The sequence below is a fragment of the Pelecanus crispus genome, chromosome 10 (assembly GCF_030463565.1).
Source record: "Pelecanus crispus isolate bPelCri1 chromosome 10, bPelCri1.pri, whole genome shotgun sequence".
In the NCBI taxonomy this organism is placed as follows: domain Eukaryota; kingdom Metazoa; phylum Chordata; class Aves; order Pelecaniformes; family Pelecanidae; genus Pelecanus; species Pelecanus crispus.
The window spans coordinates 15,087,256-15,566,452 of record NC_134652.1 but is presented as its reverse complement, the minus strand read 5'-3'; the positions used below and the strand labels follow the sequence as shown (position 1 = coordinate 15,566,452).

The following is a 479,197-nucleotide window of genomic DNA, read 5'->3' as shown; positions in this document are numbered from 1 at the left end:
ATGCAGGGTCCAACACTGCTCGGCAGAACCTTCCTTTCTGCAAAGCTACGAAAGCAATTTACATGTAAATGAGTTTGTCATTTTGTCTGAACTCAGAGGATCATCTTAAAATCCTGCTGCGAAAGAACAAACTTTCAGATATCTGCATGTGCCAGCCAGAGTGATTTCTGTGCTGTGGCAGACTGCATTCATCCGTGGGATCTCTTGGCCAGTTTTCATTGTCCTGGTTAGCACTAAGCATCCCTTCTGCACTGTAGATGTATATGCAGGGGACAGCGTGGGCGAGAAAACGGCATGATAATGTACCAGTCCAGCTTCAAAAATGAAGTGCCCAAGTGTCCCACCGCAAGATAATGAACAAACAGACAATTGTGACAGTCAGGAAAAAGGCAAGGGCAGCAACTACAATTTTGTCCCAAAGCCATCCGCCAACAGTAGCCCACGGACTGCTCTTGTATGAGCTTGCTGGGGGTGCCTGCAGCAGAGCTGGCCTGTTGCCACGATGCTGGCTGCTCTTCCTTGTTTCCAGATGCTAGCTCTCATTAAAAGGAGCTTAAAATCCACATCTTAGTGGAGAAGGGACATTTGGAAGGTCAATTGTTGCTGTTCCTGCAGAGATCAGCACGGGGCAGAGAGAAGTCCATCAGACCCGCTCTGGGCTCTGACACACATCTGGAAAGCTTAGGACCTCCTGCCCTATGAACTCTTTGAGCCTTTGCAGCAGGGATGCGGTGCTGTACGCAGGGAAAGCACCTCCTCCAAGCTGGCTTGTGCTCCAGTTCTGCCTTTCTTATGTGTATGTTTTCCTCACCGTATTTACTCTCATCAGACGCTCTGGGCTGGGTTTTCATTGACTTCAGAGGGAGCACGCTGAATGCATTTGAAAATCCACCCAGTATCCTTGTGTGTGTGTATTTTTGTTCCATGTCATGTATTTATATATAGTTCTGTGTATTTGAGTTATGAACAGGTGGCATGCCAGAAATCTCTGTTTCTGAGACACTTTCTCACAGATCTTTGCTGGTAGCCAGATAACAATTGAGGGGAAGGTTTGAAGGGAAGGAAGTGAAATCTTCCTATTTAGTTAAGGGGAAAAATATTAGACAAATAACTGCTAAAATAGAAATCTCTGTCTTATTGTTAGACCAACTGTAAGAGAGAAACTGGTGAAAGTCAGCCCTTAAGCTCCAAGGTCGTGTCGCTGCCTTTCAACAGTTATCTAAGAATAAGAAAGTTGCATGTTACTCAGTATCGTGAAGAGCTGTGCACCCACAGGATCTCCCCTCCCTCCCCTGATTCACATCAAGTTTGCAACCGTGCCAAAGGCTTACTCATTGGCAAGTAAATGAGATCTCGAGTTTGGATATTTTCATCTTGGGGAAAGAGGACATGCCTGTGTGTGAAGGAAATGGAAAAGAAACCTTTGTATTTTAGTGAGCAAGTAGTTAGAAAAAGGGAAATGCATCAGTGTTAATAAACGCCGTGGTATTTTTCTAGCCCAAACCTGCTGAGATGGTAGGTCCACTGGTGCTGATTTTTTCTAGATTGTGTAGAAGGTTTGAAGCAGGATTGTATGAAACCAAAACCTGTGAGGTTTGTGTTGGCTGAAGATAGTGATCTGGATGGAAATGAACGCAGTTTAGAAGCAGTGAGTACAGGTTTTCTCCCTCCCGGAGAAATCTTGCGATGCACGTCAATAGGGATATTTCCAAAGATGAAGAACCTTATGGCACACCCGCAATGCCTTGAAAATCCAACATGTGACAGCAATTCTGAAACAAGAGAAGTCCCAAAATCAAGGACTACTCTCCCTCTCAACTCATGATTAAAAACAGGAGAAGGAATGTATAGTTTCAATATTAAAATATGTGGGATACAATCTGAGCAGAGCAGTTAGTCTTGTAGCTGATGTGACCTACAGTGATATTTTCAGTGGCTTAGATAGGTGGTGCCTGCTGTGTATAATGTCTTTGAGGATGGTGATGTATTGGTTTTACTGTACATAGATTTGCCAACAGTGATTTGAAATGATATTCTGAAGCTCTTCAAATATTCAGTTGCTCTTGGATGGCTTTTGAAATGACACCATCGGGTCATCAAACGGTCTTTGAAGAAGTGGGGGTTGTAGTGTTTTTCATCTGCAACCAGTAGAAATATTTAGGGGGTGTAGCTTTTAAAAAAAACCAGTTGAAAGCGATGCTTGGCTTGGAGGGGGCAGATTGCTGGGGAGAGGTTGTGTGGTGGGGGAGCGGGTTAGCAGCCTCCCTCCTGCACCCACAGCTCGGGCTTCAAGGCAGCACAGTCCTTGTGCATCTCGGGTGCTGCAAGGCAAGCTAACGTGGGTGCAGGGAAGCTAGAAACCAAAGTGAGAATCATCAAGGCCTTGGCACAGCATGGGGTCCCTGCAGACAAGTCCTCATTTCCATGCCAGGACCCGCTGAGCTCCTGCACGGGTGCAAGCAGCCAGCCACGCGCATCCCACTGCGTGTTCACACTCTGGCCTGTACCCGCCGCTGATGGTAGAGACTGCACATGGCTGTGTGAGCTGCATCTGAGGTTAAGTCAAAGATGGGAAGCGGCAGTGTGGCTGCTTCAGTCTCATTTGTTATTTTAATTAGCGTGGGGTGGGGAGTGGAGCTCGTGCTCTGCTGCCCTTCGTGAGAACCTCCAGGCTGGTCACTGAGCAAGCCTTATTGCTCACCCATCGTCTGTTCCCTTCGTCAAATGTCCCCCCAGCTCCTCACAAGAACCTTTCTCAGATGCTTCACTGGAAAATGTCTGACTGCATGCTTCGCAGGACGCTGTGTTAGACGACAGGTCAGCATGGGATCATGGCTGCTCGGCTGTTTATCTGTCCTGATGACTACTCCCTCCTCCTAGGTAGGCATCTAGAGTCCATGACCCACTTTGCCGGCCTGTGTCTGGCTGGGGCAAGGCAGCGTCATGTCAGGTGGGGAGAAGAGATCCGCAGATCTTCAGGCCAGAGGAAACCCTTAGACCCATGTGTCTGATTTTCCCCTAGCCCAGGTCATGGCCTTGTACCCTGTGGCTCTGCTGTATCAAGTCTTGGGCTTCAGACCCTGTGCTGTCGCAGCCCCGTGAGGAGGGGGTCCCGCACCATGAGAGCCCTTCCACCTCCCAGGGACTTGATCCTCTGCAAAACTGCCCTCTCTTTAGAGTATATATTGTGCCTTAATTCTCCCTGTGAGTGAAGCTGCAAGGGTAGATGAATTGTTGAGCAACTAGGAATCCCTTTCTGTGCATCTGTCTCTATTGATAAATGCCAGCCTGCACAGCAGCCAGACTGTATCCAAAACAGTCTTGAAATGCACGTTTGTCGGTGGGGTTCGCCTCCCGAGATTTTAAAGCTGGATTTAGGTTTCTGGGACCGTGTCAGTTTTTAACGAGCTCTGTAGCAACCTACTATTTTTATAACATTTTTTCTGTTGTGCAAGTGTCTGCTTGTTCTCTTTTCTTTTAAAAAAAAAAAAAACCTTGTGTTCGACATGAGTCCTAAATTTCAAATGGAGAATAAGCCTGAGGTTGCAAATGTGTTTTAAACCTGGCCCTGCGTCGACCTGTCTCTCTCAGGCAGTGAACCTGTCGTGTATCGTGCTTCACCACCTCTTCATTTCTACCATGATTCTGTTTCAGCTAAAATTGCTGACAGACCATAAAATCATCAGAAGTGCCACATCAGTTCAGAAACATCATTTCTAGTCTGCCGTGAAGGTAGCCCCTTCCCTTTCCCTTGCCAAAAGACCACGGCACATTTCACCGTTCGGCTCGTAGGGCCCCGACAGCGGGAGAGGAACATCAGCCCAGAAAGGGCTGCACATGGCAGATGTGGCCGGCCAGTGCCTGGTTGGTTTTGAACTGTCCCGATGCTATGTCTCCCCTCTTTAAAAAGAGGGAGAGAGAGAGAGGAAAAAAACCAACTCGAAAAGCCAGAGGAATATTTCCTGCCAATTGTTGTGTTTTGCAAACACTGGTCTTTTCTCTCGCCTTCTCCCTCCGTTCCCGGCAAGGCTGGAGATGAAAATGGCTCCTTTGTTCCTTTCCCTGGGGCCCAACTGCAGTGAAAGTGCGGCTCCGGAAACCCTCTGCTGCACGAGCAGCAAGGGTGGGAGGGACCGAGCTGTCGCCGTGTGCGGTAGGTCCTACATAAACACGGCATGTGTTGACAATGCCGCGGGCAGGATGGGTGCAGAAGCGCAGAAGGACTTTGCGGTGCTGGCGATGAAGCTCCTGCCCCGTTCCTCCTGCGGCAACAAGCGGGCTGCGAAACCCGCGGGGGACAGAGGAAGGGGAGGCGGGCGTCAGTGGCCGTGTCATGCTGGCAGTGACTGATCACGGGCTGGGGGGCTCCAGACCCTTTTGTTCTCAGCCTTTGGCTTTCCCCGAAGCAGCGGTTTGCAGCCCCGTGGAAGCAGACGGCATCCCGCTGGGGGCTTGTACCGATGCCCTGGCCCCCGCACCGGGATGCTCCTTGCGCTTATCCAGCCCTGGAGTCCCGGTGCTCCACGTTTGGCTGCGGTCACGCTCCAAAAACAAGTTTAGTCATTCAAAACCCTTCTCTCCTCCGGCCCAGGTTGGACATGCCGGCTTTTCCCTTTTTTTAAAGGGATGGAGGTTTTGCCGCTCACTGGGGACGCTACTTGTTCTGTAAGCTGGACGGTTTCTGCAAAACCTAGAGCAAAGGCAGCTTCCCAGGGCGGGGGACACGTGGGGTGACCGGGACCACAGCGAACCCTGACCCAGCTCGCAGCCCGGAGGTGAACCTTTCTGTAGTTCAGCTGTGTGCGTGTGCGAGAGTGTGCGGTCTGCGTGCGCGGGGTCGCGTCGAGCGAGGAGCCCGAGGACGCTACCGGCGGGGCTGGAAGGAGCCCGTGTTTCTGCGGCAGGTGTATCAGTACCTTGTAGATGGCCTTTCTTCCCCCTTCCCTCCTCCTTTTTTTTTTTATAAAAGACAAAAAACAAATGGAAAGCTAAACTAGCAGAGGTTTTTAAATATTTTATATTAGTTTCTAATGTAAATTCTTACATTGTTATTGCAGTGCTGGGTGTGTTTCGCCTGCACGTGACTTTTTGTAATATTTTTGTGAATCACTAAACGTTTTTTTCCTCCGTGTATTCTAAGTGCATTAAACGTATTTGCAGAATTGTCGGTGTCCTTCTCTGCAGGCGACTCAGCGGGACCGCCTGCCTTCTGCTTGGCCCCACAGCTTCCCCAGCAACCCCTTCGCCTCCGCCATTCCTCACCGGCGCCTTCTGCCCCTGGCCCCGGGGGAGCGGGGTCTCTTGCCCAGAGCTCCCGAGTGCAAGCATGGGAGAGAAAGGGGTCTTCCTTTTCCCAAAAATCCTCAGGAAAATGGCCAATCCCAGGCCTTGCCCAGTGCAGGATCCTCCGCGAGCATCCCATGAGCATCCGCTGGCGCAACCCCTTGAGCGCCCTGATGGCCAGGCTTTTTCGTGTCATTTGGACGAGCCAGAATAGGGAGCACTTGCACGTGGGTCCCAGGACCTCATCCGCCGGCACAGGAAGGAGGAAGCCAGGGTGAGTGCCGGGTCAGGTCCACGCTCCCATCCTCTGCCAAGCGCCTCTTGGCTTCAGCGGGATTTGCGGGGGTGTGGATGTGCGTGCAGAGACCGAATATGTCGGAGAAGAGACACAGCAAACACTTATGAAAAAATATTACTGAGCTAACGTTGCAATGATTTCCCAGTAACACAGAACGATTTTGCAGTAATCATTTTACACTCCTCGGTAATAAATTCCTTTAAGGTCAGAGAGAAGAAGGGTGGAATATCTGGGGGGAAGGGAGATCGCTGTGCACAGAGGAAGGGTGACAGGGAAGGGAAAGGATGCACGGGAGCTGAAATCCAGCTTTGGGCAGGTTTTGCGCTGGCTCTTCGGGGTGTTATCTCAGCCCTCCCTGCATCGAAAGCAGAGCAATCAGCAGAAAGGGTTTCTGCGAGGATTTGTTTCCTTTTGAAGTTTGGGGTGAAAACCATCCTGTCCTGAAGAACCTCTCCCACAGCCACATCCAGACACGAACTGTCCCAGCCCCAAGGCAAAGCAGCGGGATCTCCAAGCGCTGCCAGCGCAGAGCAACCCGTGCTGGACGTGCCGAAGGGAACGTGGCCATAGCTTGGCCGGGTTTCATCGTGTCACTTGAGGAAACCTCGACCTTGGGGGAGTGAGCGAGAAGCAGCCTGCAGCTGGTCCCCTCACCTGAGGGGACCATGCCTTCCCAGGCCTTGAAGCATTTGCAAGCGCAGGCCGCCTCCCCGGGACGTCCCGGCGAGGGTGGCAGAGCCAGGGCGGGCTGGGGACGCCGCTGCTTGTGCAGTGCTGGGAGCCCTCCCCGCCGGCCGCCCCTGGCGCTTGGTTAATTTAATTAAGGAATTAAACGGTCCGCCTTCGCCATCCCTGTGGTGGCCGAGCGGTCCCCCCTTTGCAACGGCACATCCCAGCCGATCCCTTGGTTCAGCCCCAAATCTGGAGGGGACGGGGTGTCCCTGGGGGGGCTGCGGCACAGCGGGGTGCCCCTCTCCCACTGCCACCCTTCACCCTGCGCCCCGCCACTGGCGCGGCCGTGCCCGGCCTGGGCAGCCTCACCGCTCTGCCTCCACCCCAGCCCAAAGCACCTTCGGGCAGTGAATTTAATTAAGGTTTCTGAAAAGCGGTGTCTGGGAGCCCCTCCTGGATCTGCGGCTCTGAACTTCATTAGGAGCGGTTTATTGCTAATAATGCCAGCAGCTTCTCTAATTAATAATGGAAGGACTGCAAGCAGATGCCAAGCCAGGAGAGGAAAGGGATTTGTTTGTTTATTTCTCTCCTCTCTTGGTTTGGGCTTGGTTTTTTGGTTTTTTTTTTTGGAGTGCAGAGGGAGGGCTGGGGCTCGTTTCCCATCTGAGAAGTGAACGGCAGCACCTGGGAGCCTCAACGGGGAAGAGGGTGCACCTGCGGGGGAGGAGGGGGAGATGGGGTGAGGTGGGAGATGGGTCCCCACGGGGCGTGGCGAGGGGGGCAGCCCCCATGGCAAGGGGCTCTGGGTCCGGCGGTGCTCCCTGCCCACCCAGGGCAGAGCCAACGTGGCCGCTGGTTGTGCTGGCCTTGGGCACCCAGGGATGGTCCTGACCGTGGAACCTCCCCCATAGCATTACCCCTGCAGCATGTCCCTTCCCGTGGCATGTCCCCCAGCCCACGGCATGTCCGCCAGCCCACGGCGGGATGGTGCAGCCATGGGAGAGGGCGTTTCTCCATGCTTTAGGCTGCCTGGACCGCAAGGATGTGTCATGCAGCACCCAGAAATGTGGGCTCGTGGGGGGTCGGCCCCCCAGGTCCCCTTGGATTTTTCTTTTCCCCTTCTTTTTGCCTCGTTTCTCCCCTGCTTGCTGTTTCGCCCAGCCGGCATTTGTGGCACAGCCAGCTGCAGCAGCACCTCGGTGCAGAGGAAAGCCTCCCAGCACGGCCCGGCGTGTGCAGGACCTGACACATTAACACCCCGCGCTCCTGGGGGCCCCTTGGCCAAGCTGTAACCGGAGAGGGGCCGAAGCGCTGCGGGCGGCCGGGCCGGGCTGGTCCCGCTGCCTCCCCCGGCGTGGGACGAGCACCCCCTGCCCCACAGCCGAGCCTCGGGGACAGCCGGGAGCCAGCCAGCATCCTCACCCTGCTGCAAACCACAGCCTCGCCGTCTGGCGCAGGGCGCCGGGATCTGGCAGGGGTGGGAGAGGCACCATAGGGAAGCCCCATACGTGCCCCAGCTCCCTTCCCAGGAGCCTGCAGTGCACCCAAAAGCTCCAGCTTCTCCAAATAGCTTCCAGAGCAACCGGTCCTGCTGTTGGGCAGTTTGCATTGGAGGAAAAAATGGCCCTATCTTGCCCCAACACCTCATCGCTCACACTAATTGAAGCAGCGTAGAAGACGGGGCACGGCAGCACGGCCGGCGTGGCCTCAGTGCGGGCTCTGTCCCCTCGGTGCCCCCCGCCGCCCACCTGTGGCAGGGACGCGCTGGCTGCGGGTGCGCTTGAGGCAGCAGCCATTGCTGCAGCAGCTTTCCAAAAAAAGCGTAGTTCGGGTTTGGTTTTGGTTTTCCAAGGGGAAAAGTATTTTTAATGCCCTTCTGCCATCATTCACATTTCCTCAGACTTTCCACACTCTGGCCACAAATAACGCGCTGGAGGGCAGCGAGCGAGGCTGCCCTGTGCTGGAGATGCTCCTCCTGCCAGAGATGGGGTACCCGCTCTGGAGGAGCCGTGGAGCAGGGAGCAAAGGGAAAAGCGTGGCTGGATATTAAAAAACCTCCAGGAGTGTTGGAGGCCAAGGCAACTGGGGAGATCCAGCTTCCTGCCCAGGGTGGGACCGTCCCTGGCTGCTTAATGCACAAATCCCTTCTCTGGCTGTTAAAAACACGGGAGTGAATGCGGCGCCGCGGCACCTCGTACTCCCCGCTTGCTTTCTGAACAGGAAAATTATCTGAAGCATCCAGCAAAAGGGGAAAAATCAAGGCAAAAAGGGCTCAGAAGCAGGGGGGCTGGCTGGGCCACGTGGCAGGGAGCGTCCCCGGGGGCGCGGGGCGGCGTGGCAGCCTGCCCGGCCCCGGTACAGGCAGCCGAACAATAACGCGAGGCGTCGGGAACACGCTCAGCGTTGGGAATCCCAGTCCTTGCCTTAAAAGGAGATTTCGGGGGACGCTTTTATTGGAAAATTGTTTTCTGATTATTCAGCTTATTCAGAGTTTTATTTCATTATTTGCAACATGACGCAAGGGGGGCTTCAGCTGCGCATGAACAGCGACAGCCAAGGATGTTTCCATGGATTTCCAAGCCAGAAGAGCCCATTAAATCATCCCGTTTGACCTCCCATGTTTGCAGGCCAGAGAATTTCACCCAATTCCTCTTGCGTTGAGCCCAATAACTTGTGTTTTTGATTCAAGCGGGTGGTCCAGGACGACGTCCTGTCTCGGCTCGATGACTTCAAGAGATGAAGGCGCTACCACCAACTTCCCTCGTTTGTTTGTCTTGGTGGCAAAAAAATCCCTGCACCCAGGAGAGCAACACCCCGCTGCCGACTTATTTCTGATGAGGATGCATCCCACTTGCTTCGAACCTTTTTCGGATGAAGGGAGATGCCTACGTCGCCCCTCGGCCAGCTCCTGCCACACAGGTGTGCTTTCTGAGCCGCACGGATTAATACAGATAAATAGCGGGATCCCTCCCGGTCTGCCATTAGCGAGCAGCTCAAGAGTTAATAAACTTCGAACAGATGTGACCAACATGTCAAGACACGAGAAGTACGTGGTATGGATGTTTATAAGTACATCGACAGAAGGCATTCATAAAAGGTTATAAACCGTGGTAATAAGCAACCCATCAACTTGTTTGGACTCTAACACTTGATTAACCATTTATTAAAAGGTGCAGTAATCATTTATAAGCCATAAGTGGGACTGAACGTAAAGTATGACTCTTTTTATGTTAATAGATGCCTCAAGAATTTCCTCTCCCTCTGTGCAGTGTTTTGGGTGGTTAAAGGCTAACCCTGGCTGCCGGGCACCCCGGCCCCTCCTTTGTGGCGTGCATGGGCTGGATTCACACCAGGAGCCTCCATGCAGGGGGCACGGGTGCCCCCACCCCAGGTTTGGCAGCGCCCCGGGATTTTGCTCATGGGAAGCCCCGGGATTATTTTGGCCAGGCTCTGGGTGACCTCCGCCAGCGCCCGAGCATCCCCCTGGAGACCCCGGGAGGGACCTGCACGGTGGGTTCAGGGCCACCCCGGTGGCAGGGAGGGACAGGCAGGGAGGCGTTTGCTGCCCAGCGGTTCCCTTTGGGAAGGCTGCCTACGCAGAGCCCGGCAGCAGCGCGGGGCAGTGGGCAGCGCGGGAAGCCTGGCAGCTCCCCGGGGAGAGGAGGGCTGCCGGTGGCTGCGCAGGCAGGAAGAGCTCGGACACTTCTCCCAGGCTTTCCTGGCACAGCCCCACGGGTCCCCATCGGACCCCAAGGAAGGGCTGCATGGGGACAGTGAGCACCAAGTGCTGAGCGGGGTGGATCAGGGGGCTGGGATTTCAGAGGGGTTAAAACTGCCTGCCCCGAGTCCCGGGGGCCTTGGGGTGCCTGGGGGAAGGAGAAGAGCACAGGGAGAGCTGGGAACCCGCTCCCTGCATCCCCCTGCAGTCCCCTGCACGGGAGTCAGTCCAAGCCCCAGGCTGCCGATGCACCAGGATGGGACAGAAACGCCTGCCACGAAGGCAGCTTCATCCTTCTGTCAACAGGACCTTCCTTTTTGTTTGCCATCACACTCCTACCCCAGAGAGACCGTGTTTTCCTTCCTGGTGTCTTAACGAGACCTAAACCCATAATTGCTCCCATTACACAACCAAGAGTGACAGTTTATTAGCAATGCTTCCTGACCTAATTTACACCGATATCCTCGTGCTCTTCCCTTTGCTGTGGGCAAACACACCGTTAGGCTTTTGGAGAGGACGGAGAGCCCCAGCAGCAGAGGCTGCACGGGCTGCAGCTCCAGGGTGAGCCCCTGCCCTCGCCCTGCCTCAGTTTCCCCCGGCTGCACCGAGTCGGGGCTCAGCAGCGCTGCTGGACTCGGGGGCTGCGGGTTTGGGGGTCGCACAGGGCATGGCGGTGGTGGATGCTCTGCCCTTCAAAGGAAAGCTCGGTAGCTGCCTGGCGGGGGGCTTTTTAGCATGCGTGTGGCGCTGGGTCATTTGGCTGCAGACAGCTTTTAATTGCAGGGAGCGTGCAGAAAAGGAAGAGGAAGGCTGAGAAATTGCTCCGGAGTGAAGATTGCAAAGGTTACACCTCGGCCCCAGGCAGGGACCGCAGGGGCCTTCTGGTGGGAGGGTGGCTGAACCAAACTGCAGATGGGAAGGGAGGTGGTGGGATCGTACCCTGCTCCCACCCTCACTCTCCCGCGATGGGATCTGGGGCCGGCAGCTTTGTGTCCCCAAGCTCATCGCTGGGCTGGCAGCGCCGAGGAGCTCTGTCTTTCCCCCAGGGAGATGCCCAGCTACGGTGCAGGAAGCTGTGCCACAGCTCGATGCACTGGGGAAAGGGCTGGTGCAGAGGGAGAAACAGGGCCACTGGTAGCCACAGGTATGGGGTAGAGGGATGCTGCTTTCTCCAAGGCAGGAAATGCCCCAAAAGTGACTTTTCTGTCTGCGGCACAGCCTGGGCTTAGGGCAGCACCAGCCTGGCTGGGGCCGTGGAGAGGGATTTGCTCCCGGCACCACCTTCCCCTGCTCTGGACCTGCAGTGGCAGACATGGGACCCCCCTGCAGACCCATCACACTGGGGTCTGCCGGCGTTTGCTAGCATCCCTTCCCGACCCCGTCAAGATGAATGAGGTTCTTTTAACGCCACCCAGTACATTTTTCAGGGCTCAGTGGCGAGGCTGCCCCAGAGCCCTGCTGCAGAATAAAACGCCAGGCGAACCCCAGGGCATCCCCTGTTAAAGGCTTCCCGCTTGCAGCCCACCTCCGGCAGCACCTCTCCAACTGGCAGCAGAGGGTAAAATTAGACCAAGCTGCATTTTTTTTTTTCCCCTCGGCCGCCCAGCAAACTTTTACAGCTCTTCTGCTGGGTCCCGTCCCATCTCGGGGGAAGCAGCCACCCCAGCGGGGGAAAGAGCAGAGGAGCCCGTCTGGCTGCCAGTCTCCCTCGTGCTCAAAAAAAAAAAAGAAAAAAGGAAAATTGTGCTGGGTTTTTTGTTTGGTTGGTTTTTTTTTTTTTTTTTATATATATATATGGAGGTTTTGTGGCTTTGACGCAGTTTCCTGAAAATCCTGCCTCATCCTGCCAGGGGCTGAGTGAATGCACATCCCAGCCCTCGGCAGTGGGGGAGAGAAGGAGGAGAAGCCAGGGAAGGAGAGAAGAAAGCCTTTGCCAAACTGGCCTGACCAGAATGTGACACAAGAGCAGGAAATGAGTCACGCCGGCAGGGCAGCTGCTCCCAGGCATTTGCATAGAAAGAAACCCCACCAGGCAGGGAACCGCACCGGCCCTCATCCCGGCTCCCCACGCTCCAGCCCCGCAGCTGCCGGACCCGCTGCCGCGCTCGCCAGCACCCATTGGCACCCCGAGGCTGGCCAGGGCAGCGAGCCCCAGAGCATCACCCCTGTCCCACGGCTGGCTGTGCAACCCCGGATTTGGCTGTTCAACCCCAGATTGGGTCGTTCCATCCCGGATTTGGGAGGAGCGGAGCTCCCCTCCATCACACGCCCATGCAGTCCCCTTTGGCCAGCCCTGAATATTTGCTTTGCCCCATGCTTTAGGCTAGGGGAGGAAGGGAGAAAGCCCAGCATTTTTGCCCCAAGAGGAGCCCCTGTTGTGCATCCATTGCACAAGGGCAAAGCTCTTCCAAGGAGCCAACAAGGGCATCACCATCCCTGCGTCCAGCACGCTGTCCCAGCCCTGTTCCTGGCTGCTGGTGTCGGATGTGGGTGTCACTGGATCCCAACGCTTGGGTGCCTGGGGCAGGGAACCTGCTTTGTGTACTGCAGTGACCAGGCTGCGCGCCTGGCTCCTGCTCCTTTTTTATTAATCGCAGAGGACGGGAGGTTTCCCCTGCAGATGCACGATGCACGCACGTATGCATCTTCCCCAGCAGGTACTGGGCTGCGAGGGCACCGCGCAGGCAGGTGACAGTGCGGGACGGACAAGTGTGACACCGCAGCGGGGACATGCGTGGGATGGCCGGGCGCAAGCGGTGCATGTCAGCAGCGTGCCCTGGGCTGGGGCAGGGGGTGACCAGCCGTGGGGACCTCTGTGTCATGCCTCCTCCGGGGGGTTGTTTCCCTCCTCCTCCACCCCAGCTGGGAACAGGGGAGAGCCACAAGCAGATGGATTGTGCTGCCAACCAGGGTATTGCCGCCCTGCAAGTTCCTTAAATCCTTAAATCCAGTCTTAAAACTTCAGCAAAAGCCTTCAACGCGTTAATCACGCGGAGCAGGGCGGGGGGAGCTTTCTCCATCGCACTAAGCCACCTCACTGGGCTTGCACGGAACGGGGGCAGAAGGGTGGTGATGGCTTCTCTCTGGCTGGTTAATTGAGTTATAAATGACCCAAGCAGCACATCGCTTTGTATTGCTTTTGGAGGGCTCAGGGCTTCTGGGGAAGGTGCGGGGCTGGGTGCCAGAGCCACCAGGAGCATCCCGGGAACGGGGTGGTGGCAGGGAGGGAAGCTGTCACTTTAACAGCCGACCGCTCCGTAAATCTGGGCGAACACCCTCCCTCTCCCATCAGCTCAGTAGGGTCCGCATCCCTAAATAGAAAACAGAGTTTCTGTATGTCTGCGGGCTGGTTAAACATCGCTTGAGTCTGCCTGGGAAAGCAGAGGCAAGTCTTCGACGCAAGCTGCCAGGCACGGCCCTGCTCATCCCCTGCCCGCAGTGACGAAGGCGCCTGGCCTCTGTGGACCAGCCAGACCTCGGCCAGATCTGACCAGGCTTGTTAGAGGAACTGACTGGAACTGCTTCCCAGGGATGAGGTCCCTCTGTACCAGGCAATGCCCCTTCACTTCCAGGCCCCGGTGACAAGGGGCCGAGCATCCCAGCTCCGCAGGGCACGGGGCGATGCCCTGCTGGCCCTTCGTGCGTGGGTACCCGCAGCCCAAAGCCATTAGTGCTGACGGGGCCTCAGCAGGGACGATGGTCCTTTACCAGGGAGGCTGGTGGGGGTGGTCGTCTCTCCAGGGCAGGGCTAAGGGCTGCCAAAGTGAGACTGCCGGCAAAGGGGAACGATGGCCTGGCAGCGGCTGGGAAAACCAAGGCTTGGTGAGGTTGAGGGATGTGCACCAGGACTTAGTTAAAACTGCTTCTGAGGCCCCTTGGCCTGGGCTGGGGCACCCCTACGGGGCCAGATCCTGGTGGAGGGGAGCCCAAAGTGTGGGCAGGCTTGCTGCAGCTCCCGCCCGCTGCTGTCCATCCAGTGCTGGCAGGAGGGTGTTAGGGTGTTTGGGAGCTGTGTGAGCAGGGGGGTTCCCTGGCTACAGCCCCCCCCCCAGGCAGGCCCTGCTGGCTGCGGGAGGGTTGCGATGCCCAGCCTGACTTTGGGGGCTCCCCTTGCCAAGGGGGTTTCTCCGGGCTGGGCGGGGAGATGGCATCGTCCAGACATGGGGGTGATGACAGCAGGGCCAGTGCTGGCCCTGCCGCAGCAGGATTCCCAGCCGAGAGCAGGACGCACCTTTCAGCTTGGCTCAGCCCCATCCCATCCACCTTCCACTTGCGAACCCTGCTAAATACCAGCTGGCTTCCCCAGCTCACCCGCAGCGGAGGGCACGGGGGGGCCCCGAGCAGCCCCTGCAGAAGAGCTGTGCCCTGCGCCGGGTGGGGACGGCAGCTGTCACCGGGGGCTGCCTGGTACTGCCTGTGTTTATAAAGGAGTGAGAGTCACGAATAGTTTTGCACTGACTTTTCGAGGAGAGGTTTGCTTCCACGCAGGCTTGGCTGGCCGACAGCGGCTCTGACACATCCCATGCCTCTCTGCCCAGCTCCCGCCGGTCCCGGCCACCGGACGGCTTGTAAAACCTTGGAGGAGATGTACAGCCCGCAGGCTTCGAGGCCTGGCAGAAGAATTACATGGAAAACCACTCCCTTTGCAGGAATCGGCGCTCGAGCCCCGGGAGCCGTGCGCTGGGTGTGCGGGGATGGAGGGTGCAGCCGGTGGGTGATACAGGGCGAGCCCCTCTCCTGGGGCGGCCTGGCTGCAGGCTTTCCCGTGCAGGCAGGGATGGGCTGGCCAAGCCCAGAAATGGATTTTATTGTGGCAAAGAGTTTGCGGGAGCCTCACCCAGAGGCAAGCAAGGTGCCCCGAGCCAGCCCTGGCACTGCACACCAGCTGCAGCCCCACCAGCATTGTGGGGTGTGCTGGGGTGTGATGCTGCTGTTATTTGTTATTATTTGCCCTGGGGCAGCACTTTGGGACTGGGGTGTGCTGGGCATAACGCAGACGGCAGGTAGAGGTGTTTCCCAATGTCCCATCAAAGCATGACGTGAGAGGGGAAAGGTGGAGGCAGGGAAATGGGATGGGGGATCCCAAATCCAAACCAACCTGAAGATAGCTGGTACCCATCACTCTGTCACCTCACTGGGGTGTGTCTTAGCAGGACCCACCTGTGCACGGGGGGTCCCCATAAAGGAAAGCATGGGAAGACCCGGGTCGCCCCCACTTCAGATGTGCTGTAGGATGCTCATCCCTCTAGCAGGCAGTTGGCTGCCCCGGGTGGCCCATGGCACTGGGGCTATAGGGTGCTGTAGTAGATGGTACCGGGTGGTGTCTCTGGACGGTTTGGTCCGTGGCTTTGAGGCTGCAGTTGGGGAATTCCTGCTAAATCCCTTCCGGAGGCAAATTGCCATCAGCAAATGTCGCCCAGGGGCGAGGTTGGGGCCAGATCCCGAAGCCACCATCTGAGCCTTTACCCCCTTGTCACTCCACCATAAACCTGACTATGCACGTTGTGCATTTTTTGGTCTAAATACTCCATTTTGAAGCCGTTTGTGACCCCCTTGCCAGTGGGAAATGGATTTACACCAGCAACATGCTTTATTCCCAGAGGCCCGGCACATTTGGCAGGGGTTGGATATACAGTGTCCCGTGAAACAGCTGCGGAAACATTTGGTGGGAGAGCTGTTAACAGAGACACCTCTGTGCCCCGGGCTCTGGTGGGAGGCGCTGGGGCTGCTGGTTTTGGAAAGACCCTGTGGGACAAACGGCCATTGCTCTGTGCGGGGAGGAGATGGACCTGAAAGGGTCCCGTGCAAAGTAACAGCCCACCCGGGGGGGAGCCGAGAGGGTGTAGGAGGCTCCAGAGGGCACGTCTGGTACCCGGGGCCAGCTGTGGCCCAGATGTGAGCTCGCCTAGGGCAACGGGCCCCTTTGTATGGACCGGCACCCTGAGCGACCCTGGCTCCTGGCCGCGTAGGGGTGCTGGTGGCCAGGCAGGGCGGCCCTACCGCTGACGCAGAGGCCAGCAGGGACATCCCGGCTGGGGACGAGCCCGGGCCGCTCGGCTGCAGCCGCAGGGGCAGCCCCCGCGCCGGCCGAGGGCCGCGCAGCGCCGAGCACCGCGGTGGGCCCCACCGCCGGCCGTGACCGCTTTAAGGCAGCGGCGGCGCGGGGCGGCGCGGGGCGGGGGCGGTGACGCGGGGGGCGGGCCCGCGGGGGGCGGGGCGGGGCGGGGCCGGTCCCGCCGCAGCGCAGCGCAGCGCCGCGCAGCTCCGAGGCGGCGGCGGCGGCGGCGGCAGCGCCCGGCGGGACCCACCGGCTCCGGCGCCTCCGCTCCGCTCCGCTCCCCCCGCCCGCCGGCTCCCGAGCGGGGCCGCCCCTCGGCGCGCCGGGGCGGGGCGCGCCCGCCCTCCCTCTCCCCCGGTCGATATCTCCCCCGCGGCCGCCGCCCCCATGGCCGCCCCCCGCCGCCGCCCCGGCCCCCCGCGCCGGGGCTGAGCCCGGCCGCCTCCGAGGCGCCGCCCCCCCCCCCTTCCCCCGAGGAGATCCGCTGCGGGGATCCGCGCCCCCCCCCCCCCCCCCCCACTTCTCCGCTCCTCGTCCCCGCCCCGGGCCGCGGCCGCCTCCCCGGGGGCGGCGGGAGGAAGGCCGGGGCGTGGGGCTCCGGCGGGCGGGCGGCGCCCAGGGCGAGCCCAAGATGGCTGGAGGCGGCGGGGGCAGGCGCGGGGGGCTGTGCTGAGCGGCCCCGCCGGGACGGGACGGCTGGGCTCGGCTCGGCTCGGCTCGGCTCGGCTCGGCTCGCCCCGCGGCCCCGCAGCCGCAGCCCTTCCGCAGAGCCCCGCCGGGCGGGCGGGGGAGGCAGCGGGAGCGGTTTTGTTCCGGTGACTTTAATTTTTTTTTTTTTTTAATTTTATTTTTAAATTTTATTTTTAATGCGCCTCCGGTCTCCGTTCTCCAGCAGGGCAGCTCAAAATGGCTGAGAGCTGACTCGGCTCTCCCGGAACCGCACGCTTCGGCCGGCTCCTCCCGGCCGCCCGCCGCCGCCTCGCCCCTTGCCGGCGGGGCCGGACCGGGGCCGGCTCTGCGGGGGAAGGCCGGCTCTCCGCGGGCGGCTCGGACACGCGTCCCCCTGCCCCGGGACCCCCGGCTCCATCGCATTGTTGCCGTCGGGGGGCTGCGTGCCCCCGGCCGGCCATGAGAGCGGGCTAGGTCGGACCCCCCCGCCCCCCCTTCCCTGGACGCCTTTTATCCCCCAGCCCCGCTGGGAAGCCAGAGCAGGTTGACTCGGGGGCCGCGGGGTTTAGGTCCCCCTTGGCAAAGCCCATCCCCTCTCCCATCCCCTCTCCCATCCCTCTCCCATCCCTCTCCGGGAGCGTTGGACGAGGCTGGGAGGGCTGCGCTGGGCTGGGGTTTGCTCTGAATGACCGAGCTCTTCCATTCAAGACCTCGCAATCTCGAAGCAGGCGAGAGGGGTTTTTTTTTTTTCTTCCCACCCCCCCCCCCCACCCCCGTCTTGGTTTTTTTTTTTTTTTCCCTCTTCCTTTTTTTCTTTGCTCCTCCGCCGGGTTAGAAGCAAATCTCGGGGACCGCGGAGAGAATTCGTTTTTTCGCCATCGTCATCGTCGCTTTTTTTTTTTTTTTAATCTTCCTCCTTTTCCCATTTTGGATCTTAACCCTTTGATCTGTTTCCTTTAAAAGACTCTGATTCCCAACTCCCATCAGGGGGAGAGGGAGGAGAAATACAGGGGAGGAAAAAAAAAAACCCCGAGTGAGTCTGTGCTCTCAGCTGTTAGCCAGGTTGGTGGGGGACAAAAGTCCCTTTAAAATATTGAATGTCAGTTGCAAACCTAAGAAAAGAAAAATCCGATCTGGAGCGCTAAATTTAGGAGCTTTATATGGAACTTGGACTCTGCTGCTGGATTTTGTATGGATTTTTTTCAACCTTTGGTAAGTTTCGATTCGCCTTCTGGGGTAAAAAGAAACAAATGGCTTTTAGGGGTGGTTAAGACTTTGGGCTGTAAATCCTACGATATCACGTTGGGGGTTTTTAACCTTTTGTGTTGCTTTTTTTAACGAAGCGACGGGGACGTCACGTTTGCTCGCTGGAGATTCCTAGAGTGCTGCTGCTCTGTGGTTTATTTTATCCCCGATTTTAAAATCTGCTGCGGTTTATTATTTATTGCGCGTGCTGCGGGGAGGGGGGAGCCCAGCCGTTCACCCCCAGGCTTCCCGTTGCAGGGAGGACAGACCCCAGCGTCCGCCCCTAGACCGCACTGAGCGACCGAAGCGGGTGGGGGGAAACGTCGCCAGAGGCTGCCGGCAGAGATGGCTGAGAATTGGAAGAACTGCTTCGAAGAGGAGCTCATCTGCCCCATTTGCCTGCACGTCTTCGTGGAGCCGGTCCAGCTGCCCTGCAAGCACAACTTCTGCCGGGGCTGCATCGGGGAGGCGTGGGCCAAGGAGTCGGGCTTGGTGCGGTGCCCGGAGTGCAACCAGGCCTACAACCAGAAGCCCAACCTGGAGAAGAACCTGAAGCTCACCAACATCGTGGAGAAGTTCAACTCCCTCAACCTGGAGAAGCCCCCCTCCGTCTTGCACTGCGTCTTTTGCCGCCGGGGCCCGCCGCTGCCGGCCCAGAAGATCTGCTTGAGGTGCGAGGCCCCGTGTTGCCAGTCCCACGTCCAGACCCACCTGCAGCAGCCCTCCACGGCCCGGGGCCATCTCCTGGTGGAGGCGGACGACGTGCGGGCCTGGAGCTGCCCCCAGCACAACGCCTACCGCCTGTACCACTGCGAGGCCGAGCAGGTGGCCGTCTGCCAGTTCTGCTGCTACTACAGCGGGGCCCACCAGGGACACTCGGTCTGCGACGTGGAGATCCGCCGCAATGAGATCAGGGTAAGTCGGACCTTCGCGGAGACGTGGGTTTGTCCGGCCCGGGGGAGGGGGCTGCCGCTCTCCCTGGCCGCCCGCTTCCCTCCCGCGTTTGTTCCCCAAAGGCCTGTGTTTGTGTAGGGCCTACACAAAATCTGCCCCGGTGCTGTTCCTCCCCCGCCCGGTCCCCCTGTGGCGGACATGTTAGGTGGCTGCTCCAGCCGAGCGGTGACGGAGTCGGTGGGCGCCCGGGGGGCTTCCCGGGGAAGGGGCTCCACGCCGGGAGGCCTGCGGAGCCGTCCAGCCTTAGGACCTGCCGCCGGTCGGGTCTGGGCTGCGCGGGGAAGGGTCGAGGCCCTGGGCCGGGGGGGTTTTGGAGGGGTCGTCTCCCTGATTCCTGCTGGGGCGTGCGGCCATTCGGGCGAAGGCAGAGCAGCCGCCTGCGTCTGAGGCTGAGTCGCCCCGAAATCGGGCTCCCTTGGGGGGCCAAAGCGGCCGCAGACGTGGGCCCCGTCCATTGTAAGGCCTGTGAATGTCAAACTGCTGGCTCTTCCCACCGCCTCCCGCCGGGGCCGGCGGCCGCCATCCCCTTCCCCCCGGCGCTGGGAGAGCTTCGCGTCAGAGACCCACGGCTTCTCGCTGGCGGGCATCCGCGCTTGGGGCTTGGCCAAATAATGCTTTTTTTCTGAGGGGGGCACAGGGCTGTTCCCTCCTCTCTAAAGCAGCATGGGGCGTAGCGCTGGATTCGAGGGAAAGCGAGTCTGTATTTTGCTCGTGGCCAGACCATCTGGCGGGAGCTTTCACCCTGGCTCCCCATCCCAAAGTTCGTGGTGGGCATTTAACAGCACTGCCGTGACCCCACCACCACCTTCCCCCCCCTCCCAGGGCTGCCCCTCCGCTCCCCCTCCGACCCTTTGAACGAGGCCCGGCGCTTGTCCGCCGAATAAATATTTAACAATGAATTGAATGGTGATTACTGTAAAATGGGGATGATTTCCTGTGTATTTTAATGTTGCCAAAATGAGTCACCATTTAGCAATTAAAAAAAAAAAAAAGTCATAAATAAAAATTGCAGTATAATTACTTTCCAATTGGATGGCCAGGCCTGGGAGGGGGGGGTGGCTCTGTGCAGAGAGGAGCCAGCCTGAGCTCACAGGAAGGTTATTTTCCTCTCCAGGTTTATTTGGGGGAAAACCAAAGACCTCCGTGGAGGTGCCAGCAGCTCCGCCACACGCGCTGGAAGGGGAAAGACCCAGCCAGGCTTTTGGAGAAGCGCTTTTCTGCTTCTATTTATAGGGAGTCATTTTGGTCTCCCTCTGCCAGGGTGGGGAGCCACCCTGGGAGGGCTGCGCAGGGCTGGGACGGGGCTCGCGTGTGCATTTCCCGGGAGCCTTAGCCAGGGACCAAAACTATTTTTCCAGGTCCTTTTCCAGGACACTTTGATCTCATCTATTCCCGCTCTTCCTGCATGGTTTTTTTTTTTTTTTTCTTTCTGTTGTTGCTGCCGTTGTTATGGCTGGATGTTCGCTGCTCCTTGCGGATGCACGCTGCTAATGACCTGGCAGAAAGCTACCACCAGCTAGGCTGGATTTTGGCCCTGGCTTGAAATTTTAGGGTACGTGGCCAGGCACCGAATGTGTCGGATGGCTGTATCGCAAAGCCGCAGACTTATGTTGTGACCTTGGCCAAATCCCTCGGTACCTCCATCGCCACGTTATCTTAATTTCCTTTCTCTGCGATGATAAGCTTGTCTCTTCCCGCTGGGCGCGTGGCTCGGTTGGGTGCTTGGAGGCCGGGGCAATGGAGGACAGCCCAGAGCTGGGGGACGGCGTGCCCGAAGGATCCCCCCTGCAGTTGAAGCCGTTCCTTCCTGAATTGGCTGGAGTAGGGAACAGCCCCCGGGAAAAACGCCCGGCAGGTTGCCCTCGCTGCGTGGCCTTGGGCAGGTCTCTGGCTGAAAGCCGCCCCTCGCCAGCCGGCAAGGAAGGTGGCCGCCTCTGCTCCCGAATTAGGGTGCGTGTGCTCAGCTGGTGACGGCTTCCCGCCTGCGGGAGCCAGGCCCGGGATTCCTGGCTGCTTGCTCACCCTGCGGCGGTGAGCCGCTCTTGGAGCATCCCGGGGAAGGAGGGCTAGGGCTGGGGGGCGGATGAGTAATGCCGGGCTTGGGAGGTCCAGGCCCCATCGTGAGAGGTTTTTTCCGTGCGTGGCTCGCGTTCGGGAAGCCGTTAATTGAGAAATGAGTCAAAGTTTGGAGGCTCGGAGCCCTGTCCTTGGTGTGGGGGACTTGTGAGTGTGTGGGGGGTGCGACATCGACCCGTTTTGGCGGGGGTGGCCCCCATAGCCCGGAGGAGGAGTAGGAGCCTGCAAACACACTCCCCATGAACTCATCTTTTTTAGCATTTATTACTCTGGCTCTGCTGCCAGCCCACCTTGGAGGGCATCTTACCCCTGCTTACGGTCCAATTTGAAGGGGAAAAGGGTCTCAAAATTCCTTGGGGACAGCACCAGCACTTTCTCAGCTGGCAATTGGGGCAGGAGAGCTCGTGCTGGGCAAAGTCGGAGGCGGGTGTCTGCAGGAGGAAAGAGGGTGTCCGTGGAGGGCTCGCTTGAAGCGGAGGCGCACGCTTGGTGGGTTTGGGGGAAGGGGACCGCTCGGCGTTAGGTGCTGCACAAACCCGCAGAGCCCTGGCTCGGAATTGGTTGAACTCCACGGTGCAACCGTAATACAAACAGTAAATAAAATATGTGGTTAATCTTTCTTTCGTGGGCGTCTAAAGCGCTTACCTCCCCTTCCCCCCTGTGAGATGTTTTCTCCTTTGTTTCCTGTTTTTGTAGCGCTTAAACAGGAGAGGAAAAAAAAAGCCAACAACCCACCCTCGTTTTTTGCTTCTTGTCGTTTTGTTTGTGTCGAGGTCTCAAAACGAAACATTTTTTCTTCCATCTTTGCTTTTGCTGCCCCAGCCACGTGCCTCCTGCCTGCATGGCGGAACCTGCTGTCTCCCCGGCACAGGGCAACCTGCTTCCAGGGTTGAAAAAGAAAGTTGCTCCACTGGGAGGTTGATGCATTGGTTTTTTTGGGGTTTTTTTTTGGGTTTTTTTTTTTTTTTATAATCCGAAAAGGGGAAAAATACATTTCTGGGATTGGAGGACAGGTCAGAAGGCAGCAGCCACAGAAGGGGACTTGCTTGTGGGGTATTACTGTGTTTGCCCCATCTTTGTGTGGGACGTGGCTGATTGAGGCCAGGTACATCAGAGCTTGCTTGGGGATGTCCCAGCTGCCTGTCCTCAGCTGGAGGTGCCACCAGTGGGAAGGGACTTGGGTAGAGGCTCTGCTCCTGCCTCCGTTTTGTTTTAGGGGATGGAAGTAGATATCCCTCTGACCTAGCTTGCAGCGTATTTTTGGGAAATCAGGAGAAAATCCCTCCACATTCTGAAGATCTCCAGTGATTTTGAACACTCAGAGGGAGGAAGCGCGTTGTGGTGCTGAGACCTGTGGGAAAACATTGGGGATCCTTCTGTGGCCATGTAGGAGCAGCACCCATTTGGCAAATCCAGGAGGACAGATGGACTGAGCTGCTGGGCCCATTTGCTCCTTGGTGGGTTTGGGCTTTCTTTCTTGGTAGCCTCCCAGATAAGCCCAGCTCAGGGCTTTTGAAAGTATGGGAGAGAGGAGAGGTGAGCGCTTGGTAGGGTCACAGGAAGAGAAGAATACCAACTCTGTACCAGAAACTCTGGTCCTGTGCCAGCGTTGGCCGCCAGCCCCAGTGCAGAGATGGCCCATGCGCTTTTCCTACCTGCCCCAGCTGATTGCTTCTGCAGTTCAAAAGCCCTAGGTCTCTAGAGGGAAAATGCCACCAGCTTTTCTTTACTAGACAGCCCTGACACCAGAGATACCTTCCTGTTTGAAACGAGCCCTGTGTTGCATCCCCGTGCTGCTAGCTGTGTGAGGGATGTTTTGCTGGCACCTCGGGAGCCCCAGTGCTGGGGGGGGCTGGAGTTGGCTCCACTGCCAGGCTCCTGGCCTGAGCTGCTGTAGGTTGTTTTACTCTGAAACAGGTTTGGTAACTTGTGATGGGCTGGATTTTTACAGGCTTACTTATTTTCCAGATGACTTGTTTATGAGGAGCGTGGCACGCAGCTCACTGGAGGCATTGTGAGTGCAAGTGCCCAAGTGCTCGAGCGTTAATTTAGCTCTCGTGACTGTAGGTGGTGTGGGTTGGTGCCTGGCAGGCGGTCCCCACGGTGCTCTTTGAACATACCTGGTCCACAGACGACTTCGGCAGTAGGTCCTGCGAAGCTGGAGATGTGCAGGTTCTCCCTGCGCCCTCCATCTGAGCCTCCACCAGCACCCCAGAGCTGAACCGCCAGCCCAGCCCAGGGGTTAGGTCAGCCTAACCCAGGTCTCTCCCTCCCCTGATTTTACCCATGCCCTGGTTCTTGCTCAGGGGCGTCGGGAGTCCAGCGCCAGGCTCCTAAATGTGACTGATCATTGTGCCCTGGGATGCTGTCAGTTGGTCAAGCTGCTGTGATGAGTAATGACTTCTTGGGCCTTGGGCAGTCACAGAAATCCCAGCACCCACCTAGCCTCGCTTATCTAGTTCTATGCCGTTCACCACCATCGATCTGTCAGGTTTTGCTGCGCTGTGTTGTCAGGGGCAGCGGAGGATTTCAGTTCAACCGATCGCAGCCTGTGCTGCCCTAGAGAGGTCTTGGGGGGGCTGAGCCACCCTGCTGCAAACCCATCTGGGTTTGCTGGCCAAATGGCAGCAGGTATCTTGGCGGTCCCAGATCTTTGGCTGAACTGGCAGTCTCCTGCCTCCCCAGGGTTTGGATTAGGGCTTTTCCCTGCTGTTTTACTGGTAAGCATGAGCATTTATTTTCCTTGCCCTTAGCCCATCAGGTTGCCAGTGGCTGCTTGCTCTACACCTGCAGCTGTAAGTCTTCTGTCTAGAGTCAATCCGAGAAGTGACAGCAGAGATGGAGGATGCGGGGAGGCAGCCTGGTGGGTTTGGGTGGGAGGGAGGAGGCTTGCATGGAGGGGCAGCTTTGGTAAAGAAGAGGAGTAGGACCAGGGCTGCAGCGGAGGATGCTCTCTTCCCATGGGGGACAATGCTATGTGGATGGGTGCTGGTGAAGAGCGAGGTGGAAGGAGGAGAGGGAAAGAGAGGTTCGTCTGAGGACCTTGAGCTGCTTTGCAAGGAACAGGGACAAATTGTAGCCCAGGCTTACCCCTGCAGTATGTAGGGGTTGGCTGTACTTTGCAGGTGGGGATGTCTAGGCACAGCCTTGCCCACCCATGCCAGACATCCCTGGCTAGAGAGCTTTCTGGTGGCTTTGAATGAGCCCCTGAGATGGGGATGTCCTGCTCCATTTTCTGAACCAGGAGGCAGAAGCCCAGCTTTGGCTGGTGATGAGGGCATAATAAACTTAGCCCAGACCCTCGTTTAGTCTAAATCCAACCCGTGATATTTATGTAAGCGTCATGTGGCTGCTGGCATGGAGGTGTGCAGCATGCCGCTCTCCTTGAGCCCGCGAGCGTGGCAGAGAGGGAGAAGTGGGAAAGACGTGGGCTGCAACATGAGACCCTGGACTTTCCTCCACCCCTCAGTGTTGCTCCTCATGCGTGGGAGCCCGGGTGAGCCCTTCGAGGAACATGCGAGTCCCAGGACTGTCCTTCCCTTCTCTTGCCCTCCCCTCGCTCCAGCAAAGCACTGTCCTCCAGCTCTCGCACGTGCTCAGCCAAGCCCGGTCCTGCCGGAGGGGTTCCACAGCCTCTCTGCTGCTCTGGTCTTTGCCTCTGGAGCGGAGGAGTTGCCTCTGCCCCCGTCTGAGCAGGGGGAGCAGAAAGGGGGGGCTGGCAACGGGGGTGGGAGGAGAAGGCAGATTTCCATGTCTCACAAAGGGCACAAGCGATCAGATTCGTGCAACTGCCCAAGAATAAAGAGGCTCTTACAGTGCTGGCTGCCCTGACCTCTCTCCTCTCTGCTCCAGAGGACAGCGTGTGACCACACAGGGATTTCTTAGCTGTGCCTCGGAGGGAGGCAGCGGGTTTTCTATCCCCAGATCTGTCTGCAGCTTGCCTTGCAGCATATTGGCCTATTTTTTGCTCGTTACCTATCTGTTTACTGGAAATCTTGGTACACAGTGATAATTTCTTCTTTTCTTCTCTTTAATTTCATGTAATTGTTTTGGTTTGGGGTTTTTTTTTTTTTTTCAATCTGACACTGAAATGGGGCTGAGAGCAGCAGTGCTTCCAGAGCAGGGACAAAAGTAACCAGGAAACACAGGGCAAGAGAGGAGGGATCGACACCGAAACAATGAAATAGCCAAGCAAGGAAAGACTGAATGCTCAATAGCACAAGCCTTTGCAGAAATGCCTGGCTAGTGCAGCATTTTATAATCAGCTTCTGTGCTGGGCTGGCCTGCAACAGTAGTGTGATGGGGGAGGAATGCTTTGAATTAGCTGGATGCCAGAATTAATTCTGTCAGGATTCAAATGTACATGTATGTACGGATTTATAAATAAACACTTGGAGATGGATTCTGCTTTGCCATGCAGGCTCCAGGGCAGGATCTGGTCTGGCCTGGCTTTTTTTCTTTTAAAAAAATAAAATGCTATGGATCTGGGCTAGGTTCTGGTGACTTTGTCAACTTTCTGCATTTATCAGCAGCCCTTAGGCTCGGGAGATGCCGGTTTGGTTGGAGTAAGGGGGAGGGCTTGGAGGAGTAGGAGCTGCTGAGCTTGCTTGCGGTGGTAGCCAATTTTCTGCAATGAACCTCTGTTTGCTGGTAGAGAAGATGGGGCAGGTGCTGGGGGACCAGTGGGAAGGTGTGGGACCAGGGATGTCCTCTCCTTCTCTTTGCTCCGTGGAATAAGGACTGATAGAGGCAGCCACCCCTCCTTTACCTAGGAGAGCTACAGCCAGCACGCTTTGGAATGGGAGGAAGAGATGCCAGGTCCCAAATATGGAGGGAGGGACGGTTATTTACAGTCGTGGGACTCTGGATGCACGCAAGAGTTTTTACATATGTCCCCCAGATGAACTTGGGGAAGACGTTCCCTGTCCCGGATCCTTTCTGATAAGGACAGCTTCGGCCTGTTCTCGCCAGGGGATCGCGGGCGTCCCTCTTCTGTCTTGTGATTCGCTTGTGATGGTAACATGAGCAAAGTTCCCTGCTCAGAGCAGTGCTCTGCCACTCTGCAGCGGTGCGTATGCAACACACACACAAAGTCATCTGTTTGCTGGGATGATGTACTGGAAATGTAAAAAAAAAAAAAAAAAAAAATTAAACATGAATCAGTTTAATTTTTCTGTTTTTTCTCTTCCTCCTACCTGTCCTTTCTCAATTCCTTGGTGTGTGGATGCTCTGGGAGGGCTGTCTCCGGAGCAGGCTGGGAAGAGCTGAGCTGCGGATGGCTCCAGATGAGGCAGTTGGCAGGGAGTGACGTTCCGGATGGCTGTGTCTCTCTGAAATATGAGTAAATGTTGTCAGACCAGCCGACTGTGTGATCCGGGGCTCGGGGAGGGCTGATCTGCCTTTCCTCCCTCCACCCATCTCTCCATATGCAGGATCCCCCATTTGCTCGGCATTACCCAGTTCTCTTCTCCCTGACTGGGTGACCTGGAAGCTTCATCCTAGAGCTGGAGCTTTGGAGAAAGGAAAGGAAAATCCCCCATATCCTAATGGAGGCAGTGTTTTCCCTTGCTGTACAACAGCTTAATCCAAACCCTCATTTGAGCCAGTTATTGTGTGGCTTTAAACCCCCCCCCCCCGAAGGGGGTCACCCACCCCCTTCCCTCCCAGTTGATCCCCGTCGGTGGAGCCGAGCTCCAGGGTTTGGTGCTTGGCCACACACAGACACAGATCGATTGCGCTGGGGGGCAGGTTGATATTTTTGTGGCAATGGTTTTTATTGCTGGTTGCGGTTGTTGTTGGGAAGTGGGGGGGGGGGGGGGTTGGCGTGTGCTGTAACAGGCTTGTGCGTGTGGCAAGGGGAGAGAGGGTAACGTGATTGCGTCCTTCTGCTCATTATCCTCTTGCTAGCGGGGGGGGTGCTGCATCCCTCTCCCCATCCGAATCCGCGTGGAGCTGCCAGCTCTGCGGTGGGAGCTGGTTTTCCCTGCAGGTGAACTCCTCTGCGCTCAGACAAAGGGCTGGGGGTGCCGGTGCCTCCCTTTGTTCTCCTCCTGTCCTGGAGCACCCGCCTCCGACAGCAAAAAGCCCCTTGAAGCACGCCTCTCAAATGGATGGAGCGGAATAAATGCGCTGCAAGGTCTCTGTCCCCCTCACAGACGCTTTGGGGACGGGGGGATTCTGCACTCCCCCTTCCCTCACATATTGTGCTAGCCCCTTAGTGATGGGGGTGGCCGGATCCAGGAGGGAATTACTGCAGCTCTCCTGCCACAGCTACACTGGTGGCTGAGGCCCACGAGCCCTGTTTGGGTCAGAGGTGGTTTGGTTGTAGGGGATGGGGACGGGATCTGCCCCCTACAAGGGAACGGGAGCACATTTTGGGGTTATTTTCCTGCCTCTGCCTGCTGGCATCCTGCATGACAGGGCATCCAGGCAGAGGACTGGAAATAACACCTTGTGCGTCATGTGAAGACCACCCCTTGCCAAACGCATCTCCCAAGTGTGTGAGCCCGGCAGGTAAAACCACAGCCTGTCCTCCTGCCAAGGATTTTGTAGCATTTTACTTACAACAGGGGAGAAAAAGGTCAGTTTAATCTTTGCAACAACCTAAAATCTGCATAGGGAAGTCAGGGTGTTACCCTAAAGTAGGGGTAAGCAGAGGTGGGGGTATCTGCTAGGGAGCTGGGAAGTCCGTGGCAGCGTGGGGGAGCAATCCTGGAGACTCGGGCTTTTTTCCCAAGGTGGTACCTTGCTGAGCACGGACCCTGCTAGCTGCCCCCAGCCAGGTGCTTCCTCCGCTGGTCCTCCCCAGGGCTGGCTCCTGGCTAATGCTGTCATCTATGAATGCACGTGGTGCTAATCTCCATTAATCAAAGTGCTTTTGCAGCAATCTGATAAACAGTACTGAGGCAACGAGCAAAAGCTAAGCCTTCCTCTACGCATTAAAACTGCCTGCTGGAGCCTTCCTCGGGAAATGTTTCTCCTTCCCAAAATGCAAGGCCCAGCTTTGCAGGAGAGAGAGAGGCAGGAGGCATACAAAAAGACAATCTTCATGCACACGCTGTGCTGTAGACACAGACATTTGAGGAAAACCTTGTGCTTCCCAAAAGGTGGAGGCTGGGAACATCTGTCAGCTTGGGTGGAAGGTGGAGGAAACCAGAGGAGTGGGAACCTGTGGGGCAGCAATCCCAGGTGTGTCCCGTACATGGTGTGGTGATCCCAGGCATCCTGAATCCCAGCCCTGCTGGCTGCTTTGCATCCGTGGAGCCCGTCTCTTGTTCTGCCCGGTGGAGGGAGCAGATGTTAACGTTTTGAAGGTCAAGCAGAAATCACGAGCTGGCCCCGAGGCGCGGCTGTGCTAGCCAGCAGGTAAGGAGAAGCCACCACAGAACTGAGCTAGCAGCAAGGTTTCTTTGTGGGTGCAAGCTCACCAGGGGATGAGGAGCCGCTGTTGTTGGTCCTTCTGCTCTAGAAAATGGCAGTGTGGTCACAGCTAGAAATGGCTTCTCTGGCTGTGCGCTGCACACTGGTGCTGCCCCCCCGATCCGTGTTGGCTCTCGGCACATCCCATAACCTTTGTGCCTCCACCGCATCCTCTTTAAAAGAGGATACTGAAACCGAAAGGGGGAAGCGGGAGGCGCTGGAGGCACCTTGGACCTCCGGGCTTGATAAGGCACTGCTAGTCTGCCGGAGACCTGAGGAGCTGGGTTTTTGAGTCAGGAGATGAAATGCCAGGTGGGGAAAGGTCATCTGGTGAAAGCCGTCTCTTTGGGGATGGAAACTGAGCCTTGAACATGGCTCGCGCGAATTGGCAGGACTGGAGTTGAGCAGAGCGGTTCCCCTGGCTCCCTGGGAGGACGGAGCTGACTGGGGTCTGAGCTGTCGAGCTCTGATCACCAAGTCAAACCTGGAAGATAAATGATACTTCAGGGGCCTGAGATCAATAATGTCAAAGGCTGGCCTGTAATCGGGCAAGATTAAAAACCAATGACAGGCCTCCTCCTAGGAGCAGAAGTCAGCACGTTGGAGGAGAGCAGCGGGGTTTGCACCTTTACAGTTACTCCCTGGCGGTGCCTACGTCCAAAACTCACCTTCCCGGGCTGCCGCCTGCAACATCAGCGATTCCCCCCCTCAATCCACATTGACCAGATCCCGCAGGTGCCCTACGGCCAACCCCTCTTCACCGGTCCCTTTGCAGCTGGTCCAGAGTGCTCCTGCCCTTGGAAGAGTGGCTGAGGTGAAGACGAAAGCAATGCAGCCCAGCGCTGGCTGCCAGCCGCTTTTGCGGCTGGGGCTGCAGGAGGCAGGGGAGAGGCTGAAGCAGGAGGTCACGTCGATGCTGTGGGTACCGTGATGTGCTGCGTGTTGTAAAGATGCTCGGCTTTGGGGAGCGCACTGGGGAGAGGAGTTTGGGAAATGAGGGCTGCAGATGACTCTTGACTTTGTCCTGAATATGTTGTTTTTACCTGTAGTTATCAATTAATGGGTGCCATGAGAGTTCAGCCACCCATGGGCAGGAGACAGTCAGGTGGGGTGCATGGTTGTGCCTATTTTGGGGGTGCTGGCATTTGAGCTTGTCACAGAGGTGGCTTTTCTCCTGGCTGGGTGCTGGGCAGGGGGCTGTGCCCCCGCACTCAGCTGGAGCGTGCTTACCCTGGTCGGCAGCAGCCACAGTCCAGCCAAGGTGGAGAAGATGGAAATGATTTGATTGCAGGAGCAAATTAAAATAAACTTGAGTCCCTTTTTCCTGTGCGTCCTTAAAGGGGTGCATGCTCTATTACAGCTCTGCAGGGCAGGGTCACGCTGGGCCTCCTGTGAAGGGCACTGGGAAATAGGATGTTGCCTCTATTTCCCAAGTGCAAGGGCGATTAAAGGAGAAGGGGCCATGCCATCTCCTGCCGCTGCCCCTTGTGCACACACAGGGAACTGGAGATGCCGCTTGCCTTTGCCCCGGGCTCCTCTTCCCCTTCCTCCCTGCTCCCCCACCCCTTCCCCGCCAGGAAGCCTGGCCTTTGTGTGAAGTGATGCCTCCTGACATCAGCCGGGCGCTGCAATTTCCTCTGCAGTGGGGAGGGTGAGCGGGCAAGGAGAGGGGTGCCACATTCCCCAAGGGGTGACGTACGGTCCTGGCCTTGACGGAGCATGGGGTGGTGGCACTCGGGGGGAGGTTGCATGCCTGGCTGGGATGCTGCGGGGAGGTGGATGCCCCCAGCCCCACCAGTCTGGTGGTTCAGCGGAGCTTTGCCTGCTTGCGCTGCTCTGCCTGAAAGCACCGCGCCGGTGCATTGCTTCTTGCTGCCTGCGACTCTGCTTGCTTCAGTGGCATCTTTATTTGATCCCTCTAGGGATGCAGTGTTGGGCTCTGTATGGCTGAAGCTTGGGCAGTGCCGGCTGCGGGGTCTTCCTCCGGAGTCTGTGGCCCAGTGCCATGGAGCAGAAGCGGAGGGGCTCACAGCAAGGCAGGAGCAGGGCTGACATCTCCTGCAGCCCAGAGCTGCACCTGAGCTCTGGGAGCATCTTGCTGGCCATGCACACACGTTGTTTTGGCAAGGGCAGGGCACAGCTAGGCTGCGAGGGGATTTGCGGGGTGCGGCCTCTTGGCTACTCCTTGGAAAGGGGCTAATGCAACACATGGGAATTGGCCAAGTGCCTGCCAACAAGAAGCTGCAGCTGGCACCTTGCCAGGAGCTTGGGGGCCTCGCATCTCTTTAATTTGAGATGTGTTTACTGGCGGATGGCATTTTGCAGCTGGCTGGCTGGAAACTACAGGTCCCAGCATGCTCCCTCATGTGTCGTGTGGCTGCCGAGCTCCGGCGGGAGTGTGGTACCATGGGGATCGTAGTCTCGGTGCTCGCCACTGCAGGGGTTTTGCTGCCGTGGAGAAGGGCTCTGGTTCAGCATTGCTGGGCAGAGCTAGGCTGCGAGACACAGGGCTGGTCTCTGCCTCCTGCTTTCTTAACCTCCCACCACCCACTTGCTCGATGCAAGACCAGGTTGGCCTTTTTATGTCACCAGACTGGGGAGAGGATCTGGTCCTATTCTTACTCGTTTGCAGTGTAAATATTTTGGTCCCGAGTATGTTGCTGGGAGCTGGGTGTCACGTTGAGGAGCGTGATTCATTCATGCTGTTGCTGCTCGGAGCACAATGAGGCAGCCTTGGGACCGGTCCCAAAGATTTCCTGTGATCGCGGCTGGTGGGGAATTTGGGACGTCACGTTTGACTAAGTCAGAGCCCTCTTCCCGCGATTTCTGTAAGCCAGAAGTACTGTGCTGTGCCCAGCGTGTTCGGGACTTGCCACCCCCAAAATGCGGTGGGTGCGGGTGGCTTGTGTTTCCAGAGGGAGGAAGAATGAAGAGCGAGGCTGAGCTCTGGCTCTTGCCTTCCCCTGCTGCTGGCATGCAGAAAAGGTTGCAGGCTGTAGAGCATTGTGCCTGGTCCCAGCCAGCCTAATGAATGAAGGTACAAAGTGATGGAAGTTCAAAACCTGCTGCATGTCAACTCTCGGAAGGGGCCCCGGCAGAGTTTTCCCAGTGGGGCCAGTGCTACACGAGCATCCATGTGCGTTTTTGAGGGACATGGGACAACCTGAGGCAGGACGCTGGGCGGATAGGCGGGAGCACTGGGAGATGCCTCTCCATCCCTTGCTTCCACTGCCGATGCTCTGCTGCCAGAAGGGAGCTTTGGACCCCCAGCTGGGTCACCAGCTCGGGAGAGGAGGCACCGCTGCACCCTCCACCCCCGGGCTGGCTCCCTCCGTCCCCCCATGTGTCACTTCGTGCTCCCCATGCTGCTGAGAGCCAGGTGCAGCGCCCAGATTCGTTCTGGCATCCTTCGTTAGATGGTGTTTGTTCATGCTGCATTTTTCTTTTTGCTGGCTTGTTTGGACACGCACTGGTACATTCACGGCACTCAGGCAGTAATGTGAGTCTCTTTCCCATTAGGAAAAGGGCCAGGATTTGGGGGGGCCGGGCGGGCGGCTTAAGCAGTAGTTTCTGAGATATTTCCTTCTGCCGCCACACCCTGCGTGAAAGAGCAATATCCACGGCTTCAGCTGCTATCGCAAGGCTCCAAACGTCTCTCTTCTAATATAGATTGGTATCATTTTGCATTTTAAAGTAAAAACACGCTGCAAGCTGCAGACAGCTGTTGGTTGGCAGCTTTGTTTGAACATCTGGTATTGCTGGGCTGCTGTTCAGCGCGATCTAACTATGGGATTCATAAAGATTATAATCCGGGCTTTCAGATTCTCAACAGCCGCCTCGTGGAAAAAACGGGGGAGAGAGAAAACCCAGCAGGGAGGCGGCTGAGGGGTCCTTGGCATTCAGCAGGTCATGGTCTGTCCCCTTTTGGGTGTGGAGTGGCTGATGGGCTCGCTGTACGTCGCCTTGGCTGCCCGCAGGTGCTGACAGGCTGCTTCCAGCCTGCAAAATGCTGGGCGCTGGGGAGCTGTAGAAGTGAAAAGTCCTCTAAACCCCCACCACCCCTTTTTTTTTTTTTCCAGCTTGTGTGCTGAATCCGATTGAGTCTCATACTCCTCTGGGTGGTGTCTGATGCTGGCGAGCTGAAGCAGCAGATTCTGCTGTGGCTTTGGGTAGATGTTTGTAACAGTTGTCTGCAGCAGCAGGACTTGGTTTCTTTTTCTTTAAAGTAGGTGACAGAGGAGCCAAGGCTAGGAGTAGACATCTCGGCATGTCAAAACCTCGTTTCCAAGAGAAGCTGAGTCCCCTTTTCTTCTCAGCCGAAAGGTTGAGATAGCCACCTCTGTAAGCCCCATCCATCCCTCTGTGAGTCAGGCACTTTCCTTGGCACCTCTGAGAATTAAGCAGCCTCTAAGCCCCTAACGGGTTTTATAAATCTTGTTAGTTGATCTGCATTTTTGCAAAGCTCTTTGAATCCAGCCTATTGGCACATAAGTCACCTTGACTTTCCACAAGGCTTTGACTCCCAACTCACTTTCAGGCTCCATTTGTCAGTTGGAGGTGCACAAAAAACGTCCCCCCTTATCTTTATTAGAGAAAAAAAAAAGCTGCCTGGAGAAATCTAGCTGCACTGTAGTTGGTGCAAGCCAGTAATAGAGGTGCATATAAACCTGTTCTGCCCTTGTTTGTGTTGATTTAACTTACCAGTACAAATTAAAATAGCCTTGAGTGGTTGGAAGTTTAACTAGATCAGTTGGGAGGAAAAAAAATAAAATCATGGCCTTTAAATCAAGGCAGGGTTTTCTTTCTACTGCTGCCCTGAGCCTGGAGAGGGGCTTTGTGCCACCCACACAGCCGGACCCCTCGTCTCTGGGTCACCAAACGAGACACTTGATGCTGTTGCCTTTGCACTTATCAGTAGTCTCGTGGCTGGGACGCGTGGGTGCATGTGGGTATCGCTGCAGCTACTCTGCTCCTCGGTGGTATCCGGGTTCCCCCCAAAACCTGCTCGTGCATGCAGATCCTCAGGCCAGGCTTCCCCCAGAGCAGAAGGGGTAGGAAGCCAAAGGGGCTGTTGTTCAGAGCTCAGGTCTTCCCGTGGCAGGGCTGAGCTGTGGCGGGTGCAGAGCAGAGGTCTTCAGGCAGGGGAGAGACAGCTCAGCCTGCAACGGGAGGAAGGGTGGAAGAGGCTGGCTGTGTTTCACCCCTGCAGGGAGAAAGCTCTGAGATCACACAGGCCAGCTGGATCTTGAATCCAAGATGTTTATTTGGAAGAGGCAGTGAGGGTTTCTCAATTTTGCAGGGGCTGCAGATGGGGGTAGGTTTGCTGCCAAGCGATGGGAGTGGGTCTTTGCAGGATGGCTGCTTTTGAAGGCAAGGCATCCCGCCAGCTGCAGTTTGGGGACGACTGTCCAGGACCCTGAGATTGCAGCACGTTGGGAAGATACTGGGATTCAACAGAGCTAGACGAGGCTGGGACAACAGAAGATCGAGGCAGGATTGGGGGTGCTGCCAAAGCCTGTTTATTTTTTTTTGTGGGGGTTATGGAAGGAGCGACTGACAGATGATATATCAGAGCAAGAGGGCTTGTGTGAGGAGCAGGATTTTGTGATTCGATGGAGTTTCAGCACTGAACGACTTCCCATTTCTGCCCAGACTGCTACCATTGGAGCTGGCAGAGCGCTTGTGAGAGCCAGTTTGGAGAGATGATCCAGCCAAAAAGAGACTGCTTTTTTTTACTAGCTTAATTTTTCATCTGGATCCGTGGTCAGGAAGGGGCAAATGTATGAAAACAGAGACAGGAGAAGGAGAAAAGGAGGTTAGGGCCCCTGTAATGTACATGTAAATTGATTGAATTGTTTAAGAAACCACAAGCACAGAGCACACCGAAGGCAGAAAGGGCAGGACTTCTTACACGATCTTTTAGACTCCAGAAAACTGTGAAATCTGGTGAATCCTAGTTGGTGTAGCTGCAGGGCCCAGATTTTATTTTCTGGCATGGCAGGGAGGAAGTGCAAGGCAATGTTGGTCATCGGGGCCAGATGCGCGCCAGGTGTTGATGTCAGTCTGAGGTCCCAAGTGGCCGGAAATGGTTGCTCAAGGCACTTGGGTCTGGGTGTCTGAAACTTTCTGGGATGTTGCAAACCCCTGCACTTTCCCGGAGTGCCCCGGCAATGCCCCGGTGCCGGTGCTCCGGAGCTGGTTGCTCAAAGGGCATTTGGTGCTGGGTTGTTCTGGGCAGGGTGGGCTTGTGCCGGGGCCTGCAGCCGGAACCCCATGCCAGAGACAGCTCAGCAGCCAGGTGAATTTTGGCACTGATTTATAAGCAGTCCCAAACCAGAACATTTTCCCCCTAAAACCAAAAGAGGTGTGGGAAAAAGCTCCTCCATTTGCATCCCTGGTGGTGGAGAGGACACGGACCTTGTCCTTCATAAACATGGAGCTGAGCCCTGTGACTCCTCCTGGCTCTCCTTGCTCCCAGGCAAAGGCAGCCTGGATTCTCCTCCCTCCCAAAAGCTGGTCGGGGAGGGCTGCTGGCCAGCATCTGCGCCCAGGCCTGGGCCGGGATCTCCTCTCCCTCCCTTCCCAGCAGAGAGAAAAAAAGATTTCTTGAGCTCCTTGCTGCCCCGAGGACCCAGTCGTGCCTGCAGCCAGAGCCCCGGCAGCTTAGACCTGGTCTCTCCATCTTGCTCCTGCACCACCCAAAAGCATCTGCTGTCCCTGCGTCACCAGGACACAGGGCAGGAGCAGGCTTTTCCCGGCTGGATGCTGTCTCTCCTGGCGGATCCAGGGCAGGAGGCAGCTGCACTGGTCAAGGGCATGGGCATCACTGAGGCTCATCTTTGTCCTGTGGAGCCAGCGGCATCACTTGGGACTCACCTGGCTGCACGCTTGGCATGCAAACCAGCTCCTCCGTCCCCGTATTCATCTTCGCGGTGTGTTTCCAGCTCCTTTATTCCTCTCCTCCCCACGCTGGGAGTTGAAGCTTGAGCCTGAGGTCTGGAGGAGGCGGTTCTCCCTGCTTTCACTGCCTCTTGCTGCACTTTGCACAGGGGCAGCTCATCCGATGCTGGCCCATGATCAGCACGGCCTTGCTCCTACCCTCCAACATGCTGCTAAAGTGGCTTTGGTGTTTGGGCTGTCTCTGTTTTGGGGGGCACGTCGCCCATACTGGGCACCCTGTGTCAGGAAAGCTTCTGCCTTCAGGACTTGGAAGGCTGCTCGCACAGAGGGGATGCATGTGCGGCTGCCGGCCTTGTCTCCCTGCTCCTTAATCTCCCTTATCCCCCTTTTCCCCTTGAAGCAGATCTTCGTTCCTGCGCAGAGGACACTGACGGCAGTGGCAGCCGGGCCACAGCTTGAAGTTGGGGTCCGAAAATGGTGGGTAGACCCCCAACCTCCTTCCCCCATTTGTGTGAGAGGCACAGCCGCAAGTAACCCCTGTGGCAGCGGGAAGCAGGGGGGGGACACCGGGGGAGGCAAATTAACATCCTCAAGGTCCTTCTGAAGGTCGCTTTCCGATGGAGAATAGGTCCCCATTTCCTGGCCTCCAGAAACCCCGCTGCTGGCCCCACGCAACACAATGCCTCCTATTTTCCCCTTACTAACGAGTTCTTCCTTTCTGCCGGGTATAAACAAGGGGAAGAGCTGTCCGGGCTGTGGGCACCAGCACAGCCCCGTGGCGGTCTGTGGTCTGCTGGTACGAGGCCGTGTGGAGGAGGGTGGTCTGCCATGCCTGCCATGCCGGGGTGCCACAGGGCCGAGGGCTGACCTGAACACCGTGAGCAGCCATGAACTGTGGCTCAGGGGGAGCCTCCGGCTCTGTGCCAGCCACGCTGTAGGGATGCCCTGTGCTGGGGCTGGCACCAAAGATGGGATCTGGGGCTTTGCATCTGGGGTAGTTGATGGAGATGGGGCTTAGCTTGATGGTTTCTCCTTCTCGGCATGTGAGGAAGGCTTGGAGAGCAGGCAGCATCTCACAGGGAGATGGGGACAGGCAGGAGGCATCTCCACCCACCCCGGTGTGAGAACAGGGTGGAGAGCCGCTCTTGCGAGAGGCGCCCCGCATCCTGTTCCCCAACTCAACACTGGATATTCAGCCTCCAGCTTTTTTCCATGAAATGTCAGGTCTCTCGGTGCTTGGGGTGTCCCTCGATGCTAGCAAGGGGGTCTCTGATGTCCGTGTGCTGCGTGGCTGCTGCTCCCATCTCTTCCTAGCAAGGGCAGCTATTAATATCCTGGAGGCTGTTCCCCTCCCCTCTTCCTTCCCCTGCTGGGGATAAACCAGCCCGATCTCTGCGCAGGGAGCACTGGATCTCTGCGCAGGGAGCACCGTGAGAAAAGCCAAACCCCAGAGCAGCGTGTGTGCGCTCCGGGCTGGCCGGGGCAGGCGAGGCCTCCTGCTCCGGCCCAGGACCTCCCCTCCTGCCTGGTGCTTACTGTAAATGTGTGCAAGATGAAACCCCAACCAGAAAACATTTCCTTCCTGTCCCTGCAAGCGGATCAGCCTCCTGCGAGTGCCATGGGGGCCGCGGCGAGTTTGAAAGAGCTGCTTTTGCCTGGGTCTGGTCAGCAGGAGACTGTAGCGGGTGGTGGGAAGGATGCTCCAGGGTGTTTGGGCTGTGGGGATGGGTCCCCTTGGGCTGCAGCGGTGCGGGATCTCATGATTTGAGATCCTGGTTTTGGGGGTACAGGGGTGCTGTGCCCCAGAGTCACACGATGTCAAGGCGCCGGTGTGCTGTCAGGTGGGGGGATGCTTTCACGAGGGATGAGAATAGCTCGTCGTGTGGGTTTTTCTCAGAAAACTGGCTAGCTGACAGCAGAGTGGGGCTGGGGAGCAGGAAGCCTGTGAGTGGGAGGTGCGGGGAGGCGAAAGGTTGTGCTCGCCTCCTTGGGCCAGGGCTCTCGGTGCATTAAAATTCAGTTGCTGTGACTTCAGGCCTGTCTCCAGCAATGTGCCGGGATGCGGGTCTCAATGGGAGCCGTTGATCCCGGTCCCTGGGCTGAGCTGCAGGTGTCTGGAGCCATTCCCGCGACAGGCATCTGCCCTTCGTGGCTTCCTCGCTCCGGTTCTACCTTCCTCCTCCTCCCCACCCTTCCTCCCCCTTGTGCTCCGAGCTGCTCCCTCCGTTCTGGCTTTCCGGTGACTGCAAACAATGTCCTTATTCACTTGGTGGCTGGGATTTGGCGGCGAGGGGAAGGCCTGGGCGCAGAGGAGAAGGAAGGAGGGAAGCAGAGAAGCGAGCGCGCCTGTCCTCGGCCAGCCGTCCAGCTGCGGTTAAAGGCACTCCATGGGGCAGTCTGGCTCCCTGCTCCCCCCTGGTTTCCTACGGGAACAAGGGATGTGTGCTCTTGTGGTTTGTCCACCTGCCCTCCTCTAGTACCCTCCAAACCTGTGGCTGGCTTCAGCCCAGTTTATTGGGAATTAGCATCCTGCAAGCGTCCCGCAGATTGGCGTGCAGGGACGTGGTTGCTCTTGCTGGAGGAATGGCCCTGAAGGATGCACAACCGTTATTAGACATTAGAGAAGCTGCATGGGCTTTATTTCCCCCATGAGCACGGTAAGGCTTTTCACTGCTCCCACTCTCATATAAAACCAGAGCTGCTTGGCAGGTTGTGAGGTACCTCTCTGGCTTTGGTGAAGCTGCCAGGCTCCTTCCTGATCCCGCTGGGAGTCAGGCAGGGGCTGGTGAGTGCTTGAGCCCCTGGGGAAGGGGTGCTGCAGGCTCGCCCCAGGAGGCACGCAGGGACCCTGGCCATCCTCGGAGCAGGCGAAACCTTGGGGCATGCCGCGGGATTTTGCTGCCCCGGTGCCAGCCCCAGGGCCACAGGCTGCTGGGGGCTTAAAAGGGGGAACGAGGGGAGTGCTGGGCTCCAGGCGGGGCAGGGGCATAATCCACCATTGTCACGGGCTCAGCAGTGACCGCAGACTTAGCCCTGTCCTTCGGGAGAGGACAGTCGTGAGGCCAGCCTGAGACAAGCCAGGGAGACATCTTGCCTGCAGATTTCTCCCTGCCTGGGAGATCTTGGGTGGGTGCGAGCTCCTTCCCACACCCCAGTGTCCCCCTTTGCAGTGGCAGGTTGCCCGGCCGGCTGAGCTGGACCTGTGTGTGTAACGCAGCTGACACTTGCAGTGCTGCGGCCCTACAATGACTCTGGGATGAGGAGCCCAGATGCCCTGTATCGTCCAAGCTGTTAAACTCTTTATTACCATCTTTCTGCCTTGCGGCTGCAGGCATTTAATCTTGCAGAAGTTCTGCTCTGTTGGGGCAACCCTGTCCCCCAGCAGACGTCCCCCCGTCCCCTGCGTGGAGGGGTGGACATGTTCCACGCTGGAGCAGCCGCTGTGAGTTTGGGCCGGTGCAGACCTCCCCACGTGCAGGTTCAGGGGGACAGACTGGGCAGTGCAGTAGGGTGTACGCGGGGCGAGGGTGTTTCCCCAGTGGTGGTTTCCTCCCAGCAAGCGCTGGGCAGATAGTGATGGTCAACAAGACTTTCCTCGGCACCATCCCATTGGGACCAGCTGTACACGTCCTCCCTGGAATGAGACCTTGCAGCGCTTGCTTTGCTTCCCACAGAGATGGCCCTCCAAGCAGCATTTCTCTCCCAGTGCATGACCTTGGTACCCCAAACCCACCCAACTTGCAACGATTGCTCCCCGGGATGCACCCTGCTCTGCTGGTGGTGGGGCTCCTGATCAGTGAGCAAAGGATAACCTCCCCTCATTTCTCCTTCCACCTTCAGCGGTCCTGCTCCTGTGCAGGGTTGCTGCCCACGGCGTGTTTGCAGAGAGCCCCACTAACCTCCTCTTAATGGCTGAGCCTTTTTTTCCACAAGCTTTATTTTTTTCCATGAGAAACGGGGAGATTACATGCAACTCCAGCAGAATAAACTGGTGTCCAGCAACTAACCCCATCTTGCTGTAGCCTGCGGTGTTGGGGTGGACCAGCCACTTACCCTGGCCAGAGATTAACTTATTAATTACTTAGATGAGTTCACTCTCAGCTGGTGTTGGAGTACAGAGCATTTTTGGCGTCTGTTTCGGAAACTGGTGGCGTGTTTCAGAAAAGACAAACTGGGATCTTGGAGTTGCTTGGAGCCCGGGAAGAGTGCCTGTATGGAGGGAGCTGTGGGTCTCCCGGCATCAAGGTCATGCATGAAACATGAGAAATTACCCTGAGAAATTCTGATCCTGGAGGAGGAGTTCATGACTTCAGAAATACCAGATTTGGGAGGGGATGGAAGGGGAAGGGATTTATTTTCCTTTTCAAAATACCTAAGGAATTCACCCCTTGCTGCGGAGACAATGAAATTTCACCCCTCGGTGCCAGAAGGGGTAGTTCATACCCACGTGTCTCGTTAAGGTTTCAGTTGCCGTGGGTGAAAAGCCCTCCCATCCCGCTGCAATCCCAGGCAAGTACAGTTTTTAAATTGCCCTAAAATCAAGAGAGTGGCTCAAATGTGAGATTTAAAGGAAACACTGCATGTCCTCTATTGGCTCTGATGGCTTTAGGTTAGATTTTGGTCACTTTTTCCAGCTGTGAGGGGTTATTAAATTAACTTATACATATAAAAAAAGTTATTTTTGTATGTATATATTTATGTATATATTTGCGATTTCACATAATTGTATGATTCCAGGAGTGGAGCACCCTGAGGTTTGTTACAAAACACAAAGGTTGGCAGCTCTGCCACAGCAGCTGCAGGGCGGCAGTAAGGTCTCGATGGTACATTCATGTCCAGGGCTGCTCGGTCCATCCCTTGGGAGTCCCTCATGCCGGTGGGGCTGGCAGGGTGGCCTGCCCGGCGTCTGGCAGCGATGGGAGACCCTGCTTGCCCCCGCGAGAGCATCCCGGCAGCGTTGGAGGGGAGGCAAGCAGGGCTGCCTCAGGGTGGCTCCATGTTGGACGCCTGATGCGTACGCCGGGGCGGGATGGGGATTTGGCCTCTGTACCCCATGAGCTGTGAGTCTTGGATCCCGTCCCACCTTTTTCTCCCGCCCTGCCCCAGCTGGCGGCTGGGGGAGGCGGGCAGGGGACCCGGCTGTTCCCGGGGCCCCTGCCAGACTCGGCCGTCCTCCCGGTGGGCTGGTGCGGGGTGGGTCTGGCTGCTCGAGGTGGAGACGGCGAGTCTCTGCCAGCAAGGAGGGAGGCGTAGGGAAGGGCTCCGTGCAAAAGCTCGCTATGTCTTTTGGCTCTCCATCTTGGAGACCAAGAAATTCAGCCTACGTTGCAAGACCTGCCCCGGCTCCCGCGCTCGATCAGCCTCCTGCAAGCAGCGATGCGGGAAGGCATCGCCTTCCCTGGAGCAGGTGGCTTTCCCATCAGTCGACTGCGATTTCAGTGGGGAAATTCCAGCCTGCGGATACTGGGGCAGGATCCAGAGCTGGGTGTGCTTGCTGTGCTCCACACCAGGCCTGCGCAGAGGGATGTTGCAAACCATGTTTTCAGCCGGCGGTGCTTGAGAGCAGGTCGTGTTGACATGCACCTGCCTGTGCCGCTGCTGGAGCAGGTTGCTGCCTGTCACCTCCCTGCCAGGCCATGTGGGGCTGCTGCCCTCCCGCCCCACAGCTGTGCCCCGCGCTGGACCCAAAACCCCGGCTGAGCCCTCAGAAAAGCCATCAGCAGCCCCATGCCCTGGCCTGGGTGCCAGCACAGGACCTGGGACACGGTTCCTGCCTGTGCCCTTGGCTCTCTCGACACGGTGTTGCACCCACTCTCCAGAGCTCAGTGCCCACCAAATTTAACCCAGGAGCAGGTTGCAGCCTCCTGGTGCCGCAGCAACACAAATAATGACCCTTTTACGATGAAAAAAGGAGATTTTTAATATATGCATCAAATCTTTCTCCATGTGGATGCTCCTGCCTATTCAGCTGGTCTTAAAAACAGCAGCAGCGATGCCCTTGGATGCTTGCAGGCCTGTGTATTTCTGCACATACGCTGCCCCTCAGACCCTGTTTCAGTGGATGTGCTGTCTGTGTGTCCATCCCCATGTGTGTGTGGGTGCGACTGCAAGTGGGAAGCCTGGTTTTTTTAGCTCCTCGTTATTATTAGTGGTAGGAGCCCAGCAGCAGTGAGGCTGGAGGTGCCCGAGACCTTAAGAAAAACAACGGGAGGGGGGAGGCTTCGCATTCCTGCTCCCGAATTGAGTCGGAGGTGACAGCCTTTCCCTGCAACGCAATTAATCCCGGCAGCGCCTCTGCCACCCTCCCCCTCCCGCCTCGTCCAGGAATTAATTACTTGATTATAAATCCCCGAGTGGCGGTTTATAATAGCAATAATCCCCTCGAAATTCATCCTTGCTGCCGGTTTCTTCCCATCTCGCCCCTGTCGTTGAGAGTCTCTAACACTGCGTTTCTGTGTCAGGCGAAGCTGTTTTCCTCACCCTGCCAGTGTGGCGGCTTTCCCTTGGGATAACCATGGTGGGAAAAAATGAGGAGTTGATTTTGAGGAGTGTTTTGGGAAGCCCTGCTCCTACGCAGGGCTCGCAGGGATGGAGCCCTTCTCTCAAGGGCAGTGGGTTTCATCCTGGCCGGGGAAGCGTGCAGGAGCGAGGCGCTCACGCTGATTGCTGGGGATAACGCTTTGTCCCAGTTACGAGGCTGATGGCCCGGGCCCAGCCCCGAGGAGTGGGGGCCGGGGGCTGGCAGCGTGGCGGGGGGAGGCCCCGTTCCTCCTCTCTCTGTCCCTCCCGATTATGCTGACGCTGGCTCTGGGGCTTGTCACAGAGGCGGGGAAGGGAGAAAGGATTTGGCGTGGCGTACGGGGGCGCGAGGGGGGTGGCAGTGTCTCGCGGGAGCCTACCGGCGATGGGTGATGGGCCTCGAAACAGTGCTGCCATGGTGGGAGATGAGCCTCTCCGTGTCCCTTCCAGGGTCCCCAGGGCTTGGCAAGGGGCTGCCCCCATCCAGGGGAGCCAAATCAAGGTCCCCAGCTGATAAGGCAGCCCGGCACATACGGCACCTCTGCATGGCCATTGAAATAGCGAGGTTTCCACCTCCACCAGCCTTGTGTGGGCTTTCAGCTTGGCGATGGCATCCTGCTGGGAAAAAGCCCTGTCCCTTCCAAACCGTGTAGGCAGAGCTGGTGCGGGCGGCACTGAAGCTTCCTGGCGCATGTGGCCGCCGGGCTCTGACGGCTGCTTTTCTCACTAATCTCTGCAGAAGATGCTGATGAAGCAGCAGGACCGCCTGGAGGAGCGGGAGCAAGACATAGAAGAGCAGCTCTACAAGCTGGAATCGGACAAGCGGCTGGTCGAGGTAACTGGTGCTTCACCCTGCTGCGGCCAGCCCCGGGGACTGTCACCCCATGGCGTGATGGGGACAGGCTCCCAGGGCATAGGGGCCGGGTGGGCAGGGAGGAGGGAGGACACACAGGGGAAGAGTGGCCAGCCAGACCTGCTGTCTCCATTCCTGTCCTGGCAGTCATACTTTTGGGAGATGAAATGTGTTTTGGGCTGCCCTACAGCCTCGTGGGTCCTGGGGTGAGTTGGGAGGCAAGGAATGAGGCTGTCTTAAATATCAGATGGCCCCCCCGCCTCAGTTCAGCACCTTTCCTGGGCCACCACTTCATCCCGAGTGGGAGGGGAGGGTCTGGAGATGGGAGATCCCCAAATAAACTGCTGAAATATGCAGGAGGTGGAAAAGATGCAAGCGAGTGTTTTGCTGGGACACAGGTAAAATAAGATCGGCTCGTGGTCCTTAAAGCCCCTCAGCCTTCCAGAGCGTGGAGGGAAGGGCTCTGGAGCATGATGTGACCCCAGCCTGGGGAGGGGATGAGGACAGGGAAGAGGACAAGGATGGGAATGGGGATGGGGATGGGGATGGGCAGGGTTTTTCAAGGGAGCACACCTGCCTCAGCGGTGCGGCAGATTGTTGCTTGGCATTAGCTCTCCGGAGGCGATCCCCACCTAGACCCCAGGAGGTAGGTCCAGGGGATCTGCTGGATTAGCCAAGCCTCCACAGTGGCCCTGTTGGGTCTCCGGCACGTGGCGGCTGACCACAGGGTTTGGTCTGTGTGGGCGTTGCAGGAGAGCAGAGCTGTGGTGCAGCTCTCGGGTCGCAGCCGATGTCCTGGGGCATCACAGCGGAGGTTGGAGGGCGCAGAGGGGCTGACCCTGCTCCTCTCCCCCAGGAGAAGGTGAGCCAGCTGAAGGACGAGGTGCGCCTGCAGTACGAGAAGATGCACCAGATCTTGGATGAGGACTTGCGGAAGACCATGGAGATCCTGGACAAGGCCCAGGCCAAGTTCTGCAATGAGAACGCGGCCCAGGTCCTCCACCTCAACGAGCGCATGCAGGAGGCCAAGAAGCTTCTCAGCTCTGTCCAGGTCATGTTTGACAAAACCGAGGACATCAACTTCATGAAGGTGAGATGGGCTGCCGGTGCTAGGGGTGGGGGAAGGCCTGGTTGTGTAGGGAGTGTTGCAGAGTGGGCTGGGGGCACTGATGGGGACCTGCTGGTGCCTCTGGAGGGCTCAGCAGCGGGGGAAGGGGAGAGGAGCGGGGCAGGCTCAGTGCTGGCCTCCTACGAGGAGATGCTGCAGCTGGAGACCGGGTTGTGGCATCCTGTGCTGGGGGGGAGAGGGGGCTTGGCACCCTTGGGCAGCCTGTCCCCTCCTGGGGGGCTGCAGAAGGTGACACCAAAAGGGGAGGTGGCTGCTGGGGCAGGGACTGTCCTTACTGACCAGGGCTTCTCCTTCCCCTCCTAGAACACCAAGTCTGTGAAAATCTTAATGGACAGGTAAGCATGGCAGGGCAGGCATGTTTGGGGGTGAAGGGGGGCTGTTGCGGGGGTAGCAGCAGCACGATGTCTGGAGGAGGAGCAGGGCCAGGGATGCTGCAGGGCCTCAGAGAGGCATGCTCCATGCCTCAGTTTCTCTCTCTGTCTGGGAGGATGAAAAATCCCCTCCTGGGGGCATTGAATCAAGTCCTCCCCTTGGACTAGGGGAAGCATAGAGGTGTGTTTGTGGAACAGCAGAGCTGGGACCCAGCACCCCAGCCAGGATGGGACCAGCCGGGTTGGGGTGCAGGACTCAGTCCAGCTCTGCTCTCCTTCTCCTCCCTGCAGGGCTCGGGGTTAAAGCCAGCGCTAGCAGAGCCGGAGCGAGCTGGGGTGGCGATGCGGGGGGATACAGGGGCTGCGGGAGGTGCGTGTTGGCACAGGACATTTACAGCAAGGCTGGATGGGGAAGGTCCTGCCGGGAAGGGACTGGCCCGTTGGAGAGGGCTGGCTCCCCACTGCCCTCAGTGCTGCCTCCCTGGGGAGGGGGTTTGGTGCAGGGAAGGAGCGTGGGGGCTTCCTGACCCTCCCCTGCGTGTGCTTTGTCGCTCACGCCTCTCCTCTCTGCCTGCGGTCCCAAACAGGACCCAGAACTGTACAGGTGGCAGCCTGCCCCCGCCCAAAATCGGCCACCTCAACTCCAAACTCTTCCTGAATGAGATCGCCAAGAAGGAGAAGCAGCTCAGGAAGTTGCTGGAAGGTGGGTGAGGGGTGCTGGGGCGGGGCGGGCACGGGACCTCGCTACTTCCTGTATCCATAGCTGGGTGCGCTGCAGATCCCAGTACAAGAGGGTGGGGAGAGCTGTCGGGGTGTGGGGGCACCTAGGAACTCCTTTGTCATCAGCGGGGTCAGGCATGAAGATGCCATGAAGCCAGCTCCTGGCTCTCCCCAGGACATTTCCCGTGGCTTGTGAAACGGCTGTTTTGGGGTGACACAGCGGCAGGGGCTGGCCATCGGCAGGAAAAGTCAGTGGAAAGATGGGGGTCAGGGCGTGGGCAGGGACAGCCAGGGGCCGGCGTGGTCTCGCAGCCCCCAGCCCATGCCTGGGAGCAGACCACGTCCTGCGGAGGCTTCCCAGTCCTCTCTCCTTGGGGATTTTGGTTTGTCACCCAGGCTGTCCCGCTCTGATCCCGTTACAGACCATGGTCACGAGCTGTGCATGGGCTCAGCCTGCGCACATGTTTACAGAACAGCACTTGGGGCTGTTTCGAGCCTGCCGGCAAGGTCCCAAAACAACACCTGCAAATTCACCTGCGTATGGCTGCGTGCCCAGTTTGCCTCTGGTGGGACAGGCTGGGGGACGCTCTGCTCGCGTGGGGCTGGCACGCAGGTCTCGGGGCTTCGCTGCGGGTTTGGACCGGCAGCCGGAGCACCCCGGAGCTGTGCCATGCCGTGCTTGACGTGGTCCCCCTCTCCTGTTCCCCTTCGCAGGTCCTCTGAGCACCCCCGTCCCCTTCCTGCAGAGCATCCCCATGTACCCCTGCACCGTCAGCAACTCCGGCGCGGAGAAGCGCAAGCACTCCACCGCCTTCCCCGAGGGCAGCTTCCTCGAGCCATCGTCCGGGACTGTGGCGAGCCAGTACATGAGCCAGGGCGCTTCGGCTGGCGAGGGGCAGTCCGCACAAGCCATGGTGCCTTGTAGCTCCACGCAGCACATAGTTGGACTTCCCAGCGGCCCGCAGCCGGTGCACTCGGGCTCCGTCTTCAACCCATCTCACTACCCCAACACCACGTCATCTCAGCAGTCCGTGCTCTCCCAGTACGGCGGGCGCAAAATCCTCGTCTGCTCCGTGGATAACTGTTACTGTTCCTCCGTGTCCAACCACAGCGGGCACCAGCCCTACCCGCGGTCGGGGCACTTCCCCTGGACGGTCTCCTCGCAGGAGTACTCCCACCCGCTGCCGCCCGCCCCCGCCGTCCCCCAGTCGCTCCCGGGACTTGCCGTGAGGGAATGGATTGACGCATCCCAGCAGCACGGGCGGCAGGATTTCTATAGGGTCTACGGCCAGCCATCGGCGAAACACTACGTCACCAGTTAACCGTCACACTCTCCGGAGAGTCCCGCTCGATGACGTGTTCGGAGAGAAAAGTCTGGTTTGGTTTGGCTTTTCTTTCCCCCCTCCCTTTTAAATCAAACCCAATTTTTTCCCCGCCTCACGCCCCTCCAGGATTTTGGGGAGGGTTGTTCTCTCATCTCTCCCTCTTTTTTTTTTTTAATCCTTTTAAAACGAGATAATAATGGTTTTTTTCCTTTTAATTCCTTTTTTTAATTTAATTTTGGAAAGTTCTTCCTGCCCCTCGCTGGGAAAAGACAAGGGAGGAATTACCAAGAAGAAATCGATGGGGATTTCAGTCGGGCGTCTGGGTCTGTGCGTCGCACTCTTCCTCGCTCCTCTCTGCCTTTGAAAAACTTCAGAAGGGACAATGGCACCTTCTCTCTTTCCATTTCTCCGAGTTCATTTTTTCTGGTTTGGTTCAGTTTTTCCCCTTTCTCCACCCTTCTCTTTCCCTTTTTAAAAAGAAAAAAAGAAAAAAATCTATCATTGATTCAGTATGAAACGATACTTGTAGATTTTGGGTTTGTTACCTTTTTTTTTTTTAAAGGCTGATTTTTTTTTTTTTTTGTGTTATGAGGCCACTTCTCATGCATATTGGCATTTTTTTTTTCCTTCTTTCAGAGATTTGTAAATACACAATGGCAGGAAATTTAATGCACAAAAAAAAAGGGAAAAGAAACTTTAAAAAAAAAAACCACGAATAAATAAATAAAAAAAAAATCTGTTCTAGTTTTCAGGAGGGGAAGCGTGGCCGAAAGGCACCCCCTCCTGCGTATCGCTGATGCAACTTCCTGTAACAAGCACTTTGTATAGAAAAAAAGTGGACTTCCTGCTATAAGGCACAGGTATTTATTCTGTAACCGATTTTAGAACACACACACACAAAAAAATATTCAAATAAATGTGATCACTTAGTGCAAACGCCTCGCTCTGCTGCAGCTCTTCCCCCGGGAACGCCAGCTCCAGCGGGAGGCTCCCACCTGCTTTCGGAAGTAACCGATCCCGGGTCCCGCGGGTGCCTGGCCGATGGCGGGGATTTTTCCGGCAGGGCTGTTTCGGAGGGAGCTGCTCAGGGATGGGGTGGCGGCGGGTCGCGGCCGGGGAGCGGGTCCCTCCAGCGCCCGTCCCGTGTCCCAGCCCCGTGGCGAGGGATGCAGGAGCCGTGGTTCGCCGCCGGCTCCCTCCCAGCCGGCGAGGATGTGAGTCAGGCGCGGAGCGCCGGGCCGCATCCTGCCCACGGCCTCCAGAACAATCCCCATTGTGGGACAGGGACGGGGATGGGGACGGGGACAGCGGCTTTCCTGCCTCCACCAGCATCCACCGTGCTGGCCACGCTGCAGCCCCGGCACCCAGTCCTTGAGGCTTCATCCCCACCTAAAGCCCCGCTGCCCTGTGGGGCTCTGTGGGTGCCGGCAGCACCCCAGGCTGGTTTGGGGACCCTCTGTGCTAGGCCAAGGCCGGGAAGAGTGAGGAGGAAACCTTTGGCTGGGGCGTGCAGTGGGGCCGTGGGCTGGCCCCGCTGCGGCTGTGCAGGGGCGAGCTCTTCATCTGGGGAAAACGGGGCTGACTTCATAAAGCAGAGCAGCGTCTTAGAGGCGTTAGGGTTTTTCCATCGCTCTCATCGGGCTTGGCTTCCTTTATTTTTTTCCTGGTTGCAAAATGTCCCTGGTTTTGTTCCGGTTTGGATTCCCCCTGTGCTGCTTCAGTGGGAAACGGGAAGGGGACCGAGTCTCAGTGAGCCGAAACCAGGGGAGCGGCAGGTCCGAGCCGCGGTGGCAAGGGGGACGCTGAGGCAGGGACGAGACGAGTGACGTCCCTCCCCACGGAGGGGTCCCGGGAGGGGTCCCCGATGCACAGCCAGGGCCGCTCCCCACCCCAGGGTGCTCCCCAGCCACAGCCCCTGTGCTCGGTGCCCCCACCTTTGCCCTCCCAGCTGTCCTCATCATCATCCTCCTCTTCCTCCTTGGCACAGCTGCCTCCTCCTGCCAGAGCGGGCAGCTGCCGGCCCCCGGCAAGCGATAAAGCACCTGTCCCCTGCGGACGGGCTGATGCAGGCGAACCCCCGCCCCGCAGGGTGACCCCCAGGGGCTTGGGACACGTCCCCACTGCGGGCACCCTCGCCCTGCACCTTTGCCAGAGGGAGCAGCCCCAAAGCAGCGGGTGCCCCTTGCAGACCCCCGGTGCCGCGGCCCCTCCGGCCCCCCCAGCCAGGAGCAGGACCCCGGCTGCCCACAGCACCGCACCCCCAAACCCTGCGCGTTGCTTGGGCGGGGAGGGAGGCGATGGCCCCCCCGGGGTCACCCCCTGAGCAGTGGGAGGAACGTGTGCCCTTGGCCCGGCTGGGCTCACCGTGTCCCGGGCTGCCGGGAGGGGAAACGCCGATGCTCGGGTGCTCGGTGGGGTTTTGGTGATGGATGGCTCTGTCTGGGGGGTGGGAAAAGCGGGGGGAGCAGAGGCACATCCATAAACAGCTCGAGTTGTGAATAGAAAGAGACGGATTAGGAGCCGGGTGAAAACATGTCACACGGCGGAAAGAAAAATGAGCAGCTGGGCCAGACCAAATTGGTGTCTGATGAAGGACATGGGGCCTGGTGGAAAAAGGATCCAGGGGCCGGCGGTGCCGCTCGGGGGAGGCTGATGGGGAACAGCTGGAGCCGGACACGCACATCTGGCGGAGCAGGGTGAGGGGAGAGGCGGCGGCAGAGATAACCACCGCGCCTCCGGCCACCTCGCTCGGGTCGCAGGGCCGCAGCTCGTCCCCCGGATGGGATCCTTGCGAGGGGCCGGCGCTTCGTTTTCAGGCTGATCCTGGGGAGGGGGCGGCAGCACCGTGGCCCCAGCCCTCGGCAGGGATTTACCCGGCGGGGCTCAGGCTCTGCCGTGCCAAAGGGTCCCCAGGTGGAGGAGCCGCTGCCTCTTCCTTCATTTGCATACATGTAAATAAGCAATCAACATAATGAGGGTGAATGCAAACCAGGCTTTCAGTTTGTAACCAAGTCCTATTTTTAACCTTGGAAAAGGGTTTCGGCAGGAAGCTGCAGGCCCGGCTCCGGTACCTGTCGCCGCGTCCAGCTGCGTGGGTGCTCGCACCGATCCCTTACCCCAAAGCGCTGCTGACCCCACGGCCACCAGTGGGTCAGTGCTCGCTGCGCTCCGCACCCGTTACCTAAGGAAATGGAAAGCTCACATCTTTGCAGAAATATGGACATCATGCTCCAGCTTGTAGGAGCCTTTTCGGGCGGCTCTCCCACCCACCAAGCCCCCAGGTTCCACTTCGAGCTGGGGCGTGCACCCAGGGAACCCCCCCCCCGGTGCCCCGGGAGTGAAGCCCCACGCTTAAACATGAGGGGTATATTTAGACGGCATCAATTTCAGTTTGCACATCAACCTTATAAATATGAAAGCCCATCTCGGCAAGATGTTTAAGATACCTTATCAGCCCTTGGAAAATATGCAGGAATATTAATTAGCCAGATTTGGGTATTATCTCATAATGAATAAATGAAGAGACTCGCTGCCTAAGATGAATCACTGGCGGCTCACTGTTTTGGTGGGGTGTTTTTTTTTTGAGAAAAGTGTGTTTCTAAAGGCAATTCACTCTTTTTAACCTGAGGCCCGTGGATGGGTTCAGGGGATGCGGCCGTGCCGGGGCCGAGCAGGGTGGGACACCTCGGGGTGCCTCGTACATAGAGGAGCCCCGGATGCCGGGTGCCGTAGACCCCCCGCTTCATCCCCAGCTGGCCGCATCGCCTCTGGGGCGGAGGGACGGGGACAGGGACAGGGACAGGGATGGGGTTGAGGCCTTGCCCTGGCTGCAGCAGCCCCAGGCCCAGGATGGAGGCAGAAAGTGCAGCCTTAGTTCTTAAAAACTTATTTTTGACTTCTTTCCCTCCCGCCCTCCATCCTCCCCTCCCACCCTCCTGCTCCGCTCCCCCGGCTGCTTCGCTCCCTCCATCCGGGCCAGGACAGGAACTTCCCGGTTGCTGTAGAAACCCAGATGAAGGACACGCTTCAAACGAAAACGCCAAACAAGAAATGGCTTTGTGTGCGCCCAGACAGTGCTTTGCCGCGCCGGGATGCGGCGACTTTGGGGCCCTTCCTTTGGGGCACCTGCGCGGCCGGGAGGGCTGCAGGAGTGGTGCAGGCTCCCTGCCAGCCCTAAAACCTTGCCTGGAGCAGCGAGCAGAGGCTGGGGGTTCCCGGGGAAGGGGCTTTGAAGGTCTCCATCACCCACGGGGTGCTCGGAGCACCCCTGCACCCAGGGATGCAGCAGCTGTTGGGGTTTTGCCAACGTCCCCAGCTCTGACACCCTGGGCACCATCTCCCCACCTGGCCTTAGAGCTGAGGCACCCCAAGGGGCACCACCACCTGGTTTCCAAGATTTTGGGATGGCGGAGCAGCTTCCAGCTGGTGGGAAGGAGCTCAGGGCTGAGCAGGGGACAGCCCGGCTGGAGGTGGCAGAGGATGGGGAGACCAGCACAAGCCTCGAGGCCCAGGCCGGATGGCCGAGCCGACGGACCAGGCAGCAGAGCTGTGTCCCGTGGGCACAGGGAAGGGGCGGCAGAGGAGACCGGTCGGGAGGGGCCAGCCGGCAGCCGCTGCCGCCCCGGGAAGCGTCGGCCGGACCCCGTCCCTCGGCCCCCCCGGCGCGTGGCGGCTGGCGGGGCCGGGGCGGCGCGTGGGTGCGGGGCGCTGCCGGCTGCCGGAGCTGCCATTGTTTGCCTTCAATCAAGATGTTTCAGGCAGAATCAAAAGCACCAACTGGGGAAATCATCATCACAAAAAATCTTGCGCCTGCAAAATAGGTCAAGTAAGACTCCAAAGAGAGAGAGTGTCTGATCTGCATTGCAAGGAAGAATAGCAACAGCTGTGATCTCCAGTATATATGGATGGGCTGGGGGGGGGATAAATATATATATCCATGCATATGTATAACCGCTTACAGCTGTTGGGCCGTATGTTCATTAGGGCCAACTGTTTTGGAGGCAGAGGGATCAGCGCTAATCGGGAAAGGGAGTTTATCATCACATTCAGAGGCAAAAGTGTCAGGAGCAACTGCAGCCCCCCCGCCCCGCAGCCCGCACCAGCTGTGCCGCGCTGAATGTGCCCAATTCAGCGTCCCCCCCGCCATGGGGCTGTGAGAGCTGCGGCTTCTGCCCTGGCTCCGAAAGCGGGCACAAGCTGTGGCCTCAGCCCCCGTCCCGTCCCAGACCCAAGCGGCGCCCCGGGCGCGGGGGGGGGTTGCCGTGCCTCAGTTTCCCCATTCCCCCAGACCAGCCCTCCATGCCCACACCACCATCCTGGCCCCCCGCGGCGTGGCCCCCTCGGTTATCCCTGCCTGGCGCTGGCCTCACAGGTGCTGGCTATAAAAATGAACTCAAAATACATATAAATCCTCCTGCCTGACATCAGGGAGGATGACGGAGCGGGGCAGGACAGCTGGCTCGGCCACCCCAAGACGCCAGCTTAGCCTGGGCGGCCGGGGCCCAGCTGTCGCAGGCCGGGGACTGCACGGTGTCCCCAGCCCACGGGGGATGCTCTCGGCGTGGGGGGACCCGCTCTCCCTGGCAGTGTCCCCCTTGGCACCCTGAGCCCCCGCCGGCTTCCCTCCCTCAGCCTGAAAAGCATTAAATCTTGCGGGCTTCGGCTCCCATCGGTAGCGCAAAATAAAGGTTGCGAAGCCAAGCAGCAAGGACAACTTCTATTTAAAAATACCTCTCGGCTGGATGATTTATTTGCAGGGCGTTCCTGCCAGCTCCTAATGCAGCTCAGACTTGGGGCCTAACCTACCTGACAGCTTCCCTTCCTTGCAGGATTATTTATTCGGGGCTGCATTTGGCTGCTCGGCCGTGCCACCCGTAGGGCTGCGGCTCCGAGCCGCACGGTCACGGCACGTTGCAAGCAGAGGGGCTCCTTCCAACTCTTCCTCTTCCGACTGGGATTTTATTTATTTTTTTTTTCTTTTTCTCATTAGAAAGGATACAGATATTCATCTCGGTCAGCCAGCTACATAGGAAATGTGGAGGGGGCACCCCCCCCACCCCCCCCCCAGCCCGTGCAGTTCCCAGCAAGCCTTTGACGGCGTCCCCCAGCACGGGCACAGCCCGACTGCAGCTCTACAGGAGTTTCGTTTCCAATCGGCACTGGGAAGGGAAATAAGTGAACAGATTGCAATAAAAAATCCAACAAGCCCAAATTCAGCCAACTGAGCCCGAAGCTGCAATTTAGCCAGGAGCCAATCACAAGGCTGTGGTGCGAGCTTGTTTCCACTTAAGCAAAACAAAATAAAAGAACATTAAAAAAGCTTCAGCGCAGTGCCTGGGTGGGTGCCCGGGTGGGTGGGCAACGCGGCTGGAGCAGCGCCGTGGCCATCGGCGCGGCTGCCCCTCGCCGGCGCCTGCCCCGGCAGAGCGCGGCCGGGCCGGGGATGCCCACGCGGCGAGAAGGCGAAGGCTGAAATCTGCAGCTCCGCGGCTGCAGACGATTTCTCGGCTCTGATAGAGGCAGTCATCCGAGGGGCGTGAGGCCGTAAACAACAGGGAACTACTGGTCAAAGAGGAACAAAAATCTCAGTGTTTATTTCTCCTTCAGGCTGTGGATTATTATTATTATTATTTTCTTTTTTCCCCCCTCCCCACATCCAATAGACTCGGTTCCTTGTCCTTTGGGAAGCACTAAATTCATCATGCGAATGTGAAGCGGGGCTTGTGCGGGGAAGGGAGCTGCGGTTCGCTCGAGCAGACGCATGCAAGGTCACACGCAGCCGCACCATAAATTACGGTGCGTCCCACCGTAAACAGCAACAGGAGAGGGGAAGCGCGGTGGCTTCAGGGGCAGGGGGGCCGCAGGGGCCGATACATAACGTCGTGACAAGTCAAACAACTCTCAGGGTGTTCACTTGCCAGAGAAATATTTTTCACATCCAATCCATTAGGCAAACAAGATGAAAAAGTATTTCCTATTTTCCTGAAAAAATACCAGGACTCGGTATAAAGCGTGCCTTAAAAAAAAAAGAGAAAAGAAATTAAGTGTGACCATCTATAATTTTTTTTCCAGCGGCTCTGACAGCCGTCCAGGCATCCTGGCCATGCAGGGAGGGAGCTGATGCTTTAAGGAACTCTAACAGTTTCTCGCTTTTTGGCCCGTCCTGGTGTTGCAGGAACAGTGATGAATCCAACCAGTTGGAAAGAAACAACCCCAGAATTCGCTTCCCTCCCTCGAAACCCCCTCCAAACCCCACTTCACTGAACCAAGCCCATGTCGTTTGCCGCTTTTCTTTTTTTCCCTTCCCTTTTCCTGCCAGGTCGGTGGGGAACATGTTCCATGACATGCTTTTTTTTAACCTATGAAATTATTTTTGAAACAAGAAGATCCTCCCAAAGTTTGCCTTTCTCGCTGGCTGGCTTTCCTGATAGTTTTGGACAAGTGAAAAATCCAAAAGGAAAAGGCTTCTTCCAACAGTTTTGACCACTTTTAGTACCAGCGACCGTCTCTGATGGGGAGGCAGAGAGGGGCGGTGGAAGAGCAGCTTCGCAGACTGACTGGCGGCTCCTTGGGAAGAGGCAGTCCTCGACCGACTGCTGGAAAAATGAGCCTGTCGAAGAAAAAGGATCACCCCCAAACACGAGTTGTCTTTCTACTAAATTTTAATTTATTTCCTTTTTTTGACAAAGACATCTAAATTATACACTGAATAACAACATGACCAGATATTGCAAATACCCCTTTTTGGTGAAATTCAAAAAGGGAACATAAAAGAAAGAGCTTGTGTGGACCCAGCCGGCCCAGGGAATGCAAGAGCTGCCAGCTTTTGCTGTTGCAGAAGAGCGAGCCCTGTGGGGCACAGGGCGAGTTTGAGTGGGCTGGTCTCATCCCAGTACACTTAATAAAAAAATCTGGTGGTAAGTTTTATTTTTGACAGAGAAAAAAGTCATTAACATGCAAGAAGCAGTATTGGTGGGGGAAAAATGGGAGAAGGTTGCATGAGGCTTTGGCAAGCGTTCTCTGAGGGCAAGGAGAGACATTCGCCATCAGCGCTGCAGCGGGGGGACGCGGCCGCGGCCGGGGGAGGACGCGAGTCCCCACGCCCGGCGCTCGCGGTCGGATCAGGGGCTTGGACCCACGTTTCCTGATGTGCCCTTGGAGAATTTCACTTCTCCATCATCTCTCCCCTCCCGAGAACACAAAGGGGCAGGAGAGGCATCTTTCATCTATCGCAAAGGTAAAACCAGATTTAATGATGTGAAAGTGAAGCAAAACAAACTCCCCGCGGGAGAGGAATTAACCCCCGCAACAAACTTCTCCAGGCCTGGGGTGGATCTGTCTGTCACGCCAAGCCTTTAAATCAAGGCTGGGTGTCTTCCTACCGGAGGAGCTCTAATTCAACCGCAAGTCACTGCGCCAGCGGGGTGGCGTTTAATGGGCTGTGTTACGCGGGAGGTCAGGAGAGAGGAACATAACGGTCCCTTCTGGCGTTAAAAACCTACGAATCGATGCGACGTGTGGCAGAGCTCCACCCATACCAATGAGACGGTTTGCTTCCCCTGAATCTCACTTGAAGGAGGGCAAAGCAGACAGAGTTGGAAGGACAAAGCCTTGCGTATGCAATTACCATAAACCAAACAGGAGCTGAAGGGCTGGGAGAGGGGTCGGGGTTTCACCGAACGCACTGGCTGGCCCCAGCCAGTTTTACAGGTGGTATTTAGCCAGGTGCTGCCAATGTAAATGCATTCAGATAAGGAGCGGCAAGTGAACAGAACCTCAAATCCTTTTACATTTTCACCAGGTGGATGCACAGAGAGATGTTCACAACACAAGGAGCATTTACAGCCATCACTGCAGGGTGATTTACTTAAGTCGTGGTCATTTTAACGCTCCACCTCCAGCCTCTCAGCACAGCTCGCTCTATCACGGTCTTCCTCTCTTACTACCTGGCGCAGGTAAACCAAATTAATCTACTGGATCGCAGCTGAAGCTCTGGCTGGTATAGATGCATGCAACCAATACGTGTAGCTACATGCAAACATAAGGAATGAGCCAGCAAACACTTCTGGATCCTGAGTTCAGTAAGACAATTCTTCCTTCCAAACTGGAGCAATGGGAAAATCACTGTGTATTTATTTTACACGCATTTCCAATGTGAGCCTAAAAAACCCCAAATTACCTTCCAGATGCTTTTTGGATCCAGAAAGGTAACCGTGGCACAGGTGGGTGTCACAGGGTAGTTTGCCACTGGCAAAAAAGTAGGGAGCAAGGAAGCACCAACTCAAGTCCCTCACAAGTGAGAAGGGTCAATGCCCGAGCCCCCAAGGAGCCTTTGCTCTGTCCCGCCTGGGCCAGAGGAGGGGTACCATTTCTCCTCTTGGGCTGACCCAGGAACATGTGGTGCTCAGATTCCTGGGGTTCCTGATAAGCCAGTGCAGCTGGGGAGTCAATGAACGAGCTATGTTTAAATGAACATCTCTCCTCATCTTATGACTCCTTACTCAATCCCTGCAAAGCTGGAGCTGTGTCACTTTGTGTCATTAGCGATTGCTTAACAGCTCACTTGAGCCTGCTCTTTTCCCCCTCCCAGTCGTCCTGTTTTTAAAGCAAGGCTGTGCTATTCCGGCATGCATGTCCTGCCTCAGTGCCAGAGACAGATGCACTCAGAGGGTGCTGACTCACGGACACAGGCAGATTAAAGTTGGATTGCTAAAGCAGTTGCTGTCCCAGCTGTCCCTCTGCCCCCAGCCACAGCAAAGACAGCTGAACTACACGTTAGATCAACCCCTGAACCGCTACTGTACATCCTGATATATGGGGGGGACCCAGAATCAGCCCCAGATGACTTTAATCTGCTGGGCCGTAGCACACAGTCAGCCAGGGGCTGCTTCACGTACAGTGCAGATGTTTCTGCCGTGAGGTGGAGACGTCCAGGGGAAGGGAGGAGCAAAGAGCTGGGAGCTCCAGGGGTGTCAGCTGTCTGCCTGGGTCCATGAGGCAACTCGCTGACGCGTGGTAAAGCCACATGCTCTAGCACACGCAGCTTTCCCCACACTGCCCGCCGGTCCGTCTCCAAGAGGTGGAAGGGGTAATGCAGTCCCTAGTCATTCTCTGGCCTTTCGCAGGCAGGCAGCAAACAAAGCTGGCAAGCAGGGCACTGGGATTATTTTACCATCTGTGCATTAGAAACTGGCCCAGGAGTCACCAAGCTCCCTTCATGCAGGACATGGCTGCTTTGGCGTGCTAACGACTCCTGCTCACTGTCAGCTGGGGCGAGATTTGAATTGGGGACGAGGAGGTGGAAAACACATTCTCCTTCCTATTACAGAGACTGCATCCTTTTAGAGGAAAGCCAGTTTGGGGAAGAATGAATCCTCATTTTAAAAAGCGCTTCCCATCTGCCGTTCATCAGGCTCCTCACCCTCCACCAGCGCAATCCGCAGCCGGCACCGGGCTGGGGGGACCTCAGGCCCTGGGCATCCAGCCCGCTGCGGGGCGGTCCCCCGAGTCCTCCAAAGGGCTAGGCAAGGCTTGCCGAGGAAGGGGGGTAGGAGAATATATTTTGCACATCTCAAAAAGGAAACCTGGGACCTGGTATCTCATTCTAGAAAGTAATCATGGACTTAATTGCATTTTGCTGCAGAGTTGCCTTAACATCAAGGGAAAATCAACAGGGATTGTTCAACATCAAGACTAATCTCACATATGGAACTTACTGAACGTAGGAACCAAGTTTTTGCTGGCTCAAGGTGAAATGCTGGGCTAAATTCTCCTTCAGCTGCGAGAAAAGCCCTAGGCACGCTCATCCTGCATTATTCCAACTGTAAAGAGCTTCAATTATACACATATAACCCTTCTCTCCCTTCTACAGCGGTGTCGCAATGCAACAGTGCCTCGTTATGATCAAACTCCTCTTTTATGGCTATAGGAATACGTGGAAGTCTTCTACCCTCATTACACAAATGACTCCTTAGCAGCTTTATTTTAAGAAACTACCCACAATTGGTAACACAACCACATTTTATCTGTCGCTGAGGGGAAGCTGTGACTGACACCTGAGCATGTCCTCAGCAACCGCAAACCCGCACGTATAGGGCAGGTCCTATGCATCTAAGCAACTACAGTAACTCACCACTCCCTCTGCTCCACACTGAATCACAGTCTTGCTTCTGCTTACAAACTTCCTTGCTAATCAGATATTTAATACTATTTATGCATAGGAAGGAAATATATAATTCCTTTATTGGGATAAAAAACGATACTAAAGAGCAGGTCAAGTTCCAAACGCAGCAGTAGGTTTTAACCGATGTTGTTCCCTTTTTTCACTCTCTTTTTCTTTTTTTTTTCTTTTAACAGCTGTAGCTGTGCACAGATGGAAAAACATTTGGTCAGAAAGCAGCAAATTAGTGTTTTCAGGCTAGAATTCTGCTCCCACCGCTCCTCCATTTCCATGCAGCTCAGAACGCTTTATTTCTTCTTAGCATTGACGTTTTTGCACACCCAGTTCATGCCATCCTTCAGACAGAGAAAGGTAATGTTAGTCAAGCGAAGGGAAAAGGAATCCCCCAATCCCACCCGACAACCATTCTGCCTGCCCTCTGCACCCAAAAACACTGTGGGTAAAAAACAAATGCTTCATTGCTCGGTAGATGTTGTCACACAGAGGTTATTAAATCTTTCATCTGACCATAAAAAGTATCATCGTCTCATCATGTTGCTATGTGTAGGTCCTTTGAGGAAAGATTGCTTTGCAGTCAAGGTACATCAGTGGCAGATAAAGGCTCAGTTCCAGGTTCAGCTACAGATGATTTGTGTAACCTTGGGCAAGTCATCTTATCTTTGAGACCGTGGATTTTAGGGGGCTGTTTGTTATACAGTCAGCTCCCTATTAAGAATACAGGTCTAATTCTCTGCTCAGCTGCAAGCCTTGAAATCCAGATCCACAAAAGCCACTGAAATAACTGGACCTGGACCCTGCTCCCTGTGCCTCGGGGCACCCACAGAAAATGGGCCCTGAAGGGTCCCACAGGGGTTCAGTGAGAATAGATGTGGTCACATTTTAAGAGGCCAATATACTTTTTAGGGTATTTCTGTAAATACTTTTTAGGGTATTTCTGTAAAAACGGGTGCACGACATCTCTGACCACTGCAAGCAGGATGGTAACACTTCTGCTGTGAATATCCAAGTCATGAGTTTATTATGAGTTATGAGCCCAGAATGGGATACACTATGGAAGGGCAAAGCGACATTTTATCTGCTCCTGTCACTTATCTGTTGTGAGACACATAGAACGAAGTGCAAGATGCACAGTCTCCTCATATTTGTGTCCCGCCAAATCCACTACTTCTGCCCTGCCTACAAGGTATCTCTGCCGACAGGGAGGCTCAGGGCAGAAAGAAGGCAGGTAGGGTTTTGTGGATGAGAGGACAGTGGCACATCTTGTGCTTGGAAATTGGGCAAACATCACCTTGGAGTTCTGGAGGGGGAATTTCATGGTATTATGTTCAACGGTCATTTCTGGATCATTAAAATGGTAGTTAGACCTTAAGAAAGACCAGAGTCTTTGGCCAGCATCGTTGCTAGCCCTGTGGTAGCAGTGTTGCTGGCTTCCTATGCCTTTGTCCCAAGGCTGCCAAGGACCTCAGCTGCCCCAAGGACAGACAGCCGAAGGCACAGCACGGCAGGCCCTTTGGGTGAGCCGAGACCCACCGCTGTGCCTCCATGTTGCCCCTCAGCCACGAAGGTGCTGGCCATGTCGGAGGGGAGCTAAAGAGTTAAGAGAGAAGAGAGGGAGTCCTCAGGGCTTAATCAGAAGCAGAGAGGTTCTCACTTGAAAATACCAATTCACCTTGATAGCTGTGCTATGTGACACTTCTTATCTGAAGGGGAGCAGCAACTTTTGAAATCAGCCCTGGTTGCTGCGTTAAATAAAGAATAAGCGAGCCCAGCTTGTACTGGGGTGCACATGAGGCCCTACACTAATAACACTTCTAACTCTAACCTTGGGGAGGGTTGATGTCTCCAGTTTCATTTATTTATCTCCACAGCAGAGATCAGTGTAAAACAAATTGTCTGAAATCCTCAGAGCAAATGGGAAAAGACGAGAGGTAGATTCATTTTAAGGCCCAGTAGCTTTGTGCCTTCCCTTTTCAATAACACTGATAACCTAGGTGTAAAACATGTAATGCCTTAAGCAATCAATAGCGTGGTTTAAAGCTTATCACGTTAGAGAGAGAGGGAGCGAGTGATTCCCAGCACGAGGAATGCCAGGGCTTAACAATGGGGCTAGGAGGAGAGGTGTCAAGCCTTTGGCTTGATTGTGTGCTTTAGAAATCTGCATGATTGCCTGCAAAGAGTAAAAATAAATAAATAACTAAAAATGCTCCCACAATGATTTCAGCTTCCCCTGCCTCGGAAGCAATAATCACATTTGCACACATCATGGCATACAAGGCAAGCAGAGCTCCTCATTCATTTTGAATGTAGGTTTATTTGCTGAACCAGAACAGCTGAGACAGCTTAAAGTAATAAATATCAGCTGACACCCTCTGCTATTCAGCACAGTAATCCCAGAAACAATACATCACTGCAAAACAACAAACACGCATCCTATCTTCTACCTAATCTGACCACAACCTGAATTCACAGTGATTAAAACTCTGCCTGCTGCCATTCGGGAGCTCGGGAAGGGGAAAGACAGACCATTTCAGCACCAGCATGGCGAAGGTCATAAAGCAGAGTTTATGATGGGATTTACCATGGCTGGGAGCCTGGCTGCATCAAGCATATAACAAGGGCAAAAGAATGACATAGCAAAATGCAAGAGGAAAGGTGAACTCCAAACAGGCTTGAAATACATTAAGTAGGTCACCGAACTTTTAAAGCAGGAATAGATTTAAAAAACTCTCTTCTGGCACGAGTTAACTGACAGAAAAAAAATCACATTTAATTGTAAATATCTCCCTGCCTGACAGTCATAAACAGAAAATGAACATGCTCAGCTCAACGTGTATTTCATCAGAGGTATGTGTGAGACACCTTCCTCATCTTCAGCCACACCGCAGCTATGTCCGTAGCTTCTAGTGCAATTTTGTTAGGGAGGGTGTGTTCTGCAGTGCCCCCAAATGCTTTGGAGAATAGTAAATGCAATGGAAAGCAAAAGAAACTAAAAGGTACGTTTCCAGTTTTTCTACCTAAGGTTTGAAGCAGGATGGAGGGTTGGTAAGACAGAGAAATGCAGGGAAGCTGGTACAAACACAAAGAGCTGCTATGGGGAAGGCACACAGCAAGGAGGAGACAGTGCTTGGAAGAGTCAAGTCCACAAGGAGTCAACTGTTGTCATCCCTTGTCCCTACACACTCTGTCCCTATATCTGCATGCTTAAAAGATGTCTCTGTGCAGAAAATACAATCGCTACAGTAACATTTAGATCTTGATAGATGTCCTTGCGCTGCTTTGTTGAGAGACAGAGACATTGGCAGGTACTGCGAGGATGGAGACGGATACAATATTAGTATTCCAGCCTGAAGTCAACCCCGGGAAAACTTAGCCAGGGAAAGATTTCAGATCTTTCAGCTTTGCCTCTCTTAGCTCCTTAACAAGCAGCTAGCAAACTTTACCAAAGCAAAGAGAGGGAACTCCAGGGAAGAGGATAATGCTCCTTGCAGAGAAATGCTGCTCGGCACAACCCCGCCTTGCTGCAGTCACATCTGCTATTGTGCCAAGGGAGTTGTACTCTAACGCCCTTTGGGAAAGGACTGGTAGAGCTTTCCCCAGGAGAAATAAAAAGTCCTGCTTGAGATTAGCCCACTGCTTGCTTATTCTCTGCATTATCAGCTTTGCAGCTATGAGAGTGAAGTAATCTGACTTCAAACACAGCGAACAAGTCCTTTCCACCCCATAAAAAGCCTCTCGATTTCTGCTCCCCTGCAAGCCAGGGATCAGGCAAGGCCACAAACCTCTGACCCCTAACATGACCTTAAGGACAGTAAAGCATAATCCTTTCATGTAATCTGCTGTCTGCCATAACAAATTGGGTCAGGCAAGTGCAAAATTCTCCATCTCTAGCATTTTTGGTATGCGTTATTTTAACTGTCACTTTCTTCTCCCTCTGCTCAGCTAGGACTGTGCCTTCATTATCTGTCATTTCTTTGCACCTCCAGTCATCATACAGGCTGGCTTTTACAGGCTCCTGCAAGCACATTATCCATTGTTTTTTGCCTGGGTGCAAGCTTTTCTTTTGTCCTCTGAGACCTTGTACCCCTGATGCAGCGCTGTAGACTCCCTGCTTAAAAATGACAACACTTTGCCCTGTAATCTGGAAACATGGTTGCTTTTCCTCAACAAGCACTGGCTCTGCCTGCCCCAGAAGAGCTGCAGTCATCGAAACTCATTTTAAATCACATTTACAAGTAGCCCCAGAACCTTGTTAAGATGTGGAAGATCCCTATCTAGCCTGCCCTGGCTAAGACATCTTTAAGACAAAACCTAGCTCTGAGGATACAACATTGCCAGGGGGTCCTGTTCTGAATCTTGCCTTATGAAAGTGCTAAATCACAGAATCACTGTAACTTAGGTCTTGGGCTTCATTCTCAACTGGGTTGAAAGAGCCAGGGAGGAGAAGGCGGCTCAGCCCTTCCCACAGTCCTTTGGGCCAGACCAGCTCTGGCATAAATTAGAGAAGTTTAGTGGCTACTCTCAGTTCCACTGGCTTTTAATGGTCTCCAGGGGGCCGTTATGCTTGGGAGACTCCGGACACAATATGCTGCAGCTTCGTTCTGGAGGATGATTCCTTGGGGCAGGCTGAGCTCCTGCTGCCTCGATCGGAGACTCTTGCTTCAGACAAGAAACAAGCTGCAGAGCACAGACCTTGAGTCATGTTTAATACACACCCTGGCCCCTAAATAACACCTCCAGCAAGAGGGCAGTTTGCAAAGCAGAGAAGTCGTACCTGCTTTCACCCCACCCCGGCCAGCCAGGGTGGAATGTACATAGCTTTTGCATGCCAAGGACTACAGTTGGAGATCTGGTCACAAAACACAACCCCAGGAGAGCCTGCGTGGCACCAGAGAGCCCTTGTGAGGCAACAGTTCCCTTATGTTTCTCGGCTGACATCGGCGATCACCTCCCTCACTTGCTGTACCCTGTGCAAGGCTCTTGGTGTAAGCTGGTGCAGGACTCTGCTCCAGAGGCAGAGCACAAATGGCTGTGGTGGGGAGAAAAGGTTTTTCTGCTTTCCTAACTAGGGCTGAAGGACAAAATCAGACCCAAGCAGGCATTTTGCTTGAAAAAGCCTCAAAACATGAGGGATGCCACTCCTCCCTCAATGGCACCATGAAGTCTGATTAACAAGACAAGTGCTGCCCACAGTTACAGTCAGGAGGTAATGAAGTCTTCAGCTGGCGTAACTGGGCCTACCAGCTGGCATCCAGAGGACACTACATGGGGTTTCCAGTTAACCCAGTCACCTCTCTTCTGAGCCTGCCCAGGATATTGCTGGGCCCCTTCTCCAGAGTCCCCAACGGTTAATTTTAAGAGAGAAGATGACAATATGGATTCCCTCCTTAATTAACAGTTTTATTAAATAACCCATTTCAAATAATAGTTAAATTCTCTAAATTTATATCATTCTATTAACCATAATCTAATCTCATTAACCTTGAAATCCCCAGTCTTAACTACCCAATTCTATACACCATGGTGCTAGCAGCTAAACTAATTAAATGACCTTCAAACTATTTCTCCTTCATGTATTGACATTATTTATCTTTGCTCACTGCTCTTCCTTCAAGCTATCACAAAAATCTTCCCCTATGAACTCTGTTCCTGCATGTACTCCGTACTAGATATGCCACCATTCTTTCTTGCAAAATCCGTCAGTGATGTCTCCAATTTTACTCTAGCTAATATATTCCATCAGCAGCGACAGTTAGCGTGCTCGCTCCTTGGCTTTCATTCTGAATACCTGATGCTTCCACGTCTTCATTTATTTTGCTGTCACTCATTGTCATTTCTCAAAGAAGTCCTTAAAGCAGTGACCTGAGATTTAACTACACACAGAGAGAGCTCCTGTTTTGAGCCACTGGTAGAGACAGAATCATTTAGGTTGGAAAAGACCTTTAATATCATTGAGCCCAGACGTTAACCTAGCACTGCCAAGTCCACCACTAAACCACGTCCCTAAGCACCACATCTACACGTCTTTTAAATGCCTCCAGGGATGGGGACTCAACCACTTCCCTGGGCAGCCTGTTCCAATGCTTGACAACCCTTTTGGTGAAAATTTTTTTCCTAGTATCCAATCTAAACCTCCCCTGATGCAACTTGAGGCCATTTCCTCTCGTCCTATCGTTTATTAGTTGGCAGAAGAGACCAACACCCACCTCGCTAAAATCTCCTTTCAGGTAGTTGTAGAGAGTGATAAGGTCTCCCCTCAGCCTCCTTTTCTCCAGGCTAAACAACCCCAGTTCCCTCAGCCACTCCTCATAAGACTTGTGCTCCAGACCCTTCACCAGCTTCGTTGCCCTTCTCTGGACACGCTCCAGCACCTCAATGTCCTTCTTGTAGTGAGGGGCCCAAAACTGGACACAGTATTTGAGGTGCGGCCTCACCAGCGCTGAGTACAGGGGGACAATCACCTCCCTGCTCCTGCTGGCCACACTATTCCTGATACAGGCCAGGATGCTGTTGGCCTTCTTGGCCACCTGGGCACACTGCTGGCTCATGTTCAGCCAGCTGTCGACCAACACCCCCAGGTCCTTTTCGGCCAGGCAGCTTTCCAGCCACTCTTCCCCAAGCCTGTAGCGCTGCATGGGGTTGTTGTGACCCAAGTGCAGGACCCGGCACTTGGCCTTGTTGAACCCCATACAATTCGCCTCAGCCCATTGATCCAGCCTGTCCAGGTCCCTCTGCAGGGCCATCCTACCCTCCAGCAGATCGACACTCCCACCCAGTTTGGTGTCATCTGCAAACTTACTGAGGGTGCACTCAATCCCCTTGTTCAGGTCATTGGTAAAGATACTAAACACAACTGTTGCCAATACTGAGCCCTGGGGAACACCACTTGTGACTGGCCACTAACTGGATTTAACTCCATTCATCACAACTCTTTGGGCCCAGCCATCCAGCCAGTTTTTTACTTGGTGAAGAGTACGCCCGTCCAAGCCATGAGCAGCCAGTATCTCCAGGAGAATGCTGTGGGAAACGGTGTCAAAGGCTTTACTGAAGTCCAGGTAGACAACATGCACAGACTTTCCCTTGTCCATTAAGTGGGTCACTTTGTCATAGAAGGACATCAGGTCAGTCAAGCAGGACCTGCCTTTCATAAACCCATGCTGACTGGGCCGGATCACTTGGTTGTCCTGGATTAAAAGCCATCTCCCAAACCATTTTGTTCAATGAATTTCCAAGGAAAGGAAGAGCTTGGCATTCTTGCTGTCTGATTTGACAGGGCTGGATTTATGGCAGAAGAGAAATGTACGGGCTCTTTTCCTATAAGCTGTAGAGAATTTGCAACTTCCCTGACCTCGCTGCAATAATAATTTATGGAATAAGCTGCAGTATTTAGGGCAATGAGACTGCAGACAACAAAGCGGGACATTATCTGGCCTGCATCTGAATTAATTTGGCCAGATAAGCATGATGAATAAAATATATAGGCCTGCAAATACTTTTATTTAGCTCTTGTCTTCTGTTTTCTGGAAGTCAATGCAGAAGCAGATTTCATTTCCCCAGTAGAGGGTATTGGGCTGTGTATTTTACTCCATTGAATGTATAGGGATGCACTGTACTTCAGGGAGAACGCACAGTAAGAAGGTGCTATCAATGAAGAAGTGTGCAGCCCACTCCAGAGAGCCCACAGATCAGCTTGAGGAGGCGGCATTTTTCAAAACTCACGAACAGGAAGTGCCACTTTCTGTAATTTAGTTCTCCCACATCCAACACACATCCCTGAATTTCATCTGCCACTTTACTGCCCCTTCGCAGCTGGAGAGCTCACTTGGACTTCCATAAACTAGAGGAGGGTCCGGAGGAGGGAAGAAGGTGACCGATGCCTGCCTGCAATCCTGTGAACTGCAGCCTCACTTTCTTGATCACATTTCTTTGTACTTGAATATACACTGACATTGTGGAATGCATTTCCCTCTACCACCACCACTTCAAAATAAAGATCTTTCACAAGATCAGCTGCAACACAGCTGAATTTGTACCTTAGCTAAGTAAATAGAGGCCCTTTGGAGGACACCATTTACTACGTTTTAGGTCTAAACATCAGATTAAGAATTTTAAATCACAAGAACTGCTGTACTGGGTCAGACCAGTGATCCATCCAGGCCAGCATCCCCTTTCTGGATGCCAAGGGAAAGAACATCTAGGAACAGGACCTCCCTTGCTCTGTTCTTCCTTCCCAGTCCATGGCCCAAGCTGTTGCTCATTCAAAAGTTGCCTCCAGATCTTAGTGGTCAGTGATTACCTGTGGATCTCTTCTTCAGAAATTGACTTGTGTTTTTCTGAACCAACTGATACCTTTGGTCTCCACAACATCCTGTGCCAATGAGATCCACAATTTAATTATGCAACTCACAAAGAAGCACTTATTTTTATTTAAGTTGTTGTCTGATTATTTCATTAGGGACGCCCTTCCTCTAGCAATGTGAAAAATAGCATATAGTCTGTCTGGCATTTTTATACCTTATTTTATAAATCCTGAAGATGTTCCCACTCTGTGTCCTCTCTCTTCCAAGCTGCAAGTCCTAATTTATTTATTATCCCTGTGTACAGATGCCACTCTCTGCTACTGATCATCCTTGACAGAGGATTCTCAACTCTCTCCTAATTCTGAGCAGATATATGGACAATATTTCTTCTGATGAGGGTAGTTAAGTGCTAGAAGAGGCTACTGTGGAATCTCCATGCCTGGAGCTATTTATAACTTGATTGGACAAGGCCCTCAGCAAACTCTCTAGACTTGCAGTTATCCCTGCTTTAAATATGAGGTTGGTCTAAAGATCTCCTGAAGACCCTTCAACCTAATTTTTTGTTGGATTCTATGATTCTACTACTACTAAAACCTTTTTAGATGGGGCAGAGGCAGAAATGAATATAATGTTCAAGGTATGGGCTCACCATGCCTTTGTCCTGCTACAAAATAAATGTTTTCTGCAATGTTTCTTGTTCGCTTTCTGATAATTCTCTAGCATTTGATTTTCCTCTCTGGCCTCTGATGAGCACTAACTGCTGTTCCCAATGATCTGCTTCTGAGTAATGACAGCTAATTTTGAGTCCATCATCATATGTGTATAGTTGGGATTGTTGTTCCTCATGTGCATTATTTTGCACTCGTCAACACCGAATTTCATCTGCCATTTTACTGCCCACTCAGTATCGCGGGCTGCTTCTGTGACTTTTCATACTCAGCTTGAGATCTGACTATCCTGAACAGCTCTGCAGCATCTGCAAATAAGGTTTTACTGAAACTGCAATGAAGATAAATGTCTTCACCATTCTGTTTCTTTAAATATCAGTGAAGGGAGTACTCCTGACTGCTCGGATTGCGAGCACTGCAAATATTTCATTAATTCAGGAAAGCCTAAGAGTGAAATAAACAAACCTAGGTCCCATTTACATTACAAAGAGCTACTATACTGCAGGAACTGGCTACAGCACAGGAGACCAAGACACAGCTATTACAGTTCAGCACAGGAACACAGCTCAGCCTCCTCGGCAGGTTTTTGCTGCCCCACATGCTTCCAATAGAAGTGGTCCTTGCCCTGCGTGCAACTCTTGCGTTTCTCTGAATCAGAAAAATTGATTAGTTTCTCTCTGGCGCCTGGGTTAAGCAAAATGCCAAACTACATTCGTAGCAAAGGTAAATCAGATTTCTAAAGTAGACACTTGTAACAGTCCAAGGGGTTAATAGTAAAAGATGATTTGTTTTGTTTTGTGAAAATGATTAACCTGACAGCAGTCTCTTTAAAATAAATCAGTGTCTTCATTTGGCCCAACCAAGGGGTTCTGGGTGGGGAGGCGATCGCTCTCCCCTTTCCTGGGGATGGGGAGATCGCAAGGGCCCACAGCTCCCCCTTCCCTTCGCACAGGCGACGAGACACACGCCCCCCGCATTCTGCCTACAAGGCTGAGCTGACCCTCCTTCGTGAGGCAGCTGGTCCAGCCCCACCCTGCAGATCAAGTCAACAGTCTCTTACAGATGACCTGCTGGCACAGCAAGCCTTCTCCAGAGCCTCACCTGTACTCCCTCTCCTGAAAGAGCTGAACAAGACTGGATCTGCCAGACTCTGTCCCGGATTGTGTGTAGGTTCAGTCCCTCAGCAATCTCCGAAGCAGGGGCAGCCGTCAGCAAATCCTGCTTGTTAGCGAATATGAGCACGGGGACTCCACTAAGCTTTTCTTCATCCAGAAGCTCAGCCAGCTCCTGTATCATTTACAAGGGAGTGGGGTGGGGGGAAGATGGAGAGAGGGAAGGGAAGAAAATCTTCAACCACCAGTGGTTGTCTCTAATTAGAAATATATTTAGGGCAAATGCTAGAAGAATATGTTCCAATGAAACCTAGATCTTATTATAAGAGAGCAAAAATGTATACAATCATCTCTGCCCAAGGTTCAAAAGCTATTTCTTCCAATTACAGGTTACAAAAATCTTCATCTTGGTCTGAAATTAGCAGTTGCCTTAAAGGCTACAACTCTGTGTTTTACCAGTCCCTGCTCCCAGGAGACCAAAATTGATGAAACGGCAAAAAACATGTAAATTGGCAGTATGAAGAATCTGTCTTAAGTTATTGCCTGACTGGCATTTGTACCTGAGCAGCCGTTGACACCAGCCCTGATATCTTTGCTAATAATGAGTTTCAGGGGTTTGTTCCAAGTTTTATACATGCAATTTGAGTGGGAGAGGACTTTTTTTTACCCCCAGAAATGGAAGTCTCCCTCCCACAAGAAAGTGCTGATGCTTTTCAAGGCACTGGCTAGCTGAAGACAAGCTAGATCAGCTTTACTAGCTGGATTTTGGCTCCATATGCACCGCACACATTGGGTGGCATCTTGAGAAATGGGTTTGTTCATTCAAAACTGGGTGAGTCAAAGAGATTCTTTTAATAGCTCAAATCTGAATCTGCAGTGGATCAACGATGGCTGAAATACTTCATGTCTAGGGTTGTGCAACAGCCTCGTGAAACAAGCACAAAGTCTCAAGTCACTTCCCTATGTGAACATATGACAAACCCAGCAGAACTTGAACCTGTAGGGACTGCTGGCATTGCAGATAGATGAGTACATGAGATTTCTGTGGGCTCCTTATTTAGCTGGAAAGGTCTCATGCTCTCAGATACTGTCCTAACACCTTTCACCCACCGGCTAGAAACTTCTTGGATTAAATGAGTACAGTCAGGGAGATGCTAAACTGCAGTGGAAATTCAACTCCATCCCCCCAAAAAGCAATGTTTGGTTTGGAAACCAGGACAAGAGAATGGAGTTATAAACAGAGTTGGCTGGGAATTTTTTTCAACAAAATAGGTCTTTCATCTGACATGGATGATTTATTGAAACCAAAAGTGTTTGCAGAAATATAAGGGGTCCAGGCTGACTCCGCCTGACTCGGGCAAGTGCTCTAAGCTTCTGCTTCCTCTCTCTCTCTCTTTTGCCCAATGAATATTTAATTACTGATATAAAATGAAATAGCTCCAACAGGGCAAAGATTTCCCCCACCCCTACAACAACCAACAGTTCTGCTGTTAGGGTGCGTCCATGATACTTCAGAGACGAAAGATCAAGACCTCCTTCAAATCAGGCAGAACAGAGGGGTTTAAACTAAATCTTCCATTTCTGGGGGGATAAATCTGTTGCTAGCTATTTTGGGATGCTGTCGCTTTCTGAATTTTACAAAAGAAAGTTCAAAAGTCCTATTTTTGTTCCATCCTAAAATACAAAATGTTACAAAACATCAAAACTTTGCAAAACGGAAATCTTATTTTCTGGCCAGTCCTAGTTACAAAGTTCTTAAGTTTTTTTTCAATTACATCCAAAAGACAATCAAGTCAATATGATTTCCATTTCAACTTTGTAAATAAGAAAATAGGATTCCTCAGGGTCTTAGTTTGGCAAGGTTTAAAGGACTTGAGAAGTTTTTGCTTTCAGTATTGGGCTCCGTTTGCTATTATTGTATAACTTTAATGAAAACCGTTCTATTTAAATGGAATTAGGCTACCTATTTTCCTTGTTTTACATCTACCAAAATAATCTGCATTGATGTTGAAAGGCAAGTCTCTTGAAATGCAAATTTCCCTCATAAACAACAAAATCATCCTCCTAACTTTTGTGAGCAAGGGGCACTCGGAAGCACTGAGTTACTTCAAAGGAAGCTGGGCATAAGTAACTTACCTGACCCGTTTCTTCAAACCTCTTCCTATCTGCACTGTCAATGACATAGATCTGAAAAAGAAATAAAAGGAAAAGTTACTCTTCCCAGAAGACACTCATCCACAGTATCATGTGCTTAAGTGAGCTGAGCCTAATAACTATGCTTTTGGGCACAAAGATCCCCAGTATTATTTATAGCAAACGTTGACAAAACTTCATGACGTTCTGAAAGGAGAGGAACCACCTCTTTTAAAGCTGGGGGGGTGGACAGCCACATGGGTAGGATCAGAAAGGAGCTGGGGGCAGTACTGGGGATGCTCTCACCACCTCCACAGCATCTATTATCTGAAGGGAACAGGAGACTGCCAGGTATCTTTTCAAATGACTGGCTTACAAGCTGAAGCTGAGCACAGGAGGGCAAAACCTGGGGAGCCAGACACGGTCTTTCACCCTAGCAGACAGTGTACAAGCACTGCAGTTGTGTGACTATGCCATGCTGCTCTCTAGCAGGACGCATCACCTCCTCAGTAAGCCACCAAGGCACACAATGGCACTCGGGGACAGATGAATATATTGGGGACATTGAGTTCCTCTCCATCGGGCAATCCTACTGCAACCTCCTGGAGCAGGTGGCTGGGGAGGAGGGCTGGATCCAGCCTGCAAGACTCCATCTTCAGCTGCCAGCTTGTCTGCCAGGATGATGGAGAAGACAGGGAGCATCTGGCTCACAGAGACTGACAGCACAGTCCTGCCACCCTCTCAGGGCTGGGCACCACATCTCACAGTCCACAAGGAGGTCCCAACCAGACACCTGTCCCCTGGCATGGAGAAGGGTGGATCCCCAGGCATGCAGGCTCCCTGCCTTGGAAGGGGGTCTCCACCCTCTCCAAGCAGCGCAGCACGTGCTGATTTCTTTCTGTAAATGCAAACGAGCCTTCTCAGTGAAGGCAGCTCTAGGTCTGCACAGGCTAAAAGGCTCCTCAGAGGTCCCCCTAAATACATAATTAGTAAGTCCAGCCACCCTCCTTCCCCCCGGCAATGCTATTGCAGTTCAGAGCACACAAGTATCAAGCTATGTCTGAAGAAATGGGGAACCTCAGTATAACACTCAGGCAAGAATAGCCTGGTATCCCTTTTTCATTACTTGGTGTGGGAAGGTGTTTGAAGGAGAAGGGTGCTGGGACAGCAGACAGGGACAGGACTGGTGACAAACACTGAGCATTTTGCTTCCAGTCCCTGCCATTCCCCATCAGCAGTGATTGAAGCTGCTAGCGTGTCATCTGCATGCTCTTTGGTGGCTTACAGGGAGCAAGTGTCAGCCTGGTTTTCAGGGAATAGATGAGCACAGCACCCCGCCATCAAGATAAATGGCATCCTTGCAGGCAGCCTCAGCATAAGACTCCATGCTTCCAGGATAATTTCAACCAAATAGTAGGGGGAGGGAAGATCTCTAGCAGCAATATCTATTAAACTGTAGGCACTCCCTTAATGAGCAGTGTTAAGAGTTGTTTGAAATGGGACCAAACACACAGCAGGAGAATCTGTATGCCAGGCCTGTGGAGGTAACCCAGCAACCTCACAGACTTCGCTGCAGATCACTCGGGGTCTGTGGTCCTCCCAGGGCTGGGCTGATGCACACTGACAGACGCTGTGGGACGCGCGGCAGGGCTGGACGCAGCTGTGTGGGGATGCGTCAGCAGTGCACGCACTTGGTGCCATGTGATGGGGAAAGGCCCGTGGGCATGGTGTGACACACAGCCTCTCCCCGCAGTGTGATCCCAAGCATGTGCACCAATACTGTATCAGCTACGCCCATCCTCTCTGCCCCTCCCAAGCATCTACCCCTGTGCGTCCCATTTGGGGTAGGAAAAACAGACCAAAAGAAAGGAAGAAGCTGCAGGCCTGGTAGTTGTGCTCTCGGGTGAAACTGGGCTGTCATCTGTCCTCCTTCGGGACATCTCAGGGGAAGCTCAGCAACACATGAACGCAATAGTTGAGTGCTACTTCTCAACTGAAAGGCGGCACCTCCCATATTACGGTGCTTCTGTAACTGGCAAGGAAGAACTCTGAGTCCCAACCAGCCAGGCTTTCTCCTGCACCACTCTGTTCCTTGCTAGGGAGCTATTTTGCAAGATGAGAATTGGAGACAACAGCGCTCGGGGCAAAAGCCACAAAAGCACAGCACAGAGAAGGTAAACTATGTGCGGAGTGCCTACTTCCAAACCAGAAAGCACTGTGCCAAATAGCTGCAGGTGCCTGTCTGAATATGCAATCAGCCAGATATCCACACCTTATTTGCCTGGGTTAAACTTCCAAATATCACAGGTGTGTGATGCAAGACCAAGCTCTCATTCAAAGGCACCTGCATGGATTTGAATTTGCAATCACTTCCTGCTTTTTAGTACACCTTAGAGGGTCCTTTGTGCAATATAGTTTAGGAGAAGGCAGAAGCAGGGGGTCCTGTAGTGTATCTCATCTCCACTTTCCTTCTGCGGCCAGGGCCACACAAGAGCCTGTTTCTGGCTGTGGTGCCTCGTAGCACAGTTTGCCAGTTTGAAACAGCCATTGAGTGCACCACGTTGGAGAAACGGAGCTTGAGAAAGACATTCCCGTAAAGCTGGCGGCCTCCTTTGAGCAACAGGCCAAAACAAAACCTGGAGTAAGCCAGTTGGGCAGAAATTGCAAGTGGTGGGACTGGATGAAGAAATAACATGAGGGATAAGTTGGCTCAATTTACAGAGGCACAACCTGCACCAGGTTAGTCAGAGGGCAAAATTACTGGCTAAAATGCGGGTGAGGGCTGGCATAAGGGGGAGAGAGTCATCAGCGTATACTTGATTCCAGTTTTGGTGTGTATGGACATAGCAAAGCACTGCACTAATGTGCTGACAGCTCCCAGTCTGGGACTGTGTGTCAGCACGGAGCGCAGGCAGGGGAGCTCAGGTCCATATACGCACCAGTTATTCCCTCTGAATTCACACCGCCGCTTCCCCCCAACTGATTCTGCTTCTTTCTACCCATTTTCTTACTTGTATGAAAAGAAAGGTTTTCTCTGTACATTGCTTTAACTGGGGTGGGAGGAGGGCAGGGAAAACAACTGCTTTCATCTCCTTCAGTCTTGAAATTCACCTTTATTTCTGCACCTCCCATGCAGCACACACTGGGGAAGGGGGAAGCCCACAGGCCAGTGTAGCTCTTTGCCTTTGCCAGCAGAGTCTTCCAGGCACTGTTTTGCGGTTGCACAGTCTCTGCAGCCTGAGCACCTGCCACAGCAGGCAAAGATCCCCTAGCTGCTGCTCTGCAGTGTCGACTTTGATCTGCACACCTACTGCCTCCCCAACACAAACAGCTGCAGAGCTTGGACTCAATGGGCACAATCACCTCACAGCCATGCCATGTCCCCCTTCTCAATGACCACAGAGGAGCACGCGAAGCATGTCCTGCTAGTTTCTCAAACCCAGATCTTTCCCCTAGGAAGATCTTGCCATTACTCTTTGCAAAAGCAATCAACTGGGTTTATCCTGTGGTGGCTGCCCTTAAATATCAGATTCCAAATTAAGGCTGAAAAAGGGGGATCTGCAGAAGAGATTACTAAGGGTTTACCAGTCCCACCTAAATAACAGCTTCATTTGGACAATGTTTTCTAAACCTGCAGATGCAGCCAAGCCCTTCAGGACCCTGACATGAGCCTTGGAGTAGAGAGTCCTATTCCTAGTTGCACTGATCCTTCTGGAAGTGCACTGAAGCTCCTGACACATTAGTGAGTATGTGTGTGCGACAGGAGGGAGGAAGGGCGTCTTTCCGAGAGAGCTTCCCGCTTTCCCATGGGAGCCCTGCAGACCTTGCTTACAATAGCCTTTTCTCTGTTCCCACAGGCAACATTGCTTGGGGTGGGGAGAGGCCTGGAGCCCCCAGCCTGCCTTCATCCTGGCACATGTGGCTGCATGTTAGAGGTGATCTTTGAAACTAGTCAGGACAGCACTTGGAGGGTCCCAGGGTAATGTGCTCTGGCATGGAAACACAAAGGTCCTGCACTGTAAATATAATTGTAGTCATCTAGCTAATTGTAAGGTAATTACAGCTAAGTTGTCAAAAACATTAAAGGACAGTCTTATGATTAAAGGAGCAAAAGAAAAGACAAGGGGTCTCTCTCTGTCCCTCAGCCAGAAGCTCTCCTACCTGATGCCAGATATAGCATTTAATTCTGCTGTGCCTCAGTTTCCCCAACTAGAAAACAAAGGCACCATACCGACCTATCTCTACACATGAAGCTTAAGTCACTAATGCCCATGACAGCCCTTCAGAGTCTCCAGTGAAAGGAGTTATAGATGTGTAAACTACAAGTTATTAATGTTCTTTCATTTGAAGGAGACTGAGATGAGAGGAAAGGAACTGGCTATAACCAGCACCATCCTGTGAAAGTAAAAACATACAACTGAATGATTTCTCCAAACATTGCTGTATTTTTCTTACTGCACCCAACCAATCTTGCCATTTCACTCAGAGTAACTCCTGCTACAATGGCAATGGTGTCGCTGAGGACTGGGACATTACATTACTTGTTCCTGAATTTCTGGCTGAGACCTTGGAAAGCCATTGCATGAACACAGCATTCAACTGCAGCCAATACTCACAAGGATATCAGTGTTTTCAAAATAGTTCCTCCAGTACGGCCTGATCTTCCTCTGTCCACCTATGTCCCATACGTTCAGCTTGAAGCCTTGAGACTGTACACTTTTGATGTTAAAGCCCTGGAAAGAGCAAAAACAAAGCCACATAGAGCATAAACCTGCATGGCTGGATCATGTGCATAAGCAGACGTTAACACCTTATATATCCCATGCCTGCAACATGCAGCCAGATGGGCTGGGCAGCCACAAAGATGGATCGGCTGTGGGAGAGGTGCTGGCGAAAGTGAACACAGCTGCCAAACCATCAGTTTGCCAGTGTTCTTGGGTCAAGGGTTGACGCTGTCATGGCTACGGAGACATATGATGTAGTTAGTGCCCTGGGAGGGCTCAGCAGGGTGGGTGCAGGAAGAGGTGGGAGAGCTGCAGATAAGGAGAAAACAAGGGCGCTGTAAGAAGCAGGACTGAGCTTGTGAAAGCCGAGTAGAGAGTCCCAGCTAACATAAAGTCAGAGGTCTCAGCTCAATTCGACAGGACACAGCTAATGCTGGGCTTAAAAGAGCAACAGCTGCATGTCTGAAGGGTCCATTTCATCAATTAGAGCACCAATTGAAAGGGCATTCAAGTAGAAAAACAGGATGTGGCGTGGGCTGGCAACTTGCTGCCACACCACCCAGGGGACTGGGGCTCGGAATCGGGGTGTCAGGGCTGGGAGCTTTGGGAGGCAGCTACGGGGTGGGGGGAAGCATCTCCCATAGCTCTCTAGCAACCTCCTCTGGTCCACAGGAGCAATGCTGCAGTGCTTCTGATGGGAGACATCCCTCGCCCCAAGCCTGAGGCATCAGAGAGGGAGTGCTGGAATATGCAAGACCCTTGGGAGCTGGCTGGGTGAAAGATGCAAGGAGACAAGAGCTTGCCCAATGCTACAGCAATGCTGTACATGTCCCCTGTTTGGCAAGGACAACAGGAACAAAGTGTCATCCATGCAACCCTAGCATGACCCAAAAGCCACATGACCCAAAAGCCTTCTGCAGAACTCCAGGGCACTCATCCACTTTTGCATGACCTGACAGATCTGGCCTGACGCTCTCTGGCTCCTTCAGGGATCCTCCTCTTATGCAGATAACACACAAACTTGATGGTGCACCAGGCTCCAGTCACTTCCCCTTTTACTGAAATGCTCTGCTGAATCCTTAGTGCTTTGTATAACAAGGCAGGTGGGACCACAAGAACTGCCTTGGGCAGGGAGAGGCTTTCCTCACCTGTGTTGGCGTGATGTGGCTGATGTCCTCAGATGCCAGCTGTTTCAGGAGTGTGGTCTTGCCTGCATTATCCAGTCCCAAGAGGAGGATCCTCACCTCCTGATCTGGGGTGCTTTTCAGTTTACGCAGGATTGACAGTAAACCCTAAATCCGCAAGAGAGATCGTAGCTGTTATTTCCCACTCTGACTCTCTTCCCCCACCATGCCATGCCCTCCTCCCTTGAAATGGATTCTGTACAGCAGCGGATCCCAGGACACCTTGAACCCCCTTCTGCAGTCCTGATTCCCATTTCCTCTTCTACTCTTCCCCCTCGCCCCAACTTTGCTTCATCTCAGAGAGTAGCAATGAGGTCTCAGCACAAATGTCACTCAGTGGAGCACACCACTGGCTGCATTGCTCTTGCCACACAGCTGTTTGGCATTCCCTGTGCCAGGAAGACAGTGCCTACGGATATCACGTGTAGGAACTGCAAACCAAGTCCTTTCGAGCTCTTCATTATCTTTATCAGAGGGAAAACCCCATTAATTTAATCTCCCTCCTAGTTAACTGCAGGTTACTGTGTACCTGACATCAGTTCTTTTCATAGTAACTCCCTGATCATCTCCAACTCCGTTTATCTGTCTAAAACATGCTGGACCCATGGGGCACGTGCAGTTCTGATTCTCAGGATGTAGCACTTAACAACTATCTCAGATCACCACACATCCTTGCTAAGAAAAGCACAGTGGATTTCAGTCATTAGCCAGGCTCAGCTCTCTGAGCTGACAGTATCACTCAGGATTAGGAAATAGAATATGCAGGTCAGCTCATTTACAACCGCACACGTTACAGCAGCACACCCAAGCTTTTGTCAGTGCCACTGCTCAGAGACCTGGCCTCTCTAAAATAACTGGAAAAATATCCTGGATCCTGGCATGTAACTGAGAGACACAAACCACCCCACTTCCACCTGCCTCTCGCTGCCCAGCCCGGCCCCACAGGAGAGGGCCAGTTGCAGCCGAGGGCACAGGAGCAGGCTGCAGGTCCACGACTGCCTGGGTGACCTTGGACACGTTGCTGCGCTGCTCTGCACCCCCCTGCTTGGCAGGGACCACTCCTCGGAGCCTGAGCAGCACGCACCACACTGAGACCCTGCCTGGGGACACAGATGCTCTTGCAACTAATTTGCCTGAGCAAATACACCTACAGCCCTTTCTGGAGCCCTCAGGACTCCTGCTCTGTCTCTCCCAGACAATTCCCATGTCCTGAAGGGCAATGGCAAGGTGTTTTTTTTTTCAGCCCACTAAGACCCCACAGAGACGGGAACAAAGTTCAGGTATCAGCACACACCCAGGCCAATCTCAAGCTTTTTTATTCTCCCATTTGCAAAATGGAGACAACGCTTCTTGTCGACCTGCAAGGGTGAATCAGTTAAATGTCATAAAGTGCTTTGTTGCTATGAGGAACTACACCCTCTAAATATTCCTGCTGGGAGCCAAGGACTATTTGAGCCGTGAAGGTTGCTCCTGATCCCCTCCAGATCACGGCAATCAGAAACCTGTCCTCAAGATAAAGAGCTGCAGGACGCGGTACAACTGTCACTGCTGCAATGTGCCCCCCGTCTGTAGCAGTGCCCTTCTGCCGACTCCCAGAGAGCCCCACCTCAGCCATTTGGAAACCACTGCTTTTGACCACGCATCACACTGCTCCGAGGTGTGGAGTGTTTTGGAAAGGACACGGCGCTACAGGTTGTGATGCCAAAGCTTTCAATAACACAGGATAAAAACATAGTGAGATTCAAATGCACGTGAGATTCCGTCCACCCCTCTAAGCATTTTTGATTTGCAAGGAATTTCCCAGTTTTCCATTTAATTACCAGACACAACTCAAAATACATGCACAACGTGTAAGAAACAGGAAGAGGAGAAGGAACTTAGTAAAACTGGGTTTCTGTAGGAAACTGTAGATATCTGTAGGATATCTGTAGAAAGTTGCAGGATTGCCACTGTTGCTGTGCTTTTAAAAAGCACTGTGGAAAGCTGAAGTTCAGAGCTCATGCAAGGAACAGCAAAACTGCAGTCTTGCAGCCCAGTAAGTGGGCCCAGGGTATCACTTACTTCATGAACAGGTGGGTAAAAAACTGGGAATCCAGGCCCCGCTCAAGAACTGTTAATCAGGAACAGGTTCTGCTTGGTAGAGGGTGCCACGCCTGCACGGTGCAGGCACAGTAAATCCCCAAACTGCTTGTAGTCGAAGCGTACAGGCCTGTAACATCACGTGCTGAGCCCTGAGGGCCAGATGCTCACAGCTGGCTCTCGCCCATGGGCCCGTAGCTAATGAATTTGAAGGGCTGTGTTCAGTGAGGCCAGTCGCTGCGAGCCCTCCCAACCCAACAGCTCATCTCCCTGCCGCGGTGCCCAGCCCATGTTCTGCCCCGATGACAGTCTGTACTTCCACACATCTGAGGGAATTAAAAAGGAACAGTGACAGAAATACCTCTAATGCTTACTTGTTTACATGCGTGTCCTAAGTGCCCTTGACATCATTAAAAAACACAAGTTTTAACTGTGTGACTAGCACCACACGTTTCCTTTTCACCTGCAGTCAAATTTACAGTTGTGTTTGTTGGCTTGTAAATCCATGGATTTCAGCTCGGTGTGGACAGACCCCACAGGAGCAGGAACTCTAAAATTCACACAGTCTCCCTCCTTTCCAGGGAAACACTGAATTTCCAATTCTTATGGGCCTGACCCAAAGCCAGCCCACACCAGCCAAAGTACTACTGCCGACTTCAGAGAGCTCTGATTCAGGCCCTATTATTTTAGTTTATTGCTCACAGTTAAAAAAAGCGGCTGTTGAAATGCTAATCCTATTCACAGCACCACTTGCTAAGAGCAGAGCAGTGTATCCCAGAGCAGATCAGGATTAGGAGCCTTTATATTTCAGAATTCAACTCCAAAATACTGAGCGCAAAGAAATGTATTACAAAGTATTGCTTATCTACCACGGAGCAATTCTCAGGGGTCGGGAAGAAGAACAGTTGTAAATGTTAATAGAGCTCCCATTGTAGACAGATGCTATTTCTGGGCTAGTATGACAGCCTACGAGAAAACGATCAGCATCGTTCCATATTCTACTCAAGTGACACTGCTGCATGGCTGATCACAGGATTATCTGGGGTAGCCAATAGAAGAGAGGATATATATAGAAATAAAAGTATTCTCTAAGGTATAAAGTAAGCTGATTTAAAAGGCTGGAAGACAAGCAAGCCAACACAGAGAAGTGGACTGTATTTCAATAGCTGCCGGCATAGGTTACATGGTCTGTATACACAATGTAAATCAAGGGCCAAATAATAGTATTGGTTACTATGATTGTCACAATTTTGTAAATGTTATTTAAAACTTGCACCCAGCATTCTCCCTCTAGTTAGTAAAGATTTAAGATTAAGGAAAGCCATGCACAGATGGGTATCTAACATTTTCTTTTTTTTTTTTTTTTTTTAATTGGTCTTACAAACACACTGGCTAGAAAGACAGAAAGCATTTCCTGACAGCTTAGTAGACTGGAAAAAATAACTCAGCCACATTCCCTGCTGCATGCCACCACTATGTGGGACAAGCAACCCTTACTGCACACACACTGATGGACGAGCACTTGTCTGCTCACAAACACAACGCTGAAATCAATTTGGGCCGATGACAGTCAGAAAGCAACCCCTTGTTATTGATGGGAGATGTCAGGTAGAAAGCCATGAAATGGGAAAATTTGGTGCAAAGAGGATCCTCAGAAGCAACAGGAGAGGAGCAGGCCTTTGAAGCAGGGCAACAAACAAATGTCTCGGTGCTGGGACTTAACCTGCAGTGGGGAGGGAGGATGCCCAGCATGCCTGCATGGCAGCCAGGCCAGCGGTACTCGCTCACTGGGCTGTCCAGGGTGAGGAGCAGGACAAGTCTCGAGCAGGACGGTGGAGACGTCAGCTGGCTGAGGAGCTGCAGAGACGACTCACAGGAGTATAAGGGCAGTGTGTCATTTGCACAAAACTAAGCAGACTGCGGCATCTGTAACAGAGAAAAGGGAACTGCAGATGCTGTTCAGATAATGAACAGCACAGCGTGGCAGCGCGTGCAGCCTTTGGAGAAGGGCAGCCATACACAGCAACTCAAGGCTGGGCACAGTCAGCGAGCAACCGCTTCTTGGTCACCTCTGGGTTAAGCAAACTATGTTTTATATCAGATTGGCTTGTTTAAAAACATCTTTGTCCTTGGTGGAGAGGGTTTTCTTTACAAGTACCATGAGGAGACAGACTGATGGGGTCAGCAATGAGGAGACTGCATTTTCCAGACAGTGAGCGGGGACACGCAAAAAGAAAGACAGACTCCTGACAATTACTATGAAATCAGAGTGGGGCATTAAATTCAGAGATGCAACTAAATGGGCAAGAGCACTCATAAACATATCGAGCATGAAAGCAAAGCTAACCATCTTATTAGCATCCTTCAGAAAACAGGGATGTGTGGTTTTATGAAAGTGTATCATTGCTAGGTTTAAAATACCCACTGAATTATCAAAGGACTTTCAGTTATAGCTGCATGCAGTAATCCTATTCTTTTAAAAAAAGAAATACAGACATATATAAAAATACAGTGACATTTATAGTCCTAGCTAAGGGTTTTGTGGGTTTATTCAGCTTTAAATCCATGCTGTAGATGGGTCTTTTGAACTAGTTGATGCATGTAACTACATCCTGTACCACAGAAGCCGCTGAAAGGAAGATTCACTTTATAGGCCGAAGCAAAAATTGGTTTGGGACAAACAGAGCATTGAGATAATCTGTTTAAATATTGTATCAGATTGGCAATATAAAGCCATAATGGAGAGAACAATTTCCCCTTGTACTGAGGGCTGGATACACAGGGTGTGGATAAAGCATGGCCCACAAGCCGCTGCAGAGCATGGGTGAGTCCTAATAGGAAAGAGAAGTAAATGTATTCTGTTTAACTTTATTAGCCACAAAGCTCAGATAATGAATTTAAAATAAAACCTCCCTCAGTCACCAGCAATTGCTTATCTACTAGATGTGGATATTTAGCTAGAATCAAATCAATTCACCAAGATGCAATACAGCCACAAAGCTCAGCACCTCAGCCTGCTGCTGCGACCGCATCTTCCCCGTCTCTACACCCCTGCGCCGATGCCTTCTTCTCCACTGCTGCGACCACAAGTCACTCGTCTTCACCCTCAAGGCCCTTCCCAGCCAAGCGCGTTTGCCGTGGAGGTGACAGCTCCCGTCTCCCCGCGGCTCATGATGCCAGCCCCAGCACTGCCAAGCTCTACTCTCAAACCGTTGTTCCTTTCCTACAACCGTGGGAGAAACTTTGCAAATCATCCATAAAACCACCCTGTGATTCTCCTGCTAATTCCTTCTCTGCCACACCTACAATTCTTGATGAGGTTTAGGCATCGAACATGCCAAGTTTGAACCTGTCTTGGGCTCTCCTTACTCATATCGCTCGGTTATCTCTCACCTCAGACAGACTGTATTTTCACGGTGTGGGGAACATCTCTGTGTTCTGCCTGCACAGCACCTAGCACAGCTCTGGCCCACAATTTACTTTTAATTAAGCAATATGGTAGCAGTTCACTGTTTTTAAAGAGTACATTTAAGACAGAGGGTGCACGTGATGGTTTCAGAAAGCCAAGCAGTAGAAGCTGACATGGGGGAGGACGAGGGGCTTAGTTGAGCCAAATATTCTGCCTTCAGCAGTGGATATTTGAGGCTACATTTGTCATCCAGGGTGCAATCCTGCGCACACAGAGCTGGAGGAGGGGAGTCCTTCCTGACAACTGCACTGATTAGCTGGTGCCCTGAAGAATGACGTTTGATTACCTTTATCTTCGGCTGCAGAACTGCAAATGTCACTAATGGTCATAAAATCACCCAGTCTTTTTCAAAATACAACCGAAGTAAATTAATCTATTGAGCACAGTTTATTCAATACTTCTTACTCTGGCAAAACTCCCAAAAAAAATCGTTTGCTTGCTGCATGTCTCCACCATATGGTGTCATTCAATGCAGACTTTCTTTCCTGCATTGAAATCCAAAATTTAATGGAGTCTAGTCACCTACAGCTCAAACCTACCAACACAGTTTTCTGTCAAAGAGGTCGCACAGCACTTTCTGGTTTGGTATATTAACTAATACCAGCATGAATCCTCCTTTTGTAATTAAAATCAAACTCCTCTGGTTTTAGAAAGTTTGAAGGAAGTGTTATGCCCTGAGCAGAGAAGAGATGATGCCCAGCACTGGACAATGTCAGCAGTCTTTGTCTGGCTTCAGAACTTGAAAGACTGGGCCAGTTGCTGGTAGACTGTCCTATCTGCAGGTAGTTTCTCATATTAACATCTCAGAAATCAGTAAAATAAATAAAAAACGTGACATGGAACTGTACTGGGAAACTAAAGCAGTGAGGCACTATTAAAGCTCCTGAAAGCATTTTTTTCTCATGGGTCCATTTTAAATAAAGCCTTACTGCCAAGCAATGAGGGGCAAAAGAAAGAAATTCTGGGTACTAGGTACACCTACAGCAGGCAACAGATAAATGCTGGTTTTGCTAGAAACAGGAGCTCAAGACCAGGAGAACGGATGCCTGACTAAGCATTTAGCTATGCTCGTATTTCATCCTCTCCACCAGATCTGCCTAGTGCCAGCTAGACACTCCATGACTCAGTTTCCTCAACTGTAAAATGGGGCCACGCTTTGACAATCCTGGTTTTGACATGATGATGTCATCTTCAATCAATGGTTTTAGAAAAACTCTGGCCCTGCCATCCATCAATAACACACCATCTCACTCGGTAAAGATTGTTATTACAGTGATGAGGAAGCCACAAGCTCTGCTTCACACAGCACCTTCTAAACTTTCGAAAGCTGCGTATCCTTTCATGTAGCAGCCTCCCTTCGGCCTTGCTGTGCGCCCACCACAGATGCTGCTTAACGGCGCCAAAGACTTCAGCACTACACATCCCTCATGCTATGCAGTTTTATGGCTCATCTTTCCCTCTGTGCTCCACCTATGACCTTCCACCACCCCTACCCCACAGCTGTGAGGAACGCTGGTATGCTCTGCAGGAGGAGACACTTCCCCTCTGTACTTACTCACTTGGATGAACACTGAAATAATTTAAACCTCAGCATTAACCCTCTTATCACTGGAGCTGGAGAAAGCAGTTGTTGAAGGGGGTTTAAGCACTTCCCAATGCAATCACGACATGCCAGAAACATGCTCACGGGCAGCTACCACGGCTCAGATGACAAGCAGTAAATTGTCACATCAAGCTGTCTGGATCATTTCTGACTGCTGACCCACAGCCCCAGGCTGCCATAGCTGTTTTGGATATATTTGCTGGTGTTTCAGAGGGTTTCTACCACTAAGGATTATTCTGTTTTAGTGAAAGTTGAGAATCCAGAGAGGCAGTAGGGAGCTCTGCAGTCCTCTGCCCTGCCCAGCCAGTCCACCAGGCACTCCAAAGCACCACCCAGCCTGCCTGAGAGGCTGCAATTCGAAAACAACTCCCAGAAATGGAAAATAGACAAAGAGGCAGTAAAACGTTGTATCAAATAACACCAACACTGGAAAACACCCAGTCCACCCTCTCCACGCACAAAGTGCTCGGGTAACAGCAGCCAGATCCCAGACTACACCAGCCTATCTAGACATCACAAGGCAGAAGAGCAGATTTGGCTAGCAGCAGCTGCAGGCCAAATGTGTCCCACAAAGCACTGCACTGCTGGAGGCAGCTGCCCTCATCTTTACAGCAGATGTCCATCCTGTGATGGCTTTGGTGTCTGGTGTGACATGCTCCATCATCAACTGATCTAAAATAGAGCAGATCTCACAGACCTGATCTCAATCTCTTTCTCTGTGGCCCAGCAGGTGGGGACGTAGCCAGAATTAACCCAGTGAAGATGAGGAGCTGCCTTTGCTGCTCTTGCTTACACTTGCTCCCGTGCTGTCCACTTGCATGAATCCAGCTCGTGTCCAGAGGGCTCCTGGACAAAACATGGCTTTGCCCTTGGAAAGCTCTTTCCCCATTGCTACTTCATTCTGCCTGTGCTCTCTGCACACATTGCATCCCCAGCAGCAGCTCCCCCACCTACCGCAGCTCTCCCTTACCACCCCTCACCTGGCAGCTCCAACCCTTCCTTCCAGTCCTCACTGGACTCTGGCAGCATCCCACCTGACCCACCCCAGTTACTCTGGCATCTAAACCCAAGTTGTTTCCAGCACCCCAGTCCATCATCCAACCTTACGCCAACCTCGATTCAGACTACACCACACCCTCACCACTCCGCCCATCTCCCAGCATTGTCCTCCATCCTAAACGGATCCTTTACTGCACCCAAGGCCCAGCTCCTCCCTTCAGTCCACATTGCTCCCTCTCAAACAATTTATTTCTCCCCTTGAACACTTCTTTCCTCCCTGGGTCCTCTCTTCCTCTCATCAGCACCAAAACTCCACTTCCAGCCCTTCCCACGGTGTATTCTTGTATCTTCTTTTCAGCCTGTCTCCCCATCTCCCCAGCTCCTGGCAGAAACCTCCAGAGCACATAACATCCCAGCAAACTATCCTAGCCAACCAACATTGACTGAGTTTTCCCAGACTCACCAGACTGTTCATCCCACCCAACTGGCAGGTTTCATTCAGCCCCTGAGCACTGCGCCTCAGTCCTGTCCATCCCTGAACACACGACCCCTTCATCCACACTTTCCCTGCCATGACTGAACTCCCCTTCTAAGGCTGTTTATCAACAACTGGCCCTTCCACCTCAGCAAGCTCTCCTATAGCTCCTTCAACACCTGTAGCCAGGATCCAAGCCCCAGGGTGACCCCCTCCCACCTTGGCTGAATTGCCCAGTGTCCCAGCAGCAGATGCTCCCAGACTCTCCACAGTCAATCCCTGAACACTGTCCTCCATCCTCACCAGGCCCCTCCATTGCTCCTTCCCTCCTCAGGCCAAGGGGGCCACTGCCATCCTGCTCCCCAGCCCTGCCGAGCTCCCATCCCTCCATCATGCCTTCCACACCTTGACTGAATCAACTCCAGGCAGGCTGATCCCATCCCAACAAGGCCCCCCTGCCCCAGCATCCTCCCAGCCCCTGCCACAACCTGACTCAACCCCCTTCTCCAGAACTCCATAGCCTCCAGCTCCTGCCAGGACCCCGACTCCAGCCCCAGCCAAGGTCTCCCGTGGCTGGAGGCCCCGAATTTACACTGTCCCCAGCCCTAACGGCATCCCTTTGGCCGGGTGCCCCCACCCTCCGTAGACCCAGGCTCCCACGCCTGGCCGGATGCCCCTGCCCTACCAGGTCCCCAGTGCCCCAGGCCCCCACGCTCCCCCTGGGTGGGCACCCCCGGTCCCGGTGATCCCAGGCCTGGCCGTCGCCAGCCCTCATGGTCCCAGGTCTGCCAGAGCGCCGGCCGCCGATCCCCGGCCAGGCACACGGGCCCCGAGGCCCGCCAGACCCCCGGCTGGGCGCCTCCGGCCCCCAATTACCCCACGCTCCCCGGCGGTGGGCGCCCCCGGCCTCAGGCCTGCCAGGCCCCTCAGGTGGGCGCCGCCGGCGCCGCTCCGCTGCCCGCCGGGCCCAGGCCCCCCCGGGCCCAGGCCCGAGCTCCGGCCCCGTCCCGGCGGACCCCCCCTCTCCGCCCGCCACCCCCCGCCCCGCTCACCATCCTCTGCGCGGCTCCGGGGTTACCATGGGCAACTGCGTCACACACACGCCGCCGCTACGTACAGCGTCAGCGCTTCCCGCCGTACGTATGGAACGTGCCGACGGCGGGCGGGAGGGGCGGAGCCCGGCGGCACAGCCCGGGGCTGGCCCCGCCCCCTCACCGGCGCATGCGCACGAGGGGCCACCCTGCCGGGAGGGGGAGGGGAGATGGGCGCGGCCGCTGTGGCCTCTGTGATTGGCTGAGGGCAGCCACGCGTCGGAGCCCGGGGGCAGGTGGGGGCCACGTGGGCGGGAGACGGCGCGCGAGGGGTCTGGGGACAGCAGGTAGGGCCACGTGGGGCCGCGCCGCGGCGCGCGGGGAGGGGCGTGGCGGGGTGTGGCGGGGCCGGGCCGTGCAGTGCAGTGCAGTGCAGTGCAGTGTCGCGTCGTGCCGTGCCGGGCCGGGCCATGCAGTGTCGTGCCGTGCCGGGCCGGACCAGGCCATGCAGTGCAGTGCCGGGCCGGGCCGGGCCATGCAGTGCAGTGCAGTGCAGTGCAGTGCAGTGCCGTGCCGGGCCATACAGTGCAGTGCAGTGCCATGCCTTGCCGGGCCATGCAGTGCAGTGCCGTGCCGTGCTGGGCCATGCAGTGCAGTGCAGTGCCGTGCCGTGCCGTGCTGGGCCATGCAGTGCCGTGCCGTGCCGTGCCGTGCCGTGCTGGGCTGTGCAGTGCCGTGCCGTGCCGTGCCGTGCCGGGGGTCGGGCCGGGCGCTGTGGTGCTGCGAGGCGGTGCGCAGGGCAGGGCAGGGCAGGGCGGGTTGGTGCCCAGGGCCCGTGCGGTGTAGCCCCACCGGGAGCACGCAGCGCGCTGCTAGGGGGAGCGTGCCGTGCGGTGCCGCGGGGGTGCGGGGCAGCGGTACAGGCAGCGTGCGGGGCACGTAGCGCTGTGGGGGACGCGCAGTGCCAGTGCCACGGAGGATGCAGCGTAGTGGTGTGGGGGAGAGCATTGGCAGGGTCGCAGAGGCGTGTCGTCGTGTTACGGAGGACATGCAGTGCAGCGCAGTGCCAGTGCCACGGGAGGGTGCAGTGCAGTGCAGTGTAGCGCTGTGGGACAGCACAGCACGGTGCCACAGGCGATGCAGTTACCGGTGGGGCTGTGCAGCGCAGTCACGGGAGGGTGCAGTGCCACAGCGGGTGCAGGCAATGTTCTGGGGGACATGCAGTGCAGGCATGGGAGGGCGCAGTGTACTGCCACGGTGGCATGCGGTGCCGGTGCGGGGGATGCAGTGCCATGCCGTGTGCACACGAGTGGGGGTGCACTGTAATGCCCCAGTGGGGAGCACCGGCAGGGCAGTGCTGTGCAGCCCTGTGGAGGGGGCAAGCTGGGCCCCGCAGTGCTGTGCAGCATGGGTCCACCCCAAGGAGGGGGTGCCAAGTGCTGGCGGGGCGGGGGGGACCTCATGCAGGCAGGGCGGCGTGTGAAGGAGCGGCCTCACTGCAGCATTCGGCTGGCAGCAGGGGTGCAGGAGGCTCCTGGGCTCAGGGCTGCTGAAAGTCCAACTTTCCCGTTAAATATAAACCTGCCACGGCTCTCACCCAGTTAACCGCTCCTGTGGCCGTGGCAGGCCCACACTCGACGGGCAAGCGAGGCAGGACCCTCCCAAGCCGCCTTCTCTCCCTGCCCAGACCCGCGCCAAAATGGCCACCGTCCCCCTTGGCTTCAACATTGACGCCCCACGCTGGGACCAGAGCACCTTCATGGGGCGCCTGAAGCATTTCCTCAACATCACCGACCCGCGGACGGTGCTGGTGCCGGAGGAGGAGCTGGACCGGGCCAAGGCCCTGGTGGAAGGCTGCAGGTGAGGGGCCGGGGTGCAGCCGGGGCAGGTGCCATCCCCGTGCCCACAGCCATACCCGACCGCCCTGCGGGGCCGCGGGGGCACAGAGGCAGTCGTTTCCCAGTGGGCATGCTGGAATGTAACATCTGTCGGAGGCAGTTTTGGGGAGTTTCCCAGGCTTCTCCCGGGAGCCTCAAGCTGGGACAAGTTTCCCTCGCAGGAGATGTTTCCTCCGCCTTTCATGTTTGGCGCCTGGGGCTCCGTGCCCCGGCGGTGCCAGGTGCCGGTGGGGCTGTGCAGCACCGCCTGACAGGCTCTGGGCTTGCAGGGCCGGGCTGGTGCCGCCGGGAAGCAGCCGGGAGCAGCTGCTCTACGCCAAGAAGCTGTACGACTCGGCCTTCCACCCCGACAGCGGCGAGAAGATGAACCTCATCGGGAGGATGTCCTTCCAGGTGCCGGGGGGCATGGCCCTCACCGGCTGCATGCTCCAGTTCTATCGGTGAGCCCCTGGGGATGCCGGGCTGGGGACGCAGCCCTGACAGCCCCCAGCCCCTCGAGGGATCTCTGAGGGCTGGGGCACAGTCAGTCTGCCTCCTCCCAGGCTGGCCGCTGCCCGAGGCATGTTCCTGGCTGCTGCGCCTGCCTCTGTCCCGTGGCCAAATCCTGTGTCCCTGTGCCCTGTCCCCAGTGCCCAGCCTGTGGTGGAAGCATCGTGGATCCGCCCAGCCCCAGGCATGGCTGGGGATGGTCTCACTTCACCCTCAGCTCAGCTCTTCCTGGAGCCCCTGCAATGATTAACGCAGCCAAGTCCTGCGTGGCCGCTGCTCTTGCTCCACGGACCATAACGGCCCCCAAAACTGAGGACCAAACGTGCCCCCAGGCCAGGCTGCTCCAGCAGCTCCAGCCCATGCTGACAGCTCCCTGCGTTTCCCTTCTGAAATGGCTGCCTGGGGGGGGGGGAGCTATCCTGTCCCTGGTGCAGAGGACGTGTGGGACAGACACTGCCTTTCCCAATGGATCCCCGTCCCATCCCACCCCTGTTTGCTGGACTGCTTTGCTGGTTGCTGGCAAGGTCCAGCCTGGGTGAGGGATCTCCCAGTGCTGATGGGTCACCCTCTTCCCAGCCCACCTCCACCCTCCCACATCCCAAAGCTCACTCAGACCCACATCTCCCCATATCCCCTCCTGCCCCACCTCAGTGTCCCTGAGACTCCGGTAGGAGCCCAGGCATCCCGGTCACCCCCAGAGATGCCTCTGTCAGCATGCACCCCTTCCTCGCCGCTCCCGTTGACAAAGGCTTATCTCAGCCCGGCAGGATGGCTGCCGCCCTGCTGAGAGCTGGGTCTCCCACCCCTGGCCAAGCACCCTGCAGGGCTGGGCCCCGCCTCCTGTGCTTCCCGAAGCCCCGCAGCAGACAGGACTCCTGGTGTCATTTCCCAGCTCTGCCACTGGCCTGCAGCTTTGCCGCAGTGCCTCAGTTTCCCTTGGGAGACACCAGGACAAGGGCATTGAGGGCACCTTGGCTGTCCCCGTGCCAAGGCTGGCCACAGGCACAGGCCAGGTGTCCCTGACGGCCCTCGGGTGCTCTCCCGGTACCTTCCCTCCGCAGGACGGTGCCTGCTGTGGTTTTCTGGCAGTGGGTGAACCAGTCCTTCAATGCCATCGTCAACTACACCAACCGCAACGCTGCCTCCCCCATCTCCCTGAGGTGAGCGTGCCCCTGCATGGGATGGGGACCCTCTGTGTTGGGACCCCCCTGATGTCCCACAAGGACCCCCCATGCCCCATCTTGGGCACCAAAGGAACAGGATCGATGAGTTGGTGTTTCTTTTCTCTCCCTTTTTTGCAAATCACTGTCCAGGCAAATAGGGGTGGCTTACATCACGGCCACCAGTACGGCCCTGGCCACTGCGGTGGGACTCAACCTCTACACCAAGGTACGTGGGGCCAGGGCTGAGTGGGGCAGCCGGCCGCACCCTGCCCTCCCACGCTGATGCCAGCCTGTCTCCCGCAGCGAGCACCCCCCTTGCTGGCCCGCTGGGTCCCCTTCGCAGCCGTGGCTGCTGCCAACTGTGTCAATATCCCCATGATGCGGCAACAGTAAGTGCCACGCACAGCTGGGACGCTCAAGGGACCGGGCGCTCCAAAGGCAAACTGGTGGCAGCCGGGCTCCTGGGCTGCCTGGTCACTCTGCCACGGTTTCCCATCCCGGGGGCTGGAGGGGGTGGGAGGACAGGAGGGAGGTGATGTGGGGTCTGCGTATTTGCGGTGCTGGGTCTCTGGTGGAGGGTGCTGGGTGGGGTGGCTCAGCCTCTGCCCGGAGCAGGAGGGGCATTGTGGGCTGAGGATAGCTGTTCTGGGATCTGGGCTGGAAGATCCCTCAGACCCAAAGGTCTTCTGCGTGTGGTTATGGGAGAGCCCCACTCCATGATGTCCTGGCGCTGGGACCCCCTAGATGGGACCCATCTGGAGACCTGTGTCTGCTGCTTGGGGGGGGTTCCCTGTGGGTCATGGCACGGGGAGGTGGGGTGCTGTGTCCGGGACTGTCCCCTGGCTTGGCTGCAGGAGGTCCCAGGTGGCTGTCTGTCCCCCAGACAGCCGGACCCTGTTCACAGCCGTGCCCTGAAGATGGCAGCATCGGCTGGGCTGGGGACCGTGGCACCCCGGGGCGGTGCAGCCCTGTGCCCTGGGGTCAGGGCTGGGGGTGGCCGGGGCTGCTGTGCCAGCACAGTATGGGGGACCCCTTGGCACCGCCTCACCCCATTGCTATGTCCTCCTCACGAGTCCGCAGCCATCCCGGTCACCACTCACCACTACCTGTCCCCTCCAGGGAGATCATCAATGGGGTGACAGTGACAGATGGGGACAACAATGAGCTCGGCTGCTCCAGGGTGAGTCTCGGGGTGGGTGTCCAGCTCGGGGCACGGCGCGGTGGGGGCTCACCCACTGCTCTTGTTTGCAGAGGGCGGCGGCGAAGGGCATCGCGCAGGTTGTGGTCTCCAGGATCACCATGGCAGCACCGGGCATGAGTGAGTGGGGGGGGGGGGGGGCAGACCAGGGGCTCCCCCAGGACCTGCCACCTCACCCTCCCCTGCCTCAACTTCCCCCTGGGAAGAAGAGGGAGGGTGGCCCTGCATCCCAGGTGGCATTTGGTCTCATCTCACTGCTGGAGCTGGTCCCCCCATCCTGCCATTCCCATCAGAGCCCCCCAGGCTCCCAGCCCTCCCCATCCCAACCCGCAGCCCTTGGGGGATGTGGGGTGCTCCTGTGGCGGTCGGGCCCCACGAGGACACCTCTCGCACTTTCTGGCCCTGACTCCTCACCCCACAGCCCCACATCCCCTTGCCCTCATGAGACCTTTGCTCTGCCGCAAGCCTGGCAGGAGGGATGGGAGCACAAGGAGTACAGAGTGTGCTGCCCAGACGATGGATGGATAGGGGTCCTGTGCCAGATCCCTGCCATGAGCAAACACCCAGCAGCCCCCAGCACAACCAGCCGCTGCCATGGCCTCCAGAAGGAGGGTCCTGCTGCGGCAGCCCTGCGGGCTGGCTTGGTGGGGCGGGGGGCTGACCTTTTCTTTCTGCACCTAGTTATTTTGCCCATCATCATGGAGCACCTGGAGAAATTCCCCTTCATGCAGGTGAGCCTATGTTTCTCCTGCCACGGTTTTCTAGTGGGTCTTGTGGTGTCCCAACCCTGCTCCCCAGCCACCAAGATGCTGGGGATGAAATGTGGGGGTTGCAGAGCCCAGCTTGCTTTGTCCCCTGTTCGACTCGCCAGTACACCAAAGGTCTCTCGGGTGACATGGAGAGGATGTGGGAGGGTGGCAGGGGTCAGTGGCAGCCCGGAGGTGTTGGGCATTCAGCCCTCCTGAGAGGAGAAGTCTCCTCACCCCATGAGTGGGGCTTGCGGTGAGGCTGGGGACTCACTCCTGGCTCTTCCCTTGCAGCGGATCCGGGTTCTCCACGGGCCTCTGCAGGTGCTGCTGTGCGGGGGCTTGTAAGTATCTCACTGCTTGAAAGCCTGTGGGTGCCCCGAGCGTGGCTCTGAGGGGTGCTTGAAATCACCCCAGAAAAAGGACCTCTTTCCCAGCAGGGGATTGCAGAGCTGCTTGCCTTTCAGCCTGGGCTTTCCCCAGTTACTGGGAGTTGTGGGGTGTGAGCAGCACCTCTTGGGCTGAGATCCCTGCGGACGGGGAGCAAACAGGCTGTGATCCCCAACACTAACGCTCGGCTCTTCTCTGTCCCACAGCCTCGTGTTCATGGTGCCAGCAGCCTGCGCCCTGTTCCCGCAGAGATGGTACCTGTCCCGCTATTTCCCCTCCTCTGTGGGATCTTGGGAGCCTTCCTCCTCCCCTAGCTCTTCTCTGCCCATCTCAGAAGCATGATGGGCACCCACCCTTCAACCCAAGGCAGCGCCTGCCTGTACATGCCTGTGCCCCGGGCAGCAGGAGAGTGTGTGCCTCCCCTGCTCTGCGAGTTCTGTGCTGGGAGCAATGGGACCCCCAGTCCCCCAGCACTGGGAGCAGTGGATGCCAGGGATGGGTGGTGGGTCTTGATGTGAGCCTGCAAGATCCCAGGGACTGCAGGGGATCTCGAATGGCAATGGGAAGGGTGGTCAGGGTTGTAGGTCTCAGTGTCTATCCCCTCTCCCCACAGCTCCCTTGCGCTGGCTGACCTCGAGCCAGAGCTGCGTGACAGCATCATGGCCAAGCACGGGGACAAAGTGCCGTACGTCTATTTTAACAAGGGACTGTGAACGGAGACTACCTCAGGAGCCATCACACCCCTCCAGCCCCCTGCCACCACCAGCCCCGCGTCCCCTGAGCAGGGCTCAGAGGCACAGTCCAGCCAGATCTGCCTCCCAGCCCAGCACCATCTCTGCTGCCTCCTTCCCCTGGAGAGGCAGGATCTGGCTCTGTGTGCCCGGCTTGCAGCACTTTGGCTTGTCCTGAGCCTCCTCCCCTCTGCTGCTGGCCATGTCCCTGCCTCCCCACGTCCCTCTTGCCCTGAGCGATGGCTGTGCTCCCTGTGCCTTCCTCCTGCCCTGTGCAGGAGGATCTGCCTGGCCTGTCTGAGTCTCACGCGGTCACTGGGCTCAGCCCCGTGAGGCATCAGGTTCTCTCCCTCGGGGCTCAGAGCACAGTCCTACCTCCAAAAGCAGGCGCCCTGCCATCGTACCAGGAACCAAAGCACGTTGATGCCTTAAACCACCACAGTGGCCTCTTACCAAGAACTGGATCACTCCTTGGCAGGTGGGAAGGAACCTGTCCCCTCTGCACAGGGAGCAACCCAAAGTCCAGGGACCAATGCTTGGACCATGCCTTCCTTGCTCTCAGGTTCAGGTTTTACTCACTTTGCGATTGCCACAATCCAGGAGAGAAATAGCTAATTGTTTTTAAGCTCTAATTTTTGCAATCTACCCATTCTTCTGAGTACGAGAGCCAGCCATCACCCTTGTCCTGCATCTCTCTGCCCCCACAGTAGGACCAAGGACCTTGGGGGACAGTCGACTCTCGCCCCCTTGGACAGGGGGAAGGAGACATAGGAGTGACAAAGCTGTCGGGGCATTACTCAGGCTCTGAACAGCAACGCTGCAAGTGACAGAGAGGAGGGTTGAAAAATAAAATGTGGTGATTTTTAAAAAACAGCTGCAGGTTCTGCTTTTGGCTGGTTTCTGGGTGTCTGCTTCCCTGGGCAGGGCTGGTATGTGGGTCTTATGCCTGCATTGAAAGGGAAAGGTGCCGGCCCTGTGTCTGACCAGGCACCAGGGTGAGCGTCAGCACAGGAGCCAGGAGGAGGAGGAAGAGCCGCGAGGCTCTGCAAGGGCTGGCATGAGCCCTGAAACCTTTGGGCACCCCATACAGCCTTCCCCGAGAGGGTCTGGGGGCTGTGAACAGTCCTGAGGCAAGTGACAAAGGGAGGTGACAGTGCTGTGCTATGGTGACTCTCATCCCATTGAGGGGACTGGGGAGTTGACACTGGGTTACCTTTCCTACACCCACGGGTGTTGCTTGTCTTGGCCAGGCAGCATTTGCATGATGCTAACCTAGCTCTGCCATGAGGCCTCTCCCACCCCAAAGAAGAGTGGCTTGAGTTTGCTGCAGCCTGGTTTTGGAGGAGGAAGTAGCCTCAGAGTTTAGCCCAAGTCCTGGGCTAAAGTTCCCGCCCTCAACCAGCTGTGTCCAGGCTCTCTGCTTGCTGATGAATATCCCTTGGTGGGACAAGCGGGTTTCTAACCAGCCATAGGCTGTGGCTGCTTGGAGAGCCCCATGGCCCAGCGGATGGTCCACACTCATCACTCCAGCCAGGGATACGTGTCAGATCCCCGAGGGCAGCAGCATCCCCACATCAGCTGCATGCCCGAGTGGAGACACAGGGTCTGCAGCCAAAGGGCTTTCTGGCATTAACCACTCGGCTCCTACAGAGAGAGCAGCCAAACCCAAAACGTATTTCTTGAAGGGCCAAGCTCTATCCACAGCAGGTTTGCTTCTGCCCAAGCTGCAAGAGGCAGAGGATAACGTCTCCAACCACATGTAGGTACAGCTAGAAAGCTGCACAAGAGCTCTGAAATAATTAATAGGTCAGCGGAAAGTGGGAAAATGTGTTCAAACTTGTGTATCTGTTCCCTGGGCATTATTAGATCTCTTGTTAATGCGCAATTAAAAGAATAGATAAGCACATGAAACGAAACAGATGTCACTCCTGTTGGGAGTGGGAAGAAGCCACAAGGAGACATCTCTGCTCTCTGCTTTTCTTAAGCTCCTTAACTCGAGCTGCTCTTGTCCTACATCCAAAACTGCTTTGAGCACTTTCAGAAAAGTACCTGTAGCAGCCTGGGCTGTATTTGGGTCCAAGGTGCCTCTGGCATGCTCGGGAGCATGGCGATGCTTGTAACATTACGTGCCACGGTGCCCTAAAACTGCTTTTTCCCTGCACATCACAGCCACGCTCTTGCTGGTGACCCTTCCTGCATTTGCAGTGCTGGAGGCCCAGCAGGGTAGGGGGATCTGCGGCCAGCGATGCCAAGGGCAGCAGCCACCCGAAGCCAAGGTTGGGACCACGGTGGGAAAGCCTCGGTGGTTTTGTCACTCCTTTTTCCCTGTCTCCAGCCATAGTGGAGGGTCGGTGGAGCAGGGGGACCCTCTGAAGACTTATTGCCATCTCATGCCAGCTCTCCCCCTGCCCTGGGGAGCAGGATGTGTTGCAACTCGTTGCTCTTGGCCAGAGGAAGAGGGTTACTCTGGGCTTGGAGGATTGACAAGTTGGCCGGCACCATCCGCAAAACAGACCTCCCCCACTGAGCTTGTAGCAGTGGATTCCCTCTTTGGATCGGCATGGATTTATGCCAGCTGACAGTTTAGCTCAGCGGGGTTTCTAGGTTGTAGCTGGAATCCCCCCCGGAGGATTCAAGTCATCTCAACAGCTCATATCGCTCCAGTGTCAGGAGATGGTCGCTGCAGCTGGTGCCTGCCCACACTCCCCAAACCCACAGTAACTCCCCAGCCTGCCTTGGCCTTGCTGGGGAGCAGAGGGGTTGGAGCCAGCAAGTCCCCATGCTGCCAAGGGTGGCTCCAGCCAGCCCTTCCTCCATTTCCCATTGCTGCAACAGGAAGGAAACCTCATTGCTAGGAGTCAGAGCTGGACTCATCCCTCTTTGGGAAGAGCTGCAAGCGTTAATTGTCCTCCAGTGATGAGTCACACCTGATCTGGGCTTGTCCCATGCTCCTGTGCACTGGCTGCCTCCTCCCTGCTGTGCCTCTAATTTCAGGGCTAGCTGGGTACCGGAATAAAGCTCCTTTAGTAACTGTGCATGGCCGAAAAGTCAGTGCTCCAGCATGTTTACAACCTCCCTTCAAATGATAATCAGACCAAAAATGTCATGTCGGGCTGCAGCAGAGCCTGGGGAGGGGCTAGGGAGGCATGGGAGGCTGCAGGTCTCCTCTGAGGCATCAGCAGCCCCAGCAGGCAGGCTTGGCTCACTGCTCCTTGCCCAAAGGCTGGTGGAGGCTGGTGAACTGGCTACCTACCTACAGAGAGAGGAGCAAGCAGGTTGCATGTGCAATGGGTTAACACCTGCGGGCCCATGCCAGAGCCAGGCAGTCGAGCTGATCCAGCAGGGTTAGGTGTGCCCCAAGTACTGCGCTGATTGAAAAATGCCAGGCTAGAAGATAAGCTAAGTTGATTATTTTTTCCTGGCTTTTCTTAATGTGTTATCTGAGCATCTGATAAACCTCGTCATGCCAATCCGGCATGGCGGCTGCCTGGCAGGCTGGGAGCGGCGGTGTAGAAAGCCTCTGCCACTGCCCCAGAAACACGGGCCATCTCCCCCAAGCTGTGAATTAACCGCAAGTGCCGGTGCCCCCACTTCTCCTGGGGGTGCAAGCCTGGGTGAGGGAGTGCTGTGTGGGGACACGCTGGGACCCAGCCATGGTGGGAGATCGATCCTCTTTGCCATGCTGCTCCCGTCTCCCGGCAGGGCTGGCACCAACACGTGGCTGCCTGCCAGGTGCCTTGAGTCCAGCCCAATGCTGCTGCCGCCGTTTTAGCACCTTCTCCCTGTCAAGCTCCCCGGTATGCCCCAGATCCGGGTGGGCTGTTTGGTTTGGGGCTCTGTGGGTGCATTGGGGAGGAGGCCGAGCGGGGATCGCAGTAACCGGGTGTGACCAGGTGAATGGGGAATGAGTGCCTGGCTGCCATTGGGGTGTCAGGGAGGCCATAGCAGGCCAGAGGGTGCTTGTGCGCCCCCCTTTTTGCAGTGCCCAGTTCTGCCCCGGGGGGTGCATTGCACAGGGGGGTGCAGGACCAAGGGGCAGCCCCCACAGCCCTCTCCAGACAGTTCCGCCACTCACAGTATGGCAGTCCTGGCCCCACGCCAGGCTCCCTCCCCGGTGCGCCACACTCAAGATGGCAGCTCCCTGCGCGCAGACCCCGCCCCTCCCGGTTCTGCCTTACGCGACAGCGCGCTCAGCCAGTGGCGGACCAAGCGGCGCGCCGTCCGCCCAATAGGCGACCGGCGGGGGCGGGCCGGGGCGCGGGGTGCCCCCTCGGCTCCCGTCCCGGGCCGCAGTCGGGCTGGGGAGGCGGGGAGCGGGGGGTGGGGGGGATGGCGAGGAGGCTCCGCGCCGCCATGGCCTTGCTGCTGTTCCAGGCCCTGCCCGAGGGGCTGCCCGCCAGCGTGGAGCCTGCCCAGGTAGGGGCTGCCCTGGGGGGGCCGCCTGGGGGGGTCTGGGGGCGCGCCGTGCCGTGGGGCTGTGTCCCTGGGGCGGGGGGCGGCTGTGGGGGGCGCGCAGGCCTTGGGGGGCAGCGGTGTGAGCGCAGGGGGCTGTGCCCGCCGGGGTGAGGGGGCGGCCTTTGGGGTAGGGGGTGAGGCTGGGCTGGCAGGGGTGGGAGCGTGCGTGGGGTGCCTGGGGCTCTTGGGGCTTTTGGGGGCCCGCCTAGGGTTTGGGGAGCCCCCTTGGCTTGAGGGAAGCTGGAGGAGATGCAGAGACCTGAGTTTGGGGGTGCTTGTGTGTCGTGGGGATGGAGAGGTGGTGTAGGGATCTAGGTACGGGTGGCAGCACCTCTTGGAGGTGCCTTGTACGGCAGGGTGGCTGCAGGACGTGGAAGAAAGGTGTTTGATGGTGGTTGACTGGAGATTATGGGAAAGATGGCTATGGTGAGGGCAGGTGGCTTGAGCTGGCAGGTGCACGGGGGCCTGCGGATGGAGGTGCGTGTGTCTTTTCGAGGGTGGCAACAGGGAAGCGGGGGGCCTGCGAGGGGATGGGGCTGGAGGAGGTTTGGGATTAGGTGAGGGGTGGCCCTGGGGCAGCTGGCCAGAGGACCCGGGTCCGGAGGGAAATGGGACTTGTGTGGTGCTGCACAGGCCAGGTGAGCTGGTCTGCCCGTGGCAGGAACTGTGGTGGGGAGGTTTGGCGCAAGCCTCGGCGCAGAGGGAAGGAAGAGGGAGTGCGTTTCAACTGGGATGAGGGGAACTAGGCCTTGTCTTTGTAGACTCTAACCACCAGCTTACTACTCTTAATGCCTCAAAAGAGTTTTAATGAAGTTGATTCTCTCTTCTTCATCTCTTTACTGTTTCCTGTCTATGCTGCAGTGTGTACCGTTCAGATCTCCAGTGACGTTCTTGGGCCCCCCAGTGCAGACACCTGTAAACCTCTCCTGCCTTGATCTGTAAGCTCAGTGTCACTTGGAGAGGACTGTACTAGGTCAAGCAACCTGTGCACGACTGGGATCTTGTTGTTTGTGGAGTCAAGATGTCTTTTTCACCCTATGTAGAACATAGATTGAATATGATGACTTCTGATGTGATGGGGTGTATTACTTATAAGGTACAAATTGTAGTCTGCGTTTGTTGAAGGTCTGAGCCAGTGAGATGCTGATCTGTGACTGTAGGTTGCAGATGCTGTGCGTTGCATGGTGCTTAATGTCACAGGGGTGCAGATGGGGAGTGTCCCTTCTGGAATGGGTCCATTGAAATACTTCCCAATGCTTCTGCAGGAGGAGGAGGAAGGGAGGAGTTTGTCTATGACTACAGATGTTATCCCCCTCTTTAATTTCATTCTTCTTTTCAGGGTGCTGAGAGCACCAGATCTACTTTAAAAGGTGTGTAATTCCCTATTGGTAGTGCCATCCCAAATCTCCTTCAACCACTCCGAGGCTAAGGTTTGCTCCCCTAGGGAGCCACGTGCAGGATTGTGTTAAACCGTGTGTTTTCCACGTTGCCTCAACTGCCTTTAACAGATGGAAGTCCTAGTGCTTGCTCTGCTTCATCTGTGAGCCAAGGTACATAAACTAAGTGTATAAAAGCACATCTCGGGTCCGTTTTGCTCTCTGGTTGTTGCGGTATTCCAGCTGTGAGCAGTGGTCAGGTGGTAGGATTATCTGCACAGAAGCTGTGAAAGTCTTCAACCCCATACATGCTAATAAAAATACCATACCTGCTTTGAACACTGTGAAAGATGCTCCCTGCCTTGTACAGCTTATGCATTAGTGAAGGAGCTGGTAGAGGAAAGAAATAGGAAGTAGAAAAGGGGGAAAGGAAAAAGGAGGGTGTGGAAGCAATCACACAGTTGGGTTGCTTGTGGAATAGTTGCATACATGACTTGTGGATATCCTCTCCAGTCAGTGCACCAGAAATAATTGTAAAATATTAAGTCTTGAGTGGTACAGTACATGACAGTGGGGGAGAAAAGCTTTGGCAGCCTATGTTTTCTTTAGAGCACTTAGATGTGGATGCATCTTTTACTCGTTTTCTTTTCATAGTTTGTCTATATAAAACTCTTGTGGTTTATTTTAGATCTTAAATGTAGACTCTGTCTGTCAGAAGGCTGGTATTATCTCACTGCATACTAGAGATTGACAGCTACCCACTCAAAAATGACAGCGCTAATGTTCCATGCTCACTTTCAACATCCTACAAAACTTTGTCTGCTTCGGTGTTGCTGTAGAGCCTGATTTCCTCGGAGCTGATGGGCTTGTGGAGAAGAGCTGCAGTGGGGCAGTGCTGGACTTGGGACGATCTCCGCACCGAGGGTTCCTGTGTTTCTAGCTGAAACCCTGACAGCATTTGTCTCTTGTCCTCTCCAGATTGTTGCTGCCCTTGCTGCCTCTTTTGACTGCTGCCTCCTTCCATCTACCTTGCAGACATTTGCCATGCCCTGCTTGCTTCTGCTGTCAGGCAGAGCTTGTTATTCAGGGTCCATGCCTCCTTGCCTGTAAAAACTGTCCCGCAGACCTGGTGGTCTGAGGCTGGGAGGTGCTGCAGGAAATGTGTCCTCTAAATAATTCAGGAGGTGGAGCTGTACCGCCTAGCCGCACTGAACAAACATTCCCGAGAACACGCTGTACTCTGCAGGAGGGTCTGATTTTTCAGGTTAAAATAAGTCCAGGCTGCCTAGGATCTTCAGAGACCTTTCTTTTAACTAAGACTTGTTTGGGGTGGTGGATGGAGGAGAATGAAGATAATTAGCTCATCACCATCCTGAGTCCAAGTTGTTTAACTGTCTCCATGACTATTCATTGCAGTTTCACTTGTAATCAGAGCACAAAACTCTGTTAACTGGAGTTGAAGCATTTATCGGTAGATTATGGGCAGAAATATTGTGATTATGTAATAAAATAGGGATAAACATCACAGGAAGAAGAAGAAATCTAGCCATGTTCAGTCGTGACTGTAGATGTATAGCCTTAACTGCACACCTTGGCTGGGGGCTCCCCTCAGTTTGAGAGAGAAGGAAGTGAGGAAATAAGAAATGAATATATTTTAAAATGAGCTTGATCAAATTTGTAATGAAAAACTTTGCACATTAATAATTTTTCTATTGTAGTTTGTCTCCACAGGGCAGAGTAAAGGTTATTTGACTGCCTTAACTGTCTGTCTGCTTCCCATGCCTGCAGCTTAATTATCACATAGTTTTCTCAACTGTTGTTTTCTTTAAAAACAAGAGATTTAAGTGAATGTTAACTATGTGACAAGTCTGTGGAATCCGTCTTTCTTAATAAGGTGGTATTGAGCCAAAATCTGACAGAAGCATGCTCTTCTTAAAGACCGATTTCATCCCAAATTAAAGAGTTTGCTTGAAGTACTGTGACTTGAGGGATGATTCATCGCATGTGACAAAGAGGACAGATCCTTGCTTTAAGGAAGAACTCAGTGTGACTGTTGCTGTGGCTAACACCCCCATAACACAGAGTTTCTGTCCAAGGCTGTGCTGTAGCTGTGACCACAGCTCTGATTGCACCAATATGGAGTTACCACGCTTTGTCCAAGAGTTTGGCTGCATTTGGGCCCTTTCAGAGCATCACTTTAGGTAGTTTGTGAACTGAACAGCAAAGTTTCAATTATCCTCATGTAAGAGAGGCTCATCTCATCTGTAAATTTAAGACAACTTTTTTGATTAAGGTAAAGGTAATTAGTTGCAACTGCACTTCTGTGTCTCCTGAAAAGCATCGGGGTCCTTCAGGAAGAGAGCTGCTTGTATAACCTTAGGATATATTTTGTCTGTCATGATATCTTTGTCTGTGACTCTTGGTTTTTGGCTTGCTAATATCCACAGTTTTGGCAGGAGGCAGCAGAGATCAAAGTACGTCCTGTACTTGGTCAGAACAGGAACCTCTAAATAACTGTGCAGATTGGATTAAGGACTGCTCGTACCGTGATGATTATACCACCGTGAACTCCAGTGTCTCATCTGTACAACACGCTTTCCCGCTGATTAAAATTTTTTTTTGTTTGTGAGTTGCCCTCACAATTACACACAATGCTGTAAGAATTTCTCCTTGCATCTCTGCAGCTGTGCAGCAGATGGAAAGCCTGGTCTAAAAGTGTCCGATAGATCCTGGGGAGGAGTGTGACAGTTTTCTTCAGGATAGTCAAAGCAACTCTGTGACTCAGACTTGTCATTGCCTTTCTGAGAGTCTCCCTGCCACCCTCCAAATATTAATTAACAAAAATATGAACACTACCTTAAGAATAAACTTGGGCAGCTTTTGAGGAGTTGTGCTGTTCTGCAGGGGGACTTGGAAAGTTTCATCTGCCAGAGTTGTTTCGATATGGTTGGGGACTTTTCCATCCTCCCAGCCTCGCGAGCCAGGCAGGGTCAGGCCAGGTCAGCCTCGTCTGGCTAGCGGCAGCATCCAGCGCTGACTGTCCCCGAGCGGTGGCTCTGCTGGGTGCAGTGCTGCCGGGCGGCTGCTGCTGGGCAGCGGGGATCCTGCCCAAAGTGGTCATACCGCTGTCGGCCCTTCTAGTGAGACAGAGGGATGGATGTGCTCAATATTTGGCCACATTTCAATGGCAGTTACTCAACCCTGGCTAAAACACCCATCGACCCCTCACTTTGATTCCTAGAAGTGCTGCTCCTCTAAGCATCTTCAGCAGTCGCTTTTCTGCTGGCAAAAGTGGGAACTGTGCTCTTTTATATAGCTCTTTCAGCCTGTATTAACCCAGTGTTATGTTGAAGTTCACATTTGTCTGTCTTCCTGTGGTATTAGAAAGGCATTAACGTAGGTAACAGTTTGTGTTTCTTTAATCTGAAAACACATGGACATCCTCTGAGGTAATAGGCAGTATATTTAGTAAATGCAAACCGCCCACCTTTTCTTTTTGCCTTTTTTTCCCTTTAAGTCATATTGGGAGGACTGGCAGGATTGAACAGATGTCAGCTTGTGGCAAAAAGCTAGTGATCTTCTGGCCTCCTTCTCTATCCACAGTTGTCTGTGCTGTGCCCTTTGGTCACGGCTGTGCCTATGCAAACACCTCCTTGTCAGGCATATCCTGCAGTTTTAGTAATGCTGAGCCTTCTGTTCTGTCTCTTGACAACGTGCATATTTGGTACTGGGTTTGGGGATGTTCCTTTAATCTGAGCTGCCCCGTTTTACAGGGTACAAGGTAAGAATTTGCCCTTTCCGGTTAGCTGCATAGGAATCTTCTCAGCTTATTAATGCATTCAGCTGGTGACTTTATGGCTGTACTCGCTCCTGTCTTGCATTTGTTTCAGGGGGTTCATGAATCCAAGATGACCAGGCAAACTGCTCCTGCCAGGGTTGTGCTGCTGTTTTTGCAACGTAGGGGAAAGGACTTGGCATGTCAGAGACATCTCAAAAGCACTCTCTGAGGCAGGGCCAGTGACAATCTCGGAAGGGCCATTAGTCATGGCAGGGCAGAGATGCTCATTGCACGTTGCAGGACAGCCTGATTGTGCCAGGTTTTGGTCTGTGCTTCTGAGTCAGAAGAAAGCAAGCATGGAGTGTGGGACGGTACTCCTGGATGACTTCATGAAGAGATGCTGATGGGGAAGTCAGGTCCCTCCTTCCCCCTGCTGTCTTGTGTGATTAGAAAACCCACAGCTAAGACGACAGGTTTTGAGATGCCAACAGCTGGGTGCTGTGGCAGCGGAGCTCTGACAGTTGATTGCCTGCGTGGCTGAGCTTGTGAACAGTGCACATAACAAACACGCCTGAAATAACAGCTGGCTGGAGAGAACAGGCTTGTCAAGCAGGAATTGCATGCCCGTACCTTGCCTGTGACAAGAAGCATGTTGGTGTGGCAGTCACAAATGATGCTTTTCTGTGATTTTGCAGATACTGTTTGACTGCAAAGGAAGGCTCAAGGTGCTGCTGAGATCTGCTGTTTATCTTCTTGGACAAGGAGGAACTTGATTCTCCTCTAATGATGTGATTATCAGTAGGATCACTGCCCCCAGTATTATTTTTAGATGACTGTTGTAGTCTCTGCAATGGCTTGTGAAACTGTAAAGGAGCGCTTTGCATGAGGGGGCTTGCTGGGTGCAAAGTGAGGAGATGCTGGCAGACCGATGCAGCAGACCGAACCATTTAATGCCAGTGTGGCCAGTGCTCTCTGGCATGCTGTGCCCTGAGCAACACCTGCAGATAGAAAGGAGAGACTTTATTTTGTGTGGAGGCAGCTTGTGGTGCTGCTGGTTTGCAGGCCTCCTCCACTGAGCCAGTATCCATCCACCCGGCATCGCCCAAGGTCGGTCCAAACCGGCAAGAGAAAAAAGGATGAGAGCTGGGTTGCGTAGGAGATTTAGATGCAGTTTCCTGACTTCCTTGTTCCCAAACACTTCTATGCCAGCATATTGTAAAATAAATCCAACCACTGACAGTGCACTGGCAGCTTGCTAGCAAGTCTCTGCTTGAGCATGGAAGAAATCCCCAGTGCATCAGGGGACAGAGTGTTTGCCATTTAAAATGCTGCTGGCCTCTTGCTGATAACGTGTTGCAGAAGTGTAGGTGAGTATGGTGAGCAGCTCCCAGTACTGACAAGCTGTAGGGTACTGGGTTTAAGGAAGATGGGAGAACAGGCACCTTTCCTTTTCTCATGGGGGTTCAAGACCTCAGGATCCTGAGTGCAGTCCTTAGGACTAGCAGAGGAAAGAATTTGCCTAAAGAAAGGAAAGATCTGCTAGCAGTAAAGAAAAGGATTCTTCCTTCTTCTTTCCTCGTTAATCTTCTGCATTACTATGAGGTGGAAGTTTGTTACTTCTAGTGGTGATGTGCTTTTATTTCACCTCTGGTTCTGGTGTGCACAAGGCAGTGATGGACATCTCAGAGGCAACTCAAAAGCAGAGGTCCACAATTTTTTGAGGCTGATCTGGGAGGGATCATGATCAAAGCAAAAACTAACTGTATCTTGGCTCTACTTGAGGCTGAGGGAGCCTGTCAAGGTACTGACTTGCCAAAAGTCATGGAGTGGGACAGAGAGTGCCTTTACCCAGGAAAACGGATTTTGTTGATGCAAAGAAGATAGGTCACAGAAGGAGGTGAGCTTTAGGCAGTTATCAGTGTCTGTCTCCCCATTAATTAATTTTGAAGCCACTGGCCAACTTGAAATAATTTTGATAGGGAGAGACCTCAGAGGCATAAGATTTCAACAGAATTCCTGAAAACAGGCACACAGAGACCTTAACAAAAAAACCAACCAACCAAACAAAAAAAACCAAACCAAAAAAACAAACCAAAACCCAAAACAAAACAGGGAAGCATCACTGAGTGAGAAGCTACAGTTGCGAGCTTATTAAACACTGGGAAATTTGTGAGCCTGTGATTGACTGACTTGATATATGCCCTAGCTTCTAGAAAAGCTTCAATTGGAGCTCACAGTTTGCTAGCCTGTAAAGTCAATCAGCCTTGTGGAACAAACTGATGGGAGGTCAGCTTTACGGAGCTCCAGTGGTTACAGAACTACTTTTATTTTTCTTTTTTGTCTCCTGCTGGCTGAACAGCAAATTGAAGGGGAAAAGGCTGATAAGCTGTAGAAACAGTTACGAAGAGTGTGTTTTGCCAGGAATCTCACCAGCCATCTTGAGCTTTCCCTGTGTAAAAGGTGTCGAGCGTTGCCTGTTGGAAGCGGGAAGGAAACTTGAACATTAATGGCATGCCAGCAGACGGTGCAGAGACTTTTTAGTGAGCAGAACTGATTCACTCTTTTCTCTCGTGTCCTGGCACACAGATATGACCAGCAGGTCAAGTACTGTTGTCCACAAGAGACTTTTTTTTTTTTTTTTTACTTCATATGGAATCAGAGCTGATAATCAAGACAGTCTGGGATAATGCTGTCAGTCAAACAACAGTGTAATTGTGGCAGCCACACCAGAAGCCTGAAACGGAAAAAGTGCAAAATACGCAGAAATATTCACCCTTGCCAAGCTCTGTATTCCTGACTCTTTGTAATAAGCTGTTTATTTGTTAATACTGTATCAGTAGTTGCATGTTTTTTTTAAAGCCTCTTTCTCTATGTGGGATTCTCTTTAAATCCCAGGTGGTGGATGATGGCCAACAGGAAGCCACGGGAGCTGCATGTCTTCTGCCTCCAGCAGAAAATCAGGCCATTCTGTTGCAAAAAATATCCCCCATGACAGCTATCCTGCTGGTTGTGGGCAGAAAATCGGTCCCACGGAACTAGCAACCTGCTGCAGAAGCACCTTTTAGAGCTCTCTGGCTGAGCTAAACAAGAATTGGGAGTGACTGGTGTTGGAATTGAAAGGGTTAAACAGTGGCTGGGGTCAGTCTGAGCCAGGAGGTAGGGGAAGGGCTGGAAGAGGTGGTGGGCATTGTACAGGGGTGTTGTAAGGACTGGACAAAACCTTTTAAGAAGGCAGGGTATCTTCAGGGCCATGACACTGGGCTGACTTCATCTCATCCTGTGTATCAATTGTAATTGCATTGGGAAAATTACCAAAAGTGCTCCCTGCCATGCTTCTTGGAGGAAGGAGAGACTTTTCTTCAGATAGGATCTGAAAGACCTTTATTCTGTGCTTGGAAAGCGTTTAATGCAGCTACCTGGATGCATGTGAAGGTCATGACTCATGTCTCGGTCTCTTGTGTGATGAATTCCTCCTTTCCTTACTGGTTGTCTCATTTGTTCGTTTGCAGACCGATTTTCAAACAGTGAATGCTGAAGAGGAGGGTTGTGCGTGTATTGTGTTGTCTTCAAATTACTTTGTCATTTTGACTTCTGTCTTTTTGACTTCTGTGTTTTTAGAAGCAGCAAACTTTACAAGAGCTTGCATTTGACTCTCCAGCCTCCTGTGATCTGAAGCTTACATAAAACAGGCTTGCAGACATCTGTCATTGCTGATTGTCTCCATTTACTGACACTTAGCACTTAGACTCCAACAAAGCCTGTCTTAAATTGCAGTGTCAAAAATAAGAGCTCTTAATTTATTTTCATCTACTTTTCCTAGCGGTATTGTTTTCTCTTTGTCTCATTGTTTTGCTCCTTTTTCCTACCCATCTTATTAGGCAATTTTTGCGTCTCTCATACTTGATTATTAAATAATCACGCTCTTATGTTTGTGGCTCATTGTTTTACCGAGTTTCTTGCATTTCTGCTCTGTCCTTGTATCTCTGTACTTCCCAGAGTATGTGATCATACTAAACCACCAGAGAGCAGTTAGGCTGTGGAAACAAGAGTCAGGAGTTTTCTCCTCCTCAGACCCATTTTGTGCTCTTAGGCCCGTCCCTTGACTACAAAGTCAGGAGGATCATCTGGCATTAAAAGATGAATTCAGGAAGTCTGGAGTGATTTTGCTCTTCATAGTATTGTTTTCCATTCCGAAACCTGTAGTCTGCTTTCTCTAGATGGACTAGCTGAAGAAGCAGTCCTCCTTTATTTTCAGCATGCTATGTATTTATTGAGAAGCATTGTGCCAGGAAAACTTTAGATTAAGCGACCAGACAAATCTGTTGTTGCCTTGTTTCACCTTTCCTGGCATGTAACTTCAGGCTGATAGGAAGTGTAAGGGCTTGCTAAATTCCTTGCGTGGACGAAGCCCAGACAAATCTCCTTTTTTTCCACAACCTTTAACAGAGCAGATAAACTTTGGGGAACAGGAGTAGCACTGATGGCTTCTTGTCTGTGTCATATTATGTAGCAGTGTGTAACCAAAACTCTTCTTGCTATGATCCTACTTGAAAAGATTTTAGAAGCGTGACCAAGGGATGATTAAATATATTCCTATAATATATGAATATATTAAAAAGATATTAAAATATTAATATATATAATAAAACTGGACTAAATTTGTGTATGTAAGCAGTGAACATTTTGGCTTTGGCTTGAGAATGCAGAGATCTGCAGGGGAGGAAGACAGCATTAGACAGGATGTTCACAGTGGCCTGCCTGGGTGCTGTGCCACTTGCATCTTGATCTTCTGGAACCAAGCAAATGGAGGGTGTTTTTATGTCCATGAAACCATGTGCCTTGCATGAGTGTAATCTGAAGGCTGGGTCAGCTGCTGCTGTTGATGTAGTCATTACCACGCTGATAATACAGAAAAAGTTAATTTTACAAATCTGGAAACCTTAAGTTCTAGTGGCATTTTACAAGCTGGGACAGACTCTTAAATAGAATAACCCTAGATTTTGTTTGTTTGTATCCTTGCTATGAGAGCTCTTTTTATCCCTAGCTCTTTTCTCGCACAGGCACTGCCTGTCAACAGTTCTTCTGAAGGCACTTTTCTTCAGGACAGGGTGCAAGGTAACACTTGTTTATGCTTTTAACTAATGTCTCTAATTAAGAAATAGGCCTTAAAAATACTGCTCTTACCTGGTTCAACCCATTAACTTGTTAATTTACAGGTCTTACACTGCTTCTGTCTTTGTTGGCTTTTTCCCCTTTCTGACAGCAGGCATCTTGCATATTCTATAGTGGTGAGGGCTCTTGAGGGTGAAGTGCCTTGATAGTTTACTTAACCTGAAGGATTAGTGCAAAGGTAAATGATGGAAAAAGAACAGTTTTCAAAGGAAACTTCTTGGGTTTACTTGTCCGTGGGGTTTTTTTGAGGCTGACTTTACAAATATTATAAAAAATAATGATTTTTAAAAGCCACAGTGTGCTCCTGAGTCCTTCCTTTGAAACACGAGTACTTTTTGCAAGAACTCTTCAGTTCTGATCCTGACTTACCATATGATATTAAGAAAGTAATCTCACATTTCTCATCTAAAATGGGGACATTAAAATGGTGAATGTACTATAAACTGTGGGGTTTTGTATCAAAATACTGGGACATTGTGTGGTACCAGGTGTATAAATACTGTATAATTTCCCTCTTCAGCTGGAGGTCTGGTTGAGAGTCTTCAGGTCTAAATTATTAATTGTTAACCAAGAAACTCCTGGTTTTCTTCTGCAAGGTTTCGGTCCAAAGGTTTTCAATGCCCTCAAGTACTATGGTCAAACTTTACCTAATTGTTGAGATACAGTTTTATTGTTCTTGGCTTCTTCTGTACTTGAGTGGGGACTGTTCTTCTATTTGTCTGGAAAGCACTACTGTAAGTAATCAACATGCGAAGACACATGAAGATCAAGCTTTTGTGCACCTTACAAATTCCATGTGCTGCGTTTACTGCACAGGAAACAAACAGTCCAAGTGAAAGCTTTTCCTTCTTTGCAACTCTCAGTTAATTGGTTCTGTAATGAAGTCAAGAAGTTGAATTTCTTGTGTCACATTCCCCCTTGGAGGCAACAGCACACAGAGGTGAAGACTTGGGACTAAACCAGCAGGTTCAGTGAGCAGAGCTGTGAGATGAGAGCGAGCTTGCTGAAATGCAAACACAGAATCTGAAAAGGGAGTACAGAACCCAAAGTGGCAGTACAGACTGTTTTGATAGCTGCATTTTGGCTTAAGAATCCTCAGATGCTCAGAACAGGGTAGTCTCTTTTCTAGACCTTTGAATGGCATACCAAAATCTTCGGATGGCCGTGAGCCATGAGAGCCTGCTGTGCATCCCTCGGAGAGTGAAGGGGAGAGGGAGCCCGGAGCAGGTTGCCCGCAAGTCCTGTCCATTGCGGGATGACGTTAGGCTGGGCAGGCAGAGTGAGTGGTTTCCAAGTGCCCCTGAGATGTGGACGTCAGCACGCAAGCTTGCCTTGCTTTCTTTGGCAGCGGGGAATTTGACTACCCAGCAACCCAGCTGCTGGGAAAGCTCAGACATCTGTTTTAAGTTCTTTACAGGATAGGATACTTTTTATAATGCCCAGTCTGTCTGCAAAGAGTAAGATGATCACATGTGTCTAAGGCGGGTATTTATATTTGCACACTAAAAAGACATGCTCCATTTACAAACAAGCACATGTCTGGCCTCTCTTGCTGTTCTCCATTGCACCTTTTCATTTAGGTGATGAAATGAACCTTCTAGCTCGACTTCCTAGTTCTTTAGTGCTAACCTGCCTTCATCCCCAAGTGCTTGGGCCTTCCATACAGCAGAAGCCTTTACGATTATCCTCGTGTCCTTCTGCAAAGAGGGAGCAGGGTGCTTCTGTGTGGGTGGTGGGTGTTCATCCTTGCATTTGTTGCTCTCAAAGTGAGAGCTTGTTCAGTTTGTGTCAGTAACACTTTTGATCCCCTCACTTAAATGAGATAGTGGGTGTTCTGCAGAAAAGACCTCTTTAAAGTGCCTTGCAAGGTTATGCTGCTGCATGATGGTTAACAAAAGTTCATAAAACTGTACTGGACTGGAGACTTATGAATAGTTTCCCAAGTACAGTTCTCCATATTGTAGTCTGCAGCAAACATGGTTTATTCTCAGCTGATTGACCTCATGTGGACTTGTGCCTGTGTAAGTAGCAGCTGAAATCAGTGGTCTGAGCACTAATCTGCAAGTCGCACACAGTAGGTTATTATTTAGTGAGAATGCTCCACAAGTCTCTTGCTGCAGCATTTTCATTCAAAAGGTCACTTCCGTGAGTTCGTGCGCAGCTGAATTTAATGTTCTTTCTCAGCAAGGCAGGCCACACTGGAGAGTGCATAATTATAATAAATACAACTTTGTTCTCAGCTGAAAAATCCATCTGAAATAATTTTTTCCAGCCCTTCCAACAAATGCTTTTAGTAAGATAAATAAAAGCAATTCTTGCAGATTTCACATTCATTCAGCAGGAATGTTGGTGGGTGTAGGGTGCCTCCACTTAAGTCACTCATCACAGTGCCTTCTGGGCTCTATCAGCTTGTATATTCAATAGCTGGCTAAGGGTAGCATTTGCAAATTGGGTTTCTCGCAAACCAGTTAAACCCAAGTTCATTATTTCTTACTTGGTTTGAATCCTGGTTATTACTTCGAGTAAAATTGTTCTTAACAGCAAGTACAGAGAGTTTAGTTAGACTCTTAACTTGGGCAAACTTTAAACAATGCTTTGATAGGTGCATCGGCTTTTAGGGACATGTGTGTATTTATATAAGCTTTTGTGGCTTTTTTTTCTGGTTAGTTCTTCTGTGTAGTCAAAGTAGATTTATTTTCTTCTGTCTCCTATTTCGCAACACTGGAAATACTGCAAAAGTCTCTGCCTAAATAGAGAAGGAAAGCTAAGAGGTTTTTTTTCCCTCCCTGAACTTTGAAGCAAGTATTTAAAAAAATCCCCTCTTTGCTTTCATCTTTCAAGAGACTGAGCAGAGTGTGAAATGCCCTAATTTCCCTTTCTTTTAATTTTTTGTCCAAGGATGGCAAAGAGGCTCTGCTAGTTGATCAGGATACTGCTGCTGGTGGAAGCTGAATCTTTGCATAGTTTCTTTGGGTCCGTGAGCAGGGCTGGTTACCTTTGAGGTTTCAGAGGGGCTTTACAGGGTGATCCTCGTGTGCCTGCGATTTCCCTGCAGAGACTCTAGCTAAGCAGTTTCCAGTTTTCTCCACTCAAAACCGCCACAACCTTTGGTTTGGGAACTACCTGGTAATATTGTACGGTTGGTTGTTGCTGCAAGGTCACTCTTCTGCAGGGCTCTGCTGGAATCTGGGAGGCTCCAAGGGAGAAAAGACTCACATGGCAGTGTCGATGGTAAATGAAAGATAATGCAGCCATTCTGCTCTTGCCATGAATTTGGACAGCCCTCTGCTGTAGTGCTTGGCATGAAAAGCTGCATGTAAGCTGTGGCACCTAGTTTCTATCCTGTCCTTTTTCCTTTTCACTTTGGTGAGAGGGAGGCATGAAGGCCTTTCTAAAGGAAAGAAGAGCCTGATGTCTGGGCAGAAAGAAAGTACAGGGAGGTCACAGAAATCTGACCACTCAGACTTCAATAAATGGAAGTGATAGTCCTGGACCTGGGGAGGAGGGGTGGAAACTCGCTTCTACTTCCATTCATGGTCTCTGTGCTAGGTTAGATACTCATCTCTCAAAGACTTCATATCTCTTCAAACCCCAGTGGGCTTGCATTGACGCTGGGGAATGATCAAAGGGAGAATATGCTCTCTGTCATCGGACTGTGGGCTTGTACCTTGTGGTCACGTTCCATATTGATCGGGAGCAGATTTCATCAGCGCTTAGATCATGACAGTCTGCCTCCCCCCCCCCCCCCCCCCCCCCCAAGGTATTCTTTTGTCTCCTTGCTTGTCGTCTTTGTTCCCTGCCACTGCCTTACTTTCCTTGATGCAAGTCTTTGTGTTCTCTTTATTTTTTTCTGTTGAAGTGATCAGGAGTTGAATACTTGGTACTTGCTAATGAAGCTGCTTTGGCAGTAAGACCAGGGAAACTCACTTAAACTAGTTGTTGTTTTAGGATCTCTCTAGGCATCCTGACCCTACATGCAGACATGATTTATTTTTGAAAGATTGGAGTTAGAAAATCAGCTGTTGTCCTAAAATGAAAACACGCATTCATCAAAACCTGAATTTCACGTGGGTTGTGTAAACATGTAATTTGGGTTAGGTCTGGTCATTGGAAAATATGCGATGCTGTTGTCTAGGAAGTTACAGTTCAAGAAACATGGGGAATTTCAGAAAGTCACATAAACTGTGTCTCCTTGGAGAATTACCTCAGAAATCCTGACCTCTGCGTTTCTGCCGTGTGCTTTATAAGATGCTAGCGAAGACGGTCATTTGAACAGTTGCAACATTCTTGTATACATGTGTTTGCATGACGTTACAAACTGCGGAAACAATAATTCCGTGCTTCCCAGAGACTCTCCCTCTGCACGTGGCATATGAGCCATCACTCTGATCGTCAAAGGACTGTCTGCTTCAATCCATGCCATGTTTCCTATGGTCAAATCACAGAAAGCTTTTGCTAGGGGTCTGTGCACTTGAATTTCTAGACGTGATGGCTAGGGTGCTCTCTGGCACCTCCGCTCTTTGCCAAGGCACCATCCAGGGTCAGCGCATAAGGCTTTAGGCTGACCTGGATACCCTGTTCCTATCCCCATCCACTAAAGGTTTCCTGTGCAAGATGTTAGTTTTACTCTCCTCTTTATCAACTGTGACAACAGTTGTTATTTAAATGTTGCTCAATATTTTCAACATGATCTCGGGATGACTGCTAATTCCTTCAACCCCTTGTTTTGTTTTAGAATTTCTAATCCCATTTTCTATGACTAAGTTCAGTTGCGTGGTTTCCACAGTGAGGATTAGGGTTTACTGCTGTAGGTACGTCATTCAGCCTTTGAAGCTGCTTGCTCATGCTTTCCTTGGCAAGCTCTGGCAGACATGCTTAGCAACAACAGAGATCATATCTTTTTGAAGCTGCAAAAGGGTTAATCAGAAGCATGTTTATGAAACCAGGTTGTTTACCCTTACAAGCTTTTACTGTGATCATTTTGGATGCTTTTGGAAGATTTATCACCTGCCTTTGTAATTTACATTACATTTTTCTTTTCTTTCTTGAAGCTATTTTAATGCTATGTATGATATTGTTAAAATTAACTACGATAAGCAACTTCTCCTGGCAAGCCCTAAATTGCACACCTCTTGGATGCAAACTGGGGAACATGACTGTCTTCATGTGGATGGCATAAGAATTTTGACTGATGTGTTTGGGGTGGCTGAATGAGCGTAGGGCATCTGAAGTACATCTATAGCTTCAAAACAAATCCAACAAAAGGACTTGCATCCCCCAGGAAGGCAGATAGCTGTTTGTACAGATGCTTTTTCTTGAGAGCCTTTTTAGAATCATAGAATCGTTTAGGTTGGAAAAGACCTTTAAGATCATCCAGTCCAACCATTAACCATTAACCTACACTACCAAGTCCACACTAAACCAATCAAGGGTAGACTAGACTAAACCATGTCCCGAAGTGCCACATCTACCCGTTTTTTGAACACTTCCAGGGATGGTGACTCCACCACCTCTCTGGGCAGCCTGTTCCAATGCTTGACTACACTTTCCGTGAAGAAATTTTTCCTAATTTCCAACCTAAACCTCCCCTGGTGCAGCTTGAGCCCATTTCCTCTCGTCCTATCGTTTATTAGTTGGCAGAAGAGACCAACACCCACCTCACTACAACCTCCTTTCAGGTAGTTGTAGAGATCAATAAGGTCTCCCCTGAACCTCCTCTTCTCTAGGCTAAACAATCCCAGTTCCCTCAGCTGCTCCTCATAAGGCCTGTGCTCCAGACCCTTCACCAGCTTCGTTGCCCTTCTCTGAACACACTCCAGCACCTCAATGTCTTTCTTGTATTGAGGTGCCCAAAACTGGACACAGTATTCCAGGTGTGGCCTCACCAGCACTGAGTACAGGGGGACAATCACCTCCCTGCTCCTGCTGGCCACACTATTCCTGACACAAGCCAGGATGCTGTTGGCCTTCTTGGCCACCTGGGCACACTGCTGGCTCATGTTCAGCCAGCTGTCGACCAACACCTCCAGGTCCTTTTCAGCCAGGCAGCTTTCCAGCCACTCTTCCCCAAGCCTGTAGCGCTGCATGGGGTTGTTGTGACCCAAGTGCAGAACCCGGCACTTGACCTTGTTGAACCTCAAGCAGTTGGCCTCAGCCCATCGGTCCAGCCTGTCCAGGTCCCTCTGCAGGGCCATCCTACCCTCGAGCAGATCGACACTCCCACCCAGTTTGGTGTCATCTGCAAACTTACTGAGGGTGCACTCAATCCCCTCATCTAGATCATCGATTGTAGGATTGGTCACAGTTGTGGTTGAGTTTACTTTTGTGTACAGGGAGAGAGGCTATTCAAGGGAGTATTATTTTTCATCAGGGAGATTAAAGGTGTTGCTATTGATCAGGAGATTTCTTTGTGTGGAGACTCTCCAATGAAATGCGGCACCTGCGTATATGCAGTACTTCTTTAAAAATGTTAAACAGGATCTATCCTCTGACGGGATTTGTAAATTGTGCTTTTGGCTCTATCTGCCTCACCAGCAGATGTACCATTGTGAAATTTTTACAACCTAATAAAATATTAGCGGAAGCTTCATTTCAAGAGGAAACTTGATGGCTGATTTCAGTGATGCCTCTTTGAAACCAGGTGAGAAACATGTGGTTGCCTGATTGGGACTTGCACCTACCTCCACAGGCATAGCACCCAGGATATTGATTGGCAAGGTTCGTGGATTGCAAAGGCCCTGAATAGTTCTGGCAGGGTAGATGCTACGATGCCAGGCTCTGCATATTTGGTATGATGCAGTTGAACAGATCGTGAAAAACCTTAGTTTTTAATACATTGACTCAAAGTGGAATTATTTATGCATTTCGACACAAAATGTGTCTTGATCTTTAGTGCATTTCTAAAGCCATCAGAGAGACTCTTTGGACTTCCTGTGTTTACCTCAGTCTAGTAGTGAATGCTGAGCTTTGCAAGTACTAACTTTTGGTACAAATTTGTGTTGTGTACTTGAAATATAAGGATCTTCCAGAAACTCTCAGGAATCTGGTGACTGTTCTTTGTATTTTCTAGATTTGTGCAATTTTAACAAGCAAGAATCTTTTATTTCTGAAGATTTAATTTATCTAACACTTTTTCTTCCCAGGAAGTATCATCTCCTGGGATTTAAGCATTTGCTGATAGAAATCTCTCTGATCACAGATAGTTAAAGAACTATCAAGTGTCACATTATTAGGTCACCAGTTCAAATCTAGTCCAAAGTGGTAGTGGGCATTTTTATACTCCTAACACCTTTCATCAGGATTTATGTTTAGTTGCTTAAACTAAAAACGGAATGTTTGCTATCCACTTGAATCCATAATTCAAGTGGAGAATAAAGACTAGAAGCAGTTTTTTCTACAGCAGAAAATCCTGTTTGACTTGTGTTAGTATCTGTATATGCTTGTCAGCATACATGGTGCTTTAGAAGGAGTAAAGGCAGCATCTTCCCAGAGGAGTGTGTAGTTTGCTGCATAAGTTGTAATGCAGAAAGGTGACCTCACCTAGCAGAGAAGTGTATGCATTAGTCAAGTCTGGTATTTTTGGTGTGCTTTCCTATGACTTTTAAGTTACAAAAGCCTTTGAAGAAAGTATAGGAGGACATAGACTTTGAAGGGAAAGAGATTTTGAAATTGGAAATGCAATGTGAGAGTGTTTTGAATGGCAACTGAAACACTTTTGGATTAAGTACTTCTCAAATTCTTCCAGGCAGCTGCTCTTCTAAAGAATGATGGTTGGTTGGCTGGTTGTTCAGTGGTGTTTTGTGTTGTTCCCCCTCTTTCTTTTTCTTTCTTGTTTCTTCTAGCATTCATGTCAGGATATTTGTGTAAAACTTCATTTCTAAATCTGACCTCTAATCTCAGGTTTCTGGTCAAGAAGTGCAGACTTTCAGTTGAGAATAAAAACCAGTACTTACAATAACTTACAGGACTGTATGTCTCCCAGTCTGTAGAGAGCTTGAAATGGTTCAGTTCAGCTGGATGGGCTTTCGCAGCTTCGCTGTTCCTCCTTGTTGATTTGTTATTCTAAAGTTGGGAAATCCTTGCAATCTCTTTGAGATGTGTTGGGATATAGAAAGCCTTATGAATCCCTGCAGTCAGGGGCTGACCTCTTGTGTACTGGGATCTGCCTGCAACTGCCTCTTACTTCCAACCTTTTCCTGAATGTTTCCTGAGCGCTCTCTGGCTTGTTTCAGGGACCAGCTTGGCAGCGTATCAGGAATCAATAGCTGGAGTCCTTCAGGAAAGAAGTTGAAGATGCTGAAGTATGAATTCTGGTGTCCTGGTTGTTAGAATCTGTTAGCAGAGACGTCAAGATGTGAAGAAGAAAGATATGAAAGCCGGTACAAGTGTTCTCTTTCTTTGTGCTCCTGAGTTGAGAAATTAGGATCTGAGTTGGGTTCCCCACCCCAAAGGCTGTTGCATAGCTTCCCATGCATCTTGTGCTGTAGGAGATCGCTGGTGACTTTTGTCAGTGTTTGGAGGGACAAAAAGTGGGTTGTGAGGCGTGGAGACAGGAAAAAAACATATTTAATGACATGGGAAAAAAAATACCGCACATAGAATCTGAGTTATCACTGTGGCACTTTGTGACGAGGATTCCAGTCCTGTGGGTCTTAAAAATATGTTTTCACATGTGTATACTCTGTAAAGAGTCTTCAGTCCTGTAGAGGTCTGAGTTCTTGGCACTTTGGGAGAAATGAGATCATTCATTTTCATTCTTGATGCTGCTTATTGCTACCATTTTGCTGGTTATCTCAGAGATTGTTGGCAGTATATTTATGACTTCCTACTTAGAATATTCTGTTACAATCAAGTACGTCAGAAGCATTGAGCCATATTTCTGCCTCTCTTTTGATGCCGATTTGCTTTATAAAGGCAGTATTGAAGTTCTGGCTTAGCAAAGGAATACCAACCACTGAACAATTTCTGCCTGTATTTTAAGTCTCTGATTGCTTTTTGGCTTGTAACTGTGATTTCAGCCAGAAATGGTGCATGGCTAGGAATCTTTCTAAATTATCATCCATCTTTTTGCTGGAGACTAAAAGGGGAAAGTTGCAGAAGTGCAAAGGAAACCTCTTTTTTTTTTTTTTTTCCTAAAGTTGAGTCATGACAAGATTGGCAAGTTGCAAGGGAAAAATGTAAATGTGGTGTTTACTTACTATAGTTAACAATGAAATCCTCTTTTACAGAAAATTAATAGAGTGAATTATGCTTTCGGTCTTCTTGTTATTGTGGAAGAGTAAAAGAAAATATAGTTATCTTGATTTTTTTTTTTTTTCTTTAAATATGTATTTGGTCTAGGACAGGGGTAAATAAAAGGAAGGTGCCACTTTTTTTACTGATAATTCTCTGAAGATTGACCCTACAAATATGGTCGTCATCAACAATTGCTAGTTTTCACAAATGGGATGACTTTGTATTGGTTTTCCCTCATTGCAGGCAAATAACTAAATCATGGGATGTCCATTTCTGAAACCTGTGATCTTTTACTTAGGTATGAATTCTGGTTGTTTTCAATGCATATACACACATTAATATGCTGAAGTAGCATGAAAAAACATGTCAAATCTTTTGCATAGTGTAACAGATGTTACCTATAAACATTAATGACTCTGACTCCACTTCTGATATGGTAAATTCTATTCTTATTCTGCTGATGGAAAATAAAAGAATAGAAAACAGTGACTTTGCCAAACATGAAGTCCAGTACAGTTTGAGAATGGGCCACAAGTTATTTGGAGTCCCAATTCTGTGTTATATAAAGGCCATAATTTGTCTTGCAAAAAGCCTGGCTAATGTTAAAAAATGTGTTATCTGTCTTTTTGAAAACAGATGAAATAAATTGCAGAAGAACGTATTTGTCAACAGGGAGTAACCATAAACTTAGGAGGCATGCAGGCGTTGAGCATGGCTGAACAAGACTACCAAGAATACAGACAGAACCTCTTTCCCCTCGCTTTTCAGGCTGTAAGTAGGACCAGAGAACACCTTCTTTCATGAGGGTTGAGCAGGCTTTTCAAACCCCTTTGGTGTATGTGCAGTTTCTTAATGTTAGTCTTGGTGTTAGGCTTTCACGACATAGGCTGTGGGCTGTGTGGAGTGAAGCTGCAGGTTGCTGCCAGCCCACAGCCACAGCTCTTCCACTCCTGGTGTCAAAGGAGTATTTAGATATTAGTAAGATTTGATGTTGGTCAAATTAAACATGAGAATTGCAAGGTGTCCCTGTGTGGGTTTTTTGTCATGCTGCCAGATGTGCTTTACTGAACTGTTGCATGGAATTTTGTGATTGCATTGATCAAGGTAGTACCGTGGGTGTGTTCTTCATCCAGGGGGAAAAGTGAGGTCAGCAGGAATGAATGCTGTGCTGCAGCTCAGACTGGAAAAGAGATACTTTGGTGTCCTGGGAAGAATACATCTCTGACTTCTGCTTTGGGGCATTCGGTCTAACACGGCAGTCTTAATGTTACGTGGCAGGTGACTTTCTTGTGTTCCTTGTTGGGCAGCCCTACTTGTTCAGGTGAAGGCCAGTTCTGTACTTTGTCCTCTGCTTTCTCCTCTGGCAGGGGATCCTTTCTGTTGTCCCAGTACATGTGCTTCAGCCTTACCTGCTGTCTCCTCTCGGCTCAGAATTACCTGCTGTGTGGCTCCTTGTAGATATGGCCAGGTGGCCCACGCTTCAGAAAGCTAAAGGCCTGGTTTCACGTCGCCTCCACAAGTTTTTTGGATATGATGTATAGCATGGGAGCCATTTGGATGTTGGGCTTTCAGACATTTGGATATTGTGGTGGGAATGAAGGCAACCAGGAAAGCAGCAGACAGGAAAATCCTCCTGTCTGCTGCATCGGACAGTAGCCCAGGAGGAATAAAACTGAGGTGTTCTCTTAACTCTTCTCTTCCACTTTTTGGGTTAGGTCTTCTTGTTTGTTCAATGAGTGAAGAGTATTTTCCGCCAGAAGTGGGATGGCTACATATACTGCTCTCAAAAACTCAAGAGAAGCTAATGTTGGCATTCTCACCATTTCCCACATGTTCTATACTGACACAATGACATTCCTTGTAAATTGATGGCAAAGCATATGATATTTCTATTTTTGGTCTTGCTTCCCTCCACAGTTTAACTCTTCTTATGAGGTGTATCTCTGATCAAAGGATATTAACAAAATCTTTATCATCTTGGTTTTACAAATTTGGCTTAAAAATTCTCTGCTTGAAACTTGGCAAACACTGCCTTGGTATGCAAACAGTGGGGATGGGATAGGGGAAATCACTTGGCTGTTAAAAAACTACATATGGGAAAGTCACATGGAGCTTTCAGTGTTTTATTTATAATTCTGCAAAGGCCTCTTCTAATTTGAAAAATAGAAGAGACCAAATAGTGGCTTCTGGAAAACAAACAGCTAGATTTTTTCCATGAGCATTCTTAACACAAATATTAACTTCACAGATTGTAACACTCTTTCCTCCTTAAATACTTCTTTTTTTTTTTTTTTTTAGCCTTCAGGATGTATAACTGGGTAAACTAACATCGTGAAGAAAACCTTAACTCCTGCAGCATCTGGCTTTTTAAATTCTAATTGTGAAGCTGTAAGAGATGTTTTGTTTTCATTTAGCAAATACATACTGAGTTTCCAGAAAGGTAACTTGATTTACAGTAAGTGTACCCAGTGGGAACCATATGCTTTCACGTTTGTCTTTTAATGAAGGATTAAAAATCTCTTTTCCAGTAGAATGCTAGTTTTAGCCATTAAGTAATGTTTAAGTAAGAACTGAAGCTGGATTTTCAGATTTGGCTGTACATGTGAACAGACGTTTCCAAACACAAGTCCTTGGAATGATTTTACTAGTTAATAATGCAGCCATGAGTTTTATGTCAGCTTGATTCTGAGCAGTGTTTTGCTGATATCAGTATAAGATAACTGTATTATGTGAAATTGCTTTAACAAAGCTAAAAGAAGTGATAGAAGTGGTCTGCCTGAGAGGCTTTAGCATTCTCCTTCTGCTCAAATTGCTGAACATGGCTAACTCTTTGCAGAATGGCATTTAAGGTTACATTTGGAGTCATTAGGTTATAAACAGTCCACAAAATATTTTACATACTTCATGTTAATATTCCTCTGAAGATCAAGATTCCCTGGGGAGAAATGAGAATATACACCAAAAACATTCTCAGTTCTTGAGGTTTATCCACAACTTCCTAGATCACTAAAGATCAACTGTCTCATGAAGAAATTATTACAAAACAAATCTTGATGCAGCTCTCAGCGTGTTTATATGTTGGGGGAATATACTGGGTAATGGCCTTTCTTTTAGTTGTCACATTTTCGTATTTTTGCTGGCTGGCTGAGATGTAGATCGCACTTGGAAAATCTTTCTGACTCGAATTTCGTAAATTTATATGAACCTTCATGTTCAAGAATGCTTTTGAGTCCTGGGCTGTGTTGGGAAAAGATATGGCAAAAGTGTTCAGATATTGACAGAATGTCTGAAGCTGTGCTGTTGAATAGAGAGTGGAGTCCTTTCATTTCTGTTTCTCAGTAAGTCTTATGGGGCGGAAGTTCTTGACCCTTCTTGAAGACGCCAGAGTGTCTCTGAGAGATCTGACCCACCATGTCATTTTTTGCCAAGAATAAATCTGTCTCTACTGTGAAAAAGTGGCTGTTTTGTGCTAGGCACAATCCATGTAAAACTGGGTCTGTGGGGGGACTCTGTTGTACTTGTGAAAATGGTCTTGTCTTTTGTTCTGGCATTAGCATTTACTGCCTTTACTGAATGCTTGGCATCTACAGTGGTACCATCAACAGCGTGTGTGCCTGTGCTCCTTGCTGGTGTGGTCAGCTGACCTAGGGCAACACTCTGAAATAAAACAAAACCTCTAGACCACCAGCTTGTCCTTCAGAAATGAATCTTTTTTGCAGATTCCACAGTTACTTTGTGAAATACTGGCATTTATAGACCTGGCAGGATGGCTCTGGCAGAGTTATCACATTACGGCAAGATCTGGGCTCTCTGTCAAACCCCTGACTTAAGTGGTGTTTCTCATACCTAAGGATGCAGCTCACAAGGGACATGCTTGGCATCTGTGTGCATCCAAATTCCTTCCAGCTAGTCTAGATGAGAGGCAAAAAGTGGAGGACCTGAATGAGAATCTGGTGAGAGCTGCTGTAAGCAGCAGATGCTTGCAAGCTAGTTGCAGTTTATGGACTGTAGGAGCCACGGGTGCATCTTTTTGATTCTGGGGAGTTTAGGAAGGTGCATTTTCCATGTGTTTGCTGAGTTTTTGGAGGTCTAGTTATCCCTTAGAGTAGTTCAAAAGCTAGTTGCAGACAATTTGACAGCAGTACTTCACGCTAATGAAGAAGCAGCAGGGTTGCGCTTCCTCCAGCCTGCCTTGAAAGGAGAAGTACAGAGGCTCAGCTGTTCAGGGCTGCACGACTGTAAGGCATAATAATACCTCAAAGACTTTTCTCTAACTACACAGCTCAAGCATACACTAACTGTGTATTAAAGAACTAAAGCTTGTCCAGCGTGCTTGATCCGATAGCAAAGCTACTTGATTCACCTCTGTTACTGACCTGGTTTCCAAATTGAATCCTTCAAGCATCTGTAAGGGTCTTTTTTGGTGCATGGTGGACAGACTGAATACCACTGGTTCTACTGACTCACTTTGGCAGTTACAACTTCCATTTCACTAATAAGTTTCTACATTTACAAAAGATTGGTTTAGCTTTTTTGACTGAAACTTTGCTTTGAATTTCCCAAGAATTTGGGGACATTTTTGACAGTCACTTATTTTTCCTCATGGTGACTTCAATTCAGTGTGAGCTCAGACTTCAGTAAATAGTCCGCTGTGTGCTGACACTCTAAAAGATAAAGTCATGCTGTCATTTTATGCTGAATTCTTTCCACAAATGGGGTGCATGTTTTAAAAAGTCTTAACATTTTTCTTTCTCATGCCAGACCTGCATTTTAAAGGGATCCTAAAATTTATTATAATCTTCATTATTTTTTGGTGATGTTAAAACCATCTACTAAATTCAGTTGTCTAAAACTGAAGGAACAGTAAAGATTTTGCTGTTTGTGTAGTTCACCTTTGGTGTAAGAATTGTATTGCAGCTAGCAAGGAACACACAAAGGCTTAAAAAAAGGTTCTGCAAATACAATGTTAGATGTAAAAAAAAAAAAAGTATTGATCCAAAATTTAATGAGAAAAGTGAGTAAACGGTAACTCAGTAACTGATACATAGACTGAAAGGGTTTGCTGCTCTTTTGGTTCTCGAGGGAAAAGAACAGAAAATGCACAAACTCCTGGTTGTAATTCTACACACATTAAAATTAATACTAAAAGTAAAGAGGTCAAATTAAAGGAAAAGGATAAGGAAGAAAAAGTTAGAAAATGGTGAAGCGCTTCAGTCTCTAGTAAAGTACTAGAATAAATCCCTGAAGGCTTTAGAAGCATCTCTAAGGCAACAGGAAACAAGCAGTGTGGCTTTATCACGAACAACCTCATGGGGTGGGGGGGGAATTTACTTTAGTTGATTCAATGGATGTTTTACAGCCCAACCTGAGTGAGGGAGCACATTGGTTATGGGATGCTGAGTAGGGATCTGTGTTCAGGATTAAATAGTAATACAGTGGGTTCATTAAGTGACTGGAATATATGATAAGGAGTAGTCTGTGGTGGTGACTGGGGTCCTGGAGGGGTTTGTTCTGCCTCTGTGCCAGCAGTTTGGGAGGCAAAGAGAAAGCACTTGAGATGGAGATGGAGGGTGTGTGTGTGTTTTAAGACAGGAGAACAACTTGAAGAAATAGTCTGAAGCCTATTTCACTTTTCCTGAAGGAAAAGTGCAGAGTGCTTACTGGATAGAGAAAGTCAAATAGAGGGAGTCTGGGATTTTGGGTTGTCTCAGAAATTGAGAGCAGTTGTTGCAAAAAACCCACCAAATCTTTAATGAGGTAGTAATAGAAGTGTCCTATACAGGTATTTTGTAATACTCTATGCTAGTAAGTGATGCGCACTGTTTTGGATCCCACATTTTAAGATGGGTTTAAGTTGCAGACTGAGAAGAGCAGTAAAAGTATGATTTAATCCTTGTAGTCTATGAAAAAAAGACTTTTTTTGTCTTCTGAAAGCAGCTCATAGAGGAATAGAACAATTTGCCAGGTGAACTAAGTTAAGATGGTGACTGTGGTTGTTTTGTTTTTAGTGGAGAAGAAGAAATTACTGCCTTATCTTGCACTGAGGCCTGAATTAATGTTAATGGGAAAGAACATCCTAATTTTTAAAGAGCACTGAGCACAGGAGCACATTGTCTGTTGAGGCTGTGGGAACACTAGTGATTGCAGTCGTCTTAAGAATAGGTTAGAGAAATGTTGATGCTTTCAGTGCAGTCAGTCGTTCCCAGAGCAGTTTGACAGGGTGACTTCTTGAGAAGCCTTTCAGCCTGGTGCCACTGGGTTTGTGTCTTTCATTTTCGAACAGCCCTGATGTTTGAAGCCTGTGTTAAGGAACAAGTGCTGAAAGGAGGACAGTCCGATGGCCAGTCCGTAATTAAATCCGTAATTAAATCCTGCTCACAAATGTTGCTGTCTGTCCGTAAGTTCTTTATGTATTTTTACTTGGAAGATCTCCCTTTCAGTGCTCTGATGACTTTACAAGGTGCAGGTTGGGTCTCTGCAATGAAATTGGTGGTTAGTTTTCTCACTTGTTTGCAGGAAAGGAGGGTTGGTCCTAGTTTTCCAAAGGAGATGTTCAGAATTCCTATTCCCCAAAGTACCTGCTTCAGGGCAAAAATAGTACTGTAGGAGCCTACAATGTGTCAGAAGTGAGTACTTCTAAAAACTGAAAATATTTCCTTGCCTAAGAGTTTCTTCATTCAACAGTCACCCACAGGTCTTTGAGCTTTCTGAGTGTTGAGGACGACATGTATATTGCTCACCTTTTGGAGAGTAAAATAACTGGCTTCGGACAGTTTGGGGGTTTTGGGTTTGTTTTTTGTTTTTAAGATTTACTGTTTTACTGTAGTCATGCTAATTAGCATCGTTTGCCTTCCTGTAAAAAGGTAGGATGACAATCAGGTTTTCATTTATTTTGATTTTTTTACACAGATGCATAGGGACTGTTTGTTTATGCTATGGGAAAATTTAAAAGAAAACAATGGTTGCAGGAGTAAGAGGCCACTGGTATTGTGATCTAGAGCAAACGCATGTCTCGAAGCCAGGCTTTAGCAAGGAGAAAGCAAGCGCTTAGCCTTCCCTCTTTTCCACAGCCTGCAACCTTGCTGCAGAGATATGTGTGAAAAGAGGTAAACCAGTGTGGGTCACCCTGTCTTCCTTCAGCCCCGCTACAGCTAGGGGAGTGTTTGCTTTATCTGCCAGTGGAATAACAAGCACTAATGGAAATTAGAGCAGTTGGGATAATACCCATAAAGGCAGGTTATGGTGATCAGCATTTCTTCCCAAGATAAAGCTGAAATGAGTTTTTAATTATTGGGCATTGAACTCTATGAAATAAAGCATATTTATGCATGCGTGGGGTTGCTACTCTACCCTTAATTGGTTTAGTGGTGGACTTGGTAATGTTAGGTTATTGGTTGGACTGGATGATCTTAAAGGTCATTTCCAACCTAAACGATTCTGTGATTCTACAAGGGGAGCACACGTTGCCCATATACCTAAGGGGGAAACCCTACAGATACCACGAAGGTTGGGGAGCAAGACAGCGGGGTGTTGAAGGTATCTGCCCTTGGAAGGGCAAAACTGCTGGGCCTGCAGGTATGTCGCTGAAACTTAGAAACTGGCTGTGATTCTAGGTGCCACCAGTGCTTTTAATGCTTAAGCAAAGCGCAAACTGCGTAATGCCACGGGTGATGCTGAAACGTGACACTCGGACATCGCTTCCGCCCAGCCGCCTGTTCCTTACGTAAGTGCTGGCTGTCCCAGGGGCGGCCTGCAGACGAGCTGAGCCCAACAGGAAGTCCTTGGGTAACCGGTGGCACTTCTGCTAGGCATAGAAAGCATAACAAATACTTGTAGTTAGAGTCCAACGGTTGTAATATCTCAAACAACTTTCTGGTGCATCCCCATTTTACTGTTAGGGAAAATAGCTGCAGAGAGAGGAAAATGCAGCAGGATGGCGGAGGTGGTGATGGGAGGCATTGAATTTTTTTGCCCTGTATGCTTGGATCAAACCAACTTTATTTGTACCTGGAAACCTACATCTGTGAGCCCTCTGCTTTATGTAGGTCATGCTTTCTGAGGGCTCTCCTGTTTGAGGCAATCCCAAAAGCCCTCCCCGCCAGTTGGCAGAGCAGCAACACATGTGGCCTTTTGGGGAGCTTTTCTTTTCTTTTCCTGGTAAAGCTGTGGGCCAAAGCAGATCCAGTACTACAACAGGGGAGAGGTTAGGCTTTAAGGTCTTGATATTTCTTGCTGTTTCACAGACATGGGTAAACTCTGCTGGAAACTGCACTTAACCATACACTATGCTAGTTTGTTTGTTCCTTATTTTTGTTTACTCATCATTTCAAAATAGTGATGAGTTCATGTTTTTCTTCCAAGTACTTGGAGAGATCCTAAGCAATGCAGTAATTCAAATTAGAAAAGACAAGCTTGTGTTTAAAATGAGGTTTTCTGAAGTGTTTTTTTCCCTAAAGTTGCATGTCTAAAGAAGTTTTTAACTGTGGAGGTTAAGATCTGATAGCTCTCTTAGAGTTTTGTCTAGTGATTTAAAAGTGACGTCTTTAATACTGTTGTGCTGTGTTCTTTTAAATGCTTGTGGTATTGAGCTTTCTTAATAGTTAAACTTGTGGTTTCCTTTAATTCTTTGCTTTGGTTGTATGAAGATAAATGTACATGATCTTTAGTGTGCTTCATTTTGGAAAAGGAGAAGTCCTGTCTTTTTGCTAGTCAGACTATGCCGTGTGGAAGGGCTTTCCTTGTGTTTGTACCAGGCTCTAACCCCAAACTCTGAGCCTTGGCCTACCTGTAGCAGTTCAGATGAATTTACTTTTCTGCTAGATAAGTGAAATCCTCTAAAACTCTAGGTACTGCACAGCCCATTGGGTTAATTGACAGACTTTTAATTTTGAGAGTACCGTAGTGATCCACGTATATTTTCTAAGTGGAAGGAGACTCAGTGAAACCAGTTGTTTGTGGTTTGTGTACCACAAACCCAGTCATCTGTGCAACCCAGAACCCACCTATTGATGGGGATGTAGGTGCCACGGCAGGGCCTGGAGTATAAAGTCCGTGGATAATAGTAGGAAAGTGATTGAGGCTGTAAATATATAGGGCAGTTTGAGGACGTTTCTTTGCCTCAGCATAACCTATGCGACATTACTCTGCTGTGTAACTATTGAACCATAATATCCAGCAGGGTGCTCTGAAAGAGGCAGCTGCTGATGTCTCTTTGTTTTCCAAAAGGATTTCCCAGAAAATCTGTTCCTCTCAAGAAGGGTACAGGCCATATAGAAGTGGTGCTCTGCTGGAAACGGAAACTTAAGTCTCAGAACTCAATAATAAGAACCTCTTTCTTGTAAAATAAGCTGAGGGAAACAAGACTGCTGGTATTTTGGGGGCTTTTCTCAATTTGTTCAAGATGTAAACTTAAGCTCAGAAAAGACCAACAAACTTCAGAACGATCTGACCAGGCTGTATGAATAACAGACCCCCTGGCAAAGTCTTGCGTGATGAGAAAGCCATTTTAACCAATTGTGTACCTCTTGTCAGCTTAACTAACTGCACTGTTCCTGAAGCATCTTTGGGCAATCGGATACCCATTAGACACCACAGTTTCTGAACAAGGTGTGGTTTTTAGGTTTATAAGAAAAGTAGCAGAGGTTAACATCAAAATACTTCCTGATTTGCAGGAATACCATCACTTCACATTACATGCATCTGTACACGTGTGATTACCTATCACGTGCCATCAGTTCACATCTCTGTGGTTGTTTCCCATGGTCAACATGACTGTGCCTCGTGTGAGACTGGATTTTATCTGAACAGTAGGATTTTGTGGAGTGGCACTTGTGAGTGCAAAAGGGGCAAAAGGCCATGACCTTTCTTGGGTTTTGTCGTCTTGCCTTGTGGTGATTTGATGCAATTTGGCTGATCCCTGACCCTCTCCTCCTGCTCTAGACTTCTGTCTTAGGTATATCTTGGTGATGAAATGCCACGTAACCGCCCTTATCCAGTGGGTTCTCTGGTTTTGTGGTAGGTGATTTTTAAACACATTTGCAGGCTGAGAGAGATCAAGTCCTGCTTGATCTGCAGGGGGGCTTGTTTCTGTCATAGTTGGACTCAGCAGTGGCAGTGCTGCATCCCAGATAATTGCTCCATGTATGTAAGTATCCTCCTCTTTGAGGACTTGTAAGTTAAGATGGTCTGCTGTGTAACTGCCTCTTACCTTAGACCGTGATGAAAAAATCCCTCTCCTAGGACCCCAGATGGTTGTTTGGAGCAGCATTATCCCATGAAATCTAGAGGCAATAGAAGAGTAAGGAAGAAGAAAACCTTAAAATCAATGCTAGTCATCCCAGCACTAGTGCTGTTAGCTTTGGCAAATTCTGTCTCAACAATAAAGCCAGCTGCCATTTTGGCATCAAGACAGGCAGACTTGGCATCAGCCCCTCTGGCACCAAAAAAATGCTTCGTGAGAGCTGGCAGCAACACTGTGAAACAAGGGTAAGGCCCAAGGGAAATGCCAAGTAGACATGAGATGAGCACTAAAAATAGTGAGTTGCTGTCATTTGCAGAGAAAAACAAATAGCACTTCTAAGAGTAGGGCATCTAAGATCTCCATCAAGGTTGTGCTGGTAAGCAGCTTTGGGACAATGCTGTCTCCTGTGATGATGTGACCAAAGGACACACAGAGGCTGTATTTTTGGTACCCACATGGTGCAAGACTCTAAAACAAGAACAGACGCTTACCATCTTGATTCCACATTTGGGGGATCTTGTTACTGTCTGCAGGCTCTGCCTTCTTCCCTGTCTGGAGCAGATCGTCTCCTCCTGAGCTGTGACCAAAGGTCCTGTTTGCATACACAGGCATAAAGAAAACAAGAGCTGTAGTGCCAAAAAGCAAGGAGCCAGGCTAGTGTCCCTGTACCACCCCGGACACACTAGCCCTCTTGGAGACAGGCTCATCAAATGTTTAACAGCTGAACTCCCCCCTCCCTCCTCCTCCTCCCCCTCCCAGCAGGCTCAGAGAAAGCTGAGTAGGCTTTCCAGTGACTTCATTACCCACTCCTGACTAAAACCAAAGCCTGACATCGGTGCCCAAAACCTGGGAACGCTGAAGAGACAGAATTGACCCTGTCTTCACTGAAGCAGTTAGTGTCACCTCTGAATAGGGCAATTGCAACACTTTAGTCCCCCTCTGCCTCAGTGGCCAAGGACTTTAAAGCTTTTTAAGACCTCTGGGCTTGAATGGCAGCCCTGGGTATTGAAACAGTGGTCATACAAAATAGATGATGCAAATAGGCTTTGGCATTACAATTACATTGGCTTGGCCAGAACTCTGCTGCTGTGAAAAAAGTGTGCTGGACCTGTGGCTATCATTTTCTCCTCCTTGGGGAAAAAACAGTGGGAAACAATGTCACTGAGGGCTGGAAATTTCAAGCTACGCTTAGCAAAAACTATTTTGGTCTCAGAGAAGGAGCCTGGACTTTTCATTGCCACCACTCTCCCATCAGCTAAACAGCAGAGTGGGTAGGAGTGTCTGGAACAGCCTGGATGCAGCCTCTTTTGTCTCCTCTGTCAGATGGGTGTTGGAGAGGACTCCTTTGGGTATCTCCTCCATGTCCGCCCCTTGTCTGCTCCCTGCCCTTTCCTGAGTGCCCTTCTTATGATAGCTTAATACAGAAAGCAGCTTCAGAGGAGACATTGCTTGCCTTACAAAAGTGCAAAGGAAAGGGCTTTACTGTTGGGATTTCTACACCCACATACGAAAGTGCAGAGGAGGACAGGCTCCCACTGAAATACCAGGTGGCAGAGCGGGTAGTGGCTTCCTCTGCAGTGCCCCCCCCCCCCCCCTTTGGTTCAGGTCTCATGCATGGCTTTCAGGTGGAGGATGTGGCACATATATGCACTTGTGCGCTTGGCTGACAATTGCTCTTCAGGATTCAGCTGGAATCAAGATTCAATTGGAATCAAGCACGAGCTGTTGCCATTGGGGCTCTCTGCAACACTGATTATGTTTTGAAGTGTGCAATTTCTTCCCCCCTGGTTAACTAGTTACTTGGGGACAAAGGTGACAGCAGTGAAGTTGAAATGCAACGTCCCTATGTGCTCATCCTGACTTAGTAAGCTGCAAAATTTTCTTGTGCTTCTAAACCACTGAACTGACAGAAGCAGTGACAGCTGCAAGGAAGAGGGACCTGCCGAAGGACAGATTCTAACCACTGCGAGCCCTTGTGCTTCATTGCACATTAAAATTTATTGATCCAGCAGACAAGTTGCAGCACTGGCTCACAGGCCAGTTCCAGCGTGTAAGGTGTCTTTTCCTGCAGTTATTCTTTGCTCTCTCTCAACAATGATTAAGTCGCTTTGGCCTAACAACCATTAAATGGAAGTGACTCCAGTGTCCTTGCTTTGTAGTTGAACTGCACACAAACTGGGGGACCCATTTTACCCCACTCCTAAATAATACAGTAGTACTAGGCACAACGGGTCTGAAAGGTTTGGTTTGGACCGTGTGTCCCCTAAGCAATGGAGTAGATACTCTAGGTCCTGTAGGTACTGGGAAGTTATCAGACTGACCTGTTTGTCCTCTGGAATTTGTTGATGACGTTCTTTGTAGGCAGCGCCAATGCTATATGTTACATGAACCCGGGGCACCTGCTTCTCATATTGGAAAGTCATCATGTTCTTGTAATGGTGCTGTTAGGGTGGGGAAGTGGCCCTTCACTCTTCAGGAATCAACAACAAGTGGGAAGATTTTGCAGGCAGGTGGCCAGCCAGATATGGTTTCCAGGCAGATCTAGCATGGCGTTGCTGTTTCAGCATTGATGATCTCCCAATGTCTCATGCTGGTTTTGCTAGCAAACAAGCCCCTTTAGAATATTTGCTGTCAGGGCAGATAGAGCTTGGTTGTTCCTGGTTGTTGTCTTATTCTAGAGAAACAGAGATCTGCTTTTATGCCTTTCTATATGTTTCCTTCCCTTTTCTCCTTTATTCCCAGACTCATCTCCAGGATGGGGAAAGATAAAGTCACCCTCATTCAAGTTGCTTCTTTCACACTTTGTTTCGAGTGCCTGACAGACCTGCGTAGTCTCAGTTCTAGCACCCAAGGCTGTGGGCCGACTAATGAAAATGGATAGCTGGTGCTCTAGGGATGCTCCTGTTACCAACATGAAAATAACAGAGTGCACAACTGGAAGAGTCATTAGATAAAATTGTTCCAACTTTATGGTCAACCTGTATATATATATCTAGCTGCAGAACCGTGGTATTAAAGCTTAATTGAGGGGATGTTACACACCACCCATATTTACTGTTCAAAACCTCTCCCTGCCTAGGACTCTAATAATGGAGCAACTGAGAGTAGCCTTGTGCTTCAAGCCTGACAGATTTGAGCTGCACAACTTCAATTTTTGTTCCAATTGTGTTGTCATAACTGGATCATCTAAAGGTCAGGCTGTCTCCTCGGGGTGTATCAAAATGGATATTGTATCTTGCTGGGTTACCAAACTTGTTTGCAAGCATCTCCCATCAAACATGGAAAGTGACTCTAAAATGGCCCAAACAGCTTCCATCATCTACTTCAGTTGCATGCTAATATCTGAGGTCACGAGGCACAGTGTGTGTTGGGCCTGTGAAGGTGTCAAGCAGCATCCTTTGCTTGACATCATGTTTGGGGCAGGTGGCATGTTGAGGAGAGCAGTACTACAGGCTGGTAAAGTCTAGAGGTCTTTATTCCCTCTTTTGAAAAAGAAACTTGCTCACCATTATCCTGTAGTGGGATCTGCACTGACATGCCAAAAAAGGATGGTTGGTGGCTGCAAATTTTCAAAGTAATGTAGATGCCATAATCTGTCCTGACATTAGCCCTGACTTTTCAGAGCCCTCAAGAGATCCACCTACAGAGAAACTGTAAAAACTTGTGTTTGTTCTGTTTGCTGTATCTCGGATAGACACACTCTGGTGTCATAGAAGGGTGGCCTTTGCAGATGTTAAACTCCAGGTTTGTATAAAGGAAGTGAAACCCATTCTGAGCCTGCCTTAGAGCTGCTCTTGCTTTCATTAAAATAATTATTATTTCAGCTCTGGTTGCCCCCAAGTGGAGAGCAATAGAAAATTAGAAAGGTTTTGGAAATGGGCAATGAGCAGCTGAAGGCTTTGGGAAAAGATTTTACGTTAAGAGGATGGGAAGATTGATATCTTTTCTAAGAAGATAGCTAACAGGTACAGAGTAATGAATGGGTGAGAAGATGGATGGGGACTTCTGTTCCCACCTGCTAATAATATGAAAGTCAGATTAGAAGGTGGTAAATTCACTCCTGATGAAAGGAACTATTTGTTCACAACCACTGTATATGAAACTCATTACCACAAGGCAAAGCACTGGGGCAAGTACTTAGGAACTTAAAGAGGAGGGGGTAAAATGATACCAGTTGGAATATCCAAAGCAAGTGCAAAGATTAGGAGAATCTAGGTGTTTTGAAAAGGCTCTAAGTGTGTTGATTAGGGTATTATAAGGGTATGAGCTAACTTGTCCAGCTTTTTTTTTTTTTTTTGCCCCTCTCCAGGGCTTTTTCCATAGTTACCTATAGCAGAGTTTGTGGAGCATGTTACTGGCTGCTGTTGCTCAGAGACTACAAGAGAGGGTGGTGGCTGCTGCTGCTGCAGTCAAATGTGGTAATCCATGCTTGCAAACCACCTTTTTCACGTCAGTCTTTCCAGGATTGCTAAATTCACACATGAATTAGGATGCTTTTGCTTTTCCGCTAAGTTACTGCCTTTGATAGTCCTTCACAACTTGTCTCGGATCTGGAATGACGCTTCGCCTTTTGAGTGTGTGCTGGGGGAGAGGCGGGTGGTTAAAGTTAGATTTCTTCTGACAGTAGGGATTTAGAAATTGCTGCATTGGCTCAGCCCTGGGATCTGCCTAGTCCAGGGCTCTGGATAGCAACAGCCAAAATCGGTATTTCAAAGGACAGCGTGAGGCCACAGAACACATTACTAAAACAGAAAGCTGCCCTTTTGTATCACGGGTGTTTGTCCATAGAATTGGAAAAGCAAAGGTTAAGAGTTTGATCCAAGAACACAAAAGCTGGAAAATCCCATTGCCTGGCTGGTGCTAGTTAACGCTGATGTTTCGTGTCTTCTAGGAAATTACTTATGTGCCTATTTTCTCTTAGGAAAAACAGCAATGCGCTTACCTTAAAGGGCAAGTTTATATGGTGGCTTGAAGTTGATGTAAAAATAAGTAATACTTGTGTATAGTCTCACAGCCTAATTGTGTAGAGGATGCACACAGTGGGGTTCTTGTTTGGGAAACAACCCCAGGCTGGGCTGGGAGGAGGCAGCAGCAGTGGTCACTGAGGGGTTTTGACATGTGGAGAATGGGTGTCTCTTTCTGACACTGCTGCAAGCTATCTGGTGTTCTGTTTGGGGTTTTTTTTCCCCCCCTTTCCTTTTTTTAATCTTTTTTTTTTTTCTGCTGTTGCAAATTAGCATTTGTAACAATTATATGTGGTTTCTCTCTTCTGAAGTCCTGAAATTATTGTTAAAACTGCTACTAAGAAAGGGATTCAGTGAACTCTCTATGGGAAAAAAAAGTATATTCCTTCCCTTGTCAACTATTGTAATGTGTTGAGCTCCAAAAGCCACAAAGGCCAAAAGCAAGGGGAGTTGCCCCTCTGTGAAATATCCGTGGAGCTGCTGCCAGGGCACATGGGAGTGGCGGTGGTGTCCCAGTCCCCCCCGACAGACGAGGACAGCTGCTCATTAAAGAGAAGCCCGCAAAAAAGAGGTTGCTGAACTTTCAAAGTGGAGGTAGAAAAGGGAGTTAAATTTAGATTACCTTCTGCAGTGTCATCTCCTACACCGCTGTGGAACTTGCTGTACTCCTTGCTTGGGAGAGGACAAACAAGACATGCCATCCTGGGCACCAGATGATAAATTTGTTTATAAGGCTTAATTGCCCTTTGGCATGAAAATGTGAAATGAGCTCGAGTAGAATGAGAAACCTTCCGTCAGGGCTGGTCGCGTTTTCCTTGGGGAGAGGTGGTTTAAAATGTCTTCCCATCACCTGTCTGATGCTGGAGAGGCCCAGTCCTGATCCTGCTGAAATCGGGGGGGTTGTTGCTGTTTCTTTAGTGGGAAGTGGCTGTTATCTGGAGGGGCCGAGAGTTGAACAGTGCTGTAAGAGTTGCTCAGAAACAAATGGAGCCGCGGTGGTAGGCAGAAGGCATGGGAGTGCTTTGGGTCTGTGCAGGCTTTACCCAGGTCCCCGGGGTCTGGAGGTACTTGGAGAAACCATGGTGGTTGCTCCTAGGGGCCCAGTGCTGTTCAGCAAACAGTGTCAAACTTGGCTTTCTCCTCAAAACCAGATTAAATGGCTATTTTTGCTTAGCGAGATTTAATCATCACCGAGGAGTCCTCAGCTCTTGCCAACGTTTTTCATTCCGTCCCCCCCGCTTGCAGCATCCCGTGAGCAGGGAGCAGAGCAGTTCTGCTCCTCCGTGGCTCCCTGCCAGGGTCCCGCACAGGCACCGCTGCCCGACAGCAGCAGCTCCCTTTGCAGCGAGCTGCCTGCTGTTACCCAGCAGCTCTCTTAAGGTTCAGGGCTTTTTTTTTTTTTTTTTTTTTCTTCAGAACTGCCTGACCTGATGTCATTTCCCTCTTGCAAACACCCCGGCTGGGCTGCGTCTGAGATATGTCACGGGGAGTGGGAGGAGGAGGAGGGGGAGCCAGCGAGTGCGTGCAGTGTCCCAGGACCCTGTTTACTTAGCATTCCCAGCCGAGGAAGCCCTGGTTTAAATAGGATCGGAGGAGCGGGCTGCCCGCAGCAGATGAGGAAATGGGCACTGTGGGGCTTTAAATTCCTGCCTTCCCATGCGCTGGTGCGGAGGATGAGCCTGCAGAATGCCTTTCCTCTTGGGTCTCAGACAGGTAACCAGCTTTGGTGCGGTGGGAGCTGCTGGCTCAGGTGGAGGATGTGACTGGCTGCTTTCATTCTTATTTCTCCCCCTAAAGAAATGATTTCTGACTTGCCCAAAACGGAACCGTACAGACAGCACTTCCCCACCCATGGCGTTTGATCGGGGAGCGCAGTAGCGTGAGAGCCGCTTTTTATTAGCGAGGAAGGAGCAAAACTGCGAGCTGGGGAAAGCAACTCTCTTGTTGTTAGTGTAGTGTAGGCTTTGTGGCAGGGGGGCTCTCTGTGTAGTGCTCCTGTGCGGGTTTTGGTTGGTTGGGTTCTAGGGTGCTTTCCACAGTCCTTAATATGGAATTGTGTTTACATTGCTTAAAAACATGCCAAACCTTGAACTGTTTTCTTGTGCGGGCAGTATTTTCAGCGTTAAACTGTTGTTTTAAAAAATAAAAAAAAGTAGAGGCATTTATACGTATCTCATCTCCGACAAAGGTCACCAAATGGAAAATGGGAATGTGCTGTGACCCCCAGCTTGGTGACTTTTTAATTGTTCTGGGAGAGTTTGAGCTTGAACAAGAAACTTGGGATAATTTAATAGCTGGTAATGTTGAGCAGAATGAGAAACGGTAGCAACTGCCCAGCTGCTCCCCGCTGGAGGAGGTGCCAACTATGTGTTCCTAGGCTCGGGGAGAGCAAACCCTTTTTTTGGTCTGGGAGGCACGTCTGGAGGGGAATCTAAACTCTTTCCAGCACTGCTGGGATCTGTAATCCACAATAAATAGATATTGCATGATATCAGAGTGCTGCTTGCAGTTTCTAATTTAGAATTAAAAATTAAAGATCAGACCGTAGCATGTTTTAAACTACCTACTTTCAGTTGTTTAGACATGAAGGGAAAAGGACTTGCAGCACACTGCTGAGTAAACAGTGCTGTCTCTTTTTCCTTATCAGTTCAGTTTTTGGTGAAATGCAGCTCCCCCCCCTCCCTCCCACCCTGCTGAACTGAAAACAGTTTTACATAAGAAACTACCTCTAGCACAATGACCTTCTGTAATTGAATGCAATAGCTATAATAATAGTTCACTTGTTAGCACTCTGAGCAAAGAGACTTTCCCTAAAAGCCCCAGAACTGAACCAAGGAGGAGAATTCGGGTGTGAACGCGGAATGGCTTTAGGTAGCTCTCAACTTGCAGTGAGATATAGCTGGCTTAAATGTTGAGATTGCTCAGGTCTCACAGGTGTGTTTTTCTCTAAAGTTCCTATTTCTAAATTAATCTTTTTGTTTTAGAGACATGTTTGGGACAACTGAGGTGCTGCATACAGTGTAAAACCAGAAGTTAGGTGTAACTTGGCTTTGTTTGCTCAAACTGTGAACATCTGGTTATCTCAGTGGGCTGGATGGTGCTTTTTTCTCTGCTTGTAACTTTTCAGCATTGATACAGAGGCATTTACAGGAAGCAGAAAAAAAGGTGTTGCCTCAAGAACACAAGAGCAAAGCTCTTGACTATTTTTATCCACTGGTGAGGGATATAGTGGGAAAGAGCTGCTTGTGGAGCTGCTTCAACTTTTCTTAGTTTTCATCATTTAGAGTTTTAATCATTTTTAGACTTTAAAAAAACTTCAGAAATACTTGTGATTGTGTCCTGCATGCAGAGAGTATTCAGAAATTTCTTTTTCCACTTCTAAAAGAGCAGAAAAAAAGGGTTGTTAGTGAACAGTGCTATTTAATTAAAAGTGTGGGAGGAATTCAGGAACATCTCGTCATGCATCCGCCTCTATTGTCTCTTGCTTTTGCACTCGGACTGTAAACACTCGATTGTCTGGGATGTCCTTTGTTGTTGCTGCTGTTCCCACTCAACACCAAGGGGTGCCGATCCTGGGGTGCCCTACCGTGAGCTGCCTGACGAGGACGAAATGGTCGCAGTGAGAGCCTTGGCTCCCGGGGACAGGCACCCCTTGCTCACTGCTGCACCGTGCTGATCAGCTGGTTCCCCTGGATCTCCCTTCACTTCTTCTGTGGGACCCAGTGGCATTGCAGCATGCCGAACACATGGTAAAAATAGGGTGTTTGGTTTGGGTTTCTTTGTTGTTGCGGTGGGGATGATGTTTAAATCCCTAAAAAGCTAGGTCAGCTCTATCTGACATCAGTGCGATGTGGGTGTTTAAAGCTCCTGTCCCAGGAAACTTGGTTGGAGAGGATCTCAGCTTTCAGTTTTAAGTGAGCATTTCCTGTTAGAGTTGCAGGTGGAAGCTTAAAACATTCATCTAGTTCACTGCATAAATGTCAAAGGGGGGGGAAGCTAAAATATTGGATTCCTAACCTTTTCAGTTTTAATTTTCAATGCTTGAGGTTTTCAGTGTTGTCAACTCTTCAGTGGTTTAAAACAACAAAACGCAAGACAGCCTCCTCAAAGCTGTGATTTCCTAGAAGTGTCTGTCTGTAATGTGAAAGGGCTGGAACTACAGCTGGGAAACTTCTAGCAAGGCGTGAAGGAAGTAGACACTTTGATGTGGCGCTTAAAATGCAAACGTGCAGTTCTTGGAGTCTGAAAGTGAAACTTGCAATAAACAAAACAGCTCTTATTGAAATATATCAAAGTGTCCATGATCTGTGAAAGGACAGTGTTCCTTTAAAGATTGTTGGAGTATTTCTCCAAGATAAATGGATGCAATGAACCAATTTGTTCCTCAGATAAAGGTTAATAAAACCTCTGAGGTTCTGCATCCGCTGGGGGTGAAGATGGGTCTGCTGTGGCTGATTAATTATGGTGATTTAAATATAATTCTCCTGATGCTGGCATTAGTGAGTCAATAAATGTTGTGGATTAGAATTCCCATTTTGGAGATCTTTATTGTGCCTGGGACAGCTCAGACGCATCATTCCTCCCCCACTTTATTAATAAGTATTTGGATGTTTGCACTTAACACTTCCCTCCCTCCCTCCCTCCCTCCCCCCCCGCCCCCCCAGCAAAACAGAATTTGTGGTGGGTGTCTTATGAAGAAATGTCCAGGCTTGATTTATTTCCTGGCCTCAGTTGTCTGTCGTAAGGCAGGCTTACAGGAATGTATCCCCTGTCGTGCTGGCAGGAGCTGGCACCCGAGGTTCCAGTAACTCGCAGCAATCAAATCCGGTTTCATCTTTACCGATCTTACGTGCTTTTGTTAAATCGAATCCATCAAAGGCACGGCACTTGCTCGGATGGTGGATTTTTTCTCTTATGTTCCAAAGGACTAGCAAGTGTAGTGTTTCTGAAGATGGGAGAAGGACGAGAGGCTTCGGGGTGGGCAGCAGTCCTGAGCTGCCCTGGTGATTCAGGGTTCCCCTGCAGTTCTGCCTGTCCTTGCTGCGATCCCACCTGTTGTCCTTCTCTGAAGGGATCTAGCGATTATTTTAATTTAAGATCAATTTTGGTTAGGAACTGGGGGGCAGCTGGCAAACCAGGAATTGTAGTAAACCCTATGGCAAGATTTGGCATTCCAGCCTAATATTTTCAGTAGCAATTTTGACCTACTACCACTTGAGTCTCTTATCTGACAGAGATGCTCATCTTCTTTGGTAGCTTTGTGTTTGCATTCTCATGAGCTATTGCTGATGGGCTTGGCTACCAACACTAGTGATAGTCTGATATGTGATTTTGAGTAAAAGCCAAGTAGTAACTCGTAAACAGTGGGTATCAAATACAGTTTTTCTGTTGGTTGTTTCTAACATATTTAAGATACTGACAGTCACTTCTATTCTGTTACTCTGGGTGCTTAAAGAATATATATCATTCAAATACTGACTGTGAGTTACTCAAAATACATATTTTTAATCATTTTTCTGAAGATTGTGTCACTTGCTTAAGTCCATCCTGCTTTGTTGTTACGGGTGTGGCTGGGTACTGAAAGCAAGGGACTGTAGCCTGCGAGTAATGAGATTAGTGAAATAACTAGCTCAGGATTTTTATTTTTTTTAATTATTAAATAGATGCTTATTACCAAAGTCCCCTATGAGAGCCATGAAACCAGAAGGTCTGGAGCAGTCACAGGTTGAGCCCGAATCCTGTTAAAACCAGTAGCATCTTGCCGTCCGGCAAATGCCAGCTTGGCAGTCTTCCTTCAGCCTGCTGCCGGGCTTTTCACTGTGTCCCACTGTTTGTACGCCTGTTGTTCAGTTCCTTGCTCACCCCTGTCATCCCAATCTCTTCCAGTTCCAAATAGTAATTTGCTGTGTAGTGCCTTGACAAATGCTGTACCAAAGTTTGGAGAGAACAGGAGATTACAGTAGGTCTAAAAAGCTGGCTATCCTAGAAGAGAGAAATGGCATATAACCTGCTGCCAGTAAATGCAAGTCACATTTCAAAGTGTTTTCCAGGGTGTCTGGGTATTACCAAGGTTAGGATGAATACTCTGGCAGGCTGAATGACACATAGAGGCCATATAAATGCAAGGTGCTCATATTTAGGGTAATGGAGGCCGGATTCTGTGGAAAGAGGAGACAGAGCAAAAAGCTAAAATGGTTATTAGATCTCCGTGGTATCAGCCACTGCTGGTTTTGGTTACCTGGTTAATGCCAGCTGAGGAGTCATCTTTTGTAGGTGGTTCACTGCCAACTATGCACTTTAGAGCGTGGGCTGTGGTGTTTGTTGCTGCAGTTGCACGTATTAATTTTCAGCTTGGAAAATAGCCACACTGGTCTGGAATTTGCTCATCTTCATCTTTCTCCTTTTTGACATAGCAACAATGTTCCCAGGTTAACTGCTGACTTTTGAGAGTAGAAAAGTGTGAAGTACCTTGATCCTTTTATTGTAATGATACTCCACTTGTCAATCAGTTCTCGTTTCCCTCCATTTCCTACATTGGCTTGAGACGCAATAAATCCTAACAGATTTACAGGCAACCCAACCATTTAGTACTGAAAACCCTTACAGAAGTAGGATAAGGAGGTCTGATTCCATCCTTTCTTGCAGTGAGGGACAGTTCAGGCAACCTTCAGACCTCTGTGAATGCCTCCTGTCTTGGTCAAAATCTGGGGCATGATCTTTAATTTGCCGCATAGCCCTCCAGCAAAGGTCCAAGACTAAACTGGAAGGTGGAGAAAATAATTGGCTTTTTTTCCCTGGCGTTGATGTTAAATGTTTGCTGTAGCTTCAGATGTGACAACATATGGCACTGCCTTGAGTTCTCTTATACCTACCGCTGCTGGGTATTTTAAGGATTATTTGTAAAAGCGCCTGACAGCAAAAGTGTGCTAATGGCAAAGTTGCCAGCACGGTTGTGGGTTTATCATTAATGCCAAATACCAACAAGAAAATGAGTTAAAAAAAAAAAATCATATTTTTATTCTAAGTTGTTTTATAAAGTTTATGACAAGTGAAAACTAATCCGAAGTGCCACATCTAAAATATGAAGAGACTCTCCAAACTCACCGAGATAAAGTCTTCCCAACTCAACTGGCTGAGAAGAAGCCTGCACCAGATTTAACAAATGGCCTCTGTTGGACTGGATGGGGAGAGAACACAGACTCCAGGACTGCAGAGCCTTATCCTGAAAGCTCCCAGCTTTGGAGTGTGCGTCAGGGATCCAGTGAGTCCAGTTCCTCAGATCTGCGTCAGCTCTTAGGTTGATGCCAAGGAGGCAGTGATGCACATGCAGCCTGGAGTACGTGCTGCTTTACAGGACAAAGCCAATCCCTTGAAGTTAGCTGGAAATCTCCTAGCCTTTGCAGGTGGGAGATAACGGATGGCATGTTCAGGCTTCTTAGTTGCAAAACAGGAATATTCTGCCCTAATGGAGTTGAACACTCTTTGAGAGCAGACTTGTGTAGATGCTGCTTAGTAATCCTGTCCGGAGGCGTTTACAGTTAGCTGAACAAAGGCTGGTGGGGAGGGATGTGCTTGCCTGGACAACAAGAAAACAAGACTGTCCTTCAGCAGGGAAGCCTGTGCTGGAATGCAGTAGCCACTGGCTATTGGGGAAGAAAGTGCTTTTGGAAAGAAACCCTCCCCCTTCCTTGTTTTTGTAAGACTACCTAAAAAACCCCGCCAAAACCTCTTCGTAATAGTTCAGTAAAAACTCCATGCTGCTAAGAATGATTAAAAATGATCATTATAAGCACTACTGGAAATGGAAACTAGAAACAAAGGCAGGTCAATAAAGTGAGTGCTACAACTTTGCTTCTATGAGATTTCCCCCACCCCCCCATATACTTTTCTTACCTATAAAATTACTCTTTCAGTCCTGTGCCTTGTCCATGCCTGTTGGTGTGAAAGAGGAAATAGTGTGCTTTCATAGCACAAGCACTTGTGATCTTGTTTCCAGGAGACATTTAGGCTATAGATAACTATATTGCTGGTAATGTCTTAAGCTGTTACCATTTGGCAGCATATGACACTAAGAATGAATGGGAGAAGGAAGTGGAAATACTGCAACACTGATGGTATGAAAAGTGCAGGCTGGGATTTGATTAGAAATTGAAGCCTGATTAAAGTGCTTGGCAGTAGGCAGAAGATTGCTAATAAAAAATGTCACAGTCTCTGTCATGGCCTGTACTGATGGCACAACCTCTTCCTTGGCTTACAAAACAGTGCAAGAAACTGTACAGTGGCTCAGCTTTTCACAGAAATGAGTCTTGACTTAAGTGGGGAGAGGAAAGGAGACTGAAACACTCAGTCCAAAGGAGACACCTGTAACATGTCCCAAAACAATGCTCTCCTTGTGCTGGAATCTTTGCTTAGTAGACTTTTTGCAAAGCTTTGTTTTCTTTACATTTTATCTCTTTCCCTGTGCCAGGTTGAGTAACCTAGTGTTGGAGGTAGCCGTGCTCTGAGCAGGGATCGGGCCATGTGACCTGCTGGGATCCTTTCCAAACTAAATTATTCCTTGATTCTGTGAAACTGTTTGGAAACAAGGGTGACAGTTCTGGGTCTGACACGTGGCACTGAGTCTGACGGCTCCATGTTCCCAGAAACCCACTGCTGGCCGGGCTGGGCAGAGGGCTGCAGAAAGGCTCCAAGAGGATCTGTGTGGACTTCGAAGAGCATGGCTGATGACCGGCACTGCAAGGACTTTGAAACTCTGGACTTCCTGAACTGCGGGCGCTGAAAGCTAACTGTGAGACTATTCAAAGGTTCAAGTGCATATGCATTAGCAAGGAAGATAATTTATCTTGATCAGTGTGTAAAGAAGCTCCAGACAGTAAGATTTGAATTCTACTTAGCTAGGAAAACAGGACGTTGCTTGAGACTTGATCTCCAAAAGCAGGCAGGAACAACCTGCAGAATACCAGCCTAGCTGCTGAGGATCTTTCGTTCAACATGTACACTCATTCCCTCATCAACCTGTTTGCCAGCTGGGCTAACAAGAAGCAACCCTGCACATAAGCATATGGCATTGTGGAAAGGTCATTTCAAATATAATAAGGTTGGCAAGAGGATAATGTGATGAAAGTCTCTGAAAACAGGACTGCTGCAAGTTCTTAAGTGGGAAAAATACAGTGATGTTGAAGCTGTTACAGGTTGCTGCTGCCAAAAGACACTGATGTGTTCCTTATTGCTACTCTTTGAAGTAGACAACACTGAATGGAAAAAATTTTGGGGGAGTAAACACGTGGTCAAGAGCAGATCAGTGGTGTGATGCAGAGGAGTTCCTGAAATGGCACTGTGGGACTCTCTTCTTTCACCAGCTCCATGTGATTCATTTAATGGTTCAACAGGTCGCATTGATCTTGCTGTGTCACAACCTCAGCCGGTCACTTTCTGGCTTGTGCATTATCAACGGGATTACAATTTTGCAATGGGATCTTAATTTCTCAATTCTGTTGATGTGAGAGCCAAAATCTATGCTGTTCGTCAGTTGCATTAACTTTGCAAGGCCAGCAAAAATGAGGAAAAGTGTAAATAAAGTAATAAGAGCAGATAAGAGATGTGTCCTGTTTCTAGTTCTTTTGCTGACTAAAATTACAATTTTTGGAATGAATGGCATGCCTGAAGCAGAAAATGCTGTGCTAGCTCAACAGTGTCTTCCTAAAAGTTGCTGTGAGCCGCTGCAATTAGAGATGGAAAACACCTCCTTACCCTATAGGAGAATGTTGTGTCTACTATTGGCATGTAGCATCTCAAGACAAGAGTAGAAAATGTTTGCTTTAGCTACCCGCAGTAAAGCAATTTGACTGGTCTGTCCAGCAAAATGTTCTTTTCCTGGAAACAGGAGGCAGGTACCTCTCCAGCTTGTTGCCTCTGCAGATGAATTTTAAGGAGATGGTCTGTTGGTGCTTTTTAGAGCCTTTTGTGGAAATCATGATACCTGTGGAAGGTGGTGAAGTGGTATATCATATGCGGAGTTGTCTTTGCTGAACTGTGCCCTCACACAATCAAAACCCCTTCAAAAGTTGGTGTGACTTCTTAAGAGAAAAATGCATCGTGGGGTCTTTTCTGTTGAACCTTAGGTGGTAGGAGGTTCTTCTGCTTTTAGAAGTTATATTGCTGCTGTAATACGGATGCTCAGGTGAGGGACCCACAGGCCCAGTGTTGAGGAGGTACGGCTCTGACTGCGGTGCTGCATGGTGGGGGAGTGCTGGTGCTCCCCCAGATCCCCAAATAGACTGAGTATTCTTAAGAACTTAGTGCAGGACTCTTCTGCATTGAAACTGCTGCCTTACATCACTTGTTCAGCGAGGTGGTCCATAATTTGAAATGGGCTTTGTATTTTGCACATATGGTGACTCCATAGAGGCTTGTGAGAAGTGTGGCCATGGTGCACTCGCATAAAATAGAGGAACAGTGCAGCTCAGCGAGTGTTGGCACCCACTGATGTACATTCCTGTAGCCTGCTGATGGGGCTTGCTGCTCTTCCTAGCTGGCTGGGTTTTGTTGGGCTTTTTCGTTTGCTTGTTTTTGTTCGAGGGTGGTTTTTTTTGAAAGATGGTACTTACAAAATGAATTCTTTCAACATGTCTTTCGGTATAAACCTCTGCACGTTTTCTTTGCCATATCATAAAAGTGAAAGTGAAAATTTTAGACTTTGTTACAGGTTTGTTTGCAACATCAATGTTTTTTATTAAGATCTGTTTGTTTCTTAAGAAACTGCCTAGTGTATTCTAACTTCCAGGCTGACCCAAAGCCTATTAGAGGATGTACAAACCACAACCTGTAAAACGCTTCTCTTTTCCTGTGTTTTGTACTTTTTCCCACCCATGTTTTCAGACTAGCAGGAAAACATGGGACTTCCGTGAAGCAGTGCACGATGTGGGGGACTGAGATCTCACACCATAGTCCTTTTCCATCTTAAGTGTCCTGAGGACCTGCTGGGTGATAACAGCTGAGTACAGCTGATTTGGCTCTGCTCCTGGACTACTTCGCTATTCCAGGAAGACGTTTTACAGGAATGCTGATCTTACATAAAGCACATGGCTAATTCTGAAGGAATCATTTTAGATTGGAATCTCGCAGGAACATACTGTAATTATCATTTAGATCTAAATGAATCCAAGCGGCCTTTTCTCAAATTATAATGTTCTGTTTATTAATGCATTTCCTCCACTTGGCATTCAGCCCCAGTAATGCAGCGATAGTGTGTAAAATGTGGAGCAAATGACATCTCTTCTTTAAGAGAATGCCTGGCTCCCAAAACATAACTTTTAATGGAAAAGGAAAGGAAGGATGAGAAAGCAGTGCTGACTAGATGCTAAAGCAATGTAAGTCATGAATTTGGAGATACGGGGTTTTCTTCTGAACAGTCCTTTGTGTTTTTTGGTGATCCTTAGCTGTATTTTAACCTCTTCCCAAGACAATAACTTGTGACTTTTCAAATGCTTGCAGATCATTGAGTAAAAGATAACATTTATAGAAGATACTGACAAAGCATCTTAAAAGTGTGTCTGTTTAATTTTAGGACAAGGAAACCTGCATGGGTGTCAACAATCAAAGTTACATATGTGAAACGGGCCACTGTTGTGGACAATCCCAGTGTTGCAACTACTACTATGAACTCTGGTGTAAGTCCTTCTGTTTTGTATGGCTTCCCTTCCTAATCTGCATGGCTCTCATACCATACTACAGGTCTGGCTTGTGTCCCGTGGGATTTTGTATTCAGCCCCTGTTATGCATTGCCATTGCATTTCGCTGCAACACAAACCGGAGTTGACCTGATGTGGCAAGGGAAATAGAGTTGTTACAGTGGGCATCACCTGCTTTTTGGGGAGTAGTGGGTCGTCTTGCCATCTTCATCACTGGAGATTTGTTGTTTGGTCTTCTCACTGATTTGGGCAATACTGTTGAGGGTACTCAACATTGTATGCGAGTGAGGAAACCACGCTTGAGGGAGAAATGCCAATATGCACAACACTAGAGTTTGACACAGAATTAATTCGGTATCTTTCATCTTACTGTTTTAGTTCTTTGCAAGAACAACAGTTTAAATCTGATTTATCTTTTTAAAGCTGTCCTTTCAAGGAGGGGCGTCAGGACGTTTGTTCTCTTCAGGATGCATTGTGTTTGGAGCGTAGCTCCTTGGCCAGGGAGGATCTTGGTAAATGTTGTGGGCTGACAGTGACTGAATACTGTGGGCTGTGAGGAACATACACTGCCCATTGCAACCCCTCTTATCTCCTCTTCCCCAAAATCTGGGAATTAAAACTACCGGTGTTTCTAGTGAGTGGTTTAGTGAATATACTGAAGTCCCTTTGGATGGCAGCAGGCGGGTCAAAGCAGGTCAGCAGAATTCTGATAAAGATACATGGAAAAATGGGAAGTTGAAAGGATAGGAAAGTAAGAAATACTGAATTTTAAAGGCAAACTTTTAGAGTTGTGCTGGTCTGATGGTGTCTTCCTTTCTTGAGGAGGAGCACAAAGGGTTGAACATCGATGTTGACATGCTGTTGTGTTGCCAGGAGCCTGGGCTGAGAAGGCACCTGTGCTCCCAGAATTTGGAAATGTGAAACTCTGAACATTGTACCCCCACATTCAAGACTTACCACACCCACTGGTATCTTGTAGCTTTTATGCAACTGTGCTATCTACTTAATCCCTCTGCTGTGCGCAGTTTCACTTTCTGAAAGTAGCATGTGTGCGGAAATGTATTACACATACAAAGAGTGTCACTTAACCTGCATCCAAGGACAGGGTTAGCTGACACTTCATCCTTTGATCTAGAAACATGCTTTTACTTTTCAAATTAACCAGTGAAGCATGGAGGATGTGGTTGTAAATTAAACAGGACTCTATTAGACTCCTTCAAGACACACTGTGCATCAGACTGTAGGGGCTGGCTGTGTTGATACTAATGGCAGGATTTGAATGTATTGCAGACCTTTTACAGCAGCTTTATTTTCAGATGTGTTCAAACAGTTCAAGAAACGATTCAGGACCAGGTGGGCAGCTCCAGGTACCCTAGCAGGCTGAGAAACAGGCATGAATGCATGGCTGTCCTGGACTGCCTGGTTCAGGTCATAGCAATTGGCAACACAGGCAGGATAGATGTCTGGAATTTGTTCGGACTATATGGGGATGCATGGACAAAGCAGAGTGGGGAAGGTCAGACCCGGTTTTGGATTTGTGTGGGTGGGAATGTAGAGGAAGAGGCATGTATGCAAGGGCTTACAGACTCTGTAGCAAGCAGGATCTAAATTGAGCAACAGCATGGAGTACAGCTGCACACTGGAGTTTGTTGCATGGTTGCCATGTTTCTCCCATGGACATCCTGAAAGAGAGGCTTAACTGAATTGCATGCAAACAATACAGTCTGATCAATAGCCCCCTGCCATTTTAATGGAATGATTTACTTTAACTGTCTTTGTGCTCTCAGTATGGCACAGACTTTTATACTTGGCAGTGCCTGGCTGCATCATAAAAGTTCTTGGAAGATAAAACCAGATTTTGTTAGAAGGAAGCAGAATATTTCAGGCTTATTTCTAGGGTAAGCACAGAGGTTATGCTGAGATCATGGAATAAACATATTAGTGGCACACAGTGCTGGATGGTTCCTTGGCAGGAATGGGTTTCTGTGTTGAGATTCCCCTTCCTTCTGTGTTGCAGAGAGCATCATATACTGCACTGAGATGAGGGGAATAATGCAAACGTGAGACCTGTTCTTCCAGGCTTTCTGCAAATTCAGGCAAACATCCAACATTGATTTAAAATTGGTTAATGTTTTCAAAGCTTGCTTTGCTATTATGAGTGTTAGAAAAAGGTTTCTGGGACTGGGAGGGGAGACTTGGGTGGGGCATGTCCTCTAGATTTAAGAAAACTCATATTCTAGAGCTTGTGACCACAGCTGCAGAACTTACCTGCTGCTCCAGGAATTGTTGAATATCTTTGGTAGGTACGTGTGGTGAGGTACTCTTAAGACCTTCAAGGTGAATAGCAATAATTGTATATGTAAATAGTCTAGAGCGGTGATTTGATGGTGTGGAGAGCAACAGCTTTACATTCTTGGGAACAGAGTAGCTTTTTAAAAGTTATTATTAACTTTTGGTTAATGAAAAGTTAAGTTAGCAGCACCTTTTAAGTATGGCTTTGTGGTTGTTCTGTGTTTTTATTTTAACGAGTGTTTGCATGTACTGTAGTAGCTTTTGAGAAGTTTCTGCTGCTCTTGACCTTCTCAGACCACCAGTGCTATGGTGTGCCTGAAAACAGACCTCCTTACTAGTCCTGTTGAATTAAATCCTGGATTTATTTACCACCACAGGTTCGTGGGGAAAAGAAGCAGAGGAGGGTGGCATTTGAAATGGAAAAGAAAACTAGTCTGTCTTTGCTGGACATGCCTTCTGAAATGTGATCCTGTCTTGTGGTCACTTGGAGTTTTTCCCATAAAAAGGATCTTTTTCCCTGTTTAAGAATTTGAGGGAAGTTTGTCTTTGAAAATAGCTGATCTCAACATTTCTAGACAGCAAGTAAAGTTGCAGTAATTATAAACCAGTCCTTGAGGGTAGTGGAATAGGATGCAAAATCAAGGTATTATTTTGTTAAGGGGTGGAGTGGAGGAATGGAGAACATGATATGCCAAGCAGGTGGACAGCCTGTGTTTAAAATTAGATAACAGCCCCACAGATTCCCCACCCGTCTCTTACTTTAAAAAAAAAAAAAAAAAAGTGCCATGTTGCCAAATAGTAAAACTATATCCAGATTTATATATATAGGTCTAATAGCTATATAAAAGTCTAATTAGTTCTTAGCTCAAGCTTGGTAGCTGGTAATATGGGGGGAAAAAGTACAGTAAGTCTTTTAATTTTCTTGGAATAGAATCATAAAACGTAGAGGGGAAGAAGGGGCTTTATTGTTGCATTTCCTCACATCAGGAAAGGTGTTTGTTTGAATGGTGGTTGAGGTGGTTCAGCGTTTTAGTCTAACAATTTCTTTGGGCTCCCTAGAGAGCTCACAGTCCCCAAGGGAGAGATTGTGGTCTTGGAAGAACGGCAGCAGCCGCTGGATTTTGCTTACTAACAGTTTTTATTCAGGTCTGTTACAATGTGATTGTGATTTGCTGGAGTTTTTCAATGTTGGCCTTTGTCCAGGCCTGACAGGTGTCTTACTGTGTAAATGTTCCAAAACACCCCTTTTCAAAATACAGGAGAGAAGGTAATCGAGGAATGCAGTTCCCACATTTTGCAGGTTAAGAATTAAGGCTCAGACGTTCTGGATTTTCCCAAGTTTAAGCGTGTAAGGTGAACTGAAAACCAAATCCAGATCTCCTGACATCCATCCTTGTGTCTTTCCTTGCCTACTGAGGACCAGCTTGAAATTAGATGATTCCAGAGGCTCTGAACACAGCAAGAAAAGTTGTAGAAAGTATTTCACATGGTGTGGTTGGAAGAGTAGTACGCTGTGCTTCAGGAATTGTGGAGCATGGAAACAAGCAGCTGGTCACTGCGTGCAGAAGGTCTCAATTGTAGGATTTCAAAGTTAGAGGGCTTAGCTGGTCTTGGGTCGTTTAGGTACTGTACAACAAACCTGCATTGGTGATGAGTGAGTATTCAAGTGTTGGATGTGCCTATTTTGCTTCATTTTGGCTGCTTTAACAGTGATACTGAGCCCCTCTGTTTCTGAAAGAAAAGAAAAAAAGATCTTGACTGTTTGCGCCCTAGTGGAAGGGTTGTACGGAAAAAATGTTCTGTTTGCAGGCAGCATAGTTGATGTTTTTGCTGATTTGAGTTGAAGATTTTGCTCATCTCTGCACGCTTCCCCATGGAATCTCTAGACAGCTCTTTTCCCCAAAAAGTGTGCTGCCAGAAAATTTTGGCAAGGATCCAGTTAGTTGCTAAAACTAAAGCAACTGCTGTACCACGTACATGTTCCAGGTCAGCTTTATAATAGGAATTAATTTCCAAGACTTTGCTGCAGTCTCCAAAACCCTCAGTCAAACAACACATCAGTCCCGTGTTTTCTTCCTCACCCCGTGTTATCTTATCCTTCAGTATAACCAGGTCCTTTTTCAGAGAGGGATTTGCCCTGTTCCTTGCCTTCCACCCAGCCTCCTCCATGGCTGTACTTGCTTTCTCTTTCCTAGGTGTATCAAACTTCACCTTTGGCTGCTGTTACCCCTCAGCTTCAGCAATAACTCTCCCATGACAAAGTGTAGCTGAAAGTATAGGGCAAACAAAGCAGATGTCACAACCATGCAGAAACTCATGATAAATAGGGTCACCGAGGGACTTATTTCCTGATTTCCTTGTACTTTCTGTAGCCTAATCCAGACAGCAAAATCATCTTAAGCTTGTTTTGGTGTGGCTCAGTAAAATTCACAAGTGCAAAGGAGAAGGCAAGCTGTCTTGCATAGTCTGACTGCGCAGACTTTTGCCCCGTGGGGCCTGCTTCCACCTACTCTGTGTTAAACAGCAAGGAAAGGCAAGAGAGCTTGCTGGTGCTCTTTCATCCCCTGCCTTCTGTACCTTCAACCCAGCTCTTCACCAGATATCCAGATCTGTTGGTGCAGACTGTTCTCCAGATCTTGTTCCCAGATGTTCTGGATGTGGTCTCAGCTGGACATTCCCCTCTGATCTCTGTTAGACCACTGTTCAACATGCCTTTTACCAACATAAACATTGGGAGGGGTAAGTCAGCTGGAATTGACTGGATTTACAAACGTATATTCTGGAGCACAGGAGCAATTGCTCTTCAGAGGCTCCCTCGCCAGGAGAGAGGCATAAAAAGTGTCTGCAGATTTACTGCCTCAAGTTGACTCATTGCAAGATAAGCAAAGGATTTTTCTGAAACCTGTCTTTTCCCATCTTATCTCATGGCAGTGGGTGTACCATGTATACCGGACACTATTCTGAAAATCAGAAACCAGCTGCATCTCCTTTTGTCTGAGTTGCCAGTCTGGGAGCAAGCAACCAGGAGTTGGAGATGTTGTCTTCAGCTTTTTTCTTTTGCCATTGTATTCTACAAATACTCAGTAACCTTTTCCTGCAGTGTGGTCAGGCTGGGGCTGCAGTTCCACTGATTTAAACTGACATAAAACTGTCACTGAAAGTCACAGTCTTCCTCTTGCTGCTGTTGTGTTCGGCAGATGAGTTTCGACCTGCTCTGGTTCCCTCAAACCAGTTCAAACCAGAGTTGCACACAACTTTGGGCTGGCACAAGAAGAGGTGGAGGAGGCAGCAGGAGGTATGGAAGGGACAGGCAGAAGAGGAGCATGTCATTCAGCAGCTTCTTTTTTTCCTTCTTAAATGTTCATAGGCCTATGGCCTGGATCCTTCATCTGGCATTCTTGAGCAGCAGTTTTGACTTGTACGGGGTCGTGTCTGAAGTAGCAGGAGATGATGCGGTCTCTGTGCCAACGGTACTATTAAATCCAAGTGCATCCGGGTTGTGGTACCAATTAAATCTCTCTTCTATTTTTGCTGATACTGTTGGCCCTGTGAAAGACAATGTTTTTCCAGCCATGACTGACTGTGAGGCCACCATTTGGAACATCACGTTTTACTCAATGAAATTGTCCCACTTCTCCTTCTGTTCAGCACCAGCTCTCATGGAGCCAAAGCTATTACCCAGATGCTTGTCAGGCAGACACAAAAACACTTTGCAGTATGTTTTGGCTTGCTTTTAGGGGACTTCCTGCCAACAGAGCAATGGCATTTGCCCAAGTTTACCATGAACTTGAGGGCAGATTTCTCTGTTCCTACCCTTGGAACGCTCCAGAAAACGTTTTCCATTTTGCACAGGATAAAAGGAGCTTCCTGCAACGGGAATGCTGATGGCAACATCCCAGGCAGCAAATACAGTACATCATCAGACTGAACGTTGCTCCCCCCTTTTTCATGAGGAGGGAATGCTCTGGGTTTTTTTATTCATAAATTATTTTATTCTTAATTATTCTTAAGTTTGAGGAAAACTATGGTCAGTGTTCCAGAAAGGTTTTTCTTGAAGCTTTAAGCCTGGCATGTTCTTTCACAGCTGATAGAAAATATCTCTGGTGCATGACCATGTGATGAGGCTCCCTTTCCCAAGAACGCTGTAAACGTAGCAGCCTTCTCTTTCTTTGGTATTTCTTCTGCTTGCAAGAGATGGCTTTCATGGGAGCTATTTCTGTTCCTGGGCTTTCTGCAGCTCCCATTCCGACTCTCTGAGCTTGACACTCATGTAGAGCTTACAGCTCTGAGCCTGTCTGATGCTGGGTAAGAGCTTGGTACTTCTTTTTTATTTTTATGAAAGGATTTGATGTTCTGACAGGGAAATCTCTTGGCAAAACTCAGCTCCTTGACTGTGTCCAATTCACCCTTTGGTTGAATCATTATCCACCCATTGTCATCACCAGTGGATTTGATAGAAAATAGAGCAATGTTTCTCAGGGCTGAGCCTTTTTTAGACTTGGAGTGTTTCAACTTCTGACTCTTCCATTAACCAAGAGCGAGCTTGAAATTGCCTTCAAGTCCAGCAGTCCCCCAGTGCGTGTTTAGCTCCGAACTGGTGCATCGCTTCTGTTGATGCTGTCCCTCAGCAGTTGTTTTTCCAAAGACCTTCTTTACTCTCTGCCTGTCATGTTGCCCTCAAGTTGCCTCCCAGTGGTCACTGCCAAGTTGGCAGTGGGAAATACTCTCTCTCAAATCAGGCATTTAATGGCAAACTTGGCTCAGGATACCCAGTGTCTCCCAACCTTTTCTCCTTTTCCAGTGACTGCAGTGATAGCTCAGCGCAGTGCAGCTGAAAATGAGCTCGTGTCCATTTGGGAAGGAGGCACATGTTGAAGAGCGTGGGGGAGGCTTTTGGGGACGAGGAAGGCAACTAGAAGCCCAGTTTTACTTGGCTTTTAGAGGCTTTTTAATGCCAAATTTCTGTTGCCTGTGCACATCTCGCCCATTTTCAGCACGAGGCAGAGCCAGTACCTGCTTTTGCCAGGTGTTAGTGTGTATCACTACTGTGCTCAGCCTCTACGTTTCCTGCTCGTGTAGTGTTGCCTTTGGGTGAATTTGAAATTCCCCTCCTTCCCCTCCTGCCAGATGAGCTGCTGGGTGCACGGGCCAGTGGTCTGCTCGGCTCACCTCCCTTGGTTTGAAGCCAAGCATCACCAGGTGTACAAATGCACAGCTCAGCCCTGGACATCTTCACTGTTCACTCCATGCTTTTAGACATAATATTTACGATTGCACTTGGCCTTGTATGCGTAGCTTTATTCCAAATAAATGACCATACTATATATTTGCTAGGCTTTTACAGTTTTTCTGTTCTGCAGCCAAAATTGCAGCTGTGCCCAAACTTCTGGCTACGCCATGTTGTAGAGCCTTTTATGGAGGCCCTGGACTCCCGGCACTGTGCGGGGCTTGCAACCAGAGCTGCACCTAAATCTTCTCTCAACACTGGCTTCCCTGCTCAAGCAAGAACCAAGGAGCCCCTTTGGTGCCTCAGCACCTATGGACATCCCATCCTGTTGCTTCCTATGCACCAGGGGGGCTTTCAGCCCTGCAGTGCAGATGTGCTGTTGTGTGACAGGGTGGAGGCAAAGCCATGAAAGAGGCCACCAGAAGGCAGGCCAGCAAATGGCTGTGGTGGGCACACGCTGCTGTCCTCCTGTGATCATCCAGGCAAGTCCTTGGGCTCGTGCTGAGTCAGGGGTTGGGTAAGTCCTAGAAGCTCTAGGAAGTGTCAGCGGTTAATGAAACCAGGCAATAACGTGGTATTAGTGGGTTCTTTTTCTGGAAATTCCCATCAAAAACAACAGATCTCATCCACTTGTGGTTGCAAGCGTGCATAGACCCTTTCCATGAGAATGGAGGTGGTGTTCCTGGCACCGTGGCCAGATTGCAATCCAGTAAATTATGGTGTGTTTACTTAAAATGCCACCTGCGGTTTCAGTAGGATCCAGCATTAATTTATTATCCTAAATTGTTGTATGTTGTTACTGCCTGTTGTTTACAGAGTTGCCGCACGTCTTCCCAGGAATGGCTGAGCTCGCTTTGACCCCTACTCTGAGCTTGTGCATCAGTTTGTCTGCAAAGCACTTTGGGATTTTTTTTGGAATGGGTAGAGAAGTTTTCTAAAGAAATACTTTTTTAATCTTCTGGATGGAGGCTTGGGTGGGAGCAGTTATTCCCTGCAGAAAAATTTAGCTGCTGCAGCTGAGATTGCTTAACAGTGGCAGTTCTCCAGGACATCTTAACTAACTAAGTGCTGCTTGCTACCATTGCATCTAGAGTCCTTGGGAAAGGACATGATCAAATGTGTTAAAAAGCATCTGTTTTCATAACTGTAGCTAAAATCCCTGGATAGCTGGGTGTAATTTTCCATTGTTTTTGAACACATGATCACGGACTGCTCTTCGAAAATAAGGAGTACTTGGAAGATGAACTGCAGGCCTGCTTCAGTGCATGGTGGCATGCTGTGCCAATGACCTGGTTTTGATGAGTGCGTTCTTGCTTCCTCAGCAAGCAAGAGCCAAGGGACCTTCTCTTAGCAAGAAATAAAGTGTATTGGTGGGAGTCTTCAAACTGTGAGACAGTGTTTGCAAATGCCTGGCTTTGGAGGGAAGGGTGAACTAGACCAATCCTTGTAGTTAATATAAAAAGGCTTTCTTAGAAGCAGGAGGGTGTTTGGAGGGCAGTGGACACTTTCTCAGCTCAGTTTGAAGGAAGTGTGGAGGGCATCTCAAGTCCTTTGTCCTTTGCTTCTCTGGAGCGAAGATCACAGTCTTCTCTCTGCCGTTCATGGTACAGCTGAGCAGGCTGGCTAGAAAAAACTGCCTAAGAACCCTGATTTGCAGCCAGGCAAAAAAAATGGAGCATGTAACACCTTCATTTGATAGCAGGTTTTGATAAGTTCAGGTATAAGGCGGAATCCAGTCCATTAGGGAAATCGGTTGCACAAGGCAAGAGAGATATTTCAGTTTGCTGCGCCAAAATACGTGGAGAATTTAGGTTACGACACAGGGAGGTGAAAGTCCCTGCTCAAACTGCTCGGAGGCACGATACAGCATATACAGTTCACCTACAAACAGCCCAGTGCAGGGCTCCGAGATGTGTGATATGGGTCAGTTGTACTTTGTCCTGAGCCAGAGCAATACTCCTCTCATTCTTCAAATTCCTAAACTGTTCACCTTTCCCCACCCAGCTCTTAGCAGAGAAAACATCGCTAACTCAGCAGGGGATGCTGAAAACATCAAGGTATTGTACAGGCAGGACTAGGGGTTTTTACTAGGGAGAAACAAGCAGTTTGATCTTACAGGGCAGAATGGCCATGCTGAAAATGGACTGTAGCACTAGGAGTCTTCATTTTGTCTGCTTGGGAATAATGAAGAGTGGCAGAGGTCTTATCGAAAGAAAAATGGTGGTGTGATCTCTGCTGAGAAGCGGTTGCCAGGCCTACATGTTTCTAAAGGGGGAGCTCTCCTGGTATCCTTAGCTGCAAAAGCTGAGCTTAAAAAAGATAGAGATCACAGACATCTCTGAGGCAGGTAGAGCTGTGGGCTGTAGTTGCAGGAGAAAAAAGCCTCATCTGAAGCGAACATTGTAGCTCTTGAAGTGTCTCTCGGAAACATTTTTCTAGCACATGTAAGCATGATTTACGGAAAGGAGGGGTTATTCCACATGTTGGAGGGAGTGGAGAAAATTCAGGAAGTGCTCTTTTGAAATTCCCTTTTAAGGAACAGCGTACATACAGTATAACAGTGCACAGAAACCAGCCATGACCACAAATGGAGCAGAAGTTAGGTTTCTTGAGGATTCAGAGTGGGGGGCTAGTTTAATTTAATTTTGGATAATTTAAGACATTGAATACAAAAATAAGTTTTAAAAATATTTTGAGACATTTATGTAAAAAGAGTATGTTTTTGTTAAGCATAACAATGAAGGGTTTGGGCTAGAAATTAAAGAGCAGTGCAAACAAAAGCAAAACACAGTGCTTGGGGTTTTTCTTCTTCTTCTGTGGTCAATCTGCAGAGTGTCTTTTGTATCTTGATTGTTATTTTCAAACCGAAGTGGCTGTGGGAGACAAGTTCAATGCTATTCACAGCTCTGCTCATATTTTTGGCTAGAAGAAATGATATCCAAGGGGTGGGAGAGATGGGGGGGGAAGCTTAGCCCTGTCTCCATATTTCGTTCTCCTCCACAGTTGGGCCTATTGAACATACTCCACACTGTATCAAAATGTGTACAGAGCTACCCAATTTTGTCAAGGCTGCCAGAGTAGCAGTCACCCACGCAGGTGGGTCCATGTTGAAGCCTCCTGGTGTACTGCGTATTTCTGCCTTTAGAGCAGTGCGGGGTTCAGATCTGGGCTTTCTGATGATCTTCTCCGTTGCCTTCGTGGGATTTCCTAGGATTGGATGTGGCTCTCACACTGTGGTTAACATGTGCTCTCCCCCACTGCAGGGTTTTGGCTGGTGTGGACCATCATCATCATCCTCAGCTGCTGTTGTGTTTGCCATCACCGACGCACCAAGCATCGTCTCCAGGCCCAGCAGCGGCAACACGAGATCAACCTGATAGCTTACCGGGAAGCCCATAACTATTCAGCCCTGCCGTTTTATTTCCGTATGTACCTCACACCATTTTTTCCTGGAGGTCATGGGGAGCAGGGCAGCAGCACGTTTCCCATGTTGGGCAGAAGCAGGGAGCAGTAGTTGGGCTCAGCAAGAGGCGGGGGGCAGCTTTCAGTTTTACTGCCTAACCTTGGCTTGTAGAGAGGAGGTGATGTATTCCAGCGGCTGGATGCATTTGATCCCCCTTGAGTCTGGAGTTGAACCGCACCAGCTACAGCACCTTCACGCCCACCCTTGATTTGGCTCTGTGAGTGCAGTGATTCCCTGGGTGTTTTTCTGGGAAGGTTCTTAAAATATCTCGTTCAGGACTTTATGGATGTTCCTCCTTTCCAGCCTGCACTTGCTGCTGCTGGGACTGAGATGTGGGAAGTGGCTTCATGAAATTCAGTCATGCGGGCTGGGTGGCAGTGGTGCCTCAGCAGGAACCATGCTGGCTCCCGTGCTGTGCTGCGGTCCCCAGACAACGCTGCTGGTGAGCAGCCCTAGGAGTCTGCACAAAGGAGCTGTTGCCCATGGCTCAGGGAGAGTACAGTCGCTTTGTTCTCTCCTTCATGCCTTGCTACACTGTGCTAGAACAGTGGGTCTCAGCCTTTTGACTAGAGGTACCACAACTGAGTTTCCTGTAATGGACTGTTGAATTGCATGTATGAACTTGCTTTTCTCATTAAACTCTTGCAGCCACCTCAGAAATAATACCCAGCTGCGCTTCCCTCCCCAGCCCCAGGGATACGCAATTCCACATGGAAAACTGCAGTGCTATCTTTAAATGTTTCCAGTATTTAAGTCCATTCTGTCTATATTGACTGTTTTGTTGCCTCTTAAGAAACAAAATCTTTCACAGATTTGAGGGGCTGTAAGTACAATCATAGAATCATAGAATTGTTTAGATTGGAAAAGACCTTTAAGGTCATTGAGCCCAAACATTAACCTAGCACTGCCAAGTCCACCACTAAACCACGTCCCTAGGCACCACATCTACACGTCTTTTAAATGCCTCCAGGGATGGGGACTCAACCACTTCCCTGGGCAGCCTGTTCCAATGCTTGACAACCCTTTTGGTGAAAATTTTTTTCCTAGTATCCAATCTAAACCTCCCCTGATGCAACTTGAGGCCATTTCCTCTCGTCCTATCGTTTATTAGTTGGCAGAAGAGACCAACACCCACCTCGCTAAAATCTCCTTTCAGGTAGTTGTAGAGAGTGATAAGGTCTCCCCTCAGCCTCCTTTTCTCCAGGCTAAACAACCCCAGTTCCCTCAGCGGCTCCTCATAAGACTTGTGCTCCAGACCCTTCACCAGCTTCGTTGCCCTTCTCTGGACACGCTCCAGCACCTCAATGTCCTTCTTGTAGTGAGGGGCCCAAAACTGGACACAGTATTTGAGGTGCGGCCTCACCAGCGCTGAGTACAGGGGGACAATCACCTCCCTGCTCCTGCTGGCCACACTATTCCTGATACAGGCCAGGATGCTGTTGGCCTTCTTGGCCACCTGGGCACACTGCTGGCTCATGTTCAGCCAGCTGTCGACCAACACCCCCAGGTCCTTTTTGGCCAGGCAGCTTTCCAGCCACTCTTCCCCAAGCCTGTAGTGCTGCATGGGGTTGTTGTGACCCAAGTACAGAACCCGGCACTTGGCCTTGTTGAACCTCATACGGTTGGCCTCAGCCCATCAATCCAGCCTGCCCAGATCCCTCTGTAGAGCCTTTGTACCCTCAAGCAGATCGACGCTCCTGCCCAACTTAGTGTTGTCTGCAAACACCTGGTTGTCCTGTACGTGCCACATGATGGCACTCAAGATGATCTGCTCCATAACCTTCCCTGGCACCAAGGTCAGGATGACATGCCTGTAGTTCCCCGGATCATCCTTCTGGCCTTTCTTGTAGGTGGGCATCACATTTACCAACCTAACAATAAACCAAACTCTCTTGCCAGTACTGTCAATTTATTCTGACTGCACCAGAAAAACTGGATCCAGCACTAAAACAACAAGGAAAAGCCAGAATCCTAAGTTCCTTGTATGTTGCTCATGTCTATTTGTATTTGCACAAAGCTTTGTGAGATGAAATCTTTGCTCTTGAAAGTGGAAACTCAGCTGAGAAGCCAGTGTTGGAGAGGGCTGGCGAGTTATCTCCCAAGTTGTTCCCTCCAGCCAACACAGGCCATCCCTTGGTGTGGTTTTTGGGGCTGTATTGGGGTACAGGGCAGTGGGGGGAGGTTCACCTGGTAGCCCTAAGCATAGAATTGAGAGCAGGGAGATCAAGCTGCTGTTCCCAGCTGTGTCCATCGCCTCCTGTGATGGTGCCCTCCTGCACCGCAATTGCTGCTTCTCTAAAACATGACATGTCTCACTTGGGCCAAGTTTTGCCACCCCTTGCAAAGCCTGTTGAGCTGTTTAGCAGGAAGGTGCTGGTAGATGATGAATGACATACCAGCCTGTATTAATGACTTGTTTCCTGAGATAAGCTGTTCACGAAATAACTTCTCCTCCTTGCCTCCTACTTTTAGGGTTTTTGCCAAATTACTTACTACCTCCCTATGAGGAAGTGGTGAACCGACCGCCAACACCCCCCCCACCATACAGTGCCTTACATCAGCAGTGCGTCCCAGCAGGCAGCAGTAGCACAATCCCAGACACGCCAAGAAACCTGCAGCCAGCACAGAGCAGCTCGGCAGCACCCAGCGGCAATAACAGCAGTACTGACAACACCGGGTCCCCTGGCCTTGGGGACCCTGAGCCTTCCACCACTGCGCTGGTTGAGCGAGCGGTTGCCAAAATGCAAAGCATCGAGCCTGGCAGTACCAGCACGGGAGCCGAGCTAGTGGAGAGGGCCGGTCCCGATAAGGATACAGAGTGCAAGGAGGAACTGCTAAAAGGTTACAGCTCTGAGAGCTTGGAGCAGAGCAGCGCCATTCCCGACGCGAAGGACAAGACGCCGGGCAGGCAGCGCCGTTTCACCGGCGACTCAGGCATCGAAGTCTGCGTATGCAACCGGGGCCATCACGACGACGACCTCAAGGAGTTTGACGGGCTCATCGATGATGCTCTGGACGGGCCCCTGGACTTCTGCGACAGCTGCAGCGGCCGCCCCCACGGGGACGAGGAGGAAGGGCTTTTTCATGCTGCGGAGGAGCAGCACCGCGAACACAGCCACCACCACCTGCCCCGGCAGCCGGTGTGTGTACTCTTGAACACAATAAATGAGCAGGACTCTCCAAACTCTCGTACCAATAACTCCCCCAGCTAAGGTGGCAGAGTGGAAGGGAGAATCGGGGGAAAAAACAAAGAAATAGAAGTGGAATAAGAGGATTAAAACTTTAACAGGAGGAAAAGGTGATACAACCTTCTTTTTTTAGTTTGCTTTTCTTTCTCCCCCTCCAATATAATTCGGGGACTAGTCCCCGAAGGCCCAGCTCGCGGGGGATGGGTCACTCTGGGTTTTGTTAATCGTGTCCGTCCTGCTCCGTGGGGCAGGGACTGATGTTTCTCAATGAGACCTTCTAACAAATGGAACTTTCCCAATGGTGATTTTGGTGATGGTTATTATGAGTTTGTTGGTTTTAGTTTTCCAAAACTGCTTTATCTCGCAATCAGTAAAGCTCAGCAAATCTCACCCTGGGAGGATACGAAATCACCATAAGGCTTCAATCTCCAGGTGTCTTCCCAGAAGCAAGCAGCTTCTGACAGTGCCGGCAGTCAGTAGCCCAAGAGTTCTGGTTTGATATAGTGCTCTTGAGGCATTGGGGATTTCTTTTCTTTTTCTTTCTTTTTTTTTTCTTTTTTCTTTTTTTTTTTTTTTTGTGTCAAGTTTTCCTGAAGCTGATGAATGCCTGAACACATCAGCCCTATAATCTCTGGTGCTTCAGTGTTTAAGACAGCGGGTAGGAAATTTCCCACTTGAAGCTGGTGACTGAAGGACCAGTTTCTTCCAGAAGGAGTGTTAGTCTACCATAAGCAGTTTGAAAAGAAAGGGTTTGAAGAAATTTGCCTTTATATGTCATTTTTAAAGACGAGTGTATTCCTTCAATGCCTCCAAGAGCACAGTTAGAAGTAGAATCCAGGCAGCTGGGCTGCCTTCCAAGTACTGTGGTCTCCGAATGACCTTTTCCCGGTGTGCTGCAAAAGGGATTGGCTTTATTTTTTTCCTTTTTTTGCACCCCGAGAGCAGCACACTCGAGTTAAGATGACAAAAAAAGAACAGGGCTCTCTTTGGCCAGCGTGCCTTCAAGCTTCAGTGATGCATGTTGAACAAATGGAGACGAGAGCTCCGTCCATTGCGAAGGGATGACTTACCATGTAGATGTGGAAGACCTGTGCAGTATTCTTTTTGTTTGATCCAAAAGCTTGGTGCGATTCTAATGTTGACCACTTAAAAGAAATGAATGTCTGTTTTCTTTTTCTTTCTTTTTTTTTTTTTTTTAATGGTGGCAACTGGCTACTGTATAACGTCTGTGAGCGTGTGTGTGTGACTGCAATCCATGCATGCGAGTCCTACTGGTAATATGAAAACCTGCTGTAAGACTGCAAGAAAAATTACTGTAGCTTTGCTTTAATAAACAGTAGAGATTTTGTTAGTAACAACCTGAAAGAAGAAAAAAAAAAAAAACCAACAACAACGAAGAGCTGAAACTAACATTCCCTGGTGTGCTCATGTGGAAGAGAGCACAGTTCAGACTATGTACCTTGTTCTCTTGTTCTCGGGTTTTCTCCCCGTCCCTTTTATAATTATGGTCGTCCAGATCATTACTGTTATGGGGAAAAAAAAATTGAAACTGAACTCAGACATACTCAGATTTGATTGAAAACCAAAATCAGTTTTAAATAAGATGGAAACTAAAATATAATGCGTTTTCTGATAACTTGTCCGTGTGTATGTGTATCATTTTGTGAGTTAAGAACAAGATTTGTCTCTAGTTTGTGGCTTTGTTTTGTGTTTTTTAACTAGAGGTATGTAGCACTGTGCTGGATAGAGATGACCGAGCAGGACAAGTGGTGCTTATTTCAGTATTTTACCCACACATTTGAGGAGAGCGCTTTTACCTTAGAAGGTTTAGGAGACTCTCACTCCTTTGCCCATCACAGCCTTCCATCAGAACAGCTGATGAAGATAGCTCTTCAGTTTGTGTCTTAGGGCGCTCTTAAGAATGAAGGCCTTTGATTTGGATTCAGGAGACCTCGTTCCTGGATGCCTGGAGCGTGAGTGGTAGCGGAGAAGCCGTGCGTGCCCCAGAGCCGGGCTGGCTCGCTGTGCGCTGCGGCTGCCGGGGGACTGGTCACTTCCAGCCGTGTTCACCAGCCACGTGTATCTTTTAGAATGAAAGATCCCCAGTGCCACCCCTAGGAATTCTGTACGTATTGGCACCTGGCTTTGTTCCTTGTGCCACAGAGGAGGCTAAAAAAGCACATCAGTCCTTACGGAGTGGGGTTTTACCGTTGTAAATCCTGGGGACGGTCCCGTGCTGGTGGGAGACCCTCTGCCAACATTTCTATTGGCATAAGACAAAAATCTCCATGTTTGCTTTCCTGCCATCCTACTAAGGGCGGGAGAACCCCCAACTTCTTCTCTGGACATAGAGGTGAGTAGCAGTAAGCTGAGCTGATGTTTCTAATCTTAAAAAGTCAGGAAGAACGAGTGGTGTGCCTGTTACGACTCCTGGAGGTTTTTCAGGCTTTGGAAGACCATGAAGAAACAAACAGGGCACAAACCATGTCTCTTAAGCTCGCATGCCCCTGAGGAGGAGCAGGACTATCAGTGTGGTGCTTGGTGCTTCAGGCTTTTCGACCTGGAACAGGGGCAGCTGGTGCGGGGAGGAGGAGTGGTGCAGGGCAGGACACGGGGCAGGTGAGCTCCTCGGAGGCATCCCGGCTGGTGCCTCTTCAGGGGAAAAAACACGGCAGGCAGAGGACTCCCAAAGCTCCAGCCTTGGAGCTTTAGAAAGGTGCTTGATGCTCACATTTATCCCTTTGTAGAAAGCCAACAAGGCCCAAACAGAGCTCTTGCCCAAATGCATACTATGGGTGTAAAATGCTGGAGATGTGAGGACACAGGCAGGTGTGCATCTGTAACACCGGAGCACCAAAACCCACCCATTTCCAGCCAGAAGGGGTGAATGTTTTATGGGAGTCATGAATACATCGTTTCAAAACCGAGTTGCAAACAGTGCAGCACGATTGGGAGCAAATTACTGTCAAAATCCACAGCTCGGTGTTTTTCTTTACAACATGCTTTAAGCATTGATGCCAATAATGCTTTGTCTATTTTTGCTAGTGTCCGTGGCAGTGCAGTGCTGCTTACATGGCATGTTTTTGGCCGCTGAAATTGGCTCTGAGGGCAAGGACCCGGCAGGCGTCCTGGCGGGCCTGGGGCCAGGCGCTGCAGAGCACTGTGCGGTGGCTCAGTGAGAGGGTCCCTGGGCATGACGGGGGGTCCTGGGACTGGTGGGTACTGCAGCATTGCCGCGGTGTTCCCAAGGGACTCTTTGGCTCTGATGATGCAAACTCCCCCTCTGGGAACACCCATGCAATTTTCCTGCAGCGTATCGTGGTGTTTGTACAGCCCAGTGGATGGGTGTTGGCTGAAGATGGAGGAGGAGGAGGGAATCGTGTGTCTTGGTGCTTGCTGGCAGCCTGCTCTCAGAGCTCGTACCTGCCTGACTCAAGGCTAAGGAAAGCTGAGGTGCAGTTAAGCTTCTGCGTTACACGTAGTCATCGAAAACTTCCCAGGGCAGGAAATGTGAGCAGGCCTCCAGGACAGAAGCAAAATCAGCGGGCTCCGCTGAAGCTGTGCTGCCGGGCAATGGGAGCTCGGGCTCCCCAGGTGCCCCGCGCCGCTCAGGGCCGTGCTCGCTTCCTGCCCCGCGCAGCCCAGGCTCCCACAGCCAAATCTCTTCTCCTCCACATGCCCCAGCTGGGCTCGTCCCGCCGTGACCTGCTCCTGGCAGAGCTTGGCAGGGAGCCGGGGCACGGCCCCGCTCCGGTGAATAAACTCCCCTTGCCTCTCCCTGAAGCCTGCTGCCTCCCGGGCCTCGCTCACCCTCCCTGTGCAACACATCCTGGGGAGGTTTTTCCCCCCCTTACATTTTTTTCTTCCTTTGTTTATATAGGAAAAGCTTGAACTGGGCTAGGACGGGGGGCAGTCCGGCAGCCCCCCGGCTGGAGGCCAGCCCCACAGCATCCCACAGCAGGCAGCCTGGGAAGGCCGGGACGAGTCGCCTTTCTTTGCCAGAGCAGTTTCCCCCCTTCCCTTGCAGCACAGATCTGTTTTTATCAGATGGGACCGGTGCCCGCGCTGAGGCCGTCGCGGCGGTGGTGCAAGCGCTGCAGTCTCTGTGCCGGGGGGCGGGTCACAGGCTGCTGGGTTGTTTCTCGATTTGTTTTCGGCCGGCGAACAGCTGTGTCCTGAGGTTTGTGCTTACTCAGCTCGCCTGGCGGCATGCCCGCCGCAGAGCCCGCAGGTATTTCGAGCGTCGCCCGCTCCTCCTGTGCTGGCCGCGGCTCTCCAAGCACAGCCCAGGGCCGCCCAGTGCCTGGTGCAAAGCGAAGGCCCTCAACCTGGAGGGCTCCTGAGCTGAGCCCCATAGCGCAGCCGGGTCAGCTGAGCGCTGTGGGGGTGCCTGTGCCCCCCAAAATGAGTTTGTGCAATGGAAAGGCTCGGGCTTGCTTTGCCCAGTGCCCTTGGGTCCCGCCTCGGCAAGCCGCATCTCTGCTTCGTGGGGTACCTGGGGTACAGTGTGGGAACAGCCACGAATGAAAGAGCTTCATCCTTTCCACCATCACCGATTCCTCCCTGCTGCAGGGAGATGGAGCTGCTGGTTCTTGACCCCCCGAGCTGCCCTTTGAGCCCTTCTGCGCTGCTCCCTCCTGCCCTGGCTCCCCTGTACAAAGACCTCGAGCGGCCCCAGAGGGAGGGCAGGGACCCAACATGGCCCAAGCCGTTACCATAGCAGGATTATTTCAGTGGCAAAAGCCTCGGCGTTCCCAGCAGCTGCCCATGCTCAGCGGCCGAAACCTGGTGGTAGGTGCTGAGGTCCCCCCCACCTCTCCCATGGGCATGGCCGCCTCATCCCCCCGTTTTCAGTCGCCGGGTTGCCCGGTGCCAGGTCTGAACGAAGCCGAAGGGTTTGCCCAAGGTGGTGGATTTGCGTGTCTTGGGTCGCAGGGGACCCCGACTTCTACAGGGGGCTCAGGGGGGCGGGAGGAGGGAGGGGGCCGCCGCGGGCCGGATCCGGTGCTGCCCCGCTGCCGGCAGCCCAGGTGAAGCTGTCTGGTGGGGTCAGGGGTTTGGGCGCAGCGGCACAGCCCCGGAGCAGCTGTCAGGACACAAATACCAGCCGGATGATTCAGCAGCGTCTCTGCCCATTCCCAGAGCGGGGAGCAGCCATGCCGGCAGCTGTTTACCAGCTCACAAAGTGCCGAGCAGCTGGTGCCGGGTACTGAACCCTCCGCGGCGGCACCTTCTCTCGGTCGGCCGGTTGGGAGGAGGCGGGCTGGGGCAGGAGGCAAGATGCCCCACAGCAGGTCCAGGCTCAGTATGATGGGGTTTGCGGCACACGGCTGGTCTCCAGGCCCAGGGACAGCACGTGCCGGCCCTGGCGAAGGGGAAAACCGAGCTGGAGCACGAGCTTTGTGCGAGCGTCCGCAGCTGGAGGCGTCCGCTGGTTTAGAAACATCCCCGGTCCCAAAGTCCCCATTTCTGCCTCAAGGTAGGCGCTGGCCTTGAGTGCTTGGGGTGAGCACACGCACCTCGCTGTGGGCGCCTTGGCAATGGCAACGTGTGCGCAAGGTGCCAGCCCCGTCCTGACTCTGGCAAGGAGAAAATCCTCTCCCTTATCGAGAGCAAACGCAGTGCCTTGGCAAAGGGGCACAGCTGGGCTGGAGGCCCCAGGCTGATGCTCCTGGAGGCATCGGGATGCCGTGGTTACTGGTGACTGCAGGAGACTGGAGAGGAGCCTCGCTGCTGGCAACGTGCTGCAGGAACAGGACCTGGGGCAGGGGAAGGACCAGGCTGGCATGGAGGTGCCAGTCCCCAGGGAAGCCCAGAGCATTGTGTTTAGCCAAGCTTTCCCCAAACCCTCTCTGAGCCCAGTCCCCCTTCACCCACCCAGCTTCAGCCTGTGCTGGCAGAGATGGAGGCACTGGAAGCTCAGCAGCACCCCTTATGTGACGGAAATGGGCAAGGGAGGGGGAAGGAGTGTGGGGCTCAGCCCTTAAAAGCCAGCAGAGACTCCACACAGCAGCAGCGGGGCTGGGCTCCCGCTGTGCTCCCCTCTGCCCTGCTTCTGGTAGGTCAGCTGCACAAGTCACCCCAAGGATTGCCCCCGGGGCAGGCGTGTGCACCGTGGGTCTTCCTCCAGCTCCTCCCTACCACCCTGAGCCCCCAGGAGAATGGACTGGGAGGAGGGAAGATGCTCCCAGTGCCGTGCGGGGCTGCAAACACATTGCCTTCATCATCCCCGTGCCGTGCCATGGGCTGATGGGACCCATTTGGCATCAAATGCCAAGTGGGGAGGGGGCTGGGTGAAAGCAAAGTGCCAGGCAGTTTGAAAGAAAACGTACACTTTGACACACAGGGTAGAAAGTTTAGTGGCGGGGAGGTTTTATGTCAGTTTTCCTGCCTGCTAACAAGAGAGAGGGCAGGGGGAAATAGAAAAGAGGGAAAACATGGGGGTGTGCAGGGCTGGGGCTGTCGCACCGTGCTGGGGCTGTGCGGGGCTTTCCCCTCCACCCCGGCTGCTTTCCCTCCAGGTGCCCTGAGCCACAGTTGTGTTGCTATTTAGTTAAATATTAAGAGGTGAAGTAATAGAGAACCAGAAACCTAATTGTAAGCTGCCCTCCATGGCATGGTGATTTTCGGCGAAAGCAAACACGGCCCCTCGCGTTAGGGGAAGGTTATGCTGCTCAAAGTGACAGCCGTAATCCAGCCAGCCAGCGAGCATCGGTGCTCGGGGCACCGTGCAGGCAGGCGATGCCACGTCGCTGCACGGTGAATGTCAGCAGCCCCCGGCTCCGTGGTGCCCACGCACTGGGCCTGGGGGGCTGCAGCTGAGCTCAGCCCGCAGGGTCTGGGCGCCTCTGGGTGTTCCTCCATGTCCCTGAGCAATGGGACGCCCCGCTTTCGGCTGGAGCTGGGGCTGCCTCTGCCTCCCCACAGCAGCTCGCACACAGGACGGGGGTCAGCCAGCCCTGCAGCCCTACAAGGCACTCATGTCCTGCCTGTAAGGGGCTGTGTGTGTGCACACATGTGTGCGTGCAAGCACATATATGCATGCATATGTATGCGTGTGTCAGCAGGCATAAATGCAGCCCTGTCATTTTGTGTGCGCACACACACTTGTAAGTACATGCGTGTGCAGGCACCCATGTGCATACGCCTGCACGTGCTGGCAGCAGCGTGTGCACCTGCGTACTGTGGGAGAGGAAGCCCAGTGGGAGCTAAAACTGCAGGAACCTCCGAGCTGTTTCCTTCTTTTTCCCTGCAAGGAGCGGGCGGGGGTCCTACCGGCGGTGGCCCCACTGGCGGGGGCTCGCTGTCCTGGGACAGGGCAGGGGAAGGCAGGGCTGGGGGAGCTCTCCCTGCCCCATGGTGGGCTCAGCTCCCAGCCCACGTCACGTTCGTTCTCCCTGCTCCCAGTGGGGAAACTGAGGCAGGGGCCAGCCAGGGTCACCCACCTGGGGTCACAGCTGCCGGGCACAGCCTGGGCATCCCCAACCCCCAAACTGCCCACCGGTCGCTTTTCCCCCCTTACCTTGCTGGGGTGGGCCCCTCTCCCCCCACCAGCTATGTGGGCGGCTGGTCTCCACGGCTCATGGTTGCCTCTGGGCGAGTCCCCAACCCCACTTCCCGGGGGGGCAAAGGGGCTATTCGTATTAGCAGCCCCGCAGAGGGGCCATGGCCTCCCAGCTCAGCCCAGTGCTCACACGAAGTTGTGGGGCCACCATACATCTCAGGCACCCTCCCACCTCCCCCTGCCCTCCATTGCCTGCCCAAAAAGTAGCCGGAGCCCTACTGTGTTGGGAACAGCTTTATCCGGCCAACCCCGCATCCATAGGGCAGGCAGGGCATAGCCTCTATGGTCCCATCCCATCCCATCCCACTCCACCACTGCCCAGGATCCAGGGCTCGTCCCCATCACGAGGCTGCTCGCCAGGCGTCCCGCAGCCTGGCCTTCACCCGAAACTTCTGCACCTGCAGCACGACGCCAAACTTGCCCTCCAGCGAGGGCAGGGGCTGGTCCTGGGGGCACTCGAGCGTGAACCTCTGCAGCATCCAGGCCAGGAAGAGGAAGAGCTCCATCTTGGCCAGGACTTCGCCCAGGCAGACGCGGATCCCAGCCCCGAAGGGCAGGTAGCTGGGCGAGGGCGAGTGGATGTGCTGGCCCTGCTCATCCAGGAAGCGGCCTGCAAGGGGAAGGGGCACTATCGGCACAGGCAGGGATCAGTCCCTTCTGCCTGAGACCTGCCTGAGCTCATCACATGTGTGTCCCTCCCGTGAGGTGCAAGAGCAGAGACGGGGCGAATGCCCCAGCTGGGGGGAAGCAGGATCCAACCTCCCACCACCACGCCTACCCCGGGCTCAGCCTCTCTTGCTGTGCCCACCCCGCCGGCCCCTGCCCCCCAGGGAGGACAGGGAGCACCCAACCCACCAGGGTTGAACTCCTCGGGCTTGTCCCACTCCTTCTCGTCATGGTGCATGGACCAGAGGTTGATGATGACCCTGGTGCCCTTGGGGATGGAGTATTCCCCGATGCTGCAAGGCGAATGCAGAGTGAGATGGTTGCTCCCTCCCGTGGTCTCTGCCCTCGTCCCGGCTGCATCCCGGGGGTCTCACCTGGTGTCAGCAAGGGACACGTGCGGGATGAGCAGGGGGGACACGGGCCGGATGCGCAGCACTTCGCTGATGGTGGCCTCCAGGTAGGGCAGCAGTGGGCGGTCACTGAGGTGGGGGTGACGCGCCAGGCCGATTTTCTGGTCCATCTCCTCCTGGATCTTCCTCTGGACCTGGGAGGGAAGCAAGGGCTGGGATGAGAGCCCTGGGGGGAGGGGGCTCCCTGTGGCAGTGGGGTACACCCAGCATCACCAGCATGTCCTGGCAGGTTGTGCAGGGCAGAAGTAAAATGCCCACAGCCCGATCCTGCTTATTCGCGAAGCCTGACATCCACCTCTCTTGGCACCTGTCTTCCCCAAAGCCCCCCACGACGTCCCTGGTGCCAGAGGGAGCCCAGGTTCCCTGCCGTGGGGCACAGACCCTACCTCGGGGTAGTGGAGCAGGTAGAGCACAGCCCATTTGAGCACAGTCGTGGTGGTCTCCACGCCGGCCCCGAAGACATCCCCCACCGTCATGAGGAGGTGGTCGTCAGTCAGCTCCAGCCCTGGCACCGGGGGGCTGCTGTTCTCGGCACTGAGCCTCACTTGCAGGAGGGCGTCCATGAGGTCCCTCACGGTGTCCCCACAGAAGGATTCCTGCCAGGGGAGATGTGTGAGCCGGGCTGTCCGGGGCACGGTCCCCACTACCCCAGCTCCAGCACCCCACAGCTCCCAAGCATCTCCCTATACTGGCCCCGTTGGCACCTTGTGTTCATTGAACTTCTGCTGGAGCAGCTGGTCCCGGACCTTGAGGCATCTCTTCAGGAGGGCCAGGTCCTTGTTGGGGAAGATCTGGGGGAGAAAAGTCCCATTACAGCAAGGAGCTCCAGCTCAGCCCAGCCTCTGCAGGCCCCCAGGCAGTCGCTCCATGCCCACCGGGGTACTGGGTCTTGTGGGACACCAGGGCAGGGACCCTCCTAACCTTGGGGTCTCAGGTGGCCCCCTCCTGCAGGACACATCCCAACTCCTTCCTCTCATCTGAGGTGAGAGGAACAGGTAGTCCCCGTGTCGCTGCTCACCTGGAGCCAGGGGAAGATGTCCACCAAGCTCTCCTTGGCCACGGTGTCCACGATACCCTGGCTGTACTCCAGCATGGCCTCGAACTCGGGGTCCCCGCGCCGGTACGAGGAGTTGAAGCAGAGGGAGCAGACCACGTTGGTGATGGCCCGCGTGAGCTCAGGGGCCATGTCCAGGGCCGTATCCTGCGCAGCACCGAGCGTCTCGCACAGGGACGCAGCCTCTCGGCAGACTGGGGTGGAGGGGAGAGGCAGGCGAGGGGGTGATGGTGAAGCCGAAGGGGTGGAGGGGGCAGCTGGGGGCTGGGAGGAGGGGTCCCCCACTCGTTCAGGTGTGCAGCCTGCAGAGAGCACCCCCAGCCAGGGCTGAGCCCTAAGGGGCTGGGGTGGGCAGAAGGGACAATGCTGGGTGCTGGGGAGGAGCAGGGAGGATGGAGACAGGCAGGGAAGTCTCCATGTGCGGCCCGATGCTCCTCCTGGGTGGAGCGGGGAGCCCGGGGGGCCAGGAGCTGGCCCCGTGCCTCAGTTTCCCCAGCTGTGAGCAAGGGGAGCCAACGCTCAGGGCGGAAAATGCACGGGGAGAGGTGCTGGTAAAGTACTGGGGGTGGAGAGAGAGGGACCCTGCTAGGCAAATGGGGGGAGACGCTGGGGGTTCGGGCTGAGCCAGTGAGTCTCCCCTTGGTTCCCAGGGGATCAGGGCACAGAGAAAGGAAAAGTCTGGCCTGGATCAAGCGCGGGAGGGAGCCAGAGCCGGGAGGGAGCCCGGGGGATGGCGGGGGGCACTTACTGATCCTCTCGAGGGCGAGTGACCCCTCCCCAAACATGGAGAGGGCGGCGTGCACCAGCTTGCGCTGGAACTTCCATAGGGGGCCGTAGCTGGCGAAGGCGATGTCCTTGCCCCCCCGGGACAGCAGGTCCGTGGTCACCTGTGGGACAGGCAGCCCCGGGGTCACCCTGCTGCAGAGCAGCCCAGCGGGGGCCATGAGCTGGAGAGGGGCGATGCTGGGGGGTGGATGGTCGTCTCATCCCGGGGCTGATCCAGGGGGGCTGGTGGTTAGCGCTGGCAGGCAAAGCCCGGGCCATGAGCTTTGCTTTTCCCCTGCCGAGGACCGATGGGAGAGGTTTGGGGACAGATGCCAGGGTTAGGGGCTGGAGTGCCCAGGAAACTTAAGAGGTGCAGGGAGCCTGGTGGCACCTGACTTCATGTTCCCAAGCCCCGAGATGCAGCGAGCCCCAGGGAAGAACTGGCACCCTCAGGATGCGCAGGATTCGCCCTGGGGAACAGGGCAGAGAGGGGCTGCCCCTGCCATTGCCTTGCTCCAGGCAGGAAGGGGAGAAGCGAGGGACCGTGCAAAGTGCCAGCACCTTTCTTGGGAGCATCCCCTGCCTCACCCCACACCGCAAAGGGAGGGGGTCCCCCGAAACCTGCTGCTGACTCACGGTGCGGGGCCGTCCGGCGAAAGCCTTCCCCTTCTTCAGCAGCACCTCCCTGGCGTGCCGGTAGCTGTTGACCACCACCACGTAGTGGGAGCCCATCCAGAGGGCATAGAGGCTGCCGTAGCGGCCCTGCAGGCGCCAGAGCCGCAGGTGGAGCTGGGGGTGCCCGGCCAGCTGCAGCAGGCTCCCCACCAGCGGCAGGGCAGGCAGGCTCCGCGGGCGCCCTGGACCCGTCCCTGTCCCCGTCCCTGTCCCCATCCCCGTGGCGGCTCGCCGGTGCACCAGCCCCCAGGCGCAGAGCAGGGCCAGGGCCAGCAGCAGGGTGCCCAGCAGCAGCATGGCGGGGCTGGCTGCAGGGCTGCGGCAGCGCAGGGAGCCTTTATACCGGCTGCAGGGTCATCGCCTTGACCCCAAGGAGGGTTCGCCTCCTTATCGGGAGACGGGGAGGGGGGAATCGGGCACTGGGCCCGCAGCCAGCTCTGCAGCTGGGCACCCGGCGGGGGGCAAGGGCAGCGGGGCCATGGCCACACTGGGTGGCTATCAGGGAGCCGTGTCCAGCGGGCTGCAGGCCAGGGGACACCCAGGGCCAGATCCATCCTTGGGGCTCTGTCCCTGAGGCGCTGCAGCAGGTGAGGGGTGCAGGGGCGGCTGAGCCCTTGGGGTCTCCCTTGGGTGCCATGAGCGCAGCTGGGGACTGGTGGGGCATTGGGGTCTGTCCCCAGCCCGGGAGCCCCTCGACATGCCCGGGAGGGGATGGGCAGCACAGAGCTGGGGGCACTGGGCAGCGCGGGCAAGCACTGGGGAGTGCTGAGAAGCCTTGGACAGTGCTGGGCAAGCAAGCTCTGGGCAGTGCTGGTCAGCCCTGGGCAGCATTGGGCAAGCACTGGGTAGTGCTGGTCAGCACTGGGCAGCCCCGGGCAGCACGGGGCAGTTCTGGGCAGCCTCGGGGTGTCCGTGCCCGGGGTGATGTCCGAGTTTGAGGTGTCCTGGGGGAGGCCATGGAGGGGACAAGAGCCCCGAGGGGGCCGGGGCCGGGGCAGGGGCGGCCCCTCCGCGGAGATGCGCCCGCCCGGCCGCGGACCCTGCGCCTTCCCGACTCTTCTGGCCCCCGGCGCTCGCCGTAGCGGCACCCGTCGGGGCGAGGCGGCGCGCGGGCAGGGTAAGATGGCGGCGGGGGGCGCGGCGGATGCCCAGGCGCGCTTCGGCCACTCGGTGAAGGGGCTCCTGACCGAGAAGGTGACGAGCTGCGGCACCGACGTGATCGCCCTCACCAAGCAGGTGTTGAAGGGCTCCCACAGCGCCGAGGTGAGCGGCGGGCGCCGCCGGACGGCCGACTACAGGGCCCGGCATGCAACGCGGCCGCGAGGCCTGCGGGGAGGAGCCGGGGACGGCGGGCGATCTGGCCCGGCCCGGCCGCCCCCCAGGGCAGCGCTTGCCGGGGGCATCGTCCGGGCGGGGCGGCGTGGCCGGGGAGCCGCGGCCCGGCCGAGCCCCGCCGGCTGCTGAGCGGGGGCGGCGGGAGCGGCCGGCGCGGGCCGGGGCTTGCTGGGAGCGGTTGGGGGGCCGCGGGGCATGCTGGGAGCTGTAGTTCGGGGGGGGGGGGGGCATCCCTGGGGCTGGGCGGGGGACGGGGACAGCGGGGCCCAGGCTGCGGGCATGGCCGGGCACCAGCGCGGGGCTCTCGGGCCTCGGGTGGCAGCACCGTCGGCTGCGCAGTGGCAGCGCTGGGGAGGCGGTGGGAGGCAGGGGGCTGCCTTTATCCCATCAGATCCCACCAGGGTGACAGAGTAGAGCCATAGAACCATGTCTCAGGCTCTCCCTAAGGCTGTGTGGGGTGGGCACAGCACCGTGATGAGCCCCTGCAAGCCTCGCACTGTGTCACCCGGGCCGCCGGGGTGTCAGCCTTGTGTGCAGGTCTGCTGAGCAGCCATCACGAGCATCTAGGAAGACTCAGAGCTGCTCTGCTCAGTCTGCTCTGTGCATTTATCTTTTAGCTCCTGGGTCAAGCTGCTAGAAACATGGTGATGCAAGAAGATGCCATCCTGCACTCAGAAGATGTAAGCTGTGTTTATCTGCTAGATCAATAGTGTTTCTAGTGGGCAGGAACCTTATTAACCTATAAGAACAGGGATGCAGACGTGTTACTGGAGCCCTGAAATGAAATACATGAGTTCAGGCAGCAGGGCTGGTGTCCAGAGTAATCTACTGCTTCTTCAAACCCACGTGCGCTGCTGGCCTTCCAGCGTCCTGCAGCACAAGCCAGCCCTTAAGCTACACCATCTCTACCAGAAAGCACGAGGGACTGTAGGTTGAAACAAAGCATTTCGTGTCTGTGCCTCTTGCTGGGAAAGAAGAGGGGAGAGTGCCACTGCTGACAGATACCGGTGGGGGTGTTTCGGAGGCAGTGCAGTGATACAGAGATGGCTGTGCTGGAGGAGCTCCCTGGGGCATTGGGACAGCTTGCCCTGTGATTCTGCTGAACTGCTCCTGTCAGACATTCATTCTTTGTCTTGTTCTCCACAGAGTTTAAGGAAAATGGCCATAATAACCACTCATCTACAGTACCAGTAAGTAGGAGACACCACGTTCTCTGTCGGGAGCTGGGTGGATCCCTTCATCCCTTTCCCTTCTTCTTAAAGACTTTGCATGGAGCCCACTCAGGCCAATACCTCTTGCCTGGCTCCTCAAGGATGGGCAGACCCTGGAGCTGGGATCTTTCAGCCCTCTCCAGCTTCACTGGTACAGCACAGGCTGTTGTGAGGTGGGAGCTGAAATTTTTGCATCCTTTTTGCCATGCAGCACATCTCCTGTGAGAGTGTGGCATATCTAGGGCTAAGTGCAACTGCTGTCCTCTCAGGAAGTAGTCCAGAAACACAACAGGGTTTTGGCCTCCTGAGCCCTTGATCAAGTCCCTTTGCTTCAACATGACATGAACCCTGTTGTTGAGATTTTGCTTTTCTAATGCTCTTTTTCTCTCCGTTTTCATCTAGGCAGGAAGCAATTCAGAAGAAGTGAGTACCCAGCTGAAGGCATGCCAGGAGGATCTGGTGGGGGTGTGGGGATTGATGGGAAGGCAAAAGTGATGGAGTAGATGGCAGGAAAGAGAGCTAAAAGGTTTTTGCGGGTGCCTTTGAAGCAGATGCTGGCCCAGCAGGATGGTGGTTCAGTACTGTGAAGAGATGAGAATTTGGGCGAAGGGATGATTTATACCAAAACTTCCATTTGTTTCATTAAGGTGATAGAGTCCATGAGGTCATTTGTGATAGGAGATGAGGGTGGAGTAGAGCAGAGCTGTCTGATTATGGGTGCACAAAATGAGGTTTGCCTTGTGGGGTCATGGAGGTGGGTTGGGGAACCCCAGGGTTTATCTTTTCTGTAGTGTCAGTGCTAAGAGCTGTTCTGGTCCCTTGGGCGCAGGCAGCGCAGTGCAGTCTGGGGAGCAGATCTCACTGTGAACCTCTTCTTGGTTGGTCTCCAGTGTTGAGCAGTCGTCAAACCTACAGGACCAGCTGAGTCACTTGCTGAAATGAAGCCTAGCTGAAGGCATGAGGGCGCCTCGACTGGCCCTGAGGGCAACTGAGCATCCTTTCCCCTCCAGACGCCAGGGTTCAGACCTGTGTTTGGACAGTGCTGGATGTCAGCCGGAATGTGCGTGGAGTTCGTGTTTCTGAGCATGTGGGCTCCTCTCACATGCCCCCATCCACGTCTCTGCTCCAGAATGCTCACCTGCTCGCCTGCACCTAACTGAAACAAATTTACCTGAAACTCTACTCCCCCCAACAATTCCTATGTCCGCTTACTTCCCATGTAGCGTGAGACGCTCAGCCCACACCAGCACTGCAGGCACCCATATCATTCAGCTTATGATCACTGGCTGTGTGCTTGAGATGGTTTGCCAGCCCAGCACGTGGCATGTGATACTCCTGGCCAAAGTAATGACTTTTGTGCCCACAGGATGGCTTTGCTTCCCGTCTCTAACCTCTGCTCAGTTAGGAGCCGTCTTCTGTGAAACGATGGAAGAGTGCTGGTCATGCCTGCCTGGCACCAGCAGTCACAGAGCCAGGGGTTTCATGCAAAGTTGTGTCCACTCTGCCCACAACCCTGCAAGAAATGTGTAAGATAGAGCTGTGGGTTTTAAATACAGGAGCCTGCAGTTTGACGCTGGTCTGTATTTAGACACAGAGATGGCACATAGTTCAATTTATTTAGGGCATGTTAATCAGTGGGAGCTGTAAGTGCCTGGGTGGGTGAGAGAGGTGCTTCAGCGCGGACCAAGGTGCCAGTCCCAGGCCAGAATTTCTGAAAGCGGGAATCTGGGCACTCACCTCTGGCACTGGTCCAGCTGGACACGGTTTGGCCAGCATCATGCTCAGAGGTTATCTTATTTTCCACTCTGCCAGAGTTTGGAACGTCATCCCCTTGCCAGCCCATCTGCACTGCCTTCGGCCTTCGACTGCATTCCTCTTCCTGGGCTGCTGCTCCAGCTCTTGATGAAGCAGCCTTGGCTGTGGTGTGTGTTTGTATCTGATTGGGATGGTATCCAAAGGCCCGGCTGGGAAGCAGGCAGGAGACCATCACGAGCTGGTGTGCTCAGTTCTGCACCGCTCTGTGTTGGAGGGCTGGTGACCGGGCTCCTGTGTGCTTCCCGGAGAGCAAGATTTGGCCCAGGCTATAAATATTGTGGCTTGGTTTTGGTAAGTCACTTATCTGGAGCACTTGGAGCGCACAGGAAGCACTTGTTTGCCCGAGTGTGCTTTTCATCAGCTGATAGGACAAGGCATGCTGAGAGTGGGCATCAGCCTGCCGCATTCCTGTTGGAGTTGTGCAGCAAAGTGCTGCAGGGGTTTGGCATAGCCTTGTCCTGGGCTGAATTTCACCATCCCCTCCAGTGCCACTTGCCTGTTTGGGCTTCACCTGGTGGCACCCCATCTCCTGCGTCCCCATGAAGGTGCCGTCATTGGTGAAGGGGCCAAGGAGGGATATCTGTGCCTTGGGGGGGGTCTGATCCCTGGCCTTGCAGCTTCATTTGGGGAATGAGGGTTTTTCCGGAGCTGCTGGAGAAGATGCGACTCACTTGTTCGGAATAAAAGCTGCCCCAACCATCACCAAACTGCAGCAGAGTCTGTGCTTGGGGCGGGGGAGCCTGTTTGGGATGGTGGGTCTCTGCCCCGCCAGTGTCCCCCATCATGCTCAGCTCTGGGGGCTTCTTTGCAGACGCAGCATGTCCTCGCTGCGGGTGGCTCGTCCCCTCCGCCGGGTCCTGTCCTTTGCAAGGGCCGGAGCAGCCCTGGGGTGTTAAACTCGTGTCTCCCTGCGTTTGGGGGGAGGTGTGGGGAGAGCGGGGACGGGGCTGCGCCACGGGGGTGCAGAGGTGGCGGGGGGGGAAGGCAGCAGGGCAGCTCTTTGGGGGTGTCTGCGGGTGAGGCGGTGGGTGCCAGCGTGGGCTGTGGGTGGTGGCAGTGACACCCCCACAGGAGTGGGGCCGGGTCCCTGTGCCGTGCCCGGGGCCCTGCGGGGAGGCCGGTGGGAGCCGGGGCCGGGGTGGGGGGTGGCCCAGGCGGGGCGAAGCGCTGCAGCCAGAGGCACTGAGGCGGCCCGGGGCCTCTGCTGTGGGGTGCTGGGGGCACCCCTGGGGCCAAGGGCTCTCAGGGAAGCAGGGTGGGGGGAAGTCTTTGGGGGCTTGTCTCTCCAGAGCACCTGGGACTGGCATTTTGGGGGGAGGGGGGTGTTGTGAGGCTCCCCCCGGGGGAACCCACTAGGCTGCAAGCTTGAGGGGCTCCCTGGGTACTGCCAGGGTGGAGAGGGAGGCAAAAAGCATTCCCATATTCTCCGGGGGGGAGGCGTCAGGGCTTTCATAGAATAGAATAGAATCATAGAATCGTTTAGGTTGGAAAAGACCTTTAAGATCATCCAGTCCAACCATTAACCATTAACCATTAACCATTAACCATTAACCATTAACCTACACTACCAAGTCCACACTAAACCAATCAAGGGTAGACTAGACTAAACCATGTCCCGAAGTGCCACATCTACCCATTTTTTGAACACTTAAGGGAGGGCCTGGAGCCGTGCCTGTTGCTGTGGTGTCAGGCACTGGCCCCGCGTTCCTGCTGCAATGGCAGCTGCAATGGCAGCTCCCTGCGGAGTGCAGATCCACCGTGATGTGCAGGTGAGGGGCGCGGGGGGGGCCGGGGTGGCTGGGCGGGGGGGGGGGGGCGAGCCCGGGCTGCAGCGGGGCGCCTGCCGCCGTTGGAAGGCAAAGCTCATTTCAGGGCCCAGATTTTTACGGGCGCTCTGTGCGGTTGGCTGCTTTGCTACCGTTTCCCGCAGGGATCGGGGGCTGAGGAGCCCAGCATTTCCCTTCCCTTGTTCCCTGCACCCCTCCTGGCCGGGAAAGCGGCAGGTGCAGCCTGCAATGTTCCTGCAAATGGGAATTAAATCCCCTACTGTGCAAACACGTCTGTGCGTGCAAGCAAGGGCAGCCGGGGAGGGTGGGGGCCAAGGGGTGCTTCGTGTTAGCCTAATTTTTAGCTGGATGCAAATGAGAGCACCAGTGCTGGAGGACGCTGGGGGTGCATAGGAGCTGAGTGCAGGCATGGTGTGTGGGGAGCTCCCGGAGCACAGGTTGCCATAGTTTGGTGGCCTCTGTCATCCCCATCTTAGGAGTACTACGGCAAAGAGCTGCAGAAGTCAGAGGACCTGAAAACCAACGCTTGTGTCACCTCGGCCAGGCCCCTTCCCAGGGCGGTGAGAGATGCTCTGGAGCGTGTCCACGAGGAGGTGGTGGCCAGGTAAACCCCAGGGTCTCCCCTCTGCTGCTGCCTCCCCATGGGCCGCGGCACCCCGGGCCCCCGTGCTGCGGGGGCACCTCTGCCCAGCTCGGCATCCCCCCAGGTACTACGGCTGCGGTCTGGTGATCCCCGAGTGCCTGACGTCGTGCCGGATCCTGGACCTGGGCAGCGGCAGCGGCAGAGACTGCTACCTGCTGAGCCAGCTGGTTGGGGAGCGGGGCCATGTCACCGGGATAGACATGACAGAGAGCCAGGTACGGCGCGGAGCCGGGGCTTCCCCTCGTGCCCCAGCATCCCCCCACCGTCGTTCCCTTCCTCATCCCAGGTCGAGGTGGCGAAGAAGCACATTGCTTACCACATGGACAAGTTTGGCTACCAAAAGCCAAATGTGGAGTTCCTTCAGGGTTACATGGAGAAGCTGGGTGATGCTGGGCTGGCTGACGAGAGCTACGATATTGTCATGTACGTACCTGCAGGGCACTGCCACCCCCGGTCCTGCTGCCACCAGGGGCCGCGGGCTTGGTTTGGGTCTGCATCCCACCGGGTCGCTCACTTCAGGAACATGTTAGGAAAGGGAGAATCCCAAGGCAGAGTCTAGGCTAGAGCCTGGGAATATAGAAACTGCCCTTTTCATGGTCAAATCAGCATCTCCAAATCCTGCATGAAGCGATGGGACATGCAGCAGCCGGTGGATGTGCAGCAGCCGGTGATGCTGAATGTGTGAGAGGGTGCAAATGAGCCTTGGTGTCCCCCTTCCCAGCTCCAACTGCGTGATCAACCTCGCGCCTGACAAGAAGGCTGTGCTGCGGGAGGCCTACCGCGTGCTGAAGGTAGTACCAGAGCTGGCGGCCGCAGCAGGAGCAGGGCGGGATTGGGGTGGCCCTGCTGTTGGGGTGCCACTGGGATGCAGCAAATGGGATCCAGCAAGGTGGGGATGCGGGATGGGGCCAGGGGAGGGCACCTCTGCAGAGGGTCCCGAGCAGGGTAGCATTGCAGGGTGCCCAGTTCTCCCTGCCCCTTTTGTCCCTTTGCTTGTCGGGGTCTCCCTTTACTCCTCGCTGCCTTCCAGCCTGGGGGAGAGATGTACTTCAGCGATGTCTACGCGAGCCAGCGCCTGAGCGAGGCCGTCCAGAAGCACAGGGTGCTGTGGGGTGCGTAGGGCTCTGGGATAGGGGTGGCATGGGATAGGGGGACCAATCTTTTGCCTTCATCACCTGTGTCCACTGTCTCGGGCCAGGGGAGTGCCTGGCAGGAGCCCTGTACTGGAGAGATCTGTACAGCATCGCTGAGGAGGTGGGGTTCAGCCCCCCGTGCCTGGTCACCGCCAGCCCCATCACCATTGGCGACAAGGAGTTGGAGGGCATCATCGGTGAGGGTCCGACCAGGGAGCATAGGCTCCGGGCAGCCATGGGGAGCTGTGCTGGGATCCTGGGCTGTGCCGGTTCCCAGCCTGGGCGCTCACTGCCTAACCCACCAACCTCTCCTTTACAGGTGACTGCCGCTTCGTGTCTGCGACTTTCCGCCTGTTCAAGGTGCCAGGTAGCAGCCAGGCTGGACCAGGACAGGTCATCTACAATGGCGGGATCGTGGGGCACGAGCGAGAGCTGGTGTTTGATGCCAACTTCACCTTCAAGGTGTGGGGAGGCATGCTGGGGCTCCCCACAATGCCAAGCAGTCCTGGTCTGTAGGGGGGGGGATAAAGCTGATGAAGCAGTGCTGCTCAGCAGCTTCCTCTGTGATTTTAGGGGTCAGCTTTGGTAGAGGGGGTGGTGGGTGGGAGCAGAGGGGCCATATAAACCAGGGGAGCTGCAAACAGGGGCGGGAAAGGGAGCCAGATCCATGCATCATGTTGGGGTGAAGGTAGAAGCAGGATATCCATGGTGGCTTCACAGCAGGGTTTGAAGCCAGCTGCTTGGTTGTTGTGGGTGTTTCTCAAGGTTTTGGACCAGGCTGTGCCCCTGCTTTTGCTCCCCCCATCATCTGGCTGGGTGGCTGGGGTCCTCTGGGCCATGTATCCCGGACCCCAGCCCTGTGACCATCCCTCTGCCCCCAGGAAGGAGAGGCGGTGGACGTGGATGCTGAGATGGCTGCAATCTTGCAGAGCTCCAGGTTTGCGGAGGAGTTCCTGATCCGAGCTGGCAGGTCCAACGCTGCTGCACCGCGGAGCTGCTGTTGCAAGGGGGTGAAGGTTGGTAGCAGGCAGCTCCGTGGCTGGGTTCAGGGATGGGGACATGGGTGTCCTGTGCCATCGGAGTTGCCCTGGGATATCAGAGGGGCTGTGGCATGATGCCAAGATACCCAAGTCCTTCTGGGCCAGGCAGGAGCTCATGGGTGCCTGAGTTTGGGCAACTGCACCCCACCACAGGTTGGAGCCCTCCAAAGGGGGGTCTGCTCTAACCACCAGGCGTGAGAGCCCCTTGTCCCCGCAGCATGTCCATAGGGGCTGCTGAGGCTGACAGCAGGACCTGCCTGAGGTCTCCCGAGGGGACAGCCTGCCCCAGGGAGGTGATGGCCCGTCCCCACGGCTCCTTCCTCCCCTTGCTTTCCCAGCTGCTGATGTGAGCTTGGCCCTGGCTGCCAGCCCTGACCCTGCAGCACAAAGAACCTCTATCTGCTGGAAGCCTCTCTCCTCTTCTCTTTGGTGGTCCCTCCAGCCTGTAGACGGGCCAGGAGAGGCAAGGGAGATAACGCCATGCAGCTGTGTGTCCCTGAGACACAACCTTGTACTTGAGGAGGGGGAGATATTCTTGGGTCCCTGTCCAAGCAGGAGGCATTTCTCAGATAAAAGCAGAGCCAAAGTCCCAGAGAAGTTCTTGGCTTTCTCCTCGCGGCAGGGAAAAGCTGCTGGAGTGACCCGGGGGCTGCCCCCGCGTTAGCTATGGGGAGTCTGCTTGGGCTGCCCCGCTGGCAGGGAGCGAGCTGGGGGGAAATGCTGCTTTCCTGGGGTGCCTCTTGCTTCCCTCTGGCCTGATGCTGCCCCGGGTTGTTCTCTGCCCTCCAGGAGAAGATCTGTGATCCCTTCCAGCTGCTGGAGCGGCTGGCAGCCCCGGGTCCTGCCTGCTGTCCCGGTGGCACCTGTGGTCCCCTGGGGTGCTGCTGAGCAGCGAGCGATGCCCCCGCGCCAGCGGATGCCGGTGGGGCAGGAGGATGTGGCCCCAGCGGCGTGCGGCTTTCGCCAGAGAGCAAATAAATGGCTGAGCTGGAAGCCTGTGTGCTCATGGATGGGGCCTACGGGGTGCTGTGCTGTGCTTCCCTGTCGGGGCTGGTGGGGCAGGTCGTGCCTGGTTGCAGTGAGGATGGGCAGCCGTCCTGTGGGTCCTCCCACTCATGGGGCTGGCAGCGGCCGCGTGGCTCAGACATGCAGGCATAGAATCATAGAATCGCTTAGGTTGGAAAAGACCTTTAAGATCATCCAGTCCCACCACTAACCTAACACTACCAAGTCCACCACTAAACCAATTAAGGGTAGAGTAATGCTGCAGGGAGCATTTTTTAAACCTGTATGTGTCCTCAGTAACTATTCTCATCCTTACCATTCTCTTATGTTTTGATTTTTATTTTAACTGTTACTTAATGCATCCAGTAGAAATTATTAAATAATTCAAGGAGGAAAATTTACATAAAATTGCTGAGAGATTATTGCTGAAACACATAATTTCTTCCTATTGAACAGACTGGGCTAGAGAAAGGGAAGAGTATTTTCATTTAAAAGATTGCAAACACTTCTAACTTTCAACCATATAAATGGTAGAAAAGGAATAATGTACGATACACAACTCATTCTCTGAAAAAGTCACTTCTGTTTGAAAAAATACCTGATGCTGCATAGTTTGGGATTCTTAGTTTTTCTATTCATCTAATTCAATGGGGCTTTTTTCCTCTTATTAAAAATTTTTGGAAGTTTTTAAATATATGTGTATACACACACATGCTCATACACCCAATAAGTGCATGTGTTATAACACACTTGTGTATGTATACATTTCTATATGCTTCTAGATGCAAAACCACAGGGAAAATCCTCTCATCTGTGGGAACGGGGGCGTGGGTCCCTGCACGTGGGATGGCAGGTCTGGCGTGGGTTCGGCAGCAGCTGTGTGCCGGTGTTGAGCCCACGGAGCAGAGACGTTTGCAGAGGCAGCTTGGCAGAGCGGGGTGCGAAAAGAGGCCCTGGCACCACGCAGGGCCTGGCCCTGCGGCACGCACCCCTGCGCACGAGCCCAGCTCCAGTCTGAGGTCTTTGGGAGCCCGCAGTCCAGAGGCAAATGCCTCTGGGAAGTAAAAGACACAGCAATAAGCGGCCCAGTTGCTTTTTCCCTTCTTTTCATCTCCCCCTGCTAACCCTCCTCATGCAGGGAACCATGAGCATCCAACAGGCGAATTCCGTGCACCCAGCGGTGCGCTGAGCCGCCCAGTAAGGCGGCTGCAAACAAGCATCTCCCTGGGGCGGCGGGCGAGAAGGACCGGTCACCTCCCGGGGCTGAGCCAGGCCTGCTTTTCCATGAAGAACTCAATGTGGCACATGGGGTGCGGAGGGATGTCCCCGTTATCTGCATTCAGGATGGGGGATGCCCCAAGGGCAGCTCCCCACGCCCTGTCTCCCTTGCAGCCCCGCAGCCCGTTCCAGGAGACCGGGATTTCTCTCCCTTCCCTTGTGCAACGCCGCTGAGGTTTCTGTTTTCCCCCGGACTCCATCTAGCGGGAAAGCCCCGCGTCCCTCGCAAGCCTTGCACCTGCAGAGTTTGCAGGGAAATGCGGCGGTTCTGGAAAAGCAGAAACCTGACTGGCTGCATCCCGCAGCAGGTGAGGAGCAAGGAGAGAGGGCTTCGAGGCTGCGGTGGGAGGCGATGGGCTGCGCTCCTGCTGCCCCGTCCGAATCCCGCCTGCCCCAGCCCGCAGAGGCTGTTTGGGAAAGGCTGGGGGCTGCTGAACAGCGGTGGTGTCCGAGCCCTCGGGTGAGCATCTGAGCTTAGAACTGAGGGACTATTTCCACCCCTCCTCACACACTGATTTTCCAGGAGGGACCAAATTTCCCCTCTCTGCCATTTAAACGGCATCTAACTGTGGCGTGGGGGAAGATAAAGAGTGAAAAATAAAATGGTCGGCCTCAAAAAGAAACATGGGCAAGTGCCAAGGATGCTCTGGAGTAGCAGTAGCAGTGGCTGAGGAGGGTCCAGCTGGTAAGGAGGCATTTCCAGAACACCTGGAATGAAAAGCGTGAACAGTCAGGTAACGCCCGACTGACGCAGAGAGATGGGGAGTCCAGAAACAGGAATGAAAGACAGAAAGAGTCAATAGTTCTTCTTGTTCTCTGTTGGAAATGAAGCTGCAGAACACCCTGTCTTGGGTGACATGGCTAGAAGAGGCAGTTTGCCATCTGTCTCGAGGGAGATACGAGATGATTTCTACTCATAGATGAAGCTTTCAAATCCCTGGTAAATGTGGCTCCCAGCAAGAGCTGTACCAGGACAAGGAGTGCTCATCGGGCCTCCAGCATTAACTCCTGACAAAATTTGGCCCATTACAAGAAAATGAGGATTGTAGAAAAAATTCCAAGATTCTGAAGGGTTTCCTAAGTGCTCCGGACTGCTTAACCTGCCCTCTGCCATCAGCAAAATAGGGGAGCAAGTAATTCACAATTTAAAGATAAAAATGTATAAATAATGCCCATAAATACGGTTTCCTGGAAAGTCACCTTGCCAGCCTGTCCTTTTGGCTTTGGACAAGACTATGAGTCTGACCTGTCAGGTGTACAAAAATTTGTAAGTCTTTGGTTTTAAAGCTATACCATGATTAAAAAAAAAAAAAAAAAATCCTTGGTGTTATCTGGAGTCAACAGGACTTGTATTAGTGGCTTCAGGCAGGGCTCCTGGGCAGCCCAGCTTCGGGGGCGGCTGTGAGCCGGCAGGCAAGAGGAGCTCTGAAATTGTGTGGAGGGACCCACAGACAGGACCTTGGGAAGGACCTGCCGAAAACACAACCAAGATGCTGTTTAATCCCCTCCTGCATAGCTCTCTTCTGCTATTACTTAGAAAGACTTTCTCAAAGTCCCCAAACAGCCCATCCTGGGAGGTTTGCAGCAATTAGCTCCTGCTATCAAAGAGAGCCTTCCCAGCACGAACGGAAGAGCAGATGGGGCAGGGGGTCCGACCTGCAAACCCCTTCATTAAAAAGGCATGAGTCCCTGCTGCGGCCTTTCAGCTTGCCTGGGGAGAGAGGCACCCACAGCGAGGTCCCTCCTTTCGCATGCATACGGAAAAAGGCCACAGCTAAATGCCACTGCATTTGCATATCGCTATTTTTTTTTCCCAAATTCTCAGCATTTTGGGGAGGAAGCAGCTGAGAGGATGTTTTCCTTGCTCTTGACTTTGATTTTGAGCATTACAGTAGGGGTCCTCACCAGGATGTTGCTGTGGGGGTGTCTGGTCTGCCCAGCTTTGCTTGTGCATGCACAGCCTTGGGGTTTTCAGCCCCCCAAGCCATGCAAAGAGGAGGTCCTGCAGCCCCATCCTGCATGAGGAACCCCAAAACAATCTCTCCGACACCCTGGTCTGGGTGTTTTGGTGATTGTAGAGATGGGCCAAATCCCCTTCTCCCAGTGCGAAGCTCTGCAGTGTCAGTGTCCTCCCTCTGCAAGCAGGGAGGATGCCGTGAGGACAGGATGATCCGTAAGTTGTGGTGCTCCGATTCACCCCGAGGTGAAAGGGAAGCGACTCCTGAGCTCCTGCTCACTGTGGTTAGCAGGGAGTCGCTGTGGCTCGGGGGCGTCTGTCCCCTTCCTGGAGGAACACCCCTGCAGAACTGCTCCAGGATGAGCTGAATGAGGCTTGGGACCAGGAAAAATCTGTGACTATGGCCTCAGAGCACCGTGCTCTGCTCCCCCGCCGTATTGGGTTGTCCTGCGCAATCCTCTACTCTTCCATCTTCCAAGCACTTAAATGGCGGGGAGGCTGTTTTACCTCTAAGGGTTTGCTCTGAACCCGAAATGCGGTCTCAGCCGCCACGAGCCGTACTGGATGCTTCCACGGCTGTTCGTCTCGGGCTGTCTGGGATGCTAAACGCTGCCCTGGGCCGTATATCGCTCATCGCTGATGGGAAGCGGAGCGATGATGGCTGGGCCGTGGGGCGTTTCCTGCCCCAGCTGGGCCTGCGGCACGGCACCTGAGGCCTTGGAAACGGCCCGGCTCTCGGGGCGGTGGGACATAGCTCGCCCCTAAATTACGGGTCTTCTCCTGAATGGGGGCCCGTCAGCCCCCCGTGCGCCATGAAGGCGGGCCGAGCGGAGCGAAGCGCCTGCCGAGGCTTTCAGCGGCCCCGGCGAGCGCTCCAAGGCCCCGGCCGCGCTCATGCCGGGTCTCGGCGTGGGGTCTCTCTAATTTGGAGGGGCTCGAGGTGCCCCGGGGGGCTGAGCAAAAGGGGGAGACGAGAGAGAGAGGAGCGCGGCTCCGTCCGTATTCAATATCAATATTTGATATTTAAGGTTCGATATTTAATGTTTAATTCCGCTCGCGGGAAGGACAAAGCCAAGGAAATGCCGGGGCGCGGGGCGGGTGCCCGGCGGGGCGGAGGGTGCCCGGGGGGCGGCGGGTGAATCTTTAATGGTTGCACCGTACCGCGCCGATGGCGGCTGGGGCAGAGCGGGGAGCGGGCACGGTGCCGGGAGAGCCGCCGCCCCCGGCCGCCAGCAGCCCCGGTGCCGAGGACGCGGCCCCGAGGAGCCCCCGGCCCGGTGCCGGCGGAAGGGCGCAGGCGGGGGGGGCCGGGGGATGCTCCCCGCCGGGCCGGGCCGGGCCGCGCCGCGCGGGGCCGCCAGGGGGCGCTGCGCGACCGCCGACCGGTGCGGCGGTGGGGGGCGGGGGGACGGGGACGCGGGGCGGCGCAGCCGGGCCGCTGCGGGGGGCGAGCGGCGCGGCGCGGCGGGTGCGTGGGCAGCGGCAGCTGCAGCGGGCCGGGGGCAGGGGCGGCGGGGCGAGCGGTCCCGTCCCGTCCGTCGCGACCGCCCCGGCCCCGGCCCCGGCGCGGGGACCCGCGAGCCGCCCCGCCGAGCGCCGCACGCGCCGTCCCCGGCCCGCCGGCCGCACCGCGCCCTCATTGGTCGCGCCCCTCCGAGGCTCCGCCCCGCCGGCCCCGAGCCCCCGTCGCCATTGGCCGTGGCCGCGCGGCCGGCCCCGCCCCCTCCCGCCTGGCGTACACACCGGAGTCACGCGCCCCCCGCGCTGGGGAGGCGGTGGCGGGCGGCGGGGCGGGGCCGGGCCGCCATTGGCGGGGGGGCGGGCGCTGATTGGCGGCGCGCGGCGCCGGGCCCGCCCCCGCCAGGCGGGCGGGGAGGGGCGGGGAGGACAGCGGCTTGAGGCGGCGCTCGGCTCGGCCCGGCCCGGCAGTCGCCGCCTGTCGGGACCCGCGGGCAGCCGTGCCCGCCGCCTCGCCCGCCGCCGCCGCCGCGCCCGCCACCGCCGCCGCCGCCGCCGGGGGAGACGGGGCACGCCGCAGGCGCCGCGCGGCGATGCGGGGCCGCGGCGGCGCCGAGCCCTGACTAAAGATGGCCGCGCTGCCCGGTGGGAACATGGCGGGGGGCGGCCGGGGGGCGCGGGTGCTGCTGCTGCTGCTGCTGCTGCTGCTGCTGCTGCTCGGCGGCCGCCCGGGCCGGCGGCCCCCGGCAGCCGCCGCCGCCGCCGCCCCTCCCGCCGCCGCCGCCGTCATCCCCCCCTCGGCGGCGGCGGCGGAGGAGACGGTGATCATCGGCCTGCGGCTGGAGGACACGGACGACGTCTCCTTCATGGAGGGGGGCGCGCTGCGGGTGAGCGAGCGGACGCGGGTGAAGCTGCGGGTCTACGGGCAGAACATCAACAACGAGACCTGGTCGCGCATCGCCTTCACGGAGCACGAGCGGCGGCGGGGCGGGCGGGCGGCGGCGGGGCCGGCGGGGCGCGGCGGCGGCGGGGGCGGCGGCGGGGCGGCGGGCGGCGGCGGCGGCGCCCCGCAGCGCTGCGGCATCCGCACCTCGGACATCATCATCCTGCCGCACATCGTGCTCAACCGCCGCACCTCCGGCATCATCGAGATCGAGATCAAGCCCCTGCGCAAGACGGAGAAGAGCAAGTCCTACTACCTGTGCACCTCCGTCTCGGCCCCCGCCGCCGCCGCCCTGGGGCCCGGGGCCGCCGGAGGGCTGGCCGGCGCCGAGGGGCCGGCCGGGCCCCCGCCCTGGGGTGAGACCACCTGGATCTACCACGACGGCGAGGACACCAAGATGATTGTAGGTGAGGAGAAGAAGTTCCTGCTGCCCTTCTGGCTGCAGGTCATCTTCATCTCGCTCCTCCTCTGCCTCTCGGGCATGTTCAGCGGCCTCAACCTGGGCCTCATGGCCCTGGACCCCATGGAGCTGCGCATCGTGCAGAACTGTGGCACGGACAAAGAGAAGAACTACGCCAAGCGCATCGAGCCCGTGCGGCGCCAGGGCAACTACCTGCTCTGCTCCCTCCTGCTGGGCAATGTCCTGGTCAACACCACGCTTACCATCCTGCTGGACGACATCGCCGGCTCCGGGCTGGTGGCCGTGGTGGTCTCCACCATCGGTATCGTCATCTTCGGCGAGATCGTGCCGCAGGCCATTTGCTCTCGGCACGGCCTGGCCGTGGGCGCCAACACCATCTTCCTCACTAAATTTTTCATGATGATGACCTTCCCGGCCTCCTACCCCGTCAGCAAGTTGCTGGACTGTGTCCTGGGCCAGGAGATCGGCACGGTCTATAACCGTGAGAAGTTGTTGGAGATGCTGCGGGTCACCGACCCTTATAACGATCTAGTCAAGGAGGAGCTCAACATTATCCAAGGAGCCCTGGAGCTGCGCACCAAGACGGTGGAGGACGTGATGACTCCCCTCCGAGACTGCTTCATGATCGCTGCCGAGGCTGTGCTCGACTTCAACACTATGTCCGAGATCATGGAGAGCGGTTATACCCGCATCCCCGTTTTCGAGGGTGACCGCTCCAACATCGTGGACCTGCTCTTCGTTAAGGACCTGGCTTTTGTGGACCCTGATGACTGCACTCCGCTCAAGACCATCACCCGCTTCTACAACCATCCGCTGCACTTTGTCTTCAACGACACCAAGCTCGATGCCATGCTGGAGGAGTTCAAGAAAGGTGGGCTCGTGCCTGTGGCGGGGGTGTGGGGGTGCCGCTCGGTGGCGGGGAGCGTCTGCCTTCCTGCAGCGAGCTGGCCGGGAAGGCGGAGGAGCTCTGCAGAGAGGTCCTCTCGGGTTCCTGCTTGCGGAGGGGTTTGGGAAGGTGCATTCGGGACAGAGAGTGGCCTGCATTTAGGCATCTGCCAGATCTGCCCGTTCCCTTGGCCAGAAAACTGATATGTGGCTGGTATGTGCCCCCCCGGCCTCTTTTCCCCACTGCACTGGGATGTGTGTGTGGGCACGGTGCCAAGCAAGGTTGTTTTCTTTCTTGCTTTTTCCACTCATCTGTCCATTATAGTGAGAACCGCTGACGGGAATCCGCGCCCGTTACTTGGCTGTGTCTTCTCCGTGCTTTTTCAGCTGGCCTGACAGTGAGGAGTGGGTGGACTGCTCGGGTAGGTCACCCGTATCTTTCAGGCTTAATATGCGCACACGTGCTGAGATAAACAAGGCGTTTTAGCTCCATTCATAGGCTCAGCCGGCCGACCTCAGCTCTGTGCTCGTGTTCCAGTTAGTTTGATTGACACTTTGATCTTGTAACTCAAAAATAGTTTCAGGGTCTTAAAATATATTTGAAAGCACTGCAGAGTTACAGGTCTCTTTCCCTAGGCTTCCCTCTTCCCCCAGGACCACAGGCTCAGCAAAGACGTGACCCTTTCTACCTCTCCGGTGTAGCGTGTGTATTAGTTGCATCGGAACGGGACTGAGGCTTTCCGGCCCTGTCTTAATTGTAGGAGGTGTTGACCTGACAAAAGCGTCTTAATTCCTCTTAGAAGCTTTTACTTATGAGAAAGGAAAAAACTTTGTTTTCCTTTTTAAATCTGTTCCTCTCTGCAAGCCAAATAATAATGCTATATGGCCTGTGCAGGAAAGCGCTTTCAAAGAAATAATTAAGTGAAATTTCAAACAGATTTGATGTGTGGACTCCCGTGCTGGAAGACTGAAGGCTGTTGGAGTGCCACGGAGCTGCTTGTACCCAGGGAGATCTGATCAAAGTACCGCTGAGCAGCTCCATCCCTAGGAGATGATCTGCCTGAAAGAGGAGATCTTTACAGCTGCACTGACCCCACAGTTAGCCTGACAGGGAATATCTGAGTTCACCTTTTATCAACTGCAAAAGTTACTTGAAAAGAACTTTGTAAATTGGCGAATGATTTTTCTAGGTAGTAAATTTAAATTACCACTGAAATTTTGGGTGCTGTTTTGTCCACACGCTGAGCTTTGACAGCATGGCATTTGATCTCTTTCTTCCTGCTTAACTCAGTTTTGGGGATTTGGAGGGTTACCCCATTGGTTTCCTCATCTTTATTTCATCTTCATGGATAGGAGGTGAACATACTCCTGCTTTTTACTGACCAGTACAGCAATGGTTTTCTTTATCTCTTTCTGCCTCTGTGTAGTGATGGGGAAATCTTACTTGGGTTCAGAGCTGTTGAAGGAGAGATGAGGGAGAGCCTCCCTCGTCTGTGCTTTCTGTGCTGTGGGATCTGCAGCTTGGATCTGGGAAACTCAATTATGTCCCTTAACTGTTGGCTGGTTAAGATGGATTTTGCTGCATGTGCGGGCATAGGGTTCTTCTCCTCCCCCTCCCCGCCCTGTTACTCAGGCTCCAGATAACATGATGGGGTTCTTAACCTGTAGCAAGACTTGTGTTTTTTCTGTTTCTCTTTGTAGCAATATGTCTGAAGAAATGAGCGTTATATTGGTCACTTTATTTCCCTTGTCTGAAAGAGATGAAATGTGCTCTCCTGTGTGTTAACATAGGAGTCCTTTTATTTAATAGCTGGAAGAATTAGGTGCTCGTTTTAATCCTGCAAGTGTGGCTAAGCCAAATATGCCTCCTTACGGTTCCTGAAACTTGTGCTTAAAATAGACTTAAAAATTCTCCTGGATGGCTTAGAAGGTGCAGACCAGAGATCGCTTTCCCTGGTAGCCAGAGGACTTCCCTTGCCTGCATTAGGAAACGTCCCAGTAGCACAAGTTTAGGATGACTTCCTAACATGTGTGTTCCCTCCTGAGATTGCTGTGTCCTGGAACAGTCTCTGTAGTTGTGAATTAATTCAGGGTAGTTTGATCATACTTAAATGTTTACTCCAGAATAGCTATGCTGGTTGGTCTGTATTGACAAGCCCTGGTGTTAGGACCAGCTCTGTCCTAACTGGTTTCTCTTTAAGAGTGCAGATATGGTGGAAATAAATGGCTTCCTTTGTGTCTTTTGAAATGAATGTAAATAACTGATAGCTTGCTTGATCTGGCATAGCGCGGTGTCTTTTGCAAGAGTTCTTCAAACTTTCTTCTTCAGAGCAACCTTGCCAAATTCCCGTGAGAATGTACAAATTAAGGGTGAGAATCAAATTGCATGTTACTCTCTGGTGGAGTGTTGAAAATAAATAAGCTTACAGTTTCTAATCACTCCCTTCCCACCACATTGACCTTCCGCTGCAGTAGGCTTGCTTCAAAACTCACGTCTATGTCTTTTTTTTTTTTTTTTTTTTTATTTTCCCCACCCAGGTCCCTTCTACTGCTGTTTGGTGCAATGGGCAGCTTGCGTGATAGTGCTGTCAGTTGAATACTTTAATTGGTTTAAGGAGAGAGGCTTTTTTTTTTTTTAAAAGAAGTTTGGTAATTAGCTGGGTAGGTGGGGTTTTAAAGCTCACTTTTGGGCAGGAGCAAAACATACTTAACCTAAACACAGAATGAAGGCTTAGGAGGAGGAGATTAAAAGCCAAGCACAGCAGGATGTATGTCCTTACGCTGTTGTGGAAGATGGAAGATGAAATGAGTAGTTCTGTACTTGTTCTGGTGCTTAGGCTGAACAGCCGGAGGATTGGTGGTGGGCATATTATTAATGTTCTTTGCTCACAACTGCAAAGTAAGTATCTGTTTTGCTTCTATGCTGCCAGGCAAGAAAATTTTAAGAGAGAGCTGCAGCACATTCCTACTCCCTTCTTGCTCTAATATCTTAAAGTGTGAATAAACATGATTTCTGAAGCAGTCTGCAAAAAAGCTTTTCTTCTAAAAAGCATTATTTACTTAAAAATAAACAAACAGCTTTTGGAAGAGGGGCAATTTTCTATTCCCATCGACAGACCTTCAGTCTCTACCAGCACTGTCAAATCTATTTGCCTACAAGTCGAGCAGACTGAGTGTTTAACTTACTTGAATTCAGCCATTCAAATTTAATGCAAGGAAGTAGCAGGTACCCTTTATACTGGCCTAGGAGATGACCTGCCTGACTTTTCTCAGTGCAAAGAGATACCTCATTTGAAGTAAGTCCACTTCCAGCAAATCTGACGTGAGCCATTGCTGTAAAGGGGAGCAAGGTGTTACCTGTTCCAGGATTAATTTGTGTCCTGGCTCCTTAGCTGTGGCAGGGAGTGGATAAGTGAGAAAGTAATTTTTGGAAAGAAGCTAGTGAACTGTCTCCACTGGTCTCCTTTTTCTTGCTCACAAGGGTGTGGGCTTGCCACCCCCCACCCTCACCCCCCTTTTGACAGTTTTCCTAGGTCTCTGCTCAAATGCTCTCTGGCACCTGCTCTTGGTGTTTTTCGCAGGCAGATCTCTGCATGTGTCATCCTAAATCCAAAGCTAGCTCCCTGCCTGCCAGAGCTACAAGAATTCAGCTTGAAAAGCCTCATGTTGTAATACTAATATTTTAAGATTGGCCCACTTTCTACGAGCCATTGTACGGCTGCTTTCCTGGTGGCCTGGATGGCTTTGGAGGGCAGCAGTTTCTCAATCTTATCTGGAGACTTTGAGTCATATGTTTTGATCTTATTTATATCTGTCTCCACTATTATGTTATACTAAAGATCAAGAGTTAACAGCCTGTTACAAAGAAGTCACAGTAACTGTGTGAAGCAGCTCTGAGCTCTTGTTTTCTGAATCGCATGGCAGCCTTGAAAAAACGCCTATATTCCTTATTAAAATCATTGCCAACTGGACTTTAAAAGATTTTTCTTTCCTAAAAACCTTGTCAGATTTAACTTGATGATCTTCTTTTCATGCTCTGTTGGTCTTGTATTGTCTGTTTTTAATAGTGTGTATGTTTGGTGGCTATATTTAGTGTGGACATAGGACCTCAAGAAAAACTTTGTCCATTTCTTTTCTAGTTCCTCTTCCTGCTCCAAAGAAAACCAAGCCCCAACAACCTGAAACCTAATTCCCTTACTTTTGAGGGACCAGGGAAGAATACCTAGACCTACTTACTCCTCTTTTGAGCACATAGATCCTCTTTTTGGAAGCAGGTAGGAGAGCAAGTGATTGGTAGCCCAGGGATCCAAAGTTCTGCATTACTGTTGTTGGTCTGAGTTTTTTTTTCTGTTATGAGGTCGTTTACCTTTCTGGTACAGCTCTAACACAGGCTTGTAGGTGGCTTCTTTCCAGGTCCCTTTCAGGTTTTATGGGTTCCCATCCTGCTGAATCTGAGTCTAGACTTCCCATGAATAACCTTTATTTAATGGATCTGAATGCTCACTTTGTAGCTTATCTAACATGTTGTCTGTCTCCTGAGCCATTTTTCTGTGTAAGCCTGTGACTGCAGCATTACGAGAAACTGGAAGAAACTACATAAATCCCTTCTGGGATTATCAAAGGCATGTAAAACTCCTTCTTGGAAAACAATATCATTTTCATGGCTGCTTGGCTAACAAAAGGCATCTCCTCTGATCCTTTCGGATCAGAGAAAGGTGTTGAGGAGGTCCAGCGTGAAGAGAGTAAGGGAGTGGTAGGTGGGAGGGAATTTGCCACCAAGATACAGAAGACTTAGCATGATATGCCTGCAGATTTGTTCCCTGAACAAAAATTGCATGTGGGGGTGGGGGTTGCCTCGTGACAAACTGTTTCTTGGCTGTCTGACAGCGTAGCACCCGCAGGTACTGCGCTGCCAAGAGCTTTGCTGGCCTTGCAGAGCTCCTGGGGGATGCGTGCTCGTTCCGCTGGAGAGGAGCGGATGTGGGTTACTGCAGGCAGCCCTCCTGCTGGTATGCTGAGGGGGAGGCGTCAAAGGGAATGCATCGGAGAACAGCTCCAGTTATTCCTGGGCTCCCTACTGTGAAGCTTTTTTAGGGACCAGAAGAAGAGACGCTGCTGGAGAGCAGGAGTGCTTCTTCACATTGGCCTTGGTGAGGAGCCCAGCTGGAGGCTCCGTTCTGCTGCTGAGAATAGAAAGAAACATGTGGTTCAGGTGGCTGGCAGGGAGAGGAGTAAGTGAATTAAATGGCTTGAGCAGTAGAGGTTTGAATCTGATGCTCGTGTTGGGTATGATTCTTGGATTGCTTTTTAACCGATTGCTAGCAACTCTTGTCATTCAACAAAGACAAGAAGTTGCCTTTTCCTCCCCTCGACTGTTTGCTAAGTTAGCAAACGCTTTCCTGCACTGAAGCTGATGGGAGTGAATTCCACCACAAGTGAACCACATTGCTATCTGCTTTCTCTGTGTCTGTAAAGGTTATCTGTAATAGGCACAGATGTAAACTTCAGGTCAGTCTGTGCAGCCAGCAGCATTTTGCTGCCATTTTTGAGTAGAATAGAGAGAAGAGGCAGAATGTCAACTTCTGAGCAAATTCAGTAGTGCAGGAAAATGATCAGGTAGTTTAACCATTGCAGTATTCTTCCAGGGCTGAGATTTTTTTGAGTTTCAGTATTTCTCTGCCAACATGAGGTTCTGAGGAGCAGAACACTTTCTTGGTGAACTTCAGCTGACTCTAAGGGTATAAGAACAATGACAGCAAATCCTCTGCAGTAGTATGTGTCTGACAATAGCTGTGGCTGCTTACAGAAAATATTAGAAAAGAGCAAATTTATTTTGTTCCCCATGGAAGCTTACTGATCTCATCAGGCTGCGATTCAAGAAGTGCTGGAACTAAAGATACTGTCTTTATTAAACAGTCCTAGATGCTTATTTCTTTCTGTGAGTGTGCCTAATCAAAACCGGACCTTTGTCAGCTCTTGCCAATAGACAAACAGCAATAACGAGGTATCTCCTGTGAGTAGCTTTGTAGTGCTAGTGGCAGAAAGAGGTGGATCTAAAGGTTGCATTTCTGATTGTGACTTCTGCATGAAGCTGTCCGAAGGAAGGTTTTGTTTTGGCAGGCTGTGATACCATTCTAGTTAGTAATTGAGGAAATGAGGGAGTTAGCCACTTCACACTTCATACATGTTATAAGCCCCAGTCTCCTCCCTTCTTTATTGAAGGAATCATTATAGTGAGTGGGAGTATTGGGTGGGTTGCTAGGTCACTTAGCTTGGAGCATCAATGCCATTAAGCTGTACACAAGATCTATTCATCTTGCTGGTGTTGATTAGTGTCAGATTTTGTCTTGCTCACTTGGAGGGCAGACATTCTAGTGCACAGGAATTAAGACCTGGAGAATTTGAAGTCTCACTACTTCACCTCTTCTAAAGACTTTGCAATATATGCTTAATATGAAGAGTCAAGTCAGTTTTACAGGTGCTTAGGCACCATCAAGTAGGCCTAGAATGTAAGGAGTGGCCGAGCAATGTGTTGGATGAGTCTATATCTCATCCTGCCATGCATTTTTCCATTAATACTTGAGCTCAATTTTTCATTAGCTTATGTGCCTCTACAGAACTGTGGTGCAATTGCTAGTCTAGGTAGACCAATTGCACTTCTAGTATTGAGTCCCTCCCAATTTCACTAATGGAGCTTGTAAAACTAGCCCTCAACAGAGAGTACTCCAGTACTCTGAACCATACCCTGGTGAGCATGACCTGGTGCTCTTGCTAATTTGACAAGGTCCTGAAATACAGCCTACCAGCTACAAATAGGAGTGTAAATACTTGGTGCTAATGAGCTACAGCCAACAGGACATGGCTAACAGTCCCAGATCAGGGAGTTGATCCAGCCTGGCTCCTGCAAAGGTCACTGAGTCATTTCAGGACTATCTAGTGATGGGTTTTTGTTTCACTTTTCAACAGTATATAATCATAGAAAAAGAAATGCATAAATCTGTCATTAACCTTCTTCTGGTGGAATCCACCTTTTCCCTTGGCCTGGAAATCAGCATGGCCCAATAGTTGCTGGCAGAAGAAGCTATGCTGGGAATAAACTAGAGCTAAGTATGACGGTATGCAAAGCATCTGTGAGAAGGGCATGAAAAGTAAAGCTGGTTAAAGAACTGTAAGGGGAAGAGATGACCTAGACACCTCAGTGTAGGTGGTCTTACAGAGAAGCAGGTGTAGGGAAGAGAAAGGGATGGCCTGGAATGGGTAAGTTGAGAAGCTGCTTGATGTTCTAAATGGCTTTTTGTGCAACATGGAGTAATGAAGTTCTGAGTCTTAGAAACATATTTTTATGAGTTGAGGCAGAGAAACTAAAGTCTACCAAAAGATTTCCCATAGCTTCTTTGAAAAAAAAAAAAAAAACCAACACCAAAAACCCCACTAATGTTATGACTCCAGGACATGCAGCCATACTGTGTCTTTCACAAAGTGGACTTCGAGGAACCAGGTCCCTGTTTGACACTCCAACTTAAAACACAAAGTTGCATTATCGGAAGGATAGATGGCAGAGAGATCCATTGTGCTTGGAGAGAAACTGGGTGTTCTTTTGACTTGCCACTGGAGTTGCATGTACTGGATGTGCTTAACACAGTGGCTGGCTCAGCTTATCTTTCCATTCCTGGTCCCCAATAACAAAAAGGCTTTGATTCTTTCCAAACTTGTCTCCGCTAACTCTTTCCTTTTTTGTCCTCCTTTACTCAGAAGTGCTCTCTTCCCTGTTTATAGCTCTGTCTGTAGTAGCTTTCCACTCTGGAGGGGCATGAGCAGGGGCCGTGGAGATCTCTGAGCCATTGTTCTTGTGTTTTCTGTTAAAATCGCCTGGGAGCCTTCCAGAATTTTAGTAGGCAGCCAGTTTTCACTGAAGAGAAGAATGACTTTCGGGATTTGCCACACTTCTGTGTTGTCTATGGGTCATCATATGGGCTGTCTGCCTTTGATGACAGTGTTGTTTTAATACACAACCTGTAAATGCAAGAGATGTTTCTTTGTCTGGGTTGGCTGGCATGTTGGAAATTAGGATTCATACATTGGTGTTTGTGGTTATTTTTGTGATTTAAAGACATGAGTCAGTCTTGCTCTTTACCTACTGGTGATGATATCTGCTTGAGAGGACTAGTGAAAAAATACTAGAAAAGCAACTTGTCTTGTAACCAGCTTGTCTTAAAATACCCAAGCCCTAGATTGAACAGAAACCTTAAAGCTAAGAAAACATGTGTGAATGGGACTTCTTGTCTCTTTGTATTGAAGCATTTTGCTTGTAAATTGTTGGGTATAATAATTTCAGTGTTTAAACATGAAGCAACGGCCCTTCTCATCAAGGAATTGTACTTTGAAGGGCAGAGTTAAGTGTGATGCCTGTCAATCTGGGAACTGAAACCTGATGATTATTGAGGCCTCAAGAGTTACAAGTTAATGTGATTCTGCTGCAGTTACTAATTAACCAAGCAAGAGCTTTGCTCCAGCCAAAGGAGCTGGGGCCAGAAGATGAGCACATACATTTAGTACATAAGATCTGTGTAGTTTTGTTTTCTGTAATGCTTTCCGTTGGGATTGCACCATTATTTTGCTGGCAGTCCTAAAAGGATCTGCTCTTCAAATGAGAGCGGTGTTGTAACATTGCTCTCTGCAGGGTGAACTATGCCATCAAGACCAGGCTCCTACTTGCTTGAGGTTCTCTCACGCAATGAGTGTGAATAAAAGTTGTTTTGGGTTTTTTTTTATAGTGAGTTTTTAATGGTGGTATAATCTCTTACAGTGATATGACGGAGCCATCCATGACTGTTGATCTTTGTGGAGGTGAACAAGGCTTTATTTTCCCCACTTGTCCATGGGTAATGAGGGCAACAAAATGCTGACTCTGCCTTAGCTGGATACTCTACTGCCAGCAAACAATTTTAAGAAGGGATCTTGCCATTTCTGGTTTCCTTCCAGTACTCCACCTCCTGCTTTCAGGAGATTGTCCTGCCTGCCCTTTGGCCTGGGGGGGTTCAAAGTGCAGCCCTTGGCCAAAAGTGAGCCTGCAGGACCCCTTTCCATGCAACAGTTACGTGAGGACAAAGATGATCAGTTGCCCGCTTTTATTGCTTGTGAATTGCTTGTCAGCAATTTCTAGACTCCTACAAAAAAGGAAGAAAATCTGCTGGTGTGAACTTGTTCTTGATAAAAATTTACAATCTGGCATTGAAAATAGGTGTGGCTGTGGGTTTTAGGCAAGCTGCAGGCTTAGTTCTTTCCTATCTAGCCTGGGACATCTTTCCATTGGAAGCAAGTACAGCTCTTAAAGTTACAATTCCCATCCACAGCAAGTGGAGACAGGGGCCTTCAGCTGATACTACAGGACACCTAGTAAGAAGCTTCAGTTAAATTTTGTACTAGTTAAGGTAGGCCCAAATTGTGAATTAGACCTATTCAGTAGCTCTAACCTGAACTCCAAGGGACATCGCTAAGTTTTTGCTTCAAGGTGGATAAATTAGCGTGATGTGTTTTGCTATATGAATTTGTGTGGGGTTTTTTTCCCCCTGCTGTGTAACTGAGGTATGTGTACAGGTAAAGCTTTTTGACTTTCAGCTTTTATTTTAGTGTCTCGATGTAGTTAGTATATGGGGAGGAGGGGAGGAAGCCTCTCTCAGGATACCAGTTATATGAAGACTTGCTGCCTAGGTCTTGCTTTTCCTCCAGCAGAGGAGAGAAGGGATGCCTCACCGGAGGCTGGGGCAGTGGTCCTGTGAGTAGCTCACTAGGTGGACTGCATGGTTGTAGTGGTATGGGATTTATGCTGCTCTTCAGATGTGATCTAGTCTTTGTTGCATACTGGTTCCCTGCCCTCATGGGGAATAGCTTTTATCTTCTCGTTGATTCTCTAGTTTGCCTGTAGCCTTTTGGAGTGGTTAGGCTTGAAAACGCTGATAACTCCACAGCTAAATTCAAGAACTTCACACTGCTCACTGGGAGTATTTTTTTTTTTTTCTTCTTTTAGTGTTGGAGAATTGCTTGTGCTATGTGAATGGAATTTCTCCCAGAGAAATCAAAATACCTATCAAAATCACTGTCTATTTCTCTCTTAATGAAAATCCTGCACAGTGTACTTTAGACTCAACATCAGCTACTAAAAGTTTGAGTGCTCACTTGCAAGAGAAATGAGAGACTTTCATGTATCACGTGTGGAGGAAAGCCTGCTTCTGTTCCTTCTATACTAGCATATTTGTCTTTTCCTGTGACCCTTACAGAAATCACAACATGCTTAAAGCTTTACTCCCTTTCCATATGATGGAGCCTGCCACTCTATCATAATCGGGACTGACAGTTTTGTAGGTCTTTCTGTTCAGCTGACAAAGGCCTAGGGGGGTTTATGATTACTAATGTGGAATTGCTTTGCCAATAGCTTGCTGGTTTAATCCAGATTGTGTTGTATTGTCTGAAGGCTCCCAAGGAGAACCTGGAAACGGAGAAGTTGCACAGTTCACCCTGTAGGCAGTCTCGGTGGGGGGTGAAGCTTCCCAACGTGGGAATCCCCTGAGGTTAGAGCTTGAGGAAGGCAGCTGGGGCAGTGAAAAAACTTAATTACCTGCATAATGGATGCAGTCTCCAAGAACTACAGCAATCTGTTGCTCGATGCCAATCATGCCAATCGAGGGGTTGAACCTGTGAGTGCAGTTGTAGTGTGTGCAGCCAATGTGCAAGCAAATACAGTAGCTTTCTTTTTTCCTGCTTTCTCCAATGCCCCTGGGGTTAAGGGTGTGGATGAAGGTTTCCCTGTACTGTGTGATGCACCACAGATGGGAATCCCAGTCTTTCCTCCTCCTCCTCTCTGCAGGGGCACACCTGCTGTGCATAGGATGAGAGGTCTACCAGGAGAGCTCTGATGTCAATGGCTCTATTCTGTTAATGTTTTTTTTCTTTCCAGAACAGCTGTTTTGAATTTTCCAGTTTTTGCTGTAATCTTTGAACAAGCTTTCTTTTTTTTATGAGAGAGAGAGACTGGGGAAGGGTGTGGGGTGCAGGGAAGACACACATACATTTGAACGTTGAGGGCATTTTAATTTCTGATTCCTGGCCTGAAAACTGGGTTTAAACTTGTTGATTGCCTGCTGTTTGAACGTGGTCCAGTGGTAAGAGGCTTTAATACATTTCTTCTTTGCAAATCATCAACCTCACATCTTCCAGTAAAGGAAAGAATTTGGGAGTATAGCTTCCAAGAGTAATAGCCCTCTCAGCCCCATGCAATGCACATGCTCCAACCAAAAAGTTCCAAGGAAAATATTCAAAAAGGGGGAAGTTGTCTAGCTGTATCCCTGATGGTTTTGCGTTTAAACTATTGGGCTTTGCAGAGGGATCAGTATGCTCTTTTTTTCAGATAGACATGCAGCCATCCTGGAACTAATAATTATGCTGGAATATCTTAATCCAAGAAATTCAGAAAAGGTCTCTTATTTCCCAAGTTTATATTGATGATGCTCTGTAGTTTGACATTTTCTCCACTATCTAATTAATCTCTAGCTGAAAACACACTTGGAAGTATTGGAGGCTGCATCTAGGTACCTGTACCTAGGTACCCTGCTTTCTACTTGCATCTACCTCCTGATCAGCAGAAAGAGCTGAGTGCCTTGAAGTGCTTGAAAGGCTTAAAGGAGGATACTGAGCAGAGAGCCATCATGAGGAAGCTGATAGGGTTGGGGACTTGGGTGGCATTTATGCTGAGTCTGGGTCTGCATCTATTTCCTTTGAAAAGCACCAAAACAGCAGTGTCCTGCCAGTTTTTAGGGGAAGCTTCAACGTGAACATTCTTTCAGGGGGGAATGAATGGCTCTAAACTCAACAGATTCTTTTAACAAATGAGGTTATCTTAACCATCCTCTCCAGCACTGCAGTTAGTAGTTGTGAGAAGGAATGAGTGTGTACTGTGATTAAACATGTACTCCCACAGCTAGAGGCAGCATGCAGTTTCTGGGAGCAAGAACTTTTGCTGTGGTAATGCTTGTGAACAATTCTCCTAACAAAAGGAATTCTCATCTCTCTGTATTTTCTGTGGCTTTGAGGATGATTGGGACATAAAAAACCTGAAGTTATGACTGGATGCAAAAGTTCTTGCAGATAGGAACAGGTTATTTTTTTTTTTTTAACCTCATAAAACTGAGTTTAAAGCATACAGGAGATGTAATTTTCCTATTCCTGTTTGTTTGTTTCCTCCAAAATGGAAAAATGACCCAAGGAAATCAAGGGCATAACTGCTTCAAGTGAGTTGAGAGTTGGGTAACGATAAAGTGGAGGGTTTGATATTTTGGATTTCCAAAGTTGCATATAGACTGTGATGCCTTCTCCTTGTACTTCAGTTACTTTGCTCTAGGATGAGGACTAATTTTTGTCCCCTTCCCTTGTATCAGCTGAATGGTTTTGTGGGAGCCAGTATATTTCAGCTTTGCTCCTGTAATTTAAGGTATATAATAGGAGTTTGGTTTAATCTTCATGTAATAGCTTCCTTGCATGATGGCTGCAACTTTCTTTAGACTGACAGTCCCTCTGACTCAGATTTTGTTTCTCTTGCCTTGAGGTCCTTGGCTGTCAATGTCTTTATTTAGTGCTTTCACTCTCCTTTCTGCAGATCAATGTGTAGTTCTTCTGGCACTGTTTGTTGGCAGAAGGTGAGGAAAATCAGAGGGAGACTAGGAGACAGTAGCAACAGATGAGATGAGGCCATCCACTAGATGTGTGTGGAGACACAGTTAAGGTGAATGCCCCAATGGTCAATGCTTTGTTCTGTGTAGCTTTATGGGTACTAAAATTGCTGCTGTAAAGTTCATTGTCGGGTGCGTTCTAGCCTCTTACTGACACGGGTTTTAATCTGTTGTTTTTTCCTTACTGTGTCAGAGGTGCCATTTATCCTTTTATCCTATGCTGCTTGGCTTTTGTTTTCAGACAGTTTTAAAGTTTAGGATTGATTATGAACTAAATATTTTTCTGTTTTGCTGGGCTGAAAACCTAGTAGGCAAGTCTTTTAAGTGCCATGCCTGTTATTGCTTAAATTCCCAGTCTTGAGGGATATGCAAGTAGCTCTCCTTTTTTCTTGTTGGTGACAAGGTGGTAACCAAAGTATAATTAAAAAACCTTGGCTCCTTCATGAGCCAGGAAGTCTCGAACTCTACTCCTGGTGCAGCTGGAAAGTTGTTGTTGCACCATGGACAGGTTGGTTACACCAGGGGCTGACACAACAGTGTTCCTCATTGCCATCTGTTCCAAGGAGTCTTGAGCAAGCTGGGTAAGAGGGATGCAGTGACAGAGACCCAAGTCTCTTCTCACTGCTGGTGAAATTTGGGATGAAAAGGGTGGCTTATTTGGGCTTTTCCCCTTATTCTGTGTGTGATGTTGTGATAAGGGGGAACAGCAGCCCACCAACCTGCTATTTGTCAACAGTTTAAGGGGATGTGCAAGTTCTGTCCTTTTGATAGTCCAGCTCTGCTCTAGGGTGGTGCAGGCTGCCTCCTCGGTATGCCACTCGCTCTGTCCTGCTTTTTCTGAGTGTATTGGCAGAATCTGGATTCTGCCACTGCTCTGATGGTTGTGTTGGGCCCATGTGCATGTCAGGGTCTAGGCTGGACTCGCCTCCATGACACAGAATTGGAAGAACCTGTGTCCTGTTGATACCATTATCACTGTCTCTTCATGCTTCCGTTAATGACTGGTGTCTGATTAAAGTGTCTGTTACTGCAGAAGCTCAATGTTGGACTAGTAATCAAGGGCACTGTTGTGTTGTGCTAGCATGAAGGGTTTTGCTGCAGTTGTGATCATATTGATTTGTCGAGCTCCATCCTGGTTCTTTATTGTTTTCTTTGACATAGGAAGTAGGAACAGGGTGGAGGAGCTGAGAATTTTGCTGCTTGTCCCATTCAGAAAATGGATGTGACTGGAACAGTGAAGATATGATCCATTTTCTCATCCCTCTCCCAGGGGTTAGGCTTGTGCAGGGAAGGGGCGGACAGGGACTAGTTCATCCTTCTTCCCCTGACTGACTTAAAAGAAGAGGTGAGTGAATGGTGTCCTCCAGTAAAGTGTGAATTCAGAAATCTCATTGGAAAAGTTGCTGCCAGAAGTGACAGAAATAGATTTCTAGTTTCAGAGAAAATTACTTTTCCTTAATTTTTAATCCCTTTGTGTTGGAACAGGGAGACGAAGGGAGCGATGGTAGGACTAGGTAGGGCAGCCTTTGAAGGCTGCGCAAGGAAGAGATGGGAGTGTTGCAACCTTTGAGTTGTTAACCTTTTGAAGTCGCATGAGGTAGATGTCTCATTACCCTTGCCCCAACGCATGCACATTTTTACCTGTGACATACCAAGCAAATTGCCTTCTGCCTCAGAGGTGGCGAAGGGTTGTTAAACCTGTTTGGCTTCGAGGCAGTCATTCTGGGGATTCTCTTTATCTGCACGCGTGAGGGTCAGGAGGCCTGCAGAAGCCACCCTCCTCTTCCCGTGTCTGATGTCCACTCTGCAGCACCAGCGCTTAAGGCAAAATCTCCTGTGTTGGGCGAGGGGTTTTAGTAAGTGCTTGCAAAAATAGTGGTAGATTGTCCCTCCAGGGTCAGGTAAGGGAGCTGCAATGCTTGTGGGGAAATCTGCAGCCACAATTGAACAAGCCAGTGACTCCTCACGACAGGGAGGGTGCTTGAGTACAATGTTTAAAGATCTTGTTTGAGAAACTGAATGTTACACTAGGTTTGCAGTTTGATTTAAAATCTCATACTAAATTCTTGAAGCCAATTGTCATGTGTTTCTTATTTTCCCTATCAGAATAAGCTCTTTTTAACATAAGTGACTGATTGCATTAGTGTCCATCAAAGCGCTGACTTCAGCATGGAGAAGCAGTTTATCTGCATCATGTACACATAGATGCATCTTGGCAGTGATCATGTTTCTTGGCATGTAGCACGTGACAATAATACTGAAGAAAGCTATGAGCATTTCTGTTTGCTTCTATTTTTTTTTCTTTTCTTCCAGCTATTGCAAACTCCTATGAGATTGCTGAGACAAGCCTGGGTATGGGGGTGGTCAAGGAGAATCCAGAAACTCTGGAAAGAGAGGGAAAGTGAGAGAACTGCAGTTGTTCAGTGCAAGGGAGAAGGTTAAAGCATAAAATACAGAAAATGAGAACTATAATAGAAAAATAGGGGGGAAATAAAAAGCAGAAAGAATAAAACCTACTGATGAGGGTAATTACTGAAGTATCTGACCTCTCTCTGCTGCTCTTGTCACAGCTAACATGCTCCTGACTTGCTCTTTGTGCTTGCCTGTGTTTTTGTCATGTCTCAGTGATCCATTTAATGTTACTAAAACAGGTGCCACATAGACACAGGCAAATGAGCTTTCTTCTTTACTGTTCCACCAAAGGATATGACTCATTGCTGAAGTGATGGTTCATTTAGTGGAGCAGTTAAACTATAAGTATGGAAATTGTCAGGGTTTCCAGTGATAACTATTTCCTTTGGATACTTCTTGTGTTATGGACACAGCAAGGAAACTTTTGACTGTGGACATTGGTCTATTATGACTACAAGTCAATTCCTAAGTTTAATTTATGTGACCCTCATAACACAGGTAACTGCTTGGTAGTGGAAGTTGAGCTAGATTTGAACCTACAGAAGATTGACTTGATCTTTTAATCTGTCAGCTCATTCTTCACTCCTGTTTTCTGTTTGGATGTTGTAGTTTTGAGATGTTTTTGGAAACGGTACTGGGAAAACTTGCAAACATTTTTCAAACAAAAGATGGTTTGTCTTCATGGCTGGGAGGGTTCATTTGGACACTTGCTCTGAATTTTTTTTTTTTTTTTTTGTTTGGAAAACTGAAGTTCTTAGAAGTTAGATGGCCTTGGCTTTCTTTGTTCTTTCTTCTGTCTCAGACATCTGTATCAGCTCTCACCGAGCTCTTTATCTTACTTGGCTTTTCTGTGGATGCCTGGAGGCCTTGGCTCACATTCTCAAGAGTGTCCACTGGTTCAAGAAGCCATCGCTGCTATCAAATTACCTTGACAGCTGTTGTCCCATTTCATATTTGCAATCCCCTCCCCCGGCTCCCTTGTGATTTTTGGCAGAAGCTCTGGCTATTGAGCAATAAAACTTGGATCTGAGAATCCTGTTGCTGGTGGGAAAATGAGATGAGAGCATGCTAGTTAATGCCTTGCAACTTGACTTCTTGCTGATGTATAATCAGTAGCATCTTTATTTAAAACCAAAACCTACCACTAGCTACTCTGTTGGTGGATTGAGCGGATGGTTCATTTACTGTTCATCTGGAGTTGTGCAGTAGGTGCTGGTCTCTTAAAACAGCACAGTCTATACCAAGATGTATATGACCAGACAAGCTCTTGATTTGGAGTCCTTAACAAAAGCTGTGCATAAGGACTGCAAAACACCTAGGATGCTTGTGTTAATGAAAGTAATCCGTAAGGGCATGATTGACTTTGTCTTCATGTTAGTTTTATTGATGATCCTGCCCCTGTGTAAGCTGGAGTAGAGCTCCTCTAGTACTATTTAGTAGACATTAAAGATGACCCTATAAAAGCAATTGGTCTTGCTTGGATTTGAATTAACAAAATGTAGAGATAGCATTTGGGGGGCTCTTCTTTTGTGTGTGTTTGGAGATTTCATTGCCATTCTTTTAAATGCAACCATAAAACGCTTCTGACAACTGACAGAAATGGTGATGATCTGGGGACCAACCATCATAAGAGGGCTGCCATCTCTGTAAACTGCTGCCATGTCCTTTTAAGATGTTTTATGTTTTCTTTGTCAGTTGTTTTGAGAAGTTGGCTGATGCATGGCATGCTTTAATCTCTACTGATCATTCCTCTTGTCCCTGTTGGAACATGTCAGCAACAAAATTTTGTGTAATACACTGGAAAAATTAGGAAGGAAGGAGCAAATCTTAATTGGAAAGATGTCTGACAGAAAACAATTAATGTATCCCGAACACTCAGTTGTGAGGAACACATATAGGAAAAGCATATAAAAAATTATTCTGCTTGCAATGTGTATGATTTACTAGCTGATAACATCCGTGTGAAATGTAAAGCTTGTAAAAGTCTCTGGATCAGACCAGCCTTAATGCATGTCTTGCAGCTCCTAAATTACTGTGCCAAAGGGGGAAGACTAGACTCCTACTGAAACACGTGCTACGACTGTTTGTATGTGTCTGCGGAGAAGGATATTTTAAGCAGTTGGTGAATAGTTCTGGTGTGTGTGGAGTGAAATCATGACTTCAGTCAGTAGCTGTAAATTTGAGGGCTGGCGCCTTGGGTTTTCATCCTGGTAGGAACCGGTGGATTGTGGCACATTATGTGGTCTCAGGTGCTGTGGAGTCCTCATCAGTCAGGCTGAAGAAGAGCCGGGGATGTAGTGCAACCAACTGTGAAGTCAAGGGGGGAAAAATCAGAAAGCATAGGGCCAAAGAAGATGTACTCTGACTTTGGAAAATCATAATTACATCGACATTATCCCCTGGAAAAGAAACAGAAGTAAAATAGAGAATGGATTACATCTAGGTGAAAATGCATGAAGTGTCCCTCCCCTAGCTGTAACATTGCAGGGTGGGATGCATGAGTTTTCTGTTGAAATGTGGGGAAATAACTTTTTACTCACTCTTTTGTCCCCCTGAAGGAAAACAAAAAACACTCATAAGGCCTCAGTTTGGTGTACAACTTGATAAAAGCGTATTTTTTCTTTTCTTTTTTTTTTTTTTTTAAAAAGAAAAAAGTGGCAGTTTATCCTCCCTGCCCCGCATCCTTTGCATTTAACACGGGTTTAAACAAGGTGCTTCTTGGTCCGGTCTCTCCATGGAGATCACAGAAAGCGCTGGAAGGCTTGAGCTTCCTGCGATCCCTGGCACGTCTTCCGTTACGCAGCTACGGTTTTTGTAGCAGTAGGGGACTTGTTAGTTTTCCAACTGCAGTTCCCAGCGAATGTGTCCGCTCTGCGGTGTAGACTCCTGCATGCTCGGTGTTAAAATAGTTCTATAGCTTTCAGGCATCTTGCATTTCAACTATGGGTGGAGAAACAAGTGTTGGCCTTCAAGGCAGGGGTTTCAGAGTTTTTTGATATCAAAGGCCATGTTGACAACTTGGCAAGTGCTTGTGGGCCCAAGTGTGTTAGATCTTTAGGATAGGAGCTGACTTGCTGCAGACATTGGAAAGGATGTTTTGCATTGTTTAAATGTATTGTCAGGTGTGTTATGCCCTGTCTTTGCAATGTGGCTGCTGAAATGTCTCCTCCTTTTGTGCTAGCCTTGGCTCACTTTCCCGTCAGCCAGAGAAGGGGTTAACTTGCTGTTACAGTCTGCTCCAGCTTGTGTCTTGCTGTTCAGTCTCTTCTGCTTAAAACCGCTCTTGTGGGGAATCCCAGCTCCTGACCCGTCTGCTGCAGTGGCTTGTGCTGTGGCTATGGAGGGTGGAAGGGAACTTTTTGGGGTGGGAGGAAGCATCTCAGCTGTGAGCCCTTTGTAGCCCTCTCCCGGGTGTGTAAGAAGCTAGTAGGGTTCTGCAAACCCAGGAGAGCAGCCAGTTCTGGCAGGGCAGAGCTTGTCTATCCTGGTCAACGTCTCAGAGGTCTTACCAGGTTACTTGCTTGTTGACTGTTTGAAATACCAGCATGTGTCGCTTCCACTCTGCTCTTGTGCTTTCCAGCCTTGCTGAACTGCCACTCTGCTTTCTCGCATTGGGTGTGTTAACTTCATTGGTTTGCTGTGGTATTTCAGCATCTTTGGATGATAGACAATCATCTTACCAGTACTTAATGAACTATGCTGCACATCTATAAGGAGGTTTATTTTCATTTCCTATGTGAGGCAAGTGAAGTACAGAGGTCGGTGCCACAACACGGTTCAGAAGGACAAATGCAACGCACACAGACGTGCAAAAGCTTTTCTTAACATCAGCTGTGCTGCACCCAGTGTAGCTATGACAATGTGGAGTGCAACCAGGCTAATTGTTTTGGTCTTTCTCTGGCTCATGGACAGAGCTTGCAGCTTGCATTGAGCTCTGGCTGCACCGCTGGCTCGCTTGCTAGAAGGAGGAAAGCTGGCACGGACGTTTCGGCTTTCAAATGCAGTCACAGGTTTTGGTCTGAGGTGGAAGCGTACTTTAAGAGCCGCATTGTTTTGCGTGAAAGACTAAACAACAAATCTGTTGCAGTGTGGAGGAGAAGCCAGTTCTCCTAACTCCTGGTCATGTGCTTTCACCACAAAGACCCTGTTTCTTCTTTTACTTAACTGAAGAATTCCATTAGATCAAAAGCTAGTTAAGGAAAATAGAGCCCCATGTGGTCCTGTGTGGTTACTTAGGCAAGTGCTATTTTTAGGAATCCCAATTGAGTAAGCTCTGGCTCTTGCTGCTGTTAAAATCCATGGAAGCAAAATTGAAACTTCTACCTTCATCTCATCCACACGTAAGGCCATTTGGCTCTAGCCATCTGGGTTTTTTTTCTCACTTGTGCCTCCCCCAGCTCATTCCCTGCTTTGTGGGGATTTTTGCCTTTCCAAGTGAGAGTTAATCAGTTCCTTGGGCATGGGAGATTTGGAATAAGGCAGGTAGGAATTAACAAGTTGTTCCCATTCTGCATCTCTGAGGATCGTTATCAGAGTTGTTAATGAGCTCTTGCCCTCCAGTCCTCGGGTTCTGCCTAACTCTGCTCAACTGCTTCTCCTCACTTTAGCTTCTGTGGCCCACTTTCATTGATCTGTAGAAGATGCTCCTTGACTGCTTCTCCCTGTACCAAGAGCAGGGAGCCCAGGTTTGTAAAATGTGACTTGCTTGCAGCTCTCTCTCCTTGGTGCTGCTGAAGAAAACTTCTTGCTCACAAAGTTTTGTGTACAGACTTGCTTCACCTGCCTTGTAGAGCATTTTGGGGGGCAATGATAGAAGTAAGGCAGTTTGGTCTTGAATTAAAATATAAGAATTCAGTTCCTTTTCTGGAAACAGTTGCCTGACAGTGACCAGATTCCTCTCCACAACTTCATGCCCTAGCTTGCAACACGTAGAGATTTTGTTGGTTATTTTTGTGAGTATTTTTCTGTGAATCTGAGCAGAAAAGCAGTGGAGGGGTAAGGTGGAGGGCATGGCAGGAAAAGAGGCTAAAGCCTGAGAAAGCTTTGGGAGTGTGGCTCCAGGGAAAGTCTGCTGAACCTTTTTGAGCTGGCTGAAAAGGCTGAGAACTGCAGGCGGTACTTTGATTCACGCTGTTTGTACAAATTTCTTTTCCATAATTTTTTATTTTAAAAAAATATTGTGAGGAAATCACTCTGACACAATTCTAAGTAGAAGAATGAATTTGTAAGGGCCTGGAGATTTAGCCAAAGGGCTTGTCTCAGAAGTGAGGGTGAACAGTGTTTTGAGTCTGAAGACCCTCTGTTGGTTCATAATTTTCTTCAGATTGCATGATCTCTGCTTGAAGAACCCTGTGTCTAAAAACAACAGCAACAAAAAAACCCACTTCTGAAATCTTGTGTCAGGACTAAAATGTGCTGCATTACTGAGCTGTGTGGAGAAGGCTTAGCAATATTCTGTGAAATATTTGAGGTCCTTTTAAATGCTGAGCAAGTAACTGGTGACCTTTTAAGCTTGGTTGGCATTAGCCACTTGCTAATGTTTCATGTCAGGCTGAGGTGATGGGAAATTGGTCATATTTGTCTGTGCTGGTGTAAATGCAGTTAGATGGGCAAAGTTTTCATAATGTTTCAGTTTTCTCCATTTGGAGATCTGGCTTGAGCTCGGCCAGCAAAAGAGTGGTCTTACTGATATGAATTGCATGTCCCCTCGGTCTTTGTGAGCCCTAGCTAGGAGTCATGTGTAGAGAAGCCACAGGTGAATTGAACCGAAGCAGTGCCCTGAAACAACATTAGGAAAGCATTAGCCTCGGGCCAGTTGGGGATTGAAACATCCTTGGACTACCCTTACAGTATAGCACACGCAGTGCTACACTGCTGCATCCTCAGTAGTATGGACGTGATTGTGTCAATGGAGGAGGCTTAGGGATATTTAACAGATATATAATGATCTGTTGGTTAAATGATTCCTCTTCCACATAGGCATGTAGTCAGCTCTTCTCTCTTTCTTCTGAGTATTTGTTCACAGACTCCCCAAAAGATGTGGTTTATTGCTCCTCAGGGCTAGAATAATTTTCTATCTGGACAATCACAGAATGGAAGCCCAAGTAAATAATCCCAAATTCTTTAAAAAATGTGGAATAGGTAACACTTAGCTGCCCTTCACAGGGACTGGAGATCAGAAACAGCACCAGTATCTGAACTGCTGCGAAGATCAACTGTACAAAGCTATAGTACTGGGAGCCAGGAATTTTCATCATAAAATATTGATCACTTTCCTTGCAGAAAAGGAAATTGTGGTGATGTCTTGTTACTGCAGAGCCTCCTTGCTGCAGCTTAACTGAAGAACAGGCCACTGTGAAGCCACAGAATGGAATTAGAGGGACGTAACATCCCACAGTGACAACTGACTGGCGAGATGTGACATCAAGTAGACCGAACAAGCATAACATTTCTTGTTTGTATCCTTGTAACTGGAGAAGAAAATGTGTGTTGTGATGCTTTCAGTCTGTCAAACTAGTTCTGTAAATGTGCAGCTTCCCTCCCCACCCCCCCCAACTCATACTCTCTGGGTGGCACTGCAATCAGTGACTTTGCTAGCTAGCCTGCAAGTCAGCTTTTTCTGTTGCTGTTTTTTCCCCCCCTAAAAATATTGTTTCCCTGATGATACAGTCCAGTGATGATTTTTTTTGTTGTTATTTTTGATATCACAAAACTGTGTTTTGTGTGTTAGCCTTAGATGTGGTTTTTACCTTAAAGTCCTATTGAGATATAGGATGGCCAAGGTATCACCTGTAGGGTGTCTTTACTTTTAAGAAAGATATGATTTTTAAGGTAGATGTTTTGTAAGAGACAAGTGAGAGCTGCATTTTCAGAGCAGTTAAACCCCAATGATGTTTTTAATTGTTTTCTTCTGGCAGAAGTGGTGGGTTGGTGTTTTTTTGTTTGGTTTTTTTTTTTTGAAGAAACAGCTGTGGAGTATTGCCATGTTGTGTTTTGGAGTGTTCAAAGCAGAATGCAAAAGGTGACTGAACACAAATGTCGAAGAGCAGTGGTGTTCATTCAGTGTCATATTTGACTTTGACCAAAGTGAGAGGGGAGGGTTAGACCCCAAAGTGTTGCCTTTAAATGGCTAATAGCATGCCTATTCATACTTTGCTGTGGTTCCACGCTTCCCCTCTAAGGAAAGGCAGTGACCGTGATGCTTCTGAGAGTTGTGGAGGGGTGAAAAGGTGTGCAGGAGAAGGGCACTGTAAGAGGCTGGCAAAGAGCAGCTCGGCAGCAGGATTTTAGCTCTTGCATAGCCACCTATTGGGTAAAGCACCTGCAGCTCTTATTCCCCAATAGAGGAAATAGTGAGTATTAAGCAGAGGAGACTGTGTTGAGAATCACAACATTAAAAAACAGATTGCCCTGTTTTGCTTCCTCTATTAGCCAAGCTGCACGGAGGGAGAAGCTGACTCATGCCAACCTGTGTTACAGGCTGCTTTGGGTAGAGCGGTCGGAAAACTGTGTCACTTCAGCCCAAGAGAGCTGTAGGAACAGAAGTGTGGTAATATATTAAAATTACATCAAAGGCTCTGGGAGATTTTAATGAGATCAGCCCCATATTTATTTTCATGGTTCGGAGCAGAAATAACTGAATAATGTCATGGAAATATTCTGGAATGAGGAGACATAACAGCCAAGACTGTCTCTAAGCTGGTCAAAGCCTTTGCTAACTCTGAACAGGCTGCTTCAGTTTAGGATATTGAGAGGTTGCGGATAGAGGGTTTAGGCAGAGCAGAGACCTGCTGAAGGCCCCAGAAATGTGAAAACTGGGTGAGCATGGCAGAGTACTCCTTGCCCTAGCCTTCCTCTTTGCATCAGCAGCTGGCCAAGACGGCATCATTTTGAGCTGTACCCTCTCTTTACCCTTACGACTCCCGATTCGTCTGGCCATTCAGTTAAAATGGGCTGGAGCCACTTCTGGGGGTGGTTGGCCCCCAGCCCCCTCTGCCAGGCTGCTGCAGCGGTGGCTCGCCCCGGCAGCACCCCACTGCTCCCCAGGGCAGTTCTCAGCGCAGGTTTTTCTTTGTAGATAGCTGGGTACTGCAGTGGGGTAGGACTGCCAGTCATTTCAAGGCCTAAAATTTTTAAGCGTGCCCCATATTGTAGGGGAATTGGTGCTTTCTTTGCAATCGCCGAGGGTGTCAGGGACCAGCACCAGCTCACCATGTTCTCCCGTCGTCCTTCCCCCTGAGCTCTTTCCAGCTGTCAGCGGAGCTCTGGGCCTCTTCATACACACGTGCCTGTGGCATGGGTGCTGCAGGGAGGCCTGTTGTAGGCTGAGGTTGTAGAGAGTCGTGCCGTGCCTGTGCCAGCAAGCCATTCGTAAAAATTGGGTTTGAGACAGTTTCTGCGTATTCCCTTGCATTTCTGTGCTCTCATGGGGCCCTGTATGCTGTAGCTAGTGCTGCACACGCTGTGTAGTTGTGCAAGCAGGAGCCTAAATATTTTCCCCAGGCTTTGCTGAAGGAAAGAGATATTTTATAAAATGGCATGCAGTTGTTTTATTTGCTTTGCCTAAAATGAAGGGAAATGTTACTCTGCTGGTCAGAGGTTTGTTGGAAGCAGGGCTGCTGTGTGTGTGTGGCCATGATAGAGATGAACGTATCTGATCTGGCAATCGGTGTGCTGCAACTGTTGGGTTACTTTGCAGCTTGTGGAGGTTATCTTTCTACGGCACTTCAGTGGCAGCAAAGGCTTTAGGCACTGGAGCTTAGGCCCTGCTCCTGCACTTTTAGGGAAATGCATCAGCTCCCATTGGACTGGATGGTGGATACATCCCAGAAGGAGCAGGCAAGCCACAGACTGAATCAGCAATGAATGTATATGGCAATATGTTTGCACCTCCCAAATTAGCATTGAGACAGTGGTGGGTTGCAAAGATGTAGATGTTAGGCTGGAATAGTGTAGCCTGTTCCCATTTGGAAGCAAGATGAGGGATATGAGAAATAGAGACCTTTCAAAATGGGAACCAGTTCTCCTCTCCAGGTAACTAAGCCAGGAAGACCTCAGTAAGATTATTTCTTAAGAATTTTTAAGGTCCTATTTGGAGGAAAAAAAAAAATTCAGTACTTTCTCTAGCATCACATTATGGCCATTCTACTGATTTTTAGACTTGAACCTCCATGGTACTTGAAAAACTGAATCTCTCTTCATGTAACTCATCAGTAGCTAACCACATTCTCAGAAAACTTATTTGGATTTCCTGCCTTAATCTCAAATGCTTTCCCTCTTGCCTTCAGTCACATAGCATCTGCCAGACTAACATTGTGTTTTCTTCAGAGTGAATTATTTTTGGAAACTCAGGAGAGGGACAGGAGAGTTGTGTGTAGTGAAAAGTCCTTTTATAGAGGAATAGAGAAGTTGCACTTAAACAGTCCTTAAGAACTTTATCTTTTTAGATGCCAAGAAGGTGCATATATTTTAATGTAGGAGGACAGAGGTTGGCACAGCCTTTCAACAAGTTAAGCTGCCAAAGATAATGCAAAAACTTGTCTTTAGCTGTGCTTAAGTCAAAGGAGGAAGTCTCAATTTTTTTTCCTTTTTTTTTCTCTTCCCTCCCTTTTGGACAAATTTTACCTTGAATAGGTGGATTCTAAAAGTCACGCAAAGAAACCTTGTCTCTCTTAAACTAGCTGTTCATGGAAGAATGCTATTCTTCTTTCAACAGGCAAATAGCTTGGAAAAGTAAGTTAACCAGATATTAAAAATCAGTATTATTCCACGATTGAAATTGGGAAACAGTCAGGAATCCTTTAGGCTCATGAAGGTGGCATCTATAAAAGTCTTCACTTTAAGAAGAATTCTTTCTCCCACAATTGATTAACTTATGGTAAAATTACCTAGACTTACATAAGACTTGGGATTGTTGCAAAAGCTTTTTGACTTGTGAAGATATTGCAGTGTAGATTTCAGTCTTTGTGGGGACAAGACCACCCAGCGCCTCTAGAGTCTGCATTTCAGTTCTGCACCTCTAAACTGCTCTGTGGTCCTGGGCTCCCAGTCATCTTGCCACCAAAGTTTATTGCAGGGTTTGACTTCCCTAGGAGGAATCCTTGGTGTGTGAAAGATGAGGGCACAGCCCAGGCTCTTCTCAGCACAGCCAGAACGTGTTCTGGGAGTTGGGCTCTGGGAGGGATGGGATGGGGATGTCCTTGTCTCGCAATATAAGCTCAATTGTCTGCATCCTCCATAAGCTGGTGAGAGAAAACTTGTAACTTGCGTTTCGGTCACCTTTAAGGTCTCAGTGGACTTAGTCTTGTGTGTCTGATACTGGTACTTCCCTTTCTTTGTATATATTGCATGTTAGAATCATAGAATGCTTTGGGTTGGAAGGGACCTTGAGAGATCATCGAGCCCAACCCCCCTGCAGTAAGCAGGGATTGAACCTGTGAACTTGGCGTTATTAGCACCATGTTCTAACCAACTGAGCTAACCCAGCTGGTCATGTTAGGAAGGCACGAGACGATTCCCTGATCTCTTCCTCATGCAAGAAGTTATACCTGTTGTTACCCCTGTTGTGCTTTACAGTGGCTAACATTGTACTCTGACTTATACTCTTGCTGGGTCTTGCTGAGCTGCATCTCTGTATTGTGTAGTGGAGGGCCCATGATACCTGTCTGCTGTCTATGGTAAAGCACTTAGGTTGGCGTAAAAAGAATAAACAACAGACACTCTGCCAGGGAATGAGTAAAGATGGGGAGGGAGTAAGCTTTCTGAAATGTTACTTGGCTCCAAATATGCAGAATCTTTAGGTACCTGATTCCCCTGGACTTTGAAGGGAGCAGTGCATCCTAAAGTGGGTTTGCTACTAAGATGTTTTTGTGGAGTGTTGTTAGCCCCGGTGCTGTTCTTGCACATAGCCACAGAAGAGAATTCCTTCTGAGGACTGGATTGTCTTTTGTCCTCTTCAAATGCAAACACTGTTAGACATCATAGTCTGACCCTGAAACATTACTTTAATCTGCCTTACATCAGAGAAGAGATGCTTTTCAATTTCCAGGATGCTTTAATTGCCTTCTATATTGTCCTTTCATGGCTTAAACTGAACACTTAAACATATGACTACCAAAGACTGAGCCTCTGGGCTCTTTAAAGTAGAGCATGAAGGTTTTCTTCATGCTGAAAATGCAGCGTTACACTTTGATAGAGGATAATAAAATGTGACTGCCTGAGATGAGCAGTTGCTTCATCATGCATGACAGAGCAAATCAGTTTTCCTCCCATTGCTTTTGCTCTTGGGAGATAACATGCCAAAATAGTCAGTACCCTGTACTATGAAGATTCAGGGTTAGACAAATTATGCACTGAGGTTAGTGGTTCCCCCCCCCCCCCCCCCCCCCCCCGCCAATGGCTTAATTAATTTTGCCTTTGGAAATCCTAGCATAGGATTTCAGATGTCTGAAAAATATGTTGTGAGTTTACTGCTTCACTAAAAGGTTTCTAGTGGTTTTTTTCTCCTGTCATCCTGGACACTTTTTTGAATTTGGCAAGCAAATAAGAAATGTGGCTGTCTTAAAAGGTTTAAGGTGCTTGTGGAGAAGGTTTGGCTCAGCTATTTATGTTCTGTTCATAGAGAATCTCTTCTGGAAAACACAAGTCTTTCTCTTGTTTTCTAACATTAAAAGTACAGCATTATACTGTTAGATGAATTATTAAAACTGATGTGGTGAACTGGCAAACATACCATCCCTCAAGGAGAGGGAAATGAGATACAAATCATTTTAATCTGTCAAATTTTGTATTGTAGGAAGAGTACTGCAATCTAACAAGAGTCACTGTGAATTCTAAACAGAGGTTATACCGGTATCGAAGCAATCAGTGCACATTTAAGAAGCCAGGAAACGTACTGAGCATTGTGAATGCGTAGGGCTATGGAGGCCAGGATTTTGACAAGTGATGCTTTTTGGTTGTCTCTGGTAGCCCAATATACCAGTAAAAGTACCAAGTTTTCAGGAAGTGCTTAGTACTTGGAAGAGTGGCTCTCTGTGAGGGGTCGGTTTGAACAACCAGGATAGCATCTGAAAAATGTGAGCCACAGTACAAGAAGGGACTTTCCTGAAATCTGAGAAACTAACTTGACCAGTGGTACAGCTACCTGCCTGTGTAACTCTGGTTGGTTGGTTTTTTGGGTGTTGTGGTTTTGGTGGTTTGTGTTTGTTCTCCCCCTGCCCAAAAATAGCCCTGCCACTGCTGTTTAGAAGGATAAAATAAGAAATCCTTCTCACAAACAGCTTTTTGCTTTGCCTGTGGTGGACAACAGTTTGACTACAGCACAAAGTTACAGAAATGTCCTGAAGTGCTCAGAAAAAAGTATGATCAAGGATATTATTGCATAAAACTTTGAGTTATGAGAAGGTAGGAGCTAAAAGCAGGTAATCTGAGTAACTGTCACATAGCTATTCATAAAAGCTCCTAATTAGCAGTAACTTTGGTAGATGGCCAGAATGCCACTGTTTATGCCTGCAGGTGTCTGGTTTGTAATACTGAAATTACAACAAAGTGTGGCACAGATGTTGGTACCTGAAAGTAACACATTTAAGGCATTGTCTTGGATTCCTCTAGAAGATGTTTTGCACAACACAGAGGATGATTTATGAAACTGAAAATGGTGTATAGGAAATGGACAAAGGCTTCTTTTTTGATGTGCCAAATAATCACTCTTGGCTTTGATGTATGTTTGTAACCAGGTCTCCAGCTGAAGGCAGACCCATTAGTGAGCTGCAAGCACAAAATAGACTTGTGGTTAAGCTATGTTTAACCTGTGCTGGCTCTCTGGACCTGGTAGGCTGCAGGATGCTGCTGATTCTCAGATGAAGCTCAATTTCAAAGAAGGATGGGAGGTTCTGTGAAGGCTTCAGCCTGGATGACGCATGCTTCACAAAGAAGTTAAAACCAACTGCACTTTAAGACTAGAATCTGGTGTGTTATAATGATGCTGTATATTGTGATATAATCAGACCTACTGGAAAGGTGCAAAGTGAATCATGCAGGAGTCAGAATTTGAATTGTCTTAGAAACAGTCCATCTCTTCAAGACTGCCTTGTTGGTCTTTAGATGGTAGACTTGCTGAATGTGTTAAGTGACAGCATTTCAGCTGATAGTCACGCAACTTTCTTCCTAGACTGAGGGAAGGGGCCAGGCATCACCTAGCTTTCTTGGTGCATCAGGTTTCATATAGACTTTTTTCAGGTAAAAATGAAAACATGCCCGAACATGAGATGGAAGGATGTTAAAGAACGTGATGCCTCTTTAGTGATCCCTTTGTGGTCAAAAGAGCAACAGTCAGTGGTGCAGCAAAGGACAAGCTCTGCTACCTCCACTAAGTTGAAAACTTGACACATCAGTCAAGTGACTTGGCTCAACATAAAGCGTATTTAAAAGAGCTTCCACTTTCCCAGATTATTGCCAAATGTCTGTTTTGAGACATCTGAAGCCAGCATAACTGCTGAAATGGGTTGTGGACTCATTATTCCATGAGCAGAAGACAACAAGTGCATGTGTGTATTGTCTATGGTAGGCTGATGGTGTTCTGGCCTGCTTTGGTGGTGACTGGTCCTTCTAATCCAATTGGAAGACCTCTGGTGGAAAGAGATCCTAGTGTGACTCCCAGTACCCTGTCTGTTCAGTTAGCTTATCAAAGTAATTTTTTTTATGTTGCCTTCACCAGAGGGGGACCAACACAGCATGAAGATGAAAGCTGCTCTCCATCTGTTTTGTCTGTAGTCATTAATTAGAAACTGATGAAAGAAACAGACTTTGGTTCAAGGTTGATTGATTCTTCTTCATAATTCAGGCATCCTGAATAGAGAAACACTGCTGCTGTATAGCCAAGTAGAGCACACAGCTGAAACTAAGATGGCTGGGTTTGTTCATGCAGTGATGGAGGATTTATACAAATTATTTAGCTGCTGTGCTTCTGGTTGCTTGCAAACAGAGGCTCTTGCAGGGATTTTGAGAGTTCATACTTTTATGTGTTTGCATGCCTTAATGCTTCAAATGGCTGGTTACAAAACTGTGTGCTTAGAGCCTTGGGGTTTCTAAGTGACTTCTACAATTTGTTACAAATGACTTTTCCTAAATCAAAATAATTTTGATTCCTGAGAGTGGGGGAGGAGATTAATACCTTAGTGCGGTTGGTTTGGTTTGTGACTTATCGAGGTATGTTGATAAGACTTCTACTGAGCCTTTCTGGTGTGTAACGAAGGAATTGAGTGTCTTTCTCTATTGGTATGCCTTTTCTAAGTAGGGTAGCCAGTCTTTGTGTTGAAGGTCTACCTTGTGTGTCTCCACAGACCAGTCATGGTGGAGATAACTCCGTCATGTACTCTCTAATTATGGTGATGCATTCGGTATTTTCCATGCCTTCATAGCCACATAGGAGGGGAAGGTAGACAGTCTATTTGGAGGATAAAGGAAACTCAGGCTTGGTAGTCAGACATGGCATGATGTTCCTCTGTGGTGCATCTCTTTTCAGGCCTGACTTCTCTCCCACTGTCTGTCTTCTATCCTTGCACTTTGAATTTAGTTGCTGAAAAGAATTTCCAGTGGAATGAGGCAGAAGTGTGGAATTACCTCCTGCATTCCCATTGATGCCAGTGAATTTGTGAGCTGTATTCCCTTCCTGCAGACTCTCTGGTCTGCAGAGGCATTTTTCTGTTTCTCCAGGTATTTACCAGAGCAGGGCCTCCGGACTTCTGAGTTCAACCAGTCAGGAAGCATGCTTTTTGCTATTGGATGTCACAATTCTTCTGGAGAAGGCAGATTGGGAGAGATCAGGGGATATCCTATGAGGATGCAGACACAATCTAGTCTGATAAACCACTATCTAAAATAGACAGAACCTGTTATCCTGGTGAACCTGTCTGTTTTTACAGGCTAGAGAACGGGTGCAGCTACTGAAAATGTGGGTTTTAAAGATAAATGACTAGACTTGTTACTTGCTTGGGTTATGTATTGGTTCTGTTTCAGTTCCTTCACAGAGATACTCTCTACCTAGTGCTTCTTCCTAGGTACCTAGGGTACTTTATAGCAATTTCTGGCTTTAAATTCTTCATGTCTATGAAAAATATAAAAGCGAAGTCAGGAGTTATCTGGCTTCTTTAAACTGAGGAGTCCCCCAGTGACAAAACCATTACTCTGAGCAATCATGATCTTCCTGCTGCTTCTTGACCAGAGTAGAAGCAAATATTCATTTGTGTTACTGTATCATGCCATCTGCACAACACTTAGCAGCTCTTGATACACCCTTGCACAATGCCTACTTCAGCACGGCTGTGTGACCTTCACCTGCCAGGTGACGCATGGATTGTCAAATGGGAAAAGTGTTTTAATGTGTTCAAATGTCTTTTGAGAGAGCTGGATTTCCAGTTGTGCAAAGCTCCATGCAGATGTCTAGGATTGCCAGAGGAGTGTTTGTGTCTTGCTGTGACTTATCAGACCACAAATGTCACAATTTTGAGAAGGTCAATGAAAATACATAAGGAAGGTTTATGTATGCTGGGCTGTTCTTTTCTACATAGTTTAAATGTCTGGAAATGCTGTTGTGGATTGTAATGCCAAATTGAACACAGCATTTAACGTAGGAGATCTAATCCACTGTCTCTCACAGTTCTGCCAAACCCTGTCAAAAGTTGAGTATAATCAGTCCAGTTGGGTAATTCATACTAGAAGAGTTTGAGTCAGTTGGGGGTTCCTCAAGATGTTTGAAAGTGTTTCTGCTTATTTTTCCTCTAATTTTTTTTAAGCAGCATTAAGAGGCTCTTGGAATAAGATTTTCATCTAATTCACTTCCCTGCCTCTTTTTAAGACTAGATAAGAAGGGAGCATAGAAGCTGGCTTAGTATCTCCACCTTTGTTATTTAGCTGTGCTGATACTTTTAAAAGCCTGCAGTGGACTCTTGTTTACTTTTAATGGCCATTCAAGCTGCCCTTTCTAAGGGCTGCCAGTCTCCAGTGTGGTACCTGGTGCTTACAGACATCCGTGTCTGCTCTCTGCTGCTCCTCCTAGTGCAGAGACATAGTCTGTGGGGACCACAGCCTGCAGAAGCACTTGCTGGTTCAGGCAGAAATCCAGCTTGTTTGTTGTCCTTCAAAATACCTTCATAAAGGTGCTTTGCTGGGTAAGCAAAACATTTTTCTAAATAGGCACATATCCAGCAAGCACCCAAAGCCACAATGCAAAGGATCCTGTGCTGTGGCAAACGGTCCTGGAGGTCAAGGATGTCCTTCAGGTGGACACTTTCACAGCTCTGAGCCTGCAGATTCAGCAACTGCAGTGAGTTCAGGTGGTTACCATAATGTGGCAGGAAAATTAAGAACAAAACCCAAACAAAACTTTTCTTGAGCTAGTATGGAAAAGCAATGTGATTTAAGGTGACATGAGAAAAGCTGCCTTTCCCTCTCCTTTATTTTAGTCTGTGCTGTTATTTTAGCTGTGTGGTCTCAGTAGTGCAGAGGACTATCAAGGATTAGAGAAACTGTACACCAGTGGTTCCTTCTTGTGTTGCTGAGAAGGAACTAAATACTTCTAGGGTTGCTGGGCCAAGTAGCAACACTGTGAGGAGAGTGGGCCCTTCTTACTTCATGTTGGTGGCTAGCTGACCTTCCAGGGTGGATGGGAGATGTCATCTCGTGTATCATCTTGTGTCTGAGTTGAGAACCCCGTGGGAACTGGGGCTTGTTACAGCAGAGAAAGACTAGTGGGAAGCTTCATTTGATGCCGTTGATGTCATTTAGAGGGCAGGGTCCGTTGCTTGGCAGGAAGCATGTGTTTGACCTTTCACAAAGTTATGGTCTTCATGCTGGTGGTCATTAATTCCATTCCTTTTAAGGCAGTGGTGAGATTATCTTGATGTCTGAACCTTCCTTGGCTCCTGCCGGATAGCACTGACCTGGGTGTAGTCTGGAGCCTGTTCGTCTAAATGTAACTATCTTCTCCTGGCAGTCTGTGGAGATCCCGTGTCCGTTCTTGTATTGTTTGTTCTTGTCAGCTGTGTCTGTAGTTGTCAGGTTGTGTTGACACACCTTTCCTCTTTGCTATGGAGAGATCTAAGCAGCTCTGGCCTTGTGTGGCTTCATTCTTCTCTTTGGTGATCCCCACAGGCTAATGTTGAGTAATTCTTCTGCCCTGAGACTGTCTGACCCCTTTGCCATGGTACTGTCGTACCTGAAATTGAAAGAGGTGCATAAAGTAGACCTCACATTGAGCTGTTCCCTCTTCTCTATTTTGAACAGGTGTGCTCTAAAATTTGTTCCTCTTAAGCTCTGTTGAAAGCTTGTTCTATGTTAAATGTATTGTATTCCTTGGTTTACCTGGCTAGCTGGCCATCTAGGGATGCTTAGCTGAAATTACCCTGTGGAGTGTGCTTCTCCTGTCCTGTATTGGGATGTGTCTTATTTGGAAACAGATCAAGCAAGTTGTGCATGTAGAGAAGATGGAAGTTGGTTTAAAGCCTGTTGTCAGGGATAACCATCTTGTATTTTCCTCCAAGCCATCGGCATTCGACTGTCCCTTTCCCAGCAGCAGTCCCTGCACAGTTCTGACATGGTCCCTTGTCCCCGCAGCTTGTGGGTCTCGTCAAAATGGTAGGAGGTCAAGCCTCAGGGTTTTGGTTGGCAGAGGTGACAAAAACTGGCACCGAGATAAGCCTGGTTTGTTTAAACTACATGCAGCAGTCCATTGAAATGGCTGTGGTACTGCAGAGTCTGTCGCTGCGAGGGGATCTCCTTTTGGTTTTTTCCTATTTGCAAGATTGTCTCTTGGTATTTGGAATTTTTCCAGAGCTTCAGGTTATTGTGTTCTGTGTATAATTATGTGATAATGAGACCAGTTAACACTGCTTCCTTAGAAACTGACCTCTGCAGGGTCTAAGTGAGGGTGAAAGTATGTTTTGCGTGTCTGCATCCTGTACAGTGCAAGTAGTTTCTGATATGACTTAAACGACTGAGTGGCAAAGTGAAGGCTTAGAGTACAGCTTGCCTCTTTCATAGCAGTTGATGCATGTGAGAAATACTTAGAAATTACTTTGAACTTGGGTGAAAAGCTGCTGATGTGGAAAAAGGTGCTTGCCCCTCTGTAATGGCAAGTACTTGGAATCCTGTTCCTTTGGGGCAACTGTTCTCTGGTCATTGCTAGAAATTCTTCAGTGGCTATAAAATGGTGTAACATTGTAGGTGCCTTGGCTAAAGTTAGGAAGAAGCACACCTATAAAATTGTTAACATGCTAGAAAGCAAGCATCTTGGCAATCTGCTTTGCAAGTACTGACCCTAATGACCCAATTGTCCTTATTTTGCAAGTTCAAAGCTGATAACATAGATGCTGACTCTGAGTTCCACAGAGATGACTCAGACATAATTTCTATAAATCATCAGATAAAATTGATATAGTGGCTATAAATAAACATGAATATATTCCACTTAGAGGAATACAGAGTTTGAATCAAATTGTTTATCTTGGAGCTTTGCCAATGTCCTAGGTAAGCCTAATTAGAAATGCTAATAAATATTGCAGGTTTAAATTCACCTTTAATCCTGCCGCCTACAGGATGGAATATTGAGGAAAAAAAAGAAAGCATGCTGCAGGAGCTTGGGGATTACTTGGAAGACATCTGCTTATTGGGGAGGTGGAAAATTACTCTGAGACTATGCAGTGTCTGTACTGTAAACTGCATGCATTGATTTGGTGATGAAGACATGCACTGAATTCAGGGCAGGGTAGGAGGGGACCATCATATGGTCAAGGGTTTTCATGGAATTGCATGTGCAAATAATCAGCCCATCCATGGAAATGATGGGGCTTAATCCTGCCCCCAGATTGCACAGCCAGTCAGACCTCCCGCAGTAACAAAGAAGGTGCTCTTGCTCTGCAGACTTCTTTATCGTCTTCAACTACTAAAGGTGTCTGAAGTATCTTTCTGCTGTAGGTTTTGTAGTCAGTCCACTCCCTTTTCATCCTAAAAATAATGCAAAGTAACTCACTTTTTCTCTTTTGTATGAGAATGAAGTACAGCAGGCAACTTTCGTCTTAATTTTTGATGGGTGTTGTTCAAAATTAGGCCTCTGCCAAGCAGCATCCAAACTTTTTTCTTGCCAAATACACTGAACTCCATAGGCAGCCTTTAAGTAGCTCATCAACCACTAACTGTTCCTATTATAAAATATGCTGACTAGTGAAGCTAAGCTGAGGAAAAAAATAAACTCTAACGGGAATTGAATGTACTTAAGAATAATGAGGCATTTTTGTTGATTTGTCTTACCTGCATTGTGTTATACAAGAACAGGGTCAAATCCATAGCAATGTCACCAATTTGTCAGACTATTGATCATCTACTTCATGTGATTTCCTGCAAGCAGAGCAAGAAGTGACTGCAAGGTCACTAAAAAGCAAAGCAGTCTTAATTTAAGTGATGACTTCTGTATAGTATCTGTGAAGTTAAGGAATGAGTTCATGTAGTAATTACGCTAGAGTTCAGAATGGAAAAGGTCTGGCAGTAAACTCTGCAGGTTAAGGATGCATCTCCTTAACTTACAGCTTGACTATTGATAAGGGATAAGCAGGGAAAACTGACCCTCTTTAACTATTTATTCCTTCTCTTTATCCTATAAGATTTCTTTGTGGTTTCACACTGGCCTTGTTGCACAGTGAAAACATTGCCTGCAAACTTGTATTGAGGAGGAAGGTGAGGGAGACTGAAACCTTGTATACTTCACTTGTTAGGATGTTCTCCAAATGATTTAATAGCTTGTCTCCAGCAGCTCTTCCAAATTGCTCTGATGCTTCAATGGAAAGGTCAGTACTGAGGAGGGGAGAAGTGCTGAAGAACATATTAAGATTTGCATCTATTTGCAGCACTTTGGAATAAGGGAAGTTTCTGCTTCCAGTTTTCTGCTCTTTCAAACCACTTGGAGGGTGTTAGGTCAGTCATGCACATGTGCATGTGTTTAGGACTGGACTGGGGTCATGATCATGGTAATATTCTGTTGGGGCAACTTGCAAATTAACCCTGCTTTGATATCTCACATCAAATAAGTAGGCATATTTCATGCCTTTCTGGACACGAGTACAGCAAATGTCTTCACCTTCCTTTCCAACAGGACTGAAAATCTGCTGTGACAGAAACCTGTCCCGTAGCAAAGTAGTTGTATTTCTAGCAGCTAGGAGACTGGCTCTTTTGGCCTCTCTTGCTTAGGAACCTGGAGATGGTCTGAATTTTTGTCTGACTTGAAGGCAAAATCAATACTGTTCTTATTTTAAGATTGTTCACAAGAGAAAGGAGGTGATGAATCTCCATCCTGATGCTTCTGGACTGGTTTCACTTCCAACACGTGGGTTCTAAATGCAATTGGTGTGGGAGCTGTGTCAAAATGCTCCACTGCCTTCTGCTGTGGACATCCTCGTTTGCTGAAAAAGGGTTGTTAATTTTAGGCTTGTGAAATTCTTGTGCTCCTGAGAAATAAAAATAACACTTCTTTTTTCATTGGCTAATGAGCAACAGGCTTGTGTGGATACTTAAATGTTAAGCCTTACTCAGAAGGGAATGTAGCACCACCATGTCTTAGCCAAGAGGTTGTACCTGCTCTTTTTCCCTCCATTCCCACAAATTCCTTCTCTGGTAGAGAATTAGATCTGGTCACAGCCATAGCGTGTTGTGCTAGGTGGCCTTTTAGTCATTACTGGTATTGCTGCGGTGACAATTTTTGTCGTGATTGTCTAAGCTTCTGCCATTTTGACAACCCAGCTCACAAAACACACTTAAGGTGCATGTTCTGAAACACTTCTTCATGAAGCAGTCGTTATTGATTAAAAGAAGACAAAAAGAAAAGAATTCCTAATGTTTTGGTGGATAAGATTAACTTCTTGAATGTCAGAAATGGTTATTCTTCCAAGCGGAGGGGGATTTATCAAAGTCCCTCAACCTACATTGCGCTTAAGAACCTGTTTTTAAACAGAAATAGCTCCATGAATATTCACCACTCGCATCTGGTCTGTTATCCCTGTTGTATGTCCAAGCACAGCAGCTTGTTCTTGTGCATCGTTTGAATTTTGCAAAGAGTTATGGTTGATGTTATTTCTTGACTCCTTTTCTTCCCCACCAAACACTCAGCAATGCCACTGAAGTACAGATCTGACCCCTCAGGAGAACTGTTGCTTTCCAGCTTGGCAGTGGTTGTACGCGAGCCAGCGGGGAGATAAAGATGACCTCTGAGATTTGATGCTAATAGAGCATTGTCCTGACCTTGTAATTCCAAATTTCAGAACAAATACCTCTAGTCAGCTTCATCGTTAATTGACACAGTTGCTGTTGGTATGATCTAGCTGTAATAATCGTCTCATGATGGGTTGGAACGTCTCTGCTAGTGTAACTGCTAATTGGTAACTCGGTTAAGCAGAGCACTACTGCGGGGATGTGTGCTCAGTGAAGTGTGTCCTGACACTGACAGCCGTTCATGGTTGATAGACTACTTTACTATCCCTGTACATGAGTGCATGCTCCCATTCACTTCTTTTGGTGCCAAAATTGCTTATGGGGGAGTCCAAGTGGGAGACGATCCTGATGCTGTTGTATTTTTCTCTTTGTAGATTGACTGCCCAGTAACATAAAGACAAGAGATACTAATCTCTGCAAACATTGCGTTGAAACTGTTATCTGTACTGATCTTTACAAACCAAATTATGTTCCAGTTCTGTGTGCTGAGCTTCCAACAAGGCATGCCACAGAGCTTGTTGGTTTATTAGTCCCAATCACAGCCTGAGAGGAGGAGACTTCCCTTGTGTACAGACAGCAGCTAAACTTGTGCCATATATGTGGGAAATGCAGTTTCTAACTTTGTCAGATTCCTTAAGGAGAAGTCTAGCTGGTTAGTGATTTAAGAGCTGTGTTGTTACTTTTTTTTTTTAAAAAAACCTAAAAGGCCATTTGAGCATTATTGCAGGAAACTTGCTGTACTGTCTGCTTGCGCTGTGAGAAACTTGAGGTGTGTGAGAGAAACTGAAGAAAAATATGTCTAGAAGTCTTTGTTACATTTCTGGTGCTACCAGGAACGCCTTTCTGCCACTGGAAAATGGACTTTTAACAGTCCTTAAAAAAAACCAAAACAAAACTGCAGCTCTCAAACCAGCTTGTCAGTTCTTCCTGGCAAAAGCAACACTTAGATCAAGTATATATTCTGCACAGCTCATCTTGATGTGTCCTGCCTGATGCATCATGGAGAGAGAAGCACATCCATTGTGCCTTCTGCGTAGTGGCAGCGCTTGCTCAGCTCGCCGCTGCCGCGAGCCTGACTACAGGCGATGGCTGCACTGAACCTCCCCAACGTCCCAGTGAGAAACCTGGGTGTGGGGCTTTTTGTGTTTTGTTTTTCCATGCGTTGTGTTGGGGAGCAAGGTGTTTTATTTTTGTGGGGAAAGGAAAGGGGAAGAGGCAAAACTGTAGCTGGTTTATCAGAAAGTACCTGGAGTGTTTAAGCTTTGCTCACCATTGCACTATGCTGTGCCTGGTTACATTCCCACAGCTTAACCGAGACTGTAGAGCTTTTATTAGTAATTAGCTCGTTGTGGCTTTAGGGCTTTCAGACACGAGTAGTTGTTTTCACTGGGGGTATTAATTATGAATCGCAAACCTGTAAACAGCTATAGCTAAGAATGTGCATGTTTGCAGATATGACTGTTTTGCTGTTCAGCCCTGGGTTAGCTCTGCACTGCCCTTGTTGTTGCGGAGAAGTGTATGGAAAACATGTTTTTAACCTCCTAGATGCCATTGAGTTCCTGCATAGCAGTCTGTAAAACTGTGGGGAAAAACAGCCCGCTCGTTTGCTTTCTAAGAAGTCTGGCTCAGAAATGATGGTTTGAATGGGTTGAAGCAAGGACTTTGAGAACCCACTTTTCAAAAGGCCCTGCTTTTAATATCTTCTTATAAATACACTTAAAAATTATTTGACTTGAATCTTCTAGGGGGGTGGGTAGGGGTGAAAAGTGTGTTTACACAGGACAGTCTTACCAGCTCAGCATCACTGGTGCTGGCTTTATTTCCAGTGTTGTTTTCCTGATTTTCTGCAAGGAGCAATACCTGACTAAGAAATTAAATTAAATTCTCTTCCTATCAAAGTTGATAGCAAATCTTCCTTTTAATTCACTGGAGCTTAGTTTTTCCTCTTTAATGTGGGATAAGCTTGCTCACTGCTCAAAGAAACAGGATCCTTATATATCAGGGATCATGGAAGGCTCCCAACAGCCTCTTGTGGCTGTTGAGATCGAGCAAGATAGAGTGGATAGCAGGGACTCAGCTTAGAGAGCTAGTAGAGATGGTGGCATATCTGGCTTTCTGCTGTGCAAGTGGTCTCTGACCATGTGGGATGAATAGCTCTTGAACCACTGGATTCATCAACAAAAAGTAGAGGGGGAAAAAAAAAAACCAAACCACCCAAAACAGGATAGCTGCTGTTTATAATCCTCTGGTCATGAATTGTGAGAAAGCAAGAGCTATTTTAATGCATGTGGTGAATGTCTGACAAAAAGAGCTGCTGTTTGGGGAAGAATAGTACTACCTTTTGCTAGCTGTCCTTTTGTCATGAGAAAAGCCATGTCTTCCTCTCTTAGACCTTGCTTCATGTGCAGTCCATGAGACACTCTGTGCTAGACTTAGGTTTTGAGGGACACAAGGAAACTAATTGGTGGTGCTAGACTTGCTTTTTTTTCTCCAACAGGTTCTCTCCTCCCCTCCACTTTCTCTTCTTTTGGTTTTTACTAAGAACTCTCCCAGTACCTGCCTAACCACGAAAAAAACCCCAACCTTGACAAGCTAATTTTGTGGAGTTAATAAAAACTGAATCATAAGTTGGCTTTTGAGAAGTAATTTGCTTGGGCAAATTCTTGAGGCATTTTCTTTATTGCTAATTTCCTTTCTTTAAATGTATTTTGTAGTGGGATATAGGAGGAAACACAGAGGATGTATGTTAGATGATTTGGCTTTTATTGCAAGATCTTTGTCTGCTTTAGATTTATGTAAAAGCATAGGGGAAGGTGTCTTCTCCCCTTCCAAGTTAAGAAACAGAGGGTCTGACCTATGTAAGGCTTTAAGTGTTGGAATTGGCATCAGTGTCGTCTTAAGGATTATTTTTAAAAAAACAAAACCCAGGAAGCATAGTGTCTTTGCTCAGTGTGAAAGCTGGTCTGTACAAAAATAGCAGGCTCACAATATGTGACTGAGGTGACTCCCCTAACCTAAATAAAGCAAGCGATTACCTGATATTTGGAATGTGGATTTGCTTCTAGCGTTTCCTCCTGCTGTCAGGCAGTACTCGTACCTACCTTCCCTTCCCCCTGCCCATCACACACACTTCTCAGCAGTGTTGCAGCTTCAAATGTCTCATAATCTAAGCACATCTAAGTCCTGACTATTACTTGAATGGCAGCTTGCAAGGTGGTTGGTTGAAATGGGGCTGGCTTGATGGTTATGCATGTACCAGGAAGGAAACTGATGGAGAGTTGTTGATGGTGGAAGGTATCTGCCACATCTAATCTAGGTATAGATGGCCAACCATGATTTAAAATGAAGCCTAGATTTGTTTCCTTTTTAAGTTAACGTTTCCTGAATATAAAGGTAAGCTTATTGCTATTTATCACAGGCAGTTAGATTAATAGTTCTTCACAATGTGATGGAGCCCAAGCCCAGCAGAGAATAGATTTTTATTGTTTTCTGTAATGAGTGTATTGATTTCGGAGAGTGATGTCGTTGATGAGGAAGAAATGATCAGAACTGAAATCTGTTTAATACCTCTTAGGTTTTACAGTGTTGTCTCTTCAGTTGATGAGATTCTGGTTTGGATCTCAGAGTCAAATCAAGCCTTCTCAGTACAGCCTAGCTAAGGAGTATTTCTCTTGTAAAACTTGTGCACAACTACTGTGGTTAAGAGAAAGGAGTCCCACGAAAATATGTCATAAAACAGTCTAGTAAAAACTGAAGATGTCAGCCGTGCTGAGCAAATCCTGGTGGAATATCTTTGGAGTGGTCCTTGTTTGCATTTGTCATTATGCTTCTTGGTAGTCTTTATGGATGTGGTCATTGCTTTTACTGAATGAAATTATTGTAAGTCTTGCTTCTAATTTTTGCTAAACTTTTTTAACCTTGTTTAACCATTGCTGTCTATGTGGAGATGTTTGACCTGTGTTGGCTAGTGGCTAGCCTACAACATACATTTTGAACCTGCATTTGCTCTTGCCACTTGCAGTACGCTACAGAAAGGAACAGGAGAAGTTTTGTGGGCTGGGTTCTTCTATTAATAGCCAGATATCACCTTGGCCTATGAACTGAGCTGCTGGGGGCTGGAAGAGCATCCTTGGGAAGGCTGCTGAGTGCTCGCTGTGTGCTCTTGTTCCCTGGGCATCTGCTGTTGGCCCTGGGGAGAGAAGAGGTTCCGGGTTGGGTGATCTTTGATCTTGCCTTTACAGCTATTCCTACAGAGAAACCGCTCAGCTCTGCTTAAACTGAAGCTGTAGGCATAACTCTGCTCTGTTGTTGTGGTTTAAAAGAGATGTTATGTGCTTGTTAAATACAGCTGTAATGGCAGTGCAGGTGGAGAAGAGGGGTGGTTTGCTCCTTATTGCTGCCTTTCTAGAGGAGAACGTGGGAATTAAATAAGAATCCACAATTGGAACAGTAATAGCTGCTTCCTGTCCTTTATGATACATCTTTAACCTACCATAATCACCATGCTCCGTTCTGACTAAAGTCTGTCATGTCACTTCTCATGTCCTTCTCTGTGCATACCATCTGTGGACAATTATCTTGCCTGCAACTGCTTCATCTGTTGGCATTTCCTTAAACAAGAAAATCTGTGGAAAAGTGTTCATTTTGTTGCTGCCTCCTTTAAAAAAAGGAATATCTGGCACATCTCTAACTGAAGCCAAACAGTTGTTGAACAAGATGAAAATTGTTTGATCTTGCTTATGTTACAACTTTTGCTACCCTGAGCTGTTATGCTAAGAGCAGCATTGGCTTTTGTTTCTACATGGCAGGCCTACACAGGCAGCTAGCATAGTGGATAAATAACATGCTAATTGCAACAGAGCTTGACCCTTCAGCAGAAGTGGAGCTGGCTGCCTTGTGTGTACTGCGAGGTAAGAGTTTCCATATAGGCAGTTACCACAGAGGAGTTAATGAGCTGTGAACGTGCGCCTACCTTGCTCATAGTTCATTGCTTGTGTCACCACAACTCTGTCGGTGTAGCGTGCATCGTAACTTTCTCAACTCTCTGATCTTTGGGGTCACATTTGCACCAGTATTCTGCTTACATGACTATGTATGATCATACCTGCTTGCCAGAAACACAAATGTTTGGTGTGACTTAAAGCCAGTCTTAATAATTTTTGGTTTATATATGAGAAGTCCCTCGTAGCCCCTCTTTGTCAAACAAGCAAACCCTTTTACCTGAACTTCAGTCACGTTGTAGGTTTAATTTTGTTTGGTTCACCTTCACCTTAGGATAATAAGTCTTAGTGAAACCAAAAATAACTTTCCTAAAGACATTTAATGCAGGTGTTTATCTGCTACTCCAGTTCAGACCTGGTTGCAAAAAGTGAAATTCTTGCTCCTACCAGTTCATATGATTCTGGTTCCTAGCTGTAGAAAAGACATCCACAACCATAATATATTAACTTTGAAAGGAGGAGTACAATTTAATGCAATGTGTTTTCATCTAGAAACATCTAGGACTGTTGGGGTTATGCGTCGTTCATCCACAATGATGCCTGGTTGCGTATGTGGAGGCTTTCAAATTATTGTCAGATCTGTGTGGTATTTTGAAAGTGTGCTTGTCCAGCTTTATAGACTGTGTTCCCATGTGTTGTTTTGCTGGGGGATTTGTATCTTTGGGGGTGTGGGGCTTTTGCATAGTTTTTGGCATTTTGTGCAAGCAGATTAGTAATGAGAAGATGGTTATAGGGCTAGGGAATAGTTTTCCCAGTGGAGCTAGTATGTTCTAATGAATCTTGTTCATAGGGTGTTCTTTAATCTCATCAGGTATAGCTAGCAGGTCTGGCAGGGCAAAATTAACTATTCTGCCAAGATTTTGAAGTCATTAATGTTTTTTTCCCCTCTCTTAACTAACCCCGTTACACTTTTTGTAGTCTGATCGTGCACTTGGCCAGGCAGCGGTACAAATCTGAATAGGCAGGTAGCTCAGTCATTGAAGAAGAGCAGGACCCAGAGTCATCTAGGATCAGGAAAGGCACAGAGTGTTGAAATCAAGAATACTTAGGAAGAGTTCAAGGGTTTAGAAGCAGGTCCTCTATGAAAGACTCACAAGGAGATAGAGCTTTTTGTGTCTGTGTCTTGAATTAAGCATATGACATTAACTTTCAAGGGACGGTGAAAACAAGATGAAATTGAGAGGTCTTTCATTTTACAGTTGATGTGAGCTTTTTATTGAGTCTCTTGGAGGTGGGCCAAGGACAAACCATGAAATTCTTCAGCAGGGCAGGCTCAGCTATTTCTTCTGTTTTGATGAAGAAATGGTTCTCATGTGCAAGGCTTCTGCTGCAGAAGTTCACAAAGCTTCCCTGTTGGAAAAGAGCTAAGAGTGTTGCTGTCTAATTAGCTGAAACACTTTAATCCTCCTGCTAGACTACCTGCAGATACACCTTCAAGCAAGGTACGTGTTGAACTTCAGCTAGGTGTAGGTGTTTGGGAAAATTAAGAAGATAAAGCAAGTATGATAGATTTTTCCTAATGTACAGAAACTGAGTCCCTTCCTGCCCTTTCCCTCCAGACCTTCAGTTTGACTCTCACTTACTGTTTAAATTATGTTCTTACAGAATTACTAATTAATTTGTCCTGCTGAATTTACACCATTGTGACTGTAAGTACTTTAATGGGAGCTACTGCTGACTCACCTCTGCAACAGAGGAAAGATCCCCTCACAAGTATTCGGTTTCCTTTTGGAGGGCATCACAACTGTTCAGATTTCAGTGGGAAGCTACAGTGCTACAATAGCTTCTACTTAATTTCCATAGGAGCTACTTTCTAATGCTAATTTCACGCTTGATAAATACAGTCCCTTGTTGCCTAGGCAACAAGTTACGGCACAAATGTTCATTACTGCACTACTGGTTAATGAGTCTCTAGTGTTCTGAAAAAATTACAGCCAGAATTAAGTGGGTTTATTTGCTTTAATCTTAAGTCACCCCCAGCCTAAGAGACCAATCTGCAAAATGTTTCCAGTTAGAAGTGGTACCTGAGTGCAATAGTGACAGAGTAACCAGAAGAACTTGCAGAAGCGTTTGGTACAGCACTGCCACGGTAAATGCATGCATCAGTCTTGATTGTTCTTTTAAAGGTCTGCTGTTTTATGAGGATGACTTTATTATGAACAACAAAATATTTAAAAATTTACAATTGAGATATCTAGAAATACACTTCTTGTGAACATTCATAATCTTTCTTAGTGTTGTCTAGCTTGCCCAAGCAAGCCTGACAGACTCTAAGCAATTTCAGAGTCAAATTTTTGTGTGCTGACAGAGCTTTGCATCCTGTCGCTCCCAAAATTATTGTAAAACAAATGAGGGCATATTTGATTTGATGTCTTGAGGCAACAGGAATATTTTCCGATATGAACGTGTTAAGGGACCTTTTGCCAGCGGCTATTTTTGCACCAAGTTCTCAGTTTCCTTTTTTTGTAGAAGGTCTCATTTGTAAAGATTTGTTCAACTTGATTCAGTTCACATGTAATTAAGGCAAGAATTCCTTGGTGCTCAGTTGGTTGAGAGGGGGCTCTGCTTGTTGACCTTTTCTTTGGTGACTCAGCATGGAGAACTCAACACTTCCCTGCCGGGCAAAGACCATTGTTAACTTCTATTTCATTATTATTTTTCATTTAAAAGCTAATTTACTTTTTTGCCTTCAATCCATCATATGCGTTATTCCAGCTGTTAAGTAATATGAAAGTTTGTCTTTGGCAGGCTGTACGTGTCATCTTGCCTTGGGAAATCAAAAGGGAAGATTACATAACAGCTGACAGTAAATTTGGCTCCAGAATGTCATTAAACTAATGAATGTTGAGTTTTCTTTCCCAGTCACAATATTCTTGAGTACAAAACTAAAAACTCTTTTAATGTGAAACCTAGAGTGCACGTAGGTGAATTGCAGAACTTCAGGAGCTTTCTGATCCTACACCATTAAACAGAACATTCTCCTTGGTTTCAAAGTTGGAAATGCAATCCAGACAGTTGTCCCCAGGTGAATTTAGAATAAATTAATTTTTTAATTTTGTCTGTCTTTAAATTTACTATTACAGTTCCCTAAATTTGATGTGGGTTGGTATTCACCCTCTGAAGGAATCCCAGACTGCCTATTTGAATGCAGAAAATCATTGTCTGTCTTCATTTTGTAAAAAGCTTTAAAAAAATGGCACAAACTTTTTTTTAAAACCAATTATATTTTGTTATTGTTCAAGGCTAAAGAATTCTAGGACATAAAATACCTAAGGAGAAGAAAGGCCAAATGTCTAGTACAACTGCTTATCTATTACATGCTTTTAAAAACTGAAAAAGGCCTTAGAATGAAATTCAGTTGCTGGTGTATGTGTTCTAACTGAAACACAAAGCTTTTTGGCCTAGAATTGCTAAATTCACCTTTTTATTGCAGCTCCTTAAGAGGTTCTGTAAGATGAGAGAAGGGGAAATGATCACTTTCATTTAGTTTAAAGGCATAGTTTCATATGAAGAAGCAGTTTACCACATCTCAGAACTCTCTCTTCCTTTGATACTTATTGTAAGAATATATTTGGTTGCACGGGGTGCTGGATTTGTGCTGTGGCTACAATAGTATAGCTATGTTAGGTGTTTGCTGTGTTAGAAGCTAGGTTGTAACTGCTGTAATATCAATACAAGTCAGAATACATATCTGTACAAAAAAACCCCTCTTACAGTACTATATGGACTCTTCACATGTTTGAAAATTTGCAATGGGCAGGGGGTTTGGGCTTTTGTTTTGTTGTGTTTTTTTTAATTTTGTTTTGTTGTGTTTTTTAAAAAAATCTCTTCTTTATGGAGGCCTTTATTAGGCTAATGAGAAAACAGGTTTCCAAATCAGAGGAGGGTATAGCAGGATGCATGGGTGTGGACTGCTGTTCAGGATGCTGTTTACTATAATGCACTTGATTACTCCTCCTTATTAGAAGAAACTTGTTCAACTCATAAGTCATGCTGTAATTTTTGTTGCCCTCTGTTATGAGAAACAGAATAGTAAATGCATTTAGGGACATTTTCCCTTTTTGAATATATTGGATCAAAATTGTGATTCTGGTGCTTAAAATGAGCCTGTTCTGAAGCAAGCCACATGCATGATGTGAATAGCGATGATGTTATGCAAGTAGTCCATTAAACTACCAGTTTGAGTAGTCTCTAGTGTAGGTGATTTGGATCTTCATGTCTATGCATTTTAACAACCCTCATATGAACAGAGTAGCTCTGTTTGAAGTGGGGCCGTTGTTATTTAGCTCAGACTTTAGACTTCTCTTGCACAGCAGGGAAGTCTATTTTGCAGAACTACTCAGGATCCCAGGGCAGGCGAGATGCTTAGAACTGTTAGGTACTTACACATGTACTGGCTAATGTAGCCCAGATATCAAGGGCAGATGATGGAAAGCACGGAATAAAAAAGTGACATCAAGGATAGCCGGGTTTGTTAAAAATAATGGACATTTTAATGGATTGGTTAGCATAATAACCCTGATGCAAAAGTGGAGCCTATATATGAGTCACAACCATTCTAAGCAGCAGTGTATTCCTTTTCAATTATAGGGTAATTTTTGTAAGAGCATGCCATTTTTTTCTCTGAAAGCTGTGGGAAACTTTTCAGGGTTCCTGTGGCAGTGCCTGCTTGTTGATCTAATGGTACCTTCAAATGTGAATTGAGTCTCTTCCAGCAGAATTTGTCCCCATCCCTGTTTCTTCATCAAGAAACTGTTGTTTTGTGCAGGATCAAGGCAAGTGACTAATGTTCTCTCAAAATCTATTCAGAATCTGCTTAATATTAAGAGCAAAGTAAGCAACACGTGCTCCTTTTGGATAACTTGGTGCTTGCAATCTTGTGCTAGTGCTGCAAGTAGTACAGGCAGAGTGGGCTAACCTGGGAACTGGAATTGCGACTGAAAAATATGTGGTTCTATTTACTCGATATTTAAACCTGTAGGTAGATTGATTTACTAGTTCTGCTTGCTTTGTACGTATAGCCTACCCTGCTCAGTATTCAGAGGCAAAAAGTGTATTAACACTCATATAAAATATTTTAATTTGGATATAGCATTCAAGGTGCTGACCAAGCGTACAAAATGTTTTGTTAAATGTTCAGGCCCACTGCCTCAGGGAAAACTATTCCAAGTGTACTAAAGCAAGATGGTAAGCTGTGATGAGGGAGGGGTGAAGAGTCAGCTGGCTAAACACTGGCACAATGAAGGCTGGGGCAAGATCTTCAATTGCAGAGCCTTCTGAAGGAGACGAATTCCTCCATGGTACCCACTTCACGAGAATGCCACCTTTTCCTAGGAAAGTCCCTAAATTGCAGATATGTGCTGGGGATTATCAGTAAGAGGTAAGACATACCAATCCCTTGGTGTTACCTCGTGAGCACTGCTGTGAAGAGTGTGCTGGGCTAGGTGGACCTCTTCTGCTTTGACCCTGTGTGGCTGTTCTCTTGGGGAGCTCCTGATGGAGTGTCGGGACTCAGGCCACGGTTCCCCGAATGATCAGAATTGTAAGGCAAGGCGAGATGGTCCTGCCAGAGCCCCACCTTGTCCCTGCAGGATCCCACTTTGTCCATTCTCACCCTCCACAAGTAAGTTCAAGATACTAAACCCAGAGTAAGCTATTCACTTATTTCTGGGTTAGCTTTCTGCAAATCAGGTGTCCTGAGTCAGGTGAGGGGCTAGAAAATAACCAGAAGGGGCAACTTCAGGACAGAGGTGTCAGTGACTCAGTGTCGACAGTGTCTGATAAGCATGGGAAAGGCCAGCGCTGTGCTGCTGCTTTGTGCAGCAGCCCGCAGCCCTTCTGTCGATGTGTACGTTAGCCTTTTTGATAGAGTTACTAGAATGATGTTGTAAGCAGCTTGTATCAAGTCTGAACCACTATCAGTCTCCCCGGCAAGTTCCCAGCACAGTGTTATGTTAGCCTTTTTTTTTCTTTTCTTTTCTTTTTTTTTTTTTTTTTTTAAAACTCTGCTCCAGCTGTCTCTGCTGCCTGTACACTTCTTGGTGTGCCTTACTGGTGAGGGCTTCAGGGCACTGAGTGAGCATGTGTGCTGTCACACCTGCTTCACAAGAGGAAGCTGCCACAACTTCTCACCCTGAAGTTGAGCTGCATATGGTCTCTCAGGGAAGCCGTTACTGCTCTTTACGCTGTGTTTTGGATGACATGGGAGCACTCTGACGTGATGTGTCTCGTGCTGGGTATAATTATTGATGCCAGTTTCCTAACTGTATTCTTTGATTATTGATATCTCCTCCTCTCTCCTTCTTTTATGTACCATAGAAAGTAAAAGCTGCCTTCAGCCATTTTCAGCTTGTTAATTAAGTGCAGCTGGCAGAAAACCTGATGGTTTGGGCAGAGGTAGCTTTGCTGCTGTCGCAATCAGAATGGCTGTACCCTGCATCAGGAGCTCTTGGTTTGCATCTGACGGGCTCGGAGCACGAAGAGTTCAGTCTTGCTGATAAGTGAGGTAAAAACTTCTGCTGGTGTTAAACTGTTCCTATTGCTTGTTCGTCATGAACTTCCAATGGCTCTAATTGTATAACCTCTCTAGCAGAGCCATGTTCTGTTGCAGTTGGGACAGTTTTCCTCAAAACCAGCTGTTCTTTAAGATGGAAGTCTACATTTGCCTTCAAGATTATGTTATATCCTGTTCCTATTTAAAGAGCAGTGAATCCTCAAATGATTCAAAGGGTTTCCCATTTTAAGTAGCACTGTTCTGTCTCCAGAGCTTTATATGCCTGTTTCTAGAAAGGATGCCTGTTGCAACACATGTTTCTAATACCTGCTTGATTTAAGAACATGTGCTCATCATTTTCATGTGGGGACACAGACTGTTCTTAAGCCTGGTTAAGTATGACTGTAATTAACTCTGCATTGATCTTGGGGTAACTGTCTGGGTTTTTTTTACATGAGAATAGGCTGAAATCACATTTCCCAACCTTATTGGAAAGCATTTTCAAAACCAGGATGAAGGGTCTGGCAGTAATGAGGGAGGGGAGGATAGCAGTAGCCTGGGGGTTACAGTGATTTATTTGGATCTGGTTGAATGGCTGAGTGTGAACTTGCAGTTCTCACCTGCTCTGTAGCTGACTCACTCCTGAAGCACAAGTGCTCTTCTGTACCTCTGGGACCAGCTCCCCTCCCACCTTTGGCACTGCTGCCTCTAGCACCAGGTTAATAAATCTGAGTGGCTGGATGAAGCTGGATCTAGTCAAAGATGCATCTTATGTGTTTGCCCTGCTGAGATATTCCCAGGTCCCAGTGTGTGGAACAGCCATCCTGAGTCAAACCAGGAGCCCAGCTCAGGTCCTTTTTCTAGTAGCGGCAGAGAACAGAAGTCTTGAGAATAAAAGAGCAGAGTGTGTGTATAGTAGTACGTCCCTGCTACACCTTCTCTGCTTCCAGGCATCTGTGGCTGCAGACTTTCCTGAAGCAGAAGCAGCATCCTTGTATTTAGCAGCCTTCAGTTGAGTTCCTTTCCTTGAATCCATCCAGTTTATTCTTTTAACTCATTTATTTTTATCACCCACAGTATCCTGTGCCAAGACATTCTCATCCTTAGCTTCAGTGCACGTGGCTACTTACCTCCTTGATTGTTTTGACCTTGCTTATCAGTTCTTATTCCTTATCATTTCTGCTGGAAAAGAGCATGAGCAATGCTTTCTTTGCTACTTTTTCCATGTCGCTGGCTTTTATAGACCTGCAGAAGCTAGCATGAGTCTGGAAGTGCTTATTCATTCTAACTGCTTATCCTGATGGTACGGTGCAAGCATATGATCAGCGAGAAACTGAACCAGCAAAACTCTGACTCACCAGCTGACCACAGGAGCTGGCTGCTTCTGTCAGGTTCTTGTTCCCTGTTCTTACCTGGTTAGTTGAATCTTATTTTTCTTTTGTTCTCACTGTATTAGGCTGTACTGTGAAGCTTGTTTGACAGTGAAGAACAACACTGCGTCCAGGACAGAATAAGGAACCGAGTATAATGGAGGCCTGAAGCTGCAGAGGAAGTTTTAAATGGCAGACTGCATCCTGAAATAACTGTGCCAGAGGAATGGGGGTCAATATATTTCTCTTCCTAAGGCAGGCAGTAAAAGTTTTAAATGTCATCCATGAAGATTCAGGCTACATATTAGGGAAAAGTAATGATAGAGCAATGAACAGGTTAATTAGAGAAGTTCTGCACAGCACTAGGAGGTGAGGACACTCAAGGAATGAGATCAGTAGGAAGATGGAAATGGTATCACATTTGCCCAACTAGATCATTCTCTCTGCCATTGTAGACCTCAGGTAGAGGCAGATATTAAAGGGGTGTTTTTTTCATAATAAGCTGTTCCCTTCTATTTGTCAGTGAGGCATATTTTCCCCCTGTGAGGAATGTCCCCTGAAAACTGTATCTCTATTCTCAGAGATACAATAAACAAGGTTTGTTAACACCTTAATAAGTTCAGAAGGTAGGAAGGCTGTTACATAGTTCAGAGAGTGAGAGCACAGTTTACCTGATGATGCTCTGGGTAGATTGGCTTAATGCTTTGCATCACAGATGTTGTTTCTGTAACCATAATTACAACATGCTTTATTTTAAAAACACCAGAGAAATAGGACTACTTCTAGAAAACCATTTAGGAAGGCAGAATTTGGAGGTAATCTAAAGCAACAGAGCTATCTTGGATCAAGATAGGTTCAGCCTGCAGCTTGTATAGTGCCTGCTTCTTTACCCTTCTGTGCTGGACAGCTAGATTCCCTTGTTAATCTGTGCTATTACCACTGATTGTGGAAAAAATGTTATTTTAGAATTAATTCTAAGCTGTGCTTTAAACAAATACCCAAATGAGAGTAGTTTCAGTATCTGAGGTAAACAGTACCCATTGCTGTGCTGATTCAGTCCACCTGGAGTTACATGACCACCCTGGCTTGTCTGGCTGAATTCCTCCTCACCTCCCCCACTTATTAAATTAACATTTCTTTTCTGAAAAGAAGATAAGTACTATCTCCCTTTTTACTCATTTCCTTCCCCTTCCTTTTTTCCATGCCTTTTAATATCAGCGTTAGTTAATGGTGTGCATTAATTTAAAAATTCTTCTCCCTGTTTAGCCATGATTTCTTTTCATTGTCTTCCTGGAGGACATTACTTGTCTTAAAACATGTAGACCATGGACATAAGACCATAGTTGAACCGAGTATGACACAACCTATAACAAGGTTTAGCTATGTATTGTTTCACAGAAGATGGGATATTTTTATACCAGCAGTTACAGAAAGATCTGAGTTGACTTTCCTTGGGCTAATCTTAAAAATGCAAAATACAAGAGAGCCCAGTGCAGAGATTTTCGTGACTGCCTTGGGCCTGAAGCTAGCACATCCAATCTACTTGTGTTAATCTGCTGCTGTACTTAGGCTAATAAGCTGCAGGGTCTTGCAGATCTGTCCTGGGCTGAGTTGTCTCTGTGCTGTAGCCTCTTTTCTGCTTTAGACATGCTCTTTGCATGTGCCTGATGGATACTTCCAGTCTGCATATAGGATCTGCGACTGGGAGCATGGTGTTATAGGGCTTGTCTCTTGGCTGGAGGCAGGTGAAGATTTTCCTTCATCTCTTTCCCCCAAGACTTTGTGTCTCCATGTGGTTTTTTGATGAACTTCAAAGTGAGGGTTAAGTTCTGACAAGTTTAATAATGTATGGTTGTTTTCAGTCTCCAAAGGATTCTCCTCTATTTCCCATCTTGTAGACCTGGGAATAAACTTTCTGTGGGTGTTATCAGGTGAATTTGTCTCTTGCTTTGCCTGGCACCATCCTACATTTTTCAGGGTGATGGTTGGTAGCTTTGAAACCAAGCAAGCTTTCGCTGACCATTTCTGCTCTGTATTTTTACCCAGGGTACATTATAGTCAGGGCAGCCCAAATTATGTCTCCTCTGTCTGGAAACATTGTTCTGGTGAAAGTTGACACTGACTGTTTTATCTTGGTTTTCTGAAGAAACAGGAGCCTATTCCTGTCCATTCTGGATGACTGCATACGTTTTTTTAACTTTTTTTTTTTTTAAAATATACTATGCTCTTTGTGCTTTTATTGCTCACCTTCTCTAGCATTGTCCCTGAATGATATGGGTGATCCCAGGGTACTTTGACCTCTCTTGAGCAACCTTTGCCTTCTCCGTGGATTTTGAATGTGTTCTTTGTAGTAATTCTGCTGTCAGGGTGTTATTTCATCCTCTGGCAGCTACTGCAACATTAAGTATGTAAACTTCTTTTAGTGTCAGAGGAACATGGGCACTAGAAGCAGAATGGAGAGCTCTCAGATGTGTGTAAGGGAAAGATGATGCCTGGCCTCTGCACAAGATAGGTTATGTTTCAGTGGGAAAACTTGCCTTGGACCAGATAAGTTCTGTTATCTGTTGAGCTGTTCCTGAGGCAGCATTGGACCACAGTATGTTTCCAGGTGCGTGGTGGTGTTCTCAGGCAATTTAGAGCTCCCCTGATTTGACGTGTGTAGTTTTTCTGCTGCTGCTGGGTTTGCTACCTGGCATCTGAGGGCTGTACTGGAGGGATTGCTGAAGTCAAGAGCCCAGGCCACCCGTGAGGGCACCTTTGCCATATTTATTACAGCAGCATGGGTTGGTTACCCTAGAACAAGGTCTCATGCTGTAAAGGTACAGCACGCAAGGTAATGACCTACCTTGTCTCCCCAGGGTACAATCTCAATGGTCTGGGGAGAGGGCGGTAATATTTGACACCATAGCTGTGAGAAGGCTCTTTGGAGCAATGGTTATCAAAATTAGGGATGGTGGAGGGCCAGAAAGATTGATCACTTGAGAAGAGAAAGCAGACAAACAAAGATGAGGACACTGCATTCAATTAAAGTAGAAGCAAAACTGTAAATCTGTCTGAATTGCTGCTGCCTTCTGCCTCTCTCTGCTCAGCTGCCCTCTGGCTCTGCTTAGCTCCTCTCTGCAGTCTCCTGTGGCTGGGAGGAGAGAGGGTGCCAGGATAGCCTGGTGTCTTGTATGGAGCCGTCAGGTGGTCTAGGATGATAGCTGGAGTGAGATGCATAGCAAACCTCCTTCCTTCCTACACACCACTGCAGGGAAGCCCATGCATATGGCCTGGCTGCGCTAAACGTGCAGTGCAAGGGACACCTTCAGTGTCAGCATGCGCCTCTGCTCTCCTTACTTTGCATGCAGTATCATGTATGTATTACCAAACTAGCCTCTGAGTCTGAGGTGGCATCTAGCCTGGCCTCACTGTGCCTCAAATCTTGCATGCATGATGTTTTGGTGAGAATACCAGGCTTGAAAGATGTCCAGAGCAGACTGGCTTTAGTGACTAGCTTTGCAAAAAAATATAGATTGGATTATGACCAAACTCCTCATTCTGGTCATTCCGTTTCCAAGAGAAGTAGGTTAGAAGTAGGCTGGGATGAATGCATGCCTTGTCTGGTTCCTCCCCTCCTCTGCAGAGAGGAACTCTGAGGGGGAGGACATGGGATTACTGGAGTTTGTTAACTTTATGGGGGGAGGATCTGACCTCAGTGCTAGCTCATCTTGGGGGGGGGTGGGGGGGGTGGGGGGGTGGAACTCTCTAGCAAATTTAGTGGCCCTCTGGAAGAAATTTGGATTTGCTTTGCTGTCTAGAACTGTGCTGGGGTTGTGACTCTGCCTCACTTCTGCCAAAAAATAAGCTCAGGATAAGTGATGAACTTGTGAGCAGAAACCTGCCTGCAGGAGCTGCAGCAGCCCTTCTTGAGTGCTGCTGTTAATATCAGGTTGCTTTTTGCAGCCTTTCCCTTCTAGGAGTCTTGTTCTCATCTCTTTCCTGCCTAACTCCTCCTACACCTTCCGTGTTTCCTTGCATTTTCAGTTCCCTAACCCTTCCCTTTAATATACTCCTGTTTGGTGTTTCCCAGTTGGCTGTCACCTTGCTTCTGTCTTGTTAACTTGTCCCTTTCTACATCTTGCCTGTCTCCCTGTGCCTTTGTGCTATGCAGGACTGACAACAGTGTGACAGGCAGAAAAACATGTGCTCTGAAGCTGTAACTGTGGTGATTAAAAAGCTGAAACCTCATACACTTTTGTTTGGTAATCAATGAATTTGAAGTGTCCACAACTGATGCTGTCTGCAAGTTTGTTGCCTGTTGTGTTTCTCCTAATACTTTTGCTGTTTCATCCTCCTCCCACCACCTTTTCTTTCCCCTTATTATATAGAAATTGGAAAGTTTTGGGGGTGAGGACTTTATCTTCTCTGTTCTGGCCAGTAATTAGTGTGATGGGCAGGTCTGGCAAGTCTTGGGTCGAGCACAGTGCTCTAATTTGCTCTACCTCATGTTCTCCTAACCTAACAGCTATGTGGGTATCCCCCCCCCCCCCCCCCGATCCTGATCTGTGACACCCCCTTCATCCCCTCCTTGCCCAATGCAGCTGTGATCCAGCAGGCGAGCAAGGCTGTGTGATGCCACAAGGGAGAAGTCCTGCGGCATCTGTTGTGTGGCCAACTGCACAGAAACCTACCTCAGTGGAGGAGAAAAAAGCTGGAGATCTCAGAAGAATCACAGCCCTTGGTTAGAGGCTTCAGGCATGTTCTACAGTACCAGAATTTAACAATAATGACTAGAAATACCTGTAGTGTATATAATTTCTCCTATAATTGCTTGTGGTGTCTCTAGCTCTTGATAAGTAGTACCATTTGACAGCAGCTGTTTTCCACGTAAAAGGCTTGTGTTGTGCATTCAAGGAAGAAGAATCTCCTTGCAGGGAGTTCCACTCTGGTTTGGATCATCTGAACCCCTCAGGATTTCAGTGTGCAGAATCTCCAAAAGAGCCCGTGTCATCTGTGTGATCTTACTGGTGCTGCAGGAGCACAGGACACCTCGGGAGGTGGGGAAAGCATGGTGAAAGCAGCCAGGCTGTCTTGGCAGGCTGCTTGCTCCTCTTCCCCGCTGCCTTGATGACGCTGCAGTTAGCCATCAGGCATGTGCTGACACAGAACTAGTGGTCAAAACCTTCTTTCCCTTGCTCCTGTATTAATCAGCTGTGAGTTGTGGCTGCAAGCCACAGCCCCTGCTCCGGTTTGACTGGCGTGCAGCTTTCAGGGAGGGAGGGCTGAAAGAGAACTAAAAACAGTGTTACAGGGGGGAGAGGGGTAGAAGGACATTTCGGCACTTTTTGTTGCCTTCAGGTTTGTGGCTGGCTGGCCTGGACCTGCAAGCCACCGAATGCAGATAGATGTTCACAATCTGCAGAATCCCTTCTGGAGGGGAGTCAGGGGAGTAAAAGAGGAGACAGCTTCTCTCCATGGTGAATGGGTACCCGTGACTTGGGAGTGCTGCCCTGTCCCAGAGGGTGCAAACCCCGGTGGTGCCCATCCTGCTTGCCTGCCTGCTGCCTGCAGGAAGGGAGGCTGGTCTACAAGTGGCATTAGAGTCACTTTATTGAAAAGAAGGGTTGTGGGTTTGTTGTTTTTGGTTTGGTTTGGGTTTTTTTTTTTTTTTTAAATGCCAATTGTCTGTTAGTTTCCAACTAATTGCTTTCTATAGTATTGTGGTGGTTAGCTGAGAAGGGTTGGAATGGACTCCTGACTCCCATCTAAGCATCCTGGCCTGGAATTAGTTACGTGGTTTTGGTGCTGCAGTTTCCAAATTGCAAAATAGGATTTATCCTCACTGTCAAGGGTCCTCTATTTTATTGAGTGCCATTTGTTTTTGTCATGCAAAAACCAAATCACTGTTCAGTCTGAATGAGATACAGGAGATGAACAGCACAGGTAACGACATAAGTCAGGTCTTGGACCAGCTGAAAAGGAAAGAAATTTTTAAATGTTACAGAGATGCAATTTGAAAAGTCTTCTAAAAAAAAAAAAGTCCCACTCACCATTGACTTAGTGTGTCTGACCAAACACTGCTGATCAGAGAGTGAAAACGCTGGGGATTTGAAGGACCTACTGAAGTAATGAGATCCAGGCTGGCTGCTCTGTGATCCTCGTGTGCTCAGGCATGTTGGGTGCCAAATCTGGACCCCTCATCCTGTAGGGGAGATGTTGCACTCTATGGGGTGACAAATTCCTGGTGCTGAGATTTTGCGTGCAGGGAAAGATGGGCTGAAAGGATAGGCCAGGGCTTGTGTGTTTTACTGGCGTTTTACCTTCACAATATGTGTTTGAATGAGAGTTTAGAAGTGTCTTGAAAAGGCATGGAGGGCTGTCAGTGCCAACTGCATGGCATGTGGAGAGCATTGTGGTCAAGGCTTGATCTGGTGAATACCCGAATGAAACTGCCATTGTCAACCTCCCTGGAATGAACAATTCATATGAACAGCACCTTATGCTTTAAGGTTAGCAGTTTCCATTTCTCTGTGGTGTTGAGTAGCTGTCCTGTTGACAGTCTTGGTAACCCTACAACATGATAATATGTCATATTTTGAATTCCTCCCTCATTAGGCTTGCTGTGTGCAAGAATGTTTGTTTGAGTGACCTGTGCCCTTCTCTGGATGTGGTGGGCTCTGTGGTTGTGCCCAGGGCTGGATTTGGCTGGCATCTGGAGGAACAACACAAGCATGTGCTTGCTCCCCTGTTAAGGGATAGAAGTGTGTGCTGCAGGAGGAGGTGCTGATGCAGAGACTTGAACTTCAGTCCTGCAGTCCTTATGCTCCATGAACCTTGTCCCTAATTATAGCCTGAAAACCATAATGTGAAAAGGCTGTAATCCACCCATTTTGTCCCAGTCTGTGCCTTATAGACTGAAGTTAAAGCACTGGTACAGTGGAAATGTCCAGAAAACAGGAGGCAATCACTGCAGCTGCATTCCGACCCTGTCTCACATGGCTTTGGGGAAGATGCTTATACGCAATGTCTCTGGTTCTTTCTCTGAGCTTTCAGTAAGTGCAATATTGGAGGCACCTTTAACACTTAAGATAAACCCTTGACTTAAGGGAAAAAGCTGCATGCTAACTGCATTTTCTGATATGTCTCAGCAATAACTATGTTAGAGGCCTTGCTTTCACAGTCTTCAGAGCATAAAATGGCCCCAAATGCCTCCTTCAGCCTCAGTGACTCATGCAGAGGCAAGAGCTCTGCCAGTTCCTAAAATTTCAAGCTCTGTTGATGTCCTTAGAAAGACCCTTAGGTCAGTGGTCACCCACTCAATCCACCAGCCAAATGGAAGTTGATTGCATTAAGAAAAGACTTTGTTCTTGAAAGGTCAATGGCAGACCAAGTGGGTTTCTTGGAAATGTGCTTCATACCTGTTCTATTAGTAGCCTGTCTTCTTAGCCTTCTCAGGACTCTGCAGTTCAGGGCAAAAAAGGAGTGCAGTGTTCCAAGAAAATTAAAGAAATTGGGCATTGCAGAATGCTGGTATATGCAACTGTCCCTCTGGAGATCTTTTTGATCATGTTAGAGAGGTAGGGGTTTTTTAATCAGCTTTATTTCTCTGTAAATCTTCAGACTTAGGTGGGTTTTTTTTTCCTGCCAGTCTAGTTGCAAAACAGCTATTTTGAGGGATCCTGCATGATTCTTCTGCTCCAGCTAGTCTGAGGGTCTCTGATATTTTGAAAATACAATGAATATTTACAAATGGAGAATTGAAGAAAATTCAGTACATGAAATGACCATGGAAATGAATGCATAGTCTGATAACTAGTGGCTCATTAGAGAGCAGGCAATTGCCTACAGGAAACATGTGCTTGGATGGCATCCCAAAAAGATGCTAAACCTTTCCTGTTCAGGAAGGGGGTGGGGGGGGTGTGATATATGTTGGCATAAATAGTTTAGTGAAGTAACTGGAAGGGATTTCAATAAGGGCTAGAGGAACAGCCTGAAGGTTTTCTTGGTAGCTGTTTTGGCTCATCACTTTTTGCTGGTTCACTGATCATGTAACCATTCACTCTTCTTTCCCATCTCACAAACAAATTCTTAACAATTGTAAAATATTTTTACATCCCTACATAGATGCCTTCCTACTGGTTCTTCATGTTTGGGTATACATAATTATTTTGGATAGCTTGCTACTGTAGATGGTACCTTGTCACCTCTTTCTTCAATGACTGCAGCAAATTTTTCTGAATGCTCCCCTGTTTTTCTGGTTTTTACCTTCATCCTTCAAGGAATCTTTAAACTTTTGGGCCAGAAAAATTGCACAAGAACAGGTATCCATGACCTGTTCCTAACAGCTTTTGTAACTTTCTTGTATGGACAGCTTGCCCTCTCAATAACAGCCTGTTTGGGTTAGTTTTGACAGGTCAGAGGCAAAAACTCACTGTTGTTCTGGGCAGTCTCCTGGTGGGATGGGGCTCTTTGCTAGTAAACAGCCCAGCTGGGCCACTGAGCTGTGACACATGCTCTGCAGGAAGGAATCAATGGTGTTCATTTAATGGTGTTAAAGATCACTTTACCAAATATCTCATACTGCTTCTGACTGTTGCATCTTTCAGGAGGAGGATGAAGCCCATTCTGATCTGAAGGGCTAATGCATTTGAGCTGTGAATAGTAAATTCTAGGGATTAGTGGATGGGTTTAATCCCACTACTCAACCCAGTCACCTCTAATCTTATTACAGTGCTCAGCTGATTAAAACGAATGGTGATTCCAGTGGGGATACAGCTTTCCCTAACCCATTTGCAGGTCTTCATGGCCATGATTTTGTAAGCTGCCCAGTGCTCCTGTGAGGTGCTGAGCGATTCACTCCTTTACTCTGTACGTTACACAGTTGAACCTTTCAAGAACTTAGTGTGTGAGCATCACTAATACTATTATTTAATTGGCTGGAACAGTGCTTGGATTTAACCTCCCTACTTTCCTGTAATAAAACCCTTGTTAATTGGAATACGTTTGTCCTGGTTTTGGCTGGGATAGAGTTAATTTTCTTCCTAGTAGCAGGCATAGTGCTGTGTTTTGGATTTAGTAGGAGAAGAATGTTGATAACACGCTGATGTTTTTAGTTGTTGCTGAGTACTGCTTATGCTAGTCAAGGACTTTTCAGCTTCCCATGCTCTGCCAGGTGCACAAGAAACTGGGAGGGGGCACAGCCAGAATAGTTGATCCAAACTGACCAAAGGGCTATTCCATACCATATGACGTCATGCTCAGTATAGAAACTGGGGGGGGCTTGGCTGGGGAGCAGTGATTGCTGCTTGGGGACTGTCTGGGTATCGGTTGGCAGGTGGTGAGCAATTGCATTGTGCATCACTTGCTTTGTATATTATTATTACTATTACTATTATATTGTTATTATTTTACTGTATTTTATTTCAATTATTAAACTGTTCTTATCTCAACCCAGGAGTGTTTCTCACTCTTACTCCTCCAATTCTCTCCCCCATCCCACCGGGGCAGGGGGAGTGAGCAAGCGGCTGCGTGGTGCTGAGTTGCTGGCTGGGGCTAAACCACGACAACGTTCCTGTGGTCTGTCTTGTATGTTTAAAATCCTTAAAAAGGGAAAGAGGCAACAAGTGCATTTGTCAAGGGGGAGAAGCTTGCTGGCCTGCCTGAAATCAATACATCTAGAACATTAATATATTTAAATAGCAAAACAAATACTGCCTGTGCTTACTCTCCTCTTCTATTACTAATGACCCTGAGGTATAACTGATCCATTTGGTGCCACGTCCATCAAGAGAGAGTCCCAGTGCTAAATACTGCAGTGGAGGTGACAGCTTGTTAGTGCTAGGTGTGACCATGTTCATTCATTAGACAAGTACAAACATCCCTTGGATAGGCTATAAACTTGCAAGCACCTATGTAGACTTAAGGCTTTTCTATTTTCCGGTAATTCTCCCACAAGCTTGCAAATGCTGTTCAGTGAGGTTCTGTACTAAGATAAGTTGGTATTGGTGCATTGAATAGACAGAAGAACACGGGTCTAGAGAAGAGGAGACTTTCCCAGGATGATGATGAATCGGCTATAAAGTGGGAACAGAGCTAGGAACCCCGACTCCTGCCCTTCGTTCTAATTGCGGACCATCCCCTCTTCATTTTTATAACAACTGCACGTATGAACCCAGCTTTGAGTCACTTTAATGCTGTAGAGCTCATCTGTTTGGGAATTTTAACTATGACTGATATCCACCCCCCACTTCATTTCCAAAAAAGCTCATGGAATTACACATTCCAGTCTTTGTAGCCAGAGCCATGCTTCCTGCAAGCTGCCTGGCTGCTGGGAACACGGCTCTGTGTGCTGCCCAGCCTTCCAGGAGAGGGGAAGGTCTCTTCCCTGAGTCAGAGCTTCTCTGGGGTTGTGGAAAAGTTCAGTTCTCTGATTTGTAGTGACCATCCCTCTTGATACAGGAAAAGAATTATATTTTTCAACAAAAAGACCGTGAAAATCTCCCAAGGGTCTGTACTGTATCTCAGTATTGGGTATTGCCCCATTGCCATCATATTCATGGAATGCTCTGCCACCTTTTGGCCCCACCAAGACTCTTCATTTCAGTCTTAAGAGTAGAGGCTAACAGAACAGGTATTAAACACGCTATCAAGATGGGCAAGGCTCAAATAGAACCTTTTCTGTCCTTCCTTTTCAGCCAGAGGAAGCCAGCCTTCTCTGAGTGGTCAGACAAGTAAACGTCTGCCCCGTTCCCCGAAACCTCTGCTAAAGAGAGACTGAGGGTGTTGAATGCCATCTTCTCATCTCTTGCTCAAAGTCAAATGTTTTCAGAGTGTTATAAATCACTACAACCTTCTTCATATCACCTTTGTCCATAACCTCTGTTCTCTTTTGGAAGTGGGCTGTGGATGTCTGTATATCACTCTGTGGGTAGCCATGCCTGATATCCTCTCTGCAGCAGAATTGAATGAGGCACGTTTGGGTTTGTTTTTTTTTTTTTTTTAAACCTTTAACTTGTCTCAGTCCAGATGGATGCTGAATCATATCAGTCACTGCGTGTGCCCAGCAGTTGTATCCATCTGTGTGTGTGCATGCACACACGGTACATGATCTTACATGTACACTAAATGTGTTTACATGAAGGGTTAAGGTTTCTTTAGTAAGTTAAAAATTAATTCAGTGCAAGAGTTATTGCTGTCTTCCAGCTTGCATAGCCTAAACCACCCAGGCCTTGAGGAGCAAGTAGTTTTCTTCTGGCTGATAAAGAAGAATCAGTCTTCCAGTGAGATAACTACCTTGTGCCTTGCTCTGTGCAGTGATAGCATTGTGGAGAAGCTTCTGGTGAAGTACGCTTTAGGGCACTGCACTCAAAATTATGATAGGCAGGTATAAAAGTGACCCCTCCCATACAACTACGATGTTGTGTTTGAACTTGGATTTCTCAGTTCCAAGGAGATACCTGTTGCAAGCCTTAGAGGAGCATCCTGGACAACTTTACTATTTCCCTTGTACCTTAGAAGATTAGATTAATCAAAGGATTTGATGCCAGAACTGAACTTTTTGTCAATTGCTAATTGCTAGGCACTTTGGAGTGGTGATCGCAGTGAGCTGTGGCCCACTGGTGTTTCACCATTGTTTCTCCCGAAGGCTGACGTAAAATTAACCAAGGGAGTGAGCATGAGGGCAGCCTACTTGGGAGAGAAGACGGCATTATGCAAAAACCTGGCAGATTTTCTAGAGTAGAGGGATCAAACTAAGGAGCTTTACCAACATGCAGCAGTGTCAGGGTTGCTGACCTCTGCCAAGATATATGCCAAGCCTGTGGCTGGCTGCCTGCCTGTGGTATTGTTCTGATGGATTTTTCTATATAAAGCAGTTTTTCATTAAAGAATGTTTGTATTGCATTCAGAGCAGGCTGCATAAATATCTATTATTAAAAAAAAAAAAATTGAAACTCAAATCTTTCATGTTGTACTTAAGTAGGATTTTTGGTTGTGGTCCAGCACATTCAAATAGTGGTAGCTGTATTAATGAGACCTGCGCTCATTAAATAGTCCACGTATCCTGCTGAAGTTTAAGTCATCCACTGAATTTGTAGAGGTCACTGGCTGAGAGCTCAGAAACAGAATTTGTTTGAAGTGGTAAAGCAACTTTTGATGACCCTAATGTCATAGGTGGGTACATAGAGGAATACAGAGAGGCTATTTCAATTTCTGAATTTTAATGACCAAATGAAATCAAGATGGGAATTGAAAAAGCAGGGTAAAAAAAGTAAAATAAGCCCATCCATGAATAAAAGAGCAGGAGAGAGATGATGGCATCTGCTAGTTCCAAGAGCTGATTATCATATACTTCAGACAAGTTCACTTCCTTCCCTGCAAACAAAACCTCCTCTTTGATGGAACAGTTTTAAAATGCAAATCGTGTCCAGGTGAACTTAAACATTTAAAAACTGTTTATCTGATATAGTTAAAACACAAGTTACTAAAATAACCTGAAATGCTGTCATCTTTTGCATGTGAATTCAAATCTGCTTTCTCTCTAGTTTGATACAAATTGTATATATGTTTAAAAAAACCAAGCACCTGACACCATTTCATAACACAGGAAGAAATCCGGAGGAGTAGAGTGTGGTTATCTTGTTCCTTAAACAGATGTGATTTGTGTTATCACCGAACCGGCATGCTCAAATGGCAGCGTTGGGACAGGAACTGGCCCAGGAGATGGGGACAGGGGGGCAGCTGCTCAGTCTGGCTGTCCTTGCTGCTGAATGTGAAACCACAGCCAGAGGCTTTGCCAGTAGTTCTAAAGATCAAGGGTTTTTGTGTTTTTTTTTTTTTTTTTTTTTAATGCCACCCAGGCTGGAAACAAATAGTATGCATCTATGACAGAGAACCTAGTTTTCTATTGAAAAAGTTCTATCTGTGTTTCTTTAGCTCAGGGAGGATGGAGTTTCAATTACTGGGGTTCGTAATAGGAATTTTAATTCTAAGTTACATACTTTTATTTCCCCATCTGAAGTCCAGCCTGATTATAGTGGCTGATGCCTTGTGAACTGCTGAAGCCAGAAACACCTGCTTTATAGTCTCTGAAAGCACCTCTGAAATCCCAACTTTCAAATAGTATGAAGTGTTAATCTCAAATTGTAACAATTCACAAGGTGTCTGCCTAAAATCCTGATCTGCTTGAACTGTGGAGCAAAGGGGAACAAGATTCTTTGTAACATGTCCTTATTTTAAGGTCTGATGTCTTTTTGTCATGACCTGAAGCACTTTAAATGATCCTGAAGAGCACTGTTACTTTTCTAAGTCTTTGCCCTATGTCTCTGAGGAGACCTCTCTAGACAACCTCTTCTGTTAACCTGTTCCTCTTTGCTGTTGGAAGAGCTCTTGTGGGAGGGTATGCATGGAACCTGCAGTTTCAGACTGTTGTACCTGCTTGCTATGTGTTTTGGTTTTCAGTGAACTAGAGGAATGTTGGATAGTGATTGTAGAGCATGCAATTATTATGTGTGGGACTTGGAGAAATATTTTTACTCTGTTAACGTGCGTTTACATCTTGCAGAGAGAGCTTCTAGCTTTCCCGGTTGTAAACATCCACGTTGGACACTGAGGATATGATACCTAGAAAACCCCAAACCAAAAAGCCACGCTAATACTCTTGGGGATCACTTCCATCTGTTTCATCTCCTTCGGGGTCTTGGCTTCCAAATTTGGGGTGCTTGGGGTTAGAATAACGTGTTGTAACTGAAGCACATGGTATTGTGGTTATTCCACAGAAACTGGTGTGTAAGTAGAGCCTTGCTTCTCCTCACTAGGCATTGGCTAAATGATGCTGCTTGGTAGGAGGCCTGTAAGGGCTGCAGCTTTGCTCTCATATGTGTTGTTCTTGACTTGCCTGTAAGAAACCTGTAAGCTCTTTTCTTTGCTGTTTCTCTGCTGCCTCTCCATTCAAAACTGTTTTGTCCACAAAAAGAAACAAATTGCCCAGAGGCAAAAGCACAAGAGCTCTTATATTCTTTTCTTTCCTGGTGAGACCCAAAGCAACATGTCTGCGGGCTCAAGTCCTTTTCCTATCCCTTTTTCTGCACGCTGTCAGACCCATACTGCTCTGCTTTGTAATGGAGTAGGAATGTGTAGGGGTCAGTCACTACATCCCAGCTGAGGAGCAGGGGACTTCCAGCTCTGGGAACATAGCTTCCTTAGCCACTGTATCATGGTCCTTTGTAATCATCTCGTTAAACTCAGTGAGGGCAAGGACATGGTGGGATTTTGACACATGAGACTAATGTAACAAAATCGACAAATAAGTACCCATTCCTGTGGTCAGTCATGTATATTTAACTAGGCAAAGGATATTCTGCTAGCAGGAAAAAATTGGGTTTTGGAATTGTAATATTGCAAAAGAGCTTTGAGACGGAGTCGGGACTTCCTCCCCATTCTGACTTAGATGAAATTGTTTTACGGATCCCACGCTGGAATGTTTTTTACAGAAATGGCTACATCAAAAACACTGTCTGGGTTTGCCAGGAGTGTTTATGTTGCTTCAAACATATGCATGTACAGTGAGTCACTACAACTTTTGTGCAAAAATGGTTCCATGTTTATATCTTATTTTTAGTGAAACAAAGGCTGGTAAATGAAAGACTTGGGAACACCTTCCATGACTGAAGATGGCACAGAAAACCATGCTGATAAGACTGCTTACTGCTGAAAGCCTGCCTTGTAGCACTGGATTAATTTCTTGCTGATATGCCTGTTTAGGTGTTTTGGAAGTGCTGCAGAACTAATAACTCTGTAATTCAGTGATGAAAACCCCTTTTTCAGTTTCACAGAAAAATCTTCATCTCCAAACCCCAGCCATTCTGTTTAAATCATGTATTTATCTGGAATAAGTTGGGCAGGAAGTGGAAGGCAACTGCTTGCATAGGTTCCCCAAAAAAATCTTTAATATTCCCCAGATGTATGAAAATGACAGATCCCATCAGTGGAATGAAAACACTAGCCAATAAAATCAGATTAAAGTTAATTTAAAATGGGATCCTGCAATTAGGAAATTCCTGCGAAGTTGCATGAACTTGTCATCATGACATCTTCAGGATACAAGCATGGTTTGACAGCCCTGCTGGGACAGAATTTGAAGTTGTTAAGCTTCACTTAAAACACTTGTTTTTCTGACAGCTCAACAAATTACATCTATAAAAGGCAGCATGTAAAGATAAATGTTCTGGACTGTCCGTGCCTGTTCTTGTTCTGCTTGGCACCATTTTGTTGACCACCTGTTATACGAGCCCTGTTTGAAACTCCTTCCCCTCTAGGGATGGAAGGAGATGGAGGGCAGTGCTTTTGTATTTCAAGGTGACCTTTTGGATCCAAGGAGGCAAACTATTCAGTGAGCAAAGCTGCCTGTCCATTGGGAAGGACTGTTAGACTGTTGTCCAGTTTCTTTCTCTAGATGGAGTTGAAACAATATCAAAGGGAAAGAGAAAAATCAGGGGACCCAAACATCCTTCAACAAATCTATTTTCGTAAACCTACTGCGGCTGGAATTAGAACGTACTCACCCGTAAATCCTTTTAGCAAACATAGTGCCATTAATTTATTCCTCCTCTCAATATTATTAAAAGAGTTCTTACAAAGAAATAAAAAGCCCAAGGTTAGTAATGATAAAGTCTTCATTTAAAAAAAGAAAAGAAACCTCAATGATGTAAAACTATCTTTCAGAGATGCATTAGAGGCCCCACTGTTAAAATGAAGGTCTTAATGCAGCTTTAGCAGAGCAGAAAGCATTCTGTAAAAGTGCTTTTGAGTAAGATGATCAATACCATATGCATTATTGGACTTTATGAGCTGCTTGAATCTTTAAGGCATTCTGGAAGGGAAAAGCATAATGCAAGGTTCGTTAAAATTATTTCAGAAAGTGCTGCCTTGCTGAAATGTGTTCATTATGTTCCTCAGCCTCCCTGTAAAACACTTGGTGCTTTACATTCTAAGGTATGCAATGGCTTGCATGGGTTTCTTTCCATGGGGTGCGGGGAAGGTGTGCTGAAAGTTACAACGTGATTTATAATAGGTTCAGGCAAGTACATTTTGAATGTCCATACAAGGACATATCCTGTAATGGAGCCATCAGCTTTTGGCACAGGAGGTTAGGGCTTGAGGCTGATGTGTGTAGTCAACATGCAAATAACTGCAGTGAGAATGGATTGGAGAGAAAGCAATTATAACCCCACCGAGCTCCCTCTCTCTGGTCTCTTTTGGGAAATAAAGTTGCTGTTTTCAGTCTGCTTCACCAGCTGTTGGGGTAATTGACTATGACCCAGTTCTCATGCCTGGACTCTAGAGATCCTCCCATCTGTAGTTGAGACACCTCTCTCGACGGCAAGAGTGGCACAAGAAGCCTGCCCCAGTAGCCGATATTTCTGGCTGCTCAGTTGTGCCAATATCACTGTCTGTAGGGCTGTACTGCAGACTGAATCGGGGAATGGAATTGGATTTAAAAAGTCTCCCTCTCTAATAGTTATTTTTAAGTGCGATCGTTTCCCCATGTCACCCCACAGCCCTCTGTACCGGTACGCGATGTGGGCCATGCAAAAGCAGGAGCCTGTGGTAAGGGGCTGGGAGGGTAGAAACCACTGTGGAGGAACATCTCTGCTACTGTCATCTCAGCCTCTTGCCAGAAAAGCCAATGTGCAGGGCACTTGTGTCTCATTAAATGACATAGCCTCTATTGATGCCTGTCACTGCACGATCCTTCAGTTTTGAATTTTAAAGAGTAAATCCTTGCTGTCAGAGCTAAAGGATGAGGGCTGTTGGGTCAAAGATGGGAGCAAACTCTTACAGCTTCAGAAATGATGCAACCCTGTTGGAGACAATGAACCTGTCAGTGCGTGTCACACTGGGCCATGTCGCTCTTGGACATCTTGGAAGAGCTGGGTTGGTGCATCAGGTAGGGGTGGTTCATGCACATATGCCATTCACTGGTCCGGGCTCCTGGAAGTGATGATTTCTTCCCCATGTAGATCCTTTTCCTTAGGTAACTTTCTCAAGGGGGAAGCTGTAGTGTAAGAGTTACCCCAGAGGTGGCTGTGAGAGTGGCTGCAGCATGCTGAGTAAGGTGGAAGAGGGGGCAAGGACAGGGCTCACAGGAGTAGTGGCAGATATGTTACCCAGTGGTAACTAAATGGGATGGGGAAGATGCTATACTGGGGTGTGATTCTGAAAACTGCAAACCCCCCAGCAGATAAGAACCTAAGGACTGCACTAGCTAGGGCTGTTGGTGGATGGCCTGTGTTAGGGAGGCTTCGCAGAGCTTTTGTGAAGGGAAGTCATGTCTTACAAACAACAAATTGTTAGTAGTAAGTGGCAGCGAGATAAAAGGGGTTCCTTATATGGCTGTGTAACTAGTTGAAGAAGCAGGGGTAAAGATGAAATGATCGGTTTTCTCAATTAAGAGGAGTTATTAGTGAAGTTTCCTGTTTGCCCAAGCTGAGAATATTCCTCTAATCAAGGACAGTAAAAACCAGGTTCTGACAGAGGTGCAGAGGGACTTTGTGATAGTGACTGATAAACTGCCAGGTTACATTCATTGAGGAAAGATCTAGAGTAACTTGGTGATGGGCTCTGAGCTAGCTGTCACCATGCAGGAATGTGATGTGGGGATAATAGTTCCCATTTCACCCGGCCACAGTAGAGCAGTCAGAAACCAAATGAATGTGGGATCTAAGTGCAGTGATGTATTGGAGCTGAGAGACTTGAACTCTGAAGTTACTAGAAAGGTAGGTATGGTCTGTGGTGAGAGGGAACTAGGGTTGTAACACAGTACATACTTAGAGAAATCTTGGAAGCAGCCCAGTTTCCGAGGAGAGTTTAGCCTTACACCTGGGGTAGTGCTGCTGTTCAGCAGATCCCAGTGCCCACTGCTGCTGGGTGTAGGGGGGCACATACTTAGCCTGCGGTCAGTGTACAGACACCGACAAGCACATAGGGAAAGCGTACCCTTCCTATTGAATAAACTGGTCTGCTGGTTTGGTATCTTCCCAAGAGTTTATTCAAGAAACAAGCTTTCTCCAGTTTTGCACTCAGTTGTTAACTGCATGGAGGTCATCCCCTACTCACTCAGTGCCAAGAGAACGTGCTTTCCATTAGAGCCACAGGTTTTTTGGCATAAACTGAAATAACATAGGTTGAAGATTTGACAGTTCCTGAGAAGCAACTTTCAGGGTCTGGTGGGGGAATCTAGAGTGCTGCCCAGCTCCATCACTCCAGGGATCTGTTATTCATCTGTGACCCTCAGACAGCTGTAGCTGGTGGTCCTGCCTGCCTCTGTTGGATTACCAGCAGAACTGTGGGGATGGAGAGATGATCTCATCTGAAGGAACTTAAAAGCTTGCCTTGTTTAGTCCAGCTAAACGAAGCGGGAGAGTCAATATATTTGTTCTCTGTAATGAATAAGAAGGTTAAACCTCAGAAAAGAGAAGAGCCCTGTAAGGTAAAGGACAATACTAGAGCAAGAACGAGCTGGTATAAAGTGGCTATGGATGTATTTCTAGTGGAAGTGGGGGGGAAGGTTCCTTCACCATTACAGCAGTCAGGTCTGGAATGGCATGCCAGTCAGTCATGGGAACAAGAACACAGCAAGATGGTGCTCGATGGTGCTTATAAAAGGGATTATAAAACAATTTGTCTGTAGCAAATGCCGCACAATAGCCTTTCCAGTCCTGCCACTGTGTAAGACAGTAAGATACAAGTTGTAAATAAATCAGTCTTTAGAGCAATGTTATCACCTTAGAAGATGGTGAGCAGGTAATTAATTCTTTTTACTTAGGGGGTGAGCTGCATACCAAGTTAAACCTCTCAGACAAACACAACCTCATTAGAGCTATGTTTGGCTGCTTATTCATTTGTGACATTTGTGATTAAATGCTTCAGAAGACAAGGCTCATTTAGTATTCCCTGGTGGGCATTTGGTTCAGGCATTACGATTTTGATTGAAAAGCAGCTGTTGACCAACACTGAATTTAACTATATTGGAAAAGGAAGAGCTGATCACAAGCAGTGGATAACAGTAGACTGAAGGAAGAGGGTAAGGTCCTATCACTCCTATCAAGGAGGAGCTGGGAAATACTTGCATTTACTCCTCCTTTATTACCTACTCATAAGTTCCTAGGTAGGAGCAAGCTCACATTTTTAGCTGAGGCTCAGGGTCCTGCCTAGGTGAATAGCCTGTCATCTGTAATTACCACTTAAAACCCTTCCGAGATGGATGCAAGAGCCCAGTAAAAGATAGAGGTACAATTACCTGCCCTTTTCACTATGCTGATCGCAATAATAGGTGATAAATACAACTCTGAAGTATTGGGTTCTTGAGTTATTTTTTGCGTTACCACTGTCTAACATTATTGGATATTCTGTTGGGCAGATGAGCATCCATCCTGGTTTTTGACTCTTGATAAAGCTTTGCTCTTAGAGAGATGTGTGGCAGTGGGTTTCATGATACAGTTGTTCATTGTCTGAAAAAATGTTGCTTTTTTTGTTTTCATAAGCTTTGAATTTACCTGATTTCTTTGCCAGACCGTTGATTCTGATTACCTGGAGAAAGGCACTCTCCTGTTCTCATCCCCTTCTCTCTCATCCTTTATCACCTTCTGTCCAACAACTTGCCAAACTCTTTGTTTTATCAAATTTGGTAGATGAGAAAAGGTCTCCAAAATGTAAAATTCCTACAAGTTCTGGGAAGCTTGAGGTAAGGAAGGTGAGGGGGGGAAAAACCGCCAAATCTCATGTTCCTCTGGAGTGAAGGTGGCACCATCAACTTTATCACACGTCTGTTCACTTTTTTGTTCTCATCTTTCTGGGTGTCAGATCAGTGCCTACATTTCTGAGCCAGCCATGGCACATGCTATTCCTTGCCCAACTTTGGAGGGTATATGAAGACCCTGAAGATATTGATTGGGATTATAGATCAGAAGGTACTTGAAAGGAGCAGAGGGAGAGTGTGAAATAGAAAATACCAGAGGCAAGCAGCAAGGGAAGGGGGTATATGGAAACATGCCTGGTTTTCCATAGAGTCATGTTTCAGTAGATCTAGTAACTCTGGAACAGCTCATATTATGAGAGGGAAGTAGCAGTACCTGTGTAGTGCTCTGAAAAAGGGCTCAATTCCCTTTTGGCTAGTAAGGTATATTCCTTTATATGAAAAGGATATATAATTAAGATCAATACAATGTTTTGGGGTTTTGTTTTGTGCTTGTTTGTTTTGGTTTGTGTTTCTTTGGAGTTTTTTTGGTTGGTGGTTTTTTTTTGGGGGTGGGGTTTGTTTTTTTTTTCCATAGAATCATAGAATGTTTTGCGTTGGAAGGGACCTCCAAAGATCATCTAGTCCAACCCCCACGCAATGAGCAGGGACATCTTCAACTAGATCAGGTTGCTCAGAGCCCCATCCAACCTGACCTTGAATGTTTCTAGGGATGGGACATCTACAACCTCCCTGGGTAACCTGTTCCTGTGTTTCACCACCCTCATCATAAAAAATTTCTATATCTATAGATATATCTATATCTAGTCTGAATCTACCCTCTTTTAGTTTAAAATCATTACCCCTTTTTGTTTGTTTGTTTTAATTTTGTTTGGGTTTGGGTTTGGTTTTTGTTTGGTTGGTTGGTTGTTTTTACAATGGGATGAATTAGATTACTGTGTAGGCATAAAACCATATCCCAGTTCTGTTGACCTGTAAGAACTGGGATGAAATTTGAGCAAACTGAAGGTGATGAGACAGAACTGGGCAGGGTAGCCATGTGCTGCAAAATGTTCTCTTACAAAACCTTTTGGGAATTTAATTTGAATGGATTTTTGTGTTTTATAACCTAAGTGCAGTATTGCTTAATTAAGTGCAGTGGCTATGGTGTTACTACCAGGATACCTGTGGATGTAAATCTAGCTTTAATACCACATTAGGTCGTGATGTCTTTAGATTTTTAAAACTGAGCAGGGTTATTTCTGATCAAGAGTAATCTTAGAGCTGTGGAGGTGGAGTGTGTATTTTTCCCCTCATTTTACTCCGAGTACAGGATCAGAAGTTTAGCCAGTGCTGATGTTGCAGACAGTGCTGATAGAGGTCTTCTTTCCTGGTGTTTGAAACTGAAGTCCTGATTGTAATTTTTAGACATTTACATCCTTATTTCCACTTCATAATAACCTGTTGCACAGCCTAGACAGGCACTGTTCAGGAAACCTGCTTTTTATGCAGATACTGAGAGCAATACTAACAGCAGGAGTATTTAAGTGCCTGTGATGCTCTGATATTCAGCTGGGTAGAGATATCTCTAAGGGTCCCTCTAGTACTTTCTGAAATTCATTTTCCTTTAAAGGTCTCAAGCTCAACACTTAAAAGCCTTGGCCATAATTATTCTGTTTGGAAAGCTGCAGAAATTCTGTGTGCACATCTAAGGACAAAGTTTCACCCTTCACTAATGAGAATAGTGAAGCAAAAGCAAAAAGATTTCAGTAGTTATAGGATGCTATGATGAGGTGCTCATCACATAAATTTGTGCAGCTGAGAGGCAATGAAATTAAGAAGCAGCTGCTGAAACGCGCCATAGATTGAATTTGCTGCTAATAATTACGAGCCTGTTTGAGCCCAGCGCTTTTCCCCTTCACGCATGCCTTGGGAAGTGCCAAACCAATGAATTATTCTTCTTACCAAGAGCAAAGGGTAACTTCTACTACTGTATTTTCTATTCAGTGTGTTTTTATTGGATGTAAAACAGTCGCAGAGAAAGTAATAGAAATACCACACATGACTGAGGAAAAGGAATCTGCAGATTTTATTGCATTCATCCAATTACTGACATTGCAGCCCTGATTGTAAATCTTTGGACACACACTGGCTTCTTGTGAGGTTTCTCGGTTGCCTCCCATAGGAATTGCCAGACAAGGTCATACCCAAGGTCTGTCCAACCCAGCATCCCATCTTCAACAGTGGTAGGGACCAAATGCTTCAGGGAAACATGGAGCAAGGATTTGTATGTATTAGGACCCATCTTCCCATCCTGGTCTACAGTAGAGCGGGTTGGATGTACAAAGCCTTGTGCTCTCTCACTGTTTGATGCTGCTGTCCTTACTCAGAATCTCACTGTTTGATGCTGCTGTCCTTACTCAGAAAGCCTTCTGGATGAGAAAGCAGGAACCTTGCCGGTCACTTAGCTCCTCTTTGGTGGCTCAGCATGAATCTAAGTTGTTTTAAGCTTGTTTTTCTTGAAGTGGTATTTTGGATAGTGGTACAGTGCCATCTGTAGGGAAGTAGTTAAAGAAGCACAGAAAGGCATAAACTGGAGTGACTGTATAGGTATATGGATGGTAAACAGTATGTCCTGCTGCTTCCCACTCAGCCACTGTATTACATCCACACTTGGATCTTAGTGGGAATAAACCACACTCGTATCATCAAGCAGCGCTCGTCAGGCTCAGTGCTGCTCATTGGTCCCAGGATACCCTGTACGTGAATGTCCAACAGCCAACCTGAACTAAACCAAAAAGTGGTCAGGAGCTCAAGAGTTGATAAATGAGGCTGAAAGTCCGAAGTACTTATAGTTTCACTAACAAATTATTTGTGTGGATGATATAAGTGAAATGCTGGTGTAGCAAAGATGTAACTTCTCTGCCTGGGTTCTGGTGTGAGCTTAGCAAAAGCATGTAAGCCCTCTGGAAACCCTGTATATGTGCTAGGCACGGACTGGCAAACAGGGTTATGTACTTAATGTCCCCTGAGTGGCCATGCAGCGCTGGTGGCACGGACTGTGGCATTGCTCCTATAGCTGAGTCTGAGCAGAGCCCACATGTTTCTTTGATTCACCTTGCAGGTCCATGCTGAGTGGGCATCTGAGGGCTGTTTGTAAGTATTTGAGGGGTATAGTAACCTAGGGAAGAAAGCTTCCACCTGGTGCTGCTGGGACAAATATAGAAGATGCTAAATAAAGAGGAATGTAAGCTGATACCATCTGCAACACAGGAAATAAAAATTGCTTTGCAACCATGGGTGACATACGGAGTTTCTCTTTTGAGAATATCAACCATCTAAAGAACTTCTCTTCCTCTTTCCCTGCAACTATATAGGTATGTAGGAAGGTTAAGACTACTTCCCAGACAACATGTCCGATATTTTCATTTGGCCAGGTGCCAGTTTTCTGTCTGTTCCAGTTTATTGTCTTTGCATATGACGTTCTGAAAACATGTGTCAAATATTACCCGTATCTCACAGATTTGTTGCTAGCAAGAAGTACACAGCTTTTCATGCAAGCCCTCCAAACTCCTGATCGGGGCACGTGAAGTGTTGATATAGAGACACGCTAGCTTTAAGCCTAACGCCATTTGAAGAGTTCTGTTGGTCCCAGTGTGCTAGGCAGTGCATTAAATGCCCTCGTCACTTTGAGAGGTAGGACTCTTAACAAGGCCTGGGAAATTACTGTTTCATTTGTAGGCTTTGTCTTACAGGGAATTTGTCATCTTAATTCGTGTACAGTAAAGAAGGCTGCAGAGTAGCCTCTGTGGTCTACAGTTAGAACCAAGGCATTTCAAATTGTGTGGCTGCTGATTAAATGCAATTGCTCTGAGTAGTGAAAATGGTCTTTCTCATGCAAAGGATGGAGTTAAGTACCTGGACAGGTGCTGTTTTGGACCCCAGGTTTCCTGGCTCTCTAATGTTTGATATGTTGAAGGCGGCAATCCTTCCCCCTTGCTTGACTCCCGCCCCCTGTCCCCCGGGCCTGCACTGAGCTCGCACATTTTGTCTTCATTAAATAACATGTTCTTATGCCTGATGTTCCTGGAGCATTGGAGGTAGCTTCAGACAAGTTCCTTTCAGAGCTCTTAAGGAATTTCGCCTGGACCCTGTGAGGTAATTGAGCGTTTGTTTTTCCAGACCTCTGCAGGACCAGCTGAAGGCGATAGCTCTGGACCCCCTGCTTTTCCCTTTCAGCTCTCCTAAGGTCTCTGATAGCAGATGCTTCCAAGGGAGGAGTTTTGCACCTTGTGTAGCAGTGTCAGCCCTTGCGCAGAGTCGTGTTCTGAAGGACTGAGTTCATGTGGACGTCAGAAAACTCCTGTGGAAGGAAGAAGCAGAAGCAGTTGGGGGAAATACTCTATTCCTTAAGTAAACGTGATTGAACATTAGGTGGGAGCTCTTCGGGTGGGAATGGAGGGCTCTTTCTGTTGACAGAAGTCTGCTTATGCTTTGATTTAGTTTCTTCAGGAGAAAGAGGAAGACTGTCAGCTTCCAGGAAAAAAACATAAAAAGAATTTTCTGGCTATTGTTTTGACACTCGAGATGACCCAAAAGTTACTACTCTGGCAAGGGTACCTGTAATACCGTTAACTCAAAACTGCACCTTAGTGAAATCTTGGTATTGAGCAGTCAGTGGTAGGCAAGCCTTGCCATGGTGTTTTGTTTTCCATCTTAGTTAAAAAAGGGCTTAGAAATACTAGTTTAAAAGAGCAGTGATTCTATGTTTTAATGACATATCTTACAAAGTTGTGTCCAAATCCACAATTAGATATTTGAGCATACAAACTCTTTTTTTTTGAAAGCCAGCTTTCAAGTTAACTTGGGATCTGCATGGGAAACGGCTTTTTCTTCTCCTTTACCAAGTCAGACCTACCAATTTGCATGTTGATGGGATGTTTTATAAATGAGTGCTTTTTGGAAGACAGGGTCAGGAAAGGGTCAGCTTAGGTTTATGATGGAAACTCAGTGACATCTTGGCTCTGGAGTGACGGCCGTTCCTCCATAGTGAGATCCAAGGAGTGTAGATTCCCTGGCGGGTCAGGGAGTGTGATCTCCTGTGCCTTGTGGCACATCATCCCTCAGCAGAGTATTGGCACAGGGGAGGCTGCGAAGAGAAGGTGCACATGCGGACACTGTGCGTGGGGTGGAGTCCTGTGGCTGGAAGGTCACTGACTTCTTCTTGGAGCCTGTGTGACCGATGGGAGCAGAACGGCCCCGAGGTCTGAAGCCTCACTGCCTAAGGAGATGGGGAAAACAGGTAGTGCACCTTGACGCAAGCGGTGCAAGACTAAATGGCTGTGAATGGAACAACTTACCAGCAACATTTTCCATTTGCGGCTCCATGTTGAGGTAATTAGCTCAAATGAGCTCAAACTGCTGGAAAACTGCAAGAACAATGGAAAATAAAAAGGTCACTATGCATTGCAGGGGTTAAACAGCTGGACTTAAAAACCTGCAGCGCTCTCTGAATTAAAGGGAAAACTGCAGTTATTCAGTAGGTCCAATACCTCTCCAAAGGACTTCCGAGATGCATATAACTTTTGCTTGTCTCTATTTCACTGCTTGAATCAGAATTGTTTATACTTCCCTTTAAGTTTGCCTTTAGCCTCATGGTTGATGAAAACTCATCAGGGAGAAGTTCAGTCTACCCCATAATTATGCATGTTAGGGCCTGGTTTCAACATCCATGCCAAAAGTAACAAACAGCACAGTGTCCCCTCTTCAGCACCCCCTTCCCACCAGCCTCATGGCAAATAATTTCATTTTTAAAATAATTTAAAATACTAAAAAAGAAAAAAAAAAAAAAGGAAAAAAAAGACAAAGCAGTGTGTATCCTCATGACAAGCTGAGGTTTGCCATCCATTTCTTTGCTTGGAGCTTGCTTCTTTAAAGCACCAAAATTGTGAGTTTTGGTCTTGAAAATTTGGTTTGGCTCAGTTAGAAGGTCTGGTATTTAGCACTGGTAAGGTGAACAGGGGAGCTGGTGTAGACGGGTATGTCCTGAGGCTGTTTTTCTCTTCCGTGAACTCTATAGAGTATTTCCCATGGAGGCGGCTAAGCTCACAGGTATCAGTTGATGCAGTTACTTTCTGGGGCTCAGAAGAGGATTAGAGTAAAGAGGCTTTCAGTAACTGAGCATAATTGCGCTAGAGCTGTTCATAGTAGAAATAGAAAACTGCTGATGAGAAGCTATGAGGGGATCGGAAGGGAAATTGGATTTGGAAAGCAAACTTACACGCACACATACTCTTGCTTAAAATCTCTGTTGCTCTCTAATTCTCCTGAAGGGAATGTATGAGTGTTTGTGTGTGTTGATCTACCGTGCTGTTGCTCTCATGCAGACTAGAGGCTTTCTTTTGCTATCTCAATTTACCTGGGGGATGTGTTATTTTTGGAGAAGAGGGACGAGCTGAAAGAGCTTCTGGTTTTGTTCATTTGATCTTTCTCTCCTTTGTTTAATTTCTCTCTCTTCTCCTTTCCCCTTAATCCAGTGTGACTGGTTTTATCACTTTAAATGTGTTCTTTACCTTGAGCAGCTCTACAGTTTCTAGCCTGGCTATTGCCAACAGTAAAAGTGAAGAAGTGACCTGCAAGCCCTCAAGTAGAGCCCCCTTTTCCTTTGTCTCCTCTCGCTCCTCTTCATTGAGTACTGTTGTTGCTGGGAGGTGGAGTTTGCACCTCCTCTGTGCCTTGTTTTTTTCCCATGTGATAGGCTTGTGACAAGCAGCACTGATCATTTCCAGTGAGGGATTATAAGGAGAGGAAATTCAGATGCAGCTTAAATTCCCCAAAACAGGGAGGAAAAAATCAGGAGCTGTATGTACAATCCTGTTAGAGAGAAGTGAGCCACAGCAGATTTCTCATCAGCTCTTGAATGTTTTTAGAGCTCCAAATGAGGATTGCTTCTCTTTTTCCCAGATGATACAGAATCTAAAACTTCTTTTGTTTTGTTTTTTCAACACTTGAGAAATGTCATTTGTTGGGGTGCACATGTGGATGCTGTGCACGGGGTGGAGTCCTGTGGCTGGAAGGTCACTGGCTTCTTGGAGCCTGTGTGACCGATGGGAGCAGAATGGCCCCAAGGTCTGAATTCAGCCTCACTGCCTAAGGAGACAGGGAAAACAGGTAGCGCGCAGGGAAAAACGTGTTGCTGTCTACTAACAAATGAGATATGAAATTGAGTGAGTGAAGATTCTTTTAGGGAAGCAGTTGACTCTTATACTGACTTAGGTCTGATAACAAAACTTATCTCTACACACTTGAGAAGCCCCAGCAGGTCCAGCAACCACTCTTACCACACATTTGCATTGGTAAGGGGCTGTTCCATCACTCCATGCAAACAAAACCACCATGACTGACCAACTCATCTTATGAGATGGACTTGTGCACTCCTGCCTTTGAGTTGATGCCCATGCTGGTACAAATTGGGGTGATGAATGAATGATGATGCAGGGCACATGCCACACCAGACTGCAGTCTCTTTACCACTGTGAATCTGCATCTGGGCAGGGAGTAACTCGTCTCTGTTCAAAGACAGCAGCATGGCTACAGTGCAGTGTATCGTATCCCCGCATTAAAAACCTTCTCCAGTTAGAAAACTGCAAAGAGAAATGTTGGAAAACTTAAAAAACAAAAGGCATCTTTCTGCATCATTTGGGGTAAACTGTCTGATAAAAATGACTTGCCCAGGTGGGATTTTCTAGCATTTTCTGGTTTGCCTGCTTTTAGTATATGTGCCAAACTTTGGCTACTCTAGTGTGGATAAGAGAGGATCTGTTCCTCTTCCTCAGTAATCTCAATTAGTGAAATTTGAGTTGCTTGGTTTGCTAAGCTAGTGATGCTAGACAGGACTTGCATTTCATAGAGCAAAAGCTGAAAAGAGGGATTGATAAGCTAGGAGGATCCCAGGGCTTGCCAGCTCACAATAACACAGTTGTAATGCCTTCTCTCTTTTTGCCTGAAGACTGTAGCATGGGCTTTCACTCCATGTATGAGCAATGTCTAGGAGTATGTTGAAGCAGGGTCCAAAGCAAAAGTATCTTACTTGCCTTTCATTTTAGTCCATTGAGTTCCCTCCTGCGTTGTCCTCATCAGAGTTAGCAGGCCAAACTCTTATGCTTGGGATGATGTTTGCCAAAACCACCAAACAGAATTCCTTCTTCCTGCAGATCCAGCTGTCTGGAGAGATAGTCCCTTATCATAGAGTCATAGAATAGTTTGGGTTGGAAGAGACCTTTAAAGGTCATCTAGTTCATGTATCTAAAAGAGCACAGCAAGCACCAAATCTCAGTGCCTGGTGTCCTGTCTGCCAAGCGATGATCGTGTACGTGGAGTCAGGACAGTTCACTGGAGAGCCCCACGTGCTGAGGCTTGGGCAGCTTTCAGCCTGGTACTCCACGTGCTGGAGGCTTCTCCGTCAGCAACCACAGGTCACATTCCTCCCCAGCTCCTACTCTAAAGCAGGGGGCTTTAGTTGCCAAATAAGTCTTTTCAGGCAGGAAGGAATGTTTTGTGGAGGGGATTTACCTGTTACTGGATTAGGCTATCCCAGAGTCAGTGGCCCTGCCACCTCCACGAGAACCTGCCCACTGCTGCCTACTTTGAAAGCTGTTCCCTCTTGCAGCTCTTGCGACCAGGCTCTGCCTGACCCTGCCACTAGTTGGCAACTTGCTCGTTTCCCCCAACGAGCAGGTAATCCTAGGAAGGATGCTGGTCAGGGCTGCTGTTTTCAGGGATATCACTACGTCTTTTGGGTGGGAGGTATGAGCCTAACTTCAACAAGACTTTACAGCACGTTGTTGATTCTTAAGTTGTCCCAGGACCTCTGAATGACCAACCGTCAATTAACTCTGACCTCTTGTGGTTTCAAAATCTGGATCCAAATGCTGAGGTTTGACTCTCTCCGTCTCAAACCCCTGACCGCAGTTCCTATTTTTAATTAGGAATGGAAGACCATGATCTTCTGGAATTCATTAGCTTCCCCTGCCCCCCGCTGCTCTCCCCAGCTCCTTCCCCGTCAATCAGAGCCATTGCTGTGTTAGTGCGGCTGGCTCGTCCTGTTCATCGCTGCAGTGGCATATCAGGGCCGCAGCTTGAGATACCTATGCGGCCTCCATGTTGTGCTCAAGCATCTCTGTACAGAAGCGGGCTTCGTTGACTTATGAAGCAACTTCTAAGCCCAAACTGCCTGGTCTTGGCATTTTCTCCCTTTGCCACAGCTCTCCCTTCCTTTCTGTTCATGATTTTGTTTTTCTTGGGAACATCCAGTGGTGTGGTTGACCTCCTATGGGTCAGGGTAGAGCTACGGGCGTTCCTGCAGCTCCTTGCTCAGCTGTCCGGCTGCCCACACCACGCTTGTTTTCCCATGGCAGCTGGACCACCTGCTGATGTCCAGCTCAGCCTCTCCACCGGCCGGCCGCTCAGCAGAAACCCTGGGGCTTCAGCTCTCCTCACAAAGCGCTAACTCGATTATTGGACTTTGGATTAAAGTAAAGGCTCTGGGAGCAGAGCACAGATCACAGCGTTAGTCCACTGAGACGTGTGCTTAGCAGCAGGGGTGTGTTTCCTTTGGGTTTCATATTTAGGTTAGAAATGCTTTCTTTTGGGGGCCGAATTGTCATTCTCAGACACTGTAGTCAGTCTTACTATCAGCCCCAAAAAGACTACATGTCTAAAGGAAGTGACAGAAATAGATACATTTGTTTCCAAAACAAAACCCTTTGGTCCAGAGAAAAGATACCTGCCTCTTGGGAAAGAGGAGAAGGCTCCCATCTCTCCTACTTGTCTGAGCTCAAGGTCTCTTGTCCTTTGTCTTTGACTTGTTTCCCATCGCTTATCGTTTACTAGAAAAACATTCCAGCATGTGTGCAATGCTAGACCACCAAAAAAGATGAAGAAGAGATGGATGCACTGCTGCTTCTCTATTTATAGGAAGAGAGACGAACCAAAAATGATATGGGAAAATTCAAATCTTTAAATACTCTGGGAGAGATGGATGGAAAAAGGGCTGCTTTCATTGTTCACAGGGTTTAGGAGACTTTCTCACGAACAGCTTGGCGTAACCCCCCGGGCAACTCACTTGTATGACCAGGGGATTTCTGCGCACACATGCCCCTCTTTTTTCTGGAGTGTCTTATTTGCTTCAGCAAATAACTGCTACAGCAGTTGTACCTTCTTGTCTTAGAGTGCTCTTGCCTTCCTTCTTAGTACTTTTCATGCTCATCCTCTAGTGTAATTCACACACAGATATTAGCACTTCTGATCATTTAACTTGTATTCTTGCTATTCTTTCTACCTTAGGTTTGCACATTTTCATTCCAGTCACCATTTCATGATCCCTTAAACCTTTGAAGATATTCCCTATCCCCTTTGGGAACAGTAGGCTGCTCTAAGATGTCGTCTTTTCCTGTCAGATCAGTGAAATCTCTTTCTCAAGCTACTTTCTTGCTGTCTATGTTTTCCCATGCCATTTTTTAACCCATTTCCAGAAGCACCACCATCTTCTCTCAGACCTCCTCTGCTAGTCATTTCACTAGCCCCGGTATTTGGAAAACACATCTTCCCCCATCTTTGATGAAGAAATTGCTATAATATTTGCTTGCAGATCAATGGTCATTCTTGATTAAAGATTTGGACTTTGTGCTCTCTGCTCTCACCTCAGAGGTTGGCTAGACCCATTGCAAGGGGAGAAGGAACTGTTTTCAGGTTTGATTTTTTTTGAAAGGGTGTTTCATTGCAAGGCATTAAAGCGGGAAGCATGAGGGTAGAGTGTGATGCTGCCTCGAATGCAGTGAGGAATTCAAGGCATGCGACTGAGGGTGGGAACCGAGGTCTTGCCATCGCAGGCAAGATGCAGGGTGAGCAAGAGCTTCCTATTTGTTCTTGTGTCCTTTTAAATGTCTCACCCCTGCACATCTAGAGAGAGCAGTGTTGACCTCAGCTGCACTTTCTGCCACGAGCTCTTTTGCACTGCTCTTTTTGCCCATAAAACGTTTCCTAGCGTTATCTGCAAAGTGTTCCCCTCAGTTCACCTCTGTTGTGACACCTGCAGGAAACAGCCATTTTGTAATGGCCAGACCACCGGGCCAACTTGCCGATATTTGTATCTTCTGGAATGGTACATCTGATGAAACACATCAGTGCTTGAGACAATCGCACTGTCCCTGCCATCATCTCCCCGGTCCTTGCACCTCCTCCTCCCTTGCCCCCAGTGAGGCTGGGGTACACTGGCCTCTCTCATCCCTGCATTGCCATGGCTCCCACTGTGGATTACTGGACAGGAGCAGGCAAATTACTAGGTAGTCTAATGAGCTGGGGCAGAGATGGTGGTTTGAACACTGATTCAAGTGCTGCCACAGTAGAAATAACATGAATCTCACTTGCAGTTCCCAGAGTTCCTTCCTTTCCTTCTCTTTCCCCTTCGCTGTATTTTGTTTCTGTTGATAAGTCTCTAAATGCTGCCTTGAAAAAAACCACTGTCACCAACCACTAATTTCAGCTTCAGCTTTCCTTAGAAATACACCCGTGTGGGATCCAGTGCTCAGGGTCCCTCCCAGGGTTGCATCTGCTTTTGCTTTCTGTGCAGAGGGGCACAGGGTGCTCTGTTCGGTGATACACTGCTCTGTGCTCTCCCTGGCCTTGGGGTCTCCTCTGCTTTGGTGTTCTGTCATTTGACCACTTTACGTGGTGGTTGGTCTCCATATTTGTCATATAAGGTCTTGCTAATGTCACTAGGAAGAATATCTTTATTTTGCAGGGACCTGTAACAATTTGATTTCAGGCTTTTAAGTCTTGGTTATTGTATATGGTAAGGAAGATTGCTTAATATTTGGATGAAAAACTTCCAGACAGTAATGTGGTCTGGTGGTTTGTTTGGTTTTTTTTTTTTAAGCTTGCATCCGAGAACTATTTCTGACATCTCAATAAAAGGTATCGTAAAAACACTAAGTCTCTTGTCAGTAGAGAGCTCAGCTGTACAGAGTTCTTCATTCCCACTGAGCATTTTTAGCAGTCCACAAATAGAAGAAGGTTGAAGACTATTGTTGCAGTCAATTTAGCAAATAATTTCCTTTGAGTTGTTACACTGCATAAATATTTCGCTGTCCTGCCAAGAGCTGTTGTTCTGCCAGACATGTCATCATCTCAATGAATAATAATACATCTGAGCTTCTGATCACTTGTGGTCATAAAAGAACTTGGTGTTCCTGTGAAGCTGGGTAGATTTGGAGTTCTTGGTCCCAGGATCTAGAACTCGTCTTGTCATGTGGTCACACTGTGATCAGCACGCTGTGATCTAGTCTTGTTCTAGATCAGAGGGGTGGTACCCTTCCCTTGTACCGTGCGGCTGAACCTATTCTGTAGTTGCTAATTTTCATCCAGCGAGAAGGTGATGATTTTGGGAAGCGGGACAGAGATCTGTAAAGTTTTTGTAAGAAAACTTTGAAATTTTACTGCTTCAGTTGCGCAATTGAATTTATTCATCCTTGGTCCCTTTTGCTTTTCTGGGTATTTGATGCAACGGGAGTTACAGGGCAAGAGAGAAGACAGAGCTTAACATCAAAAGCTTTTTGATAAGAAGGGAGTCCAGTTGCCATGGAAGTAAGCAGGTGAGATGCCACCAGCTTTTAAAGACTGAGAGGAGGCAAATTCTGTTCCTGAGAGTAATTAATCTGCGTTTCTGGAAAGCCATCTGCCACTCCTGCTATAGACAACTATCGCGTGAGGCTCTCCACTAAGCTCTACGGGCAGTGCCTACTCCAACCTTTCCCCATTCAGACCCCTCTCTTGGTTGCTTTATTTGGTTGACTCCAGCACATTATGCAGAGTTGTAACCCTGAGACGCAGGGCTGGGTATGCCGTTGTTTCAGTAGCTTTATTGTATTTTAGAAAAAACCTTGAGCTATTTATTGTCCGGGTCATCCAAGGGTTCTTTTTATTGATGGTAATTGTGAAACTGCTACAAAAGTACCTGACCTTTATTGCTGAAAACACCACTTTTTGTGAAAATCGGGATTCTGCACTCATCAAGGAGGGCTGTTTGGCTGGTTGTTAAAACAGGCTCCTGTGGCAGTTTGAAGTACTATAGCATAAGTGCTGTGAATGGAGACTAATGGTTTAGAATAGTGCTTGAACAGGTGTGATGGGATTGAGACTTGTTCACTTAAAAAAAGGAGGGGGGGTGTTATTTTTCATCCATTTTACTAATTCCCCTGGGGGCATGGAGAAAGTATTTAAATTTAATCCATTAAAAAAAAGGTCTCTCCTATTTTCTGCCTGTTTTGTTTCCCTCAGCTTAAATACATTAGTCAACTTTACATTTATCTTTTGGTTAAATACAAGAAACGTGGTGTTTGGGACACCAAACCATGGAGGAGTAATTAGAGTGTAAAATTCAAACCCCTCAGACTTGTGCAAATAAGTCTTATGGAGAACTTTTATCACCTTCATGTAATTATCAAAGTATATTTCTTTAATATAGAAAGGGACATTATAGTCTGGAGCACTCTCACAAGGGTAGCAGTTGTGGTAGTCATTTGAAATGTTTCCTCTAAAAGAGCTTTAAATGCCCAGGACCTTAGTGAAGCTGATGGTCTTTTGTTCCCCCGGAGATGGGCTTTAGGCGTCAAGACGACCTCTTTGCACCTCTCTTGTGGTTTATGACAGAGATTTTGCTGGAGTGGAGGAGAAAAAAAAAAAGATGCGGACTAGATGTCTCTTCAGTAAGCCTCTTGGACTTGTCTCCTAGTTTGTTTATTTTGTTGTGTATTTCTTGTGTCAGAGAAGTTCTCAAGGGAATTTACCATTCAGCTTTTCATACAGCGATTATCATAAATCCAAGAGGGTTTTTTTTCTGCTTTGTCTGCTTCATGGCAAAGCTTACTGGAACTTTAATTCATTTTTTTGTTGTTGTTGTGTGTGACTTCAGTTCCATGAACTAATATTAGTTATACAGTGAGGAGACATCTATATATAAACATGGAGTTTTGTATGTTTCCATATATACTCATGTTTCTATATATAAGCAAAATGCTTTCATAGGAATATTTAAAAATATTTGTCACATTTTGTCGTGTATTTTATGGTGGGAAAGTGTAATCGGAAAAAATGCATTTAGATCTTGTGGGACAGTAAGGTAAAATAGCTACTTGTGTGAACTGGATCTTTTTTTAGATGCAGGCACTACAGAAATAGCCAATTGATAGCCCCACTGTGAACTCAAAATGCATTTCCTTTTCGCCAGGGTTTGCTGGTCTGTTTGTCTAACCCTTGTAAGGACAGCGATGCAGTGTGCATAGCCGGGCTCCCGGCTTCTGCAAGGCCTGGAAGGACAGGGACCTTCACGTGTTTTAACCTGGCGTGCGTAAAGCGGAAGAGCAGTAGATCATACGTAGTCCATCTTATTTAGACTAAATGTGTATTTGAGCTCTACTTGGAAATACATGGTGTTTCGTGTAAATAAATTGTGTGCAGTATAAAGTAGGGTTTTATATAACCACTTTTATTCATGGCTTTCTAGCAAATTTGGGGTTTTTTTTCTTTACTTTGTTGTGACGGAATGACAGCCTCTTACCTGCAAGTGGAAGTCATAGCAGTATTTTGAAGTTTGTTGTCTCCTGTCATTTGGGGGGCTGGCATAGGGTCTGCGCTGGTAGTGCAGTGGGGGAGGTTGCTTGGGGGGGGGGGATTTCTTGGGGGTTTTTCTGGTCTGGTTGGTTTTTTTTGTTTGGTTTTTTGTTGTTGTTTTGGGTTTTGTCAGTTTGTTGTTTATTTTTTTCCTTACCTGTCCTAGTCCTCCATAGCTTTGAAAGTCACTGAGTTAGAACTAAGTCAGAAATACCATGTTTCTCTAAGTTTCATGAAAACGTGGTGTGTGGGTAATAGAGGAAATTTTTCCTTTTGCTCCTTCCGAGGTAGAGATGAAAGCTCAGCCCTGACCTGTTCGGTGAAAGCAGCATCACCTGGCCAGTGGCTGCATTTTTGGAGGGACCTTTCCCTCCACGGCGGAAGGTGCAGGAAGAAGCCCAGGAGCATTGTGAGCCCCAAGAAAGGCTCTGGGGGGAAAAAAGGTGCAGATGTGTTGCTATTGCAGTAGTAGATCAACAGGGGAAAGTGAGGGTGTTGCAGTGGGGAAAGATACGAAATGTTAGGGCCATCTGTTTTAAAAACAAACAAACAAACAACAAACCCCCCATATATATACGTATATGGCTGTGAATCTTTAGCTTTTCCAAACTCTCTCATGCCCCAGTCCTTGGATATTCTCCTGTGAACCACACAGAGCGACACACTTCCGTCCTGCTATTGTTAATATGCTAGATAAATACTGTTGTTTACACTATAGATTTAAGGGCAAGTCCTCAGAGCCTAGTAGACTAGTTTTCTGGTTGGGGTTCATGTTGATGTTTTTGTATGGGCATACCCAGAATGTTTGGATTTACAAGCGGTCACGGAAAATAACAGTGAAGTGTGCGTGTGTATGCTGTGTGACCTAGTTGCCCATGTCTTTTCTAGCAGAAGTTCGAGCTGGTTTACTTTAGTGTTTATTGGGATGTAGAAGAATTCAGCCTAATCCTAGCTAAAAATAAACAAATGGAAGGCAGAAGTCACGACAATAGGACACCATGGCTCTGAGGCTATTTCCGTGGTCAGAGGGTTTTAGGGAAGCTGGTATTGTGCACTGTGCAAGCGCTCTTAGTGTGGGCACAGATTTGTAGGCAAAGCTGTGTGGGTTGCTTGAGTTTTAATCCCCCTCTGCCCTCACAAGGGAAGCGAATTTGACCTGCGCCAGTGGGTTCAACCATGGTAATGGAGGTTGTTTCCCTAGCTAGTGGAGTTGTGCTTTACCGTAACTCTCACCAGGGTGTTGCAGAAGGAGTTGGGTACATCAGGTCAGTGGATCGTAGCCGTATGTAGCAGATTATTCAAATGGACCCTTGTGAGCTCTTGCTGTCCTGAGATACCTTAATGCAATGCTGTTACACGGTGTTAGTAGAAAAATGTGGGAGCCTAGGCTTAGATAATATCATAGAGATGCACTGACACACACATTTACAAACAAGGTGAACAGTCTTAAAGAGACGATAGAGGTCTGTCCCTTGCCAGAGGAGACTGAATGAAAAAGCGTTCTGCTTAGATCAAAAGTCCTGTTACTTATGAGAAGGTATGCCACAAAGCTTGTTCTGGAGTAAAATTGTCAAAATAAACGAAGTCCCAGAAGTCAGTGATATTAAAGCTAAGCACTCAGGTCATTTGGGAGCAAATATGTTCAGATTTGTTTTGGGTGGGGCTAAAATAATGATAGAGACTTCTGTAGAACACCAAAGAAAATAGGGTTGGCTCCACTACACCTTCCCTGAGCTAAACAGGCAGATCATGAAAGAAATACCATCCTGGCAGAACTCCTGTTAACGTCACTAAAATATCACATCTCTTCACTTTATGGTAAATATTTGACAAGAAGAATTTGAATAATATTGTAATGTAGGTGTGAGTCACATGTCATCCCCTGTCATCCACACCCAGCAGTTGGAAAGCTGTTGATCTACCCTGATTTATGTGCCGTCTTTGAAATAATTTTGGCCTGAATTTTAAAATAAAACAATGAGCAGCCATTCCACTAATTTTTTCTATTGTCATCTTGCTTCCTCAAATGCCGTGCTTAATGTCTCTGTCATTGGGTTAGGAAAATTGTGATAAATACTGTAGCAAAATATTTTAGTAAAATATGGAGACAGGTTCACCTGGAATAAATCAAGGAGTTGCTTAAAAGAATGGTAAAGTAGACCTATGAAAGGCAGCTGCTGTTGGTTACTCATTATGGACTGTGGTCTTGGCTCCAAACTGATTTTCTTTACGATCTGGGTAGATCCTGTTGAACATTAGTCTTCTGGAGTAAAGGAACTCTTCATCACAGGAAAAACAGTGGTGGCAAGTTCACAAATTCACAGTCTCCTGCTTTAGACTCCTTTTCTCCTCTTCATTTTATCTCCAGTGTCTTGTTGCTCAAGGGGCAAGGCTACCTCTTCACCTTATCTCCAGTTCTCTCCAGTGGCTGTTGCTGGAGGAGTGAGGCTTTGCTGTCTTATCTGAGAGGTTTCCTTCCTCTTTCAAGAGCTCTGGGCAAACTCAGCCTACCAGAGAGTAGTCCAGAGAAACACCAGTTAGGTGGTTGTTCACAGATGGAAACTTGAAAAAGTTACTTTATAAAGTCAGTAATTAAAAATATTCATAGTGTAATTGCCACAGAGATTGATCTTTGAAGTCTCCATTTCTAAAATCTGACCCAGTAATACTATTTTTGAGAAAATTAATCTTGCCTTGTGTGGATGGAAAGGTGATGCTATATTACTAGTTCACTTGACTATCTTACATATATGAGTACTTGAAACTCCTAGGAGCAAAGCCAGTCATTCTAAGAATGCATTCAAATGTCCCATCGGTATTGTTACTCTTTCAAACAAGGCAATTTACTGTAATCTTTCCTTTTCCTGGAGATGCTGAGTCAGCATTTGAACTAGTTCTTTTGGCCTCTCTGCATGACAGGCTTCTAAAGTAACATGTCATCAAGATAAAATCTACTTAAATCCTTAGCAAAATGCAAAATCATGGGTTTTTCCCCCTCTAAAGATTATTGTATTAGTATTTTGCAAAAAACCTGCACTTTGCAGGCAGTTAGGTATCTGTGATGCCCAGTTCTGAAATCACAGGTGCTCTTGTGTCTGTTTGCTGTTGTGTCAGAAGTTTCAGCATGTCTTTGGGTGGTTTAAATGATTCCACACACCCCCATCTCCCCATCCATAACTGTTGATCTGTATATGTTCTCACTGAAGAGGCATGGGTTCAGGATTCACCTCTGCTCTGTGCTGTTAGCTAAAATTGCACCAAAACAAAGTGAAGATGATGCTGGCGGCTTCAGAGGGTTGGAAATAGTCACTCTAGTTGAGGTTCTCTGATCCATGGCTTTGGGTCTGTCTTGACACTTTGCTATGTTTAGATCTGCCATACCTTTAGTCTCTAAAAGAGTCACTTTCCAGCCAGAGGATATTCCCCCCTTCCCATTGAATTTGCTGACAGTGTGAAACACAGTTCTGCGGCTGCCATTCTTGCATCGTTACACCTCGTGGGACCTGATCCAAACAAAAAGCCACTGCGAGAAGAAGGTTGTGTTTCCCGTGCCTTCAAATTACTGCGGTATCCTTCGTTTTCTGATGAAGTGGTTGGAAGTTGGACTGTAACAGCAGCTGCCCCAGCACGGTGCGTGAATTGGTGTGCCCTGTGTTACATTTTGGAGAAACAAATGTGCAGCATCAGAGCGCGAGTGCTCACACGGCCCCCGTCCTGCGCTCGTGTGAAGTCAAGGTCACTGGCGCTGGTTGTGTTCACAGGCGTGTTTATCCCACAGCTTCACTCGCTGTGAAAGTGCGCACACGTAAGTGGTTCTGGGGTTGTATAAATCCTGCTGGGGGAAGGATGTTGTCACCCATTTAGAGAGTTAACCGGGTAGTTCTTTGTTAAGCTTCCCCTGGCTCCTGCCCCAGTATAAATTAGAAAGCCCTGTGCTGAGCTTGAAAAATCTCACGGTGCCTTCAACCAGCCGGGGTTTTGAGCTGGTGGAATTGCAAACTGCATGTGATATAAATGGCCTGAAGTAAAACAGGTCATTAAAATAGAATATTAATGATCTAAGATATTGGTAACACAAGAACCCTTTTAAATTTGTGTCCTAAATAGTGAGCTAAAAGTAAACTACAGGAGCTGATGATGGTAATAAAAAAAAGATAATGTATCCAGCCCCCAGTTCCTTTCACAACCCACAGTCCCAAGATGCTGCTTTTCCTTTTCAGCTCATATGCTTTGCTCTCAGCACAGTTTAGTTCCTTATGTAAGCACGCTGGCCTCAGCTAACCTCCTCCTAATGTCCAAACATGTTTCTGTTGTGCCTTCTAGTACTTTACCTTTGTGGGATTTAAAATGTCATCGTGTAGATGCTAAAATCTAGAAGCTCCCCAAATTAAACTCAGTTTGTTCTAGGAATTGAAGGAGGCAGGATTTGAGGGAGGATTAGATCAGTAGGATTTTTGACTGTGATGATAGAGAACGAGGCTATTGTTTCTGTTGGTGTCATGTTTTGGTTACCTGAACATGAAAGTCATTCGAGTTCATCATTGTTTTGGGTTGACTTCTATTTTTGTTGCCCATAAACATCTCTTGATGTTCTTGGTTTTATTTAGTGGATTAACTAAATAGCGGAAGCAGCCTTGTTGGACAGGTGGAGCGGTGGAGGAGACTAACGAGGTGACAGTTTCTCTCCTGTGCCCTTAATGAAGGGCTCAAGACATTGTCCCCCCCTTGGGTAGGGGAGAGAGAGGAAGGTAGGGTGGGCACAAGTCATAGCAGCAATGCAAAGCTCCAGGAGACACTGAACAGGCCATGGCAGATGTTGGTCATTGCTGTGGCGTCCCAGGCTGAAGTATACATCTCTCGAAGGAGATCTGCCTGGGTTCAGCAGCAGGCCAGCACCCAGACCCCACCAATGCCAGAATCTGGGACCTCTCCTCTCCATCTGCTCACTGCTGGACTGAGGTCTGGTGAGGACCTGGAGCTTTGAGTTCAGCAAACCCAAGGTTTTGCGCTCCCTCTGCTGGCTGCATTTTTGCTGGCTGGTGCCTGCTCTTCATCCCTGAGGAATGCTGAAATCAGTATGGACAGTCTTGAGCAAACAGCGAAGTAATAAAACTAGCATGGCTCCTTTTTAGGGTTCTTGAACACTAAGAAAAAATCCTTGTTGACCATGCTGTGGAGGTTCAAGTCAGTTAGGAGATGCATTTCTTACACTTCTTTCCAAAAGGTCATTACTTGCCTTGGGAAGTGGAGGCACGGGGGCAATCACATCAGCATAAGTCACACTTCAGTATTTTATGAATCTAATGTGGAAGACTTGAACCATGACCAAGAATGACTTCAGTATTCTGTTTGCTTGCTTAAATTTTATCTGAATTTTTTATTCTGCGTTAGCCCAAATAGTCATAGGTCTCTCTCCAGACTCAATATTTTCTCTTCTCATTGTTGCCACCTTTTCTCTCAACTTTACTTTGCTGCACTCCCTGAAGTGCTTCCTTGATTTGTTTTTTAAACTTCCAGCCTGTTTCTCAATCTCAAGCCAGCAGTGTCCTGATACAACAACCTTGTACTCAGGTTAGAGCCTCAGAGGGGTGTCAAAAACCACTTTGCTTTCAGAAGAGCTTTCTCTCTAAAGCATTACGTTTTCCATCTCTTCCTCTCCTACTTCGGATCCAGTGGAAGCTTCTCTAGGGCATTAGCTTCCGGTTTTCAGAAGCAGCTTGCGTCTGTCCATTTACCAAGTTGAAATCAGATGTTCTGGCCAACACAGAGCAGCCCAGCTAGTGGTGTGCGTTTTACACCCCCGTGGACCCTGGTTGTTGTCAGTCCCAGCCATATCCAGACCAAATGCCCTACTGGATAAGGACTGCATGACTGGGAAGCATTGGCACACTGTCCATGGCAAGGGAATCATTGCTAACGTTCAAGGAGTTTCTGAAACTTTTCCTCTCCACTCTTTAGTTTGACTCTTGTTGCCTGCCTACACCTGGTGTATAGTTTTCCCTAAATGTTCTTACTTCTCCTGATTCTTCCCTAAGGTTTCCACTTCGATAGCAGAGCTCTGAGTTGAAATGACCTTTTTCCTTACTCTCAAATTATTTCTGGTTCCCAGCTAATTTCTTTTTCTCATGGACCTATGGTGACTTCTCAGCTTCTGATCTGAGTTTGTTGCCAGGTTCAGTTCAGTTGCATGTAAAGCTGCAGCAGGTAGCAGCTTTCTGGAGTTATGCTGTCACTCTTAGAAGCAGCAGCAAAGTGTAATTTACAGTGTGCTTCTTACCAAGGTCTGACCAGAATGGATTGAAGGGTGGGCAGTAGCAGTTGAGTTGGAGCGCCTACACCAAGTGATAGGCTGCTGGAGATGGAAAATGTTAGCTCATCGCTTCTCTTCCATCTGCCATGGGGCAGCACAGAATTATTGAGTCCTTTCTAGGAGCTTCATCCTTCGAGTTTTCAAAGTTACAAGTAACTGAGCTTCTGCCATTTCCCTTGGGAAAGTATTCCTTACAAATACAATTCACTGTCAGGAAGTCATTCTGAAACTCTCCCTAATTTTTCCTTTTTTTGGTGTCCTCCCACTAAAATGGGCTTTAACACAAAGAATCTATTTAAAGCGCTACATTTTTATTTTCCTGTGAAGGCTGATGTGGTTTCTAGTTAATGTTTGTACGAGACTGTAAGCTCTCCAGTTTAAAGGCGAAGAATCACCGTATTCCCTGTGGTTGTGCTGATACTTTCACTCATTTCCTTGAGGGTCTGGATGAGTTTCATGTAGCTGTATTAAATAATGTTAGTTATTGGGTTCCCTTCCCACATATATATTAAAAAATTGTGTGTTTTGTTGCTGAGAAGAATAGGATCTAAAAAGCCTAGTCTAAATCTAGATTATGTTTGTGCAGAAGTTTTGGGTTTCTCTTGATTCTGTGAGCAGCCTTGCGTTGTGTATCCAAAGGCAGCGTACACCAGTTAGTGGTGGTGGGGGAGAAAGTAGCAGTGTGATTCCCCATTGAAAATTATCAAAGTGTAAAAGCAAACAGCATGAATGCAAATTTCTGCTAATAGAAGAGAGATTTAATGTCCTTGAACTGTGCTGCAGAAAAGAAATTTAGGAAAACACTTGCTACTTAGGTATAATTGCTTGCAAGCCAGTGCTATTCTAGAGGGAGTTGTTTTTAATGGTTAAATTATACAGCACATTTTAAAATTTATTGTTTTGCATAATGTATTGTTCAACCTGTGAATCTCAGTGACAGACAAAATTGTTTACCTTTTGTAGAAATCAGTCAAAACCAAAACAGTCGCATAAGAATAAACCGGGAGATCTTTCAGAAGCACAGATCATTAGTTTAGTTAGCAAATTCAAGGGCAGCTAAACACCTCCTGGGATTTTTCTCCATGTCATTGTAGGCATATTAAACAGGTTATAGCTTAGTGTTCCAGGGCACTCACCAACAGCAAATAGACTCAGATTACTGCTTTTAACAAAAATGGACTAGCCTGATTCTAGTTTTACCACAAAATGACTTAACAGGAATCTTCTGCTTTATAAATGTCTACTATAGCTTTGATTTAGCACTGATTTTTTTTGTTAATAAGGAAACTGAGGGCCTTTAGTGAGATTTGCTTCGTGCGTGGGGGAAATAACACATACAAATCTTCTCACTTACTAAGTTCATAAACCTCCTTCTGCAAAAATAGAGGCAACTCTAGTTGCTCACTCATGATGTAAGCTTATACACGTCACGTTTAGGTTGTTGCTCACTGCTCAGAGCCCCTGAGTTACACCTCTGCTGTTGGACCATTTACTTCCTGAGATCTCTCTTTTGCTTTAAAGCTATGCCAGCAGTATTATAATTTTCTGCAGCATAGTCTGGTTAGTAGTGTCATTTTGCTATTACTTTTGGTCACATACAAGGCCATATTGTGGCATTCCAGATCAGCAAAACTTACTTGCTGTCTTTACATGTCATCCTTATGTACTGAAAATTTTGCAATTTTTTTAGGTTCCTAAGCAGAAATTCAGGAATGAAAAGTCAGAAATGAAGTTTGGGCTGGGATTTCAGTCAGGCCTCCCTTCAAAGTCTCTTAGAATCACAGGATAATTTAGGAAGGGACTTCTGGAGGTCAACTGGTTAAACACCCTCTTTGGAGCAGGCTGCCTTTGAAGTTGGCTCAGGTCACTGAGTTTTGAATACCTCCAAAGATGGACATTTCACAGACCCTCTGGACCCCTGTTCCAGTGTTTGACCACCCTCCTGAGGAACAAGTTTTCCTTATTCAAGGAGAGTTTCCATTTTTGAAACTTGTGTTCATTGCCTCTTGTCCCATCAGTATCTAGCTCCAAGAAGAATCTAGCTTTGTCTTCTCTGTAGCCTGCTATGAGGTACGTAAAGACTTTTAAGACTCCTCTTTCAGACTTTTCTTTGCAAGACTGAACCAATGCAGCCCCCTCTGGTTTTCCTTGTGCATCGTGGGCTCCAGCCTGACCATCTTAGCATCCATCCACTGGAATTGCTTCAGTTTGTCAATGTCTTTCTTGTACTGGAGAACCCCAAACCGGACACCAGTACTCCAGGTGCAGTCTCACAAGTGCCAAATAGAGGGGAATAATCCCTTCCCTTGACCTGCCAGCTGCACATGTACTAATGTAGTCAGTATGCAGTTAGCTTGCTTTGCTGCAAGGACACACTGCTGACTCATGTAGTTTGTCCACCAGGACTGTGAAGTCCTTTTCTGCAGACCCAGCCAGTCAGTCCCCAGTACAAATGCATGGGGATTATTTTGTACCAGGTTCATGACTTTGCATTTGCATTTATTGAACTTTGTAATGTTCCTGTCAGCCCATTTCTTCCGCCTGTGTGTCAGTAGGGAAGTGGCATGTGAGAGTGGTGTGGGTACAGCTCTGTTCATATGGCAAAACTCTTCATGTAGACAAGACCCTCTGTACTGACCAGAGCAGATGTTGAACTTGGTCATACGTTTTCATCTCTAGTTTGAACTGCATGGCAATATTCTTGAGGTCCTTGCTCTAAAGGTATAAATGCCTCAGTTGGGATCAAAAGGTGAAAATTTTTTTTTCCATATCTTTTTCAAGGAATGGTCAAGGTACTGTAAGAGAATCAGTATTTCAGGCATTTCTTCCAGCGCTGTTCTGCATGGTCAGTCAATCACATGGACTCTCAGGAGCTCATTCTAGGTTCGCGGACTCATGTGGATTTCACTAAGCATCTTCATGCTTCTTATTTAGCTTAACAAATTAATCAGAAGTTGCGGTACAGAGCAAAATCCAAGCTGAGTGGCAAGATTTTGAGCAATGGGATGAGACTGGATTTGCTTTTAACAAAACTCCTTGATGCTGTAGTTGCCTGTGAATGTAACTAACAGATTAACATTTGTCATAACGTGTGTCTCAAGCTGTGTACGTGTATGAGCTCCATAGGCTCTTGCTGATGTTACTGGCAGCGACTGTGGATGGGGGAAGCTGGGGCAGAAAGCAAACGCTGCCTGCCTATGGCCACAGAGGAGTTGTGGGTCAGAGCGCTGCCCGCAGTTCTCTCCTGGTGCTGCTTATTACACATCACTCAGGTCATTTCTGCCTTTATCATCAGATCTGGCAGTGCTGCAGAGCTGCCTGCTTGCTAAATCTCATTGTATCAACACTTAAAACAAGTGATTAAAGAAAGATTAATGCCATAGATGTAATGTGGTTAGAGACCGTGGCCAGAAAATCAGTGAAGTATAGAAATTATTTATATAATTTCCATGGACACTTGCTCTCTCTAATTTGTGTTCTGCTCTCAAAGCCCTAGGAATACTATCGACAGTCCAGGTTTCCTTACCTGGACATTTACTTTATTCAGCTCCTTGTTGGGTATGTGTTGTATGTCCTTAGCAGTGGAAAATACAGTTGAAACCTCTCTTTCTCAGTTAAATAAAACGGTATGACAAATACCAGTGGCCTGATAAAGTCTTTGAATAAAGCTGTAGCCAATTTCTATTTAAAACACTCGGAGGAGTAATTACTTTACTCACAGGCCACCTTTAAAGTTGGGCACATGCTGTGTTGTGCTCTTTTACAATGTATAAAGAAGTCTTTGCACTCTTCTGGTTTTTCCTTTAGCCTTTTCTGCCTTGATTACTTCCATACGTGGAGGGTATTTTGCAGTCATCTATGCAGCTGTCTGAGAGGGCAGCCAGTCCAGGAATGGATCTTCGTGATACCTCTGTCACCAGCGCTGATGCTTGTTCCACTGTCTGATTTCTGGCAAATTATTGGATCTGGATCAAAATTAAGTTGCAAAGACCCAAGAAATGTAATTTTCAGAATTGGTCTGTCTCATCAAGTGACTGCATGAGCATTGGAGTCAATGCAAAGGAAGAAGACTTTGGGAGCAAAAGGCAGCCTTTTAGAGGCAGCCCGATTAGACTGGCTTAAATTCATCTGACCCCAGAAAAGTGATGGGTTCATGAAAGTCAGGAACAGGAACACTTGACAGTCAAGAGGAAAGAAAGGTTAGCGTCAGCCTGTGTTTGGGTAATTTATCAATTTTCAACAGATAAACTCTCTGCAACATATAGTTTTAGTAATGAAGGTAGAAGCTGAACATCGATCTACCCACCAAAAAGTCCAATGATATTTGAAACTATGACAGGTTTCAATGGTCTCGATACTGTGGGTGATAAATAAAAACCCTAGAAATCAGAGATTATGGCAGAGCCAGACAAAATGTTTCTAGCCTTCTTTTTCATTGTAGAAAGTGCAAAATGTCTGATACCCATCCGTAACTAATTCCTTATCAGGTCACGTTGTGTAAGAGAGTGGTAGTTGGTACAGATTTTGGTCACTTGTCTCACATTAGGTACTGTTGGTCAGATCAGAGTGCTGTGGCTGCTAAAATGGGGAGAGCGTAACATATTTCAGTGATCCTAAATTCTTGATGGGGACCACCCCCGTGGAAAGGGCACGTAACTGGTTTTGTGGCTGAAAGCTGTGCACAACCTCCCATGGTATTACAGCCCCTCATGTCCTTCCCCAGTCCATTTCCATTAATCTCTCCCATTGCAGACATGTCCAGGACTCCACTGTTAGAAAGACTGCCCTCTTAAAAATGTAAAATTTTATCACTTAGGTCAGCTTTATCATAGGCAGTACGGAAGTGGAGAAGAAGGCTGTGTGAGACTGGTGATCCCCGGGAATTAGCATCTGAATGAGCATGTGCAAATGAGCTGCTCTGGTCTGTGATAGAAGTGGTTCTTGAAGGAGTTATGCCTTTTGACTTGAAAGCAAATATACTAATATCTGAGCGGGTGCTGGGAAATAAATTACGATATTTGGTTTGTCCGTGTGACATTTTTTTGTGCTACAGTTCTTCCTGAACATTGCTATATTGAAAGGATATAATTGGAGTAATATATTTCAGGGGAACAGCAATGATAACAGTACTTAAAATTTTCGTGTTTTTATGAAGTCACTTGTTTGGTTTGGGTTTTTTTGGGTTTTTTTTGTGGGGTTTTTTTGTGGTTGTTTTTTTTTTTTTTTAAATACTGTATATTGAGCGGTAAAAAGAGCTGGAAGTCCTGCAAGGAATGCAAAGAAATAAAACCTGGCACAGTGAAAGACTTTCAGTACAATGTGAATGCTGATCCTTTAAAATCACAAATCATCTTTCTATTAATTCACTGTAGAATAAGGTCTCCTCAAGATAAGACTCAGCAGTGCTGTGGAGTTGGTATTTAAAGTATGTCCATCTGCATCTAAACGAGTAGCTCCAAGACAATCAGATTATGCAGTAGTTACTTTGGTGAGAATATCGCCTAAGTGGAATGGAAACTTCATTTTGAGTCTAATATTAGACCCTGCTTTGGAAAATTCCTTTTAAATGATCACAAGCTGGGAATAGCAAAAGAATTTAACTTTCGACAGACAGCATTCACTAAGAATTTGTTTTTAACTGCTTATGTTGGGTCCCTGGGAAAGCAGATGTGAAAAACTTACCAAAGTGAATTGACTTGACCTGATGCAATGTTTATATCAGTAGTTGATAAGTTTTCCTCCCTCGTCTAATTTGTTGGGGCTATTTTCATTCTTTAAGCATGAGTAAGTCTGGGTTGGAATAGTTTGAATGCTTGTTAGTCTAATAATCTGAATCTTAAAACATGCAGACATTATTGCCTATAAAGGGGTTTAAGCAAAGTTGAACTATTTTGGTTATCTTCCACGGATGGGGATAAGTATCATTTTTGAGACTAGCAAAGAAGAATATGAAACAATGTTGCTTACCCCCTGACAGTTCAGAAAGCATATCGGTATCTGCTGTATTTATACTTCAAAATGCCACTTGTATTTGGTGAACCCTTTGAATGCATGGTACTTTTTTTGCAGCTTTGCAAAGCACTGGCTTTCAATGGCAGCTAGGGAAACTGGCAACCAAAGATATCAAAGCGGATTCAAAGGGTCATGATATTATTATTATTATTATTATTATTATTATTATTATTATTATTATTATTATTATTATTAATTTATTTATTTATTTATTTATTTATTTATTTATTATTCCTGTGGCAGAAAGGACTTTAGGAGTTATAGAATACACTGTGAATGATGCAGAGCTCAGGGATCTTTAGAGCCGCTAGTACAGCTCGTCTTAGCTTTTCTCTTTGTTGATCAGACAGTGTCACTTTGAATATCTTAATTAATTAATTCCTAAATAAGCCCCTGCTCTGTATGGAACATGTCTAAATAAATTATTTTTGAGGGAGGGAGAAGAAAAAGAAAAACTCGTGGATTGGGCTGACCTCTTCTCCCCAGCTCTACCCTGTCCACGTGCTCCTGTGGTTTGGCCATTGTTGCTGTTGTTTCCAAGCTGGAGGAGAGCATCCATGGGAGCTGGCTGCAAAGGAGGGCTCCAGCCTGGTTTTCCTCCGCCAATGCATTAGACAAGAAGTGGAACAACCGTCAACAAGATAATGAGTTCAATGCCAGGGTGACGGTTTCACTGGGAAAGACATTAGAAAGAGAACACTGATCTCTTTAGCTATTCTCCTTTAGTGCATTAAGTGCATTTATGTGACCCAGGAATGCATTTCTCAGACAGAAATCAGATTATGATTTTAAGTATCTGTTAAACTTTGCCTCTTCTTTCATGAAGTCTGTGACACCAACCTTTTTGTGGTTTTATTTATACCTGTGTGTCTATCATTCTGCTATAATTTTAGATCTTTCAGGGATTTCTAAAATGTCTAAATTGCTGATCTGTCTCCTTGCAGGCAAGTCTCACCTGGCTATAGTACAAAGAGTAAACAATGAAGGAGAAGGAGATCCTTTTTATGAAGTCCTGGGAATTGTCACTTTAGAAGATGTGATTGAAGAGATCATCAAATCTGAAATTCTGGATGAAACAGATCTATACAGTGAGTAGAAACATTTGCACTTTGTTTATAGACGAGGGGGAAGACTCTGTCTAGCAGCAGTTTTCTTTAATAGCTGTGTTTGAGAGATTTTAAGTTACTGATTTAAAATCTCAATGGTCAAATGCCCTGCAGATCCCTCAGATGGTCAAAATAATTTTTGGTTTTGCAGCATGGGCACCTCACCCCGTTATGCTGTATTAATTCAGAAACAGAACAAGTTTCTTTATTTGACCCTTCCATCAAGAAGGTTTACATCTGTAACAGTCTGGTCTCTCCTGCTAGCTGTTCTCCACCACAGTGGCCTTGTTAAACCTTTTTGTTGCAGTGCTCACAACCTCCCACATTTTTCCCTAACCTCTCTCTGCCTTGAGGGCCTGCAGTCCATGTACTACCATACCTTAGCAAGAAGGCAGGCAAATACCATGCCTCGAGGAAGGGGAATGGAGTATCTTTGGAGTCTATCTCTGTCACTCATTCAGGAAACCTGAGAATGGAAAGTCGTCTTCAGGGCTGAAAACCAGCATGTCCTAAATGACTCCTCTTTTTATCACTCAGTACAGCTCCTTCCTTCCTTTGTGTTAACATATGTTGAGGGAGGTGATGCTGCAGGTCAGCCATAACCTGGGACTTGAGAGATCTGTACTCTTTTCTTCCCCAGTTTAGAGTTTGTCTGGCCTTTGGCCAGTTACCTAAAGTGTCTTTACTTCTCTTCCCGTCTGCACAGTCTGGCCTGTGCATATGGGACTTCCTTTCTGTCATTCTTCATCTGTCTTATCTGTGCTTTGATCACTTGCTGGCAGATGCTATTTTTTACTGTGTGTTCGCATGTAGCACAAGGATGTCTCTAGGTTCTATTGTAATAGAAATAATAGAAATAATAATTTCAAATATCTTTAGCAATGTTCAGCTATCCTTTGCTTTCTTTTTCTTTCCTCATGAAAGGGATCTGAATGTTTCTACAGCACCGTTTTCAGGCCAATGCAAGCATCTTCTATCCTCCCTCCAAGCCAAATGCCAAGTGAGCACTTTACACTGTGGGATAGACATACTTCTACTTTTCCTAATAGACTGTTATTGCCTGACCAACTTTCTGTAGCTGGTCAGTATTTTACCAGTATTTATGTGCCCAAAGGTTCATGTAAATCACAGCTGTATTTTACGATATGCTAAACAATCTAATTACTATGCAAATCACAGAAGTCCAGTTAGTATCAATTTCTTTTCATACCTTCACAAAGGAATTGTTGGGCTAATCAGTTACAACGCAATGCTTTTACAGGATGAATTCAGACTTTCTTTTATACTCCAAAAAGATCCTATCTTTGTCTCATCACCTTTGAGATATTTCTGTGTTTCTATGAGTGAAAAGACATTGCATATGCTTTTCAATGTTTTTTTTTCCCCCTTCTTTGTTAAGAGAAACCACATAGATCATGCTGTGTTGTTCTTCAGGACAAAAAAAGCTTTGACCATTAATAATGTGTTAGAGGGCAAGGAAATGAGAATTTAATTTTACGATCTGAAGACTTCCTAGATTAACAAAATAGAGCTGGTGAACATGAGTTCATTTGAAACTGTCCTTCCTAGGGAGGTTTTACTATTGAAAATTCCTGGTTCAGAACAGAAGGGAAACTTCACTTCCTAGGTTTCCTGGAGGATGCAGGAAATTTTGGGGGGTGACTCCTGCTGTGTACCATGAAGATGAACTTCTAGTTTCTTTATGAAACACTGGAGTTCATTCCACTGCTTAGATGGAAGGGAACTGTAGCAGTAAGGGAGAGCAGAAATCCAGAGAAGCTGTGAGGATCACAGAAAATGTGATAGGTTTTGGATTTGGGCAGACTGATATGCTGTAACCACTTTCAATTGGTGTAGTGATGGGATCATGCTTTGGATTTACTGAAAGTACCTTACTGTCCACGATATGTTAAGGCAGCTCATTCTTGATGTTGGTATCAGTGTGTCAGTGCTGGTAACCCCATCTAGTACTAGAGTTCTCTGATGCTGTTCATTATAAGACCAAGCTGGCTTGCTCAGCTCAGACCAAGCCAGCTTGAAACCTTTGGACTGATTTGCTGTATGCTAGGTATTTACTTAAAAGTAGACCTTATGAAAAATCTTGGCACATTGTTATGCCTTTGTTCTGAAGTTTTAAAAATGTTTTGTTTCGCTTTGATGGAAACTTGAAATTTGATGAAATGGCTGACCTTGGTGTTGGAGGTGTGCCTTTCTGCTGTTTCCATGAAAATCCATTTGAACTGTGTTGGGGTAGAAGCAATTGTATATTTATAGTTTTTGCTGAAAGCTGCTCTCACTGCTGAAGCTCTGCAGCTGAATTTCTTAAGGGTTGCATGCCCAGTAAACACGTGGTATTTCTTCAGATTGCTCTTGTCTGCTATGTCTTATGGCTTGCAGTGATGTTGGGAGCAAGGAGAAGAAGATGGGAACAAGAAAAATTGTTAAATATGTCTAACCTATCAATATCTGGATAGATTGAGTACTTCTGAGACTTTGTATTGGGGATGATGATGGGGTGGAGAGAAGAGGTTTCTGTCATGACACAGGTAGGCTCTGACTACATCTCAGCCAGTGCCATGATGAAGAGCTGCCAGTGCGTTTGGCTCTTTGTGTTGGAAAGCTGGAGCATTTTTTCATAGTTGATGCACTACAGGAATCTGCCCTGCACTCCCATGGCCCTAGCCATGGTGGGAGAGCATTTCTCGACCTTCTCAGAGGCCCAAGAGAGAAAGCTGTATGTTCTGCATTGGCCTCAGACTGCAGAGTCTGCTTAAGGGACATGGAGTTCACTGTTCTGACCCGGGTTTGACTGGTGGCCTGTCTTATTTAGGTCTTTCTAATTGAAGACGAGTTTAATCATCCCCTTAGTGCAACTGGAATGCTGCTGTTTTTCACGCATACAGATTCAGAGAGGGTTTGCCCCACATAAAATCTGGGATTTTTCTACAAATGATGAAATACCTTAACACATGCTTGTGCACGTGTTCTGCATGTTGCGGATAAATAGTCTGGTTGTAAGCATCAGCTTACGTTGCATTTTTATGTCCTCACCCGCGTGCTGTTCAGCAGTCTGCCTGAGCAAATACGACCCCTGGCAAGCAGGGGTGTTCAGTGCCAGGCCATGGGGCACATTTGTTACAGACCTGCACTGCTGCAGCTGCAGTAGCTTTCACCTAATGATTTTTTTTTAGCCTTGGCAAGTCACTTCCCTGAGGGGAAGACCACATTTTACCTGAACATTCCTATTTCCAAACAGCTGTCAAAACAGGTATGTTAAATATATGTGCTAGTAAACTCTGTATCGCTTCTCCCATTTAAACCACAGAGCTACAGAAATAAAAATTGTTTGTCCTGTCATCCAGTGACAGTGTAGCAACACAGAAAACGCTGTGCAATGCCGATTTGTCTGGCAAGACCTACAGATATTGGCATGGTGTACATCAGTATCGTTTGCCAGGAGAGCAGAGCTTTGTGTAGCTAGAATCTGATCTTTAGATATACCAAGGTGGTTGCCACCCGTTAGAAAATTATGCTTTTACCTTGTTGGTCATTAGGACTGTGGACTTGCTAACCTTCTGCTGTCTAGCACCAGTAGGCTGCAGGAGCTGCATCCTTATGGGAAGCTATTTTAGGCTGCTTAAGAGCTTCAGGTTTAGTCCTGCTGACTTTCTGTCAGTTGCCAAAACATGTGTAGTACACAGGGCAACCTGGTTTTCCCAGCTAGGGACAAAAAGAACTGGCAAAAGTAACCTAGTTAATTCCTAAACCTTTCTTTTAAAACTGAACAAACTCACAGACGTGAAAGGACCTATGCAGTGTGTGGGGCATAGGCTGTCAGCCTGGGTGTGTGCATCACCTGGGGGGATGAGGGAGAGGGGGACAGGGGGTGTGTGCTGAGTGAGACTCTGGCACCCGCCTCCGACTGCCTTGGGCTGGGCATCCTGGTACTGAGTATGGGCACAGGGTCAGGGAGTCTAGTCCTCTGGCCATTGGACTTTCTTCTCCTGGAGTATCTGATAGATGCACATCTGAAGCATTTGCTTGTCTCTGTGCTTGTATGGTTCTTGTGTGCCATGCAGAACCATACTTCCATTTGATAAAATATTTTTGTCCTCATTCTCTTGTCTGGAGCTCTCTGCGGATGTCTACTCTGTCCTAAGGACAAAGGGACAGAAAGGAGCACAGGAAGAGAGCAAGAACCTTCCCAGAACACTGGGTGCATTTGCAGCGCCTGTCAGCCTGCTGCCGGCCTGCCCGCCCAACTGAACGGGTGAGCTGAAGTTTGAACTCCCTGTTCTAAGGCTGTCTCCAGTCCAAGCTGGCTCCTTCAAGGAAATTCATGCAATTGTTTGTGGTGTTCTGCATCAGGCCTGGAAGTTCAGGAATATTACAAGAGAGATCACAACCTTACTTGTATTTGGACCCCTTCTCTTCTTGAGTTCTCTCTCTCAGCCCAGGAGCTCACAGTCAGCCTTGCTGCCTTTGATTTGAAGGAGAAGTCTAAATATTCCCAGAACCTACTGAAGATAGTTGCAATATTTGCTGATATCTCACCAAAAGTTATACTGAGGGTATCCCTCGTGCATCGCACTGTTCATGTTGCAGAACCAAACAGTGTCACAGCACTGTGTAAGCAGAGATCACTTCAGCATGCCAAGGCAACTTCAGTACCCGGGTCTCCATCTAACTTACTGTAGAAAGGACAGACAGGAAGTACCTGGTCCAGATTCAATTACTTCTGTCACCATCCAATCCTTGGTTCCTATGTCTTACGAGAAGCTCAGAAGTTGTTTGGATGACGAAGAACAATTAAGACCGTCCCTTACAAAAATAAGCCAAGATAATGGCTTTAAGCCGTATGGCTCTGCTCTCACTGTGTAACATTTTTCATGGGGGAAGGTTTCTGGACAAGCTGCCAAAGAAACAGTAGGAGGAGTTGAAATCACCTGTCATTTGATTAAGAGCCTGGGTCTTTTACCTTGATGACTGATGCAGATGGAAAGATTTAAGGCATCCTCCCATCGTGTGATGCTGGCCCTGTTTTCAGGTACCAGAAGTGTAATGTGAAGCCTGCGGTGGTACAGCTCATTCACAGGAGAAATACAGAGATGCTTTACTGCCCTGCTGAAGAGACGTTTCCCTGTCCCAGGGCCAAAACTTGCACTTGTGGTGATTTCTGCCTCCCTGAAGAGAGCAATGATGGAGCTCCTTGTGAGAAAGCATCTCGGCCACAGCGTTGTAAAAAAATAGCATTCTCTGAGCTTTTCAGAAAAAGCACAGTTTCTATTCTTCTTACCTCTTACAAGAGTAAGTGAGAGCTTCTGGGGGACTTTCCTCCTATTCACTTTCTATTGCTTTGGTATCCATCTTTCCTTTAACTGCAAGTACAGATAAGGCCTGTCTCAGACTATATTCCTAAGGCAGGGATTGTTTTTAGTCTGTAACCGCTCCCTTGGGTGGTTTCTATTCCCGCTTTTGGAAGAGAAACTGCAGTCCCTGAAGTAGTGCAGGTCCTGTAAAGTACTACTAGGGTAAGAGGCTTCTGGTTTCAAAGAAGAAAAAGGGCATGGGTCATCATTGTTCTTCTCTATGTGCTTGGGAACAAGTATCTCAAATTTTCTGATTTGCACTGCTCACAGAATGAGCTTTAGATATCCAGAGTAGATATGTTACTATCAGTACAGTATTGCTGTTGAGTCTGTGATAGTCCTAAAGTGGAGGCTTGTCCATGGGAAATTGAGGATCTAAATCTATTCATATTTAAAAGGCTAGGTGACTTGGGAAAATCTCTCTAGAAATCTGTTAATTACCAGTCTTGTGCATTTCCAAGCCCCAAACTCAGCTGCTCTGAACCTTATGTAGTCTGTGGCATATATTTGGACACCTCCAGGACTCCAGATCTCAGTGGCTTCCTTGCTATGGTACCTCACTTTAATCATCTTTGCATGCATAACCCAAAATCTGGCAACAGCTACCTGGGAGTATGCGTGAGGTTTCACAATGTTAGCTTCACCTACACCTCTTTGTGTGCTTGCCCGAATTCTCTGCAGTGAATCAATGTACCAGAACTGCCTGTGGTCCCTCAAAAGTCCAGTCATTTTAAACCTATGTCTAGAGGTCTGATAGACAAGGAGCTATACTGTTTTCAGTATTTTTCCCCACTAAGGCCCTAGAACCTGAGCTGTGGCTCAGGTCTGAGGGGCTCACAGTAAGTGCCTCAAGACTTGGGTTTCCTGCAATATACAGTGGAGCTCAGAGCTGTCGGACAGCATTCTGCTGCTTGTAGCCAAGGCCACCTTACGCACTGTGTCAGCAGAGAAGAGCAAGATCCTGCCATCCGAGCAGAGACCTCTTCTTCCCAGAACTGATGTACACCGTACCCCAACATGCCTATAGCTCTCTGCTTACCTGGTTTCCTAGATGTTTTGGCAGATTAGCTCAGCGGGTAGATGATAACAGCTGGGCTGTTTGTGCCTCTGCAACTCCATCTTTCCTGTTGCCTTTCACAAAAGGGTATCGTCCACCACAGAGCCTGTTTTAAGACACAGACAAACCAAGTGGCAAGTACTTAGCTGAGTAAAGGAGAGGAGTCCAGGATCACTAGCAGGCAAATTCCCATATCTGAACTCCTAAAGCTACTCTGTACTTCATTCTGGCTTCAGTGCCTGTGAAGTGGCCAGAGATTCCCACCTGTACACCTTGCCAGCCTTTGCTGAAGTTTGGACAGGACAAAAGAAACTGCATATGCTAGACATTGGGAGTTACTTGGACCAAAGGCATGTGGATTTTGCCAAAGCTATGAAGAGTCAGTGAAGCCATGGTACAGCACAAGAAATAAGTAATTGTGTATTTAGTCTATGTACTTGCTGGGAGTTTTCTAAGAAATGTATATGAGAAAAGTAGCTATCAGTTATTCTTGTAGAGCAACACCTTTTGATCGTTAGTAACACTGAGCAAGACTCCTCCTCCCCACCTGGAAATGTGCACGCACCTTATGTGTAATATGCAAAGCCGCTCTGCAATTAGATGTTTGCAAGCAGAGGCCTTGCCCCCATTGAAGTGACAGCGAAGTGACAGAGACCGTGGATGCCTGGCTCTGTGGGACAGGGGCTCACAGCCAGACAAGCCTGCAGCACAGCTCGCTGTTTTTTTTCTGGTTTGTGCTGCTTGCCAATGAGCAGGGCTTTGTATGTACTGCAGAGGGGTTTGTCTGCACCCTGTGCTCTGGGTGGCTGTCCTGGCTGACTCCATCCAGTGTGGTTCATGTTGGACCCTGTTCTAACAGAAATCGCTTCCTTCCTTTCTTTTCCCACCCTCCCTTCCCCAGCTGATAACAAGACAAAAAAGAAAGTAGCTCATCGGGACAGGAAACAGGACTTCTCTGCCTTCAAGCAGACAGACAGCGAGATGAAGGTTAAAATATCACCGCAGCTCCTCCTGGCAATGCACCGGTTCCTGGCAACAGGCAAGTGTGGGTTATCTTTTTTTGCGATCGTGCCAGAGCCTCGGAGGCAGTTTGTCAGCTAAGGCCGGTGAGGTGGGTGGGACAGTGCAGGCGGGAAGGGAGGCTGGATTGTGGGGTGACAAATAATGCCACTGTTGTGTTTTTCTTTTTAAATTCTCTCCTCTCCTGTGTTCAGTGTCGGCATGAACCCTCTGAGACATTTACCAGGGGTGGACCAGTAACTTTAAATTGGTCTGAAAGGTAAGGATGAATGCCAAGTGCCGCACTGCATGTCTAGAGTCCGTCAGATTAACGACTAGCAAGTACACCCATTAGGAAGAGCTCAGGGAACAAACCAAAGAGGACTCGATACCACTGGCCAGCTGACTGTAATTGCACTCTGGCGCCTTCTCCAGAAAGAGATGCTGGACTTTTTGCAGGAAGGTCTAAACCCGTTCCATGAGACTTTTTGACTCCAAGTGAAAAACTCTCCCGACACATTTAATGCAGACCGCGCAGGCGGTTGAACTGTACTTTTTAAAATGGATTTCTGGCTGGCTTGTGTGACCTCCGTTGATGACTTCAGGTTTCAGAGGACAGTTGTCTCCATCCCAGAACACCTTGATGTTTTAGCCCTTGGGTGGGCGGTCTGGCAGAGAGGCCAGGGCCTTGAATGGTTTCTTGCAGCTGATACTGCCTTTCGTCGTAAAGTTGGTCCCTTCACCTCAGAGATGAGACCTGTTAACAGGAGAGCTTGTGGAAAACATACCTTCCTATTGCTCGTGCTGTCTCTCTTTGACATATAAAGACTTCTCACATGCAGGCCTTTCAGACGGGCATCTTTCACTGCTATGTTCAACATATATTCATGGGTTGAAAGTGATAAAGTTGTTTTGTCTCAAGTTTGCCAGCTCCAGTTGGAAATTAGTACTTCCCCTCCTCTAAGATGCAGTAACTGCCTGCCTAGATGCTCCTAGTCCACCTTCATGCTTTATTTTGCCTCTGTGACTTGAAAGAAACATGTACGTGATCGGTTATCACATCTCAGCTGAGGGGCAGTAATTCCTTAAAAGGCTTGGACTCCTACGGCTCATGTGCATGTGAGCATGTCCTTGGTGAAAGGAAGCAGTTCAACAGGAAGATGCGGATTTAACAGCAAGCAAGGCGTTATTCATGTAGTGGTACAAGACTTGATGGAGTTCCCTAAACACCTGCTCAACAGACATAGTCTTACAGTGCTGCTTCTCTACTTGTTTTGTGGATGAAAGGATTGTGTAGCTTAAATCCAGGTCTGTCTGTGAAGCCACTGCTAAATAAGTTGAAAGCTACGGTTTTGGTTTCTCTGTTCTAAATTGAGAATAGTATCTTTAGCAGATAAAAGGTACTGGGGTCATTAACAGTCCTGTTCTGAAATGAGGTGATAGGAAAGCTTATCAATTTGCATGTGTAAATCTCAACGTCCCTGGCTTAACCCTCCCACACAAGGATGAGCTTTTCCGCTTCAAACAGCTCCTGTTGGGAACACTGAAGAGCAAGTGGATAGGGGATGTGTTCTGTGTGTCAGGCATTAATCCCACATGGTTTGAACTGACCTGCACTGTCTCTCACTTCGAGTAACTCTTCCCATATGAACCATGGTAGCCCCAATTATGTCTTTGATTTATGTAGAGCATCTATCTAGAGCAACTTTCTAGGCCCCAAACAGTGATTTTTTTTTTTTTAAGTGCAATAAATGCAGTAACTTTAATACCTTTTTGAGGAAGGAAAAAACAAATTCAAAGGTTCTCTGTGCCCCAATTATAAAGTTCTTCCATTTATTCAACTCTCCAGTGGGCCTATACAGCTGTGACTCTGAACTCTCACAAGGGCAAGACTGCCTTTTTCTTTTCCCTTTCAGATGAAGACATGGTTTTTGGTTGTTTTGAAAAATACTTCAGTAATGAAAGGTGGGGCATTCCTGGTTTTTTTTCCCCCCCCTTACAAATCTAACAGTCTCAAAAGACAGGAAGCCTGCAATTCCATAATGGATCTCTCTGCATCTGTGTGCCTTTTATAGGCAAATGCTTATTAACGAGTATTGCTAACTTCTTGCCAGGCATATGAAGTGTAATGCCAAGTTGTATCTTGTGTTATAGAAGTAGAAGCATTTGGTCCATCCCAGATGTCAGAGAAGATCCTTCTCAGGCTGCTAAAACATCCCAACGTCATCCAGGAGCTGAAATACGATGAGAAGAACAAGAAAGCCCCAGAACACTACCTCTACCAGCGAAACAAGCCCGTCGACTACTTTGTTCTCATTTTACAGGTCAGACATGTGATTATATACATATGTGCAAAATCCTTCATCTCCTGACATATCCCTCTCTATACCTCTTCCAGTTGTTCAAGCTTGTCTTCTTTCAAACATGGGAATGGAACTATGGCTCCTGGGAACTGCTCCTGCCTCCTTTATGATCTTGCCAACCTTGAAGAGCTCACTCAGCTGCTTTCAGACTCAGTTAAACCAGTTGTGAAGGGTAGACAGCACTTCCCACTTCCAGTCATCTGTTAAAAGTTACTTACGCTTTAGGTATCACTAGGATAGGCAATGCAAAGGAATCCCTGCTGGGATTGCTTGGAAAATAGGGGTGCAAAAGATGGTATGTCATAGGAGTTTGGCCAAGAAGCTTTCTCTAATGCGTTTTTTTTCTTTTGCAAAAGGAGGCACGGGGAGTTTGACAGTTCAGAGAAATGACATTTTTCTGTGCAATTTTGAAGTCTGTACCTTTGGTGTTGTGACAAGTGCAGGTTTTGGTGGGGGCGTTGCACCATCCACTGAACTGATGCCACCTCCTGCCGCAGCCCCTGCGGTTCCTGGGCACCCTGCCATCCAAGCACTTGCCCTACCCCGAGATTGCTGCATTTGGGTGGTTTTTAGATTGGGGCCCTAGGTGATGTGGAAGGACTGTTTTCTGCTTGTTCTGTACAGGATTGCTTCCAGTGCTGATATCTCCCAGGTTTTGTTACTTGCCAGGAACACCTGAATGCCTAGGTAAAGCTTTACACAGAAACTTAGCTTCCATCTAGCACCATTTGAGCAGGAACAGTCCTTTAAGAGAGATTTTGCTGGAAAGGTGCTTATGTTTCTATCCTGCATAACTGAAATCAGTTTTGGTTATAAAAACACAAGCATCATAGCTAAAGTAACACAGGACTTGAAGTCTTCCTTAACATGGCCTTAAAAAAAGGCTGGGGGGAGGGGGTTTTAAACACTGTCAGTGATAAACAATTTAAAAAGCACAGCAATATGATATTGTGGATTCAACGTAATTCTCTTTTAAAAAAGGATCTGTTTTTCAAGGGTTTGAGGAGCCACTGGTAGCTCTTTAACTGCTCTTTCTTATGTACTGAATTGTTGCAATCTGAAATATTCCAGAGGCAAGATAATGCTCCTGAATGAGGTAATGCTGCAAAGATGTAAATGGAGGACATGGGCGATACAAAAGAACAATCAGTTCTTTCTGAGATATTCTTCAATCAATAAATATTTAGCGAACACAATGTGCTAGCGCTAATGCATTTGGAAGAGTGTGTCTTGCAGTAGGTACATGCTATAAAAATGGTAACAAGGTTGGTTCCGCAAGGATCAAGAGGAGATAAATACTTTGCTTTTGTTACTTAAATGGCCTTGGACTTATTCTCTCATGTCGAGGGACCAAGAATACCTTTACAGTAAACACCTGCCAGAACACAATTAAGTGTATATTCTGTGCATTAAATTTACCAATTTAATCTCTGTAGAGTTACTGTTTTAGCTGGAATGTTACCTGCTTGCAACAGCTTTTCTCTTAGCTAATGGGAAGTTCTTCTGTAGGAGTTTGAGATTTGTTTTTGTCATTGTGTTTTTTCAAAATTCCTGTTAGAACATTAAACAGTGGAAAACCAGAAGCCACATGTGCATGCATTTAAACAGAGCAGAACACATCTAATAGCATGCATAGGGAATTCTGAATGGCGTTTCAGCTGCTGTGACTATGCCAAGCATGCTTGGTCTTCATATGGCCACCACTGGGAAGCTTGGAGGTGCTGCATGTGCTGATAGAGCAATGGACTTGGAACAGAAACTCAACTCCTACTACTAATTACGAGCTTGTATTTAGCTACTAACTCCAGACTGACTGTATATGAGATCAAATCCCGGTTGTATATGTATTTTGGAGGCCTGTTTTTGACAGGTGAATAACTACCAGCAGTAAGTAGGTTGAGAGCTCTGTTTATAACTACTTTTTGCCTGGGTGACGAAATTGTACCTTTTGGAAGGCTTATAATGAACAAATAAGCTACTTATTTCTGTTGTGGAGTGAAATTGGTTTTAAAAGGGATTATATGAAGTCGTTGCTTGTGATAGCAGGAAAGTGGATTTGTGAGCTAGGCACTCTCTTCCTGGTAGGTAGATTTTGTGGGTTTTCTCATCTGGGACAGTTAGACGGACTGACTTAGTATCAGGGCTCATGCAGGCTGAGTTAATTTTCACATTTTTCTGTCGCAGTACGGTACTGTAAGGTTAAAGGCATGATTATTTATTTTAAATGGTGCTTAATGAAATAAATGCATAGAAATAAAAATCTACCTTTTGGACTTATTTTGACCCAGTTGTGTCCGGTTGATGGTCAGTCTAGTTCATACACATGGGATGGGCAGTCTGTGTGCCCTTTCCAGCCTAGCCAGAGGGAAAGCATTGCAGGTAATTATGTTGTTTGCCTGAAATCCCAACCTTTGTGTAGTTCAGCCTGAAAGCTGCATGAGATTTCTTCTGTCTGCAGTGGTGTGCTGTAACTCTCAGTGCAGTACCAGTAAGGATGGATGGACGTGAAAACCAGACCCCACTAAGCAGCCAGTTATTTTTGGCTACTTGTCTACAAAAGTAACTAGGATGTTTATAGCTATGTTTGCTATGGTGGGTTCTGTTCTAGAGTCCTTTGTAGGACAAGATGTTAAACATTTGGTTCGGCCCACATCAGAAATGGGTGCAGTTGTGTGGTAGTGTGGTTTTGTACAGCTTGGGAAGCACTGAGGGTCCTTCTAGGCAAGACCCTGCAAAAGAGCAAGATCTTAAGTTAATGGTGCTGGACTATGTAAAATGGCTAGAAACCAAGAAGACTGAAGTAGCCTCAAGACTGTTTCTTCAGGAATAAGGGCTTTGTTTCTGTGGAAATCTCATCAGTGAAGGCAGACAGCCTCCTCACGTGTTGTCTCCCATCTCCTTTTCCTATGTCTGTGTTAGAGGGGACTCTCTGAATGTGAGCTGTGGCCCAAAATGTCTAGGTGTCTCAAGAGCTCAGATGACTGTGCTACATATAAGCTTGTTGTGATACTGGGGGAGTATTTTTTCACTCTGCATTGAGGGAAAGCAGCCTGGCAGCACTTGGAGCAGGGCAGTAGTACCACCCCAAAGTGCTGTGGTGATCTCGCTCCTCTGCAGGGACTTATGCTGGCCACAGGGCACCAAAGACCAGGATGGCTCAGGGCACAAGAGTGTGTTGCCCTCCAGGTCTGTTCCTGTTCAGGCACCATTACAAATTGCAGGGACCATGACACTGCTTAGGAATGTCAGGCAAAACTAGCTCTCGGGGCTCAAATCTGGTCTTGTGCCTCAAGACCTACGGTCCCTTTTAATTGCAGCTCTCTCTCCTTTTCCTTAACAGGGGAAAGTGGAAGTGGAGGCTGGGAAAGAGGGGATGAAGTTTGAAGCTGGTGCTTTTTCCTACTATGGGGTGATGGCCCTCACAGCATCACCAGGTATGTCCTCTTACCTTCCGCTTCTGGAATGCACTCCTGCACAAGCCTGCCCGTCCTGTGAGCGCGGCAGGAGGAGGCTGCGCAGGGCATCCCCCTGCCGTGTCCGTGGGGCCGAGGTGAACGGTACCTCCTTGCCAGCGAAACCACCGGCCTGGCACAGCGTCCCTGGGAGGGGCCCGGGCCGGTGGCAGCGCTGACTCCGAAACCCAGCGGGCTGGCAGCGGTTTGCCAGCTCCCGGAGGATGCGAGTGTTGGCCTTAGCGAGAGATGTGTTTGGTGCTGGAGGACAGCTTTGTAGTTTTGCTCATGGTAGGGTAACAGGGATTGAATTAACAGGAATAAATAATTAGTGGCAGAGAGCCATCTAGTGGTGCGAAGTACAAGCGCCCGCTGAGCTTGGGGATGGTTCGCTTTACCAGTCTTGTTTCTAAAGATGTCTCGAGGAAAAGGAGGGCAGCGGCGCAAGAAAAGCGATGACTCCTGTCAGCTGCGTGGAAATGTAACCAAGAAATCGGCAGTGGGGGAGAGCTGGTGTCTGAGGGCAAAAGGTGTGAGCCAGTTCCCACCGAGGCGTGAACCGGTTCCTGGCACACAAGTGGTAGCCGTGCAAGCCACCACCTCACAGGCGCAGGTTTGGGGATTGCCTTACAATCCACCAAGAGTAGGCTCCAGTGCCGTATTTCAGCATTTGGTGATGTATTTTGGTGCCAGCAGTGTCACCACTAAGATCTCGACTGCAACTGGGAATCCACAGCCCTGTTGGGGAGAGCTGGGGCACCGGTACTGGCGTTGGCCGTTTGCTGACCCAAAGCCGCTAGCTCAGCTTCAGGGAGAGATGTTTCTCACGCTGAAATTGGGTCCTCCTGTCGCAGCAGGGTTTATGTTCCACTTGGAAGGCAGCTTGTTTTAATTGTACACTCATGAGCACTCCCTTTACCTACGTGTACCTATGTGTATGTACATTAGCAAACGGCATCGGAATGAAGATGATTTTGTAAGTTATGCATATAGCCTTATTAAACTCTGCAGGCAACAGCAGTTCTCTTGGATGTGTGAGCTCACTTTTACAGGAAAGACTAATTCTTCCTTAATTATGTGCACTTTAATTTGATCAGTCTAGCCTCTATCTTTTGACGGACTTGACAGTGCGTAGAGCACTGGGTGGATTTTATCTGAGCGATAGCAGCAGCGTTCGCAAGAAATCATAACGTGTGTATACAACTGCATCATACCCTCAGCTTTGCAGCTCAGCTTTTGCTGTATGGGCCAAACACGGAGCTGGGTTAGGCATGGTCACTTCTCCTAGCAGACCTATGCTTGGAAATCACTTGTGGCATCTCTGTTTTGCCAGCGTTGTTCAGTTTGAATGTTTTCATGTGGGGTTTTTTTTGTGTGTTGCTAACCCTTGCAAAACCCATGGTTGTGACCATGCCATTTGCCCCAAGACATGTGAGGTCAAATGATCTCTTTGCATGCTCTGAAATCCATCTTGGATTTTGTCATGTCAAACTTAAGGATATGCACGATTTTAAATTAATCTTGGCCAACCTTGGATTTGTTTACCTTCAACTGGTTGGCTTTCACTGGTAGCAAATCCCCCGTTTTTCTGGCTTTCTCTCCAGGGTTTAGAGAATTTGTTTTATGATGTCTTGCAGCATCCTGAGATTTCTGTTAGCTCATAAAAATAAATTCCTGTTGCTTTGTGTAGACTGGAGAGCTCAGTCAAAGTATAAGTCATTGCAGAACAAGCAAAAACTCCTGCTCGTCTGTGTCCCCTAACTAGACTTCATGTACCTGCTCTCCCCATCTGGAATGTGAAGTCAGTAACACCAAACAAAAAAACCACCCAAAACCGAAACAAAAACCCCAAACCAAAAAATTCCCAACAAAAGAGTAAAGCTTTTTTCTTTAACTACAGCTGGGGAGGGATTTTGAGTAATGATGAGCAGTACACAGTACCTGTCCTGACAGGGATGAGCTTGGGGAATCACAACCTCGCTTGACATTTTACTGAAAACTTGAAGAACTATGATGTGTCCTTTGGTTTTATTTCTATTTTTGCCTGACTCCCATAACGAACAGCACCCATGAAAGCTTTCTGGCTTGTTCTAACTCTTTGCCTTCCAGGCTATAGAGTGGGCACCACCGCTCCTTTTGAACTATTTTAAAACTGAGTGTACCTTGATGGACTGTTCTGTGCTGGATAACCATTCAAATTAGCAAGTGAAAATTGTTCACTTCACTGTAATTCCTTAGGCTTGTTTCTGGGTTTATTCCTAAAATTGTTTAATTGTCTTTTTTGGTTTTGCTTTTGTTTTAACCCTTTACTTTTTCACAGTTGATTTGTACTTTTGGTTTTAGTTCTTCAGTGTGTGAACTGGCTCCTTCCCCTGTCAAGTGTGGATAGCTGCCGCCTTTCTGGCCGTGATCTCATCCTTTTTCTCTCCCTCTTCTAGTTCCCTTGTCCCTGTCTCGTACCTTTGTTGTCAGCAGAACAGAGTTGTTAGCAGCAGGTTCTCCAGGTAAATCCGCATGCTTCTATTTTCACCATTCTTGTGACTGCCCTGATGCCATAAAAACTCAGCTGCAGTCTGTATTTATCTGACCCCTTTGCTCGTTAGGGAGAAGTCCAACACAGAGTTATGCCTCGCAGGTAGGTATTCTGAACTTTCGTGTATGGTAACTGGTAGCAACATGACAGAGTCGTCAAAATGGGAAGAACTAAAAACACATTGAAGAAAATGTATTTGGTAATGTGTGCTTGTTCTTGTTTCTCATATGAACGCTGGTGGAAAATTAGGAGGGGAGATTTTTTTAAAAGAAGGTATTCTCCCCCAAGCTGAGGCTTAAAAATTTCTGAAGAAAATGCATTTGGCAGAGGAGAATGTCTGTTGCTAAACTGCCATAAAAGGAAAACTTCTTCAATGAAAGAATTCTTATATTCTCATATGGGTAAATTCTATGGTTTGTATACAGTCTGGCCATTTCAATTCCTCAAAAGCTTTGAGCTTTCTCTCAGTGAGGTTAATGCCGTGGACTGGCACAGTGATTTACTGAGTGGACGGATTTGCAATGGAATGTGCAAGAAGGTTGTGGGACCTCCTGTGGGGTTCCCTGGTTCCCATTTTGCTTAAGACCTTTCCTTGCTGAATAACCAAGTTGACTGACACACAAATCCCTTTGGAGAGCAGAGACCAAAGAGGGAACAAACTGGGCGAAAAAGAGCTCTGAGATGTGGTTGAGCGGTTGGAAATTGAGAAGGGTCAAGAACTGAGCTTTGCAGACACTGTGTGTACAGAGTAGTTTAGAAAAATGGAAACCCATCAAGAAAATCTGTAGGAAGAGCACAATCCTAAAATAGTTTGGGCCACAGTGAACATATTTCTTCCTTTTGAAGTTTCTTTTTCAGATTAAATGTCTTTCCCTAGACCTAAAAGCAAACAAGATAATGATATGCATATTTAAGTGAAACATCTCCTAAACTTTAATACATATCATGCATTTCATAAACTTTCACCATCTGCTTCCTGTATTTTCCCCCTCTTCTTTTTTCACTTTTGAAAATGTATTTCACCATCAGTCCTTAAATTAGTCTCATGCACATTCCAAACAAACTACAGGTTGTTGCCCTGCAGGGGATTTTTTTCCTGCCCTGTGAAAGTTTCCTGCTGCTAAACTTCAAAGAATGGGGAGAAATTTAATCTTTCTTTAATTAAAGTACCTGATGGCTTTCTTTTAAGCTTGGCGGCTTTGATTATCTTTTTTAGCTTGGTTCTTTTGTTTTGCCAGGTCGTCTTTTTTTTTTTTTTTTTTTCACCTTTTCCTTGCTACAAATAAGTGTACACTTTGCACACTCAAGTTGTTTCCAATATAAATGCCAAGCATATTTTCCTAGCTTTTTCTCCAACTAAAAAAAAAACCCTAAAAAAGAATCAATAATGGAAAATAATAATGGGAGGAGTCTCCTTTGAAAGGAACTGATATGGTAAAGCCTGGTCACTAGGACAATGTGGTACCAGTTTTGATGAAACTCGGACCTTCTGCTGGTCCTTCTTAAAAAGGATCCTGTTGTTTAACCCCAAATTCATAATACAATTGTACTGATGTTTGTCTTGTGGTTTGTGCTCTTTATCTCCTGTATAGGAAGGTGAGGAGTATGGGAAAACCTGGGTAGAAAAGATGTGTCCAGATCTGGGCGGGCCTGCTGGGGGGCTGGCAGGGCTCTGTTCTGCAAACACGCCTGGTGTTCTCCTGTCGTCTGCCCTTTCTGTATCCTTCCTTCTTCATTAATTTCTCTTCTCCCTCCCTGACTTGTACATGGTCCAGAAGTGATGTCCTCAGATTTTTAGTAATCATACTTTTTTGTTCTGTCCTTTCGTTTCACCTGCCCCTTTTTTTTTCTTTTTTTTTTTTTTTTCAAATAGATGCTTTGTCATGTTGCTCTCCGTCCTTCTTTGTTTTTTATTAGTAATGTACTGTAAAACCACTGGTGAAAAGAAAGGGCAGATACAAGTCACACTAGTGTAAAGCTGTTCCAGATGGAAACCTTTATCCCAAGCAGCAGTGATGCTGTTCTTGTCACACAGAGCCATATTTTGTGTACGCAGGTGGGAAAGACAGGACAAATTCATGCAGCCTTCACAGTTCCTTGTTCTCCAGTAAGAATTACAGCATTGAGCCCTGTAGGCAGATAGAGGTTTGGCTCTTGGCAGCAGTTATTGCATCCTGCTGTGGCTTTCAAGATGGCAAGTCGGTATGGAGGAAAGCCTTGCAGGGCTCCGAATGCTTCCTCCTAAGCCTGTACTTGGTGTTGCCATAGGGACCTGCACTAATTCCATAGTGCAGAAATGGCAGAAAAACGGCCAAGTTGTCAGAACTGTATTTTTCTATTCCCTTTTCTAAAATTGAAGAAAAGACAACATCAGAGGGATTTTAAGTGGGAAATAAAAAACAGGGCAATTCTGCCATGCACCTAGAAGCATCTGAAGTGTTAGGTTTAGGAAAGGTTGGATGCAGAGATGTAGACCAGGCTGTGTCATTTGGGTAAGGAGAGATTATCTTTATAGTGATTAAGTGGCAGAGGTGGGGTTGGATTTTAGGAAGCTTTTTTTTTTTTTAGAAATAAGTTTATGTACAGAAAAGTCTCCAAAAAAGAATTTGAAAAGCTTTCAAGGACACTGTTGCTGATTTGCTCGAAGAGGCTTTGTGTCTTAAGATTATATGAAAATGATCTTTCAGCTGAGAATGGGGGTCATGTGCTGAGTAGCATAGTTTACATCAAATGTCGGTATGGGCTGGCTGAATGAAACTTAACTGCATTAAGATCCAAAAATTCACCAGTTCCAAAGGCAGTTCTTTGATCAGTATGTACTGTGTGTGCACCCAGGGAGAAGCTCATCTGCGGGAGCTTGGGATCTCTCTTGGGATGCATTTCTGGCCTCCTGTTTTCTGGGTCACGGTGTGGGTGGAAGCCAGGGATGCAAAATGTCTGTGGCTTCCTGAAAGCACATTTACTTCAGATAACTGTGGCCAGTCACACTCACAGGGGACAGCTGCGAGGTTTTCCAGTGAAACCCTTCAGTGCTTAAAGGCCAGTGATGGAAAATGATGTCTCTAGTTGACTCCTTTCCTGGACACTGATTTTTCTCTGCAGCATGGACTGCCTTCCCTGTTTTGCTGGCTGGCATGTACCACATGGAGCTTGCTCTCCTTCCTTGAGTTTTTATCCCTTCAAGCACTGGGAGGTACTAGAGGAAACATTGAAATAATCATCACATGGCCTGTACTCTGGTCCACTGTGGACTCTGTCACTCTTACGATTTTGAAAATGTCTGCTCTAACTCAGGGAGCAAGGCACATGTAGGTACCAGGTGGAATAAAAGGGGGTAGGGGTTAGCTGGGACTGACTGTGGTTGAAAGGTATGGTGTGGAGTTATGATTATAAATCATTAAGGAAAAAAAAAAAAGAAGCTATTAAGCATGGTCTGACCTTCAAGAGCTCCTGTAAGGGAGCCTTGGGAAGTTACCTTTCTCTGGTGGTTACCAGTCATCAGCTGAAGCACTGTGACCAACTGTGCACAGTGTATGTCCGTTGCTGCATAAACAAAACCAGGTTTGTTTAAGGCATACTCAGTGATGTCAGCTACCAGCTCTGGACTCAAAATGTACTCTTTTTCAGGGTAATTTTGTTGTTTAGCTGCATGTCTAGTTATGAGTGGATTAAGTATTTGCAGTTCTTTTGTGCTACATTGTGATTTATTATGTCCCTTTGAAAACTGGTGACTTTAAATGTTTTATGTGATTTAAGAAATCTCTCGCTCTTGCCCATTTCTCAGCTGAAAACAAGTCTCCACCTCGGCCCTGCGGCTTGAATCACTCAGACTCTTTAAACCGAAGTGATCGCATTGATGCAGTGACACCAACGTTAGGGAGCAGCAACAACCAGCTGAACGCATCTTTCCTCCAAGTGTATGTTCCGGACTACTCAGTGAAAGCACTCACAGACATTCAGTTTGTCAAGGTAGGAAAAAAGCTGGAAAGGCCCCACTGGAAAGCTGGGCTTGGCTGGTAGGATGCAGAGCCTGGGGAAGGGAGGTCCCTCTAGCTCTGTGAGTAAATAAGATTACGAAAGCAGACGTTTTAAAATAACTTTAAATTACTTATTCCCAATCTGCTGTCCATTGATTTGTCTTCACTGTTCCCTCTCATTTAGGCTCGTAAGTAGATTGGTCACATAAGTTTCTGGATTTCAGGTCCCTCGAGGAAAGATTATAGAAAATAACCTCTCTGCTTTTGGTTATGAAAGACGTATCCTTGTGAAGCCTTTGGAGCCATCTGAGATGGAGAGCCTTCATTATCAGACAGTGTCCTTTTCTAAAGGATGAGACATTTTCTGTTGGTTGCAGTTTTTATTCACTTTTGATTTTGGTTTCAGTTTGGGGTTCTTGATCTTACTTTCCGTCTTGTCATCCTTCTTCTGCTTGGAGAAGTCTTGGACATTTCTCTTTATCTTAACTTCACATGTTAGGCTCATGTCTCGTACTACCAGTGAGTTGCTGCATGAATACAGCTCTGTCCCCCAGCATGGTGCATCCCACGCTGAAATGTGTGCAAGTCCTGTGGGATAAGAAATCTAGCTGAGCTGAGGAACAGCTAATGCTGGCAGCAATTCCAGTCCAGCTGGGAGTCCAGGGAAGCTGACGTCCCATGGCCAGAAGTTGACCTTGATGCTTTTCTTAAATTAAGTGCACGTTCACAGTTTCTTTGTATGCAACTCAAATGATTTGTGAACTCAACTTCTGTCAAAGTTAATTCAGTATTAAGAATGTGGAATAGAGTAGAAATACTAGAATGCTAAATCGATTATTCCATAGTCCAATTTTAAAAGAAGAGTACAGTCTTGCATTCAAAACTTGGCAGATGCAAGTGTACTGGTTGATGGTTCAAGCCTTCATGGTTTAGATCAGTAAATATTTATCACTGAGCAAGTGATTCTCACTACAGATTTCAATGGCTAATCTGCTGTACAGGGCAGCTGCTCATCTTATGCTGGTTTCTGTGGAGTCCTTCCAGCTCTCACTGTGTTCATACTGAGGCTAATGAATGCTAAACTGTCTGGTGTCTCTGCAGTCAGACTTGCACACCTCTTTTTGCATCACTCTGCTTTACACATAGGACAAAGTACTCAACATCAGTGTTTTCACTGTGCCACGTGGGCATTTATTCAATTAATGCCTTGTAAACCAGGGTTGTGACCTGCTTGTGCATATTGGATTTTGCTTTTGGAGTTGTGACCTGGTCCATCTGACTCTCGCCATTTCCAGTCTCTCTCTTGCGTTGCTACTGAAACTTAAGGTTTTCTAAAAGTCTTGTTTCACCTCTTCCACCTTCCTGCCCGCTGAGATAACCCACTGCTGTTGTAGCACACGGGGCTGCCAGTGCACGTGCATCCTGCTGCCTGTTCTGGCTGAGAAGGCTGACCCGGAGTTTACGGGGCTGGTTGCTTTGTTTGTGGGTCCAGGAGGAATTCTCCCCTCTACCACCATATGCAGATATATAGGGCTGTGGGCTTCCTTGCCTCTGGGGCACCGTGGGCAGTACACCCTGTGCTCTAGGCCGGCTCCTGTCATGACTGTTCTGCTGAGTGCAGCCAGCTCTTGCAGAGACCAGTGGAAGATTTCATGGGTTGCTAATTTGGATTCATCTCTGTGGAGATCCCAGTCTTTTCTAGAATCGAATGTCCTTATGTATCTGAATAAGGCTGTAGCTCCTGCTGCATTTGCTGGCCTAGACAAGAGCAGTAAGGCTTGTACCCTCTGGCTCTATAGGGACTCTTAGAGCTCACTGAAGTTGGGAGAAAGACTTCACTGAACTCTGGTTCTGGCCCTAAAAATGTGCATGGTTAGAAGGAAATGGAGATCTGATTTAAAAATCTCTGCATAGGAATAAATCCCTGCCTTTGAACAGCATGGTGATCACACAGCTCTGTGCTTCCACCCTGTCTGGAAATGTCACCGTGCTGTGGTGTTGCGTTGGGGTGCTCTAGGCTTGCAAAGCACAGGGATGTTTTATAGAAACAGGTAAACAGGGGTTGAAGTGTGATCATCTGGAAGGGGAGGGCACTTCATTTTCTCAGTGTGTCCCACAGGAGACACAAAAGTGTGACTGGCTGTTTTTGTTCCTTCTTTCTGTTCTTGGAGCAGATCTCAAGACAGCAGTACCAAAATGCCCTGATGGCATCCCGGATGGACAAAACACCTCAGTCCTCGGACAGTGAAAACACTAAAATCGAACTGACTCTTACGGAGCTGCATGACGGTTTGCCAGATGAGACAGCAAACCTGCTGAACGAACAGAACTGTGTGACTCACAACAAGCCCAACCACAGTATGCACAGTGAAGGAGCGATCTAGGAGCTGACTCCCCACAACCCACCCATCCCATCTCCTCAGCAGGACCAGCCCTCGCTCCTTCCTGCCTCCTCCCTGAGTGTGAACACCGTTAGTTTGTGCTTGCAACACTGTGCTGCATCCAGTGTTCTGAGACCAAAGACTTTTACGTCCGTTCTGGGAGCAGAAGAAGAAGAAACGGGAAGAAAGGAGCAAAGAGCAAGAGAGACTAAAGCCCCAAGCGTACTTTGGGAATGGTGAGCCACCCTTGAGAACGATGAAAATACTTCTTGCAAAGTAGAATCATGTTTATTTTTTATCTGTATTTTTGATCCTTGTTGGGTTTTTCCTCCTCAAACACATATGGAGAAGTTTAAAAGCTCCTCCAGTTATTTTTTCAAGAGAGATCATGTTTTTAAAGAGTATTTTGCAGAGTTTTAAATTGTTTCTGTCCCTCCTGAACCTCAAATGGGCTCTGTCGTGGTTTTGTGAATTGGTTCCAATGTCCTTAGGCCTCTTTTCACCCCTCTCTGGTCCTTTTTGTTGCCCTGTTGAAGAAGTTAGTAACTGGTACTTGTATGTTATTTGTGTCCTAAGAATAAGCAAGCTTCGAGGAACCTCTGGTTTCAGCCACCTGGAGGGCCGAGGGTTGAGTATTACTACATTCTTCCAGTTAGGTTTCAGGGAAGGAGTGGTTACTTTGGTATTTAATGATCTCTCAAATTTCAGAAGGTTTCTTTGTAAAACAGGCAAAAGCGTTGTTACACTTAGAGTTTTGTAACCTCCAAAAACTTTGTGTATGTTGAAGATGATACTGCGGGGGAAGGAGTTAATTAGCAAAACTGCAGTCTCGTGAAATGAAAGCCGGGCGTAATTTTCCATAGTGAAGTAACTGGGGATTTTTCATTGATGTTCCTGACAATAGCACGGTGAAGTAATGTGCGCACTACAAGCTTTTAAGCACTTGCGTGCTGTAGCGGTCTGCGCCCCGTCACCTTGGCCAGAGCAGATGTGCAGTCTTTGTTAAATAAACAGAGAACATCGGTCCCCATCCCCCCTTCAATCTCTAGTATTAACACAAAAGATGCTGCTACAATGCCCAAAGTACATCCTCCAGGTGACAGTAAACCTCTGCCAGTGCAAGGATGGGCTCTGCTGAGGAGTTGGGGCCATCCTCTCCTCCCCAAGAACTCACGAAACTTCCCAGACGCAAGTGTATTGCACTTCAGGGATTCAGAGAGGTTCATTTCCAGGCTGTTCCCAGCCACATTCCTTCCTTTGAGTGGATTTAGTGCATTTCCTTCTCTCTTGCCCCTCTTAACAGCCATTTTAGGGGTTACCATGGTAGCAGAACAGAGAGCCTCCCACCCAGCTGCTGCTAGTGCAGGGCACCCTGCGTTGGGCAGCAGAAACCAATTCTCCACCCCAAAAACCTGCATGCAGACTGGGTGCAAGCAAGAGGCACCCTGTGGTGGTTGTGCAACACACATTCCCCACTCCCACAGATGGAGTCTTAAGTCCTCAAATGGAAAAAAAGTTAGCCCCCTCCCCGATCCTCTCTCCTTCCAGTGCCGTCTCAAACAAAATGTGAACGTTGCCCTCGGTATCTGGAGTGATTAATAAATCAGGCATTGCGGTTTCTCTGTTTCGAGACCCTTCCATGGCCCCTGGCTATGTAGCATTTCCCTTCCTTTCTTTACACCCAGATTATCTCATCTGACCTTCAAAGAAGCCCCCAGCCCCAAATGCAACTGCCAGAGCTCTCTGTGCCTGCACGCCTGCCCCGTCTCTCCTGCTCATGGGCTGGGGAAGGCACTCGCTGCAAGTTCCCATGGTCCATCTTTGCGAATGGTGGCTGGAAAGGTGCAATATTTTGCCGCAGGATCTCCCTGCTGCGTGGTGTCAGAGACGATTGGGTCTGCATGTGTCTCTCCTCTCTCTTTCGGCTTCAGAAAGCAGCCCTAAGTTTTGCCGTCCTCCCCGATGGGAAAGGCTCTTCCTTGGAGCCACCCATGAGGATGAAATCCCCACAAGGGGGCATAGAAATTGCACCGAATCTAACTTGTGCACCCAGTGAGGAGGAAACAGGGGCCCCAAACCCTTACTCTCACATTTAGCTTTTTATTAACTTCTTTTGAGTCCCATCTAAAAGTGTTTCCTTAGTCTCCATCCTCGCTCTGATGCGCACCAGCCTGCCACCGCCGAGAGCACGTGGCTCAGCGTTGGCACAGGCTGACCTAAGCCCTGTTCCCGGAGAGCTGCCAATATTGCACCTTTCTTGCAGAGCAAAATGTTGAGATGTTACAGCGTTTGTCCTTGGTGAGGCACTTGCCTCGCCAGTTTTTATCTAGTGTTGCTGAATGTAAAAGTTTGTCGGAAGTGTTTGACACGGTGGTGAACTTGAGATGCAGTATCCGTTTTGTCAAACCTGCCGGAGGAGGGAAGGCTCAAGTCAAGGCAGCTCTCTCTCTGGGATGAGGTTGCTCGCTGGATCTGACTTCTGCTTCTTATGGCAGGTTATGGATTTGTTTCAGTGTCTGTTTCCCTTTTTAAAAAAAAAAAAAAAAAAAAAGGCAAAAAAAGCGCCAATTTTTCCAACCAAAGCCATGTGATCCCAAAGCAAATACCTCCTGCTTCTGCCCATGCTGCACTGTTCCAAAATTTGCAGGCGATTTTTTGCATGACTGTTTTTCATCATTTGTACAGATCCAATAATGGAAAGTGAAATAATTTCCATAAAAATAGTTGATTATAGACGTGTTTCATATGGAAAATGTGTACCTGACCCAGAGGGGTTAGGAGCTGCTACTACTAATTAGCTTGAAGAGCAAAGCATGGTCCTCTCCCTGGAGGGGAAAAAATCCAGTCTCCCTGTTCTCAGGGTATTTACAGTTTTACTGTTTAACAAATGCAAGGGGTTCCCAGCCCTCACGGTGGGAACCATCACAAGCAGAGGAGCCCGGTGCCCAGCTCAGGATCGCTTCTGAGCCTCGGGACAGCGTTTGCCGGCACCAGGGCTTGGCTCTCCCCACTGCAATGGAGATGCCATGGCGTCTGGGTCTGTGCCCTGCCAGAGCAGGTCTGCTTTCTCTGCCTCGCTGGCTGCCCGCCTGCATTCAGGTGGGCTCAGATGCCATGCTGCAGTGCCATAAGGACGCGTGGCAGGGCTGCCGGTCGTCGCCGTGGCGCAGGGCACCAGCTGGAGGCTTTGGGAATCATTGGACTTGACCTCAGACCTCGGCAAGGCTTTTGACTTGTAGAAAGGATACTGCATCTTCCTATGTCAACTCCTACTGCCGCCTTTGTTCCCCTTGTCCGCCCGCCTCCGGGTGCAGGCAGAGGGGTGGACGATGGCCTGTTGGCCGGGGGAGGCTGGGGGGGCATCTAGCCATGGTTTCTACTGTCAATACAATTTTGCACAAGAGTTCTTTGAAGTGAGGTTTTCAACACTAATATCTTAAATGCACAACTGTGAATTATAACTTTTACACTCCTGTTGGTTGAATTTCCTTTAAATGAAATGAACCTGAATCTGTTGTAACTATGATTTTTTTTTTTTTTTTTTTTTTTTTTTTTAATTCTATGTATTGCCAAATCTTTGTAAAGAGTGAAGGAATGTTCTTGCTTTCCAATGAGAATCTTTCTCCAAACGAGACTGACTCTGGTGACGTGGAGATCATACGAAGCATGCCAGTTCTGAGTGGAGAGGGGCTCAGGGTGGGCTTAGCAAACCAACCTCGGCCTTTCTGTAGACCCCAGGCTCAGACCCTCCAGAGTTTACAAAATGCTTGTTGTTTTATTCCCAGCTTTATTCCCTGAAATTCCTGTGCAGCTGAAGGCCGCTGCCCCGGAGGAGCTCAGGATGGGGTCTCCCGCAGAGGGACGAGGGATGCCGGCAGGGTGTCTGGGCTGGCCGGGGAGCAGGGGCCCCGAGGCTGGCGTGGCAGGACGAGGTGCTTCCCCCATCCAGTTGCAACAGCGGAGCAAGCTCCACGGGGCAGGTCCTTCCACCGCGCTCCACTTCTGCTCCAAACCTGTAGTCTTGTGTAGTTCCCTCTCATGCTCTTTTTGCCCCCACGCACACTCCTGCTCCAGACGGAGCAGGGATGGGATGACGCCGGGACCTGTGCGGGGCAGCTGGAGCTGGAGCTGGCTGCTCAGGGCTTGCAGTTCTTGGGCCCCGCTGGAAGAGGGGTCAGCCACTCATTCACATTGTGCTCGCTGTTCTGTTCCTCCTCTCTTCTCCTGGACTTACCCCCACTTTTCCTCACTGCAGGGTTTTTTTTGTTTGTTTTTTTTTTTTCTTTAAGTGCCTTTTTGTGCGGGTGGAGCTGGCAAGAGTAGGAGTCTCAGGATACGTCCCTTTGCACTCACCTCAGACCTGGAGAAAGCTCAGGGGGAGCGGGGCAGCTTGCCCATGGTGGCCCACGAACATCACCCATTGCTGCTTCTCAGCCTTCAGGGCCCAGCTCAGATGAGGATGAGATTTTGGCACTGGTGGTGTCAGGCTCTGGCTCAAATCAGCTCAAAGAAAACCAAAGAGGTAGCTTTGTGCGAGGGGCCACTTGGGCAGCGGTGGTGCTTCCTGTGATCTCTGCAGAGCTCAGCCGAGGGGCGTGGGGGCGTGGATGGCAAAGAGCAGCGCTGTCTCCTCACAAGCATCCTGTGTAAGTACCCTACATGATGGAGAACGCAGCCGCGTTCTCCAGGACCCCTCGGAACATGCATCTTCCTTGTGCTGAAATACGCTATCTATAGAAACCATTCCCACATGAAAGATGTACCATATTTTATATGATATCTAATACACACATCTGTGGTTTTAAAACTAGTACCTGTGTACCAGTTGTCAAGTTATCCAGTGTCTGGATTGCCAGTGGAAAACTGGGGCTGGGGGGCGGGGAAGCATGCTGCAGAGAGCACTACCTCTTGTTGTGATGCTAACTTGAGGCTTCAGCCCAAAGGTGCCCGAGCGGCGTTGAGGGGCTCCTGCGTTCGTACTGTGCGCTGCCGTGTGCGAAGCTGGCGCAAAGCAGAAAACCAGCTCGTGCGAGCGGCTCGGTGTGATACGGGCCTGGGCTTGCTGCCCGCCCCGCTGCCTGGCTCTGCACCAGGGCTCTAAACAGACCCAAAGAAGTACCTGGGCCTTGGATACTGAGGGTTGGTTTGGCCCAACAGTGAAATGACGAGCTGAAATAACGTGATCAAAAGCTGGGCATCTTTTCATGGCACAGAGGAGGGAGCAGCCTTCATCCTGACTTGACCAGCAGAGAGGACAAGCTCTACACTACAAGCTGGGCTGGGAAGCCACCCTCATCCTTGCTCTGTTGTTACACTTGGCCCATCAGTTGCAGGTCTCTTGTTGGTGCGATCTCTGTGGTGATACTGGCCTCACTCCCACGCGTCGGCAGCACAGGGGACTCGGAGACATCCATGGCTTCCCGCAGAGCCCCATGGACAATCCTGCCTGGTGTCTTGCTCTTCTCCTGGGGCCAGCTTCACGCTGGGTTGGTTCCTCCGCAGTTAGTTTCATGGCTGCATCCTTGAGGCCATGTCCAGGCGAGGGGATGCTGTCGCTGTGGGTCCAAGGCGGTACGGTTGAGCTTTTCAGTCTGGTTGTGCGTATTTGCCGTTCCGTTAGAAGCTGGACACTGAACCTGGGGAGGCCAGAGCATTCCCTGGGAGAAAGCCTGGGATGCCAGGTTATCCCAGCGCCCTTCCCTGAGCTGCAGGGATGGAAAGGGGGTGCTGGAAAGCTGCCTCCAGCCCATGGCACAGTACAGATGGTGGAGGGAGGTGTTTCACAAATCGGTAGCACTGAACTTGGTCAAAGTGACATCTTGTTCTCATTATCCTGAGGTCAGGCTCTATAGTGGTTCTGCACCTTGGAAATATACGGTACTCAAAGCTGCTGGTCTTCTGTCTCCAGCTGAAAAACATCTTTCTGCTCTCTCCTGAGGTTTCTCCTTCAGGCCCTGTTTCCCTCTGAGCAGGGCCGATCACTGGGATCCTACAGAGGATGGTGCCCTGGCTGCTCTCGCCCCTCTGGCGCAGATTTCTGGCTAACAAAGTGCTTGGTGTTTAATCCTCGCTCGAGCAGGAGAGGTTCGGCCGTTCTCGACAGAAGCTGCCTGTCATAGAGCCGGGCTTGAGGTTTGTCAGCTGTCACGAGCCAAACAAGCCCCTGAAACATGCAAAAGCTGCAGGCAGCTCTGAAGCTCCAGAGGTGGTTTTGACGTCTCTGTTGCCTTCTCCTCCTGGAAGCAGTGCGGCAGGCAGTCGACAGGAGAGTTTGCTGGGGAGGAAGGGCTTGTCCCAGCATTTAGTGCTTGGCGCAGCAGTCTCGCATCCCATTTCAGCTGTTTGGAGACTGCAGAGCTTTAGAAAAGGAGGTGGGTTTTGTATCCTCTGGGCATCACTGTTGTAGCAAATCCTTCCAAATTCAAGTGAGAAATTTGTAGGTGTCAGATGAGTACCCTGGATCATAGGCCTTCAGCTGGAAGTGCCAATATTGAACGCATGCCTTCTGGAGTGACCCAAAGATCAATGTGGGAGGGTGGAGGGGACTCCCGGTGAGCTCCCGTTCACAGAAGTGAGAGCCTGGCCGGGCCTGGATCAGCTCTAGTGTCATCCCTGCTTTAAAGTCTCAGGTCAGCAGGCTGGGCTGGACTGGTTTGACTGGTGGGTTTTGACCCAGGGTATGTGCTCTGTCCTGCGTCGTGCCGGCTTGGATTCAGCAACATGGCTTTCTGCGGCTGCTGCTCTCGCATCGGCCGTGGCCGTTCCTCTGCTCTTCTTGCTGTGGTTTGGTTGAGTGTTCAGGAAAGTGAGAGAAGGAGGTGCAGCGGTCAGGAACGGGCGATGCTGCGGCCATCCCGTCTTCATTCTTCACGTTAAGGGTAGGAGATGCTGTTCAAGGGACTCTGCCTTCCTCGCAGACCGCGTGAAATTTGGAGAGTGGGAACCCACCAGGACCCCAGCACCAGTGCTCCGGTCCTATTTGATCCATGTTCTCCCAAGCGCAAGGGTGGCTTAGGAGCGGGTTGGGGTTGGGCCCTGCTGAGGGACCTCAGAGCTCTTGGCGTGTGCGTTCTCCAGCACGCACAGCTGCAGAGCCAACCTCGATACCCAAATCACGGGGCAGGCGCCCGGATGCCAAACACATTGAATCTGAAAAACCAAATACTTGCGTTCCTGGAAGCCATGGGCGGCTGGCGCTCGGCGGCTGGAGGTCTCGCGCCAAACTTTTCTCCTGCGGCCGGGTCCTTCCCGGCTGCCCCGAGCCTCCTCCCGGCCGCTGCTGGCTCAGCCTCGGTCCCCCCTGCTCCGAAGCATAGCGGCTCTCCCTCCGCAGTGCGTTTTCGTGGCTATCTGAACCCGCTCAGCCACTCCAGCCAGCTCTTCCCTGTGTCCTATTTGCCATCATACATGGTCTTTGCAAATTGTATCATATTGTACATGACTTTGGTTTTTCCAGAGTTGTAGTATTCTGGCTACAGTATTTCCATGTGTGTACATAAACCTGAATAAGCACAACTGAAATCCTGAATGAAGTGTATACGTTTCATATACTGATTGTCATACAAATGAATTTTATAATTATTTCAATTTTGTTGTAGATTTCCAATCTTTCCTATTTATTTTGTACCAGATTTATTTGTATATTTTGTGATTTTGTTTAAAAGCATTTTGTTTATTTCTATTCTTTTTAGATAAATGATGATTTTTTTTCTGTTGAACATTCCAGTTTATGCATTTTTCCCTCCTCCATGCTCCCCAACTCATCTCCAAGGGATGGATTTTGGCATGCGGGTGGTGGGGCTGATGTTGGTGATCCCGGACCCAGCTCTCTGCGATTGGCACATCAGCAGTCTTGACTCTCCATTTCAGCTGTCAAGAGCCACGGAAAGGCCGGATCCTGTTCCCCTTAGAGCCAGGTCTTGCTCTTCGCTTTGGTGGGTCTAGGCCCGTAAGTCCTCAAGTCTGGGAGGGCCGTGCTGGTGGTTTTGCTGACCGGGAGCTGGGAAGCTGGTGGCAACAGCAAGTAGCTGACTCTGAAGTTCCCTCAAGGGCGAGGGCCTTTTTCTTCCACTAATAAAAAACCAAACCCTTACTTACAACCTGCTCTCCATATATCATGTATGTTTATCTGGAAGCGTAGATGCCGTCTGTCTGTCCGTCCATAGCACGTTCCTGCCAGGCGGTGCGTGACCAGGGGTCACCAGCGAGGACCGCGGCTGGTGGCGACGGCGGCTCCGTCGGACGGGAGTCGCTGGTGGAGCGAGTCTGTCCGTCCCCCTGCGTTAGGTGCCGCTGCCTGCTCCCCTGCTGCTGGGACGCTGGCGGCAGCGTCGTGCGGAGCCTGCAGTGACAGAGGCTTATCTCTGAGCAGGAGCTTAGTCCCCTGCACAGCATCACTTCCAGCTCTACACCGGCGGAGGAGCAGCCCCCCCTTTCCTGTGTGCCAGATGAGCCCCGCCGGGCGCCCATTCCGTGCTTCTGCCATCCCTCAACCCCTGTCCTCCTCGCAGCCATTTCACCCAGCTGCTCTCCCTGCACTGGGCTTTCTTCCTTGCTCAGCTCTTGAGCTGCTAAACCCTGGGTTAGTGAGTTGGGCAGCATCTGCTCAAGCCTTGTGGGGGGTTTTGCTGCACCCAGTGCAGCCTCTGTCCCTGTTCCTGTGCTGCAGGGTGGCCCCATCCCCCTGGACCTCGCTCCCCAACGTCGGACCAGCGGGACGGGGAGAGGGGCAGGTCCTGAGAGGGCTTCTGCTCCCCTGCGGGTGCCTGTCCCCAACAGCAGGTGGAGGATGGGGGATGCTGCAAGCAGACGTAAGTAGGATTAATGTGAAGGCAGACTTCGGGGCTGGCTCTGGTGGTGAAGAGCAGGGGGAAGGAGGAGCAGGGCAGGGGAGCCCGGGGCTCCTCAAAGGGAGGGTGCGAGAGGCCGGGTCCCTGCGGGGAGGTGGGATGGGTGCTGGCTGCCCAAGTCCAGGCCGCACTGTGGCAGCAGGGCAGGAGCAGTGCCCGAAGCAGGGGCAGCTGCACCCAGGGCTCGGCGTCCTCGAGGCTCCAGCAGCACCCAGGCTGCACTCCACCCTCCCTGCGTGGCTGGGCCCGGCGCCACTGCAGCAGCAGGGATGGGACCCTGTGCTAAAGGCCAGGTCTCAGCATGTGAATCGTGCTCAAGGTCACTTTTTTGTACCTACAGGTTGTTAAGTCCTGGTAGACCATGCATCCCCCCCCTCCACGCTGCTGCTCTGAGTGCCTGGCCAGCCCTGCGTGCCAGCCCTGCGCTCCTGCCGCATGCTCCACAGCCCAGCGAGCCCCAGGGCCTTTCTGCTGGAGGTGAGCACCCTTGTGCAGGACCATGGTGGCTCTGCACCTACAAAATTGCCTTGTCAATGTACGCTGCAGGTGGCCAGGGCTTCAGGTGCCAAGGTTGCCATAGCTGCTGCTCAGGGACTGGCACAGGGCTTTGCATCCTCCACCATGGTTAGGTGCACCTGATACTGGGTTTGGGCTTCAGCTGCAGTGGGCCCTCTCTCTGCTGAGAGAGGAGATGGTGTAAAAGATGAGCTGGGAGCGTCTCTGATTACTTTGCCCTATTCCGAAATACTTGCTTCACAGCAGCCGACAAAATGTCTGCAGGGCTGTGGCTAAGGGCAGCGTGAGCCTCGCACTCCTGTCCCTGGTAGAGTTTGCTCAGTGCAGGCACTGTGAGCCCCTTCCGTCTGCGGAGCAGTGAGGGTGGGTGCGTGGTGTTGGAGGAAGTGGGAGAAATCAGAAATCGGGTCAGCGAGAGCTCAGGGCAGGGGGTGAGGCCTCTCCCAGGTGCTCACCTTGCTCCTGCCGGGCTTTTGCTGCGGAAGAGCCCGCTGCCCGCGGGGCACAGCACGCCCGGCCCTTGGGGCAGGGCCCGCAGGAGCTGCGGCTCAGGCTGGCTTTTCCTGGGGGCTCTGCAGAGCGGTTGGAGACACGGGGACTGGCCAGAGGTGCAGGCTGCCTGCCAGAGGTGTGGGCTAGAAAACGGGGCTGTGGCCATGTCTCCTGTGCCAGCCGGGGCAAGAGGCTTCACCCTGGCTCTTCCTTGATGGTTTTTTTACTGCAACACCATCATGGAGCCAGCACGGGATGGGCTGAGCGGCACAAGGCCGGGCACCGAGCGGTGCCTGTGTGTCCATCAGGCTCTGCCCGCCACTTTCCCACCATCAAGTGCGGGTCAAATACTTTCCATTGCTCCAGCCTTGAAGAGTCTTCTCCTCATCGCAGTCAGAAATAGCCCTGGGCTGGGAGTGAGCTATTTGTGGCGACCAGTTAGGAAGGAGGAATGCACGGAGCTCCCCAGACCTCCCTTGCCGCAGCCACACGCCCTCCCCAGCTGCTGAGCTAAAGCTTAAAAAATTCAAGTGGCTATACTTGGAGAAATGAGGTTTAAACATAGCAAAGCCCAGCATGGTCTTTGGTGAAAGGTCTCAGAACAGCTCTCTCAAACCCTTTGTGCAGCTGACCTCGCTGTGGGTACGCATTAGCTGCTCTCCAGACCCCCAAAATCAAGGTGTCAGGGACCCAGTACTGGGTGTGGGGCTTTTAGCAATCCCTGAAGTGTTGGCCATTGACTGCTGGCCACCATCTGCAGCCATTTAGCGCTGCTTTTCTGCCTGCTACTGACTATCCTTCTGTGGTAGCTCTGATGGCGGGGCCTCACCTGCTCTGGTTGGGTTGTTCTGGTTTGGTTGCTGCGAGGGGTGTGTTCATAAGCGAGGGCTGAGCACAGCAGCAGGCTGTCCCCATCTCAGCTGGGCACAGGGTGCACTTTGGCTAGGCCGGCCGGTGCCATCGCTGCGGCAGCACGGGCCTTCCCTGCGTATTCTTCTGCCGTAACCAGGTTTGCGGCTCCGGCTGCGCGTGGGCTGCGCTGTGCCGCCAGTGCCACCCGGCACGGGTCAGGCGTGGTGGGGAGCGGCCCCTGGCAGCGCCTGTGGGAAACCGCCCCGGAAAGGCGCAGTGTTGGAGGTGGTGGGGGTGTTGCCCTGGCTGCCATGGAAAAGCCCCTCCTGGCTCTCTGACTCCAGGCCAAAAGGTTTCTGGCTCCCCGTGCCTCCCAGCTGAAGGCGATGGGGATAACAAAAGCCTCATGCCCCTGTTGCTTCCAACCCACCTGCTCCCTGGGGACCAGCCCAGCCCTTAAAGCCAGATCCACAGCCACTGCTTGGCAGCGCTTCACACAACCAATTCCCGGAGATGCTTTCCCTCTGCCTCAGCCACCCGTCCCACTGGAACCCACGGACCAGTCCCGGCTCTCCCTGCCACCTCCAGCACAGCCCTCATCATCTCAGCAACGTGCCGCAAAGTGCCAGACATTTCTTAGAAACATCATCATTTATTGACTTGAACAACTGCCACTACAACAGCAGCGTTTCCTGCTCCGATATTGGTGGTGTGGTTTTTCTTTTTTTTATTTTCTTCTAAGGTACTTTAAAATGGAAAAAAAAAAAAAAAAAAAAAGATTAAATGAGTTTATGGTACTGAAACAACAGTTGAATTCGTTACAAGAGGGCCCTCGTTGTAATCCCTTCACAGCGAACGGCACAGGCTGGAGTAAGGGAGGCTGCACCCATGACATGGAGGAAGACTGCAGGGCACTGCTGCCCAGCTGCGTGCCGGCCCCGCGCCTTCCCCGGGCCGGCTCTCGGGCACAAGGACCGCTTGCCCATCCCCGTGGGGCCCCTCCGGTCCCCGCACAGCAGCCTGCAGCCATCACCCTCCTTGGCTGGGGACACAGCCTGGCCCACCGCAACCTGCGATGGGACTCCGCTTGCTCCGCGCCAGGCCAAAGATGAGGGCAGCTGCCAGCCGGCCCGCAGTCTCCTGGCTCCCACCGTGGGACTGGCCCTGTGGCACACACTGTTTCCTAGTTTAGGACAGACATGCGTGGCCTGCAGCACCCTGGAACAACAGGCCCTTTCACTCCAGACGGGTTTGCCTTTGGGATGCTTCGCTTTCTTAAAGCTGAGCGGACAGAAAGGTCAGTAATAGGCAGTAGGAAAACCAACCGACTAATGTAACGCTAAAGCAGTAGCTTCAAGCTCCTGGGTTAATATTTACTGCTGAAACTACAGGAGTTGAGAACACAGTGTGCGGTTCAGCTGTTTGAGAAATGTGCTGGAAATCATGCATCACATGCCGATGATGAAAGAGCTTTGAAACACTGGGAGAGGATAACAAGCGTCTACAAGCCCAGACGTGTACAGCTGCAGATAGGCAAGAGCTGGAATCCCACCGCCATCCGTGACAGCCGGAGGAATCGAACCACTTACACAGAAACTCACACCAAGCAGAGGGTAAACTGAGTGCTGGGAGCCACAGCAACACCCTGGCTAACACGGGGAGGGGGGATTTCGTAACCCAGAAGCAGCGGGTTAAGGGCAGCAACCCAATGGGCATGAGGATTTGGATCATTTTGTCTCCTCCAGGGCCCAGCACATCCCTTCCTTCTCCGCAGCAAATGTAACAAATGGCAAAAACCGTTCACAGGACACCGTTCAAATGAAAATCAAATGAAACGCATCATAAGAAAGGGAGAAACATGCAGCGTCCCTAAATGTAATGGGAGCAGCATGACAGCACAGGCGGGCAGTCTGATCTGAATGCACCACCCAGGCAGAATCCATCAGCTTTCTGAACCGTCTGCAAAACTGAAAACAAGGGTCTCCTCATAATTAGTGTTAATTTGCTAAAAGTTTCCGGACACTTTCAAAATGTGCCTTTGCAAGAATCACACCCCCCCCAACCCATCACCCCAAGGGCCCCAACAAAGGAATCTGCTCCTGATCACTGCTAGAGTCATGGTTTGTCTTCAGAGATGCTTTGCTTTTTCCTTCTTATTCCTCTTCCTCTTCCTCCTCTTCTTCCTCCTCTTCCTCTTCCTCATCATCATCTTCATCGTGGCAATGTGTGATTTCCTGAGGTGCCTGGGGGAAGAGGTTGGGCGGTTTGATCTCGCTGATGGAGCGGGTCAGTTGATGCCGCTTGTAGTCAGAATCTTTAAAATCCACTGAGGTGCGATTGCGCGTGGCCATCGGTGACTCTTTCTCATTGATGTCGACGTGCGTGTGCTCGACCGTGGACTCGTGTGGCATCTGCACATGCAAGAGAGAGAGGAGATGGCAAGGGGTGTCCCAGGCCCAGGGTGTCTCCCTGAGACAGATGGAGAGCAAACCCTGGAACGTGACCCTTCGGCCCACGGTGCATCAAATGCCACCCAGCCCTCCAAGGTGCTGTTCCTGGTGCTTGTGGCCTGTGGAAGTGGTAACGAACACAAGCGCAGGCACCTTTGGGACCCTTGCCCACCCCGCTGGGGTCTGCAACTCACCAGGACGTGGGCGGCTCTGAAGAGGTAGCTGAAGGGGTAGTAGAGGAGGTTGATGAAGGAGGCTGCATAGAGATCAGCGTAGCGCATCACCTGGCTGGCAAACAGGGTCTGCCGAGAGCCGCTGCGGAAGAGGCTCCCCATCATCCCGTAGCACATGTCCATGTCGTGGGTCACTTTCTACAAGCAAAGGGCAGGTCAGATCCTGGGCTGGGCAGGCAGCAGCACGGAGCCGTGACAACACTGAAGTGGAGTGCACTGAGGGCTGGGGGCTACATGAGATCTGCAAGGATCTCCAGCGAGGCTTTCCGTGCTCGTATCCCGCCTCATCAGAGCACAGCTGAGTGCCAGCTAACAGAGGGGAAGGCAGCAGCGGGCTCAGGGCCAGCACCTGCCCTAGGCTGGCACCCCAGGGCTGGCTGAACCAGAGGCTACAGCCCCTCCAAGCTCGTGCGTGCCAGCGACCCGTTCTGGGCAGTGAGCACCGTCAGTCAGTGCTGCTGTCTGCGTGAGGAAGGAGAGCCTATTCCAGACCAGGCTGCCTTTCAGGAGTGCCAGTGACACCAGTGATACCACAGAGCTGAGAAGCTCCTCCGTTTGCGTCCACAAAGACAGAACGGCCTTGCCAAGCCTGCCGTGCCCACCCAAAGGCAGAGCAAAGCATTTCAGGGCTGAGCAGTGGGGTTGGGTTGTCAAGCCCTTTGGGATCCAAAAGGATGAAAAGGGATTTTTATGATTGGTACCTTAATGCGTCTCTGGATGGAGCTGATGTCAGGGCGTTCATTGCTGCTACTGTCCAGATGCCTAGTTACAGGCGAGAAGGTAAATACATGGTGTGAAAAGCCTTTCAGAACCAGATGCTGTGGGATGGGGGCTCAGGGGAGGGAGGCTGGTCTGGAGGGGAAGGTTGGTCTCGAGGGCAGAGCCCAGGCCTGAGTCAAAGCTCCGGCAGCAGTGCCGCTAAGCCAACCCCAAGGTTTCATCAGAGCCGCTCGTTAGCTGTCACTAGGCTGGGAGAGGCAGCAGGAAAGTTGTCACTGTTTGAACACTCACTTGTATAGCTCAGCCAAGAAAATGTCCAGACTCTGCAGCTCTTCAAAAAGGGCTGGAAAATCCAGAAAAGAAAGGGGGAAAAGGTAAGTTTAAACCACTGAAATGAAAAGGGCTGAAAGCAAACCCACCATCCTGCCCACTCCCCTTGCATGGCGGTGGAGGGGCACCGCATCAAGGAGCATGGCATCTCACAGCCACTGTGCAGGGAGAGGGTTCAATCACGCTCTGTGCCACTGGCAGAGCTTTGGGCTTCGTTTCTGGTTGCCCCTTTTGTTTTTGAGGCTGAACCTTCGCAGCCCGCATCAAAACCTTCCAACCAGCCATGGGGCAACTTGCATATCCCCCAGACCTATTTATACACCAAAGGGCAAACCTGGGAGAAAAGCAGTAGCGCTGGAGGATGGGAAACACACAGCACTTTGGCAGCAGAGCAGCAGAGGGAGCGGGAGGAAGGAGGAAGCGGCTGGTGAGCAGGGACTCCCTGCAGATGGGAGAGCAGTCATGGCTCAGGCATTACAGGGAGAATAACCCAGGCATCTTGTCAGATACTTTTTACCAGAGAAGCCACGGCTCCATACGGGCAGAGGGAGAGGAGTTTCTGGGGCAGGGTTATGGATGAGGAACAACTCCACCCCACCCAGCTGCAGCTTCTCCCCTGGCCAAGTCAGCGCTTGGCTGATCACGCACAAGCGGCCTGGGAAAGAGCACAGGAAAGGCCTGGGACCCCAAGGCCAGCGCACGGAGAGCTGCCCCAGCTCCTGCCACCGACACCCAGACCCAGGGAAGAAGGGCTGAAAGGAGAAGCGGCAAGCCAGGGTGATCTCTCCCCTGCGCTCCTATGCCCTGGCGATCTCAGGGGTGCGGCACCAGGCAAGCAAGAGCAAAGCCTGGCCCAGGGTTTGCCCGGCTGCTGACCGCTTTTGTCTGTCCAGACGTGCAGCTCCTGCGCCAGCTCGGGAATCACCAGAAAGGTCCTCCAGCCCTGGCGCTTCTTGGATTTGAGGATGTCTCCAAAGATATGGTCTCCGATGTACAAGATATCCTTCCCTTTGGCCCCCAACAGGTCACAGACTGTGTCCGAAGAGCCTGAGAGAAGAATGGCATGGCTTAGAATGAGGAGCCAAAAGGAAACTTGTAGCTCATTTCAGAGGGCCAGGGTTAGGGACAGAGCAAGTGCATTTTCCTCCCAGAAACCTCCACTGCTTGTCCATGGCGGTATGGGGCACTGCCCAGCCACCTGGCAGTTCACCAGGGGCAGCTTTGCCCACGCACACCCCCACGTGAATGGCAGCAGCAGAGGGGCCATGCTGCCTCCCACCCCATGTGAGAGTAACGGAGCCCTGGGCATCACAGCCAGCCCTGTATATCCACCCACTGCCTTTCCTCGGCTCAGGGGACCCTCCAAGCACGGTCACACTGGTGGCAGCACCGTAGTACAGCTGGAAATGTTGCATTGGACCAGCTGCAGCTCCCCCTCCACCACAAGCCCTGCAGTGGCATCTCCCCTCCCTGGCACGGAAGAAAAGGGCATTTGAGGAGGAATGGGTCCGTTTCTTCCCTGCGCTGGGCAGCAGTGATGATGGAGCGCTTCTTGCACAGTGTGCAGAGGGCACAGTACAATGTGCTTTGGGAAACACAACCTTGCCTAGTGCCTGGCACAAGTCCTCTCACAGCTGGAGTGGCTGAAGGCCACGAGGGCACGTCAGAGCCACTCCACAGCTCAAGAAGGGTTCTTGCCTCACCTCCTGAGTACACGATGCCGTGCTGCAGCGGGCCAGTGTAGGTACCAATCTTCAGCTTCCCAGTCACCTGAGGAACGAGACATTGCATTAGTACCAAACAGCTGACGGTCTGGATCTTCTCCGTCCTATTGAAACTTTACTCTTTGTCTCTCTCACACTCCCAGGCAGCCTAGAGGTGGCTTTCCACATTCTTTTCCTATTGCCACCCGCAGTACCTTAGGGAAGCCAGCAAAGCCTCGAGCTCTGCTGTGCCCCAGGTGATGGGGTTGCTGAGGAATCACTAAGAGGAGAAGCCAGCCCACCATCTCTAGGGCAGGTCCTGTCTAAACACTGCGCTGCCTCTTGCCACTAAGAGATGCCACACAGGAGATGCACGAGCCCTTCCAGCCATAGAGGCACCCTCCATGTGCCACTCACCGTGTCCACCTGCCGCAGCACAGTGCCTTCCCCAAAGAAGAGGGGCTTCCGCGCATCCACCAGGATCAGGTCGAAGTAGGACTGCCATGGCCGATGGGCACTCCCAGGCTGCAAAGGCAAAAACAAACCCCAGGCACAACACAATCAACCACAGGGAGTTTGACCAGAGTGTCATTGTCCGTAGCCATAACCTTGTGACATTGCTGGTCCACCAAAATCCCCTAGCTCATGCCTTTGTGGTGCGATGCTGGGTTGCCAGCGCCATCTTCTACAGCACTCCCCTTATGCGGGAAGCCCATCCCAACCCAGCCTAGCAGTGAGGACTGAGGACATGGTGTGGGATAGAACTGCACTGAACATCCATGTCACAGCACAGCTGTTGTGTAAAGAGATGCTGTAAATGACACCACTGCCACGGTTTCTGAAGGTGAAATCCTGCGTAGATCCAGACACATGCGACTTCATGGCTTCAGCCTTACAAGGCCATACTGGTATGTTTGCCAAGACTGGGAAAATGCCTGGACTCTATTCCACAGAGCACGGCTTTGAATCACAGCCCTGCCTGAAGGACTCTGGGCATTCCTGAGCCCTTTCTGCTCCATGCTTACGCTCTTTCTGAGATCAAGACCACAGCAAGGACTTTTTTGAGCTATCAGTTTGGGTAATTTTCCATGTTCTGAAAATTTCTCCCTTGGCCACCTTCTACCTTTAGAGCACAGTGTGCAAACACGTCTTTTGAGCGTGAGATAGCTTCCCACTGGGAGATTGAGAAAGCAGTATAAATTCAGTTTATAAGTCTCTCTCCAAAAGTTGCAGGGCTGAGTTTTGACCTCAGAAAGCCAGAAAAAGCATGACTAAAAATTTTGGAGTTACCATAGTTAAGATACAATCAACCATAAATGTTTCTGCTGTTTTATAAAACTCCTTCCTTTCCATCAAGTTTTTTTTTTAACAACATCTAAAACATTGTGCAAGACTTCTAAGAAACCTGGCTGCAAAATGCCACAGTTAAAATGTGTTATCACTAAAATAATGTTATCATTAACACAGATTATTGTTTGAGACCAGATGATGCCTCTTTTCTCTTTGTTATATTGTATTTGCTTTGATCCCATTCAAATAGGACACAAAACAGCAAGTGTATTTTAACCAGATTAAAGCAACTAATCCCATGCAGCCGATGAAACAGGATTAAAATGCTTTCCAGCTACACAGATAATTAGGCACATCAGTTTCTATTGGAACTGCGGTCTAGAAATCACATACCTTTGGTCCATGTGGAAAGTCAAACAAGTATGTCATAATTTTCTGAAAGACAGAAAGAAAGTATTCAAAGATGCGTTTTTAAAAATACATTTGTATAGTTTATAAAAGCATACTTTTCTGCTTTTATCTTTTCAGGTTACAGAACTTTATTTTTGGGATTTACACGAAAGTCAGCATAAGATTTGGAGACAAAATGAGTGGATGGAATTTAAAGTGACAGGAATTAAGCCAGTAATTTTTATAATCAAAGAACACATTCGCCTCAGAAATCTGCACACTGCTCCAGGTATATCTTCCAATGCTTTAAAATGGCACATCAATTTTTGGATTAGCAGTGTTGCAACATCCTGACATTTAATTGGAGTTGAAGTAACCACTTGTATTCCTACAGCACAGCAGACAGCCCTTTCTGGCTCTTAAGACCTCTCCAGGACCATGGCTTTGGTGACCTGTCTGTACTCAGACTATCTCACTTGAAAGGGAAGTTCTGCATTTTAAAGGCTGCTGAAATCTAAAATGAGTATCACTTTCTCCTTCAGCCTTTTAATTGCTGAGGAACTGAGTGAGGCACAGAGGGACTTAAGCCAGGCCCATGCTAGGTCAGTAGCAGAACCAGGACTACAAAAGATGACTCATGACCTGATCTTCATTCACCACTAAACCATCCTACACCTAGCTTAGAAAACACCCAATTCTCCATCAGAAGATGTCCTACCAAAACCCATACAAATGAATGGCCGGCTTTTGCTTATTCCATTATATACCAACAGAACAATGCAAACAGCACTTACGTCTGTGTATTTATAGTCGCTGTTTGTGACGAGAAACACCTTCCCAACTTCATTCATGCGGCTGAGCAGCAGTGGCAGCTTCCCCTGAAAGCCAAGGGACATACAAGTCACACAAAAGTTAGAGATTCATCATGGGCAAAACACTCTCAACTATGATCCCACCAGACAAAACAAAGCAAATCAAACCATCAAGCAAACAAACTCACATGTTTTGCACTGGCCAGAGCCAGCAAAGCTGCTGGCTTTCCGTCCACATAACACCCCTCCAGAGCACAGCCCAGGGGAGGAAGGCGAGGGGGAAGGGCTCAGCAGGGCTGCGGTGCCTTTGCCAACCACAGTGCCAGGCACCCTGTGCTGCTCCCACCGATCTGCTCCGTGCCAGGCGTGCTGGAGCAGGTCCTCCAGCTCCAAGTCCATTCCCGAAATGGGCCCAGAGGCAGGTGAAATCTGAGCTCACACGAGCCACAAGTTGGAGCACATTATAATTCCAACCTCAAATTAATCAGAATTTATTCCTGGGGCTATTTTTATTGAATCATAAATCTCAGTCCATTGCCAGAGTAGCTGATTACCTCACAGAATGGTTTCCTAAGAATTCTGCAGGCATGTAACTAGAAACAAGGTTAACTGCTTTAAAGTGATACTCTACCCCAGAGCTCATCTAAACTAAAGAATAATTATACTCTAAGTGGTCCAGAGGGGCCTCGCACACTGCAAAGAGGGCAAAAGTAAGGGAACCACTGGAGCTTGGTCAATTAGATGTGCTGAACACACATTTTGGGGCTATCAAGAGACTGGACATTGGTGAGTCTTTCAGGATCCCTCCCTCAGTCCCTCATGGTTAAATGCGTGTAACAGTTTTGTTGGATGGCTAAGAAATACTTCTGTCTAAAAAGATGCTAATCTGTTGCTTTTTAAAAAGAGGTCTGCTTGGGCAAAGAAAACATGGGCAGGGAACACAGCTGCTTTCACCACCAAAAGAAACAACATGAGCCTTGCCAGCGTATTCACCTGTGTCCTGTGATAACGTTTCCTCTGGCTTCTATATTTTACGTAAAAAACGTGCATGTGAATACAAAATCACGTGGATCGCTGGCTCAGAATAAAGGCTGCGTCTGAACTTTCCACTTTGTCTTTGGTTATTACAATAGAAATCACAGCGTTATCTGTTTTGCGATTTAGTAAAGCAAATCAGCATGTTTATTTCTTGCCTGCTTAACTCAGTACAGAATGTCACGTAGCACAAGTAAAGTAACTTCACACTTACATCTTTCACCACATACTTTTCCAGATTCTCAAGGGTCTTTTCCTTGAGCGATCCCTGAAATAGAAACAACAGAACCCAGTGAGGTAATGGAAACTTATGATGAGACATCAAAGTAATGCCAACTTTCACACTTTAAAATGCTGTGAAAGTACAAACCAGGGCGAATCTGAACCAGTGACTCTAGAGATGAGAGGCTTTGAGTAGCAGGGACCATCACAAACTCTGTGATCCATCGATTCCCTCACCATGGTAAATAATCCACTTCAACAGCATTTTAACCCTTTCAGAAGGGAATACAATAGAAACAAACAAAAAATAGATTTGCCATACCAAACAAGACAGTCAACGACCTGTCTCCAACACTGACCATAATGCCGTAAGGCCAACTCCAACATGTATCACACAACACTGCATAAGGAAAGAAAAATAGATTCCTGACTTCTGCATGGCTAAAAGGACCACCACAAGTACAACTGTGAGCAGAGTTCTCCTGTGATGGTTCTCCATCCCACCCCAACAGACCTCTTGAATGAGGAAGAACAATAAAATCAGGTCTTTAACCAGATGTTAACACTCACAAAATTATATTCTAAATTTATGCACAAGTGTGTGAAAAAGATGAACTGCCTCTCCTCTCCAAATAGGGAGGAGTTCATGCATTTCTCTGTTTAATGCAGGTACTTTTCAGACAACATAAGATAGTACCAATGTAAACCTTTCACAGTAAAATGCTGTTTTAGTAACTCGGACAATGTACAAGCTGTGGACTGTAAATGCAAATACCCTTGTAGCATCTCATTCTAAAACCCGTGAATTACAGTACAGAAATGGAATCTGGGAACAATAAGGAATAGGAAGACAAGACAGCTATGTTCCAGTACTAGGAGGGCAGTCAATATCTTGACTTACTCACATACAACTGCAATGTATTATTTGCTCACTAGGCGGCAAAGCAGGGCTCTTGCCCAAAAGTGGAATAACACATCTTCACTCTTGAGTTACAAACCAGTCCCTCTAACTCAGTTACAACTACAGATGTCCCAAGGAGTTCTTGCAATCACCTTGTAATGAACCCAGTCAACAGCATCTCTGACATCCTGGAACATACTCCTGAAGGACATGAAAAGGTCTCCATCTTTAAATCCTGTTTCGCAGCTGTGAGGAGAAAGAAGAGAGATTGTAGCGGCCAAACGCAGCAGGTGAGAAACGTGTCAAGGAGAGAGACAGTTCAAAATCTTGTTTGGAGCTTGTGTTTTCATCTTACCATAATGGTTTCTTATTTACTACTTTACCATGGCTCAGACTTGAAAGAAGGCTACAACATCTTTAAAGGTCCCTTCCAACCCAAACTATTCTATGATTCTATGAACCGGAGTGTAACAGGATCGGCGTGTTACCCAAGAATGTTTGTTTATAAATTTAGGATGCAAGTTCCTAACTGAGGGCCTGTGCCTCCATAGCAGTACAACAGCTTTCTGTGACTGCAACTCTTATTTCTCCCCCACAGTATTACAAGAAGGAAAAAAGACTGGGACTGTGCAGTTTGCAGCATTTTACAAAAGATGAATGGTACTGAGAAAGTAAGCACAGTGCTGCTCTTTCCCCATCTTTCCAGTACTAAAGAAGGGGGTGCCATGGAAATCAATTAAATGTAATACTCGCTGCTGAGAGGAGGAACTACTTCTGTGTAGTTGAACAGTTAAGAGTTAACATGAGAAATTTCCTCTACAAGATACTGTGGAGGTATCTTTGAGACACCCATGAGAGTTTGTATCAGAAGAAATCAAGGAGGATTAAACAGAGCTGTATTTATTATGACAGCAATCATCACACCTGTCCTGAGAATGGATACTTCATCTGATGGATTTTTGGCATAAACACTTCCTCTGCTCCCAGGTAAAATCCTATTAAACCTTTGCCTTCCACTCACATAATATGCAAAGATGACCCATCACCTGAGTCAGCCGCACAGCAGCATCCACATTTGGTAGTTCAAACCACAGCTTGTTTTTATGCTTATACCTATTTGAAAGCTAGGTAAATACTCATGCTGCACAAACAGCCTTTTACACCACACTATGCCTGAGCGTTTCACCTTTAAGTGAACAAAGTCCTCAATTATGACATGAGGGACTTGTGGTAACTGGCTGAAGAAATTTAGCCTTTCAGTTACCAGTTCAAACAAGGCTCCAGTGAACACAGGTTCAAAATGAGCTGTCTGGTACCTGTAAAAACCCTGTAGTAAGTGTGTGATCTTAGCAGCTGGCCCAAATACCAGAGTTAGTCAGCATGGTGATACCGATATACCCTGTGAAGGAAACCCTCATAACCAGTCTCTGCTGTACACACAGATCATCTCATCACCACTAAATTCTCTTCACGTCAAACAAATAAGAGGCCTGAACCTTTCCCCACCGAAACCACTCGAGGGGCCTCCGCTGATATTAAGAACAGCTCCATCTGTGCCGTATTGCTCTTTATACTAACAATCTTACTGTACCATCAGCACCTCGAACCGGAGGGAACACGTACCTAGTATACCGGTCACAGTTAGTGAAGAAATCCACTAGGCAAGCCAACAGGTAGGTCTCTGCAAAGAAACAAAGCAAGATTTTAAAACAAGGATAACATCATACAGCCAGCTAACTTTAGACCCTGTGCCCAAAAGAAGAAAGTTCATGTAAAGAAAAATAAACAGGTAAGTAGAGTACGACATTAGCAAAGCTTTACTGGCTTCAAAGCACAGAGAGAGGCATATGTTGGCTCACATTAGACTCACCTGGTAGATTGAATAATGTGTTCAGAATGTAAAACCTATCTGTGTCATCCCTCTGGATAAATTTATTTGGATATTGATCCCGTGTTTCAGGCCTGAGAATAGATAAGGTAGAGAAGAATGAAACCACAAAAAATAATGAGGATAAAATGTGCTGCAAAATATAGCTGTAGCGGGGTCCATTAACTAGAGTCTGTTGTGCTTTAATCAACAGCCAGCTTTCGCACGTGCACTAGCGGCCCAAGAGCAAAGCTGCATCCACTGGCGTTCCCTTCACTGCGCTGGCTCCGGCACAGCCGCTGAGTCAGCAAACTGAGCAGAGCCCACACAGGGAAACAGAGTGGTCGAGAGTCCACAAGTCGACCTTAAGCCCCATGCTGCTGGCTATGAGGATGCCTTAAATCATCTGCACTTTCATTGTTTGCTTATCTTAAACTTTCCCCCACTTTCCATGGGTTGCTTTACGCTCTCCCGAGCAGCTTTCAGCAGGGGAGTGCGCGGCTGTGCTGCGGGAGGCTTGCCTGGGGCCCTCTGCAATTAATCAGCAGGGTGGCGATGACTGAAGTAATTTACTTATTCTGATTTCCTTCATTTCTGGAGCTTCTGAAGATCACCTCTGACTCAAAGAGGAACTTGAGTGCATATATAAGGGCTTTTTCTAAATTTTGGCTTCCTGATGCAAGGACTTACAGGCCTGCAATGACAAGGCTCGTCACTTTGGGGACCCTGAGCTGGCCTGTGCTTGCCTTCCATCCATCCACCCTCACAGCAGGGATACAAGGGGATTTGCTGGGACACATCAGGCACAGAGCACTGTGGTCCCCTCTGCCTCCTAAAGCACCTTCTCTGGGGCAAGAGAAATGCAAGCAGCCAGAGAAGGCTGCAGGAAATGACATGCAATGCCTCACTTCTGACACCCTCAAAGGTCAGAAACACAAAGGGGTAGAGCATGCTTGTTCCTTCCCCAAGCCACCTCAGGCCCTCGAACTTAAGAAAGTTCTTAAGTTCTTAAGAAAGCAATGGCTGTGAAGTTAACAGCCTCATGGGGCACAAGTCCCCTCTGCTCCCAGCAGCCCTCACACAATGGCTTGGTCTTAACTGGCAAGCTGCTGATGTTAAACTCTGCCGGGACAGGTGAACAGCCCCTGGATCATCCCACGAACCCCTTCCCACAGCACACTTTCTTCTATTCCCAGCACACTACAGATGCGCCGGTGCCGGCACAGACCTTTCCTCTACAAACACCCTGGGCTGTTGCTGTGTCTGGGCCCCTCAATGCATCCCCAGTCAATCCTGGAGCTGTGGGAACACCAATACTCCTGAAAGGAGGTTGTAGTGAGGTGGGTGTTGGTCTCTTCTCCCAAGTAGTTAGTGATAGGACGAGAGGAAATGGGCTTAAGCTGTGCCAGGGGAGGTTTAGGTTGGAAATTAGGAAAAATTTCTTTACGGAAAGGGTGGTCAAGAATTGGAACAGGCTGCCCAGAGAAGTGGTGGAGTCACCATCCCTGGAAGTGTTCAAAAACGGGTAGATGTGGCACTTCGGGACATGGTTTAGTCTAGTCTACCCTTGATTGGCTTAGAGTAGACTTGGTAGTGTAGGTTAATGGTTGGACTGGATGATCTTAAAGGTCTTTTCCAACCTAAACGATTCTATGATTCTATAATACAGCATCTGCTGTTAGGGGAGTCCCCGCGACTCCTTATACAATGGGTGCCCTGAGGATCAGTGACACAAAAGAGTGTATTAAGTCAAAAAGAACAGCCAAGAGTCAGCACTCACCCTCTGAGGAAATTAAAGCCATGTGCACACACTAGGAGGTTCCCATAGGCATCAACTTTCAACAGGTTTCCATAGTGGGTATCAAACACCAGGCCTCTGTTAAGAAAGCGATTTAAGATATGAAGAAGCGAGTGTATTAAGCAGTGACCATTTTAATAGCAGTTCTTTCCAAATCAGCTCTAGAGCAGCTCGCTCACTTGGCATGGGGCATCAGAACAGAGTTGCTGTTATTATGCAGGTGGGGTCCCTGCTGTCCCTTTTACCTGGCTGCAGGTGAGCAACAAGAGCCCTGCATTGCCAGGTGAAAGGCAGGGCTGATCTGCTCTCCACAGACTTGAAAATGGAACCGTTTAACCCGGCAGAGGCTTAGCTATGCACGTACAAGAGAAGACGTGGGCCTCTTCCACAGGGTCATGAATCTGACACCTGTGTTTGTGGTTCCCCGACAGCCCTGCTGGGCTGCAAGGAAGAATGAGGCATGACAAAGGAATTTCTGCCCTCTTTTTCAAAGCTCTGTCACAGGCAGAGCCAAATGGGGCATGTAACTGTTGCACAAAATGCTTTGGACATTCCCGGTTCCAACTCCAGCAAAACTCTGTCTCACATATCTAGTAGCTTGCACCTGGAGAACGCAGCCTTCCCACAGAGACATCCCTTCTGTCCCCTCCCTGGGATGAAGGCAGTGGATTTAATGGAGTCTTCATCACAGGTTTGTGAAGGGCCACTCTCCTGTTACAGGCATGGGAGCACCCAGCAACAGTCTCGGTGTAAAAACGTGCTGAGGAGGGAAGGAAGGAGGCTGCCAGACTGACAAGCCAACAGACCCTCTGGTCCAGTCTTTTGTAAAGAAGCTCCAAAGGAGTCAAAAAAGCAAAATCCAGCAAAGGCACAAGTGGAAACAACTTAGAAGTGCAGAGTTAGATCAAAAGCCTTGTTTAAAACAAGCAATGTCCTTTTTACCTCTGTTACCAAAAGACAAAATGTAAGAAATTAGTAACTTTGCACCATTAACTTTACTTTTGGCATTTGATTTATCTAGACAAGTGTACTGGGTTGGTCCCTCTTTTACTGTTGTTTACTGTCAGCTTAATTTTCAGGATGTCTTATGCACCAGGACACTGTTAATTAAAATCATCAAAGAAAAATGTTCTGAGACATTCTAGCAGCCTCATGGGCAGTAAACGGCTCCTTCTCCCCCTGATTTTGATTTAACTCCCAATCCAGTTGTGTCTCTGCTGTCTTTGCTTTGAAAGGTTATTTTTGGACCATGTTTTCAGCAGGCCTCTTTTCTTGCACACTCCCTCTTTGCTGGCATGGATTCATGTGTGCAAAGGCCCTCCACATACTGGAGCAGTCTGCTCCCTTCCCCATGATCTGTGGTCAACCACAGGCTTCACAGGCACAACTCTGAAAACCTGGCCTCACGTGTTGCCTATGAACTTTACAGAACAAATATTCAAGGCCTCGAGCAGGCTGGGTCGGTATCTGTTAGTCATTTACCTGGTAGGGAATGCAGGATCATACACAAAATTGAGCAGCTCATGAGGGTATCCAATGGAAACTAATCTTTCTACGGTCAGGTCAAATCCAAGAGATTCGTATTCAGGGGATTTATACACTGTACCAAGATGAGATTTCAGTTAGAAAATTTGAAAACAGCTAGGGGGTTAAACAAGAAGGCAGTTAAAAGTAATGTACCCGTTCGCCCTCCTCCCTCCTCCACATCACACGTTCCCTTCTTCGCTCCTGCCCTTCGCTGCCTCGGGTCCCCCAGCCCGGAGTGACAGTGGAATTAGCTCATGCTCCAGAACTGCAGCCGAGCGGAGCCGCAGTTCAGGTTTCAGCAGCAGAGTGCACCAGATGAAGTATCCATCAGTCTATCACAGCTCTCTGCATCAGGAAAAATGTATTTCAAACTGCATCTCCTCTCCCTGCAGTCCCGTTAGGCAGATGCACGAACGCTCCCTGTTCCACCTGCTCGGATACAGTCTTGGTTTGCTGTGTTTTCGCAAAACTGATGAAGAAACCAATAAATTTTGGGAACACATGTATTCATGGTTAGAAAGCCTGAAATTCATCGCTGCTGTGCTACTGTTACTGCCCTGGATATAATCCCAAAGCTTAGCGTTGTCTCCAGATTTCATCTCAGGGGAATTTATGTTTGCTGCAGACTAAGTTAGCTTGAAGGTAGAGCTGTCAAGTTAACATACGATTTGTTTGTTAATAATACCATATGGTACTGTAAAAATCTGTTAGCTATTACCCTTGTGCATCAAAATGCTACTCTCTTAAGCAAGCTTACTGTTCTCACGTTTCAGAGGAGCTGCTCATCTGTGACACACACCTTAGCTCAATGCAAAAGAAATGGACTTGTTCAACCAAGTCGTTCCTACCATCAGGCCTGTCTTCTTCCTGCAAATGACCTTCCCTAGTGCTGGAAACGTTACTGCTTAATCAGATCATTAAATTAACATTCAAAAGGAAATCACTGTGTTTCTATGACAGACGGAAATCACTGTGTTTCTCTGATGCTGTGTTTACATTTGCTGCATGTCACTGTCCTAAGACGTAACAAGGTCAAATACAACCCTTGACTGCAATGAGGGTTACCATGGGTTCAATGGGCCCAAGTGTCTCAAACACTTGAATATTTCAAATTTACCTGAGTAAAATACAAAAATGCGCAAGTTACACAGTAAGCTCGTTAGAAGACAGACTGTTTTACTGAAAGAGATCTAGCACATCTGTGGGCCTCACAATATATATATTAATACACATTGTCTATACTGCCCAGGTAATCACCACTGTATATATACTGTGGAACTCAGAAGCTCAACCTGAGAGGAGAAAACAAATATATAAAATACTACAAAAATACTAAAAAGGCAAGGACTATAGAAGAAACGAGACTGTCAAAAGACTCAGATCATAACAACTGTGACAGAGGGCTCCCGTATCCCTTAATAATCTAAAAAGCAGCAGAATCCTAAGAATTAATTTTCCCCATTAAACTAACACCATTAAAAACATAATCAGCAAATCTGTAATGTTCTTAAACAGATAACCAAAAGCAGTAAAACAGTTATCAAAATCTTCAAGCATTATTATACCGATGGCAAACACCAACAACATGATACAACATTCAATGCACGTAGTCTTTTCTGTCCTTTAGGAAAGGAAGGGTTGATTGAGCTACAGATAGGAATAAGCAATCAAAAACTACAGCTAATGAAGAAAGCAGTGACTGACAAGGCAATTCGGGGGAGCGAGCTAGAGTTGGAGGGAGCAAAAGGCAGTTAGGTGATGAACAACATTGTTAGAGTGACACCAGAGCATCATCTGGAAAAAGGAGTTCCTCTGATGCAGGACAGTATAGGCACTTCCCAGGGAAAATGGTAATAAATACACCTGCACATAGTCTCAGAAGGTGGAAGCACTGCAAAGCTCCCCATGATGTGCAGCAGCCTCCAGTCCCCCGCTCTGTCCATGAAGCTGCTGCACTCCTCCTCATTAGCTTCCTGGGAATTTGACCACGTTACCAACTTATCCATAAAACATCACTCCCAAACAAAACATTTCTCCAAGGAAACCCTGCTCTTTCTGAACTCACCAACCATGGTGATGCTTGCCCAGACACAATCTCAAGGAGCATGTCGGCATCTCCTCTGGACAAGCAGAAGTGGTTCAACAGCTCCAGCAGAACCTTTCCATGGAAACTGTAGGGCTTTCTGTTAAACAACCTGTGCATCTTGTTAACACTCCACCAGAGAACAGCTGTGGTGGTGGGACACATGGCCAGCTGCTCACAAAATGCCCTCACTCAATTTCTTCCTTTCTGTATTTGCCTCTCTGTCTTAGATTTATCACTACAGACCTCCTTTTAACTCTCTAAGGAAGCAAGCCGAAGCACCAGCAGGAAAAAGGCCAAAGAACAGGTACCAACCTCAGCCTCCATCATCCCAAGTCTCTGTTGAGGCAGTACTGCAACAGGATTGATCTGAATGTTTCTTTTTGCAGGGGCAGTTATTCCCCTTACCTCTCAAGCTCTGATTTTGCTTCCTTGACGTCTCTTTGAATAAAACTAAACTACTAGCTCATTCATGCCTCAGGTCCCTTCCCTATTTTTCTACCACTCCACAATATCTGGAAAATGAGAGCCTTCTCCTTGATACACGAACCAGAGACACGGGAAACTGGACTGCTGGAAACAGGAAAGGGATAATAAACATTCTCTAGTTACCATCATACCTACTGTTCAAGATAAACTTTCCTGTCTAAGGTAAACAGCTGGGAACAGACTGAGAGCTCACTGAGCCCACCTTGACAGCACCCTACACCACAGCACATGCTGCATCAGTCGGTGCGAGCCACAGCCCACTGACATTTCTCGTAAGCTGTGCGAATGCCTGTTTCAGTAACACAAGCTTCCGGGCAAACAAACGATCCACCTCCTTCAGATCAAGTATGAACAGGCTAACACTGCTGCAACTATGGCAGCACATTCGGGGAAGATGCCCCTGTTATATGCATTACTAGATGAAAAAAATGTATTTTGATACTGTACTCAGGGCTGGTCGCTCTCTCTCATATCTTGTTTACTTCGGGCATCCGTGGGGAAGAAGAGTAGAGAGGACAGATCAATATATTTTTCTGCAGCTGCATAATGAAAAAATAATTTTAAACTTTCCTGGAACATCCCCCTCCCTGAGACCTGGCTGCTGAGACCACAACTGGAGATAATTTGTGTGCCATGGCGATGCCATGAATTCAGCTATTTGCCATGCAGTGTCTCTGGTGCTCAGCTCTTTCAGCCAGCTGAGAGGGGCCCAGTCATCAAGCATCCCCAACTCTGTGACAGGTGAAGAGCCACGAATCCATCTTGCCCGATGCACATGGGATGACAGTAAAACCAAAGCACATGCTACAACTTATTCCGATTTCTTTTTCTCTTTCTTACTACTTGATGGCCATGTCTCTGCCACCACGCCAAGTCCCTGGCTCCAGAGGACCACGTCGTTTTAATAGTCCGTGTTCCAACGCAGGCAAATGCTTCAGCGGCACAGGGCAATCGGCACCCAGCGCTCGTGGATTATGCAGCCGGGGTGGAAAGAAAACAACCAAAGGTTTAAAAAAACCAGAAGCCAGTTGACAGCATTTCAGCCTTCCCTTAATACCATCACTTGGCTTAACATTACACTATTGAAAGGTAAAAAGCAGTACCCCGGGAGTGAACGTTGCAAGCCTTCAGCTCTGTGATGAGTGCGGGCGTCCCTTACACAGTATGTGCTAGGAGGGAAGCCGATCTGGAATGAGCAGGGGTTGTGCAGTAAGGTATGCAATTCTCATGCATTTGTGTGGTTGCTTTTACCTTTGCTGCCAAGACACATACAGTAACAATTTTATAGCCTTTCTGAAAAGGAGAAAAAAAAAAAAAAAAAAAAAAAAAAGATCTCTACAGAGGCTCCAGCTTATGCAAAATGCTGCTGCCAGGATTTTAACTCACATGAGGCAGATGCAGATTCAGAGTGTCACTCCAGTCTTGACGGAGTTACACTGGGCTCCCCTGTTAAAGAAAAAAATCAGACTGATTTTAAAACTGCAACAGCTCTGTGCCATGTGGGACTGTATCTGCTGGAGTTCTGTCCTCTGGTAAGCTCAGAAGCTGGCCTGACAGCTATTCCAAATACACTTACAACCAATTTATAGAGGAGGCACAGTTGGCAATAGTGCATCCTGCAGGCAAAATTCTGTCCTCATACTCCCAAAGCAGTCTTAGATCATCAGCTTAGTGATAATTAGGAGGAAGAGGCTACAAGCACATTGCCCAAGTGACACAAACCCTTCGAGTTTCTCTCAGATGCAGAGCAACTGGTTCAAGAAAGGGTCTTGCAGTCTTTTGGGGGCTTTGCCGTTATTGTCCGTTCCTCAGCCGGTGACAGATTACTCCTTTCAGGACACTCACTTTCACATCACAAAACTCCTCCACGTGTCAGCGCAGGAGACTCGGGAGACTGAGTCAGGAGCTACTCCGGGAATCTGAGAAGAGAATTTTGCCCTACATCCAAAGGCGCTCCCAACGAGAGCCTCGCACACCGGGTCAGCCTGACGTAGCATGTCTAAATTCAATTGTATACTTTAACACACTTACGCTTGGGCTTTTATGTGCAAAGCACTGTGGGATAAACCGGTACCAAACCTGCACATAGTGCTGCATCGTACTGCAGTGCACTGGCTTGCAAGCACAGACAGGAAGACGAGCAGACCTATTCTGCAACTTACAGGTATGCACAGAGTAATCAGGAATAACTTTGAGATCCAATTTGCACTAAATACAAAGCTAAATGAGTTGGAACAACGTTTCAAAAAGACTCACGGAAGTATGCAGACCTCCTGGAAGGCTTCTCTGAAAAGAAGTGTTTAAAGCCTGTTTTGTTTCAAAATGAATAGCTGGGGAAGGATGTAGTGCATGTGACGGCTCTGTTTAAGCGGGGAGGAGGAGAAAGCCTTTCAAGGGCTGCCCATTTCTTTCCTTGTTCCTACACACAGAGAGAGATTTCAAATTCAGGCAGGGCAGCTTGTCATTGAAGATGTAACACGGCTTCTTCCAGGGCTTGTCAATGCTTCTTACGAGCTAGTCATGGATCATAGGAGAGAAGCAGGAGCTAAAGTTACCGTAACCACACCTTTTTGCGCTGCTTCAGCCATGTCACTTTTGTGAGATGTATTTGCTATCTCAAACCGCACACCTGCAAGCCAATCCTGCCTAGCCATTTTATTTCCAGCCACTACGGCTTTGGTGCTGGTGAAAGCCTTGAATTGAGAACAGTGACAATACGCTGACTTCCCACACCACTGAGGCAGCTTTGAGGAAGCAGCTCCTCATCGCCAGCACCCCGGTTTAAGAAGGGAAAGATGAGCTCGGGAGGTTGCTGCAATAACAACAGAAGCCCGCAGAGTGAGCAGCTCTTCCGGGGACAGAGGCAGGGTGAGGACTACTAAATGATGACCTGAAGTCTCATTCATCCCTGCCTCCGTTTCTTCCCCATCTGTCACTCTCTTTTGCCAGTTGCTCTCCTATGATGTCCTAGCATCTCCCGACCGAGTTTCATCCCTTCCATCAGCCAAGTCTTCGCCTGCCTTCCCTCCCAGCTGGAAGCCGAGAGCAGCCCAGGGAAAGGTGCTCGTAGTGCCCCCAGAAACACCCCCACATTGGCAGGGGACTTCACGAGAGCAGCTGCTTTCTGCAGCTGGTGCATCACCTGCTCTGATCCTTTGGGCACACACCGGCTCGACTCCATCCCCATGCAGGTGCCGAGAGCACTGTCCACGCTGTGGGCTTCCCCGTCCTTGGCCTGGCCACTGAGCCTCTCTTGGGAATTGAAACACCTTAGTCTACACATACTGTTTTGGTTGGCAGATGGAACTAATTGGCTTTTGACTTTCAGGTGTTCAGATAAGATCAGTATTTCTCAAACTAGAGGTGATGACCTCCTCCAAAGGGTTGCAAAAAGCTTTAACAAACACTCAATCTTAAGAAATTTTACCCGTTATCTGGGTTCTCCAGAGGTCACACAAAGACAGATAAGCCAAAAGGTGGACAGATAATGCAAGGGGTTTAGCCTTTTCTCTGAGGCACAGGAAATGCAGCCCAATTACTTTGTGTTAAGTCTTGAAGAAATGAAAGCAAAAGAACTAGAAACAGGTTATTTAAGTTGCTGCTTATTCCCCAGTGAGTAAGGCATGCAAATCAGGCAGTTAGGGACATATATGGACAGGTGGGTAGATAGTATCCAGATTTATATACATCTCGGCAACAACATGCATAATTACACTTGTGCAAATACATTTCTGAAATTACACAAACTTGACTTATCAAGAGCAGGATCAAAGTGCTGCTCATTTTAAATGTTGATCCATATTCTGAATTGCACCACAAATAAATAATACTGTATTAGAAATACCTTCATGTCAATGTTGTGCTGATGAAAAGTGCTTAGTTAAAGCCTTGAGGACCAAGATCTCCTTTTATAACCCCATCCCCTATAACAGTACAAGTATCTATGTATCCTGCCTCAACAATGTCTATCAAATGAGGTCCTAGACTAGGGTCCCAAAATGGGATAGATCTATCCCCAGAGCTCTCCGTTCTGTCAACATCTCCTCTGCACGTACCCCCAAAGACGGGCATTTAGTGCCAGCTACCATGAGGACGCCTGTGACAGTCACCCCTCCACGACCAACCGAACCGCTATTTCACGCAAGTACCAAATACTCACTCCCTGGCACTTCTGATCACCTGACCTGCAACTCCAGCTGAGAATCCAGAGGGAAACAGAGAGTCACCAGTCCTGGAGGTGTTTGGGACACTGGACTTAATTAAAAAATAAACCCCACTGAAGCAACAATACCAATTAAACATACTAGTAAGTGTTGGGCAGGCATTCATGTACTGCCATAGTCTGTGGAGAGTTTCTCTCAGCTGTAGGGCGAGAGGTCTGAGGATCCCCAGAAGTAACCAGGTAGTGAAGAATGTTATCTGACCTCTATATACTGACCTTCCTTGCAGGGTATCTATTATCTTCATAACCTGTTGCAAAGCAATGCCAGTTTTCATATATATAATTAGAAAAGAAGAGGATTTATGCTATAGAAGAGTAATGACTTCAGCTTCTGTGTCACGGGGTCTTTTCTAAGCAGGGGAGGTGGTGGCAGGCACTGTCATTGAAACATAACGAAAGGGAAATGGTAATGTTTCAAGCTACGCTGCTCTCTACATTAAAATAATTCATTACTTACACAGGAAGGAATCTGAAATGTCGTGTTTAAGTTTCACACCTAGGTGTTAGCTTCCCTTCGGTTTTGACAGCAAAGTCAGACTGCTCAGCTCTGACAGGAGCTCAGACTCACTCCCGGCTTGCACAGCCTGGCAGGGTGCTGCCATTTTGCACCAGAAACACAACAGAGGATTTTCTTTTCCATGAGAACTGGAAACCCTGCAGAGGTACCTGTACTGTGGGAGCCTCTGTACAAACACGCTCAGCTGGCTTGGCAATCCCAGGCGTGGGGGTAAGCACAAACCTCCAGCTCCCCTTGCCTTGGATTTCTCTTTGCAAAGACCCATCGCGTGTTACCTCCACTTCTGCCACGGCCGCTGCAGACGTTGCGCTCCACAGCACCCTCGCCGACACGAAGGGAAAAATGGACACTCCCATCTAAAGCCCTGGTTGCAGTTCATCTCTGCCCAGGTAAGCACGTGCCTGCTATGTGCCTCCCTGCGTGCAGGGCAATGGAGTCGTGCACGTTTGTGCTGTGCCGACCTGGGAGCTCAGTGCCTATAAACAAACTGACAAAGTGGTAAACGTGCCTAATTGTAACCGCAAGAAATCCCAGAAGAAACCCATGGGACAACTCATATGTTTTCAATTAGGAACATGGTGAATCACTGACTTGCCATTTGTTTATGGACTCAGCTGAACTGTGACCATAAAGGATTTGTCTACGGTCAAAACAAGTTGAAAAACAGCCAGAAACAGACCCCAGTCCTCTTGACTCTTGGGGTTTGATTTTAACCACTAGACCATAAATAAAAATGCATTGCATTATGCCAAGCAGAATTGTAGTATTTCAGCCTATAATTAAACCGAGTTTTCATAGTACCAAACAAAAAAATGCATAGCAACAGTATGTTTTGTTTCTCTGAATTCACTCAATTTTTCAATCTGAAATGAGAAGAAACTGCTGCCATATTGATCAATTTTCATTTACCCAAAGAAACCTTTTCAAACACAGAAGTGTTCTGTGCAGTAAGACAAAGCTGAGCTTTAAGCACACTTCAATATTTAACGCACCTTCTCTATTTCACTAGAAACTATGTATTTGTAGTGATCAGCAAACAAGACCTTGACAAAACCTCCAGGTGCGTCCCAGGATATTTTCGTATGCTTAACACACAAGCTGCTCTGCCGTGCGTGAACAGCCAGATCTTGCACTAAGCCTCTTGCGGCCACAGATGTTTTTGACAGTAACTCTGATAACAGGAAGCAAGGCAAGAGTCACTAATCATCAGAGGGATGAATCTTTTGGATCTGAGCTCCAGTGGCTCCCCAGCACCCTTTTCTGACAATGCCAAATACAGGGATCTGGGTGGAAACCACCACATACCTCCAGAGAAGCACAAAGGCTCTGCAGTCCCAACTGCAGCGCTGCCCAGAACGCAGCTAGGCACCCACTCTGCAGCCTAAGAGCCATGGAAAATTCCTTACCTCTAATGCTCCTGCAAACATCCCCAAGTGCACAGCACGGCTTTCAGCTCTAAAACCTCTAACCTGGAACGATATCAGCTCCTATTCTTCCACTCTGCAGGCTACAAGGCTCTGTAAAGACAGGGTTTGTTGCTTCGAGGACTGACCCAGCACTGTATGTTCAGCTTGGCTCTGAATTGCTGGGTCTACACTTCAGGTTGGTTTTAGTGCTGCATTTCTACTTGTTTTAAAAACAAAATTGTTGTCAACTATCATCAGCTTTAACTCTTCCCAAAGCAGGCTTACTAGTGCTCTCATTGGTAAATTCCAGATATTTTTAGCTTTCTGCTGCTGCACTTTGTTTGCCTTCGATGTAACAAAGATTTGGGCTGTTTGGATATGCCTCAGAGGCTGGCAAAACAGAGCTCAGTGTTGGAAAGATTTCTTCTGCTGAATAAAAATGCATGGCTTGAGGTAACAACAGCAGCACTGAGGTCACATTTTGCATGTTGAGAGAACCAATTCAGACGGACTCTGCATTTCAAGGAAACTTCAGTTTGTCTATTTTAATAGTTGGCATAACATTCCTTTGCACTGGAATAATATTTTAAAGATGACTACACAGTCACCTGTTCTTTTATGGGAATTTTTTATAGTTTCCCTGACACAAGAGAATCTTTTTTTTGTGCTTAACAAGTGGCCTTCACAATTTACCTCTCTCAGATACAGCCCACTGGGAGTCGTAATCCCATACTGGAAATATCCCTGCATTTCCATGGAAACAAACTACTGCGCCAAAATACGGGCTTAGTTCTTCAATGAAGACTTCTGAACAGCAAAAAAAATAGTTGCATGGGCTTCATGTTCAAACATAATTTGCTAAAACATAGCAATAAAAAGAAAATTACTTAAAGGTATAGTCATCATTTATACACCATATCTAAGGCATTATTCAGGTGTATCAGTGTCCAAACAGATCCGGCTTCTTATTTCTCTCCATAGTCACGTAAGTGAGTGAGTGAGCCTCAAAAGCTACACATCTGTTTAACAGTGTGCACCTGGGCTTGTACGTAGCACAAGTGCCCATGCTGTCAATAAGCCACATACATAAGTATTTCTGTAGTGTGCTAAAATAAGGCATTCACAAAGCAATAGCATGCATGTGATCTCAGAGTTAAAGCCTTCTGTACTCTCAGCTTTGGTTCCTCCTACAGAGTAAGCTGTTCGTGTCATCACAAGGGTATTTGCAACTTAATAGTACTTCTGTTGTGGTATTAAGATTACTAGATAAGGGGGGGGGGGTGTCTATGAGAGTGAAAAACTCTTTATTTCCATCTGTCTAGCAAAGACAAGAATTGGCCGTTTGTATACTAACAGCCTGCTGACCCAGCTTGGTGTTACTCTCATGTTTTTAAGAGCAAGAAAACAGAATATAGCGGCTTTTGAAACTTCCCTTACACTGTGAAGACTTGTTCTTTCAGCAGCTTCTGTCTAACACTGATTCTTCAAGAATTCACAGACAGCGGATTAGCAGTTTGTCAGTCGGTGATTTACTGGGACGGAGCAAGCAACACATGCTTTCTCCACTCCTCATTCCCAATGCCAGCATGTGAGAACCCACAGCTCCAGACCTCGGTTTGCTCATTACACAGCTTTAAATGGTCAAACTCCGAAGAGCAGCAACACAAGGAGAGCAGGGACAACAGCCACTCGAGCACTGCACTGGTATTTGAAAAAACATCCAGCTCAAAGCATACTAGGAACAATTTAGCTTCTCCATCTGCCTTCAGCTTGAAAACACTAATGGCTAAACCAGCCTCTGAAATCTGCAAAATCTGCACCTGTTAAACTGGAAATGTGCAAATGTGAAAACGCAGACAGCAGATGTGCAATAGCCAAGGCATCTCTCATTTTTTGCTAGGATGGTTTGAAGGCTATTGTTGTCACATCTACCAATTCCTTTCTCTAGCCACCATACTATTTCTGTATGACACAAAGAACTGTATTATCCAGAGAACTAGGAAAGAAGCAAAACCGCTCAGTATCTCCCCAAAAGAGCCTCAAAGCCTCTAGTCCTTACATCATGATGAAAATAAAGACAAACCTTTAACCCAAGCAGGAGAGCCTTGTTAGAACATTTGTATTGGAGTCCAGGACCAATAAACAGACAATAACAGTATCTGAACAGAAGAAAAAATCTTTCTTTGTAGTTGCTTACATTACAAGCTCAGCAGCTTTTTTAAGTATTCAGTTCAATCCGTCATGTATAAAACTCCCACGTTGATACTTTGTTTTTCACCTGTGCAATCCAGAATTTTTTTATACAAGGTACAAATTAGTCCCATTTCTCAGTTATGGAGACCAAAACACAGAAAACCGATACAACTCATCTACAGTAAAAATACTAGACAGATAGAAAAACCAGTTCTCAATTCAGTTGCCACTTTTTCTCCCAGATCACACACAGCAACAAGCCAACCCTACCTTCTGATTGATTCTGATTGAGTGTATCTTTTCCAGAGTCAACAGCTGAAGAAAAACATTTCAAAAATAAGATGTGGGTGTGAAAAACTTCCCTCTCCTTCAAACTGCAAGGATGGCTTACACACACACACCTACTTGAGGAAGGGACAAAACCTGTTTACACGTGTTGCACTTCGGAGTAATTTGGGAAAGACTAAAGCTGTCTTCCCCATGTCTTTTCCCATGTGATGAAAAGGGAAATGGTACAGCTGAAAGCATAAGCAATTTTGCAATAAAATCTTTGCAGTGCACCAAATCTTGGCATTAAGTTGGCAATGTTTACAGGACACAAGCTATATTCCAATCAGATTATGTTGTATTAATCATATTTGTACACAATAAACCCAGTATTTTTCAAGCCTCATTTCCCCATCTTTATTGAAACACTTTTCAGCAGCCAATGATAATTTTATTATTGATTCCTGGAGAACGTGGAAGCAGCAGTGATTTAAGTACAGGAAAAGCATTCCATATTAAAGCATCTTGCCTACTGATACTACATCTTACCTACCTCAGAGACAGAAGATAAAACTCTCAGCACGGCCATAACTTTTGGAGAAGGAGGGTAGTCACAGAGGAATCCTTTCAAGCACAATTGAGTTTGTAATTCTTACTAATTCCCTCTCCATCTGCCAATGGCCCGGTGTGAAATTACAGCCAGTTTGAGAACCCCACTGCTTTAGCCCTGCTCCTGTCAAGGGACATCTATCCATCACCTCATTGTGCAACCTGTCCCGTTTAAGACCTAGTAATGCCAAGGCCTCCTGCATTACTTGGATCCAGACCTACTAATTACAAGTGCAGCTCACACTGAGAAGGAAGCAGCCAAATAAAATGCTCTGTGAAACCAATCTCTCTCTGCTGCGTTTCCAATGGGCCTCACCAACTCCTAGTCTCAGGTGAGTGTTGCAGTGAAGACTCTCTACTGACACTTTTATCCTTCTTCCCGCAGTTTGCAGTAAATAGAAAACAGAGAAGGCTGTGAATCTTTTGAATTATATGCATCATTTTCCTTTACCAAAGCATGGGCAGTTTTGACAGTACTAGTAAAACAGGAAGGCAGACCAGAATTGTTACTGACTACTGGTCTTCTAGCCAGTCAGGATGAATAAGCAGAGATGAATCATTCCGATAATAAAAGAAATTACTATTTAGCAAACAAAAATGCACTACAAAAGGACCCTCAAATCTCTCTAACTTAAGGATTTAAACAGGAATGTTTCAAAATTTCTCAGTTCTGCCCTGACAGCAAACGCAGCCCTTCACGGGTATTTGCAGATCCTGGTGTAACGCCGCGGCTTTCCAAGGAGCACGGGAACCCTGGGGAATCGGCACGGGCCTCGCTCCGTGGCGGGCCCCCGGCTGGCAGGCAGCAAGGTCAGCGGCAGGGAACGAAGGGCTGCTGGGGTGACGGCTGCATAACATCACAGAAATTTGTCTTAACCTCCGCTAACAGCAAGGGCTGAAATAGCTGATGACTCTGCTTGCGTCAAGCCCTCCAAGATTTTAAGCAGCAATTATTTAACTATGCACACAAACCACAGTCAAACCCTGCTGTTCTTCCTGCTCCTTCAACTTTCCTCCCAATAACACCTAGCTTAAAAGAAACATTCTTTTATGTACTAAATATGATTCACTAACACAAGCAACCAAACAGACTGAATAGGAAGGGGACAGTCAGCTTCATATACAACACAGATTTCTGAGCCTCTAGTATTAGTGTATCCAGCACATAAACCTAGGGAGACTTCAGAGTTTCCATACATGTAGGAGATCTAATTCACCCCATGAGGATGCAACAGTAATCCTTGATGGGAAAACAAGGAATCTAAAACCTGTGAGCGTTATTTCAATTTGCTTTCATTTTATTTTGAGCTCCCAGAAGCCAAATTAGTTCTAGCTGTAATCACAGTGGCTACAAATTCAGCAATTTAATGTCTGTAATTTCTCAGAAGAGAAGGCTAAAATGTTCAGGCTCTGTTCTTCAAGACAAAAAGACTTTGTTTGCCCAACCCACCCATTAACAGTATTTCTCAACCCTATGCAAGGAAAGAGACAAATACAGTGAGAGAACATAGAAGCTATTAACAAGAATTCAAAGTTTAATCTAATTTTGACTTGAAAGCAAACAAAATCACTGTGGCAATGCAATATCAGACAGCCCTGGATTTTTTCAATTCTGAGTTAAGTGGTCCTTTAATTTAATAAGGCTAAGAAATACTACCCTATAAAACAATGCATGAAATTGTATTTTATGTGCAATATAACGTGATGATAGTAAAACTGCTGTCAGTTGGCAAGCTGACATTCTCAGTCATGCTAGTAGTAGAACACACGATCACTGCAGTGTGTGTGTAGTAGCTGTTGCAATATACTTCAAAATGGAAATGCCACGTCCCTACCAATATTAGATTCTTCTAAACAGAAAACAGTGTTATTTTAAAGTAGGTTTGTGTCCTTAAACTCATAAAGTACAAGAACAAAGCTGTCTCAAGCTTCTGAAGTTCAAAATAAGTCAAAAGATTCTGACTTGTCTGGTACTGAACCACCTCCTAAACAAGAGTTTTGGTGCTACCAGTGGCCGCTGATTTGGAAAGCAGAAAGAGAGGAGAGTGACAATGTGGATTTTTTTACTGACACCACAGCCTCCTCTTCACAAGGTAGGTAATTCAAGGTGTTCCAAAATAACCATTCTTCTTCTGAGACGTCAAAGTGTATGCCTGTCAGCTATGGGATGAATGTCATCAGTTTATTTCTGATGAGAAAGTTCACAACAGAGAGCGGGGAAAGGACATGGCATATAGTTCTTGGCAGGGTCAATGGCTCTGACTGCCTTCAGTCATTAAACATGAAGATTGTGCTTGGGATATTTTTAAACAACTTTACAGAAAAGTGACTTAATATCTCAAAGTACAAATGCAGAAAACTAGATGAGGAGCTGATGACACTGGAGATACTTTCGTTCTTCTTCCTTGGTCTATTTACATGTCTTGAATGGTCTCCGAAAGGCTTCTGCTCAGCATGCACCATCTGGTATGCAGATACCATTTCCAGATGTTAAATTACAGATAAACTAGCTTCTGACATTGTTTTTTCTTTTTTAATCTAGACAGTAGCATGTCCATGTGAAAAAGTGTTTGAGGGATAACATGCCCAGACAGAAAACACAACAGGGTCTAATGAACGCACTACAGCATACTAATGTAATAATTCACTTGCCCCACTTCTTCATTATCATTCCAATTAATTAATTATAATCATAATCATATTCTAACACTATATTCTTTAAAGCCCCTGCAATGAACAAGTAATTTTTTTGTGTGCAACAGTTATATGTAGCAAATAATGGTCAGATAACAAAAGCCCACATGGTGAAGAAAGGATGACTCTGAGACATAAGAAGACAAACAGGTAATTTTGTATGTTAATTTCCCAGTCGAGTGAAAAAAAGGAAATAGTACTTACCAGGCATAACGCTTTTCATCTGCAAAAGGCTTTCCAACCTAACTACATTCTCACAACTCCTTGTACAATGATCTGCAACTACAATCTCTGTTGTACCATGCAAGAAGTCACAGGACAGCAGCTTACCCCAGAGTGGTCCAGATTTCCAGTTTTCTGCTCGGACCACATCCCATTTCTTTTTCTGCACCATACCCTGCCACTCAACTCCCCTGAACGCACCGACTTTGCCTGCTTAACTGCAGCACTGTGATCTTCCAGCCTTGGAAGCCCCAGGTTTCCATGTCCCTGGGTACTGTTTTAGGTTGCTTGAAACATTCAAATTTTTTCCTCTCATCAAACCAAGCATCATTTTGTGGATAACACCACATTTGCTCTGTGTTTACAGGAACAAGCAACACTTGAGTAAAATGAACAGTCGGAGAAGTGAGGATAGTGCTGAAGCTCTCCTTCTGTCAGGATGAAAGTTAGCAACATGCTTCACACTCCACGCCAGCCCCACTGGGATCACCTAAGTCCTTGGGAAATGCCGCCCGTTTGCGAAAGGCACAGAAGTTTTTTCTCCGTTATGGAAGTGAAACCCACAACTTTTTTTCTTTTTTTTTTTTTAAGCATTTGTTCTTGAACAACTGTTTTGTGCTCCTTAAAGGCAATGCCACAAGGCTGTCACAGCTGGGAAACACAAACACCGAAAGCACGCGCCTGCAGTCAGATCCAGCACAGATTAACGACGATACACTTCATGACTTAAAAAGTGGCAGGAACTTTAAACAGATGTATAAATAAGGTGTGGAACAACTAAACCTTTTATATATAACTACTGCCTCATGGATAACTGCTTAAAAGAACAACAGCAAGTGATCTAAATATAAACTGCAATTACCTGCCACAGCCTCCAAAACTGCTCCTTGCAGCACTGTGTTGAACCATGAGCACATGGAAACCTTCCTGCCCTTTGCTTAGCCACCGACCCCGGCTCCTGTGGCCCTCACACTGCCCCTAGCCACACTACTCATCTCTCATTCCTTCTCAGTAGACACAGTAACTAGATGACCATAGCTGACATACTGCATTAACCTATTATTAGGTGACCCTGACACGCTACCTCACATTTTCTCAGTTTATGTTCACAACAATTCTAAATTGCAGTATCAAAGGTGATAGGAACTTTTTATCCACAACCTTAGAAGTGGTAATGAGAAAGAAGGCAGGACTGTACCTGACATCCTCCATCACAGCCTGTGTGATACTATAACATAGGAAAGTGGAAGTGGGCTTTTTATCTCTTCCTTCCTTAAAATACGTAACATCATGCAAGTCTGATTATGCAGAAAATGGTAACTTTACCCCCCCTTCATCAGAAGTCTCAGAGAACTTGCCTGTTGAGTATTTGAAAGATGGAGAAGTCATGCAAAAATTTTACGAAACTAAAGGTCTTATGCAACCTCCCAAAGCCTATCTGCCATAAAGAATGGGCAAAGCTTTCTAAATGAACTTGTTGAGCTCACACAAGACACTCCCCCTGCCTTGCCTCTTCTCAAAATGACTCACTGATGTGGCCAACCGAGGAGCGGGAAAGAGGAAAACCTATTCAAAAATGACCCTCCCAGGACACAGGAGAACCTGCTGGCTAAAGGTGTAGCCCGCCATATGCACCAAGGATAAAAGAAATCACCTCGTTATTCAAAGCCAAGCTTGCACCAGGGGCAGTATCAAAATACAGTGGAAACTAAGGAAGCAATTAGACTTAGTAAGCTTTGGTTTCCTTGACACCCATAATCACTTGAAACTGTACTACAGCAACATGGCTTGTGACCAAATACAGCTTGCAGATAACAAATTTAAGGGAAACACCTGAAATGAAAGTGCAATGAATAGTGAATGATATATTTGCTAATAGAAGAAGCACCTGCTAACTGGAATAGCCCAGCCAGTAACTGGTTTTTGCTCAACAAGAGGCAATATTCCAAACTAAGTCAATGACAGAAAAAATTAAGATACTCACCAGCAAGTGTATAATCCATATCAAAACCAAAGCACTTTATCTTTTCCATGGCTAAACTTCTGTTTACAAAGACCCTGTAAAAAGAGAAGAAATAAAGCTATAGGTATGAGCGCATTCAAAATAATCACGTTTTAGAACAAACACATTCTGCTAGCTGTCAGGATGTCTGGCTCTCTTAGGTCAAAATCAGAAAACATACCCGAAAATGGATGCATGTTTCATTTTTTGCCGTAAGTTTTCCTGAAGCGAAGCCATGACTTTGCAGGGTTATTCTAATTATTGGTACGCTGTCTAAAGACATACACGCATGCATGCACATACACACGGCTTTGCATGTGACCTGCAAAAATTCCTAAGAATAGAAGTGCAAAATCTCCTGAAGCAGAATTCAGAGCTCAAGTGAGAGGAAACTGGAAGCAGAGGATGGGAAGCAATACAATTTGCTTGATTAAAACAAATTATTACAAAAAGGCAACAAGGAAAGGAAAAAAAAAAAACAGTTCTGTGAAAAAACTCACAGTATTTGAGCCCTCTTTGGAACTATATCTGGAAATTGAAAGCAAACCTAAACAGATCTGTTTCCACATCAACACCAATAGCGTTAAAAACATTTAATAAAGCTCTGAAAAACAGCGACTGAGATAAATTTTCACCCGCAAGAATATGCTGTTTCTATTGCGAAAATTTTTCTTTTTAACTCCCCTGCAACTCCTCGACAAAACTGCTATTTTTCAAATTCCACTTTTGCTATTAATGCTTATTGCAATGAGAATCTAAGCTAAATACTTCCAGGCCCTTTTTGATGACAACATTTTAATACACTATATTCAATTTAGTTCAAGTAAATAACACGGTAAAGAAATAGGTCAGAGAATACAACAAAAGCTTTACTTGCTTCCCGTTCCAACTACTCCAGTAACTAAGCTGCTTATGTTTCCCCAGAACTTTAAACCATATAGCAGATCTGTAATTCAACAGGACTGCTCTCCACCGTCTGTCTTATCTGAACTTTAAGGATGAAAGTCAGAACTCGGCTGCAGGATGGAAGCTGAGCTTCTCAACACCGATCTCAGACAGAAATCCCACATACTGCTCGAGCTGTGATACCGAGACAAAATTCTCCTGTACGAGAGAAGTCCCAGAGCCTTCACCTGTACTCTGATTTCAGTATGCGAAAATTCTCCAAATCTTTAATAAGGGCATTGCCCTCAGCAGAGTAATTATCCTCTTAAAAACCGAAATCGGCAGCACTGCCGTGTAGGAGTGGCGGCGCAGGGACAGCGGTACAGCAAGGGAGACGGCAAGCGCAAACCCAAGCACTCGTACGCTCTGAAAAGCTGAGAGCAGGCACTGGGAGATTCTCCTCCGCACGCGTGCTCTGGGCAGGTGGCCGGCATAACGTGCCCCTTTAACTGCCCCGGCAATCCGCCGCAGCTCGCATTTTAACAGCAAACTGCTAACATCAAACTTTCACGCTTCTATGCGAGCCGCCTTACCTCATCTCTCACCGATGCGCTCCTGGTTTCGTTCGCAGCAGTCTGATTCACCTACTCGTCTGAATCATGTTACGCAGTTCCTTCAAAACTTCCCTCGCACCGATGCAATTTTTGCTTGGATCTGATCTGACTTCAGACGATCATTACGCCTGAACCGAGCCTTAAAGCGCTGTATATCTTCTTGGACAGTGTTCTAGAAAGCACATCTGTGGCTAATTTAACCAGTCACTGGATATCGTTGTTGTTCCACACAAATCCACTTGGAATACAGTTTCTCTGGCAATAGTACGCTTTCCCCCTAACCTTGCACACTCTCTCTGGGAGTCACAGTTTCCTGGCAAAGTGCCTGCCTTCGACAATGGGGCTTGTCACTAAGCGGCCTCCGAGGTTATAGATGACGCTCTTTTCTGATAGATTTATGTATTACCGAAACAAGACGAAGTGGTGGGAAAAAAAATGGAAACTGGTAAAGAAATGCCTTTTGGAAATATGAGATGGCATCATAAATCACTGAAATTCACTCCTGAAATAGCTGGCTTTTGAGTAGGTGGAGCAAATTATCTGAATCTGCAGTCTGAATCCGTGTTTGTCTTCTAACACCGAGATAGCTCTGATTTACAAGAGGCCAACGCAAAATGCTATTTGGTGCTAAACACAGTCGCATACTTTGTATAATGAAGATGATTACCTTCTGTTGCTGCTGATGCCAGGAAGCGTTATTTATTAGCTAATTCAAGCACACGATTTCTGATCTCATGTTTGTGCAGTTTGTTTCTGAAAAGTGGAGAGCTTTAAGAAGGAATAACATACCTCCGGGGGACACTACCAACATTTTCTGTCCAACCTGCAGAGTCCAATTTTGTTCCTGCCTTTAGCCTTAGCCCCTGGAGCACAGTTTTCTGTCCTTCTCAACAGGACAGGAATAGGAAGGGAAATTTAAAGAAGCTCAAAAGCGCATTCAGAAAAAAACAAGCATTAAGACGGAGCTGAATGCGCTTATAAAAAGGGTAATATGACAGTGCCTGTGAAAGGCAAAAACAAGGGAGCTGTGACCCAAGAGATCTCTTCCAGTCCAGCCTGCCTATGTTTAGATGATGACAACACCAAACTGACCAAAAACCGTGGAAAGATCTCTGAGCCTCTGATATTTCTTCATCACTTGCTTTCGGAGTATTTACAAACTGAACCCTGGGACTAAAAAAAAAAAAAAAACCAACAAAAAAAACCCAAAAAACCCAACAGCTGAAGATCTGGAAAAGTTTACTAAAGGCAATGAAATGAACAACATCTATTAGCGCATTTTTGTTCAAAAATAAGTCTTATGACTAAAACATGAAAATTACTATACCAGCCCCCTCTTGGTAACAGCTGGTGAAGATCTCTCTTTCTCTATCAACTCGTAAATACTGCCTATGACCTAGAAACCATACGTGGCAGGGTCTAATCATGCCCCAACAGCGCGCAGGACCTGGCAGATTTCAAGGCATCCTACCAACGGATTTGACGTGGTAATTACTTCACCCACCAGTGCTGGAGTGAAACAGAGCAAATATTTTAAAAAGCTAAAGAAGGCTATTACACAACATGTTCAGGACAGGAAATGAGAACACTTTAATCAATTTAAACTTGGATATGCCTTGGCAGATTAAACGGCAGACTAAACAGTGGCAAAAAAAAAAAAAAAAAAAAAAAGGACCAATTTCACTTCTCTTGTGAAGGCATAGCCAGACACTGGGTTATTTTGTAGGCACTCAAGACCTCAACTTTAAATCCTAATAAAGGAAGACGTCTCCCACGCACAGTGCCCCCCTAGACACAAGGGGCTAAGTAGATACTTACAAATATTTACTCCCAGAAGCTGACCAGCTTAGTTCAGGGGGTTTACTCAAAGTAGTAAGTATCTGCAGTATCCTAGAAACTAGAGATAAAAGTTGAGATTAAATGACCACGACAGTTTCTGGGAAGAGCCAGGTGCTTCTCAGAAGCTGCAGCCTTAGCCCGTTTCAAAGCTGTGTTTAGATCCTAATGGAAGGTACGCTCAGCCTGATTTCAAGAATGCTGGTCAAATGTGTCTGTTGGCTACAAAAATGTAACGTCTCCACAGAAGACACGGTATAGAGAAATGACAAGAGTTGTTTTTAATGACTGTAAAGCAAAACCAACACTAAGACCCTAAGAACCGTAACCACCTGAGAGAAAAGATCCTCTGGACTTGGAAGGAAAGGATGAGCTGACGAGTTTTTCACAGCTCATCTAGATAAACAAAAATCAAAGAAGCTTCCAGATTATGAAGAGTTGAGAATAAATTCAGAATAAAACTAAAATAACCTGACATTTTTAGGCAAGGAAGTTTTAATCTAGGATAATTTTTCCACTTGCCAGAATCAGAAGAAATCACACTTTCCCTTCCCCAGATTTTGGGGTTTTTTCCATTTAGAAAATAATAGTTTTAACTAGGAGCACTGGAGTTAAAAATGAAGCTGATCTAAAAATTTAACAGCACTGGGCAGTAAGACAAATCAAGCGGCAGGCACAGCACGAGACCACCCTCCCCGCTCCTGGCGCTGAGAGGCAGAGGCGGGCATTGCCTAAACCCAACTCCCAGCTCCACACCTGGCCGCAACCGGAGCGGCTCCTTAGACATTGCCTTTCGCGTGCCTGCATCCTTCCTTCCTGATGAAAACCCAAGCTTTATATTTCCGCTTCGAGCAATATCCCTGTGACCCCCCGCCGCGTCGCACTGGCTGCGCAGCGTGGCCGGCGCAGCCCAAGGTGCCGGTGCTTGTGGGACGCCAGCTGAGGGAGCATGTCCGCCCGGATCCGCTCCCCGGGCCGGCACGTGGCACAGCCGGGAGCGGGGAGGCAGCAGCCTGCTCTTGGGGTGGCTTAGCCTAGCACGGATCCACACCTTGAAAAATGGACTTGAGAAGCTTTTTAGGGGAAGCCGTGAAGCACATTTCCTCCCTAATGAGTTACTCCTCGAAGATTGAACGCTGCAGCTTGGCCACAGCAGAAGGCTCTCAATGATGACAGTATTTACTTTCTTTTTGAGCTCTACGAATTGTGCTGGGTAAGAGAAAAATGTGTTGTATTGCAAGGAAGAAGGAACTGCTGAGCATGCATAAAGGGAGTCACAGAGCCCTGATATCCTCAAGACTGCAGTTCACAGTCCTTTGTATCTTTACAAGAGAACTGAACCCGGTTTTGTTACTGTTCTTGTCAATCAATTCCGAGGCAGGAACCGAAATCCCAACTCTTCTCGAGTAACACAGGAGAGGAGCGAACGCAGAGAGGGAGAAAAGTTTTCATTTTATTTGTGCAAAATCTCAAAAGCATTCTGTGCCCTGAATGAAATTTGCATGTATAATATTCTCGTAATATGACCAACAAAATAAACAACATGCACAGAATTATACAACTACGGAGGAATTTGGCACATGGCTCACAATGCCTCATAGCAAGAAAATGAAAATGAACAATGTGAGGCGAGGTTTCTGGAACAGAGCACTTTTATAACGATTTTCCAAATGTGTCTAGAAATACCTTGCAGCAAGAAGCATTCTTTGTCAGGAGAGTATGTTTCACTGAAAGTAAATAAATACAAAGAAATTTGCAACTGTGCTGAGTGGAACAGCAAATACAGTGGGAGCTGGCTAATCATGACCTACATGTGTGTTTAAAAAAGACTGTGGTGGACAGCTGGGCTCGAGCCAGCCACGAAACGGGGACTAACTCGCTGGAAGGCTCAGACTCCTGCTTCCTCAAAGCTTAGGCACTTTGGTTAATCTTCACGTTATGGACAACTTCCATGTTTTAATAGGCTAGAAGAGTTAAAAAGAAATAAGAGGGAACTAAATGGATTAGCTTTTAATAGCCTCCCATGTCCAAGTTCCCCACGGCCTCTTTAAAAAGGCTAATAATGAAAAAAAATCCCACTACTCTTATGACAACTGGATGTTCTCAGTGTCACTAGCTAGTCCCCAGATGTTGTGTGGTTGAGGGAGATGTCTCACTACATGACAGTATAGTTCTGGTTATAGGTGAGTTCCACCAAGAGCAGTGAACTCAGATGAATCCCTCACTGGCCTTATTTATCTGGCACAAATCATGTCAGCAGCCTTCAGAAGGTACTAACATATCTCAGAATGTGTTGTCTTTGGGTGCTGGATGCTTTGGTATCTGTCTTAGAGGGATAAGAAATAAACTGCTTTAAACTACTAAAACCAATGTAATCATTCTTTACTGAGTCTTGCCTCTTTAGGCAGGTAATGACCACTCCATATATTATTATTTATCATACCATTTTGGTCCTTCTCTTACAATGTTAGATTTTCAGAGTTCAATTTTATTCCTTCTTCAACCAAAGAGGAATATTCTGACAGGTCAGTATGCTTGTAACCGTATTCAGAGATAGTGTTTGGGCTCGAGAGGACTTTAGGCAGATGAAACAGTATCAGACAGGGGAGACAGAAGAAGGGCATCAAAATTTCCTGGCCACTTCTAGTAATATTTCCAACATAATGCCCTGCAATTTCACAAGACTAACCGTCCTTGCACAATTATAGTGACATAAAACTGGAAAATCTGGTTACAGCTGGAACTTAAAAGTCTGATGAGGCTGTATCCAGAAACATGACTATGAGCACTTCCCTCTGAAATTCAGCAGGAATCAGATGGAAGGAGATAGCCTTGGCCATTTCTGTTTCCATTGTTTGGGTTTTCTTCCCAGGCAACAGCAAAGTGCCAAGAAGCTCACATATGAATTCCATCCCAAAATAACACCCGTCTGCTCTGTGAAACTATTAAAGCTAGGGATCATGGGACATTTTCAATGTAATTTCTTTATTATTAATTTGGCAAGTGTTCTGCTTTCTCAGAAGCTCGACCATTCTGCCGCCTTAACACTCCCTCTCCTCCTCTCTCCAATGTCCGAAGCACTAAAGCAAAATAAATACCGAGCCACATGCTGCTCTCCGCTACACACATGCCACCGCACGAGTCCAAGGAGGCTGCACAAAGACATACGAGGACAGACCACAGCCAGCAGTGCCTACAGAGCTTCCTCATTTACAGCTACATGAAAATACCAGACACCACCCATCCGAATGTGTCTGATGAAAAGAGCGTTTTCAGACTGGTGAACATTTTTTTTTCTCATTTGCCACCTCAATGAACTGATCATTTTAAAAAGACTTTATATATAGCTACCCAAATAGATAAACAGTTTCAAGCCTCATAGCCTAGTTTATATAACATTTCCACCTGTTCGCAATCACTGATGATCCAGAATCAATAAAGTGAAGAAACAAGATTGCAGTCAATAGCCCAAAGTTTACAAATTCAAACAAACTAAAATATACCTTTAACCCTAGAAATCAAAACAACCAATTGGTAAGCCTTTTGCTTTGTCATTATTAAAGTATATACCATTTTTTTCACCCAAGATCTCAGTGTATATTAACAGCTTAAATCACTTAACTCATATTACCACCAAAAGATGCTTTGAAAGCAAATTAAAGCACAAAACTATGAAGCAACTTATTCAACACTCCGTGACCGGTCAGCAGGAGAATTAGGATTAGCAATCATGATGCCACATCCCCTGTGCTAGCCAGTAAACAACAGAGCATGAAAACAAAACTAAAACAACAGAAACCCCAGGTTCAGGATGAGAAATCTCAAATTACTCTGATGAAAAATGGTAAAAGCATCCCAAAGTCTCTATGTTTAACAAAAAGGCCATCTCAGCATTACTGCCCTATTAAGCCAAAACCACAGAATAAAAGTAAATGCAAATACCTGTTTCCTGGATCTTGGTAACTGTCAGTAACAAGAGTGGATGGAACACCAACTTTTTCCATTATTTGCTTTAACTAGATGTGGTTGCTATTTAAACCCTAAAGAGCTATGTGAGATAATCCAGAGGGTGCCTAGAAGTGCTCACTCCAAGTTAAAAAATAGACACTAGGGCAATTTGGTGGCTCAGAGTCAACCTAGTTCTTGCCTAATTACAATCACGTTAAATGACAGTACTCCTCCAGAACAAATGACCTAGTGATTATCCTCTACCCGGAAAAGTCAACAAGCAGTGCATGAGGGAGGTGGCCTCACAACCACACACACTAAGGAAAAGCCACCTAACAGCTTCACATCCATTTTATTTCTGAATTAAAATGTATGTTGTCAATAGCACAGTAATGCAGTATCCTCTTACCAGTGACCTCTGCTAGAGAATGAATAACATCTAGCTTGTATATTAATTCATCTTTAGACCTCACCTCCAACAGGCGCCAACAATGTCGTATAATGAGGTTTGTGGCTGATAGTAACACTAGCTAACCTAAAGTCTTAGTTAAAGTCATCAGAAATACCCTGAAGATAAAACCCCACCACTTCTCCTCCCCTACAGATTTTTCTGATTCTTGATGTTGCTTTTATTCTACATTGAATTCTACATCATAGCGTGCGTGTTCATATTCGCAAGCTTTCCTTAGCTCATCAATAACCTCAATACTCTAATTTCTTAAGCAGCTATACAAACCGATCCAAACACCAAGCAAAACTTTTGGGAGGAAAACAGCTACGAGAGGAAAACAGCTATAAAGGTTTGATTTTGAATGTTTTTGCCTATGGCATTCAGACATGATTATGATATAGTCATCATAGTCTGAGTCAGTATGCATTACACCAGTTAAACCAGTCTCAACTGGGACTTCTGCCAACAATATTATATGTTGAACATCCATCCATTGAATATGATACAATAAGAAGCACAACACCTGAAAAAACACATTCCCAGTATGAATGACCACAGTAAAATATGACTATTAGAGTAGCATCTTCAGAGCAAATTCTTTATGAAGTTTTTTAAAAGTTTCATGCCCACAAGAACATTATTTTTATTTTTAAGGTAAATTATTTTGCTTGGATTGGAAACTTTTCCCCTTATTTTATGCTGCTTCAACATTTACAATTCAAGTATATAAAATCTGGCGTAGTTCATGAGAACCAGAAAGTTAAATCCATTTGTCTAGGTATCTCTACTGATATTTAAGTAACCATGAAGTAAACAAACAGTGAAACAAGTTTTTAAAATTTCACACTTCAGAAAACCAAGCATTACTACCAGCATTTAGAAAATCCCAGTTAATGACTTTGAGCCCAACTGGGTTTCTGGCATTGGTATCAAAAGCTACACCCAGTTATGCTCATCTGTAAATGTGGCCCAGCTGCCAAGCTCCTCCAGCCTTCCAGATTCGGCCCATAAAATCACTGGGATCAGCTTTAAGGTGAAAACATTAATAGTTTAAATTCAATGTTCTTTTTTAATTGTTTTTGTTTCCAAGTCACTTTAGATTCATATTTTCAAGTTTTTTTTCTTTAGCTGCTAGAGTAAGAAGAAAAAGAGACAGATAAAAAGAGAGACTGAAAGAGAAGGGAAAACAAAGAGAAAGAAAAAGGACGGAAGAGAACAAAAAGAATCTTGACAATGAATGCCTTTTGTATCTCCCTCTCATAAAATTGACAGTGCTTCGGCAATATCCAAGAGTCAGAGCATACCTGGACCTCACTGAAACAAACATACATCCTAGAACTGAGGGCTGTGACCAGCACACATATTCTACATTGGAACAATTATTAAAATACTAAAAAATATAATATAAAACAACAAGGGGAAAGAACTTCAGTCCTACTCTATCATGTTAAGTCTGCACTTATCTTTTAAGTAACATCACATCTGTTAACACTAAGATCACAAAAACCGCCAGAAATAGAAATCTGACAACACTGCCTCTGGAATGAGGTTGTTTCAGATTCTTACAATACTGGATTATCAAAATAACTCCCATGAAACTGGTACGCCAAAGCCATTAATAGCACAGATTTATACTACAGTCTTGGCATCAGGTTCTCTCATTCTCTCCTGTTCCCTCCCTCTCTCTTTTAAAAAGAGGATGGCATTTTCAAAACAAAAAAGTGCCTCCCCTTAATGTATTCCCAATGTTGTGCTTTCTGTGAAAATCTGAAGTGCTAGCAACATTTCTGCTCAACATGTTTTGAGTAAGATATTTCTAGATTCTACAAAGGGGTACTTAAACTGTACCACAGTCTACCTTTCGACTACCAGATCCCAGCTCCTAGTGGGAAACCCTCCTTTATATGAGTGCACTCTCATCTTCCATAAGGAAATTCTTTCTGAAAGCAAAGATTTCTTACATGAGTAAGGGTAAACATGATGAGGACTTGAATGTGTGAGCTCTTAAGCACAAGTACTGCTCCCTATGGATCTTGTACAACACTTAGCAGACTGTCAGCACCTAACCATAACAAATGTTGAGGAAATATTTAGAAAAAAAAAAAAATAGGCCTTACTCTGACTTAATTTCCATCAGTCTAAATCAGGAGTAACACAACTAAAGCCATAGGCAAAATTATGACACAAAAGTAAACCTGTCAATGACTTCAACAAGGTTAGGATTTTTTGGCAGGGTATGATAGAAACCCCCTCTCTTTCTATGTGCTATATATACTTACATTCATTAGATGTTTCCATATCTGACAAACCAACAGACACCGAGAGACTCAAATAATGCCACCACTTAAGACGTGCCCAAACGTATTCACTGGAAACTGGAAAGCTTCAGAAATGCATCACAGGATCCATTACTTAGCACAACCTGGCCTATCATATGATGCTAAGGCGATTTTCTCTAATTAGATTCCATTTGGAGAATCAAAAGATACCTAACATTTCCAAAACACTTCCTCAGAAATACCACCGTATATGAATCACAAATGCAACGTGGCATTTAAGCATGAGTTTGGGAAACTCAACTTTTTCTGTTTCTGTATCAGATATATGTCTCCCCAGCTCCTGCGGAATATACTCTGATCATCATACTGCATGACTTCTCAATTTAAACAAGCTAAACTTTGAAGATACACTTCCCACAAACAGAATACTGACAATTACTCGAGGCTGTTGTTTTTAACTCCGTAACAGTCCAGACATCTGATAAGGATACAGACTGCATCCATCTTTTAAGCTCTATGCCTGGAACCCTGGGAGCTGCGGGCTAAATTCTTGGCTCAACCAAATCTCCAATATCATCTTGTGAAGACAATCTAGTGTCTGCACTTTGATTCCCAAACTATAAAATGAGAGTGATGATGTTTCTTTTATTCCATACTTTATCTTGTTTATTTAGACTGTAATTGTTTTACAGCAAAGATAGTTTTAGGCACACCTACCACAGAAAAGGAGGATGATATCTTGCCTAGTGCCTCTACATGCTCCTGTGGTGCACACAATTAATCATACTAGATACAATCCTCAAACACTTAATTTCTGATCCCATTTTATTTCCTCCTTATTCGTGTTTGTGCATTCCAGTCTAAGGCTATGCTCTCCCAGTATGCACTGCAAAAATTACTATAACACTTCTGCCACTGAATATTTCTTGACTTGAAAGCTTCTATCCCAAAACCTAACTTTGATGAACCCTTCAACTGCATTAAGAAAGCATACCCTCACTTGCTCTAGTACATGTATCTCAACTCTGCTGTTTGTAAATTCCTGCAGGCCAATACTGTGCTATCTTCTAAGTTCTCTTCTACTAACACTTCTGCAAGGAAGGTGAGAATGACCTCTCTGTTTCACCAACAAGCAAAAAACAAGAAATGTGGGGTTTATCCTTAGCTTATTTCCCTCTGTCTCAGCATTTGAGTTTCGGGGTTACATGAACAACTTACCGGTGATAGGCTTCCCGGCGGTACTTTTTCAGAGCATGCCCATCCATGTTTGCAGGGAGATCTGCTGCATTCTGAAGTCGGTCGCTCCATGAGGTTGTCATCTTCGAATGCTTATTTATTTCTGAAAGAGGCAGAAAAGCTTGCTTAAGTTCAAAGTTTGTTTCACCAGAAAGTTGTCTGTTTCCTGGTACAAAGAGATGCAATGCCACTCAGGAAGTCTTGCAAACTACTTGGAGGAATGATCTGAGTTTGCAGGTCAAGAAAGATGCTTTCCTCCGAGATGTTTGATGAGATAGGGTGTTAAAACAGAGAGCTGGGAAGGCCTTTCCACATGGCTAGAACTGCAAAGACATTCCTATCCATTGTGGTGAAAATGCATTTAGAAACAGAGACCTTGTTTTCAGTGCTGAAAAGGGGTATTTTTTGACCCTAGAGTTACTAATATGCATTAGCTATAGGGGATGGAAAACCTACCCTTTATAAACGAGATAAATTAACGAGGGCAAACCCTACAAACCCCAGTGGGACTGACCTTGTCAACTCTACCACACAGTAAAAATAAAGAGCCTTGTCCCTGGCCAATTGATCTCTAAGCAAAGACAAAGCTTCAGACCGATGCTAAAGTAGCAGAAACAATTGGAAGGAAAGTAGAAAGGTGATTTTTTTGATCTCTGCAGATCAGCCACATTCAGACAGAGCAAGAACACACTGCAAACCTGTAACACCAGCAATGCAGATATCTACCAGCAGATCTTCACAAACATCTGCACCCCTTCACAAGTACTGGTTGTCAAAACCAAACCACTGGACAGTCCTTCTCGTCAGGAAAGCCCTGCAGTGAGGAAACGGGTACGTTTCCCAATTGTGGTGTTAGCACACTGGGGCAATCCTGCTCGCCCCCTCCTCCAGCCAGACGGTGTCCTGCTGCGTCCCTGGCACCAGGTGGGATGACGAAGCCGCCCCATGGCGAGTCACTTCAGCTCACCAGTCCAAGTCCTCACCCATCAAAACTAACCGACCAAAAGCAAACAAAAACTGGGTAGTTCGCCACTGGTCAGCAGGCTGAACCCAGCTCAACCTGCCACAGAGAGCCGGTGTGAAGAATGGGGTGGGAGATGCATCCCACAGTTATACCAAATTAGGTATAAAACATGAAACCACATTGTTGTGTAACCCACACAACTGCTGGACCGCAGGGCTTGGCTTGTTTGCTCTTCCGTAAAAGAAACAAACCCGCCCACAAGCTACATGGGTAATGATACAGCAATCATTTCTAGACACCTTTAAAATATGACTGCCCTCATTTTACAGAAGGGAAACTAGATGATTTCAGCAAAGTAGAGAGTAGAGCGAGCGTCCAAACCAGCGCTAGAAGTCACGGCGCTTTTGGAAGTCACACGCGTGCTCGCTCTCCTACAGGAAATTTGTACAATTTTTTAGTTTTAAATTTGATTAAAAAGCAACAGTTGCAACTGTCACAGCATTTGTTAGTCTATTTACTTACTAGTTGCTGGTCATAAAAATCAAACAGACGGCAAACAGCTTGGCTGTAAAAAATATGTTCCTCCCTCCCCCAGCATTCTCTGCTTGTCTCCCAGTTACTATAACCAAGGTTTACAAATGCATCTTCTGCCACATCCTAAAGGTCACCAAATTTAGGCCCTGGCACGCAGCCCAAGCGACCGCGTGCCAGAGCTGAGAGCTCTCCCCCCCGAATTCCCTGCAACACACGCAGGAGAGGAGGTCACCGCAGCGAGAGGGCGACGGGCCATTCCAGCCAGCCGCAACTTCCACAACAGGGCATGCAGGGAGAAGCAGCTTCTAAAATAGCCCAGGCCCCGGCCACCGAGGGCTTGTAAGTAATTACCAGCTATTTCAGCCGTGCCCAAAGGCAGATGGAAGGCAGCACAGGGCGCAGAACTAAATGGCCCGCAAGCATCAACCTGTTCCACTTCAAAGGCCGGGCGCTGCCTGCAGCAACGCTCCTTACAGGCAGCAAGGGCTGCAGCAGTCCTGATGGAGGAGAGGGGACTTGGGAGAGGAGCAGTGCCCATGCAAGCGGGACAGACTCCAGGTCAGCAGCCGACAGACATGCAGCACAGTGAGGGATCTGGTAGGACCCCAAGACTGCAAACTACAGAAAGGGCTTGTGTCCCCAGAGGGTGGAAAATCATCTGCCCTGTGGACACTTCAAGATGGTCCAGATCATCACCACCTTGGCCTTACCCGGAGATATTTTAAAGCTGCTAACCTAGAGCTGCAGATTCAGATCCAAAAGGCATATACATTTAAGGCCTCTAAAAGGCAAGTTAAATAGCTCTGAAAAAACTGTTGCATTGCTTGGTCTTCGGACTCTTAGACAGGTCCAGGTCTTCCAGCTGAAACAACTCCAAGTCCAAGCTTCCTGCCGTTTAGAAGGACTACACTATTCTGCTTACCCAGCCAGGCACATTGCAAGATTTGAAGATTTACACCCACAGCCAAAGCCGGAGACTTTCCGTTCTGCCAGCCTCTTCTTCCCACTTCATCTGGTTCCCGTCACCACCACACCACATCAGAGATGCTGACACAGGTACTAGGATAGGACTGCTCCCAACAGCCATCCATGCCAGACATTTCACAGTTCACCAATAGTATCCTACAAAATATCCTAAAATCCAGATGGCAGAAGAACTTTAGCAGGTTACCTTTAATGACATCCTTTCTAAAATGAGGAATCGGTGAGGCAATTTGAGCTCCTATGTGATAAACTCTCCTCTACAGTAGGAGAAACCAGACTGTATCATTCTGTGTGTGCTGCGATTCAAAAAGCTGAGGCCTGAGGAAATCACAAAAATCTGAGTTTCCATAATTAAGCAAGAAAGGCCTGAATTATTTTAATGTTCCAGCAGTATTTTGCTGTAGCTGTGATGAACAGAGTTCATAGGCAGGACAAGGTTTGTAGACAGAGGCAATATCTTTTATTAGACCAACTGGTATGGCTGGAAAAAATAGACAAGCTCTTGGGCACACAAGCTTGTCTAAGTTTTTGAACTCTATCAGTTATTCTAAGAAAAGACATTACCTCTATCTTCAGGCTTTGCCCTGGTTTATTTATTAAAATCTTTCTTTTAATATTCACACAATAAAAAAATCTTATGCTGAAGTTTTGTATTACATGAACTCAAAGGCACTCTTACAGCTTAGCAGCCTCCACTGGCACTGCGACAATAGCTTACCGCTCTGAAATGAAACAGTAACAACTGACAAAAGATATTATGATGGATGTTCCCCACCCAAAAGTCTTACACAAAAAGTCTCATGGACTTCAGTGGAATTGTGATGATGCTTCAAAGGTGTAAAAATCAGCCTACGTGCCGGGTAAGAGTTATGGGACCTGATCCCTGAATACAAATTCCTTCTTCCAAATAGAGAGAGAAAAATAAGAAGGGCTGAATCACTCCATACACTTGTAAGCCACTGGAATAAACATCTAAGAGAGCAGGCAGCCAGCCAGGCAAGATTCTCAACTCCAAGCAACTGAAATACGATGCATCTTTCTTTAGTTACAAATCTATTTTTGAAATCAATAACCTGTAAATAGCTTCACATAAAAATAGAAATCTTTACATAGATAAAGCATGTTAGAATACCTCCCCATAATTTATTGCAAACGTGCTCCTTGCTAGTGCGGTCTTAATTAAGCATCTGATAGCATTTCTGGTACAGGGTTAATTTTGAAACAGTATTTAAAATCTCAGCTTCAAAGCTTTGATACAGAGCTACTATCCAGCACATATGCTTTGGTCCAAAAGAACATGAGTTCTTTAGCACATATTTTGAAGTAAGTCCATTTGCTTCTTTTGTCAGGTTTTGGCTGATTTCAAGTATCATAGTGTATTTTTTTCAAGTGCTCATACATCTAAAATAACATCCAGAACCACTTCCCTTCAAGTTTTACTATTATTTTTCTTATCTTTCTTGTCCAATAAAGTTAGAAATTTCTGTACCCGATAACACTTGATGTGTTCAGGTTAAATGCACTGCCTGTATTTTTTTCTGAGTTTAACACTTTGATGATGCAATGCCAAATCAGAGGCACACGCACTAAAATGTAGAGATGAACAAAACAGCAGTGACAATCCCACTTTGTCCAGGATATTCTCTGAGAGCAGAAAACAAAAGCATCACTAACCAACGCCCAGGTTGTAGCGTACTCACGCTGATTTGCCATACACACTATCTACCTCTTCTCACACATTCTGCTTCAAGAATCCTTAGTAACTTGTCAGTACGACCCACACATGTACCTGCACAGTGGAAAGCAGAGAGAAAAATCATCTAACACCTAACGTTAGCCACTTGAAAGCTTTGTGTCTAGTCGGAGGCTGTGGGTGTACAGGCAAGTCTGGTGGTGCCCTTGCCAAGCCTAGAGCAGCTCCTGGCTCCCCACTGCAACGCTGCTCCAGCTCAAGCGCCTTTGCGGGGTCTCAGCAAGGGAGGAATGAACCACGTTAAAATCCTGAGAAAGGGAAAAAGCAAAGTGAGCAGGACTGAGGCTGGCTTGTTCAAGACTCAGATCAAATTTCTGGTCCAGGTCATGGCATGGCCTCACAAACATGGAGGGGAAAAGCAGGTTTTTTCTGCGGCTGAGAAGACTGTCCATGTAAGGGTGGTTAAGAAAAGTGAGTGACTCACTTTTCAGGAGCGTCCCTCTCCCTCCAGCAAGGGCAGAAGTAGCTTGCATCTAGTTTAGGCCAGACACTTGGGTCAGCTAGTGTCAGGGGAGGTGAATCCCACTCAGGTTAGTATCATATCCTCTGATCCTCTGACATCCTGGGATGGACTGCAGAAAGTGGCCAGGACCGTGCCATCGCCCTCAATGGCATCTCCTACTGCCACTGCGCGATCAGGGGCTGGGCAGCCTTCTGGCCTCACCCAGCACGGCAGTTCCTACGCCTGCGATCCCAAAGCACTTCACAAACTCTCACTCACATAATACATAAGCAAAAGGCGCTGTCCCCGTTTTGTCAGCTAAGGATAGTGGGGCACAGAGAAAGCAGTAACACAAAGCAAGTGGGAAGCAAATGCAAAAGTCCTAATTCCTCAGTCTCTGTGCTAATAACCAGCGTGAGTTCCTACCGCTGTCAGGATGAATCAGACAGATACACTGCATCTTCTTTGCACAACGTACTTTAACACAAATTCCAATTTCAATATTTAGCATCAACTAGCAGACAGTGAGAGGTCAGCTAAAAAGTGTATTAAATATAATTTCATGTTTAACATTGCCAGCTTCATAAATATAAGTATGCGTTGATATATGTGCCTTGCTTGAAACTGCACAGTAGGAATAATACCTAGAATGATGCACCCTTGGCAAGCTCAAAATTTCTACACATTCCTAAACATGCCTGACTTCAGCTCCCTATTCAAACCCTGCATTGACCCCTGGCTCTCCCATGTTGCACCCACACTCCAAAACTATTTACTTGTTTGCTGCACAACCATTTCAGTCTCCTCTTCAACACCACCGCTCACGCACTGTGCTTGATCTCACGCACCATGCCCACACTGAAGCTCTCTGCAAAGGCAATGAATCAGTTCACATATAAATACCAATAGTTACTCCTCTTCCCCTAACATGCCAGCCCTGTGATGGCTGCCTCCCTGGAACAGTCCTTTCTGTGCAGGCTCCCCATCTCAGCCAAGGGGTGACTCAACTCACCTAGTGTCCAGGATTGAAGAGCCCTCAAACACTCCACAAACCCCAACTTTGTGTGTCACAAACTCACTGAAGGGATATGGCAGACAAGAGACAAAGATGAGACATCTTAGGGCTGCTAGAAGGCAAGGTGACATAGACCTTCTAGAACTAAAAATGCCAACTAATGAGAAAAGAAGTCTGTTAAGTGTCATTTCTGAAACCCAGAAAAACTATACATGTGAGCTCAATACCAAAATCTCTGCTCACACTCTGCTTGGGAAGAACAATGCAGAGAGAATGGGTGGGGGAGTCCCCAGTCCACATTTTAATGTTCCAGGTAATTCAGAACTCCAGGTCCCAGATGTACAGAAGTCAGTGTGATCACAGAATCCAGGAGTACCACCAAAACACACTGGAAAACAGGACAAACTACTCCTTTAGCTCCTACTAGTGCAATGTAAAAAGAAAAAAGTCTTGTGATAAACCAACTTGCAAAATTTGGCGGAGCTCCCACCTTTGCAGAGCTAAGGACACTAAAAATGAGATTTTTTAAAGTATTGTAGGAACAAGAGAAATCCTAGCAAGGGAGCAGGGGCATTACTGGACAGAGGTGAGGAATAATGCAGAAGGGGTAGAATTCTTCAAGAACTATTTCTAGTTTGCATTGAAATAAAAAGGATGATAGTGTGTTAATCCCTCAATGAAGTATGTCCCATTCAATTTGCAACCAAAGAGAATGTTACGGAATACACATCAGAGATGAACATGTTTGACCAGCCAGTCTGATAATGTGTCCCCAGCAATCCTAAAATAATTAGCTGAGTATATTTTAGGCTAATTCAGCTTTACCTGATGGCAAACCTAGGAAACGTATTGAAAATGACAACACTGGATTCAATTAATGAAGAATTTGAAGACAAAAATATAATCAGCCTTGGTCAAGGTATCAGTTACACGAGGTATCTAGATCATGTCTACAAATTCTTGAAGACTAAGAACTACCTGTAGATACGCATGACACAAGCCCCAGTGCAGTAGGCTTCTGACTCGCTCCAAGCCGCAGGGATTGCGCGGATGCTGAATGACGCTTCAATCTTATTCTGAACTGCAGCCTTACACACCAGCTCTGTTAGCTCGCACCGTTCCTCTCCTCTCCCCCACAGCTCTGGAATGACAATTCAAACTACTCTGTGTTTTACTGCCAACCCTTCTGCTTAATAGCCAATAGCAAATTGTTTCCAAAAGGTGTTTTCAATTAGTGATGCTTTTGGAAAATTAATATGTCCATGACTTGAGATCTCAGGCAACATTGGAAAGCCTGCAGTTTCCAAATACAAGCAGTGAAGCTTGTAAATGACCTAAACCAGAAAATTGACTTTTTTTTTCCTCCTTGGGCCTAAAGTTAAGTTATTCACTTGAAGAACTTCCACTTCTGGGTGGCCTCCTCTCTGACAGCAAGGCTTCAGGTTCATGATGGCAGGAAGGACGAAATATGCTCTTCCTGTTAGAATACTAAATTACTTCCGAGAGACACTTCAAAGCGTACTCTCAGCTCATGATAATTAATACCTGAGGTTGGGTTTAAGCAGGATAATTCTGTATGCCCATTACAGGGTATTAAAGAGGTAGAGATCTGCTATTTAGAACCTGTTAAGGTTAACCACAGGCACATATATCAAGCTCACAGCAGATCCCACTTGCAGTATACAAAGACCCACTGGATTACATTAAGACTGGTAACACTCTCCTTGCTCCACAGATTGTACTAACCCTCCCACCTCCAAGCCTGCAATCTCCGATGCTGTCTTTGAGTCCTCCCGCAGGAAAGGGGCAGCTGTTTCTCTTGGACTCCACCACAGTGCTGACATCCATGAAGCTGCTTTTTCCAAGACCATGCTTTTAGTGAAATTGGTAAAGCATTTATTTGACCATGGTCTGACTGATAGATGATGGTAACTCATGGGTTATTTCTGGATGGGAAAGGTACAAGAAGTGAGAATGCTACTCATGTGGCTTATTATAGGATTTGATTTCATTTCAGGCTGAATTTTATCTCTGTCATAAAGTCAGATGCTAAAGTAATGGCTACATATCAAATATATTGTAAAATATATTTAACAAAACCCTGCTTATTCTACATGGACTTTTTTTATCAGACTTTCTACTGACAACCATATTCACAGAGTGGCTGCACAGTGCCTAGAGCTCCAGTAATAATCCAGGACCCAAATGCATTAGATGCACTAAAAAACACAGATAAATTTAGAGTTTCTTCAGGTGACCATCCATTTCTATCCAAGGAGTTCTGTTCATTCAGAAACTCCAAGGACCACTAGTTATTTAAAATATTTTAAGCATCATTTAATTATCATGAATTTTATGGATGGTTAGAAAGGAATTTGGAAAACTATGAAATCTCCAGTGCAACTCTGTGAGGAGCAAACCTCAAATCTGATCCTCTCTGAATACCATAAGACCACCCATTCTCCTTATCTATCTCTAACTGAGTTTACTGCCTTGAAACAGGAACCACAAATTCTCCAGTGAGCCAATTAGCATATCTTCCAGCTTCCATATAGCTCGTGCTTCTCAGTATTTCCTGCAGAATTACCATTTCAGTTAAGTGGTTTCCAACATACTGCTTCTTACACAAACAGGTTGTTAGAAGTAATGCTAGTTCTCCACTTCTCCAAGTCTAGGGTGCCCTGTATGGTCCCACCGCTAGAAAAAAAGGAGGAGGACCATACTTAAGGAATGTGCGACTTGATCCAGAAGAGCAAGAACTATTGCACAGAGAAGAATCAGCGAACATGAGCTCTCGAAGAAATGCTGTGACTGCAGGTCAAATATGATCCTTGGATATACAAGGCTACCAAGCAGGACTCTGTGTGCCTATCTGTCACTGCTACAAACACTGCTGGAAAACTGTCTTCAGCCAGCTGTCCCCATTCAAGAACGATACTGGTTCTACTGAGGAAGGAATAAAGCTGTGAAAGAGAGTAAGGCTAGAGTGGAAGATTGCCAATTTACAGAGCAGCTCTGCAGGTGATTTGAAAATAGTCTAGAAGCATTTACGCACAGGAAAGCAGTGTGACTGTGGAGGGCTCTCAGTCTAGCAATGACAGAACAAGAGCCCATGACTGGAAATTAAATAAATCCACACAAAAAAATATTAACAGAGAGGACAGTTAATTATGAAACAACTTAAATTTCTGAAGCAGCTTTTCCATCACCAGAGGGGTCTAAATGAAGGAGAGGGGGTGATGTTTAAATCAGCCTTTTTTTACAGAATCAAGAATAAATGCAGAAAGGTCAAACAGCCTGAGCTACACAGCAGGTCAAACTGAGTATCATGCCTCAGGTGACTCTTCCTCACCTTATAAATCAATGTATCAGTGAATAGGAGGCTGAAGCACAAGCAACGTTGGAAAGAAACCTCCAGAGAGAGGTTTCACCTGGAGAGAAGGTGAATGGACAAACAAAGGCTCTTCTGAGCCAACACCAGCATGAATGTGCACCATAATGGCCCTGGGAAACTCGCTTCCTTGGGAAAAGGTCTTCAGCAGCCTGCAGCAACCTCTGCTGCGGAGGTTCCCAAACTGCTGTGCAACTAAGTGCCTGCCAATAGCAAGCATGGACCTGGCTAAGAAGATGTTGTTCTCGCTCCTTTTTGCTTCCTGCTGTTAAATTCCAGCAAGAAACCCATATGATAATTCAAATATTTTACTCACACTGTTTTCCCGTAAGCAATTGCTCTGGTTGCACAAGGTCGTGAAAGATTAAAAACTAGAGATGAATTTGATCCCTCTGCTGTAATAGTCTACCCTAAAGAAAATATTTAAGAGTTCCTATGTATTTTCTTTAGCTGAAAACCAGGAGGTAAGCTTTGGTACAAATGCCCACCACAACAGGAATACAATGTTTGACTGAAATCTGCAAATACTAGTATCATTGCTAAAAAGATGAAGCATGATAGCGCACTGACTGAGCTGCAGGTTAACATAAACGGCACAAAAGGCAGAAATGTCAGCATGGAAGTGAACACACCAAATTCTGCAAATCAGAAAGGAAAATCAAGATAAACTTTTCTATTCCAACTCTGTTGTTTTACATCAGAACAATCTGAAGCATCTTTAGCAACAAATAAACTTGCTGGCAAGAGTTGACATATATAAACCCCTGGCTACTCATCAGCCAGAGCATTGCTCCCCCTTCTCAAAGGAGACTGCCGGTTTCTTCCATCCCCTTCAGCTTGTTACCTCTAAGAAACACTCTCAGTGTTCAAACCTGTGCGAGGATCTATTACCAACTCAGGACAGCTGAACGCCTCTCTGTGAGTTACAGTTCCCAAAGAGAGAGAACAAGATGAGACGTGCCAGCCCTGGAGAGAGAACAGGAAAGCCATCCTTCCACATACCGATTTCAAACCAAGGAACAACTGCCACTCTAACCTGCTATTATGGATTATACAACAGTAGCTCTTTTGGCAGCAGATCACGGTGTTTCAAAACAATGACGCTTTTGATTAGATTCCACTGTGTTTCAGGAAGCAAATATAGACTTAACGGGCCTTTCCAGAAGCACAGTAGCAACCAACAAAGTATTTAAGATGCACAACTCCCATGAGTAGCACAGTCATTCTGAAAGCATGCAACTGGGTCAGCTTGGATAACACAAACAGACAATAGTCCTCTTTATCTTCTAAACACTGAAGGTGAGGGAGGACATTTTTATTGGCTTTCCTTACTGACTGTGCTTACTGGTAAAAAAACCCTCTTGTCTCTGAAGGTCATGGTCCTTGCTTCGTTAATATTTTATAGAGAAAGCAAAGATACCGAAAGCTTATTCTGGCTTTTTTCTCATCTTTGAAAGTAAAAGGATGACTTTTTTAAAGACACCTGAACCCTCTTCCATGCTGGATGGCCCTCTCTACACATTTATGGGCTACATAAACAGATGTGACAGAAGAATCAGCATCTGAACCATCTCCGGAGGCTGGAAACATGACTTCACATCTCCCTCCAGCCTTGGCTGAAAGCAGTCCCTGCTCAGCCCCGGCACAGATAGCCAGCCGGCTAGTCAGCGTGAGTCCCAGGGCTCTGGACACAACACTTGCCAAGGGACATGCTGCTGAGAAAAGAAGCTGGCATACTTGAACTGGGGAACACTGGCTCCTCCTCATAAAAAAAGTTACTGAAAATAAACAGAGATCAACAGCTGAAGACGATTCGGTAATTCTGAGAGCTGCTCTGTCAAAACCAATGAGAACATTTTTTTTTCCCTGCTAAGAGTTTTCTTTACCAGCGTCGTTCCCTTCTCCTCCCACTTTCTTTAAGGAAAAAGCTTACCAAACGCTCACATACTAACTTGCTCTCTCTTCCTTTTGAGATCTTACCCACCAATAACAGGCAGATCATTGACAAATAAACCCATCTTTCCAAAAAGAAGGATGAGCTGAGGACTATGGAACCAAGACAGACACGGGAGAGAAAGCCTTAATACCCAGCAAGACCACAGACTTCATATGCAAAACTTGGCCAGTTTTCAACTTGCTGTTTGTCCACAAAACACAAACAAGATAAAATAATGATACTCCTCAGCTATAAAGGGCACTGTGAAGATAAATACATAAATCATTTAGTAAAGAGGATCTTGATTCTCAGTTATCCTAACATATAGGGCTCCAGATGCATACTAGCTTACTACAGACTTCACAGGTTTCCTACTTAGAATCGTTTAGGTTGGAGAAGACCTTTAAGATCATCCAGTCAAACCATTAACCTAACACTACCAAGTCCACCACTAAACCAATTAAGGGTAGAGTAGTAATTTCATGCTTCCTGGCTTGGTGGCTGGATTATTTTTTAATGAGAGTAAAAACTAGGAATCATTAAGGTTGGAAAGGATCTCTAAGATCATCAGTCCAACCATCAACCCAACACCACCAATGTTGTCCTTAAGAATGGTTACCCATCTCTCTTCCAAGAAGCCTTCCCTGAGGCTGCTCTAGCCTTTCAGGGTAGAATGGCAAGAGTCTTCCGCATCCAGGCTCAGCTCATCAGATTCACTCCTGGGCTGGCTCTAACACTCTCCCAACATGCTCACAAAGGCCAGAAGTACAACTCCCTCCTTCCCTATGTTCCTCCTAGTTCAGTAACCACAGGTACCCCTCACCTGAGCCACACAGAAATCCTCTTTTGCCCCAAACCAGAGGTGGGACATGTACTTATCAGTCATCATGGAGACCAGAAAGGTGCGTATTCAAAACCTTTCCTGCACTCTGTTCTTAGCAAGCAGTCCCACACAGCAGCTCCTTGCTGATGAGAAGCAAGCTACACAGACCTACCAACTGAGCAAGCACAAAGATGAAAGAACAGGGAACGTGAAGCCTGTAGGTGTTTTGAAGTGCTCTTACGGTGTGAAGTTTCCCTCTGCATAAAGAGCACAATTCATTTCTTTTCTGACCTGTTTTTTTAATCGGAGGCAAACATAGCAATTACAGTCTGCCTGATTACAAATGAAATTACAAGTCTGTCCTTAGGGCACAATAGTGTCCCCACCTAGATGTAATCAGCCCCCAAATCTCATTTAATCTTGACAGATGTGTAGTACCAAGGCACCACTGCAGGAAACTCTACAGGTAAATTAATTTTACAAATACTTTCTCTGCAGTATTCCCATGCTCTTCCAAAAGACTGCTAATTCATACAGCATTCCTTAGGCAGCCTTCGTAACTTAATTAATCAGTAAAATAACTGAACATCTATGATGACTTTGAGCTTTTGCAAAGTCTCTGGCTTCTCTTTGATAACCTAACTGTCTCAGCTTTATCAAGTGATAACAAAGGCCTACGTTATGCTGTTTTCCAACTGTATCAACTTTTTTTCTTCGGAAACTTTTTACTACCCCATCCAAGCAAAACACAAACCACCAAGTTCATTTGAGGAAAGCAAAGTCGTCTTTCCATGGTCCCTTCAGCCCACTGGTTTTTAATAGGTTGAATCAATCCTGCTGACATAGCATACTGTTCCCTGGCAGGAGCTGAGGAGGACACACATCGTGCTCTCTCTGTACTTGTCTCAGCATAGACGGTGCTCAGAGGGAACACGGATGAAGTGACAGACCTACTCCATCAGCTGTGACCTGGAAGAAACATGTCAGCCTGAAGAGTGAGAGAACATTAACGAACAACTAAGAAGGCATCAGCAGCAGGTCCCTGTTATCCCAAAACCAGAGCCGAGAGTTCCCGATGCTGAACTTTCCCTCTGTCCGAGACTTCTCTCTTCAGGGAACCTCAAGTACCTTGTCAGTGTAGACCTGAAGACTCATTCAGCAGGGCAGTCTTGTGCTCCTGCTGCAGATGAGCAAACAGCTTGAATCCCCCGGGCTCTGAGATGCCTTTAAAAAATGTTTGTCCCAAGCAGACTAGTACGACAGCCCTCATTCACTAAGAAGGACTTCTTTTTCAGCACGTTACCTGACCTACTGTAGCCACTGAAAAAAAGGTGACCACGTGCCCAGCCAGCACAAAGCCTCCTATGCAGCCACAAAAATGCTTCCTTCTAATTGCCTTCAAAACAGCAACTGAAAAAAATCCGAGCCTGGCTCGGAGCATCACAACACAGGAAGACAGTTCTCTACATGTCCTAACCTTTCCAACATTTGCTCTTAACCCCACCAGCACACATCAATTTATGAGGACTGAAAGTGCTTTTTATTACTGTCTTTGTTAATATCTACTCACTAAATATTCTGTGAAGAAATCTGAGTGAAGGAATATGAGTGGTAGATGAGTAAAACATTGTTAGTTTTTCATCATCCATTCCCTCCTGATTGCTCAAGTCTAGCAAGCAGAGTTTTTTGGCCTTGGTTTGTAAAACTGCCAGTGCAATATTGCAAGATAAGTTACAATACACGTGAAACAAGAGGTTAAGAACCTACCTAATCTAGTATCACGGGGAAAAAAACCAGGAAAGGTTAGATTACAAATGTGTTTTTAACAAACTCTTAGGAAGGCCACAGTGTTATTTCCCTGGATCAGAAGTTACAAAAGTCTCCAAATTATTGAAGGCTACAGATGGATATTTCATCTCAGATCACAGCAAGTAAAGCTCTTTCCAATTTGTATAAAATTTGCTCATAAAATATCACACACATCTGCTGATGATTCCAGCATGGCCATTTCTTAACATACTCACTCTCTATAAAGTCATCCCATTTCAACACCACTATAAGGAGAATACTAATAAAAACCAGAATACGTGAGACGTTCTGCTCGAGATGTCTGCAGTCACCAAGTGGTTAATGTAACAGACAAGCTAATGCCTTCTAGAGGCTAAATCCATATCATTAACTAAAAAGGACTTTGCAGAAGATTGTCTGGTATGCTAGTCGCTGCTTAGCAGTGACACTTTTGGGTAAAGCAAGCATTTTGAAGAACAGACAAGAGGGATTTTGTGTCTACTTACTTGAACCGCTTACAGCTTTAGGTAGCAAATACTCATTTTTATAATTTTTCCCTAGCGGAGCTTTATCCAGCCCTGTCAGCTGCAGCCCTGCTTTTGATCACAGGTGGAAAAGGTCTGCTGACCACTTCTCCCTTCAGAGAGACCCCATTCACGTGTTTGTACTTCCCTTCAGACAATGTCTTATTTTCCTTTTTTTAACAAAGGAAGCGATGTGGAAATGCAACATCCCAAAACACCGAAAGACTCAAAACAGGCACTGCCTTGGCTGACCTGCTCTTTTAAACATTCCTGGTGCACCGACCGATGCTTGCGACATGAAGCGGAAAATGAAATCTGACTCCTGCCTCAGTTTCCAGACAGCAGAACTAACAGATGATTTACCAGTCTGGCTTGCTTCTATGTCAAATTCCTCTTTCCAGCTTCACTCAGCCACTTGTATTCAGTGATGGGAAAGCTACAGGAACTGAACTGGAAGAGCAGTTTCCAGGGTCAGCCTCAAGCTAACTGGCGCTTAGAGCACCTGCAATTTATGTTCAACTGATCCGTTTTTCTTCAGGGAATGAACTCATCCCAACCTAAAAGCAGACACACAGAAGAATAATATTATAAAAGTGGAACTGAACAAGCAATGAAAAAGAAACAACTATGCAGCTATTATGGGTATCTGTTCTTAAATGGTCTCAGTGAACACTGCACAGGATATCAGAAAGGACATGATTGAACCAGGACACTCAGGACCAAATCTTGCACCCCTTTCCTGTGACTTCAAAGGCCACCTATGTCTCTGCATAGTCTTGAAATGGAATTGCTTTGTAACATCAAAAAAAGTGACTTGAAAAGATCAGAAAGAAACATTTGAAATACTTTTGCCAACAGGTTCAGCTGTTCCCTTGTGGGGAAAAAAAAAACGGTATCTCAGATGGAGATGGAGAAAGCAAAGGAAATCAACATCTAAAAAGGTTATTCATTTTTAATTACAACTGGTTCTACTTACTGACTTCCAAAACTGCCTAAGCAGCCTACCTTTTACTAGCATTTACTCTTACATGTTATTATTGGTAATCACTGTGTTATGATTACAAAGCACTGGCATAAATCTCACTCAGCACCTCTTTGGGTTTCTGAGGGCAGAACATTCACATGCTCTTCTCTGACCCCATGTTCCTAACTATTCGCCGTGCATGCCTATGTGCAACTCATCACCAACTGAATCGACCCAAACAGCTGCCTTCAGCTGGTCTAGAGATTTTGGTATGCTTTATGCTAAACCATCGGTCTTCAATCTTTCAAATTTACCTTCCTTTCTAGGTTACTTTAGAAGGCAACTAGAAATTTTCTCGTTATATGCCACAGCCAGATGCCCTACATTTGATGCAAATGCCAAGAGGAGCACAGACCAAGTAGTAAAGCAGGAGTTGATTCCCACTCACCGCTACCGTTCTCCAAAGGAGATAAGGAATACTGATTTCAGCAGCAAACACTGCCTGAACAGCTAAACGTTTCCTCCCGAACCCAGCGCACACAGCTGGGATGCAGCTGTTGCTACCGCAGCAGCGCAGGCAGCAGCTGCTGCCAGGGGAAAGGCAGCAGCTCACACAAGAAAGGGGCAACCCACCCAGAAGGTCCCACAGTCCAGATCTGGCCACCACAACTGCCAAAGCCGGACCACCCCAGCTGGAAAGTATTTTGGGGAAGTGCGCCTTCCTGGAGGGTTCAGCGAGAGTTTGCTTCCTGAAAATCTAGCAAGAACGTATCTGAAGTATTTTATGTATTATGCCAACGCTAACAGGGAGAACTACAAGGCCTGGGTCAAAGCCAGCTGATGCAAAGGCCTGTTCTTAGCAGTGGAAAACCACTCTACTTCAGAGCCTCCTGCAGAAACCTGTACATGAAATCTCTGGTTTACCGTTTCCTCTGAACCAATTGTGCCAAGAAAGGTTAAACGATAATCCTGTAGTAAGCATATATGCAAAATACTAAGTCTTTGTTTGAAAATATCTGGAAGGCAGCTGAGAGCTGTGAATACTCTATAACTAAATTAAGCCACGTTTGTACCGCATAATGACTTCAAGGAATCTTTGTTTTTAAATAAATCACTTGTGGCGAAAAGAGCCAGCATGGTAGTTTTGGAGACTGAAACTGTCTTCTTATTTACAGGATGGGTACAACACAAGCAGTACTAGAGTGCGTTGCTCCCACTCATCTGTTTCTACCAACTTACTTCACTTTGGAGCCACCTTCAAATCTCAAAAGAATCACATCTCCTTGGGCCGCCCTTTCTTCTCCCATCCACCTACAGAAGCTGTGCCCACACATCCTCTCATTTCAAAAGAGAAACCAACAGGTTGCTCACGTCCCAGCGTAATTTCTATAGGTATCTCATTACTGTGACTCCTGCTCTCCACATTTAATGGACTCACACCTTTGCAAAATTTAAAGCCGTTTTAGCTTTGGGGTAAGAACTCACTTGTTTTCTTGCTTACACGTTAAGAGAAGGTGGCATGCAGATAATCACAGCAGGGTTTCCAACCTCCCCAGTTTAGTCAGAACTTTCTCTCTAATGAAACTACCAAAAAAGGGCTGGCTGTGCTGGTAAATCCTGCAGCAGGTATTCATGCCCAGAGGATGATAAGCTAAGGTCACCAGCAAGCAACAAGTTTAGCCTCTACCATCCTGTACCAGACTTGAAAAAGCGACAGGACTGAGAGGGCTGGCACACAGCCATTCACTACTCCTACGTTTGGGGACCCAACTGTCTGGGAAGTAAAAGCAAATCTGCATTTGAGCTTATAGTAAGGTGCACACACTGTTACACATTCAGATAGGTAGTAAGATTCGACACAGACTGCTGTGGGTTTTTTTAGGCTGAATTACTCAGGCTCCCTTCTTGATCTCATGCTGTCATGTCAGAAATGTATTTCTCCTAATATGGCTTCATACAGGCAGGTCTCCCAAGCACCTTTTTAGCCCTGCCAACACATGCATGAGACTTAACGACTACTCTTCTGTAGGCGGGTTTAGATTATCAACTGCTTGATAGCAGTGGCTACCTTAAATACCTACGCAATTTTTTCCAGATGTTGCTTAAGGCCTATTTGCTGTATATTAAGTTCTATTTATTGTACATGCTGGATTCTCTCTTGGTTGTGTTAAGAAAGCAGACTCGTGTTATACATGCTCTCTATGTAGAGTACACAGTCCAAGGTTTTAGGAACCATTCCAGTTAAGGAGTCATAATGATTAAAAAGCAAAATACAGCTCATTGCTACAAGCATCATAACCGTGACACATAAAAATAATTTCTTTAGTAGCACAAAACAGACATTTTACAATAGGAAATATTTATACGAATGTGCACTTTGGAGATGCTCAAAGAATAAGATATGCTTCAGCATGGAATAGCCAACTTCTGAAGACTCAGATTGTGGCCATTTCAAATACAATTTCAAATGGTATTTGTGCCGCTGACACTATAAATAAAATTTTAAAAAGTAGATGCAGTACAGACAATAAGTGAAGAATTCCCATGCACTGACTTTGTAACATATCTCATCCCAAACACATCCCAAAGAGCGAGACAAGGCTTCCACTCCCGGGCACATTCTGTTCGGTTTTCTGTCCTATTATTCTCACTGCTAAAAAAGCCACAGCTGTTTTATATCAGGACACCCAGCGTTCGCGAGCCACCCCGAGGCAAGGACACGGCGTAGAGCAGGCACCGCGAACGCATCCCAAGGTACATCACTCAGGCTGTCCTCTGCTGACATACAGCGCTGTCCTCAGTTTCCCCTGGCGTAGAGCTGAAGCGCCTTGCTCTCTTTGTGGGTTTACGCTGGAAGGCACACGCGTGTTTCTTATCCCGAGGCACTTAGTTACTGAGGTGTTCTTTCAAAGGAGTGAAGACAAGGCACGGCCCTGCCAAAGAGCAAGCCAGTTCCTACGACAACTTTCCACTGCAGCCTGGCTGGAGACCGTCAATCCACCTTCCCCTGGCCCAGCAGCTCCTGCGTGCTAACGTGACTGCGGGTCGTCACACACCTCCGCAGCGTTTTCACCGGTGGCCGGGCAGCGGCAGGTTGCACGGTACTGAACCACCCAGATCCCATAGCGCTCCCCAATTTCAAATTCCTGCCAAAGAACGGGCTCGCTGACTGCGACTGCGTGACCTCGCTTTTGTCTCTCGCCTAAGATTTTCAGGGCAGAGCTGCAGGTGGCCCTTCTTCCTGCACCTCCTTGTGAGTCGGTATCTACAGTTTCTGTAGGATTCAAAGGTTGCAGATCATCTCAGTTTGTCCCGGAGCACCGCAAACCTACTCTGCAGCTGGCCCGAGGCCACCCCCAGATAACAGCTCACGCCGCAAGCTAACCACCCATCTCCCAGTTTTTAACTGAAGCATTATTTTGTTAAGCTGAACTGCAAATAGCAGGTATGATGTTAGCAAATAAACCGATCTGCTTTTTCAGTAAGCATCAGTTAAATGTTGTATTTTAATAGCTTCCTTCCCTTTTACTTTAGACGCAAAAATAATATACTTGTATATTTTTAAAGGAAATAAAACGCTCCTTACAATATTTTCCCAAAGAGTACAGTACCACAGTGTTTACCAGTAAACACCACACTAAGATTTCTGTTTTTTCAAAACCAAACATTCCCCTGGAAGTTAAAAGAAAGTCTAGGATAAATATTTCTAGTGATTTTAGGAAAGGTCTATTAACTTTCAATTCAAGGTACATTAGGAATCAAACATGACAAGGAACAACAATTCAAGGGGGATTTATTTTTAATAAAAACTGCCTACAAACTGGAAATTTGCCTGGGAAAATTTCAGCTTGCATCTGATTTTTGCTAGCGCATATCCTAGAAACAGCGTGTAACACTAACGCTACCAATGCAAATATACTAACGGGCTGTTAATTTCAAACCTCAGCTGAAAATATTTCTCCCATTCTTAAAATTTTTCTCCCCATTTATCTCTGCAATTGTACTTAATTCAATGGAGCATTTTAAATGTAATTCGGTGGTGCATTTTGCCATTCAATTTGTTTGAATGATGCTATACAGAGTAAAGGTTGTATTGTACTATATAATGAAACCGAGTCTGTGCTTGAACAAACTCCAACTGCTGTTAATCAAACCAGCAAGTTCCTGAACGATCTTTTGGACTCCAGGCTAATGGCAATAGATTATTTTAAATAGCAGTTCTACTCTAAAATATGTTTAGGTTGACACGGGCTGACAGGGACTGTGACAGACTTCCAGAGCTAAGCTGAGCGGTTTGCAAGTAAAACACCAGGGTTTCCTCACTGCCAGAACTACAAATTCAGCATGCAAACCGAAGAGCAAAATGTAGTTTTGTTTCTGGTTTTCGATAAAACCACGTAGCACCTGAAAGGACCTGAAAATCTTCATATTTTCGATTTATTCGCTAGTAACAAACAGGTACATGGATCAATACAATATATTTCAGTCAGTGACAAGATGTTATTCTAAACTGACACAGGGGACCATTTGTATAGCTAAAAGGGGGACATTTCTAAGCGACTGCTTAGAAAGCATTTTGCAATCTTTGAGGTTCAAATGGTAAATCTTCCAGAGCTAAAAAAAAAGTCTTTTAAAACATAAGCAATTGTGCCTTGGGAGGAATGTTCTCAAGACCACGCCAGAGAGGATCCTTAGTATCCAGCTTGGCAGCCTTTAGAAACGCTAGCAAGGGAATAAACTTGAGGGTTTCATAATCTCAGCGGTTCCAGGAATTTTTAAAACTGCATGTGCTACAAGAAACAGTACTGCCCTATTAAGTCATCTCGTCTATCAGAAACCAACGTAGGTTTGTTTCCGCCATACATTTTGCAACATTATTTTTGGCACAGGAGAGACTGAAAAAAAAAAAAAAAAAAAAGAATAAGCAAAATGCGAGCAAAGCAGTTTTGCGTCGGGGTTTTTTTATTTATTCATTTGGTGCCTCGCTCCTGTCTTTAGGTTATCAGCTCGAGCCTGATACAGCGGGATTGCCAAGAGCAACTCAAACGGCACGGAGCAGCGACAATGAACCCTCGCCCCGCTGCGAGGCTGTCCGGGAAGCGTCCTGCCCCGCGCCGGGATCCGGCTTTCCGCCGCGCACCGGATCGCCTCCACCCGCCGCCCCAGCCGGGCGGGCGGCCACCCCGCGGGGAAGCTGCGAGCCGGCGGTGCCGCCGGGGCCCCTCCGGTCCACGTGGGACGGAAGGCGGAAACCAACACACACCGGGCGCCGGCCCCAAAGCCCGGCGGCGCCTGCCCGAGGGCTCCCGCTGCTCCCGCCGCGCCTCGGGCGGCGGAGCGGGCAGAGCGCTCCCCGCGCCGGGCCAGCACCCCCCTGCCCCGCGGCGGGCGGCGGCTCCGGGGCGGCCCGCCGGCCACAGGGCGCGGGCGGCGGGGAGCGGGCAGCCCGGGGCCCTGCCGGCGGGCGCGGCGGGGAGGGGACGGGCTCGGGGGTTCACCCCGCCGGGGGCGGAGGAGGGGGGCCCGCCCGGGGTGGGCTGAGGTAACCGGGGGGCCGCCCTGCCTGGGCCGGGCCGGGCCGGGCCGTGGCGGCAGCCGGGGCGCAGCGGCCGGGCAGGGGAGAGGGCCAGCCGGGCCCCGGGGAAGCGGCGGAGCCGGCGGGCGCTGCCTCCGAGCGGATCCCCTCGCCGGCAGAAGGGGAAGTGCCGCCGGCGGGCACCCGCGCTCCCCTCCCGGCACCGGGCTCCCCTCCCGCCCGGGGACGGACCCGACCCCCGAGCCCCCCACCCCGGGGCGCGCGCCTGAGGGCAGCGGGGAGGGGGCGCCCCCTCCCCCCCGCCACCGCCCGCCCCCCAACGCTCCCCGCCACGCGCCCGGCGCGCGCACGCGCACCCGCACGCGCGCACTGCCCCCGCGCGCCCGGGCCGCTCTCACCTCCTGCCGCGCTCGGAAGAACTGCCCCGCGCGACTGCCGCAGCGCCCGGCGGCCGCACTGCGCAGGCGCGCCCCGCGCCCCGCCCCTCCCGGCGGCAGGGACCGGGGAGAGTGTGCCAGCCCGGCGCTCAGCCGCAGAGCGGCGGCGGCAGGGAGCGGCGGCAATGTGCCAACCCGCCGAACAGCCGCACAGACCCCCCTCCCCGACGGCCCCCCCAGGGCCTGGCATCGCTCCGGCCAAAACCTCTGGGGCTGCGCCCCCGGCCCTGCACCTCCTCCGGCCCTGCACCCCCCGGGCCCTGCGCTCCCGGCCTGCCTGAGCCCCCACGGTTCTGTCAGCCGGCCTCGGTGCCGCTGCGCGCCACGCTGGCTGAAGGAGCCACAGCTTTGGTTAAAATAACGCAATTCGTTATTGATTTTTTGGGGGGAGCGCGTTTGTAGCGCGGGCTGGGGCGAGGGGGGGCCGGGGTCCGCCCCGTCCGCCATGGGAAGGGTGGCGAGGAGGTCCCGGGGAGCAGCTGCGGGGGGGACGGGGGGCGGTGGCCGGGGCTCGGGGCTCGGCCATGGCGGCAGGAGGAGGGGGTCCTGCCCGCCCGGCCCGAGCAAGGGTCCCCTGCCACCGCTGAGCACGGGCCTGCGCCCTTCACACCTGCGGGCACGGCGGTCCGAGCTGGAAATGCGCGGGGGGTGGTTGTGCAGAGCAAAAAAACCCTCATCGGTCCATTCCCAGCTGTACCACGCTGGGCCAGCAATGCCCCAAAAAGTGCCGGGCAAAAAAAACCTCCCCGGCAAAACGAGCCTCCCTTTTTCTGCCTGTTTTTCTGGAGCCCGGAGGCCTGGAAAAGGCCGCAGCCCCAGCGGGGTGCTGGCCACCTCGGGGTGGTCCCCGCCCGCGACAGGGGTGATGGCAGCCGTCCGCCTGCCCAGCTCACCCCAGGCCCACGCGGCTCTGCCGAACCGCCGGCACCCTGGTCCAGTCTCCCTTCCCACCCCTCGGGTGGTGGCTGGAGGCCAGGAATTCCTCCCGTCCTCTGGTGCTGGCTTTTCCAGCCCTGTGGCCACGGTGCTTCCTTCATCTCCCCAAGGCCGCTTCCCTTGGCTTTCCCTATGGCCCTCTGCTCTGCCCGGGCGATGAGGCGCTGCCACCACGCTCCGCAGCGCGGGGACACACCGCCGCGCAGGGTTTCACCGACTTGGGCACACTTGGCCCATTGCGGCTCTCCGGACTCCGCGAGCCTTGCTCCATCGCCTCGCCAAGGGGAAGCACCCGAGGGCACCAGCCTTTAACATGTGCCGTTAATTCTGGCTAAAGCAAAGCCTGTTTTCGGCACCGAGCCCACAGCGGGGCGGCGTTACCCACCTGGGAAGCTCAGCCTGCACCTCCCAACCCCGTGGGACGTCTCTTGGCACCTGCGCCAGGCACCCAAGCGAGGGGTTTCACTTGGAGATGCGTCCACCTGTATTAGGAAGCTCATTGCCATGCATCCTCATGGTGGAGCCCATCCTGGAGTGTGTGTCTGCCTGCCTGGCTGTGTGTCTGCCTGTCTGTCTGGCTGTCTGTGTGTCTGCCTGGCTGCCTGGCTATCTGTGTGTCTGCGTATCTTTCCACCACATAACCCCAGAAGATGCACTGAAGCCAACAAGGATGACTAAAAGTGTGAAATGGCTTTTCTATGAAGGAAAATTAAATAGACAAAAATCCTTCAGCCTAGGATAGAGGCTGAGGGGGATGAGGCAGAGGTCTGCAAAATCCCACACAGGGCAGGGGGGGAAAGAACTGTGTCCCAGCTCTTCCACTGTGTCCCACAAGCCAGGGGCATGGAATGAAATTAGCTGTCAGCAACTTTGAAGCACAAACGAAGATGATGTTTTTTCATATGGCACGTTATCAAACTGGATTACAGAGCACGGTGGCATCCAGGACGTGAACTTGCACTGATTAGATAAGGACCAGCAAACACAGGGATGTGACTGCTGCCTGGGGAGCCCCAGAGCTGCAGCCAGCCAGAACCAGAGATACCAGGGAAGCATAAATCTGCCACTGTCAGAAACAAACTCCTGAGTTACGTGGACCCACTACAGCCATTTTCCTATTTTTATTAGCGTTTTTGTGTGTGTGTAACTCAGCAAATACGTCCTTCTTTCTTATATATGTGTTTGTCACTTATATATGTTTTCTCCTTGATTGTGCTGCCTTTATCCACAGAGCTCTCCCTCCTGCAGGGGACCAGCCTGCCTGTGCCGCTGGAGATCTGGCAGCAGCCTCATGGGAGACACTTGGATCTGCCTTTTTCCCACCACCAGGAAGCATTTCCCTCTTACACGGCTGCCACGGTGAAGCCAGGTGGTGAAACACCTACCCGGAGCATTAGTTTAATGGACTGTGCTGGCAACTGGCCGGAAGGTGTGCGTCCCATTGCTGCGTGTGCACAGCTCCGAGGATGGCTTTTTCCTCTGAATCACACACCCAGGCAGACTGCAGCTCAGGAGATAAATTGTTTAACGAGCCCCATCAGCAGGCGGCTGCTGTGCAGAGAGGATCACAGAGTTTTAAGGACTCCTCCTGCTGTCTCACAGGCATTGATTTTTGAAGCAACTGGGAGGTATGGAAAGGTCCTGAGCAACCCATTGGGTTTCAGTAGTGCAATTCTTAGCTATGGGACTGCTTGCTTTGGTTTTCTGCCTGTTTTCTGGCCTGATAAAGATCCCCCTGTGGCCACCTGTGTGTGTGTCCCAACAGAGATCCATGTGTTACTCGGGCATCAAGGTTTCCTGAGGCTGAATGCAGTCCAGGCATTGCCCTGGTTTCAGTTTGTGCCCACTTGCAGCTTGCCGTCTCATTTCAGGTCTGACATGCTGGTGTTCTGCTTATTTCCAGCCTCCGGCCTTAGAATGGAATGGAATGGAATGGAATGGAATTAGAATAGAATAGAATAGAATAGAATAGAATAGAATAGAATAGAATAGAATAGAATAGAATAGAATAGAATAGAATAGAATAGAATTGAATTGAATTGAATTGAATTTGGGGAATCTGGGCCTGGGTCTCTCAAGAACTTCCTTCCAGTCTGCCGGGACATGGCTCCTTCTCCAGGACGTGGCCACACTGCAGCTCTCCCTCTCACTGGGAGGGCTGTACAGGTTTGTTGGCCAAGTCAGCCCCTGAGAGCTGGGTCAGGGGCTCAAGGGGCTCACAAGGGAATTGCATTTGGGTGCCAACTGCCTGGGATGGGGGTCCTGCTGCAGCTGCCTGGAACACGGGAGCACCCCCAGAACTGGAAGCTCATGCTGACCTGGATCCCAAGGTTTCGACCACTCTTTGCTCCTCTGAAAGAAGCAGCTCTCCAGCAAGATGGAGCCACATCCTTGTTCTGCGGGACGGCAGCGTTTACTATCATTTATTGACTCCAAGTCCTTGTGCTCATCCAGCTACAAGGTCCCAGCAGTCACACCAGCAACTGGCTCAGGCCCCACCTGTTTCATGCAGTCTCCTCTGTGTGGAAAGACTCCAGAACACCTCAACCCATTGGGAGGCAAAGGGATTCAATCCCAGGGTCTTTACCCATGGACATCAGCTGTCCCTGCAGAGAGCCTTGCATTTCTTCTGCTGCTGGAGGAGACTGTGACACTCCTAACTCCGCCATTAGACTACACACGTGTGGCAGTGCTAAAACAGCACAAGTGGGGAGACCAGGATAGGCTGCACTCCACTTTTCCAAGACAAAAGAGAACCACAGCAGCCTTCACCATCAGTAATAAGCATCAGAGAAAAGTTGTCAAAACGATGCCACACACAGAACTAAGCAGAGCTGGTAACTTCCCAGGTACTTGATCAGTTATGGCCAGCAGCAGAAACCTGACTTAGGATATTGTAATGCAAAGTAATGGATGTCAGGGAAGTGGTAAAACGGACTTGTGTGTGAGGAGTATGTGAAAGACCTGAAAAAAACCCCAGACCATCAGCAGTGTGAGCCAGGCAGCCCGGGCCAGGCGTTGCGATCCAGGGCCAGGGTGGCTGGCAGACCCCAGCACGGGCTGGGGCTGTCTGCCGGGCCTGCTCTGCCACCAAAATGTAAGCTACTCGCGTGATCCAAGCGTTGTAGCCTCGCAGTCGCTGACCTGAAATGGGCTTCAGGAAAACTGAGTCCTTCCAGGAAAACTACCTGTGAGTAGATTTGAGTCCTGGAAAAACAAGGCACAAGCCAGGTCTCTTGGCCAAGTGTGGGCATAGCCCCTACCTCTTTCCTTTGTCGCCACTGACCAACGCTCCTCATGCCTCCTGTGCCCTACAGGACAGACGGACAGGACTAAGGTGGGGTATACACACATGTGTGTTGATCCTGCCCCCGCAGGGCAGTGCTCCTGCACCTTGGGCTGGGCTCACCTCACTCCCAGGTGAGAGGGATGTTTTCCCTGTGGGGTTTCTGCCCCAGGCAGTGCCCTTCTAAACATGCCTGCAGGGACGCAGGCTCCTGTGCGCTCCAGCCAGGGTTGCTGCCGTGCTTGCAGGGCCTCCTTCGGAGCCACTGTTACGGTTAACTTCTGATCCCAAGGAGGTGTGAATCCCAGCACCATTTCTCCCCGTTCGGCTGGTCACTTTGAAAGAGCGACAGCTCTTTCGGAAGTCACGGCTCTCTCCAGTGCCAGCCCTGGCTTGCTCGTCCTCCCCACTCATCTGCTGGACCTCGCTCATGCTGTCCCCTGGTCGCCTGTGAGGAGAAATGGGGACAAGTGGAATAGAGGAACTGGGCATCAGTGCGGAGCTCAGCGGCACAGAGATATACAGCAGGAGGCAGGATCTGGTTGCACATTTCACCACGTTCCTCACACCTGGATCGTAGTTATTTTAAGCTGTTTTTCCATCTCACAGCCCCATTTTGTGCTGCTGTTCCCAGAGACCAGTCACTTCCTGCTGGCCTCTTGGCAGGTCCTGTTGTGGGATGCCGTGTTCCTGGGCACGGTTCTTGGCCTGGCGTTGGGGTGTGTGTGTCTCCTCCCCGTCACCTCTGCAGCCCTGGCTACTCCCAGCAAACCCCTGCCAGTGGGAAGGCCCAGCCCACTGGCATGGACAGGAGAGAAACCGAAGTGGCTCGTTCAGTTCCTGGCAAACAACCTGGAGGCAAAATCCTCCCCCGTGTGTCCCCTGCGGCATGGCTGCACTGACGATGAGGCTCTGTCCTGGGCACCCCCTCCTCCAAGCATGTCCCCACCTCTGCACCCTCCCTGCACTCCAACCACCCGCTGCCCCGTTCTGTGGAGACCCCACGCTGCCGTAGGCACCCCAGTCCCCGCCGGAGGAGAGGGGCTGGGGCCAATCCCGCGGGACACCCTCACCCCCGGCACAGGCACACAGCACGGGTTCCCTTGAGCACTGGTGGGGACGGCTGGGGATACCCAGCAGGAGCGGGGGGTGTGTGTCTGTCTGCCTCTCTGTCTGTGTGTCTGCCTGACGCTGTCTCTCCACCTGCCCATTTCTGCCTGCTTCCTTCTGTGTTTCTGCCTCTCCTTGCCTGTGCATCTGCGTGTGCATCTGCGTGTGCATCTGCATGTGTCTTCTCTGCACGTCTGCCTGTCCCTTTGTCTGGCTCTGCGCACGTGTACGTGTGCGCCTTACCGTGAATGTGCCCGTCCCTCTTCGCGTGCCGGTGCGTCCGCCCGTCTGTCTGTGCGTGACCTTGTCCACCTGCCCGTGTACGTTCGTGTGCTCCGCGTGCGTGTGTCCGTCCGTCCCTACACACCCACGTCCCCTTGTCCCGCCCCGTGCCCCGCCCGCCGCCACAGCCCTTCAGCACCGCGGCGCACGGACAGCTCCCGCCGCCTCCTGCCGCGGCGGCCCCGGGGACGCCCCGCACCGCTCCGCGCTCCGCTCCGCGCCGCTCCGCGCCCCCCCGCCCCGCGCCCCGCCCCGCGCCGCTCCGCACCGCGCCCCGCCCCGCCGTACATAAGCTCCGCCGCCGCCGCCGCCGGTCCTGCTCCGCCGCCATGAGCTCCAGCGCGGAGCCGGCGGCGCGGGCCGCCTCCTGCCGCCACCTCTTCGCGGAGGCGCCGGCGGGCCGGCGGGCGCGGCCGGGGCGGGAGCGGGAGCGGGAGCGGGAGCGCAGCGCCGAGCCGCGGCGGGCGCGGGCCAGCGAGAAGGAGCAGCTGCAGGGCCTCAACGAGCGCTTCGCCGGCTACATCGAGCGGGTGCGGGCGCTGGAGGAGCGGAACCGGGCGCTGGCGGCGGAGCTGGCGGCGCTGCGGCAGCGCTCGGCCGAGCCGCGGCGGCTGGGCCGGCTGCTGGGCGGGGAGCTGCGCGCCCTGCGCGCCCGCCTGGAGGAGGCGCACGGGGAGCGGGCGCAGGCGGCGCTGGAGCGGGCGCGCCTGGCCGAGGAGACGCAGCGGCTGCGGGCGCGCTGCGAGGAGGAGGCGCGGGGCCGCGCCGAGGCGGAGCAGGCGCTGCGCGCCCGGCAGCAGGCGGCCGAGGGGGCCGCCCGCGCCCGCGCCGACCTGGAGCGGCGGGCGGCGGCGCTGCGGGAGGAGCTGGCGGCGCTGCGCAGCGCCCACGCCCAGCAGCTGGCCCGGCTGGGAGCCGCGCTCCGCGCCGCCGCGCCCCCGGCCCCGGCGCCGGCCCCGGCGGGGCGGCCCGACCTGGCGGCGGCGCTGCGGGAGCTGCGCGCCCAGTACGAGGCGCTGGCGGCCCGCAACCTGCAGGCGGCCGAGGACTGGTACCGCGCCCGCTGCGCCCGCCTCCACGAGCGGGCGGCCCGCAGCCAGGAGGCCGTGCGCGCCAGCCGCCGGGAGGCCGGCGAGTGCCGGCGGCAGCTGCAGGCCCGGCTGGCGGAGATGGAGAGCCTGCGCGGCGCCCACCAGTCCCTGGAGAGGCAGCTGCAGCAGCTGGAGGAGCGGCACAGCGCCGAGGCCGCCGGCCTGCAGGTGAGCCGGGCGGCGCCGGGAGCCCTCCCCGACCCCTCCCCGCGCAGGGCCACGGAGTCGTGGCGTGCTTTGGGCTGGAAGGGTCCCTTAGAGGCCACCCAGCCCCACCCCCCTGCAGCGAGCAGGGGCAGCTTTAACCAGATCAGGCTGCTCAGAGCCCCCTCCAACCTGCCCTGGAATGTTGCCAGGGATGGGGCGTCCACCGCCTCTCTGGGCAACCTGTGCCAGTGCCTCACCACCCTCATTGTAAAACATTTCTTCCCTATGTCTAGTCTAAATCTAGGCTTCCTTAGTTTAAATCCATTATTCCTTGTCCTGTCCGGGCAGGTCCTGTGCAGCGCCGAGCATCCCCCTCCCGCGCAACCGGCCCCAGCGCTCGGCGCCCCCGTCCCAGCCAGCCCCCAGCACTGCCTGCCACCGGGCACCTTCGGCCCACGCGATCCCCCCGGCGCCGTGCGGCACCGCCACCTCTGACCCCGCACGCCCGCTCCCCTGGTCCTCTGCAGCGCTGAGCATCTGCACCGCATGCAAGATCCTGCGGCGCAGCTCCATCCCCTGCAGCAGCCCCCCCACCCCGCAGCATCGTGCGGCGCTGGACGCCCTGGCACGGTGCGGTGCCCCCCGCAGCGCTCGTCGCCCCCGCTATCCCGTGCGGTGCGTGGGACACTGCGTGCAACACCCCCGCTCCAGCCACCAGCGCCGTGCAGCACCAACCCCCTCTGCCTTGCGCAGCGCCCAGCCGTGCAGGGGCAGTGCCCCCGCAGCACCGCGCAGTGCAGGGCACCCTGCAGCCTTCCTCCCCCTGGCATAGGGCCTCTGTGCCCTGCATGGCGGGTCCTGCCCCACCGCGGCACTGCCTGCTGCTTTCACCCTTTACCCACAGGCAGAACCCCAGAAGGTGGTTTTTGGGGAGGACAGCAGGGCCAACTCCCTCCGAGACCCGCTTCCCGCAGGGGACAAAGGTGTCCCTGCATATGGCAGCGCCGTTTGGGACGTCGCCCCATCCCTGCCCTGTCCCTAAAGGGTCAGCTCCAGAATTGCCCACGCGCTCTCCATCATTGTGGGTAATTCCTCGAAGCCGTCTGCCCAGGCTTGGCCCCTCGCCCTGTGGCCTGGCTCTTGGCACCAGCACTGCAGAACTCAGAGCTCTGCAAACATTAAGGCTGAATTTGCAGCCAGATCCCAGCATCTCTTATGTCCATGGAAAGACTCACGTGGGGTGGGCACTAAGTGCTCCATATCTCTCATTCCATTACCACAGTATTACCGCATTTTCTTGCAACAGGGAAGCGTTCATGATTTATAAATAAAGTAAATCCTGAGATTGTTCTATTACGTGGCTGTCAAACAATCTGTGGTTTCTAAATCAAGCCCTTTCCTTCTAAATACTAAAGCAACTGCCTTACGTCATACCTGAAGGACGTTGTTATTTCACACCCAAGTAATGCCTTGTCATTTTCAAAGCCAAATTTTGCCAGGCTCCAAGCTGCTTGCAGTCTTGCTGAATAGTTGAGGTCTTCTTCAACAAATATTGCGGAAATAGGCAAGGTACAATATTTCCTGTAGTGGGTGGAAAGATTACACACAATAATCTTCTTAAATAGTCTCAATGCCATGTGAAAAGAAGGATTCTGGGAATAACCTATCAATTGGGGAAAAAGAAAAATAGTGCAACTGGATTAAACAGCACCATAACTGAAATTGCTTTAGCGACAGCACAGCAGCTTTTCCCTACATGACGCTCAGGATCTGCTTTAAGTGTGGTAATACTTAGGAGTCTTTTGGACAATGTACATGTGTAGCAGCTAAATAATTTCCCTGGCTGCAACCAGTGGAAAAGGACAGAAGTCTGTCTTAAAAGAGAATATTCCTATTTTTGAGCTTTTAAAATGTTCCTATAGACTGCTAAAGCAGGGACATGTCTTTATATTTGTAGGCTATCCAGTTCAATCTGAACCAATATGTGAGAGCTTTCCATTAGGGGAAAGGTTTGCAGTGGTGTGGGGAGCGGGTTTTATTCAGCCAGCTGGTAGAGCTGGGGTGTGGAAGAGAGGTACAGACAGGGTAACAAAGATAACCCATTTTTAAAGAGCATTTTGTTCACGTGAGCTGCAAGCAGAGGGAAGGGGGCTGTAGGTGTGGAGGGTCAGAGCAGCAAGAGTGGGGCTGTCCTGGGGTAGGGTCACTCCGAGTCCCTCCCTCCTGTCACAGCTTGGTGCAGCAGCAGTCTGGCTGCATCGGAGCAGAGATTTTTAATCTGCAGTGCAACGGCATCCATGCACATCCTGGAGCTTTTCAGCTGATGTCCCAATGGTCTCCTTGAACCCCTTCCCATTGCCCAGTCCCACCTCAGAGGCACAGCTCCCTGCAGCAAAAGAGCTGCAGGAGATGGTCAGGGCAGCACAGGTCAAAGCAGAGGCCCCAAGCATGGCCCATAAATGTCCCGCAAGGTGGGATATGTCCAGCTAACTTGACTATGAGTTGCCCCATGCCACATTCAGGAGGAGCTGGCACTGCTTCTCTGAGGGTCTCAGCTCAGACTGGGCTCGTGTCAGGCTCAGTGCAGCTCCCAGCTCCTTGGGCAGCTCCACATCTCGTGGCTGTCTGTGTGCTGTGCACAAGGAAGGTTATGCAGGACACAAAAGAGGGAACAGGATGGGGATGAGGACAGGGAGAGGATGGGGATGTTGTGGCGGGACAAAGCTCATTCACTGGAACAGAGGAGCTGGAAGCAATTGCAAAGGCCCGGCTGTGGGAGGGGGTGTAGGAGAGCAGACGTGGGCAGTGGCCATTGCAGGGCTTTGCAGGCAGGGCTGTACTGTCACTTAAATGCAAATTGCTTACTCATTCCTGCTCCAAATCACGCTCCTCTGGTGGCACAGCGGGACGGCCAGCAGCAGGAAACCATCTGATTGGGAAGATCCCTAGAGGAGTGGGTTTCACTGCTTTCAGGGTGCTGCTTAGATACCTGGGTGCATGTGGGAGAAAACCACGTCTGCTTGTTTTCTGAAAAAAAAAAAAAAAAAAGGAAAAAAAAAGAAAAAAGAAAAAAAAAGAAAAAAAAGGAGAAAAGGAAAAAAAAAGAAAAAAAAAGATTCATCCCCTTTGTTAGCAGGAGATCTGGCCTTGGACTCCTCCACATTGCAGGTAGAACTGGATGTAGCAGCCATGGCAGGGCAAAGCTGATGGGAGGGATGCTAGAAGGGTGGTGTTGTCCAGCTGAGCACCCTGGCTCTCACAGGACAGGGCTCTGACTCTGTACCCCCCCCAAATCCCTGTGTTCGGAGCCCCCCAGCCTGGGGCTCCAAGACATTTTCCGGGGAAGGTGTCGGCCTTCCCATCCTGGAGCCAGCTATTCCTTCCCGTCCCAGCAGCACCAGCTCCCCTTCCACCACATGTCCCAACCCTTCCTACGCTCCCCAGATGCAGACTGCAGCCCTCCTCCGTGCAGCCGCTCCAGCTGTTGGCTGCTGCAATGCTGGGTGCTCTCGCTTGTCCGGCTGAGCCACATGGCGATATTTAAGCCCAAAACTTCCCTTCCCTCCCCTGCAGCCTGCCCTTCCCTTCCCTCTCCTCTGCAGCAGCCTGCCTCATCCCCCGCAGGAGCGGGGGCTCCACCACCATCCCACGGACCCTGCTGCCGATGGGAAACTGTATAAATCCATCAATGTTTAAGGCCTCCCCCCTCTGCACACACTCACAATCCATGCCCAGTGCTCTGCCAGCTTCTCCATCCCAGTTAGCGTGAGATTTCATGATCCCAGACTCCTGGCGGGATGTGCCATCGTGGACCAACTCCCCATTGCAGCTTCCCTGTTTCCGCAACGGGCAGAGCCGAAAAGTTGCAGGAGAGGTCCCTGCTCCGAAACATGTCCCCAAGTGCCCTTGCCTTTGCAGGACACCATTGGGCAGCTGGAGGATGACCTGCGAAACACCAAAACCGAGATGGCTCGGCACTTGAGGGAGTACCAAGACCTGCTTAACGTCAAGATGGCGCTTGATATCGAGATAGCTGCCTACAGGTAAAGGCTGCGCTGACACTGCTCCGCCCAGATGCCTCCCAACCCTGCCAGGCTGGGGTGTTTTCAAGGCCCCAGAAAATATGTGGGTGCACACTCAAGGAGCGACACCATCGTGTTGCTCATCTCCCCTGCCCAGACCTGCCGTGCTGCTGCCCAGGGAGCAGCCATGGCTCCGTGTCATGCCTTGATCTGGCAGGCGTGAGCCACATCCCCCAGCCGTCCCAGAAGCAGTGGTTCTTAAAGGGAACATTTGGGGTGGAAACTTGTCTCTCTTGGAAACTCAAAGTAGATGTAAAAGGCAGGTCCCTCTGGTTTTGGGTTTGATTTTCCTGGGGTTTCTGGAGGGTCTCACATACCCTGTATTGCAAGTGCTCCAAAAATGACAAAAGCATGTGATTTTGAACCAGTTTCATGGTGCAGCGTGACCTGAGCTGGTGTCCACTGCAGGCTGGGGTGATGGCCTGGAGCGCTCAGACTTGCTCGCAGGTCACAGCACGCCCTCAGGCTTTGCAGATGTTTTGCGCGAGATGTCCCCAGACTAACGTCTTTCCTTGTGATGTGCTTGCAGGAAGCTGCTGGAGGGAGAGGAGACCCTCTTCAGCACGGGAAGCGTCGGCCTTTCAGCACTCAGTCCCCTCGCCAACCCCACTTACTCCTTCCAGCCAAGAGGCTTTAGTTCCTCTACTCTGTCCTTCAAGGAGGACCAAGGAGAGGTTATTAAAGCGACCTCTAAAATATCATCCAGCAGGGCTGAGATGATTGAGGGGACCATAACCTCTGCCAAGAAAAGGGGGAGGTTAAATCTGCATGAAGGAATTGTTGCAAATGCAAAAATGTAACTGTCAGGACCCCGTCCATTTTGCATTTGAGGGGGAACAGTCTCCACTCGGCCTTTAAATTGCCCCTCCAGGCACGAAGCCGTGCTGGACTCGTGGGAAGCCCCCCTTAGAAACATGGAACTCCCTGGGGATACCAACCCGGGGCCGGCTTCCTCACGGGTCCCGCCCTGCGGAGACCGAGCTTGGCACATTGCTCCCTTTTAAATGGGGCGGAGGCGCAGGCAGGTAGCTAGATGCATGTTGGTCGTTGTTGTGGTGGCACAGTGGACTCGTAGCACCCACCATCCCTCCCTCCCTCCTCCCGCTGCAGGCGAGGGGGAGCCGGCTGGGGCTGCTGCTCACGCAGCTCCCTGGGGAGGGAGGATGAGGGAATCAACATGTTTGCGACAACTAGTTTCAAGGCTACAGACCTTCAGCTACTATCCAAATCCATGTATAGCTAAACTCTTCCCCACTCCTCAAGCTGTAGCCATCCACTTTTAATCCCAGAAGCACAGAAATAGCCATACTGGACTGTAACCACACCTGACGCCTGGTCTATGAGCCACTTACATTTTAAACTGTAAGGAATGTTCCTTTTTTTTTTTTTCATCCTGACAACTCTGTCTGGTTTTCAGCAGCATTAGTCCAGCCAGGCACATGGGGTTCGCTAGCAGAAGGCATAGGGCAGGGAACTGGTGCATCAGAGGTGAAGGCGGCACCACCACGCCACGGGGCACGGCACCTCGCCTGGTGTCGCTGGCTCTGAAATGTTGGGGTCTGCAGGGCCCCTTGTTCAGCTGCACAGTGGTCACATGAAAACCCTGCGCTCACATTAGCATTGTGCCCCAGCCGGCGCTGGGAAGCTGCAGGACTCCCAAACACCAGCCTGCAAAGCATCCTTGTCTCCGCTCTAACTGTTCCAACGTGTGCCAAATTTGATATAGGATTTACAACCATAGGTTTCCTTCAATGCCTTAAAATTGCCAGCGATCGCTTCTGCAAGAGCCGGAGACTCCGCCTGTGTGTGTATTGTGTGTCAGCGCCCTGGCAAGGTTATCATCACGAGACCTTACTGCCCTCGCGGTGGTGCCAGAGTAGTTCCTGGAACCAGCAAATCGTTTGCTCACACTCTTTCCTCTTCTATTGTAAGGCACAAGTTAATAATTAAAAAGAAAGAAATAGTTATGTGGATCAAACTGAGCTGTTTTGTCTTCTTTGCTGCCGCTTCGTCTCGGGAACAAACCTCAGTGTCTGGCCCGCAGCTGGTTCAGTCCCCAGCAGTCCCTCCGGACCCCTGCAAAGAGCTTGGTTGTTGGGGTGCAGCTGCCAAACTCTGCTGCTGGGGCTGCAAGGCAAGGCTGGTCCCACCGACGGCAGTGGGGCATGTCTGGGTCTCACCCCCAGGTGCCTGTAGCGGTGGCCCCGCTTTGTAGAAGAGTTCATGGCCAGCGACCAAGGGAACAAGGTCTTCCATGGCCGAGTACACCCTCATTTGCCCAGAAAATGGACTCTGAGGCTTTGATTTGCATCACACGCCTGACAGTTAGGTCCAAAGATACCTGCTATTTCTCCTCCACCCTGCCTGCATGCTCAGGGGTTAAAAACAGCCTCTGTTTTTGCCTTCACAAGTGAAGATAAAGTGATTTACACAATAGCAGATGGAAGAAGCGAGGGTGCACCCACCTCCCAAGTAAACCCAGCAGTCAAAGGTGCCCACAGAGCTGGCGTGACCAGCACTGGCTTATATTTGGAAGATGCCCACACTCTACCGGAGGTGTGCCTGCAGAGGGGCACGCGGGAGGGCAGTGGGGCGTGGGAAGAGCACGGGCAGGCTTCCCCCGGGGTGGCCCTGCCGGCAGCCCGCTCTCCTATTGCCGTCCCGTTTCTGCCTTCTCGTGCCACGTCGCGGCAGTCTGCCCCAGAGCCCCAGGCACACGGTGTGACAGTCACAGGCTTTTCCGCCAGCGCTGAAGGCCAGGAGCAGCATGGCTGCTTCCCTTGACCCTGCCACACCGACAACCTCGGCGACGATTCCCTGGCGAGGCCGCTCACCATGGGGTGATGCAGCCCCAGGGAGGGCAGCCCTGCGGGTGGGCGAAGCGAGGGGCACCTTTCGGAGGCAGGGGAGGGGGCTCAGGGCGTGGCTGGGCAGCGCATCCCACTGGCACCAGCAGCCCCCAGCAAAACAGCGCGGAGCAACTTGGGGCGCCCAGGCAGAGCTGGGGGAGGCAGGGGAGCACCCACAGAGTTAAGTCCACAGCGCTGGCACGTAAAGCAAGGACCGACCTCCAAACACCTCCTGGCTCAGCTGTCAGTTAGGAAATGAAAACACAGTATTTCTCCCAAACCATAAGGGGAAATAAAAGGCAGATGGGATTATGCAGCTAGTGTAATATATTCTGAACCTCAAATAGCCTCCAGCGCTGCTTTCTTTCTGTCCCTTGAGTATAAGCAGCCTGACCTGTCCTTTATTCCCGGCACAAACCTCCACTGGGATTCCTGCTTGCTCACCTGGCTGGATGCTAGCAACAAAGCTGGGAATTTTACTTTGGTGATATGGATGCAGCCCTCGGCATCTGCTGCAGTCATGGAGGAGGACAAAGGAGTCAGGCGAAGGATGAGGTGCTATTTTGGAAACTGGCTTCTGACCAGAATTAGCTCTTTGCAAAGGCTGGCTCTAGAGATTTCCTGCATTTCTGGAGCTCTGCAGCATTTTGGTGCTGTCTCATGGTGTTAAGCTCCAGAAGTGGGAGGCGGGCAGCAGGCAGGGAAAGGACCTGGGCATTTAGGATACACCAGAAAGGACCAAACTTGAGTTTAGATTACATTATGGTTTTGACAGCCCCTCTTGCTGGGCTCTGTCCCTGTAATCTTACAGGGTCTGAGCTGCCAAACTTTAATTACCCCGATCGCAGCAAGTGACCAACCCCACAAATGCTCTCCCAGCACTGAGGGTGAGAGCCCTTGCAGGAGGGGGACGTGCCGCTTTCCTGAAGGGCAGAGCCCAACTGGGCAACCAAGGCTGCCCCCAGCGCTGCAGCAGGCTCCCAGTTACTCATGTCTGGCTTCTGGCCGCAATGCCTGTGCTGTGGGGACCATGGAGGGGAGCTGGTCCTCCAGTGACATCTTCTGCAAGCACAGAACCAGGGGGAGCAGGGAGAGCTGCTGACCATGAAACCCAGAAAACCCAACCCTTTCAAACCCCATCCTGCAAGCCTCCATCGGCCCTTTGGTAGGTCCCATCTCAAAGTCTAGTCCCAGGAAGGAGCCTTTGCAGGAGATTCATCCCCCATCCCAGTCTCTCCCAGCAGCACTTGCCCAAACGCACCTGGGAGCAGGAGAGCGGTGACCCCGCAGGCACACATGGAGAAGGCAGCCAAGGGCCCCAGTGCAGACACAGCCCCTGAGGACAGCTTGCTCTGGCCATTTCCCGGTGCTCACATTTTGGCTGCAGGATCAGAGAAGGGACTCCCTAATGCCCAACCGAGGCGCGCTGAGCCCCATCTGCTCAACCCCTCTGGGCCCCCCAGCTGGCTGCCGCCACCGGGCAAGAGGGCTGAGCTCCCCGCTGAACGCGTGCTGACGTGGCCAGGAGGGCTTGTGCCCGCACTTCTCACCCTAAGGGAGACCCACGCCCTCACTCTCCTTGTCTTTAGGAGGAGAACGAAAACAGCAGAGACAGATGAGCCCAGCTCAGCATGTTACCAACACTGACCTCCAGCTATCTCCATCCAGACCTCCTTTTCCATTGCTCTCTTTTCTTCAGGGTGACTCCTTTCACCTGCCAGCTTATATGCACCAGAAGGCTTCTCCTGCAAAGTACTACGCTGGAACAAGGCAATAAATCCTCCTTTGTGGTCCCATCTTTCTTACTGGGTTAAACACCAGAGGAACGGAGTGAGTCACACTGCAGATGCTTAAAGATTTATACCTCTGCAGAACCTCGACCTCTCGGATAAAAGAGAAGCTGTGGACACCGACTGCACCACCAGCTCGTGAAGAAGCAGAGAGCAGCCATTTCTCCATGATGCTGTGTTGCCTTCATCTTTATGCTGGGGAGAACTCCAGCCTCCACACAGGGGTGCAAGCTCCCACCACAGGGCTGGTCGGTTGGTTTTTTTTTTTTTTTTTCCTAGATGGATATGCTGGCCTGTGCACCGTGCAGCTGTGCTTTGGGGCTGCCCAGCTCTGCTCATTTCATTGCCACGTAGGTGAGACGGGACAGTCTATGTAGCCTGGGATGTTGGCTGGGGTGGGCCTGGGTCACGCTCCTGCTGCTCCAGTGGTGGAAGAGCCTTGTTCCCATGGTGATCCTGGAACCAAGGGTCCTTCAGCTCCACCAGAGCTTCCTGCAATAACAGTCTGTGCCGAGATGTACAGCTCCTTAAAAACTGAGACAGCCACTGCACACAGAGGAGTTTTACTAATGACGCTTGTCCAAATGCTGGAATTCATTAAAGAGTAAGCCAAAGAAAAAGCAGCCAAAGAGAAAAAAACCCAAACATTTTCCTTTGGCAGGAATGCAAACATCTCCTTTTTCAGACTGGAGAAGAACTCCGTCATTCAGCAAGAAGGAATCAATAGGCAATTCAGAGCAAAGTCTCTTCCAGCACCTTTGGCTGGATCCATCCAGCTGCCTTCTTGCCAGCTCTTAGCACAGAGACCTCCTCAAGAAGAACTTCTTCCCCAAGTGAGTGACCCACGCAGAGCCCTAACGCCAGCAGCCGAACAGATACATCTGAATGATCAAATGTCATCAGCGGGGCCTGACACTTTAAAGTAAAGTGTATACCAAAAATAGCACGAGCAATGTAAGCTCATTCATGCAAGTCTTCGCAGGCCTATGGGAATAAGGATCACTTGGCAAATGCAGCGTAACATGCAAACGGGGCGCTGCGAGGGGTGGGGTGAGAGCGCTCATCGACCCTGTTCTGCCCCAGCAGATTCCAGCTGAGCCAGAAGGGCTGCAGAGCTGGGGTCTGCAATTGTGGGGATGGGGTATGCACTCCTGCAGCAGGGCAGTACAGCCTGTGCAGGGGTCTTCATCCAAACCCCTCCAATTCACCCAGCTAAAACAGAGAGGAACCTGCAGCTCTGTGATAAATGATTATATCCTTGTTAAAGCAGAGTGTACCGCCACGGACACTGCTGCCCGGAATTGACTGCCCTGCTGAAGCTCGGCTGGGCCCACCGTAACACAAAGAGGGAGCAGTGTTCATGCTAACCACAGACATACCTGCTTAGATGGAAGGGAAATACCCAGAAAATTTCAGAGTGCAATTCCAGAGCCCCAGGCACACATCCACTTGCTGCTTGTCACCTAGGTGGGAGCAAAGCTCTTCGGGTGCCGTAAGCATCAGCTCTGAAACAACGAGGGCACCAGGGTCCATTCCTATTACGGCAGGGCCAGCTCAGCTGCTTTGCCTTTGAGGGGCAGCTGCTGGCTGCCGGCATCCCAGAGAGCCCAGGAGACACAGGCTCCTGGCTTCCCTACACCCGGAGCAACCTTGTGAACACACTGACACGCACGTGGTCATTCTCCTGGATGGCGCACATGCCCAGGCCCGAGTGTGGTCTGTGAGAACGAGCTGTTTGAAGATGTCATTCAGAAGAGCTGAAGTCAGACTGAAACATACAGCTTGCACTGAGGCTTAGAACATCATTAAGTTTAAGCAAGTTTTCAATGGAAATGCAAAAAACCCCAAACCTCAGACACAAGGCACCTCATTAACAAATTCCTAGTCTAGCAAAGAGACCTGAGAGCTGCATGAGTAAGAATGGCTGGCAATGCTTGAAGCAAGCCAAGATGTTTCAGCAAGCCAAAATATTCTCAGGCTAGATTCTTAGGGAAGCAAAGATTATGGGATCATACTGGGACTGAATGCCTCCTTTACCCTCTAGACACTTCCCCAATCCTTTTTTTTTTTTTTTTTAATGCTCATCAGCTTCACTTCAGCCACATTTGAGAGAGCTGAAGGTCTCAAAGATATCAAATTCCTCCAAGTTTCATGCAAGCAGGTATAGGTGAAATACATTAATTGATTAAAAAGTTGAGCTTCTCTTACTAGACACCAGAAAAACCCATTCAGAGGGCAGAAGTTATGAATGCCTCAGAGGCGAGTCTCATTGTGGGCTCATTTGCAACCAAAATGCAAAGTTGTAAAAGCAAAAAAGAAAAAAAACCCCACCCACCTCAGAATGAAACAAGCATCACTTTTTTTTTTTTTTTAAAAAAAAACCCCTGTTCACTACTTGTTAGTAAAGCAAGTTTTTTCTGTTCCTTTTGGTTGAACTTCTCCATAGGTAACTAAATCAATCCACTTGCAGCTGGAACAACCTGCAAACACAATAAATTCAGCCCAGACGTTTACAATTTGGCAAAATTTTAAACAAATAGAAGTAAAGTCTTCAAAAGAAACACACTTGGTTGCATTGTTACCAGTCCAGTTATACCTGCATTCATGAAGGGGATCTCAGTAGTAGTCTGCTAGTTGCCTGCCCTCAAAATCCCAGCATTAGCATGGGGTTTTCCATTCACAACACTTTATAGAAATTATTGCACTAGATGGACAGAGCTGAGAAGTGAGAAGAGAGAATGCAGGTGCCGCTGCACGCAGCTTACCTGCTCACATAGAGGAAGACCACCACCATTCCTGTTCTGTATGTTGTGGCACATAAATAATCTGCTATTTTATTGCCACCAATAGGTGAAATATTTTCCCATGTCCCATGAGGAAGAAAAAGGAGATTTCAAGTTCTTGTGAAGGCTGTTGGGCTTCTCACCCAGGGAGTTCTTACCTTTCAGTCCCAGGTATATGCAAGAAAGGACACAATGGTTCATCATTTAGTAACTGCTTCTGCCACCACAAGCTACAGAAAAGCACGCTGCAAGCAGTGTGCTCTGAGCACATCGCGGTATTTGGGAACGACTGGTTGCCTCCCAGCACCACATGGAATGGGCTCCAAAGCAGCTCTCCCACGAACACACTATTTTTTCTCAATCTTTGCCAAGTCCCCACCACCCACTTTCCTGCTGTTAACATCTCCCTTAGAAGAAAACAGACATTTTAAGATTTCATTTCCAAACAGAGTATTTTACCAAGCAGTTAGAAAATATAAGCTCTCTTTTCCACTTTGGAAAATATTTCTTTTGCAGATCACTGCTGCTTTGACACAAACACATTGTTGTTATACTAAATCAAAACCCAGTAAAGATGGTGATACAGCTCCAGCAAGAGTTTTGCAGCTGCAGGGCAGCCAATCAATATTGCATTTCTCCTCAGATGGGATTACCATTTATCTCAAAAACAATGAAATTTGACCTGTTCAGTGATTAAACCTGTACCTATGGCAACTTTCTGAAACCTCAGCAAATATAAGTATTTGTTGGCTCATTCAGCAAGGGCGTCTTAAAGATGACATAGGTAAAATTCAACATATGATCACCTTGCTGCTTCTGTTTGTGTGGAACTAGTTAGGGTTACAGAAAAAAAGGAGGTAGAAAAAAACAAGCAAAAGCGATGAGAATGCGCTACTTGCAACATTCTCTCCATCTCTCTGCAAGTATCTATCACAGCAGAACAAGTATATTTTAAAGTACCTAAACTTTCAGGCTGGCACCTGGTGCACTCTATTGAGCATGCAGCATATTAGAAGATTCATGTGGACAACCCGATCATCTCACTTTAAAAGAAATAGATGCAATACATAAAAACTCCCATGCCTCTGTTAATAGGCTCCTCTCTCAACTGCTGGAATCCTCCCCCGCTCCCATTTGTATGGAGCACAAATTTCATAATAATGATACTCCACACTGAAGAAAAGTAAAAACAGAAATGCCAGGGATATAATTTTCATTTGTTAGTGACTGTTAACATGCATTAACACAAATCATTGCACATAAATGCCTGATGATTCCCTGAAAAGAAATTCAACAAAGACTAGTATTAGACAAGCTTGAATGGTCTTTCAGTAAGACTCATTAGTTGTTTCACGTCTATGGCAGAAGTGTTAAGGGTTCTCTGGGCTCATGTGTGCCACAGTCTGGTGGCAATGCAGAGCAAGGCTGGGTGCAATAGCAATATTCAGAACATAAATGATAATTATACATGGCCATCGCAGTGACCCTCCATTTAAAGAGAGTTCAGCTGCGCATTTCACTCGTCTCTTGAACCTTATCTTCTTACTGCACTAAATCTGTATTAAACACAAAGCAAACAGGCAGAACGTAACCAACGTGAATCAATGGTCATCACTGGATTGTAACTTGATTCTGCATTTATAAGAACTCCTGACACTAGACCTCACCGTCTCATCTTGCTGGCAGATCTGTAAAGCAACTCGGAATTATGCTGCAGTACCAGTAGCATTTAATTAGGATCTGTGTTAGCCATGACATCGCTAAGTTAGTAACCAGAAAATAAAGCTAGAACTATTTTGAGTGAGGAAACAATAACCATGTCTGTAAAATAACGAATGAGTCTAAGCACACCTTCCTTCACTTCCAGAACACGAAGCTGGCACTTCTCCCATGAGGGCAGAGGTGCCGTCCCATAGACGGCTCGTTGTTACAGAAGCTCTTCTATCATCAGGACCAAAAGTGACTGGACGAAAGCCAAGGTTAAAAGGAGACCAACAGAAATAAAACAGCAGCAGCAGAGCTGAAAGAAGATTGGCACATTTTAGAGCAAGCAGACTGATTATCTTTATGCAGGAAACCGCACAGCCCACAGATCAGCCTCGGCAACAGCCAAAGGTCACCCCTGCTGCTGTGCCAAGCGGAGCCCTGGGGGGTACTGCAGGAGCTGGAGAGAGGATAAAGGATCAGTGCCTTCAGGGCATGCTTTAGGGTGGAAGCAAGCAGGATGTTCAGCCAGGAAAACTAAGCTAAGAATATGCTTTTTGAAGGCAGGTGAGAAAGAAATAAAGAGAGAAGCAGACAAATGGGAAATAAGACATCAATAAGCATTCATACCAAAATATCACAGGCAACAGATCTTCAATCCTCCTCATTAAGCCACTGAAAGAATGAAGTACGAAGTCTTGGCCTTCTGCATTTTATCCGGCATGTGATTTACCCTACAGAAAACCTCTCTTTAAAGATATTGCAAAGCCCCCCCCCCCCTTTTTTTTTTTTAAACTAGAAACTGACACTGACATCAGAGCCAGCGGCAGCACAGTCATCTCGAGGCCACATAAGTCAGCAGTATCCTATAATGACATTAATTTGAATTAAGTATCAGCTTCTATATAGCTGTAAAACCTTGCAAATAAGCCCTTCTGTAGGCACAAAGTTCAAGCCTGGATTAGCAGCAAATTTGCAATGTAAAATGTGACTATACCGGTAACTTTTTTTTTTAAGCATAACGCTATACATAGAAAACAAAACCATGAGTGATAATGAAACAGGAAGTTGCAGTACGAAGTACGCGAGCCAGATGCCTTCTACAAAGCCAGGACGATCAGAGCAGCAGAGAAAGATCCGGTTCGCAGGGGACTTGATAACAACAGCCATAAACATCAATGAAAATAATCTAAAGGTGGCTTTGACAAAAAGATGTACGTATCAAGGAAAAAAGGGGTTCTGTATCTACATAGGATTATTTCTCCTGTACCTGTGCTAAAAAAAACCCCAACATCTTGACACCTTTACTGAGCTACTTCTCACTGAAATCCTCATTAAAATGAGAGTCCCACAAATTCCGTGTTACTCCAGCTAATGATACCGCAGTTAGCCCCAGTGGAGATTCTGGTATTGAACTACCCTTCACCATTCAAACTCCTAATTGAAATTTGTCATTCTAATAACCCCAGAGCACATCCAGCAGTTTCAATATCAACTGCTGTAATTTTGAGGCTGACATAGGGAGCATGGCATGGAAATATGAGAGCTCAATTTTAAATTGGCTAAAATAAAGTTTATTTTACAGTTACAATATATAATCTCTTTTCAACACAAGTCACAGTGTTTACAAAATAATTTTCTGCGGCATTTTAAACACTACTTTTATACAAAGTTTAAAGGTAAAATAGGAATTTGTAGCTAGAAATGTTTTTGTTACATTTTTTAGAAGCATCACAAGAATTACTTCAACCAAGACTTTTTTTTTCCTTATGGTGTCATCTTCACAGACAAAACTGAATGTTTATTGTAAAGACCTGAGGAAGGATTCATGAAAGCTTTCTTTCTTTAGACAAAGGATGTCAGTCCTCTTAGGTTGACAGTGAGCAAGTGCATTTGAGCTAACTTAGGTGCTCTGAAACACCTTACAAAGGAATCTCCTCCCTCTCCCTACACTGACAATAGGGAAGGGAGGGAGCCTGGTGCATAACAGTAGCTTTCACGAATCTCCACACTGATGACCTAAGTATGCAGCAAGACCATAACACACAAAGCTCTGGTCCTTAATGCTGCGCAAGAAACCATGGAAATCTTAAACTGAACAGAATCTGAAGTATTACAGTTGTCACAAAACCTAGTATTTTAATATGTTAAAATTAAAGTTACCTAATGTCCTCTGTGAATCTGGTAGTAACAGGCAAGTATTACATTACTCAACCCTGGTCTCCACTACAATGAACTAATACACATTTCTAGAAAGAGTGGAAAAAGCTACCATTTTTGCTGCTGCTAGAAAGATATGTGCTAAAGTGAAAGGATTTATGCTCCTGAAAGTCAGGTCAGCTGACAGATTTTACATGATAGCAGAATCAGGCTGACAGTGATTATTTTACATACAGCAAGCAGGCAGAAAGAGGTGCTACCTTTTTTTTTTTTTTTCCATGCATAGTTTAACCAGCTTACAGCCAGCTCATCTCCATTAAGACTAGAGATGCATGATCCACCATTTGGTATAAGCCAAACTACCAGCAAACTTTCCAGTGCAAACAAAATTGTCTTTCTTGAAGAAAAACAACTAAATATAATGCTACTTCTCAAAAACCAATGCTTATGATGTGTCATTTTCTACCCCATTTTGGTCTGCATTTCTAAAATTCCCTTCCTCTCCCCAAGTCACATCTGAAGACAGATGATCACAGTATTTTTTTTTTTTTTTTTTTTAGGCAAATGACTGTCTCCTCCCCAGAATAAATTATACTGCCCACTGAAGATCATCCCTGAGAGCACTGTTTTAGACACTTAGAAGGTAAGCAATATCTCATAGCTCAGAGGGAAAAAAGGCTGTTCACCCTGTGAGATCTTGTGGTTTTAGAAAGTAAAAAAATGCAGCTACTCTGAGCATTTAAATTCCCTGAGCTCAGTGAAATTTGAAGACAGTAATTTGTAACACAAAGCATAGCAACATCTATAGCTGTACTTACAGAAGCTGTAATTTTTTACAGTGGTAAAGTCAGACGTTAAATTACAAGCATACAGCAGTTAGTGGTGGTTCCTTTACTTGCTTCCTGTCACAGGAAATAGGATGGCCTTCTTTGGTGAAAAACAGCAGTGAAGAAGCTTGATGACTCTGATTCTTTTGCCTTCTGATATTCTAGCAATCTTTAAGTTACAGTTAGTGGAGATACTACCAGGCCATAGTGCAGTACAAGTAAACCATCCTAGAGAAAAGAGAAAGAAACTGCATCATCATACCACTTCACCTTCTCCATGAGGCATTTCCGTCACCACCTTCTATGACAGTCACTGCATGGCAGAACCTCAGCTTCAATCTCACCATTTTATACCATGTCACTTCTGTATGGCAAACACAAGTTTTGAAATATCAAGGCAAAGAGTTATAGTCCCCTCTCCTCTTTGAGATGGAGAAGGGTGTTAACAAAAAAAGGTAAAATCTCATACTTTTATTTTAAAGTTATAATGGAATGATCTCATTTTCATACGATATGCTCTCGTTTACAACTCATGTGCTTTCCACATGATACTGTGGGCAGAAAAAAAAAAGTAATCAATCAAGTAGTTCTAGAAGGTGCTGCCAAAAGCTGTACTGGAAGAGCCTAGACTACTACTATGCATTTATTAAGTAATGAATACAAGGGATACCCCCCCGCCCCAGACAAAAGAACACCCCCAAAGAAACCCCAAACCAAACAAAAAAACTATTAGATTATTAAGTCATGTTCCTTCTCTTCTGAGATTGCTCCACATAATAAAGAAAACCTTTCACCTGTGAAACAGAACACTTCCTGACTCATTAGTCTTACTTATGTCACTTAATTCACACACAGCTGGTGAAAGGTCTAGCACTTAGTCTGCTTCCACCATTGATCCACTGGGAATCTGACTTGTTGCATTAGACCTATTTATTCAGACAGGCTTTAATAAAAGTTTTCTTTTGAAGAGAGAACTGCATTAATCACAACTGACATGTTAGAACTTCCACCATATTTTGCTTCTGATGTTTTTGTCTATTAACATACAGGACCTAAGATATCATATGTTCCAGAGAAATTTATACAGTTCTGTGTGAGGGGGTATACCAGCACATTACAAAAACCCAAACCTTTTTAATTAAAAAGTTAATTAAAAACATATATAGTAACAAGACTGTCACCACTTTACAAGTTCTGTATTATAATACAGTAACAGTAGAAAGTACTATATTAGTCTAAACACCGTGTTTTGGAAGAATATATATTTTTTTAAAACCAATAATTTGTTACCTATGTAAAAACACTTTTGACTGGTAGGTGTAGCCTCAACTACTCATAAAAAAATCTCTGAGCCATTTTGCATTGGAGGAAATTTAAGATTAAGAAGTTGATCTCAAAAAGACTCAAAAGGACAGAATGTGCTTTTCCATGCCTCCATGACATGCTCCTTTTCCTCCCTTGGGAATTCTTTTCAGACAGTGCCTATCAACACCTCTACGTTCTGTCTGGAAGGTGACCTCTTATTAGAAAAATAGCCTTGTTTTGCCTCTACTGCCACAAAGCTCTTTCAGCAGAAAACCACCCTAATTGCTGCTGTGTATAACTATTTTACTCTCTCTTCTACTATTAGTTTCTTTAACTTTGTCTGGCAGCTAAATAGTGCCACTGGAAACAAAGCTGCTGTTTGGGGGGTGGGTGGGTGGGGGAAGTGCAGTATGTTATTTTCAAGGAAAAAAAAGAAAGTAGAAGAGCTACTGGAGTTTTCAAATGTAATGGTGAGAGAAAACAGATTCATAATGAAGGAGAACAGATCTGCAACAGCAATACTTCGATCAATTTAGCCAACATGCTCATTTAGTAAGACCTGAAATGCCTGCTTCTGGCTACAGATTTTGTCATTTACTTGAAGAGGAGATTAATATTCTAAGTCAGGAAAAGAGGGCACCAAAAAAGGAGCAAACTAAAAACAAACAAAGAAACAAACCACCAAACACACAACACCCACTTAAAAATGTCAGGTCCGAAGAATGGCCATACCAGGGCAGACCAAAGCACTACCTAGCCCCACGGTGAAAGCCTATATAAAAATACATGAAAAGGGCAAGTATGCTACCTCCCTATATAATTTTCCAATTTCAAAAGCCTTTCTCAGGAAGTTCCTTGAGCCCTAAGTCAAGGTAGCTTTGTATCAAGTGTCTTCTGATGACTTTTCTTCTATGAACTTGGTCTGTTGCTTTTGAATCTACAAACTTCTGGCATACACAAGTCAAATCTAAGGGAAATCAAATCCAAAACGCTGCATCACTGGACATGGTGATGTCAATCATAAGATCAAGACTGAAGATCTGAAAAATGGATTAAAATGCAGACACTGAGAAAAGTGGCTTAAAGTATTCTTTTATAAGAACCATTGAAACCAACCAGAAGGGTCATGTTGGAAAAAAAGGACAGCACATTAAAACACCTATAGAAGAGATGATATTCAGGCTACAGTAAATATACATGTTCCCTAACTCTACAGCTACAGGCAACACAAACAGCTTCAGAACAACAGCAAATGTGCTCCATGAGTCTCATGCAGATTCACTTTTGTTTAAAGGATGCTTACAATGACAAATGAGGACCTAGTCTAGGATAGATGTTAAATCAACCTTAACTTCAATGGACAGGAATGAAAAAAACCCTACTTTATTCCTGTGTTATTAGTGCCAGCTCACTAACTTTCCTTCATCTTCTCATCCTGTTAATAACCAGATATCCATTGCTAACTCCTAAAAGGACACAGGAGGAGACAGGAGCTTTAACTCACTCAGTGCCTAGCATAAAGTGGGATGACTGTGTTGCAATATGAAGATAGGATCCTGATTGTCCTCACTTTTTGTTAGGTAGAACAGGTACTACGAAGTTACTTATGAACCTCTTGGCACACAGTATGTTGCTATACCTTCACAAAGGTATGCTTACTCCTTGTGCCTGTTAGCTACTTCAACAGAGAAAATAAGGCATATTCAAGCTTCATTTTTAAGAACTGTGGTCAAAACCAGTTTTTCCTCTATGGCAGAGTTTCTTAAAGGAAAGAAATATTTATACAGAAGAAAATGCTACAATGTATTCTTTGATGAATGAGTTTTCAAACGGTACATTTGGTAGTAGGACATTTAAAGAAATTATCTACCTACACCGGAAATATCCCTGTTAAACCAAAGGCCAAAACCATTACAACTCGTTCTGTACAAAGAGAAGCTGAGAGTTAAGCCAGTACTGGCACTGCTTACTCTGTAATTATTAACTTTTAAAGCATTATACATTCCTCTATATTTTCAGCTGCTTTCTCTAGATACTGTTCTTAAAAGGAAATCCAAACAGAAAATGAGCTCTCACTGCTTATTACAAATCCCAAGTCAGGCTCAGACATGCCCAAAAGAAAAGCAAAACGAAATACAATCCCTTCTTAACAGCAAAATTCTCCAGTCGTCTTTGCCACATTTGTGAACCTGACCTAAAAAAAAAAAATGGAACCCCACCTGTTACACTCAACTATAGAGTGGAACTGACAGACAGAAACATCACAGTACATACACCTTTTGCTGTTATAAGAGCAGCAGCAGCAAAGTGCCCCACTTTCAAAATTCAATATCCCCACAGCAAAGAGTAAAACACCCCCATAACAGATGTGTGTTAGAGGGTCACAGTAATTAAATTAGATCACAGCTCTTACTGCTTAGCTCAGGAGACACCAAAAAAATACAACGGCATTGGGTTACCAAAAGGTGAGAGTTACAAAGAGAGCATTATAATCTGCAAGACCTCTGTGTCAAGGGCCAGGGACATAAAGGAAGCTACTCTTTCTAGCTTTTCCCATGTGCGAGTTCATTACACCCATCAGTGATGCAGAGCTCTGAGGAGGCCAGTTTCATTCAAGTGACAATAACTAGCAGCTTGGATCATGTTGCATTTGTGCAGCAGAGGGGAGGAAGGTAATACAGGGAGGAAACTATATACCCATATAGTTAACAAACAGCTTAACTCCTCAGCCACTTGATCAAAATTCTTAATTACAGGAAGGTCTCAATGCTTGGTAACAAAATTGAGCCTTTTAAAAATTTCTATCAGTGTCTTTGATCTCTCCTTGCAGTACATTCCACAGGTTGTACACTGTCTTAAAAATTAAGCAAAGTGGCTTCTTTTTATATAAATTCTGTGCAGCCATTTTTTTATGTTTTTGCCCTAAGCAGAGATAGAAATCCTATTTCCAGCTAATTAGACAGATTCAACCAACCACCCAATTACAGAAATGTTAAAATATCTTGAGATCTACAAGATTAAACAAGATTTATTCCTGATTTTTTTTAGCCTTCTATCAACTACTCAAACATGTTAATTGTTTGCATTCAACCACTAAAATTGGTTGCCTATTTACTCCAATTAAAACAACCCAAACAGGTTACTATGGGGCCAGTATCAGGAATATTTATTTTACCATCAGATCACACTTGATCTTCCCACACTTGTTGGAAAGGCACATGGTTATTCAGAACAGCTAAAACCCTGCTAGCTTGCACCTATAGGAGGCTTTAATTTACTGAGGCTCTAAGGCATCACTACACATTGTTACTCAGCAGGAAAAAAAAAAAAAGCTCCCAACACCCAAAATCTTCACAAAACAATCTTGAGCATTTAAGAACCATTCAGGAGGAGTAAAAGCCCCTAAAAATTACAGTGATTATGTTCCAGGAAAATAAATCACACACAACATATGTTATGCTGCACTGCATTGGAAGAAACTTCCAGTGTAAATGCTGCCAAAGAATGCATGTTAAAATTAATGCCTTTGGCAAAGAGAAACTTATCTGCATTTTTCAAATCATTTTTCTCAGCAAAAAGAGTAACTGCTGACATGAATGAACTTGCAAGTGAAAAATGCAATTCAGAAGAACAGTTATTTTTCTCTTCTAACAGTGACTGTACTAATCTAAATAAAAAACCCCGATGTTTATTCCTTTAAATGACTTTGTATTGCATAAGTAGCTACTGAAGCTATTTTCTTAGCATGAAGCATCTACAATGAACCTCAGAAACTGGTAAATGACAATGGCAGTTTTGAAGAGTGTTTCAGCATCCTAAAGACCTGTTAGGGGCATTCCAACCTCCAACACTGGTTTGGAAAGGCTGGAAGGTTATGATGGCACAAGATGCCCTTGGAGCTTAATGTAAAAATCCATCAAGTGTTCCTCTGTAGTTGTAGTCTCACTGGGCAAGGACAATGATGCCCCTCATTGAATTTCAGGTCTTGGTGAAAAAGAAACGACCCTTACCATTTTTAGACTTGACCTATTCAACTTAAACATTTTCCAAGGTTTTTTAATCCCAGAAATGCATCTTCTTGATTTCTGCAAAATAATATAATGTGAGACTACAAAACATGAAAGCATCACAATTATTTCAGTATCAAAAAAGAAGCAACTGTGGTTTATTTGCAACATTCCTACTGTAACTATTTGGCATCCTAAGAGGTTTTGTAACAAAATGAAGAAAAATTAAGGATGAACCTGATCTTTCAAATTCCCTGGCAAAAGTGACTAGGAAAGCACAAGACTTCATAAAAAAGCAAAGACCTTTTTCTGTTTGTTTGTCCAAGAGAGCAGGCTTGCGAGAATTCATCACTAGCATACCGATTTTGTAATAATGAGACTTGAAACATCAGTGGAGAACGTATCCTGAGACAACTATTCTCTTTGTGGAGCTGCTGACTGGTACTGAGCCACTAAACATCAATCAAGCAGACCCAATTCTGACAAGAAATGAGAGACACTAAACTTCAACTAGGCAGATCCATTTCTGACAAGAAATGAAACCAATGCAGTTTTCCTTAAAGAGCTTCCCCAAGAGCATTTTTCATACGTGAAAAGCTTTTGTGCTAAGATGAAGTCTAAAAGCATGTACATTTGACTATACCCCTGGACTGAGAAATAAATCACCCCCCTGCTATTTACTGAAGCTTTTAGTAGAGGGCACTTCCATCGCTACGTGCTGATTGCTGCATTACTTACAATGAACTCATTACGTTAGAAGCAAGTTTGTTACCAGTGCCGCTTCCTCCTGGTTTCTATCCCCTGCAACCCAAAGCAGGTTAGGTTACATTTTCATTTTTTCTTCATATTATTATATAAACAGCTAAGACATCAAGTATAGCATTTATTCCCTTTGACTGCAGAAACTGAAGTACACACCACAAGCCTCAAAGATTTTTAATGTCTGCTAACACTAGCACGAGCCACATACATCTGCCCTGACTGTGGGATCCCTCCCGGTTACTCAAATCAGGTACAGTTGATGCAGTGTCCAAGAAGTCCAAGCTGGAAATCAGCTTTCCAATTTTTTGCCCCTGACAGAGAACCCCTCTTGTAGCGTGACAGGGCTCAGCAGGAAACTTAAATGTAAAAGGTTGTGCATGTGTGTGCACAAACAAGTCAAGAGAATTGAATCTGCTACTATTTTAGACTTTCTGCCATCTGCTTAGAATGCTTTCCAAATAAAACACCAATCTAAATCCTATTTCTTCCCACTGTATTAAACATTAACTTTTCAGACTTCCAAGTTTAGATTAATATAGTTTGCCATGTATCATGATTTTACATCTGTATCTTACTATGCACTGGGCAGACTACTTCACTGTTTTTGCTGCACTGCTAAAATGGCATGACCCTTCCCATTATAAAGGTGCTTGAAAAGATTCCCAAGAAAATAAAAAAAATGCTTATTTGCAGAGCCAGCAGCACTTAACACAGAAACTTATCAACAAGAAATAGTTGGCTATACACTTATGCTGTGACCAGGACTGGTATAATATGCATCAAGCATATTAATTGCATTCATTACTCTCTATCTTTGGTTTGTGCTTTTATGAGCAAGTTTATTCCCCTGACCCAGTCATAAGGCTAGCCTCATTTGGGATGCTTCAGTCCTTTGATTTCTTGCAGAGATGCCATTGCCAGGGAGGAAAACAAAGAATGTTAATTGAAAGAAAGGCTGGTATGATTTATCACTGATAAGATAGCAACTTGTTTCAGAACAGAACCCACCCCCCCCTCAAAACCCTCATACCCAGAACATCATCAAACCACCAAGAACACTCTTAGCACATGGTATACTTCTCAACTCTATTTACAATATAAAGAACATTTTGCATAAACTGGAGAGATTTTTTAAGTGACTTCTTCAGACAAGTTGGTGCTACCTGATAGCTTAAGACAGACAACTTCTAATTTAAAATAGAAAACCTGGAACAAAGCCCCAGCTGCCACACGTACCTGTACTGCACTCTCTCCTATGGCTTGACGAATTTCCCTCAGTGTCTGGTAGTGTTCTAGCAGGTGATCACCACATATTATGTCTACCTGTGAAAGGACACAGACATGGTCAAGTTAAACCTGCCTTTGGACTAGCAAAACAGTATCTAAGCTGTTTAAATTTGATTAGAAGAGTTCAATTCTAGCATGTTAGACACTCAAGCGAACTTTCCTTTGTTGTTCAAATGTATTTAGCATGCATAGCACTATTGCAGTGCCCTAATGTCTCCCACCCCACGCCCCTGATGTGGGGCTCACTTCTGGAACAGAGAGGACAGTTTATTGTTTCACTCTGTTTGGTGCGCCTGCTGAAAAAAGCTGTTTAGTAATCACTGTGATTAATTTAATGGGAATTTAGATCATGTATTAAAACCATCCCACAAACATCCAGAGTCATTGATCAGTTAGAAAACAGGGCAATTTTTTTGTGCCACTGACAGAAAATGAGCCATTGCTAGCCTCATTCTTATCTTAAGTAAGGAAACATGTGAATAAGTCTTCTTAATATCACTGGTTGGAAGAAGTGTTTTAACAGAAAAGAACAGCTCACTGTATGCCACTGTCAGCAATTACTTCACACAGTCCTCCTTCAAAATGCAATCAATACTTCTGTAACGCAAGTAAAGGGCATACTCAGCAATTCTAAGCAATGTCCTCTACTGCAGCTAAACTGTGTCAATGTCTGCAGTTCTGGAGGAGGCACTTTTGTTAAGTAACTGCCCATAGAAACAGTAATTTTTTGAAAAAAAATCATAAAGAGGTATTCTGAATTCCTTGCCTTAACTATTATGAAAAATAAGCTTCTTTATAAAGTTACTATGAATTTACTGTGCATAATGTAAAGCCAGTCTCTAACATCCCAAATTAGAGCAACTAACACAGCACTGTTTTCTCCCTCAACTACAGCCTGGTTAGTTTCCTTATGAGCAATTTCTAGATACAGAAATGAGACGACTCTCATCTGTGAATTACAATGACGAAGCTTCAAAATTAAAGTTAAAGAGCATGGACAATAAGCTGTCCCACAGCTTTCTGCAAGGAAAATGTCTAAGCTCTGCCACTGCGGTAGTCAGGGAGCATACTGCAATATCATTATGTATTCTCTCACATGGTCACTTTCCACTATAGGATGCACTCTATGCTTCAGCTGTTCAACTCCCCTGGATTTATGTTCTTCTGTATGCTGACCCACTATCTCTCTCTTGTTTTTCATGAAAAGATTTGGAAGATTTATGCCTCATGCTGGCAGACTGCATTGTTCTGAGAATCAGGAACACAGGAATTCTACTCCTCAGAGGCTCAAAAAAGGCTAATTTACTTCACCATCTGTATAGTATGAGAATGAAGTACAATACTCTGTTCATGTTAGGTTGATTCTTAATGTGCAGATTAAAATTAAAAAAAGATGTAAACTGCTTAGTATTTCTTCTGCTTTTAGCTTCCAGGAGGAAACCAGCAAGTAAAAACTAATCTGGACATAACATTAAATATTGATTAGATATTGATCCACATATACACACAGGTATATATATTTAACATAAACACCTGATGTATTCAACACAGAACCTGAAATAAATATATTTTTCTTTTTGAAAGCCGGTTACAGTTATTTCTGCTGTTTCCCCGTGCATTCTAGCTGCTACAGTTATTACTGCAGGAAGACAGACATGTCTGCTTTGCTTTCCAGTGATATATGAGTTTACTTTTGCTTTATAAGCTTACTTTTCTAATTTTTATACCATAAGGCACTGAAAACTCAATCCTATTCTCACTGAAACATATATACATACACATTTTTTATATTCTACAGAAATAGAAAATCTAATCTATTTACCCAATATAGGATGCAAACAGACATAGTGACAACTGGTGACAATCTTTCAAAACAGGATCAGAATGTATGTTTGAAAATATCCCACTGGTGATCCTACTGCTCCAGTTTCAAATGGTAGTCATTAAAGATCCAGTGTCTTCTAATAAATTGAGAAGAGTTTTTCACATCTACTATGTTAGAGTGCTCTGAATACCAAATGCCTATCTCCTCATTCCAGCAGCAAAGCCTGAATTTCTGCCTGCAAATTGTTATGCTAGGATTCATTCTATAAGAACAAGAGAATAAAACATACAATGAAAAAAAATCCCAGTTCAGTGTGAAAATCAGTTGCAAAACATGTCTTAGAGGAATCCCTGTGCCATACAGGAATTAATATATTCCATTACAAAAGAGGCACCAGCAACACAAGTGCTACGAATATACTACAATTTCAACTGACTGATAAAATTGAAGCCAGCTAGTACTGCTAGCTAGTGAGGCAGCAGTAAATATAGATTGATCTTTTGCTGAAAGGAAACATGAAGGTGTAGCTGCTGAATACTCAGTCACTTGTTAAAATTCTTATTAAAATAAAGTAGCCTTTCCATTATGCCATTTATTTTCTTTAGGTGGCATGTTTGTTATTAGAGCTATTTCTCTAAAAGCCATGATAGCAGACAATTATAAATTAATACTCACCAAGTAAGACAGAGATAAACATCTTTCCTCTAGCTGCTATTTACTTTTCAAAGGTACCAGATACTTCTGTTCCAGGGACTAAGGCTGGCATAAAGAAACTGCATCAGCAACTATACTGTACGAGCACAGACTTTCTTCCAATCTTTCCCCAGGCTCAGCTTACACACATGTTCAGGAACGCACATCTGATTATGGAACATTTCTATTCCATAAGCTACATTAATGCATTCAGACCAGATGAGCCGCAAGTCTTTCAGCAGTCTCTCTCATCCTTACAGAATGAATGGCAAGAAGGCATAATGCTGCTGCAGGATGACCTCAAAGGAAACAACACTTTAAAGAAAACTTCTCATTTTTCTCCTCACTCTTCAGCAGAACGCAACCTATACAGGTGTGTACCAGATGTTGAAGCCAAGTACCTAATGGATTCCAACACCATAGCCTGTATTTAGCTCAAATTAAATGGTACCTACTTAGCTATTACTAGCAATTCCAGTTGCTCAAAAATTATTTTCACCCCCCCAACAAACTCCAGCAAGAATATTCAAGAGACTTTGTAATTAGAAATATAAACACATACAGAAAATTTATCATTGCCCAAAGCATAGAGATCAAAACAAAGCACCAGAAAGAGTAAACTACAGTCTGTCAGCTCAAGTGGTAGATAAAAAAAATAAATGAAGCCTTAACCTTTCAGATAAACTAGGAGATTTGAATCCTAATCCATTTGCAAACTTAGATACAGGAGTCTGAAAATAATTTGAGGCCTCAGACTAGGAAAAAAGAACAAAGGCAGTGGCTTCAAAACTGCTTTTTAGACTTTTATATATACTGTCACACGAGTCAGATGGCTTATTTCACATTTTCATTAACCTCAATCCAACCCACTTGTGCAGGTCAATGAAGAAGGGCAAGTATTAGGTACAGTCAGTAGTTCAGGAGAATGGGTAACATACTTTCTATCACTTGGGTCACCGAATCAGCTCTAACAAGGAACAAGTAAAACATTCTCAAATAATACTTTTGTAGACTGTCAAACTAAGCTCATATTCAGTAGGAACTGATTGCATTCACAACATAACCACACCTAGCATTCTTACTGGAAGTTTCAACAATGAAACCAAGGATGCAATTGATATACTGAGGAGAGAAAGGAGGAAAGACTCTGTTTCCTCTTTACAATCAAACCTTTTCAAGTCCCAGGTAAGGAACAATTAAACACTGTGGCAGTAAGTCTTCTGTAGATAAACATGGGAAAAAATGCTGCGAATGCAGTGCATTTTAGCTCAATAGTGCCCAAAACGTGTGCTTCTGAAAGAAATTTCCTAGCTTCCCAAGGGAATCTAGTTCTTGCACTCTAGTCCCAAGTTCAGTGCACCAAACTCATGACATTTTATATAAAAATTGATTATTTTAGGTAATGAAGAACTGGAAAGAGTTAGAAATCAAGACTAAAGAAGTAATATTAGAGAGAAAAGCTTGTTAGAATCTATTTCTTCTTTAATATACTTTGGGGAAGCCTACAGGAAATGAACCACTGCAGGCAACTTTCTTCCAAATTTCTACAGCAAACTAAAAAAGCAGCCACGCACCCTCTACATTTATATTCTTTGCACATATGCTTTACAACCTATTTCCCTAAATTCTTCTGCCTGTGCTAATTTAGATTCAGGTTCTCCCTAATTTTGTTTTACAGTTTCTGTTTTATTAGCCATCCTGGGAAGTTTGAGTAAGACATGATTCATTAGGCTTATTAATCTTCAGTGACATATCTGACATCTCTCTCGCTTTCTGCATGTTTACCAACAAACCATCAGCTTCAGTTCTGCGTACTACAATGAGAAGGTGACAGCTCAGTACATGCACTCCTTTAATCTTAAATCCCTGTATGACAAAGAAATGATCAATCAGGATAGGAAAGATACTTTCTGCTTCATTTCCCTAATTCCCTAATCTTTAAAAAATAAGCCTGAATATCTTCAAGAAATCAGTCATGATTTGTGGCATGAAAATCGACTACAGGTTTCCAGTGACCAAACAAATGCTAGCTGAAAAAAAATGGGAGCAGATCAGTTAAGAGGGGAAAAAAAGCAGCCAAAGGATCTGACTGTAGAAGAAAGCAGATTTAATGTTTTCTCCAGACAGGCAGGGCTTGCACAGAAGAGACCCAGAAATTACAACTAGCCAATGATTGTGCCTTACTCCAGAATGGCAAACTGGATACTAGCCGAGGTAAAAGTGACTGGGTCAGCATCAAGCAACATGTTGAGAAAGGAAGTCTATCAAATCATCAGCTTTTGAGACACAGTAACATTTACCCACTAACAGTGGATCATATTCTGCCTGATGAAGTCCAAGCAGAAAGTAACTAATGTGGGAAAAATTCTCAAGTTCTCTCCATTAGATGATCTCAATACTGCAAAATCTGAAAAGACACCCAACACACAGGCCTAGCTTAAGTTTGAAAGATGGGTAGCTGCAGCTTCCATTACAGATGCTCAGTGTTCCTGAAAATTGAGATTCTGATGTACTACTTAAGAAAACCCAAACCAACCCATTCCTTCCCCTCAAATAAACAAGTCAATGCAGAAAGTTTCTCTAGCCTCATTTTGAGGATACTTTTATTTGTTCAGAATATCAAGTCACCACCACCTGAAAGCTACTGAGTTTCCTTACTGAGAGGAAGCCAGCAAATGAAAACACATTACTTCCTCAGAATGGTGAATAATTTATATCTGATTTGCTTTGTCACCACTGAAAAGGTAAGCAGCATGAATAAATACTCATTACTGAGGCACACGGTCATGCTGTATTGTCTCAGACAGTTACTGCTGTATGAAAACACAGCCTTAACTCCGAAGCCAGCACTTAACTTCCACCATCTGCCTATTCACATCAGTATCAGCTTGATTTACCAATAACTGACAGCTTTAAGAATCGTTTATACATTATGGAACTCCTGCACCTTCTCAGCTGACTGGCTGCTGAAATATATTGAAGAACTGAAAATTGGTTTTACCATGTAATTCCTATCAAAATGATTGAGAAATATGAAGTCAAATTCTGTTGTACCATATTCTGCTCCTTTGAATTCTTATTTGGAGAATGCCTACATTATATGCTTACATTTGCATTCATACCTTTCATTTCAACACATCCATCCATGGTATCATTCTTTCTTAGCCCTTATTTGCTTCTTCAACATTCAGTTAAGTTTTACTGTTATTCAGCTCCTACCTGTCTCTGCCTTCATATCCTCCCACACTCACACACTTTCTTGTCTACATACTCAGTTTTATCTTTGAAACAGCAGTATCTTTTGGTTTTTAATTTCATCTGCTGAAATCTTACATGGCACTTTAGAAACTCCATACAAATAATGAAGTATTATAATGAAAATTTAAACGTTGCAAATGAGTTGGAGGAGTTGTTCCTCACAGATCACAACATTTCAAACGTTTCATTTTTTAATCCTTACTGCATTAAGAAAACCCTAACATTACTTCTCGACTCTAATGAACAATGGAAATGTTCTGTCTGAAGCGCAGGCATTAACATTGATCAGTGAACTTGTAAGTGACAATACAGGTGGCACACCTGACAAGTAGGGTCCAGATCCATCTTTCTTCTGAGGAATTTCTCCACATGTCCAATTGTTGCCTCCCCTGAAACGCGCACAAACTTCTTTTCCAAAGGCTGCAAATAATAAACGTAAGGTTTTAAGACAACGTACATCCCCCGTAAACCCCAAACCCAAGTGAAAGCCCAATAACAGAGGGAGACAGATTAAATTTTTGGACCCTTCTCTGATCTATTTCCAGATTACCTCATAGGGAAAGGACTAAATACATATTAAGACTTCAGGTTCAAACTTCCTGCTGTTTAAAACAACATTTAAAAATAACCAACTACTGACTCCAGTCCTATTTCACTATTAAGTACTGGAGAATGACATTTGCTAATAATTCCACATAGAAATAAGTATTACACAACATTTTAAGAACTTCTCCCCCTACAAGCATTTACTCATCAGAAGCACATGAACTATTTCCTAAAGTTTCCTTATTTTCCCCCATTCAGGCTTGTGTACCAAACACAATTCAGATAATTAAACCATGTAATGCAAGGAGCTTAAGTCCTTTAGCATTCTAAAAGTATTATGGCTTGGGCTGGAATCAACTTAATAGTCCATGAAATTCCAGAATCAATTAAAATATACTGCTATGCAGAACACAAGGGCAAGACTGGTCTGAAATATTTTTGTATAATTTCTAAATACTTTCACAGCAAGGACTGCAATGACTAGACATTTGTTACACCAGCCTCAAGAATTTTAATGGGTTTCTCTTCTACAGATAAAATTTTAAACAGCTGACTGGTGATATAGGCAGCTAAGCGAAGATGCACAAAGGCAGAGCAGATGACTGCATTCAGTGTGATAAATGGATTACCTTTTGTGTCAATTAATTGGATTTTTATGTTGACTTCTGAACAGCTGTGATTTACTATCCAGGTTCATCATATTCCCTCAATTTGAAAGAAGGGTCAGAGGGTCATGGACTACCCTTGAATTCAATCATGAATTTAAATATGTATCCATGATAACTGTGGTTTTGGAACAATAGTTTGATTTATTCATGTACAAGAGCTAGAAATGACAGTCAGACCTGATCTAGGGAACCATGCTGCTGCAAGCTTGATAATGCTGAATTTATACTTGCTGCAGGTATAAATCACAGTTTATGGCCACAGACCTTGTAACCTGTTCTCCTCCTCCCATTCCCACTTAAAAAAGGTTGAAAACCCTTCATATATGAAGTTCAACATGTAGTTCAGAAAAATAAGGCAGATAAACAAGTAATTGAGGACAGAGCAATGCCAAAAATGGATCAAGGTATGTTTTGTGAGAAGTAGATATAAAAGAGGATTTGGAAGGTTGATGAGTAAACCTCTTGGTCATGAAGTGGAATAAAAAAGCATGAAGATAAAAAGTGTAGTGAAGAAAGTAAGGATAGAAAGGAAAAAGAGATAGAGTGAAGCAGGGGGTTAACTTACAGCAAGGAATTTGAAAATGGTGTAGAAAAATACCAGTTAAAAGATGTGGTATTTCTTAAAACTCTCACAGATGATACAGAAGTCTAAATATGCACATAAGCTGAGTGGCACTTTAGTCTATGGATAGTGGGATTATTTGCCACACAGAACTATTCCCAGTGAGTAATGGTGGGCAGCCTTTCATCTTCAACATCCTCAGAACACTAGAGTTAAAGTGAGCAGGAATATTTATAGCTTAAAAGGAAAACAAAGAAACAAACAAAACACACTTACACACAGAAAAAAATCCCTTTCCTGAATCACAAACACTCCTTAGTGATGTTTGAGCCAAGTATCTATTTTAAAAGGCAAAACTACTCGCATTGGAATGGCATGTTTCAGAGGCAGTAAGTGTCTGACACAAATTTTAATATTGTAACACCTGAGTTAATGAAATGGTTGAACTGCCCCTTCATCCTTGTGTGGCCCAAAATGAACAGGATTAAAAAACAAAGCAGAAAGAAGGGCAAATATGAAACAGGAAGGATGGGAGGTGATACAAGGGCCAGAAGATTTAAAAAAAAAAAGTTAAGCATAAGGGTAAAAAGAAGAAAAAAATGCTGGGTAGATGTGGGGGTGTAACAGATTAAGAGAATTGACTGCAGACATATTCAGGAACATTGGCCCCCTTCTACAGACTAATTTGGATTTACAAAACTATACTCACATTTCAACTTTTTTGTGAAAATTCTTATTTCTGTATTGGAAAGTTTGAAATTGCCTCCTAAGCTCAACCATAACAAATGTAATTGCTGCTAAAAATAGTACAAATAACTGCAATGAAATCTAACAGTTCAGATTTGTCCCTGAAAATATACTGATTAGAAATCAACCCAGGTGAAAACATGAAGGAAATTAGTAAAATAGTACAATCAGTACAATTCATATTTAAGTTACTAACATGCTTTTTTCTCAAATTCTTCAACAGTAAAATTTTCCTGCTAACTGTACTAGTTAGGTGTCTCTTATATTCTATTATTCTGTGCCATTCCATCTCTCAAGTCTTACAATTTCAATACAATGAAAGATTAGATGCAACATATACCAAGTAATTTTAAATTGCATCTCCTCCTTGCCCTTGAATAGAGTCTTGTTTTCTAAATGTTTAGCCAAAATAGTGGAATGACACACTCTGAGTATCTCTAACTACAGCATATGAAATCATGAAGGAAGCAAACAATATGCAGTTCTTCTATGATTTTGTACCGAAGCAGCTCAGTAAGATGATCTGTATTGGAAGAAGAGCCATATTCTTTAGCAAGGATTGGGAACGCTATTTCTTGTTTAGCAGAACAGCCACCGTTCAGACAACAAATGTTGTTAGTGAAGGGGTGGAGAAAAGAATAAGCTTTCTGCTGGCTAAGGAAGTGTATTGTGCTGTCTAGACAATTTGTATATTTTTTATGTTTAAGCACAGAGCAATATATTATACTGTTTTTATACCTCAGGCTACACTTCCTCTGAATAACCTGTGCAAGCTTTCCACTACAATTAAAGAATCTTCTTCAAAAAAAGAATATTTTAGACAATGTTTACACCTTTGTTTAGGATTCCAGTAAAAGCCATAGTGGTGCACCTTTTGGAGAGAGATGTGAGAAAAACAAGCTAGAATCATCTAGGTGAAGTTTCATCAGTATCATTCCCACTCTCCCACCAAAACTTTAATTACATAGCCTCAGAAGCATTCTTTTCCTATTCTGTGATGCTATACAACAACAGGTTTGAAAGTACTCTGTAATCCAAGGTTGGTTATTACTATGCTGATGAAAGTTCAGGCTGCACTCAGTGTAAGAAAAACAAACTACATTAAATACATTCAGGTTATACATGTTTCTGAAGTAAATCATAAGAGAAAAATTCAAATCACATCTGCACCTTAAAATTCCCTGTGCCTTCGTTAGCTCTGAAAAACAAGAGAAGAGTAAACACAATCAATATTGCTAAGGTTAACAGTTACTAACACCCTCAAGTTCTTTATAATAATAGTGATTTACTGATTTAGTAGTCTGGCATATCAAGTTTATTGTCCAAATCAGAATCTTCATTTCTTTAAACTCTAACACATGAAATAATATTAGATTGAATTTACATATCTTTTTCTTCTACTCTTTATTTGGTAATCCATTTTTCTTGTGAATTCAGCTATTTATGACTTTAAAGTTTGTCTACATGAAATGGAAAAAAACCCAACACAGCCTAAAGCCATTTTTAAACAGAACATAGCACTCACTTTCATAGAAATATGTTGCAATATTAACGCTGCTTAAACATCCATACTTCATCATCCTTGATATTTGGAACTTTAACAGACAGTACCAAAGAAGTTGCTGACAGAACATGCCCAACCACTGAAGAGGCTTTTTGGGCCAGTTGTTGGCCTTCCAGACTATTTATATAACAGGATTAATGCTAATGCTATCTAGGAACTCAGAAAAGCAGCAGGTGTTTCTCCAGAAGGTGAAATACACACAAAGGTGGCAAACAACCAAATTCCCAGCTGGCTTGAACAAGAGTTTAATTGATTTGCACAGTCTGAGCATGTGATCTACTACTGATCATCTATACGCCATACCTCCACCTTGTAGCGCAATGTATAAATTTCCCAGTTAAGCACAGTTCATGACATTTCACTATTCTTGCATTGCGTTAGCAAGTACGTACATATGAGAGAGGAAAAAATGCAGTATTTCATTGCACTGGAGAGAGCAAAAATCAACCATCACTATAAAATTGACTAAACTTCTACTGACCATTTGATATAGCAAACATGTATTTGTAATGCTTGCGCAGACCACACATTAGCATGTCACTTCAAGTTACTGTAATTGAGTATCTCCACCTCTAAATATGTACCAGCTATAAGTAAAACTATCATCAAATTCTGCCACTGAAATGAAATTTAAAGTTACTAAGAAACAAACATAGAAAAGCTTTTCCACTACAGCTGTCATTTTCTTTGATACAGTTCCACAGCCACAGGAGACTAGATCATGTACTCTAAAGACACAATATAGACAGTCAGACTTTCAAAGTAATAATTTCTGCTGGCTGATCTAATCTACTCCAAGTTTTCTTTATCCAAAGAGCTTTCTTAATCTCTCATCACCAAGAAAAGCTCTTTGATTTTGACCTTTGAAGGGGAAAACATATTAAGCCTTAAACATATAAAGTTTAAAGAAGATCAAAGGTTAAAAAAGTAACTAAAATAAATTGCAAAGTAGATGCTGTTAAGCCGCCATCCTTTTTTTGTTAGAAACACCCTGTGCTACCCTTTATATAAGTAACAAAAACACAGTGGACAGTTTCACATAGCATAGATGGTATTTGCACAGTATTACCTGCTTTGCTGCCAACACTGGAATGGAAGCTTGAAATAAAACTACCAGAAAAACAAATACAACACAGATTCAAAAGTCATTTTGTTTCACAGACAGGCAGATACATGTTTACTAGTTTTGAGGTCTCAGTTGCCTGACATCTTCCTCTTGCTCTGAAAAAAGAAAAACGTACCTGCTAAGAATCAGGGCGGGGGGGGGAGGGGGGGGGGGCAGGGAGGAGAGGAGGTGGGGGCGGAGAGGGAGGGGAGGCTAGTAACCCGGAGGCTTTCACAGTGGAGATCTAAACCAAAGGACTTTTGCTACAGTGAGTTCAAACCTTATCTAATCCTGCAGTCAAGACAATATAAGGAAGCTTTCCTATAAAGTCACCAAGTGTTCCAACCTGAGAGGGACATGCTTGGACGTGTTCAAAAAAGTGTTCAAAAAACGGGTAGATGTGGCACTTCGGGACATGGTTTAGGCTAGTCTACCCTTAATTGGTTTAGTGTGGACTTGGTAGTGTAGGTTAATGGTTGGACTGGATGATCTTAAAGGTCTTTTCCAACCTAAACGATTCTATGATTCTAACTAAAATCTATTTCCCATTTTTAAAGTCATTTTACAGTGAAATTATCATTGAGAAAGAGGCAGGGCTGTTGGTATAAAAAACACACTCCTATGCCCCTTCACTCCATATGCTCCCTCTGCCACCTGCCGGGCCAGCACAGCAGTGGCCAGTACCCATCACGGGTCCCAGAATGAGCATCCTTCAAACTCCTATCTAGATGCTAACTTCATGAGATACAGTCACAGCCAAGGCAATAAAATAACTGCATATTTTCCTAACATTCCTAACCCAACATAAGTGTAGGGTAAATAGCATTATATTTACTCTTTTCTACTGAGATTTTAGTCAAAGAATTTTACCTTATGTCTGTATTTATCCATTTAATCACATTTTACCCAATGGGGTAAAAAGCATGCCTGAGCACCAGGTCACTGGGACCCTGTACCAATTACATCATGTGCTTTATGCCACATTCATTAAAGGGAAAAAAGCCTTTATAAGTACAATTAAAAACTATATTTAAATTAAGATTCAAGCGTACAATACACAATGGTCACAGGCTGAACAGCTATATAATGTCTTTGCTTTCCTCTCCTGTACAGCCCATGGCTCTTGGCTTTACTTATGACAAGCCTGCTCTTAATGCAAAAGCATTTATTTCCTCGGTCTCATTTCTTCAACATATGAATGTATTTCCATACCATCCTACTCAGCAGAACGGCAGTGTTGTTTAGAAAGAGGAACCCAAGACAGACTGTGTTGAAAGGTAACCAAGAACCGCAAGTGCCCACTTTGGGACAGCCAAGATTGGATTTGTCTGCAGAACACTTGATACACTACAGTTTTACTCATGACTCCCACTGCTTTCAGCTGTGCTTGTGAGCATTCAGCACTTCCGCAAGTCAGGCATAAAGAAAATGGACACTGAAATTAATTTCGGTATATGGATTCAGAAGGACATTCTATAGCACAGTCAGGCATTGTTGCCTAGAGGTTTAGCTCTAAAACCTTCTCTTTTCTTCCTGCAGTCCCAGCCCTCATCCATTCAAAGAAACAAAGAAGCCACGTGATGGGCAACACAAAAATAAAGCCAGCAAAACAAAAAAACTGCACACCACCACCTACCTGACCAAAATTTACCCAGGGAGGAAATTTGTTCTGTACTCTGAATAAAGTGAGGCACAGTGGAGACACTGGACATAACATATAAAAAGACTAGGACATGATGCCTACAAAAAGCGATGTTGAATCAAGATGGTATGCTTTGCTACTAGAATTTCCCAATTTGAGGGCTTGATTTTACATCATTTGTGTAATAGTTTGCTGTGATTACTTATTGGAGTTCTCTGAACGTTTTGTTCAAAGTCATGCCAAAAGCAGACACAATCAGGGTAGAGGGGTAAGAGTTGCACAAAAGTCAAGCTGCTCCCCCCGCCCCCCCCCCAACTGAGGTTCTGCACTGCGTGGTGCTAGCAGAGTAGTTACAGCTTTCAATCTTTTCTCAGTTACCCTCTCTGAATCACTAACATATAAATCTGCATATGGCCAAAGCAATATAATTTCTCCTTCTTGTGTTCCTGAAAACAACTCAAGTGTTTGGGCTAGATTTCCCCCCACAATCCATGGCTAAAGGTGACTCCTGATACAAGAAGTTCAGCATAATTCATTAAAGTCTGGGAAACTGTCAGGCAATCTTAATAGTAGACCACATTATTACCCCCACCTATAATATTTAGAGGAACACTACTCTTGCTGCCCAGGTTGTAGTTGCAGTCCCCGAGTTACATGAACAAGTCCTGGCATAGTCCGCATTAATGGTACTACCACCTACAGGGATTAAGGAAGTGTAAGAGACAGGTATTTCATCATTCAGTTTACTGAGACTACAATACTTAGTTAAAAATAAAGTAAACACATGTAAGTTTTAAACCTACACTTTTTAGGAAACTATTTGCATGGGAAAACACCTTACCCATTTAATTATCTGCATCATCTAGCTATGTATAGTTGGCTGTCACTATTGCACTCTAAGTTAAAACCAGCCCCCGACTGCTATTTGAGATGGAGGAAATGCACATTCAATGAAAACTAAGAGCCAGTAATAGTGCAACACACACAAGCAGAACCCTCATGTCAGCCACTTGCTCTTACATTTGCCCACAACTCACCCAATGAACTCCAGAAGTATGGAGATATCAAGTTCTGGTGGGATCCGGAACACAGAGCCCAGAACTTTTCGAGGTCTTCCTCTGCTCACTGGAACTGGCTGTGGGACAGCTAAAATATTCAAATAGCCAAAACGCAAACACAACTTGAAATAAAAGCAGGATAAGACACTAACATGCGCCAAGCAAAACAGATGAGCTCATAAGGAAAAAGAGCCCATGCAAGTCATCCTATTTTTTTTTTAATGACCAAATCAGCTCTTTATACATTTCATGCTGTGTATCTGAACCAGCATTTTATTAGCTTTCAGTGTGGCACCCCTCCAAAGAGCTGTTTATTTGCTAGTAAGACAAAAAATAATTAGAATAATCCCTCATCTGTCAACAGACAAGTTCTTATTTTTACTCCTTTGTAACATCCATTATTTATTAAGGGGCAGAAAATAAAATTAATGCACATTTTATATATATTTCCTGGTTGTAGGCAAAATATAATCTATTTTAAAAAAATCCAACCACGATCTGGGTTTAAGTGCTGCCAGATCCATCTTCTATTTTTGTAATTTGAGAACTGTGAGAAGTCACAGTTATCAGACTACCAAGAATCCCATATTTCCAATACTACATATCTTCTTCAGTTGTGAGCTAATATTTCAAGGAAAGACCTTAAGAATAAATGGTATAGTAAATGTTTCCTTAATGGTGTCCTCTAAACTGATTACAGCTCACCTGGTTTGGGCACTTCTAATCCTCTTTCTTTATAGAAGTCATGCATTTGTTTTTTCTCTCCTGAAAAAAAAAACAAACCAGAATACAGAACAGATTGGAATGTTATTTCAGATGCTGAGAATATCCATATAGTTTCCAATGGGCAGAACAGTAAAAGCTTTCCAAGTTCCTACAGACCTTCACCATTACTAGCATTCCATACAAGGCTGGGACACTTAAGACACCCGGACTAAGTGTTTGTTAGTAAAAACGGGGAAGAAATCAGAGAAACTGGCCATAAATCATACTGAAATAGCTGTAAAAAGTAGTATCCTTCTGGTTGTCACAACTGTATTTTTAATACTATCTATAGGCTGTCATGACTCTGTCATGACACCTATAGTCTATATATATATTCACTAGATGTGCATATATCACCCAGTTCACCCAGGTGGACTGTCCAGATTCACTGGCTCCCCAAGTTCAAGGTAAATGACATGTGACAGTGAACACACCTAAAATCAGAAAAATATATGTGGCAGTGAGTAAAAAAATAAAAGCATTTGAGAGAATCAGTCTTAGCAACTTTTTTTCAACGGAGGCAAGTGAACTTATTAGACAGAATGATATTTTCTGTACTCACACAAAAATATGAGGCATGACTATGAAATATTATCTGGATGTTTATCTGGATACAGGGTCACCTGTGTTTCATGAGACAGGGTACATACCACTACCCATAATAGCATTTAGCAGCCAGAAAGGTACCAGTTGGCACAGCTAATTCATTAAGATTTATAACTAAATGTTACAAGACTATTTTAAAGAGCTCAGAGTAGAAACAGGGCTTTGAATTATTCTGTTTTCTGTTCAGTCTTCTCAATCTCTAGATGGTAATAAAATAAAGGGACTTACTTTCCTCCAAATTGACAACTAATTTATAGACGATGTCTTGCAGTTGCCGGTCCAGTCTATTAAAGAGAAAAAAAATGAAAGCGTCTTTGGTGCAATACAGAATGGTTTTCACTAAATTGTAACAGAGGTGCCAAATACGTTGTTGAAATATGATGTACATAAAGAGAAGAGTGACAGAGCAGCACCTCCATATCTGCCTAAATTTGTGTCCTGACAGCAGAGCTCCAACAGAAGCAGCCATGTAAAATTAAAAGCACCACCCTTCAAGAATTCATGAACAGCTTGAGAAACTAAAACTCAATTTTCAGAGTTAATAACTATACCATGTAAAAAAATCTTTGTCTAAAAGGAAATCAAAGCAAACAGTTAGGATCTCATATCACCTGTAACACTGAGCAAATGCATAAAAACACCCAGGGTGGGGGGTAGGAAACCCGAGGAAGGGACACAAACTAGGTAAACCAAGAAACTGAGTATTTTTATCTTCATTATTGAGATGAAGCTTACATAAAGAACACAATATATTTCTTGTAACTGTTCCTTCATTTGAAATAGGAAAGCACTACAAGTCTGTAAAACAAAACATTTAAAAGCAAGCAGCAAAAGAAGAAAAATTATACCTATAAAAATGACATGAACTTATTACCTGATATTATAAAGGGGCTGTGTCTGATGTACAACAATATTGCATTTGGGACATCTGTTGCTATAGTAGAAGTGTCTCACTATGCAGCTTTTACAAACTGTAAAGAAAAGAAACCCCATAAAAGTCTTATGTCCATTATACAATACCATCTGTTTAAGCAAGAGGAGCAATTACACCCAGGCTTCTCAAATCAAATTTGTCAGACACAAAACAAAAGCAAGTCTTTCAACTTTAAAACTCAAGTAAACAGCAGCTCTCTGCCTGTACAGGATACAACATCCTTGAATATTCCATTAGGATTATTCCTATGAATAATCCTAATCCAACTCATGCAACAGTAGGTGTTCAATGTTGGAATTGTGTTACCCAGAACAAGAGTAGAGCTAAGACAACAGAATGCTGACTGCTTCAGACAAAAGGTTTGCTGAAAAGCACCCTACAAGCAGTTTCAGTAGAAAAACCAAGGAAAGAAATTACAATTCTGCCATTCTTATTGTATTTTACATGTACTTCAAAAATTCGGAAGGAAAGCTAATGAGTGGAAATATCTAGAATAAATAACTTACTATTGAATCAGCTCCATATCAGTCTGAACACACCAAACTTTTCCACAACTTTTACCAGGAAGCTTCTAAGAGATCACCACAATTGCACTTGCAACATTATGTTGTCCTTACTAACAGCTGTGCATTTTCCTAAATTGCAAACTGCACTGAATATTACATGGTCTAGATCAAACTAGTAAGCAGTGCCCCGTTTAAAAAAAAAAAAAAAAAAAAAAAGAGTGCAAGAGAACAAAAAAAAAAAAGCTATTTCCCTCAATGTAGTGTTAGCAGCTGAAAGGACTAGGAAGTTGAGATTCTTGGATTCAGGTGGGAACATGGGTGTGGCTGAAAGACCTCCACAGAAAGGGTTTTATTAGCTTTGAGAGAAAATAGTTCTGTTAGCAATGGAAAAACTGTTAACACAACACAAGGACCAAGGAGAAAAACAACAAGACAAAAACATTGAAATCAGTTTTTTATTATCCACCTATTTCTATTCATCAGGCTATAGACTAACTGTCCATGGATGCATATAACCATTTCTGTATCTGAACAGGTATTTCCATGCAGCCGCTTACTGAGTTCTGTGAACTTACAAGCTCACATCAGCAACAGTTTAGGAAACTCTATAGTCCATTATGAGCACGGCCACTCAACTTTCTTTTCTCAGTTACATACTCAAATTCTTAGAGCCTACTTAAAAAAAAAGTATGTAGCAGCTCTGTTTTTGTTTTACTTGGGCTTTATCTTTCCCTACATCATCTTCCCTCTTAACCTGGGAAACTAAGCTGACTTCACGATTGATTTCATGATTTCCTGATGCTTAAAATATCCACAAATATATTTTCTCTAAGGAACAGAATAAACACAAAACACATTCACATCAAACAGAGAATTATCTTTGTGAAGCCAGGACACCTCAACAGCTAATTTTTGTTTGAATTTGCAACTAAACTCATAGAATGACAATACTGATACTTACAGGTGTGCAGACATTCTGTAATAGTTGTAGCATCAATAAAGTAACCTTTGCAGATGGAGCACAGGATGTAAGGGGTCAACTCTGTGAGGTTTATCATACGCTACAAACAAAGACAGTTTGCAAGAGTTTGAATACACAGGCTAAACCATTAAATTTCCTGATTGCAGCTTCCAAAATATCCCAGCCTTAAGCCAAAAAGAATCTGGATCAACATGCTACTGAAAGAAGTTTTCCTAATAGGCCAATCATTCCTCATATACAGCTCTTTTCTAAAGACCTCCATCCAGTCTTCTGAATTGACCTTTTTGTGAATGACAACCCAATTTGTTTCATGAATCATATCTGAAAAGCAAACTATAAACAACTCTTTTTGCAGAAGTTCTTTTGGATAAACTCTTTTAACAGAATATCAAATAATCAGCAAGCTTGAAGTGGATACTGGTAGCAAATAATATAGTTATTTGAGAATGCTCAGCAAGTGCGTTGCAGCCCCCAGTCAAGATACATAACTAGTGCCGCCTCGTGTTTCTACACACAGTCAGGGATTATACAAATACATATTGAAGCAAAGACTGAAATTTCACTGCTCTGAATTCTGGTTATTAAGTACATTTATCATGAACGCATACAAGTAGTTTCACAACAACTTCCCTGTCGGAAGTCTACTATTTCAAAAAAGAAGAGATTTCTTCTACAGCAATGATCTGAGATCCGCCCAACAAAAGTAACACGCTCGATTTTTACATTCCGTTTCCTCTAGTCTCAAAGCCAGACTAAGAGGCTTTCTTTCCCTCAACGACAGCATTCATTTCACCCACATGCCACCGTTTACCACCCTCTCAGCTATGCCAAGAGTTTGTAGGGGCTTCATTTAAATGAGACAGATAAACCAAACTTCAAGGCAACAATAAAAAGCCTATTACCATACGGCTTATGTTGCCTAAGCAGGGGTCCAGATTCGCACCTGGAAGTTTTCATAAGTCCCCAGAAGCACGTAAGTTGAAGTCTACTGCTTACAGGACCTGCCTGAAAACGGCAGACGCCGCCTCACCCGAAGGCGCTGCGTTTCACACCCAGCAGCCTCCCCGCAGCGGGGCCGCCTGCCCGCCCCGCCGCCTCGTGCCCTCCGCACGCTCGCGCCCTCGCCTCCCAGCCGCCCCCACTGTGCCCTGCTCCGCGCTGGAGCCCCTAGGCCGGGCCGGGCCGCTCAGGGCTGCCCCCGCCATCCCATCCCGTCCCCTCCCTGCCCCGGCCCCGGCCGTCCCGCCATTGCGGCAGCAGGGAGCGCGCGCCCCCACCTCGAGCCGCACGCGCCGCCGGCGGCGCAGGGCACGCCGGGAGCTGGGCCTGGCGCGCGGCGGAGCCGTTGCGGCGGCCGGTGCGTGCCCTCGCCTCGGAGGACGTTCCCCGCCCCCCCCGCCCTCACCTCCCGGTCGTCGTCCGAGTCGAGCTCCCCATCGTCCGTCCCGAACCGAGCCCCGGGGTCCCCCTCGAGCTCCTCTTCCTCCATCTCCTCCTCCTCGTCGTCTTCGTCGTCGTCCTCATCGCCGCTGGACTCCGAGCGGCTCCGCTCGAACTCGAAGGGGAGGGAGCGCGACCCCGAACAGCTGGGAGCCCCCTCCATCTCCTGGTCCTCATCGGCCGGGCCCGGGCCCGGGCCCGAGCCTGGGCCCGCTCCATCCCCGCCCGACAGCCCCGAGACCACAGAGCCAACGTCCACCTCCATGTCCATGGCTCGGGGCGGGGGGCGGGGCAGGCGCGGGGCCCTCTGCCGGCCGCCCGCGGGGGACGGCGGGAGCGGTGGTCCGCCAGGGCGGCCCTGCTGGGCGCGTGCGCGGCGGCGGCGCGGGGCATGCTGGGGGCTGCAGTTTCAGCGGACGCCGGGCCGCGCCACTGCGCATGCGCTGACACTCAGCCGGCTGGTTACATTTCTAGCCTGCAGCTTGTGGTTTTTTTTTTTTTTTTTTTTTTTTACACTCGTCGCTGGTCCAGCTAAGAATTAAGTGACTCGCTAATGAAGCACAGGCAAACGCTTAATTTGTCACGAAAGCGCGTCAATCACAAGAGACCAGTTTCATTCAGAAAAAGGTTTTACTTACGTAGCATCAACGAATCTGTATTTACTAAACACGACTAAAAGAAGCAATATTAGAAATACCTGGAAAACCAAGCGACCCAGCCGTAATTAATTTAACTCGGAGCAAGGCCTGTCAGGGCCATCCTTGCTCTGCTCCAAGGCGGGCAGCGGTAGTGGTTTATTAACACCAAAGCAATCCGTTTCTGAACGAGGTTTCTCGCGTACGCACGCCACAAGCACTGCTGAGCTCTGTGATTCACATCCGCACAGTCGCTCCCCCAAACGACGCTTACTTAGTACCAGGACGCCCGCATCCCAGCGGTCGCCTCACAACCGCTCCGCCAGACTCACGCCGCTCCCGCTCCCGCTGCCATAAAGCGCTCCCGGCAGCGTCGCAAAATGAAGCCGCGAGCGCCTGGGTAGGCAGCGGCAGCAGTACCCGTCCTTTGCCCTGGCTGTCGCAAGAGCGTCCGCGCCTGGCGGCGGCTGCCCGCTACCGGCGAATGGGGGGCGATGCAAGATGGCGGCACTACCTGAGGAGCCGGCGGAGGTGGCGGCGGTAAAGCCGGACCCTGAGGCGGGGACGCCGCCGCAGGCCCCTGCTGCTCCTCCAGCCGCCGCCGCTGCTCCCGCCGCTCCCCCGGCTGCGGCGGCGGAGGGGGAGGTGGCGGCGAGCGGTGGGGACGCGGCGACCCCTAAGCCCGCGGCACCGGGCCCGGCCGCCTCCCCGGCGGCGCTGGACCGGCAGACGCTCGTGGCCGTGCTGCAGTTCCTGCGGCGCAGCAACCTCCGCGAGTCCGAGGAGATCCTGCGCCGCGAAGCCCGCCTGCTCGGCGACGACCTCGGCGCTGCTGCCCTCAGCCCTGCCGGCGCCGGGCTTCTGGGAGCCCCGGGCGGCGATGCGGACTCCGCCGGCGGCGAGGCGCTGCTCAGCCGGGTCACCGCCGCTGCCGCCATCGCGATAGGAGGCAGCGCCGCCACTGCCGCCTCTTCCAGCCCCGGGGCGGCTGCGGTCGCCGCCGTGCCGCCGGGCAAAGGTGGGGCCCGCGCGGGGGCTGCGGGGTCGGTGCCCGGGGCGGGGGGCCGCCCCCTCCCGGTGGGACCCCTGGGGACGGGGGGGCCCTCCGTGGTGCTGGGGCACAAGGGTCGGTGTCAGGTCGTGCCTCCCTTGGGGTGGCCCTCCCTGGGGCCGAGGCGAGAGTCTTCCCCGACCTTCGGTGGCGGGGGACGACCCCTGAGTGTGTCATTCCTCCATACAGCTCGGGAGGAGATGGGGATCTCCTGGGGCTGCCCTGCCGGGAGCAAGAATAGGGTATCCATCATATGTGCAGGGAGCACTGTCGAAGTGAGAGGTGTTTCCTTTTGTCTTTGTGTCCCGTCTCGACTAACGGCGTAGCAGGAAGCTGAAGGTTTCCTTTGTAGTTAGAGGTGATGGTCCAAGATGTGGCCCCAGGTATGAGAATGGAGGCCTGATGTACAGGCTGCATTTTGAAGAAGGAGCCATAGGATACTTGTAGAGGGGCTTTACACGTTTCTGGATCGAGTTGCTGGGTGCTTGAGATGTCCTTTGGATAATTGGCGTCTAAGTATTTTTAATCAAGGTGTTCTGTGGGGTGGCTTTACAGAATAGTATCATGAAATTTCATGAACTGGTATGTCTAAGTTCGAGTAAATGTGTAGTATAAAGTCAGCCTGTTCCTGGTATCACCTGGTAAGATTGTTTTTACATAGAAGACAAAACAATGAAAATGTTTAGTGACTGCTCTGGAGAACAGAGCTCTCAGAGTGTTAGCAAGTGACAGAAAGTCACTGCCCTGTAATGGTTTTGTAAGGGTTTTGGCGAATTGTTCACTTGATGAAGTTAATTTGGTTGTTTACTGGAAGCAAAATAATTATAGTGGGTATATCTTACAGGTTTTAAAAGATTCCGCTCCTCATTCGACAGTTTCTAGCCTTAGCAGTAAAGAAAACTTAGTTTGGTGATGTTAGTGGCTTCTTCTTTTACACTTATAATCCTGGCTGAATTAGGCTTAAGCACTGTGTCAAATACTTTATAGGCAACTTTTTGCAGGGAAAGCACAAAAAATGGCTGAAGGTGCCAGGAGCATTTGCTGCTGGACTATAATGTGCTACTGTCCTCTCATTTTCATCATATAAACTTAGCGCAGAACAAGCACGAGACTTAGTGTTGTGTTTTGCTCAGAGCACCTCACCTTACCGGTGGAGGTGTTAGCTGCTCTATATTTGCTAGCTCTTGCAGGCTGCCTTACAAGCTCTTGTTATATGCTACTGCTTTTGCAGTTGGAGGAGGTGTTGTTGTGGAAGATCAGCCAGATGTGAGTGCAGTATTGTCTGCCTACAATCAACAAGGGGACCCGACGCTGTATGAGGAATACTACAGCGGATTAAAACACTTCATTGAGTGTTCCCTGGACTGTCATCGAGCAGAATTGTCTCAGCTGTTTTATCCTCTCTTTGTGCACATGTACTTGGAATTGGTCTACAATCAACATGAGAGTGAAGCAAAGTCTTTTTTTGAAAGGTAATTTATTTTCATTTGTGCATTTGCATTACTTTGTGTTTGCTGCTTTGATTAAATCTGTGAGCTATAGTAGCACAGGTTTTTATATATATATGTACATATTATTTTTCTTTTTTAATGTTGAAGAGATTTAGAATCTGAAGTAGTGGTGCCATGGATTACAGTAACTGTTCTTAAATACTTTTCCAATCTCCTGTGTTAGAAAGATGTGCAAACTACATGCTTTTGAACTGTCCATGGGCAGATTTTGAACCATCTTTATGGTGAGCTGATGGGCTCCTTGCTGCAAAAGTATCAATGAAGAGATGCTGCTTCTTTAGGGAAAGATTGTGGGGTCATTTTTTAGCACTGGAAAATTGCACTGAGATGCCAAAGTAATGTATGCTGTAAGTATTTGCTAATGTCATAGCAAGTATATTGAAATTCTTCAAATGAGATTAAAGGAATTAATTTATGACTAATCTATAATTTTCTGTGCTCTCACTATGTTTTGCTTCTTTATCAAATTAACAAATTAATTTGTTTTCTGGATTCAGACCAATTATGAAATATTTTAATCCAAAAGGATAACTTTGTCTCTGTCCCATATGGTCAACAAAAATGGGATTGTAAATAGTTAGAATGTTCCCTGCCACAACTATTTTATAACATGGTTTGGGTAAAAATGGAGAACTCTAGACATATATTAGCTATTAGATAATGGAAGTGGAGAGTGTGAAACATATACACGGTGAAATGTGCATATTCATATAATGAATCAGAGATAAATACATCTAAGTAGTCTTGCATAATAAAAAATGCCCTGTACTTTATGATACCACAAGTTAGGCCTTCATTTCTGTAAACAAACACGTTAGTGTAACTGTTTACTTCAGGCGAGTACCCTTTGGGTGTATGAAATTCTGTGAGGTTCCGTTTGTATGTTCTCTTCATCTTGTTTTTTAACTGTTGAATGCTCTCATTGTATACAGTAAGTCACTGGTGTATCTTCCCCAGGACGGCATTTATTTCAGCAGAAAAATAATCCCATGTGTAGTCAGTAGCTTCCAAAAAGTCCTTACATATATGTTTCATGTTAAAGTAGTGTAAATAAGTGTGCACTTAGGAGATAATGTTTTTGTAATAAATCTTTTATCATATCTTAAATTGTTTCAATAGATTTCATGGGGATCAGGAGTGCTATTACCAGGATGATCTGCGTGTGTTATCTAGCTTAACCAAAAAAGAACATATGAAAGGTAACGAGACCATGCTGGACTTCCGAACAAGCAAGTTTGTGTTGCGTATTTCCCGTGACTCTTACCAACTCTTGAAGAGGCATCTTCAGGAAAAGCAGAACAATCAGATCTGGAACATTGTTCAGGAACATCTTTACATTGATATCTTTGATGGGATGCCTCGCAGTAAACAACAGATAGATGCTATGGTTGGAAGCTTGGCTGGGGAGGCAAAACGAGAGGCTAATAAAGCAAAGGTAGGAGGCAAAGATTGTTGCGCTTTTATAATTGAACAATTCTCCCTAGTTTTTCAGGGAGATACCTTAGTATAGACTGACAATTGTCATTTGAGATCTTAAAAGATAGCATGAACAGAACGAAGGAAGAGAACTGTACAAATAGTTGTTGGCAGGACTAGAGAGATCAAGATGTGTCACTGTCTGGTAGAAGAAACTGTTGGATCCCTTTGAGAGACAACCTTGTATTCAGCCCACTGAACTAAACTTAAACTAACTCATGAATTACTCTGTGGTTTTGAAATGGACACCTGACTATTTGGCTTCCTCTTTTGCACAAAACACATGTAATTCTTTCTTACTGCCAGTTGTTACTGCAAAGGGCTGTTTGTGTGGATCTTGACCACAGTACTGTACAGATAAATTATGTAAGCTGAAGGGATTCTGCTTTAAGGAAGTGCTAAGAGATGGTGGGAGAACTTGCAGTTGTCCAGATCAGTTGCTGGGTAAAAAAGCAGAATGTGTACTACATTTGTTATGGGTTAACCAGTAATGTATGCAGTAATATTAAGCATAGCAGTTTTAAAGGGGCAGCTTTATTGCTTGGACTATTACGTTGAAAACCTTCCATTAAAGAAATCAGTTTTCAGGAAGAACAGCAATAACTATTTTCTCTTGTGTGTGTTTTATTGGCTTGCAGGTTTTCTTTGGCTTATTGAAAGAACCAGAGTTTGATGTGCCTTTGGATGATGAAGATGAAGAAGGAGAAAATGAAGAAGGAAAGCCAAAGAAGAAAAAACCTAAAAAGGATAGTGTAGGGTCAAAAAGTAAAAAACAAGACCCTAATGCTCCTCCCCAAAACAGGTACCACAGGAGTGATGCGTAGAGAATTCTTGTTAAATCCAGTCTTATCATGCCAAATCTGCGTCACTGTTCACATGACATTTTTAGCATTTTGGCCATTTTGGCTCTACACAGCTTTAGCCGTAAGACTTCTAAGGGAGGTAATGGAAAGCTCAGTGTATAACCCTCTGTCTTTGCCCTTCAAGTCAATCTAGATTTCCCTTGATATAATTTTATTCAGTTACCCACTAATCTTTTCAGGTCATTCTCAATTATTTATCTCATTCTACTGTCTGTCTGAAATTCTTAAAGCTACTGGCTCTTTTTCTCATCAGTTAATCTTCTACATAGTCTTTCATTTTTTCTAATTGTTGTTTCGTAATTAAATATTGAGGTATAGGGTTGCATGCGAAGGTCTTGCTTTCTTTGTTTAGATTAACAATATGGAAGGTACTTCTAGTTTGTAAAAATGTGTGCTTCTTGTAGAATTCCTCTGCCTGAACTGAAAGACTCTGACAAGCTGGATAAAGTAATGAATATGAAGGAAGCTGCAAGGCGTGTGCGTCTTGGCCCAGAGTGCCTGCCCTCCATCTGTTTCTACACGTTCCTTAATGCTTACCAGGTTGGTAAAAGAAGAGTTTGCGTAATATGGAAAAGGGAATAAAAACTGTAAACATCACTCTTAATAAAGAAAGAAGACTTAACAGAGTTGGCAACAGTTATTGGAGTATTTGGAATAAGCATTGCAAAGTTTATGTTCCAAAATCTTCAAAATTCTCTTTAAAGACTCCTTAAACTATTTAATATCCATGTTCCTTGGTTTTGCTCCAATTTTGCCATAATTCCTTCTTTTGCTTTTCCTGTGGGGCCCTATGTGTATTCTCGCACCAAAATACTGGAAAACAGTACTGTTTTGTCACTATTGACGGTACTTCATTCATATAGCTTTATTTTTAATGGTGCAAGAATTTGTGTGCTTACACCTACCCTGGAATAATTCCCTCTTATTTTTGTAAATGAGTTAATTCTCTTATTAGTACTTAGGATTTCACAATATTTGAAATGCATCATGAAAGATACAAATAATATAAATGGATATTTTGTGTATAGGGTCTGACTGCAGTGGATATTACAGATGACTCTAGCATGATTGTAGGAGGCTTTGCTGACTCTACTGTCAGAGTATGGTCTGTGACTCCGAAAAAGCTACGTAGTGTGAAAACAGCAGCAGGTAATTAAGACAATAACACTTAATATGAGCATGCATTACTCGTGACAGCTGTGTTTTGCATGAACAGAGAAAGATGTCTGTGGCAGGAGAGTTGTCTTCAGCAGTTAGATGCTTTCACTTTGAAGAAACAATACATGCACACGTGTATGATAGCATCTTATATACTACCATTAGAAACGTTTTTAAAGGAATGAGAAATCTGGTTGTGTACACCTGCTGTGGCGTGCACGGAGCTTGGAACTAGCCATAACTAGCGTGAAACTAGCCATCTTGCTTCTTAACCGGATGGTAGCTACAGGGTGTAGTAGACAGTTGGGTTTAGGTGATCTAGACTAGAGGTAACTGGGGGAAGTTATAGGAGGGAACTCTGAGAAGGATGGAGGAGAACGTCCTATAGCTCAACACCTACGCAAATTCATGGAAACCAGGCTTCTTTAATTCTGCCGTTTAGGTAATGATGTCTTGTGGTTGAAGCTAGATACCAGGCAAATGTTTCTTAATCTTCATATTTAACTGAGATGTGGTCATGATGTTCAGCAAACAGTAGCCTACAGACTAAAAGTTATTTTAAGCTGTGTGTCGTGTGCAGTTGTCAAAACATGTCTGTAAGGCGTATTTGTGGCATATTAACTTCCTGGGAGAAGGCGTGAAAAATTAGCATCTCTGTCAAGAAGATGTTGTGTTTGGAGGCTGAACAATGTATGTATGTATGTAAAGTAACACATGTCAGGATTAATTTATTTTAGCTCAGTGAAGACTTAAGAAAGTGTTATTATTTATGTAAAGCATTATTTTCACCTTTTACAATGGTAAAAATATTTTAAATGCCATTGTATATTTCAAACTTGGCAATTCCCAGGTACTTTGTCATGTTCACATCATACTTGCCTATTTTAGAGAGAATATTATTTGTTTTCCTGTTCATGGCATTTATCTTTGAACTTCTGACAGTTATTATGATACATGAACTTTGAAATATTGCAGACCTCAGTCTCATCGACAAGGAGTCAGACGATGTCTTGGAGAGGATCATGGATGAGAAAACAGCAAGTGAGTTGAAGATTTTATATGGTCACAGTGGACCTGTCTATGGCACCAGCTTCAGTCCTGATAGGTAAAATAAGTTTACAAGCTAACTAGTTTGCTTGTCTTGAGTTTTAATTGTATGCTACCAAATGCAACCACGTTCTTAATGCAGCTTTTTCCAGAAGGTTAAAGTAATCCTTGTTTATGCAGCTTATAGGAAACTGTGCGAGCACAAGTGTTCTTTATGCTCAGGGTGTTGGGCACTGTCAGCTATTACTGAAATCAGCTGGAGCTGAGGATGCCAGCACCTTTTTTGAGGTTCAGGACTTAGATGGCAAAATAGACCATCTTTTTTGCAACCTGTAGTTTAAGCTGGGTTTTAACTAACTGAATTGTAGAGAGGAAAAATACTGCAGCATTGATTGCACTTATAGTATTGCAAAACATAAAACCAGACTGAGTAGCATATTGTTGCACTTATTAAGTTTCTCATATTCTACTGAGACTTTATTTTCAAAATGTATGGAGTAATATCTTTAAGGGATTTAAAACCATTATGTAATTGTGAGAGTCTGGACAGTAGAATGGAGGTTTAAATGTTTCAAGTTTTGCTTTTGCATGTGTCTAATCAGGAAAAGCCATCACAGAAACACAGCTGAGAGGTAAACTTTGTGTGGAACATGAATATAGAGTCTATAATTAGGAACTGAGAATTGATCATGATATGAATTCTCTTCCAGGGAATCCTGAATTTTTTTTTTAGAGTTATATTAAAAGATTTTTTTTTTTTTTAAAGTAACATAGCGCAGCAGTTTATTAGTAATTTTTTTTTTCATATAACTGGAATTCCTGAGTAAAGATGAGCTCTGTGGGGGTTTTAAAATTTTTTTTTTTTCCCCTCCCCTCAGTATTGCTGTAAGTGTCATCAGAATTGTCATCAACATGCAGTTGTCTCTCTTTTTTGCCTGAGAGCCTAGGACTGGATTCTGCTTGAATTGGTTATTGTTGCTTACCCCACCAAAATGCTGATTTATATGTGATATGCTGAACAGATGCTGTTCAGTAGGCAGTTTTTCTTATCATAGATATCCCTCAGTGTTTATGCAATGGTTATACAGTCCATGTGTAAGTTTGATATGTAATACACTATGCTTTCTCCTGTGACAGGAACTATCTGTTGTCCTGTTCTGAGGATGGCACTGTCAGATTGTGGAGTCTCCAAACATTCACGTGTTTGGTGGGATATAAAGGACACAACTATCCAGTATGGGATACACAATTCTCTCCTTATGGTTATTACTTTGTGTCAGGGGGACATGACAGAGTGGCTCGGTAAGAAACTGGATGGGTTTTTTACTTGTCTGGGTCAGTTTGTGGTGGATTAATCCTGAAAGTGATTACCTGATATACTCTAGCCTACCCTATTACTGGAATTTTTTTTTTTTTTTTCCATGTCAGTCAAAATACTGAACAAATGTTTTAATGTAGTGGGTTTTTTTTTCTTTTCAACACACATCAGATTATCTGATGACTAAAGAGATGGCGTCGTCTTGTGTGATCATGTGATTAGAAGTATTCTCTTCCAGTTGTTTAACAACTTGACATAATATGCTTTATTTCTCCCTTCTGAAAAGTATACTTTTGCAAAACAGATCCTGCTAATTCAATAAACTGACCAATAAGAAACCACTGTATAATTACTTCCTTTTATTCCTCATTGTGCAACAGTTACTGAACTTCATTAATGTTCTTTTAAAAAAAAAAATCTTTTAAAATATTTTAAAATAAAGCTTTTATTTTCAGTCTGTGGGCAACGGATCACTACCAGCCTTTACGGATATTTGCTGGCCATCTTGCTGATGTGACATGTACCCGATTTCATCCAAACTCCAACTATATTGCCACGGGCTCGGCAGACAGGACTATACGGCTCTGGGATGTTTTGAATGGGAATTGTGTAAGAATATTCACTGGACATAAGGTAAAGGCATAGCACTCACGGTGTGAAAGTGATTTTATTTCTGTGATGAGATTCTGAAGAGTAGTGTTCAGAATGAATATGGCTTGACTAACTGCATGTGAGTAGACGTAATTAACTTGTTTGGTCCCCCCCCCAAATGTCTGTTTTAGGGACCAATTCATTCATTGGCGTTTTCTCCTAATGGACGATTCCTGGCTACTGGAGCAACAGATGGAAGAGTTCTGCTGTGGGATATTGGACATGGCTTGATGGTTGGAGAATTGAAAGGGCATACTGACACTATCTACGCGCTGAGATTCAGTAGAGATGGGGAGATTTTAGCATCAGGTAAAATTCACTGGAAACAGTGAAGTTGCTGTTGTGTTCCATAAGTCTGAAGAGGAATGATATAATTGGTTCCTTAAATTGAGGAAGGCAAAGTAGAGTCACTTGCTTAGCAAAAGCAGCAACTTAAAACTGCTGGTACAAGGTGAGTACTTCACTGGACTGTGAAGTATGACCCCTCACTCTTCCAGGAACTGAAGGAAAGGTGTTATGCAGTTAGATGATAGTGAAGGTTGGGATCTGTGTACAGTGTTGGGGCTGGAATCTGAAGTTAGCAATAACTAGGGCAGACAAGAAGTGGCTGGACTAGAGAGGTGCAGTATACTGGAATGGGAGTGGGACATGCAGCAGGAATAAAAAGAAGAGAGAGGAAGGGACAGAAAGGAAGATGAGTTACCCACACCCATACTATTTCTTCATGGTAGATTTTTGATACAGAATGTGCATATAATGTTAACAGTCATGTCTATGAGCAGCGGAACTTGTGAAGCCTGCTTGTTTTTCCTGCCTGTCCACATGGATTCTCTGGTGTCTAATACAGCAGAGCTCCTTTGCCAGTTTTCCCTTCATGGAGGCACAAAGTTTTGTCTCTCCATGTTCAGTGAACTGTTTTCTTAAAATATATAAGAATTTTAATGAATTTGAAACTTGTTCTGTCAACTGGTTGAAATTAGCCAACAAGTTCAAGTTACTGACAGAAGAAACAATGGACAGACACTGTAATTACATCAGGGTAATTTCCTCATGAAACCAGGCTAGGAATATTCTAGATTTATTTAGTAGTGTGTTCGTAAGTGCTGTGCAGTAAGAATCCTTGGTGAGCTGCTACTGCAGGAGTGAAAGCTAACAGACAGGGTACAGGTCTGATCCAGCCTACAGGGTGGTTACTTCAATTTATCTACCAACACTCCAGTGAAAGCACAGGCCACTGGGCCTGCAAAATTCTGCTGTCTTCCCTGTATCAAACAAAGAAACTGTTATTATGTGACTTAGAATTATAAATGTATCCTGAAATTGGCATCTAGCCCACAGGACGGTCCTGCTTTTTCAATGCTAGGTGATAGAATCCAAACCCAAGTGTTTTGAGAGAGTAGTTCTTTGTGCTTTATCCACAGGGCATTCAGGTTAGATTACAGGGAAGCTGAAATCCTGGTAACTTTTATGGGTGCATTCAATATGTGAGGGGCTTGTTCAAGTCTGTTTCCTTGCAGGATGAGGGCATAAGTCTACAGTTGTGAGGAAACCTGCTTTTTGAGCTTTAATTTCTGTTAACTTGCTCCCCAGTAACTTTTTTAGATACTTCTTTTATTAATAAAAGACTTTAAACTTTTGTTCTTTTTTCTTTTTAGGTTCAATGGATAACACAGTTCGTCTGTGGGATGCTGTGAAAGCGTTTGAAGATTTAGAAACCGATGACTTTACTACAGCCACTGGACATATAAACTTGCCTGAAAACTCACAGGACTTGTTACTAGGTACATACATGACCAAATCAACCCCGGTTGTACACCTCCATTTTACACGCAGAAACTTGCTGCTGGCTGCGGGAGCTTACAGTTCACAGTAGATCTGGAAGCTGTGAGACTGACTGTGCCACGTCAGTGCAGTAGTGACCTCAGGATGTGAGACGAGGAGGAATGTCTTGTACAGGTGGACCCCACTAACCTGTTGCAGGAAAAATGAAACTATGTAAACTAATGCAAGCAGCATTTCTCAGTTCTGCTATTTCGTACTGATCCACAGTTTGAAAATGCTGGAGACTGACAAGACATCATGGCTGTGAAAAAAGGAATTGTTCATGGTGCTTTTGATAAAATATATATATATATATGTATATGAAAATGGCTGTCTCCTCTCAGAGATGGTATTGAGCTCTGTTAAAACTTGTGGGAAGTTAACAGCCTTGGTATGTGTTCTCAAATGATTTTTTTAAAGCACTTAATTTATGGTTAGCAAACATTTAATCAGTCTCAAACATAAGCAAAAACTGTTCAGCTTCAGAAAAGAAGAATGTAGTTCAATTCACTGTAGCCTGGGCTGGGCAACAGGTATGGTGAGTATCACAGCACCGAACAGGGCATTGAAAGAGTAGGTCCTGCAGGCAGAGGCCTGTGGGGAACTGCCGCGAAGTTCCATGTGTGGGTTTTATGCATCCAAGTACTAAGTCCTGAAAAGATTTCAAACTCCTGTGCTCTTTTGAGGTATCGGAAATGCAGATCTTGTTATTCTGTTTTCACAGGTAGCCAACGCTGTAAGTGTGATAAGCAACCAGAAGTGCAATGTGAACTTTATTTACTTTCATACTTTATTGTGTGGAAAAAAAGGGGGGGGGGGGGGGGGGGACAGGACTGAGGCACAACTGAAATACCCTGTATTAAAAAGGTGAACCTTTTAAAACCTTTTTAAAAAAGGTTTAACCCTTTTAATGTTGTATTAGAGCTAAAAGAGCTTTAAAAACCTGTCTCCTTTCTGCGTAAGGTTTAATATATCAAAATGTAAAACTAGCCAAGAAATTGCAACATTATTGCAGAGTAAAAGGATTAATCGGTCCTAAGTGTATTATCAGTTTGCTTTTGAAAGGCCAGCTTGTCTGCTGAAGTGAGTTTCCACCCACAAAAACATTGTACCCCAGTAAGTCCTCCTGGACAACCAATAAAGCTCAGTGCTTTATTTCTAAGGAAGAGTAAAACATGCAAGACACCGGGAACTACAACTTCTTTCTTTCTGGGTCTTTGAACAGAAAACACCACTGCCAAAGGACAGGCCCAGTTTGGTGTGCTTTTGGGGTTGGTGGAGTTTTGGGGGTTTTTTGTTTGTTTGTTTGTTTAAATCTCTTACAAGCTGTATACAGGGAAATCTGTTTGTGTTCCTCATTAATTCCAGTAAGGGCTTGGACACTTGAACAATCTGCTGGCTCTCTAGTGAAAATAAAACCAAGACTTGACATTTCTAAGGTAAAGTAAATGGAGAGCTACCTCCCCCTCGTCTCTTCTCTGACTTGAACTCTTGGAGTAAAGGTATATTACAGGCATTATGTATCAAAATAAAGTCTGGAAAATTCATTAGGAAGCTTACCTGGAAATTTTCTTTAAAGAAAAAAGGTTAAAACTAAATTATTACTCTTTTTTTTGGTGTGTGTAATGGTACCTCAACAAAATTTCCTAGCTCTCAATATGATCAGTTGGATGTAAGTACAATTATGGTGAATCAAACAAGTTACCTAGAACAAAGCATGTAAAGTTTTGACAGCTTAAAGAAAACACTGCCACATTCTGCCTTTGTATTTTGTACAGTTTTATACTTTTGATATTATAATAAATACTAAAACCACATAGTTTGTGTCTGTATGTTACAAGGCATTTTCTTCCCTTGATGGCTGCAACGGAAGCAAGAGCAGCGCTTGTAACTGTGACCACTCTGCCAAGAGAAACAAAGTAATTCAGAAATGGTAAGTTCAGAAATGGTAAGACTAGCCATCTCATGTAAATCTTGTTGTAAGTAAGGGTTTCTAGCTAATTAGATCTATTACGCTGTTACAACAACCATTATTCATGTTGTATAGAGCAGAGGTCATTTATGCAAACAAACTCATAGAAGAGGAAGATGACTAGATTTATTCAGAAGGCCCAGCATGTACAAATGGCTTTGATACATGAACTAGAGTGCGAGAGCACAAAGACCCTATAATTTATCCCTCCTTTTTTTCCAGCAACTGTGCCTACATCCTGATGCCCTCAGTTTGGGAAGTGTATTTGCATCCTTTGCGTCAGAAGTCCTGGGTTCAACCCCTGCTGCTGGTACCCTTCCACAGAGCATGTGCCGTGTAATCACATTCACACATCAGCACTATTGGGACATCTAAGGAAGGTACTGAGTTTTAACCGAGATGTAGAAAGACACTACAAAGAATGCGATAGACAAGTTTTAGTGTTGGGCTGGTAGGGGGCTGAATATATCTAACTGTGGTAGGAACACCTCATTTATTAAGAGGCTACATCCAGGAAAAACAAGCACTGAACTACTTAAGTCACTGTTTGTGAACATGCAGAGTTGTAAGAGCTTAACACCAGCAAAGTGAGCCATTTTCTTCCTGGCAGTTACCTCTGCAAGAGAGGCTAGTAACAGAAGAAGCTTGAATATCTTAATTTAATCAGTCTACTTTGGGAGGTTTTCCATCAAAACCAAACAGGTTCTATGCAAAATATGGACAACTGAGGCAGAAGTTGTAATCTGTATTGTATTAATAATAGTGAAGAAGTCGCTGTTTCCATGTAAGCTGCTAGCTTGGAATTAAAAAAAAAATAGGAGCAACCAGGTAACTGCAAACAAACCACATAAGCTTTTACTGTTATCTGCTATGACATGGAAGTGCAGAGATGCTTTGATCAGCTGTAAGCTCTGTGCTGGTATTATGCTCATGCTGCTGAGGACTTTCCTAGGTTACTACCAGGTGCTCAGAACACTTTAGGACATGTTACAACAGCTGAGGAGTTTAGTTAAATAGTAATGACAGGAACCAGCTACTCCATCACCACTACAAATAACTATTTTTGACAGAGGGGGAAAAAAAAAAAGCGAAGTGCCACATTTATGCTTTTTTGCACCATTTCATCTTTCCAATAAAACAATTATTTATATTTTATTAGCCACAACAGGTCATCAGCTTGCATTACACTGACACAGATTGGAGGTTCAGACATGCCCGCAACCTGCCAAGAGAAGAGAGATCAAATATAGTAAGTCTTGCACAGTGGTACTAGTAACTGAGCATCCCCCTTCCCCAAGCCCAAACAATTTTAACTACGAGCAGGCAAATTTCAGCCTGTTGTAACCCCAGGAAGAAATGACTGGTGTCCCTTTAACATACAACAATGACGCTCAAGCTTATTGTTTTCTAATCATTTTTGCAGACTATAAAGACAGCCCACAGGTTTTTTCAAAATGCCATTTCAGTGGAAATTTTGTATTTGAAAGTGATTCTAGAATTTTGTAACACTTGATTGTTGCTATACAAAACCAAGTCCAATCATTTCTATATGGGCCTTGCATGATCAGGTGTGCAATGCATATAGTTCCATTGTATGGTGCTCCTTTTCTCTGTTCAAAGGAAGGTTTTAACAGACTGCATTAATCTCTGCTTGGAATTCTCTAATACAACTAAGAAATAGAGTAGTACTTGAGGACTTATTATTTCAATAGCCTACAAAGCAACAGTTATCCCTATTTTACAGCAAAAGGGCAGACCAGAGGCACCTAACTGTTGCAGGCAAAGCCTGATATGCCTAGCTGCAACATCCTTCTGTTCCTCCTTCCTTTCTTACTCTTCCTCCCTCTGTGATGTCCCTAATCCCATTTACCATGTCAGAAGAACAAAAAGAATACTGGTATCCCCTACTTTCTGCATCCCCCTTTAACAACCTACTTCATTCAGAATGCCCCCAAATGAGCTGATGCTATAGTTTACTTGAGGTTTAAAATGATAAATATGAAGTTCACATGCCTGTGTTTTTCTCTCTCTAATTATATTCTATTATTAGCAACTTCTCCTTTGTCACTCTTTCTTCCTGGGCTGGCACTGAATCACTTTGTTCCTGGAAGAACACCAGCCACTTACCGTTTACTTATCTGCCACAGCAGGAGTTTTCTTTTTAGGTCTAAGCTTGAAATACAAGATGAGCATTGCAATGCCTGTGTATGTTGCTATTACATACTGGAAAACATAAAAGTTAAGTTTAGTTTCATTCTAAAACCCAGAAAACACCATTATACTAGACTACAAAAGTTAATATACATAATACATACATTCCTCCTGCCTGTGATGGTATAGGAATTGAAGTACTTCTGAAATCCAGTGAACTGGTGTTGAGATCCTGAGTCGTGGCCAGCCATGGTTGCTTGTCCTAACAAGCAATACAGGACAGTTAACAAGTTTACAGTCAGTTGGACAGGATCGATAGAAAAATCAAACTAATCTCTACACTGAACTTAATACTTCCATTGTCAGCTATTAAATCTGCTTTCAGGACATTCAACAGACAGTGGATATGCATAAGGAGCAGGCAGAGGTGACGCAAAAGCAGACAAGGAAATGAGGGATTCTGAAGGAAAGAATATTTCCGATTTTCAGCATTCATTCAACTGAATTTAAACATGGGGAAAATAAGTCAATATGATGACGACAAAAGGGGAAATTCCTGAAAGCACGTATAAAGAAGAGACCTGCCGGTCCTACCTACACAACCAATCAACACAGGCAAATTTCTACCAATTGTTCAGGAATCTGCAATACCTAATTAAGATAAATCTTCACTAGTTCAGCTAAGAAACTGCTTAAATTACATACCCAAAAACTTGCTGACAAGATTCAGACTAGACTACTACTCTGTTTTGTGATTCAAAAAGCCACTTTACAACTTTTACGCCATATTAGAGTGCAAGTATTGTTAGTAAGAACTGCCCTGCTCTCAGTTGCACACTTCTATTGCATCTTACTTGCCCACCATAGTATTCACGATCTAGATGAAAATATACTTTGTTTTTCAGTTAGTTTTCAGCTAAATCAGCAAGTTACTTGAGCCAGCTACAAAGCCTCAGAAGTGCTTTCACAGGAACAACAAAAACAATAAGTACATGAGGGCACACTTTTGTATTTTGTCTGTCCCCAGACCAAAGTTTCAGGTCTACTGTAAGAAAAAAGCCTGGTGTGGCTACAGCAGCAGAGTTGCAGATTCAGTGAATGGTTCAGGTTGGCACCTCTGGAGATTGCATAGTCCAACCCCAACCTGCCCAAAGCAGGGGCAGCTACAGCAGGTCACTCAGTAACATGCCCAGTCAAGTTTTTAATATCTTTGGAGACAGAGACTCCACAACTCCTCTGGGGAATCTGTTCCAGTGTTTGATCATGCTTATAATAAAAGGGATTTTCTTTTTAATGTCCAGAGATATGTTTTTCTAATGTTTAAGGGGGTTTTATGTTTAGGACAAACATTTGTTGTTTACCTTGTAACTCACCTCAAGAGGCACACATGCCATAGGGTTACCTACCAAACCAGGCAGATGCTGTAGCCAGCAGTATGCTAGAAACTGCTCTAGCAGGTGCTATGTTCATTAACACAGCCTTGCACCAATCCAATCAGGTAAGCGTGCCTGTAACTGGGCTGACTATGCAATAGCTAAAAATCTTAACAAAATAACACCCCCAAACCTGTGCTGTACATGACTTGGAAAGCCAAGATCATCTTTTCTCATGCCTGACCATGCAAAAGCCTGGAGAAGAGTCTCTGCGTCCTTCCGAGGACAGCTCAGAGACCAGACATCAGAACACAACTTTTCTTTTTCGGAAGAGCCCGGTGCCCTTGCCAGGCGCGGCCCGCCCCGCCGGCTGTCCCGACACCGGGCGCCGCCGGCTGCTGCGCTCGCTCCAGCCCCGCACAGAGCCGGGCCCATCTCGCTGGCGCAGACAGCCGCGACCCCGGCGCTCCCTCGCCTCAGCTCGCGTCGGGCCGGGGAAAGGGACGCGGCGGCGCCTGGTAGTCGCAGCGGACCGACACCGCGGCTGAAGGTCGCGGGCGCCCCGGGGGACAGCCGCGGCTCAGCGCCGCAGAGAGCCGCTCTCCCGTCCGGCGGCGCAGCGCTACGGGAGTAGGAGGGGGCGCGGGCAAGGCCCTGCGGCGGGGCGGGCACCCTCCCCGCAGCCACCCCGGGGTACCTCAGCCTCAGCCGCCGCTGTCCCGCCGCCGCGTTCTGCCCTTCGCCAGCGCCCTCCCACAAAATGGCGGCCGCCGAGCGCCGCGCGCAGCCACCGCTGGCCGCCCGGATTGGCTGCCCCCACAGCGAGCGGGTTCTCTCCACCCCTTTCCTTCTGGTTGGCTGAGAAGCCGTCCCGCTCCTTCCGCTTGCCCTTTCCCCCTTGCCCCGCGTACTGCTTCCGGGTGGCTCGTCGTGCTCTCCGCGTGCGGCTGCCGGCCCCACTCCTCCTTCCCAGGCTCCGACCGGCAGCGGCCCGGGGCCCGCCGGCAGCCAGCGAGGGGCTGCGGGAGGTAAGGCCCCTGCGGGCGGAGCTCCAGCCCCGCCTGGTCCGACTGCGTGGCGTGGCCGGTGCAGCCGGCTCGGTTACCGGCCGCGGAAGGTGTCTCTGTTGCTTAGCGAGCCCTTTGATGAAGCGTGCCGTGATGAACTTTAATCTTATTATGTGCTTTCAGGTTTGAAGTAGTTTTATACGTCTAGCAGACTACTTTAAATTTGACAAAATGGTGTTTCGGTGCTAATTTCTGTAGAAGTACTGTTGTCCAAAGTAATAAATAGAATGTGAGTCGTAACCTAATAAATAAGGTGTTGTTTACTGATTGAAACGTAGTAAAGTTAAACATATCTATTAAATATATATAGATAGATATAGCTCACACAAAGATGTATCAAAGTATATTAACCTTTGAGGGCAGTACCCAAAAAGTAAAAATGCAGACCAGGCTTGCTTAGCGTTTCAGTCACAACTTTCTCCTTGGTGTCTGAAGCTGGTAATTTCAGCTTGCCCACTGAATGTAATAAAGATTTGTTCAGGAAACTTACAGGTGAAGCAGTTTTATGATTATCTATGTGGTGCATCTATCTGCCTTAAAAAATTAATACTTTTGTACAATTGGGCAATAGTAAAAAGTGTTAGGGATGCACATATTTAGATGAACCACTGCAACAGTTCAGTGTAGTCAAACAGAAATGTGAGTTTCTATTTTGTCACTGAGTAACTGTAAAGTAGCCATCTGAATTCTTGCTTAGTTTGAGGGTAATTGACTCTTATGTCCCTTCAGTGTTTGTGAGGAACAAGCGTAACAACTGGAAGTTTAATCTCTGTTTTGTCATTTGTCCTATAGAAGTGCAAGCATGGCATCCATGGAAGAAAACTTTCCTCGAGGGGGCATCCAGAAAAAACCCACAGAGGGAAAAACTTCCAATCCAAAGTTAGAGCGGGACAATTTGTTTGATGTATGTTGTTTGTGTGTTTTCGATTAGCTTGGAGCTCTTCCACTGTCAGAATATGACCTGCAATCCTTCCCATCCCTTATTTCTGTAGTAAACCATAGAAGGGACTTCCAGAAAGAGATAACTGCTGACACGCACCTTTCTCTGATCTGTTAAAGATGTCTGATGCATGTTGAATGTGATGACAGAAAAATTTCAATCAAAATTATCGGTCAGGGTTTAGCTTTTAAACTTTCCACAAGCATCCTGTCCCAATGTTAATGGATACACACTAAGTTTGGTCTTTCTTCTTCTGTTTAGTGGAGTGTGGTGCAGGTCACTTGTGCCACTCTTTTCCATTCCCAGGATTCACAGTTTTATAAATGATCAGCCTCAGTCCAAAAGGAGATATTTTGGAAGACTTGCATGTAGACATATAGCAGTTAACAAGGTCATTCTCTTCTTTTCTCCAATCCTAGTATTTTCTTCTCATTGTATTCCTAGCAGCAGAGTTCTGCCTTAGTGCAAAGTTTCTCTGTTGATCCAGTTTTGTTTTTTTCCTCTCTGCTTATAATCTGCTTTAGATTCACCATGAAGAACAATCCCAGAAAAGAAAAAGGAGCCAAAGGGATCAAGGAAAGCAGAAAAAGTTCAAGGCAGACAAAATAGCTGCTGCTAAAGACAGTGTTGTAAATATTGAACCACTCACAGTTGAGGTTTGTGGATAAATGTTTGATTTTGTGTGCATCTCTCTTCTGGGCTGCATAAAAATGGCATTTCTTCCTCATTAAAACCTGTAAAATACATCAGTGATTCGGGACACAACTGTGTTTACCACCCTGTTATCACTGACTTGCCAAGATATCCACCGTATGCTGTTCTTACTGCTTTCCCAGGCACTCTGTGAGGGGATGCTGCTTCTTGGTTGTATAAAAGAGGTCAGTGACTACGAGCTAGTCATCAGCTTGCCCAACGGACTTTCAGGATTTGTGCCAGTCACGCAGATCAGTGATGCCTACAGCAAAATGCTGAGTGAGCAGGTGGCCCAAGGAGAACTCCTGGAGGTGAGACCTTGGACTGGGGCTGTGATTTGTGCCTGCAAGCTAGGGAGTATTAATAATACCTCAGAACCAACCCTGAGGTCTTGCTTAGAAGCCTGGTTTCTGGTGTCTCACAGCTGACTTGAATTTGATGACCTGCAGTGCCTTAGCCTTGGCCTAAATAGTCCTTGAACTTCATAGACAGCCTGTTGAACATGAGGAGATATGTGCTGCCTGTCTGCTGCTGAAGCTAAATACTGATCCCTGGCTGTGGGCAATGGTAGGAAGAAGTTAGGGAAGTGGTTGGAAGATGATGTGAGGGCATGGGGATTAGCATGGTCCTTGCAATGTCATTGTGTGTCGCTGCATGCAATGTGCTGCTGTGTAGTGCTAACGTAGACTGACCTTGTTTTGGAACTGGCTTTTCCAAGCAAACTTTGCAATTTCCTGATAATGATGATTGCTAGAAAGAATGAGGATGGAATAATCTGTTATCCTGTCTCTCTGGTGTCAGCGCTCTGTAAATTTTTCCAGGGTGGTGTGGAATGTGGTATCTGCCAGGTGTGCTAGCCTTTTGGTGGTAGTGGTTTTCCCTGCTAAAGATGGAGGTGAGGATAGGGTCACTGTTGGCTCTGTAGATATGTTTTCTCAACTGCAACCTCCTGACTCTGGCCTACAAAGTATTCCTTTATAAGCAAAGCCTACTAGACTTGCTAATGTCATGTAATGACATCCTTATATTGGGATCCTGGTGTTTGTGGCATTTCCTGTCTTTTTTTGTAGTCTTGGCAGAGAAAGAGGACTTTCCTATGGGATTTTGATTTGAAAACCTACTTCAGTAACAAATTCTGGCCTTCTTATATTATTTAATACTGTAAAATTTGTATGTTTCTCTCTTGATTATCTTGCTGGGCAGGACTTGAATTCACTGCCAGACATGTATTCTCCAGGGACACTGGTCAGGTGCATTGTAACCAGTGTGGAGAAAAGTGCTGATGGACGTCGGAGTATCAAATTATCGATCGACCCCAAGAAGGTCAATAAGGGTCTGAACGCTTCAGCACTAGCATCAGGCATGGTACGTGTTCTGGGTCTGTCACAGCCTCTCTAGGCTTTGGAGGTGCTTCTTGCACAGTGCATGGGGGAACATTTCAGTTTGTCCTTGCCTGGGATCAGAGCAGAACGTGGAGCTGCTCCCACCATGGAAGAGACCTGGGAGGCAGTATTGGGTCTTGGTTCCAGGTTGTCACTCATGAAATCCATTCACCTGATTCTGTTTCAATATGGACAAGTTATTAAATGACTTATTTCTGAGTAGGTTTTTATGGAGAGAATAATATTTAACCTGCTTTGCAAAGGTGCTTAGTTGTTTAGGTTTTGTATTGCCAGCTGTATGGTTGCAGGCATGTGCCTGCAATTAGAGCACCTGCTATTTTTGAGCATCCCAATTTTTTTCCCTACTGGTTTGTGAACTCCATACATGCATAGTTGGATAAGTGTAGAGTTGAGACCCCACTGCCAGATAAGCTCTGTAATAAGAAAGAATGTAGTGTTCTTTCTGTGGCTGTAGAAAATTCAGCTCTCTGTCCTCATGAAACAACTGAGTATTTGGGTGGGGAATCTCTTACCATTCTTTGAAGCCCCAGCTGTTTCATCACGTTACTGAATTGCAATGCTTCCCTCCCAACAGCTGCTCTCTGGCTTTGTGTCTAGTGTGGAAGACCATGGCTACCTCATTGATATTGGAGTCAGTGGAACTCATGCTTTCCTGCCTCGTCAGAAAGCCCAAAATTACATCAAAGCAGTCAAGAGAGGTAAGAAGTAGTGCAGGAGGAGCTGCTGTGGCTAAAATGGAGGTGGAGAATGACAGGGATTAAAGCTTGTTATATCTGTGATGTTAGTGAACCTCAGTGAGATTGGGTCAAGGTGGAGTGTTTGTGAGCTGCTGAGAACAGCAGTTTTGTGGTTGGTTTGCAACAAGTTTTTGGGTTTCAGCCTGTTTTTTCTGACAGGCTATGTTACTCTTCCAAGCACATCCATCCCTTCTGGCAGTAGACTTTACTTAGATTGAGAGGAGTTCTAACTTCTTAAAATAGAGGGAACTCTGAAAAAGCTTTGGAAAGAGTGGAAGGGAATGTCTGAGTGTTCCTGGTGGTGGTTTTATGCTGTGACTTGTCTTTGTAGGGCCTGACTTGAAAATAGGCCAGAACCTGAACTGTGTCATTGTGGAAGTAAAGAATGAGGGAAGAGTGGTCCGTTTGTCCATTGATCGATCAGAGGTTGCTGCATCCCTTGCAACAGAGCAACAGAACTGGACGCTCTCTAATTTATTACCAGGGCTGGTGGTGAAAGCTCGAGTGCAGAAGGTAAGCTCTGGTTTGGGTTTGGTTTTTTTTTGGGGGGGTGGGGAGGGAGTGTTGGGGGAGGTGGTTTTTTTTTTTTTTTTGATCCTTTCTGAAGGCAGGGAGGCAGGTGAAGTAGAGATGGAAGTTTGTGCCTTGGAAAATTTTCTGCTTCGGCTCAATTACTTTACAATAGTAAACACTATTATCTGCTAGACGCTTCCTCTACTTCATTTATCTAAGGTCTGATCTCTGTCCTGGTCGTGATGCCACGAGCATACAGGTTTCAGCCTGGAGTTGGTGATGAAGCTTGAAGCACAATAGGATCCATTTTGTGCTTCTCTGGCCTTTGCCTAGGAAGAGTATTCCATGGGTTAGCAGTTGTCTTCAGAGTAAACACAGCATTATCAAAAAACTAAAGGCTTGTTTTTGCAAAACAATGTAGAAAGCAGAATTTTTAGCAGTTTTCCTGTCTCTTGTGATGTGCTTGTTGATTAGCACAGACAGTGCCTTTTTGTGAAATGTGTGAATTGCTCTCTCTTTCTGAGCTGCACGAAAACTGTGTGCAAATTTTCTTTGGCATCTTTTCCTTTCCTTTTCTAGGTGGCCCCACTTGGGATCAAAGTGAGCTTTCTGTCTTCCTTCACTGGCATTGTGGATTTCATGCACATGGACCCAGAGAAATCCATGAACTATTCTCCAGATCAAGTGGTAAGGAGGGTGAAGGATGGCTGGAGTTGGTATGTTGCTTGCAACATCTCTTATCTTCTCCAACATTTCAGTGGAATAATCTCTGCAATCTTACTGATGATAGCTGTCTTTCTCATCTTTTATTTAAATTACTATCGTGGCTGCTTTAGAGCTGTAAAGAGCAAAGCCATTCCTGGGGTAATGGAAGACTTATTTGGGAAGCACAAGAGACTTGCAAGTGATAGAATGTTTCTTGCATGGTCATGTACCAGACTAGCATATAAACAACATACAAAAGCAAAAATCCCTCATCTGTGAATCTGTTAGAACTGAAGTGATGCCTTATTAGCAATATTGGGAAGTGCTTGTACATGGACAAAGAGTTCAGGTACCAAGCATAATGTCTAAAAACATGAGCAATGTGCCTTTCTCCTCTTTTGTTTACAAACTTGTGTTTAACGAACATATTATCTTCTCCCAGATGAAAGCCTGCATCCTCTCTATCCACCCTGCCTCGAAGGTGGTGCGGCTTACTCTACGGCAGGCCTTCCTCCACCCTGGGGGATCCCCAAACCAGCTCTCCAATGATCGTATGGGGGCAGTGGTGGAGGAGTCGACAGTGAAAGCTTTCTATAAGCAGTTTGGTGCTGTCTTTGAGCTTGATGATGGGACTCTTGCATTTGCACGGGTAAGTACCAGGGCAGTGAGGGAAGTCCACCATAACTATCTTTGCCTCCTGGGGAAGGAAGCTAGGAGGAGGTTTTATTTTCTACCTTTATGTTCTTTGTGAGACAAAACAAAATTAGGACAACATGGAAGGTGTTTGCCAAATCATACCTCCTGTTGTTCAGGTTGGAATGTAGGAGGGTTGTTGAGGGAGAACTGGTGAAACCTGCTGCATAGAGCAAGTGTGTTAGAGGAGTGATTTGGTCAGATGCTGCCGTTTCAACCTAAGGTCTATATCAGTGCTTCCATTTTCCAAACACTAAATTGTAATTTGTTTTTTCTAGTTGAAACATCTTTCAAAAAACAGAAAATCTTTTAAACCTGCGGCATTTAAGACAGGATGCAAACATAAATGTCGGATCATTGACTACAGCCTGATGGATGAGATGTGTATTGTATCTCTGAAGTAGTAAGTTTCATAGACTCTTCTAGAAAATTGGTTGAAGGATTAGAAGGGTTTGGTTGAGAGTGGAAAATACCACATTGGTTTGCTGGACTGGAACTTGCCATTTGGGGTTTTTGCCTTGTGTCTCTGTCTCACGTCAGGTTGTCTGGGCATCTTGCATATCCTCCCCATACTACAGGGAGTTGGGACACCATCAATATAGTTGGTGGGCTGAGGCACAGGGAGGCTAAATTAATTCTGCCAAGATCATGTCAGAATGTGGCTGAAGAGGAAATTGAACCTTGATCTTCCAAGTCCCAGCCCATTTTGCTTCTCCCTCTTAGTGTTTCCATCTATGTGGCTTTGAGCAATGCAGATTATAGGTTCCCCTTTCATGGAGTCATGGCTGGTGGCCATAACTGTGTGGGTGTCACCTGGAATGGAGCCTGGTGAATCTCCCTGACCTTTATGTCCAGAGAGCTGTTTTGGGAGGTGGGTCAGTTGGAGTAAAACACAGAACTCTGGAGTTGTAGAGCACTGGGGGTTGTGGGATAATGGATATTTGGGACAGGGCAAAGATCCTGGATTTCCTTCAAGTTGACTGATTGGTCATCTCCTGCTGTGTCTCTTTCCTAGTCAGATTATTGAAGCGCGGTTTCTGCAATACCAAGATATCCACACAGGGGATGTGGTGCAGGTGAGCTTCTGAAGGACTGACACAGCACTGTGTGGCCATTACACTTAGAACAATGATCTAGCTAATGTGCATTTCCTCTGCCTAATATGTGTATTCAACTTCTGATCCAGACTAGTGAGATGAAAAGGAGGAGAAAAACCTCTCCTTGCAGGACTCGATTAATGAAATGCAATACTTTCCCCATTTTGTTCAGGTTTTCATTCGTGATGCTGCTAAGGCAATAAAATTTTAGCCACAGTCAGTTGTTTATTTATGGCCATGAATACATTTTTAGAAAGACTTGAGTGAAAGAAACTAAAACTTGCCTTGCACTCAAAGTAAAAGTTCATGTATGGAGCATCACAATGAGCTGGTGGGCAGAAAGTTACTCAGTTATGATCATTCTTACATCGGAGTTGCGACTATATTGGATATGTCTCTGGAAACAATTCTAGTTTTCCAGAGTCAATGGGGATTTTGCAGAAGTAGCCTATGCTTAAGGAAAAGAGGCTGTAAAACAAACTGATGTAATGTATAAAAGTTAATGGGTCAGATTGGTTGGGTGGAGTGTGGGTTGGACTAAGATTTCATTTTTTTGGAGGGTGGTTAGATTTGGTGATAGTAGGTGGTGTAATGCCTTGGCTGTTTCCTACCTGTGCACGGTCTGCTTTTCATGCTGAATTTACTGATTCTTTTCCCTGTTTTGGGTTCTAGGGCAAAGTGTTTGCATTGAAATCCATTGGGATGCAGGTGAAAGTGACTGATGGAATTAAAGGGCTTGTGCCATCCGTGCATCTCGCTGATGTGATCCTGAAGCAGCCTGAGAAGAAGTACAACATAGGAGATGAAGTCAGGTGTCGGGTGAGAGCTGCCAGGCAGGGTCGTCAGCTCCTTTTGCACTCTTGTTGTAAGTACTTAGCAGCTGGATTGATCAGGCAATGGCCGACAATATGCTTTTTGAACCTTCTTGTAGGTGCTAGAGTGCAATCCTGCAGGAAGGAAGCTGATCCTTACTCTAAAGAAAAGTCTTGTCCAATCAAAGCTTCCAGTCCTCTCCAATTATGAAGATGCAAAACCAGGTCTGATCACACATGGCTTTGTGGTGTGTGCAAGGGAGTTTGGCTGCATTGTGAAGTTCTACAATGATGTCAAAGGTCTGGTACCGAAGAATGAGCTGAGCTCAGAACCCATATCTTGTCCGGATAAAGTCTTCCATGAAGGCCAGGTAATTAATGCACCTAGGCCATGCCTTGTGTTCGAATGCAGAAGAGAAATCTCTAGTTGAGTTGGCTCCAACATGGGTTTTCCCCTGGAGGAACCAGCTACACCGAGATTTTCCTGTCCTTTCACTTCAGGTAATAGTCATGCTCCATTTAAACAGATTAGGCTGTGAAAGGGGCAGCTCTTCCCTGAGTATCTCACAGAGCTGTCTTGGTTTCTAGGCTCTCCCTGTTCTGGTGTGCAGGGGACACCATGGTGTGCGATATAGGGACTGCACTTGGTTGAGTTACTGAGATCTTAATAGAAGTTTGGGATTCTAGGCTGCAGTTTCTTCTAAGAAAGTTAAAACTCTTGCCTACAGAATCAGAAGGATGAGGTTTTCTGCCTCTGCATTATTCTGATTTTCCTGTTTGTTTCAAATCCTGCATGTCTTAAACCAGGCACTGTGGGAACCATGCTGTTTACCAAGTGCTGGTCTTTGTTGTGGGTAAGCTTATAGAGATCTCAGCCCTCTTAGTTATTTTTTGTGATGCTTTTGTTTGTCTTTAATCCTGCTGTTTGTTGGCTGGCTAAGGAGAGGGGTAATTTTCTAGTCAAGATTTCTGACTGCAGATCTGGAGATCTGAATTTTATTCTCAACTCTGCTACAGACTTGCCACATACAGGTCATTTAATGATTATGTACTTCCATTTTCCATATATGTGATGAGAAGGACATTTGTGTCTCTACCTGTTAAGTTACAGTCACTGGCCTTCTATCCTAGGTGTGAGAGAAAAGTATACTGTGTATGCATGTCCCGTCTCATTTTGTAGGTGGTAGCACACTGAGAAGAGGGGTCAACTGAATTAAACTTTTGTTTTATCTTTTTTGCTGCAGGTTGTTAAAGTAGTGGTCTTAAAATGTGAGCCCCAGCAGGAAAGACTCTTGTTGTCCTTCAGGTTATCAAGCAAGCCTGCCCCAGAGAACAAAAAGGAATGTACTCCAAAGAAGAAACAGGAAGTGAAATATCAAATAGGACAGGTATTGAATTCAATAACTGCTCCCTTTTTTGCCTTTTCCTTACCTGTTTTCCAAACAATTTCTTACCACTTTGAACAACTTTGCTTCAAGAAAAGCTGTTGGTGGCCAGGAACTAGTATTAAACGTGCATTTCTTATTGTGTGGTTGGCCTCCTGGATCAAACCCAGGATCTCTGTTGTCAGAGGTCAGGATAAAGGAGTCCCAGGGCAGTCCTTCTGGAGGTGCCAATTAGTGCTTCTACTCCTAGGTGGAGTCCTCTTTTTTCTGGATGCTGCTGATGTTCTCACTCCAAAAGCAGCTGCTTTTGCTCCCTGGAAAAAGACAACTTCAGAGAAAGGTTTTGAGATACTTCCCTGTTGTCTATGGAATGAACACAGTTTCCAACACCGTGCAGAGGTTGCTAATGCAGGAACAGGACAGTTCTAATCTTGTTTAAATTATTCCCTTCGCCCTTCAAACAGAAAGTCACAACCAAGAGAATGTTTCTAGCTCTTGATTTCTCTGGGAGCTAAGAATTACTTTTATTTTACTATCAATGTTGGCATCCTCTTTAGGCTCAGACCTGTTGATGTGAGATTTTCTCATACATAGCTGGGAGGCCATGTCAGAGCCCCTGCAGCACAGCATTTGGTACCCTGTGCATCAAAAGGGATGACTTCAAAGACACTTGAAATTTTATATCACAGTATTTGTTCTCTTTTCAGATGGTTGATGTGAAAGTCTTGAAGAAGAAAGATAATGGGCTAGAGGTTTCTGTCTTAGAAGATGAAGGCAATGTAATAGCCTTGATTCCCACAGTGCACCTCTCTGACTTTGTTGCTAACTGTAAGCTCCTGTGGCATTGTCTTCAAGAGGGAGATGTCTTGCCCAGAGTTATGTGCCTAAGTGACAAGGGAGAGCGTATCGTATCCTTTGCCACCTCAACCAGCCCAACAAAGCGGGGGAAAGGAGGTATCTGTCAGGAATCCAGAGTATCTGCAACAAAAAGAAGATATGCTAGTTAGTGTGTTGAAGTGGAAGTGCCTGTCAAGCTAGCAATGCTTCAAAGAGTCATTATAACTTGCTTGTGTTAAAAGTGAGGCTCAGCTGCTGCTAGAATCCCATCAGAACCAGGACTTGGTTGTGAATTGACTGATCTTCCCAACCAGATTCTGGACTGTTAATCATACCACAACCTTAGCAAAAATTTTGCTGCTTTTATACCAAAAATCAGAACTGAAATACTAGGAAGTTGACATTTCTGCTAGTGTGAAGCATGCATCTTTAATGCTGAGCAGCTTAAGAGACATTGGTTGCTAAATTTTAGTGTAGAGCGATCAAGACAGAAATTGGGATTGCAGGATTTTGAGCTCCTGTACTGTCTAACCTGCAAAAAGTGCTCTAGCCCAATGGTTAGTGGCACTGAGAGATTTGCTTGGCATCGGGCTCCTTTCATTCATCTTTTCCCATTTTTCCTAACTGGTTGTTCAGATCTTGAGCAGAAAGTCTGCAGTGATTTCTGCTGTACAGGAGGAGCAAGTTGTGAGAAGTTTCCCTGAAATCCAGCCTGGGATGCTGTTGACTGGTTACGTGAGGAATGTGATGCCCTTTGGAGTATTTGTGGAGTTCCCTTTTGGTGTGAAAGGACTGGCGCCCAAAGTGGTAAGCAATGCATTCACTTCAGTAAACAGCATAAGTGTAATCAGGCATGGCTGAAACGTGGCTTTTAGCAAAGGAACAATAACAAGGAGAGAACAGTAGGGCTGTAGATCCTGCATTTGCACAGCTTCCTCCAGTAGTGTAAAAGCTGCTTTTAGGTTTGTGTTTTAATTCACTTCCAAAATGAAACAAAGGACTTTATTCAAGTGCTTCAAGAGCTTGAGCTTCTGCAAAATGTGACTTCAGTAATTCATTTTAATTGATGACTTTTTGTTAGTCTTTGTTAATTTCTCTTGTGCATTTTTGTGAAGTCTTAACTCAAACCCTTCTTCTGAACAGCACTGCAGGTGGTTGAGTTAGCACCTGTGCTCAGTAACCCTTGCCCCTTTGTTTCCTTTGCACAGAACATGAGTGACAAGTTTGTGACGGACACCAAGGACCACTTTGTGGTGGGACAGACTGTGATTGCAAAGGTGATGAGCACTGATGAGGAGAAGCAGCGTGTGCTCCTCAATCTGAAGGTGTCAGAGTGCAGCTCAGGCGATTCTGCTGCAGAGAGCTTTGCCCTGCTGAATCAATATTTCAAGGAGATGAAAGAAATCAGGAACTTGTTGAGAAGAAGAGGTAAAAGATTGCATATGTTCTGCTAAAGGGGATCATATCACAAAAAAGGGGCTCCAGGGGAACAAAAAGGGAAAATAATTTTCTTTTAAGGGAAAGAAAGGTCAGTCCAAGCAAAGACTTGGCTTCCACGAGGGGCTTATTAGAAGAGGAATGTGTGTGCAGTGTCTGCCATTGATAAGAAGGCTTTTTGGAACTACAGCTGGAACAAGCCAAAGAAGCTGCTCTTTTCATTGAAGTCTCCTGGGCCTCTTACATCGATTTCAGATTGAAGCTTAGAGAGTTAAAAATAAGGATATAAATAGATGAACTGTGAGGCCATATACCAAAAGAGGAAGGGAGATACAGTGATACAAAAGGATGGGTTCCTTGAAGGGCCTGTGGAGGTGAAAATAAGAAAAGTCGGGGTTACGTTGGGTGTTCTGTGGATGTTGGAGACACTTTTTCGGTATGAATATTTGTAATTGCTTTATGAACTAATCTAAAAATCAACTGAGACTTGTGGCAGTAGTTTCACCATTTAATTATGTGTCTCATGAGGCATTGTCTCGATCTGTTTATTTTGAATCTGGCAATGGTTAATTTTTAGTACTCTATGCTCTTGTATTTTAAGAGACTTAGTCTGCAGACCTGATTTCTCTGGTCGGTAAACAGATGTTAAACTCCAAAGAGCTTACAGATATAAGGAATATTGGGCCAAGCTGTGAAACCTATCTAGCCAGCAGAGGTGTAGGCATATGGTTTTCCTGTTGTGTCTTTTTTTTTTTTTTTTTTTTTTTTAAGTGGAAGAATGACTTGTGGAAGTCCAGAAGGAGTTTATTTCTGTGTGACTGAATGAATTGCCACAAAGCACCAGTGAAGCAAAACAGGCTGCCCAATGCCCAAACCTGAATTTCCGTAAATGCCTGAAAAGGGAATGGTGATAAGCAATATGGGAGGCTCTCGTTGGGTGCAAAGTCATGTATTAGAAACAGGCACTTAAGACCTGTCCCTGCTAATTATGGAGTTTAGGAAAAACAGCACTGGTGCCTGGATGGTAGGGTGATAGGCACATAAAAATCAGAATGCACATCATGTCAATTTTCTGTACTCAAAAGTGATGGAAGTGGCCTGAGTCAGTGCATCAATGTCACTTGCTGTGGCATTAGAAAGGCTGGGCAAGTTAGCTCTCTGATGGTAAAGCCATGATCTTTTTTTTTTTTCTCCCTTGGTGCTTTCTGAAGAATGGTACATCTGTTTAAAATGAATGATGCTTTTGGAGGGTTAAAATAATAAAGGAGAAGGCTTTAATTTAAGAATTTCCTTACTTGCCCATTATACACTGCAGGCAGCAGGCGCTCTTACTGTGTTTAAGCAAATAGGACTAGCTTCGTCCATCAAAATAAAGAGCAATCATTGACAGGAGTAATGATGTATTATTTGTATGCATACTGTATTTGCTGGTAACTCATAACTGATGATAAATTACCATTTTTACCTTCATCTAGCACTGCTTCTTTAACTATGACAGTGAAGGGCACTAGCATTGTTTTTTACTGGGAGTCAAGAACTGCTTCTACTATTCTTTTGGCACAGAAATATGCATTTGCGCGTGCTGTGATCTTCAAATTGTTTTTTATTGTTGATATTTGTGCATGGGATGCCTGATTATCACAGAGGGATTTTTTTCAACTGCGCTGAGCCTTAGCCAGGATCTGCTTAACTAGAAAGTGCAAGGATAATTATGCTGGCACTCAAGTGCTTGTGATAACCCAAACCTAGTACTCACATGAAGATGAGTTTGTACAAATAGATTTGCCTACTTGTATTACAGGTTTGCTGAATGAGTCCTCTAGTAAAGGTTTTCTCACATGCTGTTTTTTCCAGTGTTAGGAATATTGGATATATTACAGTTTATTTTTATCAAATTCTAACTTTGCCTTTTTAGGTTCTTGTTCTATCCAGTAGTGTTTAATATTTTGTTTCCTATAATTGTGAAGTGACAGGTCTGTTTTGTGTTTTTAGTATTAATCTATTTTGCGTTCACCTTTTTCTATATGCAGTGCTGTGTGTCAGTGTTTCTATAAGATTCGAAAATGTTCTCTCCAAAGTTATCAGGTCCTTAATATCACAAAAGTGTTTCTACTTTGATTAAATTTTAGAATTTACTTTGTATTTCTACAGATTCAGGAGCCTAAGCTTTGTTTTCCGTTATGAAGGTGGATATAGCTGCTTGTTCACGTACTCTTGAGCAAATGGAAAGGCTGCCTTTGTTTTGCAAAGAAACAACATAGGTAAAACTGACTTCCCACTTTTTATTCCCTTTAATTAGGGGAGCCCAGCATGGCCCAAGGCCTTTGTGAGTTGGTGCCTGGGAAGGAGCTGCAGCTGGTCGTGCAGGATGTGAAGGAGGATGGCTCAGCACTGTTCAGTGGCAGCTGTGTCACAGGCTTGACTGTAACAGCCACTCGCTACCATTTGGGAGGTGAGGGTCTTTGCTTTGCTTGCTTTGGTTTTCACTCTTGTACTTTGAAACCTCTGTCCTGAAATGAATTAGGAGAATGAGAAACTAACATGGAGGAGTCTGATCAGAGTAGGGATGGGCTTGAAGAGTAGTTTAGTTTCCTAGTGCGTTGCCAACCCATTTGTGTGATTCGGAACACACCACTTAAGCATACCTGTGCCTCTGTTACCCCATCTGTAAACCAGACCTAATCCTGCCTCATATCTTGGGCATCTTGTAAGGTCTAGTCTGTGCTCTGAGATTCTTAGCTGAAGCATACTGTATATAGACAAAGTATTAATACAAGCTCCTGCTTTCTCATTTTTTTTTCTTCTTACTTTAGAAATACGTTCCTTGGAGTATGCTCTATCTGAAATTGCTGTTAATTTTTCTTTTAAATCAGTGTGACTTTAAAATAGGACTGCAATTTTGGTACTTTGCAATTCAAAAATTAAAGCAGAAAAGTGCTGTATTATGCAGAACCAAACAAGTACATTCAGAGATAATGAATAAACTAATGAAGCCAATATAATCTCCTAACTTCAGCAGGAGTAATATCCCAGCGCTTCCATGTTCAGAAGAGTTTCTTTGCTTCCTCAGCAACAGATAGACTGATGATGGTTTTGTGCAAATGTTAGCATACCTTTTTCAAAACCTATATTACCTTGAATTTGTGTTTAGTCAGCCTTGTCTGCATTATTTAAGAGTTGCATCTTCATAAAATCAGTTTAGTTCTTCTATGAAAGCATCAGACTCTTTTTCCAAATAAAAAAGCCCCCTTTTTTTTTTCCTCCTTGCCATTAATGTTTGAGGAATCCGTTCTCTTCTTAAAGGACTTATGCTTTTGGTACTAAGTTGACTTAGTTACAGTAACTTAGTTACAATAAGTAATTAAGCAGTCTTTTTATCACTGTGTTCTTCAGGAATGAAACTGAAGCACAGGCAACCCTTCCTATCTGTCATATGCCACTAGCTCAGTTGCTCAAAATTCTTCACTGTCATCAGGAGATAATCTCCTTATTCTCATTTGTAGACAAAAATATTGTTCCTGGTGAGAAAACCAAGGCATTGGTTCTTCATGTGGATGCCCTCACATCCAAGGTGTATGTTTCTCTTCGGGATGAACTGTTAAAACAAAGAGCCAAGCAAGTATGTGTTCAGTTTTGGGATTTGTGTGTTTCTGTTCATCTAGCAAACTCTAGGCAATTAAGGAATTTTGAGGGGGGGCTGTTTCCTCCTTTAGAACTGTGGGAGGTAGAGTGGAGAGGGAATCAGGATCTCGGCAGTAGTCGTCACTATGTCTATTTCTGTTTAGCGGCTCACAGAGAACTCCCAGAATTCTGCCATCGTGCAGCACATAGCAGAAGAGTTTGCCATCGTGTCTTTGTTGGAAACAGGCCAGCTGGCAGCTATCCCCATAGCCTCTCACTTCAATGACACCTTCCGCTTTGACTCAGAAAAACTGAAGGTGGGACAAACAATCTCTGCAACCTTAAAAATAGTGGAGGTGAATGACCATGGAGTCTTGTTAGCAGTACAAGGCCCAGCAAAGAAGAATGTTTTTGTAAGGGTCCGGAACGAATCTGAGACAGCATTAGAAGAGACGCTTGCTCCTGTGAAACACTCACTTTCGCTGGGGGATATTGTTACTGGTACTGTTAAATCCATCAAGCCAACCCATGTCACAGTTGCTATTGATGAAAAGCTGACAGGTTCAATCCATGCATCCCGGATTCTGGATGAAGTGCCCATAGGCTCTTTTCCAACGTATACTCTGAAAGCTGGACAGAAGGTGACTGCCCGAGTCATTGGAGGCAGAGATGTGAATACTCACAGGTGGGAAAATGTGCTCATAATACTGCTTCTTGGGGAATGCAAGGGGTGAAACAGTTACTTGATCTAGGATGCTCCCTCTGTCACCAGATACTGTTACAGCTATCCTTTCTGAGTAGAGGCCTGAGGAAATCTGCTATTATATTCTGTCTGAGATCCAGGTTTCAGTGAATTAGCTCTCTACCTGTGTCACTGTATTTGTCTTGAGTACAGATTGCAAGAAAAAAAGATGTCTAAACTCTTAAGGTCCAGTGGAGGGTCTTAAATGCAAGCAGGATTTGGCCGCAGGGGCTAAATTTGCCAGAGTATTTTGGGTACCTAAATTGCCACTGAACTAGTACTAGAAAGAACTGGAACTGGGAGGCTTTGGTAGTTTTAGAGGGCTTACACCTGTTTTTTTGCCAGTGCAGAGGGATTACAGGTGACTGGGGCCTGGAGAGATCGTGAGAATTTGATCCTTTTCCTGTTCTTTAGGTACCTGCCCATCACCCATCCGCACTTCACACGGTCTGTTCCAGAGCTCAGCATTCGCCCAAGGTAAGTGTTGGCCTCTGTGTTGTCTGCAGATGCTTCACAGAGCTTGTATCCTTATAGTTCCCTCCCCTGTTCCTCCCATTTGTGAAGGAGCTGACCATGAACAAAGAGCTCCACATGTATGCAGTGTGGCAAGGCCTTTTCCTCCCTCTTTCATACTTTCATACTAACTTGGGTCTGGGAGCTGTATTAAACCTCACAGTGCTCTCCTAGCACATGACTTCCTTTGAATGTCATTTTGGCTTCAGGTTCTGCCAGTCTGGATTCTGATATATCCCTTCATGTCAGGATTCCCTCTTAAGCTCAAGGAAGAATTAATTCCCTGCAGAAGGATGCAGCTGGAGAGGGGATGGGGATGAATGTCACAAAGGCATTGTCACAGTAGTACTGGCTCACCGTAATCTCTTGGGTTTCTAACTCCTGTCTTCATCACTAGGACCAAAGCTGTCTTACTGATGTCCTCTTTGTTTGCAAACAGCGAAATAGAAGGGAAAGTCACAGCAATGCTGAACCTTAAAGAAGACAGTGTCCTCAAGAAACTTGGACTCTACAGTGTTGGACAGACAGTTACCTGTTTTGTGAAAAAGGTGAGGTCAGAGTCTTCCTAAGAAGTGTACTGGGGGAGGCAGCAAGTGGGGCTGACCTCGGGGGCTGTAGTTCAAACCTAAATGGTAACTGTGAGAGTGGCCCACGCAAAATGCATTGTCTTGTGGGGAGAGCAGGAGAAGGAAGTCACATTTTCTATACTTGAGGGAGTCAAGCTGACTCATCCTCTTTGACATGCCTGTTTGTTGCCAGCAGACTCTTCCCACCCTGCACTCTAGCAAAATGGCCTTTGAGAAATTGTGTATGCCACCAGCACAAAGTACTCTCACTGCTGATCCCCTGGGTGCACTTGCCTGTGAACGACAGCGGCATTATGCTTTTAAGAGTAGAAGCCAAATCACCATTTTTGCTTAGTGCAAAAGCCAAGGCTGGAGTAGTCCTTTCTAGCCTTAAAAATTAGTGAATCTGCCAGGGAAGTGGTTTTTTTCCCAAGGTCTCATGCTGTCTTCTCTGGTTATTTGTTATCTTCTCAGTATAACATCCTCAAAAATTGGCTGGAGGTAGAAGTTGCCCCTGACATACGAGGAAGGGTTCCTCATCTGCTGCTGTCTCTGAACACCAAGGTAAGAGGCCATTACAGATAAGCTACACAAAGTTTCTTCTGTGCACATGGCTGCAAGTAATGACTGCAGACACTTCTGACATCCATGTGAACTTATAGCCCAGTGCTCTGCCCTTTAGGCACCACTGCCCCTCACTGACAAGCAAGTGCTACGCCTGTAGCTAGTTTGGCTCGGGATAACAGAGCCATTGAAGCAATGCTGAGCTATCATTCAAGTGTACACATCAAAGATGCATTTAGAAAGTGTAATAGGAGTGTTTTCTCATGGGAGAAACACCAGTCAGAGTTGTGCAAACCTCCTTTTCTGGTAATAAGTGAAAATCTGTCTTTCCTTTCAGGTCTTAAAACATCCAGAAAAGAGCTTCAAAAATGGCCAGGCAATATCAGCTACAGTGACTGGAACAGATGTCACTGAAACAAACCTCTGCTTGTCACTCACAGGTATAGTGGAGCCTTAACAGCAGGACCTTACCACATATGACGCTTTTCTCAGAGGTGGGCCTGCACTGACACCTCAGGTGAAGGTGTTACACTCCAGAGCCAAGCTGTACCTCCCTGTAGGACAGAACTAACCCCTGGGGCCCTGACCCAGATGTAGCAGCACGCAAGGCAAGAGAGGTCAGACCTTTAGACTAAAGAATCACTTTCCTACTGTCTCAGACTGAAGCCCTTCTCTGAGCCCTTATGAATGTATGTTCTTCTGATCTCAGACATGAGATGGCACATTTTTCAACATTTGTCAGTTATTCTGGATTGTGGAACTGTGCAACTTGGGGACCTTGTCTGGGCTACCAAGGCACACATTGCTGTGAACTGAGAGAGTGCATAGACTGCACCTTACCAAAAGTTGGTGGGTTTGATATGTGACTAAGCAACTAAAATCAGTTTCACTGACTCATTACCCCTGTTGCTTTGGTTGCATGCTTTTAGAGTATTATGAAGCCCTCTCCGTCCTTCACTTTTTCCAGGAATTCAGTCACTGGAGCAGGGCACTACCACTGTAGGCATTGTAACAAAAGTGACTCCACACATTGGTTTGACCATTACGCTGCCAGGTGGGAAGACTGGCAAAGTCAGCATCTTTCACTTGAATGATACTTACACAGAGAATCCTCTGGGTGACTTCAAAGTTGGCAAGATTGTCAGGTCAGTAATTCTCTTTCTTGTTCCCTCAAGCTGCAAGGCTTAGAAATACTCCCCCTTTGGTGACAGGCTTTTTGCTGCTGTAAGATGATGCCAGACCTGTAAGGTTCAGTCTGCAACTAAGAAGTAATGCTGACTTACGACCTTACATGCGTTTGGGTGAAAGTCTTGTGTTTTCCACGTATGAAGAAGCCCCTTTTCAGCTCCCTTCTTGGACTGTGTTTTGGGAGTAGCTACCGTTTTAGCTAAGGTGCTGATGGGACTGAGGGAAGCCAGTTATCCCCGCTCTGCTGTGGTTCTGTGGGCTGTCTGGCAAGTCAGTTGCCTTTACATTTGTAATGCACAAGTAACTGCATTTCCCTACTTCACAGACTTGTTGGGAATGGTGGACAGTGCAACAGGCCAAGTGAGTCAGCTGTAACAACCTTTAAGTCTTTTGCACTAGCAATAGAGACTGGGTAAAGCAAGAAGATATGTTTCAAAAAGCCCTTCAGCTGGTTTCATGAACTGTTGTGCCATGCTGGTTTGTGTTAGACAGCAAGTGCTCCATGGGACAGAGTGCTTTGTTTCCTCTAGAACTTCATTCTGCTAGTGACAACACCTATTTTCTACCTGTGGCTTTTTTTAACAGGTAAAAAAGTTTTCTGTTTTCTCCCCTTACTCTGCCATGCAGGTGTTACATCCTCTCCAACAAGAATGGCAAAATCCAGTTATCTCTCCGGCAATCCCGGTATGTGTCATCCCTCTAGTCTGTTGATCTCCTACTAGCAAAGAAAAGGATAGTGGAATACAGTAACTGTTGGTTTGGGTGGATCAGTGTGAACTGTGAAAAGGACAAGGACTACATTTTTTTTTTTTTTTTAAGGAATGAGCTTGTTCCTACTTCAGAAAGATTTTCCTGTGTATTGGCAAACATAGAGGTGTCTGACACTTAATGTAGAGCTATCAAGTGGGTTCAGATTTAATTTCTGTTTATCATAGTTTCTAGACCTGACTTAACTTCTTTGTTTATTTATTTGGGAAGAAAGGGAAAATTCCACTACTGATTTTGCAATACAAACACGTTACTTTTCAATGTTCAGCTGCATTTTAACCGTTTTGATTAAATAGAAGACTTAGTCCCAAATGTCTCTTAAAACTGAGCCTCTTGCTTTGTCTTCTCTATGGAACAAAAATGTATAAACCATGTGGAATGAAGTATCTTAGAAATAAGCAGGAAAAAAACCCAAGCCAATGCTGTGCAGAATTTCAGACAGCATTTTATTCTCCTCATTTTCTTAGTGTCAGAGGACACCAGGCTGATCTGTTTTCTTTGGTTTTGTTTACAGCAGCATGTCTATTCCCTAATGCTATGTATAGCTTGGCAGAAGTGCAGGTAGTGCATTAGTATATTTGAATAAACTGAAGGTTGTCTCTGATCCGGCATGTTTTCCAGAAAGTACTAGCTGTTGTTAATACTGATTTATTTTTTTGGTATCCAGAGCAGAATGTGGATTATTCAGATGAGTGCTTTAACTTCTAACCTCTCTTTTCTTTTAGGCTAAACCCAAAGAGCAACAGCAAGGTGGAGGATGTTGAAATAACATGTATTAAGGATGTTAAAAAAGGCCAGCTAGTGAGAGGCTATGTCAAATCAATCACTCAGTCAGGTGTATTCTTTGGGTGAGTAGCATAATAAAATTATTCTGGGAAACAAGGGGTCTTGGAGAACTTATTTTGAATGTACAATTCTGGAATCTTGTTTGGGGACAGTCTCTTGCATAATGCGTTGTCACAAAATGAATTTCCTCCTGGGAATCAAGATGTCATTGCTGCTTTCTTGAGCCTGTGAAATTAAAGTAGAGAAAGTTTGTGTGATGCTACACAGAACTGGTGGTGCCACAGATACAGTCACTGCACTTCCCCGCCTCTCCCCCCACCTCCCCTTTTCCCCTCACTATGCAGTACTTATTTTTGGTTTTCCTTCTCTTCTCAGCTTGTCCACTTCTCTTCTGGGCCGAATTCTGTTCCAGAATGTTTCCCCTTACTTTGTACAGAAACACTCCTTATATGAAAAGTACCTGCCTGAAGGAAAGCTGCTCACTGCCAAGGTGCTTGGGTAGGTCCAACATTCTTTAAAAGGGGCCATGAATTAGTAGAAAGGAGATGGTGGAGGAGGAGAGGGTGGGAAGAGGGAGGATAAAAGCCAGGAAGATTTGAAAGAAGTTCGTATCCTTGCAGTCATTGTAAATGCTCTGATTCTTCTTTTTTTTTTTCTCCTCTTCTCTCCTGCTACTCCTGGCAATGCACCACAGTGTAAATGGAAAAGAAAAACATATTGAGCTCTCTCTCCTGCCTGAGGACACTGGGATGCCAAGCGTCTTGCCTGAATCCCTAGGCCTACCACGATATGATGCAGAGGAAGAGAAAAGAGAGGCAGATGATAGGGAAAAGAGAGAAGAACTTCAGCTGAAGACAAAACGGAGAAGAGGAAACTCTGAAAGTGAGCAGGTATGGATGTGATTGCCCAGGACATGCTAAAGGGACTAGGAAGATCCACTGGGATCAGGCTGAGGAATTATAGAGAGTAGGAAAAAAAGATTAAATTGCATTGTTGATTAGCAAAGATCAGAAACTATTCCATTTGGGTAGGAGTTAACTGAATTAGCAGCCCAGTTGTGTTGCCTGTGTGGCCCATCCTGTTGGCCTTGGCACCCTATGTAGGTGAGCATGCATTTATTCTCTGTTGTCTCGGTTATGTGAGAGGATAGTGGGGGATGCTGTGCCAGGGCACCACCCTTTCTCTGCTGTCAGGCTCTTTACTTTGTGATCAGAGTTGCCTTTAAGATTCATCCCAGTTGTTGCCCTCCACCACGCACTCGTTTCCCCTTGTTGCAGGAGGCTAAGCCGAAAAAGAGGAAGATTTGCCCAGCAGATGAAAATGACAGTGGAATTGAGGTATATTACCGGGAGGAAGAGGATGATGACCAGGAGGAAGAGGCAGCTAAAAAGAAATCTAAGGTGAGAAGTTTGGAGGAGAACCTGGGCCTAAATGACTTTCCAGCCCTATGAGATGTATCAGTTTTGACTTGGATGACAGTAGGTATAATTGTTGCAGATAGGAGTGACACAGACTGGTGTTTGTGTCATCTGAAAATGGCTTGAGATGGACTGAGTTTAAATTACAGCAAAGGTGACCAGAGTTTAATGTTTTTGCTAGTGGGCTGTTTGCAGGTGTGAGAAGTCAATAGTACTGGCCAGAGAGAAGCCACAAGCAAACAGCAATTGTCTGATCTCAGTGTAAAAACTTCAAATTAAAACCCAGGGCATTCCCTGTCTTCCTCCAAGCAGATAAAGAAACCTGGTGAAGCTCCCAGGCTGCAGGTTTCCATGGGTTTCACCTGGGATGAGGACATGAATGCAGTGGATATACCTGTGCTGAATCAGAAGGAAGAGAGCTCAGAGAGCGAGGAGGAGGAGGATCTGCAGTCGAAGGTACTGTGTTGCCTGCACAGAAGACACCACATGGTGGCTGTAATGTGTTGTCTCAGTATCTCCATGTCTGTCTGCCCTATAGCAAAGCCTTTTAACCCAAGGGAACATCTCTTGACAGTTAATACAGAACTTCTTTAACTACTCTGAGCACTGTGGTTAGCAGCAGATATCTCTGAAGCAGAGGAAAAAAGACCCTATTTTAGCATGGCTGCATGAAAACAAGGCTTCTCATGTTGGCATGCTAAAAAAATAATTAGTTAGGGTCAAACAAACATTTTCATGAAAGTAAAATTTTTGTATTTGATGTCAGCTTTATTTTCTTTTTTCTGAATATTACTGTAAATTTACAGGAAAACCTGGAGATGAAAAAACCTTTTCAAATTATAGTCCTCTTATTTAGAAAAACACCAAAAAATTCTTCTTTTATGCTGTAATTTTTTAGAAGAGTTTTCCAGTGTGAGCAGTTCAGCAAAATCAGAAACAAGCTCATGAATTGCTTTCATGTTTGCTCTTCAGGATTTCCCCTGTCCCTCAAAACTCACTTCTGTAAAGGCCGTGCATAGTGAATGCTTTGTTGCCCAAGGTGTAGCTGCCTTGTGCAGAGAACTATGGCACTGTCAGTTCCCAGTTTAGACCTGAGTCACCCTAGTGATCCAGCAACATACCCCCGTCTTGCACAATTTCTCCCCATGTATCCTGGATTTTTACAGAGTGCAGGGTGGTGGTGAGCACTGGCCTGGAGGGTAAAGATGGAAGAATGAGAGGGAGGGGTGAAGTGTGAATCCTGCAGCTGGGGTGCAAGACTAGCAAAGTATTTGGTCCCTCAATGTATTTCATTAAAAGAAATGAGATTTTATGTAGTGCTGCTGTTCTTGGAGGTGTGAACTGTGTGTGTCTGTGTGTGAAGGGGTGGAGTGTGTGTACCATTTTCCTCCTCTCTTAAACAATTGGGCCCCATCTCTTCCTGTGAAAACTGCCTAGCCTTGGACATACTGGGGTCTGTCTGTGCATTAGCTGGGCCTGCCTATTCTCACATGAAGTGCCTGCTGTTCCCTAGTTCTCCTTTTTTTTTCTTTTTTAGCTGAAGAAACAAACAAAGAAGGAGAAGGAACTAGAGAAGCAGAAGAAGGAGAAGGAGCTTTGCAAATTAGAGGCAGCCCTGATGGACCCCAGTCGACAGCCCCAGTCAGCAGATGACTTTGACCGCCTGGTGCTGAGCAGTCCCAACAGCTCCATCCTCTGGCTACAGTACATGGCTTTCCACCTCCAGGCTACTGAGATTGAGAAGGCTAGAGCTGTGGCAGAGAGAGCACTTAAAACAATCTGTTTCAGGTAATAATGGGGCTCTACCTTTCTTTGCCCTAAAGAATAAATCATGGTGGGGTAGTGGTGATGGGAGAAGAACTTTGGTTGCATCATCACTGTATGTGTATGTGTGTGTGGAGTGGCAGGGTCTGTTTGTGAGCTCAAAAGGATTAAATGGTGGCAGTTGTCAGCTGACCCGTTGAAGGTCTAGCCTGAGTCATCACACTTGGCCGGTAGCTGACTTGCTGCAGCTCATGGGTACAGTAACTCCTCAAGGTATCACTGAGCCACACAGACATACCTCAGCAGTCAGAAGAGTTTGGAAGAGCATAATGCTGTCAGTGATGTTGTCCTTAAATCAAAACATGAAACAAACTGTCGTTCTTTCCATAGGGCTACATCCTTGTGTATTAAATCATCTCTACAGCATGATTAAGTATATTGTGCTTTCTTGAATCATCTGTGTGATTTTTAATTACAAACAACAGTGATCAAAAGTTGTTGCGTGAAACAACTGCTATGCTCTGTTCCAACAGTGGTGTTTCGGTGAGCAGTATGCCACCTTCCCTTGTCCTGGAGACGGGCTACAAGCCAGTGAGTCTTTGTAGGGTGGTTTCCAAAAAGCTGATGAAGGCTGGTAAAAAGCTAAATATTCTTGTTCACATTTGCTTTAAGGGAAGAACAGGAGAAGCTGAATGTCTGGGTAGCTCTGCTGAACTTGGAGAACTTGTATGGTACTGAGGAGACATTGATGAAGGTGTTTGAGAGAGCTGTTCAATACAACGAACCTTTGAAAGTCTTCCAGCACCTGTGTGACATCTATGCCAATTCTGAGAAGTACAAGGTAAGATAGTGCAAGCAGGTCCCAGGCACGTATTCCATTCAGTCATACCACTGAACTACCCATGCTGGCTGTATAATCTTCCAGCTGTCAGACATTAGGCCTATCTTGTTCCTAACTCATATTAATAGTTATGATTGACAGTGGACAAGGAACTATTGATACTTGCTTCTCTCTCATAAGTGTTTGGAAATACCTGGGCTAAGAGTAACAGTTTTAAAGCTACAAGGCTTTATTATCAATCAGTGTGGTCTAACCCAACTCTGCCCTTCCAGCAAGCAGAAGATTTGTACCACACAATGCTGAAGCGTTTCCGTCAGGAGAAATCTGTGTGGCTGAAGTACGCCTCTTTCCTCCTGAAGCAAGGCCAGACTGAAGCTACACACAGGCTTTTGGAGCGTGCTCTCAAGGCTTTGCCCACCAAAGAACGTAAGCACTCTATTCCCTATTCATAATGTGGACCATGTGTTGACAGGTCAGTAGATGGGCTGCTCTCTGATAGCTCTGCCTGTGACAGTGTTTGAAGTAAGTGAAAAGTGCAGACGGTGCTAAACATGCTGCCCTGGACTGTAAGGGGAGGGGAGATTTCAGCCTGCATATCAATGCTAAACCCTCCTGCAATAAAACTTTCTATGCTGGGCAAAAGCAAAGCACCCAAAGCAAAGAAGACTTTGAGTCTTACAGCCCTCTAGAAGAGTTCAGTTGGTCTACTCCCAGGTTTGTGGGGCTGCCCATGGATGCTGCAAGATGCATTTTGAATGTAAGAATAAACTTCTGTCTCCTGCAGAGAGCTGAAATAGGAAGTGATTTGTGACCCTTCTCTCTCCCACTTTATCCTTCCTTGGTCCAGAACCACTTACAACAGAGCCTTTTGTCTCTGGGTAGAGATGGTACTATCTCTGTTCTGTGCAATTATCACTTGTGTTTTTTCATAGGGAAGAGGGCTGCTGTGGTACCCTAACATGTTATTACTTGTTCCAGATGTGGATGTAATTTCAAGGTTTGCACAGCTGGAGTTCCGTTTTGGGGACCCAGAACATGCCAAGGCCCTCTTTGAGAGCACCCTCAACAGCTACCCCAAGCGGACAGACATCTGGTCCATCTACATGGACATCATGATCAAACATGGCAGCCAGAAGGAAGTACGGTGAGTTGTGCTACAGCAGGCTGGGAAGGGGCAGAGTACAGTGCTTGGAGCAACACTTGAGCAGGGGTACCCTGCAGCATGAGGTTGTATAGGGCCTCCCAGAGCAGAGCAAAAGAGAATTTTTATCACCTAGCGAAAGAAAACTGGGGTGTGTGGAAGGGTTAATCCGTGCCAGGACTGGGGAGACTCCAAGGAGATCCATAGGGCAGAGAGGGACTGATTTTTAAGTAGTGACCTGCATGACAAACTAGAGGACTTGCACTGAGGTTCATCTGTCCCTCTGGAGGCAGATTGCCTTGTTGTATCTGAAGGGTGAGATCAAGCCCTTGTGTATCTTGAAACATAAAAATGGAGAAACTTTTTTTTTTTCCCCTTTTCTTTATCTTTTCTGAGAGTTGACAAAAGAAGTCCAGTTTCCCACACTATGGATCCAGCCACATCCACTTAATGAATGCAGGGTCAAATACAGTGGCTGGATCTTAGCTTAAGTTGACCAGCAGCCTTAGAGTTCTGCAAGCAAATAGAAGGCTTTTACTTCGAGGTTTTGGCCAGTTGTCAGGAATCTCTTCCTTCAAGCACCAGCACTTTGCAGCAGGTTGAAAGTCTCCCCTGACTTTGTGCTCTTTGTTCAAAGGCAGGATACAGGGCTTGTGTTGAGTGCTGTCACCAACACAGCGATCTGAATCCCTTTGGTTTCTTGCAGGGACATCTTTGAGAGAGTCATACACCTGAGCTTGGCACCAAAGAAGATGAAATTCTTCTTTAAACGCTACCTGGATTATGAGAAGAAATTTGGTACAACAGAAAGTGTCCTGGCTGTTAAAAGAGCAGCACTTGAGTATGTGGAGACCAAGAGTTCCCTTGCTGACACCTAAGTACGCCACAAGTAAAAGCAGAGAGAGACAGCTCTCCATGCAGTGTGGGCACTGAGAGGTGTGGAGTTCCACTGTGAGTGTCCATGGACAGTGAGTTTCTGGAGAGTATTGGTCTATGACCAAACGAAACTGGAAAGAACAAAGACTCTAAGGAAAAGATTTGATAAATGTTTGCAGCTTTGTCCAGATGTTACAAATAATCCTATTCTGTTGATGACTTCGAAGATGTGTTTTTAAATATAGACTGTTTTATAACCAATACAAACATCAGCCATACCGGTTCTACTTTCCTGGGGAAATGGTGCAGTTATGATCCACTATTTTTAAGTATACTGTTGTCTTACAAATTGATTTCTCTCTTTGTCAAGATGTCAGAGAAGATTCTTGCCTTTCGGCTGAATTAACACTTTGAAAGATTTATCTCAAGTGCCTTTGTACTCCTCGCAGTTGGCAGAGCAGCGCAGAATTGTGGCATAGCTGAGGTTGGAAGGGACCTCTGGAGATTATCTGGTTCAAACCCCTGCTGAAAGCAGTGGTTAGCTAGACTAGGTTGCTCAGGACCATGTCCAGTTTAGTTTTGATTTCTCCAAGGATGGAGACTCTACAACCTCTCTGGGCAACCTGTTCCAGTGTTTGACCATGTTTACAGCAAAAAAGTGGTTTATGTTTAAATGGAATTTCTTGTATTGCAGTTTGTGCCCATTTCCTCTTGTCCTGTCACTGAGCACCACTAAGAATAGTCTAGATCCACCTTTTTTACACCCTTGTGTCAGGTATTTATACACGTAGATAAGATCCACCTTGAGCCTTCTCCTTAGGCTGGGCAGCCCCAGCTCTCTCAGCCACTCCTTGGGTGATGGGTGCTCCAATCCCATAATAATTTTCCTCTGTTGGACTCACTCCAGTAAGCCTGTATGTCTGGTACTGGGGAACCCAGTACTGGACGCATCACCCCAGATGTCTCACCATGGCAGAGTAGAGGGGAAGGATGACCTACCTCGACCTGCTGGTAACGCTCTTCCTGATGCAGCCCAGGATGCTTTTGGCCTCTTCAGCTGAAAGGGCGTATGCCTTTAAAGCTCACAGCATCCAGTTATAATGGATCCCATGACCCACAGCCATCTCTCATAACAATTGCTGGTGACTGATGACAGAAAGAATTAGTGATTTTCAGTAGTGGTTGTCTATTAAGAGGAAATCAATGAGGTCAAAGAAAAAAGTGTTTTTCTGTGCTGAAAAAGTGTCATCCCAATCTCACCTTCTGCTTGAAAAAGGCCAAGTATCTTGGGTACTTAAGTAGGCTCTATCACTGGTGTTGGTGCCTTATGATCCATCTTCTTGTAACTGTCCAGTAAGATGTGGATGTGATCATCCACATGTTTTACAGATGAAGAACTGAAGGCAAAGGGAAAAGCAGGGTATGCAAACAGGTGTGATTATCCAATGTAGACACTAGTGAGTGGCTGCCCAGCTTTGAAATACCAAACTTGAAGAGTCTTATTCATTGTAGGTGCTGTGAACTCAAAACCAGAGCTCTGCAGGACCCAGCTCTTCTGCCTCTGTGAATGCCCCATGTTGGCAAGGCTGAATGGTTCAGCATTTAATTCATTCCCAAGTCCCTTTGGGTCCAGAAACAAGTCATTTCACTTCGTGCCCTCAGGGAGAGCAAGGTACTGTACTCAGATTTTGCTTAATGCTCTTCTAGAGGAGGAGGCTGCTTGCAACATCCAGTAGCAGCTGCTGCTTTTTTTTTTTTTTAGAACGCAGCTGCAATGATGGTGCTTTTTGGGGGATTAATTAGTTACATAATAGAATACACAAATAAGCATTGCAATAGAAACCAAGATCCCTTTGAGGTATTGTTTCTTCTTGATTTCTTCTTGACTACTGGGGCTATTATAGTCTCTACAGTAGTCAGCAGGGAAAATGAAAGACCTGTGTGTAATTCTCCATACTGGAGGAGCCTGGTTTGTACCCATCTTGCTGCTGGGAAGTGTGCCCTAATTGGCAACCTGTAGGCTGCTCTGCGATGGGATTGTTTTCAGCCTCTAGGAAAAGCAGAGAGCATGTGAGCTCACAGCCTGCGTGATCGAGCATGCCAGGAAGACATGCAGTTCAACTTCCATCTTGGCATTTTAGTGAGAAGCCTAGCCCAGTTGCTTGTGCTGGTGTAAAAAGCCACGTGGGTTAACATTCCTCACCTCAGCATCGTCACTAGGGCAGGGTGAGCGACGGGGTCAGCGGGGGTATTTGTGAGAGTGCTGATGGGCTACAAGGGCCAGAAGCGCAGGGCTGTCTCAGCTGGGGCCATGCTCAGGGCTGCAGAGGAGGGGAGGAAAAAAATCCCTACAAAGGCAAACAAGTATTTCTGAGTGCAGTGGCTTGCTCCGCTCCTTGCTGTCAGCTGTCCACTCAAACATGCCTCTCCAACAAGAGCGAGGGAAAATGGACAAGCTGGACAAGCCCCTAGCCCATCCCAGCACATGGAAAGTGGCTGGGGTTAATGGGGAAGAGAAGGGAGCTAAACAGCAAAAGCTGGTTTGTGCTCATGGTTTATTCTTAGGATAAATAAATCCATTCCGAAGCATTACGTGTCTTGCCCCTTTCCTTCAAAGGAGGGAAGGGGAGGAAGAGGAGCTGGAGCGGAGGTGGTTCAAAGGAACAACTAGGACTATCAAGGAGGGAGGCAAGGGAAGTAAAGGAAGTAAGAGGAACAGGCATATGCTCATGCTGCTTTGTTTCAGCAAGTTACCCTGCATCTGCTGACCTGTGTGTGGGGAGTGGCATGTGTGTCTGCATGTTTGCACCCGAGGGCCAACAAGAAGAAATGCAAACGAACCCTCTTTCATCCCAAGTTAATGCAATTTCATGTAACTTGCATCTGATCATTCCTGCAGATTAGTTGATGGTGAGGCTGGGAGCCAAGCCTTCCCACAAATGCAAGGCAAATCTGTAGAGAAGCAGAGCAGGGATCCTGGGATGCCTCGCCCATTAAGCGGTGTTCCTGCCTCTCTATTCCAGGGAATAGGCTCCAGCTCTTTCTTGCAAGGGGACATATTTGTAAAGAGGTTTCTAAATAAATTTTCTTTCCTTTGCTGCAATTCTGTATCCTGATGTACAAGATCTGTGCTACTCATTGCAAGAATAACTAAAAATCAGTGTTACTAACTTGTAATATGTGGTAGTACTTTAAAACTTCACATCCTGGGGTCAGCTGGGTAGGAGAGGATCTGAAAGTTTAATAGAAAGGAAAAATAAGTTCCCAGTGCTTGGGTTCAAAGAGAATGTTAAAATACGCCTTTTGTGCCTCCCTGAAAAAAACTGCAGGCAGTGAAAAATAACTCTCATTTAATAATTTATTTCAGATCTCCTTGTGCATTAGCCCCTCTGAGTTCTGTGGGTTTGACGTCATTTTTTCAACAATTTAAGACTTTTCGGTAAACAACACAGTGTAAAAGGAAGTTGTACCTATAAAGAAACAGTACAAGTAGGAAAAACAAACTCCATTGTCCTGCCAACTCCTGAAGCAGCGTTGGGCGCATAGGGCTGACCCTCAGGAGACAAGGGACTGCGCAGTGCCAGAAGAGCAGCCTTGAAGCCGTAGTCAGCACGGTGTCATGGTGAGGGCAGTAATTTTACACCTCTCTGGCTTTGCTTTCTCAGAGTACAGTTCAGTCTGTAAAAGAGACCGCCTGCTGCAGGGACCGTTTAAGGCAGTGGAAAGGGTTTAAGAAAGTTCAGTGGTAGAAGGGTAGGGAGAGGGCTCCTCTCCGCACCCGGTTCCTTCTGTCCCTCATCACTTTAGGGCTGCAGTCCCAGTGCAGCAGATGGGTGTGCGTATTGTGGTCTTTTGGCTGGCAAGTTTCTCGTCCCCTTCCCCTAGAAGAAAGATGCTCTTTAATACAGCTAACTAACTACAATTATATAGTATATACACTATATATATATATGAATGTATATATATGTATGTAAAACTAATTCTGGTTGAGGTCTTGCTGCAACTTGCAACCCAAACAAGTAGGACTCTCATCCGATGGCTGGATGAGAAATGCAGTGAGCTACAGACAGCAGTGTGGCTCACTGCAGGTACGCTACCTCTGAACCGCCACCTTGCCCGAAAGCTATTCTGCTGATGGTGCCACCTTCCAGGTTTATAAACTCATGGTTGTGACTGGGCTCATTAGAGATTGCCAGGCACTTCACTTGGGGTCCTACCCAAATTCCAACTTGGTAATTACAGAGTGTCTTTCTGAATACCGGGAATATTGGTGATTCCTCCTGCCTTAGTCTCTCAGTTATTCAGTGTGCTGCTGTATTACTGACCCTTTTCTTCCCAGGTGCCATTGCATGCCCCTTGCCACAGGAATTTACCCACTGCTTTCCTCTTTTTCCCTGTGCTGTGAAGCCCGTAAAGTGCTCCAGGACCTGCCTGCAGATCAGGCACTGCACTGCATAACTGCAGAAGAAGATACTGATGTCGATAAAACAAGTATGTGTGCGAGATGGCTGAGGCTAACCCTGCCATGGGGGAGACGGGTGGGACTGCAGGAGTCATGGTTAGAAATGTCATGCCCACCTCTTGCTCCCCGAGGTTTCTGCTGGTGCATTAGATGGCAGGGTGCAGTGGCAGCCTGGAGGTAAGGTGTGTGTCTGCTCTTTGCTCCCCTTGTCTCTCCGGGAGCAGCAACGAGACTGTTGTCTCTGAGGGAGGGGTCCCCCAGCTCAGTGTATTGCTTAGCAGCCTCTACCTTGAGGCTGTTGATCCCTATTTACCCGCTGAGAGAAGTAATCCTGCTGGGAGGAATATTCCCAGTGAATGCCTCAGCTGCACACTGATACTGATAGGCCTGCCAGGTGGTCTGGGGAACCGCTCCCAGCGCCCATCTGTCTTAGGAAGCCAAAAAGAGCATTTCATGGCCTTCTGGGCTTGGCCCGTTCCCTTCCACCCCTTTGGCCCATTTGTGGAGCCGGCTGTAGAGGGGGAAGCCCTTGTTCTCCCGGTAGATGTAGACGCCCGTGATGGCGTTCCACTGGGGGCTTGGCTGGACGTCCTCCACCGGGAACTCCTGCACCAGTTCCTTCTCCTCCTTGTCCAGCGCCACGAAGCCAAAGAATTGCTTCACGTTGTTGGCCGCCAGGATCCTGGAGTGGACCTCAGCCGTGCGGCGGAAGAGCTTGTCCTCATTGGAGCGGTACTGGGCCCAGTAAGCCTCCTGCCGGTAGCTCAGTGGTGAGCAGCAGTGCTTCAGGCACTTGGTGAGGAAAACCAGGACTGCAACGATGCCAATGAGCAGCCAGCCGAAGAGCTGAGAGAGAAGAGAGAGGTTGCATTAGGACAGGGCAAGGTGGTCTTACCCACTCCATGTGGCTTTCTCCCCAGCGTGCCTACCTGGGACTCATATCTCAGCCTCCGTGTCACCTCATCCCTGAACTTGGTGAGGTTTGCTGGCATGTCTTTACAGGGGAACCGGGCCAGCACCTCAGCCCCATACTCAGCTGGGAACTTGTCCAGGGAGGACGGCCTGACAAACTCGCTGAGGGCGCAGATGTAAGCTTCCCCGCGCAGCAGCGAGATGACCGACCAGGTGACGGGCGCCACGGCTGCCCGGCCCATGATGGAGCCGAAGAGGAGGAAGGTGGCGGCAGCAGAGAAGTTCTTGGTGCCGCGCTTGTGGCACTCGGCTACCAGGTTCCAGGTGTGGTTGTTCCAGATGACGCCGATGAGGAAGAGGGCCAGGGCCGGGACACCGATGGCAGCCAGCCCATAGATGTAATTGCGGGCAGGGGAGCAGGGGCAGTTGAAGGCAACGACCGAGAAGAGCTCCTCGCTGCCCACTGTGCCCAGGGCTACCAAACCGTTGAAGATCATCACATCTTTGCTCTTGAAGAACAAGGAGAGGAAGCGGAAGTTCTCGGCAACGAGGGCAGCCATCTCGTCCCGGGGGTGAGAGGAGGAGTGTACTGCAGCGGGGGGCCGTGCTGACCCACCTCCCAGCACTGAGGGACACGGCGATGCGGAGTGAAATGGCTTTGGGCCAGCTGGAGTGCGAGGGGCTGCTCCAGGAGCACACCTTCACTGCTGTTCCTTCTTCCCGCCTGGTGTCCTAGCCTCTGGAGTTGGTTGCTGTACCAGGGATACTTCAAAAGGAGCCGAAGAGGGACTCAGCCTAAGCAACGCATGAATCCTCAGTCATTTCAGTTTCCCACTAAGCTCTCCAAAAGCGTCTCTGTGGCAAGATTACCAATGGGACAGCTGTTTCTGCCCCTGTCATTTGCACGTTCGTAGTCTTTCCTTCTCTTTGGGTTTAGTCACCTCCCGCAGAAGCGATTACTGTCAGTGTTGCTGCCAGACACTAAATGATCTCCCAAGCCTGCAACGAAGGAGGACGCCACATTACTGGGGAAACTAGACCAGAGCACTGGCATTGGGATGTGTCCCCAGCCCTGCCACTGACTCACGCTAGCCCAGGCACACGGCACGTGCATGCTGGTGCCACACTGCCTTGAAGGTGCTGTGTGTGGCTTTTACCTCCCTCTTCGGACCTGATGAGTTAATATTTAGTAATAGGCAAAGGTATGTCAGGGAGGCAGCAAGAGGTGCTGCGAGACGGCCCAGCAGGTTTGGGGGCAG

At 47.4% G+C, this 479,197-nt stretch overlaps 15 protein-coding genes across 21 annotated transcripts; 9 read left to right on the top strand and 6 right to left on the bottom strand.

The window, feature by feature from the left end:
• The first annotated feature begins 18,253 nt into the window (after positions 1–18,253).
• Positions 18,254–46,227, top strand: TRIM8 (tripartite motif containing 8). Of its 2 annotated transcripts, XM_075717759.1 has the most exons (6): positions 18,254–18,858; positions 42,551–42,646; positions 43,521–43,754; positions 44,097–44,128; positions 44,752–44,867; positions 45,599–46,227. In XM_075717759.1, exons 1-6 carry the CDS (start codon positions 18,289–18,291, stop codon positions 46,204–46,206), a joined length of 1,656 nt encoding a protein of 551 aa, XP_075573874.1. In that variant the 5' UTR covers positions 18,254–18,288; the 3' UTR covers positions 46,207–46,227. The 2 variants fall into 2 exon arrangements, with proteins under 2 accessions (XP_075573874.1, XP_075573875.1); XM_075717760.1 differs by lacking the exon at positions 42,551–42,646.
• Positions 46,228–57,430: 11,203 nt separating this feature from the next.
• Positions 57,431–85,259, bottom strand: ARL3 (ARF like GTPase 3). Of its 4 annotated transcripts, none has more exons than XM_075717691.1 (6): positions 85,184–85,259; positions 75,471–75,614; positions 74,215–74,331; positions 69,602–69,652; positions 67,455–67,640; positions 57,431–57,723 (listed from the first exon to the last, which is right to left on the bottom strand). In XM_075717691.1, exons 1-6 carry the CDS (start codon positions 85,184–85,186, stop codon positions 57,676–57,678), a joined length of 549 nt encoding a protein of 182 aa, XP_075573806.1. In that variant the 5' UTR covers positions 85,187–85,259; the 3' UTR covers positions 57,431–57,675. The 4 variants fall into 4 exon arrangements, with proteins under 4 accessions (XP_075573806.1, XP_075573804.1, XP_075573807.1 ...); XM_075717689.1 differs by lacking the exon at positions 57,431–57,723 and adding an exon at positions 60,185–62,263; XM_075717690.1 differs by lacking the exon at positions 57,431–57,723 and adding an exon at positions 64,384–65,753.
• A 1,602-nt stretch (positions 85,260–86,861) lies between these two features.
• On the top strand, positions 86,862–91,759 carry SFXN2 (sideroflexin 2). Its single transcript, XM_075717688.1, has 11 exons — positions 86,862–87,022; positions 87,330–87,500; positions 88,611–88,709; positions 88,863–88,938; positions 89,016–89,101; positions 89,832–89,892; positions 89,964–90,030; positions 90,592–90,641; positions 90,951–91,000; positions 91,253–91,300; positions 91,660–91,759. Exons 1-11 carry the CDS (start codon positions 86,862–86,864, stop codon positions 91,757–91,759), a joined length of 969 nt encoding a protein of 322 aa, XP_075573803.1.
• Positions 91,760–96,106: 4,347 nt separating this feature from the next.
• On the top strand, positions 96,107–158,472 carry WBP1L (WW domain binding protein 1 like). Of its 2 annotated transcripts, none has more exons than XM_075717557.1 (4): positions 96,107–96,193; positions 142,563–142,665; positions 153,469–153,630; positions 156,141–158,472. In XM_075717557.1, the coding sequence occupies exons 1-4, from the start codon at positions 96,107–96,109 to the stop codon at positions 156,878–156,880; spliced, it is 1,092 nt and encodes a 363-aa protein (XP_075573672.1). In that variant the 3' UTR covers positions 156,881–158,472. The 2 variants fall into 2 exon arrangements, with proteins under 2 accessions (XP_075573672.1, XP_075573673.1); XM_075717558.1 differs by lacking the exon at positions 96,107–96,193 and adding an exon at positions 132,467–132,709.
• A 6,289-nt stretch (positions 158,473–164,761) lies between these two features.
• CYP17A1 (cytochrome P450 family 17 subfamily A member 1) lies at positions 164,762–168,287 on the bottom strand. The gene is made up of 8 exons (XM_075717788.1): positions 167,952–168,287; positions 167,299–167,437; positions 166,515–166,744; positions 166,201–166,287; positions 165,883–166,092; positions 165,461–165,630; positions 165,276–165,379; positions 164,762–165,030 (listed from the first exon to the last, which is right to left on the bottom strand). Exons 1-8 carry the CDS (start codon positions 168,285–168,287, stop codon positions 164,762–164,764), a joined length of 1,545 nt encoding a protein of 514 aa, XP_075573903.1.
• Positions 168,288–169,112: 825 nt separating this feature from the next.
• Positions 169,113–171,478, top strand: BORCS7 (BLOC-1 related complex subunit 7). The gene is made up of 5 exons (XM_075717966.1): positions 169,113–169,253; positions 169,943–170,005; positions 170,472–170,515; positions 170,939–170,959; positions 171,427–171,478. Exons 1-5 carry the CDS (start codon positions 169,113–169,115, stop codon positions 171,476–171,478), a joined length of 321 nt encoding a protein of 106 aa, XP_075574081.1.
• Positions 171,479–174,066: 2,588 nt separating this feature from the next.
• On the top strand, positions 174,067–177,842 carry AS3MT (arsenite methyltransferase). Its single transcript, XM_075717372.1, has 10 exons — positions 174,067–174,120; positions 174,615–174,742; positions 174,846–174,996; positions 175,068–175,204; positions 175,503–175,572; positions 175,812–175,893; positions 175,980–176,111; positions 176,234–176,376; positions 176,796–176,930; positions 177,744–177,842. Exons 1-10 carry the CDS (start codon positions 174,067–174,069, stop codon positions 177,840–177,842), a joined length of 1,131 nt encoding a protein of 376 aa, XP_075573487.1.
• A 5,439-nt stretch (positions 177,843–183,281) lies between these two features.
• CNNM2 (cyclin and CBS domain divalent metal cation transport mediator 2) lies at positions 183,282–305,633 on the top strand. Its single transcript, XM_075717371.1, has 8 exons — positions 183,282–184,887; positions 281,798–281,941; positions 289,287–289,424; positions 291,539–291,708; positions 295,088–295,181; positions 297,638–297,703; positions 301,517–301,701; positions 303,884–305,633. The coding sequence occupies exons 1-8, from the start codon at positions 183,282–183,284 to the stop codon at positions 304,091–304,093; spliced, it is 2,613 nt and encodes an 870-aa protein (XP_075573486.1). The 3' UTR covers positions 304,094–305,633.
• Positions 305,634–316,876: 11,243 nt separating this feature from the next.
• On the bottom strand, positions 316,877–379,104 carry NT5C2 (5'-nucleotidase, cytosolic II). The gene is made up of 18 exons (XM_075717425.1): positions 379,083–379,104; positions 358,013–358,133; positions 346,764–346,837; positions 330,033–330,150; positions 328,533–328,628; positions 326,756–326,847; positions 326,509–326,566; positions 325,038–325,131; positions 323,977–324,030; positions 322,710–322,793; positions 321,919–321,960; positions 320,653–320,760; positions 320,236–320,302; positions 319,409–319,579; positions 318,494–318,545; positions 318,184–318,244; positions 317,444–317,620; positions 316,877–317,210 (listed from the first exon to the last, which is right to left on the bottom strand). The coding sequence occupies exons 2-18, from the start codon at positions 358,111–358,113 to the stop codon at positions 316,953–316,955; spliced, it is 1,707 nt and encodes a 568-aa protein (XP_075573540.1). The 5' UTR covers positions 358,114–358,133; positions 379,083–379,104; the 3' UTR covers positions 316,877–316,952.
• Positions 379,105–385,064: 5,960 nt separating this feature from the next.
• INA (internexin neuronal intermediate filament protein alpha) lies at positions 385,065–390,880 on the top strand. The gene is made up of 3 exons (XM_075717909.1): positions 385,065–385,994; positions 389,892–390,016; positions 390,585–390,880. Exons 1-3 carry the CDS (start codon positions 385,065–385,067, stop codon positions 390,853–390,855), a joined length of 1,326 nt encoding a protein of 441 aa, XP_075574024.1. The 3' UTR covers positions 390,856–390,880.
• Positions 390,881–401,891: 11,011 nt separating this feature from the next.
• Positions 401,892–428,704, bottom strand: PCGF6 (polycomb group ring finger 6). The gene is made up of 10 exons (XM_075717582.1): positions 428,396–428,704; positions 426,970–427,069; positions 425,443–425,539; positions 424,797–424,852; positions 423,903–423,962; positions 423,177–423,285; positions 418,999–419,026; positions 415,627–415,725; positions 409,479–409,565; positions 401,892–402,396 (listed from the first exon to the last, which is right to left on the bottom strand). Exons 1-10 carry the CDS (start codon positions 428,699–428,701, stop codon positions 402,340–402,342), a joined length of 999 nt encoding a protein of 332 aa, XP_075573697.1. The 5' UTR covers positions 428,702–428,704; the 3' UTR covers positions 401,892–402,339.
• An 862-nt stretch (positions 428,705–429,566) lies between these two features.
• TAF5 (TATA-box binding protein associated factor 5) lies at positions 429,567–440,778 on the top strand. Of its 2 annotated transcripts, XM_075717519.1 has the most exons (11): positions 429,567–430,083; positions 431,354–431,588; positions 432,747–433,062; positions 433,742–433,905; positions 434,371–434,506; positions 434,995–435,115; positions 436,100–436,229; positions 437,309–437,473; positions 437,945–438,122; positions 438,272–438,449; positions 439,796–440,778. In XM_075717519.1, the coding sequence occupies exons 1-11, from the start codon at positions 429,567–429,569 to the stop codon at positions 440,011–440,013; spliced, it is 2,358 nt and encodes a 785-aa protein (XP_075573634.1). In that variant the 3' UTR covers positions 440,014–440,778. The 2 variants fall into 2 exon arrangements, with proteins under 2 accessions (XP_075573634.1, XP_075573635.1); XM_075717520.1 differs by lacking the exon at positions 437,309–437,473.
• Positions 440,779–441,924: 1,146 nt separating this feature from the next.
• ATP5MK (ATP synthase membrane subunit k) lies at positions 441,925–446,196 on the bottom strand. Its single transcript, XM_075717648.1, has 4 exons — positions 446,155–446,196; positions 444,249–444,346; positions 444,061–444,156; positions 441,925–443,155 (listed from the first exon to the last, which is right to left on the bottom strand). The coding sequence occupies exons 2-3, from the start codon at positions 444,333–444,335 to the stop codon at positions 444,064–444,066; spliced, it is 180 nt and encodes a 59-aa protein (XP_075573763.1). The 5' UTR covers positions 444,336–444,346; positions 446,155–446,196; the 3' UTR covers positions 441,925–443,155; positions 444,061–444,063.
• Positions 446,197–447,326: 1,130 nt separating this feature from the next.
• Positions 447,327–472,830, top strand: PDCD11 (programmed cell death 11). Its single transcript, XM_009491001.2, has 35 exons — positions 447,327–447,428; positions 447,989–448,120; positions 448,301–448,468; positions 449,361–449,522; positions 450,135–450,258; positions 450,629–450,810; positions 451,390–451,497; positions 451,958–452,164; positions 452,487–452,611; positions 453,224–453,284; positions 453,978–454,124; positions 454,237–454,488; positions 455,362–455,505; positions 456,210–456,410; positions 456,976–457,146; positions 457,548–457,767; positions 460,076–460,228; positions 461,280–461,395; positions 461,562–462,082; positions 462,554–462,616; positions 463,092–463,200; positions 463,693–463,782; positions 464,120–464,222; positions 464,750–464,927; positions 465,598–465,654; positions 466,464–466,586; positions 466,900–467,022; positions 467,219–467,414; positions 467,802–467,924; positions 468,255–468,398; positions 469,480–469,730; positions 470,379–470,547; positions 470,820–470,973; positions 471,526–471,691; positions 472,395–472,830. The coding sequence occupies exons 1-35, from the start codon at positions 447,327–447,329 to the stop codon at positions 472,564–472,566; spliced, it is 5,517 nt and encodes a 1,838-aa protein (XP_009489276.2). The 3' UTR covers positions 472,567–472,830.
• A 4,625-nt stretch (positions 472,831–477,455) lies between these two features.
• CALHM2 (calcium homeostasis modulator family member 2) lies at positions 477,456–478,498 on the bottom strand. Its single transcript, XM_009491002.2, has 2 exons — positions 477,956–478,498; positions 477,456–477,872 (listed from the first exon to the last, which is right to left on the bottom strand). Exons 1-2 carry the CDS (start codon positions 478,496–478,498, stop codon positions 477,456–477,458), a joined length of 960 nt encoding a protein of 319 aa, XP_009489277.1.
• Between the last annotated feature and the right edge of the window lie 699 nt (positions 478,499–479,197).

Coding starts and splice junctions, on each gene's coding strand:
- AS3MT (XM_075717372.1), top strand. CDS start 174,067: ATGGCAGCTGCAATGGCAGCTCCCTGCGGAGTGCAGATCCACCGTGAT. Junction 174,743..174,845: donor CACGAGGAGGTGGTGGCCAG/GTAAACCCCAGG, acceptor GCATCCCCCCAG/GTACTACGGCTGCGGTCTGG. Junction 175,205..175,502: donor GAGAGCTACGATATTGTCAT/GTACGTACCTGC, acceptor CCCCCTTCCCAG/CTCCAACTGCGTGATCAACC.
- CALHM2 (XM_009491002.2), bottom strand. CDS start 478,498: ATGGCTGCCCTCGTTGCCGAGAACTTCCGCTTCCTCTCCTTGTTCTTC. Junction 477,873..477,955: donor GGCTGAGATATGAGTCCCAG/GTAGGCACGCTG, acceptor CTTCTCTCTCAG/CTCTTCGGCTGGCTGCTCAT.
- TRIM8 (XM_075717759.1), top strand. CDS start 18,289: ATGGCTGAGAATTGGAAGAACTGCTTCGAAGAGGAGCTCATCTGCCCC. Junction 42,647..43,520: donor CGGACAAGCGGCTGGTCGAG/GTAACTGGTGCT, acceptor CCTCTCCCCCAG/GAGAAGGTGAGCCAGCTGAA. Junction 43,755..44,096: donor AGGACATCAACTTCATGAAG/GTGAGATGGGCT, acceptor TTCCCCTCCTAG/AACACCAAGTCTGTGAAAAT.
- CYP17A1 (XM_075717788.1), bottom strand. CDS start 168,287: ATGCTGCTGCTGGGCACCCTGCTGCTGGCCCTGGCCCTGCTCTGCGCC. Junction 166,745..167,298: donor ACTCGCCCTCGAGAGGATCA/GTAAGTGCCCCC, acceptor CCTCCACCCCAG/TCTGCCGAGAGGCTGCGTCC. Junction 165,631..165,882: donor ACCTGCTCCACTACCCCGAG/GTAGGGTCTGTG, acceptor CTTCCCTCCCAG/GTCCAGAGGAAGATCCAGGA.
- CNNM2 (XM_075717371.1), top strand. CDS start 183,282: ATGGCCGCGCTGCCCGGTGGGAACATGGCGGGGGGCGGCCGGGGGGCG. Junction 184,888..281,797: donor GCTGGAGGAGTTCAAGAAAG/GTGGGCTCGTGC, acceptor GTCTCCTTGCAG/GCAAGTCTCACCTGGCTATA. Junction 291,709..295,087: donor ACTTTGTTCTCATTTTACAG/GTCAGACATGTG, acceptor TTTCCTTAACAG/GGGAAAGTGGAAGTGGAGGC.
- TAF5 (XM_075717519.1), top strand. CDS start 429,567: ATGGCGGCACTACCTGAGGAGCCGGCGGAGGTGGCGGCGGTAAAGCCG. Junction 430,084..431,353: donor CGCCGTGCCGCCGGGCAAAG/GTGGGGCCCGCG, acceptor TTGCAGTTGGAG/GAGGTGTTGTTGTGGAAGAT. Junction 433,063..433,741: donor GAGAGGCTAATAAAGCAAAG/GTAGGAGGCAAA, acceptor ATTGGCTTGCAG/GTTTTCTTTGGCTTATTGAA.
- INA (XM_075717909.1), top strand. CDS start 385,065: ATGAGCTCCAGCGCGGAGCCGGCGGCGCGGGCCGCCTCCTGCCGCCAC. Junction 385,995..389,891: donor CCGAGGCCGCCGGCCTGCAG/GTGAGCCGGGCG, acceptor TTGCCTTTGCAG/GACACCATTGGGCAGCTGGA. Junction 390,017..390,584: donor ATCGAGATAGCTGCCTACAG/GTAAAGGCTGCG, acceptor ATGTGCTTGCAG/GAAGCTGCTGGAGGGAGAGG.
- NT5C2 (XM_075717425.1), bottom strand. CDS start 358,113: ATGACAACCTCATGGAGCGACCGACTTCAGAATGCAGCAGATCTCCCT. Junction 318,546..319,408: donor CGTCTGGACAGACAAAAGCG/GTCAGCAGCCGG, acceptor TGGATTTTCCAG/CCCTTTTTGAAGAGCTGCAG. Junction 317,621..318,183: donor CCATCCAGAGACGCATTAAG/GTACCAATCATA, acceptor CTTTGCTTGTAG/AAAGTGACCCACGACATGGA.
- ARL3 (XM_075717689.1), bottom strand. Junction 69,653..74,214: donor TTGAAAACACTGATATCCTT/GTGAGTATTGGC, acceptor TTTCTTTTTCAG/ATCTATGTCATTGACAGTGC. Junction 67,641..69,601: donor GGTTTGAAGAAACGGGTCAG/GTAAGTTACTTA, acceptor TAAATGATACAG/GAGCTGGCTGAGCTTCTGGA.
- SFXN2 (XM_075717688.1), top strand. CDS start 86,862: ATGGCCACCGTCCCCCTTGGCTTCAACATTGACGCCCCACGCTGGGAC. Junction 88,710..88,862: donor GCCTCCCCCATCTCCCTGAG/GTGAGCGTGCCC, acceptor ATCACTGTCCAG/GCAAATAGGGGTGGCTTACA. Junction 90,031..90,591: donor CATGGCAGCACCGGGCATGA/GTGAGTGGGGGG, acceptor TTCTGCACCTAG/TTATTTTGCCCATCATCATG.
- ATP5MK (XM_075717648.1), bottom strand. CDS start 444,335: ATGGCTGGCCACGACTCAGGATCTCAACACCAGTTCACTGGATTTCAG. Junction 444,157..444,248: donor CCATCACAGGCAGGAGGAAT/GTATGTATTATG, acceptor TATGTTTTCCAG/TATGTAATAGCAACATACAC.
- BORCS7 (XM_075717966.1), top strand. CDS start 169,113: ATGGCGGCGGGGGGCGCGGCGGATGCCCAGGCGCGCTTCGGCCACTCG. Junction 169,254..169,942: donor AGGGCTCCCACAGCGCCGAG/GTGAGCGGCGGG, acceptor TTTATCTTTTAG/CTCCTGGGTCAAGCTGCTAG. Junction 170,516..170,938: donor ACCACTCATCTACAGTACCA/GTAAGTAGGAGA, acceptor GTTTTCATCTAG/GCAGGAAGCAATTCAGAAGA.
- PDCD11 (XM_009491001.2), top strand. CDS start 447,327: ATGGCATCCATGGAAGAAAACTTTCCTCGAGGGGGCATCCAGAAAAAA. Junction 455,506..456,209: donor TGAAATATCAAATAGGACAG/GTATTGAATTCA, acceptor TTCTCTTTTCAG/ATGGTTGATGTGAAAGTCTT. Junction 464,928..465,597: donor AAAGTTGGCAAGATTGTCAG/GTCAGTAATTCT, acceptor TCTGCCATGCAG/GTGTTACATCCTCTCCAACA.
- PCGF6 (XM_075717582.1), bottom strand. CDS start 428,701: ATGGACATGGAGGTGGACGTTGGCTCTGTGGTCTCGGGGCTGTCGGGC. Junction 425,540..426,969: donor TACAGAATGTCTGCACACCT/GTAAGTATCAGT, acceptor TTTTCTTTACAG/TTTGTAAAAGCTGCATAGTG. Junction 402,397..409,478: donor TAGGAGAGAGTGCAGTACAG/GTACGTGTGGCA, acceptor TCTTTTCTCTAG/GATGGTTTACTTGTACTGCA.
- WBP1L (XM_075717557.1), top strand. CDS start 96,107: ATGGCGAGGAGGCTCCGCGCCGCCATGGCCTTGCTGCTGTTCCAGGCC. Junction 96,194..142,562: donor CCAGCGTGGAGCCTGCCCAG/GTAGGGGCTGCC, acceptor GTTTAATTTTAG/GACAAGGAAACCTGCATGGG. Junction 153,631..156,140: donor AGCCCTGCCGTTTTATTTCC/GTATGTACCTCA, acceptor TCCTACTTTTAG/GGTTTTTGCCAAATTACTTA.